Source organism: Passer montanus, unplaced genomic scaffold (genome assembly GCF_014805655.1).
Source record: "Passer montanus isolate IOZ18808 unplaced genomic scaffold, ASM1480565v1 scaffold105, whole genome shotgun sequence".
NCBI lineage: Eukaryota > Metazoa > Chordata > Aves > Passeriformes > Passeridae > Passer > Passer montanus.
The window spans coordinates 313,925-890,640 of record NW_024357059.1 but is presented as its reverse complement, the minus strand read 5'-3'; the positions used below and the strand labels follow the sequence as shown (position 1 = coordinate 890,640).

The following is a 576,716-nucleotide window of genomic DNA, read 5'->3' as shown; positions in this document are numbered from 1 at the left end:
TAAAATTCACTAACCCTCATTCTTCACCTATTTACCCTTCATCATGGACAATACAATTTTCTACATAAAAACAACAAAACAAACAAACAACAACAACAAAAGCAATTTAATGGGATGGATATGGATAAGGATAAGTCTATTGTAGCAGGTGAAACTCCAGAACAAGAAAGTAGCCCTATTTTCTCTAATTTGAACAATATTTTCCTTTCTCATATTGAAAAGGACAATACAATTAGAACAGAACAGCACAGCCTTGGAAAAATAGGTAAAAGATGTAATTTAGACATGCAGAAGTTGTGCAAAACTGAAGCAGGATACCAGCTCAGCTCTGCAAGGCTGACAAAATAGAAGTTATGCAAAACAATGATTGTGCTTACTCAAAAGTGGGGATTGAGGAATGGCCATCTAAAAAAGATACCATACATTGAAGACCACTGAAAAGGACCCCAAAGAACCACGTAAGGACTTAGGATAAGGGAACAACCATGTAAAATGAGGTGATACATATACATCAGGTAATCAGGAATAGCTGATGAATATGTAATCTGTGCATATGACAAAAACTGTCTTTACCTGATGCTGAGGGCACTTGGTTAGAGGAAGGATGCTCCAAGTGATCCATATTGCAATAAAGAATGACAGATTTCTAATACTCAGAACTGAGTTAGAAAGTTTCTATCTGGCCAATTTCTGTATCAGGATATTCTATATATGAGAATTACTGTCTCAGGGAATCTGAGGAAAAAGACACCAGAATATTAAAAATACATATACCATAGTGCCTGTAACAGAGACCCCTGATGCAGTTTTTGAGGTACTACACTAATGTGCACCCCAAGTGTCTTGGTTTAAGATAATTTAAGCGGGACATCCTAGAATGAGTTACCTTGTCTATAGTTTAGCCAATCCCTTTCTACCAATAAGGATAAACAAATACAAGTAGATATAACTAAAAAAAAATGTTTATTGAAATCAAAATAGTAACAAGCAAAAACTAACAGCAATAGCCACTAACTACCAAGTTGCTGAAATCTCACCAACCCTGGGGAACAAGGAGAAAATTAAAATGGCAGAGTAACATCTCCCCTGGATGGTGGCCCCCATTGTCAATTGCTGTAGGGAGACAAAGTAAAAACATCTTCTCCCCACTGCCCCTTTCCAACCCCCAATGTCTCCAGCAGCTCCTCCACCAGCAAATGCAGCTACACACTCTGGCAGCTGGTATTCGGTCAGGGGCTACAATTTGTGGTAGGTCTTCACCTTCCTCTTGGCAGGAGATGACAATGTTGGCAGCTGGGGCAGCCTGTAGTTGATGCCTTCTTGCCTCGGCCAGGTGCTGCCGGTGGGCTGGGGCACCTCGGGCTGGGGCAGGGCCACTCTGCTCCTCTCAGGGTGAAGCTGTGGCTGCAGACAGGCACTCCCACAACTTGCGGGAATTTGTTCAGGGCAGTGAAACCACCCTTTCAATAAAATTAAAAAACAGTTGGAGCAACACCTCTGGAAAAAAGAAACAATCTTGGTCATCTCTCCATAGATTTGCAAAAAAATTTGGCCTTTTATGAATATAATCACAATTTCACTCAAGATGTCTCCTGTGGGAGCAGAGGGAGGTTTCCTTCCATTTTCTACAAACACAGTAATTAACTAGCAATGTTAAGTTCATCTTTTTAAACCATTAAGCCAAACCACTTCATTATTGACTTTTCTTGAAATGAATCAACTGTAAAACCACTCCTATTCTTCTGTATAGATTATTTTTATCTACACTGCTGAAATATTGCCACATGATCTCCTATGAGGACTTCCAGCTAAATTTTGCAATACTGTGTTGTTTTGTTCTTCTTCCCCCCTTATACAGTTAAATTGAAACCAAAGCCATGAATCAAATTAATCAATTCTTCCAGTTGTTGGTTATTCCATGTAAATAGAGAGTGGTTAATATTCAGATGCACGCCATTTTTACATATGTTTACATTTATCTTACCTCCATAATATAAGTTATCTGTCTGCTGATAAGCTTATTTGCTTATCTTTATAACAAAATAATCTGTAATGATGCCAAAGTTTTGAATTATTATTTCATTCGAGGAACATCTACCTTTCATGAGCTGTTTGCACAAGCTTTTTTTTCTGCTATTAACTACAACTATCAGGCAGAGAAAAAAAAAAACCAACAACAAAACACCCCTCCCCAACCTATGACCACCTGAGTTCTGAATAACCTGGAAGAAAATTCAGCAGAGCTTACTCAATTCCTGGTGTGACATATTCTTTCGTACAAGAATGATAGTTGTACCTGAGCCTTCGGGACAAGCAAATTATTGTGAAATAGCCAGTAGCCACATAATGGCTGCAGGAGTCACTTTATCAGTGTTTATGGAAATGACATTGTGCCTGTAGAATTTTACGCTTTCCCAAAGTTACTTGGTCTATCAGCTTTACTGTGGCTAGCAACAGCTAATATGCTATTGTCATATGTTGATATAAACTAGTTAAAAAAATGCTAGGCTTTCCTCTTTCTTATTCAATGTTTTCATCAATGATACAGAAAAAGATCTTGAGTGCACCTCAGCAAGTTTGCAGATGATACCAAGCTGAGTGGTGCGGTCGACAAGCCTGAAGGATGAGATGCCATAAAGAGGGACCCAGACAAGCCCAAACATTGGGCTTATGAAATCTCATGAGGTTTAAAAAGACGAAGTGCTGCACTTTGGTTGAGGCAACCCCCATAATCAATATAAGCTTGTGGATGAACAGATTGATAGCAGCCCATTGGAGAAGGACTTGAGGGTGCTGATGGGTGAGAAGCTAGGCAAAAGTTGCATGCCCTTGCAGCCCAGAAAAACAACCATGTCTTGCATCCAAAGCAGCATGGCCGGAAGAATGAGGGAAGAGGTTCTGCCCCTCTGCTCCACTCTGAGGCCCTACCTGAATACTATGTCTAGCATTGGGTCCCCAGTGGACAAAGGACATTAATCTGTTGGAACAAGTCCAGAGGAAGGGGGATGGATTAGGAGAATGGAGCACATCTCCTCTGAGGAAAACCCATCAGAATTGAGACTGTGAAACCTGGAAAAAAGAAAGCTTCAGGGTGACCTGACTGCCGTATCTTCCAGTACCTTAAGGGAGCTTACAAGAAAGATGGAGACTCTTTACACAGGCATGCAGTGATAGGGGAAATGGTTTTAAACTCAGTGTGGGTCAAGATGAGGCATTAAGAAGAAATTCTTTATTGTGACGGTGGTGAGGCAATGGAGCAGGTGACTCAAAGAAGTTGTGGATACATCACTCTAGAAACATTTAAGGACAGGTTAGGTGGAATTATGAGTAATCTGGGAAGGTGCCCCTGCCAGGGGGTTTGGAACTAGGTGATCTGTAAAGTCCTTTCTAACCCAGACTGTTCTATGACTCTGTGGTTCTCTGCATGTTGACTCTTCCAAATATGCCCACAAAATCCTCTATCCCTTAGGTCATTCAGTGTCAGAGTTCAGTGAAATTTAAGTTCATGCTCTTTTGTTTTACCCTGTCATTAGCAGATAAGGAATATGTAAAGGCACATCTTGAGGTCAATACACTGTGGTCTCACAGTTCAGGGACACAGTTTTAGGACTCAGGGTCCTAAAAATTTTTTCTACAGAAGACTAATTATTTCTTTGTCATCAGTCCTCTTTCACAAATAAGCACCGATTGGATATGTTTTCCCAAGACAAATTTTTATACTGAACATTTGCTACTGCATAACATATGCTTGTCCTTAAGAAGCTCCAATTAATTATAATCAACAGCTAAAATGAGTAAGGTGGAAAAGCCATTTCCATATTTGTGTCTGGCAGGCAGTCATCCAAACTGAATAACAAGAGGTGTCTTTCAAAAAGCAGTGTCACTAGTACTAAAATGATTCTTCTTGTGGTGCAAGTATTCATCATAAAATAATTTCCCTAATAATAGATGAACAAGTAACTGTAAAAGTTGACTCCTCCTCAAAGCCTGATAGAGACATAGCTGATATGAGTGGAAGGCTTTTAGGGAAGCTGGGCCTGGCTCTGAGAGGATCCATTGTAACTGACTGTAGTAGTTGAAAATAAAATGATTACTTGGAAATATGCAGAAATGTGGAGGCAAAGTAAAAAGGAGGAAAAGACTGATGATGAAAATAATGTCAGAATTTATTTTCTTAGTCCACCAAGGAAATAAAGAATGCCTTAAAAGAGAAACATAAAGCATTTGGAATGCAAAATAACAATCTTAAGCACTTCCCCAAGAATATTCTGAGTTGGAAGGGACCCTCAAGGATTGTTGAGTCCAGGTCTTAAATGAAAGGCCTGTGCAGGGATCAAACCCACTACCTAGATGTGGTTAGCACCATGCTCTAAACAGCTTAGGTGTCTGCTGGTGGCTAATTTGGAATCTCTTCTGTATCCTGTACTTTTAATCACACACCACAATGAAGAAAAAGTACACAGTATTGACATTTTGAAACTAGATAGAAGCCCCTGATTTTGGTGAAAGAAGTGCTTACTACACAAAAATGTGGAGAAAAATCTTGAGAACTTTTCCCAGTAAAATATATTTTACTATATGCACATTTGATCTCTGTGGAACAATAACATTTATCTCTTTGTAGGAATTACGTTGGACCAATTTTTCATTTAATTTTTCAAGGCATTTTCCCGCTTCCTTTATTATACTTGCTACAGTATTCAAAAGCCAGGAATAGATTGTGTAATGACAAATTGTTTTTACTTATTAGCCCATGACACTTGCTGAAAGGACGGGAATGCTACATAGGTATCTCACAATATGTTCCAATATGCATTGTAACCATGTTTGATAAGGATGGAAGAAACTTAGTACATTTTACACATTATTTATTATTCAGGTTTCCATACAACTCCTGATTTTCAGAGTCCATACTTGATTAAAATATATGCTCTAATAAAAGTCTCTGGCTGATTCAAAGGAGAGTTTAAGATCAAGTAACTAAAACACATTATTGGCAGATATTATAGAAACCACAGAAAGGGAATGGCACATTAGCGCAGACTGCTGCCAGAAAAAAATTATTCCTTAAATAATATTTTCCAATACTTTGTGTAACAAAACTGCTAGCATTCTTAGAGATGGAGCTTTTTTCCACCATTTCTCAAGGGAGATTGTTTCATAATCAAATAGTACTTAATGTCTAGTTTGATTTTTTATTCAGTTCAATTTTCAAAACACATATTTGCACATCTTTATTGATTTATTTAGCAGAACATAGCAGCAGTAGCATTTCAGTATGCATTTTAAAGGAAAAGATCAGAAATATAATCTGTTCTCTACACTTAAAGGAAGCAAGTTTTTAAAGTTGCTCTGCCTTTACCTTTATCAACTTCAAAATTTCATACTTGTTTTCAATTATTTAAGTTGCTCCAGAATTTTTGTCTTAGCTTGTGGTAACCATATCTGATTTTTAAGACATAAAGAGAGTAAATATCATATCAGTTTCATTAATTGAAAAATATTTAATTAACATTCCTAGTCTTCTTTTTCAGATATTATTTTTATTGTTAGTTTCAAATGGCTAATATTGTGGTTACTACTGATGTTGGTGGCAATAAAAATACCAGGTAAGGAGGGAGTATTAAACCTGATTTCTCTGTTTTTTGGAGTAAATAGTTGTTACCACTCATATTTTCAATTAGAAGATCTGTATTTTTTAGAGGAACCTTAGAAAGAGTCACAACAGAGGAAGTAGGAGACTTTATTTTATTCCACAAGACCTCTCATTTTCCCCTTCAGAGAATATAAAATAGATACCAAAGCAAAACATCTTCAAATTATAGCCACACTTCTCTTCAGCAGGAGAACATAGAATTAGTAAGATCCATTGCAAAATAAAAATAATGTGCATGCATTTTAAATTAGTCTTTGCAGGACTTTTTTCTCAGTGTCATGTTTTTCTGTAAAATGAGGCTCTGGTAACAGCTGAAAGACCACAGATAAGCCTATGAACTTCTGACAATATGTGAGACATTTGAGGAATTTGCCATTCAAATCTTACTCTTAAAGTACGTCATGACTTCTGCATTCACTTACACTATTACTGAACTTACTTGCCACTCAGAACTACAAAGAACGTTCAGTGTAATCACTGAAACTCTTGTGTTTTCCTTGTGTCTCTTTCCTACTTCGACAAGAAAATAGCTACTGATTATTAAGAGAAAAATAAAATAAGCAAATTTGTATGTACAAATAAAATAAAATTTGTAAAAAAAAACAAATATGGGAAACCTTGCCTATTTGTGATGTTTTTTCTTCTGAGGTAGTCATACACATTATCTAATTTCTGTGGGTTTCTAATTTTTTCATGGAAAATAGTAACTATATTCTCACCAATAAACTTTGTTTAACACAAAAGTATGTTCAGTCTTCTGCTGCTCTTGGGAATAGTGACCAAGATGGATAACAACAAGGACCTTTTATATCTGTGAGTTCTAAAGTGAAAATTTCTCCACAACAAATCAGTGAGTTGATGCATAGAACACTGATGGGCTCCTATTGCAAAGAAGTAATCCAGGCAAAAAGAAAATTCTTAAAAATCTCTAAAAGTAATCCAGCAGTCAGAATGGTTTGAAGCCATAATCCTGGCTCTGCCAGCCAGTGTGCTGTGTTGAGTTTCTTAATTTCACAGTTTATAAAAGCCTTATTATCAAGTACACAAATTCAATAGACAAAAAAAGCACTTCACCAAGAACAGCTATATGAAACCAGGACACCTACTGTCTCTGCTGTAGATTAATTTTGCTTTTTCATGCCATGTATATGTCTTTTGTTCTGTATAGATGATCGTGTAGTCTCTCCTTCTGTTGCAGAATCCATAAGTGTTGCAGTTCCTGGAGCTGAAAATTACACCTTTGTTAACATATTCTAACTATAGAGCAGCAGTGTACTCCTAAACACTGCAGGCAAATACTGCAATAATTCCACACTGTTTGTGCTCCTGGATAGCATATCAAGATGAACATGTAGCTATATAAGTGAAAACATTGAAGTCTGGAGGATAAATGCAGATGGAGAGGATACCAAAGAATTTAGAAATCCACAGCTTTCAGTGACAGAGAATCAAAGGAGGTCTAGGTACAGCAAGGTAGAGTGATGTTTGGGTGGAAGATGATGATCAGATTGTGTCCAAGAGAAGTGATAACAAGCACACAAGAGAAAAGACTAAAAGACATGCAATAGTCTCTTTGGGTAAAAGGCAAGCAGCACAAATCAAAAACTGTTGGTGAAATTGCCTTCATCAAACAAAGCAAGTTATCTGATGGTAGCTACTATTTATTTTGAGTATTAGCTCAGTAGGTTTATCAAGATACTGCTTCCTCAAGAAACTTTTGTGGATAAATTACCTGGTTGTAAGTGGGCCCAAAACTTTAATGGTGAACCAGTTCAGAATGCAGACCTTGTTTCCTTGTGCTACAAACTCGTAAATGTAGGTTTACTACTTCTCCTGAGGTCACACTGGAGTTGTTTGTACAGAAGATGTTTCTGAGAATCCTACCCCACCTGTCAACATTCCCTTTTAGGATCAAAGAAAGATTAGGGCTCTAGCCAAGCAAATGTGATAAATTTCCACTATAATTTATGGTGTTACTTCTTTCCAATGTCAGTTGCTGCAGGAGTTCAGAACTAAGTTAAATGAAACTGTGGAATATCCCCATGGAATAGTCTATAGATACCTTTACAAGACACTTTTTCATTTCTTTTTTCTTTTCTTTTTTTTTTCTTTCTTTTTCATTCCTAACCCTAGAGCTGCCACATCTGCCATTTGCCTCCTTTTGACAGCTCGTCGCTCCTGAAAAATGTTTTGGATAATTTCCAGTTCATTCTTGCAGGAAATGAGGATTTGCTTCCTCACTTGGGATACCTGCTGCTAGGTTTATTCACTAATAAGCATGATAAATGTTTTAGCCTTTGATCAGTGTTAAATTAACAAGTAAGCTCCATAGAAAAAAAAAAGTCTTTGAGGCTCAGAGGTTCAAGACAGTGAATGTGTTGGAAATATGATTGATTGTCTTGCTGTGAGAAATTTCCATAAAAAAAGCTTTTATCATGCTGTTATGTTCTGAACAATTAAATCAAAAGTGAAAGACATCTAGCCTCCAAAGAGGACAAGAGGAAGAGACAGAATATATTTCACACAACTTTGTTTCAATCCATATAAACTGATTTTCCTGGAATGTTTTTAGGTTTTTCTGTTAATATTGTTTTTCATCTGTCTTACATAAAAATTCTTTTCCTTCACTGGCAAATTATTTTTTATTTATCTTTTCTTTTTTTCCATTTTACTGGCTCTAGCAGGGGTTAAGTTAATTTTCCTTATAATATTCCATGTGGTGCTCTTCTTTAGATTTGTGACCAAATCGGTGCTGATAATTCAAGAATGCATTAGCTATTTTTGAACCCTGCTTGCACAATACCAAGACACTGTATGTTTTTTATTCTGTTTCTTCCAGACTACAGGCTGGAGGTGAGCAAAAGAAATTTTGTAATTAACTTACTTAGAAATTTCATGCTATTGTGACTGCAGTGTAATATTCACTTATACAAGAAAGCTTTAGCATGTCTAGCTTTGGTACAGATAACTATATATTAATCACAGCAGGAGATTTAAATGGAAATGAAAAATATTTCCTAAAAAGCAAAAAATAAAGTTGAGCTTGGGCTAACATTTTTGGGAAGTATCACCCACTCCTTTTCAGGGTGTGGCAGCGTCTCCAGAGGATGTTCAATTACTCTTCATGGAAGATTAATCAAAGGTTAATCTGTCAAATACACATACAGAAATAAGTTTGTGAAATGTTGTAAAGCACAAAAAACTAAGGCTCAATGAGCCTCTTAAAAGGGCTTACAGTTTTTTATGTACTCTAAGTAAACACACAGGAGAAATACTAACAAGATATTCTCAAGAGGTCAAAACAACAACATATTTTACTGGCAGATTCAGAATATCAGAGAACTTTGGCAAACGTTTAGAGCAGCATTCAATCAACATAAAACCATCCACAAAGCATTCACTTAGCCCATTTAACTTAGCAAACTCCAAGGCCATCCAATTTTAAGTTAATCAAAACTTTGAGATGAGGGAATTAGATAGAGAAAAAGAAGGGAAGAAAAGATATAGAAAAGAACAAACCTAACTACCACTCCTGCTTCCAGCAGTGTCCATCTCATAAAGATTCAAAGAGGAGATAGGGTCAAGACATGCTGACCTTGTGTCTCAGGTTAAATACCCTTTGGCTTTCCTGGGCTCTTCCCCAGGTGGGAGTTTCAGTCATCTGGCCACTCTGGGGCTGAGCTGGGGCTCCAGGGGCAGGGTGTGGAGCATTGCCTGCAATGTGCCAGGGATTGGTCGCCACTCTGGGCTGGGATACAGGTTCTGGGGGGTGGAATATATGGAGCAATGTTCTGCCTCACCAGAACAAGGACCAGCCTGCTTCTTTCTCCACACGCACCCAAAATGCTACCAGCCAGGAATCTCTTACAGTCTCACAAATGGTAGACCCAGCTTCCTATAATTCACAGGTGCCTCTGAATCTTTTTTTTCTCCTGTATACATACAGTGCCCAGTAACCTTGCCATGCATCAGTGTAATCCTAATTTCTCTTTTTCTTTAAACAAAATGCCAGCAGCTAATATCCCTGTTTTTGTTGAGAGCTTTGTAACAAGCTAGCTCCGAGCTAAAGCTCACAGTGAGATTAATTTGACCAAGATAGAAAATAAGGGAGTTGCCATTCCAATTAAACTGTGTGTCCTTGGCCCACGGATGAAGTAATGCACCGAGCAGGTGGTGGAGAAAAATAACCTGGGAAAGCAGGATAGTTATACCAAAAACAGCACGTAGTTAGCTGATAGCTAGTTAGCCAATGGTGAGCTGGGATTTTGCACTATGCATGAGCTAATTAAAAGGTGTATAATAATCGGTGATTCGAGAATAAAGACGAGACTTGTCGATCATCATATGGTGAGCAAGTCTTCCTTCTCCATCATGTTTTCACTAGTGCCATTCAGAAAGTGTACAGTGCATGCCATAGATCACAGTCTGTTTTCATGTACTTATGAATGGGTCATTGGACTGCTAGTATAAAGTACCTGGCCTAAAACAATGCTATATTACAAAATTACCTTCCCTTGAGGTCAACTGTCTGTTACTGTGAGAGGCATCTGCCAGCAGGGAAATGTGCATACCTATTGGCTCACACTTTCTTATTTACATTTAAGGCTTTCTTCTTAAGAACAGAAATATTTATTACTTTTTTACAATCTTTGAAAACATTTGTCCTTTGTTTCAAGTCTTTGATGTTCCTTTGTTAACAAAAAAGGAGAAAAAAAAAATCTTTCCTTGACCTTGGCAGAAAGCTTAAGAGATTTTTAATGTCAGTCTCTAAAGTCACAATGGTACGACTCTGTTGATCATTTTTTGCTTTTTTTTATACTCTAAACAAAACAATGTTTGCCTTATTTTTTTTCATTCTGCAAAAATCTTGCCTAGGAGAAAGTAAATCTGGTTTTGCATATAATCTCATTTTGTTCCTTGTTGTTTATACTGCAGCCTTTGGAACTCACAACACAGAAAGTTTCATGGTCTGCCTTAATTCATGGTTGTATATCATCTATTTTACAGTGGAATATTATCCATGGATACATCTGAAAACCCTGGGACAGATCTCAGAAATTATTCCCATTTTCTTCAGTCTCATTGGAAAATAATTATTTTTCATGACTACATTTATTAAATTTGCAAAGACAGGAGGAGAAATATCCTGTAGCACTATTCTTCTCTGCCCATGAAATCTGTCTTACCAATGGAACTGTAGTTTTGCAATAGAAGAGAATACATATTTTTACATGAATGAACCAAGAAATACTCTGCTTTAAACTGAAGATTCCAGTTCAGCAGTACTATTGACTGAGTATTGAAATGTGCTGACAGAAAACAAGAGTGGACATGTAGCAAAAAAAAGCAAGAAGCAAAAAGCAGAGATTGGAAATACCACACACCAGGTCTGCTTCCTAAACCAAGACAATTTGTGGAGACATGCACCATAGTTCAGATATTCAGCAGGTTAGGCCAGTATAATCTCATGAATAATAATTTTTTTAATTGATTCCTTTTCCTCCACTGCTCCAAAAGCCTTTTATTTTTTAAATACTGAAGCTGTTTTCACATAAAGAACTTAAGTACCCTCCTTATACAGTATTACAGGTGTGTGCTCAGTCCCTTTGGACATTACACAGACTTTGAAGCAACAGAATTAATACTCTTTTAATTGAACCTTGGTATATGAAGTAGAGGGAGATATGACCACTGCATTTATTTTATGAGGAAGGGCTAGCTGTGATTCACAACTCAAATCAAGAGTGTCAGATAGTTCCTATCATGTCAGGGTAGGAATATCACAAGGTTGATACTGAAATCCAGGAGATGGGCTCATTTTAATGTAAATATTTCTTAATCTATTTTTAATGGCTAGTTTAGGCATATGCCACTTCAGTTTGGGATTATTGAGTTACTTGTTTCATGTGAATCCTGCTTTTGCCAATAATTCTACTTGGAGACTGTATATAGGAAAAATATTCTGTGTGGAAGTATACATTTTGCTGTGCTCAACCTGTTAATATTTCACCAGTGGATCTAGACTCTTTCATCAGAATCTCAAATCCAGAACCTTCAAAGTTTTTCAGTCATTTTATTGCCATTATAATTTTTATCATAGGCTACTCAAATTAGTTGTTCCAGTCTAAGTGTGCATGCAGAGATGTTTTACTCTGAGTGATTTATGATTATTAGGGCTACAAACAGGAAAAAGTAGGTTTTTGCCTGTGCAAAATGTCAGAATAGTTCCTCCATGGAAAGCAACACCAGCTGTACTAGAAAAATGACAATGCTTAGATGAATCTTCATCTCAAGCATATCTTTTATTTTCTGCAGATATATTAGTGTTGCCAGATGAAAAATTATCTATACCTAGTGAGCTAACACAGTGCTTATTCTTCAAAGCCCACTGGCTTATGGAACTGCAAGATGCCCATTGTGTAAGAAGGAGACCTGGAAGGTACCCAGCCCCAGTTTTTGCAGTTCACCAGTCAGTCAGCTCTTTTTGGGTCCCTGACCACTAGGGACAAACAAAGGGGCACCCAGGGCAGAAAAACACATGTATAAAGGAGAAGGAAAATCTGTTCATGATTTCAGGAAAATTATTATCATATGTATGTTTATCCTGGGACAATCAATGAATGTGTACGTAAAATGAAGTATATAAACAGAATTTTTCATGTATATAGTATGCAATATTTTGGAGGAAATATCCCCTCATGCATCTTGCTAAATAAAGAATGCCTGCTTCTTAATGCCACACTGGTGTTGAGGAGTTTTTTTACCTTTTACTGAATTTTTGGTAACAGCACCACTCTGATTTGAAGAGACCAGTGTTGTCCAAGAAGGGTCTATGACATCAACAAATGTAGTAAGCTAGGAAGAGCAAGTGATATGCCATATCCATTGCATTGGTTTCTTTCTTGATATCAGAAGATCTTGTCTTGGCTGACTCCCCATGTGTGAGAACATGAGGCTTGACTCCATTTTGCTCAGAAGGCTGATTTATTATGTTATATATTATATTAAAATACTACATTAAAACTATACTAAAAGAAGAGAGAGAGGAAGATCAGAAGGCTACAGAGACCAAGAATAGAATCGAATGCATAACAAAATCCTGTGACTGCTCACAGCCTTGGCACAGGTGGCTGTGATTGGTCACTAATTGAAAACAATCCACATAGACCAATGGAAGATGCACCTGTGGCATTCCACAGCAGCAGATAGTTATTGTTTACATTTCTCTCCTGAGGCCCTCAGCTCCTCAGGACAGGAAAAATCCTAGCAGAGGATTTTTCATAAAATATCATGGCTACAAGAAGACAAGGTAAGAGACATGTACCTAGCCACATTCAGATGGAAATTATGATGTTCAGATTGGAAAACTCCTTGTGGGTGCACTAGAAGATGAAAGGGAGAAAGTAGTTTAATTCATTGAATTGAATTCATCAATGTTGAATTAATTTGATAAAACAATAATAATAGATGTAATAAGGCCAGAAACTTCCCTGCAAAATAAGAAGTACTTGGAAGCATCAAAGTGACATTTGTATTGCCTATTATGGCTTTCATCTTGAGGCCCGTATGTTCCTGACAATAGCAGAAGAATCTGTCAATTGGAAAGAAAGTTTCAATGTACAATTTGAAAAGACAATGTTAACAACCTAGAAACGTTAATGCCAATTGATTCTCTTTCTTAAGGTAATGTGCACTGTAAAATACAGCTATCTTGCACCACAAAGTTAGAGACTTTATTTGGAACTCTATGAAGTGGATTATCTCTGCTGAATACTGAATATTGAAAAACATTGAAAAGAAAATGGAGCTTGTATGGCATCTCTCACCTTCAGACACTGGTGTTAAATTCTGGAAGTGAGGACCAGAAATTTTTCAGTGAATGAATCTTTTAACTTGTGTATCACCATTTCCTATCTTATTCTGAGTAATTTGTACTATATCCCTGTCTATATGATTGAGATATACCAATTTACCAGAGATGTATAAATATGCATCTGTGAAAGTAACAAACCATTGCAGATGTGTTAACAGGCAACTAGATTATCATTAATTCTACCTGATCCAGATTTATGAAATGGTGAATATAATCTATGTATTATCTTCTTTGAACAATTTTATGATAAGATAATTGGCCAGTAACTTAACACGGATAGCCCAAGGAGACTAACTTTCAATGTAACACTAAAAACCACAGGAAAAAACTTGCATTCTTTAATTTAAAAGTATTTTGATTATTGATGGTGTTTGTATAAATTTGTGTTTATTGTTTACATGGGAATGAAATACATTCTCTTTCAATTTTGCTCCCATCCAAGATGCCCAATAATGGAGTACTATGAGATTTAGTAAATATCAAGTTGCAGATTATCAGGTAAATTCTATGCTCTTCTGACTGCTATTTGGATGACTTCTTTATTCAGGAATTGTTGTCAGATTGGCTTCTTTGTAAAGAAACTACAGAATGACAGCACACAATAAATCATGTCTAGCGACATGCTGAAAAACTGGCAAGAGACAGCTTGAGCAGTGACAAATACAGCTGACAACAAACATATACACCTGTTTGGTATAATTTATGAGGAAATAATACGAACAAGGAAAAGGGACTTAGCTTTACAAGACATTTGAAAGTCTTTTATTTACTTCTTACTAACAGTGAAAATGCAACAAATAAAAAAATTGAGGCTAGTAAATAACTTTTAGTAATTTTAAACACAACAGGCTCATGAAGAGAAAATGTAGATTAATGTTTTGATCATCAGCCTTTTCTTACTCAAACACCAGAGGAATTAATAAGAAAGTGACTCTAATGCATACTGATTAAAGGATAGCATGGTGTGGCTATTTTCAACACACACATTTTGTAACCTGCCTCCAAAGCTAGGAGTAAAAGCATAAGAAGAGTTCACCCATTATTCTTCTATGCAAAATGAAGTATCAAGCCATTTTATCAGTAAAAAAAAGAAAATTTTATTATAAGAAATGAACTTGCAAGAAAAGTCATCAGATTCAAACTCTTTCATAATTAACTACTCAGTTATCTAAGTGAAATAATCAAGGTGCGGGTGTAAAAATAGCTGAATCCTACTGAAATTATTAAGACTTGGTATTTTGTATTGAAAACTACCGATGGTTTTGGTAAAGATTAGTTCTTCTGTTAGTTTGTTCTTTTTAGTCAAAATAAATGTGCGTTAGACAAAATTCAATGTCATGGCTATGGCATAAAAATTCTAACTGAAGTTAGTAAATGTTATGTGTTATCTCTCTAAACAGCTGAAGTGTATTGTAAAGGATACAAATGAAAAGGAACGAAAAAATACCAAAAAACTTCAAAAAGTTTCTGCACATAATTGAACACAGGTGTTTACTCTGTTTTGAGAGAAAGGAGTTAAAAAATAAATATACTTAAGTTAATATTTTATTTAACTTCATCTCATAGTTACAAGACTATATAGTTATAAGGAGAATATATTTTTCATATCTGATAGATATAAAAAATGCTTGAGGATTGCAATGATGTGTTAGAATTTTCACAGCACATTTAGAATAAGAGAACCATGCAGAAGAGATTAAAAGCATTAATTCTGTCAGTTTAAGATGAAGTCCTTATAGACTGCTGTATTTGAAGAGTTTTAGAATCATTATTGGAAAGAGCATCCTACTAATAAAATACCCCATATATATCTCTTTCCAGACATGAAATCTCCTCTGACTTTATAGTTCCTAGGCAAAAGGTCAGTCAGCTAAGAACAGTGAAAAAACCATGAAAAAACCCCAAACCCATCTCTTCAAGCATACCTCTTCTTTACATGGTTTAGGACTAGCATGGATTGGTTTACTGTGAAAGTTTCTGCCAAGCAGGGCCATGTGTGGGAAGACAGCAGTCCTGTGCTTCTGTTTGTCATGTTGCCAGAATATGATATGCTCAAAAACTGTTTATATATTTGCATTTTTTTAGAACTTCTGAAAGACAGAGTTTGGAGGTTTTTTTACCAAATTTTACCAAAGATACTGGTGGTGTACTGTACCTGAATAATAAATTAAGAATGCCTCACTTTTGGTTTAGAAACTTCAGCTGTGCAATCCACAAAACCAGCACCATATTAATGTTGAAAATACTAGATCCAAGTTCATTATAGCACAAAGTTTGCAAAAGGCGATTTAAAAGATAACAGGGTAAAATGTGGCACCTCATGTAGTCTGGAAGAGCCTCCACTTTGTGGAGATGGGGAAGGAAGGTTCTCAATTTTTCTCAGCTATAGATTTGTATTAAACCTTATGACCCTTTTCATGACACATTCACTATGACTTCCTCCAGGTATTTACAAAGTAGGCAAAATAGTCAAATATTAAATAAAGTTAATTATGTGTGTTTAATTAATCTGACTGCATCACTGAAATATGTAATCATATTAGAAAATACTTCTGCAGCTTTGTAAAGAAAAAGCAATGTAAAATCAACAGGCAAATATTTGTGTTCACAGACACTTCCTTTTTTTAATGACATAATAAAACAATGTTATATTCCTTTCATATGTGCATCTAATCTGAGACTGAAAACATGATGCACTTATTGAAAACTTCAAAAGAAAATGAAAAACTATATAAACAGTACTTGTTTCTTAAAAATTCCATGAAATTCACAGAAATTTCTTTTTTTCACAAATGCAAATGGCTGGATTGTGAAGGTCGTTTCACAAACTCTCCTACCTAAATAGAAAGAATTGTATTGCCATCCTTATAAAGTCAAATAAATACGTCTGCATTCTTGCAGATATTCAAAATACAACTGGACAAGACCCTGATCTAAGTTACTCCTGCTTTGAGCAAAGCACAGGAAGAAGTGACAACCATTAGACCTTCTGAAACTATTCTATGATTCTAATCCATTCTGTGATTCTTCCAAGCTATTCTGTGATTCTAGATTGCTTATAGGCTGCCACCTAACTATCCATATAATGTTCACATTACATCATTTTACAACACCATGGTTTGGTTTAGAGGTTTTTTGGCGGGTTTTATTTGGGCTATTTTTTTTTTGCTTTTTGGGTTTTTTTTCCCCTTGCATAGGGGAACACTTTATTTTTTTTTTTTTTTTTTTTTTTTTTTTTTGGTTAAACTGAAATAATGTATTTTGCTTTTTGGGGTTTTTTTTTCCCTTGCATAGGGGAACACTTTCTGTGGAATATTTTCAAATTCCTCACAATAGTTCTCAGATTTTTGGGGTTTTATTTAGAGAATGGATAGATATAAAAATATTGCAACATTTCTTTTGGGATCTCTTTTGTAATCATTAAAATAAAAACCAGGTAGTTCTTAAGTATATACTTGCACAAATGAAGGGAAATATTAATAAAATTTGCCTGCGGTCCAGAGGAGTAGATAAGGAAAAATCAAATATCATTTCAGTTACTGAGATATTTTCATGGATGAAGACTAATCCTTAATTTGTGAGACTGAAAAATTATTTGTTTAATGCACATTTTTATTTTAAAATTTAGGACAATGCGATCAGTCTAGACATACTCTCATTCCTTATTGCAACTACTTATTAATGTGATTTTGTTTCGCAGAAAAATAATCAAGGCTAATGCTGCCTCTTGCAATCCTGCCTGCAGGAGTCCTCAGTGAGAAACTAAACTAAACTAAATCAACTTCAGCATCAGTTTAAAGAAACAAGGGGCACTCTGTGGAATTATTCTATTTGTACCTGTTGCAATCTGATCCTACTGTCTTTTTCACCTGGCTAAGAGCAGAAAAGCAACTTCCAGCAATACCAAGTAATAAACAAAAGGATGCCTTGAGAAATTTCCCCTGCAGTGAGGATTAAGAATTTTGTGTAAATTCATCTGGTTTCAGCACACATGACAATGGGCAATAAATTTTCAGACTTCTGTTCAGAAACCATTGCTTAGTGATAGCAAAAGTAGCATACCAGCAATGTTAATTGCATTAATAATCCTCCCATGTAGGACGAGATATGTACACTCTAATGAAGCTAAACTCAGAGGGAAACTTAGAATGCATACATTTCTACATACAGAAAATGTAGCTGAAAGGATGCAACATAAATCCATCTGTCTTAGGAAATTCTTGTGCATTTAGACAATTAGCTAAAATGTGTCTTAATATCAAATTTTGGTAGGCGTGTGCTGTGCTTATTTGTGGATAATTCAATTACTGAATACGTTCAAAAAAGGAAGAGCTAACTTTGGTTCCCACCAGCCAATGAAAGTATGGTTTTCTGATAGCAAAACTAAAGCAGATTTTATAAACTACTGCCTAGCATAGCAATTCTTATAGGAATAACGTTTGAATTTAGATGTGATAATAAAATTTTTAATTACAAACATCACTGCTAGTTTGATTGCTCTCAGATGCTTTTCATCTATGAAAATCTACATTATTTGCAAATTTACACTACAAATGTGTTCTTGTTTGTTATATAGAGGGCTTCTGAGACCAGAAAATATGTAACCAATGCAAGTGTTAAGATCTGTCTCTGAGCGAATTTAGAAGCAGTCTCCCTGGATCAGAAGCCACAGTCCAGCAGACAGCTTTGAATACTATTTGGAATGCTTTCCCTTGGTCCTCTGTATTTCACCATGACTTTCCACTCTATCTGTGTTACACAGCCACCTGGCATGGCTTGGCACTTAAAGGCTGATGAGATAAGGGGACTAGAATTTCCAAACTGAGGGTTACATCTTGAACTTGGTTGGCAACAAAGCAGTAATTTCCATGTGAAAAACAACAGCAACCCCAGAGATTTTGAGGAAACAGACATAAAACCCTATGTTTTGTGGAACCTACAACAATCACTTCTCTTCAGCTTTAAATATTACACAGAAAAGTCAAGATTAATTTTGTCTTCTCCAACAGTACTTGGAGCATACCTGATCTGGCTTTCTCAATCTCCTGGAGAAGCAAAAGTAGCAGACACAGGACAATTTTTCACAGACCACTTCTAAAACTGAAATATGTCAAAATAACATGAAAATAAACAGCTGAAATTATTGAGAAGGATTATAGACAATATAAATACTATACTCCCCTCACTGTGCAGTTTTTGCCTAACTGTAATTTATTTCATTTGTCCTAAATTGATCTCTTCCATAATTTAAGTTTTGACTTTTCAGATCATAAGATTTTAGGGTAAATATGTAATTACTGCAGGAGTCCTTTCTGAAGATATTTAGATTTTTTTTTATCATCTGTTTTTGTGGGTATGCAGGTATATCATGCCTGCTGCTGCCCGCCAACTCACAGCCTGGGGGGCCCTCCGGGGACTCCTCAGAGTTCCCCCCTCCCTCCAAATTAACTACAACAGTCATGTCTTAGATATAAGAAATAATTGTGGCCTTTAGACTGATAAATGGATTTCTTAAATATATCTGTACTCCTAAAGCATTCTTCCTTTAATATTTGATAATATTTTTTTTGTATTAGACATGTCATAGTTAGAAACATATATTTCTAACTAATCAGTATGAGAATGCTGAATGATAAATCAGCTCTCTGACACTTCTAAAGGTCAAACAACATCATAAATATTTTCTTCAAATATTGTCATTCATGTCATTTGTGACTGAAAGATATTTGCAATAAATTCATTTTTTGCTGTATATTATATTACAGAATCAACAGTATGGGTGGATTTTGAAGGGGCCAATGAAGATCATCTAGTCCAGCCCCCTTTCTCAAACAGGATTACTAGAGAAAGTTGTACAGAATCACATCTGTTTGAATGTCTTCAGGGAATGAGACTCCACTGTCTCTTTGGGCAGGCTATTCAAGTGGTTTGCCACCCTCAAAGTAAAGAAGTTTTTCAGCATATTTGGATGGAATTGTGTTTCAGTTTGTGCCTATTGCCCCTTGTCCCGCTACTGGGCAGCACTGGAGAGATCCTGGCCCCATTCTCTTCATATTCACCTTTAACATATTTATCTGCATTGGTAAGATTCCCTTTCTGTCTTTCTTCTTGAGGCCAAACAGACTCAACTCCCTTTTCCTTATAAGTGAGATGCTTCAGTCCCTAAACTATCCTTGTAACTCTCCAGTGAACCCTCTCCAATAGTACTTTGTCTTTCATGAACTGGGGAGTCCAGAGCTGGACTCAGCACTCCAGATGTGGCCTCACCAGGGCAGAGTAGAGGAGAAGGATCACCTCCCTCAACCCACTGACCCCTTTCTTCCTAATGCACCCCAAGATACCACTGGCCTCCTTGGTAACAAGCACAAACTGCTGGTTGTTGAGATTTTGCTGTCCACCATGACCTCCAGGTCCTTCTCTGCAGAGCTACTTTCCAGCAGATCAGCCCTATCCTGTACTGGCACATGGAATCACCTGTTGTAAAGTGCAGGACACTGCATTTCCCTTGCTGAACTCCATCAAGCTCCTCTGAGCCCAGCTTTCTAGTGCATACTGACTGGCAGCACAGCATTCTGGTGCATCAGACACTCTGGTGCCTCTTCTGTATCATCAGAGAACTTGCAGGGGTACACTCTGTCCCCTCATCCAGCTCCCTGATGAATACGCTGAATGAGACTTGGCCCAACACTACCCCCTGGGAAACACCACGTGTTATGGACCCTGTGCTGCTGACCACAACTCTCTGAGCCCTGCCATTCAGACAGGTCTTGATCCACCTCAGTGTCCACTCATCCACTCCATACTTTCTGACATATAAGAGACAGTGAGAAACACCTTGCTGAAGGCAAGGTAGACAACACTCTCTGCTGTCTCCTCAGCCAGGCAGTAATGTCATGACAGGACACCATAAGTTTCACTAAACCTGGTTTCTCTTTGGTGAATTCATGCCGACTACTGATAATCTTCTTTTCTTCCATGTGCTTAGGGTTGTCAGCTGCTTTACTAATTCCAAATTAAAGGCTCCTTGCATATAGTGGAGGTACAACAGAAATCTGCTGCAAGTTTGGCGACTTAATTATGTCTGCTCATTTCATTGCTGTGGGAAAGTGGATTCAAGCAAGAAATTGGCTTCTTTCTTCAACTAGAAAAAAGTTTGGCATAGAATACATGATTTGGGTTTACTTTTCAGAGCCTCTCTTTAAGAAGGCTAATAACAAAACTTTGTTGTTTGCAATGGGTAGAGCCCAGGAAACAGCAGGTATTAGTTAATTAGTAAGAATATTTTTCATCTGATATACCTCCAAAAAGAGTTGAGTGTATATTCTTTCAAAGAAATTGTAGATTTTCTGCTAATATGTCATTTGGTGGGTGTTAATGGTTTTGGTTTTTAACTAAAAAGGAAAAAAAACTTACTCTGACTTTATCTAAACTTCATGCTTGGGTGTGTTCTGATATTCCCATCGCAGAGGAAAGAAAGTTACTGCAGTAACCTTTTACTGGTGCTGTAGCTCCAGTATTTTGTTTGTGGAGGTGGAACAATGAGGAAGACAGCCTCTTATCTCTTGAAACAGAGTTCAGGGGTTTATAGAGTCATAATTGCTATTAAAGCTTGGAAGATTTTCCATATGGTAATAGAAGAAATCATATGAAAGAAATCACAGTAGAAATGTGAAGTCTGTGTAAAAACCATAAAGGGTAACATTTGGGTTTCCACTCCAACAGACTTCTGAAAGTCTCTTTGTATCAGGGAGGGGAAAAAAACCTGAAAGCAAAATAAAAGCACCTGTGCAAGGCAATAAGTTCACTGGAGCTTTGCATCAGGTTGCTGTTGTCATGATTGTGGAATTGCAAAGTATTTATTGTATGCAATAACTGAACAAGTCAAGATGAAACCTCGAGTCGAAAAAGAAAGACTAAACAGAGCAAATCTTCCCAGTCTGAACTAGGGTAGGAATTTTGGATCTTCTACTGACTTTCTTCCTACTCTCTTTCACTTCTGTCTTTTTTATTTCAGTTAAAAGTGGGTAAAAGAGCTCAGCTGAAGAGATGGAGACTGAAGTCAGTGAACAATGGTAGACTATAGGTTCTGTACATGTTCAGTTTTGGGCCCCTCATTGCAAAGGAAAGCACTGATATGCTGGAACATGTCCAGGAAAGGACTACAGAGCTGGAGCACAAGACTGATGAGAAACAGCTGAAGGAGCTGGAGAAAAGGAGGCTTGAGAATTTAGGTTCTCTACAGTTGCCTAAAAGGAGGCTGCAGTTCACACCACCCTACTTTTAGAAGATAAAGATACAATGAAAAGGTACTCTGCACATCAGACAATTCATACTTAAAATATACTATAACATGATAGTATGCAGCAAACTTACTTCTTGAGGTGGTATATTTTGAAAGTGACACCACTGAAAGTGTACGTCATGGTACTGGAGTAGTTTGGTCTCAGGCAGTTAGGGTATGTTGAGGCATAAATTCTTAACTTGGAATTTATTTTTCTTTTTAAATATGGTTATTTTAAATAGGAACAGCTTTTTGTGCTGTACAGCTAGGAAAGGTCAGGTGTTGCTGCACATGTTTCTGCTGCAGCAGAACAAACCAAATAGGCATCAGGATTGCCTGTCTGTCAAGCTGCCACCCTGGTCTCTGTGGGAACTGTCATAGCAAGAAAGAGGAGAAAGTAAAGGGCAGTGAAGGGAAGGAGAGAAAAAGACAATTACAGAGAATCTTGCAAACAAAAGGAAAAAATGGTCTGTCAGGGAATGCAAAACAATGCATTCTGAATCTTTCATCCTGCATGCATATCTCTCAGTTTGTGTGGCAACAGTTCCCACATAAGATCAGAGGGAAGGTGTAAGGTCAAGGGAGCCATGTGCTTTGCAGGCAGCAGCAGTGATGCAGGGTGCCAAATGAGTGCATCACAGCTGCTGGGGAAATGTGCTGTCATCTCTAGATCTGTTTGTCATCTCTTTATAAGCCTAAATCTGTTTTCAGTTGCATGTCACTAAATAAATTGAAAACAAAAAATTCTGCCAGCTAAGTAGTGCATATCTCATTTAAACGTGAATTTGTTTAGACTGCTATCTGATCCTACAATGGCTCTTACCCTTCCACTCTGCTTCATTGTATATTGTGTGAGGGATGAAAGTTAGAAAGGCATAACATATCTTTACATATACATATGCATTTATAAACACAAGAGTCCGGGAACCAAAGTAGTGGCATCCCTTTCAGTAAATATTCCAGGCCATAATAGATGCCCTACTGCTGCATATGGATAGTGGACAAAAATGCCCCACCCTTCAAGGCAATCCAGCAATCCATGGATAGTAAATTTCATACAGAAATAAAGAGAAGATTCTAACAGATTTCAAGTAAATTTTTGTCAAACCAGTGCTCACTGACTTACTCCTATTTATGACATTTCTCTGTGAATTTGCATGAGCTAGCTGTTCTGTAGGTCCTTCAAATGTTAAAGTACTGTGAAGTGCTTGTAGCTAGAGTTTATTAGTAACATCAACTCTGTGATATTCTTTAGTCACTACATTTAGTCACTAGATTCAGGTGTCTGCTTATGAATACAGAACACACTACATTGTGTATTCTGTATTCATAAGCACACTCCTGAATATTGTTGCCTACATTAGACTGATATTTTAGCCTGACTTTGACACTTCAGTATATGAACATGCTTTGTGAAAGGCTAGGTAGGTAATACCTGCCTACTTCCCTAAAAAAATATTTATGACAGAAGAAAATTCAGAGGGAAATACCTTGATTCCTTCTCACAAAATAACTGTAGTGAATAAAATGAAATACAGTTTGTAGAATCACGAGCATGTTGTAATATCAATTTTGTCTGACCTGTTGATTTCAAAATGTTTTTATTGTAGGAATGGTATTGTTATAACCAGGAGAACTTCACAGCAATGTGGTGAAGTTAAAATATATTAATCAATCTATGCTTAACAGTGTGTAATATTAGTAATTGCTGAATTTGGGCCCTTGTTTGGCAGCTTGAAGAAAGGTAGGAGATAATGAAATGCATGACCCTATAATAAGCACTGCTTGTCTTTGGTTTGTTTGTTGGGTTTTGTGTGCTTGTTTTATTGAAAAATGATGTATTTTTTTTAGATCTGTTAATTTCCAAAAGGAGTAAGAAATAAGAATTTTGTAGAAAGGTTTCAGGATACACTAAGCAGAAGAACAGACTACTCACTAATCCCTCTGCAGAACAAAATTCCAGCCACAGGATCTGCTGAATTTGATCTTCTCTAGTTATTGCAGCTATTGCAGCTTTGAATGCTGCCAGCCCTGCCCTGACACCTAACCTCACTGACAGCCCTCATCAATAAGCTCTATGTTAAACTGCATGGTTTGAAGCAAGTTCAAAAGGTATGTTTTGCTATTGCCCAGTGCTTTTGCCTATCTTGAAATGGAAGAAAAAAGGGCACAGACAGGGAAAGAAAAGTTGCGCTTGTTTTATTTACTGCTTGTGACAGTTGTCTTCTGATTCCCCTGGCTCAGTAAGGTCATTTGTTTTGCACCTCCAATGAAAGTCTTGCAAGTATGAGTTAGTTACCTCTCTCAACACAAAGGCCAGAAAACCTGTGAAGTTTGTTGTGAGGTTTTTTGGCACTGTTTTTTTTCATGAAAGGGCAAATCTTATAAAAAGTTTGTTTTGCCAATAGCTAGTTTTCTGCATTCCTGAGGATGTGATCTGTTCCGGCATAATTTTAGCAATGTCACTTAGGATAATCCTCTACAGTGATACCTTTCATTGAATAGGAGCTGTAAGAGGTGAAAAAGTCCTTGGTCTAAGAATTAAGTTATTCTGTGTGGTTTAGCTCTACTACCTTAAAGCTGTTTGCCTCAGTGACTCTGCATCAAAATTACAGAAATGTACTGAGGAGCTCTTGCATTTTTTTCTCCACTTCAACAGTTCCCCTCCTTGTAATCTTCAAATTAGACATTTGCAAGATGTTCTGTGCCCAGACTCCATTTATTTGTATATTTCAATACATATTTATGTCCCATAGACTGCAGAGTGCAGGGTAAGATCATGTTTTATCATCTTTATTCTTCCTACAATAAGATAGAAATTCTGTGAGCTGTTTTGAAACAAAGCTGAAGTAATTTATATGTGCAAAGATAACATATACTAATAAAAACTATATAATTTACATTTATTCACTATATCTAAAGGTCTAATATAAAATTATCCTAGACAGCAAGAGATACTTATTTTTAAAGAAAGGGGGTAATGAGTGGCATATACACGATGCCTTTTTTTTGCTTACAGGTAACAGATTATTTGCTTACTTAACAAAGGTAGAGTAACCAAGATGGAATATGTTACATCCTGGGGGTTTTAATGTACTATCAAGAAGAAATTTTGAATAAATTGAAATGTATTCTCATTAAACACAATAGCACAGATTCCAATACCAGGCTGAATCATTCTGATCCAGTTGTATTAGGGTGACCTTGCCATGATTTGGGCATGCCAGCCAGAGAAAATATGTCCAAGATGAAGCCTCTACAGGTGGCATGCAGAAAATTGCTATTTGCTCTTGTCTGACTACTGCAATCTCTGCAGTTAAGAAGACACTCAAAGACTCAAGGCTGATCTCCTTCCTGACAGGAAGGGCTGGGAGTATGCTGATACATTCAGAAGCTAAGGCAAATGGGCAGGGTGACCCTCAGCACCCTTGCACTGCTCCCACCTCTGCACTGTGTCAGCTGTGAGCAAGGTGCACTGCTGTGTGCTTCCCTGCCCATTGCTTCCCAAGGCATCTCCAGGAACAAGGGGGATGGCAAATCCCAAAACAATGCTGAGAGTGAAAACTGGGGATACAAGTTTTGGCCTTATTGGTCACTAGCACGTTGACAGAGAACACTGGGACTGTACAAAGTACAAAGGATACCTACTTCTGCTTTCCCCAGAGCATACGATTTTATGGGGCCAGGGCCATATATACAGGATTGATTTGGTCAATCTCTGTTACACTTGATTCATATGTAAATACGAAGTAGTATACATGTATCTATAAACGTTTAGAGACCTAAATATTAATTGGGTATGGTGAGCACCATAGATCTTTTAAGTTGACCTGATAATTCTTTGTCACCAGAAGCGAGATGAAGCTCTGTTCCTCTTTCTCAGGATACTCATTGGTCATGATATCCTTTAGACCCACTGGGAACAGATTCATTTCATCAAACTGGCAGGAAAATAAGCCACTAGAAAAGAAACAATAGTTTTCTGATCATTCAGTGTATCATCTCTGTTCTGATCATCTAGTCACGCAGGGGTCTGAAAAATTAAAAAATGTGTTGGAAAAGAGGAAAAAAGGTATGACAAAAAATCTGAGAGTGAGGCGATGAGTCAGTAAAACCATGTAGTCTGCAGAACACTCACAAGGTAATTACTAACAATCCATCTATGGGACATTTAATTATTTGAATTTTGAGTTAAAAATAAAATTTCTGTTGTGAATATTAATCTCTATTTGTAAGGGTCACTTTTGTAAATTCACAGAAATAATCTGATAAGTAGCTCAAATGAAGATATCTACATCCATTTGAACATCAGTGTCCTAAAATAACAGGCTGGAAAAATTGCCTAACAATATTTTGGAAGTATATAGTGTTGGACAGCCAACTATAAAAATAACTTTCTATATCTCTTCCTTACACCTAATTTTAATCTAAACCACATTTAGAAGAAGGATGTGTAATTGTAAATACTCAGCTAGATGCCAAGGTAGCACTGTCATTTAATCTCTGAGCTACATTGCAACGGCACACTTCAAGGTGCTTCTGAAAGCAGATTTATTTTAAAAAAGTTAAATCCTTACATGGTTGTCTATCCACATAGCTCCAAGCCTAGCCTAAAGATCTGAGTACATTTCTCATTACTCCTATTTACAACCACGTATTTTTCCATTGCAGGCTGACTTTTTCCCCAAAAATTAAGTCTTCTATGGCAAGTGACAGAAGGTAATACTTGCGGAAACATTTGAGTGACTGACATCTGTAAGGATGCTGTATATATGCATTTATGAATTCTGAGGGCCAAAAAGCTGGAGCCGACTGGTCTTTGTTATGGCCCCATGCTTATAAATTCCATCCTGGGAAGGCAGCAGCAGAGAAATCCACAGACCTGTCCTGTGCTGTGTGGGCTCACTGTTCTGGTGCCTGTCAAGGGAGAGGGCTCAGCCTCACACTGTCTACTGTACTGTCTACTGTGCTTCTTGTAGTAACACTCCCAGTCACTCAGACATTGAAAATTATCCCTTTTCCCTTGATGCTCTACTTAAGAACATTTTTCATGGTATACATTTCACTTTTATTTTAAATTTATTTCCGTGTTAAAATTAGGATTCCATTCAGAAAAAAAGAATGGAGGACAAGACACATACTTGGGTTGAAATCTTTTGATCCAATGATTTCAATGAATAATTTTTAACTTTATGCTGTGTAACAAAGTGCCACTGTTTATGTTCCTTTGGTCACTCCAAGTAAGTTCTGCCAAAATAGGAAACACTTTCCAAGTGAAAACTGACATATCCTCCAGTTCCCTTTGACATAAAACTGCTCAGACAATTTCTGGCTATACTTTTGCTAAACTCTGTGCATATGCTGCAGGGGGTGGCTAGTGTGGGAATTTTGAGCTATATGTAGCTGATGAATGGTTCAAGAAAGGTCACTGGGCAGCTGCTCTTTGATGTGCCTAGTGACATCTCTGTTGTGCCGCTGTGATGGTTGAACCCCTCTCCTCTTGCAGAGGACAGGGGCTTGAGCGCCTGACATTTCTGGGCTAGTCTGAGAATCTCCTGTACATCCAGCCTAATTCTACAATTCAGATGAGCCTGTCTCTACCAATGAAAATTTAATATTTTCTCTTCCTGTGATTTTTTTTCTCAAAATGTATCTATTGCCTGAATGAGGATCAGAGGTTTCAAGTCAGTGTACACCCCATGCAGTTAAAATCAGTAAGTGTTCAGTAAGCATTAGATCATACATGCTAATTTGTTACCCCACTGCCTAGAATCATAGAATGGTTTGTGCTGGGAGAGACCTTAAAGGTCATTCACTAGGTCCAACCCACTGTTTTGGCAGGAACATCTTCTACTAGACAAAATTGCTCAGGGTCCCACCTAACCTGGCCTGTAACATTTTGAGGGATGGGGCATCCCAAGCTTTTCTGGGCAACATCTGCCAGTGCCCCACAGGAAAGAATTTCAACCTAGTCTAAACCCACTCTCCTCCAGTGTAAAGACATTGTTCTGTCACTATGTGTCCTTGTAAAAAGTCCCTCTCCAGCTCTCTTGTAGGCCTCATTTAGGTGCAAAAAGCCTGAACAACCCAACTTTCTCAATCTTTCTTCAGAGGAAGGTGGTCCATCCCCCTAACTGTCTTGGTGGCCCTTCTCTGGGCTTACTACAATAGCTCCATGTCCTTCCTGTGCTAGGGACCCAAGAGCTGGATGCAGCTCTCCGGGTGGGGTCTCGTGAGAGTGGAGGGGCAGAATCACCTCCCTTGACCTTCTGGCCACACTGCCTTTGATGCAGGCCAGGATAGGGCTGGCTTTTGGGGCTGCAATAGCCCATTGATGGCTCTGGTCCAGCTTTTCAACCACCAGCACCCTCAACTCTTTCTCAGCAGAACTGCTCATGATCCATTCATGCCCCAGCCTGTGTTCACATCAGATCACATCTAGCGGCATCATTATCACTCTTTCTGTACTAATAACAGCAGCTAGCAAGGTTTTCATACATATCCTGTTATAAACAACTCAGACCCTGAGTGCAAATGAGTAATAAAAGTTTTATTGAGAACCGAATAAAAATACATAAAGCAGAAGAAGCGGCACCAGGAGTGCGGCTTGATGCCACGGGCATGTTCACAAAATGGTGGCTCTGCCTTTTATACACCTGGGAAATTGCATCAGCTACATTATATATATGAGCAGTCATATTTTCCTTATGTATATACTTGGCCCCTCCCAAAGTCTGCCAGTTGACTCTCCTTTGTAGTCCATTGGTGGAGTCCTTCTCACAGCTGGATTGTTGGTGAGGTGTTACCATGCCTAGCTTCCCCAGGGGCAAGCCTCCCCCAATCCCAAATGTCCCATGCAAGGGGCATGTGTAACACCCTCCCCATATGTCTTGGACAACACTGAGGGACAGAGTTGTCTGGTGGCAACAACAGGGAGGGGATTGAAGGGAGAGCAAAAAGGGGTCCAAAACCAAGCCATAGCAACAGAGTCTCATACCAAAAGAACTTTAAACCTTAATAAACCTTTTTAACCCACAAAATCATTTGTGAGAGCCAATTACCTCACCATTCATCCCTAATATCCTGATGTTGCCACTTGCACCAAGGGATACTAAAACTGAGTCCTTTGAAACAGAGTCTTGCAGTCACTACATCAGATCAAGATTCCAAGGCAGAGATGGCAAATTTCAGTCAGATGGTAAGACTTGAGAGTCTCTTATCTGAGTTTCTGTTATATCAGCCATACATATTTGTAATAAATGAAATGGGTTTGGGAACAGCATCACAAGATGGTCAAGATCGAACAGGCTCTCTAGAGGTCATTTTTCCAAATCACATGTCCAAAGTCATCTGGAACCAATCACAGATGACAAGTGTCACAGCTCCCTACAATAGGTGATTGTTTAATATTAAGACACCTCAGCTGTGAAAACTGTGGATGAAACTTTGAAAAAAATAAGTCCAGGCAGTTTTTGAACATTTCCAAAGATGGAGGCTCCACAACAACCCTGAGCAACAAGTTCCAGCACTTGCTCACATTCACTGTGGAAAAGTGTGCTGAGGTTCAGAGGGAACCTCTTATGTTTCAGTTTGTGCCCATTTACCCTGCTCTCATCACTGGACACCACTAGAAAGAGCCTGGCTTCATCCTCTGTGTTCCCTCTGTGTTCAAGGAGTTTTAAGTCCCCCTTGAAGATCAGGTCCTGTGAATATAAGATTACTTGGAGGTAATTTTACAAGTCCTTACCCTCTGATTCTTCCTGGTCAAGTGGCTTACAGCAAATACTCACTAAGGTATAGGTTACCCATGCTGGTCTGCTTTTAATCTTCACCTATAAGGTTTTAGTTGGCTCATCATCAGTGGCTAGAGAGAGCTCCAGGAAGCTGTTCTTGAACATAAAGGGTGACTCTACATCCATATCTTCCTACCTGGTCCTTCCTAAAACTCTTGTGTCCCTGCACTGAAGCACCCTAGTAATGTGAACCTATCCACAACTCTTCCACAATCCCAGTAAAATCAAAGCTCACAACAGCCCACAGATTTCTAAATCTTCCTATGTGTTTTCCATGGCATCATTGATACCCAATGTGACACCCCATTCCTCTGCCCCTGTAGCCTCTACAACACCCTAGTTGTAGGCATACTCCTTAATGGTAATGTTCCTTGCAGTACTTTAAATTGAGAACAACATCCAGCAGCAGCAAGGAGTACTTGTGGGCAGAAGTCAAAGCACAGTACTGACTAGTCTGGGAGTTTAGTATAGATAATGCTATTTCTGGGTACTCTCTTAATTTATTAATATGACATAGCCTCAGATTAACCTTAATCTAAATGAGGCAAAAGGGAGATTCCTGATTATTATTTTAACTGTTACTTTAAAAGACAATTAAGAGCACAACTGGTCTTATTGCTCTGAAGAAGATCAACAGTAATACAACTTTGCATTTCAGACACTAATTATACACAACCTCAGACTATGTGCTGTCTAACCCTGAGGACAGTACAATCCCTTGCTTTGCATCAAGACAACAATATTGTGATGAGGAAATTATTTTCCTGAGATAGTATTCACTTTAAAGATGGGTGTTTCTTTTAAGGTAAAGAGGGAAGTTACAGCTGTGGGAAAGTAAAAGTTTGGCAGCACTGTAGATTTATACTTCAATAATTTTTCTTAGATTTTTTTTTTAATGTACGCAAACTTTTTCTTCCCTGTCTAATGAGATTTGAGAGGCATAGTCTTCTTTCTGTCCATTAGTTGAAAATAACACTAACTTATTTTCAAGTCCATTTAGAGGACCCTGTTGTGGTTACACTGCTAATCCAATTCCATCACTTAAGGCACAGAGTTAGCTGCTAGCTGTGTTGGACACAAAGCTACAAAACTGGCCACTCACTTTGGCCTGTGTCAGAGCCCTGGTAAGTCCCTGGTTGTAGATTGGGGTATAAGAGGTTTCTCTTCACTCAGGTCTCTGTCTTAAGGCTATACATCTCCTTTTTGTATCTCTTTTTTTCTCCTAACTGAAGCCTGAAACTTTCAAAGCATTTATGTTTTATTCTGTTGAGAGGTTTTGAATGGCTCTGACAGTGTTTATCCATTTATAAACAGGGAACTATACACTTAGTCTGCCACCTGTGGACATAGTTCAATATGGATTTTAAAAAAGTAACAGGAAAAAAATAAAATTCTGTGTCCTTGTACACCTGAGGATCCATATTAGTCAAATGATCTAAACAGTGTAAATTGAATTAAAAACTTAGGGCAGCCTTTGTTTACCTGACAGACTCAAAAACATGGCAGAAGCAGAGATCCTGACTATGTCTGTGATACTTAGGTTATGTTGAGCACTTTTTCATACCAATGGCCTGCGTCAGGGACAGTTGTCCATTGCAAGAGACATGGTTTCTGAATCAAATGTGGGGTGAAACATCCTCTGTTTCTTGGTATGGTAGAGGTTCCTGCAAATATGTCCAACTGCAAACTTGTGAACGTTCCATGGAACTTTGAGTGTAAAATGGTCACAGGTGCTCTTCTTGCTAACTATGGAGCCAGAGGAATCACTGGGATAGGCTAGGGCCTGGATTGCACAGTAGACCCTGAATTCTGCTTGTAGGCTACATTGGAAAACAAAGCAGTTTGTGTATCTCACTTCTATGCCCTATCACACATAAAGATTGAATAACACCTGTAGAAGAAATAGAGCTGCCTAATATATTACCATTTCTCCCATTTTTATGTTTCATACCATGAGAGGGAGTAATAACAAATGAACAAACTACTGAATTTCTTACTTTTTTTCTGGGACTGGTTAAGAAGCCTTACCTGCTGGCAGCACTAAGACACATGTGACCTGGAATTTTAGTGTCCCAATACTCACCATGGTGCCTGAGAACCTCTAGGACAGATACAGTCAGTTGAAATGCTCTACTAAGAGGTCCCTTGTTTCTTGCATTTTTTAAATGCAACAAGCAAGGAGTTGTCTCCAAGAAGACGCTTCAAGATGGAATGCACTTTTCTGCTGCTCTGATAGAGACTTCAATGTATTCAGAGTATTCAGAGTAACCTGCTCACACTCTAGCATTCATCTGGGACCTAACAGGGTAAAGAAAAGCAATATGGATAATTTGGTTGCATAGGAAAAGTGATCCTTCCCTTTTTAAAAATAACATTTGCTATCACAAACATTTCGGAATGACAAAAAAGCCTGTATCCATTATGAGCTATGGAAAGGACCATACAATAATCCAGACATCTAACATAGTAGTTTTCAGCTGAGATTTTTATGTGTGTTCCTTTTCTCTAAAGTAAAATGCTAACATAAGCTGACTAGGATTTCATTATCTGACTCCGCAGCATGTTGTTTCTATAATACAAACATCAACATTAAATAGTAAACACCTAAAACTATCAAAGAGGAAGAGAAATTCTTATAACAGGAAGATTTTGCATATTCAAAAGAATTTTTAAAAAATTTCTTTCTGTGAGTATGAAATTTTCATTTATTTTCCCTCCTACCTGCAACCTTTAGCTGTTTCTAAAACGGGAATCAGGAAGATGAGTGTCACAGCTCCCTGCAATATATGATTGTTTAACCTTAAGTCACCTCAGCTGTGGATGCAACTCTGAAAAATGTTTAGAATGTGACAGCACAATTATTTTACTATGTTTATACATTTTTAATAATTCTGCTTCCAGCAGAACTGATATTTCTTGCTGCCACAGAATCATGAAACCAACTGTTAAAAGGATGCAGTTTTGCTTGTGCTGTTTTCTCTGTCTAGTTAGCTAAGAGGCTATGGTGTGGCTTAATGCCACAGAATAATTACAGTGATGCTTTAGGAAGTCTCAAAAAGCAGAGGTATTTCTCCTTTTACATGGCTGCTTTTGGGGATGAGGGCATGTGTCCATGTGTGAGGGAGCACAGCAGCATGATGGCAGATGGAAATAGAGTAAGACAGCCAAGGGAGGACTTGGACAATGTGCCACAGAGCTCAATAAATCTATATGGTCTCTTTATGCTCTGCAAGGTCATAGATGACACTGACACTGGTTTCCTAGCAACCCACTCTACTAACCTACTTTTGTCCCAATCACTGGAGAATGACTTTAATGCTCTGAGCTGCGTTTCAACATGTGGAGGAAAGAATCAAATTGACGCTGGTTAACCGCTGATGTGCAAAATGCCAAAAAGCGTTTTACTGGTCCATCTCCCCTCTATATGTCTTGCACACAGAAGACTTTCTTAATAAAGAAAGCATTAAAGGACTCCTAAGTTTCACAGGAATATTAAATTCATTTAAAAATGTAGACATATAATGTGAAAAGACATATGTGTTAGTTAAGCAGGCATATAGTACTAGATCCCAGTGGAAAAGGATTTACCCCAAACAGGAGATGCTTATGATATTAAAAAATAAATACATAAAAAAGTAGAAACTAAAAAATAGGAAATTACAAAGTACTTAAATGATTAACATGGGTTTATTCAGCACAGATAATATAGTCAATTAGTTAAAAATGTTTCATGTGCCACAGTAACTATTAAAACAAAAATCTAAATTTCGTATACCTGCCATAAAAAACACATATATTACATAAAGAAAACAGAGTTTTTAAACAACAATAAATCACTTACATAACCATGGGGAATGAACTCTTCTTCTGTAGCTGATAAGTAATATGCATATGGTGAATAGGATACAGCTATATCTTGTCAAAATAATGATGTATTTGAGTTTTCCTCTTCAAAAATTTTACATAGCCCAATTCCAAAACAGATGTAAAATGACACAGCAGAGTAAATCATGCAAAGCAAAAAGTTCATTCAATGAATTTTGCCTTTTTCTCTGCTTGAGTAATGCTCCAAATTCTAACTAAACATAATTTAGATTTATGTGATAATTTCTTTTAAGTTATTATTCAAATTTCCAACTCTTGACTTCACAATATTCATTCTTCACTGGTTAACTGCAAATATTTATAAGAATCAGATGAATAGGCTCATCTGTGCTTTGGTAAAAAGTGTTCTCATCTAGCCATAGGATGTAAAACTCAAAAAAGAACCACTTTATTTAACATGTAGCAAATGAATACTTTCAGAACACACATACTGTGTAAATCTCAGCTCTGATTTACATTTGCTAGGACTTTCATTTCAGACAGACACAGCAACAGTGCTGTGGTTTAATCCCAGCTATCAACCAAGCCCCACACAGCCACTCACTCCCTCACTCTCACACCAGCAGGGCTGGGGAGAGAATCAGAATGACAAAAACCAGTAAAATCCAGACAAGTAATGGGCTGATATAAAGAAAATTTAATAGGAAAAGCAAAAGTCACACATGCAAGCACACCAAAACAAGGAATTCACTGCTCCCTGCAGGCAGGCAAGTACTCAGCCATCTCCAGGTGAACATAACGGTGACTTGGGAAGAAAAACACCATCAGTCCAAATGACCCCCCACTTTCCTCCCTTTTCTCCCCACTTTGTATTCTGAGAATGATGTCATATGGTACGGAATATCCCTTTGGTTGGTTTGGGTCACCCGTCGTGGCTGTCTCTCATCCCAGGCTCCCATGCACCCCTAGCTCACCGGCGTTACAAACAGCAGAAAAGGCCTTGACTGTGTGTAAGCACTACTCAGAAATAACAACCATCTCTGTATTATCAACCCTGTGTTCAGTACAAATCCAAAATGCAGCCCCATACTAGCTACTGTGAAGAAATTAACTGTACCCAGCTAAAAGCAGCACAAATAGGCATGGGAGGTATGTCCTTGCTTCCCTATACCCAACAAAACTTGAAGTTTTGCTGTGTAAAAAACTTTGTGCTAACGTCTTCCTAGCCCACTGCCAGAAAAACATAGTGGATATATCACTGGATCCAAAACTTTCTACTGGTGATCTACTTGAGGGACACTTACTGAGCTGAGATGGAGCTTTTCAGTCGTGCTGACACAGCACTGGTCTCCTCCAAGACAGGTATTGTCAATAACATGAGAGAATGAGTTCTGTGAGCCAAACACAGTAATTGACTAAACCTTGGCTATCACCCATCAGCACACATGGAAGACTGGCAGATACAAGGAGTGGGAACTGAAAGATTACGAGATCGTAAGCCACATATGTAATGTTCTGCCCCCTGATTGAATTGAATATGTCATGAAGATTCTCCTAAACAGTTTTGACTGTGAGTGGCATTGTGAGGCCATAAAAAAGGAAGGATCACCAACCAGTTGCAAAATCCGCTGATAGCTATTCCCCACACAGGATTTGGAGAGTGGAGAAACATGCAGATTGCCAGAACAGTAACTCCCTCACTGTAGGCCAAGGTCCCTCACGATTACTTTGCCTCTGTTACATAGGATGATCCTTAGGTGGGAAGAGTCTGAGCTCACATAAAAATAACTTCTGTCACTCTCATTTTTACCCCACAGTGCATTTGTGTTGCTGATGTTTTTTGAGGTGTTTTTATTCTGGTTTGCCCAGCTGTCATTTATAACCTCAGAATAATTGCATTATGTAAATTGAGGAGAAGAATTAGAAGTTTCTAGCCTAGTCTCCTCAGAGCAGGAAAGGTGAAGAGTGGATTTTTCAGGGTCTTGTCAAATTAGCATCTTAGTATCCCAAAGGACTAATCTTTCATAACCTCTCTGGAATCCTCTTCCAGTGTTTGATATTCTCATGATTATTTATTTTTTCTCCTTAAAAGTAATAGAATTTTCACCATATTACAAGTTTTTGGAAAAGTCTCAGCTCATGCAGAGGATTGAGTCCTATTCCTTCAAGAAATTTTCTAGGAATGACAGCTAAATTAATGTAGACTATATGTGTGGATGTGTTTGTTTAGTGAAGAAGGAAAAATGAGAAGCTAAATGAGAAGCTGAGCCTGAGCACAGCTAAATTGTGTTGACTAAAATATTTCCCAATTAACAAAGGGAGATTTGAAGGAATTGCTAAGTTTCTATACCTGATTTAAAAAAACAAACCCGAAAACAAAGCAAGAAACAAACAAAAACAGAAACAAAAATTTTAAAAATATTCCAGTAAATATTCTACAGAAGCCTACAGAAAACAAACAAAAACCTAAGCCAGAGAGGTATGCAGTGCCACTTGAGAAAAAACAAAGGAGAAGGATCCTGAACACAACTGGAGCTCAAATCAGGATTGATGAAATGTCCTCACACTAAATTCTAGAAAATAAATTCTCTTAGACATTGTTAAGCAAACAGACTATACAAAAAAATGTGTCTGTCCTATCCCCAGTCTCTTCTACATTATTCTGGTCCCATCTCTTTACACTTCAAAGGGCTGGACTGAATAGCCTTTCTTAAGACAGTTTGGTAACATTAAAACACTTTTAATGGCTACACTATTTTCTTGGTTTCTCTGTTATTTCAGCTTCTAAAAACCATATTTTCAGTCCTACAGGCATTTGACTTGGTTTCCTTGGATTTATTTTCAAATGATAATTGTTTGGACTAATACTATCTGTATGTTAGCCAACCACGCACTAGTAAACACAGGCAGTAAAACAGCTGTCTTTTGAAACCCAGAAGAGTGAAAGTAAGGAAGTTTCACTTACTTTCAGCTTAGTTACTCTGCAGATTTATATCATCAGTAAGGTCTAGATGCACTGGGTGGTAATACACATCTTGAATCTTTTCACACATACCAGCCCCTTTTTAAACTGCTGTGGCTGAGAATTTGGCACAACTCTAAATTTGTAACAAAGAGATAATAGAACATATTATGAAATTCTCTGGAAAAAAGTTTCGTTCTGTAGGATTGTCTCAATGTAGACTTAAATAGTATTTTAAAGAACCTATAAAATTTGTTGCCTAAACCCCAAAGTCATCGTACCAATTTTTCAACACTTCTTATATTCATTTGCATACACTGGTTAAATACAAATTGATTATGGCAGTCTGAGTATAATTTTGATTCCAGTAGAACTGAAGCACATGCACACTCATGTGCCTCATTAGCCCTCCCTAGTGTAATCGATATCAGAATCTATGTGTGTTAAAAAATATTAATGTTTTCAGTCTGTAGTTTTCAACAATTGTATAACTAATAAGTAATACCAATAAAAGTAGACATAACTAATAAAAGATGGAACAATATTACCAAGACCAAGGAGTGAAAGAAAACTTTTAGCAATGTTTTTTTATGTGTTTGCTTTGGGTATGTATATACAATTCTGTAAATACACTTATATATAACATAAAAAACCAAACATGTATGTGGATCTATATGGTCTATCTCACACTTCTCTGTAGATTAACTGGCAGAGAGGCAAACATTTTTTCTTGGAGAAACAGGATAAAATATCTCAATTTATCTAACTTTATATTTGCAATAACCAAAGAACATAGATTTAAACAGCTACAGGTCAGCTGGATTGTAATTTACCCTTTGGAACTTCAAATCTAAGACAGATACAGATGGATGGACATTCACAGAAAAAGACAGAAGACACCTGGCTTCTGGGTTATGGGAAGAATAGTTAAATTCCCAAAAAAATATTATGTAAAGCATGAACTGTATTTATGGCTGTTATGCCTTGCCTTTAGATTCACAAACTGTAGGTGCTAAAATGAGACAAAGCTGCTACCATCACTTATAAAACTTAGATAAATCTCCTGATCCTGAGGGAAGACACTGGATCGTACCTCTTCTCAAACTCAGAAGTGGAAGCCAGTTTCTAGTTTTCAAAGTAATTAAGTGGCTGGTGCCAGATATAACCAGTCCCAGAAAAGCCCTCCAAATTGTTCATTGTGCCTTTGGCATCTGTGAAAGGGATCCTCCTCAGAAGGATCGAGCTTGATTCCTCTATCTAGTCTTGGCAACAGCTTAAATATTTTTCTCCCACCTGATCTTACTTTTCTTTTCTCTTTTTATCACCTGACCTCTGCTACTATAGCTATCACTGCTCAGATATTTCATCTGTGATAGGAGGGGTAATGCAGATAAAATAAGAATCTGAACATATCTGCAGCTGGTTTTAAAATCCAAAATTTTCCTATAGAGCTGAATATATCCAAAAACGTTCTGCAAATATAACATACAATTAAATTCAACCTTCTACTCTATTTATATCCTCTTTCTTCATGTGGGTTTTTTGTATTTTCTTTGTTTGTTTAAAGTTAGAGAGAACAATTTTTCTGGGAAGAACATCTATGAAGAAAAACCAATTTTAAACAAATATTAGAGATATTTTTCTAAACTAATTTGTTAGGGTTTTTCAGTCACTGCTCCTACATCAAACAATGAGCTTAAAAATTATTAACCATGTTTGAACAATTGCAGTACATTATAAACAATGGAGAATTACATAAAACCATGAGGGTTTTTTAATATATAACTTAAATGTAAAATATAATATTTTTAACATATTTGTATTTGCAAAACAAGTAGGTAAATAGTAATTAATTTAACCTTTCTACACTGTCAATAGTTCCTATAATACAGTTCAACACTAAGTCAATCCAGGGCATGCTTTAGTGAAACTCCATGAGAACTTTCTGTAAAACCAATTATTCTTCTCCACTCATGAGGCAAAATCCACCCCTCCAATCAGCAGCACTGACCTTCTTTTGCAAGTTTCACAGAATAACCCATGAGACAGTAGGCATACATTATTAAACATTGTATTTCAAAATATACCAAAATTAGCACCTTTATCTATAACTCCATCTAGCAGCAGAGTATGGATCAAAATTTCTTTTGACCAATTATCCCTTATAAATCTAACCAAGGCCAACCCATATCTGTGAACATATTTACAGCTACCTACAAATATATGTGACTACATAAAAATACACATTATGCACAGCATATGGAAAGAATGCTTATATATAAAATTATGCATGCATGTCAGCAAGAATCTTTACCCAGAAAGAAGTTCACACATACAGAAAAATTGCTCTTGTACATTCTACACCAGCAGATATTTATTAGCATTTTCCCTGCTCCGTATAGTTAGTCTTATTTAAGAAATTATGTGGTACAATTACTTTTTACAGGAATATTGTAATAATATCTGACAGTAAATTGAGTATAATGGCATTCAGTTAATATGCATGTACTTAGAACAATATAAACACTTGAAATACAGTCAGTACCAAAATTTTGGTGAAGAGGGGCAGGAGAGTAGCTTGTCTATATGTAAGAAAGACACAATCAAATTGACAGCCTACAGAGGGTGCATGTACGTGCGCAGCAAGTTTAGCTTCATTGTTATATATAATAGCAAATCAACCTCGTGGGATGTTAATTATTTTTCAAATCTTCACAGAAGTGTCCAATAGAAATGCAGATCTACATAAGTTTGAACAAAACCTGGATTTCACTCGTCTGCTGAAACACCAGTTCAGGATTGACATTCCCCAGTTTAGTGTTCCCGGTGAAACACTCCAAAGAGTGTGCTGCTCCCTCACACTTCCACACCCTCCCCATGGTCCCTACACCCTTTCCGTGCTGGAAAGGAGAATGGAGGCACAAAAGTTAAAGATCATGTGTCAAGATAAGAAATATTTACTGGAAACATTTGATAAGATAACAGAGAGTTGCAGCAGCAATACTAATGACAGATGATACAAGAAAGAGGCGAAGGATTCACACGCAATGGAGCCTGGTATTGTGTGAACTGCTGTCAGGGCTGCCTAGCCAGAGCAGACACACTGCCCCCCACACCCAGCATTGATGTGAGGTGGTGCAGAACAGCTGCCCCTCTTGGGCTGTTGTTTTGCACTGCAAAATTAGCCCTGTCCTGGCTGAACAGGGAAAATTATCTACAGGTAAAAGGCATGGCGAGAAGACAGAAGATTTTGATCAGGGCCTCATTTCAGCTGCCCACTATGCCAAAAATTGGATATTACTGACTGTAACTACTGAGAGAATGGAGATCCTCTTGATGCTGTGAGAACTAACAAATGGTGTATAAATATGATTTCTCTGTCCCTTTTGTGTTGCAAATAAGCCTGTTTACTTAGATGTGTAAAAATATGTCTTGGGCTGAGTTTTTACTCAATTGAATTGTGTCCATATAAACTAGAGTTAAAGCTGAATTATGTATGCTTATTTTGCTACTTTGAGTAGGTATAACAGATGATTTAAACTCATATTCTTGGTCAAGACATCCATAAAACCTGAACTCATCACGTGTTGACTATGTTTTCCATGTATTTACTGATACTGCTTCTTGTTTTTAGTGTGTTGTTAAATCCTCTCAAATATCTCATTTTTGACTGAACAATAAATAAACAGTAAACCTAGAATAATAACAAGTAAAAGAAATGTAACTTTAGGATGGCTCACTGTCACTGACAACATTACATGCGCATATCCATCTTAAATCTTTACAGAATTTTCAAAAGCACCCCACATATAATCACCGAATTCTGACCTTTCTACAGCTAGTATTTTGGCTTCTTAGTAAAATCTAGGATTTCTACTGAGATATGCTGGACTTGCATTTCACTTCCAGCAACTCCTATGATAGTTAGAAGGAATTAACTTCCGGAGTTGTCTTCTTCATAGACAATCAGTAGTGGATGGTTACTCCATAGCTTTTCTCATTGTAATAATTACTTTTATAGTAGCCCCCAAAATATTTGATACTAAACCAAAAGAAGTTTTTCCAATGAAAACCATTGGAAATTTTTGTCTATAAAATTTTGGTTTTTCAGTTGAGATCTTGTCAATTTTCCTATCAACAATATGTCATTCGCCCCAAGCTTCCAAGAAGCAATGTGTAAGGAATTAAGGGTCAATTCAAGCAAGGCAAGTAGCACTGTGTGGTCCTCCATATGGTCTTCAGCCAGCTCAGTCCCACCATGGTAATGCATGAATTTGGTCCATGAACCTGTTAGCCACCATGTTTGGCTGGTTTGTGAACTCAAATATGCCTGTTTGAAGCTAGCTTTGATCTTTCTGGCAGATCACACATTACAGACATATATTATGAATAGCTAATTTTCAGTTTGAAAGACACAAATGCGGAACAATAATTAAATCTGTAGTAATATATCTGCTGAATTCAAGAGGACATAGCTGATGGTACCGTTCTAACCTAATATCTGGCAATTCATGTACTAATTATTTCTTGAAGCAAGAGCCTTTGCTGAATGCTATTCTAGGTAATACCTAAATCAAACCTTTTTTAGTATGCCAAGCATGCTATTGATAATACACAGGAATGAAAATATACCATTTAACAATACACACAGTACAAAATGTCACATCTTAATGTGATTTGGAACAGAAACTCAAAATGTCCTTGACAACTGAAAGTATAAAAACCCCAAGTGCCAAGTCAGACACAATTTTGGCTGTGGATTCTGATTTCAATGAACCGCTAATCTTGGTCTGGTCAGACACTTCAAAGCAATCATGAATTGAATGTCAAACTACATTACATATGAGATCAATGAATAGAAACTGCCTTTTAGATGCAGACAATCAAAATGGTTAAGTAGGTTTGCTAGTTTTTAAATATCATGTTTTCTAGATTGTTTGCAAATTCAAATCAGTGCTGCTATTAGATCTCACATCACAATGGAGAAAAAAGAAAAAATATTTAAGATATTTGGTATTCTAAATGTTTCCTTTTTGGACTCAGAAATTCAGCTTGATTTTACTTTCTGTCTAAAAACACCACAAAGTTACACAAAAGCTTTTGCATATCCCAATGTAAATCCATAGATTTACATGTGTGTTTCCTGAGATGAGAAAGAGGAGGGAATAAATTTCAGTTGGCATATTGCTTTTTTTCTGACATTTGTGGTTCAAACAGAAAATCAAACATCTGCATAATTACTTTAGACTGATATTTCCTTTTACTCTTATATATGTATCTTTATATTAATAAAAAGGTTTGATATATATGGTGATGTTTAAATATTTAAAGTATTTATTGCCTTTAATGATTTTTAAGGATATTGATTTAAGGATATTTAAGGATATTGAAGGATATGGATGATGATAAATGTAGAGCACACAAGAAAACTCAAGTGTTGAATTCAGTTTAACTTTATTCTTTAAAAACTCACCCTTCTGGATCTTAGAGAAATTGCTTTTTCGTTAAAGGAAAACTTTTGTTGGTACCACACGTTTCAAACTTGTCTCAAAGGGTGAGACAACAGATAACCTAACTGAGAATTGAAAATAAAAACAGAGTTTTAGAACAAATACCTACTTAGTATTATATTGGGGTAAAAATTAATTTTCTATTGGGCCTTCTCTTCAGGTAACTGATTTTACATTAATTAGTCCCCATAAAAACCGCTAAGGTGTACATTTAAGAATGCTTTTTCAAATTTAAAATGCTTAGGAGTTTTTCTTGATTAGGTAGAGGTTTGAATTTTATCAAATTTAGATATTCTTGAGGCAAAATAAAAATGCTCAGAAAAGAGTTTAATTAAGTTTGGTTAAAAACAGATTTAAAGCCACCTCAAAACAGGCAGAAAACAGATAAATTTAAAGCCACCACATACCAGACTTGCAAATTGAGTGGTTCCTGTCTTGAATAGGTTAATGGTTACCATTTGGGCATAAACATGTTGCCAAATATTCTGGGACATACCTCACACCCCAAGAGTTTCACAACATATTCTCCCTGTTTTCAGAAGCAATTTGCGGTTTTGTACAGGGGTTCTGCATTTTAAGTGTCAATATTATAATAAGCTTGCATAACAGAGCAATTCTTCTCTAGCTGCCAGAGTTGTATCTATGGTCTACTATAATCAATAGAAGCCTTCACCTACACTTCCAGGATACTGCAGATCAAACTTCAGCTGAAAGCAAAAAGAAAAATGTTCTCCTTCTGAATGAGAGATGAGATATAAGATAAGTTTGGCCGGGGCTTTTTTGTCCAAAATCTTCCAAAAAATCCAAACAATTCGGTTGAATAAAAATTAAAATAAATAAATAAATAAATAAATAAATTCTAAATAAAAATTTTCACAAACCTTTGGAAAGTCTTCAGATAAATAAAGATACATTTTTTGTACATTACTGGACACTGAAGTATACTGAGCAAGCAGCTTTTCTATGTAGCTCTGCTTCTCTCTGTCATGTCATAAATATTTTCACTGCATTTTCTTTCATCAGAGGAATTTTTTTGTTAGTTGTGTCTAAACATGTGTGCTGACAGACCATGTGAAATATTTGAACCAGTTGAGTACAGATGTAAACTTTGAGTCAAATGCAGGTTCACAGTGGCAGTAGGAGGGCAGTAGAACAGAATAGCATTTTACTCCGAAAAGGACAAGTAGAACAGAACAGCACAACCTTGAAGAAGTATATAAAGAATCTAACTTAGGCAAACATGAGTCATGAAAACAGCAAGTGGGATGCCAGCTCAGCTCTGCTAGTCTGCCAAAGCAGAAGTTGTACAAAATAATAATATTTCACTTACTCCGAATTAGGAATCCAGGAGCAACTACCTAAAAAGGACATGGGACATTGAAGACAGACACAAAGAACCCCATAAGGACTTCCAATAAGGACATAGCCACATAAAATAAAGTAATACATGTACACCAGGTAATCAGGGATAGCTGATGAGTCACTGTTTATGATAAATGAGCTGCTTACCCAATGCTTGGGCACTTGACTAGAGGAAGGATCTTCTGGGTGACCAGTGTGCTGCAATAAAGAATGTCTGATTTCTAATACTCAAAACAGTGTTAGAAAGTTTTTATCTGGCTGATTTCAGTATCAATGGCAGAGCTTTTGATTTAATCCAGATAGATGCTAGTTTGTAAGATTACACATTGGTTGTGTGTACAACTGAGGAGCACAAACTACAATACAATATAAAATATTTGAGATGTCATTTGCAAAGTGAGAATCAAGAGGACTACATATAAAAGTGTGAATTGCAGCTAGAATAATTAATTATTCTGAACAACTAATATAATCCATATGATATTTTTGTATATCTGGTTGGGTGACCATGGCACTATGTGGTTGTCTGGATATTTCAGGACAAATAATCCCCAGAAAGGGTACAAACGGATTAAACTACAAACGACAAATTCATGTTTACCTCTGGTTTGTACTCAGGAGCACCAAATTTTGCTGAAGAGACTGATAACTCAGTGTTCAGAGTGCTCAATTCAGTCACAAGTCCTATGTTAAAGTAGCAAAGGCTACTTCAAGACTTGTGGATAGTCAAAACACAGGTCCGCACACTTTATAGACAAATCCTCATGGAACATTTATTGGGAAGTTGTATTTCTTCCTTCAAAGAGCTAATTCAGCCTACAGCAAGTTGTGTTACGTGTTCTGACTTCTGAGGTCATCTGTTGTATCTATAGTAACGTATTGCATTGGGAATCTGATGGTATGCGTAGGTGTTGTTTAAGCCACCTTGAAGAAACCCAGCCATCAATTCTCAACCTAAGTTACTCCAGTATTAGACTTGGGATATGAAGCATCAGACTCATGTCACAAAAATCAAAAGACTAAGCCAGGGGACCTGGGGCTTCCTGATAAGTAGAAAACAAGTCCAAGTGAGAGAGTGAAACACCACAAAGCAGTGAGATAGAAGCAAAATGTTCTGATGATGTCATATCATGGGCACCAGTATGGCCAAAAAATATTCACCAATCTATTTGGTGCTACCACATAAGCTCACAGTTAACTTACAAAGATATTTTGCTACATACTTATGATGTTTTCTAGTACTTATTTACTAGTAAAGTTAAAGTTGTCATCAATCACTTGGGTAAGATTTATAACAATCGGTTGATTAAGCTATCCAAACATGATCTTGGATTTTTAGCTGACTTAGTTTCCTCTCAGAATCACAATTTTAGAAAGTGGGGGGAAAAGAGCTGCTATTATCCAGCATCTGAAGCCAGAGTAACACATGTAAATGGACATTTCTTTGTATAGACAGACATATTGCCAAACGTTTTCAGCCTAACCTTGCAGTGTTCTTTGTAAATACCTCTGTGCATTGGATTCCCTGAGCACCTAAGTAAATCTCTTTATAACAGCACAGTTTATTCAGAAAACAACAAATGCAGGAGCTGGAGAAGAAAAAGGTACATTTCATAGTCTAATTGCTTTTGTTTTGAAGCTACCTGTATAATCTGAGCTCTTGTAATTTATCCTGTCTCTTTTCTTCTTTCCCCTCTGAAATTTGTTCCACAATAAATTGTTGCTAAATCCAGATACCTCAATGACTGTTTGAAGTGTTGATAAGTAAAGAAATAAGACCAGATTATTTATTTGTCAGGCACAGTGTGTTTCTAAGAGAAAAAAAAAATATAGACTCTAGTACTAAATTGTCATTGATGAATACTGAAATAATTCAAAATAAAGCACATTCAGTTTGAGATTTATAATGAGGGAAAGTTCATTAGCTTATTTGCAGGTAAAATAAGCTTTCAAAGGGTTCATGCATCTATAATAAACAGAAGCAATGTTATCTGATTTACCTTGTTGAGCACAGGTTACATTGACTTAATTGGGATGTACTCTGTACATTGAGGTGCATAGTTTAGTAACAGTATGGAATAAACTGAGACTGATTTTAATTTCATTTAAACAAATAAAAATTGATGGAAAATAATAATATTCCAATTAGTTTTAAGAGTAATTTTGCCTTGTAAGTGTATGTTCACAATAAAACACATATTTGTTTTTTAAAGACAGCAATTAAAAAAAAGACATTTGATGTATTCAGAATTGTATAATTCTTTAAGACATAGCTACTCTGATATAAGTATTAGATGCAAAATATTTTATTATTTCTACAGTTATGAAAAGTATATTGCCAGAAAAATGTATTTGCACAATGTAGTCAATCAGTCTAGCCCAATCTTCCCATATATGATTATGGAGACTGTGGAGCTCTGGAAAACATTCAATAAAAAGCTGGTTTAAATGCACATGAGGACAATAGAACAATCACTTTTCATTCAGCTGTCTACTGTCTGCTCAGTCCAGATGTGGTCTTCCTTTAACAAAGGTACCTTAAATCTTCAGTCAGGGAAATATTTTCTATTTTACATTTTTTACTAAAGCATAAAAAATAAAGGCCCATGGGAACTAACAACCTGTCAGTCCCACCTCTGCTTGGGAAAATAATGGAAAAGATCCTCCCAGAAACTCTGCTAAGGCACATGGAGGATAGCAAGGTAATTCAGAAGAGACAGCTCAGCTTTACCAAGAGAAAGTCCTGTTTGACCAGCCCAGTGGCTTTCTAAGGCATGGTGATTGCATCACTGGACAAGGGGAGGGCTGCGGATGTCATTTATCTGGACTTCTGTGGCTCCTTTGACACGGTTCCCCAAAATATCCTTCTCTAAATTGGTGTCATATCGGTTTGATAGTGGATGTTCAGTTGATAAGCAGTTGGCTGCAGAGGTGCATGCAGAGGCCAGTGGTCAGTGGTGTCGTGACAGACACTGATGACAAGTGTTGTCCCTCAGGGATCTACACTGCTTCTGGTGCTATTTAAAAACTTCCTAATGGCACGGATGGTGGGATTGGGTACACCCACAGAAAGTCTGCTGCTGGCACCAAGCTGAATGGTGCTGTTGAAACACCTGAAGGTCGAGATGCCATCCAGAGGGATGGCACAATCTCAAGAAGGGGGCACATGGGAACCCTGTGTTGTTCAACCAAGTGGAAGGTGCCGCACCTGGATAAGGGCAACTCCATTATGAACACAGGCTGGGGGATGAACAGATTGAGAGCAGCCCGTAGGAGGGGGAGTTGGAGGTGCTGGTGGATAAAAGGTGGACAAGAGCCAGCAGTGTGTGTTTGCAACCCAGAAAAACAATTGCATCCTGAGTTGCATTCAAAGCAGTGTGGCCAGCAGGGCCAGGGAGTGAATTCTGCCCCTCTACCAGCTCTGGGGTCACCAGCACAGGAAGGAAATCAACCTGGTGGAAAAAAAAGAGTCCAGATGAGGCTCCCAGGATGATCAGAGGATTGGTGCACCTCTCCTACAGGCTAAGAGAACTGGGACTCTGAAGCCTGAAGAAGAGAAGGCTACCGTACTGCAGTCTTTTCAGTACCTGAAGGGAGTCTAAAAAAAGTCTGGAGAAAGAGTTTTAAAAGGGCATGTAGTAATAAGGGGCAATGGTTTTAAACTGAAAGACGGAAGGATTAGAATAGTTACTAGGAAGAAATTCTTTGCTGTGAGATAAGTGAGGTAGTGGAACAGGTTGCCCAGAGAAGCTGTGGATGCCACATCTCTTGTTCAAAGCCAGTTTGGGTGAAGCCCTGAGCAACCTGGTGTAGAGAAAGGTGTAGTGTGGGTACCTGCCCACAGCAGAGGGGTTAGAACTGGATAATCTCTGGAGTGTCTTCCAACCATAACCATTATATGATTCTCCACAAGCTTCAGTGGAATCTCTGCTTTGACAGAAACAGCTCTGGAATAATTTTCTCCCCTTCTCCTCCTCTCTTCTGGTGTCTGTAGGGCTGTTTCTTTCACTATTTCTCTCATGAGTTCCATGCAGCATATTTTAATTCTTTCTTTAATATAATATCAGAGAGACAACACCACCTTGCCTGAGGGGCTCAGGCATGTCCTATGGTGTGTCCACTGGAGCTGACTGGAACCACCTGTGTCAGGTACAGGGAAGAGCCTGGCCTCTCCTCACAGAGGCCACCTCTGCACCATAGCTCCTACCCCTCTAATACCTGGGCAACAACAGGCAATACAGATAGGTTTACATTATTCAATACCTAAGCATACCAGAAAGCAAATAAAATAAATTGAATTTTTGAGAGCTATAGCTAACGATTGAAATATTTTGCATATGGCACTACGTTATTTTTTTTGCTGATTTAAACTATGAAAGCGTATTTCACTGCTCATCTGAGAGCATTCAGCTTCACTGCATACTACCCCAAATATTTAACTTTTTTTTTTTAAGCTAACAGTAATGGTTTCTTTGTTCTGCTAGCCTGAAAATATGTATGCTGAATATTTGCAATTTCTGGGAGAGTTTATTGTAGGATCAGTTACACTAGTTATTAAATTGTGAATAAGTAGCAATTACAGTTGTGTCTCATATCAGCAAGGTACCCTTTTGTGCAAACAGCTACCAGCAGTGGAGTTTTGTGGCTAATAGTCCTTTCTCAACAGGACGAGTGACACACTGACCATGATCATCTTGAGCTACATAGTTTCTGTAGCACTTAAGTCTCGCCTTAACCAACGATGATTGCAAATGATTCTGAATGTCCAACAATAGAGGATCCTTTAGGCAATGAATTTTGATTGTTCTGCTCATAAGAGACTTCAAAATATATGAAAACAGGAACTTTAAATGTCCCCTGATCCTATTAGAGGGTCATTATTCCAGGTCATGAATGCATTGCACCGTTAATGTACTACAATAAATGCTGGCAACTATAAAGTAACAATTATGGAGAGAGGCAAACAACCACCTAGGTTATATACTAAATTATTCATTTATGAAATAGCGCAGGAAAAGTTGGATATCTTTTTGTTCATGTCTTGTCTACAAGTTTAGATCTTGACTAATTAAAAGGACCCACCTGCAGAGTTTTGGGTATTATTTTTTCTTGCACATCTTTTGGCAAAGGACCTGTCCCAACAGCAGCAGGTCAAAAACTGTTTTAAGGCAGTATCTGGGCTTTCCTTTCTAATGTTATTACTCCACAAAAAACCCCACATTTTTCTTATTATAATGCTACTTTCCCAGTCTGATTTATGTGTTAAAAAGACTGGCTGTACCAAACAGTACGATGGAAGCTATGTTCCTTTTCATCACAGCTACACACATGAAACATATAATTTTTAAAACAGCACAGCTATTCATTCTAGTGTCTTGGTCTCAAGGACAGACATTTTAACCTATTTTTCTTCTTGGAACGCTTTCTAATTTACTGACACTATCCTGAATCATGCTTTGAAAATGTTCCTTACTTATTAGCTGTTGAGAGCAAAACCAGGTGTATTAGAAACAGGGCTTTTTCTGGGCTTTCCCACTACAAAGACAAAACAGGAAAATGTTGATAATAGAATTAGGAGTTGAAGTGAAAGGGTGTATTCCAATTGTTGAACAACCATGTCTTTTCTTCTAGTTACAGTGACAACCAAAATCCATATAAATTAAATGTAACCCTCAAGTTTTCCATTATTTAACTGGATGAGGTCAGTACAACACCCATATCTTTCATAGGCCTTACAGTAGAGTGCAGGTATGACTCCACTGATGCCTGTGCTTTCAGCTAATATTTGTCTTTAGAAAATATTAAGAAACAATAGACATCTTATTTACAATGAATGAATATTTAATTTTTTTCTTGTTTTGATTTTTTTATCCCCCAGAGCAGTGCAATCTGAGGCTCCAAGCTGAATTTTGCAAAGAAATTAAATTTGTCTCTTGTTTTATCTTGCTACATCAGACTGGGGTGTAACTTCATTTCTATCATCTAGTTCATCATGAAAGGGCCTCCAATTAGAATTTCATCTATTGGCTATGTCTGTTTCAAGCCTTTTCTTAAGTCAGCTTGATAAACATGCTTCTGAAGTATTAATTTGGAGGGTAAAAAGTATCACCATAATTGTTATCTTGCACAAAAAAACATTCAGTAAATTTGCTCTCAAGGATCAAGTCTAATAAATGACACTGTAAACATATAGCAAGTATACTTTTAGAGCTCATAGGAAATGAAAACATTTGCAAGGTGTAATCAGAAAATAATGTATGCAAAAAGGAGCAATCACTATCCAAAGTGATAATCACCATCTTTGCAAATATTGTTAAATGAGATGTGGACAGAAATATCAATGAATTGTGATGCATATAGAGTTAGAAATATATACAAAATATGGGTATCTGTTGGAAGTATGTCCTTGAAGATGACAAGGGGTTCACAGCATATTCATGAAAATTTGCAGGTTGCTTCCCTAAACCAGATGTAGCTTTGAAGACAAACATTAGCCTAGTATCTGACAGCATTTCAGATGTTGATGAATATGTGAATTATCTGGACAGGTAGGAAAGAGTTATGCAGAGAAGCAGTCAGCTGCAGGGTTGTTACAGTTTGGCTGTGAGGAAAAACATGGGAATAAATAAGGAAAGCAGAGCAAACTACCAGAACCTGTATAACCTGTATTTTTTTCCCAGTGATTTTTTTCTGAGCTTATTTTTAAAGGAAGACATGAATTTTGGAAAGACTTTCTTTTGCTTTCTCTCTTGTGGCAATGCAAGAGAGAAGCAATGGAAAAATTAATTTCAATTTTCAACTTAAGCTCAGCTGTACCCAAGAGGAATCAGGTGAGATATAAAGGCAACATATGCTCTTTCTCCCAGATGCCTCATTCTCTGCTTCTTTCCCACAGATGTTTTATTTTCTTTTCAACTAGCCCCTGTGAGAAAATAAACATTAAAAAATTGCAATTATTCTCCCTCCTGTGATTCAAGCAGTGGAAAGATGTGCGTAGTGGAATTAAAAAAATGAAAGTCAGATATGGACCTGTATTGAAATTTATTTAATACTTTTGTCTGTATAAATACAATGATTAAAGGCTTTTTCACTTAGAATAAAAACAAAAAAAAAAAAAAACAAAAAAAAAAAAAACCACAAACATATAGAAGTGGAAAAATTAGTCAGCCAGTCATGTTACATTGATCAACCAGTCTGTCACTGAAAACTGGAAAATAAACTCTCCAAACAATTTATGAGGTTAGAAATCCAATATTACATTTTTAGCAGCACTGGATGAATGGGGAATTGTCCTAAAGCATGCATAAGGTGCAACCTAATAGACCACATTATAGCCATGAAACTAATACAATATTCATCACATTTCTTTTAGGTAGTCTTAAAATTTCCCAAATATATACATATATGTTAATTATTTCCATGAGCTTGTTTGGATATGAGTAAGGGTCTTTTGAGGGTCTTTGGTGGTCATTTGAGAACATCCCATTCATCAAAATTTCTTTTTACAGTCCCAGACCTCCTGGTGAATCATCTCTCCTTGGGAGTTTCTCAAATATGTTGTCAGGTAAGGATGCACTTCTCTTGTCGTTCCTTGGACTGGCATTCTACCCCTGTTCTCAACTCATCTAATAGCACATATTATTCTCTGATAAATGTAAATAAGCTGATACAAGACCCTGAGTCACACACGTAGGGAGTTAGCACAAGGCCACATTAACCTCTGATGTTTGTACTAAGCACTCTGTGGTGCAAAACTAAGCATTAATCCCAAATATAGGTATCATAACTATTGTGCTAAGGTTAAAAGAATTTTCTATCCTCTCACCTCAAGTATGCATAGATTTCTTCTTAAAGAAATATAACTTATTTTGTTACAAGTGGGGTTTTTTTGGATTTTTTTAGACTTCATTTCTTTGAGAAAATTTACTCTCTAGTTAAGCTAGGCTTTTGTCCAGCAATAATAATTTTGATGCTGAGCAAACTTGATCAAACATGCTGGAGATTATTAGCTGCAGAGTTCCACTAAAATCTATATATTTGAAGAAGGGAATGCTATCATTTAAGGACCCATTTTGCCAGTTTCTTTGAACTTGCCCTGTTCAACCCTCTCATTTTTACTCAGTAATTTCTGAACAGGAACATACAGTGCAATGCATCCAAAATACATAATTTCAATTATTTATGTAATAAACCATTGGGTTGTACTTGCACAGTTAAGACCAATAGTTCGAAAATGCATGACATTTATTTCAAACTTTCTGGCATCTGTGCTTTCTCAAAAAGGTTGTAAGGGACTGCTCTTTGATGTAGCAACTGGATCTGGTGTTTCCATCAGAAGAAAATAAAACAAGACGTGGTCAATTTCTTCAAGGGATCAACCAGAACTTTCAGATAAAAACATTTCTCTTGATCTGTGGAGCAGAAGTCCACAATGATAATAAATATTCATCATAAAAATAGTGCTCAAAAGAAAAGAGGTCCTTTTAAATTAAACTCCAGTCACACCTCCTGTGAATCTACCAGTTAAACTATCAGCTGAGTTCGTTGGCTAGAAGCATGAGAGTAAAGATTATTTCACTTAAATTCTTTATTTACTTTGAGTTTCTCTTTAGTAGCTTTGTGCTTCAAACAACACAGGACTGAATGTCACATCTCTTGCTGAGTGAGGTGTGCTGATAGTAACCCAGAGTATTCCTGGCCAGCAGCGAGATTGAAACTGCATGCTGCAATCTAACCTCATTTGGTTTGTGCTTAAAAGGGTTATTGGTGAGTAGAAGGTGTCAAGCAAATCTAATGGTAACGGTGAAACGTAGCAGAGATCCCTGTCACACAAACACCACATACAGTCGCATACACCACTCTCAGCTCATTTTTCCCTGTCTGGTGTCTTGTTCAGTTGCAATAAAAGGTAGCGTACAAACTCACATAACCTTCATTCTCTTTTTCAGTGCCGTTCTCTTATTGTCAGTTTCTGATTACTATTTCCATGGGGCATATTATTGTGGGAGACAGCCCAGAAAGCAGACATCAGAATAGCAGCTTATGTATGTTCCTCACATTGACTTCAGTTCCAGTATATATATGACTCAAGCACAGACATTCAACTCCCACAAATGCTCTCTTGCTACTGAACGTGAAGGTAATGTCTCCCTCTTGGCCTTCTTTCTCTAAGAAGAGAGAGGACACTGTAAACCCAAACGTGTCAGTGCAATTAATTCATCACTCATCCTTGCTGTCCTAGATTGATGATGCCTACTTTCTCTAGGCTACTGCTGCAGGCTATGTCTTTCAGCACTGAAGAAAAAAAACAAAAACAAAAACAAAAAAACCCTTTCTGAAACATAATAAAAGGGATAAGAACACAAAAGAATCTGCTAATGGCCAAACCTTTCTGTCAGTCCACTTCCTATAGACTGCTCAGCTGGGTTTGAATTGTAAGGACAGCTAACAGAGATGTGCAAGTCAGTGCTGGTGTCATGGTTATTGCTTGCTCAGTTCCTCAAGTACTATCCTACAAAATGACTGCCTAAAGGTAAGCGTAATGGTTACCGACCTGCAAATGCCAATCCCATGCTGGGACAAGCAATGCTGCTTCCTTTCTCTGATTTCTTTGGCAATATTAAAGCACACAGCACATGTAGAAACACAGAGTATTGACTATTCTGACTGTCCCCAGGCACTCTAACTCTTTTTGTGGTCTTATTAATTTATTTACTGGTGAGATGAATAAAGAATAAGGGCATAAAGCTTGGGCTATCCAGTATTGTGGACAGTGAAACTGCTGAGAAGGAGGAATACATTTATTTTCAGGGCATCAAAGCTATGGTCCCACAGTATCCAACAGTGTTTTATGTATGAATACTAAGTGATCTATCCTTTAAAACCTAACACCTTTGCACAGCCATTTAGGTGTACATGACACAGCTGATCCATCTGTAGTTCAGGGCATCACCACAGGGCATTTGTACTATGAAGAATTAATTTGTAGTGGGATCCATTAGAGTCTAAAGCAATACTTCAATAAGTTACATTATTATCTTCTATGCTTTTATCTTCTCTCCAACCAATCCTCATGCTTCAGGGCATATTCTGATTAGCAGCTGAGAAAGGGGAAAAAAGACATTCCCAGTTGTGTAGATTTATATTATTAGATGGATTGTGAAATTGTGCAGTTTCACTGAAATATCCAGCAGAACTAGGAAGAGGATGCTAGATTAGATGAGCTGCTGATGTGGTTTTGCAAATCCTCTGGATTATGTTCTAACACTGAAAATAGTTTGCTCTGGTTATTAAGAACAATTTGTCTGGATCTATTGAATAGAAACAATTGGAAGTTTCCCTCTGGGTTTTGTTGTTCGTTTGGGTTTTTTTGGGTGTTTTTTGGTTTTGTTTTGTTTTTGTTGGGTTTTTTTTGTTTGGTTGGTTGGTTTTTTTTAATTAGGCATTGCTTTGTTGGCTCTCTCCAAGTAATTCAGATGGGGTACTCACTTACTAACACAACTCTTTAGCCTGTGGTCTTTCCCAAACATAGAAAAGCTGGCAGGAGGCAGCAATGGTGGCTTGAATCTATTCATTGATTTTAAAGGACTTTGGATCTGGCCTGTAGGCATGGATCTGTCAGGATTCTAATTTAACTGACATGTACCATTATAAAAGGCTTCATCACTGGAGGGAAATGGATGAGACTGCAGTTAGGTGCACTGGAAAGTAGATAAGATGTGATTTGATATCCTCCCATGCAAACAGTGGTTATAAGGCCTTACACAAGCTTCAGAGATTCCTTGATCTTCAATGCAAACTGGGATGGAATTTTCTCCCTCCTATTGCTCCTTTCCCATTTTTTTGATATAGTGGCAACATCTGTGAGGAAAGCAAAAATATGGTGTGGGGTATTTTTGAGAGCATTAAAGAAATACATGTCTGTCAATTTCTCTCCTCTGCCACACCTCTTCATTTTCTACTAATGGCAAATCCCTGATTAATATGGGATACACTTGGAGAATGAAGATCTTCCCTCTATGCTGATTTTCATTCAGTGTTTTATGTGGCATTGCCAGTTAGATAACTCCCAAGGGAGACGTTAGCATTGGTAGAGTTCTCAAAAAGCATTCAAATTGAATATTTGTGGGCAAACCTGCCAACAGTAAATAAGTTTTGGTCCCTTCAAGTACAAACAAGATGTAGTATTTTAGCTTTGGAACATACTTTTATAGTCCATGTGGGCCTGAGTGACATGTCTGCTGAGTAATGTCTTTTTCTTTTCAGTGTAGTACATGCTGTTTCTAGAAATATATACCCTTTTTAGCAATGCACAATAGAAGCTGTTTAAGCAACTGATCTGCTATCAAAAGAGATGAAGGTCACTTGCTTGGAAGTACCAAAACCTTGTTAGAGTCAATATGTGCAAATAGCTAAGTGAAATACATTTCCTGTGACAGCCATAGCCCTAGCAGAAATGCCCATGGACAAAGTAATAGATCAACAAATATAGTTGCTTTATCTATCACTGGATGCAGCTGAAGTTGTGGTGTGGAGGAGGGATGTCTTTAATGCCTTATGGCATGACTTTCCATCCCGGAGCTGAAGCTGCGATGGCTGTGTCAGAGGAAACAGAGACATTAAAACCATTTGGTATTTCCGTAATGCCAAGTGCTGAGGGACAAATGCAGATTTTCATTTCAAAGACATAAAAGACTCCTGTGCTGCTGATTCCAAGATTTTATGTTAGATTTTATTTTTTTTCTTATGTCCTTAATGTTTACCAAGTTTGTAAGGTAAATAAGAAAAGTTGGCTGTAGACTTTATGCTTATGGACTCCTTGTATCTTCCTGTGACCACTTTCCTTGAAATAAGAAACGACTTCTGAAAGGCCAGACAATAAACTTTTCTTTCATCTCCAACTCATCCCACATTCTGTTTACAATTGATATATTTGTTTTGAAAAATAAGCTATTTCAGCAAGTTCTTTAAGTGTCATTGAGAACAAATAGAGCAATATTAACATTCCCGATAGGACCAAGTTTTTTCTCATTTGTTGGCATTTTATAGATTCATTTATATGACTAGCTGGCAAATGGCAAGAAATTTTGCAGGGACATTATGAAAATATACTTGACATTTCTGAATTTCTACATATCAGATCACTGGGCTACTGTATACTTAATATCACCTACTTGCACAATATGATACTTGCTATAAAAGTTTCCTTTTAGAATTATTTATTATGAAGTACAACCAAAATTATTCCAGAAATAAAAATTCAGAGAATGCAAGCAACTGAATTTATTCAAAGTCTGTACATGTTTCTTCCAAATTCATTTTCTAGTTATGGTCAAATTTATATTCTTTACAGATTATTTATAACATTTATAACACTTCATATTTCTTCATCTTGAGCCTTCATATTTCTTCATCTTGAACCTTTTCATAGGACAGGCAAAAAGCATAGTTTTATGCTATGTTTTATTGATGTTGCTCTGGCCTGTTTACAGCCCTCTGATGAATAATAAGAAATTATGTCATCTTCTATGAACACATATCCCATAACATGGGGCCACTGGCTTTTCTCTAGTACCAGAGAAATTAGTGTTTTCTTACAAGAGATTATCAATTTTCATGCCTTAATTCAGCATGTTTTCAATAGTGTTGAATGCTTAACAAAAATAGTTATAAAAATAAGATGCTTAGCTTTTTCTCACACACAAAAAATAAACCATTACAGTTGATCTAGTGTTATGAAAGCATACTAATGAGGGGGAAAAGTAGAAAAATGCTTTGATTAAAATCTCTATTTCTGCTTATTCAGTTTATATAAGAGGGCATCCTGCTTGTCAAATTGATTTTTTTCTAAAGCAGGATAACCCACCTAGTTAATCTTGCAATGCCAGCAGCTGTAATCATTTCGAACTACAGCAAAGCTTTTGATACAGTCTCTCAGTATCCTTCTGGACAACTGTTCAGCACACAGCTGAATAATTCAGTGGGCAAGCAGCTGGTCATGGGTCGGTCACAAAGGGTTGTACTGAGTGGGGTAACACTAGTCTGGGCTCTCCTCACGTGTAGGGTTCTGTAGGACTCCATCCTCGGCCCACTTTTCTTCAACACTTCATTAATGTCTTAAGACACAGGACTTGAAGGAATACTAATTAAATTCCCCAACAGCACTAAGCTGGGAGGAGTTGTTGATTTCCTCTAGAAAGAGAAGCCTGGCAAAAATTTACGGGCCAATCAGAGAGATGTGCAAGCCCCAATGATATGAGCTCTTAAAGGACAAGTGCTAGATTCTGGACTGGTGTTAAGATCCAGTTTTTGCAGTTATTAGAAGAAGGGCTCTTTTACACCATATGCCTGAGTCAATATTATGGGTTTTATTTAACAGTAAATGTATGTGAGAGAGAGAGAGAAATAGAAAGAAGTAGAAAAGGGGTGGGGAGAGAGCGACAGATAGACGATTAAATACAAAATAACCCCTCTCTGGGGTATCAGCATCCTTTTGATCCTCTTCTTCTAGTCTTCTCAGTGGTGGGAGTCCTGCAAAAACATAGGGTTCAACGGATTAAATGTACATTCAGGCCAGATAGAAATGCCCAGGGACCTTCACTGGAGGAAGCAGGTTTGGCACAGTCTCTTCCAACAGACTCTGGATCTATTGCATCACTTGCACCACATGCAGTTGTCAGGTGCAAGGCCTCAGGAATGAGTCAGGGGGCACTTTGGGGTTCTTTGATAGTTTTTGGTACCTCCTCAGCTGCCTCTCACTTGAATGTCCTGTGTGGATGTGGCCTCCCTGCCATGGGGGTTTTTCACAACTGACCCAGTTTATGTAAGGGAGGATGGGTGCTATTTCCCTCTGGCAAGAGGTTATGCTACACTCACAAAAACTCTACTTTCTCTCCCCACTGGGTTGTAAAGGAGTGTGTGCAAACCTGGCCTCAGCAAATGACCATGTGGGCTGTGGCCTTCCCCTCCTTAGATCCAGCCAGAGCAAATTTCAGGACAGCTGCTGGGTTTTACTTTCCTGTAGACATTCTTCTTCTTGAGCCGTGTTTACTTCTCGCCAGACCTGAGATAATTGAACAATAGTGTCACCTTTATCTTATCTCAAGTTTCCATCAGCTTAACTCACAGTCCGAAATTCCAGTCAGAAGGCATATTGAGGGAGGGGTGGGCTTTGGTGGTTGCATCTTCATTATATAGCTTTGCCATAATGGGCAAAAAATCCTCCATAACATTGTTTAAACCATTAATTATAATATTTCAGTCTCGCAACTTGGTACAGGAGCAGCTGAGGTCACTTGGTCTCTCCAGCCTGGAGTCAAGGAGGCTGAGGGGAGATCTCATTGTGGTCTTCGACATCATCAGGAGGGGAAGCAGAAGGGTGGGTGCAAATCTCTTCACTCTCAACGACAAGTAACAAGACTGAGGGAAACAGCATGAAGCTGTGTCAGGAGAGGTTTTAGTGAGATACCAGGAAAACATTTTTCATCTGAAGGGTGCATGGGCACTGGGACATTCTCCCAGGAGAGTGGTCCCAGCACCAAGCCTGTCTGAATGCAAGTGCTTGGACAATGCCATCAGGCACGTGGTGTGATTCTGGGGGAGTTCTGCACAGGGCTAGGGGTTGGACTCAATAATCCTGATGTGTTCCTTCCAGCTCAGCATATTCTACAGTTCTGTAATATTGTTTTAGTAATCATCTAGTGACCACTAGAATAGCCAGCCTGAGAGTTTTTTAAAAATTCATTTAGAATGTTAACAAAAACACCAAAAAGGATAAACAATTCATGTCAGAGAACTGTTTTCTTAGTTAATAAAAAGACTTTCTTTCTTATTAGATGGTGGTACATTGATATTACAATGGGGGAAAAAAGCAAACATGTTTGACTCAAAAGTCTGATTGTTTCTCACTCATTCTCCCTTAAAACTTGCATAGCAGCTACCCACAGAAGAGCAACCAACACAGCTCCAATACTGTAGAAACTAAAAATTGATACAAATAATATACAAGAATATATAAAGAATATCTCTTGTAAAATCTCCATTATCTTTCTCCTTGGTGCCATAATGCATAAAATCTTCAAGTACCATTTAACTAAATCTAGAAGTGCTCCAACATAAATGTAGACAGGCAGAAACCATCAGATATTTTCCAAGATCAGCTACAAAGGGAGCCAGCAAAATTGCTATAACTGAAGCCAAGCAAGGCCAGACTTGATATCTATCTATTAAGATCAATTAGGAATAATTAAATCATGTTGCATGGTGGAGTAGATTAACTCTTCCAACCAGGTGATAATAACATAACTTCCCCTTTAGCCCAAACAGCCAATATTTTGGATCTATTTTTGTTAGGAAAGAAAGGTGATTATGTGGACCTGCAGTATTCTTTGATGTACTCAAGTTTGTTTGCAAAGAGTATGCTCAGTCTTGTTGGTTTGAAAAAATAGAAATAAAAAATGGAAGGCAGTTTTCTTGCCCCAAATCTCCAAGTCTGCCTTTTGGGTGTGTTTGGGGTGTTTTTTTTTTAAAGTGAGGGTGCACACATTCCTCCCGCTTGCTGGCACAGACACACAGAGTTGTTTTTTGTTTTTCATGTGTCTTTAAACATACTCAGATGAACACTGTCTCTCCAGAGTTTGTCAGCTATTGCCCACCATGCAACTTTAGACAATACAATAACCTTATATCTGAACAGCAGACTGCCGAGCAGGAGCATTCAAGCTGAGTTATCACGATGCAGTGCTAAGTGACTGTACCAGGTTGTGCTGGCAGCACAGTCGTGTTCACCAGCAAACCTTGGCTGAGTGTCTGAAATCTGTGCTCCAGCTAGTGGGGCTGTCTCTTGCAAAACTTCTTGGGTTTGGTTACATTCCTTCCACTTACAGGGAACAGGGAGTTTTGACATGGGTTTTAACATATTCATTTTCTCTTCACAAGACCAAAAACTAGATAATGGCAGCTATTAATGCCTAACATAATAAGAGTGAATAGAGAACTGCATTGTTAAACAAAAATATTGATCCTTGTGCTTGCTGGGTGGGGAGTAGTCTGAGATTCAGTAATTACAGCTTCTGTTTCAGTCTCCAGAATAGACTCCAACAAAATGACAGCAAAATTACTTTAATCTCTCTGAGTTTTAGGGTCCATAGATCAAACAAACAGAACAATATCACACCTTTTGCAGAGATTGAACCTATGGCTGCTCTAAATTAGTATTTGGTATCAATCTGATTCAAGACTTAAAAAAATCAATCAAAATATTTCTATTGAGTTTTCCAACAAATTAATCATATTTTTATGCACCAAGTAATATGGTGGTCTTTGGTTTTTTTTCTGTGAGGGGGAGTAAATGGCTTCCTGCCAAATGACCTGAGGTGATAGAAGCTGTACAGATCCATTGAGAGGGGGCAGGGCAGGGTTTGCGAGGGTTTAGGAACAGGGAAAATGCTAGCTAGGATATTAATTGTAAAAATCACCTTTTTAAATTAGATATTTTCCAAATATTAAATTAATTAAAATTAAAAGAGTAACAGAACTGATTGGAAAAATATAATGGGTATGTTGACTGCTAAAAAGTGTTGAATGGTAGATAGTTAAGCTTTGGACAAAAAGCATCCTTTCTCCTTGCTCTCACCCCAGCCTACAGTAGGGCTCTGTTCAGTTCAATTTGAACAACATGTTAAGTTTTCTCCACATGCATAAAATGCACAAAGGGTTCCTCAATTGCTACATAGCTGGGTCTTCTGAATGCTACCCAAATTATGAAAATAATGCCCTATAAAATATACTGTCTACAGTATTATGTAGAGTTTATTATAAATGTAATCCTGCATTTTTCCTTCAATGTAGTATTTAAGCATGCTTATCCAAGTGTTTTTCCCCAGTATACCTAGTCTATCAAAACTCAGGTGAAACATGTGCAATCACCTCTGCATGTGAACATTTCTACTGAAGAGGATTTAATGTGCTGAAAATACTGTAATGCACAATTGTTTTTCGAATCAGAGAAGGAGAAATAAAATAATGCCTCATACACAAAACATAATCAATTTTGAACAGTTCCTGACCATCACCCTTCTTCAAAAGCCTGAGGGTGTTCTTTAGTGCCTTAAAATGCATACTAAATGTGCTCTGTTTGAGTTTGAAGTTAATAAGGTCTTATTGTTCTGTAAAACAGAAACAAATTAAGAGACTGAAGAAAAATCATACAGGGAAGTGAAATTTCTAACAAAAACTGCATTTAGAAAGTCTGTGAATATCAAACATACCAGTAATTTAGACTTTTTTGTAATTTTTTTTTTCTCTTTCTAATTAATAACTACTACCTATGTTCCACTGGTTAGGAAGATGAAGCAAAATCACATTAATTTCTCCACAACTGTAAAATCAGTTGGAGGTTGAGCAGCATGCTGCCTGCAAGTGCTACTAGATAAAGCCTGGTATTAAGAAATGGCAACACAGTAGAAAAAAAGATTGTTTCAATTTTGTTTTCTTTCAGCTTACAGGGAGTCATTAGAGGATTTGTAATGCTCTGCGTACATTCACCATTGATGTAAACTTGAGAAACTGTGTCTGTCTTAGACTGACATGGAATATCCATATTAGAATTGAAGGGTAGGAGGGCAAATGGTATTTGTTCCCTGATAATTAGCTTTTCATAAACACTGAACCCATTTCCAAATTGCATGTCTCTTTTATTTAAGAAAAAATATCTGGAAAATTTTTATAACAAAATACACATTGTGCCAGCACCTTGTTGAAATTGAAGTGCTTTACATTATGTTGGAGACACAAGATAAGTAAACTTCATTTTTATGATGGAGAAGTGAAAGATTCAAAGCAACTTTCAAAAAGGTATAACCTTTCTTTTCTGTCTCAGATATTAATTACAGTAAGAATATGGCTAAGAATAATTCTGTGGCTTTCCTGTTAGTAAAGTAGAAAGCAAAAGTAAATGGACCACAGTTACTTCTGCTTGTCATCTGCTGGAGGCAAGCAGAAAGAAATAGTCACATGCAACAAATGAATACTACATTCAGATACCCTGGTGGTAGGGTCTCTTATTCAAACAGGATTTTAAAACAAAAGCAAAAAAGTAGTAAATAAATTTTGCTTCTGAAAGTCTTAGGTTTTCTCTCTCAACCTTACTGGGTTAAGAACTACTCCAGTGCTCATGAATACCTCTTTTGATTTCTTTAAAGACTTCTGAGAAATAGACTGAAGGAGAAATCTGCAAACATGCACTGCTCTTTAACTGTGTACTCAGTGGCAGGAAAAGCCTAGTGATCATAGTCCAAGGATGGAAAGATTAGTCTGTGGATCATTTTGACTATATTGTCAGGATCAGTAATAATTTTGCCTGTCTGCAAAATATGCACAAATAAATAAGGTATAAACACTGTTAAATAAAAACCTGCAGCATTAAATAATATGACCTTGCTACCTTTTGTTGCAGTGTTAGAGTACAAACTTATTTTAATTAGCAGTCAGCAACCAGACTGTAACTTCACTGAAGGAGCATTGAAGAATCACTGCCTATTAACAACCCAGCGGTAAGTAAGCCAGTACAAATACTTATAACCAAATAGTGTACATTTCAGGAGTGGAGAGGATTAGCTATTGGGCACACAACACAGTGGAGGAAATTGCTTTATTCCCAGTACTGCTGGGTACCAGGAGGCAATCACTATGCCTCTAGCCCATTAACAACATTCGGAGTGTTGCTTCCCATAGAAGGGGTTATTGGCTAACCACTGGGTGACCAATTAAAAGCTATGAATAAGTCCCAAACCAAACAGCATGGGGCCTGTTTGTGGCACAGTGGTATCATTACTAAAGTGAAAAACTTGATGAGAAAGGAGCATATTTAATTATAGAACTATACAAATGGCTAATTAGGACTATAAAGTGAAATTAATGACTTTCCAGTGGATTTTTGAACGTTACTGATAACTGCTCGGCTTCTTTGGAGACCATGAAAGTGATCTACAGTGCTGGGCTACATGTTATAGTAATGAATAGATCTTCATTACAGGGGACATGTTTGACCTGGTTGCTCAGGTAGCATGGGCAGTCCTAGATTCTGCTCCCTGCAAGGGTTCTGGTGCAGTCCCTGGTCTGCTGTGAGCTTCACTTGCTTTCACCCCATTCTCACAGGTTTAGAGGCAAAAGCATTACCTGAAGTTGAAAGCCCCTCTCACTTTGAAGTCAAGTGTCTCACTAATTTTGCAGTAGCTTAGACCCATGCTTAGATTTGGCCTTTAAAATCACTAATGGGTTTGAAAAAAAATCTTTCCCCTTCATATCCCTCCCTAGGATCTTACAAACTCCAGCACCTGTACTAGTTATTTTAATCTTTACTGCACAAAGTAGAGATTCCTTTAAATTACTTAGTCTAGCTTCCAAAAGAGACCCCAGAGCCCAATGATTTCTTAATGAGTAGTGAACTTTTCATTTCTTCGCTACATGTATCCTCAAAATGAGGAGAGGAATGTTTCAACTTTGCAAAAATAAAGAGACCTGATTTTTTAACTGAGCTTTTTTCCAGCTGTGTAAGCACTCTGAGGCCTAGAGAGGATCCTTAACCAGGCAAACAACCCATGCAGTTATTTATTGACACGATTAGTGGCAAGAGGAAAAGGAGAGGCTGAATTTTGGTTAGTGTAGTGGGCATATTCAACAGCTGCATAAATAATATGTTTTACAATATATCCATACCACACAAAGCAGGAAAGACAGAGCAAAGCCTGGCCATTTGAATCCCTCCGTGCTGACAAAATCCCTTGCAAATACTAGGTTTCAGTGGTACAAGAGTTGTGCTGACATTTGTTTAGACAGTGTCCCTATATTCACTGATGATGGGGGTCTTGCACATTCACCGTACATGAAAAGCGTGGAATGCCTGGGAGAATGGGAGAAGTTTGTGGGCATGCATCCCTAACCAGAAACTGAGCTCATAACTTCTCAGTTTTACTTTTGGGGAGCTCTGTCTGCATTTCTCAGTCTGCAAAAGAAAATTGTCTCTCCTTCCTGATTACCAGGCTTTTTCACCCTAAATAGTCAATGCTAAAGGCTTGAAAGATTTAGCATCACTCTCAATGCCTTACAGCCTCAATTTCATTACATCCATTATCATATAAGTGCACAACAACTTTTCTGTCCTAACATGCAGAAATTAATGCAGTTCCTTGTAGACAAATGGAAAATCAATTAATGTTTACAATAAATAGCAATCTCAATTAGATCAGCTTGCTTAAGATGCCTTTCTGCCCTAATCAAGTCATGAGACTCTAGTGTGTGAATCCTGTTTTAACAATGCACCATGGACATGATAAAATACTTCACTGAGGCTTAATTTGAAGTTTGGCTAACCCATCGTTTCAATCTATTTCAAAGTGACTTAAACCACTTTTTTAGCTTTGATACCTCATGAAATATGAATGTAAGTCTAGGCTATAATTATATCAGTTGGGGATGGTATTTTCCTTTTTTGGGAAAGTTGTTTTTCTTTTTTGGTTGGGGGGGTTGATTGAGTCTTTTTTTGTTTTGTTTTTTTTCCACCAAGGTGAAGCTTGCCAACAGATGGTTGTGGATCTGTTGTTTTATAAGCCTATAAAATACAGCAATCTCAGCAACCGGAGACTTTCTGGCTTTAGCTGCAGTGTGCAAAGCCCTTTTCTCAAGAATTAAGAAACTTCTCAAAAGCAGCAGAAAATTATCATCAGAACCCATATGATGCACATATCATTACAAACAGCAATTTCTAGGATATTTAAAATTCTGAGTTCATCTCTGAAAAATCTGCCATTTTGTTGCCTGAAAAAAAAATATATAGAACATCATTATTTATTGGGAGATGATATAAAGAATATAATTTTTTCAACTCTTATATGGAGTAAATCCTAAAGCTGGCATAAGATTGATTAGTACACAATGATATTAGACAGAGAAGTACTAGGAAAAAATATTAGAAATCTTCCAATACTCTTCTGAATCTTAAGCTTATCCACAGATTCTTATATTACAGATGCTTATATTAATGAAAAAAAATATCTTCATATAATCAAATTATTTTCTCCATGTTTTACTTCTGAAGACAGACTAATACTGAAAGATAATGTTGCACACTAATCATAAGTGCTATTTTTCTCTAAATCACACTATGCAGCAGAAATCACTATTTTAATCTTTGACCTCACACTAGCAAAATATCCATCTTCTGGGCTGAAATATTGCTTGCAAATATTTCTTCTATTGATTTGATTTATTAATTGATATGCAGTGAAAAGCAGACAATAAAGCTATGAAGTAACTAAAATTCAGAGAAAGTTTGGAAATATTTTACCTTACCATCAACACAGGAAACAGTATTCTAATAGTGTGATCAAGGGAAGAGGTGTACAAAATGGTAAATAATCAGCTCCTTAAAAGTTACAATTCCAGCTATGGTGTGCAGAATACTTTATTTCTGCTTAAAGGAAAAAACAAAACTGTGAGTTGCTCTAAATGTTCTCATCAACTTTTCTTTGTTAGCATGTTCTGTAGTCTGTAGTTCCCCCAGTCATTGATAAAAAATGATTGTATGCTGACATGGACTGTACCATTTCACACTATCAGAAGTTATTCTTTTTTGTTATGAAACTAAAAAGGGCGCTTTTTTATGCTGAACAACTGTAGTAATGAACAGATTGTACACATTACAAATTCTTAAAAGCATCCATGGCAGCAAGCAGGGCAATATGGTTTATCATTCTACACTAATCTGAACACCTAGACATAAGTTACTGATGTGGTATCCTGCACAGGTTGATATGCTAGCAAAAAACTCCATTCAATGCCCTAGGAAATGCTTGTTGTCTGGGTAAGTTAAAGTTGGCTAAGTTAATTTTCAAAGAAAGGGTAGAAAGGTATAAAGTGACCACCCATGGATCCAGTGACTAGACAATTTCAGTGTTTGTTGATCAAGACAATGATTGTGGTCTTGATCCATTGGGGTTGGGAGAAACCCACTAAACACAAAGTTTAGTGAGTTAATCTATGCTCAGGCTGGGTGGGAACACCTGAGTACCTCCCCTGGGGTGGGGAGTTCTACACTGTATGATTTAATTCTGTGGGTCATGGGGCACTTCAAGAGTCTCTTTTCAGGCCTCTGATATCAGCACAGTTGACCCAAATATGTCCACTACAAGGGATGAATGCCTTCAGGCCAACTGCTGATGTGCCAGTACTTGCCAGGGGAAGTTTTCACACCTGAGCCAGTTACATAGTGGAGGAGAGTGGCATGATACCAGCTTGTAAACTCTGGTATTTGGTGTACAACCCCTCTACACCAAGGTACTTGCTTGCATATCTTCAGAAAAGCACCCACTGCTTTTGCATGTGGCTAAGTGTTTTGAGTCATTAACCATTAACATTCCAGTCTCCTATACTTGCTTATCTCTTGTGTATTCAAGCAGAACACCAAATTTGATAAAGATTTTCCTGAAGAAATCCTGATAGATCAAATTTGATCCTAATTTACTGGAAGGTACATTGCCACAAATTGTAATTTTTTTGCCTTTTTATACCCAACTCCTTATGAATATTCTTCTTGCTTCATATGATGAAAATACTTGCCACTATTGTCCTATGCAGTTGAATAGCCCAATCTATATACTAGTCTTTTAATTTACCATATGTTTGTCAATATGCTATTCTTTAATTAGAATGAAATAGATGGCAAATATGCAGTTTCTTTCTTAAGAATATTTATGTAAACTGAGCATCCAGTGCTGAAATTATGCAAAAAAAAAAAAAAAAAAAAGATGTGGCTAAGCTGACACACAGTAAAAACTTCTAATTCCGTCTTCCCCAAAATGCAATGTGGTCGGTTGGCCTTGGCTGTCCTCCAGGTGCACCACCAAGATATTTTATCAATCCCTTCCTGGACAGAGGGAAAAATATGACAGGCTCTGGAGCTGAGATAAGGACAAGGAGAAATCAGACACCAATTATTTTCATAGGCAAAACAGAATAATCTTGGGGAAAATAATATAATTTACTGCTAATCAAATCAAATTAGGAAAATAAGAAATAAGAATAAATATTATAGCACCTCTTCCCCACCCCTCCCTTCTTCCTGGACTCAACTTCACCCCCAGTTCTCTATTCTTCCCCCACCAGTGCTATAGAGGGACATGGAACAGCAGCTGCAGTCTCTTCATCACTTACTGTCTCAGCCACTCCCTTCTTATGCTTTTGTCCTAACCAAGTATCAGGTTCCTCCAACAGCAACTAGTCTTTAATGACCCTCTCTAATGTGAGTCCTTTCCACAGGCCACAGTTCTTCACAACTTCCTCAGCATGTGTCCCCTCCATGGGATCAGTCTGCAGCAATAGCCTGCTCTAGTGTGGCTCCCTCATGAGACAAGTCCTACCAGCAAACCTGCTCCTCTCTGGGCTCCTTTCTCCACAGGACCACAGATCTGACAGGAGCATGCTCCAGAATGGGCTTCCTGCAGGGTCACATTTTCTTTTAGGCATCTACCTGCTTTGGGGTCCTGTATGGGCTGCGGCTGGATCTCTGCATCCCTGGGGCCCTCCATGAGCTGCCTCACCAGGATCTTCACCACATGCTGCTGGGGAATCTCTGCCTTAGCACCAGGAACACATCCTGCCACTCATTCTCCACTGACCTTGGTGTCTGAAGAGTTCCTTCTCTCACATGTTCACCCTCCTTTTTCATAGTTGAAGTAGTACAGCTCTGTTTTTCCTTCTCAAGTACCTTATCCCAGAGGTGTTACCACTGTTGCTGACTGACTCAGTTTTGACCAATGTCTTGGACGCAGCTGGCACTGGTCCTCTCTGATATGAGGGTATGCTTCTGGCATCTTGTTACAGAAGTAATGTACTCTCTACTCTCCCCCATTACCTAAACCATGCACATAAACCAAATATGCAGAGTTCTTTTCAGCCAGCAGAGACCAATGGGGATAATAATATTGAGAGGACTGGAGAGGATTCTGGAAAGAGACATGAATAAAACCCCAGTAGCTGCCAAATTCTTGTAAATAGGTTTAATTTTGGGGAATTAGAAAAGAAATTACAATGCAAAAAACTAATGTCTGTAGGAATCTATGTTGGTCTAAATATTGGAATGTTGGGAAGAAAATAAATGGAATAGATGTCATCCTTAGTAGCTTAGTTTACCCAAGAGTTTCTGTATGGGCATTTGTTGCTGAATAGGTTGGATGTGAGATAACTGATAAAATAAATCAGTGAATCACTAGACCTCAATGTCTAAGCCCTGTTGAGAAGTGAGAAATGCCAGCTTGGACACATTTAGCAGAGTAAGGCAAATGGATGTCTTCTAGACAGAAACATGATTGAGCCTGTACACCTTGAAGTGAAGTTCACAACTCTCTCTTGGACAGTGACAGCAAAACACAGATTTTTAACATGTTTAAATGTTTAAAGTTTTGAAGTTATATCTTTGTCTGGTAAGATTAGCTCCCACAGAACAATGAAACAACTTGATTCTTAGCTAAATGGCTACCTACCTGTGACTTCTTCTCTGTTTTATTTTTTTTGGACCTAAAATTATCCAAGGTTGTTTGAAGGAAGACTGTTAGAAATCAGTCCGTAAATGAACATTTAATAGAAGATATTTATGAAATGTTTTATACTTTTGAACTAATTACAAATGCTTTTTACCTCTGCCTGAGGCCTACTTAAAAAAAATATATGCATCATATTTATTGCCTTCATTATTGAGTTCCCTTTTCTCTTAATATGCTGAAGAATGAATTTGTATTAAGTTTCCAAAAATATGCTTACAATATTAAATATGTAGGCCAAAAGCTGAAACTTGCAGAGGAACTACAATATACATCTGGCTTTCATGTCAAGCTACTATGGTTCTCATAAATGTACTACTATGTGATAGTCAAAAGATTTCTTGGAAGCAAATTCAAATGACGATAATAAATTTTCAGTTGGGTCTTCGAGGTTTCCAACATGTTTTTCTGCTGATTTTCTTTGGAGGCGATCGTTTTCTCGTATGGTTCATTTTCTAACACCAGGCAAAAATCATCTTTAGTAGTCTGAGAGGGAAGGAGTCTTCAAGGACAAGCACAACACCTTTCCATCCCTGTGTATACACAAGCTCCTTCAAACCATGATCAGTGATTGACATCTTCCTCTGCTTACTATGGTATCTTGTCAAAAGTGATGGAAAACTGCTGTTTTGGTTTTTTAATTCCCTTTGAAAATCTAAATTTGCCTTTAAATTGTAAGTAGCACAGTCAATTTGGAATATCCCATCTAATGTATTTACAGCTCAACCTGAGAGCAACGACTGTGACTTGTAAGGTAAACTGAATAGGAAGTGTGACAAAAGTGATAATTCCACCAGTTTACTATTGCCTCAATTTTCACAATGACTACACGAGAAGGACTTTTATTTTTGGCCTTTAAAAATATCAAAGATCCTTGTTTCTCATATAGAGAAATATGAAATATGTTTCAATATTTAATATATTTTTGAAAAATATTTTTATGTCATTTTGTGTCAAAGAAATTTTCATTTTGGTGGTGATACAGTGTTGTTTCATGAAAACATAATGTTGGCATATTGCCTTTTTTTTGGATGGTTGTTGGTGAAATGGTGGTGTTTCATTTCTTGATACACTTGATCGGTGCAATTAAAAAAGTGGGTTTGCTTTGGAAATTGGGGCACTGATACTTTAAAAGGTAATTATTGTTCTGTCCAATTATCTCAGCAGTTCCTTGCTTTGGCCAATATTTCTTTGTTATGGAAATACTGACATTTCTGTCAAAATATTTGGTATTTGGCAGCCAGAATAAAAAGGACAAGGTATAATTTCCCCGTTAAACTTTCACCGAAGTACAGTAATTTCAACATGCATCTTTATTTTAAGCAGAAGATTTGTACCTAATGTAGTGGTATTCCTACAGTATCTAGCCATGAAATAACGTTAGTGGCCTGACTAATATTGGGATAACCACGAAAAAAGAAGTAATAGAGCTTTTGTTCTTCTTAAGGCAACTTCTAGGACTGTGATAACCTACAACAAAGGAAAATTTACCCTTGAAAAAGAAAACAGACAATTTCAAGATATTGTGCCTGCTAAGGGAAGCTTAATGGTAGTCCATAACATTCATAATTTTCTGTATCCTCAAATTTTCTGTATCCTTCTGTATAAAGGCTAAAAGTTAGAGCTTCTGGCCTGGAAAATTGAGTTTTTTCCAACAGAGAATAAACACCTTATCCCTTGCAATACGTTGAGACATGGATTTGCCTTCAAATGGCAAGAGTTGCCTTCAATTCAGTGCAGAAACAGTATGGTCAGAAAAATTCCAGGTAGAGGAAATAAGACTGATCCCACAGGTCAGTCCCTAGGAGTTCTGAGACTTGCAGGCATTTTAAAATCTTTCTCATATGGAGTACAGTATATTAATTCAGGACATTTATTCAAATTTAAGAAATCTGCACTTTCTGGATCCTAAAGAAAAAGTGAGGATACCATGAGATTTCTATAGACTGCTTTAAATAAGGTTAAAGGACTGTGGGGCAATAATAGGCAACCAGAGAGCAAAAGCAAAGTGAGTACTCCTTGTTTTCACAAGACTTAGAATCTTTCTGCTACTTCTGAAAAAATATTGGTGTAAGTATTTATTTACATTAAACACTCTGTTGTAGACAAACTTTCCTGAAAAACATATCTCAGTAACCAGTCCCTCAGGCACCCGTAACAAGTATCAGCGAAGGTGCTGCTTTCATTTGAATCCACACATTTGGGGATTACACTGGCTAATAATGGCCCATGATGCACTGTGGACTATGTCAAAGGCATCCACTACACTTCTTCCAGCCTGAACTGAAGGTGAAAGAATCTAGCATTAGCTATCAGACAAGACTGTTTAACTCATATTCTGCTTGCAGACAGGGGAAGCAAGAGACAGGCAAAAGGTCAGTGGACAAGCCACAGCATTTTCACTAAAGTCATGTCTGGAAATCATTGTAAATGAAAATGCCTCACCTGTGGTTTCCCTCTGTGCTTGTGACAACAGGACCTTGTATACAAATAATAAAAGCCATAAAACTAAGTAAAATTAATGGAACTTCTTCAAGACATGGCAATCTTCAGGATTATAATACTGGATGGCTTCTTGGGAAATGACAAAAACAACACTTGCAGAATTTGTTTGTCAGGAAGCCAATGCACTTAGGATGCAGGAATTTAGTTACATGTGCAATTAGAGCAGTTAGTCACAGCAAATTTGTCATGAGTTAAGTTATGAAAGGTTTTATACCCTGAAAACATAAATTAAATGAAGGTCTGGAGTACTACAACTATATTAAGGTCTTCATGTATATTGTGCAAGTAATTTCTGGCTAATGAGGAAGGTATGTTGCTAGTTATTGAAAGATTACATCACCATTTGTTATTATTCTTGACTGTCCTCCTGTTCTGTTCACCTGAGTGCAAATTAAAAAGTAATATATAAACCATGTAAAGTTAAAATCATACAATTCCTACCAAAACGTGTAAATACAAACAAAATAATGTATTTGGAAAGGCTATATATTTTATAAAATGAAGAAATATATTACTGCTCAGATAATGTAGAAAACATATTAAATACTGTCATAAATGTGAATTAAGTTAGGAAATTTGCATGCATGATCATCTGTAAATTAGCATGTATAAAAGTAAAATGAACTCAATTTTTAAAGTTGTGATTTTCATATTAAGAGCTGGTATCCAAGAGCTACAGTGAAAACATTATTGCAACAGTAAACTCAAAACAGGAAAGGAGAGTTAAAGCTGGAGTCCAAAGAAATGTAGTTAGCATTTATCATTATGGATGTCCTGCTCTTTTTATGAACTGCTTTAGATCCTTGAGAAATACTTATTCTAGAACATAAGAATTTTTTATTTGAGTTATTATGATAATATCAAAGGAGGCGCCTAGGAAACAAATATATAAAGAAGTGGTATATGCTTGCTCTGACACTGTCCCAAGGCTAAGGGATTAATTTTGCCTTAGTCCTTAATTTCCATTTTGCCTGAGAAAAAATGATTACCAGATGGCACATGGCTATTTTTACATATTGTATGGCAAGATTCCAGCTGATAATTATGACATTACAGCAACAGTCTATGTTTTGTGTTATGAATATTTGGCACTTAACTTAGTAATCACTCCATAGAAGTTATTTCTTCTCTTGCTGTCTTTCCTCCTCTGCCTTTTTCTCCTCTTTTCCCCACTTTCCCTCTGTTATGCTCAGCTGAGACAGAAACAAAATTTAGGAAACTATCTGAGGAAGCAATAAATTTTTTATGGAGTTTATACTTAAGACAGGAAAACCAGACAACTTGCAACTAAAAATCTCTTCCATTAAACACTTCTCACTTCCAAAAATTGTGTTATATTTGGATTTGTACTTTTCATTTCTTTTTTGGTGTCTTAGACTCCATCAAGTGTAAGTAAGGAGAAATTGTTTCATTCATTGAATATCAGAAGAGCCGCGTACTTCAGTAGTGAATATGCTGCTTATGCTTTCAGGTCTGTCACAGGACAAGTATGTTACAGGATTCACTCACCTATTTTATTAGCCTCCCAGGGAGGCTGTGTGAGAGAGGGAGAATCTGAAAGCAAAGGTAATTGTAATTACAGCAATTTTGTACTGTTATGTAGAAGTAATAAATCTAAAATTGCAATGTAACATTGGAGTCAAGATGAGTCTTAAAGAATACTGGAATTAAGAGCTGTACCTTGCTAATGAACCAACTCACATGCATTGAAACAGGAAAAATATTACAATACTGTTTTATTTCAAGTATAGAAGCCTGTCTTTATTACTTAACTCTCCTAAAGATCATGTAGTTTACCTTGAATTTCTTAGAATCCTGCCTCTGTTATTCATTCAGCACTCTTCAAAACATATTTTAAGGAAATATATCCACAAATGCAAAAGATATGTTTGTATATACAGCAAAAGCAAGAAAGGTGAGAGGAAACATAATAAGAAAATGGAAAGTAAGTATTTTTTAGGAAAGATACTATAGAATGGCATTTTTGTCATTGTTACTCATGTTTTGTGTATTTTTGTCAGTTTGTTTCTCAGTTTCAATAATTTAAAAAATTGCTATGTGGCTTAAATGAGAATTAGTTCCTTGTGAATATAGAAAGACTTGGTCAAAAGCTGTGCATTTAAAAACTGTATTGCTCTCCCTAGACAATGTGAATGAGAATCATGCACAATTTGGCACCATTGCTTCTCTATTTGTTTGCCTTTAGCACATACTTTCAGCTAATTACTCATGTAGAGTATTCTTCGCTATTCCCCACCCCAAATAAGTTAACAGTTTACTTTCTGGAAATTAAACGCTGTAATTTTCTCTTAATTAATTGTACAAAGCAAAGTGAAATATAAATAAAGCAGCATTTGAAGATAGCTTATACTTTAAGTAAAAAAAATTCAAAGGAGCAAAGCTCCACAGTTCTCTTAACTTCCTGATATTTTGGGAGGCTGGGGGAGCAGAGCAAGAGCAGAACATCATCCAGTAGAAGACTGCATATGCCCAATCCAGTTTGTAAATGCATTGGCCAGACACAGAGAATAATTCTGAGGGGAATAGGGATCTCTCATTCTATTTCTTACAGAAAGCAGTAAAAAGCAAGTTTCAGAATGAGACAATCTTTTCAAACATTCAAAAGGAAAAAAATCAGAAGAATAATAGGAAGAGGCGATGCAGTCAGATTCCTCTTCTCATTAAAACCAGCCAAACAAAAAAAAAAAAGATTCTGGTGTCTGTATAAATTGAAGCTCCAATGCAAGCATCTGCAGAAAATTGAGAGCTTTATTAAGAACCTAATAAGAATAAGATGAAAATAATAGGCAATATATAATGACAGAACAATGATTCTAAATCCTTGCCCTAATGAAAATTTTAAAGTAAAAGCATTTACACATGCTAGACATCTCATGTCAATGGACTCTGTTTTGCCTTTAATGATTGATCTCATTACAATTGAATGTGGCTTTAATCCCCTTGTCCCCTGCACTGAATTTAAAGATTAGCATTCTGAGAGACTGAGTCATCAGGTTATTCTGAACAAGTTGCAATCATTGACTTTGAGACAAGTTCTGATCAGTGCAATACAAGGTTAAGGTAATACTTGCTCTTCTTGACATTTTGCCTCCCATTCTCAGTTAGGGAGACAATCAGCTGTCTGTGAAAGATTTCACAAGTGAAGGTGTTTTAAAGTATTTTCTAAAACCAAATTAATGGCACAAAATAATGGGGAACCAACCTATTATAAGGCCTAATTTAAACATATTTTGCCAAATTGAAGTGTAGCCTTTCACCTGCAGTGCTGAACATCCTATCCACATTTGTCTTTTCATTTAATTTCTGCAGAATAGTTCAGTCTTCCACTTTCAAAGCAGAAGTCATGTAAGCCTGATACCAGGCCATAAATCTTCTCGAGTAGCATGCTGCCTTGCTGGAGAGCTGTGGAGGAAGCTCATGTTGTTTTCATTTTCAAGGTGAGAGACTTAAATAGTGATGGTTAATGCAATATCTTTACTTAACAAGATTTGTTTCCCAATTCAAGTGCTGTTCCTCATGCTGGTGTTTAAAAATTGAATCTACTTTTATACCTTAATACTGAGAAATTGCTTTCAGGAAAAGCTTTCATCTTTTGGCTTTATTATATTCAACATGTTTCACAAGATGCTGATTTCTTCTGAGCATTGCTTCTTGTTGCATCCTGATCCTTTGCCAGAGAGATTTTGCTCCAATATTTTTAATTTCTATTTTTTTTTTTTTTGTTGATGCCCCTGTTGTCTGTGTAGTTGATTGGTTGATTTCTCTCCTGGAAAAGACCTTCCATTTTCTTGGTTCTTTTCTTAGGTACCAATAAAAGAATTATTGCTATTGTTTTTCAAAAAGTATCATAACTGCATACCTATATGCCGACTATACATATATGCAGAGAACTCTCTGCAAATTCATTCCTTATACCTTTTTAGCAGGCATTGTGATAGAAAAAGGGATGCATGTATACATGCTCTCATTTCTTACAGGTAAATAACCAGCTATTATTCAAAAAGAATCTTCTTGAAAATAAAAACTATGTTAACAACATGTTTCATATAGGAATATGCATCTACTGCTCTATAGAATTATACAAGAACATTACATATGATAATGTACAAATGTATGTTAAAGATTATGCTCCATATAAATATGTTTTCAAAACTAGTTTGAATCAAAACATAATTTTACTGCAAATTAACCTCTTCCAAGCTTTGGTTGTTCTGTGTTTTTTCACATTCTGGAGGTTTTTTTTAGTCTGGTATCCAGGACTGGAAATTGGAAGACCAAGTAAAGAGCTAGATAGTGGCAATAGTATCCTTATTTTACAGATTTTTCCTCTCCAGAATTGAAAAATTATTAACATTGTTTTAAAAGTTATTGAAGGGAAGAAAAATAGTAGTTAGATAAAAAGAAAGAAAGCATTCTGCAAGAAAAAAATAAATGGAAAACAGTAGTGCAATATACATACAACTCATTTTATGCACTCTATCTCTCAAGGATTTTTTATTGCAAAAAATTTTTGACAATGAAGGTAATTTCAAAGCTCTTAACAGGAAAACACTGTTTTAAAAATATTTTCTGCAGGTATTGAAAAATATTTAAATCTTCTAAAATATTTGCTTTTCATGGTTTTAAGGTTTCTTCAAATAGTTTCCTAGATTAGAACTAGATATTAATCACATTTTTAAATACCTTTAAAAACTAAGATTTTTAAAAATCAGACAAAATTCATTATGTTCTTTTCACTTATAAATTTCATATGTTCAGCTTTTCACCTAGACTGGAAAAGATTTTTAGGAAAATCTTACATAGCAGAAATACTGACTCCTTTATATCATACATCTTACTTTTTGCTGTGAGGATGTTCATAATGCTAAATTCACATACACTGCCTCTCTGTCGTGGTTGTCTATAACTGACTCAATTGTCAGTATCAACTCTGACAGTTGTAGCTGAGAGTGAGATACAGCAGGTATTTGAACAGAAGCTCTTGACTTCTCATAATTTTTTTCCCTCAGCATTTAGGATTGTCTTTTATGACAAAACACTTTTATGACACTTTTATGACAAAACTCCTTTTCTTTTTCTATTAAACAGACAGGGAGAGAACTTCTATAAGGAAAAGCTCTATATTATTTGGTTAGGCAGTGTGTCCCAATATTCATAAACCTCTTATGAATCTCTGTGTGTGTGTACCTTTATATTCCACTCAAAACTGCAGTGGGATTTCTATTGCTGTCAAGTGTTATCACATATACTGAAATGTATTTTATGGCAGAAACCTGGGCAGAGAACCACTCTCATTTTAATATATTTGCTGCTAATTGTAAATTTCTCAGTTCACTCTCTGAAATCTGCTGTCCCTAAGAAGGATGGTTTATGTCCTCATGTCCCTGGTGGTGCACATGTGGATGCTTCAGCTTAAAGAAATAGAAATAGCAGCATATAGAAAACCCACTTTTTTGTCAGCTAAGTCTATCAAATTTTCATTTTTTTTTTGCTTTTCTAGGACTAAGGATGGAACAACTTATGAAAAAAACATCAGCAGTTAATCATACAAAATGTACCCCTAAAAAGCTAAGTAATTCATGAGTGTAATGAGGAGTGAGTTGTTTTTTATAACCTGACCAGAGACTGGACACTGTCTACAAAGACATGCAAACACATGCAGACTGAAATTGTATAGGATTCTCATCATTGCCCCTTCTCTTTACACATCTACATGGACAAGGCATGTTTAAGGTCTCTGTGTGAGCATCTGTGTGTCTGTATGCAATTCTGTGTGTATAAAATATATGTATACCTTTTTTGTTTTCACTGATTATATTGACAATAATATTTTCTCTAATTTGCATAAGGCTGTATACATTCACAAGTCTAACTGGAAAAGAATTACTAATTCTTTGTTAGAGTTTAATTTAGATTTTTACTTTCATGTTTGATTTTCTTTTTTTTTTTTTAAAGCAGGCCAATCCTTAACACTTATTTTGTTGCCCTGAGTTCTCCAGGCAATCTGAGTGATCAACTATTCTTTTTTCTTACTCAAAATATGGAAATATGACATGGACAAAGATGTTACTATTAGGGCAGCTAGGTGGAATCCCCAGTGATCTGAATGAGGGAACCATCTTATTTCTTTTTGAAAGAGGTAAAAAGGAGGATGATAGAAACACTGACCAATCAGCTTCCCCTCTGGGGGCATTACGATGATGAAAGAAGTCTTGCTGGAAGATATGTCAATGCATATGGAAGTCTGGAGATAGCCAGCATGGCTTCACCACAGGCTAATTGTGCCTGGCTAATCGGGTAACCTTCTACATTGGAGGACAACTGAACTCCTACAGATGTCTTCTCCCTGGAGTTCTGCTAGGCCTTGGACATGGTCCCTACCTCTGAACTGCAGAGATATGTGATTGATGGATGGCCACATCCAAATATCTAATATCTTAACTAAATATCCATATCTTAAGGTAGGAAGCAGTAAGAACTGGTGTCACTCAGGGGTCCATACTGGAACTAATAAGTATTTCTACATAACCTTATCAATGACACAGAAAATTATATTGAATGCACGTTCAGCGGGTTTGTGGATGGCATCAAGCTGGGTGGTGTAGTTGATACATTGGAAAGAAAATATGCCCTCTACAGGGACCTTGAAATGTCTGAGAAGTGGGCCCACGTGACCCTCCTAAAGCTTAACAAAGCCAATTACAAGGTCCTGTGCCTAGGTGAGGTCAGTCCCCAGTCTCAGTAGAGGCTTTGTGATGACCAGATTGAGAATAGTCCTGCAGGAAAGGGCCTGGTAATATTGTTAGAGGAAAAATTACATGTAAGCCAGCAATGAATGCTTGTGGCCCAGAAAGCTGCAGTATCCCATATAGATTTGATCGTTTTTATGATAAATTAGAGACATTTTAATGTTGGAGTTAAAAATAAAATGGAACATTTTATTCTAATTCTTTTATATAATCCCTGTCTTTCCAGTGTGAGAACAGTCTTCACAGAGTTTGAGTCAGTGTGCTACCTTGTTCTAGAAGTATTCAACAGTCAGGAAAGAGATGGCTCTGCTACATCTTAAAACAGTAGATGAAAAATGTAGTCCACATAGATGTAGTCCTCATAAATCCAGCTAGGTCATTGGGACTGCAACAGGTATTCAACACAGAGAAAGGCTGTACTTATTGAAAACAATGAAGCAAAATTTTAGTGCTGTAACCAGCTTTGAATATTTTATACTGTCTGGAAACTGCTAACTATCCCTGAGTGCTGTCAGCAGCCAGTGTGTTTGCACCTGCAGCCACTGATTCTGGCCTGGTCTCATTCTTGCCACATGGATAGGTATAAGGTGGCTCAAAGACTCTCAAAGACGCAAAGGAAGACTGATCTAGAACAGCTTTGAATGTTGTTTCGCATCAGTGGTGCATTTGCATTTTTCCTCTCCTTCAGCTATTGATTGTTATATATTCAGTATTCATGGGTGAGTACATGCTGAAAGCAAAGTAACAGAACACATTTGATGCATTGAGAGGCTATGCAGTGTTAAAGGAATAAAGTAGGTATTTATTGCAAAGGCCTTCAGAGGATACACCTTGGACAGTACAAGACCCTGGCTGTGGCTCCACCCAAGATAGACCCCGAGTCACAAGTTTGCTCTCTTTTATAAGTTTTGGTCCATTTGCATATTGGGGTTAATTGTCCAATTGCACCTTCAGGTTATGAAGTCCCATCCTCCCAGACTGCTCACCTCAGTTTGATGTTTGTACTTTTTGGGCATGAAGCTGTAATGGTGCCCTTGGTTCTAAAGCTGGAAGTGGATTGTTTTGTCTAACTAAACTGTGAGGAGAACTCTATATGAAGTTCAGAGTCACATACTAATGCAGTACAGGATCTGGATAACATGAAAGCTAAAACTTAAGACATCACATTGCTATTCGATTTCTATGCTTTTGGTCTCTTTTTCTCCTCCCTGCGTATCTTTAATTATAGTGGGTTTTTTTATTTCACATGAATTACAGGCTTCCATTTTCACTTTTGTCCTCCTTGGTTTGTCTTTCCTTACACACTCTAATGTAAGGCCTGCCTTGCCATGTTTTCTTCAGCTGGAATAATTAATCACAGCCATTTTGACAATGTATTTCTAATCCCACTGGCTCTTTTTCATCCATCTTCACAACAAGTATTTTGATTATTTTGTCAGAGGATGTTAAGGATTTGCTAAGGACAGCTGTTTATGAATGCTTAGACTTTACATGGTAACATTTTGATAAAATATCTGTAGAAGAGATACACTATCATACTGGAATTGAATATGTGGTTTACTCCTTAGGATAATACTTACCTTTCTTCAGATTACTTAGGATAATGAAGACATATATGACCTTCTCTTGTCAGAGGAAAATTTTTGTTTTGCTTTACGATATTACAGAATTATATTAAGTTCTGCCTCTTATTAGTGTCAGTCCAAAATACAGTTTAATGATATTCTTGTTTCCCTGTATTCTTGTGGGTTTAGTTTATGTCATTGCTTCACAAGTTTTCTAATCCCATAACTATAAATTAATTTATTTTTGGCTGCCTTTGTCTAGAGCACAGGAGTTTAAGGTCTTCTGTAAAATCTGTGTGGAAATATACAGTCCTCATACTTATCTAGTTTATCCCTTTGCTTTATGCAATCACTTGAAATGGGGAAAAATACAATATTATTACATAGTACATTTTCAAACTTTTGAGAAAGATAAAACATATGCCTAAAGAAAAAATGCCCCCAAATCATTATATATGAGTCTGAAACAATAGTGAAAGTCATGGTATTAATTTTTGTTAATTTGAAAAATTTTATTTCAGAAAGAAGTGCTGTAGACAAAATCTGTAACCATATAGAAGCAGACATGCTTTGTTGGTCTCCTGCCTCTCAAGAAAGATGTCATGAACAGATGGTCTCGAAGAACAACAGAAAAAAAGCGCTGAAGTAGGACAGAATAAAAGCAGTGGACTGTACAGGTTTGTGAGTAAAATTAACTAGTACTGATTTACTAAGCAGAACACTTTGTATAGGATCAAAGAATTATAGAATAATTTTGGTTGGAATAGACCACTACTGCCACTGGGTCCAACCATTAATCTCACACTGCTGTGTGACTTAGAGGGGACACAGCAAGAATAGCTGGCCCAAACTGAACAATGTGATGTATATGTCTGCTCAGCAAAAAAACAAACCAAAACAAAACAAAACAGAATGAAAACCAGCCAAAAAACCTTAAGAGAAAGAAGAAGACACACAGATTTGTTATTTACAGTGTTTGTCTTCCAACGTCTTCTTCCCAGGAAGTGGGCCCCTACTGATGGAAAGTAGTGAATAAATATTTTGTTTTCATTTGCTTCTGCATGTGGCCTTTGCTTTTGCTTTAGTAAATTGTTTTTATTTTGACCCACAAAGCTTTTTTCCATCTTTTTTTCTCCCCTCTATACTGCTAAGAAAAGGAGTAACAATACAGCTTGGTGGGTACAAACCAAAATTGACCTACCACAGAATTCAGTTATGTGGTAATTTCTGAGTCAATGGAAAACACTGTGGAGTCACACAAGACCAATCCCTTTTTTTGTTATTACTTGAGCTTGTGAGATGTTTATTTTGTCCCTTTGTTGATGAACACATTGACCTCCAACTTCAGAGGGAAGTGAACAAGGTACATCCTCATGGTCTGACATAACTTTTGTTTACCTCAGTGACCACTCACTTCAGGGAACCAAATGGAGGTCAAGAAATTCTGCCCTCGATCACTGGGGAGGTGAGGCACTTTCCACTACAGAAAGCAGAGGCAAATCTATTTAAATACAAACAAAATGTAATTACATATCTGGTAATCAGTGTTGGTGCAGGTGTTGCTGGCATAAGATTCAAGCAGATTAATTATTTACACAGATTATGTCTATGATTTGCAGTGGACTTATGGGAGGCTTCCTGGCAAACATTGAAGGAGGTTTGTTTGTGATTAACTTAAAAGCAAGGATAAAGCAATGCTATTATTAAGTAAATACTGCAGTCTGAATCAACATTTACTAATTGCTTGATAAGTCTTGCATGCTGATTGTCTTCAGCAGGCATCCTGAAGACAAGGCAGAAGAAGTATGGGTGGCAGTAAGGAGCCAGAGAGGAATGCTGTGAGTATACTCAAATTCTGTGTTTGTGTTTTTATACACACTGCCTAAGAATGACTGTGTAGCAGCAAGAGAGAGGGAATGAATTAGAATTCTCTAAACACTGAGATTCTGTTGCCATAATGTGCTTATAGGTATTATAGTGGAAGTGAGTATCTGGAGGCTGATTGAGAGACTTGACCTAATGCCCTTATCTCTCAGTCCTCCAACTCTAATCTAGTGAACATATATCCATAATTATTTCTCAGATAGTTTTTATATAATTTTAAAGTGGATAATTTATAGCACTTGTAGAAAATTGCTGTTTTGTTAAAATGTTCAGCATTAGGAGAGCTTGGACCAGAATATATTTCCTTACTGTTCTACAAAGTCATACATATTTATAATATTGAAAACTCTTCAGTTGTTTTAATAATATTTTGTTCCACAGATGTGAATACTAATGTTAATATATCTGCTGCATGTATTAGAAGGCTGTGCACACAATAACATTTTATACTTTCAATTTTTTTATTTTTCATATTTTCATTTATTTACCTTTAATTAAAAATTGTTTCATGACAAAAAACATATTGTAAGCAAGAAATAAAGACATTGGAAAGAAATCCAATATTTCCTGATACCTCTGGGCCCCAGCCTGGCAGCATGGAACATTGAGTCTCGAATCATACACTCATTAAGATGCGAAAAGTCCTCTAAGATCACAGAATCCAAATGTAAACCAAGCAGTGTCAATTCCAGTATGAAACCATGTCACTAAGTGCTACATCTACACAACTCACAAATACCTCCAGGGATGGTGCCTCAGTGACTTCCCTGGGAAGACTTATCCAATACCCGACAAACTTTCGACCAAGAAATTTTGCCTATTATCCAATCTCAACTTCTCCTGGTTCAATTTGAGGCCATTTCCTCTTGTCCTTGTTATCTGGAAGATGAGGCCAACCCCCAAACTGCCACAACCTCCTTTCAGGCAGTTGTAGAGAACAGTGAGATTTCCCCATGAGACTCCTTTCCAGGCTAAACAGGCCTGGCTCCCTCAGCCACTCACTCCTTATGAGATTTGTGCTCCATAACCTTCAGCTTCATTGGTGCACTGCAGTTTGCTGCAAGTCTGACTGCCGACAGCTGAAGGTGCTCTGCACCATGCAGGACCCAGCCTTTGGGCTGCTCCACCACACTGGCAGTGTGTGAGCATTGGGAACACCAATGCTGTCACCTGGGATAGATGTCCCTTCCTGTAGCAGCAGTCTTGGAAGTGGATGACATTTAATGGTCCAACCCAAACCATTCTATGATCCTGTACTTCTATGAATCTACCCAGTGAAATAACCAAGCAGAGATAAATTTTTCAAAATGTTGATTTTCATATCCTTGTTCCATCTGGTGTACAGAAACAACAAAACCCAAGGTTTCTCCTGAGAAGAAAAACCTAAAAGAGCTGGAAAACAACAAAAGTAAAATAACAGAACTGTGTCAAGTTAAGCATCTAGAGAGCATCTCCTTGGTATTCTTAGCATATCAGCTACTTCAGCCCAAGAGTGGATAGGGTTTTACCTCCTGAGGGAGTGCCTGGGGAACTTCAGAAGATCCTGATTGAAATATAATTTCATCATTGTAACAGCATGGTTGTGTTCTGATAGAAATCTCCCTCAGTTCACTGTGTATCTACTGGGGTGTGTGAATGTGTTTGTGTCTGTGCCATGTATGCGGTTTTATCACATTTCTGGGCACATGGACAAATGAAAGGTGGGAAAAGGAATATGGAAAGTAGGATCTTTATTACCAAAAAGTTAAGTGGCTTGTTTTATTTGTTAAGTGGCTTATTTCAGTTTATTTTGTTCTTTAAGAATGTGAGTCTTTTGACATTGCTGTGGTATGACTACAAAAAAAATTGTGGACTGTATGAAGCCTGAAGGCAAGAAGACCTGGGTAGATTAATCCTTACAGAAAACAGAAAGTTAGAAGAGAAATTGTGCTGCTTAGTAGTAGGCACAGCAGGAAGTAAAAAGATCTGCAATATATTGCTTCGCAAAGGGATTAAAGGAAACAAATCAGTCTAGCACAAATAAAAAATATTAAAGTAGGATGATGAAAGTATAGACATCCCATGAGTATTTATATAAGTGTATGTCCACCCCTCATCCACCTATCTCCTTGTTTAGACATGGACAGGGCACAATAAGTTTTAAAAATGCAGGAAGTTTTGAAAATGTTAAAACTCATTTTTCAAATACATCAGCTGAGAAGATGAGTCAGCAGAGAACCATGTTCATGTCAAAAAAAAAAAAAAAGAAACTACACTTAGATTCACAGATAATATTACAAAAGGAATGCAAGGTCTACACTTCCTGTAAGTATGAAATTACTGAGCAGTTTTACACAGCATGCTTATCTTTTCTGGCAAAACGTGGAGGCTTGGTAGAAAACTGTTATTGACAATTCAATAGAACTAGGATTTTCTTAGAAGAGGAGAAACAACTAAGAATAATTTTTCAGCTGAAGAAATTTTATGTAACATTTTCTCCAAATAGCTTTTCTAAAATGAAAAATTAGGATTTTATAACTTAAAAATTCATTAATCTTAAACTGCTATGTTTTAAATATTCAACCTAAAACTAGGAAAAATCTAAATAAAAACCTCTCAGGTGTTCAAAAAGGAAAAGAAATAGAAAGCAATAAAATTGTTATCTTTCCGTGTGCTGAACATCCATAGTATGTTCTCCTTTTTTTCTGAAACATTGTCAATAATAACAACATGTCTTCTGAATTTAGGTTAGAGAGTTTTTAGGCTGAAAACTTTTTGGGCTTCTTTAGACTCATACTTCTACACAGAGAACAAATTATTGTTACTCACCACTAACCTCCACTTGCTGTTGTGAAAAGACCAACTGTTATTAGTGTTGGCAAGAGAACCATGAAGGAGGAAACTAAAATATAATAATGTACATCTATGGTGCAAGATATTAATAAAAATCCTGTTATAGAAAAGAAAGCAACATTTTTGTTGTTGTTGTGTTGAAAAATCAAAATTTTGGGGGAAGACATGAGACATGCTTTTTTTGGGCAAGAGAAAGAGCATTTTCTTTTGGTTTCTTTCTTTTTTTTATCAACACAAAAAATTGCAGCTCCCAAGCAGAAGTGCAGCATTATGGAAAAGTAAAAGGTTTACATATAGTGCAGTGAAATTGACAAATCATTAAGAATCCCTTTTGAACATGTAATGCCAAACTAAAATTTGATGTCTCTTTCTTTATAAATCATAGGAATTTTTCATGTTAACAAAAATAATTAAATACTTTTGTAATCTAAAGTTCCAACAAACTAAATGTTGAATAGCAGATATTGCACAAAATTGATGATTGCAATAAGGAATATGTCTGTGGCGTATCAATGTTTTGACATTCAGGATTAAAAGAAAGAGATATATTTTTGAGAGCTTTAACTCAGGTATTCTATAAATAGATAGCCGCATTATAACAGTCAACATCATGCCATTAATTACCAAATCTGAACAAGCCCAAGATGATGCAACACTTTCCATAAAGATTCTCCAAGTGGAATTTCTCAAGAAATGCATAACTGGAGATAGAAGAATCAAAAGTCAGTGTTTGATATATTTAAAGTGCAAACTTTAAGTGCTGTAATAAAAGGGAAGACAGCATCAGCAGAGATTCCTGACAATGTTCCTTACCTAGGAAAATCAGAAGTAGTAGAACTGTCCATTGATGTCTGATGTTTTTAAAGAATTGCAGAAACTTTGGCTTTATGTAGATCATTTAGGTCTGTACATTTATCTCAAAGCAGCTTATGAAGTAATGATGAATCAAAACCAATATAATACAGAATCTATTTGAGTAAACAAAGTCTTAGTGGGAACAGGACAAATATATAGAGAGATTTATGCAAGTAGGCAGCCCATCAAGCTAACCCACTAATCCATATTTGTTTTGAGTGCTTAACTTATTTCTTTCACCCCCCCACCCCCTCCATACTCATTGTTTTGACATCTGGATACAGCACAAAAATATATAATGATACAAAAAAAAAAAAAAATGGAGGACTGTTCAGAAAACAGTAGAGCACTAAATTACTACTTCCATTACTACAGAAAGACAAAACACCTGTCATAAAATCTTTTATAAAGTCCTGTTAATACTAACAGAGATGAAATCAAGTATCTGCATTTCTGCCAGTTCACTAGAGCTGTGTAGTGGAGAACAGATATTACAGATGAAGACTCCTGAAATTCTCCTTTTATCATAACTATATTAAGAACAACCAGGCCAGGAAACTCCTTGTGTGCTAAGATGTCAAACTTGAGGGCTTTTTCATATGCTGTGCGTTACTGAACTGATGTAAACAGGAATCCGCCTCTGATTCTGGTATTGTGATTTTGTTGTCAGCTTTTTTTCTGTAAGAGATGAAAAAGAAAAGGCACATTCATTCATTAGTGAAAGAAGTTAAAAATATCTGAATTCAGACATACAGAGAGCATAGATCTTAGCAGAATGAGGTCTTAATTAGGCCCATGTAAAATCCTGAAGGAAGAGAACCAAACTGTCATTAAGGTACTGTTTGAGATAATAATTTACACAAAACCAGAGATAATAGATAGATCTAAAAGAAAGGATTAATCAATAAGCTGTTCAGACAGAATTTCTTTATGCAGAGGATTACTGAATAATGGAACAAATTGTCAAAGGCAGTGATAGAAGCAAGTGTGAATTATTCTGACATATTTCTGGTCGAGAGAATTGGAAAGTGCAGTTGTGGGCTAGATTTCCAAGATGAATGATGATATAAGGATTGCTTGCATTTCAAGTTGGTGTGGCTATGGGAGCCAGCCTGTATTAGAAAGTCACAAGATCAGTTATGGGAGATCTTAATGAGCCATACTTTCCTCCTGATTTCCTTAAAAGTTCCTTTATGGTATTATATAAGGCAAAGTTTTACATAATTAATAATGAAATGGACTAGCTTAGAAGAGGGGAACAATCTACTTATTGATATGAAAGAGTAAAGGATCACAAAATATTTATTTACTTTTATTTGTATAAACTCTTGAATGAAAGGGATTTTTAGGTATGATATGACAACTTCAAGAACACAAACAGTGAAAATCTTGCATTTTAAAAAAACCTCTAGTCAGTAAATGTGTTAAATAAATCTTTCAAATGCAGCATGCATGGTCAAACGGTCACTTGTGCCAAAGTCCTTGACAAAATCACTAATAGACTTGCAGGTGTTCTTAACAGTATAAGACTGTGCACAAAAAGGTCTAGAACATTTCATTTCAAAAAAGAAAACATTAGTATTTTAAGCTAAAGCAGAAACACTATGGTTTAATCACTCTCATACACAGATTGATGAAAGAGGCCTGAAATGGGAAAATAATTTGACTCCTTTCCTCAGAAACCCACATAATGAAAACTTTAGATGGAAGAAAATAAAAGCTGGATACTTTGCTTAGAAATAAATAAAAAATTCACATGCATCTGGTGGGAAGTGACTGCCCTCCTTCTTTGTCCCCTACATGAAGTAATGCTTAATAATAAAGTTCTGCATGATAAAAAGCACCTATGATACATATATCATATCAAACCATGGAAGAAAAATGTGTCATAAACAACTGCTTCATTTATTGTTTTGTCTTCTTGAAATAGTTAAGCTGGTGTTGATTTTGTCCTTAGGGCCTTTTTAGCATATAAATCCCATTATGGGAAGAAGATATATTAGCACAGACATGTCACTGCTAAAATTTCTGTGAAAATAAATATGATTTTAGTCATATGACAGCTTTATGACCTTTGATTTTAGATAATCCCAAGGTATTACGCAAACTCTAATGAAGTATTAGTGAGAGAATGCATTCTTCTGTTGAATTCATATAAAATCCAGTATGGCCTAATTTTTCAAAACAAAATTAAAGTCTTTACTTAATTGAGGGATATGTGTGTGTGTGTGTATATATATATATATATTTACAATTGCTCGTTCTTTTATTGGGTTCACTAAAATGTCTTAAAATGCTTTGAAATAGACAAAACAAATATGCAACCAATCTATAATCATTAAGAAATAAAACAGTTTACTAGATTTAGCAAAGTTAGATTGGGGAATGCAGAAAACTATCCTCCAAATTACTATGGTAGACTACTTTCAAAATCAAAAGGAACGTGGAATAAAACTACCATCTAAACAAACTAATGCATTGCAGACTACACAAGAGGCAGCTTGCCCAAACCTCTGTTTGAACTGCCTCAAAAGCAAACTTCAGTGATGAGATGGAGGAAAATGGGCTTTGGGATTTCTATATGGTTTTGGAGAATTCTCAACAGATCTGAGACAGGTTTAATAAGGCAGGCTCACAAGTTAAGGCAGCTAACTAGGACAGTGATCATTAAGTAGAATTGTAAAGATTTAATTGTTTTCCCCTAAATTTATTCCATTACTGAAAATATATGCTTTCTAGTAGGATGTAATTTTTCATTCTAAAACAGTTTTCATTAGAGGATGTTATGAAAACTGGAGTACCTGACACAAGTGAGATGTTCTGGCTTCCTGAGGCTGGCACACCCACTACTGTCCCAGGCAAACACAAATTTCTAGAGGCTATCTAAAACAACAGGCTGTCAGATGTTCAAGAGTCTATTGGGCAAGGACTAATAAAGGTGAAAGCACTCAACAAGAGATGAATAGTATTAAATATTGTGTGGAAGCATCTTCATTAAATGTCAACAGTGTCTCTCAACAGTGTCTCTCAATTACACTTGTGTTCTATTCACAAGAATTGGATACATAGAATTCCTACTACTCTTTATTTTCTCCATCACCCTATGAAATAAATCTGATCATTAGTTTCTGCTCTAACCACATTAACTCCTTAGGAGACATCCAGGTAACCTGAGACAATTATTTGTTGTCCTGGCTTGGTAACCCCAACACCAAGGATATGGGAAACAAAAACAGATTGAGGTTTTCCTACTCTGAGCCCCTTCACACAGGTTTTTGCTCTCTTCATGGAATGTATTTCCATATCCCAGTGAAACCCATTATATGGTCATTATTACTCATATCAAACATTCCTTTTTTATTTCTACTTCAATAGATTCTCTTTCTTTACTTTTTCCACACCCTCCATCCCTCCTCTCTGTGTTTATAAAGTTATATAATCTTTAGGGAAAAGGGAAGTTGTTTACAGTTTGTAATCATTGTACTAAAAAAGAAAGGAAACCACAAATTCATTACAGAGCATTTTATCCAGAATATTGTTAGAAACATAATTAATAGCTGAAAGTATTTGAAACAGTCCTCAACTTAGTTGCCAGACACACAAAAAAATACAAGCGCCAAGCTTTTCAGAACTTAATGTTCAGATATTTCTTTTTAATTTTAGTATTTGAAAAATTAATTTGGCAGATCATTTTGTTAATGGAAAACAGAAAATATCCCCGCTTTATCATCTCAAAATACTGTTTGAGGGTTGTTGATAGTAAACATGCTGAACTTCACTGAAGGCTCTCATTTTGCAACACCCACCTTCTAATCTTCAGGGAGCCTTCAGACCTCATAAACACAAAGGGAACAAAACACAGGCTGGGATCACCATTTGAGCAGTGAGCTACATACCTAAGAAGGGTTCAAATTACATAGCAGAATCACCATTTTAGTATGTTTCTCTGGCTGGTGAAAGGAAGTGCAGGTCTGGATTTGTACAGAACAGTGTCAGCCTATGGGGGTTTGGACCCTGGGAGAATGCTTTCCTTCACAGTTTTCTTCCACATCTCTCCTTTGCTGTTTTTCACAGTTTTCACTGTACATGGGCAAAAAAATTAATTGTTATGGAACTTTAAGCTTCCTACTGTTTATCATTGCTCATCTATTCACACTCTGTTATTTTTATTAATATTTTTGGTTTTCATTTTGTTTTCTTCTTTTTGAATTCAGACGATATACAGATGTGTTCACCTCAACAAGCCTCAGTTGTTCAGTGGGATTATTTTATGCTCTTTTGCTTTCCTCCTTTCGTTCTGACTTTCTTTGGTTTACTCACATCACAGTAATGCCCCTTCATGGATGGAGGTTTCAATGCACACAAGAAGAGTATCCTAGTGCATGAATCAATATTCCCTAGATATGAGTAACTTAGGTTTGCACCTGTTATGTTTGGGAAGGCATAATGCTGCCAAAAGTATATTGAAAAGGCTGGGAAATGTCTGCATTTTTCCAGTTGCAATACCAGTTGCTTCCGGAGGACAGAAGCAGGAGAAAGATTGGGCACAGTGTTCAATCACAGCAGCCAGGCTAAAGCTTTAAACGTGGAGTAAGATCTAGAGCAGCTTTCACGGGGCCCTGATACAATGGCTTCACACTCAAAACAGAGAAAGACAGTGTTTTTTTCTTCCTGTGGCACCCATGTTTAATGATGCTTCTAAGGCAATGGCATTCATCTGGGCTATACAGTTGTACCAATGTTGAAAGAAGACCACAGGAAAATTATTACTTTTTGCCCATGCAGGAAGCACACCTTGTGAAACAGCTTTCCCAGTGGCTATTCTGTTCAGGTCCATTCTGCACACATAGCAGGTCTGTCTGCTGCTGGTTTTGCACATTCTTTCAGGATTGTCTCTGCAGCATATATATCAGCTCAACATTTATCAAGAATTTTGAAATATTTGAAGTCTGAACAAAAAAACAGAGGAGAAGAAAGGTAGAAAAAATTAAATGCTCTAAACAAATTAATTTTTAAATATATTCTGTCAGCTCTTTTAGCAGTATTCTTAATAGACGTGTCTTGTCACAAAAATTTTGAATGGGCTTTTGTCATTTTTTTACCTTACAGATTAAAGATTCTAGGGATACTGGTCCAACTGATACCACCTTTCTAGCTAATTCTATTTCAGTTTATCTCCAAATTGCCATTATACCAGAAGGATTTAAAAACTGATGTTGTTTAGGCTGCGCTTTTCTTAATTAAGTATATGAAATAATAGTAATTTGTGAATTTTATCTTCTATAAACCAGCTAACTTCATCTATCTCCTCTGCTGAGCATAACTAGTAAGTCTTAAAAAGCAGATCCTTCTTTTCTTTCTCAGAATGATTTATTTCAGTGCATAACAAATAAAAATGTTGTGAAAGTTCAAATTATAGTTAAAATTCAGTTGCCAGACAAGTTTTTGTCTGATAGAAGTATGTTAATGATGATCTTGTGTGTGGAAGTAGCAATGATTCAAGTGTTCCATCGGGATTTTATGAATGGTCTTCTACTCATGCAGCAAACTGATGAGAAGTGTTTGTATTTGCTATTAAATACAAGCAGATACTGTTATACAATAAAGACAGGAGTCCGGTTACTTTCTGCTGCTGCTTTTCACCACACAAGAAATCAGGAAAACAGCAAGTGTCTTCCAGCATGTTAAACAAAAAAGCTGGAGTCTAAACATCCTGATGTCTCAGTAAGACACTAAGAAGTATCTAAACCAATTAGCAGAATGTCCAGCTGGTACCTTCACTAATTCTAGTCCAGACTCTGGCTGTCTGTACTGGAAGCAAAAGAGAAAATCCCACAAGCCTGTTAAGTGCCTTCTGCAGAGGTCAGCCATACATCCCATACCATGCAGATATTTTGATGAGCTGTTGCAATAGGTAAATTACTATAGTTGACCACTATAGGGTTGAATATTCCTTGACCTCCACCCTTCATGGGACCCTAATATCAGTGGGGGAAGACTTTTTCCCATGGTTTTCATACAAGTGGCTTTAATCGCAACCTCAAAGAAACCATGAGTCCTAGACCTTCTACAGCTATGATCTACACCTGGTAAAAAGTTCCAGCTGGCTGGGGAAATTATTAATAAGGTGATGAACAAATTGTTTTCTTGCCCTTTTTAAAAGATATTCCTTAGTGGGTGAGTGTGTTTGGAGTACTATTTGGCTCAAAACATTCCTGAGATCAAAGAAATAAGGAAAAAGTTATTCCCCATTTTTTTACTTAATTGTAGCTACACTTTCAGCGCAGGTACTCATGTCCTTGTAACTAGGTGCTCTCTAGTGGCTGCTGTCTAGAGTACACCATGAAGGTGAGCAGGATGATTTGCTACAGCACCCAAGACTTGAAGTAATTCTGTCCCCTTCATCCTTTTTCATTTTGCTTGCTTTCAGTGATACTGCATGCACTATTCATGGTGACCTTTAAATCAGAAAGCATCTGCTATCAGACTTGTAAATATGGACCAATAATTTTGGTCCCATAACTTTTAATCTGAGAGGTTTGCACGATGCATGGATACGATCAATATAAAACTGTTTTGCCAGAGTAGTTTTCAGCATGAGAACTATTTGCCAATCTTGCAAACCACTTTCTACCTGTCACTTCCATTGCATCCAAATAATCCTGAGAACACTGCAAATTTTCCATATAAATAACACTCAAAGCTATGTTCTTCTAGATTATTCTATTCCTTTTCCCAGCACAAGTGTTTTCTCTGTTTTTGACCTGCACACTCTCATCTCTCTGAGTCAAATATTTCTTCATTGGCTACCTCAACTCCCTCATAATATACCAAATCTTCTGTAAACTGACTGAGGCTGGGGCAGGGGGAGGTCAGAGTGGCAAAGGGAGAAACAGGAAAAGGAACAATGTGAAAATGGCATGCAATTATTAGGAAATATGTTTGCTTCAATGAGTAGTTTCAATGAGAGAATTCTATTTGCTCAGAGTCTTTGTTTTAGCTTCTAATATATTAGGTATACCTCTTCCTTGGTTCTCTAATCAGAAAGAGATTTGTAGGTTGCTGTTTGCCCCATTAAGTTCTTGCAGGACTTTTTCTGTATGTGTTATGAAGACATCATTTGCCATTTATAAGGGAGCATTACCCTAACTCAAGCAAAGAAATTTTGATTGTCTCAATTCTCCAAAGAGAGATATAGTTTGGAGTATTTTCCAGGAAAAATGCTTTATTTTTTCCTTAGATTGTAATTATAAGAGCTACACTGATCTAAGTGTAAACTCCATGAAAACTAGATTCTTCATTTTTTATTTTCCTAACATGTTCACTGCCAAAAACATTTTAAGGAATTTGTGATGAGAGCAATCCTAGACCTTCAAAAGTACATGACCGTTTTGAATCTACTGCCTTTGAACAGGAATATCATCTTCAAAAACATTTCTCTAAGCTTTTCTGCAGGCACATCCACAAGAAAATGACTACCATCCTACCTGCAATTAAGTCTGTTTTTCTAGGTGCTTCATATTTTGCAAGACCCACTATGCATTTTAGAAGGGAAAGAATGGAACACGTGAAGTGCCTTACCCTGCAGAAAGATAAATAATTAATGAAAAGAAATGCAGAGTATAGCTCTTTTGTGTCTTCAAAATCACTAAGATCCTAAAGTGACCGATTTCATTGGATAAATGTAACTAAGTATCACATTTACAAAAAGAAATGACAGGACTGGACAGTACACAGGAAAAAAAGTTCCATGGTAATAACTAGGGAAGGAAGACTCTCAGATGTGGCTGGATTTGACAAGGTGTGTAGTATTTCCCTGTCCTAAAATACTTATAATGGAATATATTGACACAAAAAATAAAATTTTCTATCTCTCTTCTTCAAGCTTATATATTCATTGCTACCAAATTTGCAGTACTGCTGGTTAGAATTATATGAAGTTGTCCAGTGTGCATAGCTTGAAATATTACCTTGTCTGAACACCTTCACTGACCACAGGCCGATTACTCTTTATGAAGCACTTTCTGCTAATGCTTTCATGCTTCAGGTTATGATGTCATCAAAGTCATCTTTTGTAATATTAGAGAGGCATTCTCAAAATAAACCAAGAAGCAATTTAGTATGGCTTTTAATGTCAGCAGAAATACCTGTATTACAAAACTTACTCAAAATATGACAGTGTTGTTTGTATTCCCAAATATACATTTCATCTTAATAAGTACGGCATATCCATTAGGCTAGCAAAATCTTCCACTGTCTGAAAGTCAGAGGAAATGCAGTTGTACTTTAAAAATGTGATTCTGGGGCACAATTCACTGAACAGGAAAATTATTCATTTGATGATAGTGGTGTAGATAAAGTAGATACCTATACGAGAAGCTCAGATTTTCAAAATGCTCAGCACTGAACAGTTCTCTTGAGGATGTTCAAATCAGGTCATGCAGTCTAAACTTGGAGCCAAATGTGCATTGTCATGATACCCAGATCCTGATTTATAATTAATTCTGAGAAACAATAAAAGGCCTTATAGCACAGAATTAAAAATTATTCCATGTTGGTTTATTCTGATAAGCCTATGAAAAATTCTATTACCAGATGTTCATCTTTTTTTTCTATCAAGAAACTTCAGGTATCCAAGCTTTTTTTTTTTTTTAAATGGATATTATGTACCGTATCAATATTTTGTCTTCTATGTTATCAGTAGGCTAATGAAGTGTCACTCATAACATGATGCTCTCATACTTACAGAAGAAATAAATGTTGAACAACAGTACCTTTTACTGCCAAAGTTGTTTGCTATACTGGTTTCATGAAAAAGAAATCCTTAAAAACAGGCTGGATGATGATATCAACCTGATCTGAGGAAAGCAACATGCAAGCTGCAGACCTGTGGAAAGCATCAGCTGCAGCTGTGCAAGGCACTATACTCACTAAATATCAAGGGGTCAGCATAATAAATTATGTCCATAGTCTGCTTCTGCGGTAAGTGATGGGAATTATGGCCTCAGTCCAACAGATCACTGAAGAACATGAATAATTTTGAGATTGTGGGAAACCTACTGATTGCAATGACATTCTAAACAGAAAGTTTAGAAGTGGTGCATAACAAAGAAAATAAAAACCAGTAACATGGTAGCCACCACTAGATTCCCTATAAAAAAATCTGCCATACAATCAAAATTGTTTTAAAAACCTTTGTTTGAGAAACAAGAACTTGCATAAATTAGCTGTACTTTAGCCAATAGAAAGCACTATTTTAAATTAGTGGAGCTTCCTTAGGGTTGTTTATGGAAGGAATTACTCTAACAAACAGAAATAAGGGGTTTCCCCAGAAGAAAAAAGGACGTCTCTCTCTTTTCATTTCAGACATTGTGTTCTGGTTGGAGCTGAAAATTTAAGCAACATATTATACAGAGCAGATATTATTAGGTGCTAAAATACCTTTAGATTATAATGAAAATAGCCAGTGGGGTAAAATCAATTCTAAAACTATAACACTAATGACTATTTATAAGGAAAAAACCCAAACTGTGTGCTTCTCCAGAATGTGATTCCTGTGCTGAAAAAACATGCTTTATCAGCACAACTGGAATGTAGAATTATACTGCTTGAATTAATTGTCAGTTGTCAAATATTTAATGCAAACAAAAGATCATATGATACCAAAGACAGAAAAATATTTTTAATTTTATTTTGTTCCTATATGCATTACAGTCATTAAATTGTACTGTGGTCATGGAAGAAGGTCCAAAATCAAAAAACAGTATCTCACTTAAAAGGTATGGATTCAATATATCTTAATGTCAACTGTACAGCATCTAAATCTAACTTATATTAAGGAGCTTTCTATGTATTTGATAAGAGAAGTGTAAATAACCAGAAAGTACCACATCCTGTAACTTGCCTTTCTTCTTTATGTGGCATAGTTCAGTATTTAATGTTAACTTTTTATTAACAGTTTTATTAAGAGCTAAAGCTTGTTTGTACTCTCACTCTTAAAACAGTTATTATTCCAAATTTTTATAGTGTTTAGGTGTTTTTTAAAAAGCAAATAAGTTTTATCCTCATTTCAGTAAAGAGATGATTGCACTAAAATCCAGAAAAACCTCTCAGCTATTGATATTCCACATTATTTGCACTACTTGCTTTTTACAGACCACCTTCATCAAAGGAAATCTTTACATAAACTGAGTAGTCACCTTTAAAGTCATTAATAACATTAATAATAGAAAATACTACTCATCTGTTTTAAGCATCATTTGTGTCTTTGTATAACATGCACAAAGCCTCCACCGGACATCATAACATAAAATATAAAATTCACATGTACTGTATGTTGTTAATTCTTCACAATCTTCACCCTGAGACCTGTCCCATGTTCTTTTCTCTGAGCTTGACGAATAGCACTTTATCATAAAGACTCTTCAGCTAATTTCTGTCATGACAGGAATGTAGGAAGGCTTAGAGGAAAAAATTGTATTAATATTTCCAGACATGTAATATGTGAAATAGAATTTTCAGTATCAGATAACTTATAATGAAAAACTATCCTCTTCAGAAAAGATATATTGTCACAGAGGACTGCAATTTTACCTTACTGATTTTTCACAAAATTATAGGTGAAGAAACTGCAATAATGCCCAATCTGCAATCTGGGCATTGGTAAAAACAATATAGCATGAAAAGGTTAATGATTATCTAGGTTAGACAAAAGGGATTAAAATTTGAACCAGGAGTAGAAATTTTCTGCAGAATGAGTAACAGTTGCTCAAGATGTTCTCTTTCAGTTCAGATTGTAAAATCTGAAGAGAATGCATCAAAAACAAATTTTGGGCATTATCTTGCTAGATTTTTCAAACACAATTAAAAGGTGGATGTATCATGGTACATAGAAAGAACTGGATAATCTTGAGGAACTTTATATATATATATATGTGTATGTATATGTATATGCATGTATATGTATATGTATATGTATATGTATATGTATATGTATATGTATGTAGATGTATATGTATGTAGATGTAGATGTGTGTGTGTGTGTGTGTGTGTGTGTGTGTGTACTCAAGAGAACTAGTATTACAAATTTTTGCACATGAGGAACTTTATATATATATATATGTGTATGTATATGTATATGCATGTATATGTATATGTATATGTATATGTATATGTATATGTATATGTATGTAGATGTATATGTATGTAGATGTAGATGTGTGTGTGTGTGTGTGTGTGTGTGTGTGTGTGTACTCAAGAGAACTAGTATTACAAATTTTTGCACACCCTTTTGACAAAGAGAAAGAGAAAAGTATTACCAGCAGGAACAAAATTTTACAGTAATTCACCCTGGTAATGAAGCTGTGGAAGGTGAGCATGCTCAGAAAAGATGCATAGATCAGTATATTCCCTTCAGATTTAGTTTGTTGTAATGCTGCAGAGACTATGGTAGGCATCTCCAGAATACCTACTTTACAACTGAAGAAAGATCCAGACATCAACAAAGGCCAAAAGATGATTGAAAGTCCCAAAAAGACAACTTAAAAAATCAGGTTATGTTATGCTAGAAGTTGTAGACTAATTATGAAATGCACTGGCATATTAATAATAGACTTCTTGCACAAATAGCATGAAAGGAAAATAAATATCTTAGACAACATATACATGAATGTCATAACAAAAAAAAAAAGCTTTTCTTCCTCTTGAGGTCACAGAAGCGAGGGATCAGTAGGATTCCTCTCCTGCCAGAGGTTTTCTGAAAGAGTTTTCCAATACAAGTTTCAGGATTAAAAAAATTTAAAACTATATGTGTGTAGATATAGATATAGATAGATAGATAGATAGATAGATAGATAGATAGATAGATAGATAGATAGATACAGATATAGATATAGCTATCTGAAAGGCACAGAATCTTACGGACAAGATAATATGTCTAGAAAACAAACCAAAGACATATTGTGGGATTTTGGGGAAGAATTTATTCACTGGAACATTCTTGGGAAAAAAGTCCTTTTACAGAAAAAAAAAACCAGTTTAGAATGCTTTTCCATAAGCAAAATCAAATTACATATTTTGATGTGTTTCTCCTCACCTGTTTAAAAATCACAACTTTTTTGCAGTATCCTGAATAAAACTTATGCCAGTGCTTGGAGATGCAGAAGTAATCAAGTCATAGGCACAGAGTTCTTATGCATGTTTATGCTCACTCTTTCATTTAAACTGGGAGGGTTTCTGTACAGAGAGGCATTGCCTTCCCCACACTTTTTTATTTTCTGTGTTATGAGCTCTGCAGTCTGTGAAATCAGTATGTGATGCTCTTTGCTAAAGATTGTGATTTCTAATGTGTATTGCACATTAAATAATTTCTAATTCACTCTGTGGTGAAGCGCAGAGACATTACTTGGAATCTTCTCACTTTTGTGCACAGTTTAGAAGTAGATTTATTTGAATATGGAAAATAATTATTTTCATTAAATATTAAGCTATGGTACGAAGTCATTAGAGTATATCTTGTAAAATCATATCTTAAAACTACCACTGAGAGATTGCATTTTTCTGTTCTAGCTTAAAACTGAGTTAAAAATTGGCTGGCATCCAAAATGTGCAGTTGTTATGTGTTGGGTTTTCTTACTCATTCAATACCTTTTAGCTCTCCTCATTGTGGAGAAAAAAATTGCTCTGGCATCTCTCAAGATATTTTGCTATATACAAACAAAATTAGTTGAACTTAATCAAGGTGTAGTCTGATGGAGACCTCTGAAAACGCATTTTGGGAATTCCACATACGTTATGCAATTTTTTCAAGTGCCATTGGCAAACTGGAAGTTGCTTTGCCTTCAACCTTTGAATAAAATTCTCAAGTACATGTTCAAGGTTTTTTGACACCATTGTTAAAATGAATACATAGAAAATATGACATAGCTAATATTCAATAGCTAAGAAAAAACTATTTTTTATTGTGTAGTAATAGATGACAATAGGAACATTCTTCTGCTTTGATAGATAAAAATAATAAAAATGGCAACAACAAGATGAGGCTAGCAAAGAAATAGAATAAATCAAAATGTTTCTTCTGCTGTCATCTCCAACTTGTTTCCTCTCTGATTTTTCCCTGCAATCTATAGATAAATTACTCACTGAACTTATTACCAAAACAATCAATATATTTTCTGAAAGACAGGTTTTGAAAGAAGCCATGAATTTACTTCAAACGCGCCTTTGCTGTCCAAGCACTGCTGCAAGTAGTCTAGACAAAGAAGGAATCCTTTTTGCAATGCCAAGAGGTGGTGTTGCAGCCAGCATACTGATGTAGGGTAGAGGATATGGGAACCTACAGAAGCTGAAGTCAGACATGAAAATGAAGGCTAAGGAATCCATAGCTATCTAAGTGAACAATGACTTTCAGTGTAGCTTCACTATTTTGTGTCAGATGAGGCTGGAACAACACTTAGAGGAGATAACTTAATTCAAGGTGGGAGGGATAAAAAAAGGAAAGGCAAAATAGCATAGCTCAAGGCAATGTTGGAATCTGAAAAATTCTTCCCAATTGTCTTGTGTTACAAAGTTATTTGTTGAGGGAAAAGGAGGAACTTGAAGTGTGAAGCAAGAAAGAATGGTCAAACTGAATTCAGGAGTATGTGACACATTTTTGTTCCCATGAAATAATGAATAATTTCAGATCTACCCAGTTCCAACTTCTGCATGAATAAAGTGCTGTTTCTATTGTAAGATTTCAATGTACAAGTGGAAGGTTAAAGCTAAGCATCTGCCTTGAGCTATTTAGTGCCATAAAATATAATCTCAAATTTTATATTAAAGTCAGAGAATGAGAGCAAGACATGAGTGAGTCGTGCATGTACTGGGTCTTCAGTACCTCCTTAATCTAGCAGCCTGTGGCAGCTGTGGGTTAGCTACACAGCAAAAATGTTACCTTTCATAACAAATTATTTGATTGCATTTCCACTTCACTGGGCACAGAATACTTAGCATGTTAGTCAAAGTTAAGAGAAGAGATAGTAGAAGAATCTATTCAATTCATGGTCTATATAGAACTTGAGACCATTACACTAATTTCTGTCATTTAATTTCATTTTGCTCCTGTCGCTGCTCTGTAATTAACAATATCCAGATCAATTTAAAAATATTCAGCCTGCAGTTTACTGTGTAAAGGACAGCCCTCAGATGCAGACCTAAGCTGAGGGGGATGGTGGACCTGGAGAGAAGCCCCTGTCTGCAGGAGTGGCTGTACTTCAGCAGAGGTGAAGTGTGGCTCAGGCTAAGTTTTGACATGCAAGTCACTTGGCAACCTGTGAGTGAAAGCAGAGAGGCCTGTGCTCAGATGACAAGACTGCTGCCCAAAGCTCCTTGGGTCAGAGGGTATGATTACTGAATGTCATTATATGAACTCTGTGAATACACTCAGGGTGTCTCTTTTTTTAAAATTTTGTTTAAAAGGAGCATTCTTTGTGCAGTTAATGAGAAATTCTTTGCAGATTAATATTGTGACTGCTACAATCCCTTTTGTTGTGTATAGTCAATAATGATTGAACTCAGATCAAAATCATAGGATGTTATGCATCACTTCCCCAGGGAGCTTGTGCTCTAGTTCATACACAAAGTGTTTCAGGCACAGACGGTACATGGCCTGCCAGTACAAGGTGTTTTGAGGCAAAGTAGGAGCTGACCTGTTCTGCTTGTTCTAGCTATGATAGGTGTTCTCTGTGTACTCTAATTTCCTCATTAGTACTGAAAGAGCCTCAAAGCAATGACAGATTGGTAGGTTTTTTTCTTTTTCTTTTTTTTCTTTTTTTTTTTTAATTACAGAGCCATAAGAAATATCTCAGTTGCAGAGACAACATGAGGTGCTGCTGATCCTCACAATGGTGTAGCTAGCTGCAGAACACAGCAATGCATCCCTATGCAAATTTACCTCAGTAAATTCATGCAATTAAGTGCAGGCCAGATTTCTAGTTACAGCAAATGAATGGTTGATTTAAAGACAAGTTCAGTACATGGACGAAGTTCTCCATCTGGTTTTAGGAATTGTAACATCTCATTAAATTAGAAGAGATATGTAAGTTAAGACTAAGTGGGGCAAGTGTAGAGAGTATTTAAATAAAATTATGCACCTGACACTCTTCTAGTTTTTGTTTCTCACATCCCTAATCTATTTTACTAGTAAAACACTGGTGCTTGGGAAGAACATAAAAAAAAAAAAACAAAAACAAACAAACAAAAAAAAAACAAACCAAAAAAAAGAAAACCTGGGACTTGGACTTAATCATGGGAAAATATAACACACTTTACAAACTTGTTTTCATCTAGAGGTCTCCAAAATGCCTAGCAAAAAAAAAAAATAAAAGATAACACTATGAAAATGAAAAAGGCAACACTAACAAAAATCTTTATTTCCATCTAACCTAGTATTATGGCTGATACTAGGATAAAGGTTTTGGCTATATCTTGAAAATGCCCTTGTAATGACAAACTGTGAAAAATCCTGCCATTCATTTGTTTGAATATATCCATTTACTTGAATAGAAACTGTTACGGTGGCTTTATGAGTGTTAGCTCTGGTCCTTCTATCACAATAAGGGAAACAAAATATGTCTGAGATTATAATAGCAAACTTTTTCCTTTATAGTTTGTATTTTTCCTTTTATGAGGAGACGTTCACAAAATCTGTAAGCCCCTTTATAAGTGTACTTTCAATTGAGTCTTGAGAGACCTTGTATTTATTTGTGAATGACTCCCAATGAGGAAAAGAGCAGTTCAGTAGAGCTAGTTTATTTATAAAGCAGGGTAAAAAAAAAAAAAGAAACAAAACCAAGTAAAACAAGTTACAGTTATACAACATATATTTTTGGCTAAAATGGTGTGAGGTGTGAATGCTGCTTCAATTACAGGCAGTAAAAAATAACTTAGTAAAATCACACAGGAAGTCCTTATTCAACACTTTGCTTTGCTCTTTCCATTTCTTTGAGGAAATCTGACATTATAAGCACAACTGACTCTCTAAGGAGCCCTTAAATAATTTAAAGATGCTGAGCCTCATATTCTACAGGCAAAAGATGCTGACATTATCTTAAATTAGGTTTTTATACTTAAAATATATTGAAGTGCATTTTGGGGAAATGAAGTTTTGCTACCTGCACTTTTTCTGAGATCTGCTATGTGCAAAACAATACTGACACTGTGGGTAGAATAACGTTCACATGCACTTTTGTATATTCTGAAAAATATTATTAATCACAAGACTCATTTTTCACACACAAACTTAATATATCCATGCAATCTTCTGGAAATGTACTGGGTCACAAGGGGGTTTTTTGCAAGTGATTGTACCTGATAAATGTAGACAGTGTTTATATCAACTTTTGTGAATAACTAAAAATACACACCAGGTAAAATTGTACACTGGCCTATTTGGGGGATGCTTTGACTTTAGTGAAAGTTGAATTTTGGCCTTTTTTGCTAATACCTTGAACACAGTAGCCTCATTGTTATTTTTACTTCTAACTCTTGATGTTTTAAGTTATTTGCCACAAGCAGCTGGCTCTTACTCCCCCACGATGTTCTCAGATGTCCTTCAAGTCAAAAACCAAGTGAGAACATGCAGAGAAGGGACTCATGGATAAAAAAAAATCATCTTAAAAACATGGGGAACACTAAGACAAAGATTTGACACTTTTGTTACTTGTTTGTGAATTTTATTTTTATCTTCTTATGGTTGTTGGGTAATACAAGTTTAACAAACAGTAAAACCCCTCATAATTTTCCTAAACCAAATAAACCCCTTATAATTTTCCTAAACCAAAACCAAAAGAGACTCCAGATCGTTCTGACTGTGCTGTTTGCTAAAACATAATGCATGCTGGGATTAGGCTTTTGCCAGTTAGCCTATTGATCATGTCTGATAGTGCAGACATGATCAATAATGCCAAAAGTCATGTATCTCCATATCAGTTGCCATTGCATCATCTGTGAAGCCCTAGAGATGAAAGCATAGCACAAAAGCAGCATCCTATGTTCCCTCTCATGTTTGGCTTTCAGCATAAAACAAGAAGCTTTTAAAATCATAACAAAGTCACCATTACTGTGTTTGCCACCTGATTTTGGGGCCATTGGGGTCTACCTGCTCTGCATTTTCAAGCTCTGCTCTGAAGCTTCAGCAGCTAGAATTATAATTTCCTTCTTTATGAAGTGGTACAACTCTCCTGTATTCACTGCCTGAATAGGAAAGATATAGGAAATAGGTCTACCAGTCTGGCATCTACCTTACAGGCATCCCAAGAGAGAGGAAGAATCCACTGTTCACCTGAGCTCATCTGTTACATTATGAAACAATGTGATTAATTATTTTTTTTTGGCTACTTTGGTAAATGAAATTCAGAGAGGTGCAAACTTCTGCTGGGTAGTTTAATTTCTCTGCACCACCAGCTACTGCTCAGCATTCCTGAAGCTACCATCACTGATGGCTAGCCTTGGTACTGGCTGTGGCTAGCAGGAAAGGCAAACTACACGTGAGAGAGAAGGAGATAAATCTCAACACAATTTCAGAGGCTTTGATAATACCCTACCCATATTTCATCTGTTTAGTCTGTTTTCTCATACATCTCAGTGAAATCTGATTTCATTTTTTCAAGGATGGTGAAGGACTCACAACCAAAGAACTCTGTAGATCCCTGTTAATGAATTTGGCAGATAAGGTAATGGGATTCTTTTGTTCTTCAAACAAAAAGAACAAAAAAATTCCCCGTTTGTGGGCATCAAACAGGATGCCCATAAACAAAAAACGTTTTTTCCCTAATGGTAATGGCAGCAAGTTTACAGAAAATATGATACGAATTCTCACGCTGACCAATGACTTGGTGTTCAGTCAGTTCTAGATGATCTTAATAACAGCTGCCACTTATTGAAGAGTTTGAAAAAGGGAATAATTTCCATCACAGTCACAAATACATCAGGCCTTCATGGCACATTTTCATACTGGATAGACTTGGACTAAACAGAGTAAAGAAGACCTAGGTTTGAAGTTTGCTAGCTCAGTGAACTGTAGACTGCAGCTTTCTGAAGTTATCCAAGAGGGTCTTCCACTCTGGTCAGTGCAGTAGAACTGCAATTATAATGTCTTAAACAGAACTCACTTTTTTGTGGTAAGCAGGCAAATACCTCATATACATGCTCACACTTGGACGCGCACACACAAATAGCATTATAAGAGGTAGAGACTCATCCTGCATGCATCATCTGGTAAAATGGAATGGAAAGCAATCAGTACCTTTGCATAAGACCAAACTTAGGGTGGAGACTGTCAAACCAAGAGCCTATGACGAAAATTTGGCTGAAAGTCTTGGAAGTCCAGACAGGAAAGACAACAAATAAACTGCTGGACATTTTTGTCCTTTGTTAAAGTCAGTATCAGAGATGGGAGTGAGAAAAAAAAAAAGTTGTTGCCTTAGGCATGCTTTCACTGTACATTTATTTTGTTGTTGCTGCCTGGTTCATTGAACTGGTTTGTTTTTAATGGTTCACTGAGCTTTGACTACTGTCAAGATTATGGTAATTTATTTTACTGTAGTAGCATCCTGGAATGGGCCATATGTCGGTGCTTTCAAAGTACCAAATTAGGTAAATATCAATAACGTAAAAAGTTTTCTTAGCTGAGGTTAACTCCTGGACTCCAAAATTACAACATTTTTAAGAGGAAGATGCCAGTCCAGGATGAAAAGCGATGCAGTACATTGCTTTGTTTTGAATATTTAATGTTTCAGATACCTTAACTTGAGATTTAAGTCATATAAAATGCAGAGGTTTTTCTGAATTAGAATTAAAATGCAGAGAAAATGTTATTTGGAGCCACCAACGCTCAAGCCATTAAAGCCAAACTGTGTTCACAGACATTTCTCTTAGGAGTAGAGAGACCAAGTGTATTAAGCATCTCTCCTGTTTCAAAAAGGTTTCTATGATGAAATTATTCCCATTATTAGAGAGACACTTCTGTAGAAATTAAGATACAATTGATACCATATGTCTAAGTCATTAGTGTGGACGTTAATAGTAAATCTGAGATAGGGAGATAACAAGAAACAGGAAAAATAGAGATGCAGAGAGAAAGAGAGTGACAGAGACTGATTAAATAGAAAGGCATCACCACCCCTGTGGATCCAGTGGTGTCCCATTACTTCTCTTCTTCTGGTCTTCTGGTGGTAGAGGTCCCACAGAACAGAGTTCAGCAGGTTAATATACGGTCAGGTACAATGGGAACACTCAAGCATCTCCTCAGGATGGGGGAAAGTTTTACACTGTTTTTTAAACAGACTGTGGATCTGTTGCAACACTTGGGTCAGGCACAGCCTTTGATGCAAGGCCTTAGGTATGAGTCTGGGGGACACCTTGGACTTCTCCGGTGGCCTATGACACCACCTAAGACATGCCAGCTGCCTCTTATGAGAATGTTCTGTGTGAAGGTGTCCTTCCCAGGGCAGTTGTGAGTTTTAAAACTGAGCCAGATTTTTGTGAGGGAGGACATCTGGCATTTTAAAAAGCACCATTCTATCTCCACAGTGTCTGCATATAGCCTCCAGGAGTGGGTGTTCATCCCCTCTGTCTTATGCGCACCAGAGGCTTCACCCTCACCCCAAAAACTCTCCTCCTCCAGCTTATCTGGGGGAGCGCGTGTGCAAACCTGGCCTCTGCAGATGAGTCTGTGGGCTATGGCCTCCCCTACATGGACCCAGCCAGAGCTGATTTTCAACACACCTGCAGTGTTTGGCTCTTCTTGTGGATACGTTCTTCTTCCCCAAGGAGTTACCTTGATATGAGATAATTGAACAATGGTCCCACCTTTATCACATCTCAAATTCTCACATGATTTAACTCCCAGTCCAATTTCCTGAAATCCAGAAGGCATTTTTGGGTGTGTGGACATCAGTGATGCAGACGAACACTTGCTGCTTTACACATTTCTCTACAATGTGCTTTGAGGGCAACCAAACTTTGGTCAAGGTTGCCCATTTTTGCGGAGATGGTATCCTAGGAGATAGTAAAAATCACCTGAATATGGAACTGGACAACCACCTCTCACCACTCTTGAACAGGGTGACTGGACCAAGTGACTTAAAGAAATCCCTTCAAACCTCAACAATCTTATAAATCTTCTGTGTGTGCTCAGATGGGAAGGTTGGCCGAGAGATTCGGAACACAATGAAAATACATCACTGAGGTGGCCCTGTGTATTGCCACCATGGACTTTTTCAAATATAGCCTGACTTGAAAGGCAGCAACACACAAGACAATACATTGAGATACTACTGAGTTCTGTAGTCTGTGGTTTCAGTTCAGGTGAGTCTAGAGGAATTCTTTCACACTTCAAAATTGCAAAAATCTTACTGCCCCAAAAATTGTAGTTTGGTGGGGTTGTTTTCCATTGACGTCATTAAAGATCCCATACAGCAAGTAAGTTAAATAAGATTACCTTCTGGTGAGGCTGAAATCATGGAGTAAGTGACACACAGAATTCCAGTATTCTTGAAGGTCCATCACACACATTTCTCATTCTACTTTAGCCAATTAAAATATGTGCAGTCTTAGTTCCATCTGATTAATTAATTACTATTGGTTTTTTCTCATAATGATCATTACTATTTTTCTTTCTCACAATGAATAGAAGTAGGATAAGTTTTGTTTAATATAATATATTATGAGGATGTTTTGTTTGTACCTTACAGCTCTCCAGCATACAAGACCTACTGACTACTTGTAGGCTCCAATTATTCCAAGCTATACTTTTTTGTGCCCAAATTATCAAAAGGAATAAGTTTAATCACCTGAAAAGAGCTAATTTTTGTGTTATCTCTGCAAAGACATTAACACATTTTTAATTTGCCATAAGCACATTAACACATTGAAATATATGTTCTCTAAAATTAGTATGGTAGATAATATTGTTCATTCTGTCAAATGTGCTTCAAAATATTTATAAGTAACTTTTGACTAAACAAAAAGGTCACCTAGAAAAAGCAAGTTCTAATAAAATCAACATCAAAACAAAATTATAGCTTTTTCAAGACCTGCACCAAAAATATTGCTATGAATATGTGGCATGCCTATTAGTTACTATTACTGTACTGCTTCTGTCCCAAAACGCATTTCCTACTTTAATTGAGTATAATTGTAATACTAAAGGGAAAAATAATAGCAAGACAGTTTTCTAAATTCCAAGATACCCCCAAAACCCCATGGAAGAATAAAGTAATAAATTAAATAACGTTTATGCTACTTTTGATATCTCTTGCCTTTTCCCAGCCTGCTTCACTGCTACCCCTAGAGTTCTGCCATGATGGGTTTGGATAGCATAATTGCTGCCCTTGTGCAATTTAGGCCTTTAGTTCAGTAAAAGAGAAGCTACAATTGGGAGGTTACATCTCCCTGTTTTGAATGTAGAAGTACAGTTTTAAAACACTAGGGAGAAGAAATGAGTTTTGAAGTTTTGAAAATAAATGAGAAAAAGAAGAAATTAGTTTTGAACGGTGTTAATATTAGATCTTCAGAGATTATCTTGAAAGATCTCCAAAGTTAAATGCATTTAGGAGTTAAATCTGTCTTTCTTTCTCTGAAGCATTCTCTTTTATTTTAAAGTCCAGCTTTTGTTGCAAATATTTAGAGTTCATTAATGAAATCATTTGTGCACTCTTTCATTCTTTCTGCTCAGACAGGATTGAATTTTACTACACCACAATCATGCAGACTTACTGCTCTTCATATTCTTCAAGCCTATACTTCAAATTCCAACTTAACAGCCTCACTAACACACCTCAAGGATGTACAACTGAGAAAGGCAGAGTCAGCAAATATTTTGCAAGACTTTTTTTTTCCCCTTAAGAAACTCATGGAAAAGTTTTGAAGATTTTAGGAGTACAAATTATTTCTGGCAAAGGCAGAAACAAAGCTTGGAGTCCCTTTAAACACTGACACAATTCTTAGTGCTTCTTTTCTTCTGGTAGAGAAGCGAGATAACTGCTTGGCTAGTGCTTTGAATGGTTACCAGTGCTATACACAAAGCTGTGTGTTGCTGCTCTTTCTGTTCACTGTTCTTTCTTTACATCATTTCTGATTTACACTGAGTCTAATTTTGGTCCTAGTGAGTTTTCACAGTGATTTAAATGGAATCAAAAATTTTCCCACAGTCTTTTGACATATGATTTTGTGAAAACAAAACAACATCTAATTATCTGGTTGCTAGATGCCTCTGTACCCTATTCCAAGCCCTCTGGAGCCAATTTTCTCATTGACTTCTGCAGGAACTGAACAAGGCCATGGATTTGGCTGCATCAGACTCACAGACTATAAAAATATAGATTAGATACCTGAAGGCTAAAAGTACTTGCACACAAAATAGTGCAAAGCAAAAGGCTCTAAGTTTGGGAGGACAAAAGTAAAAAATCTATATCCAACAAAAAGTTTTTAGTTTTTTCTGAAAACAGCCTCTTATTCACAATATTAATTAATAAACTTTGTAGTTCCTAGACTGAGTTGTGGCATTTATCCACATACAAATCAAGTCCTCTGCAACTTCTAAAGAAGGCCACAACTAAACACAAAGCTCTAATAAAACTACAGGACTATGTGTCTAAATTTGTGTCTTCCAGTCATTACCAGTGGTGAAGTTTCACAGTCAACACATGACCTCAAATAAATAAATCGTCTCCCCTTACAAGGACATCCTCTTTCACAGGTTGCATTTTCCTGGACTAGATGGGAGAGTATTCCATGAGTGATTCTCCGTGGAAGATTCTGTTATGTTTATCATAAGCTTGGCAGTCCCCAGATGAAAAACAGGTGTTATATAGGTCCAACTGTACTTCTTTTTTTCATCAGTTTTGTCTCTTCCTAACTTGTGACACGTAAAACAGGACACACGGAAGGAGAGTCATTCCCTAGAACAGAAAAATAGTATAATTATACTCACTATTGGTTTTTTTCTGTGTAGTGTTCCAGTGGTGGCAGTTCCTGTACTCACCCTCAGTACAAATGCCAAATGTGCAAAGTAGATGTGCACATTTACTTTAGCAGAGTACAGCCTTTTTGCTGTACAAGATACAGTTACCTGTCTCAAAACAGTCAAAGACACAAAAGGGATTTCCCATAAGATCAACTGCCAGACAAAGAATTCCCACTGTGAGAGCTTGAGGCAACTATAGATGGCAAAACCAGGCAGATGCTAGTTTCTGGTCTGGTGAGACAGGTCTGGGTAACCTATCCTGACAAAAATTTGCACAGTGGTAAACTGTGGGGAAGGAAGCCACTTATACACATGGCAGCCCAAGTTGTGGGAACAGCATCTGTGCCCCATGGATATCTGGGACTTTTACTGTATAAATGCAGTGCCTTCAAAAGAACAGCTCTGGAAACCCCATCACCAAGAAGACCTGGGTGAGGAAGGATCAGCTGGACACCATGGGATTCATGTGGTGGTGACTATCTTTCTCTCTACTCTCTCTCACACTCTCTTTCCCAGCCCCCTGTACCTGCCTTCCTATTTCTTTCCATCTCCCTCTACCTCTTTTGCCTTTCATATCCCTCTGGATTACAAAAATTAATAGAGCTAATTAGTCATCTGAACTTGTATGGTGATCAGGAACATTACTAGCTAGAATTTGTCCATTTTATTCTACAAAACTATTTTTATACATTGGGAGCAATGCAGGAAAAGTTAAACAATAAACAATATTAAATCCATTAAACAATAGGTCTTGTCAATCTATTTCTTGGTACCTAAACAGTGAGACCTCTGTTTTCCTGGTCAGAACAGGGTTCATTTCTGCAGTAGCCAAAGGCAGAAAGGGGCATAGCTAGGACACAGAGGTTATTCTGCTCCATCTCACAGAATGCCCAGACGCAGGGGAAGGGATTCTCCTGCTTCTTCCAGTCAAGCAAGCATGGTGGACAGTGCAGTCAGGGTAGTAGGGCACCAGTCCCGAGCCAGAGGGAATTTTGGGTTGGCATGGCTATGGTTGGGTTGACATCAGTGAGCACTTTTGTGGAAATCACTCTCTTTTGTTATTAATATTGTTGTGGTCACTGCTTGTTTTCTTATCTTATTGCTGTTTCCAGTAAATTGTTCTTATCTTAACATGTGATATTTGCTGTTTGGAGGAAAAAAATGGGCAGAACAGTTCTTAAATCAAGACAATCTCCCAGTGTTAAAATAATAAAAATCTCTTCCCTCTACACACGTGCAAACACACAGAGGGGTACAGTTGCATATATTTTTAGCAAGAAGCTATTAGAGCTCTAGTTATCAAAAGATTCCATTTACTTTTCAGCAAGGCAGAACAATCTTTCAAAAGGAATCTAGATTTTACCTTTTTTCATCAGAAGTGCTAAGGAATAAATTTCTTGGAGATCAAATGCATTCTACTACATGAAAAAGTTTGTGATATAAATTTATTAAGGCATTCCATGAAAGGGGTAGAGAAGTATTACAACTCAAAAAGAGACGAGACACCATAGAAAATTATCTCCTTGCTTCCAGGTAGGGTGGAAGATGTAAATGCCAAGATGAATGTGACAAAATATGTACTTCCCCAACAAATTAATAGGGTGCAGAAAAATCTGGTGTCTTTTTGTCTCCTTTTGCATGGGATAAGCAAATACAAAGAAATTGTTAAGGAATACCAGTATTTTTACCATACAGCCATATGGCCTGCACAGATCATTCACTTTCTCATTATTTATTCTAATGCCAGATAACTTAAGCTCTGTACAAGCATATCCATGGCCTGGCAATGAATATCATATTTATTTAGACAGATACTAAGCTTATTCCCATCATGGTCCTGCCCTCCGTGACAGTCAGTGTCGTCTACCCCACTTCAGTGGCACACAGGAAAACGTGGCACTCTACCCGTGTTATGCAGCTTGCAGGTTAATCGCCTGATGCTTTTAACACAACCAGGATGTTGTTCCCATTTAAAATAATCTCCATAAATAATAACAATCTCCAAAATAAATAAATAATATTAGTAAATAATCTCCAAAATAATTGTCATAAATACCATCTGTATGGTATCGTTACAAGCACCACTTACCTAAAATAATTTACACCTCACCTTTATATGTGACCTTATTTTTAGCAATGTTTGCAACATGGACAGAAAGGTGAACTTGATACTAAACCTTCTACTTTAATTATTATTTGGTCTTAAATTTAATCTAACAAAAATGGTAAGTAATTTGGACTCAGTGATTACCAGGGTTCATAAAAAGCCAGATTAGATATACCTGGTATGTCTAAAATTAAATACTCATATAAAGTTATTTAACACTGTTTGATTAAGCTACCAAATATCAGCCAAAAAGTTTTTTGTCATCTTGCTTGTATTCCATACTCTTTGTGTTAATGGTTTCTGCAGTTGTTCTTTTTGTGTGATGTCATTGGTTACATAATTCTGTAGTTCACTCTTAAAATTTCTTTCAAAAGTAGGAGCATAAGAATCATTGCTAACTTATCTGTATCAGATCATGGATTTCCTGTGTATTATCAGGATATTGAATCAGCTCAGCAAATTTAGCAGCGTTGTACCTCTTTGATTCTGCAGTCAGGTTGCAACTACAGGCCCTTGCTAGGCAGATGATATTGCAATTAACAATGTGTCACATCCCTAAACCCACAGCTTCCCATACAGTACATGGGTATGCTCGTAAATGATAGCAAACGCTGCTACAGACAACTCCATCATCTGAAACTGCTTGCATCTAAACAAATTTTAGAAATATATTTCCCATTTTAAAATAGCTTTTTTTTAATGTGAACTCTTGTACTATTAACTTGCTTTCTGGTCACACAGATCTTTCGCTAGATGTTGCCAAACTGTGATAATATTAGGAATCAAAAATCAAGGTGAAAGAGAGAACATACCCTGAAAATTAAACCATGAGTTCTAAGGATACTTCTGTTTTGAATTTCATAACTAACAAAATGCAGTACTGCAGCTAGGCTAAAATTCTCATCATCTGTATTCACAAACTCTAATAACACACAGGGCAAATTAATTGAGATTTAAACTTAAAACCAGTTATCTGTACTATGGAATTGATCTCTTACAAATTTCACATGATTCCTGCAATCTAGCCCAAAATATCACAATGTATTTTACTAACACCCTGCATTCCATGTGTTGGTTTAAGTTAAGGCAGTGGGGGAGAGTCTGGTTTTTACAGAAGTCCTTATTAAAAGCTAGACAGTTTTACATACAATTGATGGTCCCACATAGCTTCAGTCCAGTCTTGTAGTAAATATGTGCTGTGTTCAGGGAACTGAAAAAGCTGCACAGAAGATATGGAGATATTTCTCTTTTCTTGAAGTTGGCTGCTTGTATCCTGAAAAAGACAGAGCTTATGGCATTTGAAATCAAAACCCTGTAACTAATAAGGAAAGTATTAATCTTCTTATAGAAATTTATAACTCCCTTTTAAATTAAGTAATGAATTAATTTTAAATAATTTCCTCTAGTTTCTTCTTTGATTCTTGAAATTTCAGGTTTGCATGCTAACAGTGACAAGGATTTCCAAATGAATGAGATACGATCAGACTCAGTTCTGCTAAAACAGATTTCTGGCTTTTCCAGCTGGATTAAAAGAGTAGAAAAATGTTAATTAGTGAAGTCAAGGTATTTGTTTGAGCTGTTATAGTCATGATACCAATGCCTCTAACTCCTTCTAATGAAGCAAAAGGAATTCCTCACAGTAAGTTTTCAAGGGTTACGGTGTTCCTTGGGTAGTTTTTACCCAGAAAAATCAAATAATTTAGTCATCCTCTGTACCACCAACAAATTTCTGGCTTGTTAGGGAAAGAAATAATGAGGCTAATTCTTCTTTTAGTTATGTCAGGCTGACAGAAGAATCTACCTATTGAATGCTAGAAATGAAAACACTGAAATAAGGAAGAAAGGAGATGTATATTTTTCTCTCTCCAAATTGTGAGTAGAAATGTACATACTTGTATATTAAAGTCTGATATTTATGAGTTCAGCTCTAGAAGTTTCACTTTTCTGTACTAATGATCATTTCAGTACAATTTATTAGATGTTTTCACTGACTTTTCTTTAGGGATCATTTTAAGGACTGCTTGTATGTGGTTTGAGAATATATAAACATTGGTAATATGGGAGATGAAATACACAAGTGACTAACTAGCACAAAAAGAGAGCTAGTTTTGTCCCTGACTGATATATTGAGTGCATTTGGCAGCACACAGGTAAGGATCAAGGAGATGTGATTAAAAACAATCTGCTACTAGCTAGATTCATATTTTTAACAATACTATAGAGCTTTTGTGAATGCCACAATTTCAATATTGCATTCCCAGGAATAAAGCTGAGGTGTTTAAAAAAACCCTTCAGTATTTTATCAAATTTCTTGTCAATGTATCGCAGTGAAAGCAAATCAAACTCTCACCTCATTCCTTTGATATTAGTTTCTGTGTCATACAGGAGAAAGAATGTCCTAGTGGCATTGACCACTATTTGCTACAAATTTTCTCATTTCCATATATTCCAAGAGTCTCCCTACATGTAAATATTTTTTTCAATTGAATACTTATAATAATAACAGTGAGACTGCTATACTATACCTGGAATAGATGTTGCCATGTTGCCAGTTACTTGCTTTATCCTTAGTAGTGAACAGTATTTCTTCTCCAAAATCATACAGTTTCACACTGATGATGAGGAACAGACTTTCTTTGAGGAAAGAAAATGAACTGGCCTAGAAACTTCGTAAATGTTGTAGTAATGTCACTGTATCATAAATCTTCTGAAGGGTAACATTGTACAAATTTGATTACAACACTACATTGCATACTGAGTCTAGATAGGTAATCTGACTAAATTTAAGGATGTTGTGCCATGTCTTGGTATTGACCAAGGAGCAGTATGAATGAGAAAGAGCCCCTTCATATTAAAATAAAGTATTACAGAAATAATTCTGACTACGCTTGAGACACTTGAATAAAGTGGTGAATACGGCACTGGCAAAAACATCTTTCTCGTGTTGTCTTCTTCAAAGCTGTAGAAGCAGCTTAATTAGAAATATATTCAGGTTTCAATTATGATGTTGAACTTCATTGCGCTCTGTGTCTGCAAAAGTCATTCACGTTGGATAGCATAGAAGTGTGCAAGTTACAAAATTAGTCAAATTCTCTTATTCCCTCCACTTTCAGATGTGTTTTCCAGTGTTTCTTTGAGACAAAGTGAGAGCAATCTTCAAGAATGTTATGTTCTGCAATAGTTCTCCAGCACTACTCTAGAAAATGTGCAGTATTTGCTATGGAGATAAATATTTTTCTGTGGAGATAAGTATTTTCTGCTGGAGATATCACAACTAAAAGCAACCTCTAGCTATGTATAGACAAGTTTTACCACTGATGTACCATAATTGCTTTGTATAAATAATAATGAGAGGTACCAACTGGAAAATCAGGCAAAGATGTCTTCTCACAACCACTGAGGGAAGGATGCAAGCCTTGGACTCATACAGATATTTATTAATTACAACACAACTGCATTACAGGACAATTAAGTAAAGTGAAGCAAGGAAAAGTGCTAGAGAAAAGTGGTATGTGCACTATTAATTCATTCATATGCAGTTTGCATGGCATGATGTTGGTTCTGGGGGTGCTAAAAAGGGTGGCTTCTTTGAATAGCTGTCAGAAGCTTTCCCCACATCCTGCAGAGACAGTGTCATACAGCTGCAAGGCAAACCACTGCTGGACTGGTTGTGCCCATCATCACCAGAAGCAGTAACTCAAGGATAATGTATTTATGGGGAAAAAATCAGCAGAGCAGAGTGAGAACCAGCCCTGCATACACTAAGGTCAGCAGAGCAGGACAGACAGGAGGTACTCCAGGGCAGACATTCCCCAGCAACCCTTGGTGAAGATCAGAGTGTGGTAGTCTGCATCCCTGCAGCCCATGAAAGCCCAAGGAGGAGCAGAGATCCACTTGCAACCCCTGGAGGACTGCACACCAGAGCAGGTGACTGCCTGAAGGAGGAGGCTGTGACACTGTGGAAAATCCATGCTGTAGTAGGTTCCCGGAAAAACCTGCGGATCCATGGAGATATAGGACCCTATGCTGGAGCACATTTGCTGCCCTGCAGGAAAGCCATGCCAGGACATTTTGTGGAAAAACTGCAGCCCTTGGGGAGAACTCACACTGGATAAGTCCATAGAGGACTATCTCCCAAACTGGAGCAGGGAAGGAGTGTAAAGAGCCTTCCACACAAGGAGGAAGCAGCAGCAGAGACAGAGAGACAGCATGGCCTTGCTTCTTGTTACTCTTCTCTGATTTGATAATAAATTGGCAATTAATTTCCTCAAGTCATGTCGGTTTGTCCCATGGAGTGAGTCGGTGAGTGTTCTTACCATGTCCTCATCTCAACCCATTAGCCTGTTGTTTTATCTTTTTTGTCCTGATGAGTTGAGAAGTGATAGACGCATTGGTGGGAACCTGAATGCATCTATCATTTCACACAGGGTCAACCCACCAGGTCATCCCTCACGTATGTACCTTAATTACACAGTCAGATACCATCTAGTTTCCTCTCAGACCCCAGCTTCATTTAGCACTTAGGGGTTAGCTGCAAACTCCCTACTGACTGTCTTCAAACTGAAGAGGTTTTTTTTTTTAAATATGTTGTGTTTTCACTGTATGTGAAAGTATGTTTTCCCCATGTCCTGTAATGTGAGACTCTGACACAAAGTGTCCCTACCTATCATCTTTATTGCCCAAGTATTAAAGATGGAATTCCTATATGGTTTGATTTTTTTCAATAGCTGATGATCTGTTCTTAACTTGAGTGAAGATATATACCTGTCATTTTATAAATCTTGTTGAAGCAAGCATGACTTGTTCTTGAATATAATTTTTAAAAAAATTAAACACTTCAGCCTGAATTGCTAACAAGTGGGAAATTCAGAAGCATTTACAAAACAATCATGAAACAGTGGAAATGAACTTAATTTCTGTCAGCAATTTCAGCTGTATGATAATCTACTGTAAAACATGCAGAATTGAGCACAAACTTTTTTAGGTTGGGCAGTAAACCTGTGAAACAGTATTGTAAATTCAAGAAGTATACATGTGTTTCACAGAGAGTGGACAAATACTTGGAAAATGCACCCTTTGAGATCTGTCAAACCGGTAAAATATCAAGAAAACCTCTAGATTAAAAATATCTTACTCCTTTCCAGGCCTCTACTTCAGACACATAGACTTTTGCCTTTTATGTTCTTCAGATTAGACTTGTTTACATTTTGCAGTGTGGCTCTGTGTTTCCTTGGGCAACAGCATTACCTGTATATTGGGCCAAACACTCCAGAGGGGCTGTGACTTTCACCCAGAGATGGTTCAGGCCATTATTAGGAATGGCACACTGCAGATGCAGTTGCACCTCTGGTGCCCATCCTGTCCCCTGACATGTTCCATCCAGCTGGAGATTATCCTCCTTTAGATACTCATGGTAACAGCCTACAGCTGGACACTGTACCAATCCATTTCCTAGTGGGATCAGGAACTCAGTCCCTACAGAGCAAGTGGTATTCTTGTGAATTAGTCATGAGAAGGGGAGTAGGCTAGGAAAGTGTAAAACTTAAACCTCACCTCATCCCCATGGCATTACAGCTTCACCTCTGTGTCTCAACCCCTTTTCAACATTAGCGATGGTGCTGTTCTCTACGGAGTATTTATCTGAACTAGGAGAGTTGTTATGCTGCTGGTAGCAAAGACTGGCTGAATAAACTCCTTTCCCGTGGAAATAGCCAGTATAGTACAGCCCAGCAGGAACTGTGCAAGGAAGAAAAGGCAAGACAAGTAATATTCATGTGTGGACAGAAAATCTAGGGTGTTACGGATTTTCCTTTCAGCTTTCTACCATCAGATGGAAAACAAAAGGTTTTCCCAAGATCTGAGAAAACCGTACAACCACCTGAGTGGTCTTCTGCTTTTCTGAGTGCTGCTAACCACTTTCATGTATTTTAATTCCAAGATATATTATTTAGTGGTGGGACAGAACACCTTGACTATTCCAAAATAGATTAGGCGCTTAGCCATGTTTTAACCTGGAAAAACACAGAGACAAAAATTTATACCTTTTGACCTACATGTGCAGGAGTATTCATAGAGAAAATAATCCTACATATCTTACAGTGGCTATAGATCTCTAGTTACAGGCACGTTGGGAGACTTACTTGCTATATGAAGGGAATTTTGCAAATAAAGAGCTTGAAGATCAGCAGGACAACAAGGAGAGAATCACAGAGGAGAATTGACAAGCTGCTTGTATATAGCTTGACTGAATAAGTGCTAAGGATAATTATGACCACTAGATATTCTAAGGATAGTTATGACCACTAGATATTCTAAGTACTGTGACAGAATGAAAGTTGTTACTCACAGGTGTTGAAACATAACTAATTTAAGAATATTAGAATAAAGCTGGGAGAAGGATTGGGATCAAGAACACTACTCTGACATCTGGTGGATTTCAAGTCTCTCAAGAGTAAGAGAGAGCTTTCAACATATAAATCATTTAATATTGAACTAGCAAATTTCTCAAGAACATTGTCATCTTTTAGTAGCACCAAAAAAGCTGGATAATCTTACAGAGATTTTTTTGCACTATGTTAATATAGGATAAGGATTATTTTTTCAGATAGACCTTGAAGCATATTTCATTAGTAAATGATGGCTATGTTACTTCCCTTTTGAACCAAACACTTAGCAAATAAGCCTCTGTTTAAGGTTCACTCTTGTACATTAAATTTCACCCCTCCTATGTACTACACACAATTTTTTTTCCTGCTGTAACAAAACCTCTGTTGACTGTAGTTTAACAAATTTATCAAATTTCAAGTATAAAATTTACACAGATTTCATATGTGTGCATTCTGAAAGGCACTAGAATTATATGATGAAAACAGGAAAACCACAAAGATAATACAATGAGGATGACACTTTTTTAGAATTCATCTCTGATAGCAAGAGAAAGCCAAGCTTTACTGCAGAAGAAATTACTCTTCTTGTCTGTCTCTTGTGTGATTAGCCACAATTTGAATTGACCACAAGGTCCAAATTCAGGGCTGACTTCTGACAGTTTGACAAGTCAACCATTGTCAGATTTCACTGCTAAGACATAGCAGAACTCTGGCCCTGCACTTGCCAGCTAGCACTACTTTTCTGGACTTTCTTCTCTGTGCCCTCAGTTGGGCACATATTGTCACTGAATCTGTAGGGTAGAGAATGTCCCAGTTTTCCAGAAAAGGTACTATTTAAGGGCTTTTGCAGTTTTGTAGCTGCTTTTTCTGTAAAAAGCTTATGTTTTCTTTAGCATCCTGGAAGGTAAATCCAGTGCAATAAGTAAATACTGCAAGCTTTGTGAGACAGAATTTTCATGTTAAACCAACCTTTTTTCAATAATAAGTTTCCTTTTAAGATGTTTTCTCAAGGGAGGGAGTTTTTAGGCTTTCTGTTTTAAGAATTTGTGAGAAAAAGTCTTCAACATATTGAAGCAGAAATTACATCATAATTTTTGAATTCTTTTCAAAATTGTATGCAGCATCCAGAAGGGATGGTCTTGCGTGAAATAGATGCACTTGCTAGGACACTCAAAGCATATAATCCCTGCCTGTGCTAAATAATATCAAGATCTCTAGACGCAACTAGTCTAGATTTCCATACATGGACTTTTGCCAGTTGTTTTGGGTTTTTTTTGTTTAATATTTGACATCGCTGTACATTTCATCTTGCACAACTGTCTAACCAACTTCAAAGAGAATCTGTCTTTCTGATGTGAATCATAGACAAGGAAAATAGACAGTACAATTTTAATTATTGGGGACAATAAGTGATATTTGACAGAAAAAGCCAAAATTCTGTGTCAGTGCATTATGTGCAAAAGCTTCAGGTTGCAACAGGAATTTAACTAAAATTATCAAAGTTACTGTCTAGTAATACTGTTTACTTTAGCACCAGACACGTTATGGTGCTTGGTAACAGTGCTTCTGAATGGTTTTACAGTGATGTGGTTGGAAATTTTCATTGATTGTGTTGTTTCTTCTTTTTCCCACACAGATGTGTATACTGTATGGCTGCTTTTCTTTCTTTGAAAGCATACTTTCAGGTTGAAGTTGTCTTCTAAAGAAGGGAATATATTCAAGAGTGTATCAAAGGTACAAAACCCAAATGGGTCAGTATCTAACGCTTCAGATGAAGCAACTCCAGTATGGGTTCAGTGAGATAAGCACATTGATTTTGAAGCTTGCAGTCCCTGAAAAAGTGGTCAACACCAGCTGGTGTGACAGTGTTAGGATTCTACATCTGAATTCTTGTTTGATTTTTTAATACACATTTCAAATCAATTAGCTAACATTTCTGCTGCTTATAATGAATGAGACAGTGAAGTGTTCCTTACAACCTGACACTTGTGAATAATGATATGTCTCAAGGTTACCTTTGTTCTGCCCTTCGTTCTGCACCTACTGTTTTGCTGGGGTACTGTCAGTCAGACAGAGAAAGGGAGTCACTTGTGAGAGAGTCCCTGAGTATGGCTATATTGCACTTGTAGAGCATGCAGAACTGTAAATGCTATGTAGTCATGCACAATTTGGTGTAAACAAAGCATTTTAGTTAAGAGTGCCTGCAGACATTTCTCCCTGCAATAGCAGAGTGTATTAGAGACTACTGAAAATATGTGTTTGTGATCAGTAAATCTCCATCAAAGCTATGCCAATTTAGCTGACACTGAGAAAAGAGTCCTAAAAGTTTGGAGAGTTTGCCCTACTAATTTCATGGTCAAAACACTCATTGATTCTACCCTGTAGCTAAAGAAATAGAAACTGCTTTTAAGCACACAACACATCTTGCATTAGCCACCATTGCCTTTGCATGAATACGGTTTGGAGAAGGTCAAAGCTATTCCAGAGTGTGTATGTTTCCTGGGAAAGGGCATTCCAGCAATGCATTAATACATAGTCTGATTCATGCTGAATCAATGAAGTAATTTCACTATTGTGAGCCCTCACAATAGTGAAATTAGTGGGCCAATGATACATAAATCAACAGATGGGGCCTCAAAACATTCATGCTCATACTCTGTCAACATGATCTCCACTGAATTTCCATTACTTATTGTCATCTTTTTCAGGACTGTTTGATGGTTTGTCTAGTGTAACTAACCAGAAAGCATTTTGCCTAAAGATAGTCCTCTCCAGACAACAACACAACACATCATCAGTTTCTGACTGAGAAAATATGGGCATTCATAAGTTACAGTTTGTTGATTTTAGCCACTCAGTGGTGGTTTGGCAATTGGTTGTCAGCACTGAAAGGTCTGAGGTACAGAGTGCCATGCAATTTTTTCAAGCTGTGTCTTGATGAGATGAATTCTAATGAATCCCTCCTCTACATGCTGAAGCTTAATCCCTATTCAGAAGGGATTAGTATTCAAATTTATCATAGAATCAAGACTGATTAGCGGTCTAACACAAAGAGTATGTCATGGAACATTCACTGGAAAGTTTGTCACATTTCTTGTTTATTTCTCAATTTTTATGATATTTGTACAGTTAGCAGGGTGGCCTGTCTCACTGTTGTCATTTGCCATTAGAAGTTATTGATTAAAATGCTGCAAGGAGCTGATGGGGGAAACTTCAAGACTGCACTTAGCGACAGTTTGCAGCTGTATGCAAATTACAAGAAAAGTTCTCTGTTTCCTGGGGGAAGATCAGTATGAAATCTGGTTGGGTGCACTGGCTCAGGAGATGTAGTTTTGATCCTGCCTGCCTAAAAAAGTTTCTACTGGGACATTTCATCACAATCATGAGCTACAGTGGCAGGCTTGTAACGGAGCATTTTACTGAAGAAGTCTTGCAGATGTAGGGCACAGATAATTAATCAAAGTACTATTTTAAAAGTTCCTTTCTTAATAAAATGAAGCTGGGTTACTTCCAAAACTTAGATAAGCCTCAACCATCTGAGGAATTAGATAGAACTAGTTAGAAGAAAACAGGAAAAGTAATACAACTAGGAATGTGCACCACCAATCAGTTCAAATTGGCAGTGGTTGCTGCTGTGAATCAAATAGCTCCTGAGTTCAGATTAACCATTTTTAAGCAAAATTTCATCACAGGGGCCTCTGCTCACTAATGACTTGGTAATGGGCTCCAAGATTTCAGACATGCATTTCAAAAGAATTTTTCTGTCTCTTCCTTTTCCTTCACAATCCCCATAAAAGAAAGACTAGGGAAAATGTTTTCAATTATGTCAGGGAGCTAGGGTTTATAGAACATAAATAAGAGCAACATTTCTTCCCATGCCCATTAAAATTTAAATGTATACTATTTTATGACATGCTTGTGATAATTTTTTTCTTTCAGTTCTATTCAAAGTCCACTGAAATCTGGAAATCTTCCTTTGAACTCAGTGTTGTGTGGATCTTCATGCTCAGGAATGCTGAATGAGAAGCAGAAGGGGAAGGTTTTCAGGTCAGAAAAAAATGACAGAGCACCTGATTAGTGTATATGTTGCTGGAATTTAAAAATAAATTACAGTTGTATTGTTAATATATGAAACAACAGCCCAATATTTGTTACTTGCATATTGATAATATCAAACAATTGCAACTCCATTCATTCTCCTGCTGTAACAACATGTATATAACCAGTCTGATCATGGATGCACCCAGTACTTAACAGATATATTAAATATTTGATATGAATAAAAAGTTGAGCAAGGAACAGCATGAAAGAGCACAGAAGCTTAAATGATTGTGCCCACTTAAGTTGAAAGTTTTGATCTGTCAGTAATGTGATGCTACTTTGCAATATTTTATATATAGCTTTTGGTGTTGTGATCTTTCCTAATCTCAGATGGCAGGTGAATATCAATTATTCGTCATTCATCACCACATTTTTAAGGGTTTCTGTCATATTTGCACTGTGTTTATAGGAGCACTAAGACATTAACTCAAAGCTTAAATTGTCCAATGTGTCACATAAGCACCTTAAAAATTTAGTTTGCAATATATACTTAATTTTTACTGACTCTTAAAGTAGATGTAGATCATGGTCAAGGTGAACTACAAGTTTATGTACAAAGAAGGAAATCATGTCCTTAGGAAGTTACTACTTTGTTGCAATGAGTTTAATCTCATTTTGTGTCTAACTGTTGGACATCAGTGCTCTGAGGGCAACATGGTACCAAGAATGAGACTAATGCTTTAAATTAATTTACATGAGCCAAGTGTCAGTATCATCAGCTGGCAATACCACCTCTGCAAATAGTTTCCTGAATGCTGCATTTGGGTTGTGAAAAGCCTCCTAAAAATCAGCTGAGAGAAAAGTATTTCAAACTAAAGTTTCATTTATGGTGATGCCTTTTTCTCTGGTCCTAGAATTATGAGCCAGACATGGTTAAGTGGATGAAAGGGGCTTTACCTCCTTTAGTAAGAATCCTTATGGTGTATAACTCAACAAGGCAGAAAATACTGAAAATACAGCACGTGACACATATACAATTTTTATAGACTGCAAATTAGCACACCTGATGAAGATTCCCCAATGAGAAGCTTAATAGAAAAGGTAATGTCCCCCTGTTCTGGCAACTTTGAGCATCTCCCTCCCTCAGACGAGGCTTGTGTCCTGGTTATAAAAATATGTCCTAGAGAGCTAGTTCCAGCATTGGCTCCTATGGAGAACAAAGATAGCAAAAAGCTTCAGGCCTTCAACAGGGAGACTTTTAGAAGACTTTTTCCTCCTGCCCAAGGAAATACCAGAACTAGGTTAGAGTATCAGGCTAAAAATATGTAAGCTAAGCAAAGAGACAATATATAAAAGGTATATTTTTAAAAAAGCAAAAAACTGCCACAGCATCAATGCAAGATTCCTGCTAAAAAAAGTATGAGAAAACAAGGAATGCAAAGGGTCTAGAAGAGAGAGGACAATGAGGAAGAATTACCAATGGCTTGGAAGACACTCTGAAGAGAGATCATATAAAAGCATTTTAGTTGGAAGCACTGACCTTCCAACTGTAAAGACAGTTTTAATAAAACTCAGGAAAGAAACAAAGGCCTGAATCACTTACAGTGACTGGTCTTACTATGGACAATGACATAGTTCAGCTACCCAGGGAAGATGAGCTTCATCTTCACTATAAGAAAATACAGTTTAAAAAGGTCAGTGTGGTCCACACTTTTTAATTGCACCTATCTCCACAAACTCTAGCAGGAGTAGATATGTTGACCTATCTCATCATATCCATCACTCAAAAGAATGTTCTCAAGGGAATGGAATCAGCCCTAACAAGTAGAAAGCATGAGAGCAGGCATGCAATGATAGCAAGACATAGGTAAAGGACTGGTAACTATGAGGTAGTGTATGGTGGAAAAAAATAAAGAGATCTCTGGCTCCTTCTTGAAAACTGCTTTTTGATTACAGTCATAGAGGTTGGTTAAAATCTTACTTAAGACTATGCCACTCCTGACTAGTTACATCACTTAGCAGCTTCATCCCTTTCACTGGAAGTTCATGCACATCAAAATATCTTTTAAATGTCTGCTGTACTGACGTTTAGTGAAAAAAACAGCAAAAACATTATGCTGTCCTGCATGCTCTCAGACCATTCTTTTGCATGCAGAGTGTGTCAGGAATCACAAAATGGCAGAATATCCTGAGTTGGAAGGGACCCATCAGGATCATCAATTGCAGCTCCTGGCCCTGTGGAGGACACTGCAAGAATCAGAGCATGTGACTGAGACTGTTGTCCAAAGTGTTCTGTCAGACTTAGTGCTGTGACCACTTCCCTGGGGAACCTGTTCAGGGTTCAACAGCCCTCTGAGGGATAAGCTTTTTCCTGATATCCAACCTAAAACTCCCCAGACTCAGCTTCATGCTATTCACTCAAAACTCATCACTGGTCATGAGAATGAAGTCTGCCGCTCCATTTCCCCTCATGAGGATGCTGCAGCCCACAATGAGATCTCCCCTAAGTATCCTCTTCTCCAGGCTGGACAAACCAAGTGATCTCATCCACTCTTCAAGATTTCCTCTCCAGATATTTCACCATCCTCTTGGCCCCACTTTGGGGGTCTCTGACAGGCTAATGTCTGTTTTAAAAACTGCACACAGAACTCAGGATGAGGCTGCCCCAGGGCAGAGCAGAGCAGCACAATCCCCTCCTTTGCCCAGTTGGCAAGGCTGTCCCTGACACCCCCCAGGACAGGATTGCCCCTCCCAGCTCCCAGGGCACTGCTGGCTCATGTTCAGCTTGCCATGACCAGGACCCCCAGGGCCTTTTCTGCAGCACTGCTCTCCAGCCTCTCTTTCCCCAGTCCGTCTGTGCATCCAGGGTTACCTCATTATAGGTAAGGAATCTAGTACTCGTCCTTGTTAAACTTCATACGGTGATTGCCCATCTCTCTGGTTGGTTCAGGTTACTCTGCAGGGCCTCTTTGCCTTTGAAGAAGTGAACAGTTTAGTGTCATGAGCAAACTTAGTATTACTTCCAGTTCTGCATCCAAGTTGTTTTTGAAGTTGCTGAAGAGAGCTGGCCCTAGGATGGAGTCCTGCAGAACCCCACTAGTGAAGCTCCTCTACTCTGCTGCAGTGGTTTTATTCTCATGTTTGGTGCTTCCCTGTACATAAGCCTAGAATCAAATAAGCATACAATGATTTAACTAAATCGTTTTTCTGGGTAACTGTCAATTAATCTTGGTAGTTTGAAGTCAATATAGCTAAAAAAGCAAGTAAAAAAGAAAAAGCTTGTGGGAAAATACTTCTATTTTTCTTTTATAATTTAAAATGAGAAAAAGGAAAATCTGTAATTGTGGATTGCATCAGTTCAGAGGATTAAAAGAATAGTTTCTCTGAGTTAGACCATGAAGTGGGGACTGGGAGATTTTAGGTATTAAACTGTGCTATATTGTTACAATACAATTAGAAAGTTTACTACAGTATTGTTTTCTCTTCTCTTATATTCACATGGTTTAAGTGATAATCTTGTTCATTGCATAAGTGATACTGCTTCCCTCACAGATGCCTCACAATATTTGGAGTGTGTTACCAAGGTCTTGGTTCCATTGCAGCCTCATGGTGTTGCAGCCAGTTTGCTATGGGTTATACTGTCTTGATCTCCTGAACAGGTATTTATAGAGCTTCCTCAGTAACCCACACTTGACTAATGAGATGAGAATATAAAATACTCCACCTGCCACAGCAGCCACAAAAACAGAATTAATGCGTAAGGAAAAAAGGGAAAACTAGTCTCAAGGCTTCAGTGTACAGAACAAGCAAGATCAGCGGCTTATTTACCTCAGCTCCTAATGATGCTGTTTGTGAATGAGTTACTTGCTTACTCATTTAGCCCACTAGCGGACAGTCATTCCAGGGAAAATTATGCATTACTATAATGAATATTGTATGACATTAAAAAAAATCTTATCTCTCTTTAAGACTATAATATTCTGGAAAATCCCTCCCAGACATTATTCTCCATGTAGTATTTAAGAACAGTAAACTGCCTGTTGAGATACAGAGTAGAATAAATGCATTAAGGAGAGTTTTTGTAAGCTGTAGAGAACGTGCATTGGATACAACTAACACATATTTTTGGTCTTTTTTGTAATATGAAAGAAAAATATTTATTTATTTTATTTTACATTAACCAATTTACTTTAACAATTGTAAACTTGTGCCCATACTGTGTACTTTTGCAAGACACTGAGAAAGTTTCTCAATCTTTGAAATATGTTAGTATTCTTTACTTGAAAGATATTATATGCCAACAATCACATCTTGAATTAAAACTAGATCCATTTATTTCCCTGTTATGTTTAAATTAAAGTAAATCTTAGCAATACATATCTAAACAGAATCCATTAACACTTTATGGAACCAATAAGAAGTCATGTGCTTCCTTCAAGTGGGGAAGGCTTTCAGCACAGTCAGCAAAGTGATCAACTCAAATAGTTGAGCCAAAGGGAAATCCAGAAGATTGTAACTAAAAATGTAGTCACGACTTTTTTTGCTTATAAAAGGAAAGAGTCTCAGCAGCCAGGTGGATAGAAATGTAAAGACTTTTACATTTTAAATGTTCCCATTTTAAAACTAGTTTATCAACTTTTTTTAAATATCCACAGAGTTTTGAAGATATCATTTGCAGCTGATTTTTTAAACCAACACTTGCAGTTTTCAGTGAAGAGTGAGGAACTGACATCTGCAAGCGAGAGTTCTCACACTCAGCTACTGACTGCCAGCAGTCTTTCCATTTTCATTTCCATGGAAACTGGGCAAGAAACAGTTGTATTTCTTATATTTTTAAAAAAAGCCTCTTATTTTTATTCACCCAACCACTTAACTTGCAAAAATAGGAATTAGTCCAGAGCATCTAGGGGAGTTTATATGTGCTTTTAGCAGACGTAGTCTAAAGCTGCCACAAGACCTAAAATTCATTGACTGGAGCTACTTGTTGTGACATGTTTTACCTTTTTTGGTTTTGCTTACTGGTAAGTCTCAAAAACTCTGATGTTTCAGTATTAGTTTTGCTCCTTAGGTGCATACCAAGTAGAAGGCTGATAGGTAGATGTAGATTTCTTCTGTAGAGCTTTATATGCAATTTCTAGACTCTAGCCACTGTATAGCTCTGAATCTATACTTGTTTCCCCTATTTATAGCTGAACACCACTGAAGATGGGTTCTGATTCTGAATTACGTTATTTCTTACTCAGCTTGTGCAGTCATATGTCTTCACTGAGTTTAATTAACTAATCCCATATTTACCTGAAAACAAGATTTAGATCAATTCAATTGAAGAAATGTGAATGTCAGCCAGTACTTCTGAAACCACTTCAACTGCGAGTTGTCTCAATGACAATACAGAAAAAAAATATTAGTGCAAGTTCTAGAAACCTATCTATTACAACCAAATTTACCTCTGTGAATATGTGTTTACAAAAGGAAATATTTCTGAAAGAGAAATGCTATGCACTTTCTCTAACAGCCTTCATAGCAGTGCTGGATCTCATTAGTTTACTGGTTTTGAGGCCTAAAATATTAAAAATTAGTGAAGTAGCTGGATTAAGTGTCATTGAATCAAATGAGTAATGAAGAAATAAACCAAGAATCTATGAAAGTATTCTGATGTCTGGTAATGAAAAGTTCAGGAATTATTTGGTGATATTGTGAATAATTTAAAAAAATGGAAATTTATTCCAGCAAAATGTCAAAAATTGTGTTATGAATAATTCATAATGAATAATTCATCCATCTCCACACTATATAGAAATGTTCTTGGCATTCTGCACATACATTTATACCATTACTTTAAAGCTTCCCTTCCAATGGCTTCAAGCAGTGCTCAGCAGCTGAATAAATTCAGGACCCCCACAACTTTACAGAAGACCAAATAAACAATGCTTGCTCATGACAGCCCAACTGACACTTTCACCATGGTAGTCCAGACTGATTATGGGTGCACAGAAGCTGTTGAATGTGCTCCCTTTTCAGTGCTGGTTGTTGGACTCTCCAGGGAGAGCTTCAGGCACAGCTAATCTCTAGATTTGTGAGGCTGCATCCCCTGCTCATACACAGTAACTTTTCTAAGACACCATTCTCCCCATCTTTGACCTGCAGGGTTGTTATTCCCTCCCTGGGAGACATCTCATTGTCTGTATCACATTAAATACGACAGGTTGTTATTATACACACCACTTTATCTTTCTCTTTGAGCTGCTTCTAAAAACTCACAGGCCAGAAGTCTATGTGCAATTAAGGAACATGCTGAATGCAGTGCTTTCAAATATGGGTCTCCCACTAGCTGCTGAAGCCTGGCATACCTTTCTTTGTTACAGCAGACTGTGGGCTGCCATATATCCATTAGCTATGTTTTCTGGAAAAGGAAAATATTTCAGAGTTGCTTTACAATTGATGCTACAGCTTCCTCAGCTCCCATTCTAGGGAAGATGTAGCTTGAATGTCTCTTTTGACAACAGCTGTGACCTCAAAATATGCTAAAAATTATTTTTACTTTGGCCCATCTTTTTTCATTACTAACCTACACATGAAGCTGCCACATACTGTAGTGTAAAACATCATGAATGTTTTCTTTACAAGGAAACATCTCAGTTAATGCATGTAGTGCATGAAGAGACTCTTTCCTAGATGCAGAACAACAGATCACAAAAGCCCACAAATACTTCCCTTCTGCACCAATTTGGACGTTCCAAAGATTGTCTGGTGTTTTGAATAATTATATTTTAGCAAGAAGGAAGTCTGGTCATTTTTATTTCCTTTTTCAAAAATGTAAACTGCAGTGGTGATGTTCTCTATCTGATTTCCCTTTTATGTAATTTTGTAAGTTTATTATGATAGCATTCAAAAGGCTGTGCCTGAAAAGTTCTATAACATATGGCATATATTTAACATTGCTTGTGAATTAAAAATAACAACCAGCCATCTGCCTTTCTGAGCAGATTTTAACAAAGTCTAAATGAAAAGCTCAACAATGTGAATGTTGTCAATTAAAATATAAAACACTTAGGTTCATGACAGGGTAAAAGTGTTTAGACTTACCTTACTTGAACCTGAGTCACTAACAGCTTAGCCTCCATATTTGAGTAGTCACTTTATAGAGGAATAAAACATCATAGTGAGCATCAAGAGCAGGCTTTGTTTTAAGAAAATATACACTTCAGAAGTCAGCCTATTGTCTGCTGATTCATCTCGTATGAACTGTTTGAAAAAGCGTGATTTTGGTAATTTTAACTATTTAAATTTGCATTTCTATAAAATCTCATTAAATCTTTTCAGCAGCAATTAACTGATGAGTTTGTAGATTTTACTGTGCTACAGCAATACAGTATCAGCAATACCTATCCCGTTTTCTCCTTATTGAAGTCAGAATTATTAATTACTGATCACTGGCTCATGTTTAGATTCAGGGTTATTTGTTGGGGTTTTTTTCCCAAGCATGTAGGTGCTATTCTCTTTTTTTCTTTTTTAATGAGGTTAATGAAAGTCCATTTTAAAATAAAAATAAAAATATTTCATTTTTTAAATGTCAACAAGAGACAGAGACTTTCAAATAAATCTTATACTCCTTCAATATCACTAAATTTTTTAGCTAAAATTATATACCAACTTGTCACAAGATATAATACTAGCCTGGCTGACACTGTCTGCCCATACTATTCTGTATTTTTGTGACCTTCTAAATTTATTATTGCAGCTTTTTACCCAAACTACTTTCAACTGGTGTACCACCACCTGAAAAGAATGAGTTTTCTCCTCATAAACCTAGAATACAACTCAAAATACAAACTATAACAGAGTGTCAGAAATAGGACCAAAATTTTTTAGTCTCTGCCAGCTCAGCTCTGAGTATATTTTCTGTTGTGTGTAAATACTTCTCCATTTTCACACTCAGTTTTTGAATTCTTTACTCATTTTTTTAATTGATTAGACTTTTTAATAAATTGAGAAGAGATGAAGAAAGGAGCAGCTTTTGTTTCTACTTTTAATGCAGAACAAGACCTCAGATGTCATAGTGAAGCTGTACAGTATCTAAAAGAGTTTGTAACACCCATAAGAGGTGTCACTGGAAAGAGAGAATCTGGTCAATATTTCAGCCAGTTGCTCTATCCTTTGGTCATGTATGATACCATGTCACACAGAAAGCTCCTAATTCAATTGGAATAAACTAAATTGCATATGTGGGTGGTGTGGAATCAATTTTTGTCACCTTTAGTTGCCCTGAACTGTTGTATGGTCTCTAAAAGAGGGATTCAAGAATAGTGTCAGGAATCTGACTTGCACAAGAGTATCTGCTGTTGGGGAATACAGTACTTCCCTTGAGAGATCATTTTAAATGGCTGATCTCATTGTGAAATAAATTTTTATTTTGTGTCCAATCAGAATCTTCCCAAGAGTCATTTGTACCCATCATCTCTCATCTTTTCTATGTGACTCCAATTTAAAAGGGACTCTAGATAAGTTATTGAATAAGTAATTTTAATTCAGTGCTCATTTTGCTTTCAGCATTTTTGGTAAAACTTCGGTGACTTCCAAGAATGAAATAAAACTGTTACTACTAATAGTTAATGTAAAATTAACTATTTTAAAATAAATGTTAATATAAAACAAGTGTAAGCAAGTTCCAGTTTTTACACAGAAAAGCCCAGGTACCTTTGGAGCAGCAACATGAAGTAAGGGAGTACTGAGTTGCAGGCAACATACGTCCTAGTCAACCTAGATACCTTAAACAAGTCAAAATAAATTTGACTTAGATTTCACTGGAAAAGTGTTGGAGCAATTTTTACTATTTATTTAGCTTAGAGAAAAGACAGGTCTTATAATCTCTGCAATATGTAGAGTGGAGAGCACAACTCCAAAAATGCATCGTTAGGGAAAAATACAACTTCTTCATGAAAATGAGCTTTCTCTTTGTGAAGGTGGATTGGCATTAGAAAGTGTCTGGCGATGAACATCTTTGAATTCACAAGACATGGAAAAAAGCTTCTTCAAAAATGGAGTAACCCAATGAAGAGATGAATAAATAAAATCTTACATTGGGCACTCCAGAAAACTCATAAAGCTTCAGGAATTGTGATTCCTCACTTACATATTGTTTTGGAGGACGTTTTGATAGATACACTAGATCAAATGCATTAAAATTTCACAGCCCGCCAAGTTCAGTGTATAAGTGTTCTCTCAGAAACAATTAATTTGTCTAGCTGCAAACATTTGACAGCTTCTCTGCTGAACAGCCTGAACTTTTGGAGTGTTACCATTTCTCTGTCTTAGTCTTGTTCGATCATTTATCATCATCTTGTTCTATTTTACCAGCTAAGTAAATAAACAAAAAAAGAAGGAAAGCAAAATTACGTAATTTTTTGTCATGGACCTAGTGAAGCTTTTGTGTAACTTTCTGTGCAAGTGAGGGAGCAACAATTTGAGATAAAGAGGAGGTTTGTAGTTAAAGCACAAGAGTAGTAGTCAGGAAATGGTCTTCCTTTCCCAGTTGCCACAGGTGTTCCATGTGATCACAAGCCTGATTTCTGCACATTGATACTTAGACTTAGCATCAATTTGGATAGAAATGGAAGCAGACGCATAATCCTCTTCATCATTTGAAAAATGAGCATCCTAATTGATCCCATAGAAAAGTCTGTGATCTTCATAACTAAGCTTGAAGGGCTCCTGGAAAGAACAAAACCATTTGTGATAACAAGGAAGTAGTTCATACTAATAAGATTATACAAATGTTGCACCTATGCATACGCAATCTCTAATTCATTCTGTACAGACCTAAGTAGATAACAGATCTTTGGAGAAAAAATGTATTACATTGACCTCCTAATTATCCTTCCTAATTATCTCTTCCACATTTGCCTCCAAATAACGATTGGTTGGTTTCTCTATATTTTTTTTTTTTTAATTTGGCTATAGTGAAAACATATGTTAGACTGTAAGACGCAATTTTGATTATATTTCCAAGCCGCTCTTGCCAGAAAAAAAAAAAAAAAAAACCAAACAAAACCAAAACCAGTTTTAAACCAGGTAGCATTTTATGTGGAGGTTCCCTCCTTCCTTTTTATATTTTTATGATTTGCTGGGGAACTGGAAAAATAACATTTCTTGGGTTTTGCTGCATATGTCCTTCACCTGCACAATTCATAGAATCACAGAACCACAGAACTGTTGGGTTGTAAGGGACCTCTAGAGCTCATCTACTCCAAACACCCCTGCCAAGACGGAGTCATGTACAGCAGGTTACAGAGGAACCCATCCAGGTGGGTTTGGAATGTCTCTAGAGAGGGAAACCCCACCATCTCTCTCAGCAGCCTGTACCAGTGCTCTGACACCTTCAACATAAAGCAGTTCTTCCTCATGCTGAGGTGAAACATCTTGTGTTTTATTTTATGGCCTTTACTCTTTGTCCTCTTACTGAGCCCCACTGAAAAGAGTCTGGACACCCATCTTGGAGATATTTACATACATTAATGCCAACCCTCTCAGTTTTCTCTTCTCCAGACTAAACAGGCCCAGCTCCCACAGTCTCTTCTCAGAAGAATGATGCTCCAGAAACTACCATCTTCATGGCCTTTACTGGACTCTCTTCAGTAGCTGCTTTTCTTCCTTGCACTAGGGGCCCAGAACAGGACCAAGTAGAAGGGGAGGATCTTCCCCCTTGACCTGTTGGCCACACTCTTACTGGTGCACTCTAGAATACCATTGGCCATCCTGGCCATAACGGCACACTGCTGGTTTGTATCATCTTGTCATCCATGAACACTGCCTGGTCTTCTCTGCAGAGCTGCTCTCCAGCAGGTCACCCTCTGACCCATGCTGCTACTTGGGGTTATTCCTCACCAGGTGCAGCACCCTACACTTGCCCTCTTTTAAACTCACTGGGATTTCCTCCACCCAAATCTGCAGCCTACGAAGGTCCTGCTGAAGGTCAGCCCTCAGGTGGATCAGCCACTCTCCCCAGTTTGGTATCATCAGCAAACTTGCTGAGGGTGCATTCAATCCCTTCATCCAGGGATGAAAATGACAACACTTGAGACTTAATAAAATCTGTTGGTCTCTTCATTTGAAGATATGCTTTTGATATGTCAATTTAAAAGGCCATATCAGCTGCAACAATCTTTCCCACACTAGGCTCCATGGAGAAAGTTTCAATGGTAAAGGTTCTGGAGTAACACCATGAACCTGTATGAATCATGGCACCTCTTGTGTGCTGTAATAGGACCTTACCACTGGGAGCTAAAAGCAGTCCATTTTCTTGTCATTTACAAAAGTAAATATTAATATTCCATCACTAAGGTATTGTTTATAAAAGGGGGGGGTGGGGACGGTGTCAGTTTTTGTGGTTTATGTTTTTTTGACTTGGTTCTTTATTCAGATGGTGCTACATTTCAGAAAGTCTTCTACCATAGAATTGAAAACAAATCATCCACAACCATGTCTTTTAGATCACACTGAAATTTAAATATACTTAATAACTGTTTCTGGTTACTTTTAGTTAGGATTTAGAGAAAGAAGAAAATAAAAATTGCAGAGGGAATCCTAAATGACAATGCAGCTATAGGCAAAAGAATAAAAATAGCTATTTTTAAAAAGAAAAATACAGAAGCACAAGAAAACAAACAAACAAGTAAAAGCCTCCAACTAAATAACCCACCTTGGAAATCATAAACAAAAGGTTTAATTTTCACCCCAGTAGTTTCTGCAAATATATCTATCTGAAAAATAAAAAGAGTTACCCAATTCAGGTGGTGTTGGATCATCAGTAAGAACTTGTTTCAGGTTCCAACAGTTTTCAAACTCTGCTCTTTCTCTTCTTCATGCCAAGTATGTCAGCTTTAGAATGCCATGGAGAAGGGGGTCTCAGGAGGTCCCTCTGAAAATTCCAGCCTGATGACAACAATAAGTGGTTAAACCAGAAAATAATTTCCAGGTCTATCCTGAATTAAACTGTGCTTACTATTAACAGAAACAAGTTGAGGTAGCTAAATTCCTCATAATTCTAGAAGTGAAAAGTATGGAGAGAAGAAAGAGCTCATCAATAGCCAGTGCTTGTTCTTATTTGGTCCAGAGGCTACTAACTAATAAAAATTATATATGAATACTGAAGTCTAAATGCTGAATCTTTAAAAACCCCCAGAACCTAAAACCAAGAGATCAGACAGATTCCATATGAGTTCATATATAATGAAATATCTACAGTTCTTCTCACCTTTCTTTCTTATAATATCTGTTCTTCTTTAGAGAAATGCTTAGAATTTGTCAGGGAAAGGATTTATGCATTTCTTTGAAATGAAGACATTAACATCCACTGACCATGACTCTTTCTTTCACTAGCCACTGAAAAAGAGAAATGACGACATCTCATTTAATCAATGCAAGGGCAAAAAATCTGCTTCCTGAGGCTGCAGGTAGTGGATGTGGAGAGTACAGTGAGTACAGCCTCCTGCTTGCTTTGGCTCTCCCAAGTAAAAGAAGTCAGTTTTACTGCTTCTGCTGTGACTGGGAGAGCAGCTGGAGGTGCCAGGTACCACAAGTCAACCCCACTCCCATCCATTCTTTTTCCCTGGTGATGCCTTTATTTTCCCTATAGCAAGAGTAGCTCCAACCACATGCCAATCCCTTTGTTTGAGTTGGCAGAATTCATCTCTCCAGAGCTGAAAAACTCTGAGCTTACCATGAATCTCAGCCATCAAACACATTGCATTTCAAGTATTTAAATGTAGTAGGAAATGCCAGCTAATTAATATGTTGTGAAATCAAAGTGATTATTTTTGAAATGTCATAATTTTTACCTTTTTTTTTCTCTCAGTCTTTTTTGTAGCAACAAGTATGTTCTCAGAAAAATGCTTCATTTTTATTATTTAACTAAATTACATTTTAGAGGAGAAAAATACTGACCAAAAAAACTCACCAAAACCACACAACAAAAGACTTTGTGTCCAGTACGAACTAGGAAAGCCCAACTTACTGTGTAAGTAAAAGCAGCAAGCTTCAAAAGCAGAAGATTTCTATTTAAGGCAAGACATTGTTTATTGCTACTATAATTTTGTCAAGACAAGCCTGTGTTGCCAGTGCTAATGACTGCCAGCTGTAACAACAGGGTTTCTTTACTGCACTCATTTTACGTATTTGGGAAAATGACAGCAGTCCCTTTCATTCCGATTTTCTTTGCCTTTATTGGCAATAGTATTAATAAGAATACTGATGTCTTTAGGTGGAGCATGAGTTCTTGCTATTCTACAATTCCTGCTTCCCAATTTAACTAACATCTGATGATTCTGGTAACCTGTACAGGAGGCAGAGGTCTCCTGGACATGTTTCAATTACTGTGCCTTATTAGAGGCACAGCCTAGTGTACATCAGTAACTCAGTAGTTTTACAGTGTCCATGGCCCTGCAGTGTCAGGTGTGCCGTGCTTGAGTACCTCTGTAACCACACGGAAAATACAGAGGTAGTGGGACATGACAGCTGGGTGACTCCACAATGAGAAAGGGAAAGGATTTATTTGGGGATAACTGGGTAGTCAGCACTCTAGTCTCCACTGAAGGAACGAAGAAGCAAAGCAGTGTGACCTGGGATGCAATCAGGACTTGGCAATTAGGACAACTGCTAAGCTCTTTCCTTTCATCTTTAAAGATGCCTGCGTTGTCCTAGCACATTACTGAAGCCAGAAAGGGCTGCCAAGCATTATTGACAAACACCTTCCAAAACTGAAGATCCCCATGCAGCAGCACCCATCCCACAAGCCTACAGCCACCCCTGACCCCTGCCAAGCAAATGATAATCCAGCCTCCAAACAGGGAACCAAGAAGCCAGAAATGCACAGCTTTACAACTGTGGGCAGAAAGCAAGTGCCAGCAATCTGAGATGAAAATAATAAAACATTTGGAGCTCAAGCCTTGAGTCAAACTGAAAAAAAAAAAAAAAAAAAAAAAAAGGAAGGAAAGAAAAAATAATCCCAATGACACAGTAAATCCTACTGGAAGACAAAGATATGAAAAGATGTCAGAATTCCTACAGAGAAAGAGTAGCAGAAAACACTATGTCACCACCCACTCTTGGTGTCATATGCTATTGGTTGTACAGCACAACCTAGTGATACTGTGCCTGCTCTCTGTAATTTACCTGGACAAAAAAAAAAGTATTCTTTTTATTTTCATAAAGTTGCATTGTGAAGGGACTTCTGAGAATATTTGTCTTGGTTTAAACCCTGTAGCCATTCTGAAGCAAATAGTTTGTGATTAAGAGATCACTCGCAATAGTAACAGATGTTGGGGTTTGACTGGGTAGTGTTCTCTCTTTTTGAAGCAAAATTTACACTAAAGCCCCCAAGCCTCACAGTAGTAATAGGTAATTCAGTTTTCAGTAGAAGTTTTGCCTGTATTCATTTTCCTATAAGATGTGCCTGTGGCCACAGCTCTCTCCATAGAGAGCAGCAAGCACAACTTTCCCAGGCATTGTCCCAGGGAAGGCTGTGAGGAGATTAGAGAAAAGAGTGATAAACAATGCTTATCTTCACTTCCTGCGCCTGTTGTTGTGAACATGTAGAATATGTTATGGAGATTTGGTTACCAAAGGGTGGTTTCTTAATTAGCCAATGGTGAGGGTATTTTGGAATCAAAGACCTATCTAAATCGGACTGTCTTTAGCAGCAATGAATTTCTTAATAATGTAGTGTAGTGTAGTGTAGTGTAGTATAGTATAGCACAGTATAGTACAGTATAGTATAGTACAGTATAGTATAGTATAGTATAATATAGTATAATAAAGCAATTGATCAGCCTCCTGGAATCATGGAGTCAATGCTAATTATTATCCAGCAGAGACCCATGCTACGATATGTGCCCAATAAATTCTTTTTCCTTTTCACTGGCTGAATGTTGATCAAGAGCACATCTTTTTGAAGGGAAAAAACCTTTTCTCTGAGTAATTTTAAATATAATTCGGTTTTCTCTACTGCTTAATCATGATGAGCTTACCACAAGTTGCATTGATGAAAATGCAAACCAAGGGTTTTGAAAAAGTTTAGGAAGAATTAATGATCTTTCTTTTGAGCATCTATTGCAAAACCTAAAGGACTGGTATAAGGGATATATTGGGATTTGCCCTGGGAACTGAAAATTACTGGGCTTGTTATCCATCTAAACAAGTCTGGCATATAAAGTGACAAAAATAACTCTTGCCAGCTACATGTAAGATACATGCAAATTCCTTTTTAAAAAAGCAATTTTTAAGGCTTTGTAGTGTAATGTTGCATAGAGGCAAATGCAACCCATATTGGTGGTGCAGGGAGAAAGGAAATTAGATTGTACGTCTCCTAAACTGTTCCTTAACTGTTAAATTCAATTTGAGTTTACAACATTTCTCCTCCTAGAAGTAAAAAAGAAGTTGCTTTTTTATTATTGTTTAGTTCCTACACAAAACTCTCTGTAAATATGAATTGAAAGAATCAACAGCCAGTAGAGTTTTAAATCAATCGGTAAATGTTTTTCTAGAAATAGTTTACCTTTTTGGTGATGCTGGTGATCAGAAATAGATGGAATCTAGCTCACAAAAATGATGTTGAGGTATCCTACACTATGAAATTGTACTCCAATTCTATGGTGAGAGCACTAATTCCAGATTCTGTTACTAGTTTGTTGTACAGGTGATGTACACTGCATTTCTCTTTCCTTCCTGACATACTTTTCATAATCCTATAGCTCTCAGTTATTTTATGTGACCCAGCAAGGCTTAACAGATGAACTTACAGTGTTATCAGTCCCATCAAAAATATAAGGAAAAAAATCACATGCAAAATATGTCTTCTTTAAAAGAATACAGATTGAAACACAAACATAATACATTTGAAGAATAAAGTTTATTATATTTTCTTGGGAAATTAACAACATGAAACTGTTACACAACCACTGTGTTGGTATCCATTTAAAATTCAGCAATATTTCCCTGCTGCTGAACACAGACCAACAGAAATTTTAATAGAAATATCCACCATAGGCTTTACTAGTGTGATTTAAGAGTGGAAGTACAGTAACCCTACGATCTGTGACTGGTATCTGACTTCAAGTTATGTATAAAATATATATCATGGACATGACAGAAAACTACAGTGCATTTCAGTCAAGCCACAATATAGCATTGATTTATTACAGAACACAGAAGCAATGCCACTGGTTAAGAATCAGATAAGATTCATACTGCACACTTGAGGCTTTTGAATCTATTTTCGTATGTTAAATAGCTTCTCTGAGGAGAATGATGTCTGTCTGACCCAAAGAGGAAAATGAAAGTGATCTGTTTTGACATTTATCTAAGTACGTCTCTTTTGTAAGACTGTGATATTTTGGTATTTAAAAAAAAAAAAAAAAGTCAAAGAATCACTGAATCTTAGTATCATAGTGAAAAAAAAAAAGTAGCTTTTTTCTATATGCATTTTCCAACTATATAAATCTTTTTAATACAGAAAAAACTGTTTAAAAACAAGTCTTTACTCATGATTTGCAAATGCTTTTAGCCATGTGCAGAAAAATTCATTGCCTCCCTGAACGTAATGTGCTGGTGTTGGACAGCTATGTGGCAGACTGTCGGAACCCAGGACATCCCTCTGGGTGCCCAATATCCATGGCTCAAAATCCTGGCAGGGGCTTGGAGACCCTAGTAGGAAGCCAAAGAAACTTGGGAAATCGATCTCAACACATGGAGCAAATTACCAATTTTTTATGAAGAATTACAAGTCACAAAAGTTTAAGTAGCATAACAGTAGTTGTCACTGGATAAAAAGTGGAATTTTGAAGATTTTTACTACAGGGGTCTAGGAGGCAAGGTGGAGGGATTTGGGCATTTTCCTGTTCTTCTTCCTTCTTCTTCCTAGCCTCCATCTACTTGGTGATGGTGGCACTTTGGGATTGGTGTAAATTAGAAAGTCACTGTCTAACATAGGTGATAGGTATTGGAATATAACTGTAAATATCAAATACGTAGTTTTTAGTATAAAAGACAACACCAGCCCCGTGGGCGGGCAGTGTGCCTCAGACTGACCTGCAGAACAGACCACGGCAGGCCAGACAGAAAATGTTTTAGATAAGAAATAATAAACAACCTTGAGAACTACAGCTGAAGACTTCTGACTCCTTCTTCGACAGCTGGGCTGGGGAAAAGAGACTTTTGAAACATCTCGGGGTCATCTTGACCAGAGGAGATCCCAAGAGCAGACATGAGGAAAGGACCAACGATATCCAACGGGAAGGACAGACTGGCCAGAAAATCAAAAGCATCTAACAAGGTTAGAAGGACATCATTGATAGTCACTTTCATTTGGACATTCTCCCAGATGGAGGATGTAATCAGGTTATCTTGTTTAGTGTAAAAATGTATAATCCAAGATCATGAAAAATATCTCTTGTCTTTAAGAGCTCATGACTTTGTACAGAAATAAGAGAAGCATTCTATCTCTTATACAAATATTTCCCACCACACATCTCCTAATCTTGCAAAGGTGGCTTGCAGACTTCTTGGAATCCTGATGGCTAAACAGGATGGCCAAACATCAGGCCAGGAGTCAAGCTGCTGATGTGCAAAGTAACCACCCAGGTGCAGAGGGCAGAGCACACCCACCACTTCAGGCTACAAGCTCAGTGTTGAGCAAGATGAGGGAAGAACTCTGTAAGCGGGGTACTGGGTCTTTGTCCTTATGAGCAAACTCAAGTGTGAAAACTCCCCTGCCAGAAAAGTACCCGGATGTTCATGCATAGCCTGAAGGTCTTCAACTCTGCTGACAGGCCATGATGGGCCATGACAGACTCGACTGCACTGCTGTAGGCAGCTGGCCTTAGAAGGTGTCACTGAACAGTCCTGTGATACACAACACTACCTTCATTCAGCTCCTCACCCCTCAGGGGAGGTACTTGGACATTCCCACCTGAACCTGAACCCTCTGTTCTGTGGATTTCCTCCACCACTTTGTCAGGGCTTCCCCCACCCCTGACAGAGCAGGACAGCAACCACCAGATATTGCAATTGCAACACCAAGCCTTGTTGCAGGATCCAATGAATGGCAACTATATACCTTGCTACTTTCATTCCTTCTCTTGCTTTTCCCTATTTCTTTCTATCTCCCTCTACCTCACATTTGCTGTTACATAAAAATGCATGCTACTGACTTCAACATATGGTCTTGTTTGCACCTCATTTTGGGCAGACATATCTCTATAATAGGTGTTATATTTGGATCATAATATTATTAAAGTTATTTTAGTAGAGATAACCATAGACTTTTTACTATCATTTCACAAAATTCCTTTGATGAGAAGAGTAAACCAGCAAGAAACTTCATCGTTTTCTTATAGCTAATTTGCAACTCAACAATTAAGGAGTAAGAGAATACAACTGCCCAAGCTGACCAGTGTATCCTACTCTGCACACTGAAAAAAACCTCCAAAGTCTTTTGTAAAGCTCCAGAGCGCATTTATCAGCAATGGAGAGCTTACCAATGAAAGCAAAGGACACTGATTCAAGATCACTGCTTTACATTCAGTCCCTGTTGTGGTCCCTCCCTGGCTCTTTGGCTGCACTCCAAAGTTTTGGTACAGTAAATATTGATCCCACTGCAAGTTTCAGAATGGCAATTTGTAGTCATATGCCTATAATTCTAATTTCCCTTTTTATTTTTTAAGTTTTTAGCTGACTTTTTTTCTACAACTTAAAAAAAAAAAAAAAGCTTCTTTTAGGGCTTCTTGTGATTTCTCTGGCAAATGCAAAAACCAAATTTTCAGTCAAAATTAGTTGTACTAGCCATGGACTTGTTTCATGCCATTTTCATGAGCATTTTTCTCTGATCCCCTCTTTGCCTAACATAAACCTTGACAATGTCAGTAGTGACAGCGTAGATGACCATAAGCAATTTCTAAATTTTGTGACAATAATTTCTTCCTGTTCTGACAATATAATCTCTGCAGAGAAAGTAGAGAATAGAGAAGTATAGTAAACTTATAATGGTATCAAGTAATTTGTAGGGGTATATATTTGATCTCTAGTAAACTGTGACAAGCCTTTGACTGAAAAGACAGGTCTTTTCCCGTCATGTGTTAATATGTGGCTCTAGATATCTAGATATGTAGATATATCACTAAATCAGAAGTTTACTGTTGTGGGTTTTTCCTTTTATCAGGATTTTTACCATTGTGGAGGACTCTTTTATCAATGACTTCAGCTTCTGTATTGTAGCATACCTCTCCAAGTACTTGCATCTTATTAACAAAACACAACACTAGGTCAAAAGCTGGTGTGGCAAAGTGTTGAATATAGAGCTCAGTTCTTTAAAGAAGAATTTACTCTTCTTAACTGGACATGAATTCTTATTCTTGTGGTGCCCTCATGGTTTCATACCTCTTGACATAAGTGTTATGCCTTTTTACTAACACAGTAGTAGGTTCTACTGTGCTCACCCTCTTGTGCCCGAGCCCCTGAGTGCCTCACTGACTTCATCTGGGAAGGTTCTCATGAGAGGCTGTGTGCAAAGGTTCATAATGAGACCTCCAACAAATACCAGTAAAACTGTAACTGACAGCAGTGTGACTGAAATGGGCACTGTGTGTGTGTGTTCAAAATAGTAGCAGAATGCTGACATTTTTTGAAGGAAAATAGAAGGAAATCAAATCTGCTTCTTCTGCTTCTAGCACACTTGTAGGTGGGGGGGGGGGTGCGGGGAGGGCATGCTGGGGAGTCCCTGGAAAGCCCCCTAAACTGAGGGTTCGCTGGTAGCAGCAGGCCGGCAAGGAGACTCCACACAGCTTTGAGGGGGCTGATTAGATGAAGGTTTATTGGGGGTCCCATCCCCAGGAGCAGCATGGTTTGTGAGGGAGAAGGGGAAAGGGGGAGTGAGGGGGAGAGGGAAGGGCCTAGGGGAGGGAAGGGCCAAGAGAGGAGGAAAAGGGCTAAGAGAGAAGAAAGGCTAAGAGAGTGACTGGTCTCGCTTGCACGGTTTAAGAGGGAGATTGAAAGTGGGCGCAGAGCCAGATTTGTGCCAATGGGCTTACAGATACAGGATGGTGCAGGGCAGGACCACAGGCTTAGAATATACCATACATTTCAGAGGGGTGAGACAGAGCATACCATTTAAATAGACACTAGATTATATTTGCCATTTAATTCAGCTAAGCAAGTTCACACAACTGGGCTGATAGTCATACTTCAATTATGCTTGTTTTTCTGCTAGCTCTGATGACTTATGTCACCAGTACAGCAAAAAGAGGTCTTCATTGAAATCCAAAGCCACAGCACATAATGTTTTCAGGAATTGGTGATAGCAGTGCAACCACATTTATGTTCTTGATAAAGTCAACCTTTTTAGAAACAGACAGGAAGTCTGTAAGCAAGAGTAAGAGGAGATGTGCTTCAGCTTTGTATATTGCAGTACTTGCCATGTCCTTCAAAATGCAATGGCAGGGCAAAATGACTTAGAGTAAATGAGACACAATGAATGAACCTTTTAACTTCTTAATCTCCTGTGGTGATCAGAGCCCTTTGTCCTGTACATATATGTGTTTTGGCCAAGGATGTGAGGGAGAGAGAGCCTTTAGAGCCTTTAGCCATATAGACGTGTCTGGGTCCTACATTACCCACTTCATCACTGGGGGGCAGAAGTAAGGGATACTTTTGAGAAAAAAGGAGTATGACTTTGGGTGAGAAAAAAAGGGGGTCAAGAGGAATCTGTGGGCATTTTATCCTTTTCTGGGGGACAGAATGGCAAACGGAGCAGTTTGTCCCATCTTGTTTTTCATTGTCCGAGATTGGGAGGGAGCAAACATGCATGTGGACGGGGTGGGGGCCATTTTGTTCTTTGTCTCAGAGGGACACATGGCACCAGACCAGGTCAGATAGTTTGGTGAGCATTTTTTGTATGTAAATCATCCTCTTTTTTACTTTTGTTATTAATATCAATGCTGTTACTTTGGGTTTTTATCTTATTGCTATTTGCAGTAAATGGGTCTTACCTCTGGATTTCTGCCTTTTGTCTCTTCCACTGGACTGGGTGGGGTAGCTAAGCAGTTCCATGGGGCTTAGTTCCAGCTGGGCTTAAACCATGACAGCACTTTACATTTGTCTATTAGACTTGATTGGAGGTAGTTGTAGATGATTGTCTGCCTAGTTCTTGACTGCGTAAGAAATGTTGCATAGAAATGAGCATTGGTATATCTGGCTTTCAGACAAAAAAATAACGTATTGTTTAAATGAGGCTATATGTTTGATTACTTTGCATGTCAGCCACTTATTTTATTGCTGACAATGTATCAGTTAATACCAATCTTTTAGACAAACAACAATCAATGTTCTGTAGCTGGATGTCACTTGTAAAGTACAAAGTAAAAAACTTTGCCTAAAGTGCTCTCTGTATTTGTTTTAAAGCAGAAAAACTTATTTAACAAGTATGATAACGGAAAGAAAACTGAATTTATTGCTTTACAAGTTGAATATATCTGAGCACCATGAAATATTAAATAATTTTAAAATCATATCCAGAATTAAACAGTTACACTACTTTGTGAGAATTCAAACCTCAATAACTACAATTCTACAGTAAATAACTCTCTTACAGGGTACTTCTTCTTTCAGGGACACTTCAAAGCAGGAGACTAACCTGGGCACTCCAGGTAGTTTCCCTGAAGAAAGTCTTTTGTTCCTTCAACACAGTGGAAGAGAAAGAGGAGGAAAATTGACACTTGTAGGTTCATGTTGGTCTTAACTATCCTTAAAGCTTCAAAAGATTTGCCTCTAAGACAAGTCTAAGTAAGGTAATTTTACATGAAAGAAATAGTGAGTAAATAAACTGGGAAAATATTTTCTGTTATAAATGTGGTCAGACAACCAGAAAGACTGGTGAGATGAAAGCAGAAATTAAAACTGTTACTTATCTACAGGAAGGATCCCTTCAGAGAGAAGAGCTTCAGAATACAAGAAGCATTCAATTTCATAGATGCTTTCAAGCAGTATTGTTACCTAGCTGCTGAGCAATTGATTTTACCTAAAATTGTTCCTGGCACCTAGAAGACACTTAAGAAAGACATGTCAACAGCTTCTTCTCCACCTGAGATGTTTCCTGTTGGGGTGCAGTTTCCCATCTGAGAGTTCAGGAATTTTTGATTTATGGTTTCAAGCCCTTTTTAAAATACTTTCCCAAATGGTCCAGTTTCAATTTTCTAATTGAGTTTTTAATTTATAGACTGGGCCTTCTTCATTTTAATGTACTTGACCTATAAAGACAACAAACCAGGCAAATACTAGGATGAATATTTTGAAATGGCTTGGGGGACTTCTTTTTCCTCATTTAACTTTTCTTATGCAAAGTTTTATGTCAATATTTACCCATAAATCAAATGCTCGGTGGAACAATCAGCACAATATATCACTGAGTCCATTAGGAACTGATGAGATTTATTGAAAGTGTGACAGAATGAGTTCAGACTTACTTGCTGAGTTTTGGTGCCTAAACATGCTTATTTTCTGACCTCAGATCTCCAGCAAAAAGAAATATCTCTCCTAAGCTAAACTGGCAAAAAACCAGCAGGCTGCTAACACTTTGAAAACTGTTGCTTTAGCAGAAACACCAAAAATGTCCTCTATGGATTAAAACAATATTGAATATTGGTATTTGATTTGATGACATACAATTAGTACAGTAAATGTATGTATATATACATGTACTTTTGTCACTAGGGAGTAGAGTGCATTAGACTTGCCTTTTGTAAGGCACTTGCCATTCTAATGTAATGCTGTCAAATAGTCAAAAATACTGGCAACATTATGTTTCATAAAACTCAGTTTTTAAAAGACTGGGTAAATAGCATGATCAGGTAAGATGGTTATGTGCATTCTTCCTGCTCTTTCTTTATACAGACATTTATCACATGTCAGTTAAAATAGATAAAATAGATAAAATAGGCTTGAAAGTCACTTGAAGAGTAATGTTCTTTTTTTCCTTTCTCTAAAGCTGTTGACTCCCTGACTTCATCTGTGTGACCAAAAAGATTTGAGGGAGCCATGCACATGAGAGAAATGTTTACCTCCTTTACTATACATCAGAAGAGAAGATGTGATGATGATTCCTTAAGAACTGAAGCATGTAAACATCAAACAGGATAGACAGTCAAGTTAGTTAGACAGTCAACTTAGGTTAAAAAGCCAATTGCTGTTTCATTGACATTGGAATTGTATCAGACCAAAAGCAGTTATAAAATGGTTCCTAATCTATGCTAAAAGTGGGCAATAAAATAGGTCATATAGTCTTCATTCATTTTCTTTGCCTGGGTAAGACATGAGATGTTCAGTGCTTATCAGGTTTCCGCACATCCATCAGTTCTTTTACCCCCATGCTTTTTTGCACTATTGCATAATTTCAGTCAAACTTGACCAGTCTCAATCACAATTAAGTTTCTCTGAATACAGAAAAAAATCACTGATTGGTTAAACAGTAACACCCCTAGCTGAGGATAAGTTGGGTGAAAATCAGATATTGCATTCTCAATTTTCACCTTACTTTCTGGCTAGCCAGCCAAAACAAATATAGCACCGGAAATTCACCCAGCATGGCTAGTCACCTTGATCATTGCTACTGTCAGAAAAGATAGGAGGCTGCTAAGAATTGAAATACTGTGATAGAAAAAGGGATATAAGGGTAAAAGGACATAAAATATGTGAAAGTTTAATTAACTAATGGTCTTTACTATGTGTCATGGGTACAGAGACAAGGGCATTGAGGGTTTCTGTGCTGTCTATTCAAGTACCATTTATGTTACAGCCGTTGGTTTGGTTCTGGCAGGGAAAAAGCCATGGCTACAAATGGAAAGGGGTCCATTTATTCTGGCTCACTGAAATGAAGGGCAGACCCTGGCACCACACAACCAGCAGGTCTTTTCCCATTTCCAAGCCTTTCCAGGACACATCTGCAGGACAAGTCAGTGAGGAGATGCAGCAGGGCCATTCCCAAGCCAAACGGTGCTGAAGTGACAGCTCCGGAACTGCAGCTGGGACTAGCAGGGCAAGGGGCACCGTTCTTTGGTGACCAGTGAGTGCATTTCCTTCAGCCCCCTCAGCATCCTAGCAGTGGCCCAAGACTGCACTGACACCAGCTGAGTCCAGTGGGTGCAGGAGGAGGCAGCAAGCAGCAGTGCTGACCACACACACACATAGACAATCACACACACACCACCAAGGCTGCTGAAAGGAAGCAGGACTGAAACAAATAAGGGCAGTAGAACTAGAACAGAACAGCAGAAATATTCTATTTTGGAGAAACAGATGAAATATGTAACTCAGGCAAATATGAGTGAGGCAAAATGCAAGCAGGATGGCAGTTTAGCTCCTGACAAGCCTGACAAAGCAGAAGTTATGGAAAACAATTATATTGCACTTACTCACAAGCGGGGGTCAAGGAACAGCCACTTAAAAAGGACACCCAACATTGAAGATCCCAAAGAACTACATAAGGACTTTGATAAGGGGTGTGACTATGTACAAAAAGTAATACATATACATCAAGTAAGTGGGGATAACCGATGAGTACATAGTCACTGTTTATGATAAAAGCTCTGTTTACCTCAAGCTTGGGGAACTCATTTAAAGGAAGGATGATGAGTGTGCTCATCAGTGATGAGGATGAGTGTACCTCTGAGTGATGAGTGTGCTTCAATAAAGAATGCTTGATTTCTAATACTCAAAACTGTGTTAGAAAGTGTTTGTCTGGCAGATTTTTGTACCAACATGGCAGGGCCAAACCTTCCCAGGCAATGACAGCAATTCCCATCTGCTCCCTGAACTACTTTGTAAGCCTCTGCCCTCCAGGACTTTTGTTCCAGGGAAATGTTGAGCCAGGAGATGCTTCTCCACCATATTGTCTGTCTTCTGGTCTAAGTGGTCTGACAAGGTGGCCACAATCTTGGGGGAAGGGTCATCTGCTCTATCTTGTTTTCTTAGTTCCCAGGGGACCAAGTGACTGAGCACCTTTGTATCTAGTGGCTAAAACTAAAGGGGACTTATGAGATGTCTTTGCCTCTCATAGCTGTCTTAATCTAGACTAAGAGACGTGTAACACATTATTAAACTCCTGTGGTAAGGAACAAGAGTTTAACTGATAACGAATACAGGATATCTTCATTCTACTTTCCTTGGACTGAAAACAAGGAGGAGAGAAAAGAGAGAAAAAAGATAAAACTAAGAGGCTGAGACACTTATTCCCATGGACCAATATTTTTAGCTGCTTGGGATGGCTTCTTTTAATAGTTTCAGGGAGACTTCTAGAGTTGTTATACCTCTGACTAGTAGGGCTATAATTCAAAGTTTATACCTTTAGTAAGTGCCTGTGGGTTAAAAGAGCATAAATGTCAGAGACCATACATGAATGAAATCTAAGGTAACCTTGCTGGGGTGAAGGTAATAGGATTGACCATTTTTTCTGCTAAGAATGTCTTCATTTCCTGTCTCTTCAAAGAAATAAACAAAAACATATTTACAATATCATCAGGAAACAATATTGTAATTGTAATTCAAAATACTCTTAAAAGCAAGAGTATTTTGAATCTGTGTGAATCTGTAAATTATGGTTACGAAACAATTACACCTATGTGAAAAGACATATTGTGGACATAAGAAACAAAGGGTTGCTCATACCAAGCTCAAAGAATTGTGTATCCAAGCCAAACAGCTTAATACTCCAACCCAAGTTTTCTTGATTGTAAGTTCAGTTTTGGTTATAGTGAAGGGAAATCTCTCTTATTACTTACTGAAATTGTATTACGAATATTATAATTATTAACATTATCAAAAGGGAGTACTGCTCATTGTTAACGCAGCTATCATTGCTTTTCATGAGAGTAATGGTGCATCCTTAATATAATAGGAGAAGTACTGAGCACTATTCATATTTAAATTATGTCTCTGTCACTGAACTTAAGATAGATCAATATATGCCATTGCAGTGATTTCCTCAATCTTCATAATCTCCTTGTAGAAGCAATTAGTTTTAAGTTCCTAATTCATTAGACTGCTGTTGAAAGACCAGAATATACATGAAATTTGTGTTTATGATGATACATGTGCAGGCAGAAGATATAATTAACTTGGTTTCAGATTTGGTTTAAGGAACTCAAAAAGGAAAGTTCTATTATGAAGACTGTTGCGCCCTACTGTGGAGTTGCCCTCCACATGAGACAACACTTGGAATATATTTAGCTCTGTCTCTGAAGGGTGAGTAGAGACCTTATAGGTTAGGACAGAAGGGGAGACTAGTGACACTGTTGTGAGTGTGTGCTACAGGCTCTCTGATTAAGAGAAGGAAGTGGATGAAGCCTTCTACAGGCAGCTCAAAGCAGCCTCCAAGTCAGAGACACTGGTTCTTAACTACCCTTTTATCAGCTGGACTTAAGGGTGCACTTGCAAAACACAAGGAATACAGGAGGCTTCTGGAAAGCATTAATGGCAACTTCCATTTTCAGGCAAGAGAGAATCCCACAAGGAATTATGTGCTGCTTGACCTCATGCTAACAAGAAGGAAGGCCTTGTTGGAGAATCAAAGATTATCCTGAGTTGGAAGGAACCCACAAGGATCACCACATTCTACTTTTAAGTAAATGGTACAGGGATTGAACCCACAGCTTTGGTGTAATTAGCACTGTGCTCTAACCAACTGAACTCATCTCAGTGTTTAGTGAAGGCTGTGTGGGGACAGACATGGCTGAAGGGACTATGAGAATGTGGAGTTCAGTATCAGATGAGAAGGAAGCAGGGCAGCAAGTAAGATTGTAACCATGGACTTCAGGAGAGCTAACCTCTTCAGGAATCTTCTTGGAAGAATCCTATGGGACAGAGCAACCTGCAGCTGACAGGGGTCCAAAAGAGTTGGTTGATATTCAAGTATCACTTCCTGCAGGCTCAAGAAAGATGCATCCCGATCGAACAAAGGAGCAAGAGACCTGTGTGGATGAACACAGAACTCATGTCATTACTCAAGCACAAACAGAAAACACAGAAAAGATGGAAGCAGGGTCAGACCACTTGGCATTAATATAGAGATGTTGTCAGAGTAAGTAGAAACTTGACAAGGAAGGTCAAGGCCCATCTGAAATTAAATCTAGCCAAGGATATCCAGGACAATAAGAAGTACTTTTGTACTGATGTACTTTTCCTAGTACATCAGTAATAAAAGGAAAACAAAGGATTATATGGGCACATTACTAGTGGAACAAGCCTGTGAGAAAGGATGCAGAGAAGGCAGACTTACTGAATGCTTTCTTTGCATCAATCTTCACTGACAAGATCATCCCTCAGAAAACTCGAACCCAGCAGACCAGGGTAAAGGAAACTTCTTGGAAGAGAGACAGATTCTTAACCCAATTCTTCTTAACTCCTGGTGAAGGAGACTCAGGTTAGAATCATCTAGGCAAACTTGACATCCATGAGTCCACAAGCCCTGACAGGATGCATTCTTGAGTGTTGAGAGAGCTGGTGGAAATCACAGCAAGGCTGTTCACCATCATCTTTGAAATATCATGGAGTTCAGGAGACGTGCCTGAGGACTGGAAGAAAGGAATTGTCACTGGTCTTCAAAAAGGGCAAGAAGGACTGCACAGAGAAGAGTCAGCCATCTCAGTTCCTGGAAAGGTGATGGAAAACCTCATTCTGGAGGCCATCTCTATCCATGTGGACAGGAGGCGATGGGGACCAGAATGGAGTCACAAAAGATAAATTATGCTTGACCAACCTGATAGCTTTCTATGAGGAAACAACTACCTGTATGATGAGGAAACATCAATTGTCCACCTTTAGAAAGGATATTGTCCACAGGATATTGTTTACATTTAGAAAGGCTTTCAGCACTGTCTCTCACAAAATCCTCAAAGACAAATTCAGGGCATGTGAATTGGATGAGTGGGCAGTGGATGGAGAACTGGCTGGATGTCAAATTCTATAGTGTCCAAATCACTGTCACAAATCACTTGGGAGCTTGTCACTAGAGGTGTCCCTCAAGGTTCAATACTGGGCCCAGTATTGTTTAGCTTATTTGTTTTTCACTTCAATGAAGGGGAAGATGCCTTCTCATCAAGTTCACTGATGAGTGTTGTGCAGCCCTTCAGAAGGACCTTGACAGATTGGAGAAATGGCAGAGAAGAACTCCCTGATGTTCTACAAAGGCAAATGTGGGGTTCTACAGCTGGGGAAGGATAACCACAGGCACTAGTATCAACTGGAGGCTGACCTCCTGGAGAGCAGCTCTGCAGAGAATGATCTGGTGGTCCTGGTGGACAACAAACTGTCCATGACAACTGTTCATGCCCAGCAATAGGCCACTGTGGCCAAGAAGGCCAGTGATATCCTGGGGTGCACTAGGAAGAGTATTGCCAACAGGTTGAGGGAGGTAATCCAGCCCCTCTAGTCAACCTAGTACAAGGGTTTCTCCAGAGGCCACATCTGGAGTGCTGTGTCCAGTACTGGGCTCTTCAGTGCAAGAGAGACAGGGAGCTCCTAGAGGACTAAAGGAGGGCTACAAAGATGATTAAGGGACTGGATCATCTCTCTTATGAAGAAAGGTTGAGAAAGTTTGGCTTGTTCAGCTTCAAGAAGAGACAACTGAGAGGGGATCTCATCAAAGTAAGTATCTGAGGGGAGGATGCCAAGAGGATGGAGCCAGGCTCTGCCCAGTGGTGCCAAGCAATAGGACAAGAGGCAATGGGCAGAAAATGGTGCTCAGGAAGTCCCATCTGAATATGAGGACAAACTTTCACCGTGCAGGTGGCTGTACATTGGAACAGATTGTCCAAAGAGAGTGTGGAGTCTTCCTCAGTGGTGATATTCAAGAGCCTGCTGTAGACAATTTGATGCAATGTCCTCTAGGGTGACCTTGCTTGAACAGGAAGGTTAGAGAAAATGACTCCCTATGGCCCCTACCAACTTTACCCTTTCTGTGATACTATGATTCTGTGAAATGCTTTGCATGATAAATATCTTGTAGACGGCTGGAATTAGCAAGGATAACTCTACAAAAATTTTAGTAAAGGAATACAAATCCTCCCTTGTGATACTCCTTTTTTTTAGAATTATCTCCTCCAATTAACCATGGGATTCTTCTTCAAGATTAACTCTTCAAATATTTTAAATTAAACATTTTACTTTGTTTAAATCACCTATACAGTAATGATAAAGGCAGTGAAGTTTGGTAGAATACTGTGTGTTGAATGGGAAGGTCTAGAACTGTAGAAAGAATACAGTTAACTAGAAATCTAAAGTAAAAAGATGACTAGTAGGCCTGTAACTCAACAAAGAAAAATAAAAGTACCAAAAAAATAAGAACCAATACTGCTAATGAAGATTAGGAAGCGGGTAAGAGCAAAACCAGAATATTTATATAAAATATTCATACAGCAACATTCATATGAAACAGTAGCAAACACTTATTTGAAGGGGCACTTATATTTAGGAAAACTTTTTGGTATAAAGCAGATAGCATGTACAGGTCCCTGAGGAGTCCATACTGTTCAGCTTAGACATAAGCCTTTTTAAAGTCAGACAAAACAAACATAAGCAGTTAAATTAAAATTTTGGTAGAAAAGCAGACAGAACACAAGGCACGAATTTTTAAAAGCACTTTAGTAAAGGCTGAGTTTCAAGTCTGCTTATAATACCCTGATTTGAACTTCCTTGAAAATAATATTTTTTCTCCATTTCAAAATCATAAACCTTCAATCACAAATTATCCTTTTTGTAAGGTTTGTTCAGATACTTTAGATGCAAGCATAAAAATTGCCTGTGAATATTCAGAATGCTTTTACAGTCTTAGCATACAAAAAACTCGTGCAAAAATGTTTTCCCAAAAGGTAAGCACTTTGAATATTACAGGTATAATTGCTGATTAAGTTATTCAGAGAATAAATGTTGTAGAAAATTGTTATTTTATGGCTGGAATAAGCAATGAAATAAAATACACCAAAATGTTTCCAAAAATCATATGATGGTGTTCTGGTTATATCTAAATCCTATTTAGAACATTAAACCCACTCAAGCTGGTCCCTTCTTGCCCCTGCACCTTGTGAAAATGGAGGAACACTGGGAGAGATTGGAGTGTCAGTTTACTGAAAATCACAATTATAATATTAATAATAAAAAGTGTACAAAAGAGACAAAGTGTTTAACTCACGCACAAAAAAAATCCCCACCAAACAAACAAAAATGTTTCCCAAAGAGAGCACCTGACATGGTTTCCTAGATGAAGGCAAGATGGGGGCTGGCCCTGCATAGCGGCCAGTGGTATTGGGAAAACAAAAGCAATGCGAATGTGAATGAGAGCTTCCACAGTTTAATGTCTCCTCACCCACCCCAGTGCAAAACCAGCAATGTCAAGCTAAGGCCAACAAAGCCTCTTGGAAGCTAGTTCATCTGTGCTGCCCTCTCCGACTGCTCCATTTCACCGGTTTAACTCCACGTGGACCCCCGCAGCATTAGCGCCACTCCACTCAGCTCTCCTGGGGCCTGGGCATGCACAGCTCTGCCCTCACTGCTGCTGCCACTCTTGCTCCCTTTTCTTTTCCTCACAGTGGGATCTTAGGCTCACCTAAGATACTGTCTTTCAGCTCACCTTTCAGCAATGTCTTAGGCTGACCTAAGATCACAGTCTTTCAGCCCCAAACCACAAAAACTGCAACTCAGAGGAATGGGAAAAGGAGTAGGTGGTGGTGGCAGTGGGATTAGCTCCATCAGGCTGATCTGGGACCTCCTTCCTGAAGAGAGACAGGTGAAAATGGCAAACTTTCTGTTTTAGTCGCAGCTTATTTCCTCCTGAAACCACACACCCTGGCTGTGATGTGAGTGGTGTTGAAAAAACAGCACTAAAAGCTTCACCACGTTGTCTCTGTAGCCAGAAAACATGGGTACAAAATCAGGTAGCATATACATAAAATTATAAAAGACAGCGATTAATTTTTTTTTTAAAAGGCTCCAGAATATTGTACATGTCTTTGTGAACAACAGTGGCTATGGCTTTTAGTGGCAAATTTCAGAGTTTGAATTCCTTTAGGTTTCAGTTTGGTCAGAAATACTTCTCACTTAGACCTGAAGCACATCTTTTTCTCTCTAAATATTAAGCAGTGAGGTTTGCAGTGTAGCTTAAGAGATGCAACAAGCAGGACTGATATTCCTGAAAACCCCATTTATGAGCCAAATTGCTTCCAGATCCCTCCCTGATGCATGATCACTTAAGAGACAATTAATGTGGTGGTTGTTCTTGTGCTCTGAGTGTGTAGAGGTGGATGCTGCAATTCTGATGAGGTCATATGCAACTTGGCTGCGTGTGCTCTGTATCTCCATTAACGTACTTGAGTTGGTTTCCTTTAATCAAACCTGAAACTGGATGATTTTGTCCTGAAGTGAGTTAGGACAGAGAAATGGAAACTGCTTGTTGTCTTACTTCAGCTGAACTCTAAATATTCTTGCTGCAATTGCTGTATGTATTTTCATTGTCTTCTGGCAGGAAAGTAATGAATCTCATATGTGTCCTCCAGAGTGCGACAAGGTTTCTTAACTTTGTTCTCTCCTATCATCTGTATTTCTGTATTCCAAGCACTGGCAAGTCCACACTGAAAAGGATCAAATCAAATTAAAATCAGTAATATGTAAAGATTGCCTCTAAATAACTGCTTGTCTTCATTTTGTTTTAGGAAGGCAGGACAAATTTATCCCTTAGAAGAATTTTCACACTCCTATTGCAGTGTAAAATAAAGTATGCAGAGAACTAAGATCAAAGTAGACAAAATAAATTTAGATGACATGAAATTAAATATCCTTTTAGCAATTAATATTTACCATCTTTAGTTTTGACATGTAATACATACCAGTGTCAGAGGAATTAAGCTGGCATCAGTGAGAGCTAGGGAACTCTATTTCACTTCAAACTTACAGTTATGCTGTTTGAAGCTGGGTTAGGGAAGAAAGATAGTAAACAACAGGCCATGTTGATGGCTGGTAAAAACCAGATTTTTGAAGCCTGTTGAATATGCTGATTTCAAATTTTTGGTGATTCTGCCACAGTATTCCTAAACCACAGTTTATATGTTGCTTCAGATGAGAATGTATTTGTTCAATGTGGCAAAAAATTCAAAACTTCTTAATAATTTTCTTAGCATGTTGTTCATCCTCTCTTATTTGTGCTTTTCTGTTTCTTTTTCTTTAATGTATCTTCTTTTTCATTAGGTGATGCAAATGAAAATTACTTGCATTTTGTGATTGTTCATATGCCAACTACACCTGTTCTTTCCCTTGCATAGTCTATGGATTTTGTCCTGGTTCCAGTCAGGACAGTGTTACTTCTTGCAGTATCCAGAAGGGGTCATGGTTAGAATCCAGAGGTTATTCTATACCATCTCATATCATTGCTGGGGGTACGGGGAAGGGACTCTCTTTTGGGGAGAGAGGATTCCAGTCTGGTCAAGTAAACATGGCAGAGGAGGTTGTCTGGTATGTCAACAGATTCCAAGTGAATCTTTTCTTTCTTGTACCCTCTGTCAGTAGTATTGGTGCTGTTACTGTTTGTTTTCATATCTCATTGCTCTTTCCAGTAAGGGGGAAGGGGGACAGGAAAACAGGAGAGGGAGAGAGAGGGAGAGAGAGAGGAACATGGTTTGGGGGCACTGAACATGGGAGAACCATGACACATTTCCTCTGTGATATGAAGATATACCTTAGTTAAGAAGTTTAGTGAAAGAGTTGAATATGGTCCCTAGCTCTGCAAGAAAGGTGATTTAGCTGCAAAATTTTACACTGCTATCTAAGCACAGTGAACTCTGTTGAACTTCTAATTGGTGGAATTTTACATGCAGAGGTGTCAGTAACTTGGGGGCTTTGACAAGTCTCTGATTCTCTACACTCCATGTATAGAGTGTTAATTATGTCATTTTTATTCCAAGGGAAAGCAAAGTCCTATGGATCTCAGAGAGGTGTCTTCCCAGAATGGCTACCTCCTAATATTCGCAGTCAGACTCCCGAAATTCTCTGAAAGAGTGTAAGATCCTAGAAGTAATATCACAGGTTCTCAGTCTTACTGAACTGCTGAGTCTTAGATCACAAGACTGCCAAGAGGATATATTATGTCAGGAAAGTTTAAGGAATGACATTTTTATGGTAAGGATTCTATTTATTTTGACCATGTAAAGAAGTGGCAAATTAATTTCAATCTTCTCAACCAGTGAATGCATTTTCTGTGTTGTCTTCTTTTACAAAGTCAGTTGTGAAAGAAGAAAACACTAGAAGTCTGAGAACAGGAATAAGAAACAATTTATTCATAATATATATGCAAATAATAATAGTGTGTTTATACCCAGGTGTACACACACAGAGAAACATACAGAAACACATGTGAAAAAAATAGTATATTCTTGTTGTATATTCAAATATTCAAATATTTGGTCTACATGGGACCAATTGGTTATTTTTCCAAAGCTAGTCACTCCAGCACTCAAAAGAGAAATCTCAACAAGCAGTGAAAAAATGTTATAACAAGAGAAATAGAAATGTGATACATATAATATGAAACAGAACTAGAAATGTGATATATATGATACATAGACAAATCAGAATGCAGTTAGCATCTTCAGTAGGTTCAATCATACAAAATCCCAAAGATGATAAAATAATGAATAAAATGTCACCAGAGTTATTCATTGCACTGTGTCCTGACTTAAATGCAAAGGATGTTTTCTGTTGAAATGATATCAGAGATTGGAAGAAGATAATTTTAATTTTAAAGGCCTCCCTGCCTGCATGCAGTTGGAACCTCCATTAGAGCTTAATCTCTACTATAAAAGTATTAATTTCTTAATAAAGGGTGCACAATAGAATAGAATGCACATGTTTTTAATAATTTTGCAAAAGTTCTTAAAAATAATATGTTACTATAACTAGGAGATAAATCAATTTTGTGTCTTGCATTTAGGACTACTATTCATTCACATTTGACTTTTCATCTTTAATTATATATTTCTTAATTCTTTAGCTAATAGCTAATTATGTTGAAACATAAGGGTCAAAGAACAAGATTCCAGGAGGGAATCTTGCCTGTTTTATAATCAGTCAATCTAATAAACTAAAAATCTTGGAGCTAGGACTTCAAGATGAGGTAGGTAAAAATCCCATATCTTTTTAGGATAATATGCTGTGTGGCTGCAAATTTTAGGTCTTTTTGAATCTTGGATTTTCAAAAGAAGCTCACTTCACAGTTCCTATTATTAATAATAGTTAATGATAAGAATTTGAAGTTACAGGAGGAAAAGGAGACATGCATTTATAGCATATGAGACAGTTTGAACCCATGCTCTCCCACAGAGCCATAACAATTTATGTTTAGATTCTCTATCGGTGTGAAACTTACCTTTAGAGATGCTTTGAAGATTTACCTTGTTGTCAGCTGATAATAATAAGACCAGGCTTGCAATCCAGATGCAAGTCACAGTAAGGAGTTTTCATAGCTCTTCTTATGTTTGATTGGTATTATTTCTTCAAGTGTTTTTAACTTGTCCAGTAAGCATATACTGGGAATTCACAACCGAAAAATGAAGTATCTGTCAATGCATGTTTGTATGCCTCTGTCTACAACTCTGATCTTCCCATGATTACTAGTGATTTCTCTTTGAGTCTATTTCTCTAGCATCCAAACTGGGTTAAATGGTGTATGAAATAGGAGAAGGGCACTCTTCCAACCCTGCCTACTTCTAAAAAGAAATAAAATTATCAAGTGATTTATGATGGAATCATCACTAAATATCAACAGATCAAGCAGGAGTTTGGTCATACAAAAAGAAATTTTAAAATTCTCTTTGGATATTTTGAATATTTTTCTAGGAAATTTCCTTCTGTAATGTATAAATGCTGATAAAGTTAATGTTTGTGAAGTTATCAAAGGAAATTGAAGAGACCATTTCAATGGTTCTTTTAACTATCTAATCTGCTCAGTTTTTGTAGAGAAAAACCTATGTTCCCTGAGGCAATGTGGAATGAATAGTGAAGAAAAAAAAATATACATTTTTTTCACTAAAGAAAAAAATCATTCATGAGCAATTATGGATCTCTGAATTCAGAATAGCTGCTTTTTATTATAGCCAGGGGAAAAAAAGACACAAAAACATGAAAGCCATCCTTTATTTTAAAAAGTAATTTTTTTCTTTTACCAGTACGTAATCATTTTTCTTCCCATTTTATAAAGATTCTGCTTTTATACTTGTTTCATTTAATACCGCATATCAGTGATTAGTGCTAGATCTTGCACTTGCAATCAAATTGAAGTGAAATGCCCGATCTTAAGTTACAGAATAAGCATAACATACAAACATTTTTCCTTTCACATTCTTTTCTGAGTAATATCTACCAAAAGCCTAATGCTTAATCTTTTGTTTGATTTTGCTACTCTAAAATCTGCATTTTCATCTGGCAGATGCATTGGCAGATGCAAAGCGGAACCAAATTTTAAATTATATGAAATATTCTACTGTCTTAATTTGATTTTATTTGATTTAGGCATCTTTGAAAAGGAACCAACAGGTGCTTCAAATAAAAACAAGAACAAAAACCAGCCAATCACAGTCCTTCACAGCTTTCACTTGAAAAGGTTGCCCAAAGCCTGTCCAACCTGGCCTTGAACTCTTCCAGGCATGGGGCACCCAGAACACCTTGAAGCAGCCTGTTTTGGTGCCTCACCATTTTCACAGTTAATGTCTGCAATAAAGGAAAATAATGTAAGGAAAACCAAGAGTAGCAAACCTAGTGTTGCCTTTGTCTTTTTAAAGAACTATAATTTGAACATTTTCCCTAAATTGATAGTCCCCATGGAAAAGGTTTCATCATTTATCTTTTGGTGGGTTTGCTTCAGATGAATAGCTAGGTATGAGAAATACACATCAGCTCATCTTAGTCTATTATTGCACTGGGTTTGGCTGGGATGAAGTTAATTTTCTTCATAATTAAGCACTTTGTATAGTGCTATGTTAAAGACTGGGGATCAAAACACTGGTGGATAGGACATCAATGTATCCATGATGCATCAGGACACCAAGGAGGGAATGCAAATGTGTTTGTAGGACAAATATGACCAATTGAGATTGTTGTGCAGGTTATCCTGGAATGCAAAACATGCCATAATCAAAAGACCCAAACAGGCAAAGCTTGGCTTTCTGGCACAGAGAATGGTGGCTGAGATACTAATATGAGGTGGCCTCCATTACCAGGAACATGCCACGATTATTGCCACTTGCTTACAACAGTGGAAACTATTACCAGATGGTAATAACATGATGGTAAGAAACATGTTTATGATGGTAATAAACATGAGATGTGACCAACTCCACTGCCAAAAACACCATCTTGAACCTTGGAAAATAAGCCTCAAGCCAAGAAAGTACTCCAGTACAAATCAAATCAGGCTATTGTACTCATAGACACCTTGACATATCACACACCAAATTTTAATTGGTGAAAACTATACTCAGAGTGATGGGTGCTGGGACCTTCAATCATTTGGGATACAAATCCAGCAGAGGTCACTAGGATGATTAAAACTAGAGGGTTTGCTAAACACCCTGGTTCTGCCCAAAAAAAATCCCAACATATTGCAGAAGGACATACAGTTACTATAGTGCACATTAGTGACTCTTAGAAAGTATGGATTAGGAAAAGGCAAACCCACTCACAAGACACCTTTTGCTCAAGGACCTTGGTGGATAACAAAAAACAATGAAGAAATCCAGTGTGTACCCTGAGGAGATTTTACTTTAGGTGAAAATCATCTGTGGTCTGTTGCATGTTGTCATTGCTGTGTGATGTCATAGTTCTAGGTCAGAAATACCAAAGCAAGAGTCATGCAAAAAATTGAGATAGAATCTAATAAGGAATTGGGCAAATGCAGCAAGGACCTAACACAGCATCTCTCCTGTCCTGAATGACCATCAAAATTTGAGGAACCCAAGTCAAGGACTAAATTACTGAATGGACATTTGAATGGATATTTGAATGGGGGTGGTCCATGAAATTAATGAAGGGAATTATATCTGTAAATATGTCAAAAAGTAGGGCAGAGTATGGTGGTGTCTTAGGAAAATAGATTAAATAATGTAGTACCTGAGCACAATACAAATGGTATGGAATAAGGTCAAAAATGTAATTGCTTGGAGTTTATTTTCTTCATGTATCCCATGTGGTGCTGTGGCTTATGCGACAGAAACTGTTGATACTCACAGATGTTTTAGTTATTGATGTTTTAGCTATTGCTAAACAGCATCATGACCATCTCTAGTTGCCTCTTTTTTCTCTCAGTGAGAACTGGGAGAAAGGCTGGCTAGAACATGACACAGCCAAGGCAGCTGAACTGCCTTAATCAGAGATCTATCCCATTCCCTAGAATGTAATTTTCAGCAATAAAGAATGGAGAGGTGTGGAAATTCTTCCAAAGTCTCTTTTGCATAGGTACTGGCTGGGCATTGATATTCTGGTAGTGAGAGGTTGGATTTTTGCAAAATTTGGAGGGGAATTTTCCTCTTTTTTTCCTTCTTTACGTGGCTTTACCCCAGCCCACAAGCATTCTCATTTTTGCCCTATGGACTCTCTCCCACGTGACACCAGCGGTAGAGTTAGTGAGTGTGCAGCTGTGTGGTCCTTTAGCAGTTTGTGACTGAAGGCACACATGTGAAGGAAGACTTGGACTCTCACTCCTTATTGGCTTATTTTATGAAAGGATTTATGTTGAAAACTTACATCCTGTAGAGAAAGCTTGCATGCTCTGTGTAGCCATCTATGCATTGCTCAACACCTAATCAGATCTCCTTCACTGGAGAAGGTACAGAGTAGTGGGTTCTGTCACCTCAGGAGAGGAATTTTCAGCAGTGAGATTTTTTAATTGTTCTCCTTTCTTGTAGTCCAACAAAAACCTAAACTTTTCATAAAAAGTAGAAGTTATTTATTATTAGAAATACAACAAATCAGGCTCAAATCTTTGCCTTGGCAGAAGGGCTAAAATTTGTGTTCCGAACATATTTTTTGTTAGGGCTGCAGAATTAATGTGTTGGGAGTTAGACACAATAATAACAGTGGAAACATCTTCTCTTTACTTATTAAATGCCTTTTCCTTTACACTCATGGGAATAATTCAGTTTTCGCTTTAAAAATATTTTAATTGTCAAAATAACCACTAAAACGACAACAATAGAAGGTGTTGGTTAGGCATTAAACCTAAAAGTCCACTATTTATGAAGTTTTCTTTTCAAGAGAAAAGGACTCAAAAAAAGAACTCTGTAATGAAGAAAGTGTCTTTACCAGATAAAATAATGCCAAAATTATGGGAAGATAATAATTTATAGTGTGAGAACTTAAAATTACATAGGAAATTGTTAAATAAAGACATTATTAAAATAAAATCATATCACTCTCTAAAGGTCAATTAACACACAAAGACATATACTTATATGTTCATTTATACAAATTCAATTACAACTGAAAATTCTCACAAAGATATGCTGAGCTTGCAGTGGTAGGGGTCATTTAAATCAACTTTTCTACCAAACACAGGTATAGATCAGACTGCTGGTATAAATAAATTAGCTAAATTAAAATCAATAGCTAGATGACTAGCTGTCTCATTCTCTACATACACTGAAACTAATAGCTCCTGAGCACCCAATATAGTGTTTAGGCTAACTGACAGCTATCTCAAATAAACAGATTACCTCAATTTTTTGTATGCTGTGTAGTAGCTGGAAAGGAAAATTAAAAACCCACCCTCTTCTCTAAAAAAGAGGAGCTGCTTATTCTTTTTCAGACTCCCATTTAAAACAGTTCCCACTTGAATTCTCAGCATAAATAAGTGTAGAAACAGCAAATTTCCTTACCTTCAAATTTGAAACTGGAAAATAAGAGAGATTATCTCTGAGACGCTTTACTTGTGGGTTTTAAATATAACAAGTGCAAAATTTATTTTTTAAAGATTAACTAGTGCAGCAATTATATTTGATTATGCTAATTATGAGAAACCTGTGAGGTAAAAATATTCAATTTTATCATTAAGAAGATGCACAGTTTTATCTCACTGATATACTGCAATTATGATCTTCATAATTTAATATTTGTATTATGTTTTAAATATAGCACTGTCACTTATTGTAGTACACAAAGCAAGAGGGCTGGGTCTCTGTGAAGTGGACAAAAGAATCCTAGTAGCAGTCTAGAAACAAAGACCAGACAGCTACTATGTAAAAAGAGAATTAATGTATTGTTTCATTCTGTAGCTTTAGAAATACTTTAATGGAAAATAAGATACTGAAGCAAGCAAGAGCCAGAGGCCTGACTGTTTGAAAATCTCCAGAGCTATGGAGGGAGGACCATTCCTATACCCAGGAGACACTAGAGAAAAGAATGCCACCTTGAAAACAATGCCATTTAAAATGTCTTCCGAATTTCAAATACAATGGAGTATAGTATTTTTCACAGAAACTGACTTCATAACACAGAGATTTTGGTAGAAAAACTGGAATGAAATTTTTTTCTGGTAAAGTCAGTCTTGAATTTGAGTTGACATGAACTTGTCAGAGAAGCTAGTGGTGGCCAACTATTTGAACTTTGTCTCATCCTTTCCACAAGCAGCTGTTGAGATCAGTGGACAGGCAAAAGACACTTAAATTTATTATTTTTTCCCATCTCCAGGGAGCACAGCTGTAGGCAATTAGTGTGTTCCCAGTAGCAGAAGAAGGTGCAGCAAGGAATGGCCTTTGCTCTCCATAATGGGCTTTTTTAGTGGTTTTGGATTTTTTTAGGAGCATGTAGCCAGAACAATGGGGGGAAGGTATTTCCAGTTTATAAGACCTCCATCATCTATGAGTATCATAATTTTGGAAGGCAATATGGATGCAGGAGAATTTCTGAGATACTGAAGGTGAGTTACTTCAGTGCAACAGCAGAATGTAAGAAAAGGTGTAGTGGTCTGACCCATCATCTGCCCTCCAGTGATAATATGACTAACAAGAGCCACTTCCCTTGCCCAAACAATCTAACGTTTACACATAAGTGTTCAGTATTTTAATACTTTTCCTTCCTTTACCCTAAAACCCAAACACTTTCACTCGCATATGGAAGTTAGATTAAGAAGAGGCCTGTGTGATTTTAGACCAAGAAAATATAGATATAAGACAACCTATCCTCACATTAGCCAAAATAATCAATACCACATCTATCTGTGAGTTTAAATCATATTCCATTATGAATTCACATGGTCAGTGGCATGTGGCAGTCTAGTCCTTTGAAACTGAAAAATAAAAAGCTCTGATTAACTAGCTTTTCCAAAACCAAAACAAACCAGAAAATACGCTGTAGCCAGTAATATATGTGTATCTCTCTGATTATTCATTTGTAATGAATAATGAGAGGGAGGTTGTCTGGGTTTTCCTTCTGTTCTACCTTTAGCAGAACATATTTTTTTTTTACCTGGGAGCCTTTGAAGGATCTTAAGCTTTATAACATCATTTTTCTCTGATGAAAAGACTTGATGCCTTCCTCACTGACCCCTGTACTCCCCACACAATACTTGCTTAGAAGCTTTGATTCAGGTTTAACACAGTAAAGGGACATCTTACTCTTAACTGACCTAGGTGTGATATTTCCAGCCCATTTATCTATTAAAAGTGAAGAAAAAGGCACTGCTTAGAATGAAAGATACATATTATCACCTCTTACTTAAGTATGGATCACTGATTTAGCAGTCCTCTCCTCTCCTCTCCTCTCCTCTCCTCTCCTCTCCTCTCCTCTTTTTTCATTTTACATTTTCTTCTCATTCTATTTTTTTGACATGTTATGAGCATGGTGCCTTTTCAACGGGTATGTTGTTTATTTATTGTGCTGAAAACATACAGGCAGAATTCTTGTGTAATACAATACGAGTGCTCCAAAGCAGACTACTTGCATATCAGCATATACAAGCATATCAGATAGTATCTGGTGTTATAGGAGTACTGTGTAATAAGAAAAATGTGCCAATAGAAGCTGTTTTCTTTTGGATGTGTATTTAAGGAATCATTATCAAAGTGACTGGAGTTATTTGACAACGTACTCAAGTCTGTGTAAGAACTGAATGTGCCAGTACTTTAATTAAGCTTTTGCTTCTTAAGTCAAAATGGACTACATTTCCTTCTTGCTGTATTTCATTCTGGCAATAAATCTGTCATTATATGTGTGGAATATGGAAAGCTACAATGAGAACTAGACAAAACCAGATATAACTCCTGTGCAAAATTGGAGCCTGGTTTTGGAGTGTAGCCTATGCAAGAAAGGAGAATCACATGGATTTCAGAATAACAGAAGTTCATTTTGTTTCATTCTTCACCTATTATTTTTGTTTATGGTTGTGTGTCTTACTCTGAATTTTGCAGAGTTATACTAATCCAAGCCACTAGGGATTTTGTACCAGCGACTTTAAGAGCCTCCTTACTCATGTAACCAAGACAATTACCTTCACAAGTCTATCCAGAGGTTTACCATAACCAATTAAATTAATATCTTAAGGAAGTTTTTCCTTTAAAGAGAATAACTGGACGAATATGCATTCAAGTTTTGGGGAATAATATTCTCAAAAATGGTCATATGGCTCAAATTATATTAAATTCCTTCTGATAACTGTGAATTCAAAATACTTTTTTCTGTGCTGCAGTTCAGTGTTCAAAGGTACTGATCTTTACATATGATACTTACAGAAGTCAAGTTTTAAAAGCATAGTGAATTCCCAGATCTGGCTGTCTAACAGCAGAGAGGCTCTAGGACCTTGGAGATAATGGTGTATCTTCCACTTTCACTCACATCAGAAAGCTGGTCCCTTTACCACCTTTGTGTACACCCTGCCATTTGAATCATCACAGTTCACAAAACAATATCAAAAGTTTGAAATTGTTTATCATCTGCCTGGAGCATGTATTTACCACAAGCTGAAATATCACAGGGATCTAAGAATATGTTCAGTTGTCAGTTACGCTGACCTAAACCCAGAATCATCCCTGAAATTAACCCAAAAGTAAGTATGTGACAGCAAAACATTTCCTATCACATCTAGTCTGTTAAACAATATCCCTCCTGTTGTGGTTTGGCCCGGAAGTTAGTTTCTGGAAAAGTCGTGGTTAAACCATTCAGTGGCCAGATTTGAAATTGGTACCTGGTTTGGCCACTGGGGATTTGGATACGCTTTGGAGAACACACAGGGGTTAAAAGCAGAGCATTCCTGGAGAAACTTCTTCTTTGGAATCCGGCGCTGGTGAGTCGAGTCTGACCTCCTCCCCTGCCCAGCTGCGTCTGGGTGGGGGAGGGGGAGGCCATGCAGCCTGGCGGGACGGGGGGCTGGAGCCCTGCAAGGTACAGGGGTGGAGGAGACCTGGGATGTCTGGGCAGCCCTCCCGGGAGAGAGTGACAGAGACTGTGCAGGCAGCACAGCCGGCCAGAAGCGGGGGATGCGGTGAGAGAAGGTGCCCGGCAGCTGTGGGAGTCCTGGGCAGACAGAGGCGAAGATTGTAATCTCTTGGTAGAACAATGAAAACCTTACAAATACTGATCTTCTTGAATCAGAATGAAGAGAGAGAGAGATGAAGCAGTGGACAAGTGTGAGGAAAGAAAGTACGAATGAGAGATGTCAGAAGCGGTGACAAGAATCCTAGGTGGGAAGAGATGATGGAGTGGCCTTGGGCTGGACTCTTTCTTGTATGGCCATGGACAGACCCATGTTTTATCTTGTGATCCAGAGACTGTATTTAGGGGGAGGCAATGCCTTGGAGTCAAGAGTGAAGCAGTGGCATGAACAGAGACAACTGAGGAGGGTGTGAGATGCCCTCTGTCTCCACGGAAAGGAAGATCTCTGTTCATGAGGCCCCTCGGCCCCAGGGAGTAAATTTGGTGGGGACTGGTGTCCCAACGTTGAGAGACTGCTGCTTCTGGAAATGGGTGGAGCATCCTTAAACAGGGAACCCTAAAAGCAGTTCTGGTCCATGTGCAGTGGTGAGAGCACTGGACATGGAGGGAAGAAGTCACGAGGGCCGATGTTCTCCGGGCAGTGCCACGAGTGACATGGAAACACAGGAGGTTTCAACTGTGTTTCTGGGGAAAGCCTATGGTGCAAGGGGAGACTCCTCTCTCCCTGATGGACTAGAGAGTTGATTATTTGAGGGGTGATAATGGACTCAGAAATTGATCATCTGAGAGATGGTGACAGTGTGGAAATCTATGGTGTTATTTCATTCTGTGAAGAAAATGGAGCGGGGACGAGGGATGTATTTGGAGGGTTTTCATTCTTAGCTTTTTGTGTGTTCTTTTTTTAGATATTGTAATTAATAAAGTGTTGTGTTTTTCCCTCCACCCCAAGTGACAGCCTGCTTTGTTCTGTTTCCGGGTCACATCTCACAATAACCATTTTGGAAATATATCTTTCATGGGGGCCCAGGCATTGTGCCAGGGTCAAACCATGACACCTCCCAGCTTGGAATTTTTCAGGGTAAACTTTAATGGAACATGAAGATATTCAGTGTTAAGGTTGCACAATTTAATCACCTGCTGACAAGAAAAACTTATTCCAAAATTTTGTAAGGTTTGGAAATCTCAGGCTGGCACACTGGTCTGTTTTGGGAATTTATTGTCTTCATTATCTAGAGAATCTCTGACTTACACCTGTTCTGAATCAATCCCTTTATCTTCTTTAAGATCACAGTTTTTCAAAACCCATGCAGCTACCATGGCTGGGTGAACAAAACAAGGATATTGTTGGAGAGTTTAAAGGTGCACAATTAAATTCAGCTCTGGTGTGCAAGGGCTTATGTAGTCCTAGCCACATTTCCTCACCTTTTTCCCTTCTAGATGTGCTGTTGATAGTGTGAGCAATTATTTTGGTTATGTGATAAGTGGTATGATATAGTACTTCAGAAGTAATAATAATTTTTATATTTATTTCCTCTTTTCCTTGGGGATAATAGTGATTTTTAGAGGTCTTTCAAAACCCACCTTTGGACAGCAAATTAGGACTGGATAAGAACAAAGGTTCTGCTGATCAAGCTAATTTTGCTTTTTAGCACCTCTTGCTGATTAGTGTTATGAGGGGTGTTATGGTGAGTGATAAAAGTGGCATATTTATCACATGCTTATTCTTACCGGATGAAAGAAGATGAAGGCTCTAAATGCCTTCATAAGTAAATGACATTGTGTTTATCCAGGTTCCTTTTTAGAAATCCCAGCCTATACGGAAATAGTACAGAAGTCCAGCAGAAGATGCTAACTTTGAAAGTTAGGGAATGAAATGTGAACAACAAGCCTAAAATTTTTTTCTCTGTCACAGAGATTTTCAAATTATAACAAATTTGTTTCCATTGAATAAGAAAAGCTTAAAGGGGGATCAGATTTACATTCAAGTCAAAAAACTGCTGTAGTTAAAACATTTTTGAAGATCAAAATAAGACTACATCTACCATGACTGGTAGGTATCTGTTGACTGGATTACTAGTGTTCTTTTGAATACCATGTTATATATTCCCCTGAACTGACACATCAGAATATTTTGGTTTTAAATGGTTACCTGAAAAAGTAAAAATAAGGCTACTAGAACAGTGAGAAGCTATTGTTCAATTATAGGATGGAGTCAAATAACTCATATAGTAATGTTGAAATTCAGCAGGCACAGGCTATCAATTGTGTCTTTTTGATATAAAATATGCAGCATAATGGTAAGCATACAGTGCAGGCCTGTGTGTTTGTCTGGAAAGACATCTAATGCTGCATGCTGTAATTGCAAAATGCAGTATGTTCTTCAGTGAAATTGCCAAATAAAGGTGAAAATCAAATAGAATTTTCTTCCAGTTTTCTGTCTGGATCTTCTGGTCTCAAAATCATTGTAATATTTTAAGCATTCATGGAAATGTGTTTAAAAAACACTCAGAGCTGGAAATCAGTGTACTAGAAATTTAATACTTATTTATTTCACTACAAATACTAATATTATCTTTGCCTAACAAAAGAATTCACTATCTGAGTGAAATTTGGGTTTTGTGTATAAAAGTCTCATTATCTTTCTTTGTGAAATAGGAATACTGTTGCCATCCAAGTTCAGTTTCTTGCGCTAGAATATGGTGAGAATTTAGCTGCTGCTGGGAAAAGAGCTTTTAAACAGCATACAAGGTATAAGGGAAGAATATCTTAATCATGAATATTACACTTTCCACAACATTTTTATTCAGAAACACAGAGCAGAGAGGAACAATAAACCTGAAATAAGAAAAAAATCTCTTTCATCTGACTATATAAAATCTAAAGGGTGATTATCTGTCCATATGCTTCTGTGATATACATGCAGAAAAGCATGCAGACCTATTCTTTATAGAGTATCTTCTGTGCATAATCTGTAAATCTCTACTTGTATATTTGGTGTGTTTCAACATAAGAAGCCTTACAAAGAAAATCCATTAAAGAGGACTGTATAAAAGCAATTTTAAAAAATGTTCTTCAGAGAGGAGGGAAAAATGAGAAAAAGCATAGGTCAGGACATGTAAGATTATATTGTACTACTGTTGAAATAAATGCCAATATTGAACCCCACCTCACAAGAGGTTTAAAAAAGTCGTGTTGCCAGTTAGCAGACTGTTTAACTAGAAAATGTTTACAAAATATGCTTCCTCAATTTTGTATTGCTCATAGCAATATACAATGATAGTCATAAAATTAATGAGACTTAACAATCAAATGTGTAACTCTCATGCAGAGCATTTAATGCAAAATCTGTTAACACCATGTCTTAAACTCTATGTATACTCTTATTAGATTGTTATATCCGAGCAATCAAAAAAAATTAGACATATTTACTGCATTTACCGTGACCAATACTGACTGCCATAAATTTTATATGAGTACTCATCAATGATTAAATTGTCAGAGTGTCTTTACACCCTTTTCTTACTAAGTCTGGATTCTAGTTCATATTGAAATATTTGCCTATTTCCTAGTGAAAGTAGCAGAACTTTCTCTGTCCTCATTAGTAATGGCTTTGGGGATGTTAACATCCCAAAATACTATATTCTTTAGTAATTATGTTCACTGAGTTGCAGCTTTTTAAGGGGGAAAAATTCAGAACCTAGCCTGTGCTGGAATACTGTGTTGCAAGGCAGTAATGAGAAACCTGTATATGGTGACAGGGAGGCGACACAAAGCCAACTACCTCCACATTGCTGTGGACAGCTGGAGTTCATGGGACAAGCTCATGCTGATTGGTTTTCTGTGCCTAAGAGGGAACAGACACATGATGGTGCAGCTGAGGGAGGACGAAAGCTTGCTGCAGGGTTGCAGATCTCAGACAGAGTTATTGGAAAGTGGTTGTGGCTGCATCAGAGAATGATGATGTTGCCTGCAAAGGTTTGTGATGCTGTGAATGTAGTGGGAAGCTGTGGGGCATTCAGATGTACCCCATGCAGCGCCATTTTCTATAGTTAATCTTTGTGTGTCTTTCTCTTCTCCCATGCAAAAGCACAAAAAAAAATTCAGATGCCATGCTGACTAACATCTTTTCAGTCTTTTGGGAAAAAAAGATGTGCTTTTGAAGCCTGTGATTTTCTTCTTTCCCTCCTTTTAACCCTTAGTCTTAGTTTGGACCCTTGATTTATGATCCTGTGGGTTTATAAGCAGAGCACAGCACATCACTTCACTTCTTGGAACAAAATCCAAGGGGAAAAAATAAAAAGAAAGAAAATTCACCCAGACTGCTAGCATGCCAGCATTGAAGTATGCTTGTTCTATGCGTAATCTTTTTTTCCTTTTTTTGTTAAATGCAATAAAAAATGCATTTGCTGTTGTATGCAGCTACCTATCACCATTATTATTCTTGCTCTCTTAAAACTCTCACTCTTTTGTTTTTCTTTTAACTGTACTCTACCATTACTTGTTATGAGCATTTTGCAATAGTTATATTATTTAGGGAATGGTGACATTGTGTAAATTTGTTACAATAATTGCTGAAAATAGCCCATCCACCACTGTTCACAAATAATTGAAGTATCTTTTTTCATCCTTTCCTGTGTTCATTCCCCTGGGAACTCCTATAGCTATAGCTCTCCTGAAGGCAAGAATCTGCTGCCTGTAGTGAAGAGGTGGCAGTTATTTTCTGAGCTGTTGTTCCCATAAGAGGCCAACTCACCAATACTATGGTTTGTTAGTCACTCAAATATCTAGCTCTTCCAGATCAGACTCAGATAAATACAATATAGGCACTCCCTGCAAGCTGAGTTCAGCTTTTGAAGAGTAAACAAACATTTCATTAAAATGGTCTCACTAAAGACGGGCAGAGAAATCCGAACTGAGCTGTCACCTTGTATTAGTCACACTCATAAATTCTGCCATGTTACAGTGCTCACTTGCAGTATCCCAGAGAGCTTGGAAGAGGCAATTCCCTCGCTTTGTTTTGGAGTTTTGTCTGGGGGGAGGTTATCACCTTTCTTGCAAGGTCCAGTATGTTTGCATCAGAAATGGCACACCCGCTTTGTGAACATGTGCTCAAATACTGATCCTGACAGCAATAATTTCCATCAGGCTACTGCAAATATGTATTTCTCTTAGGAAGACTGATTTTTTTTTTTTTCAGCTCCTCTCAGGTCTGAGACACAGGACTTCTGATGTTGATGGCTTTCCAGTTGTTTGGATTCTTTTTCCTTCAGTAACAGTGACAGTGAATTCAGTCCTCACAGTCCTGACATTCTGACAACTGATATCACTATGGCACAGCTAGGAGTGGTTTATTACTTTTAGTAGGGTTTATTTAATTCAGCTTCACAGGCTAAGGGAGTAGGGAAAAAGATTTAACTCTATATTCTTGCTTTAGTCCTTTTAGTATTAAAAAAAAATTGTTAAGACGAATATGGAGAGAGGACAGAAAAGCAATGGCTGGAAATATATGTAATGGGAACATAGCTATTAAATACAATGAGTTTTAGAATTGGGCTTCGTAAAAAATTATGAAGCAAAAAATTAGAGGAAAAAGGCCTTGTAGCAACAGGCCTTGCAATATATATGATAAGAAAGGAATAGCAACAGGCCTTGTAATATATATGATAAGAAAGGAATAAAACCTCTATGTCCAATATTTTATTGGAATACTGGCTGGATGTTTTCTTTCAAAGTACAGCACTCCACTGTATTGAGAGAATCTAGATGAATAATTCTGGAAAGTTGTCTTTCCAATAAAAAATCTACTAGAAACAGCCTTTTTATTCAATAAAAATTACAGTGCTTTCCATGCAAATGCTGTCTTATTTTTTAAATTAATAAGGGGGAAAACTCCCTTGCTTAAAAAAAAAAAAGACATAAAAGTAGGGAAGGATTCAATTGAGTTTTGAGTAGCTTATGTCTATGAGCACTTTTTAAAGAAGATTGTGTAAACAGTGAAATTATGAGAGCTGGCTATTTCATTCCAGTATTCCAGATTCAGGTACCACTGCAAACCCAGTACCCCTGACTGATCAGGAATTTTCCTCTCCATCCTGAACCATCAGAAATCAATCCATTTCTCTCACACAAAATCAAGCCCCAAACAAGGAAATTCTTTGATTCTGCCTTTCACTGCTCATGGTAAAATTAATTTATTCATGAAAACAGAACACGGGAAAAACAAATGAAATGGAAATAGTTTAACATAACTATGAAATATGCTAATCTCCACCTTTTACATAATTAGCTTCAGAGGACTCATGATCTTTGTTTCTTACAAAGACTTTGTTGAACTGGTGAACCTTTCATGTCATGATCCCACAGACTATCAACCTTCTTTGATATTTCATTTTGTTTTGGGCACATGGACCATCCAATCTGCTGAGAAAGTACTGCTTAGTAAAAACCCAGAGCAGCTTCCTAGCCCACTAGGAAGTAGAATCTTCTTTCCCTGCAGGGCTGAAGACTGCTTCACATCCACAGATAAGACTTGCATGTTTATGAAGCTGGTGATTTTTTTCTACTAATAAGCAACTTTAAGAACAAAGCAAATAGTTACCTAAATGGGATATGCAGCATCTCCTGTAGGTCAAATGTGATGGCAAGCAATAACATAAAATAATAATGGTTGTAAGAAAAAATTACTCCCATGACTGCCAGTCAAGGATGCTGAGAAAACGAATATGAGATTGCCAAAATATAGTCATTTTGATATTCTGCTCTTTCCAGTTAATATCTGCAGTGAACTTACCATCAATCAGTGAGGAGGCAGCGGTGGCAGCAGTAACGACTGAGGGAAACCTGGGGGTAACTGTGGGATCACACTGTACAGGGCAGTTCCTGGGCTCAGGGACACACCATCAGCAGCTCAGAGCCCCATTCCACAGATGTGGAAGCCCTCACGAGACAATCAGATGAGCCAGTCAGGGGGAGCTGTCAGGAGCATCTGTGGGAGATTTAAACAGCTCCAGGGAGCATATGAACAGGGTGTAGCACCTCAGACAGGGTGTGACAGGGCAGTTTGCAAAGCAGTTAATAAGGGTGGGACACAGTCTCCCCAGCTGTACCTGAGGAGAATTTAATTTAGGGAGTGAGTCATCACCCTACCAACTAGAAGAGAATTAACTGTTGCTTCCACTCAATTGAAAGCTATTGCAGGAATGTGGTGGTCCAGAAGGACCTCACACTTCAACAAGTCCGGGTTGTCAGCTGCAAGGAGTGCCGGAGCTCGTTCCTGATGCTGGAGGGCAGCAGAAATAACCTCTCTGTGGTGTGAACAGGTGGATGATCTACCTACTGGCAGTATTGAAAGAGGAAGAGGAGAGGTCAGGAAGTATCAGGGAATGTGAGATGGATAGTTCACTGAACTCTAACAGGTATGGCCTGATGGAGGACCTCCAGCAACAGGTGGTCAAGCAGCAGGAGACAGTCAAAAGACTGAGGGATATCAGGGAAGCTCATAGGGAGTTGGACAGCCAATTCAAGCCCTGATGGTGGGAGAAAACACAGCCCACTAAGAAGAGGCCAAAAATTCATCCACTGGCACTCATGGAAGAGAGGGAAGGCATTAACATAAGAAGTTGGGAAGTAGTGAAGAAAAAAATTTCAAACAAAAACAAAATTAAGAGGAAAGGAACTAATAAAAGGAAGGGGCTTTCTTCAAAACCAGATATTCCCACCCAGCTGACATCACCACCCAGAACCACTTTATAATTCTGCAGACTAATGAGGAAACACCCAGCATATGGGGAGAACAGCCAGAAGTATCTGGAGCAGCCCACTCTTCTCCACAAATCAAGAAATTAACAGCTAGTTCACCCAAGAAAAGGTGGCAGGTGATAGTAGCAGGTGAGTCTACTTTAAGGGGCACAGAGGCACATCTGGCCCATCTTCGAGCCTGAATCGGGGATGTTACTGAGAAGCTGCCAAGCCTAGCTAAACCAAAAGATTATTATTCATTATTAGTATTACTTGTGGGCACAGATGACATAGCCAGCATCTGGCTGGGAATCATTAAGAGCCCTGGGATAGGTGGTAAAGGGCTCTGGAGGTCAACTATTTTTTTCATCAATTCTCCAGGTCAGAGGAGAGGTGCTTGAAATGGCCAGATGAATTTGGCAGGTCAATAAATGGTTAGAACAATGGTACCATAGATGGGTCACTCAGACCATGGGACTTGCTTTGGCAAGCCTGGCCTGCAGGGGGCTGATAGGGTTCATCTGACAACGAAAAGCATCTTTGGTCAGGGATTTGCCAAACTGGTAAAGGGGGCTTTAAACCAGACTTGTTAAGGGATGTGGGGCACCTATCCATCCCAATCCTGCCATTTGGCTGCAAATACCTGTAATGGATATCTGGAAGCATTCAAAGGCATTCCAGACACTCCAGCCTGTGAGCTGGCTTTATCTGGGGCCTTCATCTGGTTCAGATGCCTATACACAAAAACACATAATTTGGGGAACAAGCAAGATGAACTAGAGACATGCACACCTGCATCAGTTTGATATTGGTGAGAGACGTGATGGGATGGCTCACATGACTGGAGCATTGGAATGGAAGGTTTTATAGTTTTTAGGGAAGATAGGCTCAGGACACAAAGGTGGGGCACAGTCCCTATGCAAATGACCAGCTGGAGTGTATGAAACTCTACCTGGGGAAGGATGCAGAGCCAACCAAGAGCTTGTGGGTCAATTAAAGGGAGGGCAGGGATGGGAGACACTGTAGTGGGGAGTCTGGTACAGGCCACCCAGCCATGAGCATGGTGCTGATGAAGCCCTCTACAGGCACACAGGAGCACTGGTCCTCAACTACCACGTTATCTGTTGGAGGGACAACACAATAAGGCACAAGTAATCCCAGAGGGTTCCTTGAATGTATCAATGACAGCTTCCCTACACAATGATAGAGGAGACAACAAGATAGGCTGCCATGCTAGACTTTGTGCTCACCTGCACGGAGGAGCTGTGGGGGGGTGTAGTGACAGCCTTGGCTGCAGTGGCCACAAGACAGTGATGAGGTCCCCATAGCAGTAGGAGGGCATACAGCTAGCTCACTGCCCTGCACTCAGGAGAGCACATTTTGGCCTCTTCATGGACCCACCTCGGATAGAACCCTGGAGGGCAGAGAGGCACAAGAATGCTGCCTGGTATTTGAGGATCAACTCCTCCAAGCTCAGGAGCAATGTGTCCAAACAAGAGGAAATTGGACAAAAATGTCAGGAGGTCTCCATGGATAAATAAGAAGCTGACGAGCAAACTCAGAGCAAAAACAAAGACACTTTCAGAAGGCAGAAATGAGGACAGGTGGACTGGGAGGAATACAGTGACATTGCACAGGATGCTAGGGATAGATGAGCAAAGCCAAAGCCCAGTTAGAATTCAGTCCACCCAGGGTAACAAGGATAAGAGAAAGAGCTTCTATAGGTGTGCTGCAAACAAAAGAAAGTCTAGGGATAATGCAGGCCCTCTGCTGCAGGAAAAAGGAGACCTGACTGCCCTGAACAAAGAGAAGGGTGAGGTTCCCAATGAGTTCTGTATCTCAGTCTTCAACAGGAAGTGCTCTAGCCACACTACCCAAACTGAGAACAAACTCAAAATCAGGAACTGGGAGAATGATGACCCCAAGCCCACTATGGGAAGGGATCAGGTTTGAGACCACCTAAGGAACCTGAATATGTACAACTCTATGGGAGGACCTGATGAGATTCAGGATCCTGAGGGAGCTGTTTGTTGAAGCAGATAAAGGAAAAGGCTGGTAAGAAACAGATCTTGTGGAGAGAGATAATGCTCTTTATCATGCCAATTTCCTCCCTTACACAATTGTCTTAGGTGACAACCTCTCTCTTGAGGGAGGTATTGGAACAGTCACATAGGCCTGAAGGTATTCATCCTCTCTGCCATGCATAAGTGGTTTAACCATGCTGATGAGAGAAAGAGAAGTCATGTCTTAAAAGGGACCACAAACCATCTAAGACCATTCCTGACTGACTTCTAGGACCTTCCACCACAGGACTCTGCACAACTTAGTGTTGGAATAGACAATGTAAAACTCTCCCATTTTGAGGGCAGTGAGACACCACCCTCAAAATGGAATAGATTGCTCAGACAGGATGAGAATGCCCCAACCTTGGCAGTGTTCAAGGCCAAGTTGGATAAGGCCTTGGGAAAGCCTAGTCTAGTGGGAGGTGTCTCTGCTCATGGGGGCGGTTGGGACTAGATGACCTTTAAGGTCCCTTCCAACCCTTAATACTCTATGATTGTATGAATCAGAATAAAGTAATAGATAAAATAATGTATGGATGATAAATTGATGGCATATTTTGAGATATATGCTTCATTCAGCTCTCTTCTCCATTTCTTTGCTCACTTTTCGCCTTCAGTAACTATATGGTTGGCTACAAGGGAATGAAGCTTTGGGACAGCCTGTTTTTATGTACAAATGCTGCTTGCAAAGTAGAGGGTCAACAGAACAAATGCTTTAATCTTCTGCTCCTGTCATCTGTAACTTTCTCGCCATGTGTTAAGAGAACATTCATCTTTGAATAAGTGATCATCTGAAAAGGCAAACTAATCAGATGTTTTAAAGCTAGTGTTATATATTGCTTCAGTGCACTGTGAACTAATAATGTGACCAATAATAGTGAAAAAACCAACTGCAGAAGAAGAAAGACAGCGTTTTGAATGTTATAAGTTTACAGAAGGAGCTTAAAGCAAATTTTTAAACGGCTGCTGGAGTAGCAATGACAATGTGAATACCAATGATCTGGCCATACATCCTGATTTTTCTGTGTTGAGCTAGATCTGCCAAGGACTGAAGTGCTTGAAGAGCCCTCATGGTTGCCTTCTTTGTGAGTAAAACTTTATCCTTTTGCCTCTCCCTTGAAAAGAAAAAGAACTGATTATGATCAATAAATACATCAGGGAAGGGAAGGGAAGGGAAGGGAAGGGAAGGGATATATTTAAATAAATAAAGAAATAAGATAGTGTTTAGGGCTTATACTCCTTTTCAAAAAAGAAATTGGTCCTTTTAGGGGGTAGAATTCAGTCTGCAAAATATGATTTTGATGTTGTTTGACTCTTTGGTGTTATCAAAGTCATAGCATGTGCTGATGTAACTTCAGTGTAGCAGAGGAAGAGTTAAAAAAAGTAATTATTGGATTGTGTGAATTACTTGAGACCAAATTACTTCATTTGCTACAATAACAAATGAGAACTTCAAAGACTACCATTTTTCAATGTATACAGTTTTCATTTAATTGCACTCATTTTAGAATAAGTGGCCTTCTTTAGCTTAGCTGGCACTTGGAATGTGTGTCTTCCCAACCACAATAATTTTAAAATCTACTGCTAGTATCAATCTCAGTTGACAGAAAGTACTTGAAAGTGATGATGATTAAAGTTGGTAGATGAAAAAGCAAAGCAGGGTATGAGGCCTAACTGAGGAAGAGGTCTACAGGGCAAGTAGGTCATAAAGTAGAAAAGACTTCTGACAAATAAATTACATTTTTGAAAGTCAGACTTTACAAACCAGATTGACTCGTCACAAGAAACAAGTTGGTAAAATTCAGTCTCCAGGCCTCAGAGAAGTGCTTGCAACTTTTTGTTTTTTATGCAAAATTAATGGGAGACAGTGACATGCACCAAAAAGAGAAAAGAACCTTTAGGCTTACTAAAATTGTGTTCTCTGTTATATAACAGGTATCTTCAGAGAGGAGGAGAAAAGCATAGCACCGCCTGAAAACATTTTCTACTTTCATTTCACAAACAATTGACAGCTTTTTACCAAATCTGGCACAATAATTAAAGTGTTTAGTCTCTGAAAGTGCATGCTGATAACATGATTCCTTAATTAAGGCATTATGAAATCAGCTCTCTGATATTACACAATATAACTACTGGAGCATTAACTCAGATGCCTTATTCAAGTCTGTAGAACAGTTTCAATGGATCCATATTTTACAACATGGACTAAAAGCTGTGAAAAATCCACCACATGGGCAAAGATATTTTGTGCTGAGTCACTAGGTAGAGACCTTAATTGCTATATTTTATGTCGGAGAAAAGTCACATACATTGCAATTAGATACTGTGGTGTTGCAAATGGTCCACAGAATATAATAAAAAGACAGGACTTCTAAAATTCCAAAATAATAGAACTATTACACTGCCTAATTACATCAGCTTTTCCTCATCTAAGGAGGCTATATGATATCAGGAGAATCATCACATAAACCCATATCTAGTGCTCTTTCTTACCCACTCTTCTTTACAGCTGAGGTACACATGAACAAACAAATTATATAAGTGCTTCTATACTCCAGTTGTGACTTAATATAAGATAAATAACAAATAAAATTTGACACACAAATTGGAAAAATTAGTTGTTTCTAAATGCTTGGGAAGCTTGTCCAATTAGACTTTCAATGTGATCAAGACATTAAATTATTGCATTGGAATTCAAAAACAATAAGATAGAAGTTAGTGTCAGGTTGAAAGACAGGTGTCTGCTAGGGAACACAGGAGCCTCCTTTGGAATGGAGAATGTAAACCCCCTCCTTACAAATTATTATAATTTTGAACCATAAGGGCCCTCAGGGAATATGAATAACAGTTCTTTACTAGTACGTGTAATGAAGCAAACAACCACCCACAAGTGTGGCACGAACACCACAGGGCCCAAACCCAGTGACTGGGCCCGCCTCGGCCGTGGCGCTTTCCCCTTGGTGCAGTTCCGGTCATGGCCGGCAGGGGCGCTGCTGGCTCCCGCTGGGCAGGGCAGGTGCAGTGACTCCCCCGGGGCTGCAGGGGGCGCTGTGGTGCGAGCTCGGGGAGCACGCTGCTATGGCGGCTTGGCCCAGACGGGAAGGGATGGAGAAGAGACTTCGCCTTCACAAAGCCCTGGAGCAAACGATCCTGGTGCGCCCCCAAGACTCTCAGAAGCAGCAAGCTAGAATGGCAGGGATGAGCAGAAATCCCAGGGTGTATGAGACATATCAAAAACTTTGCGGCAATGGCTGGAACTGTAGGGTGTCCAGGCCGGGCAGGGGTGCAGGACCCAGCAGCAGAAGGAAGGAGGGCAGCTCCCAGCGGCCTTATAGCAATGGTAATGAAATTCTTTTCCCCAAGTGGCAGCTCGACCATCCTCCTCTGAAAACCAAGAGCAAATGAGAGTCCCCAGCTCCCCAGCCCTTGTATTTTTTATCCTGCTTCTATTGTCCTGGTATCTCTGTTCTCTCACCCCCCTCAAAAACCAGAGGAGTTCCCCCCTCCCGCTGTCTCAAGCACCCAGCCATCAGTGCTTCTTAGCAACTCAATGGGAAAAAAATTCCACAATAACAAGGAAAGAAAAGGAAAGAAAAAAACCCTAACAAAGTTTTTCTCTGGCTCACAGGCCTCCTTGGCTAATCATGCATGCGCCACTCAGGTCAGTATTTTTAAGCACATAAAGACTCCTGCATTTTCTGTAAGGCAGAAGTGTACTTCATTCAAGCTCCTGGGTTATATTTCTGGACTATAAGTCTTTTTTTGTTTTGTTTTTGCTTGTACCTCATCTAGTGTTTGTAAGTTTCTTAGTTGTTTGACATCTATCCCGTTCTCTTTTGTTCTCTTTTCTTAACTATTCCTTTTACCTCTCAAAAAAGAAAGTCAAAGGATATTTTGACTAGTGGAAATCTTGAGTTTAGTGGTTTTCATTAATTTTACAGCATTGGATAGTGTAAACAGTTGTCACTTTCATTTGTTGTGTCTTTGAAATAGCTTTCTTCTCCTCAGCAGAGCTCCCCAGACTGGCATGCTCACAATCCGATGGTGCCACATTGCTTCAGGGAGGGAGCAGGATGTGCCCAGAAGCTCACCATGCAACACATCTGCTACAGAAGGCAAAAAGGTCATTATTGTATTGATTTTTAGAGAGTGAAATGCATGAGTCCCCCAAATTATTTATTTGTAACAGTAAGTGTTATAATTTGAAAATTAATTTAATTTGAAGATTTTTGTCTCGATCAGGAATTGTACTTATGAATAAGAAAGTCAGCTGCCTGCTCTTTGACAGGGAAGGCCTCCATACAGTTTTTAGTATTACTCTAGGTCCTAAAATCAGTATGGATTAGTATAGGTCTCCTTAATTAAAAACAGGGATCAATGGAATACTTTTCCTGGAGGTGGCAGATGTGAAGTGTAGCAAAGAGTGATCAAGCCACATCCTAACGAGGCGGGTTTTGGAGATTTTATTTACTAAACTCTTGCAAATATTTACTTCGCCAGGTGATAACTTTCACTTCAGAAAGATTCATAACTTCACTAACTAAGAGGAATTTTTATGAAGATGGCAAGTGTTAACCCTTGCATCAGAAAGATTCATAACTTCACTAACTAAGAGGAATTTTTATGAAGTGTTAACCCTTGGGAGTAAAGGGCTCAATCCGTAGAATTCTGACTTTTCCTAACTCTGAGGTTTCTCTGTATCTGAAAGAAAGAAAAAAAAGATTGACCTCTTTAAAGGTCAATTGACAACTGAAGAATACAAAATCCCCAAACATTTGGCTAATAAGAGACAAGATAATAAATTTGGGGCTGTATTTACTAATTTTTGTCAGAATTAAAGTGCCTTGTTACTCACACTCTCAGTGCAGGCCAAAACTGGAGAAAAAGTAATTTGATGGTTTTCAGCTATAAATTTCTCTCCCAAGCAAGATTTATCTTTTCTCCTGATAAATTTGTGAATTAGTTAAAAATTGTCATTTGTCATTTGTCAACAGTCTTACAGCTGTGAGTACTGGAGCCGTTTAAGAGAGATGACAAGCTAACCTGAAAGGCAAAGAAAGTAATTCAAAGCTTTATGATTTTCAGATCCTTCCTAATTCACTAAATTATGATATTATGAGGCCTTCCAGATTTCTTAATCTGTTTTGGCATTAGGAATGATAATCAAAATTTTTCACATCTGATCTAAATTAATCCAGTGCCATACAGCTTTAAAGATGCACTCACAATGAAAAATGAACTTTTAAGGATTATTTAAGGTACTTACTAATTTTTGGTTTTTTCTTTTTTTTCACTTTTTTTTTTCTCCTTCTCACTGACATCCCAGCCTAAAGCAAGTATTCTTTAGCTAAATCTGGGACAAAATGTGGGCAATAATTTTGTCTCCTTGAGAGGATAACAATAGCCAAAATATACCAAAAATAATTCCCCCTAAAGAGTACAAACACCAAGGTTCAAATCAACTCTGGTACCCCATGCCAACAAAGCTATCTTTTTTTTTTTTCGAAGGAAAGGAATTTTTGACACCTCTAATTTTATCAACAAGACCAAAATTTTAAATTTCTCTTTTATGTTGCGCTTCAAAATATTTTCCCAACATCTTTTATACAGATTAGCATATGGGATGCTATAAGGATCTTTCTACACTACCCTTATGAATTCACATATAAATATTCTGACCCATCTCTAATGTGTACTTGGCAACATCACCCTGCCTAACTTCATCTCTATCTATTTTTCCATAATGCAGTGTTGTATGCACTATCTGAAAAAAAATGAGAAACATGATTTTAGGGTGTTCTCTTAGAATAGACTCTATTTTCTCTTTCTTCTTTGGTTTAACAGCTAAATGGAATAAATCTGTTTAGATTTATTGCTTCCTAGTGATTTTCACCTCTCACCCCCCCCCTGCCCCCCGCCAAATATAACTGAAAAACCCTTAAAATGAAACAAAAACCAAGGAAGTTTTTAATTCAAATATTTAGTTTCTGGTATGTGGGAGGGGCATCAGGCTGATGCAGAACAACATTTAGTAGTTATGCCATTCTGAGCAGTAAACTTCAGTTGCTGTTCCACCAGCTTGCTTGCATGCCACCACAGTGAATCAGGAAACCAATATGGCTGGAAAATAACCATTTAAATCATCACTCCACATCATTCTGTTTTCCTGAGAACCGAGGGGATTCAGAGTTTTTCATCTTTCAGAAGGGTATTTTAGCCCTTGAATTTTTACTGTCTGTGATTTTAATCCAAGCAGGGCAATTAAATTCCAAACAAACCACTCTCTCCCCCAGTTCCTTTCAGTAAGTAAGGGACAATAAATGAAAACTTACGAGTTGCAATAAAACTTTACTAAAACCACAATAGCAGCAACAGTTTTAATAACAAGAGTACAAAAAAGAGAAGGTGGGTATTCCCAATGGTGAATAAAGGGGGGAAAAAGTTTCCCAAAAGTCGTGCTCATACACCAGGTATTTGGGAAATGAAGGTGATGTGGTGAGGAGATCTCCTGCAGCTTAACATTCCCGCTCCAGCCCCCAGCCCAAAAACAATGGAAAGCCAGGACAAACAAACCCTGGATGTTAGTTCATGCAAGCAGGGATCATGCAGCCACTGGCTGAGCTCCGCTCTCTGCAGTTGCTTGAGCTGCCACATCCAAATCTCTGCAACATGGTGTGATGTGCGTGTGTCTGTGTGTCCGTGTGTCTGTGTGTGTGTGAAACGCCTGTGCCAGGGTGCTGACCCCGCTGGCTCGTGCCTCAGAGCTGTCCCTTTCAGCACCGCCCTGCTCCAGAGAGGCGGGACAGTGGGGAGATGGTGGACTGCAGGAGCAACCAAGTTCACCAGGGTTTTAAGGCAAGTCCACTCTGCTCCAGCAAGCCTGGTAAGAAGAACTTTTGGTTTCTGGTGCCCAGCTTGTCCTGCTTAACTCAGTGAAGACATTGGTGGTATGGAATGAACACCGTGGTCACACCCACACAGCGCTAAAAACCTCCACTCCCACCTCTGCAACCAGGCCACCACCACATTCAATTTCCTCCGGTAGAAAAAATACTGGATTTGTGCACCATAAAGTGGATCTGGAACAACTAAGAGAGTATAAAAATATATGTGAGCACCCATTATATGTTAAATCTGCATTGGCCAAATTTTCTGAGGCACCTGGCAAAGGGAGAGAACAACTTTTAAGTTTCCTTACTGGAAAAAAAAAACAACAAAACAAAACAAAAAAAAACAACTCCACAAAAACAAACAAACAAACAAAAAAAAAAAAAAAAAAAAAACAAAAAAAAAAAAAAAAAAAAAAACAAAAAAAAAAAAAAAAAAAAAAACCAAAAAAAAAGAAAAAAAAGAGAGAAATTTTGTATTATTAATTATTCTTGTTAAGAGCAGTTCATGATTTTTTTATATACCCAACCCAGAACCTTGATTACAATGGATAAATTTTCTGTGAATAAATAATCTTCACTGCTTTTACATCACCTTGATTTAGATGTGATAAAGCTTTTGAGCTTTTATCCTTTGCAGTATAAGGACTCTTTGAACTTCCATTGCATTTACCAGCATAGCAAAGACTGAAACTGAAATTTTACTGAAAAAATCACATAAATATGATAAATGCTAATAGTCTGTATGGTGTTTTAACAAAAACATACCCCAGATAATTTTTCTAGATCTTTAAATTCAGGCAGTTCAGATGCTAAAAATATCCTTTCAAGAAGGTATATAAAACCTTCCAATTTTAAAAAAACCCTCTGAATTTGTTTGAAATGCAACCTTGAGATCCACTGACAGTCTGTTTTGGCTGTTTTTTTCTTTTTTTTTTAAGAATGACAAGTCAGGTAATAAAGTAACAAGGCTTAATGACTTTATTTCAAATAAAAATGGATGAATGAATGTATATTATACACACCGTAAGTCACAAAAACTATTGTGTTCCAGTCAGATTTTGCCATCATGTCCACATGAATGTCAAGCCATTTAATCACTTTGACTTTTAGTGCTTTTACAAAAAACAATTTTTTGTTCCATAATAAGACTCATTTCTCATTTCTGTTTCGAGGGATGAACTGTGGGAGAGCACTTAATTGGGGAGTACAAAACCAAAAAAGATCCGGGTGTAGCTTGCAGCTACAGCTTGCAGCTCCTGGCTCTCAGACCCAATGTGTGTTGGTTAATGCGCAAGGAGCACAGAAGCCTCTCCTTGCAGCACAACTTTAGGAGGAGCATGACAGAACAGGGAGACAGTAGAGATGCTTATTGTATAAAAATTTGAGACTGGCCACTGATAAATAGCAGTGAACCATATTTGCTCTAAGGTCATGAAGTAGGTGAAACTGGAGGTGGAACAAAACTAACTATACCTCCAACACAAGGAGAAACATGAAACAAATATTTAAGCCAAGATGCTTACTATTATTACATTATTGGTTGCCACATTTTATAATATAAATTTAATGGTGTCAATTAAAAAATTAGGTAAACTATTTTAGCAAATTAGCAAAATATTTTATCTCACTGAATCAAACATGAAAGCTTTTATGTTGTTTGGTTTTGTAGTATTTTTTTATTTTTTTTCTCTCAGAAGCACGTCATATACATTCCATTTTAAAACAGAGCTTACATACAAGAAAATATCTCATATGTTTTTGGGAACTTCAATATTTTCATTAAAGTGTTGGTTTGAAAAATATCTTTAGTGTTGTACTGCTAAACCTAGGAAAATGAAGATGATCTTCACTGAACAGTGTTTTCCACTGGGGACTCCACCGGCATTCAGTTGTCTCATTTAATTATCACTTTCCTGATTCAACCATTATTCATGAGCTTCCTTGTGTTCTTTAAAAGCTCTGAGCTGTGCTTGCCAATGTTATGGCACATTATGAAGCACAGTTATGCAGCAAGAGGGAGGGGGTGATAATGCATTGGTCTATACTGCTGGCATATTTTCTGTTTGATCTCCTCAGCTGACAGTGGAATGCAGAGCTCTTTATTCAAAATATACTGCTGCTTCTTAAGCATTGTGCTGGTAGTACAATCCTTCACATTGCTTCAGTAAAATAGAGCAATACTGAAACTGTATAAATTGTTTGCATGGAGTTTATACTAGTTTCCATTTGACTGCATTTCTCTTTTGTAATGGTAGTAAAAGAAAAGCATGGAGAGAAAAGTTCCTAACAGATGCAGGGAAAATACTCCTGGGTAGATTGGAGATGAATTTTAATTACCATCAGTTCTACCCATATTGAAGCTGGAATATGTAATTTCACATCTTCATGCCTTCTATGCCTAATTTTAATGTTTAGATTTTTAACTGAATTTACTACTTTAGGATTTACTAATGCTGCCAATTTACTAGTTTAGGATTTTTGCTGAAAATCCATAGTCCAAGGTCTGAAAGTCTAAATTACAAACAGCTGTTCTTCCAAATATGCCTAAAATCATGCTACAGCTTATTTAAAGGGCAGACCAACGGAAATTATGCAATTTCTGTTCTAAACCACTGAATTTACTTTCTAATAGCAATCTTGAAGAAATCAGTCATTAATGAAGTTAACAGCCAGTTTGCTAGAGTGTTATCTGTCCTTGGCTTCACCCTAGAATATTATGTCAAATCCCATAACATTATAAAAAAGATGAATTTTTAATTTTTTTTTTTTTTGTTATGCCTAAATAATGAATTGGCACATATGTAAATTTCAGAATACAGTTAAGGTGGAATACTTATTTACTGAGAGTACAGGAACATTGCTATCACTTCTTATTTTCAGATATGGAAAGCAAAAACTGGAAAAAATATCTCAGCATGTTTCTTAGCAGTCTTGCATCAAGTATATATAAGAATAAAAACTAATTCTCCTGAACTCATGCTAGAGTGAAGGGAAATACCTACTAACAATTTTTACACAGCCTGGCTGAAACATTTATTATTCCAAATTCCTCTCTGGAGAATGCAGAGCTTTAAATAAAGCTATGAGGCAGTTTGAAATAAGATGCAGTTCCAATAAATTCAGCACAGTTGCTGCTACTTCAGCCTCAAACAAGTTTCAATTTAGTAGCAAATTATACTCTAACTAATACTTACAGACTTCTGAAGTCTTCTCTTAGTCATATCTTCCCATAATTTCAGTAGGGACAGTAATATTACATGTGTGGGAAGTTGCTTGAGTGAACATTAATTTAATATCCAAAGACATTGACACCAGTATGAGCCATGAATGAATAAAACAGGCCAACATCTATTCAGAGCTGTATCCTTGTAACCAAGAACAGAACTTGGCTTTGCAGGCTTGGCTGGGGCTACACTTGCTATGAGTAGTCTGTGAATCAGAAGAACTGCTGCAACCAGGATGTGCCAACGGAGCCAGTGCTGGAGCTGCTGCACCACCTTTGTTCCAAAGATTCTGGACTCACGGACAAAGCCACTGGCGCATAACCTGTATTTCACTGCGTGAGGGCTTCAGGACTAACTTCCCTGCTACAGACCATTTCCAGATATATAACCTGTTTTATAGAGCAAGATACTCAGCAAGCCACACTAAGAAGGAAAGACAGCAATGAAAAGGGTAAGTTTTAAAGATAAAGCCCCAGTAAGTTCACATGGCATGAGTTGAGTTTGGAGATATTATCTTAGATTGCTAATAATATAAGAAAAAACCTGTTGCTACTGCTGATTTAGAAGGACAAAGTAAATTATTCACTGCTGACAAATTTCAAATTAGTCTTGCTTTGTCTAAAAATTATGCCTTAATTTAAACAAGTCCCTGTGGAAACCATATGGATTTCATTATAAGTGTAATGATCCTTTCTTTCAGTCTACTTAATAAATATATTTTTCTGCAGATTTTTTCATCATATCTACTGAATGCTGCTTCCATTCTTTTGTCCCTAATTTTTGAAGAGAAAAATGTTGATGTCTTTGGCTTTATTTTTGTTGTCAACTAGCCAAATGTGGCTAAAGTACAGCAAATCCAAAATTCCTTGGTATAACAGTTTTTGTTTCAGGGGTTTTTTTTGTTGTTTTTGTTTGTTTGTTTGTTGGTTGGTTGGTTTTTTGGTTTTTTGGTTTGTTTTTTTTTTTAATGCAGGATATGCAGTTCAATATAACCAGTATGTGGAATTGCTTAAATTCAGGTTTGATATGTAAAAGAAACCTTAGCAAGTACACCAAACCCCTACATCTTCTGTTCTCTAATTTTCATTTGATCACACTTACCAGGCAATACAAAGTATGAATGGTGCAGAAGAATTACAGAAAAATTACACAACCAACAGTTTCATAGGCTGCAAGTACCAAGGAAGAGATAGGTCTTATTTCCAAATTGCACACAATATTCTTTCCTCTAGGCATTGTGCTTTCCTTCACTTATGAGTTTATGTCTTTTACAGCTTTTCTTCCTAAGACATTACATTTGAATTATTAATTCTCAGTTTCACCAATATTTGTTTCTCTTGGAACTTTATTCAAAATGCCATCAGAAGAAAATCTGGGATGACAACTGTGTAAATCCTTAAATCTCACAAAGGCAACAAAAATTACACTTTTGTCCAATATTGGTAATTCACAGTTTTTCTCTGCAAAGTATCAATACAGGTTTACTATGCATGTCACTTAGTGTTTAGCTTTGCAGTGTTTATATAGCTTGACCATATCACATGTAGTTTCATTTCATCCTGTTGCTTCCTTTTGTCCTTCCTTTCCCTTTCCCTTTCCCTTTCCCTTTCCCTTTCCCTTTCCCTTTCCCTTTCCCTTTCCCTTTCCCTTTCCTTTGCCCTTGCCCTTGCCTTTGCCCCTGCCCTTGCCCTTGCCCTTCCCAGAACTTCCCTACCCTTGCCTTTGCCCCTGCCCTTGCCCTTGCCCTTCCCAGAACTTCCTTTCCCTATCATTCTGTCACTTCCTTTCATTCTGTCAAAGAACCACTGCTATATGCAGATATTTCTCAGTGACATCACAATCAGACTCTGCAAACAGTGTATACTAACTCAAAATTTTATTTCTATAGCATGTATAAAGAAAATTATGTTTCCTACAATTTCACAGTATTTACTATGTATTTAGAAAACAGTGGTTTTCAGATCCTGTAGAATGAGATAGCTGGTGGACGAAACAATATACTTTACAGTGTAAAGAAATGGGGAAGTGAAAGGGGGAGGAGAGGTGGTGTTAATATAATACAGTTACAGGCATAGAAAAATTGAAAATTCAGAAAATGCAGTTTCCCCAAGAAACGAATTTTTTATGGTCCTCATTTATAAAGAAATTAATTTAAAGTTCAAGACTACTCCATAGTCTTCATCTTCCACTTATGTAGGCTTATCATATAAAGTCCTTCTATTTAAAAGAACACATTCGTCATTCCACAAATTTAAGCAGTCTCCTCAGTATCTGGGATCACCTAAAAATATAAGGAAAGAGTCATTAAATCAAATTAAAAATTCTACATGAAACCAGTGGAAAGTCCCTCTGTTTGTGGTACCTGTGCCACTTATATGTGCCACAGCTGGCTAAGTGGGAGTTCCCTACTCATCACTGGTTTTACATCCAGCTCTGTTTTAGGTTGTCGTTCGGTCACAGGAAGTCATTCTTCCAGCAGAGCTGGAAGGAATTTCCTAGATATAAAGACATTATTGACTACTATTTTAACTGATACTTTTTGGCTCAAGTTTAGCATCAGCAAGAACCCATCAACAGCCATACACTGCACACAAACCAATGTTCACTTTCAGAACACTGTCGCAGGACAGTGAGAAATCATTTTCTCTACTATTTCCAGATAGTTTTGGACTTTGACTGGTTTTGACCAGCTCATTACTTCCTGGCCAGGCTGGAGGTCATAGTAAGATATAGGACAGCTAGAGCTGAATATCACGTTGTCTGCTGCCAGCACTTAGGTACTCCTCTGGTGGTTTATACAAATTATTTACGGAGCTGAAGGGAAATAAAACTGCTCCTTGTGCAGGGTAAGCTTATAAGTCAGGCATCAACTAACAGATGCAGTTTAACCAGGAAGACAAAGGCATGAATGAATAGCTCTAAAATACTGCAGAAAAACCTAACAGATTGAAAGGAGATTTAGTGGAGCAAGAGGGTATGTCCATGGACAAGACAGTATTTATCAATGTTGACTTCTGATCTTACTCTGAAACAAAATAGCTGAAGACTGAAACTGAAATCTGGCCCTTGGCTTTCTCTGCACCAGTATATTTTGGAATGAAAGGTTTGATTTGGCATAGAAACTGTTCCAAATATGATATATAATCTGGTAGGCCAGGGGGATGTGCACAGAGGAGTGATATGATTTGTTTCTTTGTATGGTGTTTGATTCTCTGTATTTGGAAAAGTGGCTGCTTCTTTAAGGATGTCTATTGTAATAGCGTAGTTCATTAAAACCAAGGAAGCAATGAAAATGGGTTTTTAATTTTGATGTGTATTTTTCTTTGATTGTTTTTGGTTTTATTATGGATTTTTTTTCATTTGTTTGTTTGCTTGTTTGTTTCGAATGAAAAAAAAAAAAACCCATAAACCTACTGTAACTGTGAGAGCTTGCAAGGAACAACCTGACATGACTGCAATTTGTATAATGTTTTTACAGATGTAATTTGAATATCGTTTCATCATTCTTTTGACACTTTATGTAATTTTGAAGAGGTTTAGAAGTGCTTGACATTAATTTCTTTTATTTCTTGTTAGTAGACTCTCTTGTTTTAGTATCTTCGCAATCTAAAAATCTAAAAGAAACTTGAATATGACAGTCTAAAAATGTCTGCAATGTATAACAATTACATAACTGATGCTGACAATACACTACTAAACTTTCTAATGTAACACTTTTCCCCTAAAGATAAAGCTTTTTAAAATTATTTTAGTATATACAAAGTTATACATGCATAGTACTTGTACATGACATTGAGCCTTTAAAAGTATAGGAATTATCATACTTTATCATACAATGATCTAAGACAATACTTATTCTCCAAAAATTGCAAACATTGTACTTTTTATTTGCAAATAAATAAAAATTTCAACAGCTTATAGACTTCTTCAAGAGCTGAAAGAAAAATATTTAAGATCTTTTCCCAAATTTAGCATTAATCAGCCTTCAAAAATCACTACTTCTATGGATTCCAAGCATTTTCAGTCTGGTCATTGCACAGAATAGAAAGAAGTTGTGTAACATATGCAAGTTCTTCTAAAACCCAAAAGATTTACAAGAATAATCATGTAGCCTCCTACCCCCTCAGTATTCCTTCTCTCATAATGTGTGCAGTGTCCTGGGCAGAGTTACAAAAAACATGTTATACAAAACATGATGTAATGAAGTACCATGTAAGGCACAAGGTATCATACAATGGTTTTAAGGATATTTCTTAATTTCATTTGTTTTTAATTTCTGCTCCTGTGCCTGTTAGTACTTATCTTCCTCATTATTCTCTACTGTTGTTCTTGAAATAAGTGATTTTAATACTTATAATAGATAGCAGTATGAGTCTCTATCCCACATAAGTTAAATCACTTACTTTGTGTAGCTAAAATGGCTGCATTTGGAAAGATAACAGGAAAATAAACATTACATTAATTTCAATTTGTTGTGGCTAACAAGGCAATTATTTTTGTACTTTTCTGTTTCCTTATGTAATTCTAATCTTTGGTTAAAATCATTAATTTGTGAATATAGGAGGTTAAACCTCTCCTTTATTTCTTAATTTTCTGTATTGAAAATTGTGTCCATGCTGTTGTTACATGAACATTTTCCATATGTTTCTATATCCTTTCTATTAATTGAACTTACTATCATGCTTTCATACTGCTTAATCACCAAATACCTCTTTCTACAGTCATTCCTTGCCTGCCTGCCAAGAAAGTTAACGCATTCTGACACATCAGATATCTCCCTGCAATGCAGTAGCAACCTACCATGGTCCTGGGGGGCCCAGGATCCTGTTGTCACTGGCATTAACAGCAAAGAGAGAGACATTTCCTGATTTTTCATTGTGTCCTATTAGCAGCAGCAGTCTCAAAGTTGTTTATTTCATCTGAGAATATTGCAATAATTATAGGTGTTTGGAGATTTACTCTTCATTTGCACACATGCCCCACTACAAGTAGTGTTCCTTTAGAAATGCCTCATTTCTTTCATGTGAATGTGTTTTCTTTCTAGAGAGCGTACATCTCAAGACCAGCCACAATTTACACAAAAAAGTTCTGAGAAAGGGGGAAGTGGTATAATAATAGGCAGAAATTATTAGAATAAACTATGCATTTATAGTTTTATAGTGTATAATATACCTGTAGTTACATGTTTAATGTGTATTACCTGTATTCTTGTACAGTGTAGTTCTAGCCCAGTTAAGAGTTTTTTGTCAGGTGCCTCTGCTGTATGGGATACATTTTGCATGGCAGGTATTATGCAAAATATCACATAGCAGCCACCTCACAATTGCGTGAAGTGCAGAACAGGCTGCTAAACATGCCCATGCAGCAGAATATACTTCTTGCACAGAGTAAGCTTTCTGCTATCACAGCTTGACTGTTGCCAGTACCAAAATACTTAATTTAAAACTGGCTTACGTCTTTATGCTACACTGTGTCCTAGTGGGCTTTTATATTTTCCTGGTCCAGGGATTTAAACTGAAGATACCAGTGGAGAACATTTGCAGTTTTTCAGGTGCAAGTGGCCATCCTGGAGAACTGAGATTTAAAGGAATATTAGCTCCTTGGTCTTGCTTATTTTTGTCCACCCTGTGCATTTATCAGCCCATGAGACAGCTGGAGGTCCCAACATCTTTAATAGTTGGAACATCTTTAATAGTTGAATTATTTAAGTATTTTCTACTCATGCTGTAGTGACACACAGTAACAATAGAATGGGGTAGTGTATGTGCCAAGAACTCAGTTTATACCTGCATTTATTAATTTTAAATATATCTTAGAACTCTGTGCATCTGTTCACAAGTATGAGTGGTTCAGAGTTTTTATATCACTATATCTTGAAGTTTTCTTTTGGTCTTAGTCACAGTCATATCTTATCACAATAGGCATCACAAAAATAATTTTGGAAATAAGATATAAAATATTTATTAGCTAATCTATGTCTCTCATACAAATATTTATATATTCAATGTCTCATACCATAAATGTATAAAACAAGCATTCAAAACAATGCCACATTCTGTATCAGGTCAGCCAACACAAGAAGATTTTCTTAATATCAGAATTGTAGCTAAATAAGCATTCTGACACAGATTCGAATTCAAAAAAAGCACATAACCACATGTTTAATCCTAAGCATTTTCATTACTACTTTCTCAGATCAGACTGGTAAAATCTGCCTGCCTTATATAGGGGATAGAGCTGGGGCCATTTTTTTCCCTCTTGGGATTGGCCTATGAACTGGATGGAAAAATTAACTGCATAAATTAAAGTGGTGCTAATAGCTTTATAAGAGAAACAGCTCTTTTAAATGAATGGGGAGCATCAACTGTAATTTCTGCTTTTGGAGATTATTTTTGTTTTGCACTGGCCTGTAAATGTATCATGCCAAAAATAGGGGTGAGCAATCTGTAAGCTTTTTTATTCTCTTCAAAAATATACTTTAAGATTTAAAAAATATCTGCTTTTTAATATGTGTATTTCCAAAACCTGATTCTGTTCTCATCTGTTTCATAAACTAGGATAACAATAGGCACTTTGAATATTCCTGACCTGATTGTATTTAAGCATATTTTTTCCAACTATCTGAAAATAAATGTACTTTGGGATATCAATTTTAAAGCTAGTTATACTGAAAGCAATTTTATTTTTCTGCAATAAAAATAGGAGGTAACTGATGCATACAATTTTGAAAGTATTTGATGTATCTACAATACAGATATGTACCAGTTGTTCCCCATGATGTTTATATTAATTTGGTGTAGTTATTCTTTACAAACATTGCAGGGGAGCAGGGAAAAAAAAAAGGAAAAACTGTGTATAAATCAGGAATACTGTCATGGAGTAGGTGCACATTCTGAAGGTGAAGATTATTTTTCAAGAGGGAGGAAGGAAGGAAGGAAGGAAGGAAGGAAGGAAGGAAGGAAGGGTTAGAAAAAACTGAAAAGACACTTTTGAAGAGAAGCCCTTAAGCATCCTCAACTTCAGCCATTATTATGAGCTACAGCTAAAGCTATGGTCTGTAGCAGTGGACTCGATGTGCACATGAGGTAAGTCTAAAACAATACACCAGATATGAATGCCCCCAACCTGAAAGACAGGCAACATATTGAAACCTAAATATTTCTCCATTTAGTGAAAATTAGAAATAAATACATATGTTTCAATATATGGGATACTGCCATTTTAAAATTGCTTAGTCCAAAGTAGCCTTTTACCACCAGCCTTGTTCTGCAGGTACTACTAACTTATTGTGACATAATAATAAACAACTGAATGATCAAGAGAAGGTTATGGGTTACTCAGTCAACGTGCTTCATAGCTCCTGTAAGTCCAAAATATTAGGCCCTCTAAATTTTTCTGTTTCATTTTCTTGTTATCCATTATATCCAAGATTCCAGTTTCTGTGACACTCTGTTTTGAAATGAATAGACAATATTTCTGTTTCCCTTTATTTTACCTCTTTTAGAAGGGAATTACTAACATGCATGTGCTTTTATATGCTACTCATAGCAAAGCATCAGTTTTTAAAAACTGTGTAAACAGCTCTGATATACTAAATACTATGATTTTTCTAAACAGATATTAGCTCAGAAACAGTAGTGATTGATACATTGCATACAATGAAAAAGAATTTAGAATAAAGGTTTTGAAATTCTTTGATTTTATAATGTAAAACTCTGGGGCATAAGTAAGAATAGGAATATTGAGATTCCACCAGCAAATTAATTAATTTCCTGATGAATAAAATAACTGTATTCTGGGTTTGCAATTTTCCAGTAAAATAGTATTAAAATTTTGAAAAATCAGACTGTTTCCATTAGCCCAAAAGAATAGTTACCTGGAGGGTCAGTATCCATTTAAAGGGAAAATTTTTTGCTTGTAATACATGCTTACATTAAAACTTCAAACTACTTCATGAGAGCAACATACATTTGTAGATACTCAGAGTCTTATTCCCAGGCTATAGTGTCTAGTGCCTCAGAGGCTGCCAGGAGGATTTGAAGCACTGATCTGAAGGCAGGTCTTCTGCCTCATGCTTCTTTTCTACAGCACTTTCTTTTGTCACATATTCCTTCCAACTCTTATCTTTCTATCTCCTTCATTGAATCCCATTCTTGGTCTTGGATTGCCTCAAAATGACTTAGGAACCTTTGGACATTGGAGAACGTGGATGCACATCCTGGAAGGTCACTGCCTCTTGGCAGGCTTTTTGCTGCAGGAAGACTCTCTTTCACTGCTGCCTCCTCTCTCATCAATGTTCAAATATGCTGCAGTTTCTCCAGAGCAAACTTCAGGTTAATTGGGCATAGGTACTACTGTCAAATTTAGCACTTTCCTTGGCTAGGTTTTAGAATACAAAATATAATTTCAAAGTTTTGGTGTTCTTGGTTTAATGCATCGATTATATCCTGAACAGACAGTTTTTTCAGGTGCTGAACATTTTGTCAGGGGCTGAGGTGGATCTAGCATCTCAGTTAGTGTCCATTTCTGTCCCAAGATATGTTCAACTGGGACGTTTTATAACATGATCAGTGATTGACACTTCATGTAAAGCAAGGGAAGTCACAATACAATTTCTGCCATTAAGGCAGGGAAGAAGATACAGAATGACTAGATGTCATGAAGTATTTACAGGAGTTGAGCTTCCTTATTTGTGGCTAGGTATTGCTTTTCATTTCACAAGACAAAGGAAAAAGTGAAGCACTGTTTTTCACTTAATTTTTGCAAGTTTCTGGTCATCCTGTCATACATAATACTTAGCTTCTAAAACTAAATTGGCATAAGTAAAGATTTTTCAGTTGCTAAATGTTGTTCCTTATTGTATCAGGATTTTCTAGGGATGCTTTTAAAATAATTTTACTGGTTTGGAAGAAAATGCAGAGTTTTGAAAATGGTTTGAAATTGCATAAATTGTTACAAGTCTTTATAGGAGACAAAGATAATATAGTGCATGTTTTCAGATTGCAGGTAGAATAATGAGATAGAAAGAATTTCAGAAAGTTAATCTAAAGTGAAGAATGCATGAAAGAAGCTCATATTCCTGAGTCTGTCAGTAACTTTTTGCAAAAGTCATAAAATGAAAAACTGAAAAATCTTTATTACTTATATGAAGTTAAGAATGTCTGGCAATGAAGTTGTAGACAAATGAAATGAAGAAAATTGTGACCAATGCTACTCCTATTGAATCTAAGAAATAAATTTTGACTATGGGGTGCATCTGGCTTCGTTTCATGCCAACAGAAATTAGCCATTGATACCCAGGGGAATTAAATGGGACCTGCCAGATACAGTTTGTTTTGACTATTCATTCAGTACTTTTTAATGAAGCAACTAAATTAGGCATAACTTGCTACAGCTTCAATGAACACATTGCAAATTATTAAAATGATAAAAGTATGTAGCCTTAAATACTGTCTTAGAAGATTGTGATCCAAAGAGCCTTGGAAAGTGCTAATGCAAGTGAATATTCTGAAGAGCAATTCTTCACTGTTATTTTGCAGTGAAAACATAATAAACATAAAATATTAGTTTATATTTTGGAGCAAAACAAATTGCTTGTTGTATTTAAGCTATATTTGTCTGATGTTTTCTAAACTTCTCTGAATCACCTGAAATGAGAAAAACCTGAAAAGACTGTCTTTGAAACCTAGGATAATTAATGTCTTTGAAGAATAGTGGGCTAAATTGTACTACTCAGTTTATTTAACTTTTATTTAACTATTGAAAATATGTGTTCAGTTTTTAAATATTGTCTAAATTTCTGTATGACTTCAGATCATGTGGCTTTCTTGTGTTTACCTGCTTCAACATATAACAGTTTCAAGCAGCCTTGTATTTTTAAATACAGTATTTGTAATTTGTCTGGCTCTCAGTGAAGTTCACACATGTTTATAACATTTCACCATGTTTCTTTCACCACCATTACTAGTACCTAGTATACAATATTTAATAATAAATATTTTAAAAATTGAAATTTAACAACTTGCTCTAGCTAGTGAAGAAGTTATCTCGACATCATTGTACATATACTATATTGGAACAAGAACAATGAATGAAGTAAAAGTCTACCAAGGCTTCTGAAAATGAATAAATAAAAATTGCCACTCAATATGGTAGTGAGAAATATAAAGGAATTCCAGGGGCCAAATTATGTGGATTTTGTAGGGGAGGAAAAAAAAAAAAAGCTTTTTATCAAAATCAAGCTAAGAATGAATAATGAGATTTTTTTCTCCATTGTCAAAAGCACCACACAAATCCCATATAAAGATGACCCAGAATCCACTATAATATTGTAAGGTATTTTGAATGTGAGCATAGCAAGTAGATAGCTTGTTATTTTTTGATTGGTGTTAAGATGCAGCTTGAAAACAATTAAATCTAAAACTCATATTGGCATAACCGAGAACAAGGTGTCTTGACAATATGAAAAGAGAGTGCATGCCTCCTCTTGAAATTCACCTGTTTTTTGTTCCTGCTGCTAGGTGAATCTCCAGTAGATATTCACCTAGCAGCAGGAACAAAAAACAGGTGAATTTCAAGAGGAGGCATGCACTTACATGCATGAGTAGATGGAATCTCTGCTATCTCTCCTAGCTGCTTTTGTAAGAGTCATAAGCACTATTCACTAGATGCCATATTAGATACCAGATAATTTATACCTATTATGAGATAAGACTTCCTAACATGCTTTGCAAAGTGATGTGTAAGAGTTGTTTTATTGCAATTGTCTCAGAAACTTTTGAACATGAGGAACAGATTGAAGAGATGGTTTGTGGGAAAATCCATAGAAGAGAATCATGGAGGCAAGCCTAACTGCCACCAACCATATCTGCTAAAATCCCTATCAAAAAGAAAACATGCCACTGTAAATTCCATGTCTTGTGAAGTGACAAGATGGAGAGCACGTAACTGTTACTGAAAGGTGTGCTGATATTAGTAGACTAAAAGCCAAGTAATTGCTAAAAGTTTCTTGATGAGATCCTACATGAACATTAACAACTTTGTATGCAGTATATAAATTGTATAAGTACAATGGTCAGGAATACAAACACCATCTTAGGAATTAAGAATTTTATTTTTTTTAACAGACCCTGTCTTCACTACAGTGAATGCAATTAAAATTCACCATGGTCAAGTAAATCTAGACATTTGCAATATTGGCAGAGTTTATTCTTTCATGTCTGTCAGTTGCAATTCAAACACGTGTTTGAAAGAGGCTAACCACAAGAACTTGCTTCCTCTAAACCCTGTAACCTTGTTCCCCAAGAATAAAGCTTTGCCAGTTTGCACTAACAGTGGGCACTTCACTTTGTATCTTTCCTATAGTGTATCATAAGACAGCAAAAGATAGCATACCTATGATCTCTTGCAAAACAGACCTAATAGAACTTAGTCTAATAATTCATGTAGTAACAAATACATCTATTTTAGTATTTCCGCACTTAATTAAACACTATGAACTATGTATCCTATTTTGATTTATGAGGTCGATATAGTAACTTTGTATGGATACATTTTAGTTAAAAATTATAGGCTTTTTTATAATTTTAGGCTTGGTGCTAGGAACTGTAACCCTTGATAATAGGGACGTGTTTTTAAGGCGTCTTACTGAGCTCCGATTGTGTTCCATGATCTATCATACAGGAAAAAAAAAGAAAACAAAACAGAAATTGAAAAGCTCCCCTAGTATTTTTGTTTGTTTGGGTGGTTTTTGTTGCTTTTTTGTTTCTTTTGTTTGTTTGGGGGGGTTGCTTGTTTGGGTTTTTGTTTTTCTGGGGACAAACATCAGTTTGTCTATCAGTTAATCAGGGGGAGAGTTGTGAGTCGTGAAAATCCTTCTGGCCGCAGAACACACCGGTTTCTGCAGAACCTTCTCCTAGTCTTACACCGGAAAACAATTGCTTTCGACGTCCAGATTCACTCTTTAATGAGAAAATGACTCACCACCAAACTTTCCCATTCCCGTCGGAAAATGAAGTTTTCCGATGATAGTCACACCGTGGTGACCGAGCGCCTTCGCCTTTCTCCGCGGAGACACCGCCTCCTCACTAACAGCGCCACACGGGGTGATTCTCTGCGCCCGCTGCCTTTCTCCGCACGCTCCAGAGCTCTGCAAACCGGTCCCATCCTTGCACCACCACGCCCAGTCTCGCCCGCCGGGCAGGACCCGCGGCGATCGCCGGGCGAGCACAAGTTGCGGCGCGGAGCGCACGGAGCCCCGCGGCCGGGCCGGGCCGGGCCGGGCCGGGGCCCTTGACGTGTCCCGGCGCCGATTGGCCGCCGGCCGATAGGATCTCCGCGGCCCCGCGTTAAGGCGGGGGGGCGCGCGGCGCCGGGAGCAGAGCGCTCCCGGTGCGGCACCCGGGGCCACCTGCGGCGGCGGAGCCGGGCGAGCCGCGGCGATTGGCGGCGGCGCTGACAGCGGGCGGGGCGGCGGCGGCGGCACCGCCCACCCCCCGCTATAAGCCTCTTTGCCGCTTTCTCACTGGGTCTCATTTTCGCTTCGTGCGTTGCTGTGGCTGCGCAGTGGAAATCCGCACCGGGGAGCTGCTGAGGGGCGCCGTTGTCATGTGAAAGCGCACATGCTCTGCCATCCACACGGCACCCCCCTCTCTTCTGCCTCCGCGTGTTTTTGCTGTTTTTTTCTAACGTAACTCCTTTCCTCCTCCTCCCGTGCCCAGCCCCTCGCCGCCGCTCGGCCGCCCAGGCCCCCCCCGCAGAGGCTCCGCCGCGGGCAGTCGCGGGGCGGCCGCCCCGGAGCAGCGCGCCGGCGGCGGGGAGCCCGCGGAGCCGCGCCCCGCGGAGCCGCCCCGGAGGTATGGTTTTCCCGGCGGAGCAGAACTGCGGCCGCTGCCACCTTCGCGGGTGTTGAGACGGGATTTGTGCGGTGCGGTTCCTGGGCTCCTAGCTTCATGACTGCGCGGAGCGGGGAACCAACACCATGCGAGGTAAGCGGGCCGGGGGGCGGCTCTCTTTTGGGAAACCTTGTGGGGAACGGGCTGGAGAAGAGCCTTCTAGAGGAGAGGGTCCGGGGGAGAAAGTTGATGAGTCTTGCCCGCCCGCCGGCGTGGCTACTGACGGTGTCATTCCTGCACCCGAGGGGTTCTCGAGCCAGAGCGAGGAGCCTTCCGCGGCAGATGGTGGCGGACACCCCTCGCGTACTGCCCGGGGAGCCCAGCGCCGCCTGGCCCGTGGCGGGCAGGTAGAAGGGAGGCTCAGGTGGTTGGCAGTGTCTGTGCCATGAGGTCCCCACCTGCAGCTGCCCGCGGGCGCGGCAGGGTGTCCCGTACGGCGGAACCCGCTGCCGCTTGGTCCCGGTTCGCTGCCAGCACGAAGAGGGTTTCCCCTTCTCTCCCCAAAAGTTATCTGGACTTTGTTCCCCAACCGGCACCCTCTCCTGGGGGCCCCCGTTCCCCATGGGTTGCTAATTGGGCGGCAAGGGTTGCGCTGCCCGGGAATCCTTTCCCCGTGCCCGCAGGTCTCTTTGGGTCCCCGAGCCTGTGCTGCCTGCGCAGTCCGATCGTGGAGTGCGGGGGAGATTCCTCCAGGGCTTGCAGCCGCACTCGGTGAGGGTCCCGCTGGAGAACAGAGTACCGTCGCCGACGGGACACTCTCAGGCGTGGAGAGCTGTTTGTCCAGTTCGGCTGGAGAGAGGCAGCGTGCTGGCACGCCGGGCAGCCGAGTGGGGGTGTGTGTAGGGTTGCGGAGCACATGGGAATGCGTTGTTTCCGTGTATCCCAGGACCAGATTCCCCTGGGCCCCATCCCCGAGCCAGGCGAACACCGGCGCCGGGGCAAGAACAATCCCTGTTCAGCCTCGGGCGTCCGTGGGGTTTACACAGCTCCTCCGCCCCCCATCTCCCACCTTGCCCTTTATCACCCAGTTTGGAAGAGCGGTTGCTTGCCTCACCCATGGCTTGGTAAAAACCACAAAAAGTATTCTCTACGGGGGTATTGGAACGGAGGAGAAGAGCTTATGGAGGGTGGGACGCGCTCGGGGTTGACAGCGGCACTGCATGCAGATTTCTTGATCTTCCGTTTAAGGTAGGACACACACACACATCTACTATAAAGAAATTCTAGCTAGAATTTCAGCTTGTTTGATGTCATCTCCTGTAACAGCACGTGTTAATATAGCGCTAACAAATCACACGTGTGTAATTGGCTTTAAAAGAATTGTAGCTATGACATTTGCCCAGATCGACTTTAAAAAGACCTTCTTTTCCCCCAGCGTTCTTTGTTAGAGTGTTGGTTGTGGGGCATCTGGCAAGAACTTGCTAAACGGTGTTTTTTTTTCTTAAGAGCAACAGGAATTAAGGGAAAACACTCCATTCTGTAAAGTAGCCCCATTGCAGCTTTGACGCTTGGGTTGGAGGTTTTCTATTTGTTTGAGTATGGGTTTTTGTGGGTTTTGGTATTTTGTGGTTTTTGTTTGGGTTTTGTCATCCCTTGTTTTTCTGTGCACCAGAGTGCCTCCAATTTGAGTAAAGCTGGTCATTATCTCAAGGGGTTGTTTTTCAAAACGTGACCCCTGGTCAGGAGCCGTAACTCCCCTTTCTGGGGGGCAGTTCATCCTCGCAACCCGTGGCTCCCACCTCTCCTCCCCTGCTCTGGGGTGCCCTGTGCAAGGGTGAGGAGTAATGCCCACCCTCTCCTCAGATGCTTTCCTTCTAAACAAGGCCCAGAGTGGCCTAGCTGTGCTGGGCAGGGAGAGGAAGGTAGATCTTGCTACACATCTGGTTACATCTCCTGCAGGATCTGCCCCAGCTCCGTAGTCATCTCTGCCACCCCTTTAACTGTGCTGTCAGCCACTGTGAAGGGGTGCAGCTCTGCCCCTACAATGCAAATTAGTATTTGCATTGTATTTATGCTTACTCAATAGGGAATTTACAGGTGTGGGGAAAAGGACTGGGATGGATGGAAGAGAAAAACAAATAGGCAACTTTCATTCTTGTTTGAAACTTACATGCAAGAGGTCAGTAAAATGAAGTTTTACAACAGGTGTGTGTCAAGGCAAGAGCAGTGGTTCATACCACCTCAATTAAAAAGGAGCATTACACATTAATTGAGCATCTGTCTTTGCGGCTTTCCAAATAATGGAAATTAACCAGTGTCACAGTTCAGATTGTGAGCTCCCACGAACTGGTGCTTTTAAAGAGCTGTGAGCCGCCTTGTAAGGGTGTAGTTGTTTTCAGCTGTATTTGCAGTTGGTTTGAAGGAGGAAGCACTCAGGCTTGAACATGCGAGCTGTTTTGCCAAACTTTCCAGGCTGAGCTGTGATCCTTCCAAGCTGCAGTTGGGGCAGTTGGCACAACATGCATGGGATGTTCAGGGGCTGCTCCACATTGGAGATGGAGGCCAAAAAGTGCCTGAAAATACCCAGCCTGTTACTGCCTGCTGAATCCCCAAGCACTGGACAGTCACATAGACTGTCAGTCGTACCATCGATTGAAAGCCAAGCCAGCATTTTCAGTTGTTGTTACAATCATTGGTGGTGTTCTATGCAAAATGATAAGTTTCTGCACTTCAAACCTTGATTTCAATCCCATGAAGCATATGTAGCCATACTGAATTACAGCAGAACAACATACAGGACACTGGGCATTTGTTGATATGGAAGGTCCAGATATTTCCCTCTGAATGTAAAATGGATTTTTTCTGGAGTTTTATACCAGTATTTTATAGAGACAAACATAGGTGTAAAAGAAATTTACAGTGAACATTCATTGCAGTCTTCCTTCCATCTGTCCCACTCCTGGCAACATCCTGTGAGGGAGGTAAGAACATAGAATGTGTGCTTCCGTATATTTTTTAGAAAAAGAGAACAGAAAAAGCACTAAAATGATTGATTGTGCTATTTAACTGACAAAGAAGACTTACGTTTTTCCTTGTAGTTTATTTCTTAGTAAAGTGATTTGTAAAGTTTAAAGCTATTAAAAGTTAGTAAATTCTGTGTATAATGCAGCTGTTATGCAAACGTGGAAGGTTGACTGTGGCAAAAAAATGGGTCAAAATATCTACTTTTACTCTGGGAATATGCTACTCATACACATACAGAAGTCAATTTTGTGATTGTATCTATTTGAGTTGTGAAAGTGACATTAGTACACAAGTACTCCACTTATTACAAAAGTAATATTTAAACTTTTAGTTGAAAATCTTACTAAAAGCTTTTTTGTTACGTTTTAAAGAAAAAAGAACCCCAACCCCCCTGAGACCAAGTTCTTTAAGTGAGTTTTCTGTGTAGTTTTTTCTTGTTGGTGTCAGGATGAGCAATAACGCATGTTGCATGATGTTATGTAGTTGCTCCATTTTCTTAGCATGACTGAAATATTTGTAAGAAATTAGAGAAGTGATCAGACAAATTCTATATGCAGTATTTCTAAGCGAGCTTATTATGTAACACATACAAAGAGACCGGCTCACTTAGAAGTCCTCCTTAATTGAGTAGATGAGTGTGGGTAACCTTTATAGACTCCTTAGCTTCAAAGGAAAATTATTTTGCAGTTTACTCCAGCAAAAGTAAATATGTTTCTATTTGTAATAGGTAACATTAATTTTCTGAAATACATTGATTGCATTGAGTATGTAAAGAAAGGACTGTTCCTTTCTTTAAAACCAATGTGTCCTCAAAGTGTAGTGCATCTAGCACCTCCTTAATTGAATCAGGTTATTGACTTCTTTGGGACTCCTTGATATGTGATAAAGCACAAGTTTCTGGTGTTAGGTGTTCACGGACAAAATGTAATGAATGTCAGTAAATGCTTTGATAATCACGAATCAGTAGTAAACTGTGTCGCATAGTAAAAAATACAGATGTATATAGTCAATAAACAGTGACACCCCTCTAGAATGAACAAAAATAAAAGGGAAAGCATGAGTGCCCATTTGTACTTCAGCAATCCTTTTACTTTGCATTAGATCGTACTTATATTACATATGGTATCTTCCATTTATCTCTAATTGTAATATGCTATATTATTGGTGTTCAAAGGAGAGTACATCATGAAAGTTCATCAATAGATAACTATATTATTTAATAGTATGTAGATATTATACAAGATTTTTTTCGTAATATAATTTTTTTAAGTTACTTTTTTTTCATAGATGGAAGTCTGGTGACAGTTAATTTAAAAACTACAAAAAATATCATGTGCACTGGCTGAGAATAAATGCTCTTTTGTGTCATGGAAAATATCTGACTTCCACTGTTGGTCTTTTACAAATCCAGTGGCAAGCAGTAAGTTGGTATGTTTTTTCTAATTTGACTGTGCAATAGTAAAGGTCATTTAAATTGTGTATTATTGTTAAAAACTATTTATGGCATTTGAGGAGTGAATCTATCAGGAAAAAAAAAAACATTTTTTTTTTAAGTAGGCAAGAATTCTGGAAGTCAAAATTCCTGTTCAAAATGAACTGGTGATATTTTGTGGAAAGTCTTCAGGGTGCTATGGAAGGGATGGCTGTAAATCATAGTGATGTTTGCCTCCTCAAAAAAGTGTGGGTAAGGTATACCTTCAACAGTACTAAGTTTTATTAAACAATTTCAGGACTCGGGGTCTGCTGTAGTGTGCACACTGGTTACCTGACACAGGAAAGCAGTTCAAGGGGGTGAAAGATTCCCAAGTTATCCAAGAAATTCCTACCTCACAAGCAGTGCAGCGAGTTCCCAGAAGTTAAGGTCTGCGCTGCGAAATAGAAGAATGTCTGCTTTGTAGCTGAAGATGCACACAGGAGTAAATATTGATTGAACTAATAATCTGGTGAATAGAAATGAACTTTATCAGTACAGCAGTATAATGGCTTACGTTAACTAGCTGTTTTGTAGTCCATACCCCGCCCTTTCAACCCATGACCCTGTCAATTTTGCTTTTAATGAGCAAAATCACAGGTGTTACATTTGTGGTAAATTGTGCTAAATATATTAGTTGTTCCAGTTTCAAAACTGAAATAATTGAAAAAGATAAGAATATGTAGCAATGCTCAGACTATCATGAGATAACAGTAGTGTGTTAGTGGTCGTACATTTTTTTACAGTTCTAAGTTGCTATCTTAGATCACTTGCTGTTGAGCTTAGTAATAAACCTGTTATATCAACTTAAATCAAAGTGAAAATTTTTAAAAACTGATATATTTGAATTTAAAATCAGTTTCTTTAAACAGTAATTTTAACAGCTTTGTACATTTAGCACAGTTGGGGCTTTCCATAATGACTTTCATAGACTAGCTGTAGATGTCAAAATGTTGTTCTTTGTACTCAGTGTTTAAAAAAGTTCAATGTTGTTTTTTCTTCTGATTCTGTATTCAGTCTGGCAAAGTCTGCAGTGCAGCTTGGAGAATAAAACATCAGACAGTGTCACTGGGGGTGGCAGACAGAAGGTGCCTTTTGGATTGTGCCATTTCCCTGTTTGTTTGTAATATTGGTTTCATGAGCATATTAAAAACTCTAATTTATGCACAGTATTGCGAATACAGTACAGCTGTAATGGCCTGGTACTTGTTTGACTGAACAATGCTTACTCACTTGAGTGGTCCTATTAATGAGACATTTGGCCCTCTGCATTTTTTCAGTCTTGGAACTGTTTTTTATGAAGCAGAAATGTTCGTGCTTTACTTTGCCAGACACATTCTGCTGGAAGTTTATGCAAACAGAATAACAGCTGTTTCTGCCTCTGCTACAAGTATATACGCTAATTTAGCTTGACGTAAATGTTGTTACTTTGCTGTTAATTGTGAATTATTTTGATGAATTGCCAATTAAAATGCATGTATACAATTTTTATGGAGGATCTACACTTTTACTGCCGCTCAAAAATGCAATAATTTTTTAAGATGTAAATTTATGTTTATCTGGATCATGGGCATTTAAAACTACATACTTATTAAAGAGTAAGCATCAAGTAATTATGTTTGCTTGACAGACAAACTCATTTATGAAGAGTTGTCATGGGTCTTCTATATGTGAGTAGTTCAGTTAGGTTTTATGGGACTATTCACAGTGATAAGGCAAGCTGAATTTAAGACTGCTTGTTCTGTGTCCCTTGGAAACCCAATGATTTGAGATTGTAAGCAGCATGAATTATAATAAAGGCCACAGGGAATCAATATCATAAGAAGCATGCCAAATTAGAAAAAGTCTTCTTGCTCTGAAATTTCAGTAAAATCACCTTCCAGTTGTCACTGTCTGCTGTTCTTCAGTGTTTGAATATAAGTGTTTGCTATATAAGCTGGAAAGAAGTGTTTGCAAATATGCTACATGTTTTCTGTGCTGAGGCTGACATATAAAAAGTATTCAAAAACCTTGTTCTTCTGCCAATTACCAATTAACTACTTTGTTTAATTGTTATGCTTATGCTTATTGCTGTGTTTTGCTATTAAATACTGGCCAAGCAAAGACTGGAAAGATCTTTAAGTAAAGATTAGGAAAATACATACATTTGTATTGTGTTTATGCATGAATATGCTGCACAGGGTAACAAATATTTTAGTATGGTTAAAAAGCAATATAATTTTAAGGGCAATTTCGATGATGATTACAAAGTCAGTCTATAAAGCAGTCTGTCTACTTATAGATGTTCCTCAGGTGATTCCACATTTAACTGATTTTTTTTTTTTGTTACCCATGGTCACTTAGGTTTCCTGAACAAGCAAACTTCTTCCATAACAAAATTACTCTTCTTAGGAGTCTTATTTCCGGTTCATGAATCCATGGTATGCACAAGTGATGTTATCCTTTAGAGTGACACTTCTAAACAAGACATGCATTTCCATTACATTTAAATTTCGCCCCCCCCCCACCTCTGAAGGGAGGAAAAACATCTTTACAAGCAATCCATTTGTTACAATTTTCAGTTGTTGGTGGTTTTTTTTTTATTTTTATTTCTTCTCTTTGTTTTGTGGTGGATTGGGGTTTTTTTTGTTTTGTTTTGGTTTGGTTTTTTGGTTTGTTTTTTTTTTGTTTTGTTTTGGTTTTTTTTTAAATGAAGACATTCATGGGGGAAAAACAGATCAAAAGAAGGCAAAAAAATTAAATTGCAGTTTGGTCTACTGTTGAAATAATGAGCTGTCAAGTGGGTAGCATATTACATTTTGTTGGTCTCAGGTGAAATTATGGTTCTCCTAAAATAAACTTCAAATGTAAAAAGTAAAGACAAAGCTGCTTATAAATAAGCAAGTCTTAAATTATTATTCCCACTACAACAGGACGTAAAGAGTGATAGGCTTTATGCACCTGCATAGTTTTCAGAGGTTAGATTATTTACTGTGCATTACACATTGAAAATGTACCACTTGTTTCAGAGATATTTGGAAGCTATAGTCTCAGTCTAAAGTTGATGGCATGTATCTCTTAGCTAGAAGACTGAGAATTGTTCAACAAGTATTTTTCCAGAAGATTTATTGGAAATAAGGATCTTTTGGAGAAGGACAGTTTAGGGATTTTACTATGTGTGAACTGTATAAAACTCAGTTTAACAAAATTCAGCACCATATTTTCATTAAAAGTACTGTTTAGAGACATTGATGTGTGTTGTCTTCTCTTTCCTTCTTGGAAAATGCATCTAGTTTTATTAGGTGAGGGTAAATTTCTGCCAGTCAGCTTTTTGATTTGAGAGCCTGCCACAGAAGTGTATTTTGGAAATCCTGAGACTTCCCTGCTAGCACATTTTTCCTCGATCATTTGTGCATGTCAGCAGTTCAGCACTGATTTTGCTTTTCTAAACAAGATGGAAAATGAAAATAAATATTACATTTCAGGTCCTGGCTGAGTAGTGAAACAGGTGCTCTGTTGTTTCTTTTCATATTTATCAGTCTGGAAGAAGAATGAAGCATCAGCTGGCTATGAAAAGCGTTGCTTACTTCAGTGCACATTGTTTGGGGGATTTTGTACAATATTTATACAACGAACTGTATTTGGTAGTTAAATTGGAATGAACTGGAGGAACTTGAATAAACTGAAAGGAGAGACCATGCACAAGAATTGAGACCAGATACTCAAATGCAGTGGCAGCACAAATACAAACAAATGCAGCACAGTCTAGCGGCACACAGAAGTAATGGCATTAGAGAAGACATGCATTAATAAGGCACAATGCCATACATTGCTATAATTTTTGTGAAGAAAAGACACTTAACTTTTGGAAAGTATTCCACTGGTGGCCAAGGAGAAATGAATTTAGTTTGCTCAGGAAGTCATATTAAGCCTGTTATTGTTTTCTTTCAGTGTTATATAAGCTGTACATGTATTGTCATTGGAAGTGCCTGTCGGCAGGCTAGACTTCTCCTTTCAATTGCACAAACTACTCTAAGAATACACATGGAAATGGAAAAATGATACAAGAAATACCAGCTTAACTGTTTTGTTTAATGTATGGAAACCTCTAACAAAATTATACTATAGGTAGTATGTGGCAGTATTGCACTAGCAGTCTTTTTTTTAATATATACCCACTAGAATACTGGGATAATAGCACTTAAAATTAATATTACATTGAAAAAAGTAAAGAATTAGCAACACTTTCATGTAACTTTCTCACTCAGAAATCTATGTATTTTATTTAGAATACTAGTTTCCTTGTAGCCATAGCCAATTTTTGAAAACTCAGTTTATATTAATCTCTCACATGAGTACTTGGAATAAGGAGAAAGATTAAAACAACGCTGTCATTGGAGGCAAAATATGGTTGATTAACATCCACTGAGAGTAATTTAAACTGCAGATTATTCCATGGCTTGAAGAATGTCAACATCATGTTTCACTACAATTTGTAAAGCAATTCTACGTGCTTATGAAAATAAACTCTTGATTCAAAACTGGTTGATAAAAAAGGCATTACCAGTGCTGTAGCAGCTGTTACAGTATTAAAAATAAAACTTCAAAAATATCTAGTAAGCTCCGTAATTTAGGCATAGTTTAATAATTAATATATTATTAAAATAACAGAAAGATATTGCATGCAATATTTGCTCTAACATTTAGAGAAGCAATGATAACCACACAATGATTTTTCTTGAGAAACTGTTTATATGTGATAATATTTCAAGCAAATGTAAACTACAGTAAATTAAATCAACTGAATGAAATCTATCTGCAGAGCTGTATGTCTTTGAAATAGAATTCCCTATAGACTTTGCTGGGATGTCTTATGTAAAAATCACAGTACAGTTTGTTCTCATTGGTTGTTTACAGCCCACTGGTTTTTAGAAAATGGGAGAGCTAATCAGTTCAGTGGTTAAGAGGGGAGAGAACTTATGTCATCCTAATTCAGGTGCCTATGCAAAGGTCACTTTTTTCATCTGTCATTGATTTGCATTTGCCAAAACGTCAATATTTATTTTTTAAAATATTATTGGCCAAGTTGTATTCTAAATCACCATTCCTAAGAACTCTAATGGAAGTGCCATGAAAACAGAACACTAAATAAGACCTTTTGCAGCAAGATATTTTCAGGCTTTAACAGAACTGGGGAGAAAAAGATTGTACCAGCTGCATCATAAAACTGACAGAGAGAAATGTATGTTTTCAAGAGGGAATTTAATCAGGAGCAAGAGAAAATGGGGAGAAATAAAGGATGGTGAATTCATATAAACAACAAACTGAATAGGAAGGGTGCTGTTTTGAAATAGAGTTACATTCAAGAAGTGGAAATGTAAAGGAAAAGAACAATATAAAACAGAGGACTGATAAGATGGAAGGGGTTTTGATGTCCTGTACAACAAAGTGCTGGACTTTTCAATTTCCACTCATTGCAGGTGGAGTTAACTACAGTGGGCTTGCTGTTGAAATGAGAAAGAAAGAGAGAAGTGTAAGTAACAGAAAAAGAAAAAAAAAAAGAACAGAACAAATATACAGTATTAATGTATTAATTGTACTACTTTCTATTACTTGGTGTTGCTTGTAAATTTGTTGTAATGGGACTTCAAACTATTTGGTATTCAGCGAAATGCTGACATAAGACATCCCCTTCCATTCATTTCATTGTGTATATCCAGAGCTCCGCTATGCAGGAATGCTGCAAGTTGAAGCATCACATATACAGTTATGTAAGCTCTGTCCAAGCTTGGCATTCATTGCACTTCAACCAAGTTACTTATTTGTGAAATTGAAATGTCATTTACAAAATACATCCGAAACAGATCTCTTTAAACCCGATCACATCAAATTAGGTTTGGTTAGATTTTTGTCCCCTATCTTTCTATTATATTTTTTGTTCCTCTTTCTTTTTCTGAATTTTTTCGGTCAATTTTGCTGAAGAGCTGTACACTTAGGAAGGTATTTGCGACTGAAATTCATTCAGTTGTTAGAAAATTTATAATTGGTTCCCTAAACTATGCATCATAGATCCCTGTGTGTTACAGAGAGTTATTTTGTTCCTTCTAACCTTTTTTTTCATTTGGTTAGCTTTGCTTAGGATATGCTGCTACAAAGAAATAAGCAGTTTGGTAAATCTTGGCCGGGTTTCATCTCCATGAGGTACCTCTATGACATTTTTATGCTTGTAGCCTTGGAAATAGATGAGGTGCTTGAGAGTTGACTCTGCTTCCTTATTGCTTCTTGCTTGCCAGGAACTGCTCTTTCTCCTGTCTGGTAAAAGAATATGCTGGTATCTTTCAATTTGGTTGTTGGGTTTCTTTGTTTTGTTCGTGTAGGCTTTTTGGGGGTGGGGTGTTGGGGTTTTTTTGGTTGTTTTTTGTTGTTGTTATTTGTTTGAGGGGGGTTGTTTGGTTGGTGATTTTGACTGTTTTGTGGGGTTTTGGGTGATTGGTTTGGTTGGCTATTTGTTGTTATTTAGAAAAAAACAACACAGATTTATTACATAGATTTTAGCTTTTCGAGATGATGGAAATACATGGCAATAAAGGAATAGTGTCCTATCAGATTGCAGCATAATATGTTTTTGTAAGACAGAAAAAAACATCTTCAGATTTTCTCTCCATGCTCAGAAGAAAAAGAGAAATGGAGAATGCTCTTAAAATGCTCTCAGAGACCAGGGTGACTTTTAAATATATGCCCTTGACTAACTTTTCTTTCTATAGCAGCCCCACAAAACTTATTACAGAACCCAACAATTGCAGAACTCTCCATGACCAAAGAGATCTCAATTTGCAGAAAACTACACTGAAAGTGTAGGAGGTACATTTAAATGAAATCTCTTGATTTCCCACATCCCTCCTGGAATTTTCTTTAAGTCCTAAGCATAAAACAGGCAGAGTGCCAAGCTGTCATCCATTAACATCTATTTCATCCTCTCACAGGATCAGTTGAGCTAGAGGATATGTCTCAGAGTCTTTATGCTATTACTGAAATGTTTAGGAATGCATCCAGTTTTGAGCCAGTCTTAACCTGCATTGTCTTTTGGGCACAAATGAGCAGCAGTATAAAATAATTCCAGGAAAAACAATGCTATTAAATGCATATTGTGATTTTTCATAATGTCCAAAATAGCGGGTTTTTAATGTGTTTCACTGTGGAACCAAAACAAAGGATGAATTCTTAGTTAACTGTCAAGAATAATATGAGTTGTTCAGGAGTTACCTTTCACTTAAGGATTAAGGCTATTGTTGTGTGTATGCCTAGAGCCTGACTGTTTATATTTTAAAGAGCACTAAACAATTAATATTTTACATGCTGCTTAGGAAGTTAATTGAAAAGGCTTTGGATTTTAGATTTGTGTATAGAAATGTTTCATATTTTGTGAAGGTATAGGTGTTATTTTTAAACATTTATCAGTATAATTGATCAGTCTCTTAAAAATTACGTGATGTTATTTTCCCATGATGTGAATTCAGCAAAACATTTACAGTAGGGGATCGATGCACATCCAAGTGTACAAATTATCCTTTAATAGCCACATATTTTTTTAGTTTCTAATAAAGATGAAAAGTGAAAATAAAATGCCCTGTTCCATCAGATTTTTTCTCTTAGAGCTAACCAGTTGTTGCAATGTATGTTTATTGGTTTGGGGTTTTATTGCAGTAAACCTTTTTAGATTTTTTGTGTTGCATTCATTTAAATTCCCATTTCCACTGCTCTCTGATTACTGGCTGCTTCTCAGTGCATTTCATATTCTTCTGGTCTTTGTGATTAACTTTGTGACCTGCTTCTGTAACAGGCATACTAGCAGACCCAATAGAATAAGGGGTGTTGAACTACTGAGGTGTTACAGGTGAGCTTGGAACATGATCCTTCCACATAATTTGTTAGAGTCATTAGAAAGGCAGATTGAAGATGGGTCTCCATACTCATTAATGCTTTCTGCATTGGCATTTAGTAACTATTCAAATACAAGAAAACCAAGAAAAAAATTAAAGTTAAACAACAAGAAAATTAAACAACATATTGTTAAATTTGCTTTCTTCTGCATGATGGTTTCTACTGATGTGACAGATGATGGTTCCCCTTCTGCTGCAGATATGGTCAGCGTCTTGTTCATTAAGGAAAACAAACAGAAGCCATTTCTACAATGAAATTTTGTCAGTCAGTTCAATTGGAACTTTCCTAGGCATTTTGCTCTTAAGTGCCTTCACACATGCTTTTCTTTAACTGAAAAAGGTGACAGATCTGTACCCTGCAGAGGTTTAGGATCTATTCCTGAAGGGGTTTGTGCCATGCATATATTTGCATGGGTGGGGTGGCTGGTGTGCAAAGTCCCTATCAGGCTGATGTTGTTTGGTGTGGACCTAGTGGAGGTCAGGGAGCTGAACTGCCCGTGGCACTGGAGCTCACTCTCTCCCATGCTGCTTCCCTATTGTGCCTCCACAGTGACCTTGAAGGACCCTTTTCCTGAGGCTGTTGTAACCTTGGCCTAGCCGCTGACAGTGACAACAGGGGTGCCAATTAGTACTATGTGGCTGTGAGGTTTGTTTTTCCTTTCTAATGAACAAAGTCCATTGAGGACTGGACTGACACCACCAGCTTACTTCATGCAGGCCACCAAGTGCCTTGGCATTTTTATTTTGCTCAGTCACTACTGACCTGGTGTTGAGCCCTCATGTGTAATCTGTATACAGTCTCTGTGTCTACCATTAATTTTAAATGTCTGTACTTGGTAGAAGATGTTTGCTTCTGAAGTAAGATTTGTGAATAAAGCATAGTATTAAGTAACAAATACATAAAATATCTCCATTCACTTCTTGTGGTTAGATGCTGAAATTGACTCTGCTCTTACAAAATGCACAGATTTTAGGAAAAACTGAAGAAGTAACTACATATACTAAAAGGAAACAGCAGGAGTGACAGGAGAATTAGAATTTTTGCAAAAAGTAAAGAGAATCCTGTGTGTTACAATAAGCTTTGGAAACTAGTACAGAAACATAAGAGCCTCTATTATATTATGTACATCTCATAAGTGATCTTAGAACATCATTAGTTTACCAGGACTTTTCTATCAAAATTATTTAAACATAGACATACCACAAACTTCTAAGGTTTCATAGGTAGCAAACTGAGCTGAAAAACGAAGTTTTTCTTTAGTATTATGTGGAGCCCAGGATTAAATCGGTAATTCTGAAACAGTTTTTATTTTTCTGTTGGATGAAAAGTTACTTTACTTTTCATTTTTATTTTTATTATTCTTTTATGTGCATGAAGAAGCTTTTCTTAGTGTCCAATAAAAGTGGTATCCACTTTTATATTAAAATCATTAATGCCAAATTTCATGTGACATATTTGAGGGTGTGTAGACTTGTCAGCTCAATGCAACAGCCTTGGCTTTTTACTTCTGCAGTATTTTGATATTTAAAAATTTTAAATTATTTGTTTGTTTTCATAGCTGAGGAGGAAATAGATTATACAGTTCAGGTTTTGGTTGGGTTTTGTTTTGCTTTTCTTTTCTCACCCAGTGCAAACTGGGATCCTTTACAGCATGGTATATTACAAGCATGTCTGCAATTTAAGATCGTACGGTAATGAAGCTGAAGTTGAGGAAGTATAAGGATTTTGTTATTACTAACAGTAGCAGTCAGGACAGCACTGGGAGAGCAGAACTGGGTTGTTATTAAATCATAACAGGCCTGAGATTTGTGGATGTATCCTCTTCAAATAGCTGTCTCAGTTCTGAAAAGAGTAAGTATTAGAAAAGAGTTATTTTCAATACATATATAAAAAGAATCATGTAAATGTTGAAAGAGCTAAGCAAAGTCTGCAAAAAAAAAATTACTCCAGTTCAGTACATTCATGTGCCTACATATCTGAGGAAGAGATAAAGACTAGAAGCAGGAGGGGCAAGTGTGTGACTCGGTGGGAGTGATGTTGTGAAGTGGGATAAAGAGTTCCATGCAAAAATGAGAGAATTTGGGGAAGACTCTTTAGCCTCTCAGTACATCTCCCTCCTGAGAACATTTACTTCCATCACAATGGGCTACAAGAGATCTTTGTTTAGTAGTGCAGTGCCCCTGAGACCTAATTTAGCTTTTATAGCAAATTCAAAAAGAGAGTGGGCAAGAAAGAGCAGAACAAAGATGCAAGTTTGCACTACAAATATTGGCATTGTAGTTGCTTCTGTAAATCCTTTAAAAGAAATGCTCCTGATTTGGACTTTCTGCTAAAGGAGGGCTGAGCTTTAGAGATGTTATTGTTTTATTTTTAGGTACTGTTTCATTATCCAGTTGTGATAATGAGGAGATGGTATAAATGTGTATTGTAGGGGACCAGTGCCTTTATTGTGCTTAAATGACAAGTAGAAAACTATTAAAGACAAGTGAATCAAATAATTTTGCTTCTGAAAATATTATTTTTTTACTAAGTCGTACTGTTAGAAGCATATCTAATTCTTTGAACACTACAGAATTTCATTTTCAGGAGTCTCAAACAGAGTATGACATTTCTTACTACTTTATTTGAGCAACTTCTCAGTGTATGAGAGTTCAGAATGGTTTTACCTTAACTTAGCACATGATTTTGCAAAGTTCATCTTTGGTCCTCTAGATTTATGGCTATGTTTTTGCATAAATTTTTTCCTGTAGTTTGCAAGTATGTTTTAGTCATGAATAAAGTTGTATTGTGTGTTCATGTACCCCCATGAATCTTACCCAGCATTACCCTCTTCCCCCTGAGTATTGTCATCAGCTCTCAATTTTACCACTCTACAAATGTGCCTTGTGGCTATTTCAGAAGTAGAATATGAAAAATTCAGATGTGGGGGAAGTTTGCTTTGGAGTAATGTAGCATTCAGCTATCAACACAGAAATACTGCTTTGATGTTCAGAGACAGGTTCAATGATACAATTTTGGTTAAAATTAGATTAATTAAATCTCTCATTAGTTGATTTAACTTGAGGTTTTATTGGTACTTTTATGGCTGATCCAGCTGTCCTGCAGGTTCATATCTTACATTAACATTTCTGTCAACATGCATTTGATAAATAAAACACAGGTTTGTCAACCACATATGGAAAGCTGATTTGAGTCAGCTCAAAACCAGGCATTTAAAAATGCATATTACTAATATAGTCATATTTATACTTTATTTATAATCTGATTTTGACTTCTTATTTCTTGTTCCTTGTCTGAAGAGGTCTCACTAGTAAACCACTTCTTCAACAAACTTGTGCCCACAAAGGCGGTCATGGCTTGTGTCATCCCGCCTTGCTGAAACTTGTTTCTGCAGTTGCTAGGCAGCCCCATTTGAACCAGCTGAAAGCACAGAGCAATTCCCCTCAGCAGCAGATTTCAATTAAAGATCTGGACATACAGCTGGTTTCTCTGGCTGGTCAGCTCTAGTAGTAGAAGGAAAGGCTTCAAGAGCTGTGCTGTGCAGCAGCTTGATTCCATAGGGTCTTCTGTAGTAAATTCACTCTGGTATCTTAAAAATATATTTAAACAAATAATTGAGCTGTTTCTGTTTTCTCTTGTGTACATCAGCTTTCAGGGGAAGCTAGTGTTTGCATTGTTTATTTCCTTCATTTTCAAAATAGATTTTATCCCCTCTGTGGTGGGTTGAGGAGAAAAACAACTGAATGTGAACCAACAGAACATCCCATCTTAATCTACGGTATGATTAGGAATCCCTTGAAGACACTGTGCCTCAAAGACAATGCTCTCTTCTGCCAAAGAGGGAAGCATATTTGACATTTTAAAAAACATTTTGGGACCTGGTTGGAAGTATTACATCTTAAGCAAAAACTGAGAATAATCAAGAAGCCTTGGGATTAACCTACTGCTTTGCCATTCTAAAATAATTTTTTAAGTCTATTTTTTTGTTTTTAGGAGTTAGCAGGAAACTCAAAATCTATGAAAAGAAAATTGAATTAGAACTACATGTGCTATGTTATGGCTGGAAAAAACGAAATGACAAAAGCAGGTTTTGGTTTGGTGTCATTTGATAAAAGTCTGGTTAATTGTGCTGTCTTAACCAAGTTAAATTAGTTACACAATCTGAAGCAGAGATTGAAGGAGCGCTTTTGTCAACATGCAGCTATCTTGCACTATCAAAATGTAAGTACTTCACTATTACACATAATCTTTGTGGGCAGGTAAGCCAGAATTTAGCCATTTACTTCATGTTTAGAAATGTGTCTCTAGTTCCATTCCTCAGCACTCTCTTAGCATACATTTTTTCAAAGGCGATGCAGAATTCTGCTTGTCGGAATTGCTCTGCAGTAGTGTTTTCATCCAAATTCTGATAATGGATAGACCTAACCTATTATTTAGTCTTTCTGCAGAGAAACATTACTGAAGAAAGAAGCAGTAAGATCATGCGGAGTGAGCAGGTTTTGCAAGGTTTTGCATAGCAGTGTAGTAAAATTTATTACAATTTGTATACTGATTTCTGTTGCCAGAATTCAATTCTGTAGTTTCCCTTAATTTGCCAATGTTACTGTAGAGATTTTCTGTAGAGTATTATGTTTTATTATTTATTTTTTTTATTATTCTGTTGTGACCAAGGGCTTGCTTTTTCACCAACTTCTCTCCAAATGCAAAGAATGTTCTTTCACTCAGCAGAGAAAGACATGGATGCTGTGTGTCCATTTTTAAGTAACCATGTCTAAATAGTTTTAGTTCTCCTAAAGAATTCCCAAGGTTTGTTGTCTTTCACTCCTTCTAGTTGCCAGAGATGGTCTCTGGGGCACCATCAGGCTGGACACTTAATTCATGATCTTTCCAAGCATCTGCACTGAGATCATCACAATGCTACGCAAAGCTGGTGCTCTGTACAAACCCCCATGATCCACTCCATACCGCGTCTTGGCTGTCTCATTTAATACCATTGTCCATTCATTAGGAGGTTTCTCCATTGTCTTCTTGGGCCTCCCATGTGGACTTTGTGTAACCCTTTGGATGTCAGCAAAACTCAGTAGCACCAAAGGGGTTTGTCATAGAGCAGTATGAGGAATTTTAAGCCAAATTACCAGGACATTAAATCAGGAGAGAGGATAATGTATTTGCTTAACACTCAGCAAGGACCTATAAAGCTTAATATTGACAAGGATCAAGTACTTTGTTTCTCCCTGTCAGGCTGTAGGTAAAGACTCACTACAACTCCTCTTAAAATCAAAAAAGGAAAAGCTAAACAAAAAACTGCTTTTCCTTAAATGTCTATTTTGGTTTTGCTGTTTTGTGTCGGTTTGTTTTTTTTCTGAAAGCTGCTCAAATTATTGGAGAAGGGATATGTTCGTGGCAGATTGCGTAGTGCTGTGATATTCAACACCTGAAAAATGCGGCCGAAGCCACCAAGACCATAAGGTGAGAAATGGACAATAGCAGAAAATGGACAATAGCAAAATAAGCATCTTCCACTATGGTCTTCTGCAGGAAGACTGTTAAATTAATTATACCTCTGTGTCCACAACAGTTAATACTAAAAGACCCTGTTAGTAAATACTAGTAAATACTAAAAAAAAAACCCATTAGTAAATACTAAGAAACCCCATTATCATCAAAGAAAGATGTATCTCGCTTCAGTTTAAGAATAATGGTTTCTTTGCCAGACACTAAGTCTGGATGAAAAAAACCAACCACTGGACAGGTGAAAAAACCACCAGGACAATTCCCTGCCAAAAAAGCATTACATGCTAACTCTTCTAATCACTTAAGCATTATTGCAGTGTTCTCAGCCTACATGTTTATTGTGTATCTCATTACCAGGCTAGTTGTACTAGGGAAGTATTTTTAAAGGTTGTTGGTCATGTCTTAGGATGATCCTTGTCTGGAATGCCGCATACCATCTTTCATCTATTTACACACAGACAGGAGGAAAGAATAGACATCTTTTTTCTTCTGTGATGGCAGGCCAAATTATTATGAACTTAACAAACACTAGACTAGGACAGGCTTGATGTAATGGTCAAACCTATAAAGTCTTGTGAATTGGCTATTTGCTTATTCAGAAAAGATAGCAGAAGAGGAGAGATAGCAGGGTGGAGAAGGTCAGGAGCGGGGTCAGATCATTTGCTGTAGCTACAAATGACACACAGATTTTTTCTATGTATCTGTTCAGCCTGTTGTTAATATTTTGTGATGTGCTCTGAGAGACCCTAAGGGTAAGAAGGCTTTAAAATATGTTGTGAAGTGACTTCCTCTTCTTGTCTTACAAGTGAAATAGTCTCTCTGTCATCTCTGTCACTGAACGGTCAATAACTTTTTCGTGGCTATCCAGCGTCTTTCCATCTATGAGGTTAAGAACTCCACTAAAAAATTGTTGCTATCTTCTTTTGTAGAAATGGTATGATATCTTCTGGTCTGTGTTTCGTAGCAGTTGTGATGTGGAGATGAGCAAATGGATACTGCTGACCTGATGTTTTGGCCTACAGTAATCATCTTGGAGGGAGGAAATCGTATGAAGTCAGTGTTACTCTTGCCCTTGCCTAGCTTTCAGCTTTCTCCTTGTGACACATTTCAGTCTCTAGCAAGTCTGCCTGAATGATCCTCCTCTGGAAACTGTGTTCAGTTTTGCAAGAAGCCAGCTGTAGCCAGGCCAGGAAAGACTGATTGTGGTAGAAACAGAGATGTTCTTGGGCATCGCTCTGGGGTGTATCTATGGAGCAGCTGTCTGGGGCAAGCACTTTGGACACTGCTCCTTGGCAGGCTTAGGGATGCTGAGGAATTGGTGTTTTCAGGAATCACCCAAAGGCAAAGATAGTATACACAACAAATTTTGCCCAGAGCAAGTTTCACAGCTGTGTTCTCTCAGAACAATATAGATGCAGATTAGAAATGTTATTGGTGATTTAGCTTTTTCGTCACAGTGCTTTGTAATACCGTAGATTCTCTTAAATTTGTAAACTGAGTAGGACTTGGTAGGAGAGCTGTGAGACACTTGTAGAATAAGCTGTGATTGACAGAGATGCTCTGACCATCTAAGGACAAATAGGCAGTGTGAAAGCAGTGTATGTCAGAACCCTACTAACATTAGTAGGTATTATTTTAATGCTGACCTTCACATAGCTGCATGGTTTAAATTCTGCTCCATTTTTCATGTGTGTAGATCAGTCAAGCACTTACCAAATTGAAAAAGCAAAATTTTGGCATTCATACAGAAGGCACCTGCACTGACAAACATATTCACCTGCTCAATAAAATACAAAGAACAAACTGAGAGACTGGGAGGTAATTCTATGAGTCTGCTGTCTGTAAGAAATATTCATTTATTGTTTTTCAGAAGTTCAGATTCAAGACAGAGTCATTCTGGCAACAATGAGTAAGTGTCATTAGGAGGCTTCTCACCATCTCATGATGATTTTGTGATACCTACTCTAAGCAGAAAAAGTTAAGAGGAACAGGTATGTTAAAAGTTTCTAGAATGTACATTTTTAAGGCATAGCCTGAAGTCAGGTAGGACGTCCTTGTTTCCCGCTGAGAATATTACTGTTTGTGCTGAAGCTAAGTCATTAACTTGTGTGTCTGAGGACTCCTTCCCAACCATCACTTTGTAGGAACAAGTCGAAAAGGATAAATTAGAGCCAAAATGTTTTCTTGCCAACCTCTGATTAAGCATTCCAGCCATCTGATCCAGATTACTTCTACTTTGACTTGTATTTCTCTTTTACTAGTCTCGTTCTTTCATCTGATGTTTCTGCATTCTTCTCCACTTTCAGTTACGCTTTCCTCTTCAATCTCCAGATGTCAGCTTTTCTCCCTGTACATGGATTATTCCTCCTCAATACCTCTAGCCCTTAAAAATATGGCTTTTCACTAGGCTCAACTTTTATGGTCATGTTCTCTAAACACACAGAATCACACACACACACACACACACAGAATCACTCTGTTGGAAGAGACCTTCAAGATCATCGAGTTCAACCTATGCCGTAACACCTCAACTAAACCATGGCACTGAGTGCCATCTCCAGTCTTTTTTTAAACACATCCAGGGATGGTGACTCCACCGGGCAGGCCACTCCAATACTTTATCACCCTCTCTGTAACAAACTTTTCCTAATATCCAACCTGTATTTCCCTTGGTGTGGCTTAGACCCCTGAATCTCCAAAGGTCAGGCATGCAGTTCAGGCTTTCTAATCAGATAAAGTTAGTTTCTGTAATGTTTTCATCATCGAGGGTGTGTCTGCAAAATTAGTCAGTGGTTATCCTGGACATATATAGCTCTTTGGTGGGTTTACGCTCATATTGTCTCATATTGAGCTCATATGAGCTCTTACTGTCTCCACAAAGGTGAAATATGTTAGAAGATATTACTGATTTCACTGTAATGCTACTGATTTTGAAGGTAAGTTTGTGCTGGTGCAAATTCACCAATATTTTTCTGATGCCTTAAAAACTTAGATTATTCTCCACCAAATCATTATAAATCCAGTTTTGCACCTGTGATAGGTGGTGAACTACAAAATTATGATTCCAAAAGCCTCTTTGTGGCTGCAGAATCCTTAAGCTCTGTGAGGACATTTGCTTTCCAAATTTAGCTTCTGCAGAAAATAAAAATTCCTATTTTCTGCTGCCTTTGTTTGTAGCTCTCAGCATAATGCACACAGTGCAGAGAGTGCTCTTCTGCATTGTGCTCTTTGGAGGGTCAAATCCATAAATACACAAAGATATACCTTACAGAGCAAGCTATATACTTGCACTGATACTTCTCATTTGTAATACTTTTAAAGATTCACTGAGTCAGAAGTAGGGCAAGCATGATCCTTTAACCCTAGAGAGCAAGACTGAACATCCAGATTACATACTCAAATCTTGGGTCTATTTTCCAGATTGGAAGCTAACTGGATAAAGTAGCTACTGAGTCTGGAACTGAACCAAGATCTTCCTCCTAAGGAGACTTGGTCACAATGCAAAAGAACCATGCTCTCTCTCATCGTCCCTTGACCTTCACCTTACCTCCCCCTTTTACTAAATAACAGGTAGTCCAAAATTGAACAGTGACATGAGTAAAAACTAAGACTACTAATGACCCCTCAGAACATCTTTGAAGCCTCTGTGAGCTCATAAAGGTGAATATTATGGTGTCTTCATTCCTGAACATATGTAGGCTTTAGCTGCCATACTATGCAGCAGTAAAAATAATTGTCTGGATTTTCAACTTGTATGAAATAACACTATTCTGTTGAAAATGCTGAAGTTGTGATAATTTTCTCCAGCTGAAAATTTGCAAGAATATGTGAGTTTTGTTAATGTTTTTTAAAAACAATAATTAAGAGTTCTGTCCCAAAATAAAAAGTCATCTTTCATTTTTAATGGGATAATGAGAGTGCCTTCTAAATATACTGCTTCAAATGCCAAACATTAAACTGGGATGTTAAAGGATTATCAAGATCCCCAAAAATGAAGCTGGATAAGGATGGCTTGTTTTGTTTGGAGTGTTTTGTTACCACTTTTTTTTTTTTTTTCTGTGCACTGTAACAAGGCAAAGCATCTTAGTTCCCAGTTTTGTATGGTGTATTCATCCACAGTGATCACAGAGTTCACAAACTCTTGGTACAGGCTTGGTACAGGTGTTCTGCTGAGGGTGTGGATCAGCAGCAGCTTCAGTGCTGTCCCCAGCAGGTAGTTCTGGCACTGGCAGCAGGCCTAGCTGTGGGCAGTGGGTCAGCAGAAGAGCAGCAGGATTGGGTTCTCAGTAATTTCTTTTCCTTCCACATCACCAAGGTGCTGTTGAGCATAATCAAGTTAATTCACCAGTGTAGCATGTTGTTGTTCATATAGTCCCTGTCTAATTTACTGGAGACAATAGAGCAAGTATTACTGAATGGAGTGAGGTTTATTTTCATCTCAAAGTATCTGTTATTTCTGTCCCTCAGTTTGTTGCCTGTGTACAAAAAAGGTATTTCACAGAATTTCAATGGGATTTATTGTGATTTCTCCTAAATATTAGGTAGCCAATGGAATAATTTATTCTTTTATGTTAGTTAAACTTGATCTTCCTGGCTTACTTCTGGCTAAATTCACTCAATCTTTTTCAATTTGCTAATTGTAAGACAAAGACAGAGGGTATCCAAAGATACACTGGTCATTTGATCTGTATAGCTGACTTCAACACAGATAACTGAAGATTGGTTTTTTTGTTTAAAATTCTGCTTCTGAAAGAAATAAGGCCTGGCTCTTTGCAATTAATTTGTATTCTTTTTGTTGTTGTTGTTTTCCCCTCTTTTTCTTTAATACTCAGAGCAATGTCTGCATGCAGGAGTGAGCAATGCGGTATAAGATTCTGCTTGTGTACTCCTTACATTTTCTCCTTTTTTTTCTCTGAATATGTCTCTAAACACTTTTCCTTGCATTACCAATTTATTTCAGTGAGTCACTATTTTAGGTCCTTTCCCTTCAGCAATCTTTTTGTCTTTTCTGCTGTTATTTGGGTGTTCCTGGCTGTTTCTGCCATTGGACTTTGTTGAGGTTTGAAATAAACTTGAATCCAAGCCTTTTTCCTCTGCCAGTGATGCCTCTTTCTTGGGAGTGATTTACAGTGTATGGAGCACAACCTGTGTTTAGTCATCACTTCTCTGCTGTTACTTAGGTAATGTTTGAGGAAAACTATTTTCCATTGCTTAAGACTGTTGTCCAGATTGTGTATAGCCGTGGTAACACTGAGGTAATCTGTGCAAACCTGACCCTGTGTTTTGTGTTGCCCCCAGCCCTTCAGTACAGCACTGCTAGTGAGAGCCTGTAACTGTTCTCTTAACTTCCCTTTCCTCAGTGCACTTCACCTACCATTTCAGACAATAGGACTGAACTTAACCATGTAGTAAATACTTTGCTGTGTGTAAACCTTGTATGCAATGTCCTGCTAGGCCTCTAGTCTGTTTCTTTTGATCTTTTCTCTAGGTTAGCAGCAGTTACCTCTGTTTCTTCTCTTATCCCAGATGCACTTTTGTGATGGACCTATTGGAAACTGTGTCCTAATTGTCTCTCTCCAGCTATGATGATACATGGTTTAACAGATAACATCTCTTTTTGTGTGTTGGCAACATTTACTAAATAAATCACAAGAAATTTATTGAACTGCATGCCCAGCTAGCTCTGCTCTTTGTTACTTTTTGAAAGATGTTCTGTAGTGTTGGTTTCCTCTTGGGGAAATTAAGGTAAACAATCAAAACACAATCAGACATATAAGGGTAAGAATACAGACTTTCTGACTAAAAGAGATTTATTAAATGTCCCCAGTTCTGGAGTCACTACATGAAATAGTAATATCATGATGTCTCTACTAGCCTGAAGTATTTGAATGATAAAATTTTCTGTTCAGTACCCTTTGTAAGAACCTCCAGTGTGGAAAACATGAATTTTCTGTAGGTTTTTGTAATAATAGTGTATTAATGCTTCTATTATCTCTTTGCCATTGCTTGTAATTCTAAATTTTCTTTTGTTGTTTTGTTTTAATGAATATTTTGCCACTGAAGTTTGCTGTATTCACTTATATGCCTGAACTGCACTTGGTAAGAAGGCTATCTTTGCTGCTAATTCTCCACAAGGAAAAGTTACTTTCCCAATGCCTTTTGATGTACATCAGTCCCTATGATATTTTTTATAATGTCTTATTTAGGATTGCTGGATCATATCATGATCCATCACTTCGCCAATTCCTGTCATATGTCACTGAGTGACTGGTAACTGAGCTGCTGGTGACTGAGTTAAGCTGATAAAATCTTTTTATCTTTTTGAGTCTTTTCCTGTGTTCTTGCTCATACTTGTATTTAATTTATGAACTCTTGTCCAAATTTTCTCATGAAATTGGAAGTGCTAGGCAGGATGTTCAGAAGATGCACAGGAATCAACTTTCTAATGTTCTTTACCCTGCTACATTTCAGCTTCATTCCTTTGTAAAGTTGGAGTAACCATTTCTGTACTCCTGGAACATTTGGTTGTTAACTTGCTGAGATAACATATGCATGTTGTTATATCAAGGTCAAGGTATTTTTTAAATTTCTTTCAGTAGGCAGGAGATTTTCCCTTGAGGCATTCTAACATCAATGGCTAAAATGGAATGCAGTCACCACTTTACCTCCATAGCACCATATTACCCACTGGTGCTAATGAAGAGTGATTACAAAAAGAAGAGGAAAAATTATGGGAAGGAGAGAAGGTTCCTACTGAAGTGGGGAGGGTGGCAATAAGAATTTGCCAAATTAAAAAGTTGTAATATTTCTGAAACAAACCACACAATGAAGTCATCTGATATCTGATTGCCTTTACTAGATGTTAGTGTACTGCCCTAAATAAACTGTTGGGACTTTTCCCAGAATCATGTCTCAAACATTTGGCTCATTAGACATAAAAAGGCTCTGGAGTCTTTCCCTTCATTTTTGGCTCATTTACTCTTTTTGCCTTCACTGCAGCACAGAGTAAGACCTTTTTTGCAGGTCATTAATATTTTGAAAGAGAACCATGTAGAAAAGCTATCAAAATGTTTGTGTTTTCACCACAGTAGATTGGTGGTTTTTTTAAATTTACTTTTATTTTAATCAAAAATGTATATAATTGTAATTATCAGAGTTTTAATACTAAAAACCCTGAAGTTCAGTTGCACAGACATTCTCATAGCTTTCCTTAATTGGTCACCAGGTCTTTGGGAATTCTCAGAATTTTCATTAAAATCTGTGGGGTTTGGCTAATAGCTTTGGAGTATTTACTCTGGTAGAGGAAAATCTGTGTTTTGATAATTGTTGCCATCATCAAGAGAGCTATGCAGATACCTTTTATGTTTCTTGCATGTTTCATTTGACTTCAAAAACTATTTTATGGAGGAATAGGTTCAGGCTGGTAATTCATACATGTTTATATATTTTCTACCACTGTATCCTCTCCTTGTACACAAGAGTTCCCACTGCAGTGATTTTGTTGTGCCAAAATAAAGCTTTAGGACACTGTGGTGTAAAGAGATCAAGTTGTTCAACTCAGGGTGTGGGAATATGGAAAGATTATCCTCTTAGTTGCCTCTCATTCTGACCTAATACTGTTTTTCTCTATGTCAAATTGTTTGCATTAGCTTTTCAACAGAGACACTATTTTTCATACAATGAGGAGACTGGAATTTTCCCTTTTCCATTTCAACTGCAATACGAGAAATAACTCATAAAATTTACTTGTCTCAAGGTAGAAACTTGGTTGAAATTTGAAAAAAATAGATTTCCAAGTTCCATGAATGTAGAATATGTAAGTTAAGATAGGGGTTTAGAGTATGTCAAAGCTTACTTAATGTTCTCTCTTAAATTAGAGACAACATAAGTGAGCCTTGACAGACTCTAAACTAGACAGATTCTAAAGCTAAGGTAGGCAATGCAGTTTTCAATACCCAGTAGCTATGAATATTAAACAAGCAATGGCTTTTTCTTCTGTAATTTTGTAATGAAAAAAAATTGTGTGTAACTTAACTGACAATAATCAGTTCAGTGCATTGTAATTACAGAAACATCATCATGTAGTTCACATAGTTGGAAAAAATAATGAAAAAGCCCCAAATTTCTGCATTGCATGTATTGTTAAAAACTCAGTGAAATGGAAGACAAAACATTATAAAAATTGTGTGGCTTACTGATTTTTTATTATTGAAAAAAGGTTTGCTTACAGCTGAAAATCTGGGAGCAAATAGTAATGGCTGTGAAATCCTTTTGTGGAAAACAACAGAAGCAGGAACACTCATCTGCCTTCATTCTCTGGTTTGTGTGGTGTGTACAGATAGTGGTGCAGGACACTTTCACTTCTGATGTTCAGGACATGGGTGGGAAATGTTTGGTTTGTTTTGTGTATGTTTGTAATTAAGTCTACAGAATCTAGTCAAACTAACGTTTTTAAAGAAATTTCTTCTGTATTTTCTAGGATGCAAATGGAACTGTAGTTTCCTTCAATTATTCACCTTTAGTTGCCAGATTTCCTCCATAAATAATCTAAAATCTCTAGAGTGTGCATTATAGTTTTTTATACCAATATTTGATATTTAAAATTCCAGGTGGCCTCATTCTCTTTCTAAAATCTGACATGTTCTTTAACTAATGGAGGTTACTCTAACAAGTGACACCTTAGTGTATGTATTCGTAAATTCAAAATTCCTTAACATTCTTTAATATTTCTTTAAAAATCAGGTTTTTTATGGAAGTTAGTTGGGTGTTTTTTCCTAAAATAGTTTTGGAAAGTGCATGTGAAAGGTACATGAAGAAACTTAAATATGTCCCTTTTTTCCCTGAAATTATTTCTGAAAGTATTTCTAGGTATTTGTCTATATTGTATCTATGTAAAAATCACTCACAAAGCTGCACATAGACAGATAATATACAAAGAAAAGAAAAAACTTTCAAGTCCCAGTCTTGTACCATAGTGATACATAGTGGTCATGGGAAGCTGTTAATGTAACCTGCTACTGTGGTACATGAGCTTGCTCAGTGCCTCTAAGTGGATTGTCAGCACCTTTCATTATTAGACCCCCTAAATTTAATTCTGGACTAGTAACCTTTTTCTTAATTGAACAGCTGTTTATTTAATTTTTCAGTTATGATCAAAGGGGCTGTATCAGACTATTTCTGGTACCACCAGTGATTGCTGGATTGCTGGTTTTATAACAGAAATAAAATTAATAAATGCATAGACAAAACAAAACTGTTCTTTTCTTATCTTGATGCACAGACTTCATGCCATGCTCATTGTAAGCACATACAAAATTGCTGTTCTGGAGAACTTGAGGGTATTAGTAGGAAAGGAATCTGCTTCAAATCTTGTTTGTTTCACTGGAAGGGATTACTTACTGCCCAAATACCTATTCCAGTCATTTACAATTTAGTGTGAATTTTGCAAAACCATCTGTGTTGCTGTATAGTCTTACTCTAAGTGATCAGAGTGTGGGTTTCTAATTTCCATAGAGGTATAGAGGTGTACCCACAGAATTCTCAAAGGACATAAGTACCCACTGTGCTGTTTTATGCATATTTTTATTTAGAAAACTTTCTGATCTATATAGATGCCTAATTTTTAAGGAGAAAAAAAAAAAAAGACCATTCCCAAGCTTCCATGGAATTTCCATTAATTTAACTGTGCAGCTTTCAGCCTCTCAGGTTACAAAGCCACTGCTGTGGATGGTAGTCAAACCTCATGAAACATCATTTGAAAATAGGTCTTGTACGTCATAGGGTTCTGATTGCCAGTGCTGTTTCCAGAACATTGTGACTATGTGTTGTTTTTTCTGGTTTGTAAGTAATTTCTGACACTTGCATATTCCCAAGAGCATTTTTTCTGGTGGCTTTATTATCTAAATGAGATTATTATTAAAAACTGAACAAACAATGTTTGGCTTCCCTTTGAATAAAAGAACAGCTCTCTTGAGACAGTTATTAAACTTTACTCCAGGCATTGCATTTCAAATAACAGGGAATCTGTCAGTTATGAGAAACAAACAAACAAAGAAAACAACAACAACAACCCAAATGAAAGCCACAAATGCTTTTTGATTTACAATATGCAGGGGCAAATGAAGACACAAAAGCCTTCTGCCAATAGGTTAGATGCAGACTGCCTGGGTGTCCAGACCTCCCTCCTAGAGCAAGGCTGGGCAAATCCGTTCTTGAGCTTGCTGTCCCAGATCCTCAACTTCCATACCATGAGAGGCAGGCATTACATTTTATGCAGAAAGGATTTTCTTGAGTAGCTTATTTATGTACAAAAGACTTTTGACCTGCATGACACCCAGTTCTGCCAACTGTGTCTCAGACCATGTGGGGTGTGGTGTGCCATGTAGCACCTTTGCTTTACTGGTCCCCTTAGGTGAGATGTAGGGCCTGACTTTCTCCTCTTTGAGTCCAAGCCTGTGGGAAGAGGGGAAAATTAGGTGTCAATCAGATAGCCATCTGTCTTTTTCTCCTGCATCTGAAGACTGCTCTTGAGTTGTGTTGAGCTACTGAGGCATTGATTGTCAGATGAATTTTGCTAAGAAGCTAAGGGGGAAAAAAATCAAAGGCAAAACCCTAAATTCAAGTGACCTTGCTGACATCTACATGTTTAGTAAGGTTTCCTGTTTAGATGCTCCCCGCTAAATTTTAATTCTACACTGGGAGAATCAAAGGGAGATTTTACACTGGGATTATGCTTGGTATTCTCAACCATTACTGCTTTCAGACAACTGCTATTATTTAGGTTACTAAGGTTCATTTTATCCTGTAGAATCTAATTCTATTACTCTATAACTGAGTTGGCCAATAAAGGACAGTTTGGTTTTCTCTATCTCATGTTAAGCATTGTATTTTACCTTTCAAAAGTATTGTCAGTGACGTGAAAAATGAAGTGTAGAATACAATCTCTATCATATACAAAGACCATGAACAATCACTATTAAAAAAATCACAATGAAGATTATATTCTGCCGTGAGTCTGTGGGGTCTACATATTGTAATGCTAGGATGAAAAGTTATTATATCCACATTAAAAAGTTACTTTAAAATGCAAAACATGGCCATTTTCCAAAGTGAGTGTTGCAATATTAAATATTTGTAATACTGAATAAACTATTGTAATGCTGTAATGTGTGACAATATTTTAATACTGTCCATGCTCAAAGACCTGCCAATTTGCAATTAGATAACTTACCTGTGTTGTTTCAGTATTATCATCTCTTCCTTACTCTTGCTACAGGGAAAACATGGAATAATTAAAATAATGCTCTATAATTACCTCTGACATTATTATTCAGTAAGACTTTACTGGTTTTTTTTTCATTATAATGCACGTTTTGTGACTGAATAACTAAATGACTAAAAATATGGCTCTTAGTGCTTAATTCTGTGGTCCAGAGTCATGTAGTTTGATGTTCCCATACAAGTAGACTTTAAGTGCAAAGGATCCAGAAAGATGTGGCAGTAGGGAGGACAGACATCTAAAGGAAGTATTTTGACAGCTTATTGGTATTTTGAAAGCAAGACTACTCCAGGCAGGATAGAACTAAAAAAAAAAATGGGAGGAGAATTAATAAGAAACTGTTCATGTTAAAATTAGTTCAAAAGATGGAAGTTGCTGAAAGAAGGAGAAAAAACCCAGAACAACAACAAAGTGCTAGAGGGAGAGGAGAAAGATTAATTCAGAAAACTTGCTTCCCAAAATTAGTCATCATAATAATGCTGTATAAGAGGTTTAAATAAGCCCTATAATTATTTCTTGAATGCAAACAAAATTCTTGCCTTTGCCAGACTGATAGTATTTCATTGATACAAGAAAATATTTTTGTAAGGAATTAAGGATTACTGATTCATGGAGCTAAATCAAACTGGGGAGATCTAGGTAGAATAGGTCTATTTTGATTTGGTAACCTAGGAGTCATCTGTGAGGTCTTTGCTTGCATTTACAGACATTTATCCAAAGTTCCTGCAACTTTTCAGGCTACATTTAAAGTGAGTTCTTTACACAGTATCTGCACAGTGCTTTTGTATTACAGTAGTTCTTCTAGCACTAATGAATAGCCTGGCTACAGAGAAGCCCTGAATAACTTGGTAAAAAAAGCAAGATGGCTGATTCACCCCAGTGATCATCAACAGCAGCTAGATAGGGTGGCCCTGAGAAGCAAGAAAAGGAAGGAAAGAGATTTGCCTATTTGTAAAAATGGCAAAAGTTTTTTACCATATTAAAAGGGAAATCGTAAAGCTTCTTACTGATTGTGTTGAAGGTAAACCAAACATTGGCCGTTTCTTTTTTAGGTTGTGTGGGCACTCATTCCTGAATACAAGTATCCTCTTGTTTCCAGACTGCTTATAGTGAAATATTTCCCGGCTGTTCTGCAGACTCTAGGTTTCAAATTCACACCTGCTACATGGATCTGTCACTTTTAAGTGGAGGAGGACGAGTCATTGAATTTCAGTGTCTGGGTGTGTAAATCCAGATCCTAGGTCTCCATTTTGTTCATGCAAAAACACTGATGCATGGTGTGTATCATGCATGCTAAACCACAGAAACCAATGTCTGCTTCTAAATAGACTTCTGCATGGCAGAACAGTATCACAGAAGTACAACAGAAATTTATAGTAGTAATTATTTTCAACCCTGTTCTAAAATAAGTGTGGTGTTGCATTCTTTTTTGCTAGGACTGAGGCAATCCACTAACCAGAGGCTGAAACACTCCTTGGGAAAAATCTGTGAGAAAATGTTTGGGCACATTTCTTCTCCATATTTCTTACATCCTTATATAAAGTAGGGGAATTTTCCAGTTCTTAATTGATATGGGGATGTATTAGAAAAGAAGTTTTAGTTGATACACACATTATTGTTGTAAATAATTGTATCATTTCACATAGCACATCAGCTTTGATAAATGTGATATGGCTGTTACCAGCTAGCACTGAAACTTGTTATTTTGTGGGGTTGGTTTGTGTGGTTGTTTGTTTTGTTTTAAATGGCCAATTGGGCTGGCATGGAATAAGTAAAAAAATAAATTTTCCCAGTTGGGTCCTTTGGCATCATTATTTCATTTTTCTTCATTGTCCTTCTTTAGAGAGTTTTTAACCTTTCTTTTCAGAAAATAAGATGGAAGTGATTGCAGGAATATATTGTGACTTTTTTATAGAAAGCTTTGTAATAACCAAGACTTAGATATTAAATAATATGTTTTTTAAAGGAACACAAAATTAAGTTTTCCATTAACAAATACATCTGTATTACAAATACATTACAACATTGCAGCAAATAATTTCTTTTGCATGGCATTAGGAACTTTGTGGTGGTGATGTCAGTAATCTCAATCCCTCTCATAGTAGTCCCTAAAAGCTCTAAGACCTCACCATTTAAATAGATAAACCTTACATAAATTAGATCAGCCATGAAGATGAACCCTCTGCAGGTTCTTGGTGCACACAGTGGCTGTATTGTAAGAAGTCTGACTCATAAAGGGTGTTTTATGTAAAGCATGCTATATAAAGTAACTCTGTACCTGATGGCATGCATTCAGGACTTCAGAAGTTTCTGGAGATCTCCTGAACTTGGATGTGTCACCATGTTTGAGTGTGCCTGTGCATGTAAACATGTGATTTTATAAGCATGTATGCACTGATCAGACCTCCTAGTGCAGTTGAAGAAGCAGTCAGTGAGGAAAGAGGAGCCAGCCTGTTGCAAAATTTGGCAAATACTGGCTTTTGCCAAAAATATCAGGGCAGCTTTAGTGTCTGTACAGAGCAAGTAAGAATTTAGCCTGAGCATGAAAGATTTTTTATAGTGAATTCTCTGCAATGGAACAGGAGGCTCCCTCTGTATGCTGGTACAAAACAGTTAATCATTTTGTATATGATGATTAATAGTTATTAATTTTTTAATTTTATTTTTTTAAATTGCCAATGTGCTGAAATGTGCCATAGGAATTGCATTTCAGCTTGCAAGCACATCTTGCTCAGCTCAGCTTTGCTTTATAGCTCACAGGCTCTCAGCCCATTAATCACAAGGTGACACTCCTAAGTGGTAAACCTGATGATACATATTAATATTTATGGGTTTGCTATAGTGTACTCTTGCATTTGCTGTACTGGGAAAGAGCAGTTCTCTCTATCAGTATGAGCTAACACTTCTTTAAAGCTGTAAACTGACAAGCAGCATGCTGGCATTTTTTCTAATTATTTTACTGAGCTGATGACAACTAATCAAATGAAACCGCCTAGTGGTTGCACTAGTTGCTTTCAGTACCTGCTTTGGAGTTTTAGGAGTTATCTTTCCCACCATACATAGTATATAGAATAAAAATATAGATGTGGAATATAGCATACTTCTTAAATGCAGATTGGCTTACTAATCTTCAAAGAATAACAACTGTAAGGTCAGCCCCAAATGTTCCTGGCTTCAGATTTTCTTTTATTTAATCTAAAACATTTTCAGTGGAAGGTACAGGGTCATTTGGAAATTAGGGCAAGCTTCCAGGTATATAAATAAATACATATATATAGAAAGAGTGTATACATACATATATATATATAACACTTCCAGTGTAATAGTACTTTTCAATATAATATTTCAGCATAGTAGTACTTTCCTTATAGTTAGGTGTCAGTCCTGCAAGCGTTCTGAAGAGAAATCTCTCCAAGTATGCATGGTTGAATTATTTTGAAAGATAGAGATTTTTTTCTGTATGGAGGTTTTTGGTTTGGGTATTTTTAAAAGAAATTTTACATTTTAGGAAATAGACTGATTATCTATGGCTCTCTGCTATTTCTGCAGAAAATGTAACTGTTAGAAATTACAAACTTTCCACATCAAGAATTATTACGCCATTTGACCTTGAGAAGCAGCGGTCTTTTTAGGTGTCTGAGGATCTCCCACTCCACTCATACACACAGTCCTTGAGACTCAATCTGTAAGTCACATGGATAGAGTGAGCCACTTGTATGTTGAAACAGTCTACCTTGAGAGTACTGGCTCAACTCATGTTGGAGCTCATGGGTTTAGAGATTTTTGGTAACTCTTCAATTTTTCTAAAGCTAGCACTACATAAAGAAATCCCTGTGATCTTTCTTAGCCAAGATAAGATGTTGTTTCTTTAGCTGAAAATAAACTGATTCAGTGTGCTGAAACCAAATCCTGGGCTGTGCTTTCTGTCAAGGTTACTTTTCTTTAGGCAGCTCTCCCAGTCCTTTGTCAAGTCTTAAAAAAAAATACAGTGCAGTAGATTATAACACATCTACTGATGTTAATTTGCACAAATGCTAAAAGGTGAAGTGGGAATGTACTCTATTGCTAACATCTAGTCACTGGTAAATTATAGGTTCAGAGAAAATCTGCCACCATACTAGAAAGCCCTACTTGAAATTATCGGTGTGTGTGTGTATCTATCTACCTATATGTATACAGTTATAAATAAGATATATAATACATATTCAGATATGTACACAGAGAGGTACACATATTTATATAGCCACATCTGATGTCGTGTTTTAGTCATGTTCCCTCACCTTTCACCCTGGTTGAATAATAAATTAGTGATCAAAAGCAAAATGATGGAAGTTTTTCATTAATCAAAAAATACTCTAGATTTGACAGACTGTGGTGTTTTTTTTAAAGTTGTGCGATCATACTTACGCAGCATTTGTGGAAATCTGCATCACGTTCCCTTTGGGTTCGTACATATATTTGTACACAAATCTTTTTGCTGAACCTATTCTTGTGTGTTGACTCAATAAGCTCTGGTTAAATGTGACACTGTATGTCAGTTGTAATATTCAGAAAGAATAAGTTTCTGTGACAACTATTTTACATGGCAAGCACAGTGTTCAGTTCTATATGAAAGAAAGCAGGGTAACTCCGTCTCCTTGGTGTACTCTCTTCCTGCCACCTTGGTTTTTATCATACTGCAGTACACAGAAGGATTATGCCTGCACTGTGTGTGAAGTTTGCCCTTGATGAATCCAGTCATTTGAGCTCTCTAAAACCAGAGTGGATTTGTAAAGTATTTACTAAGCTTTAAAACCCAGCATAACAGGCATGATTAAATAGACACCAGTGACAAACAAACATTTCTGTAAGGAACAACGTAACACATAACAATAACTGTTCAGAAGTTTACTGTTTGTTGGTGCTCCTGCTGCTTTCAGGGGAACCAAAAACGTGCAGTATTTTTTATTTCAGGATTTTTTGGAGGACTAGAAGAGCCCTGTTCATTGTTCATTTTGGGGGTTGTGCTAATATTATTACAAACCAGTGCTCCCTTTACTTCCAGTGGAACGCCACGTAAAAAATGTCTTGTGAGCAATACAGTGTTTGTAACGCTTTTATGCTTCAGATGTGGAGGAAGTGGTTATTTCACTCTGTATCAGCAGAGAGTTATGTTGCTTTTCAGTGAGCCACTGGCCAATTTTGTGGTTCCCCAGTGATGTACAAACCATCTAACAAACCAATTACCAAGTTTGTGCAGTGTGTTTACATCAAGATCACTCCACTGAAGACTAGCAGGGGCATTCAGGCAGTGGGAAGCATCCCAGCTTCCCAGCTGAATTTGCTCCTCAAGCCCTAGCAGAGTTGTCCACATGGATGATGTGGTAAATGCCAAGCCACAAGTCAGAGTCAAGTCTGGAAATATCATTGAGGAACAACTGTTCTTTGTCCCATCACTACAAATTGCTACATACAAATTACATTAATTCCTAGAAATGAAAATTAATACAGCTACTATTACATAGTGGGGAAAAAAGGTAAAATACATTCTACTGCTATTCCTTTGGTAAGTGGTAAGGAGCATGATGTTCTGAATGGAGTGTTCCTTCCGTAAGCAAAAAGCAGCCTTCAAGCACCGTGATTAAATACACTTGATAAAGTGGATACTAGTTTCTAAAGATACTCCTTTATTTTTAGCTTAAAAAATAATAACTGAGACTATAAAGCACCACCACAAATAGGAGACCAGCAGCCAAATTTTACAGAAAGGCATAGACTACATTGTCTAAAAGTGCTGAAGAGGGTCAGACATTGACCTACATTAGGCCTGTTGGTCTCAGGTGTGTCTTCTGAAATATGCACAGAGAAGGCCTGGGAATTACTTCTGTAAATCTTGTGTACCTTTCACCTCACTTTATCAATTTTATTGCCAGAACAGCTCTATTGAAATATATTTCTAGCTGCAAGATAATTGTGGTTTTGATGTGTTTTTTTATTTAAGTATTTAAGTTTACTTTTCAGTGTTTAGGTCTAATTGGCCTACGGTCAAGAGTTCTGACAAAGTACAACATGTTGGAAAGATTGTAGTGGAGAGTCACAGGACCACTTGTGAAAGAGAGAACAGATAGGAGGATACAGTCCAGGAATAGAGCATTATGTATGCAGCCACCCAGCATATCCCTCTTCATACTGTTATCCCTTCTTTCGCTCCTGTGTGTTTCTATTTTTGACTTTGATTGGATGATGTATGTGGTTTTCTGTAAACTGTAACCCTCATCCTTAGGAGAGACATCACAGCATCTCCTCAGGGTAGGGCAGATTTGAAGAGACAAGAAGGGTTGTTCTTCTTCTTGCTGGTTACATGAGGTCCTGCCTGGGGAGTCAAATTTGAGCAGAGACTCTGATTTTCTTTCATTCCCATTGCTACCTGAACTCTTTACTGGAGTAGGCATAAACTATCTCAGTCCACTGAGTAATGTTGGTATATGGCAATGCTTGCACTTAAAAAGTCAAGTCATCCAGACACAGCATTGCAGATTGAATGCCCCACTAACAGTGCTTCTAAACAGGGGTGGTTTTGTCTGAGTAGCCTACTTAGGGCATACTTTTTTTGCAGCAATGGCTCTGCAGTTTTAAGTCAAGCCTTAGAAAAATCAAGTAGACTATTGTTCTCTAGTTCAAACACAGCATGAAGGCTCTCCATCATCTGTTCTCTTTACAGTGCTATCTACTGTTTTGTGTGCTTTGGTGGTGACAGATTTAGCAGTAGAAAATATCTTCATTACTGACAGCCCCAGGAGAGGTAGATACCGTCCACATTGTGCTGTGCTGGACTGTGTAGTGAGTGAACTGCAGGGGCAGGAGAAGATTATTGAATAACTCTAGGATCACTATGGCTGCCCTGGATGGTAGAGCACAACTCTGCAGAGGTTCTAAGAGGTTTTTTTCTACAGAAAGTGTTTGTGTCAGGACATCCCTATCTCCTTTCCTGTTTTTTCAACCATGGAACTAGACTCAGAATTTGATTTGGCAACCTCTGAGCCCCCATAATGTAGTAGTATACGAACCTAGGCAAAGAACAGATCTATCACTATATCTGACTGATCTCTCGCTTGTGCACAGTGACAAATTCTCACCTCTCCATATAGAACAGCAAGCTCTCTCTAACCAGTCACTCACGCATAAGTTGTGACAGCACATCACAAGCTTGGCAATTAGGAAGCCCAGAGTACAAGGTAAAACATTCCATTTTTTTAGATGAAAACAGCAGTCTTTTCCATTCCAATACTTTATACCTAATCCCTTTAATACCCCCAAAACATTCTTTCTCAAGAAAACATCATATACTTCTATATCTCCCAGTAGATAGAAGCCAAACAAAGAAGTAATGAAAACAAACCTTTCAAAATAAATTTCCTGTAATTTTTTCTGTGACATATTTTTGTTTTCTCAGCTCAGGACTATTTAAAAAAGAAATTCTTTCTTACTTCATTAACTTTAAAATATAAATCTGAAAAACACAGTCTTGAGATAAAGATTTAGGCTTGTGGATTGATAGATAGTCATGAGAAGAATAGTATAGATGTGGTAAGTACCATCACCTGTCATTGACATGGAAATACATGGTTTAGTTGGAAACTAGTGATATGGATAAGAGATATTTTTAAAGTAGCTTTAGAGGTTACATTGGTTGTCTGTAAATTTTGAATTATTAAAATGTTTGGCCATGCGAGAAAACCCATCCCAGTTAGAGGCAGTGGCTCTCATTTAGAGGCAGTTGACCAGACACTCTAGAAACAAGATATGTCAAAGAGCTGTTGAAGAACATATGAATTTTGTATGTTTTGGTGTTGAATTAAGCCGTTAGTAACCACAGAAATAGGGATATGGAGTTGAAATGTATAAAACTTCAGTTAAAATAAATAAGTATAAGAATTGAGTGGATTTTAAAGCATTTTATTGTTGACAAAAGCTATGGGGCACAAACAAAATGTGTTTATTCTCTCTAACATGAGACTGTGGAAAATACTGAAGATTGGTTGTGTCAGTCTTATGGCTTCTTCTGAAAATGTTAGTTAAAATAAATCAGTTGTCAGTTCAGAAATCTGAGAGATGTATAGAAAGACAAATTAATCAGTCAGGTTATGCAACTTGTTTAATTTTAACTTCCATGTTAGACTTGTTCTGTTTTCAGTTTTTCCTGTGGCATTGCAGTATGGGATTGTCAGGTATGTTAATGACATTGCTTTTCATATGATGGTTCTCAGACTTTCTCTGATCACTGTACGCAAATGGTATTCAGATTTTTGTATGGATCACTATTCAGCCCTAGCCTTAAACTTTTAATTTAAAAGTTTATTTAAATGAAAATAAAGTAATGGTGTCTTTGGAACAGCTGAAGGCTATTGAGCATGAACTTAGAGACCAGCCAATCTGGAGAAGTCAGTCTCGAAACTGCACTTGAGGAGCTTATCTGAAGATTTTTTTTTTATTTTTACAGTTTGTATATAATTATCTGAGCTTAGCTGATTTCCTACAGTGTCATTCACTGTTTAAAAATGTTGTTTCATTGTTAGTGGAGATCACAGACTCCAGGCTGGACATAAAACAACTCTATGTGCTCAACACGCAGTTACTGCTTTCTGGAGTGCCAGCATGCAGGATTTCAGAAAATGACACTGTGCTGTAGCAGCCTGTGCAGTGAGTGACTCATAAAAGAACAGATCACAGTCTTGGTCACTGAGACTGGCGTGGAAGACAGGAAGACCTTTGGTATTAGAAAATTCAGGTTCGAATAGTAACTTTGAAACCATCCAATGCTCTAATTATGCAGGGTGTATTGTTCTGAATCCCTGGTTTGTTAGGCCTGATATGGCCTTGTTTGTAACGATGGTCTAGGCTCTCAGTGAAGCAGAGAGAGCATACACTTGCAATGGCTTGCTTTCTTCAAGAGGAGGTAAAGCCTCAAAGATTTCATATTTTTAGTGAACATAACAGATGGAAATACCTATTTCATCAACATACTTTGGTATATACCTAATTCTGGAGTCTTGACAAAAATGGAAAAATCTTCTAAATTTATATGAAATAGGGCAGAAACTCAGGAATTGTTGTTGATCTTTCTGTTGTGAGAAAAAATAGATTTTTGCAGCACTGTAAATTCTGAAGTGATATGGTCTTTTTCAAAATGTGGGGACATTGCTCCATGCCAGGGGTTCCAGGAGGCAGATCATAAGAGATAAGTCTGAAGGCAGTCAAATTTAAACTGTAGTTTCCAGCCACTAGTGAGGGTAGCAGTTAAAAGTAAATTCTGCAGGTTCCAGCTTCCAGAGGTGTTACAGGGTATATGAATATTTCTAGAATTACCCATCCTGTTCACCTCAGTTCATGAGGATGACCTGCTTTGAGAAGATGGAGGAATAAAATGACTCCAAAGTGAAGAAAAAGGTACAGGACTTTAAATACTTCTTCATAAGGCAAAGAAACCATCTTTTGAGGAGCGACCTAGGGATGGATGTTCGTTGCATGCCAGTGCTTTCAGAAAACATGGGGCAGCATATGCATGCTATAATGAAAGACTTGAAAAAGCAGTTGTGTATTAATACTGTGTAGATTCAGTTGGTAGGTACCCACATGCCCTGCTATTTTCACATTTTGGGGGGCAAAGTAGACCCAAGTCATCAAAAGCAACATTCAGAATCATAAAGGTGTCATACAGTCAAAAGTATATCTTGTTCCTTCATATCACAATAGTGAGGTAAACAAAATTGTATTTTCTTTAGTCTACAAGTGTTTCCTGCCAAAAGATGGAGTAAATCCAGGAGATAATTTTCTTCAAGTTACTCCTTACCCAAAAAGTAAGCATGTATTCAAAATATTCTTATCTTCATGTGTTCAGGTGGTTAAAACCCCCTTCTTTAACTGCTTCATCTTTAACTGCTGAAGGATATTCTATGGTATTGTAAGTTCCTACATTTCACGCTATGGGTTTTTTGATTCACTGGGATTTTTGCAGGTTCTTGTACATACCTTTGCAACTTCCACATCTATTCTTTACTTGAGGGAAGGGGGAAATGCTGTCACAGTGCTGTCTGTTGCACTGAAAGCAGTACAAAGACTGAGAAACACAGAGCACTTCCAAGATCTGTGCCAGATGGATTATTTACTGTGTACAATGTTTGTGACTCACAGCCACCCAAGCAGTGTTCAGGGAAGAAGAGCACCAGTCCTGCCTGGCATCCAGGGTCAGCTGTGCAAGGTATGATAACCAGTCCACAGTAGGGTTCTGGTCAGGATTTAAAACTTCAGTAGTTGCTCCAGAACTATCCAAAAAACAATCTTCTCAGCAAGATGCCTGGGCAAGATCTGAATCTTGAAGAGTGTGAAATCTGGGGGGAAGAGGCAGTGTTCCTGTGGCCAGTGATGTTGTAAGTTATAGTGCAAATCTGTAGAGAACATTCTACAAAGATTTAGTTAAAGCTAGTGGCTACCCTCTGTAGTAGCAGGTACACAATCAGAGACAGTCATTGGATATGTGCTAGGCAGAATGTAAACTGTTTATAAAAGATTTCTTTTTCTATTCAGTGTGAAACACCTCTTGTCCTTGATTCCTTGCTAAAGTATCCATTTCTTGTTAAGCTTTTTCAGGGAATAGAAAGCTTTACTTAGGAGAATATCTTCTGTTCCCTTTCATTTGAATAATTCAATGAATACTTGGTAATATAAATCCCTAAGAGAAAAAAAAAAAAGAAAAAAGAAATCAAGTTACTAGTGTGCTTAGAAATGCTTTATGTTTTGTATTTGGGAAGGGGAGGGGAAGTCAAGGTGCTATGTTCTTCTTTTTAATTTCATACTAATTCCACTGAAAACACAGATGGAAGTGAATTTTTAAATGGATGCAACTGAAAATCTGATTTATATATATGCTCCTAAAAACATGAATTAGGAAATCATTCCAGATTTCTTCTTGTGTATTAAGGAAATCAGTTTAGACTGGTGTCAGGTACAAGGGAATCAGGTCTTCTGTCTGTAGTCTTCTGTAGTCATGCACTTGTTAAATTGAGTTTTGATGACCTTTAATGAGATAGGACCTCTCTTTAGCTCCTTTCTGTCTTGCAGATAAGTAACAATAATTTGGAGAAAAAGTAACAGGACCACAACTGTAGGGAATTATGTGGAGCTGAAATGCTTTCCAAGATGAAGTAATAAAATTCAGTCATATCCAACCAATGAACTGATCTGTAGAAAGCCTTTAAGAACATTATATTGTGCCAGCAGCTGGGGTATGCTGGTGGAGATAAACTGTCCATCATTCATAGAGAGGTCCAAACTGTCCATCATTCATAAAAAGAGAGGTCAGCCTAAACCGTATTAAGATAGTGCTGCCTGATAGTGGGCCATTTTGTGTCCAGAAATATTGATATCTTGTATGTATGCATTACAGGAGGCCACGAAAAAAGTTCTGTGTTCTTTTATCAACTCAGTGGTGCTGTGAGTCAGGAAGGCATTGCTCAACTTGCTGCTAAAGCAGGAGGTCAGACAAGATGACTCCAGAGCTCCCTGTCAGCTTGAATGATTCTGTGGTTCTGCCAGCTCTATAACTAAGGCTGAGATTATGAAATTCTGGATGCTTTTACGTTGCTCTAAAGAATTAGGGCTGTACTGTATGGAGGGAGGATATCAAACATGTTGAGCTCTTGTCTCTGATCCTGCACAGCATATCCTACTTTCCTAAGTGTAATGTGGTTTAGTTGCTGTCTGCACAACTCACTTTTAGACAATTTGCTATAATTCAACCAATGAAATGTGGCTTCAAAAAATGGAGTCCTTTTTATTGTCATGTGTAATGCAGGCACAGGGAAGAAAGCTTGGATGTGATCAGAGGAAATGATGTACTATGAAAAGATGTGAGTACAGTGTCATTTGCAGGTGTATGTCTAGCTCTTTAAAAATTTTCCTTTTGCACCAGTGAATGCCTGTAATGAAGACATTCCTTGCAACCAGATGTGCATCAAAAGGTTGTTCTAGTGAGATGAGAGAAAGAGAGAGAGAGAGGGAGGGAATAAGGATTTTGCATAATGTTTTAGTCACAAAATCTGCATTCAGCTTCCCAAATAATTTGCTGAAGTCTAGGTATTTTTAAACTGGGATTTAGACTGTGGTTCAACTTCATTTGTAAATGCATTTAAACAATTCTATCATTTTATTTGGGGGCTGGAAATAAACCACTTCTGTTAACAGCCTGAGCTAATTTCTATGCTAGATACGTAACATATGGTCATGCCTGGAGTAAGCATTAACAACTCAAACTAGTAAAAAGTTGCCATTAGCTTTTTAAATGTCACCATTTTAGGAGGTAAATTAAGACCTTCAAGTGCCATTTTGGCCATGTGATACTTTGACAGCACAGTGATATATCAGTGACCAGCTTCAATCTAGAATCATTTATATGAAAGAAGTTCTTGCAAAATTGTAAAACTTAACAACATTCCTTTTGAAAATAATACGTATTCTTAAGAACAGTCCATACACTCCCTCCCTCAAGTTCGCTGAATATGCTTGTAGCATAAAAGACTATATGGGTCAGACTATATTCTGTATGATGGTTTTTTGTTTTGTCATGTATGCAAGTAGGCATTTGAATCTGTATGCATCTAAACATTTTAATGTTTTTCTGCTGTTTGTCTTCTTTTTCTTGGATATTAGGGTAGTAGTCACAGTTTCACCTAGGTGGCATAATTTTGAATACTTCCTCTCCAGAAATCCTTAGTAAATGTGGGGGCAAAACATGCTGCTACCTGACATTCCATTTACTTGAAAATTGCATTTGAATATCTTGAAGAAATAAATGTCAGGCCATTATTCCTTTCACAGAAACCTTATCTGATTGAAACCTGTAGATAAGTTCCCTTTTTGTTAAAGACTGAATTAAAACAGTTAGTTCCAGAAGAAACAGAAAGTAGTTGAAAAACTAACCTGCCTGTTCTGATGATCCAAAGTACTTAAGCAACAAGAGATTGTGTGACGATTTCCCCAGAGAGTTTGGATTAAATAGTGTTAAATAGAATCTTGTTTGTAGTTTCTCATTATGTTACCATGTTAAAAGCAAAAAAATTGCCACCTAATGCTCTGAGGAATATGTAAATTAAGAAATGCTGAAGCTGGGAATATTATGTAGGACAAAAACAAAATCAGGTTGAACCTTTCTTTCTCAGTTCACCTTTTCCTCATTTCTTTGACTGTTTGATTTCCTGATGTGCTAAAGCCAGAACATGGTTTGCCTCCTGTGCAAGTCTGAAATCAGAACTGGCTTGTGGTTTCTTTCAGCCTGTCAAAGAGGCAGTATGCTATAGTCTATTCAGCAGTGCTGCTCAATACAGCATATTACTGGCTGTCTTCTTTTTAACATACACTGCAATAGAGACCTTTGTCCCTTGTGGTTCACCAGGCTTTATTCAGCTGTAAAAGGACTCATGTTCAGGAGCTATTTCGGGAGGAATTCAACTATGCCAGGGAGAGTACAGAGAGAAGGTAAAACTCTGTCACTAAACAAAACCACCAAACAACAGCAACAACAAACCACAACTCCCCATATGAGCAAACAAAAAAATGCAAAGAAATAGAAAGACATGAAAATTTGTATTTATTTCATGATTACTTCAAAAATACTGAGCGGATGTTACATAAAAAATTACAGGTCTGAAGATAATAACTGGAGACATAACTATGACAGCCATTGTCGTCAAGAAGGCAGTATTTTGTTCAGTAACTATGCTTTTTAATTCCTGAAAGTTTTTTACTGTTTCTAATTCTACAAAACTGAACCAGGACTTAGACTAATTTTTTAAGTAACTTTAAACAAGAGTCAATAATGTCTTGTTTAGCTGCTTTGAATGTGGATTTGACATTGCAGCTTCTCCATGTCAGAAATAAAGAAGAAATAAGTATCTGTAAGCCTACCAAAAGTTTCTGTAGAAGACATAAATCAAACCAGCAGTGCTGAATACACATTTATATATATTTAAGCCTGAAAGTCCTGTCAGTTGCTGTATTTGGATTGCCAAGATTAGCTAGACTCCACTGAAATAATGTATTGTGTTGTTACAAAGTGTCATGTATCTTCTGCCTAAATGTAATTTTAACCTAGATTTCTGAAGAAAGTGTTTTGGAAGACTTAAACCATGGAGTTAACCAATTCTACACTAAATTTCTGAGCCATTAAGAAGCTTCATATAGATTAGTTAGAAAACATTGTGCCAGGGTCTTCATCATTCTTAATGCCAAAATCTCCCTGGAAGCACAGGATAGATTTCCTGATCTCTGCAGACTGATAAGGCTTAGCTTGCCAGTGGAACATTTTTTCCTCCTTACAGTATAGTATGTAAGTTGCAAACGTATACGGTTAAGAAACTGCTGATGTTGCTATTGATCCATAGCATGCACGGGTCAATCAGTTATTCTGCAGACAACTAGGATAAACACGCAGTCCAGTAAATCTCCCATTTACACTCAGATAGTCTGAATATGGGTTTAGTTAGGAATATATAATAAAAGTTTTGTTCATTTGCACAGTGAAAAGAAAATAAAGCCTTAGGATGTGTAAAGCCACATTCAGAGAAGTCATAGGGACTAAGATAAACCCATTAGTTCTCTAAACACAATGCCCCAATAACTAGAAAATGCAAATGAATGTGATGAAACAACAATGGATGAAGAGTTTTCTCTTGGTTGTTTATTAGTTATTCATGTGAAAATGCAGGAGTGTATTTTGCATAAACTTACATGTTTATATGCAAGGCAGAGTTTTGGAGTTTTTTCCCTATTACAAATAAATATAAAAGAAAAATGGTGGGAAAGCTGTAGGTAGTGGGTGAGAGGCTGTGAAAACAAAAATTATTGGGTTATTAAAATCAGTATTGTTTGCTCAATACTTGGGTTAAAACACGTGCTGTTTTATAAATCATGAATAATATTTGCACAAGCTTAAATGAAATTATACATTAGAATGCAACATTTGGGAGATGTTGAAATTCTTACCATATTTTAGGGTTCTTTTCTTTATATAATCATCTGAAGTGAAGTAAATTTCAGATTATCGTTCTACAGTTCTTGAATTTATAAAAACATTCAGCTCTCCTCTGCCTACTCATTATATATGTGGGCTTCATGCAAAGACAGGAATTACACTCATACTGGGATGATTGTATAAATTTTTCACAGGAAAATTTATTACAATGCATACTGTATTTTGTACTGGATATTTTTGTTAGTAATGTTAACTCACATTGACACTAAGCATTTGGGGTATTGTAAGTTTAGGTGCATGTCCAAGACTTCAGGTGTTTAATTACAATTTACAAGCTCTAGGGTGAGTTGTTTTCCCTCAAGGAACTTAATGTTTATCCATTTGTGACTACATGATGTCTCCATCAAGAAGTAGAATTTAATTGATAGAAAGCACCACAAAGGAATGAGATGTTTGCATTGCAATATTGAATATAATGTTGCCCAAGAAGGTGGGAGCAAGAAAAAAAAAAGGTTGCATGATGTTATTAGGTATGTCATGTTAAATAAAGCCTGCTAGACAATGTCAGGATAATTAATAACTTGGCCTAAATTTGCATGTTTGAGTTTTTCCTATAAAACCTGAAATTTCTTCAGTATAAATCACTGGTTAAAGTCTGAACACCAGCCCACATTCTTGTGTACGTATATGTGTGTGTGCGTGCATGTATATTAATAGAGAAAAAGCCAAAGTATCTACTGTATTCAGCTATTTCCTAATAGCACAATAATAATGGTCAATGTTAGCTGGCCTGTACATTACATTAGAATCTCTGCAAAATTACCCACTGTAATAAGCAGAAAAATATGAATTTGTTTTGAAGAAAGAAAAAACATGGAACAAATTCAATAATAAAAAAAACTTTAGAAAACTTATAAATACTTTGGGTTTTTTTAATGAAATGCTTTTTTTCCTCCTTCCTTTTTTTTTTTCTTTAAAATAGTACTTGGCCTTGAATTTACTTTCTGCACACTATCTTGTTTTAATAGTCTAAAATGTTTTACGGAATCTATGATAATTTTAAATTGCTAAAGATTCCTGCAGGTCTATTATTTCAGTTACTTTTGTGGTAATTATATAATCAAATAGTTGTCATATAATTGAAGTCAAAATGTACAATCCCAGAAACGTTAGGGCCATATAAAATTTGCTCAACTTATTAAAACAGATGGTTAGGAATGATATTTTAAAGGAGTGATTGAGAAATTTTGTTAAATTCTCTTTGATGGAGAATTTAAGATACACTTGTACATTTTTGTATTTTGCTGTACTTTAAGCAATTTTAGATTTTATGATTATCAAGAAAAAAAATTAAGCCGACACAAAAAGAAGGACATGCAAAAATACAACATAATTTCAAAGCTGCATCTTGATTATTCTATGGATTTTATAGAACTACAAAGTGCAAAATCCTTATTTCTTTTTCCTCCCACAAAATTTTGTCTGGGAGCAAGCCTTAGGAAATACCTGGTATTTCAGGTCCTTAGTGCTAAATAAACTGAGCCATTTGAAGACCTTAAACTTGAAAGTTAATGCTAAAATCATACACAGTGGAGCATGCACACAGTTTTATATAATGCCCAAGTCACTCTTGCTTACAGAAATGCAGAAATTGATATTACTTCCTGGTGTGACAGTAGAAGATATCCAGAGGAAGTGTTGTATATGGTAACAGGCTTTGAACTCTTCGCAGATCTGTCTACAGGGTTTTTTTAATACTGCAGGAACAATTTTTGCAGTTCACAGAATGCAAAAATTAAAAAGGTATCTTGTACAACTGCCCTCAAATCCCTAATGGCATGCATGTTGCTTCTATAAAAGTCTTTTGTCATGGTTAAAGTTGCCAGATTAGTATCAGCCAACAATTCTCCCTCCCACTTCAATCTGATGTGTTGGATTATCTGGATTTCTCTTTGGGTTGTTTTTTTTTCCCACTCCCCCATTTTGACCAGGTCATCTAACATTTCAGCTACCTGTTAAAATATCCTGAAGGCTAGGGAATTGCAGGTCATTGGTATTTCTTGTACAATAGGACCGTGTTTTATGCACGGGGACTGAAAGCAGTCTTTTGGCTGATCTGCTGTAGAGGATACCTGATTAGGTGTCTGCTAATAAAAGGCTGTCAGAAGTTTTTGAAATAGTGATTCTTATTTTGGCTGTTAAAACTTCTGTAGCTGCACCCTATGTGGTGAATTGGAGAACAGTTTATGATGTTTCAGTAGCAAAAACCTCTAATCCTTTTGATAAATGTCAGTTGGCTCCATTGTCTTCCCATCTCTGCCTGTAGAAACACATATCAAAAGTCAGTCTACAGTTATGATGTTGAATATGTATAACATGGCAGAATGCAAAATTAAGTACAGTTCAGCACATAGAACATTTTTTGAAAAATTAATTAATCAGATAAAAACTGCTTCATTTCTATTTGTGACTGCAACATTAATTTACATTATTTTACAGAAATTAAAGTAAATGTGATTATGATGATGATGATGATGATTATAATATTTCTTATTTTCTCTAGTGATACAGGAAAGTGACAGAATGAATGTATCTATAAACACAACTATCTCTTGTTCTCCCCAGAAGATCCAATTAGAACATAACAGATTTCTATTCATAATAAGTAACCTCTAGCTTTCAATCTTCTGTTCATAATTTAAAACAAAACCAAAAAAGGCAAATTAGAAATGTTCTGCTGTTCAACATTCTGGGATTTTTTAAATACAAAATACTACTTTGAGTCATCAAGTAAAGTAAATATATTATAAGCATTTCTAATCCTCCGATGTTCTGGAATTCATGCTGTGGATCCAAACAGTGAAATTCATTAATCTCAGCATTAGAGAGATTACACGCATCTCTCTGTGTATTCGCAACTGAAAAATGAAAAAAAAAAAGCAAATGTTGCTCTTTACATGCAAGCTGTCATGGTCGTATTCTGAACCCTGTGAAGGTGCTTTATGGTGAATGTTTTCAGGGAAGGTGAGGTGGTCGTCAGAGATGTTTTAAAAAATTATCCTTGTACAGCTGGTGTGCTGTACAAGTGGGACTGTATTCATAAATAATCTAGCCTATATATAAAGTGGAACTCACAAGTAACTATTCTAACCAATTACACAAGATTTTGTTAATACCTTCTACACCAGTGTAAAAAAATTACAAATAACATTTAATCTTGTAATTCTGAAATCTAAAATCATAGAAGCAAACTTGGCCAGGCTCTCAGCTGAGTTAGTTGCTCCATTAAGATCACTCTAATATTAATCTGAAGTACAAGTTCAAGTACAAATCTGAAATATAGAGTTTTACTTGGCACAGATTTTGCAGGTCAGGCACCTGTGAGATGCACACAGCTGCGTGGTGACAAGCCTCACTGTCACAAGCCAGTATTGGAAGGTACTCCACATGTAGGGAATGCTTACAAGCAGTGCAGTGTACACTTGACAAGGCCAAGACCACCCCTCACTCCTCTCATCCACAGCAGTGATTTATATCTCTTGCAATTGAGCAGGGAAGAAAGCACATGTAAGAGTATACACAGGTACATACACACTTCTTACCTAATGTAAACACATAGATTTGCATTGTCTAATTAATATGGTAAGTCTTCTTTTCTTAAATTGCCAAAGTCTTTCAATATTACAATGCAAGCACAACAAGTCTTAAAAAGGGACCTTTAGGAAAATGTTCCTGTTGTTTCCTGCTAACTCTGTGCTTGTCATTTGAGAAGTATTCATTAATCTCAAACTGTCACTAGAGTGTAGTGGGGAACCCAGTTCTGCAAAGAATAATTATTATGGATCTAAGCTCGATCTCCAGAGATCTTAAGTAATTTTTTTCTTTCTCATATGCTATTGTGGGTTATTTAGCCCATGTTTGGATACATTTAGCATTTGTTAATGATTTATTCAGTTATGACAAGATATATAAATTGGTGTATGGTTGGTAATGTTTTATAAATGTATAAATTACAAGCAAGTCAAGAAACTTCCACTAGATGGAACCAGGTTGGCTCTGGCATGCTTCTGTATCAATATAAAGCATTTAAGCTACTGTAGTAAACCATGTCAAGTGAACCTTGTTGGACATTTATGAAGCTATTCATTAATAATAGATGAGCTATCCTTCCCTGGTTTTAGTCTTCTGCAAAAGTAATTGTGGAAAATAAATTTTAAGTTTGTTTAATTAGTTTCAAGCTGCAGCCAGACAGATTAATAAATTAATAATATGTGGTAGGATCAGCAAATCAATAAGCACACTGAGCTGTAATCTTAGAGCAGCCAAGGTTTTTTGGCTAGTACACAGGTACTAGTGTTATTACTTGGATGGAGACAGTCTTCCCATTGGGTAGGTTCGGTGGATGGTATATGCTTTGTGTTATAACAGCTGCAAGCATCTTGGTGATGTCTGGGTGCTAAAGTATAAGAGAAAGAGCAACCCACAACTTCAGGTCAGGAAGACTGCAAAGCAAATGAAAAAAGAATACCCAAAACAAAATCATCTCCCACCATGAGAATCAACAAAAATCAATAAATACAATGCCTTTGTATATGGGAAGACATAGCCTTTGGACCAAGCTCAAACTTGTTATAATTAGACTTGACCTATTTCCAGTGAATTAGACTGTAAATAAAGGAATTATATCCAGATTATCTTTTACATGCTATTTTGTAAATTTCACATTTAGGATTGTGTAAATACCAATGACACCATACAGCTGATAGTAATTCAGTGATTCATCATACAGCTGATAGCCTCATCCAGCTGGTGTAATAAATTTATGAGTTCATTAAAATGGGGACATTCTTGATACCCAATCTGTGAAAAAATAATTCTGACTGAGCCATACCATTGTAAGCTTCTAATTAGAGCCTGATTTTCCCGACTTTTAATTTTTTAAGGGTTTGCCCTGGAGTTTTTCTTGCTTGTAACATCAGGAGAAAGACATGGAGTGGATTTTTGTGTTGTCATAGCATTAAGATAGAATGTGTGAAAGATCTACACTTTTCTTAAGGCTTGTGGTGCATGATAGTTTATCAGACAATTAACAGAAACACGATAGCCTAAAGAAATCAGAGACATTTTCTGAAATAACTGTGATGTATTATTAATTAAGTAACTGGATATGCCTGGGCTTGTCTCCAAACTCTGAGAGTGCCCAAGGAAAGAGGGATAGTGTCAGTGCTGGAATTAAGCTGGGACCCACCACAAAAGCATTCTGGTCACTCAGAGAGCTTAGTTTTAAAGCAGGAAATTAGAGCAAATAGAAAACTGCAAACTGCATTTTCTACAGTATGAGTCAGCCAGTAACTTGTGGGGGTCAGACGGAACTACCACACACTGTTGAGAAACTGTTTTGATAAACACTGAATTGGGAGCCAAAACTGGTTGAGTGGGCAAGTCTAGCTGTAGTACTATTAAGTGTCATTATTGAAGTGATATTAAACCAAATAGAAAAAATATTTTAAAGTCTGAGAAAGTAAAGGAACCTGTGCCTTATGTTCGTCTAAATTAGTTTAATGCACCTATTGGTCCTCAATTTTGCCCTAGATTTGGTTATAAAATATAACCAAATATATATCTGGAGCATGACACTATGAAATAAGGTAGTATTTCAGTGGGATGGACTGTATTGAAATCACTTCTCCTGCAATAGTGTCAATATTGGTGAAGTAAATTTGTCAGCTGTAATTTTGAAAAGCAGTTGATTTTGGTTAGATTGAGATTCCTAAATTTTTGAGCTGATAACACATATCCTGTGATTTCTGAGGTTTTTTCAGTCTGAAAATGTTTTATATTCAAAATCAAAACTGTCTGTGGCAGCAGGCATGCCACATTTACAAGGAGAAAATACTTGGATTAGAGCAAAAGCCATGAAAACAGAAAGTGAAAACAAGCAAAACCTTCTCCTGTGGCAAACTAAAGTGTTTGCTGAAGGGTAAACTAGCCAAATGGACTTCTGGTGTAAAGTAGTTAGAGTCTTTACTGCAAGAAGTATTTCAATATTAGTTCAAGGTAGCAAAACCCTAAGTGGGACAGAATCGCCAATGGATGAGTAGTGAGGAGATCATCTTGATTACAAGAGTGCAAGTCTTATTGGAAGAAGCAGGACAGAGAATTAAATTTTGTTATATTCATATAAGTGATTTACCCAGGTCCTGATCTGTTCTAAAGCTGATATGTCTGACATATTTTTTCATAAACTACATCTAAAGAGAGCTTGAATTTAAGCCACAGAGGTTAGCTCCTTTGTTTAGAGCGCAGTGCTAATTAACACCAAGGTTGCAGATTTGATCCCTGCTTGGGTCGTTCACTGGAGAGCTGGACTTGATTTTCCCTGTAGGTCCCTTTCAGCTCAGATGATTCTGTGAGGTAATTTCCTAGTACAGAATGAGAAGGCCTGTGAAATGCCCAAAATTTCCATAGGGTAGAAAAATACCTTCCCACCACATCTAGAACAACTTCAGCAATCCTTTGCAGTCAGTGGATCACAGTAGCTGAAGCCAGGTATCTGGCCAGGCATGACTGAGATCAACTTCTTCTGTGGCTTGAGTTCTCAGCTGAATTGGCAGTTTCAAGATTCTGTACATGGGTTTGGGTGTCTGTTCCCTGCTTTTGAACAGATATATTTATATGATGCTTGCTAGATCTAGAAAGATCAAGCCATATGTTTTTATTTGCATTTTTGGAGTTTTTTTGAATCTAAGCAGGTATTCCTGTAAATCAATCTGTCATTCCAGGATCTTTCCCCTTTTTTCAAACTTCACAAGCTGTATACCACAATTTCCAGCTGTGCTGAAAAGTTTGTCATGCTGAGCCAAAGTGGTAGCTACCTGAGAACTATGTTGTGAACAGTTCACCATACAAAGTTTCAGGAATATGTTTAATATGAAGTTCCCTATGGCAGTGCCAAAACTGTTGACGTGCAAAGTTTGAAAATTGACCACATCCCTTAGAAGTATGTAGCTTGAGAGGCAACCATGTAGAACTTCATACTGCAGTTCTCTTGGAATTTCTGCACCATTTGGTGACTCTAGACTTAAGTGTTTTCCATGGTGCTATCTGATCCTTAGACCTGAATGCAAAAATATATCTTCATTGTTTTGTATGTTACTTAGACCATACAGTACAATTCATTAACTTGTTTCTTGAACATTAATACCATGACCAAAAGATTTCAGGTCTGAAATTACTTACTGTTTGTTAAGAATTGCTGTTTTATTTACTGACGAGACATATGGCTTTATAGGAATTGTCTTAGAAACGTCAGTTTCAGTTTTAAGGGCATAATACCATTGTGACTCACTGCACTTGTGACTTTGTCTTGACTTTGTCATGTTGAACTACCAAGGTCTTATTTACACAGTAACTAAAATGTATGTGTAAATACCTCATCTTCTTTATTTATGAAAAAGTTTTGGTGCAGTAAACACTTAATGCAAAATCTTTTCAGATCAGGAAAGGTATATTGAATAGTCCCAGTATGGTGTTTTAATAATTTTCCTTTTGAAAATAGGGATGATTTAGCTCAGTCAGTTAGAGCATGGTGCTTGTAACATCAGGGTTGTGGGTTCAATCCCCATATAAGCCATTCACTTAAGAGTTGGACTTTGTCCTTTTGGCTCAGAATCTTCTGTGATCGTTCCTGGCCCTTTAGAAAATAATCAGGGCATGCATGTTTAGTAAGAACAGAGGAAAGGGATGTTTATTTCCCCTCACAATTTATTTCCATTTCAGTTCTTTGAAAGCTATTTCTAGTGAAAAAATCTGGGCTGTGTACTATCTGTGAATGTAATGGAAAGTATTTTCTACTTATAAACTGTAGTGCCATACTAGCAGTGGTAATCCCCCAGCATAAACATAATTCAGTCATTAGGTGTAAAAATCTTAGAAATATCAGAAAACATCAAACCAAAACAAGGACGAACAGCAGCCTTTTTTTCTGATGATTTTGTTGATCTTAACCAAAGTCTCTGTATCCCTGCATTGCCAGTCAGGCAATTGGCAATTAGGTCCTCTGGCCAGATGATGGGGAGAATGGTGCAGAGCTTAAAACAGCAAAATTTTACTGTGGAAGTTTAGTTTCCTCTTGGTAATTAGTCATGTCTTATGTAAGTGGTTGGATTTTGGCAGCTTAAAAATGGACATCTTTTTATACTTCATGTAGTTATTGCGAACTGGAATGACACAAAGTTGCACAATTTAAAAAAAGATACTAGACAACTGAGACGTCTGGTCTGTTTCTTTTACATAAGGACTAGATTTTTTCACAGAATAGTCTAGACGGTGGCAGGAATGAAGTGAGGCAGCAGCCCACACGCAATTTGGGGAGCAAATGCTTAAAACAGGTTTCTGAGTTCTTCTCCCACCCAGAGATTTGGATGTGGAAAAGAGAAAAAATAATCAGAAGCATCTTGAGTCTCTCTACGCACAGGGTAGGACTGGGACAAAAGATAGCAAGTGATTGGTCACGTTATTCTGACCTTGGATAGTAAGGGCACACTTCTGTGGACTCAAGGTGGATTATAGGGAAAAGGGAGCACAAAGAGGGCTGGTTGGTAAGTTTCTACAAGCCAGTTCTGGAGAGGTGACAGGAATTTGTCGTGAAAACCCTGATAGGGAAGGATGTTCTCAAGACATAGAATAAGAGTCCATAGAATTCATGAAAAGAGAAGGGAAATGGCCAGCCTGAGTGAAAGCAATCTGTAAGCAGCACAGTACTGCTTCTTATCAAAGCCAAATCATTTCCAGCCCAGGAGGGAAGAAAGAAATTCGGAATCTGATAGACGAGACAAAGAACTGTCCAACAGACAAGTTATTGTACTCATTGCCTATCTGGAAAAGACAGACTGCAGGATTTGAATTATGTGGTTTAGACTGAAGAAGACTAACAAGTTCCTAGGATATGGGGGCGGCAGGGACAGGCAGAGGGGAGTGTTTCTGCATTAAAAAAATCAAAAACAATAGCATTTTAGCATCAACAAACTGAAAAAACAAATTGAGCGAACCCCAAAGATTTTGATTTGTGAGACAGAAGAGCATGCAGATTGCTCAGATGTTGTTTTACTTTATTTTTCTGCATGATGAAGTATGTATATATATATATACATATATATGTACTATGTTAGACCAGCAGTAAGTATTTTAGACACACTTATATAATGCAGCTTTTGAGTGGACTGTCCTCTGAGTATCAAAATGTTCTTTAATATTTTACTGCACTACTCTTAAGACCAAAGCTTTTGAAAAAGTGAGGCTGTAACTTACCAGAGGAAATTCTACACAATTGAAAATTATTCAGTGTGTGACACCAATGAACAGTGATGTTAGAAAGGAAACTTGCAAAAATCAGTCAGTTACCTTTCCATAGTGGAGACACTTAGGCTATGTCCAGGCTGCACAGAACAGTGCTGGGTTAGAGCTCCACAAGAGCTCAGCTTAAGGCCAAGTTTCATGTGTGGCATAGTACATCTTTAGGGAGACCTTGTTTGCCTCCACCTCTTCACAGAAAGCTCTTGATAACTCCTGAGAGTCTATTCTTGTGAGATAAACATTTTCCTGAAATAATTTGGGATTTTTTAAGTTAGTTTTCAGTGTGTAATAAGTCACATTCAAAACGCAGGTTGACAATAAATAGGCAGTTATCAGTGGAAGAGCTGGATTAATCTAGAATGTGAGATTGTGTTTATTTCATCTCAGGGTTTTGGGAAACCAGGTAAGACAAAGTGGCATCTTGCTGACAGGGACATACAGTAATGGACTGAATAGAATAATTTTTCTAGGGAGGACCTTGGGCATTGGTTTCTATGCTGACCTTATTGAATATTTTCATTAATGACTATGGCATGATTATTAGGGATGTACTGAGACAGCATTTGGGGTCTACTATAGGGAAAAGAGACATGGCCATAATAGGAATAAAAATGGGGTGAAATTATGTAATACAAATTTTATAGTCTGTAATTGAGGGTATACTGACTGAATTACTGTAACAGAGGAACTAAGCTGTGGAATATGACGAAGAGCAGGATTAACATAAGGTGGTAAATCGTCAGATCACAAAATTTCCACTGTGGCTTTGGGGAGTCTTTTGAACGTTTTTTTTTTATTATTATTTGTTTGGTTTGGATTTTTTGATTGTTTATTTTGTTTGTTTGGGGGTTTTTAAGTTTTCAGGTTTTTAAGTCTCCAGAGGAGATTTAAATAGATTCACAGTATTGCCTGGTGCCGAGTACAACTTAATAGTTTTCTAGTATATCAGTATTTATGTCACTTTCTTGTGATCTTTGAAATAGAGATTTAATGACACTGCTGCTGAAGTAGGGAAGCCCCAAGCACACACATTGGTGAGAGATAGATTTGTGCCTGCATGTAAAATACTAAAATAAAAAGATGTGATGGAGTATCATGAAACTCCAGTGGTTCATTAACTTCTCCCTTGGGAGGGAGAAGAAACTCTGCCTTATATACGTAATTAAATACTCACTAGTCTTAAAAAGGAAGAGTGGCCATCCTTACGCCAGTGATGGGCCAAAGTGGAAAGTCAGCTTGGATGGTCAGTCCCATGGATGATTGTTTACAATTCTGAATAGACCCTTCAGACATTGAATATCTTCCTTTAAGTTTCATTAAGGGTCAGAATCTAGACAATATTTGTTCTTAGGATTTAGTTTTCTTTTGTTTCATTTTTTACTAGGTATGGTATTATTGTTTACCAAAAACACCGAATTAGAGTATTTGAAACATTTGTTTGCTGCTTATCTGTTTGATTTGGACAGAGCCAAAACCAAAATATCTAGCCTAAATCTTCCAGCAAGCCCAGTATAGTAAAAACTGTAGTTATCAATTATGTACTTTAAATCTACCTTTTCCTTCCATATTTTTGTTTTGTTTATTGAAAGGAAATTTATATGTGAAAAAAAATCCAGTCATTTTCCTAGCACACTCATTCTTTCAAATCTCTGTTGGTCTACACAGTTTTGTGTTTTGAAGAGGATAACTGAGATCAGAAATTGAAGAAGCAGCAACCAGCAGCATTTATTAATGCAATTTTAACTAATTAATTTCTCTATTAATCTTACATGTTAGGTGGTAGCTTTGCCACTTTTTACGTGTTTCAAATAGCAACTGAAATGCAGAGCCCCTGCGAGTCTGATCTGACAACCTTCACCACAAAGGCAGAGCTTCTGTTTGACAATGGGACTTAATGATCACAGCAAGCAGGATTGAAATTTTAGTGGTGTGCTTCTGTGTGATTGTGACAGTGTTGACACTAAATCAAATTCAATTAGCAGGGCTTGTTAATGAGTTAGAATGCTTTGCAAAGTAGAAAGGACAAAGCATTTTGCAATCTCCAGCCTGCAGACTAGTTGTTCCCAATGTTAATGGAGCAATAGCTTAAGGAACCACTGCTGGATTTTTTCTCTAGATTTATGTTAAAGAGTGCTTTGCTACTGAATCCCTGAACAAATGTGTTGTGTATTACTGGAAGGGGGGTGAGAAAATAGAAGCTTCTTTGTCCTCAAGTGCTCTTGAAGTGGTTTGTAAAACCACTGTGCAGCATAGCAAGCAGTGGAAAGTGCAGCAACAGATGACAACATGCTGAACAAAGCACTGTGTTGAGCAGTATGTTCTGTGAGCCCCCAGCCCCCAGTAGTGGCACTGCCCCTGGTGCTGAGCTTGTGGGTTGGTTTGCCTGGTCTGGCAGTGGATGTGTAGCTGGCCACACAGCAGAGTGCTGGGGTAGCCTAACAGCTGAGGGCACAGGCCATGGAGCCTTGGGGGCCAGGAGCCTTAGCCAGGCTGCAGCACTCATCCTCTGCTAGGGCTGGGCTCTGTCAAGTGAGCAGGTAAATAAACACAGCAGCTCTCTCATGAAGAACCCACCAGGACAAGGTGGAAAGTGTGTGATGTCTGCCTCAGCTGCCTCTGGAACCTGTGCTCCATTTACTGGTCACTTTGTCTGTATAGGTGAGGTCTTTTGGGGGAAGAGCATGTTAAAATTTACTTCATAATGCATTAATGAAGTGGTCCTCACTTAAATTGTAGAGTAACAATGACAGTAATAATTTCTCTTTAATGTAGGCTGACAGGTCCCACAGTAATTCTCCAGCAAATTATATATGTGTCATTCAAACTGAATTGTTTCCTTGTAATCCTCTACCAATGTATCAATATTAACTTACAGTGATAATTTAATGTTTTAAAATACTTGTATTCTTAGTGGATGTAACACCTCTCATTTCTTTGCACAAACACGCCTGACATCAATGTGTACGTATAAAATCAATGTTTTATCCTGATTATCCTGGTTTATCATAGGACTCCAATTACAACTGATGATAGCTTTTTAAAATTTGAATAATTTGGACCAGTTTTTTTCCCCAAAACTCAATATTTCCTTATCAATAAATGCTCCTGAAAAATTTTAGTAATGAATTTTACTCACAGAATGCAGATTTGAGGGTAGTAAATCATTTTGTCCAACCTGAAGTCATGGCCAAAACTAAACTCTGTTTCTACTAATCCCAGCAACTAAGCTCTTCAGATCTGCTGTGCTTTGCCCCTGAGCATGGAAATGCCTGTTGTGTTAGCAAGTGCATGTAACACATTGTTTATGGCAGCTTAGAAGGGATTCCGAAGTAAATCTGGAAACAAATATAGTAATTTACAGTTCAGTTTTCCCAGCTGGCATTTTCTTCTAAATCAGAACTGATCAAGGCATTCATGCGCCCATGCTGCAATTCACCACATCCTGACTTGCTTTGTAAGAACTGTGCTGTACACCAAGTTGTCCAAATCATCAGACATACTGACATACTAGGGGCAAGAGGGGGAAATGCACTTTAACCCTTAGCATCACCTTTTGGAGCAAACTACACTGCTCTGATGCAGCCTTACCCTCAGTACTGTGTAAGGTTGCCTCGTTCTTAGAAGGATGTCAGACTCCTTGAGCATGGCCAGACAAGAGTGACTGAGACAGTGAAGGGCTTCGAGGGCCAGACACATGAGGAGTGGCTTGTTTTGTTCCCCTTGGAGAAGGGGGCTGAGGGGTGACCCCATCACCATCCGCATATTGTTAGGGCAGGCACTGGTCTTCTCTCTCTGGGGACCAGCGATGGGACACAAGGCAAAGGAATTAAACTGAATCAGGGGAAGTTCAGATGGGATGTGGATGAAAGGTTTTTCCCTGAGACCATGGCCAGTCACTGGAACAGGGCATCAAGATTGCCAAAGTTCATGGAGTTTCTGAGCTACTCTTAGCTGTGTGGTTTAGTTTTTTATAGTCCTTCCAGAAGCAGGCTTTTGGATCTGATGATCATTACAGATCCCTTCCAACTTGAGATACTCTGTAAAACACTGATGTTTGAGTTGATGGTAAGAGTTCCCTGATTCACAGACATACATATCCTTCCATTATCATGGAGGTTCACCCCAAGGGCACTATATTTTGCACGTATGCTTTGGAGACAATTGCTTCATGGCTAGTAGGATGCCTAGTTGCTTGGAATTTTTGATCAGCAGTTGGTGTTGCCTGACTGAGGTCGGTGAGAGACTTGGAACATTTACTTCTTTTGTTGTAGCTGAGTGTCATCTTCCCTGGTAGTGAGCTTTTCTGTAGTTTTTGATGGTCAGGAAATGGCAAACATCTTAAAATTAGCACATCCTTTAGGTTTCATCAAAATTGTTTTGATGAAACAACTGAAAAATCAGCATCCTATAAGGTAAATCATCTGATTAAGGAAATTTCTGAAGAGATTTACTTCTTTTACTTCAGTCTCCCTGTTCCTCAGCTGCTGCTTTCTAAAATTGACACTAAAATTGACATGCTTATCTAATTAATATACTGTAAAAACAGGTATATTCATAATTTTAAGTATTAGAATATCAGCAATTTATTTTTTTTTTAATCTAATGTGAAAATTAAAAGTTCTCTTTTTAGAGCAGTATCGTGTAGTATGTATAGTAAATAAGGCTCCAGGCCAAACATTGAACAACTAGCAGAAAACAAGCAATTGATTCATTGTTTTTCAATGAACACCACTCACCCTGTGTATTATGTGAGGTAGAGTTCTGTGGAGTAAAATAATTGAATGTTGTAATTCACAGCTGTATCATAATGCATGCACACCAGAGGGGAAAATTGTTTCTAGTATTTTCTATCTTCAGACAGCTTGAAACTTCTTCTTGTGTGCTAGGCACATTTTGTAGCATGAATGATGACCATGAGATGGTTCAGTGTCATCCAAATGTTAAGTCAGGAGCATTTAAAAAATACTTTTGCTTCATCAGTGAATCAGATAGTATTCTGCATTTCTCTTTAGTGACAACAAATGTAAGAGGAGACTGGTCCTGCAAAGAGTTGATTACTTCTCTGGTGCTTTGTATTCATGATTCCCTTTGGGACAGCCACTTTTCAGCCTCTGATCTTGGTTATGTTGGTAAGCCTGAAGTAATTCAATCCAAAACAAAGGAGTTGAACTCAATTTATATGACTACAGCAGAACAAAAATCTGTCTCTGAAAATGCAGTATAAGAACTAGAGGGGTATAAATATTATTTATTTTTTTATTGAAAATATCAATTTTTTTACTGTTCTCACACTATTTCTCTAATTATTTTTAACATGTATTTCTTTCCTATACTTTCTACAAGACAGAGAAACAAATAGTTTTGGAGAAGAAGGGAGTATTTTGCTTCATCTTGCAACAGTTTTTCAAAGTTAAAATGGTCTTTCAAATATCATCTGTTCCACTGAGAGAATGGTTTGTGGTATGTGAAACTGCTGTATTGAAAACAATTAAATCATAGCATCCTGCTATCCTTGAACATACTGCATTGGAGCCCAAGTTCTGCACTTTGTTTTCATGTAGTGATTACTTTAGACTTTGTGGAAAAAGGTGCATTGTAAACTGGGATTATGCTCTTCTGTACAGTGAAGCCTTCCATCTGTGAAAAGGCTGCAACAAGTCTTCCTGAAGGAGTAAAATACATTTAGGTGATAATTCACACTTAAAATTATGCAACCATTCAAGTGGCAGAGCATTCCATGTTTTGGCTTTCTGCATCCAGATCTAGCTACATCACTGCCCCAATGGACATAAATGGTCCAGAGAATAAATTCATTAAATGATGAATCATGATCCTTTTTAGCCACTCTGTTTAGAACAGCAACAGGTATGTACAAAGTAGATGGCCCTGCAGAAAGGTTTAATTGCAGTAGAAAGACTTTGAGTGAATCTAAAGCTCTAACAATGTGAGAAAAGGCAGAAAGAAGGTGGAGCAATTAATGTGATTGTAAGCATACCCATGGTTAAGAGATAGAAGCTCCTCCTTTGGTAAGCATGTTGGAACCATTGATAGAGGTAAGAGAATTCGAGAGAATTTTTCTCACTGTTAAATCCTCTTCCCTTGAAGGTTTTAGTAGTAGTAGTTAACCTGATCATAGGTAGGCAGCAGTATGAATACCAGGAACAAAGCAATTTTTCTTTCCTTATCTGAAACTGAAGTGGAAGTGAAACTGGAGTTTCATACAAGCCATGTAATTCTTTTTCCTTATCTGCTTTGCTTCTCTTTACCTAAAAATGCTAGTTGCAAGTAGATACTTATTGTGAAACAAAATCAAGATAACAGGTTTGTTCGTAGTGAGGTAGAATTGACGAACTGAGAAGGTGTCGTTTCTTGGTTAAATGGAAACACTTTTGAAGTTTTTCTTTATGACCAGTCCCTGAGGAAAATCACTAATTCAGACTTTGCTCATATTCCAAAATGGAATTTTAACTTGTTGACTTCACTGTTAAGTATTTTCAGATGTTAATCTGTTTCTATTAGCTACCTGACTTAGTTTTCTATGGAAGAAAGGTTGCATCTCTAAATGAACGCCTTGGTATGTGAACACTGTGAGTGGGGATCTGTGGAAGTATTTAAAATTCATTGGTCAATAGATTTGTTTTATTAGTACTGCTGACAGGCACAGTCTTGTGTGGATTCAACCTGCTGACGACAGCCGCAGGTTGAATCCACACAAGACTGCAAATGGGAAGGGGATACTTCCCACTTCCTGCTGAGACTGCATGCCTGAATACCAGTGTAGCATGGAGTCTGGAGAGAAGATAGGGCAGGAGGCTCTCTCCAGGCTGTTGAAGCTGAAGCAATCTACTGAGGTGTAGTAGAAACAAGTAGGTAAATTACGACTGGATCACAGTTGTCAAAGGAAAGATGCAGCAGCAGATCTCCTAGGCTGTGGCTTGTGCAGCGGCCATGCCAGGCCTGTGGCATGGACCAGATGAGACCTTTCCACTCAGTTACCAAGCTCTGCCATGTGCTTTAGACACTTCAAATGTTACTCGGTATTCAAAATCAGTACTGGAATGACAAGAGAGCTTTTAGGTGCTGCCTGTTCTGCAGTTTTTACATCCACTTGTTTAGTTGACATTGGAAAGACTGCTATGACTCCAGTGCCACCTACAGATCTAGAAAACCTGATACACCAGATTCCTGGACACTTACCAAAAAATTGCCTAAAGAGATTGGGAGTGCTCCTAGAGTTAGGGATGAATCTAAAGTGTCCTCTCCTTCCTGTAAAGGAGATCCGTGTTAGGAAAGAGATGTTTAGGTGAACATGACTATCAAATTAATTTACTGGCCTTTTCAAATTCAGAGTGTACCTCCTTAGCTAGGAAAAAAGCAAGTTAAGCAGCATCTTGAGGTGCATTAAAACTGAATCTGAATTGAGGTGTTGAAATGAATCTGAAGTCAAATGTGTTGAAATGTGAAATGGCAGCTTGACCCCATTTGTCTGCTACTGTAGGCATGACTGAGCCCACCCTCTGGTGCCAGCATGTCTCTGGGAGTTATTAAAATTTATCACCTCTAAAATATTAATTGTACAAATACTATAAATCCTCAAAGTTCACTCAGTCTTAGAGTGTGGGTTTGGTGTGTTTTTTCTGCAGAATGACAAGAATCCCTGGATGCTGTGAACTCAAAATTAAATGTATTGCTCACTGAGTTGTTCCTAAATCTTTTTTTTTAAGATAGTGAAAATGTGGTAAGAACTGTTCAAAAGTGAGCTCTGTGGAACTCTGTTCTTTATAATGATTTTTTACTGAATGATACGAGAGAGAAGTACTGTTAAGCAATATTGGATGGGTTGAAATATCACCAAGAATCTGCAATATATTATATCATTATCATCCTTTTCTCCTACTCCTTTCTTAAACCTTTTTCTTCCTTGGATAGCTTTTATAGCTTTTATTTATGTAGCTATTTGTATGTGATAAACCCTCAAAGCAATTAATTTATTAAATTGTTATGCTTGGTCATTATGTCAGTTCAAAAGAAGTAGGCACAATGTTTGGATTTTTATTTTCTTTGTATTACCTGATAGTACCTCAATGAATTTCAAAACAAACAGATTTATTTATCTGTTTTACATGTGAAACTGTTGTTCAGAAAGTGGAATGTGTACCTGAGGGTTCATAGATCAGGCAGATAAAGATCCCTTTTGCATCCCACTATTCTTTCATATGATTTAATTGAAACAGGCCTCCTTTTCATGGTATTTTAATAAAAACTTCTCAGAACTTGGCCAATAGACATGTAATGAATCTAATATGTAAATTTTTAGAATCAAGCCTGCCACCTAATTTCATTTTGCATATTCATTCTGCATACATGGTAGCGTAACTAGCAGCCATGCAAAGAAATAATCATTGGATTATTGACCAGTAATCATTGGTTGCTAGAACTGAATTTGTGGTCACAGGAATATACAGACAAATCACTGTGTATTCACACTTTTATATGTACAAATGTACCCTATGAAAGGGAGGGAGCATGGATACAAGTGGAAATCCAACACTTGTATCATTGGGGATGGCTTCTGCATCACTGGGGCTCAATATACAACTCATGACGTCTGATAGCAACTCACCAACAAGTCTATGATTAGTTGTCATGTCTTGAAGATTTTGCAGTAATAATAATGTAAAAATAATGAAAACATGATAATTTTTTACAGTACATCTAACTGGTTACAAGAAATAAAAATGCATGCATCCTTGTACAGCTGGTGCTACAATTTAGTGGAATGATTCTGCTTTTAACATTTAATTAGCTGTTTTTCTGTGATGGGTATAATGATCTCTGATTGAAAAGCTGAGTCTACAAACATCTTGTGTTTTTAAAATTCTCCATAGGACATAACACTGCATGAAGGAAAAGAATCCAAATTTTATCTTTTAGTGCTTTAAGTACTCATTGTAATGTATTTTTTACAAAAACCAGATTATGCCCATCATGCTATGCACTGTGAGCTTTAATGAGGTCTCTGCTCCTTGTAGACCTAGGGACAAACTGGTAAAAAAGCAACTATCTAGTGAGGACTGAGGAAATGTAGAAAAGGCTATTCTAGTTGCCACTGCTGTTGCTGAATTTCAGAATTCCAGCATTTATTTTTGTCACTGCTCAAATGCAAGGCATTTTGTTAGCAAATGCTACAACTACAATTTTTAAAGAAAAAAAAAATTCTTCCCAGTGATAAAAGCAGAATTGCTTATATAGTTCTAGCCACATTTCACCTGCCTGAGAGAAAAGTGTGTCATGTTTTGTGACTGATGCTTAAGATTCTTTTTTTAAAAACTGCACTGATGGTCAAGCCTGCAGTTGCTATCAAGAAAAATGTGAGAGCTAGATACTGAGTGGCTGGTTAATTCCATTGACTGGAGGACAGTTTCTTATCTCTGTGTGTCACCCACTGACATAAGTGGAATTGAGAATTCCATGCCAAGGGCTGGACACAATGAGATGAGGGAGGGCATGGGACACATGATATGACTGTAATAGACCATGTCACCAGGGCTTTAAAAGCTCCCGTTTTAAAGGAACTATCCGGGTGACAGTATACAATACAAAAGGACTCATTGGGACACTGTGGGTGTTTGTGTGCACAAAGCTAAAAGTGACAAACAAACTCACTTTTACTTTAAACTGAGTACATCTAGAATGGTGATTACTGTGAAAAAAAAGTGCATGTGGAGCTTTACAGTGCTATCTTTAGTGAGCTTTTAAAGGGAAAAGCTGATCTTCAAGAACTTTTATATATGAACACTGGCAAGTGTAGCCAATGCTACTAAGGTTTGTTGGGAACAGGAGCTTAAGTGTGGCAGCAGCTACCCAGTGGCAAAGGTAGGCATGCTAAATAGTAGAATATCTACAGATTGCTTCTTTTATAGCACAGGTTTGTGCGTGGAGGCAGCTCACCATTAATGTTTCACAGAACCAAATTATTCCATCCACCCGTCATGAAACAGCGAAACAATAGAAAATAAAATGGTTGCATTTTGCTCTCCAAGTGATTCTTGTATCCACTGTTGTGCAGTCTAAGGCAGTCAGTTAAAATTATTTAATAAGCTGTTTTAGCTATTCCAGTGAAGTTCAGGTCTCTTAAATTGGGCCTTGCTTTAAAACAGTGACCTACAATATGGGCCTCTTATAAACATTTATATTTTAACAATCAGAATTGTTCCTTTGCTACCCAGTGTGAAGGCAATATTCAGTTACTGCACTAGGGAAACAAGATCTCCGTCACTGCTAAGCGGAGTTTCATTGACACAATTATTAAAACCAGCTTTAGTTTCACGCTGTAGTGATAAAGAAAATATTTACATTCTGTGAAGAAGCAATGATTATTTTCATTGGAAGAAAATATAGAGAAAGTGTTACTCAAAATATATGGGGATGACATTTATCCATGAATGAATATCATAGCTGAGAGCCAAGTTTATAACAGAAAAATATTGTAGGCAAATATGCCATGCAGAGCAGAGAAAAAAGAAAATTGCATTCTAAAAGGCCTTAATGTGACTGAGATTTGTGTTTTTTCTTGACTAGTGCTTAAGGTTGCCTAAAACATTGTAGGGAATCAATATACTGTCTGAAAGGATCTCATAAAGATCACCTTGAATGCGACTACAACAATGAGAGAATAGACATTATCAAAGACTGAACATAAATGATGGTGCTATTTTGTAATTTAACAGAGAACTATTGATCAGTACAGTTCTGTAAGGTTATATAAAACTGTCCCAAGTTTAAAGCTAGTGAAGAATATATTCTGTTATCATTATCATTTTATTCTCATTTGCTGTATTTTTCTTCCTGGAGTACTGACACTTGGAAGAAAATTTTAAAATGCATAAGATTGTTCAGCCAAGCTCACTTGTGACCTGTGTTTGACTTCAGTCGCCCCTTTGGGTTTGCACTGGGGTAAATAAATCGCGTGGGCAATTAACGTGTTTCCATGTGGTGTTGTCAGTGGACTAGATTTTCCTTTGCAATATACTCTTAAAGATAGCTGTGTATTTTTAATACATTTGAACAATAAAATCACAGCTGTGACTCTGAATGATAAAGCTGAAAGGAAATTAAATTGGTTGAGCAGGACTTTGCCTTATGAACTCATGCTGACTATGACCAATGACTGCATTGTGTCTCAAGTGAATTTATAGAATCACAGAGTGCTTTGGCTTGGAAGGGACCCTAAAGATCATCTCATTCCAACCCCAGACCTCCACAGGCAGGGACACCTTTCACCAGAGCAGGAGTCTCCACACCCCGTCCAGCCTGGCCTTGAACCCTTCCAGGGATGGGAGATCCACAACTGCTCTGGACAACTTTTTTTAGCAGGCACTGGTAGTACATAATTCTTAGGTCATACATACTGTAAAATATCTATATTGAAATGCATATTTTTGTCTGTTTGCTATAGAAATATGTCTGCTTTAGAGAAATATGTCTCTTTGAGAGTAAGTGGGAGTGAATTTTATTGTTAAGATAGCTGTGAATATAAATAACTGCATTTGTTCCTAAATAGCATTTTAATACTAACTTGCAATTTTTGCAAAGGTCCCATTTTTCTCAGAAGTCTTTCAAATAATCAGCATAAATATATTTGTAGATTATATCAAACTAGGGTAAATTGTTTACCAGAGTAAATTGTTTGAGCCTTCTCTCAAATCTTTCCTTGATCTGTTTCTGTTTCATTCAAAGAAAGTTTCTCGTAGTTAGAACTTATTTATTTAGAACTGAAATCTCACAGACCATGGATATTGTGTTTTTTAAATGGTAGGGTCTTTTAGTTCATTTTTTTGTGGCTTATGCGTCATATTATTTTAAGATTGTTCTTCATCATATTTAACCTCTGCAGTGGATTTTGGAACATTTTTTCCTCATCTACTAGATTAGTCTTCAAAACTCTTAAGCTTCTTTTCACAAGAATATTTCTTTATGAAATGTCTGTTTTACTCAAAATAAGAATTGATAAAAAATCACAGAAAACTAAGTTATTATTTGATTATTTAGATAGTATTTCAAAGCAACTTAGAATTGACTGCTTATGCTAGGAGAAGCATCCACTGTCAATGAAGCCTTGTAAGAGGTTCTTTGAAAAAAATAATTCAAAAAGACATTTAATGTGTTTTCTCCACTGTTCAGCTGTGGTGAACTTTCTGATTTTTTCAAAGTTTCTAAGTAGGGTGGCTAAACACTACCAGGAAGGCTTTTCTTGCCATTTGTTCAGCTATAGCGTCAATGAAAATTTATATATACAATTAATATAATTTATAATATATTTCACTTGAACCTTTTCTTAAGGCAGAATCAGTAAACTGTGCTCCATTTTCAGGTCATCATTAGCATGAACTTTTCAATCTCTCCCCTGAAAAGCTGATTTTATGAAGTGGTGATTTTAATTACCATTTTTTCCCTTCTACTCTTTCAGATCAATCTGCTTCCCTTTGGGCCAGGTTCTGCTTGTGAATGTTTTGGAATCTGTGCAGTTACTGTTGCTACTCTGTATAATTCTAATTTGGGCTTTTTTGGCTTAGTTTGCTTTGGTTTTTATAATGATTGTTGATTTTGTTGCTTTTGCAACAAAATGGCAAAGCAAAGCTAAGCAGATTATTTTTGAATACCTGAGGGGTAAAGATAAAATATACCCACTCATGTGGGTTCTACTGAGGTATCTTATTCAAGCTGGATAACTTATTACTTTATCCATATTCCCTGCAAATCAAGTTTTGTCACTAATCACCTGTTCTTTGGGAAGATAGTTTATTTGTGAAGTTTGTGTTTAAGGGTGGAGATTGAAAAAAGCCATGCAGGACCAGTTAAGTAGATGACTCTGCATGATATTGCAGAAAACACTCATGCTAGGTAGCTATTCATGCATATTTCTAAAACCTTGACTTGCCAGCTTTGTGTAGCACCAATCCCAGTCACACAGTGCCGTCTCAGATAAAGAAGAGCATCTCTGTGGACTTGTTGTTCCCTCAGGGTTAATTTTCCATATTGGTCTAATGCCAGCTTACCATGGTAAACAGTGGGCACATATTCCTTGTGAAAATGTTGTTCATTTACGCTCCATATAAGTGTTGAGCAGACCACCCCAGCACAATTGTTTTTGGAAATTGCTATTAGTAATTCCCTTTGCTCTGTTATTTTGCCTAAGAAAAACAGCTGAAACATTTACATAGTGCTGTTCCTCCTGTTTTTATCCTGGCCACTGCTCCCCAAGAAACTTATGTCCTTGCTTAAAGAAAAAAAGTGAATTAGCTGGGTCATAATTATTTCTTGGCATAGGATGCATACATTTATCATACAGTATACTGTGTTGGGTGATGAATTCACCTCATCCCTTAACAATATCTATGAAAAGTTCTCCTGGTTCTGCCCAGGACAGAATTAATTTTTGCAGTAGCCAGGAGAGGACATGGCTTGGACATGGAGGTTATTCTGAACCACTTCACAACATTTCCAGGCGCTGAGGAAAGGGTCTGTCTCCCAAGCAGAAGGGGCTTCTTCCAAACAAATAAACATGGCAAAGAACCACCCACTGTTGTCTGTTGTTGGGTAGGGGGATTCTTGTGAAGAATATATAATATTCTTCAATATCCAACAATACCCATTGGTACCGTTGCAGCTTCTGTTAGTTTTCTTATGTCACTGCTATTTCCAGTAAATTGTTCTTACCTCAGCCCATAGTCATTACCTTTTGTACCCCAATTCCTTGCTTTGGTGCTTCAGGGTGGAGGGGAGGGGAGAAGGGAGCAGCATGTGATTTTAGTGGGTTTACTAAATTGGAGAACACCATTTCAAAAGTGCAACACAAGTTATTGTCCAAATGCACTAGGTGTTTATTTCAAAGTGCTTGGAAGAAAAACATAACTGTTCAGGTACATAGAGATGAAAGATCATCCTCTGAATATAATTATTATTTGTCAACCTGTGCAAACAGTCCTTAAGCTGTATATTATTTCAGTTCATCTTATCATACAGGGCTGATAAATTTTAGCAAAGTGAATACATAATTCAAGTGGAAGTACATTATTTCAATGTGACACCACAACCTTCAAATTATCTAATACTTGTTTCACCTTCATTGCTTGTGTGCATGAGTTGTGTACTCAAAAATTGCAGTGTGCAAGCTTGATGTTCTGTCTAATTGAGAATTTTACACTTAGGATGTCCAGGTGGACCTGTTGATGCAGAATAAGGGTACATCAGAAGCTGCAATTTTCCATGTGTAATGTTTCTAGTTTATGTAAGTTACCTACATTGAACACTAGTGGAATTACCTCTTTAAAGTTGCCCATCTGTATGTCAAGGGTGATAAAATGCATACAGATGTGAACATATGGCATTCATCCGTTTATGGCTTCAAAGAGCTTCAGATACTCACAACATTATATCTTGGAGTGGTATATTTGTATTTGGGTCTCCTCAATGAATGAAAAATGCATATAGTCTGATGCATCAGCCACACTACTGGGAGTGCTGATACACCTGAAGGCTGTGCTGCCATTCAGCAGGACCTCGATAGGCTGGAAAATTGCCTGGAGAAAAACCTAATGAGCTCAAACAAGAGCAAGTGAGGATAAACAAGGGCAATATTTGGGAGCAATATCCCAAATACCAGTACAGATCAGGGGCTGGCCTATTAGAGAGCAGCTCTGCAGAGAAAGACCTGGGAGTTTTGGTGGATGACAAGTTGACTTGGATGACAAGGTGACTATGAGCCAGCAGTGTGCCTTGTGGCCAGGAGGGCCAATGATATCTTGGGGTGCATTGGGAGAGGTGTGGCCAGCAGGAGGTGATCCTCCCCCTCAGCCCTAGTGAAGCTGCATCTGGACTGCTGCACATCTGGAGTCCAGTTCTAGGCTCGTCACTAGGGAGACAAGGAGCCATTGGACAGGGTCCAGCGGAGGGCTACAAAGATGATGAGAGGTCTCGACTATCTCCTGTGAAGAGGGACTGCAGCAGCTGGGCCTGTTTTGGCTAGAGAATCATAGGATCATAGAATGTTAGGGGGTTGGAAAGGACCTTAAAGATCTAGTCCCAGTGCCCTCTGCTATAAGCAGCAGCACCTCCCGCTAGAACTAGAACTTTAGAAACCAGAGAAGAGGAAACAGTAGTGAAAAACTTACCTGTCACAAGGAGTGTCCAGCCTTGTGACACTGGTCACATCACTGGTATCTGATTGGCTAATGCCAGCTTTCAGCTGTACTGCCTGAGTGACACTCTATAAACTGTTGCCAGGGTTCTGTCACTCAAATGAAGCTTGGGTTTGATGTGTGACTCAGGAACTTAAACAGATCTTAGATCCTTCTCGGGGTAAAGGCACAGCACAAATAAACTGCAAAAAAGCCCAGTGGTGGAGTGATGTCAGCCATTAGTGATCAGAATAATCATCAGTGCTTGTGAGCACTGTTAATCAGAGTTGTGAGAGGGATGTATTTTAAGAAAACAAAGACATTAACCTGGGATTTGCTATTTCTAAACAGTATGTTTTAGAAAGCTCAACTTGCTCCTGAAACAGAAAACACATTTTTTAAATTGTGGTAGTATAAATCATTTCATAGTTGTATCAAGATTGATGCAGATGATTGGTTTAGTCAGCAGGCTAAATCTAGAGAAAATTTACCTTTGGTTCATTGTAGATGAAAAGAGAAAAACATAGACCTAGGTAATATATGAAGCTAGGTAAACTTTTTACAGTCTTGAGAGTTGCTGTTGTTGTTGAAAAGAAATTTTCATTTCTTTTTCTTGTAATAAATTCTTCATTGTAATTTTTTTGTTTGTTCATAATGCCATTATATTGAGGCCTCTGTAATGACAACTTTGGACTGAAATTCATGTATTCAAATTTTTTAGTAACTTTAGTCCAAAATTAATGTTTAGTTTAAAATGTTTTAAGCTTTTACACTTTTTCTGGACTTGTAACTTTCAAACCAAGTGAGAGGGGATTAACTGTGTTCTGCTCGTTTTTGTATTTCAGCAGGTTGATTGTTAATTTCAAATAGTTAGGGCCACTTAGGTAAGGAGTCTAAGTCAACAAGACAGTGGAACCAGAATTAAAGGTTATGTTTCTAGATAAACTCTTTACTGTTTATGAAATAAAGAAGAATCTGCTGGATTCTCAGGTGCTGCGATTTCAGGACCTACAGTTAGAAGAAATGGAAACAAAAATCATCTTGCAATGAAAAAGGAAAGAGGGAATTTGTAATGCAGGGTTTGAGGGCTTTTCTACAGTTTCGTAAAGCCCTTTTTAACTGGTATACAAAGTACTAAATCTAAATATTCCCAACATCCTACAACTAGTCCCTCTTCCTACCTTGGAACATTACGCTATTTCTGATGGTTTCCTGTTCATTTATAGTTCACAAATCTGTTGTCTTTCTGAAGTCATCCTCAGGGGTAAAATAAATAGAAATACCAGCAACAGATTTAAGGAGTTATCTTTCTCGCTGGGACCTGTACACATATGTACCATAGATTTGAAGCCACAAATAATTTTTTTCCATTAATCCCACAGGATTTCTCATGGTTCTGCTACTTGCTGTGCTAAGCTTCCCAGTGATCCACGGCCACCAAAGGAGAGACAGAGCTCACATAGAGCTATAGCACCTGATAAGCTTACCTGTAAATCAGGAAGTTCACAGAAGCCTCTGCTAACGGAGTCCATGTTAAAGAAAAAGCTATGAACCTATGGCTTCATGTGGAGATTAATGGCAGTGTAATCCAGGATTAAATAGAAAAGTATGCTTGAATAAGATATTTTCTCAGGAGCGATGTTTATTCTTGTGTACTAGCATTATCCCTAAAATAAAAACTGGTACTTCCTCTACCAACTACCACTCACCAGGGGCCTTTTCCCTCTTAACTTCATTCTGAATACTCATGTCAGAAAGAGCTCAGACCTCATTAGCTTTCTCTAACTCCCTGTTTAATGACAACAGTAACAATTTGGACTGATTTTCTAAGATCTCTAAATGAGCTGGTTCTTTGTTAACTCAGAATGGCTAAACTTAGCAATGTCATTTTCAAAAAAAAAGGTTCTTTCCCTAAATGTTCAAAACTGAAGCATTGTCTGAACTCCGATTGCAGCAACTTCTCTTTTTGCATATGGAGTGCAGGTAGGAGTGACTCAGGCACATGATTCCTCCGTACCACACTGACTGACTTATTAAAGGCACTCTGCACTCAAGGGCAGTTATACTAGAGTCCATACTTGCATCTTCTGTACTGAAATTTCCTTACAGAAAATACAAGTAAGTGATGGTTCCTGCGCTTGGTATTTTTGGTCATGTGAAACGTCTCATATACTGTAAAATCCGCAGGTCCTGGAATAGAAGAAGGCTTTTTCAGCTCCAGAATTTACACATTTCAGTTCTGAGAGAGATAGAAATCCCATTTTAGACTTTGCTGAGGCATTTTAAGTAGTTTATGAAAGAGATGTGCCTGCAAATCCCTTGGGCAACAAGAAATACTTGCCACAGTCATTAACTGATCTGTTGGGTAAAAGGAATTGTCAGCATTTCCATTTCCTTGCCGATTCTGCATTCAGATCCATAAACAGTTTGTCCTAAGAGGGAATAATTGTTTGTGGTTCTAAAATGGGTTTCCTACAGAAAACACCTAGTAAACAAGAACCCTGGAGTAGAAGAGATCATATTTTGTTCATTTAATGAAAGGCTAGTATTGCTAATAATATGCGTTTGATTATGTACCAGGGAAAGTAGTCTAAATTGCAAGCTCCTTAGACCTCAATACTCTCCTGTCTGTAATAGGTTTGCTTTTCTACAATCCAGATGTCTTTATCAGAAGAAACATGCATGTCTTACATTACGTCAACACACTTCAGAAACACTGGACACACAAACAGTTGAAGTAATTGGAGTGATTACATGACAGTTTCAGGCACTCGTGAGTCAGGATATTTTTCTTGAATATTTCAGTAACTACTACTTAAATAGAATATAAAAATAATTCTGCTCTTAAAGAGTTATTCATTTGATTGATTTGCATTGTTTTCAAGTTTCTATAAAGAAAATCTATAAATAATGTCTTAGCTTTTAGGTACTTACGGTCAACAAAAACAAATTATAAAATGTAACATGATTGCTGCTTCAAAATCCCTAGTTCACTCTTCATTTGAGTCTGTGTAACAAGGTACTCTGTTCTAGGTGATTGGTGAAAATTGTCTTTCCCAGCACATTACATCAATGCCTTTTTTGCACTTTATGTGATTTTTATCAGCAGTTTTGATTCAAAATAAATTGTGTTTGAAGTCTGAAGCAATTCTCTTATAGAGAATTATTATGAGCATCTTTAATACATTTTGACTACTAAAGCACCATGCTAATAATTTTGCAGTTCTGACTTCTTCCAGTAGCCTGTTGTTTTTCTTTTAACTGGCTGTGGCTGGGTAATTTTCATTTGAAAATATTTATCAAGGACTCTTTCTGTTCCAGTTCCACATGGCAAGATCTAGGCCCTGATACTGCACGTATTTGCTGTGCACAAATAAATATTGCAGCTTACAGAATTTCTTGAAACACTTTTAGAAAGTACAGAAGAAATCCCAGTGTGCGACATAGCATACATGCAGTGAGTGATGAGTGCGTAGGGCAGGTGAACAAGTCATTGGCACAGTGGTGGGTGGGCAGTCAGGTGATCCTGGCCCTGAAAGCCTACCATCCACTTTCTAAACTGCACGTTGCACGTGGAGCCAGAGGTGGCAGTGGCAAGGCAAATGGCCTTGTTTATTCTGGCTCTAGGAAAGAAAGAGGAAATTGAAAGAAAGAATACATGCATGCAACTTCTACTGGAAAGCAGAGGGGAACTATGTTATTTAAAAAAACATATATTAAAATCCATGAGTACTTTCAGGAAAGAAGTTAGCAAGTAGGATATGAGCACAAGATGGGTAGTTAAAGTGATGAGCTACTAGCAGGAAGGTAGCTTAACCCAGTTTTTGGGAAAGGAGACTGAACACCAAGCAACATTGCTGATTTCACTTCTTCTGAAGAGGAGAAAGAAAAAGCAAAAGAAGAAAATACTGTTTTCCAGATGCTTGTAGGCACCCTGTCAGAAGAAAATACAAAAATTCACGTCAGCCTAAATTGGAGAAACATGTAATCCATCCCTTTTTGGAAAAGTTAAGTGGTCAAAGGTTATCATCTTTTGTAATACTCATACATTGTAACTTAAATGCATGCATCCTGCAAATAGTAAGAGTGGAGGCCTGGAATAAAAGATAATAATGCTCATAATAGTTGTTCTCATGTAATTGTTTTATGAGCTCAGTGTCTGTGATCCTACCAAGAATGTACTTAGCTGCATTACTTATACAAAGGACTCAAATGCCATGTCTTCACAGATAATCTGAGTTACTCAAGTAGATCTACCACTGTGGACCAGGATCATCTGTCTTTCCAACACCGGAGATTTGCTGTTGGGTAATTTTTACTCCTGGGATGATATAAGACAAAAGTTCATAAGTGCAAATTAGTCAAAGTTAAATTAATAGGTAATATTTCCTAGAATTCTTACAGTATCACATGACCATCTTGCTTAGAAAAATTAGCAGTTATCTGACAGTGAGCTACAGAATCACTTAGATTTTGAAATACCTGTGCGGTCATTGAGATCACCACCTTGTCAACTAGACCTAAGTTGGCACTAAGTGCCACGTACAGTCATTTCTTGAACATTTCCAGGGATGGTAACTCCACCCACTCCCCCGAGCATCTTTTCTAATGTTTAACAACCCTTTGCATGAAGAAATTCCTCCAGATGTCCAGCACGAGTGCACCTTGTCCTCTCATCCTTTCAGTGTCTGCCTGGGAAGAGGCTGGCTTGCGCCTGACCACAATGTCCTGTCAGGCAGGTGTAGAGAGAAAGTTCTGGCCTCCCGTCTTCCTCCCTCTATAGAAGCCTTTCCTGATGTTGAGTCTGTTAGGTGACATCCAGCTGAAGCAGTGTGCATGTTATAAGGACAAGTGATGCCACAACAGCAGCAGATGTGGGAAATTAGGAAATTATAGCAGTCAGGAACTGTGACACAAGTCATCTAAAACTCCTTTTTTTGATTTTGTGGGGTTTTTTTAAGTGATCTAGTTGTATTTCAGCAGAATATTTAATGTATCAATGAAAATACGCAGCTGCATAGTACATCTTGTTGAGATTTCAATCAGATTTTTATGTCTCTTTGTGGGGGTGTTTTCTCAGTGATAATAGAAATTCTTTCTGCAGAAAAGATAATTTTGAAATTTGCCCAGTGAAGACTTGTTTTCTCATAGGTAGTTACTGATATTTGGATTTGACGAGATGAAGAGGAAACTGTGCATAGTTGCATATTAACTGTTGGCATCATCCACATGTGAGAAACCCTTAAGCAGAGAGCCTGCTGTTACTTGTAATAGCCCTGAATACCTTTTGGGAAAAGAGCATGAGTCACTTGAACAAAGGAGATTCATATTTTCTCCTAGATGTGTTGTTTAAAGACTGAATTGTGTAAAACAGGATTGGCATTGTATAATTACTTGCATCTTACACTGTGATAACTCAATTTGCTTTTCATTCCTAGGTATTTAAAATACTGTGTATTTTCCCATCAGACTTTCACGTCTGCCAATTACAGTTTTGGACCTGTGATGTGGAGAGAGAAATTTCTTACAGAATGTTTCATGTAGGCATATTGAAAACATCTTGTCTGAATTGGTTTTCTTACCATTTTTTAATGTTTATGAATTTTACCAGATAAAACAATCTTAATGAGATTTTTAATAATGTTTTTTCAGCATTTTTCTGCAGAGCAAAACATTTTAATTGGAATGCCAGATTTGCTTAGTAATGCTTGCTAAGACAGTATGAGTAAAACCTCCAAATACTGCAGAATGTTTTTTCTTTTGCCCTCTTGGCTCTTCACAACTAAAGCTACAGTGAGAAAGATGATAGCATAGGCTGCACTTATGGCTTATATCCCTGGCTTATTGTTTCCCCCATTACCTAGGTAGGTAGTTCTCAGTGGGACCAGTACTACAGTTTTGCCCAGATTTCCTGAGTTGCATGACCAGAAGTAATTAGTGTCCAAGGGAACATGAGGAAGGGTTGGTTAATAATTGAGTGTAGAACCACCTGAATTGAAAATACTAATGCTATCCATAGTTATTCAATGTCATCTTAAATAATAAGTAATTAGTAAGGACTGTCTCTTGTACAGTAATTTCAGATAGGGTAACTTTCTTTCTCTGTCTATTTGTGGGAAACCGTTGCACTTTTGAGGTGCAGAAAATCATAGGAATTACATTATGCATGACACCTGTGTGAAGGGGTAGATGATACACACTTTTCTTTCCCAATAAATAGTATTTGTGGGGAGAAGAAAAAAAGTAGGAAGGTGATTATAGGCAGACCTGAGCATATGGTACCATTAAGGTATTTTTAATAGAAATTCTATTTTTGGCATCTGGAACACAACTGTACTTCTATTTTTAAAAATGCAGCAAACAATATTGTAATATGTAACACTGATAAATGTGATTGTTCTGTTGTACCATTCATTTAACTTTTTAAAGCAAATTAAGTTCTCCATCTCAGCACAGAGTGGGAAATCTTTCACTTTCAAGTATATATGTCTTGTCTGGAGACATATCAGAATAAAAAATGCCAATAAAATATTTTTATTATACTTTTTTTTACTGGATTCTTAGATTTCATGAGTTAGTCTACCTCATTAGGAAGTTATATATTGTGTTGTTTCCAAGAACAATCAATATAAACCAGTGAAAAAGTGTTATATTTCATAGCTTAGGAAACCATGAATCAGATTCCTTTTGCTGAACATGTTTTATGAAGGTAACTAACACTGCTAGTCAACTAAATTTTGTCCTTGGCTTTGGTTTTGAGGGTTTTGGGTTTTTTTTAATCTAAGAGGTAAATTATAAAAGTTTATATTTCACTTCTCTAAATTCATTGGCAGCCCCTGGAAGGGGAAGCCAGAAATGGGTGCCAAACATAATGAGGGAGTAGTGTGACAGCGACAAAAAGTTACAGTAACACCACTGTTCTCCTAGTGGTCTCTTCTCTTCTTACAGCTTGTTCTCATTTCTTTTAAAATGACTGGATGAAAGGCTTCTGACAAGAATGTATTATTTCACTAGCATGGCAGGAAGCTTTATTTGTGATTCATTTGATATTGCTGCTTCCCTTTGTTCCATAGCTAGTGATAGGCTTTATCAGATGATGAAAGGGAGGTTCTCGCTGAGGCCTCTCACCATGTTTTGTGAAAGTGTTCTGATACATTGCTCCTAGTACACCAATACACATTTGCCTAATTACCTAAATGTCCCTGAAATTCTGTGTGGCTCCAACATTTTGCTCTACTTGTTCTGCATCAATGTTAGGAGCCTACAAGCCATAGTGCTTTGCCTCAGATGTGGCAGCATCCCAGAAGCTGCTAGGTATGGGCTTACAAACAGGTTATTCTTTGCCCTGTAGCAATAACAAAACAAATAAACAAAAACCCATCCACACAGCTAGGATGACAAAGCTGTGTCCAATATAGCCTTAATGAAGTTACAGCTATGTTCATTAAAGTTTTGTGAGAAAAAAAAACAGGTACTTTGGGCAGAGGGGCAGAAATATCACTATAAGCAAATGCTTACATTCGGTTTATCTAATGTTTGTATAAAAATAGGTTGTTCACTCCTTCCCCTGTATTCTAATGTCACTATTACAGTTTTATTAATTAGCTGCTCTTGAGAAGGAAATAAGGCAAATTTTCAAAATTAAATATATCCCTATATACATTGACCAAAGCACCTAAGATACTCTTTTCTTCTCCAGCATTTATGTGTTAGCAATTCACAAACCCAGACCCAGTGGCACATCACTGGACTGCCTATACCCTGCAGAAACATTTAAGCACATATAGAGGTCTACTAATCCCACTTTAAGTGGCTCAAGAGACAGATATCTGAGTACCAAATTCTTAGGTGTCTCCATTCTTTGGTGGTTTTTTTGGTTTTTTTTTTGTTCTGACCCTAATGTATCTCCGTGTGGATGACTATCTTTTTCATGTCATCAGTCTGAATAAGCTGTCATACTGATTGGAGTTTCTCTCCATTTCATGCCTCCATGGAGGACTTTGAAGGACAATGCCACAAGCTTTGTCATACACTTGAAGATTCTGTGGAACACAATAAATAAAATAGCAGCACAGTACATTGAGTGGCTCATGCTCACTCTATCACCTTTCTTCTGCCTTCATTGATGATCTTTAGTTAATAAATTTTTTTCACTATTTTTAAATTTGTTATATTCTGCATCTATTATTCACATGCTGTGCTTGGAAACAGGCCTGTGGTGGTATCTAGAAGAGTGATTTTAAAAGCACTCACTCTTTGTGTCAAAAGCACAATATGTGTCTTCAGGAGTGCAGAGGAGAAGTGCTGGCAGAGGTATTGCAGCAAAGCTCTGGGCTTGTTGTTTTAGAAGGGTTTGATGTTTTTTTGTGTATTATTAATGAGCATGAGATTCATTATTAGAAACCCAGCAGTGATGTTTTCTTTGTGACTGACCTTATAATATGGCAGGCAGTATTCTTATTTGTGAAAACTACCTGAGTTTTACCTAAGACACAAGGTCCCTATTGTCCTTCCAGCTGTATGGAGCACAAATTCATTAGGTTCAGGATGCCCACTGAAACATTTCTGACATTTGTCATTTCACTGCTTGGTTTCCAGTGTTTGGGCTTGGCAGACTGAAGGGACATGATAGAAGTTCAGAAACAGCATTGCTGCCAGTCAAATACCATTTACTAATGCATATAATGGAGAGGTCCCAGAGAGAATTTACTGTTTCCTTACAGTAAAATGGAAATACAGAGGTCTCACACTGAATTATGGATAGTGGCTGTCATCATTGACAGATAAATTGTCCCACTTCATTAAGTTTCCAACAAGACATTATGGTTACAAGGAGTCTAGAATTTAAATTGAAACACATTATAGGAAGCAGAGTGTGGTTGCAGCAGTTTATAGGAATAAAACCAAGAGGTTTCATTTCATACTTGGATTAAAGTATAAATTAGTAAGGCTTACATTTAGATACTGGAAAACTCAAAAAAGTTTTCATTTAATATAGTTTATTTAATTACTTAACTTATATAAATTCTTCTAGTTTGGTTTTTATTTTCAGTGTGTAGTCACTACCCTTCTTGACAGATCACTTCAGTAGCTATAGAAAAGTATTCAGGTTGCTGATTTTTCTGGTTTATAAAAAACTATGCAATGCCAGTTACACTTGCTTAAAGAATTTTTTTTTTCATTTCTCTCTCTCCCCTGACAACTATCCAGACAGCTGGATACTTTGATAAAGTTTGATAAAACTCCCAAGAGCAGCAGCAGAAAAAGAGTTCTATCTATGGGTGTGGCATTATTTAGGAATGGTACTCCCCAGTTTAGTGCTCCCACGGAGATTCTGCATGTGCCACTCACTCTCTCCCCTCTCCCATTAGGGGAGGGTGGAGAGGGGAATTGAAGGCACAAAAAGTAAAGATAATAGGTTGAGATAAGAACAATTTACTGGAAACAGCAACATGGTAAATTGTTAAAAATTAGCAGTAACAGCAGCAATAATAACAACAAAATGTAAACGGCAAAAAAGTCACACATGGTTGCTCAGAATGCATGTTACCCAACCACTCTCAGCCTCAGAACCAGAGCTACAGGACCACTCTGTTTACCCCATTTACGTGACTGGAAGGAACACATTCTTCCCAGAAGAGACCCTTACTCCTGCCCCGGCAATGATTTGAGGTGGTATAGAATATTTTCTGGATCCTAGCCATGTCCCCTCCTGGCTACTGCAAATCATGAACCCTGTCCTGACCATAACTAAGACATTTTCCAGCCTGTATCCTACACCATCAATATCATACCTTGATCCTACACCTTCCAACTATATACATATATATAGAGATATATATACACAAGCACAATTTCCACAGTCAATATCTGTCCCTCCAAGGTATCTGTTGAGCTCATTGAGCCCATGGCTGTGGTTTCTGTCTGTCCTAGATGTCTTCCAGAGCAGGAGGGCTGGTGTGCTGCCAGGTGGTTGCAAGCTGCATCACGAGCTCATGAGCTGTGTGTCTGGAGCGGTCCATACTCACTGTCCATGGTAGTTATGGCATTCAGCTACTAACATTATACAATGAAACATTACAGACTGCTCTCACCTAAAAATGAAATTCCCTTCAGTTACACATCACGTTTCCCCATCCAACTGCAATAGATACCAAGTGCACCAAGGTCACTGACAAAAAAACAGTCTCACGACAGGTCTGTCTTAGCTTAAACCTGGACTAATCCAAACTGTCTCCCCTAGCACATTCATCAGATGCACCACATGGACATTATCCCATCTGTGATCTGTGAAGGTTTTGATTGGGCAGGGCCAGCTAGCTCAATTGGTGGAGCCTCTAGTGGTAGCTAACGAGGTGTCCTTGGCTAAATGAAAGTCCCAGTGTGTGAAGGCCCCCTGCCATCCATTGCTTTCAATGTGTTTTTTAGCTGTCTGTTGTGTTTTTCAGCTTTCCTAGAGGCTGGTGTATGATAAGGAATATGATATACCCATTCAATACTGTGCTTTTTTCCTTATATCTAACCTAAACTTCCTCTGATTTAGCTTCTTGCTGTTTCCTGAGTGCTCTCCCTGGCCACAAGAGTGAAGAGATCATAAGTGCCTGCCCCTCCACTTCCTCCCAGCCTCAACAAACCAAGGCACCTCAGCCACTTTTCATCCAGCTTCCCCTCAAAGCCCTTCACCATCCTGGTCCCCTTCTTTGGGTGCTCTCTAACAGCTTAATGCCCAAAACTGCACACAGTACTTAGAGTGAGGCTGCCTTAGTGCAGAGCAGAGCGGGATGAGAGCAATTTACTGGAAAGAGCAACGTAAGTGGATGGGCAAAGGATTCACACGTGAGTGCTTGGAAACAGCATTTCCCAATTGCACGCTCCATCTTAGAGCCAGCTTTACCTAACTGCTCCTTCTGCCACACTCACTCAACCAGAAGGAGCCCCTTCTTCCCAGACAAGACTCCCTTTCCTCCTTCCCCAGCAACAACATGAGGTGGTAGAGAATAACCTCCATGTCCTACCTGTGGCCTCTTGTCTATTGAAAAAAATAACAATCTGACCAGAACCAAGACAGGGTGCATCTTGTGTCTGCTCTTCACAAGAGTAAGGTTGCTAGGTGGAAGTGAATTCCACTGCACCTTCATCCTGCTCTCTACATTTATTATCTCTAAGGTGATGGCCTATTAATAAAAGATTTTCTTTGCTTTAGCTAAATAATTTTTACCTCAGCTATCAACCAAACCAGACTTTATCTACCATAAGCTGAAGGACTCCCTGAGCTATAGAATTGCACAGGATGGCTTCAGCAGACCATGTTGTTGAGTATTAGTAGTTTTTACCAAGAAAAAAGTAATACCCAGTCAGTTTTTAAATTTTAATATATTTGCCTTTCAGGAGAATGCTATTAGTTTTGTGGGAGTCTTTTACTGTACTTTGATGATCAGTTTCTGTGCAAAAGTTTCAATCGTTTATTTTTTTTCTAAATTACTGGGATAAATTGTTTACATTCCTCATTTCCATAGTTCATTCTGTGATTGTGGATGTTATAAGACACTATTAACTGCTCCACAAATTAGACTGATGAGAGAATTTACTCATTTAGGAATAAGGGTATATTGCAAAGTATTCAGTGGTGTCAAATTCCTTCTTTTCTTAATGTGCTAGTTTAAAACACAGCAGGAAAATTAAACCCACTCAAGCTACTCCATTTCCCCCAACCTCTTCTGACAGTGGAGGAAAGATTATAAACTGGAGTCACACTCCAGTGAAAAATCACAATAACCACAAAATATTAATGAAAGAGCATAGAAAAGAGAGAGTGTTTTGCACAAAAAAGAGTGTTCATCACTGAACAAACAAAAAACTTCCCAAAAACAGTGCCCAATGTGGTTTTCCCAGACAAAGGCAAAAATGGTGACTGGTCTTGTGCTGGGCCACATGCTTTTTGGGAAAACAAAGGCAGTATAATGTCGAGGAGAGTCACAGCTCAACTTCCCCCCCCCTCCACGGAAACACTTCAAGAACAGAGACAAGACAGAAGTTGGTGGGATCTGAGAGGCCACTGAAGCAGGTCAGGGGACCCTTCTTCTGGGTCCAACTGTGAGCAGGAGTGGAGACTCAGCAGTTCTGGCTGCAGCTGTGGTTGCTGTGGCTGCAGCTCAGCCCCGCGCAGCTGGCCTGGGCTCTGCTCCACACCGCTGCTGCTCTCTTTCTTCTGTGTCTTGTAGCACCAAACCAGAAAAGATGCAGCTCAGAGGAATGGAGAAAAGACTGCCAGTGGCAGAGAGGGGCTGGCCATGCCAGGCTGATCCCAAAACATGCATACCTCCTCCCTTTAGCCCATAAAAAGATGGCAACCCTGCTGCTGCTGGCCCTGGCTCCCTCCTGAAACCATATCCCCACTACAATATGGGTGGTAGAGAATTAAAAAGCCCTAGAAACTCCACCCCATTTCTCTATAACCTCTTACCTCAAAAATATTTATCATACAAAAAAAGAAATCTCTTTCGTTTTGAACACTATTGGGTAATATTTTGTCATGAATGTGCAAATATGACTTTTCTATGCTCGTTGCAGGAAGGCTGGAACTAGATGACCTTTGAAGATCCCTTCCAACCCAAACTATTCTATGATTCTATGATCTCTTTGTGCTCAGATAAAAAGAACGCCAGGTGCATGGTGATGCCTTTTATTGAGATTGTTGGTTCAGGCTATTAGGCTAGCTCATGGAACAGCTTCATGGTCAAAAGGGAGCTTATAATGTATGGATTACAGAGCTGGCTTTAGCCTGTGCTGTAGATGAGTAGAGTATTCATTTTGTGTTTTTTGGCTCTTGAAATAATTTTCAACATAGGGCTTTTTCCATCTGAGAGTCGGTGGAGTACATTTCTAGAAATACAAACTGAAAATCACATTGTATCATTATATTTCTGTAAGAGTTAAAATACTTCCATTTTCTTCTTGTACTCAGGTCTCATTTCAAAAAGTAAATATTGCATAGATTTCCACATCCAAGTTCTGCCTGCTCTGTGTTAGGATCCAGTTGTTAAGAGATGCCTCTGACTAAATTAAGGTGCAAGTAAAACCAAAATCAATACTACAGATTATATTTAATTGTTAGAGTGAGGTGGAGACAGAAATATGAATAGGAGGAAGAGGGGGAAGTGAGGGATTCAGCAAGAGATCCCACCGCATGGATTCATCTGGCATCTTGCTTGTTCTTCTGCACACTGCTTCGGTCAGTGCTGGGGATCCCAAAGTGTTCTTCTGGAGGTACCTTTCATTTGCAGGTCCAGGTCCCCACTATCCATGAGACATAGATGCTGTTCCCACAACTTGGAATGGAATGTGTGTAAGCAGCTGTTTCCTTTCTCACAGTTTGCCATGGTAGGACTTTCTGTCTGGATAGGTTACCCAGATCTGCCTCACCAGGCCTGGCATCTTCCTGTTGTTGCTATCTGCACTCTTCCCACTGTCTGCACAGTGGGATTTGTCCAATGTGGTAATTCCAAACCTTTCACCTCCATGCCTCCCTATTTGCCATCTGTGCTTTTCTTAAGTTCCTGTTGTGGTGGTTTATTTTACAAGAACTTCCTGTTTTCACAGTGTTAAGAGGCAGTTCATTGTGCTCTTCAAGTCCTTACACCCTGATCCCTGTAGAGGCAGAGCATACCCAGCAGGACATACAGTGGGATTTATTAAGCTACCCATCAACGGCAGTCCTGGATTTGAAAGCTGGAGTCATCTGGAGTACCAGTTTGATACTAAATCATGCATCAGAAGGATACACACTATTTGGCAGCAATCTAGGATTTCTTTCTGACTCATGCAGAACTAATTTTCAGTTACACAAATTACAGAGTCAAAAGACGGGAAAAAAACCCACTTAAATATTGTTCCTTTCTTTTGGCCATTTCTTTGATCCATGTTTTTTATCTGAGAGGAAAGTGGTGTGTCTAATGGGAAACTCTAATATTTTATGAAACAGTGAGACTTAAAGATCTTCTTAGGCAATCAGTACTTCAGCAGAATGAAACACTGTTGCAACAGAAGGGAAATTATACACCAATTATTTACCCAGTCAGGAAAAGTTATGCTCCATAACATCAAAGGGCTTCAATTAATGAATAATAGAGAGGGAACTGGTTTTTACCAAGCCAGAAAATGTTTATTCATCAAAATGCCACAGGCCAAGAGTTGGAGACTGCATTTAAGGTTATAAACTCAGAGCAACACATGTATGTGACTGATTCTAGGAACAGACATGAAAAAAATAGCAGTGTAATGCTTATGCAAATTTAAATGAGTTGTTACAAGTAATTAACTCATCCTTACTATCCTTCAAATAATGTTTTCTGTATTATTGGGAAAATATTTTTTCAGCATGACTGTTATCAGCTGATGTATTTGTTTTCTGTACTTTTCCCAATCTCCAATAATTCTGCTTATTTTCATAAACTTCAGAATTCTCCCCTAATATTTCCTTTTGCATGGGTTTCCTTATTTGAAAATCCTTCAACTGTTTTATCTAAACTAAGCAAGCATTCAAAGCAAAGATGGCTGAGGTGGAAATTTTTAACATTTTTTTCCCCCCAGTAGTATGTATGATTAACAGTCTTCTGTATGTATCAGGCTAACTGAATCTTGAAAATTAAGTTCTCTCAGTTTTATCTTTGGCATGAATTCCAAGGAAATTGATAGCAATACAGAACTGTTAGAATCTAAATCATCCCTTATTCTAACAACTTCTTTATGCAAAAGATTAGGGCGCAAGAAAATGGATTAAAAAGGAAATGTTACCTGGAAGTGGGGTAACAGTGCCACAGAAAAGCCTGGGAATATGTAACAAGGAGGCAAGAGGAATTCTTTCAAAGCAGGAAGTCCACAAAGCCTCAAAAGGGAAAAGTGAATTAGTAGGAGGCAGTGCATGTAATGTATTAGTTGTCTTGTAGAAGTGCTCTCTTCTTACGTACTGTTTTGCTTTGTCTTATTCTTGACAAAAAGCCTGTGTAAATCTGCTTTGTGTTCAGCTGCACGACACTGGGTGCATATCAGCCACTGCATGCCTTTGCACATGTAACCTATGAAACAAAATGCGGTTCTAACCATTATAGATGGCTAGGGGGAAAAAAATATATTAGTTCCAGGCTCTGAGCAGCTCTGTTAGAGATTCATACTGAGAGCTGACTCCTAAGTTCCCCTTTTCTGTACAACCTAAGGGCCACTGGGATTCAAGAGAGGCAGTTCAGACAGGTCTGTCACATGACATCTAAAAACACTGGAAGAAAACTTACTTTTTAACTCTGGCTGAAAGTAGGCAAGATGTAGGTTCATGACGTTTCATAATGTGGGGATTTTATCTGTAATAATTTGGCATCTTATATCTGCCCCTCTAATCCTCCATGTCTTTATATATATCTGGAACAAAAACTGATGACAAAGAAAAGCTGAGGTTTATTCAGAATTTCAAGGGAAAAAATTTAAAATCATTGGAATGAAAAAGGAAATGCATACAGGAATAGAGTATCAAAAGGAAATATTTTTTCGTTACTTAGTGCCTCCAGCAGCCTTCTTCCCTGTTTTAATGACATGGAACAATCTGTGCCTTATTACTTCTTCCATTTAATCTTGTTAATGCAGTCTGTTAAGACTCCACTTTTGCAACAGCACAGGTGTAACTCTGAGTAAGTGGACTAGTAGGAATACTACTGTTCTGCTCCTGGAAGTCTTATTTACTTGCAACAAAATGTGTGATATTCAAACCAATATAAAAACTAATGCAACTGGTGAGTTGACATATTTATTCTTCATTTCCTTAACATTACGGGACATTACAGTGAAAAATAAAGAGCGAGCTATTAAACATGTTGTACAAGTCTACCCTTGAGACAACTGTACTTGGAGTTTTACTAAGATTAATTCTTCCTACTGTCTTTAAAAGATGGCAGATTAAATTGGTAAGTAGACAGCTGGTAAGTACAACATTTTTTCAAACAGCAACAGATGCAAATCCAAGAATATCTCCAGCTGATTTAAATGCTTTTCAAAAGATGGAGCAAAGATTTAAATAGGAATGTGCAAAAGTAAAAATCCATAGTGATAATCAAAAATATGAGGAAATATGAAGAAGTTCAGGAAGTTTTAAGAAGGCAACATAAGAATGATTTCAGAGTAATTTCAGGTTGAAATCACTATTATTTATTTTTTATTGCTTGTGTCTCTCATAATTTTGCCTTGTAGCAGTTATATTGTGTCTAAAGTAAGGTATGGCAAGAAAAGTGGTGCAGGAAAGTGGATCGGAAACTGTTCCTTTGACTGTGATGGCAGCCACACAAAGTGCCAGATAATGCAAGTTAGACCCTCATTTTGCTACAGTGTTCTAATCTAACAGTGCAACAGTCCTCATTTCCCTTGAAGATTTTGCATGTCCATAGACTTCTAGGTTTGAGTGTTACTGAAAGTGTAGGAATTTGTGGACATTCAAATTAATCTGGGCAGGTAAAGAGGGAGGAGAGGAGGGATGCAAAGATTGTTGGTGTGCTGAAGCTGCAGTCTGGTAGCAAAAAGCTGGAGAAGAGGGTGCTGCTACAGACAGAGCTAAAAATAACCACTACACCTTCCTTCCACCATGAGATGAATTAAGTTTTAAGTTCATTTCCATCCCACTCCAGGAAGCAGTAACACTTGGCTGGGTGTGAGGAAAGATAAGGTTGTGTGTGATCCCACAGCCTGGAAAACAGGTCTTTACAATATGTTCCTGCAGCATCTTTCTCTGTGCTGCTCAGCTTTGTAACTGTTCAGCAGAGATCTGTGCATATCTGACACAAAAAAATAACTTTAAGGTCCTGACTACTGTATGACCATTTCAGCCAGCTTCGACACGCAAAGTAGACTGTAAGTATTTATCATGGAATCTGAACTCTTGCTTTGCAGAGTTCATTAGTCCATTTATACAGAAAGGAAAAGAATGCAGATGTGGATTGTTGTATTCAGGAAACAATAGGTCAGAAATCCTGGCACACTCTAAGTAACTTTCTGAGTAAAGAAAAGTAGAGAGGGAACATAATATGTCCTGCTAAATGCCTGATATATTATAAAATATTTTAAGTGAAATTATGACAAACATTTTGGCAGAGTAAATACTAAGTATAATTCTTATAGGAAAGAACTTTGCTATGTTTTTTCTGTGTAGGCAGTATTTTCTGGCCAAGTACACTTCCACTGTTTTAGAGTGTTGCGTAGAAAACATGGTCACCACTACTCAGTCATCCTGACCAGTTTATATAAACATTAGCTAAAGCTGCTAGAGATTATTTGCAGAACACTCGATATGATGAAGTCAAATATAGGATAGCTTGGGTAGTATAATATTTGGGATTAGCATAATAATCTCTTTAGGGAAAGTGTGCAGGATCAGCAGAACCATTGCTTGAGTCTTTGAGGGAAACAGAAACTGTACCATAATAATTCAGCATATATTATGTACTTAAATCTTTCCGTATGAATAGGGTAAGTTTCTGAGCTCTTTAGGGGGCCCAGGAAAAGGCCTTGATAATCTAGTTAAATAACTTTGATTTAACTCACATGTGGAGCCCAAATAATCGATTTGGCAACATGTTTGTGTTGTGTAATGACTTGTGTTACTGTAGTACCATCCTTTGAAGTTACACACGTAATTTCCATTAATTTGAGTTACTGGGGAAAAGAGTTCATGGATTAATATAGAGACGTTCACATTCAGAGGCAATGAAAATGCTTGTATACAGATTTACAGAGTGTTAGGTGTGCCATCAGATTTTACTGGTCCTTTGGCACTTTCTGACCTCTATGAGCACAGGCTTTCAGGGATCACGTTTTGAGCCATAGCTTCTGACAAGGCACCTGAGTTCTGTCTTTTGGGATCTGGACAACGGGCTGTACTTTGTGTTAGTCATCACTGCCCAGCAGAGGATACAGGCAGTTCTGCTTCTTCTCTGCTGTAATCCTTGCCTGTGAACCATTCAAAAAAATCTGGGAAAGCTCTGAACACTTGTCCTTGTTATGCACTTCAGCCGCTCTGCTTTGTCCAAATTAAAGAAAAAACAAGCTTCTAGGTAGCAATTTGCGGACCTCTGTCAGATTCCTAATCTCTTAGTGTTTCACTGAGTGCTGGGATGACATTCATGGCAACAAAGTGTACAGTATTTTTCTGGAGTCCAGGAAATTGCATCAGGAATCTTGTAATAACCCAGGGAAAAGCCACAGGTTTTGTTAATTTACAAATTTACAAATTTTTTACAATAATTTTGTAATTTTTCAATTGTTTTAATTAATTGAAATAATCAGGTCTGCAGAAAATAAAATATCTTGTGATCCAAAATATATCATTATCTCCAACATTACATCACTGCTCTTAAAATTGTTACCTTTTTTTTGCTCACAGCTGCCTTTGCTTCACAGAGAAACATTCAGCCTTGCAGAGGCTTAAGTCCTTTGCTCCTATCTAAGCTATGATAAAAAGCTAAGGGTCCAAAAAAATTTCTTTTAAAAAGAATTTATCTCTTGCTCTAATGAAAGATATTAAATCCATCTGAAAATCTCATCTCATCTGTAACCCTGGATCATCACAAATGTAACAACTTTCTGGTATTCATAAATTGTTAAATTATAGTGCTAGATCCACTGTACTTATTACACTTAGGAAAGGAAAAGAAACAGTATTGGAACAAAACATTTTTTCTTACTTCAGTGCTTATTAGTGCTTAAGGTTACTATACTGGGCTCATTTTTTCTCTTTATAATTTCACCTTCTCTGGTGAATATAAAGGCAAGTATATCATTCTTTCCAGACTTGTTCTAAAATTAGTATGTAGCAATAAGATACTAAAAGATGAGATAATATGAACAGTTTTAAATTACCTTTAGCTGTGGAGCAGCCGTAATAATTTGAACTCATATTCAGCTATTTCAAACCATTTGATAATGTTCAGTAAACATTACTATTGCCATGGAACTCAGGAAGATATCTTCCATAGTATGTATTTACAATGCAGATATAAGCATATTTCTTCATATACAAAAAGGCTAATATATAGCACATAATTTTAAAACTTTTCATCACTCTGCAGACATTATCACATATTTCTAAGGTTTGATCTTTTGTTTTAATAGATTTTAAAGGAGGATGCACAGAGTAACTACATAAAAACTTGCCATTAAAAAACTTTAGGTTTTAAAATACTCTTTTTCAGTAATCTTTGGAGTAGGCATGCAAAAGGCAGAGTTGATCTGTAAGGAGAGTTGGTATACAATTCAGCAGGTTTGGTTTGGTTTGGGTTGGGTTGGGTTTTGTTTTGTTTTGTTTTGAGGGTGTTTTTGTTCTTTTTTCCCCCACTGGAAATTCGTGAAGGGGAAAAGAAAACATATTACCAAATAACCTTCCAAGCGATATTGGTTGTAAAATAAAAGTACTTCAGCTAGGATGTGAGACAATGAAAGAAATCAGACATGACAATTGCATGCACTTATTGGAAAAACTTTGGTTTTTTGCACTAATGCACCTGATTTCTATTTTGAGCAATGATCAATCAGATTTCTCAATATCCAGATTCTAGGGCTATTGCTTACCTTGATACTCAAGACACGTTTTTATATATTATGTACAGATGACATCTAATATCTGTGCCTGGTGAGACACAGGGATATACAAGAACTGCTGCTTCTTGAGATTTGTATATCTGTGCTCATGAGACGTAGGACTGGCTTATCTGAGAACCATCAGCTTTGCAGAGAGTCTCTGTTACTATAACAAATCCAGGGGCCAGACCCACAGTCAGAGTTTAATGTATCTCTGTGCAAAAGTGCTAAGATTTTATGAAAACATTACTTTTCTGGGTTAATGCACTATATCAGTTTCCTCTAATGGCTCATTTGGGTTATGATTGACAGTTAATATATCTACAGACATAAATTAATGTTATCTGGAATTAATTAACTTACTGAGATATTACTAGCTATATAGGTCTCACTGCATGAGGTATGACAGAGGCTCTAAACATAAGTAGCATCCTCAGCTGTATATTTTCAGATTATTAAATGCAAAGCACCTGACATCTTGCTGAGAAGCTAGAGAACATCTATTCCAGTAGCAAAGGGGATGCCAAGATCTCATTGCCAACCTAACTTACCATGGAAACTTCTACTGATAGTTACATGCAAGGAAAAAAAAGCATTTCCTGCTCACAGAGGTCAGGATAAAAAAGGCAGAGTTGGCAAGTAGATAAAAATGGGGAATGTACTTAATTTGAAATCAGTTAGGAATAGAAACATGAAAGTGAACTAGGCCAATCTACCAGCTAATTTTCAAGAACTCCAACAAAAGTGAATTCTTGAAAGGTGAAGCAACTGATTTTTTCACTATCAGTTCTCTCATTAGCCTTGATTCTTCCGGGTACAACCTTTTTTGGATCAACAAATTAGAGAAAGGTCTTCCTTTTCAAAGTTTTTGCCTGGCATGCTTTATTATCATCTTTTCATCAAGAACTAAATACTGAAAGCTCAAGTCTTTATTTCCCCTTAAACCAAAGTTACAGGTCTCTGAGATTATTGTCCTGTCTTTCTCAAGTGAAGTTCTTCAGATATTAAACTGAAATTATATTAAATGAGAGCTTTGTTTTTCTCTGTTAGGCATCATATGCATGTGAGTGACAATCCCCACAAATACATATCTGACACATTAGCTGCTTTGTTCAAGAGGAATTCAGAAAACTGTCTCCCTTTACAGATTCATTCCTAATTTCACCCATATAACAACTTTTGAAACCTGATTATTTTCCTGCCTTTAGGATCTTTGTGCCCATGTGTAATATTCTGTTGGTGAAAAAAAGAAAACCCAGCAGCTCAGTGTACTTTTGATTTTTCTTGTGGCACATTTCAGCTAATGTTTTGTTTGAAGATATTTCTAATTGCTGATTTGTTTATATGTAAGTGTTCATTTCAAATATGTGAGACAATTTTAGATTTGCTTCCTTGATAGAATTCCAGCCTACTTTCTGTTTTCATGAGAGACTGAATTAGATTCCAGGGTGTTATCCCGTCATCTGTGGATTAGAATTACTAATCATGTAGAATTAATTTATTTCCATTGTGACATTACAATTTTTAAACTGTCCCATAAAACTGGAGGCAGTTTCCTGTCCTAAAGAAATTTCAACTTAAGTATAGAATAAGAGATGAATACTGCAGAGACATGATCCTGTGGTACTGAGGAAGGATGCTACACCTGGTGGTAGGGGGCAGTCACTTGCAGCATATATCCAAACATTATAAATGTTTTCTTGGACATTAGAGTGATAGTGGTTTTGCAGGCTTTTATTGAGTGGTACATCTCAACGTGTTCACTGAAAAATTGGACAAGTGGGCTCAGATTGAGATTTGCTTGAAAAGCAATGGGAGCCATTTTTCTTGCTCATAGTATCAGAGTAAAAATGGGTGAGAAGACAAGTGGAAAGACTTTCAAAGTGGAGCTAAGTAGTTTTGCTCTAATTCCTTCTTCAAGACTACCGCATTGGGATTTCTCCCAATGTAAGTTCTACTCCTGTGCTGGTGAAAGTTACCATTGTGGCAACTCCATTATTGTTTGTTCAGTCAATTTTTGCCCTCAATATTTAGGAAGTGGCACTTGGTTAATGCACTTTATATATTTAAGGAGTTCAGAAGAAAGCTGCTTATTTTATAATGGCTGTAAAGAGAGTCAGATATACAGTTCCCTGAACTGTTTGTTGGTTTAATAGGTGAAGGGAGTAAGAAAAATAACATAAGATCATAGGTAGACAAATAAAATCAGAATGTGCAAAACGTGTAGTACCCTGTGTCAACTCCTAATACCAAGGTGGTGTGTTCAATCCCCACACAGACCACTCACTTAAGAGTTGAACTTGAGGATTCTTGTGTGTCCTTGTCAACTCTTTCTGCAGTCTGTGACCTGTGATTATATCTGCAAAATAAATATGGTATGCTCTATGTTCATTACAGTATCTCCAGACCCTTCTGGGAATAGAGTGGTTTCTTTTTTATTTGGCCTGTACAATCAAGATTTCTGTTAGGAATCCTGGAATTGTTCGGCTGATTTATGAAAGTAATGTTTGGGACAGTAGCAAAATACACTTTTCCAAATTTATTTAAATGCCTTCTGTGTCCTAAGGATGTTTTTTCTGTGTGAGTTTTCTTAAAGAGAAATGATAGCAATTTCCTAGACAAACCTGAATTTACTAATTTATAGTATGGTTATTTTCGAATAAAGGTTTTAATTAAGTGAAGAGTCACAAGTCTAAAATATTTTTTACATATTAATTGAAACCAAAAGCCTTAACATTTAGGGGCTTGAATCACAAATACCATGAATGTAGAGCTTATAATTGAGACTCATGCATGGAATTATTGTTTGCTTACAGTAAAAATTGCTGTGATATATGCAAGTCAAATTAAAATTACCGTGATATTTTTGTGGTGGGGTTTATTTCCTCTGTCTTGTCTACAGATTTCCTGCAGATTGCTTTCTATTCTCATTGTAGTTCCTGCCTCTGACATTGACATATGTCAGTGAAACATAAAGCAGCACACAGTCCCAGAGCTGAGACCTTCTCCATCCACATGACTCTCAAGCAGAGACCTGTGAGCAGTTACTCAAAGTAGCCTCACAAATAGCAGTGCCTGGAGGCGTGTATTTAAGTGGCTTTTTTATCCCAGTGGGCGTAAGGCATAGGAATTTTTGAGAAGGACCAACCTGGAAAAATTTCCAAAGAACTGCAAGTGTTTCCTCGTTAAGAAGTTCCCTCTGTACAACATGGATTAGGTGCAGTTTTAAAACTGGTTTACTTGCCTGAGCCTAAAATTATGCTAGATCAGAAAGAGTATGTGAGGAAAATAAGCTCACAATGGGGAGCAAAAGTCTCTTCAGCCATCCATATATGTTCCTCTTGCCTGGATCCCTTGGAATATGCTATCCTGAGGGAATAGTTAATTGACTTTCCAAAGTAGAGGGCCTGCTAGTGTTCCCCCTGTGCAGTTTACCCCTTAAGCCTCTACACTAAATAGGAGGATAAAGGAGTAGGGTATGCACCTTTCAGTGGGAAGTGTGGTGGTGGCTTGCTGGGACACAGTACTGAGTTCTGGTTGTTTAATTACAAGGTGGTGGGAGGAAGGAAGTGGTAGGAAGGAAACTTCCAGCTTCTGCCAAAAGAAACAAATGATAATCATAAGTAGGAACAGGACATAATCCAGGATATATTATTCTATTTTCACAGTATCCACTGTGCAAGCATACTTAGTGCTTAGCTTACAATATGCAGTAATTTTTAAGCATGGGTTTTTCCAGTTTTTTTAATCTTTTCAACAGTCCACAAGTTTGAAATGGGATGCTCTTTTTAGGATTAGCATCTGGACAATAATCTTGTTTCCCTATCTCAATCCATTTTAGAGTTAAATGTGTCTTGTTAAACATACCAACAGTTACCTATCCTTGTGCTTTGGCTAGCTCTACTAAAAAAGCTTTTCTACTCAAGGATTTGAGTTGCAGAGAACTGCTGCTGTTCCTGCCCTGGGCATGGAGAAACAGCAGGAGTACTTTGCAAGTGTGACGCTGCTACCACATAGGAGGAGAATACAGGGAGGCATGCATCCTACACAGAAGAAAATGAAAGGGAGTCAAAATAAGTTTAACATTTCTTCTGACTTAAATAAAGGCACAGTTTTTCCTTACGTGTCTATGTGCTCTTAGAGCATCATCAAAGGAAAGACACAGGATTCAAAGTAATTGAGAGAATCAAAGTTGTGTTAGCAAAAAAAAATTGAAAGATAATGAAATATGTTTTTCTTCTCAGAATCAGATGACCATATGTTTATAAAAAGATCTGAAGCACATCCATATTTAAACATTTTTCAGACTGTACCTGACTGTCCCAGCACATAGCCACTGGCTACCTAAACTCCATCTGTGTGCTTTGCCTGCCAATAACCCAGTGTTAAAGCAAGTAGTTTGAAGAGAGGAAGATTAAGCAAGCTTTTACCCGCCTGTCTCTGACAGTGGTATTAGTATCTTCATGTCTTGAACATAATTTAAAGACAATGAAAACTTCATCATCTCTACTCTTGCTTTCAAAAGGGCATCAAAATAAACCCTGTATTTCTACCTCAGAAAAATGGAATGTCACAAATGTTTGAAGTATGCAGGAAAGGACAATCCAGATTATTGTTTAGGACCCCTAATGAGTGTAACTAGTAATAATAATTATAAAATTAACCAGTACAAACAAAAAAAAATTAAAAAGGAATATGAGAAAAAACTTACTAGTAGTGAGACATTTTAAAATGTTGAAGGGTTTTGTGGGATGTGGAAGAAACTAGATGATGTGAAGCATTTAAAATTTGCCAAATGAAAGCATTCAGAAAGAGACATACAATACATAGCATTTTTGTATTGTTGGAGTTCAACTGGTTATCTACTCTTTATTTCTAAAAATCTCGTTTTGAGAAAAAAGAAATTAAGTACGATTATATAACCAAAATATCTGTCTTGTTTTCTCTTTCAGCACAAATTGAAGTGATACCATGCAAAATTTGTGGTGATAAATCTTCTGGAATACACTATGGAGTCATCACATGTGAAGGCTGCAAGGTACAAGATTTTAATACAGCATAGTCATCATCATTTGCATTAGCCTCAAGCACTTCTGTACAATGGTACACTCTTACAAGCTTTTAAACAAGTGGTGCCAAAGGCTGTAAAGCCTACTGATGATAAAGATGTATTTCATGGCTAATTTTCCTAGTTGCTTTCCATTTTATCAAATAGTCTTTAGAACTACCTCCTTGTTTGAAACATGAGTTAATTACATCTGGTGCAGTGTTAAGTGCTGACACCAGCAGAGGCAGGCAACTGTAAGTCACACCTGTTCTACCTTAAATCAGCTTTGAAAGAGGTGGATTTCTTATTTTGTTTCCTATAGAACCCATGTAGCATTACAGTTGGCATGTTACTTCTGGTCAGCCTTTTTTAAGAGCTTACAGGTGTGACCTGGGTCCTTTTTTATCTCCTTTTGCACAATCTGCAGACCAAATTGTAATCTCAAAATGAAAGAATGCCTTACATTATGAGCCGTATAAAAGGATTCTTTGTCTTCTTCTTTAAAGGCATTAGTGCAGTGCAGAATGGAATTGCAGTTGCTGGGAATTGGAGGTTAAAAAAAGGGTGGAGGGGATGAAATGCATAGACCTGCTGCTTAGATATATCAACATATTATTTCAGACATTAGTTCAAACAACACAAATCAGACTTAAGGAGAGAAAAGGCTGCAATTTTCAATTTTAAAAATTGTCTGTGATTTTATTATCTAAGGAATTACATTATTACTCATGACAAACGAGTTTTATACTACATGTTGGTATTTCAGTTTTAATTTTAAATAGGAAATTGCAAAGATTTCAGCGTCTCTGATTTTTTGTACTTGGAAACACGCAAACTAGGATGTTTGCAAATGAGTGCCTATTTGCAGTGTGAAATCACAAGTCTGTACCTAATGCTTTACAAAGTATTAGAACAGCTGAAAAATCTGAAAATTTGCATGCACCCATTTGCAAAAGAAATACTTTAATGCCAGTACATTGAGAACTAATATACTGGTGTGTTTAGTAAAGATCAAGGGTTTATTTCAGGAACATTAACAATTGTAAGCATAACAATTTGCAGTGTGTCTTACTGTGGCACTGGACTAAAATAAGCATCTTCTTGTGACAATCACATGAAACAGGATTAAACTAATTGATCTGATAATTCAAAATCGGCACAAAAGCTATGGAAGGAAATTACTTTAAGCAGAAAAAGAGCATCTTCTCTCAATACTCAGAGCCCACAGACTGTCTAGGGGTATAGTCTTCTGTAAAAGTAATTAGGGTTAATGTGGGCCCTTGCATGTACCTCAAGAGGAGATGATACCACTGTGCTGAGTACTCACTGCGTGAGTAGACTGCTTATTGAGATAAAGAGATTCTCTTCCACTTATAAGTTTTAACCCCATTGTATTTGTGCCAGTTTTGCTGTATCAGATCAATTTGTCTAATCTTGTTTTGTGAGCCTGTGTGAAAAAAAGGTGTGGGTTTTTCATGTCAGTTCCACTGGGAGGCATCCCAGTCTGTCAGAGCTCCCTGTTAAGGTAAGCACTGTTTCTGGCAGTGCAGCTCTGCTATCTGTTTAAGTGCCCAGCATTTAAACAGCTATTCACTCTGCCTGCATACTCATTATTTCTGGCTCTTTTTGTCTCAGTTTGTTAGAAATCTGAAATGATTAAGAATAGAGGCCATGAGTGGAAGAAAGAGGATGGAATCACCCCACAAGCATGCACACATGTTGAACCAGGCACCAGGCAGCCACAGCATTTCAGGATACTGCATCCAAGAATTACAGTGCCAGTGGCAGTGCTGCAAACTTCAGGGAACAGAAAATCCTTTAACTCAGTGTTGCTACATTAGCTATGCTGTGGCAGTTCCATATTCTAAGTGCTTAAGGGTCATCTGAAATACTGCTGTTGGTTTGTATGCATGCCTGCCTTATGCTGAATGTGCATATGCAGTGAACCTGCTGCACCCACTGAGTTTGCAGCTCTGACACTATTCTTAAAGAAGGGGTGAAACCTGAAGATAAGTTTGCATCACATCTATCTCTGCAGCTACTTCTTCACTAAGAAGCCTTATATCATTTCTTGTGCCTTCCCCCAAAGCAAAGTACTTTCCACCACTGTTTTGTCATGAATTAAAAAGTAGCTCATTCAGCAATTTCCTTTTTCAGACTGGCTGTGGGTAGTGGGTGAAGTGATCTGTTCAAAAACTTGTTGTCCATGTTGGAAGTACTGGGAAATCTGTCCTTAACTCTTTATCTCCTCAGTTATGAAATACATCTTCCTTCATAGAAAATTGAATTATTCTGATGTAAACAATGTAGCCAAATCTGTATAAAGATACAACAAAAATAAAATGAAAGGATTATCTCTATATTATAAGACAACATATAGATCTTATGCAGGAGTATGAGAACATAAAATTCTCCTCAGAAAAATTAATTGCCCGCTCTAAATTAATTCTCTTATGTAACCCTTGATACATAATATGATCCTTTTTTCCTAAGGAGGGCAAAGATGAAACAAATTCCTCTGAGATTAAATCAGCCTTAAAGGGAACAAAAAGTTATGCAGGAGAAAGTACTGTCAATGCTAAATGGTTGAGTGCGTTTTTTTAATATTACTGAATTAATTTTTTCTCTGAAATCTATAGATGCTGCTAAAATCTAAAACTGAAAACAGACAAGCCTTCATAAATCAAAAGCAAGACTGACTATAAAGTTCAGCAAAGACATCTGCAATTAGCATCCATTTAGTCTTAAATTAAAGGCAGTTCTACGATATCAGGAAAGTTTTGGTCATCTAAGATCAGTTAAGTTTCCACCGAATTTTTCTGAGAGTTCTCCCAAAGAACATCTATTTTCTGAAAAGTATGAGTCATAAAATGTATTTCATATTTTAGATACAGTGTAATCACTGATAGAGCAAACTCAACCCAGTACAAGTGGTTCTCTATGCTCAACTTCAAGAACTAGCACTGGCAGTGTCTTTGGTGGAACACCATGCCTGTCACTGTTACTGACACACACACCACCCTCATTCAGCTTGTCAGGACCTGAGAGAGAATTCATGGGTAAGCTGTAGCAAGTGAGCTGAGGCCTGTAGCACTGTCATCTTGTGGCTTTGTCCATTGCTCAGTATTAACATCCATCAACCTATGCAGAAATACGCTATTTTTTTTCCTGATAAATGAAGTCAGCTGTTGCTTTGTGGCTTTATTCCAAGGTGTTTGCAAGCCACCCCAGAAAGACATGAGCACTTTGGTGTCACTTCTGGTGACTGGTGTAATTGCAGTAATGGTATTTCTGCTGTTTTACTACTCATAGCCAGGCTATCCTTCAGCTTTCCCACCACAACATGGACTGCTTGCATTTAAAGTTCCCAGACAGGTTAGGGGAGTTCTCTACATTTTTATCCCCTCTGGACTTGTAGATACTCCTGACCTATTTATTTATTTATTTATTTATTTATTTATTTATTTATTTAATATAGATAATTTATTTTCATTTCTCTTCACCCTCTGATTTCATTCCTCATGTCAGCTCAGCTACTTCATGTCACTTCTACCATAACAGTAGAAGCACTTTCACTGCTGCTCTTGGTGTCACCTCATAGTAGCTGGAAGTTCCTAAGGTCTTAGGTGTGTATACTTCCCCTCTAGCCCGCAGATCTCTAGACAAACAGCCCATGGAAAATGCCATTATATTCTTATGGTAGTACCTAAAGGTGTTGCTTTCTCCTTTGTGTGTTGGCTTTACTTGATACAGTCATTATATCCTAGTGCTTTTGTGAAGGCTGAATTTTAATTACTTCACTCCTGAATCATATACCTCTCCAGATCAAATCAACATTTGCCAAGGTAAAGTGAACAGTAGGCTTCAGCTTCTCATGCTATGTGTACCCAGTAACAATTACCTCTACATTTACAGTTAGTCTCTTCATTAAAGGGAGAAATGTCAAAACAAGTACTTTGAAGTCATCTTAAAAATCCTGACAAGTTTTTCCTCTATTAGGAGCAAGTATTAAATGATACACGGTGTTTATTGCACTGTAAAAATGCATTCTGTAACATAATTTAGGTTTTAACAAAGCAGAATTATATTCTTTACAGAATAATACACAGCTCTCCTTATTATAATTAAATGTTCTTTACAATACCACCATACCTGCAAAGTCACAACATAAGTAGCAATGCACTAAACAGGGGTTTGCTGTAGTTGTTTGCATGCTTCTCTGTGTATGAGTGTGAGTCTGCGTGCATGCTCATGCACATAAATACACTTGTGGTAATACTTGGTCTTTCCTGTTCTCTTGCCCCAAGGGATTCTTTCGGAGGAGTCAGCAGAACAATGCATCCTATTCCTGTCCAAGACAGAGAAACTGTTTAATTGACAGAACCAACAGAAATCGTTGCCAACACTGCCGACTGCAGAAATGTCTTGCCCTGGGAATGTCTCGAGATGGTAAGGAGTCAAATCCATGTTTCACATCTAAGCCCTTTGAAACTTTTTTTCACTGCTGACTTATTTAAACTCCCTGTAGATTTCTGCAAAAAGACAGAGGAGAAGCTCCGTGCTTTGTAATGTGTGTGCTGTGAGACGATCTTTGCCATCTGGTTAACAAAGAAAGCTATTTTCACGGACAGGGGTGGGGAAAATCACAAAGTGGAGAGCTGTATCAGTTTATAGCAAAAAGAGCCAGAAGTGAAATATGTTATTCTAATCAAAAGCAAGAGCACAAAAAGGTCACGTCTGGAAAGGTGGGTTTATATTAAATATTACATTAAACTTCAGCATTTATCTTAACATCTAATAATGATGTGTGAAAGCATCCATTTCCCTGAGATCTCTAAATGACTGATAGTAAGGAGGCACAACCCTACACAAATTTACACCTGGATATCATTAGGGGTTTCTGTTTGTTCTTTTCAGTGCTCTTGACCAAATATTTTGCATTGGAAGAAACCCCATTTCTTTTGCTTGCACATTGCCTCCTGTCCCTATGTGGGTCTGTAGAAGAATGTTTCCTAATCTAGCACTGAAAGTGTATCCTGTGCCAGAGAACAGCTCCACAGTCTGTGTCATCTCAGGATCCTGTGCTCCTTGTAGAGCTCTGGCCCACCTTCCAGACTGTGGTGTGATCAGCTAATATCAGCAGGCGGAGAACATGCATCACACCAAAGCTGCAGGCAATAGGAGGCTTAGCCAAGATTGCCCACAGCTCACATGCCCTGGGCACCACTCCTCGTGCAGGGGGTTTCCAGCTCAAAAACATGCTTTATACAGAAAGTATTAGAGGAAAATGTTCTAATTTTTTAAGCTAATGTTCTAAGTTTATATTAATTTCATTTTCCTGGAAGCAATTTTCTCTCTTAAAAGGTTGACACAAAATGTGTATTTTTAAATTGAATTATTGATGGAGAAGTTATGTAAAGAGCTATTTATTTAGACGGTCCAAAGACTATAAACTTGTTCAAAATTTGGACCATAATAGGTCTTCTTCTACTTCAGTGTGTCTTATGTCTCACTGAAGTTACTAATTTACCAGTCTCACCTGGGAAGAGCCTTTAATCCATTAATTACTTGATACCTTAGCTCCGTGGTGATTAAAGAAGTAACATTTCAACAATTTAACAGCACAGGCTTTCCTCTTGACAGTAGTATCTTCCAATGATTTAAGGTAAATCACAGGGTCATTTTAATGTGACTGACAGTGCCATCTTACCAATCAGTAATTCAGAGACTACTGAAGAGAGAAAAAATGAGTGATTCTTCCACAGCATCACTTTGTTCTCTCATAGTTGATGTAAGGGTCTTTATGATTGTTTAGGATTAAGTATGTTAAGAGCTCTTGCAAATTTAAAATTGGCTGTGTGAATATTTTGACAGAAAACATTGATTTTTACCTCTCAGCCATGTAATAAATGCATTTTTATCATGAAGAGGCAGGATGCTAATTGACAGCAGCTGGAGAATCCAATTAATGAATATAAAATGAGGATAAACATTGATTTTATTGCTGAGGGCCTAAATTTGAAGAAAATACACAGTTGCATTATTCAAAATTATTTAAAATACAGTCATTTTATATTGTCCATAAGGGTATGCAGCATACCATGCACTGATTCCAGGGGCAGGCTGAGTTCCTGTGAGGTAGCTTGTAGCCTGGGTGTAGGGCTGCAACTAAACAGAGGTTGGCAATAAGAAAAAAACCCTCTTGAGTTAAAAAAAAAAAAGTGAAAATAAATCAAAGCAGCTGTCACCTTGTTGTTCTGGCTCTGTATTTTCATCTTGTGCTCTACTTTTTCTGTTCTTTTTTCCTGGTTGAAGAATTTCGCATTTATCCACACATAGGTTCAAACTCTTCTCAAGGGCTAAATGAGAGTCATGTGCTAATAAATATGATTCTGAATTGATCCAAATTTCAGATGGACTGGAAATACACAATATAGAAAATACACCTCATAATACGTAGAAGTCTGTATTTCTGGAGCTATGTCCCCTTACCTGTTCTGATTAATTCTGCTGAATGTATCTCTCATTTGTTTTGGAGCACAGTCAACAACTGTCTCTGCTCTAAGATCCCAAGAGTTACCCCAGTAAAAGACCAGAATTTATAGAGAGGTGGGGGTGGAGAGTGATAATCAGCTGTGATCTACTGTATATACAGGCTGTGAATTTACTCCTCCTAGTTCCACAGCAATCAGCCTGTCACCTTTGAAAATTTCAATCTTGCTGTGATGAACCCTGTTTGAATGAACCTTGGGAAAATGGTTTGTCCTCTTATACTTTTCAGTTTCTCATCAGAAGGAGTGCATGGATTTGTGCATGAAGATTATTGAAATGGAGATTGCATAAATCCCTAAGATTTTGCTCAGTGGAAAAGATGACATTCATTTGTGCTGTTTACCTTCAAATCTGTTATTTTCCTCTAGGTTCTAACCTGTAAGATTTTAATTTTTTAAGCAGGAAGATAACACCCCATTGAAAGGATGTGATAATAAGTCTTTAGGGCTTGTTTTCACCCTGAATACTAATCTTGTTAGTGTACTGTGTAATGGTTTGTGGAAAATTAGTAAATGGATATGAATTCACAGACTGTACATTTCATACAGCTCTGGGTGGTTGTTAAGTGAACACAGAGATATAAAAGGACACATGGTCTTTTTAACATTCATAGTGGGAAGTTAATTTTTTGACTGAGGCCCTCCTGTCAAATAGGAGTTGTTGTCATCTGGTAAATTCAAGTACGCAGTATTTTTTCCTTTATGAGATGTATGTGATGTAAAGCTTTTCATCCTTTCTCATTTCCACAGGAAAAGGTGTTTCCACAGCAGAATTAACCCTGAAAGTTAATACCAGAAGAGTGGTGGGGTTGAAGGGACTCAAGAGAAATTTAAAGACAGCAATGGTTCACACTATGCTTTGCTTTTCAGCTGTGAAATTTGGAAGAATGTCCAAAAAGCAGAGGGATAGTTTGTATGCTGAAGTGCAGAAGCACCAGCAGCGACTGCAGGAGCAGCGGCAGCAGCAGAGTGGTGAGGCAGAAGCTCTCGCCAGGGTTTACAGCAGCAGCATCAGCAATGGCTTGAACAATCTGAATAACGAAACTGGCAGCACCTACTCCAACGGGCACGTCATCGACTTGCCAAAGTCTGAGGGCTATTACAACGTGGATTCTGCCCAGCCCTCCCCAGACCAGTCTGGGTTAGACATGACTGGAATCAAACAGATAAAGCAGGAACCTATCTATGACCTCACCTCTGTACCAAACTTGTTTACCTATAGCTCTTTCAACAGTGGGCAATTAGCTCCAGGGATATCCATGAGCGAAATCGGTAAGGAAAACTCTTACTCCTGTAGCGCAATGTGTATGTATAAGCTTAGCTTTATGCTTTGAGGGATTTTTGTAACAGAAGTGGAATATTGATGAGGGCTGTGCCTAATGGGGAGCTACCTGATTTTGTACAACTTTTCTTCATCATAAAGCTCTGAGAGTTACATGAGAAATTTGTGACTGTATCTGAAAATGCTTTTTGCTACACTTAACCCTCTCTTCCATAGGAGGCATTCCCTGTCCTGCTTCTAATAGGTATCAGGTAATGTGCAGTTGTATCTAGGCCTACTTAACTTATTTTGAGAAATATAATAATACCAAGTACGTGTGACAGAGCCCTATATAAATTTAATCTGTCAGCATGTCTTTCTCCTACACCTATTTGCTAGACAGTAGACAGATACCAGTAAGCATGCAATACAAAATAAGCTATATTTTCCTTGCCATTCCATTCTAATACTACGTGTCAAAACAGTTGCTATGTAAAAAATTTTGCATTTCAAAACTGTTAAATTGAACAATTTTCATTTCCACTACAAAGTCTTCTGTAGATTAATGTATGTTCGTGAAAAAGAGCACTCACATTCAAATTAAAGCATGGAACTGTTGAAGATCAAAGTAGCTCTAACCATTCAGATTACTTTTTGGTGGAACTAGAAAATTAACATGTGAAGAAGAGCATGTAAATGATGTATAAATTATGTCATAGAGTATCTTAGAAAATATTATTTTTTATAACTGAATCAAACTGACAGGGAAAGGAAGACTTGTGACTTGGATTTTACAGAGAACTTTGTGTTGGATAGCAAGGCAAATATAAACACTAAAGTAATATATGCAATTGCAGCAAGTATTTTAGTCAGGTGCAGGGACTGTTATTAGGATTTGTTTTGCAAGCAGTTAACATTTTCATAATAATCTGAAAGAGGAGTTTCATAGCATGCTAATTAAGTTAAGAGACAATTCTGAACTGAAGGAAGTCACAAAGCATCAGTGAAGACTGAGACATAATATGACAGGATTGAAAGAATTAGAAAAATAAGAAAGAGAAAATGAGATTCAAACTTGGAAATGTACAGTCAACTATATCCTAATTTAAAAGTGCCCTACACAGGATAGAAGGGAGTTTGAAACAAACAAAGCATTAACACCAAAGGAGTCAGTGAATTAGATTTTGGTTGACATATAATGCAGAAACTGCATAGACTATTTTTGTTCTGAGTGCTTGTGAAGAAGTCTGCTCCTTGGAGAGCTTACAGAAATTTCCAGGAACTCAAGGATGAAAGAAGTTCCCACACATTCATTCATGAGGAAAAAGAAAATACAATGGTTGCAGTCAAGATCAGGCAAGTGGCAGTTGAGATTGTGCTTATATACATACATTTATTTGAAGAGTGTAAGCATCAGAAAAAAACTAAGACTGGAAATTTCTACCTGGTAGAAAATCATCAGTGCAGAAAAGAACTATCATTATCTGGGATACTTAGTGTTTTTCTAGATCACTAGACATGGTGGTACAAAGAAATTTCTATCAGCCACAAGGATCAATGCAGCATAGCTTTTCTATCTCTTACATATTCTTCATGATTTCATCTCACAGTTAAAAGCAGTAAAATCTATTTAGCATAAGTTGAGTTTATTCCTGAATGTCACTGTAGTGAGATGCAATCCTGCAGTGAAACTTAAGCACACTATAATATGTAATCAGCACATCCCAGAACTGCAAGACTGCAGCTCTACAGATGGTCCAACAATCCGCTGCAGCATTAAGAGACATTTTCTACTTCTTTTTAAACACTGAAAATATCATTTGCCTGTGCACATCCAAATATTTTATGGTGCATCTCTTCCAGTTGTCAGCTGATTTGTTATACTACATTATCTCTCACTGTCTCCCTTACTGCTCTGCCGTAGGTGCCACAAATGACAGACAGCAGTACTTGTGTAAAATCACAGCAATTTAGGAACTGTAGTTTCAATTTCAAAAGGAAAAGAGGTAAATCCAAGAGCTTCTGCATTTTGCTGTCAGCTCAGAGACAGGCCATTTGCTATGTAGTGCTCCCTCTGGTCTGGTTTTTCCCTGCTTTGTGTGCTTCAGAAGAGGATGAAAAACTTGGAAATGTGGGGTGGATTTAGGGCGGATGTTTTAGAGCTAGGAGAGGAAAAAATGGGTGAAAAACTAAGAATGTTGCATTATTTCTAAGTGAACCTGCAAGAGATAAAAGCTATCTTGATTTAAGTTAAAAAGATAAAACTTTGATTGTCTGAAGTCAAAAGGTCCCATTGACTTCAGGGGGATTCTCTGGCCACTAAGGATATAGTGACCTATGGCAATATTTTGTCTTTGCACTCATTCTGTAACTGAGCACAAATCCAAACTCATGGACTATCAGAACTCCTGCAGTTCTGGACCTCCGCTGCGTCTCTCTGGAAACACTTCCCTTTGGTACTGGGTCTGCAGGGAAACAGCTCTTAAGGACTGTTCAAATTGCCTCTCAGCTGGTTTGCAGCAGTGTAATCCACTGTTGCAGGACTGAGGTACGCACAAGCCACATGTGAGTAATATTCATATGGCCATGAGAGCTGAGGGAACAAATGTTCATCTCCCATTCTACACTGTGGGTGTACAGTTTTACTGGACAGTGGCCTAGGCCAAATGTGATAATAAAACAGGTCTTAATAAACAGAGTACCAGATAAGTTTTAACTTTCTCCTGGACAATTTGCAGCTAAAGCACACAACGTGTTATAAAGCTCCCTACAAATAATCATGCAAGGCCAGAAAACATGCTATCAATTTTAGTTGCAACTTCATTTTTCTACCAGACAGTAACTACTATATAACCCACTACTGTAATCTATACTGAGAGGAGGCCACATCTCCAGTCCTCAGTAGGTCTGAGCACAAGCACACATTTACAGATCTCAGTGTACATCCATGTACACAAGACAGCAAAGTTAGGCCAGAACTGTAGGGTTTTTTCCATTATTTGAAATGAATGAATTTGTTAAGAGTGCTCTTGAAGATGACTTTTTACCACCCTTTTTTTTAAAATGAAATTCCATTATCAAAGTGTTACCCTTTGATTAAGTTCTCAGCCACAAATGATTCAGCATATTTCACTTCTTCAGGTACTTAATTAGGATGCCAATCTTTGTTCATGTTATTTCTTTGTAATAGAAGTAGTACTTCCAGTGGCTTTGGTAAAATACAACTAGAAGCACTAGATGAACAGAAATCCTCCTTAGACAAAAATCACCATTAGTCATTAAGTTTGTAACAGCCTCATCTCACAGAGAGGTCTCTGTCAGATGTCAAAGACGAAAGCAGGGGACAGGCTCTCCAAGGCCTTCAGGCAGAGAAGCAGGAATATACATTCACAGTTTGTGCACCTTATGAATTTAGTGAGCTTGCTCACATCTGTGCAGCTGAAGTAGGAACTGGTACTTTTCACAGTAAGTACCCTAGAATTATCTGCTGTGGGAATTCTGGGTGTTGACAAGAATACGGATGGTTGGCTGAAGAGATCATTTAACCCTGCCAGTAATGAGCTCATTTGAAACAAGCCCCTTCCTAATTATCACTTGGTTATGATTGATGCATCACCTGCTTTGATGCTCCTATTTAATAAACAGAAATGAACTACTGGGTTTAAGAACTGCATAATTTTTAGTAAAAACAGAGCTGCCTTAATGTTATGCCAATTAGTTCCAGACTTATTTTCTTTCCCATACTCTCCGTGTGTGTGTGCACACACATGTGTGAACACGTAACTTGTGTATGGAATGCCTGTGTGACATTCTAATGAAGACGGTACTGAAGCTTAGCTTATATATGCTTATATATAAGCTTATATGCTTACCTTATATGCTTATCACTCCAAACCTCGTAAATGAGGAGTTGAGGAGCAGAACCTCAACTTGTCATCAAGTGCATTTCCAGTTCAGAGCCCTTTTCTTTAAAGGGGTGTGTTTTTCTCCTTAACTCAAAGCATCTTGTTGGACACTTGATACAGATTTGGGTGGGCAGAACACAAAATAGGTGAGGTGACCATCTGGCAGCGACCAGGTGAGTTAAGCAGGCCCTGTCACTGCCTGCCCTTCTGTTCATGGGTGGCATGATCGAGGTGTGTTCCATCAGCCACTGATGCTGCCAGTGTGGGAGACACCCACATCCCAAGGACTCATGCTGCCAGGGACTTGGCAGCATCATCCTCTTTCTCCATGACCAGTGTGCCATCTACACATCTGGGGAGGCAGAAATGATGCAGTGGGAGCTCAAACCATAGGGTGAAATCTGCTTGCCATGTCAAAAGCGAGAATTTGGTCATTTGTAGAATGGCTTTCTCCTCACACAGCAAATCACAGAGGTCAGCTGGTGGGTGGAAAATTCTGAAGTGAGAAGGGAGCTCCAGTTCCTGATGGCAGTGCTTGCTCCCAAGTGTGGTTTTAAATTAGGAAGCATTAAAGGCTTATTTTCAGACTTGGTGAAATTAAAAGACTATCTTGTTTAAATATATGTGCATAATATTATCTGCCACTGAGCTGAATATTGCATTTTCCTCCCTAAATATGTGCCTCCAATCTTGGTCTGTAAAAGTTAATGGAAAAGTTTCCCTGTATTAACTGCAGTTCAGATTGCCAGCCTATGATTTCTTAAGGACAAGATGAAATTATTAGCCAACTAATGGAGAAAACCGATTGGTTAAGCATTCACTGCAAGCCAAACTTAAGGGTGCCGTGTAGCTGTGTATATGTAAGTAGTCAGTAAGACACCTCTAGAGTGTACAGGAGATCACATAGTAGACCAGCCTCTATAATTATAGATGAAAGTGTTGTTTACATATATTTACATGACATTTCTTCAACATCAGGCTTTTTTGTACCCAATGGCTTGGAGAGCTTACATGTCTACCAAAATTAAAGTAAGGCTGGTGAGCTTTGGTTTAACCTTCCCTTTCCCCAATCCTTCTAAGTCTGCCCTGCCATGTGTATCTTAGGGTGGGCAATAACTCCCTAGGACACATGCGTAATGTGGTTTAGAGAAGGCATCATCTGCCTTATAATGTAAGGCACAGTTCTTTTGACCTGGATACATAGACTGAAAAGTGAGGAAAACCTTATTTTTTTTTTTAACTTGCTTAGGATAAGTATGTTAAAAAAAAGTCCTCTTGGTAATCACAAATGACATTCTGTGCATTTGTAATTTAGTTGTAATTTAGCTGGAGTAATACATTCATCTCAAGACCACAGTGAACAGTTTACACTCTGTGAAGTTACTTAATTTCCATTGCTGCAATATTATACACACAGAAAGTATTACACTCTCTCTCCTTGAAGGGAGAGCTTTACCTGTAAACATTCTGAAGTCCTCTGCTGAAGATCTATTTGAAATCTCAGCAGAAATCTCCTCATTAACTTAAGAATTTAGTTTATTCCTCTATGTCTATACTTTTCATGAATGTCCACAAGACTTAATGTTGGATATGCAATATATAAATACATATCTGCATCAGACTAACATCTTTAAAAGTCCGCTGTGCTTTGGTTTGTCCATGTGATAAGCATTTCTCATTCTTTAACACTCTTCTCTTTATCTCCAGGATTTGTTCCCGTGCCAGATGAAGTGTTAACAGATATCTTACTGAACATGTATTAGTCAATTAGATGCTATGTCAAGGGACACTCCAAATAACATTCAAAATGCAGTGATCTCACTAATTAAAGCCCACACCTAAGGTGACAATAGCATCTATGTTTATGTTACCTTTACAAAGCCACCACCCACCCCACAGTGAAACAAAAATGATGTTTTTTAGTACTGTGTAATGTTCTTCTGCTTCTTTTTCCAGGCCATGGTTTAAAATTGCTTCTACCAAGGTGACAGTCAAAATTTTACAGGGCTGCTGTCTACATCCTGGCAGCTGTATTTTAGAGAAGCAATGTTGCCATCTAGTGAGCATTTAAAAATGCAACGTGTGCATTTTATGCACATGCCGTCAGGGCACTGTATCTTACCATCATTACCTAATTAAAGATGACAATCAGAATATGTTCATATTTAAATTCTGTACCCCTTTTAGTTCATGTGACAACACTTAGAACTTCAGCTTGTTTTACAAATGAGCTAAAAATATGTATAGAACGGTATTAAAAACAACCTTATCTATATCCTACATTTTTTAAGCATCTTAATATAGTTCTTTAAAGAGATCAAATTTTTAATGCTTTAAGGTATATAAAATTACTCCTTTTCTCCAAAGACAAGAATGTTTTCTTCCATGATCAATCTTGGCAAAATATGTTCATTCTACTGAGAATGCAAAAAAAGCTGTTAGAAATCAACCATTTGTAACAGTCAAAATATGTAAAATACCATATAATATATCCTATATATTACCATATACCATGGCAATCTTTTCAGGAATAACATTGTGATGTGAATGTTGTCAGATTACAAATCACACAGGAGGATCAGTGTAAATCCAATTGTGTGGTACATTCTGAGGCATGCTGTTGCTGCCAGTTGTAAGACCAGGCTTCTGGCTGGTTCCCTATCATATGCTTTGGACCAGCAATGTCAGTAGCAGAGGAGATAGCTTTCTGTAAGTAATGCTCAAAAATAAGTCTGGAGCAGGTGCCAGAACACTGAGGGGCTGGGATGTGTGAAAGAAGTATGTTGTCTTCTGGGGCTGTGACTCACACACAGCCCACAAAGAGGCGAACTGCAGATGAGAATCGAGAGGTCAAGGCAGTGGCACTTTAGGAGTCACTGTAGTATATGGAAGTGGCATCCTATCTGCCAGAATTGCTGTGGTTCGAATTAGTGGTTGCCTGTTGTTTTCATCCTCCTCTGTGTTAACACCTTTGTGGATTTAGTGCCAACTTTACCATCAGTGTTTTTTTCTGGTGTTTCTGGGCAGTCAGCCTGAATAATTACAAGGTGATTGTACGTTCTGAGAGCTTAACCTGGGGTCCCTATTATATTTCTTTCTCATGCTGGATAGCACTGGTTGATCATTCCTTAATCCTAAGGCACAAGGAAGGCATCAGAAGTTTGGGTTTACAAATTTTTTTCTTTCCCAGTACACATGCAACATCCTAAGTTTGCCTTTCCAGGGCTATAGTCCAGTTGTTCACACTCTGTGCTTTCTGTCTGCTAGCTTTCATCATTCACTTCATGTACGTCACTAGTTCCTACTTTATTCCTTAGAATAAGGTAATTCTGCTTGTTTTGCATTTTGTGATGCTGTTTCCAGCTTCATAGGTAATGATGTCTTTCATCAGTCCATTCAGCTTTTGATACTTTATTTCACAGAACAGCAACAATTCCTTTATACAAGACTAAAAAGATATGAGAAATAATTTGAGTGAAATGCATGAGAGAGGAACACAGATGTCCCAGTGGAAAAATTCAGTATGACCAGACACAGGGCTCAGAGACAAATGCTAAAACTGATTCTCAGAATGCAGGTTTTTATAGTGCAGTAATCTTCGAGGAATGAAAGTCACACATAAATGGGAATAGTTAATACAAGATATTATCGTGTGGAGCCCTGTCTTTTTGACTGCATGGATGGCTTTTCTTTTGATCAGTGAAGATTCTGTCATTGTTTATGCTAACCAAGCTGTTCCACTTTCTGACACTGTACACTAACATCACTTTCATCCAAGTCATTTGCCACACTACAGGAAAATAGAACCATTGTAAAATGTTTTGCCATTACTTTTTAACATGTTTCTGTAGAAAGACTGCTCAAAATCTTTATAGAGAGCTAATTTGAGGACTGTGACAGTGAAACAAGTGCTAAAAGATATATTAACTTCTCCCAGCTTTTTGCAGGCTATGACAGGGCAAACCCTCACAACCATGCCTTAAAACCAGCAATATTCTAGTTATTCCATATTGTCATGGTTTAAGGCACGAGGCTCCGGCCTCCCTCACCCGGCCGCATGGCTTCCCTCTCCCAGCCAGCCCCAGCTGGGCAGGGGAGCTCTGAGCTCCTTCACAGACCGGGACGGAGAGAGAGTTCTCCTGGGAGTTCTTGCTTTTAACCCCCTGTGTTCTCAGAGGCGGTCCATACCTTCAGTGGCCACCCCCAGTATTAAAATCCAAGCACCGATTGAGCACAACCTCCCAAAAAACTCACTTCCTTCTTAACCTACGACACATATATGTTTCTCAGTTTAATAGAGAACAATGTCCACTTCAGGTCATGTATGCTTTATTGTAAAAAATAAAACCACTTTCTTGTTTCAGAACAGTCTCATTTTAATATAAAGCTCTATTTGTGCAACCTATGCTGGAAGAAGCTAAGAAACAGCTCATCACAATAAATTTGCGGTAATTATACGTGTCTTTAAAGTTCATTTGAACTCCAGCTATTTCCTTGGCTAGTGTTTTTGCTGCCAGTCAAATGTCTTCCATTTTTTGCTAAATTGGCTGAGTCCCAGGAGAAGTATTACTAAGTAGAGACCATTAAGCATTTATAAAAGTTCTCTAGGATCTAGCAGAATTCTGGGTCCATCCTCTAGGTTCCTTAAGATCAGGACTTCATTCCATTGTATTGTCATTTCTATTAATTTATCAGTATTTTTTTAGAAAGGCAAACAAATTTATTTTGAAGGAGAGACAAAATAGAGAATTTACACACATAACTTTTATTCTTGTGGACTCTGTTTGTGATGCATTCAATAACCTAACCATAAAGGAAGGTTATTCCTGAACTAAATTCTAGCACTTCCAGTCTCATATGAGTGTTTGTGTGTTTCGTACTATCTTTCTAGGCTGCATATTGTGTAGTGTTGCAAATATATTAAGCAAATAGGGGTTATGAAACTAGCTTGTTTTTTTAAGGGAAATACTTTCTTGCATTATGGCATTAAGAATGCCATAGACAGCTGAAAACTGGAATGAGCTTTTTGCAACCACTTTCAGGAAAAAATGTTCCTGTTCTTCTGAAAAAAAAAATCAATTTTTTCATCTAGTGCATGTAAAAAAAAGAGACCTATTATTCACGTTTTACAGCAATCACAGAAGTATTTTTACTTTACTAGCTGCGTCACTGTCTCTACAACTTCGAAAGAATTTAAGAATAATCTGAATTCAGTGATTAATTTTTCAAAAATTTTCATTTTGTAGTCATAATACCCTTGAATTAGTGTACAAAAAAGTGTTGATCCAATACTATCTTGGCAAGTTTTTAGGTCCTAGAACAGAGATTTTACTTAGAATGCCTGGCTGGAGTTTTGTTATGTATGCTTACAGCAGCCAGCCAAAGCTGTGATGTTACTGCAGCATTAATTCAAAGTGGATCCCTGCAAGAACTCAACTTAGGATATAAGCTGAGATAAGCTCTTAGCTACCCAACTGGATCCTATGGGTAAGTGGCAAATTAAAGATTCGTTATTCATTTTAATTAAAGAAGATTGTCAGTGTTTTAGAAGGCACACTTCAAAGTTTTTCAGTTCCCTGTGCAAAAGATGGGATTGCTGAGAAAAACTAGAGTGTCTCCTGAGAAAAGAGAGGCAAATGAAAGAACTAAAGAGCCTGTAGGAAACAAATGCTGCTGTAGATAAATTCAACTTAGCAGACCAAATTCACAGCTGGTGAATGTTGTGTGCACTCCATGGATTACATCCATCCCCACCAGCATTGTGCTTGACCTCATGTTGGAATTTTTCTTCACTATTGTAGTTGGAGATCTCTGAATATTGCAAGAACGTGCCTGAAAAAGGCAGTACTGATTTATCAGCTGACGGTAGGACCCCTGTGGGTCTGTGATATGCTGATTTTGATTGCTATGTAGGTTACAGTGTTCAGTTTTCTGTATGCACTTGTATTTAAGCAATTCCTACTCTACCGGGTAGAGTAGGCATTTTATTGCAATAAATGTTTGAGCAGTTTTAGTCTTTAAAAAGTGCCTTTTGTGAGGTAACTCCTGAAATCTAAAATAAGAAAGTACAGTAGAAGAAAAAGGAAAAGGAGGGGATTGCGGGGGGAAGCCTGCCAGAGCAAACAAATCTGGAAACAGAAACTACCAAGTTTATGTGCTGTTGTTCTTCTCTTGCAGCATATGCTTTTGTCCTGTTTTGTTGATGAAATAGGGCTTTTACAGTCTTTCTGTCTCCCCAGTCCTTCTGTCAGGGCTGTCAATGATTCTTTAGCTACTCTCCAGCTCCACTGAAGTGAAGTAGCAGTCTCAGACTCTTGAGTTCCTACAAGTTTTGGGGAAGTGACTACTCAGTAGACAAAGGAGACAACAACTTTAGGGAAAGGAGGAAGTCACAACCCAGTCCCATGTTCCCTCCTGAAGGCAGTGGCTGATGAGCAGTGAAACTGAGCAGACTGGTCCCTCGTGCACATACATGATGCCTGTTACCCACTCAGACACTAGGGATGGAAGGTCACAGGGGAAGGGGCAGATGATGCATCTGTAGGCATCCAGGTTTGTTGCAGTAACTTCACTGCATAGCTTACCTCAGTAGGCAATCCTCACAGAATCAAATCTCTTGATTCTGTCTTTGGTTTTAGGTAGGCCAGGACAAATGTAAAAAACATTTCTTTTCCTGAAACAGCGTGGATCTCTTGTGGTCCTCTTCAGCTTCATGATGTACAATTTTCAGCTTCTTCTGGACATCTTCTACTATACATAGAACTTTTCTATGTTTTTAACTGCTGTATTATAAATTCCAATTAAATTATCTACCCATTGGTCTGGCACCTCTCAAGGCCTCACCAGTCCCTGCTACGGGAAGGGCATCACACCCTGTGCTGCATGGAGTGGGGACCAGCCTGACCTCTCAGGTTTCTGCTTTCTAGCCATGCCAACAAACACCATCTGGATTTCCTTTTCCGCTAAGAGCAGATGAGGCTCTACAGAAAGAATAGTGGGCCATTTTGGAAAACCAGTCAGAGACATGCAGGACAGTAATGAAATCTAGGTGGACATCCCATGATGTATTTTGTTTGGGCACTTCTGGTTTTTGAAACTGTTGGTTACAATTATTGACAGTTTCCTTGATTTAGTAGGGTTTATCTCTCTGGAAGCAAGTACTTTTTTCTAGTTTTTTGTTTTTTGTTTTTTTTTTTTTTTTAAATGAAGCAGAGCATTTTTAGAAAAAGTGACTGCTTTTCAAGAAAATAATTCAAGTTACCAGTGCTAAGAAAACCTCAAATATAGAATCAAGATGCCTAACGCAAATACTTCCACATCCCAGTGTATACCAGAGTTTGGATACTGGGAACATTATTTTCTGTGGACCGTGTTTCCCAGACAGAGTAAATCTGCCAGGATATGCTGTGATTTTCATGTATTAAGTGATCAAGATAGATTTAGCCCTGAGTAATAAACCCAGTATGTAGGCAAAAGGGGAGGAGTAAAGCACCTAGTCTACATTTGTGTTTACGTACTGTGGCAGATAGATAAGCTTCACAAATCCTGCCATTTACAGGCTGGTGGTGTACTGTCATCCAGGTTCGGAGATCATCTCCATTAGAGTTACTAATTTTCACTCAATATTTGGAGCAGTTGGTCCTTAGAAAATAAAATGTTGCAGACTGATTCTCACACCCATGTCGCCAGAATAATCTCTTTCGTTTTCCTTTTCATACAGCAAATCTGCTGTAACTTACGTAAAATGGGAGCTGAAATATTTCAGTAGAAATGCAGATCACTTTGAAGTGAACAGAGAACAGAGTTGTCTTTTGCAGTCCTTGGACTTCATCCAAACAGGATTTCTAGTTGTGTACATGCAGTTACCCAGTGATAGGGGACACTTGAAATCTATGGCCCAAGATTTTTGAAAACAAAATCTACTGAAAGCCAAGAGTTGATATGTGAAGTAATTGTAATGGACTCTTCTAGCCTGGAGAGCATGGCTATTTATTAGATTATCACCCCTGCAAGGTACCTCCATGGGCTTTGGGCCTCTGCATCAGGGCAGTATTTTTTTTCCTGTTGCATGTAGATGTTCCCTTGCTTTCCCCATTGTCCATTTCTTTCTAGTTCTATTAAAGAGCTAACTTGTTGAACTTGGTGGTCAGCTTATTTCAGAGCTGCCAGGTCTCCCAGAAATTCATATATTTTGGATACAGGACTGTACCTGTGATAGGACAGGTTTACATCAGCTGTCATTTATATTGTTACCAGTGGTTTAGGAATGTCATTCTCCCTAGAATTTGCCAAGATGAGCACTAATTCCAACTTCATTGGCAAAAAGATGCTAAAATCTGAAAATGTCAGGGTTAAAAACAAACGCCATGGTCTGTGGAACCCCTTAAGAGTGACATTCTTTGCTCTGCCTGTGCTCGATCTTCTGTTCCTGGACCATCTGAGAAGCCAAGACAGGTGTATACTTCTTTTGCTTTTTACATCATGTCAGCTTTGCCACCCAGCTGTAGGCTATATTTGCATAAAGCTCCTTTCCAGGGACTCCAGCACAAAATGTAAGCAAGCAGCCTCCTCTGCTGAATGAGCAGTTCCCTTCTCCTCAGAGACCCAGTGTACCCTTTCCGTCACACACTCAGTCTTGCCTAGCCTGTGGCACAAGAGTTTCAAGTCTGTCTTGCACCTGATTCGTCTTTGGATGTCAGCATTCAGAGCTGCTGCTTGCTGCAATTGCCCCAGGCCTTTGCACATCTAAATGGGTTTTAATGCCAGCTCAACATAAGCATAAGTGCGTAAGGAAAAGATGCACGGGGTAAAACACAGGATGCCATCCCTAGAAAGCCCTGCAGAGCTTCTCAGCTCTTCATTTCTCAGGTAAATACATAATTGATAAGAAACAAGAGGGGAGCTGAGTAGCTTTGCAGTGGTGTAGAACTGCTAATGGAATATATTTTGAACTCAGTGAAATCAAAAGGTCTTGTTTTCAGATTATTGACATCAGGTCATTTTATCTGATTAGATATAGAAATCTGTCATGCAGTAATATGAAATTATGTGAGACATTTATTGTAACAGAGATGCCCATTTATCTTCAAGATTTTTATTATAAAATGCAACATCTTACCATCAAAGGTTAAGACTTCCATCTAACCTTCCATAAAAGAACAGTGAGTAGATGACTCTGTTAATATGCATTCTTAGTTATCTATGGGCTGGAGTCAATTCTTCCATTAGGAAGCCTAAAGATAGTGTTGACCTATAAAAGGGTACCTGCACAAATTCAATTAAGCATGTTTTATTTTTCCTATGTAAACCTGCAACATTTTTATCTTCAGCACCTTTCTGCTGAGTTTCAGTTTATTAACTGTGAGTAGCACAGGCATCAAATAGCTCTCCTCTAGCAGTGTTTGCAGGGAGCATGCGCTTCTGCATTCTTTTTTCAGCTTCCCTTCTTGCTGGTGTTTCTAAGTTCAGTCAGTATTTGGACAAAGAAGCAGATTTATTTTGGAACTCCAGGCTCCAGATCCCTACACTTTATGCAATCTGTTGAGGAGCTGAACAAATGAACAATGGTATACCTAGTTCTTTCTATTTCCCGTGCTCAGGTTTGGCTAATGCATTTTCAATGTCCTTTTCCCTTTTTTGACAAATGTTTTCTGTGCAATGCTGGTTCTGCTGCAAGTGCTTCAGTTCACTTCTATGGCTTCAACATTGTTCCTTTGTTTAGCTTAAATAAAGTTTCCAGGCTGAAGCTATGAGTTTCATTATATGTGTAGGTCCCAAATTTGCAAAATAAGAAATCATCAGTTTTCAGTAACATGTTTTATCACAACATTTCAACTCCTAATGCTAATGAAGTAATGCTGGAAGTTTTTGGGAATTTTTTTTTTAATCCACTCAAGTGGCTTTAAGGGCAAAGGTCTGTCTTAAAATACTTGTCTAAGAAGTTTACTCATAGTTTGAGTGGGTTTTTCCAGGGCAACATTGAATGCTTTCTTTTCTGCTTGTATCCTACATTCCATGTTGTGAAGTAGTTTCTAAGGCTGCATTTTCAGAACAACTTTAAGGTAACTTAGTGCTGTGTGTGAGATTTGTGAGATGTCCTCCATCTCTCCTTCTAAACCCCAGAATACTAGATTTAGCTTTTACCCCTTGCTAAAACCAGTCTCCATGTTCTTGCTCATCAAATTCAATCAGAGAATGATGCAGCTTAAAATTAACTTGAGAAAAAAGAGACCTGTTTACTCTTCTTTTATGAGTCATGCCAAGGTAATGCAAATGTTGATGGCAAATTCAAGCAGTCAGTCAGTTTGAGAGACCTGGCAGCTCTGAAACATGCTTACCAGTGAGTTCAGCAGATTAGTTATTTTAGTAGAACTAGAAAGAAATGGACAATGAGGAAAGAAAGCAAACACCTACACACAGCAGGAGGGGAGATACTGCCTTCATGCGGAGGTTGTGGCCTAAGCCTGAAGAGGTACCCTGCTGGGTTGGTAATCAACAGCAGTCTTCCTTCTCTTCTCCAGGCTAGAAGAGTCCACCAGTTGCTGCATAGGTTTGGGGCAGACAAAAGTGATTGGGTAAACAGGGTCTCCTAATGACATTTATTTAAACATATTAAATCACTTTCAGAATGAAAATTCTGTATAGTTTCACATAAATCATTGTTATTTTCATCTGCAGATCCACTGTTTATCAAGATGATTTGGCTTTGGTTTGAATATTGAAACATTTTGCAATAATCAGCTTCCAAATTAAAAACAAATGAGAAAGGTATCATTGAAAAGAAAATATTAATTTTCTTAAATGTGCATTTTCCAACAACTTCGTTGTTTTCAACATTTTGCTGTTGCAGATAGCTGTGTCGTGCAACTTATTTTTCATTCTCTTGTTTTACAGATCGAATTGCACAGAATATCATTAAGTCTCATTTGGAGACATGTCAATATACAATGGAGGAATTACATCAGCTAGCATGGCAGACCCACACATATGAAGAAATAAAAGTTTACCAGAGCAAGGTACAATCCTGTAATATGCTTTATCTTCTGCTCAAAATTGTTAACAGAGTAATTTATTTGGCAAAAATACACTGTTGAAATTTGTACAGGTCAAAATAAACTTTTCACTGTCTTTGAGGAATTGAAAGCAAAGCAGTGACACTTCATAAAAAGAAGCAGCAGCTTTCCAGCATATTGGGGTCTTTGTAATGTTAAAGCTTAGCTATGGTCATGAAATCCAGTTTTCTGTGCTTGTTGTTACAGATCTAAACCTCATGCACAAATTCTGTTAACTTCAATGTGATTATTATTGGATCCTCTGTTGTAAGGATTTTAAGAAAATTAGACAACATAACCTTGTTTCCTTATAATTTTGAAAACAAATCTGCTTTTTATGTGAATAACAAACACCTGCTACTTACAACAGTAGATAATAACAAACTGAAAGTACTTCTTAAACTGAAGCTTTCTAATGTTGGGTGGAAAAACGATCTCATTGTACTACATTTTTGTTCTGCTCCTGCAATTCTCAGATCAAATTCAGTCTGTTTTCCCCAGGCACATCCTCAGATGTAGTTCAGTCAGCAGAAATCTCTGTGCCTCTTGCACTGACTTCATTAGTGATCAGTCTTCAGTCAGACTTCAGTTGGCACATTAGCTGGTCCTGTAAGACACAAGAGAGACTTCAGCTTGTTCTTTGAAATCTGAGGGGCTATGCAGTATTAGCAGGAATAAAAACACACCATAGTTTGCAGAGCTGTGGCATGAAACCAGGAATATCCGTTTATATTTACACACATGTGTGTGCAAGGAAGATGATTATCAGGAAGTCCAAATTTTTATGTAATCTGTATTCAGATACTTCAATCATATATTTTAAGTTTCAAACTAGGAAGAATATTCTGTTGAATAAATTAATAGCATTGTGCCACTTCTTGCCTAAGACTGCTGTGGAATGTGCATATTTTTTGTGCCACTATTAGTCTGTCCTTCACAAAAGCCAACATCATAACCACATCGTAACACTGGGCAGTGCATTCTGCTCCTTTGAAGAGGCAATGCCAGAGTTTGATGAGTGGGGCCATGGCTTGTGGAAACAGCATTCTAATGAGAAGTGTTGTGTACCTAGAGAAAAAGAGATGCTGCTAGCTCTACCTGGGCATGGGGTGGAGTGTGGGGAGTGCTGCTGTCTTCAAGGCCACCTGAAGAACTTAATGCACTGATGTACCTGCTTGCTCACCGCTTTGCTTTTCCATGTGTGTTTTCCTGGAAGACAAGAGAAGCTCTGTGGCAGCAGTGTGCCATTCAGATCACCCATGCTATCCAGTATGTGGTGGAGTTTGCAAAGCGCATAACAGGCTTCATGGAGCTCTGCCAGAATGACCAAATTCTCCTTCTTAAGTCAGGTGGGTAAACACCAGAGGCTTGAGACTAGTTTAGTACCCAGCACCCTAGAAATGTGCTCTACTGTCTTTCCCTGCAAATAATTTTAATTTTGAAGGAGCCCTAATTTCTGTCTGTTGCATTAAGTACACTAACCTTGCTGTATTTTTCCACCATGATGTTACTGCCTTCTGATCCCCTTTCTTTTACAGTTAGTTATGGTTATTAAGTACACACACACACACACACACACACACACACACACACACACAAAACCATTGCAAAAACTGCAGTCTCCAGCATGACATGTGGTGGAAGGAGGCTGAAAATTGAGGTGGTTGAATCAGTCATCTGCCACCCTGTAAAATCTCCACTTGTCATTAATGAAATGAAGGCAAGCTCACTGGGGCCTGCCTCTGTGGTCATCTTTAATCTTTTTAATGAGACTACAGATATACTCTACAGCCAATGCACAGGAGGGAAAATTCCTGCTGGTGCCAGTTGGTTTCAGAATAAATGAGAGCAGATTACGGCAGAATGCTCCAGCCATGCTCTCTCTGCATGCCATGTTTGCATGTGTGTGCATAAGGGCAAGGGGGAAAAGGCTTTCCTTTCATATCAAGGGACTCAGTAATTTCTTTCCTCCGAAAAAATCCTGACAAGATTTATCGTGACTGTGCAGTAGCACTGCCAAGCCCAGAAGGACAAAATGGCATGACTAAGTGAACCACAAGAGCCATGACTGATAATTAACTACATTTACCCTGTCATATCAGTTTCTTGCTCTGTCCATGTGTAAAAGCTAGGATGCTCTGTGAGGCAGCTTGTTAAAACTTAAGTGCTTCTGTTTGAAGAGAGATCTCTTCACTAAGGCTGAAAACCTGTGTGATTCAGCGCTCCATACACAGAAATCACAGACTATTCTGAGTTGGAAGAGACCCACAGGGAACATCGATGCCAGAATTTGGAAAAAAAAATGGAGACCAAGCCCACAACCCTGGCATTATTAACACCATACTCCAATCAACTGAGCTAACCTCAGTGGCAAAACCAGCATCACAGACTATTCTAAGGTGGAAGGGACACAGCAAGGATCATTGAATCCAGCTCTTAAGTGGCCCATAGGGGAATCAAACCCACAAGCTTGGCGTTAACGTGACTGTCTTGGTAAGGGACTGGGCTCTGTCATGGGCACAGCTGCAAAGGGAAATGATACAGAGGCACAGGGAACACACAGGCAACCTCCTAGAAAAAGGGAGTTATAGCACAAAAACTTTTTTTTTTTTAATCTCCTACTGATTTTGAAAATTCTGCAGATACCAGTGGGCCCCCAGGAAATTTCATTTGACTGGCAAAGCTAACAACACAACTGCACCTTCAGGAAAATATTTATTTCACTCTAGTGTTGGAAAACATTGTTAAGCTATAGCATATAAAAATATGTCAGGTTTTATTTTCTCTTCTGCTGTTAATGCTGACTAGGAGTTAGAAAATGAGGATGTTTCTCTCAAAAGCATGCCTGCAGAAGAATCCTGAGATTCAGGGTTCATCTTACAGGAGATCTGGATTTAGTTAAGGGATCTTAAAAATCTTTCTTCCACTTTCCCAACTGCATATTTTTACAGTTAGGAAATAAGGAGTGCAAAAAAAGAAGTGTTTCTCTCTCTATTCAACAACCGGTAAAAAAGAAAAAGATAAACAAACAAGAAGTAAAACCTATTTTAGGGGTGCTCTTGGCAGCGCTTCAACTTGTACATTCTTTCTAAAAATGCTTTGTGGTGTTCTCCTTCTCCAGCCAAAACAAGCTGGGATTTTTATATGTCTCAAACGAAGCTGCTTTTTGCTATTTAAAAAAATATTAAAACTATTAAAAAGGAGTTTCAATAAATGTCTGTTTTTAGATGGATGGACACTTTGGATAAAGTATTCCAAGCTGAAATTATTTATCCAAGATCTACCTTCAGATTGAGTTCATGCTGTTAATTTTCTGCAAAAGGTGAACAAGTCAACCTATAGAAAAGGTGGTTAGACTGGACCAGAAATGACCCCTTCCTATACTCAAGGCAGACAGAAATATTTTTTCTCACATTCATAGATGTATAATCTAGATGTCTTCAAAGGGTGTCTGTTCCTTCTGGTGTTTTTAATAACTGGTGGCTTCATAAATATCTTCTTGAGATTTTTGTGCTCTGATGTTAGGCAATAATACCCAGTACCTTTGCTCTTTTTTCTGTCTGCTAGGCTGCTTGGAAGTGGTTTTGGTGAGAATGTGCCGTGCCTTCAACCCACTTAACAATACCGTTCTGTTTGAAGGAAAGTATGGAGGGATGCAAATGTTTAAAGCTTTGGGTATGTTGCTCTTCTTTTTTTCAACCAGTTGCAATGAGTCACATAGCAAGAAATTTGTCTTTATGAGAGTTATGATCCACAGTGGAAATCTCCAGTAAACATTGAATCCCTAAGTCTCCAAATGCCCAGGTTGGAACAGAAAAAGAAAAAAAAAAGGTGACTCCATTAGCTGCTAGCAATGATAGGTGTTTTTCTCTAATAAAAGAGAACAGCAAGAGGGTTTTTCCAAATAGATTTCTTGCCTTCTGAAGTTTTAATGAGTCATGCGTTTATGGCAGGAGCCAAGCTGTTTATCTTTACTGTTCAATTACGCTTGATGTATCAAATCCCTCCCACTAGCAGTGTCCTGCAGAAGGCAATTTTAGCCCCAGCAATGAGGAGACTAAAATAATGAGCTGGTACAACTTGCTGAAAATACTGTTCTGCCTAAAACTTTTAAGTAAACTCATTTAGATTCATGTATTGAAAAAATTACTCAGTTTCTCAACATGATATTTAGTGCTACCTGAAATGTTAATAGTGAAATGTTTGTGTTTTGTGCATCCATCAGACTGATATTATCAGAAATTGATACAGGACCAAACTCAAAGAGAGATACTGCCTTCAAATGTATATATTTATCATATTTTTTTTTCTTAGTGTGTATCATAAGCATACTACTTCCTTACAAGTTTAAAGCATCTATGAATGTATATTGATTGATTTATTTTTATCTTTGTGATGCTTTTGCAAATTTTCATAAACATTTTTACTGTTAGTTAGTGAAATTATATATGAATGTTATTTAGGGCTGGTCTTTCCTCCTCCTTAGGTTTAATACCTGTTTAGAAATACCAATTCTTGCCTCAGAGCAAGGGAAAAGAGTATTCTCTTCTAAGATATCTGTGCAATTTTTGTACTTCATCCTAATTCTTGGGTTTGTTGTTTTGGTTTTTTTTCTTCAGTGTACATTTTAGTGCCATTTTCAGGTTTGGTGGAATGTCAGTACTTAATAAAAAGCACTTACTTTAACAGTAAAGAAATTCAGGAACAACTTTTTCTGACACCAAAACAATCCCTGCAGTTTGAAAAGCTGATTTCTAGCATTGGTTTTGTTCTCTTTGGTGTGCAGGTTCTGATGATCTGGTAAATGAAGCATTTGACTTTGCAAAGAATTTATGTTCCTTACAGCTGACTGAGGAGGAGATTGCCTTGTTTTCGTCTGCTGTTCTGATATCACCAGGTAAGTTTTCATTCCAAACACTGATTTTTTTCCCTCTTTATCCAACTCTATTTCTACATACTTAAATAGCTGCTTAAGCTGCATCAAATAATGTTAAGCAATATATTAGGAAGTGGAAGAATGCCTAATTACCCAAATGTAGTATCAGGAATTGCATATAGTGGAGGTAGATCCTAAGTGTAACAAACATGGAGCAGGATTGTACAGACAAGAAATACAGGCTGGCCTTCCTCCAGGCCGTGTGAAAAGAAGCATGTTACTCAAGAGGTGCACAGTTCTCTTAGCTTTTTCAGGGAGCAAAAAATCACCACCCTGAGTAGGTTATATAGTCCATAACTGTGATGGGCTCTTTTCTTGGGAGAAAAGAGCCCATCACAGTTATGTAGACAGTATCACAGAATGCAAACAGTAAAAATTGGTGAGCAGTCCTGTCTGAATTTAGTTCCAGGTGAGAGATAGTGATTAGAAGTGCAACATGCTCTTTTTCATGTATTCATATATCATAACTCTACATAGGCAAGTATGCATTTAAGGGAGTGATGGCTGGCTGACCCCAGAGGAGGTCTGTTTTGTGATTTAAGTTGACTCAGAAGGTGGATCTAGTATACAAGCTCACAGTTTAGTATGTGATTTTTAAATATGCCTCAGAGAATGTAGACACATATTTTCATCTAAGGCCAACCTCTTAAATAGCCTCACAAAAAAAAACACACCATGATTTTTCAAACTTTTTCTGCTGAAGACTTCTTCTAGGTCACCTTGCGCTTTTGCACATCTGTGTTTGAGGTTATTTTAGTCAGAATTAGACTATCACAGATGGTGTCAACATACTCATTCTCATCGTTAACAACACCTACTGAAAGGAATTTACTCCTTTTTTTTTCAGTTTGAGCAGTTCTTGCCACCATCTGCTCAGAAGTGAAATAGTTGAGCCAGTGACTCTTTATAGGGTTACACCAAAATATTGCACCTACAACCCTCCAAACATTGACAATTTCCACCTCAAAGGTGTCCCAACTGTGTGCAGGCATGAGAGCTGCCTCTGCACTACCTCCCCAGATGTCCTGACTTTCTCTGGGAGAGCAATGTCCCGATGGGTCTCTACCCATCATTCCTCTCCCAGTCTGAAAAGATCAAAGCTGGGTGAGTGGCAAAGGGTGATAGCTGTTGGAAAAATTAAGTGGAATCAAAAGTCTGAATAATTTCTGCAGTTCTGCATATGTCCCTTTAGTTTGCAAGCCAGAGGATACATGCAACATCTCTTATTGCTTTAGCTAAAAAAAAAATCAATTAAATGGAACAAAAGTGTTTGGTGTGTGTAACTAGTCCTAAGACACAGCAAGAAGGAAGTTATGGGCTGCAGGAGCATGTGCATGAGTGAAAGCAATCTTTCATCCATAAACAATAAAGAAATATTTCCTTCCACACTTGATGTTCTGGTTCCTTCACAATAAAGAGTTTCATCATGGGAAAAAATTTTAAAATTTAAAAATAAAGCATTGCTTCACAGAAGTCCCTGCACAGTCCTTTCATTGGCTAATACAAGTGTACAAAGATTCTGTATAGGAAGTTCTCATATTCAGGTTTCTTTTTTAAAGTCACCACCTGAAAGGTGATTCTTGCAGCCTTCATCTCTGTGTTTAGGCCCCTTACAGAAACCAGAGCAGTCCACTGGGAATAAGGGCACCTGAGAAGAGCATCCATGAGTAACATCCATCAGTAGTTTTGCAAGTCTTGCAAAGGACATTGTCTCATCCATTTTCCTTCTAATTCAGAGCACAAATCCAGATTTTCCATTTCATGATGGACATAACTACACTGCTTGAAGGTGATTCTCTAGCTTGATTTGTGATTTCAAAAGCTAAATGTTATACAAATTCAGTAAAGGCTGCAGAGGCATCTCCGCCTTCAAACATACAAAAGAGGCATGTGGTAAGACAGGAACATGGCTGGTCCCTTTTGCCTCCTTCTCCTGAGACTTTGACTTGGCATTTTCCTTCCTCCCATCTTCCTTTTGCAAAAGCAGATCTTGTCTGTTTTGGAGCTGTCTCTCATCTTCTTTCCTACACTGTTCTCTAGCCTAGTGGACAGCATACTCTTTGAAGATGGACAAGTTCAAAACCCAAGAGAAAAAGTACACTATTAAATCGTTGCTTCTTATGTCCTTTAAGGTGGTCAGTGATCTACTGACTTTTTCCTGCACTTCTGTGAATATAGCTAGAGTTACCTCTGAAATTCCAGCCAAATTTCCAGATGGTGTTCAGGTGGCAGGAGCCACATTCTGGGAGATAAACTTAGAATCCATTAAAAAGGTTTACCTAGCTCTTGTCATGAATTCAATAACTCTTGTGTAATATACAGCGTGCTTCATGACAGGTGAGTGATGAACCTGTCTTTCCACCACCTCTGTCTATTTTTAACCTTATTCTTGTGAAGAAAGGTAAACCTTTAGGGATTGGTCTCTATGGTAAATGTTTCTATCTCCAGTCTGCCACAACAGGCATTAATTTAAACTATTTAAAGACCAGGTTTTGCAATAGCATAAAGTTTGGCACCTAACCTGTGAAGTCTAATCATAACTGTGTGCTTATTGCGTAGAAAGAGCATGTGTTCTCAGCTAATTCTGTTTATGAGGCCACTGATGACTCAGGATCCATTGGCTTACCTTCAGGGAACATAGTTCTCTAATGTTTACAAAATGCTGTTTTCTTTTCCAGATCATCTGTTAAGTAGCTGAGGTTTGGTTTCTTTCCTTTTCACAGTAGTTGACAACCAACTCTTTTCCTACATCCCTAGCATCCTGTTTTAAACAAATAGATGCAGAGCCAACACTGTGTTCCTCTATGGTTTTTGTGTGTTAATTAAGTGCTCAGGTGATCCTTTAATGGGTTAAGACACTTTGCCTCTGAAACCCTGTCTTCAATTACGATGCAGTCCTCCCTCATGAGATTTACGATTCCTGTGGATATTTGCCAGCGCAGTGTACACTGTGTGCACCATGAGCATGCCCCACATACGTGCATTCTTTAACATTCATTTTCCCTTTTCTCAGATCGAGCTTGGTTAATAGAGCCAAGGAAGGTCCAGAAGCTTCAGGAAAAGATTTACTTTGCACTTCAACATGTTATTCAGAAGAACCACCTCGATGAGGAGACATTGACAAAGGTAAGTTCTTTAAACAAAATACCAAGCAGTCCTCAAGCATGACTCTTCTCTTTCTGCAGCCTTTTCTGTATGTATTGCCACATTAATGTAAGCTAAAAGAAATGCAGTTTTTCTTACATGTGTAGAGGCTTGTCTGACTCTTGTCCCTGTTGCCTCTTACTCCATTTTTTGTTCAATACACCAGTAATTTTAATTCATACCTTGTAAAGAATGTGACTCTCTTAAAAATGCGCTTGTTGAGACTGTTCCTTGTTAGATGCATTTTCAGCCCTTGGCTAAAACTTTGGGGGCAGCTGTTTCTAGGCTCTTACAGTAAGAACAATGTCTAGTCCTGTGGGTTGGTTTTGATGGATCTTAGCTTTCAGTTACTCAGCAAGAAGGTAACATAGTTTGTTTTGGAAAGTGTAATTTATACAAAATATGCTTCCACATTCTTCCCTTTTTTTTTTTTTGTTTCAATGTCTTACAGTTAATAGCCAAGATACCAACGATTACTGCACTTTGCAACTTGCACGGAGAGAAACTGCAGGTATTTAAGCAATCTCATCCAGACATAGTGAACACACTGTTTCCTCCATTATACAAGGAGCTTTTCAATCCAGACTCAACCACTGGCTGCAAGTGAAGGGGATAATAGAATTTTCACGTAGTCATGGAATGCATCACTAGTAAGACAAAGAGAAATGTTTTCATGAAGAAATTATTAAAAATGTCACTACTGCAACACTAGGAATGTCCTGCACTTAATAGAATTATTTTTCACCGCTACAGTTTGAAGAATGTAAATATGCAACTCTGAGTGGGGATGTCTTTTTTCTCTTTTGTTTACTTTTCTTTTTTTTTTTAATTTTTGAACTGACAATGAATATACAAATATAGGACACTGGATGTTACCTTTTTTTTTAATTTACTTTTATTGAGGGATGTTTTGGGAGACAACTGTTCCTAGAATTTTATTGTAGATATACATGATAATAGAGCAGTACTTTGCAGTATTACTCTTGCTGTTTATTGTTAAAATATAATTTAAGAAAATTCCACTTATTAGACTGCCTAGTTCTATGTTTTTAGATAGTTTAATGCATGTGGTAATTTGTAGCTGTCTTGGAAATTATGGTGCATATATGGAAGACACACACACTCACATATATATACATATATACGTGTATGTATGTATGTATGTATATACATATGTATGCATTTTCTGCATACATGCTGTAACTTAAAATCACATGCCTACATTTAAAGGATGCTCAACCCAGCTGTCATGTATTTCATACTCTCCAAGTAACATATTAGATTTACTTTGGGCAATCAAGATTCTCTTTGCCAGAGTTAAATTGTCAGCTGCCAATGTGTAATGACAGGATCACTTCTGAGATGTGTGTAATGTAGTGCATGTGTGCTGTGTGTAAATCAAACAGCAGGAATGTATCAATGGTGCAAAAGCCTTGTCTGGATGGTTTTAGTGAAAAGAGGAATAGGATTGGTTTTTTTTTAATTTTCTCACTGTTACAGGGATGGAACATATATAAAAGTGAACATAGTAGGACCTGATCTCAGTAAAGTATCTGAAACATGGAGTAAAAATGTAGACAATCCCGTATGTACATTTTTGTGATTTCACACATGATTTTGTTTTATATATACTGCTTTGAAAAGTGGCTTCAAGTCTTGGTTTGTTTTTTGCTGAACTCATTAGAAAGATAGGTAGTAATCTCAGTGAAAACCATGGCAAGCCTAAAATGTATCTCTGAAGAGGAAGGAAAGGAGGGAAGGAGGAAGTAAGTCAAAAGTGAGTGAAATCCATGGTTACGACAAACAACAGTGTAATTGTCACTGTTTCTGATAGTCATCATGGGACTGATGGTTTCCATTACACTCATACATCTGTGTATGTTTTAAACACATGCATATATGTATGTATAAATCTGTATGTATATAAGTGTATATATATATGTGCATATATAGGATTTATTTTAGATGCATTTCAGGAGTGGAGCAAAGGATTGGAACTTTCTTTTTCTGTCTTTCTCTGAATTGACTGTACATGCATTTGCTTGCAAAACCAAAGGCAAACACAGAGAGGAGTGGAAGGCTGCCATGGAATTAATCTTGTGCATTAATTAATTAAGTTTAATCAGCAGTCATTATTAATGTATCTGCATTCTACCAGTAGTACAAAACACAGATGTTTTAGCTTTGAAAGAGGGATTCAGCTTCTGCAGCATCTCTCTTTACCACCCTTTTACCCATTGTGAACTTTTTCAGAGCAGTCTCCTCTTGGGATGCCAGCGAAGGGCATAGAGCAGAAATAAGAAGAAGCAGGCAGTAGAGAAGAAAAGAAGTGAAGGCAGGATCACAAGCAGATATATTTCTTTATTTCAAACCACGCAGAAGCTAGTGTAATCTGAGGCAAGGCAAGGGGAAGCATAAAGGACCTGCCCGTTTGCCAGGCTCATGGAGGGGCAGTGTCACAGGGAGCCCACAAGGGACACAGGTGGGCCCAGGGGTGGGTGAAGGAAATCAGTCTGTTGTAGTGATAACTTAATGCCTTGTGTGACTCTGGTGTCAGGCTTCTGGTTTTTTGCATGAGCAGATAATTCACAGGCTATTTCAAGTACTTTGAGGAGCTCTCCCTTGCCTTCTATCAGTCAGTTTGCAAGTTTGTATATGTATTTTTGGCAGAATCAAGTCTAGAGAATATCACTATTTGTTTGTTCTGCTTTGGCAATGCCAGAACAGGTACAAGAGTAGTTACAAACTCTCAGCTAATAAATGTTTCTGTGCAGGTCCATTATAACTTAGAAAAAAAAAATCCGTCGAGCACATTTACTTGTATTTTGTGGCAAATGTGACGTACTCTTCAAAATTGCTTAATGGTATAGAACAGCAGTTACTAAAGTTGCCTTTTTACTCCAAATTCAGAGCACATTTCTCTAGTAACTGACTTAAAATATCTTCAATTAACATAATAAAACATTTCTGTGGTGCTTCTTTATACCATTCTAACTGGAAGACTGACATTCCTTTATATGGTGACTTACCTGTTTGCAGCCCATTTTGTATGGGAAATCCAAGAAAGGGATCCCACATTTCAAGTAGGTGTCTATCAAAATTTAATGTCTATGTAACGTTTCTGTAGATTTATCAGGGGAAAAATTGAGTCATATTGAACTCTAGAAGTGCTCAGTTTTAATTGCAGGGGATTCATGTTTTTCTTGATTTCCCAACACAAGAACACACACATATTGTTTGAAGTATTTTATAAATTCATTTACAGTATATCAAAAGTATATCTTTAGCAAACCCATAGAAATATAGAATAAGTGATAAATACTACTGTTTGGAGTGCTGCTTAATAAAGAGGTTTGTCATGTTTATAAATAGTCCTTCACAATTTGTGTTACATCTTGAAAATGTTGTTTTCTTCTCCAATAAGCTAATCACTCCTTGGGATTTTTTAATTATTTCTCAGGCAAGATAACTAAATGGAAGTCACCAGTGAAAATAACACTAATCATTATCTACAGGGCCTTTAATCTTTAAAGCACTATTCTTATATCACTGCAATGTCATGATCTTTTCAATCAGTAGTGATTATGATCACATTTTAAAGATATGGAAATGAAAGAAAAAAGGTTAAGTAACTTGTGAGAGACCACAAACGTAGAAATATCCAGTTTAGAAATAAAAGTGGATTCTTGGCTTTTGTCCTAAAATTTCTAATACTCTGCCATACAAGATCTTCATTGTTGTTGATAGGCAATAACCTCTACCGAGATTTTTATGTATTGCCAAATAAATTTTTGTTACTATTAGTACAGGATTTGAGCAAATAGTGTTGTGGTTTACTTGGAAAATGAAAACTCATTTTCAAACACTATTCATTTATGGAACTGTGCAATTGGATTTTATTTAATTTTCTGTCACTTGGGCTTGGCCACATAGGTATAGTACCTGTTTTGTCCTTCATTGACTGAATGTAGAAAAACACATGATGATCACATGCCACAGGCTGGAGTTTTGTGATTGGTTTTGCTGACACAGTCACTTACTCTCAAAATTTCAATTTCTTGATATTGGACTTCACATATTCAAGTTGTCCGTGGAGTTTTATGGATAAAATAACATGAATTTTAGTAAATAACTCAATAATTCACAATATTAGTTCTTCATTTTAGTTTTTTTGGCCTTCAGTAGTCCACGGTAAAACCTGAAACTTTTCAAATAAGTGTCTAAAATTTGTCACATTTTTTTCTGTAGTAACTGGATATATTTGTTGATTTTTTTAGTGACAAACTTTTCAAACGAGACATATTTTTTAATGATTGATTAACCTGGGACCTGTAAGAAAAGCATATATAAAGCATGTATTTAAAGTATGTATTGAATCTACTATTTCTAGCATTGCTTTCGATTAATTCAATCATATTATGCTAAATTACCCTTGGCATTGAGGAAGCAGATGTACAGTGTCCATTATACCACCACAAAGACTTAATTTTGCTGTAAATATCTCTCTTGCCTGCTCTTTTTATAAAAAATTAATTCTAAGATTCATATTTCCTTCTAATGGAAATTTTTAGAAAAGAAACATGGTAGTAGAAGGCACCTCAGTTGAGAAAACCTGTTTCTGAAAGCAACATACGGTTTTTGATGGGCTTGTGAATGAACAACTTTAATGAACTGATTCTGCAAGTTGTCAGACACTTAGCTCTAAATAAAGTCAATAAAAATTGAGGCATTTCAGCAAAGAAGGTGCTCAACTGATAGCAAGACTGGGAGCCCTTGGCATTAAGAGGTCCCTCTTGAGCTCCGTTGAGCAGAAGGCAGATATTGCTCTCCTAAATGCGTCGACTTCATGCTCTGTGTTGTTCATTTCAGCCCAGTTTCACAGGGGTCACTTTATTCTCCTGTTGCACCTTGGGCACCTGTGCTGTTTCAGTACCTGTTCCAGGTTATGGTGCTGAGGTGGAGCAGCTACCAGAGCTGCTCATGAAGATGAGCTTTGTTATGTCATTTTCTTTGTTCGGTTTCACTGTGCCAGATTGCGTAGAGGTATGTTTCTCTTTGGGACAGTTTGCAGGATTTCTGATGTAACAACTTCTACACAAAAAGGATGCAAAGCTGCTCCTGTGTGCTAGCCTCTTGGCCTCCCTCTACCAGGCTGTACAAGCTTCTCTAAGATTGCAGCAGTCTCACAAACTGGTCTGGCAGCTTAGCTAGAGATGTGCAGCTGATGGCTCCTTTCCCTGTTGACTTTTTGACCCCTCTGAAGCTGTGTTTCAAACATCATTTGGAAGATGTTCAGGCTCCCCCAGTCCTCCTCTTTGCTCCTGACTCTGCATTGGTTGTGCTGTTTCTAGAAGAGCTAAGGTCCAGCCTGGAAGGTGGTTCCTATTTTCATCATTGTCTTTTGGACATCCCAGGAATATAGCACATAAGATCAAGCTGAAACACAAAAGATTTTTTTTTTGTCCAATTCATTATATCTAAGGATGCGTGAAATGGAACTCTGAGACAGACAGCTTGCTTTTCCCTGGCCATAAAATAGTAGTCTATTTACGCCTACCAGCCCGTCCCAGCAACTTCTGCCTACACTCTAGAAACTAAATCCTATCTCTGACATCCATTAGAAACAGTGTGCTGGATGCCCCGTCCTCATCTTTACTCTTTAAGTTTCACGCTTCATAAATGACAATCACTGCTTGATGCGAATGTTGCACTCTATGCCACTCAGGGATGTTTCATTACTGAAAATAACTGTAAATAACAGTGATAATACAGAAGAGAATGTTAGAGGCTTTGAAGGGCATGGGTTGAGCTGCCCAAGTGAACATGACCCAGACAAGGCTTTCAAGCCAATGATTAGAGGTAACATTGTTATAAACTGAATTCACTGTCAGCATTTCCTCAGCTTGATCTGTCAGACTTTGCCTGTTGTTTCACAGTCAGCAGAGTCCTACTGACCCATCAGCTCATGTTGTTAAGGTCCTTTTAAGAACAAAGTATAAGCAAGCTTTGTATGAATTACTGACAAATGACAAATTTCAAAGTACTCAGATTATGTATCATTAATGTGAGCTCATATTCAGACTTGCTGCAGGCATGTAAGAAGAAAGTTTAAGACATGGAATAAGTATGTCAGCAATGACAAGAGTACCGAGCTAGGACATGGAGAAGTGACTGTGAAGAACACGCAGACATGAGCGAGTGGCTAACAGCTACCATTTTCTCTCAGGGATGCACAAAATCATAGCTAGCCCACGACTCTGTAGCAATGCTTCTCCATGGTATGATTAGTTCCTTTCTCACATCAAGAAAACATTACCCCATTTTATACTGTGCTAGTGAAAAGTACTCCCACTTCCTAGAGTTTTGAAATGTGCTTATCCCTAGCTTTACACCACAGGTTTTCTGTCATTACAAGAACACACACAGAAGGATAAATTGAGGTGGATTACTTTGCCAGTCATTAATTCCATGTCTTCAACCAAGAGGTTTTCCTCAGCTCTGAATATGATCATTGCTCCTGTTATCACAGTGAGTATGTGTGGTTTTTGACTCCTTCAATCCTCTGAACTCCCTCCACCTAGAAGACTGATGGACAGCTTCAGAAGGTGAAGAGGCCAGTGTCACTGCATCAGGATATTCACTATCATATTCTTTGCCAAGCATCCCATTGCAATTTTTATTTTGATCCTTCAGGTTGCTAGGAGCCATGTCCAAGTGACTGAAGTTCTTGTTAGCATGATAGCTTCCCATTAAAAGGTTCAGTCTTATGCTCAGAGGACCTATCCTCTCTTTCCTCTTCCTTTTACTCCTAGCTCCTAGTGAATGAGGCTTGGAGTAGTAAGTCACTCGTCTTCATTCTGTCTCAAAGTTGATCAGTACTTGCAACCTGCAAGGGAAACTCCACCCAGATGGTAGAAAGGAAGCTCCTTCCTCCTCTTCCTTCATGCTCCCACTTATCTGTGTTGTGCCTGTATGCATCGTCCTTGCATGAATTGTCCCTGCATGACTGTGTGACAATGAGCCCAACACTCCAGTAAGTTATCCCAGTTGTTTGCAGCTCCAAAAGCCACTTATATATGCAGTCTGCAGACAAGAGTCATTGTGAAAAGAAGAGGCCTAAAACTTCTGCAGTGGTAGCTCACAGGTAACTCTCCTAAAAAGGCAGGCTGAACATGCAGGGGCAGCTGTGTCTGTGTCCTCCAAATGACCCTTGCATTGCATTTCTGTTGAGAGGATAAGGCAATGAACAAAATGCTCTGGGAAAGGAGAAGTATTTCCTGGGTGTTACTGCAGGCAGTGAGTATAATACTGCTCACAGTGAGTTCAGTAACATGATGTACTACATTCGCATAATTTCATCATCCTCACAATTCAAGCACATCACATAGGGAAAGTGAAAGAAAACAGCATTGGATATAGCAGCAATAAGTAAATTGTAATTGTTTCTCTGTAGCTGTACTTGCAGAAATTGTTTGCTTTGCACGTGGTCTTCTGTACAATAACATAAAGAGAAAAATCAACTAATGTAGATATCATGGTGATTTTGCATATTTTTTGATTTGTTGGATATAGCTGCTAATTTATGAATGAAGATACTGCTGTTGAGAAAATTTTTTGTGCTTCAAGAAAATGCTGAGGTCCTTGTTTATGACTATACATGGACAGCAGTAAAGTATGTTCAATATAAGACTCTGGAGAGAATTTAAAAAATGGCTCCTTCTTAAGAACACACTGGGCCCTTATTTGGGCAACAGGAATGCAACTGAATTGAAACACAAGCAGGAGCAGATGGTTAACCACCAAGAACAGGAAAGAACAGGCTTTACCTTGACAACTGTTTTAGATAAAACCAGCTTATTTGGAAAAAAAAAAAAAAAAAAAAAAAAAAAAAAAAAGGCACTTATATTTGTCTTGATTAGACACGCAGCTTAATTAAGTCAAAGTAACTACATTAGGCTGTTGACTTTGGGGATTCAGATTCAGATGCACTACATTTGTGGTTTTTTTAATGTGTCACTTCAATGTCAGAATCAGGCAAAAAAGGTGTTTTGTTGTTAGTAAAAAAAAAAGCTAATAATCATTTAACCCTACGGAGTGTGGACCACATTCTCCTGCAGTATATGGGGATTTATGCGTGCACTTATTTTTAAAAAGCCACTGAGTAGCATAGACAGTGAACTAGCCATGATAGTCTTTGCCTCTTGTGTGACTGCCATGTGACCTCTAGTACACTTTCGGGAGCAGCTCTGTGATTGTACTTGTGGCAACAAATAAAGCACAACTGAACTCTAAGCTGTTATCAACGCTCAGCTAAATCAAATACATTGGGTATTTTGAGATTTATGCTAATCGCTATAATTCCCATGTCAAACTAATTACTTCAGTTGTAATGAATGGATGACATAAAGAATATAGGAATATTAACAGCAACAAAATCCCTTATTTTACAGCTGCACTCTCTGCCTCATTTGATTAACACTAAAGAACTTACTTAAAAACTAAACAAACAAGAAGAAAGAAACATGAGTATGTATTGTAGAAATGTAGAAGACAAATAAAATATTTTTTCATATGTAATTACTTTTAATATATGCTTGTGGAACGTCCAATACTATGTATGCTGTCTCTGTAATTTTTGCTGTAAATAACTTGGGACAGTGAATACACTGATTTTTTCTATGTCTTTGTTTAAACATAAGACTTTGTAATGTTGGCTTTTTTTTAAAGAGGAAAAACATCAAAGATCAAATTATGTACTTGCTTCCTGTAAGTGTAATTACTCTTCAGTTTTTATGGAAACTGATTGTAATAGATAAAGCCTTTTGATCAGCCGTTGATATTTAGTGTACACTTCTGTTCATAATTTGGAAACAAATGTGGGATTGTCAGTGAAACAGGATCCCAGCAAGTCTGTACAGTGAGTATTGTAATAATTTCTGCAGACTGTGTTTGACTGATTTGAAGAAAAGTTGTTCAAGCAAATAATGCTTCCTTATAGCATATGGCTTTTATGAATCCTTCTCACATTATTTATATTAATAGAAACATTTCTGTCTTTCCAATGAGCAAAATATTTTTGTATGCCTTTAATTTCTTATTCAGATTTGAGGTCAGGTCACTCATTAGCTATAACCTGAAGCCATAACTAATCTTCACCAAATGTACATTTTAAAGATCATAATGGAGAAAAGAAACTATGTCCAGTTTATCAACAGCTGTAATGTAATACAGGCAGGAGCATAAATAATTAGCAAAGTACTTAGATGCTATTCTGGCATCCAAATGTGACTTTAATGGCTAGTATTTTGTGATTACCAATTTATAAAAAATAAAAAACATAATTAAGATAGATATTTAGATTTAAATGAAGCTTTCTAATATTTTTGGAATATCCCTGAAAATGTTTTTAGGATTATGAGAAGAAATGATTTTTCATATACTTCCCACTTTCAAATATCTAATGTTTTTATCCTATTTCCACTTCATTTTGTTAGACTGAAATGAGATGTTAAGAATCCAAGATCCAAGCCCTGAGCTATTTGGTGCTTGGCTGTAGTTATATTGTTGTAAATCAATTTCATTTTAATTTTAGGAGTGTGTTGTTTTTTATTTGGTAAGCATGTTTACCACTGTTGGTAACACACAAGAGTTGCATTGCCTGTCAAGAAGTATGATAATAAACAATCTAATAAAATAATGAGTAACACTCAAAATTAATCACTCTCAAAAGATAAATAAAAGTTCCTTTCTAAAATAAAATGCCTCATAGAGTCAACAGTGATTTTTTTTTATTTTTTAATAAGCTTAATTGTGTAATAACTGTTACGTATCTTAACTGGCTTGTAGATGCAAATAGCAGAACTGTAAATGAATCATGATGTACTGGGTAAAAATCTAGCTCCCTTGAAACCAGTGGCAAACCCTTCAGTGATTTCAATGGTGCCCAGGAGTTCATCCAGCATTTTTACATCTGCAAATCTTTTCTGACCTTTCTCCCTTGTTTAATATAATTGACCTAATTTATGTGTCTGTGAGTAAAAAGACAGCCTGATTCATTTAGAAAGTGACCACTGAGGGTTTTTTTATCATGAACATTGTAGGACCAGTATCCATGTCAAATGAAAAGGTTCTATATTACTTTAGAATGTAATAGATCTTTGTCTTATTTTATGAACTGTAAATTATTAGTTAAACACTGTTAGCATTTCATAATAATGCACACATGATTTTTGAATGTTTTCTGTAAATGACAATCAATGTTGATGAAGTTCCTTTCTTTAATGCAAAATTAAAAAAAAAAAAAAAGAAAATAAATTCTGTTGTGGGTTTTGGTTTGGGCTTTTTTTTTCCTGTCCCTTTAAATTATCTGTATCAGGAAAAGGTACAGTGTGTGCATTTTCAAAAGAGAAAATATTCCTTAACATCATGTGTCCCTACCCTCAGCAGAGGAGTTTTAACTATACCAGCTTTGAGATCTCCTTCCAGCCATAGCCATTCTAAGATCATATGATCAGGTGCCTGTACTTTCAAGGGTTTTCCTAACCAATGGAATTAGTTATGTAGCATGTTGTGACATCAACTGATAGTAAAATAGCTTTGTTTTACATTTTAAGTTACAGCTGTGACTTTTGAATATGGAAATTGCTGTACTTACTAATTTATTTCTCTGTTTATTTGGGGGAAAGCTTCAGCTAGTAGAAAAGTGAAACAACATAGAAACAATTATATGACAGCAAACTGTGCAGTAGTGTAACAGAAGGTTACTTTATTTAAAAGAATATATTGTATTTTAAATGGTCACTATGTCGAATATTTTTTAAGTCTTTGTATGTCTACCTGACAAGGCTGTAAGCAATAACTTTCAATGATACTAACTTTAAATTTTTAGGACCCTAAATTTAAATCAGAAGTAAATTTAAAAACAGCAATATCAAAAGACCTCATTTTGCAAACTGTTAGGCACATGTTTATTAGTGTATTGACCTCAGTAGGCTTAATGCACTGTTTACACTTAAGCCAGCTATGTTTAAATGTTTTTAACATCTGTGGGAAAGTGACTGAGACTACAAAGATAACAGTACAGAAATTACAGGGGAAAATATGCTTGCTACTCCTGGGTGGAAGGCAGTCAGCATACCTGACCTCCCAGCCACAATGCAATCTGTGAGGTGTAAATGGTGGGAGGAGTGGAGACACCCCAACCAGGCTCTGTCAAAACTCTTGAGAAGAGGGAGCTCTGTGTCCTCTCCAGCTGAAAACCCTCCAGCAGCTTAAGAGCAGAAGGGAGAAAGGGAGATGTCCTGCTCTGGAGTCAGCGGCTGTGGGGAAGGTCCCTGACACAGCTCCCCATCCCGGGCTTATCTCAGGTGCTGCCAGGGATATCTGCCCTCAGGGTACACCCCCTGCTCACGGAGCAAGGTGTTGGACAGCCAGCAGTGGGTGCAGATGTGGAGGCACAGGAGGGGGAGTGACCCTGACCCACCCCTGACCCACTGAATTGCTCAGTGAAGGGTCCCTGAGCTGGCAGGCATCAGTCACAGGGGCCGAGGCTTTCCTGGGGCACTGACAGACCATCACATACAGAGTGAGGGTTTGAGCAAATCTCCCCTTTACACTTGACAGCGCCACAATACAGATAAGCGAGTTTGGGTTATGAGATGATGCAAGTGCAGCTTAGCTTTATTCGATTTTCAAGTCCCAAATATTTAAGTCTCATTTCAAGGTTTCATATCAGTTTAAAAAAAAAATTCAGACAAGTGTAATGGGAAGTTCATATATAAGCATTTTTATTTCAGATATGATGAAGCTGAAGACTTTACTAGCCATATGGAATAAATTAAGTGCTGCATTTACACACATTATTTTGAGACACAGTTATATAAAAGTCTTTACAGGGCATAGCTTACTACACTATTGTGCTGGTTAAACGTCATTTAATATTTCAGTGTGTGCAGGCTCACAACAGATCTCCTTCTACAAGAATGAACTATTTTATACATTTTCCTGCTGTTCCTCATGGCTTTCTCCAATACATGGACATTTGGAATAACCTATGGCAACTCCAGTGTAGCTGTGCGCTGGTGTTCAGATGTCCATAGAAAGTTTTGGTGCACAACATTCACATTTAATATGAATGCCTGGAATTTTGGGTGTACAAAAGTAATCAGATTGGACACTATAAGTGATTTAGAAATAATTGCTGTGATTTGCTTTCAAAATCAACAGTAACTGCATTACAGAGCTTAAGAGAGCACTTCCATGATCAGTAGATTCAGCTCAGTCCTAATAAAGTGTCATGTAATGTGTTTCCAGTTCCACTAACTAATCAATAGCAGATTTGAGCAAATGCTGAATTAGTCTGGAGTTTCCTCAGACTAATAAAAGAAGCCTTATCAGAGGGCTTTAAAAATTGCATCATCTATCCCGGTGGGTTTTTTGTATTTCGGCATTCAAAAATGCATTCAGTTATAAAGACAGCATCACTAAAACCAGTTGTAGTTGATCAGCTTTGTGTGGCTCCTCTGGATGACTCAGTGATTGACACAGACAATATTTATTATATCCTTTGCTTCTTTGTGACAGCATGTCTTGGGGCGAGCCACCCATGTGTGGGGACACGAGGCTTGACTCCATTTTGCTCAGAAGGCTGATTTATTATGTTATATATTATATTAAAATACTGCATTAAAACTATACTAAAAGAACAGAAAGAGAGGAAGATCAGAAGGCTACACAGAACAAGAATAGAATCGAATGCATAACAAAAATCCTGTGACTGCTCACAGCCTTGGCACAGGTGGCTGTGGTTGGTCACTAATTGAAAACAATCCACATGGACCAATGGAAGATGCACCTGTGGCATTCCACAGCAGCAGATAGTTATTGTTTACATTTCTCTCCTGAGGTATTCAGCTCTCAGGAGGGGAAAAATCCTAGGAAAGGATTTTTCATAAAATATCATGGCTACAAGCATGTCACGCATGTAACACTATAAGTTTTAGCAAATACATGCTTGGTATTCGTCTACCAATAAAAATTTACTGTCAGCTTAGAAGTTAGGTCAGTCATTTATTCTAGGCTTGTAATTTCCAACCCTCTCCCAATTTTTCTTGCAGCAATGCATTCAGGAGCATTGTTACATCAAATGGAAGGTCATCAAATGACGTCCTGGAAAGTTAGTGGTATTTGCATGTGTGTGCTTTTTAAACTCATGCCATATAAAAAGAAATCACTACCTCCTCTGTGACAACAAAGATGTGTGCTTAAGTCTGAGTGTAGCTACACATGGACCTTCATCATGTACAGAGCATTTTAGCAGCCAAACATAGTGTGGAAAAATGCTGTCTTAAGGAATTTATATTTATGTTCAAAAACTAAATCAAAATACCTTTCTATAGATAATTGAGATGCGTACTAGGAAATGACAACACCACCAAGTTTAAATACTGTATTTTAGTGTTGCTGACTCTGATCATGGATTACTCATTTCTAGGCAAACAGATAATTTGACATCTGTATATATATTTAGCTATTTCTTGCCAGCTTTGCAGAATAAGCACTGATTTCATCTTTATTTCAAGATTTTCAGATAACATCACATAAACACCTATTGTCTTGGCAATTACTACCTCATTCTCTTGCTTCCATCTGGATTATTAATGAAATCCACTCTTCTCCCTGAAAGCAGTGATTGTTCCAGCATCTCAGTGACTTGTTCTGTGCAGGTTAGTCAGAGCTGTAACAACCTTTACATTATTAAGGGAAAATTCAGCAGTCCTGTGATTTCACTGTAACAATATGCTGAGAAGCTGTGGCTGTTCACAAATCAGGATTTAGAGTCCTCGCTCCTAACCTTCAATGCTGCATGCTAAATCATACCCACCTGTTCTAAAACATTCACCACTGACACCCTCTCCAAACGCTAGCAAAGCAGAGGTATCACGCCTTTTGCACACTAGTGAACTGAATCAATAGATTTAAAATCTTTGTCTGAAATAGGGTATCTAAATTTGTTAATTTTCTTTTAATGTGACAACATTCTGTGAGTACAATAGAAATGTGCTTTGCACTTTTAAAGGTGTTGAATCTTAAGACCCCCAAGCAAGAGCTCCTGAGAGCATTTGTGACTGATTAAAAAAATGCAATTAGTATTAAATCTAGTAATCAAAATTCTGTGGCCACAGTTTTCATATGAGCAATAGTGCCTTGGAAACTAAAAGAAAATTGTATCAGTATGATGCATTATTTCATTAAATTTAAAAGAAAACGGTATGTCTTTTATGGAAGGAATCAGCACACATCACAGAATACAAATAAAAGAAGGGTTTTTTTAAACTTCTTCAGTCATTTGATGACTGTATACAACTCATTATTTACCACTCAGAGTGAACCAAAATGTGCCCATCAAGTGCCTGCTCCAAAGCACAGACAGCAACTCTGATTCTGTTTTCAATTTACATAAAGTTGAACCACTTGAAGTAATGACTAGTGTCTGTTAGCTGAGTTTGGGACATTCAAAGCTTTTGCCAGTATATTTTAAGGCTTTTTTCCAAGAGATTCTGTTTCCAGTACTGTGTTGAACTGGGATCTCTGAGCTGCTGTTCCTTTCAATATGGAACAGCATTGCAACACAGAAGGCTACTGACACATTACTCTCAACTCATAGTAAAAATGTTTCATCCTGTGTCCAGGAAAGCAATGAAGGTAGAAGTGCTTCACACTGAACAGATCCATTCTATTCCATGACAAATTGTGGTTTTCCAGTATTCACGTGTAGCCTGAAGATATTCATCCCTGCTGATGAGCCATAATTGACTCAACTTTGCTGATGCAAGAGGCAGCTGTAACATCTTTGAAGATGTCATAAACCAGCCAAGGTTCCAGAAGTGTCCCATGACCCAAAGTATTAACATCATCTAGTGTAAAACTAACTCTCTGCCCCAGTCTGGGAGGTACCTGACTGTGAACAAACATAAACCTGGTGGACTCTGTGTTTCTTGGGCTTCTCCCACCTCAGATGGATCGGGACTGATACCATCAGGATCCACATGGTGGTGACTTACTTGGTGACTCTGCCTCTCTCCCTCTGCCCTCTCTTTTTAAGTCTCCCGTCTTACCTCACATTTATTGCTAAGTATAAATCCTGTCGACTTTGGCATATTTGGTATCATTTGCACTTTTATTCAGGCAGAGATGTCTCTCTAATAATTTTAATACCTGGATGTTTTGCAGGCTGGCGAAGCCCTCATCGTGTCTCACACTGGGATTTTCTAGGAAAGACCAGAGGTTTTAGGTTGCACTGTGTCAAGGGAGGCCCCTCCCAGAGTGTATAATGTCCTTGCAGGTGCCCCAATGAGCCAATGAGCAGTAGTTCTGCTGGAAAGCAGACCACAATAACTGGTTCCTGTGGGTCCAAGCAATGGCCTCTTCAGACCACATCTGTGGAGGAAGTTGATGCTCTGTTAAAAGTCTTCAATCTGAGAATGGCCAAGTCATAATAAAGACTCTCAAACTGCTATTCTGCTTCATGTTCATTGCATTTCCTAGATTCTTTCCAAGTCAGAGTCAGAAGCCGGTAACATGAGAGGGCACTGGAAAACATCTAGGAAATAAGGTAGGCAACACAGTATCTGGAAAGCTGAGGACTCTAATTTGTCCTCCCAGTTGTGGTATGGACAGTTTCACTGACCAACTCTAATTTCTTTGCCTTTCACTGCTAGGAAAAGACAACTCTCCTCCCACTGCACCTTCATTAGAGGCGAACAATTGCCCCCAGGTTTAATGCAGTCCATATTCAAGTCTGCCTGAGGAAAGGAGGGAGTAGGGGCTTTAGGCTGATGTTATCAGGGGAGAGGGTGTGTGAAATCCCGGCCTTTTTTAGGCATAACCTTACAATTAATAAAGAAATAAATATCTCTGGAGGACTACCACCTTTAAAAGCCTTGCAAGAAAATAGGTTGCATTCACAGTGATATTAATCATGCTCAATCTATTTCCCCTCTGACTGCAAATCAGTGCAGTTTTCAGCTAACAAGAATGGGTGCCCTACTTGAGCAGACAAACCCAGGTAGGAGAGGCACTTAGCATGGCATTACCATCATTACATCCCAAGGTTAAAAGCAATGAAACTCCAGGAGCAGCAAAGTCAAATCAGTTCAATTGTATGATTGTTCATACTCATGAAGTGGTGAGGCTGGCAGGGGATCCGCATAAAACTTAGGACTTTCCAGAGGAGCTCCTTTAAGGTAATTCATTGCCCTCTACAGTAGCTTAAATCAGAAGGACTAGAATGGTCACAGTAAATGTGGCTCCTGACATTTCTAAAGAGCAATATTAGTGATAGCCAGCTGCTAGGCCAGATGTCAAAGATGCATTAAGAGCACTTGATTTTAATCTAACTCATTCCCAAGAAACAGAATGGATTTGGCTTTGAGCAATGTGATAAAAGATAGATTGTGATTAATGAAGCAGTACAACTTAACCACATAAGTTAACTCCCACTTCCTTCTCTCCAGCATTTTCACTGTCCAAAAGCAATTCTTTTGCTTACTAGCCTTACAAGGGACATATAAATTGTTAATTATCAATCTGTGAGCCATTAATGAAGTTGCTTTTGCTTTCTCAGCTTGAAAACCAAGGGGGAAGGATAATAGGTTTGGTAAACAGAGCTGTTCAGATAATGAAGAAATTCAAGGAAAAGCTATCATAGACTCAGCATGGAAGCTCAGTGCCATAATACTTTTACTAACCTGACTTCAATATATAGGTGGGTACTGGAATTCAGGACTGAGATAAACAAAAAACAGAGGGGGTGTTTCATGGGATGCTCCAATTCAACATGGCCTAGAACAGCAAGAGATGGAAGGATATTTCTCCTTTTGCCTAATCATTTGAACAGAGGGAACAGTGCTGGAAATAATTAGTTACTGTCTGCATTTGTGGACTTCACACTAGGTAATGAAGTAGAGTGCATGGAACTGCAAATTCAAGATAGAAAAATAAGTAGAATCCAGTACCTAATAAATGGTGCATCTTTAAATCAAGAAGTCATCATCTAGAGTTCTTTCCTCATTACATGGATTCAAAGAGCATGGGCATAGGAGCCATTTTTGCATAAGCTTGAGCTTGGAAAATTGAAGAGACTAACAATATTTAGAACAGGCTTCTTGCAATTCCATAAGCCATTTTGCAATCTGTAGGGAAGCTCTGATCTTCCAAGGAGAGGGAAGGAATGTAATAATTCCAAACATCAAGAATTACTGAGAGGCAGTTGCTAAACTGTACAGTCAAAGGCTCTGGAGGGTACTACCAAAGTCAAGAAGGCTGTCAAAATCTCAGTTCTTCTGGGACCTCAGACTGGATTCAAAGTGCAGGCATGTACTCACCGGGCAGCTAAACTTCCCTTAACTATTGTGTCTGAATCCTCAGCTTCAGACATGCCCTAGTAACAAATGTAGTTCTGAAAAACAGAAAAGAAAATTGACTTTCACACCTACCAGCTGCTCTTCAAAGGGGATTTATTTTGTGTATTATGCATCACATTTCACAGCTCGCTAGCCAAGCAATAAACTTCAGCTGCACCAAAAAAAACCCACACCTCTCTAGCCCTATTTGAAGGCTGCTGCAGTAAGCTTAATGAAAATACGAATACTTGATTCCTTAAGCCATTACCGAAATTTTGTCACCACATCATAAGACTTACTTTAGCATGTCCCTGTATGAAACAGCAGATTTACAGGATAAGAAGGGTTTGGATTCAGGCAAAGTTAGCTGTGCTTCCTAATATTGCAGGGTTGGAAATAAAAGATCTTCACCTTTCTCCTCCCCAATTAAGAAATTTTGTTTTCTTAATATTTCTTCCTTTTTTTGGTCTTTTCCACAATTGGATAGTAAACATCTAAACATCTATAAGGACTTTTGGGGTTGTCCTGGTTTCGAGGCTTGGGTACTTGTGGGGGGGTTTTGTTTGGTTTTTTGTTTGTTTTTTTTTTAATTAACATATACTCTTGTTAAAAGTAGCTGATTTTGCAATCTTAGTTGGAAAGCTGTCACAAGCTCAGTCTATAATTTCTTCTTCTTCTTCATGGACTCTGCAGGATGCAGTTGGATGTCTCTTCTGTAGCCTTGATCTACATTTCCTGAGGAGAAGAGAATCAGGATAGTCTGTGTAAACTCATATTTCCCTTTCCACAGTTTCTCTTTACGCAACCCCTTGGGCCACAGGCTTTCTTGCTCTGCATGGAAAGGTAGGTGGATTAATCAGTGAAGAATGGCTTTGTAATCAAATGTAGCAAAACAGAGGTGCCAAATTTGCAGTTGATAATCTAATTTTCTAATCTAGTCTAACAGGCATATGAGTCTCCAAAAACAATTGTGACGGGATTTTTTTCTGGTTTTTTGTTTCTTTTTCTGTGCCATTGAGTCTGCTTATTCGTAAGAAAATCAAAAAATAACGTAAACTCGTGTTATTGGAGTAGCTGATTGTGTAAATAGTGCTGGGTGGATGTGGTGGCAAGAAGCTACAGGATATGAGATTTGAAAAAAAAGTAATCCAGTTTTTCATAGCTCATGTCCAGCCTCACATATTTGGAAACCAAGTGCAACTGCTGTGGAAGCTATATGCCTGATCCTGAAAAAAACAGTACAAAAAGGCTTAGCAGTCAAATAGAAGTCAAATGAAGAGGTTAAGTTTTGCCAGATGCTAGTAATATCAATATCAGTGTAATTTTCTGATTGTAAATGTGTTTTTACATCTGTATTATTTCAATATAGAGGTGTCTGTTTAGCTTGTCTACCTTCCCAAACACAGATACCAGCAGAAGACAGAAATCTAATCACTTCGTCCTACCATAAATGTCTGAGTGTAGCAGTTGCCTCCCTCAGCATTGAAATGCAACCCGTGATGAAGAGAACATCAGATTTTTAGTATTTTTCAGCAGCAAACAGAAGGCACTATTCATTATTCCTGGTTTACGTGCGGAAAGAACCCAGTTTGATCCTTACATCTTATTTACAACAATTTTAGAATAGGAAAGATGACAAAAAAAGAAAGAAGGAATGAGATGTGGCAAACAAGCATGTGGGAGGTTCATGATATTATTGAAGTATGGGCACTCCACTGTTTATTGCTGGGGTGTTAGTTTAGTTAATTAAAGCAGGTTCCCTGGAGAGTGAAGGTTACCCTCACGCTCTGGAAGGAACTGTGTGTGCTGCTCCTTTAAGATTTAAGGGGTCTGTAGTGGTTTAAAACCCATCTGAAAGATTAAACCCCACTCAAGCTGTTCCGTTTCTCCTTTCCCTTCTCATGAAGGAGGAACACTATATAGAGGGATTATAAATTGGAACAACAATTTGCTGAAAATCGCAATACCCACAGGAGCACTAGGAGCAAAAAAGAACCCAACAACAATATATAAAGAGAGAGGGTGTTTTATCTTCACAAGCATGTTCAGCACTGAACTTTGCCCCACCCCAACACCAGTCCCCATTAAAAAAAAATTAAAAAAGAAAAAAAAAGAAAAAGAAAACAACAACAAAAAAAAACATCCAAACCAACAAAAAACTAGGACAAAACTACCCCCTTGGGAGCTTAGATTATCTGTGCCATGCTGCCCACTGTTTTCTCCTGCCCACTGTTCTCAGCTGTGTTCAGCAGTGTCCACTCACCTGCTTCTGCTCCAGCTGGGTTTTTGGGCTCCTCTGTGGCTCTCGTGGTGTGGTGGCTCTGTCCCACTGCTGAGGACAGTCCGAGTTCTCCATGCAGGTCTCTGCAGTTTGGAGCAGCAGTGCCTGGGACTCTGCAGGACTGGCACAGGACACTCCCAGGGCTCTCTCCTGGTGCCCAGCAGCTGGGTGGCTCTGATCCTATTCCCACACTCGCCAGAGTGAGCCGGGAAAAATAGCAAACTTTCAGTTTCTGGCCCTGTCTTTGTCTTGCCAAAATTACACCACCAGCAATGATGCGGGTGGTATATCTTCTAGCACAGACTGTGCTAGAAGATTCTGCTCCTTTTTTCTGTAGCAGGATAGGGAAGAAGGACAAAGACAAAACAGCAGGGCAAAAAGAAGGTCACGTAAGGAGACCTGCCAGGGTGAGGATTCTGTTTGAGATACACCATTCCATAAAGGACAAAGAGAATGTTTGATATTTGCCAAAGTAAACATTAATTCATGTATTGTTTAGTATCTTGGTGACACTTGGAACATGGAATAGAGGTGTTTTCTTTTCTATAGTAGATGATTCTCTGTTTTGCAGGAGTCAATGGATCTTTCTGCCCCTGAGAGAGAGTTTAGGTTTAGTTTGGTCAAGAAAACAGTAACAATCTTTTTGTAATGGGAGTTATAGCACTTTTAGCAGCTATTGATGGGAAGATAGCAATCCCAGTGAAACAGTTGAAAGAACTGTTTCACTGGGAGAATTCAGGAGAGACAAAGGAAATCATGCCTGCTCCTGCTGAGACCTAGACACTAAGAATACCAAATTTCTAAACTACAAAAACATGTTACAGAAACCAGAGATGAAGAAGCCAACAATTACTGAAACTGTCCCTGTCCAAGAAAAAGATAATAAGACTGAAGAAGTGGACTGATGACCATTAGTCTCATGAGAAGTGAGAAATCAATAAGCAATAGATGATAGAATACTAATTAATGAAGGGAACCACATAACCTGTAAGCCAATGAACACCAATTCCTTTGTTTGCTAAAAAGTATAAAGTTAAATGTTTTGATGACTGATGTATGTGTTTTGTGGAGTGATTCCCACATACGCCAGCTTTGAATAAAGTCTACTTTCTAACTTAACAAAATGGCCAGGGAGTTTATTTTGCCAGTTTTGGTGACAAGATTCATGATGTCATGGTCTAAACCACCAACTGAGCCCCACCGAATCATTCACTCATTTCCCCACCAATGGAATGAGGGAGACCATCAGAAGAGTAAGTTAGAAAACTCATGGCTTGAAATAGAGCCAGCTTAATAGAGAAAGCATAAGCCACACATTTAAGCAAAGCAAAACAAGGAATTCATTTGCTGCTTCCCATGGGCAGGCAAGTCACACTCAGGAAAGGAGGGCTCTATCACAGGTAACAGTGATTAGGGAAGACAAATGTCATAGCTCCGAACATTCCTGCCTTCTTTTTTTCCCCCTCCACTTTACATACTAAGACTAATGTCATACAGGATGGAACATTCCTATGGTCAATAGAGGTCACTTGTCCCAGCTGTGTCTTATCCCAAATTCTCATGCACCTCACTAGCCAGTACAACAGTACAAGAAAAGTCTCTGCATAAGCCCTGCTTAGCAATGACAAAAACATCTCTATGTTATTAACACTGTGTTCAGCACATATCCAAAACAAAACCCCATACAAGCCACTGTGAAGAAAATAGAACTAAATAGGGTCAAAATCAGCACATACGCCCAGCAGGAGTGCTCTCTTTCTACCTTATTCTTAAATACAATATAGGAAAGAATAGTACAGCAATTTACTGCTCAGACCTTCTCTTATTTTAAGTGCTGTCCATGTTTAGTTGGTCCAAAGTAAACTGTCCTCAATTTGATGCACCATAGACCTTTGCAGAAAACCACTTTCCTTTTTTGTCACTCAGGGGTTGTTTGAATTCAGCTGAAGCCCCAGGCCCAGCCATATGGCCTCAGCTGACATCCCTGGGGAAGCACATAAGTTGGGATCTAGAGCTTTTAGGAAATGTGTCAAAAATAAAGTGAAATTAGAGATAGACAACTATAATGACTGGGCAAGAGTGTGCTCTTACCCAGTTAATGAAGGATAGCAAATCAGAATAAGCAGATGATGCCTCAGCTATTTGACAGACACAGGATGGAAAAGGATGAGCAGCAGCAATGCTAAGTGAGACAAAAGCAAAGTCCTGTGCATGGGACAGATGGACAACTTTGCAAGAAATGACCTGATATTTTAAGTGAAAAAAAAGGATCTGTGATTCTACTTTTTAGTCAAAAAGCCAAGCATAGTCCTGGATGTCATTTGCTCTACAAGGACCATCTGAGGTCATTGAGAAATGTAATTAGTAGTAGCACAAAGGTTGTTGAAGGTCAGCTCATTCCCAGTGCCTCACCAGGGGTCATCTCACCTTAATCTCAGAAGCAAGAAGTCATGTAAGGTCCCTATTTTTTTGCTGAGCATCTAAAGTCTAGTCAACCCAGGTAATTTCACTGGGGTAGTCTGAGATCCATCAGATTATCAGTTCAATGTGAAAACATCCCACATATTTTTCTCCAGGGTCATCTGCCATTAATTTGATACACAAACAGTAGACAAGGGGATCATTTGAAATTAACAAGGTCCTTGTGTGGTGCACAGGAGTCAACTGAAGTGAACCTGAGATCCACTCAGATCACCAGAGGTAATTTCAGGCTTTTGCAACCTGAGGCAACTGATATCAACATGAGAACCACTTACCTATTTGGAGGTGTTACAGTGCAATTAGTGAGAGATGACTTTGCTCAAATTAAGGTGTAAACTAGACCAAATGCTGTTTTAACACCGACCTTATTTTGTAATATTAAGTGATAGGGGAAAGATCAAAAGGGAGAGAGAGGGAAGGAGAAAGACTGTGCAAGCAGAATATAGTCACCACCTTTGGATCCAGCAGTGCCCCACTGGTCCATCTTCACCCTCAGCTTCTCAGTGGTAGACCAGGGCACACAGTTAGTCCTTCTGTTGGTACATTCTGTGCAGGAAGGGATACTGTGTATACAAGGTCTGCCAAGGATTGTCAAATCTTATCACTCTATACATTTTAGCAAACAAAGGAATTAATCCTTATTGACTGCAAGCTACACAGTTCTCATAATAAATAGTATTCTATCTTCTAGTAATTAAATTATTCCTTTGCTTCTTATGCTAATTAGTCCACAAGCTCAGTCTTTCTGTTCTTTCTCTATTTTTGAGTCAGTGGGTTTCGTGGTTTGGTGTTCTGTGAGCCAGTGGTTGCAGATCACCCTACAGGAATTACCTTCCACCCACTTGGAGCTGATTTCAGCACAGTAGCTGAAGTTGGCTTTATTAGTTTCTTCTTTATCTTGGGAGTTCTGGCAAATGCCTTGTGACCTGTTAATTCTGTAATTTTTTTTTGTATCCACTGTCAGTGATACATCCTTGTTCTGAAGCTGTTTTGACCTCCCCCTAGGACTAGCACCCAGACAGTAGTGCAACCTTTATAGTGCCCAGGTTCCAGGATCCACAGAGGCATATTTGGGGAGCTTTGTGGATGGTTGCAGAGGGCATCTGTCCCATAACCTGTCCCAAACATGATCTTTGTTTGATCAGTGACATGATCAGGTATGAAAAGTTGCTTTTTTTCACACAGCCTATCACTTCAAGGAAAATTTTTCTGGATGTGTTAACCAGGATGTGCTACTGCCAGCACATCCTGGAACTAGCGCCTTTCTTTCTGCAGCCTTGACAGCATTTGAGAGAGGTAACTGTGCTCTTTAACTTCCAAAAGGAGGTCACTTGGACCACTTATCAGCCCTATTTCCACCTAAGAGGTCATTGGAAATCAACTTGTAGTACAGTCAGAAACTCTAAATATCATTTGAGATGAGCATGGGATCCAAGTAACTGCTTGGAGTCAGTAGAGGTTAAATGAGAATCAATTACCTGGTCTATGATCACGATCAACTTGTGGGCTAAATAACTTCTGCAGGGTCATCTGAGGTGAACCTGAGGAGTCAGTTTATCTGTCAAATAGGGCTTATCTCTCACCATCATGAAATCCAGGTGTATGCAAGGTGCTGTTTGAGGTAAGCTAGGCTCTTGTTTGCAGCCTAGGATCACCTGAGGTCAACCTGATATACAGAGACCTCAAGTCTGACAGACCTGACATACTTCTGACTTTCGGAGAGATCCTTTAAAGCCACCACTCTTCTCCTTTGGAGGTGGGGCAAATATTTAAAGTCTGTTTGGTATCCAATTAAGAAATCAAGATTCATTTGAGGTCACCAGAGGGCCTGTTAGGGTTCATGTGAGGTCAGTTCAGCCTTTGCTCAGTGCCCAGAAGTCATTCAGGTGAACCTCAGATCCAATTAACTGTTTAGTTTGTCATTGACAAACCTCTTTTGGTGCCAATAGGTCAGTCACAGTCCTTGACTCCTGTCTGAGGTCATCTGAGTTCAACTGAAGATGCAACTCTTACTGCAGGGTCATTTAAAGGCAAGTCTCATAAGTCAATTCAAGAAAACATGAGTTTAAGTAACGTAGAGAGTCACAATAAGGTAAAATTAGCTTCATTTTTGAGCCCCAAGGCTCAAATGTTGACCTCATTTGAGGTCAAGATCTAACAAATTAGATAAAAGAGGTCAACTTGGGACAATATGATAGCTGGTGATCTGCTTGGGGTCATCTAAAGTCAATGCCTGGGTTCAGCTTTACACTCAGTAAATTTCCTGGGATCACACTGGTCCTTGTCTTCATTCAACAAATTGTTTGGAGTCCTATTCAGAACAAATTAACCTGCAGATTTGTGATATCAACTTTAATTCAAATTAGCTACACCAAGTAATCATTGAGGGTCAGCCTGGGCTCCTTTAATGTACAGGGGACACCTGAAGTTAATCCAGACCACATTTCCTTATGGTTGCTTCAGGGCAGCCTTGTATCCATTTGGTAGAACAGGAGGAGCATGTGGCCATTCCTAACTGACCACCCTGCATCTCGTTGCTCTCCTTAGCAGTTGCTGACCTGAGTGTTTCCTGCCCAGACGTTTTCAGAGGGCACATTAACACTTCAAATGTGATAGCAGGGGTCATCTGAGGAGAAGCATCTCTTTCTTCATCATCAGCTGAGACACCTGTTGAAACCAGGCTACCTTGACTACACTGTGTAAATGTGTTTTAGTTCATATTGCTGCCTCATGCTACAGACCACAGAAACAAGATAACATTGGCAGTATCTCTGTGGGACCAGAATTGAGTGAGAAAATACAGCAGGAGAAGGGCTCAGAAGTCAGACTGCTCACTGTGCCTCAGCCTTCCCTCCTCTTCCTCGTCTCTCTCTCTCTCCTCCTCTTTCATCTCCTTCTGCCTTCTGCCAGCCTTGCATAGGTTGGGCTACCTGCAAAGTGCCAAACCTAAATTGTATTATTTTCAATGGCAATCTGAGAAATTGAAGGTTTTAGACATTTACTTAAATCATTGACTCAAAGAACACAGACAGACTTCCTCTAGGTAATAAAGTTACTCCTTCCCTGCAGAACTTTTCTCTGATTTTATTTCTTGAACCTTAAGTACATTATCAGAACTGAATATTAACATCTAAATGTACCTGGGGTATTTTAAAGCACTGGTTTGTTTTCTGTTCTGCAAACAGAGCCAGTTCTGTGGAGGCAAACGGGCAGAGCACTATAACTGTTGACACGCTCTTCAGTATCAAACAGGAAAACAGTTTTTCCTCGTTTTAGTTTGAATTTTTTTTTCCCCAGGAGTAGTTACTATGCATTGGGAGATCAAATTGTCTTCCAGGATAAGTCAAGATATGACAAAGACAGTAAAAAACAGCTGAAAAGGATAACATGTCTTGCAAATGATCTAGCCATAAGGGAAGCACTGACTACTCTGGTGTGACCACAGTTGATGAGAAGGCCCAAGTCATATCCAGACAGGCTTTCTTTATCCCTGGGAACAAATTTTTCAGCAAAAGGTAACTGACATCAGCATCCTAAGAACAAAAAACAGATATAAAACATAGCAGATTTCATAATTGAGTGCTAGTCATTTATGTCAGCTCCTTGTTTACACTTGTGGCTATACAGGCTTTTTACATCAGAGAACTAAAATTACAGTAAAAAATAAGACCATCATATTAAAACAGTGATATCTATATTTCTAAAACCTGCAGCACTGATTGGATTTACCAAGTTTTCTAAGATCTGTGTACACATCTCAACTAAAAAAAACATAAATCCAGACTTTACTGAACAACTAATAAGTAAATTAAAATATCTACTTTCTTCTTCTGTAAATTAAATTTTAGCTTATGAGACAGGTGTAGAAGTATACTTGTTGTAAGAATATTGGCTACAAGAATAGAAACTAATACTATTGCTGAACTAAAACAAAAGAGGAGCTGGAAACCACGTGATAAATATAGAATACATGTTTATTACTTTGAGATTAAAGATAAAAATAACTGCATTATTCTCTGTATGTTACTTTCACCAGTTCCCCTTAGTGATCAAAAATGTTGTTTCATTTTACACCTATCAAGAACAGAAACATTGTGAAAGTGTTCTTTCATTCTTTAGAAATAATATGAAATAGAGTGACAAAACTAGAACAAATACATTTCTAGAGAATACATGTGTAATATCCCTTTTAAATTTTATTGCACTAACAAATTAATAACCCCAAATACACCACAACTATGAATAAAAGTAAAAAAAAAAACCTTCCTGAGTATGAGATTTTCAATTTCTGGATATTTTTCATATGTTCAAGCTACATCTCCAATGCAGCAGATGCCAAAAAATCATTTTGCTGTGGATAATCCCAACTGTATTGCTAAGTAAGCTTCTTTTAAGCTCATATTAAAAAGTGAGTTTATAAATACTCTGGTGGATTTTTTGTTTTGTTCTTTCAAAACTTTACTGCTTGACTTATTTGAACAAAGTAAACAGGGCTTTTTTTCTCCTGAACCCACCAGAATTATAAAAGAAATCCCTGTACGTTCTTTTCAGCATAAACAAATATTGATGCTAATAATCAAAAACTCCTGTGGTTTGGTTTGACACACATGATTTCCTCTTCCACTCTAGCTGTCAAGCAGCTGGAGAAAGAACCTGACTTCCACATCTTTCATTTCACATGAACCCAAATTTTAGTGTGAATGGGGCTTACCGCCATCCCCTTAAAAAGCTGTTGGGGTTTTTTTTTAATGTCTTCAGTAGGCATGTGTTTCAATCCAATGTCAGTATTTAGAAATCAAAAGACAATTTAAAGAATGTACAGAATTTGTAATAAGAAAGATCTCAAAATAAATAATTTTTTTTAAATTGTAAAGATAATTTATTACTAAACTATAAAAGGGAGGGGAGGAAGTTCTTCAATCATATACTTAAATTTACAGTTTAGTGAAATATGAACCAGCACTCCCAAAAGATGCAAAAAGAAAGGTGAGGCATCATTTATCAGCCAGCAGAATTACTGGACTTCAACTTAGTGTCTCCACGTTTGGAAAAATTAGTGCAAGGATAAAAATATACAGTGGAACAATTTGAAATGCCTCTTTTTCTTGTTTCACCCACTTAATATTTCACACTGAACAAAATTAAATAGCTATAAAATTAAATAAACTACATTTTAACACAGATTAGTATCTTGCAAGGATCCCCAATATCATACTGCAATGTAGTATTTACCTTGACAGATACTGACAAGAAGGAATAAGATTAATCTACACTGAGCTAGCTCTATATCATAAGAATTCTCACAAATGTTGCTATGAATGCAGGAGCCACCCACTCTTGCAGGCAATAGGAGCATTACCAAGAAAAGGTCATCTGAAGAATGATTTGTGCATACCTTCAAAACTTGTAAGAAATATAAAGTGCTTAGGCCCAGCCTGGCCTAGAATTTATTTTAGGTGCATAATATATATGTGTTCTAAATTTATGGCAACATTTTGAGAAAACAACACTATCAGGCAGGAGTTACATTGTCTTTGACTTTCAAGACATATGTATGTGTCATTTAACTTAATTGAATTCAAAGGCGGACAAATAGTTAGAAATTCTTGAGAGAAAGATCTTTCTTTAAAGTATATGTGTATTCATGTAAGCACATATATCCCTAAAGTCAGATTTTAAAATGACAACAACAGGGAACAGAATTACTACTTTACAGGCATATGGACAAAAATTCACCCTTAGTCTGCAGAGATGCAACCAAACTACCTCTTCCACAGTTTTCTGATATATCGGCTTGCTTCCAAAAAGAAGAGCCAAAGGAAACTATATATTTTGCAAAATGAGAAGTATAATCTGATGGAGAAAAATATGGGGGGGTTTTATAAAATTATGTTAAAAAAGAAAAAAACAATAGGAACCTCTTCTAAGTTTTCCCAGAAACTGAAAGCATCTGAGCTAAACATTGTGTAGATGATTACCGCAATGACTGTTTACAATACTGATAACTTCAATATCAATATAGTAATCAATACAAAAACTGGGGACACATAACGTCCAAATCCTATGTATATATCAACACTTGTGAAATATAGCAAATAAATCACAGATCACAATAAAAAGCCCCCTTACACCTTAAAATTTACTGTCAGCTGTAGTGGAAGTATGATTATTTTTTCTTTTTTATTCAAGTATAAAGTTTTCTAATGACTGACGTTTGAACATTAGTTTTTTCTACTCAACACCAAAGTACAAAGTTGGAGCACCAGTTATTAGAAATACTTCTGCTGAAAATTTCTTTTCAGTCTTTACAAAAATCATATTGCACAGATTGATTTTTCTGTTTTCTGAACTTCAACTGTAATCAGAGGACATCAACAGAAACAAATGTGGATGCTGCCTAGTATAATTTTACCACTGTTAGACAGCAGTCTTACATTCAGTCTGACATTGACAACAAGTTAAATACCAAATGGAACATACTATCCTTTGTGACTTCTACAATCTTTCATCCAATTTCCACTTTAAAACATTCAGAAGCTAAAATATCATAAAGACAAGCAAGTCCTAAAAGTCAAATAATATTCAAGATGTTTGTATTAAATACCACAGAATAGTCAACTTCTTCAACTCAAAATAAGAAAAATCAGTGCTTGTGGGTCCAATAATCTGCCACTTTATTGTGCAACGTCTTCTTGTTGTCGTAGGTTAAGAAGGAAGTGAGTTTTTTGGGAGGTTGTGCTCAATCGGTGCTTGGATTTTAATATTGGCACCTGGTTTGGCCACTGAAGGTATGGACTGCCTCTGAGAACACAGGGGGTTAAAAGCAAGAACTCCCAGGAGAACTCTCTCTCCGTCCCGGTCTGTGAAGGAGCTCAGAGCTCCCCTGCCCAGCTGGGGCTGGGAGAGGGAAGCCGTGTGGCCGGGTGAGGGAGGCCGGAGCCTCGGGCAGAGGAGGGGGATGAAGGCCTTGCAGGATGGAAGGGTGGAGGAGCCCTGAGAAGCATCAGGACCCAACTCCCCGGGAGATAGAGAGAGAGCCAGTGCCTGTGCTGCCTTGAAATTCTGTATCATGGACTGGCAGCACGGCCGGCCAGAAGGAGAAGTGGGGGATGCGGCACCGCCATATGCCCGGCCGCTGTGGGAGTTCTGGGCAGACAGAGGTGAAGATTTTAACCCCTTTCTAGAGTAATGGAAACCTTGCAAATACTGATCCTCCTGAATCAGAATGAGGAGAGAGAGATGAAGCAGGAGGAAATGAGCAAGTGCGATGGAAATTGGTGCACGTTGGAAATGTCAGAAGAGGTGAGAAGGTGGGAGGAGATGATGGAGTGGCCTTGGGCTGGACTCTTTCTTGTATGGCCATGGACAGACCCGTGTTTTTCCTGTGCCACAGAGATTGCATTTAAGAGGAGGCAATGCCTTGAAGCCAGAGAGAGCATGGTGAAGCAGTGGCAAGAACAGAGACGGCTGAGGAGGGTGTGGGATGCCCTCTGTCTTCAGGAAGAGGAAGATCTCTGATCACGAGGCCCCAGGGAGTAAATTTGGTGGGGACTGGTGTCCCAAAGCTGAGAGACTGCTGCTTTTGGAACTGGGTGGGGCATCCTTAAAAGGGGAACCCTAAAAGCAGTTCTGGTCCATGTGCAGTGGTGAGAGCACTGGACATGGAGGGGGAGAAGTCACGAGGGCCGATGTTCTCTGGGCAGTGCCACGAGTGACATGGAAACACAGGAGGTTTCAACTGTGTTTCTCGGGGAAGCCTGTGGTGCGAGGAGGGACTCCTCTGTCCCTAAAAAACTTAAGAGTTAATTATTTGAAAGGTAGTGGTAAACTGAAAGTTGATTATCTAAGAGATGGTGACTGGGTGAAAATCTATGGTGTTATTTCATGCTGTAGGTGAAATGAGGAGAGAACAAAGAATGTACTTGGAGAGTTTTCGTTCTTAGTTCTGTGTCTGTTCCCTTTTAGATATCGTAGTTAATAAAGTTGTTTTCCTTCACTCCTAAATCGGAGCCTGCTTTGCTTTGTTCCTGATCACATGTCACAGCAGCCACTGAAAAAAGTATATTTTCATAAGGACACTGGCATTGTGCCAGCCTCAAACCATAACATTTGGTATGTGAAAAGAATTGAAGTTCCTACAAAATTTTTCAGTCTGTCATGTTTAAACCAACACTTCTACTGCTTAAACCAAAACTTCATTACTTGGTTTATTTATTCCTGGTTTATCTCTGCATCAAAATCAATAATAAAGAGAAAGTAGTATTTCTGCAATTTCCTGAAGAGCCTTTTACGCTCAAGAAAAGTGAGCATGGGTCTGAGTGGGCTGTGACTGAAAATTATTTATTTCCACATGTATACATTCATTTATTTACTAAAGAGCAGAAAGAGAAACAGAAATTACTACCACTTGGAAATGAACTTGTCACAATCATCTTCCTAAGAAAGTATAACTTGTAACCATGACCTACATTATCAAAAATGGCATTGATGGGAGAGTTCATCCAGGTAAGGGATGACCTGCTCCTGGTGATTCGTTAATCTGTACAAGAAAGGCCAGCACAAGAGCATGCAAGTAAATAAAGGAGTAAATAAAGCTAATTTTTTTCATTCCTTGTCTATAGGGTCTAGCTAGGGCAGACAGATGCTGCACTCAGTCACCTGTATTTTGTGATTTTGGACAAACCCTTGGCAGTGATAAATGACAAGTTTTGGAATATGCAAACACATGGGCTCTCTGCTTCACAGCTGTGCATCACACTCAGAAGTCTCATCTGTATCATCAGCTTCTTCAGTGCTTGTTTCCACTTCTGTTCCGAAGGCTGGACCAGCAGTTTCCAATGTGTAGTTACTTCTCAAATCTATGGCAGGAAAACAAATTCAATAATGCATCCAAGTAAATGTTTGAAAAGCACTAACACCTCAAGTAGTGTTCAGCCCAATAACTCATGGCAGTTTATTTGATGTTTCCAGGAGGAAGACAATCTGGAGCAAGGCAAGTAAGAACCAGGGGTTTGAGAGCCCTAGGGAACTCAGTGGTGTGAGCCCGTATGAATGAACCTTCCCTGATTCATTCACCTGATTTTCCCCTCTATTATCTCTAGCTGCCACAGACAAAGATAACCAAACCAATAACTATGGAGTTTCTGTTTCAGAATCAAACAGCTATTGTTATTCCATGTAGGCAATGAAGGGAAGGAGCTTCCTCTACAGAGAAAAAATCAGTGGCTGAAAAGTCATACAGAAAGCAATCTATTTTGCTTTCGGTCTTTAAAACCTGCCACACATCACACAGAAGCACATTCTACCGAATGTAACGTGAACAACAGGCAATCCAACTAAGCCTAAGTAGGGGCTGCAGCAGGACCAGAAAACCTCCAGGTTTTCCCCAGCTAATGCATTGCATTTTCTATTACAATTTTCTATTGTTACACTTTCTTTTCTAATTCTAGAAATTATTGCAGATATTAAATGTAGTGATGACCCTGGAAAAATGGGCTCCCATTTAGCAAAGAAAGGGAAAAAATTCAATGGGAAGAAGCTTTTATGCTGAATGCCAACATCAGGTCAATGAGCTCCCACTCTTACATGGAAGTTAGGCAAAAGAGCAATATTCTTCTATCTCTCTTTGCACAGGAAGACTCTGCCTACCAGAGTCTTTCAGTTCAAGAGAATTTCAGTTCTTATCTTTATAGCACATCGAGACCTTTACTTTGTTGCACTTATAAAGTTATACATACATTAAAAATTAATCTTTACTTTGCATACCGGGAAGTTTCAACTTTCTGCAGCAGGAATTACAACGATGCTTTGCAATGAAGTTTCTTATTGCATCTTCTCCTAGGTTTGCTGGTCCAAATACCATCTTCCCAGACCTAAAAGAAATATTCTTTAAAAATCAGTGAATCTAAAATGAAGCAATTATTGCAGAGGGAGGTGATGCCATTTTTAAATTTTTTTAATCAGTTAGCCCTTTTTATCAAGACAATCAAAGGTTAACACATTACAAATTTCATTGATATAAGACAAGAAAACTGACAGTTCCAGTAAAATATTAGCCTACATATATCCCACACTACTTTTCTTTTTCTCTGAAGGCAGACAGGACAGACCCATCAGTCCCTACTAAAGGAAATCTGGGCACAGTGACATTTTGATGATATGTGCCATAATCAGTGTGATTCTGCTGCAGCCACCACTCATTTCCAAGCAAGTAGACTGGTTCCAGTTTTGATGGTGGGTGTGTGAGAACAAAACAGAGCTAACAAGGACTTATTTTCTCTTCAATTAAAACCAGAAATGCAAAGTCAAGCAGAACCCTAGCCACAAAAACATGCAGCATAGAAAAATGAAAAAAATATTTAAACCTCAAAACCCACAGCATGCTACTGACAAGCAAATTTTAAAATTTATTGTCTTCATCCTGTGCTTATTTCCATGTGTCAGTTCTTTGACCAATTCATCAATACTACTAGGGGATTCATTTGTGGAAGTATGTTGCATATTCTGAAAGAAACTGCCACAATTACAAAAAGAAACCACCTGTATCCACACACATATTAGAAGTACCGCACAGTTACCACAGTTTCTTAAGGTAGTCTGAAAGCTATACTGCATTTTAGTATAACTACACTTTTACTCTCAAGAATTTGACAGTCTAGACACTATGGAACACAGCACACAAGAAACACTTCCAAAGAAACTTTACAAATGCTAGTATTTTATTTTAATGATATGCAGAGTGGAAACAGCACATTTCCAAATCTGAAATCAATTATGGCTCTGAGAAGCTATAGAAAAATATTTTAGTTCTATCAAATCAACCAGTAAGTCACACCAACAAAACTATATTCTCTCTAAGGAAAGCAGTGTTCAAACATGAAACTTTCTTTTCATGTAAGAGAACAGTAATGGTTAGCTGAAACTACTATACAAAATTTAGTATCTTTCTTGCAGACCCTGTGAATATGTGTCTCCTGGATCCTGTGAGGCATCTAATCATCTTATAATGCAAATTAATACATCAAACAAGGGAAGAAGTGAATTCTCCCTCAAGGAGAGAGAATCAAGGGCCATATTTAAATAACATGATGCAGTATGGCTATTTCTATCCTTTTCTGGAATTTAATGAAATGCCACAGAAATAGAATGTACCTAAGTATTTGCTTGAGCAGGTATAGGAAATTAGGAAGACTTTGCTAATTTCAAGGCCGCACAACCACTCTGTTACTTCCTCTAACACTCTGATACTTCCTCTAATATAACCATTACTCCAAGCAAGATGAAGCAAGTAAGACAGAATGATATCTTCTCACGCTGTTTTGAGATAAAAAGGTATACTCTCTGTAATCTATATGAAGTAACTCTTCTTGTCTATTCAGTATGGATAAGGATTCATGAGACATTTAAATCTGGAAAACTATTTCAGGGAATCTGGGGATAAATTGGAAATTATCATCAGCCTAGAAACCATGGCATGTAAAGATTAGAAGGCAGTTTAACATGAAAAAAAAAAGATTGAAGGAAAAGACTGCTGATTTTTTTCTTTGTTGTCAGTAGGTAGCACCAGAAAGAAACATATAAATTTCTAAAAAAAAAAATTATCTTTCAGGCAGTGATAATATCAAACAATTGGAAACAGATGCTCTGTGAATGTATCAGTTCTTTTCAGTCTGAAACTCAGGGCTCTCTTTTCCTCATCTCTGAATGTGATGTAATATCCCTGAAAACTTTACTTTTACTCATTAACTTTGTTTTGGCCTTTGTTTTGTAACATGTACTACTTGCAAAGTAGTACGTGTTACAAAAAGCACCCAGAGTACTGCTTTTGAGGCAGCTCTTCTCAGTGTTTGGGCAGAGCAGAAGTCTGAAGGGACTGTGTTAAACTGTTGCTGTGCCTCAATTACATCTGTTTTGAGGGAAATCTTCTTGTGAACGTCATACCTGTACCATTTTATCACTTCATACATTCTCTGCAGTGCATGTGGCCAGCTCTTACACTGATTTGCACCAGATCAGGATCTGTCTGAGATGTCACAACAGTAGGCATACTTTCCAAAGAGATCTATTATATTTGTCTTGATCTGGATATAAAACCAAGACATAAAGCACTATCACAGACCTGGAGGTCACACTCTGCCATTGCAAAGACCTTTCCAAAACACAATATTGGATCCATGAAATAAAACACTTACATGACAGGATAATGACATGAGCCAATGAACTGATGGAGTGTTCAGAGCAAAAGAGCAAAACATAAATAATTTAACTATAAGTAAAGCTAAAATTTCAATCAGCCCCATAAGTCAGGTGCCATCTATTTTATCCTAGGTTTTCAAGAGAACATGAACTCAAAGTATCTTTTGCAGCAGGTTTTGATATTATCTGAGTATCTTATTTACAAAAGAAAACTTAAAACACATCTTGACTCTGTCAGAAATGTTTCTCCTGTGAACAAATGAAGGTTAGAGCAAAGACAGTGCTTTTACATTGTAATTGTTATTACTCTTTTAGAAAGCATTTCTTAGAATTGGGTATCTGCTTACAGAAAACACTACAGTTTCACTGTCTTATTCTTTTACAGCCCTAAATCAAACAATATAGTTTCACTAATTGCTGTTCTGAAAATTTCCCTGAATACAAGAAAATCAGGTTAGGCTTGATTAATTAATCAACACTTGCTCTCTAACTAGGACTTACTATTTTGCAGATGATAAACAACAAAAAGTCCTAAAAATAAGATCAAATTATATATAAGTATAATAATCAAATATATTATATTATGTATATATATTATAATGTATTGTGTTTATATATATTAATATATATAAATAATAATCAAATTTTATTAATCAATTAAAGAAAAGTATTTAATAGCAAAAACAATAGAGAAGAATACTAATAAAAATAAACTTTATTTTAATAATGTAGATAAGTGTTATCCTTATTTTAAAGAGGATAACCTGACTTGTCTTGTGAACTACTTTGGTCAGTGCCTCTCCACTGTTTACAGCAATAACTGTTACTGTTTATGTGTCCACTGATATAAAAAATCTACTTGAACAGTAGCAAATCAGAATTTCACACATCTGCACCTTAAAAGTATTTGCTAAAATATTGAGAACAACTACATGTTTGATCTCTCTGCATCTCTAACTTCATCTATCTTTGTGCTTCTGTCATGATCCTATGGTCTACTTAGGGCAAAGACTTTGTCATTGAGAAGTGCTCAGTATATCACTGCTCTAATGTATTTGTTGTTTCGAAAATAAATTTTATATGTACAATACACCTACAGTCATAATTAAACATTAAGATAGTAATTTATTACTTATCTTTTTGAAATGCTGATTATGGTCCCAGAACTAAGAACTTGCTTACGAAATTAACTTGGATTTCCAAGTTGTAGGCAAGTTATCTGATATTTCTATAGTTAGTTGCCCTTTTTATTAAATTAGACTATTTACATTTGTATCTTCCTACCTTCTAAACATGAGGCTTCCCTTTAATCAAATGGTATGAGTTGAGCAAGATGAACACCAGAAAGGGGAGAGGCAGGGATGTCAGGGTAGATCTGGAGAGGTGTGGGGTTTAGGAAGAGTAGGAAAGCTGTAGGAGAGCAGCCATCAACACCACTGCTTCTGCTCTTACTACAGCAAATACCATTGAAGCACAAGGTCACAGAACACAAGAACAGCCATGGCTCTGATTCTGAAATTTGATTCATGAAGGGAGACAGTTATTTCTGTATGTCTAGTCTATCCAGTTTTTGTAAGTTTCCACTAATGATTTACCATCTTCATATCACATCTGTGAAATCATGCTGCATGCTTAAATGCAGCAGTAAAACCTGTTGGACAGGTTAAAGAACCAGGGGCCTCTCTTCATCCTCTTAAGCCCTTGTGGCCCTGTATACTCCTAGAAAAGGTCAGGGGAAACTGGACTGCCACATTCATATCCTTTATACAACTCTGTAAAGAGATTGCTCCCAGCGCAGCAGTGCAGACTCTCCCACCTTTCATATACCTCTACCACATGGTGAGAGCTGGGACACTCAAAGTCCTCCAAAGCACAGGAGAAAACACAGTCTCTCCATTGGCATCATACTATCATTTAACCCAAACACCATGTGTAAAAAAAAATTAAAACCTCCCCCACAAAATATAGAAAACCATCCTAAATATACAGACTGCTGGCAGAATGTCAGAAATGAATGATAATTTCAACAGAAAGAAACCTACTTTTTATCTTCAGGTTTAATCACAGATGGATCTGTAAGGTTTTCCCCAACACCTACAACAAATAAACATTGTGTGTTACAAGGAAGGTAGTCATGATTTCATAATCTGGCACTTAACAAACTATGTAAATGACCTTTTTTTTTTTCGTACATCATGAAGTGTCATAGTTAAAGTGATCATGAGCTAGAAACAAAATGCTATGAGTATAAAAATTTGTAAAGTACTGGCAATACATTTACAGTTACGGTTGTTACTACATTCTGTCTTCAGCTGCTTTGAGGGTAATTTACATGTAGATGGAAAGTGTATCAAAGTACAATAAATAGTATATTAAAGTTCAACTAACTAAAATGTGACTGACCAAAACACTGTTATTTTACTTGGAGTAAAGGTACTAATCAGACATGGATCTTACCAATATCAATAGAGCTACTTTCAGACATACATTCTCTTCAAGGTAACAAACACAAGCCACAGCTTCATGATGTGCAAATATTTGCATCTGTTATTCCTATCTCCATTTGGGTGGCCAAGTAAGCATATTAAAGAAATGATGACATTATGATACCTGAATACTGATACCTATGTTGCAGTTTTCACCAAACAGATTAAAGTATAATTTACGAAAAATCATCCTTTCTTGAATCTGACGAAAATCACTGTGTTTTTACACTAATAAAAAATCTATGGTCATACGGCCATGTGATATGCAATTATTTTTATTTTTATTTCAACATGGTAAATTTATGTTTTGTAACAAAAATAAAGATTCTGGAAGCAGCACAATGTGGCTGAAATACCCCCAGATTGCAATATAGGCCATTTCAGTTGATGTAAATTAGGCAAAACATGTATATATATATATGTGCGTGTATGTGGAAATGGCCATGGTATTAAATAGTAAAGTGTTGTCTAGATTCAGCCTCCAAGGAGAACTCCAAGGAGAGCAGCCCTTGCACTTTTCTTCAGTTCCAGATTTAGAGAATTAAACATGAGCAAAAACTAGAGCTGATCTCAGTTTGTTTAAGATGAAAACTGAGATTTACATAGACGTTTATATTCTCCATTTTTGAGCCAACATGGTTGCTATGGAACTGTGACAGTTATGTAATAAACCTGAGCAAATTTCATACAAATTCTCATAGGCAATGGCAGAGACACACTTATTCTTTCTGTATAATTTCTTTTTTTCATATATAGCTAAAGCAAATCAAGGCAAAGATGGAATTATAAGCTTATTTTGCATAATAGCGATGTCTTTTTTGTAATTTACATCTTCTGGATGCTGTAAAATATAAATATGTTAAGTCTCTGGCTACCCATAGACTCTTCCCTTGACAAAATGAAAAGCGATAGTGTTTATACTGTTTGATGAGTGATGTTCATCTGAACATTGTCAACTGTTTCATCTCCTCAAAATATGCTATCTTCCCACTTACATATGTATAGTAAAATGATCACATGCTCTTTGAAGGAGTCACTAGACTTTGTGAATAGCATTCAGGTTTAGAGCTTATTTAAACTGCATACAGATTTATTAATATCAACAATAAAAAAATGCAGATAGTGCACATATTTTTGACAGATTTACATACACGTTGTGTGCATATACATGATCTCTGTATTATTTATACATCTTATGAAAAATAAAAATATCTTAACTGTGGAGTGGCTTTTTTGGAGCTTGATGAAATGTTCCTGCAGTTTATCTAACTGCTCTTTTGGTTTTTCAGCCTGGAGGCATTTGAAGCAATATTATTTTCCCATTACACCTACATTAACCTAGACTGTTTCTGTGGATTCTCATTTATTGGCATCACACAACAGATACCCAGAGGTTTTTTGAGCTTTGCATTTCCTCATTTAAGTGAGAATTTGGCCCTCAGTACTAAATTCTCTTTTGAGATAATTACTTTTCATCTGGTTTCAAATAGAAATCCTGTGCTAGCAGTCACCTTGCATATCCAGGACCAGGAGCTCCCCACGGGTGTAGACGTAGGTCCAGTGAGAGAAGGCCAGCATCAGCTCTTCCAGCAAGCTGATGGGAGTAATCTCATCTCCATTGTTGTTGTTGTATTTCCGAAATTCACCAGTCATGTACTTCTCAATGGTCAGCCACTGCTTTGCTGAATGGCAGTAGATGAGGAAAACTTCCAGGAACCTGTAGATGTAAATACTGTCTGTCAGCAGGTGGCAAGGTCATGAGCATCATCATAGCCAGCAGCCATCAAGATGCAGAGCAAGCACACCAAAAAGGAGGACATGTCTTCTTTGTCTGGAGCATTTTCAACAACAGTAGGTAGGTACAAATAATAGAGAGAACAAAGACTTTCTTGGTCTGACAACGCTCAAAAAAAAGCACCTGATCAGAAGGTATAGTTTATGAACAAACAATATAATGTGATTTACCCTAGTGCTCTGTAAATGAGCTGCATCAAATAATTTTTTTTAATTATGTAAATGGCTTAAAGTCTATGGAACAGAATGTTTATTTTCCCACCACATGTAACTATAAAGACAAATTTCAAAGCTGCCTATCTTTCTTCTTAAAAATGCATTAGGTATCCTTAGACATTATCATTACCACTTCATTATCATTGCAACCCACAACGGTAAAGGAGGCTAAAAAGAGAAACCTCTTTCACCTAGTACCTAAAGGCACTGAATTTACCTTGGAGTATAGGGAATAGTATGAGGCTTCACTTGGTTGAAGGTATAGATTAACTTCTGGGCAACCCTTTGCTGTTGAATCTCCTGAAAAAAGATAATGTTATAAACACCACTTAATTTTCATAAAGAAAGATGTCATGAATTTTTCAAAAAAACTAATCACACACACATACCCTGCTTATTTATTTTTTACAAAAGGGAGATACAACTTCCTCAAAATCTTTTTTCTTTCCAAAAGATAACATCAAAACACATGACAACTAATTGAAGACATTAAAAAGTAAGCAGTCTAACATCAGGCTAGGCCTGATGTGTTGTTCCTTCAGGTCTGAACTCACCCTCAGACAGAGATGTAATACTGTGCCATGGTGAAAGATCTTTTGCCAAGCTTGAACCACCTCTGGCAGGAAAGACTTCACAATAAATACTTGTCCCAACTTTAATACATCACTCTCAGACCAAGTACAAATGACCTTCATGGCCCTCCGCAGACCCCCATCCATCTCCTCCCGTGACAGGACTTGGATCATTGCAGTTGTGCCATACTGGGACCAGGAAGACATGCTTTTATCAAGATTCATAGGCGAACTCTCTTCCAGCTGATAGACTGTCACTTCCTCTCCAGCTTAAATAAAAATAAGTTTTGTTAGCAAAAGTCATTGGCAGAAACAGGAGAAACAGCATTTTCATTTTGTGTTTTTAAATAACACACCTCTTTACACACCTTTCTAAGCCACACTTCTTTAAAAAGGGAGCCTTTTATCACAACTATTCATCTGTCTGAAAACTTCCCCAGCCTAAATTTACATTACCTGTTCTTCTACACATTAATTCTTCTGCTATGATAATAGGTGGTCCAAACAGCTTGTATTAAGCCTCTAAACAAAGACAAATTCAAGACCTCCTGGATTCTTCCATACAAAGAACTCACTGATACTCTAGTCTATAGCAGTCATTTAAAATAACATATTTTTAAGGGTCACAATTTTTATCTCCAGTGTATGAACTCTAAATATCCCGTGTGCAATTCCCTCTCTTTATGCACTTATGTGGAAGGGGAATTTTCAATAAGACTTTTAAGTTAATCATCATCTGTGGAACACTTCATGAATTTTTCTTTTAACATTGTGTTTCACAAAGTAAACCCCAAAAAAAGCAATAAACAGCCAAACAAACCTGCAGGAGCAGAACACCTGAATTCAAATCTTAGTTTAAGAACAGTTTAAAAAATAGTTTAAAATAATACTTTTAAATAAATATAGGGGGGAAATCATAACAACAAGGCAAACAGCTTGTAATAGTTATTGAGTATTAAATATTAAAGGAATTTAATTTTGTAGTTGATACAATATTGATGGTAGTTGAGAGTGCCACCTTTTGCTGCAGAGAGCTAAGTTTGTTTTGAAAATTATGACTTGGCCATGATGTGATGAGCCAGGGAAATTAGATTGAAAAGGACATTTCTAGGAGAACAAGCTAAAACAAATTATTATGAAGCTTACGGTTTTGTTATTTTAAACTAATATTTTGACTTTTTTTCTAGAAATTCCAAAGTTATATGCGATGATGAAATGTTTGAGGTGCTCTACTCCTGCTAGTATCATTTTTTCTGCAAGCAGAACCTAGTGAGCTTTAACTCAGTTGCACTCTCTTTCCCCCTGGAAAGTTGTAGAGGCATTCCCCTCTTGCAGCAGAATCAACAACACTTTTCTATTGCCATTTGTAAACTAACAGCAAAGTGGACTGATTTTTTTTTAAATCTGGCTTTCCTTCCTACAACTCACATTATTTGTAACATTCATTAATAAGAAACAAGTTTTCGCTGGCAAATGTGATGAGGTAAATAAAGTGCCAAAATGGCAAAGACCATCATAAGCAATTACAAATTGGATCCAGACTAGTAGATTTCCTCCCCACTCTTGAGCTTGCCTTTCACCAATTAGCACAAATGCAGATGCTGTTGAATCCAGCAATTTAGGCACATTTTTATTTAAAATAAAGCAACTGGAAAAGTCAGCACCTTACATAAAAGACAGACACTTGAATCAAGATAGTATAACTAGACACATTTTTTAATCTTACATTAAATATTTATTTTATTATCTTTTGACAGTTTAATACCCAGAAAGCTCTCCTAGGAGCTTGTAAGATTAGAATGCTCAATATTACCATGGCTATATTAATTATCTACAGCAATCTGGTCCCAAGAAATCCTATGGTACTGCAAGTATCAGCAGTTAGTTGCCGTGAGACAAAATATTCTACCTATTGAGAAGGCAGCACCTAGATATTGAGGGTCTAGAGGCAGACCTTCTGCTGCCATAAGCAAATACTGCACACTACTTTCAGAACTCTTCCCAAAAATTTATGGATTATGCTTTACCATTCTTCAGTTACAGCAAAGATTTTTCCTTGACACTGAAGACATCAAATGTTTTCTGTGCCAGATAAAAGGATAATGCTCTTTAAATCACTGCCTGGTTTCCTTCTTGATGGCATATCCTATACATAGATTTACATCTGTACCTGTGTTTGTGTCAGTGTGTGTGAGAGGGAAATAGAAAGAATGAAGTTATCAAGGTTAAGGGGAAATGTCTGGCTGTCTTCAGCTATCCTAAGGATTGAAACATAAAAGATGGAGTTAGACTCATCTCTGAGGTTGACAGCAGTCATGTGAATACTAACAGATACAAGCTACAGCAAGGGAAACCCCAATAAATACAGACAGAAACCCTGGATTCATGATTAGGTCAATCAAACAATGGAAGAGATTGCCCAGTGAAAATGAGGAGTCGCCATTTATAGACATAATAAAAATGCAATTTGACAGTACCTCAGCAATCTGATCTGAATTGACCATGGAAGGAGTTGGACAAGGTGACCTCCATAAGTCCCTAAACTACTGCACAACTACAATTCTATCTTGTCTCTTTCAGAAAATAAGAACTGTTGAAATAAATCCAAGACAATTTCTCAAGCACAGTTTTTAAAAGATAATGCACCAACTATTTATAAAGCAAAGCATAAGCAAGAAGTTGGTACTCACCAAAGAGCTGGACTGGTGTAAATGGTATGGTCTGAGCAAGTCTCATTAAGTTGTTTCTTTCAACAGCTGCAAAGAATAAAGATTTCATTGCTAGACTGAATAAAGAAACTGGCTAAGTTTCAAAACCCCTTGGCTGCTCTTTACTGTAGTGTATAAAGCCAAGGAAGACGCAGCAGTGTGATACTGTGTAAACATCTGATCACTCCGTATTTTACCCAGAGAGCAACTCCCCCTTGCACAATGCTGTGTTTCAGGAAATGATATACCACAGTTTGGTGTTCCCACTGAAACATGTCAAACCAGGCATTGTTCCCCCACTCCTCCTCCCCCTGTCCTTCCCTCTGCTGGGGCTGGAAAGGAGCCCACAAAAGGTAAAGATCATGGGTTGAGATAAGAACAGTTTGCTGGAAACAGCAGCAAGATAAGGAAATGAACAGCAACAACAAACTGATGACAAGGGGCACAAAAAATTAACAAGTCACAGGGAATACCCCTGACAATAGACAAGACAGCATTCCCTTGATCCAGAAGGGACCCCTCCTCCCCAGAAGAGATTCCCTTCCCCGCAAGCCTTGGCAATGACCTGACATGGTAGAGAACAACCTCTGGGTCCTAGCCAGGCCTCTGGTTGGCTTCTGCAAGTAATTGACCCTGTCCTAGTCAGAAACAGGACAGAAAGATACCAGAAACTCAGCTAGCATTAAAGATTTGCATCTGGAATAATAACCCAGATTCCAAATTCAGTCATTACTCTCACACAGGCTTCAACAGGCTTCAGTCTCCTCTACAGGATTAACTTCAGTGTAATTTATAGTGACAGCTGACAGTCCAGGTCTCCTTTAGGCGTTTCAGAAGTTAATATACCCTAGGAAATGGAGATAAATTCTTCACTTTTCCTCTTTTAAGAAATCAAACATCCTTCAAACAACCCAAATGCAACTGCCTCAGGCTTCAGCTGTACTATTTGTTCCTTCAGGGACAGGTTAGATGCAAACGTCTGCAAGACTCTGGAGATGTGCATTCTAAAAGTGGAGATGAGTGAGAGCTAACTGGTGACAAAGAAACAGATTTTTCAACCCAATCAACTAACAAACCAACCAAAACCAAACCCAAAACAACCGGAAGGAAACACAGGAGGCAAGCTGCTTTAGTAAGGTCCTTCTTGATACCCAGAAATGAATTTAGGTTGAAATTGAAATTAGGTTGGCACTCCATTTTTCAACCTAGCTAAATTACTCGTTTGATTCAACGCTCTGACAAAGCAAACTGGAAAAGGAAGTCTTCCACACTCTTGGGGAACAAATAATGAAACTATTTTAGCCACTGGAGAATTAACGAGTTGTGGCAGACTGGCACTGTAGAAAAGACTTCAGTTCTATTCTCGTATGCATGATGATGGTTAGCTAAAAGTCAGAAAGCACTCAAGATAACCAAAAGTGCCCAATTTTTTGTCAAGATAATTCGACACAGATTAGATAATCACCTACACCTTTTCCCTAGTTGAGACAAATATTAGGATTCCACAGAACTCCATGCACTTGCCAAAAAGAAGTCAGATACACACTTCTTCTGTACCATGTCCTTCATGACCAAGTCATACACTTTCGACTATATGCATACATATAGATAGAGATGTATATGTACATAAGCACTGCTATCATGTCCGTAATCAATGGCCATCACTCCAAGATATCTGTAGAGTTCATTGAGTCCATGTGGGTTCTCTGTCCTAGATGTCTTCCAGAGCAGGAGGGCTGGTGTGCTGCCAGGTGGTTGCAAGCTGCATCACAAGCTTATGAGCTGTGTGTCTGGAGCGGTCCATACTCACTGTTGTGGTAGTTATGGCACATAGTGCCAGTGTCATTTAGAAACCAAAAACACACACACAGCTCAACACCACAGTCTGTTCTCACTCGAAAATCAAATCCCCTTCAGGTACACATTGTGTTTCCCCATCCATCTGCATTTCTCCACAAGAGTAATCAGGTCATTGAGCAAAATCAATCCCATGGGTGTGTTTGCCTTTGCTTGAGACAGGACTAATCCAAACTGACTTCCTGAACATATTACTTATATGCACCAGAGGGGCTTTATCCCCTTGTACAGTACATGAAGCTTTTGATTGAGCTTGATTGGTGGAGCCTCTAGTGTTAAGCAATGAGGTGTTTTTTGCTAAATGTAGATCCCAATATTTGAAGATGCCAACAATGTGTTTTTTAGCAATCCATTTTATTGTTCAACATTCCTGGAGGCTGGTGCATCACAGGAAACATGATACCCACTTTGATGCTGCGCTCTCTGACCAAGGGTTTAATGAAGCTGTTTTTGAAACGGGTCCTATTGTCTGACTGACCTCTTTCTGGGGTGCCAAGACAGTGTTCTGAGCAGTGGGGTGAGGGGATGCATCTCTGCCATCCAGTGTTTTTTTCATTGTATGTACATAGAGCTTGCCTTGGCACATTTGCAATACAATCAATCTGCCAGGTCTCTCCATATTTATATTTTAACTATCATCCCTCATACCACAGGAGCTTTACCCTCTTTTTATTTCAGCACATTTCACAGTTATAAATAATGTCCATGGTTAATAGTGTCCATGGTTAAGTCCACCCCTCACTCACAAGCCCAACTCTATTGCTGCATCTCTTCCCTGGGGCGTCCCCATCTCCAACCTGGGGTGTCACAGGCCCAGTGAGTCAGAAATAACTCACCCTTATGCTGCCAGTCCAGGTCCACCCAAGACACTTTAATCTTGGCAGCCCAATCCACCTGTCCATTGCTGTGATGCTCTTCAGCAGCCCAACTCCTGGGGATGTGTGCATCTACACAACAACGTGCTCTTATAGCAGCTTCTCTGCACAGGCAGCGGTGTCTTTCCAGAGCTCAGCAGTCCACATGGGTTTACCTCTGGACGGCCTATTTATCTTTTTCCATTGGTCCAGCCACCCCTGCAGTGCATTTACGGTCATCCAGAAGTCAGTGCAGAGGTACAGCAGTGGGCATTTCTCTCATTCAGCAATATCTAAAGCCAGCTGGATGGCTTTCTGCTCTGCAACCTGACATGATGCACCTTGTCCTTTCCATAGATACTGTGACTCACCGTGTAGAACTCCATACTTCAGCTTCCCGTTTTTGATGAGAGCACCATTCAATACAGCAGGAAACATCACTGAAGAGACCATATCACTTTTTCTGATAACAGACTAAATGCTGGGATCTCCTCAGCACAAGTCACCTTTCCCTCCTCTGCTTCCAATGATATTCCAAGATTTTCATCTTTGAGCCAGTTTGTGATGACTTCCAAGATTCCTGGGTGCTTGGGGATTCCTATTGAAGCTTTTGTGTGATCTGAGTGATGCACTTACTCCATGTGTTGTCAGTGCCACGATATGTGGCAGGGACTTTCCCTTTGAACACCCAGCCCAGCACTGGCAGTCAGGGTGTCAGGAGAAGCTGTGCTTTGGTGCCAGACGCATCTGAAGCAGCTCAAACCTCTTTATAAGCTGCCAGGGAGTTTCAGTTGGAGTGTAGCAGGCCTTAAGTCCTTTGTATTCTTGACTCCAGAACCACAGGAATCATCCTCAAGCCTCCATGGGCACGTTTTGTCAGAGACTCCAGGAAGGACCATTCTCCCTATCTGCAGTGTAGAGCACATTTTCACATCTTGTCCAGTCCTAACTGGCCCAGGGGCTACTGCTGCAAATTAATCTCCTGTTTAATTTGTTTGAAAGCTTGTTGTTGTTCAGGATCCCATTTAAAATCATTCTTCTTCTGAATCACAAGATAGAGAGAACTCACAATCTGACTCTAATCTGGACAATGCATTCACCAAAAACTCGCAGTATTTGACAAAGACAGCCTCTGTGTCCTTGCTGCTGGTTGGTGAGGATATAGCTGTTATTTTGCTGACTATATCCATTGAAATCTGATAATATCCATCCTGCCATTTTACTTCTAAAAACTGAGTTTATGGCACAGGTCTCTAAACCTTACTTTGACTTATGGCAGGACTGGCCTTCAGGATGATTTGAATTCTCTTCTCCTCTTTCTCAAAAGCTTTCTCTGCTGTGTTGTCTCACAAGTTGATGCCATTAATGCATTGCAAATGTTCTTGAGTCTCTCCCTTTTCCAGAGCAGTCTGGATCAATTCAATGCAAATACTCTGGCTGTATTTCCAGCTCTTGGGCAGGTGGTTCCAGGTGTACTGAACATCCCTCCAAGTGAAAGCAAACTGTGACCTGCACTTTGCTGCTAAAGGAATAGAGAAAAACACATTTGCAATATTGATGGTAGCACCACTCTGCTGCCTTGGACTCCATATTGAAGTTCCAGCATGTCTGGCACAACAGCACTCAGTGGTGGTGTGACTTCCTTCAGGCCACAATAGTACACTGTCAGTCTCCACCGTCCACTGGACTTACACACTGACACACAGGGTCATAAAAGAGTGAGACAGACTTGCTGGCCACTCCCTGACTCTCCAGTTCAAGAATAACGTCATGGATGGGGGTGCACAGAGTCCTAGTTGGTGTGATATTATTGACACTGCACTGTTGTGCTAGCTATCAGTACCTGTTCTTCAACCCTCAGCTACCTCATAGCAGAGGGGTCCTCTGAGAGATCAGGCAAGGTGTTCAGTTGCCTAACTTCCTCTGTCTCTACAGCCTCCCAAAAGCCAAATTTTTGCATCTTTGAAATACCCTCTCTCCCGAGGCAATCTCTGCCAAGGAAGCACAGGGCCTCTGGGCCAGTCACAATGAGGTGTGTTTGCCATTTGTTCCCAGTCAGGGTCACTTCAGCTTCCAGTACAGTCACGTGTTGGGATCCGCCTGTCACCCCAGGAATAGAGATAGATTCTGCCCCTGCATATCTTGATGACATCAGGGTACATTGTGCTCTGGGGTCAACTAAACCCCAATACTCTTGTGAGTCTGATGAGCCAGGCCATGATATCCACACAGTCCAATAGAATTGATTGTCCCTTTCCCTTGGATGAGGAAAGACCTGGCTGGAGGAAGGACCCTTCTAATTCTGGTCAGAGAACTGTTCACTTCTTGTAAATATAAGATGAAGGTCCTTTCAAGAGAATTGAAACTAACACTAGCCCTCCTATTCTGTCTGAGGACTTGCTCATTGGAAACCAGAGTGACATTTGGTGGTTGTTCTTCCTTTCAAATCTGCTGCTAGGGCAGAGGTGGGTTTTCCATCCCACTTCCTCATGCCCTCTTCACGGTCACACACACAAAAAAACCAGGTTGCTTCATGGTGTGTACCCTCTCTTGAGTATGGGGATACTTGCTGCCAATAGCAGAGACTCTGGTCCATACTGGTAAGGCATGGAAAAATTCCTCTTTACCTTGCTTGATGGGCTACCAGGCAAATTCACAGATGATAAAAAAATGGAAGGAGCTGTTAACTCCTCAGTGGCAGGGAGCCCCTGCAAAGAGACCTTTCCACAGCCAAGGTGTAGGCCAGTAGGGAGGAAAAAAAGATGTTCTTCATGTTGCCAGAGCCAGGTAGTCACCACTCCCTCACACTTGAGAGGAGTTGCCTCTGAGAGTTTCTGTTCTAGTCTCAATCCCTTTGTCAATGCCCACATCCTGGGACAGGGATCCCAGCTGATTGGTTGCATGACCATATAATTTCATATATATATATATATGGCTGTGTTATCCCAACATCAGAGCAGCAGGTCAGCAGGGACTCTCCTGACTGGTGGCTGAAAAATTTTCACATACCTTACAGCTCACCTAGGGGGTGATTTTCTCTGATCTTGCTTCTGAGGGCCCTGTTTCCTCTTCAGTATGCAAATTTTTTGGGCTTGAATTTCTTCTGCATAGGAACAATTGATACTAGCATGGGTTGTTCCTGTCGTTCAGCTGCAGTTTGAGTGGCCACAGTGTCTGTTGTTCTGCTTTCCCTTCTTCCCCCTGAGGGTGCAGTCTAGTATTGAGAGGATTGTCTGATAAAGAGTTACCAGGGCCCTGCACACTGCAGAACTTTACATTTCTCTGGAGCTGCCACAGCATTTTTCTTTCAAATGTTCTGCCACTTTAACAGGGTCCCTTAGTTGTTCAGGGGTGAACTTCGAAGCTATTGGAGCAGAATAATCCTTCAAAAGCTGGCCCATTTTCTCTCACATTACAGGCCAATCATGACTATCCACCCTCAGGGTAGATCTCTGAAAGACCCTCCTAAGAATCCCTTCTTCTAATCAGGGTGTAAGACTGCACTGAAGAGACCTGGCTGACTTAGCAACAAAAGCATGATTTCCTTAATATCCAAAGGGAATTTAAAATCCTCCAAGAATGTTGTAACAGGCCTCAAGAAGGGAAATGGAGTGAAAAACTAAGGAAAATAATCCTTCCCTGTTCTGCTCACAGGCTGGGTACAATTATTACAGAAACACAGAATCACAGAATATGCTGAGGGACCTATCAGGAAGCAGATGCATAAGGATCATCAAGTCCAAATCCTGGCCCTATGCCTGAGAGTGACACTGTGTGCCTAAGAGTGGTGCCCAAATGCTTTGTGAGCTCTGTCAGGCTTGGTGCTATGACTGCTTCCCCGGGGAACCTGTTCCAGTGCCCAAACACTCCCCAGGTAAAAAGCCTTTTCCTGAGATCCAGCCCAAACCTGACTAACTAATTTCTGACTCAGCTTCATGCCTGTTCATTGAGTCCTGTCACTGGTCACAAGAGTGAAGAGATCAGTACCTGCCCCTCTGCTTCCCTTCATGAGGATGGTGAAGACAGCAGTGAGGTCTCCCTCAGCCTCCTCTTCTCCAGGCTGAACAGCCAGCTGCTGACCTCAGCAGCTCCTGATAAAGCTTCTGCTCCAGACCTCATGGCCCTCTTTTGTATGCTCTGTAATAGCTTAATGTCTGTTTTATGTTGTGGTGCCCAAACTCACACAGTACCTAAGGTGAGACCACAGCAGTGCCAAGCAGAGCAGTACAATCATGTCCCTTGACCAGCTGGAAATGCTGTGCCTGATACAACCCAGGACAATGTTAAGGGCTTCCTAAAGGCAGTGTCTGAAGTAAGGGCAGAAGACCAGAATTAAATACACATCACAAATGACCCTCACTGCTCTTGAGGTTATCATTTTGTAAGCTGATATCAAAACAGTTCAGCAACAAAACAATCCTGATCCCTCTCCCTGCTCTGAAAAGGAGCTCCTCAATGGGCCTGTTTCAGTATAGTGCCTGTACTGAAGCATACAGGTTTAGGTTACAGCACTGTGACATACCTAATACAAGAAGTACTTGTTTCCCACCCACTCTTTCCCGATTTGTTATCTCACCTCTTCACGTTTCACATGAGACACTAAATAAGGTCATTGAGGTTTAGGAATGGTGGTCCCCACATCAGTGTTCCCACTGAAACATTCCAGACCAAATACTGCTTATTCATTTCCCGCCCTCTCCTCCCATTTGTGGAATGGAGAGGATTGGAGACACAGCAGTTAAAGACCATGGGTTTACTGGAATTGACCAATGGAAATGGCAATGAAATAGGAAAATTAAAGTAACAGCAGCAGTATTAATAACAGAGGGTACAAGAGAGGCAAACAATTCACACGTGAATACTCACTACATGTATATCAGCAACAAGTGATCCTCCACTACCCCAACATGAAGGGAGCCCCTCTCCATCACCAGAAAATTGCATGAATTGATATAGAATAACCTCAAGGGCCTAGCCATGTCCCCATCTGGCTGGGTACCGACCCATTATATCTCACTGTTTGTGAATTCCCTCCTTCCAAAGAAGCAGGCTCTCTGGGAAAGCTCCTTGCACCCTGCCTAGAAGGACTTCTGCTATCTCCTCATCCTCCTCCTTTCACAAAGGGCTGCTTCTCCATCCTGCTCCTGTCAACTCCAGCACAGCAACACACACTCACACTGTGCTGATGAGATGCCTTGACCCCATTGTCTGTCTGGTCAGGGTTAGAAGCACCTGGAGATTTAGCAAGGTATGACAGGAAAACTGAGACCTCCCTGCACAGAGTACTGTTCTTCATTCAGGCTTTTTGCCAAAAAACATCAGTAACATTATTGTATCTCCCTAACCTGCAGCATATTTCTCAGGCAAACACCTTCAAAACTTCAGAGAGCCAACCAAATATTTATGGATTTGTCTTCACAATGACTGATTTATCAGGAAGTGGAAGAGAGATGTAAAACAAGGCACTCCTAGAACTAGGAGGCAACTTGGACACTACTGTTCTGTCTAATTTCCCTATTCAATGGATGAAGGCAAAAGCATCATCCCAAGCAGAGAGTGAACAAAGCAGAGAGTCAACCACAGCAGAGCTGTGTTTCTTTGCAGAGTAACAAAAAAGCCATGGTAACCAACTCTGAAGCTAATGGAACTTGTGGGGTTTGGACAGCAGCTATCCTTCTTTTAAGATTACCTCTTTAAGCAAAATGTAACCAGAGGTTATTGAGTCCAGAAGGGCAGAGCAAAGGGCACCCATGACACATCCACCCCATGAACTGGAGTCCTCATTTGAGAAGACCTGCCCTTCATACTCCAGGTCAAGGTTGTTTACACATACCACATTCAATCAGAGTTGGTTACTGTGTCTCAATAGTGTTGGAGCATGGACTGAAAAACAAGATCTTCCTTTGGTGCAGCACCATCATGGTCATGAAAGCAGTGCATAGCAGGAAGAAGGATGTGAACAGAGGAGCTGCTAAAATCTATGCCATCTGTCAGATCCTGCCAGCAGTCTCTCTAGAACTTTGGGAAGCCATGTGACATGGACTTGCAGCAGCTGCCAAACTTGGGACAAAGATCTAGTTATTTTGGGTATGCAGAGAGGTGGGATTATATTTGCTTTCTCAAACTGATAGCAAGAATAACACAAAAGCAGTATATGGTACAGAATTCTAGTGCAGGATTTTTGGGCCTGGTTGGCCAAATTCTGTCCTAACCTTCCTGACGAAAGAAAACCTACACTGAAAACCTCTGAAGACATTTGTCAATTCATAAGGGAAACCACTTCCATCTGTGCTAAAAAGTCCAACATCATCTCAAATAGCATGCCTGAAAAACAATAAATCAATACCTGCAACAATGCCACCATGCCAGAGAAACTACATCGGTACAGTTGATTCCAAGCCAGGTGATTATTGCCAGTGAAAACTCGGAAGGAACATTTTGAATTTAAGAAGGCTGCTAACAGTTTTGGTTTAGTCCAGCCCTGCCTGTACCGGAGGCCAAGTCCTGTGGGCAATGGTGACATCTACCGGCAATTTCTGCTCTCGTCTCCTCCTGGGAAAACTGACATCCAGGCCTTAGGGGAAAACCTGTGCCGACTCAGCTCGGGGAAAGGCAGGACTGCAGGAAATTAACATTCAAAATATTTATTCCCTGCCAGATTTTCGGGAGTTCATAGATACACAAAGACAGATTAAGCAGTACAGGACCAATTATCTGAAGAAAAGAACTCCAGAAAGTGCAAAGGAGGGTTTGGGAGGTGGGAGGGGATTGACAGCTATAAACAAATCAGTGCCTCTTCTGCGTGCTCAGGAGTTGACCTGTATTCATGATTTTCACTGATATTTTGAAAGGGATTATCTACATTCTGCTCTGGATTTGCCATAAATACCCAGAATGAAGCAATTATCAGCAGAAAAAAAAAAATCAATAATCCTTTCATTCGAGTGTTAGACATGAATTAACACAGAACCTTCTTAGCAGCGGGCAATTGTGCAAGTCCTCAAAATGAAAATCACAGTGGATGACAAAGGGACAACTAATGTTCGTTTTAATTTCTTAAATTCCTCAACTGTCATTCTTGTGCCTCCTGCTTACCTGAGTAGTGAAGATGCAAATCTTGAGATGTTTTCAAGCAGGAGAAGATCTCTGAAATAATATTTAAAGGATTGTTGTATTAATTATTATATCAGACACAAATGCATGATTTTTTAATTCCTTCCATCCCAGAGTTTGTCACAAAACAGATTAATCAGAATTGCTGGCTCAACATTCTAAAGAGGAATTAACCCACAGCATCCAAAGTGCTGTTAAAATATAAGCAGGCAAACATTTTTGGTGGTTACATATGCTCAGACAGATCAAATTTGGCCCAAAAAATGTTTGCTTTATTTAAAAAAGCCTTTTTAAAACAACCAAGAAAAATGAACACATTTTCATTAATTAGATGAAATAATTTTGTTCTCCTGGAAAACCATCCTTCAAAATTCCAGATTTCAGTATCTATATATACTGTACTACTGTTAATTTTCAAAAAAATTACATAATCAAAACAATGTTGACCACAATTTTTTGAACTTAACACTTTTCTTTTTGGTGTATTCCATTTGCTTTTAGTCCCTTATATAGTGAAAGAGACCTTACATGAAAACATCTATAGATATTGGGTGAAGGGTCAGCATTTTTCACTCTCCGTAGTGATTCAAAGTCCCTTGTCATTTTTTCTTGCTGGACTCATCTACTTTTGCAGCATTTTGCATGTTGCAAAAAAACAAAGCATGAAAAGGGACCTTTTGAGAATGGCAAAACAATGGTGTGCTCTGGAGAGCAACCTTACAACTCAGTGTGCTTGCAGCAGAATGCTTCAGTGCTTTATGCACAGATGAACCAGCAAACAGCATCACTTGAAGTGGAGATGAGACTAGCAGCAGTTCATTCCTGCACCATAGCTAATTCAAAAAGATATAGATGCCCAGCTACTCAGCCTCTTTCAGCTAAATGTCATGCCAGGAAAACTGGGAGATGGACTAAAACACAACAAATACCATACTAACACTCTGCTTTTGAGGAACAAACTGATTCCACACTAGAAGCTTGAACTTCTTAATTGGACATTTCATAATAAATTTAGTCCTTCACAGATTTCAGAATTCCAGGTAAACAACCCAAACAGGGTTGTTTATATTACACATAATTGCAATTTGAAAAATCAAGCATACATTAGAAATCTTAGAACTTCAGACATACACCCTGGTTTAACCCAGGAGGTCACTTGTACTGTCAGGAATCAAAGCAGAAGCATCTTAAAGCGTTTCTTCCTGCTGAAAAGACAACATTACTGGGCAGACTAGAGTGAAAATAAAACCTTTTCTTTTAAGATTATGCAGTTGTTATGAGAAAAACATGTTTCTCATTAAAAAAAATCTTTTACTTTAAAGTAAAAAATAGTTATTAACACAGGAAACTATATCTGTGCTATAATCCTCAACTACAGTAAATTAGCTTATTTTTGGATTTTGTATTTCAGAATTGTCAGCATGGAAATTGCAGATGGGAGTTAAAATGAGTGACAAGCAATGAAAAACTTACTGTCAGTTTCCTCTGGAGCTCTCAATCTGTTTAAAAGCAAATATTTGATATTTTAATCCAACATTTCTGTCATTAAGCTAAAACTGGTACACATAGATCACATGTAAAGATATGTGACTCAGCGATCTTAAGGTAAAATAAGTGAAATTTTGTTCAACAAAGCCATGAGCAAACAATCTTCAGGCACTGAAGAACTGACACATTTTTCTACATGTTTCTTTCTCTCCTTTATGTTGAACTGCTATTTGCATCTTTTACACTGCAATAACAGTATCAGTTACAGAGCTTTCAATCACATACACAACTGTTCATTTTTTAGTCAATGCTGAGATGTATTAACAGTTACTTTTGTCATTACCATCCCTTGTAAAACAACATACTTTTAAAATTGGTAGTTCTTTGGATTAACAAGTCTGATTGCAAAAAGACTGCTGCATTTAAGCAGTCTTTGTTATAGAACACAGAAGATACGATTCACCTCATAAACCAGAGGTATCCCACTGAAGACTACAGACTAAGCAACAGATTCAGGCCACTCAACAGCCCCTAAATCCTACTAATATTATGATAATAATTAATCAATCTGGGGAAAATATTTAAAACCTCACAAGAAAATGGAAACCACTTGTGAAACCAGTATACTTTCACTGAATGTAATTAAAGCTTAATAACCTCTGAAAATGCATGAAGAAAACTGAACTAAATATTTAGCAAATGTGCGAAATAGATGAATTGGTCAATGAGAGAAGTTTTCAGGAGATGCTAGCATTGCAATTATTAAAAAATAAAACATGTAATAGCACAGCAAAAGCAAATACAACTTTCCATGCTGACTAGATTGGAAAAAGGGCTAATTAAAGATGCTATGCTCATACAACCATGGAATCACCAGAGAATCATAGAATCATTAAGGCTGGAAAATACCTTGTAAATCATCAGGTCTAGCTGTCATCTTAGTGACTGAATTAGAAAATTCAATTATTGTTTGAATTAGAAAGGGTGTCTATTCCATCTAAAATAATACATTTTGTTTAAATGTCTCTCTTTGATCTCCATTAATAAGATTTCCTTTAAATAAACTTAAATACACTGAATGGCCTTAACTCTCCATGTCTCAAGAATTGGTCATTCTAAGTATATTGCAGAACTGAAATGGAAACCTGCAGACACTATAGACATCTCTTTCTGAAAACCTGTGATGAGTGTCTTAACATACTAATGATACATACGAGGAGTTCCTGTTCAGATTACTTTTCTTGGTGTTTCCAAATACACTATTACTGAATTCCTAAAAAAAGAAAGATATTTTTACCAGTAAAATATGCACATCTTTATCATATACACAGTGCACAGCTCAAGAAGGTACAATATTGAGAACAGTTGTTGATATGATTTTTGTTAACATGAATAATGACCCTAACAGGCAGGTGAATCATAGCACCGCCATACATACACTAAAATGGAAATAATTTGCTCACATTGCCATTTTACATGTTGTCTCCAGACATTTGAATTACTCAGGTCACCATCTATATCTCCATACACTCACAAAGCTAGTTAAAGGTCTTCTAATAAGCACAGTATTAGAGAACTTTCTTTATGTTGGAAAATTCCAATGTACATATAACCTTTACTGTTGTTGAAAATAAGCCCTGGAACAGAAGACCGTAACGCACTGAGCAGCTTTCCAGGGTTATTTAGATCACATATTTTCCAGATCTTATATTTAAAGAAATACTCAAATAATCTTTAAAACTTCAAGCCATATTAGGAAAAAAATGGGCCAGCCAGGTCCTCCTAATGTGACAGTAAGAAATGGATTTTTAATTCTCAGTAGTTTTCCGACCAATTTCAATCCTCAAAACACACACATACACAAATGTTTTATGACAGCTAAGTTTAAAGAAGAATCAACTAAAATTCAACTTTTAATTTAAACTGAAACTTAAATAAATTTTAATATTTTGTTTTAATTTCTCTCATATATTGCACATGTACCTTGCTTTGACGATGAGAAAGTCTTTAACAAAAGCTTCCTACACAGCTCCCTGCTTCCTATCAAGAAGGATTTCTGAGCCCCTGGTATGCCATGAGTGGGAAGCTTCACTTTTGGTAAGATACATATCTTTAAAATACATCCCTCTCCAAGTGAAACAGTTGGATGCAGCAACTTTGTTACATCTCTGTGATAAATATAAGCTTTCATAGTCCAGAGAGAGGCACAACAATTCAGTGGATACTGAAAGCTGAACCTTGGAAGAATAAATAATTTGAAGTTGGTCATTCAGAAACAACTGGTTTCAGCATAACTCCAATACTGCTATTAATCAGCAAAATGGGGTTTTTTACAATTTAAAAAATATCACACTTGAGTTTTATCTGAATATATCTTAATATAAGCTATGAAACACCAGATTACTTGGTTACCTCACACAGTTTTCCTGACTTTATTTTGTCTGGTGGATCCTGTGATTCACAATTCAAAGATGTATTGATTTTGAGTCCAAGTTTCAGTTTTACAGAACACAAAATCTGTAAATTTATTTCTATTTCTCTCTCTCATCACTTTTTCATACAAAACCCCACCATTTTTTAAAATTGAAACATTAAAGCTCTCATCCCTGGTATATAGGATTCAAGTTCTACAACACTCAGAGCAGCATAACTGAAATTATATGTTTCATTTTTATTCCCAAAAAAAGGGAAAAATTATAATTTTCAGTGAAAAATAAGCTAGTCTTTGAAAGATCTCCATTTTAATAACCAAAATCCTATAAGTGAAATCAACAAGGATGGGTGCTTTGGTGGTCTTGAAAAGAAGGAGGAAAGGATTTGCTTACATTTCCTTTTCTTAATTTATTCTTTGCTAAGTTCCTTTCACTTCTCTGAAATATAAAATTTAATGAATGGTACATTTTCTTCTATTAGCTATTCCATTTCTTCTATTAGCTACATAATTTTAAAACAGATAGTAGTTTCCACAATCCAGATTCCTGCTCAAGTCTTCAGGAAATATAAATTGGTCTACTAGCTCCATCAAATTCAAGGAGCCTATATTAATTTTCATACAGGAAGAGAAACTTTAGATTACAGAGCTGCATATTAATTCCGGTAAATAATAAAATACAATGTTTATAAGACAATGGTTAAAAAATCCATGCTTTGCAATTATTATTGATATTTATCTATCCTTTTGCAAGAAATGACTATGTGAAAAAGTGAGTGCTATGTAGCTAACACTTCAAAATTGTCTTCTAATCCATTCTGCCCACAAGTTCAAGATCAAGTTGTGTGCTCACTCATTGCCTGATAAAAAATCACCGTGTTATTTGTGACTAAGCTCATACTCAGAACCACTCAAAGATTCAGTAATTTAATGTCCTATTTCAATAATCTTAGTAGAGTGTTAGCAGCTGTTAAATCATTTATTTACTGCCACACGTACACTGTTCCAGCAGACAACAAAGTTTCTCATCTCTCAAAGAGGAATGTTGTGACAAAGAAATTCTATTGGCAAATCCAGGGATGACTCTGGATCATCAGCTAGTAGAGCTACTCTGGGCTCATTCCAGCCAAAATTATGGACTACGATGTAATGCTTGGTCTTACCTCTCTAGAATGCCTCAGGTAATCACAGAATGGTATGGTATGCCTACCAAAGTCTGGATTTTTAATTTTCTGGTGCTTGTAATGGAGACGTTCCAAACCTAGTCAAAAGAGAATCTGTCAGCTATTTCTAGAGGGTAAGTGAACAACTCTATTGCTATAAACTAAATAACTACACAGGGTTATAAAATAAACACCTATACACCATATTGTCCCAGTAAATGTAACCCACTAATGGGTTAAAAAAACAATGACAGAATTTCATAGGTCTAAACAGACTATTTCCACATTTTTCAGCAGACTTTGGAGTACAGCCCTCCTCTGAGGGCTGAGTACTGAGTGGTACTGAGCCACAGCACTGTCCAGGACTTCTTCCAGCAGCTCACAGGATGAAACCAGTGAGCTACATCACCGCAAAGTTGAAAGATGAGATTAATGATGAATAGAATTTCTGAGAATTAAAGAGATAGAGAATTACTAAATGAAGAGTCAGAATACCATTCCTTTTCTCTTCAAAAGAGACAATACAGAATTAGTTTCTTCCCTTTGGAGGATGTGTTTCTGAGCAATGAGAAATGAATGATGCAGGCAGAGGATCTGCCAACAAACACAGTATCACAGCACTGCCTGTAAGGGTAAATGTCCTGAAAAATAATGAGTTTATTATTTTGCAATTAGCCAGGGTGCTACTTTAGAAAATGTCACTTTAGAAGGCACTTCAGGAGGAGACAAAGACATCATTCTTCCTACTTATTCCTGAGGATTAGCACTCAACTATCTCCCATGGAAGACATGCAGTGGTCCCAAAAAGTGGTCCCCTGATTTTCCATCCATCCTGTGACTCTTCTGCCTCTTAAATGTTGCATCAAATAACCAAGACAAACTAAGTTTAATTCTATAAAAATTATGCCATAAGGTGAAAATGGTGGATGACACTTGGATTTACTGAATTATATTTACTAGTTCTTTTTAAAAGCTATTCTGAAATTCACTTTTTGTAACATGTAGCATACTTAGCTGACTGAAATTAGACACGGTGAGCCAATTCTTGCTGTGTTTCTCTTGCTCATCCCAGACATTGATTTCTGCAGGCTCTGAGTTCACTTGAGTGTTCTGAGGACAACCATCCACTCTAATCACCTGCCAAGACACAGACAAAGCAATACTGGATTTACAGGATGACTAGCATCTCCACAGTTCCTCTGATCGCATTATGATGTGGCCTCTCAGAGCATCTCTGAAATGCCAATGAATTAATGAATGCACTCCCAACTGAGAAACAGGTTTTCCCAGTTTTGTTACAAACTGCAGAAGACGTTGCTTTTGTCTAGCAAGTACTGCGGTCTCACACTATCTGAAAGTATTTGAACTTTGAGACCTAATACCTTGGGAGATACTAGATTTCAAAGTTCAAGTACGAGACTCTTTGCTGACCTGTGTATCTTATGTAAATAAACCAGCCTTCAATATTCATCTCATTAAACCGTGATAATTCTTTCTAGATAATAAACACTCTAGAATTTTTTATAGGTGCTAGAAATAGATTTTAATTTATGAACACACAGACAGTTGCAAAAGTTGCCCCATACCTATACCAAATCAATATACTTTCTGCAATGTGCTAAATGTTTGATGGGTTCAGAGAAAAGTCTATGGGACTCTTTCAGGCAGGAGACAACATTATGAGGTCTATCTTGCCCGAGTACAGTTGTAAATCCCCTGGATATGATCGCTGTTTCAGTCTAGGCTAGATCACATGAAGCCTCCACAAGTTCCCCTGAAAGCTGAAATACAACAACTGATTTATGGTTCTGAATCATCACAAAACCAGTAGCAGCATGGTATACCAAAGTCCTTGAATGCCAGCAAATTCAAAACAGAAACCGTACGGATCCAGAAAAAAAGTAAAAATGGAACCAAAACTAGACACACAGCGGAGATGCTGCAGTTTGTGTGCAACATTTTAAATGTTTGCATTTTCAATGAAACCACACTGCAGAACTGATCTTAAGGAATGAAAAAGACAGTTTTGAGATACACAATTCTCTTGCATCTGCCCATACCGGCACCTGAAGAGGTTTTGGATTCCTCTTTCCGCTCCCAGACTTTCTGTCTCTGTTTTGCTGTTTTGCCTTTGTTGCCTCACTCTGGTGTAGCTCACAGGATCCTAAAGATTCTGCAGGAAAGAGTCAAAAAACACCTTTAAGCTACAGAGTTTCTGTTTACTAAGGGAAAATCTGATAGGACTGAGAACTGGCAGATGTCTAAAGCAATCTGAGAAAAAATTGTGGTATCCAAACTCAGCACTCAAGCAGTTCCATGCAAAGATGTGCAGCATCACAAGACATAAAAAAACTAATGCCATCCATCACCTTATACTATTCATAACTGAAACTGGAATCTGATGTATTTTAACACTTGGTAAGTAAACTTGATGGTGGACAAAGAGGTGTTTAAACTGACTACAGAAAATATGCCTTTTCATTCTCCATGCACCCATCTCTGATAGTCCTAATGTATCTCTATGTACATGTAATGTATTTTGGTTCCTGCAACTCTGTCTTTGCATCCCCAGGGCAAGAGACCTCCCCAGAGTGAGCACAATCCTTCTGCCACCTGGCTGTGTAGCACAGACATGGAGATTCCATGAGATGGGGCAGATCAGGGTAGCTGACACACAGGTGTGTTGCAGCTTGGATAGCAGGCATACTTCAGATATTCCCAACAGACACACACAAACAAAGTGAGAGAGCAACTCTGGACTCCCAGCTATTATCCACCACTGCATCTAATATCTTCTGCATGCAAATGAAACATTTTTTGATGTCTTAGACTCTCCAGTAGCAGATACTGTACATGTTTAATGTTTTATAATTACCGCCTACAGCGTTGCAGACTTTCCCTGATCTCTCTTTCTTAGGGGATGGTAAGCTGTTGCTTCTGCAGAAACTCCAGTCCCTCCAGAGAGGGCTGATCCAGAAGGAGATGCTTCGTTTCAGCCTGTTCTGAGAGAGGCTGCTGCTGTGACATGACTTGACAGAGTTGTAGGAGAAGGACTTCGAATCCCTTAAGTGGACATGCCTGGTGGGATTATTCTGGCAATTGTTAGCCCTGTCATATGAGGAATGGAGGTACAGGGCTTTCTTCTTTGAATCTGAGATGAAAACTCCTTTTTCATCACCTTCAGAGAATCCCCAGTTCACATAACCACCTTCAGTTTCTTCCTTGTCATCACAAGGGGATTCTGCACTTTCTTTAATATCCAGCGGTAGCTGGAGATCAAGGGTATGAGCAGCTTCTGCAGCGTTAATCTTTTCTGATGGCAAATGAATAACATAGTCTCTCTGGCTCCATTGGTAACCATCTGTCTCTTTACCAAGGAAGCTGATACCCGGCAAGTTTTGAGGAACTACAATGCTACTTTGCAGGTCATCTCTGAATGCTTCATCCTTGTACTTGGCAGCAGTGTTCAAAAAGGAGAAATTTAAGGTGACATCATCGCAAAAAGACCCTCCCTGATGGTCAGGAGGCACCAGCAAAAACTGCCCATACCTAGGAGTCGACTTAGTCTCAGAGGATACTCCTGAAGTGATTGTGTCTGTTTCTATTTCTACCTTTTGAGAGCTGTCTTCTACCACCTTGTTATTCTCAGACTTCAAGAGTTTGCACTCTGATGGAGACTGAGTCCTTACCAAGCTCCGTAAGAGGGAGGGTGGCATGCTGTAATAGTGGTATTTCTTGTCATACAAGCCCTCCAGGCTGCTCAAAGTCTTGGAATAGAATGCATTGCTCCAGCTATGGGGCAGCTTCCTGCAGCTTTGATGTTTTGTGTCAGCCAGTAAGGCTTCTTCCACCTTCAAGGTGTCTACAGCTGAAAGCACTTTCAGGATGTCCACTGTCAGGGCAGACAGGTCTTGCAAATGTCCTAGCTGGCTGTCTAGGGAGAGTAAAGACTCCTTGATATAAAATACCTTCTCATGAACTTCTTTAAGTTGTTGAAACATCTCTTCCACTCTAGGTAGAAAAAGAAAACACAACTAAAATGCCAAAACATAGATCTTTACATCTGTTTGAGAGATGATGAAAGAAACCATTAATACATTTCAAAAAGTCAGAGTTTTAAACAGGCTTTTTTTTTAAATGGTGAGTTTCGTTGCCATTAATATCTGTATTTGACAAAACCCAGCCAAACTGCCAGTGGGTTTTTTAAGGAAACATTTTGCTCAAGGAATACCTATTTTAAAAATAGCTGTTTTCCTGCTAATACCCATTCATTGACACAGAAGTACTAAAACATTGATGGCAGGTTACACTGGGTATGGCTGCTATGAAGTATACTTCCTGTCAACTGGACATCTTGCATTTTACATTTCTTGTGCAAGCATGAAAAGGATAAGGCTCACACAAACTCTTTAATCCTGCATTTTTCAAATACTAAAGACTGCTGAGAAACAGGTCTTCTCAAGAACATATTTGGCCTCTGGAAGCAGATTCTATGCATCTTATGGCATTGGTTATCTTCAGGTAAAATTTAACTGCCTAAAAAACCAAAGCTTTATTTATTATCCTCAAATCCCTGTGAAAAGTACACTGGAATTAAATCATTTTAACCAAATCAGTACCTTCATATTTCTTCTCTGTTACTTTATCACTAAGACAATGATAAGTTAACCGCAGGCAATATGCAGTAGTAATTTCTTTCCTTTGTCACAGAGTAACTAAAATTCCTTTCCAGATATATATTTATCCAGTAAATGAGACCTTCTTGAAGTAATCAATTCTGCAGTTTCTGAACAAAACTACTTATTTAATTTCTTTTAGAGAGGATATTTCTTTTGCTTCTGTGTTTAATTTTAACATGTAGGAAACAATGTTATGCTTTCTCTAGAAAAAACAAATTTGTTAGATTAAATCAGTGTTGGCATTCAGTAAGACTTTTTATAGTGTTCATTTTTTTAACTGTTCCCATTCAACTTAATGGTAAATTTACCATTGATTTCAATAAAAACCTTAATTAGGCCAATACTGACTGTTTTGAAACCCAGCTGGTGGCTGTGTATTGACATTGTATAAACCAAGACACTACATTACAAATAATGCTACAATGGTTTTCAGGCTGTTTCTGTAAGCAGCAATTTTACCCAATTACAAGCAATACTCAGAGTCCCTACACTACTAAGCTTTTAAATAAAATTACATAATGTATGCTGTTGTCTGGCTTGCTTTTGTAGTGCTACCTGATCTGCACAAGTGAAACTGAGCAGCACCTCGCTGTATGCCCTTAACCATGCGCACACTGCACGGGTCTGGGGATACAATTCTGTCAGCAAGGCTTCCCAGACACATCTGACATATGCCTCAAAGAGATGAATATACAGAAACAGACACAATTCCATCAAATTAACAAGGCCTATGCATGTTCAGAGTGGCCATAACCAGCTTCAAAAGCATGAACTTATCCAAGTATTTTTATATGACAAATTTATACAAAGAACATAAATATGCATCAAAACACACCTTTCTGTGGTCAAACGGATCCTTTCACTGCTACTGGAACTCAGGTTTTCATTCTTTTCAAGAAAATACTCTTCTACACACTGTTCCTCAAAGTCATGGAGTTTCTTTAACTCCTCATCACTCAGGTAGAGCTCTGAAAAATGGAGGTGGGAATCAGTATGAAGCATGTTAATAATTGTAATAATTTATAAGTATGCATGAGGGGAAAAAAAAAAATCCAGTCAAAAAATTTGTTTACGGTCCCTCCCTTGATAAGAATGAATCAGACCTAAAGATTCAAATACATGAAAATGTGAGATTTTGTTTTTCTTTACATAGGGAACAAAACTACACAGACAAAAATTCCAGTACACTCCTCTTTAAAGCCTCAAAAATGCATATCTGCATTTGGCTGCTCACTAAGATTAATTTTCTCACAATTTTTTTCCTGTACTTTGTTATACATGTGTCATTCACAAGACTTAGATATGAACATGTAAACCTTACAAAAATTTCATTTCATTTTAGCCCAGGCATTCATTTAGAGCTAGTTGCCTAAAACAATTACAGTCCATTTAGGTGCTCAAAGCTGCAAAGCCTTTTTTTTTTTTTCACCTGACTGGTTAATGTGCTCATATCTATAAAACATTCAGATATGCTTAATAAAAGTTCATATGTACAAAACATTAAGACCCTCCACCCCAAGATTATTGAGGGGAAAAAAAGCATTCAGAAGTTTAAAACTCCATAACTTGGGCACCTCATGGTGCTATTCTAGCACACCAAGACTTCTGAGATAACAGCTCCATTACAAGGAAGTACAAAAAAATGCATATGGTGGAAAGCTGCTTCTGTGGCTCAAACGCCACATTTTCCAAGCTCCTCTTTTCTGTCCTTTTTTATGTACCAAAGTCCTCACTGTACTTGCCAGAGAGGTGCCTGTTCCAAGCAACAAGGCAGTGTTTGCTGCAAGGATGTAGTACTCAGTTTCAACACACAGCTAAGCAGTGAAGAGCCCTCTCACTCCAAATGAGACTTCATCACCTTCCAGACACTTTTCTCCCCTGTTTGACCTGTGTTTTTCCCTCCAAAATTTTACTCTGTGTCTTGGTATTTATTTTCCACAGGGTGGCCCTGAGCTCTCGCTGTGAAAACCAGTTAATCATAACAACACCAAAACTAAAGAGAAAGCTATCAAGCAAAAGTGTATAGAAAACATACCCAGAGATGCCTAAACAGAAAAAAATTCTCCTTCTGAGAGAAAGGTAAGGAAACCATGAGCCCTCTTCTGTGCAAGGATTTTTAGATGTGCTAAGCAATTTTCCTTCAGACTAATGCTTCTTACAAGACACCCTCTATGCTATGCCACTGACTTAAGCTGTGTTTAGAACAAGCACTTCAAAGGCAGGCTGGTGCATCCAGTCATGATGGGGGAGCTGAACCAGGGAGGAGCAGTACAGTAGCTCAGCATTGATTAGCTACACCTGTTTTTGAGCTCTGTAACCACCTGTGAGCATGCCAGGTATCTTCAGGGATTCATGTTCCGCAGAGAAAATTCAAAGTGGGGCATAACCCAAACAGGTCTGCCCACTTCTATTATAAGGCATCAAGAATGTACAATGCATCAAAAAGGATGAGGCTGTATAATACTAGATATCAATGCTTCCCAATTTTTTTTAGCTATACTACAGTCACCTCTTCCCCTGCCTCACACCCACCACCAAGCCCCATTACTGAGTATTCATTTCCATCTTGAGGTCCCTTTCCCACAACAGCTCAGGCTACTCCTGGCAGAGCTGGTGACAGTAGGACAGGGAACTGGCATCACCTTAAGGAGGCATTAGGAAAGACCTGGCATGAAGAATTCCAGGCTGGGAAAAGTGAAGGTAAGGTGCAGTGATAAGCCAGTGCACAAAGGGACAAAAGCAGCAAGGAGGTGGGAAGCCTCTCTGCATCTGCAATCACTGGATCTCCTTTATCCTTGGGCTCTGCAGCTACTTTCCCCAGGTAATGATAAAGGAATTATTGGTCTTTTCATGGCAAACATACAGAAATTTACATTTTTGGTACTGCTTAATTTCTTTTAAAATAAGAAATTATTTCGTTCCTACAGAATAAATTGCTGTCCCTTTATTTCAGCTCAGAGTTGTGAGGTATCATGACTGAACTGATGCACAGTATGCAGCACAGCAACAGCCAAACACAAAGCAAAGCATTACCCCCTTTTTGTCTTTTTTTCTTTTTTGTGGACACAGTAATGGGAGTGATGATGAGCTATTTCTTTTCCCAGCTTACTTAGTCCAACATCGCCTTCCTCTTGGTCCAACTCATTTGGGGGCTGGTGGTGGAAGATGCACTTTATCAGAAGGCCAATGTGACTCAGGAGGATGAATGGTGGAGGCAGCCACGGTTTCTCATGGTAGGTCATGATGTAGCGATAACGGTTGTACTTCCAGAGCTTGTTCGAGATGGATTTCAAATCAAAATAAACATTACTGAGGAGAGAGCCACAGAGGGAGAGAGGAAGGAGGGAAAACACTCATGTGAGGAATACTCCCAATATAGCACAAGACACTTCTCCACAGATCTAATATAATACTGGTCTCATTCCTCCAGTGAGGTAAATCAGCTTAGCAACTCATGTGCCTGCAGCTAGTGCACTTAGAATGAGATCTTCAAAGCTGCCTAACAGATTTGGAGATCCAATTCCCATTCACATTAATGAAAGCTGGGCAAAAGATGCCACTGACATGGCTTTGAAATCCCAGTCATACTATTTAAATTTTAATACATACCCTAACTGAGAATTCAGCATTGTTTGCCTTTTTGGACTGGATTAAAAGTAGGTGTCAGGCTAAGGAAAAACTGCAACAAAATAGTTTTCAGCTACATGAGCCATTCTTCTGCAGAATACTCATTGGAACTGCAAAATTAATAAATGTGACTACACTGAATAATTTTCTGTGTCTACTATGATAGACCCAAGCATAGGAAAGAAAGGTTGTAGTTTCTAACATTCCATTTCTGGTCATTTCAGATGCACTGTCATTCTACACAGCCAGTATATAATCACAAAAACATCAACTTTCCTTCTGAGAACATAATTAGATGTATTTCTCACACCCACCCATTTCTGGTCCCACTTCTGGAACAATCAAATCACTTCATAGAAGATTTACCATGTCATCATTACTAAAGCTTTAGTTCCAGAAATCATTCAGATAACAATTTCACACATGTAAAATTATACATCATGTAGAAAATAATAGCTTGATTCCTTGAGAGGAAAAGGATTCCTTATTGGATGTGGAAATAGAATGAGTTTTGATAGTTCAGGTTTTTTTGCATATGAATGAGTTATTTTATTAATTTGATTTTTTTTAACCTGCAGCTGACTTTTTCTTCCCCAGAAATGCTAGAACTTTAAGAAAAATTAAATAACTGCTTGGCTTAGGCTGCTCTTTAGTAATATTTTACAGAATTTGCTCCACTACAATGGGTTCATGCTAAAACATGAAGGGTTAGAATTACTATAAAGACACTGATAAAGTACTATGAATTACTATAGAATTACTATAAAGACCCTTTCTACTATGGCAATACATATTAAAAGGCAAATTGTTGGAAACTCTACTGTTAGATTTCAGTCTGGAACATATGAAATTGCTTAAAGTAAGTAAGAATTTTCAAATTATTTCCTAAAGGAAAAGCATACTCCTACTTTATCCTCTTTATTTGAACACCTTCTCCTTATCTGCCAGTTTAAAACTTGGCCGACCCTATGATGAATGTTATATAGGCTCTTAGTATAGCAAATACAACTTTTAGGAAGGGGAAATTACTTCAGGGATGAATTAATGCTGTGGTTTTTGCCACCTGCAATTGTCCGCTCTCACAGAGTCACATTCTTTTTAAGTGGCAAAAGAGTTTAGCTGTCTTCTCACTATCTCTTTCCTTGCACCATATGGCTACCACTGTTCTTTCCTTTATTTGACTTACCCCCATGGCTGATGGGGTACACCCACCAACATCAACCTCCCCTTGCTAGGGCATTTTTGGTGAAAACGTTTTGAGAAGGGCAGGCACAACATATGTTAAAGTAAGTATATTGCTTTTGCAGCAATATACCAAGGTACCTACTTAAAGAATGCAATGAGCAAGTTGACCATGATGATATACTGCACAAAGAGGTAGACAGCTTGCAGAAATGGTGTGAGAAAGGAGCCAGGAGGACAGTCTTCATTGGCTTCACAAACTGGAAATGAAAGACATACAGAATGTGGATAGCACAGAAACCAGAGGAGAGCACAGGAATGGCCTGTGCTTCTCATTTGTCCCAGCAAGAAACAGAATAGTCCTCACTAATTTCACAGAGATACATCACTAAATTTCCAAATTAAAGATCAGTCTCTAGCAAAAGGAGAACTGAGACCTCTTCGTGCTATCACCACCTTAGTTACAACTGTTCAGAAGATGCAGACACCACTTCATACAAATCAGTTCTTATGCCAGTCATTCCACTTTTTATTAAGGGGAAATACACAACTGAAATGTGTTTGGGGGATGGTTTTTACCCAAGTAAGCTGAAATCCAAGTCTTTGATCCTTAAGACAGGAGCGCCACAAACATAAAGCAACAAATAGTGGAAATTAGGGGATCCCCTCTGATGTTTTTAAATCATCAAAATAAATACTTTCCAATCCTTTTAATTTCTAATCAAATTTAACTCTTTTAAGGAAACTTTGAAACATACTTATAAAGAAGAATCCCTAAATTCAGGACATATTCTGCAGGATAAAGAGTCACTAGAGAAATCATAGATTGATTTGGGAAGTGTCAAATTTCTAAAGGTTTAGAATTATTAAGTGATTAAATGGATTAAACTGGGAAACTTAGTGTGCTTTCATTAAAAGAATTTTGATTTATATAACCAAAATACATGTGACTGTTTCAGCAGTAATAATGGATGCAATGTGGTAGATTATTTTAATGAATTGGGTCTATGCTGAATTATGTACCTTAAATATATATTTCTCTTTGCATAACTACTTTTCTATTTTTTCTTATACCTTCAGTCAGCAGCAGGGAGTGTCTTACATCTGTAATGCTTAAATATCTCTGGAATGCTTGGTTCCTCTCATCAAAACCATAATCAAGATACACAATTCTTCCTATTTACATTGATTGGTTTTATTTCTCCTATGTGCATATGGTTTATCTGTTTAAGAATGTTGCCAGGTAACTTATTTCTCCCTTTTTTTTCCTCCTTTTATTCTTTCTTCCTTAAAGGGAGCTTTTCTCTTTTCTCCAAGAGATCAGCAGCTTTGGATTCACTTAATTGGAAATTTGTTTCACTGGCAGATCCCCTTACCAGGAAGTAGCTTAGTATTAGTTCCTGTGTGCTATGACCTGACATTTGCAGTATATTTAATTTGAAACACTAAATTTGAAGGGTTTAGCATTTAAACCTATCTATTTTTCAAAAATAATCTCATATTTTCAAATTCACTCATGCAGTATTACTCATTATGGACATAGATATACTGGAGTCAGAACTGTTTAAGAAGACTCAGTAGGTAGTCAAACTCAGGAGACCAAAATGGACATGCTTCTGTACATATTTAATTTAAGCTGTTGAGCTACAGTCTCTAAATTACCTACCATCTATTTCTCCAGCATAGACCTCACCAAACATCATCCAGTAGGGCTGAAATACAATATCTCGCGCCAGTGTCCAAGAAGGGGGCTCCTCTGGTGAAAGAATCGCCTTTCGTGACACCCCAAAACTCAGCAGGACTATGGCCATCATGATTACAATATAGAACATGTTTCCTGTCTGGAAGACATGTTTGTGTAAAAGAATTAGTTGTGTTAATTATATGTAAAAGAGGCATTCATCTTAGGGAAGAGTATCAATCACTGTTTTTACAAATCAGAATATAAAACCATGAGTAATAATCTAATATGCTCGAGGAAATAAAAATATTTTGTTTCTATGACCTGGACTACATGAGCATTTTGTAGATGTTAAAATCATCCTAGACCCAAAAAAGCCACAAGTCCTACTTGCTTCACATGTTCCTCTTATATCTTAAGCAAGATCTAAAAAATGCAGAGATCTTACAATGGTGATTTTGCTCAACGGTGCTTCTTTCAAACTGAGAGAAAGGAACAGCAGTGAAAATTATTTTGCCTCCTAAGCAATTGCCATGAAAGACAGAATATAAAAGTTAAGAGAGTTTTCAGTAACGGAGGCAAATTACAGTAGGAATCCTCACGTCCCTCAGGACTAGACAGTTGTTCAGAAACAATTCTTACAACAAAAGAGAAACAAGATTAACTTTGGTTTCACAAAAATTTTGACAGATAAACAGGGATATAGTTGTTTGAATCAACAAGTAGCACAATAATGAAACGGTTTCCAAGAGTTAGGGGAACAACCTGTCACAGTGAGCCCATCTCCAAGAGGCAGTGACTTTTCTTTCTCCTGTTACCAAGCTAGATTGGCAAACTAACTCAAATGCAACCCTTCTCCAAGGAACTAAGTAAAAATGGCTTTTGTGAATAAATTAAAGAAAAGTGTAATCTGATTGTAGTTAACCCACAAACAAAAAAAAATGGTATTTTCAAGTTAAAACATTCACTGTGAATCATTAGACCACTTCTCCTTTTCTGTCCCTTCTAGCTTTACATATTCCTGAAGGCAGATGCCTTAGCTACAGAAATACTGCTCCAAAGCACAGTACTTACCATTTTCCCAATCATTGTCAGGTATGGGCCAGCATGCTGATTCACAGCAAAAAGGTCAAGAAGCCGAGTATACCAAAATATGATATCCAAGCAGTAAAGCAACCTCCCTGCAGTTTGAACAGGGGGGTTGGACCACCGCAAACCAAAACCAATCATAAACAGGATGATAGCTACAGAATCAGTAAAATTCCAGTATTCATAAATCCACACCTTCACCTTTTGGCAGAATTTTCCAGGTTCTGAGATAAATACCTAGATAGAATTGGGAGAAAAACACCATAAAATGCCAATAAAATCACATATACATTATTTAACCTTTTCTGTCTGCATTATTTAATGATATTTGGGAATGTATTATTTCCCCCCCTTTCTTTTTTTTTTCTTTTGTCTTGTACCCATTTACTATATATTGCCATTCACCATCAATTGAGGTTTTTACTTAATCTACCATGTCATATTGCTCAAGTATGCCACATCAAATGGGATAGCTCTTCCTGAAAAAAAATGGATCCTGAACCTGAATCCATTCACTAAAGGGCACACAGCTCAGTGGAAGAGTGCAGCCAGTAAAGAATTGTTACGCATACATATTATTAGAAATTAACAAGCATTTTCTAGAGGGATGGTCACGACCTGCAACGACCTTTTCATTAACTCCGAAAGTCATGGAAAGTACCAGCCTAACCTTGCCACTGGGAATAACAAATGACCTTTGTTTCAGATTAAAAATATAAAGAAAGATCCTTGTATTCTGCCAAGGACAGGTTAAAAAAAAAAGGGCTGGCAACTAGCAAGGTAAAGAATGAAATATTTACTCCTTGAACTGTAAGGTGCCCCAAAGGGATTTTAAGCTTCACTGAGCAAGCACATGAAGTGTAATCCTTGGGAGAAGACAAATAAAATGTTTGCACATTGCCACAAGTGAGGCCAATTACGCAGTGCTATGTGAGATCACACTGATAAGTACCAAGCAAAGGAGAGATTTTGAAGTGTTATGCCCTGATCCTGCAAGAATTTATGCATACGAACACATTAATGTAGACAAGTGATCTAGACTAACTCACATGAGTAACTAGTTGCAGGGCCTAAGGCTTCAACAATTATTTGATACAATCTAGAGAAACAGAGGTTTGCAGCTATATATAACAAGGCCCTCAGCAGCTAAGCAGCTGCATGGCTAAAACAGAGTGTCCTACAAAGTCTTTGCCAACAGACCAGAACTAGAACATGGATAAAGAAAATCAAGTAAAGACATCAATTTCAAAGTGTCCAACCAATGATACTAGAAAGAAGAAATGTTCTTTCTGCAGTTCCAGCATCAAGAAGGTGCAAGAGAGCAACAATGATTTCAAAAGTGCTTGCTATTTTACGTTTAATATTTTTCTCAGTTAGGAAATTCTGTGTAGATTTTTTCAGTCCTGTCTCATGTTCACACAGAACTTGAAGTCCATCCAAGCTCTGATATATTCCCAGAATTTTTACTGTCCCTTGGAATCCTTCACCTCTCTGATGGTGATTTCACAGTCTTCTGAGTGATCTGTATTTACAGTATCCTTTTCTCAGAACTGTGGCTGGCTTTTTGTGGCTAGCTTAATATACGGCATTTCAAAAGTCATACAAAAGACTATTCATATTATTGTTATTTACTATGTGCTGATTCTGCAGTGAAGGCATGTCAGAGCAGATACAATAATTGAGGAAACAGATAGCTGCATTTGTCCCTAGACTCTGGTTTGGAGCTCAAGTTGCATTCAGAAGCTTAGGTCTAATCAACTGCAAATAATTGCGATAATTTTGGTTGGAATATATTTTTTTTCTTTTTTGTCTTCAATAAATCCAGCATTAAAAGTTGATTGTGGTTTTTTCCAAATGCATTTATGGAAAGCTGGCTAGATTTGAGGGAGAGGCATTGATTATTCTATGCAAAACATCTATTAATTCATAACAAGTTCTCACTCAGATTAAATATCTAAAGACAAATTTTATTACTAGAAGTCTAATGGTCAGCTCAAGAAAATTAAGGACCAGGTGCCTACATTAAGATTCTAGATCTCAATTCTGCAGTCACCTACACATTACCAATCAGCTCTACACAGAAAAGTAGAGAATCAAGGCCAAAATTTAAGATGCATTTTGATGTCCCAAGAATTGGTCTTCTAGTAAAAGACTTCCAATAAATAAATGCTATACATAGTTATCCATAAAAAATAAAGCAGGATTTAGCATTCTTCAGAGAGGTATTCCCTGATTTATAAGAAAGATGAGAAGCATGAATGGAAAACTTACCTCCCTGACTTTTTCAATAGCAGTAGTGAAAATATAAATGATAACAAGCCATTCTTGCACACTTGGTCTTGGTTCCATCTTCACCAACACAGTGTAAGTAAAGAGCATGAGGAATGCCAAGTACGACATCTGCAAAACACACAGTGTATAATCCATACACACAAAAACATCTAATAAATTTCTGCAAATAAAACAGCGGATTGGCTTCACTACAGGTACTCAAACTCCTGGGACACTGCCACATTTTTGAGCCCAGAATCAAAAATTTTGTTTTGTTTTGCTTTGGTTTTATGGGCATGTCCCTAAACAACACTGGAAATTGTTATTTTAATGCTGTAAAAATAGGTAGGAATAGAAGATAAACAATTGCAGCATATGCTCATCCCCATAAAAGAGACAGATGTTTTTATCTTGGATGTTGGACTAGATGGCTTCCAGAGGTCCCTTCCAACAATAACTATTCTGTGATTTTATTCTGTGATCTGCACACCATTCTGTGAATGCGAAGGCAGTCTTATGCCTTTATCCTGGCCTTCTCTAGGCACGAGCAACAATTCTCCAAGTTAAATAAGTCACTGCTGGTTAATCTGTGCCTTCCAAAACACAGAAACAATATTAGGTGGAAAACACATATGATCACAGCCTGATCTTAAACATCCTGTGCTCTGCTGACACAGGGTTACTGAAACTAATTTAATAAATGCACATTTCCTATAGCAAATGATCCCTTATAGATAAATATTTGCTTTTCCAGAAACAGTTCTTAAAGAAAGGAACATGAATATCAGTGAACTATTAAAGGTACAGAAGGCCACCTTCAAATCTATGTCAGCTTTGCAACTAACCACTGTAAAAGGCTGTGCTTGAGTTTTTCTTTAGTTCCTTATACTTATTTTTCTGGGCTTTTGTGTTTGTGGGGTTTTTTTTAGTTCAGTTGCATGATTGTAGCAGACAATCTTTACAGTTAACTGTTAGAGAATTGGCTTTCAACCATTCAAATAGCTTCCCATCTACACCCACCACTAAGTGACTGCAAATCCATGCTAGAAAAAGTAAAAGCAGGATTAAGTGGCATTTGAAGGACCAAAGGAGGGGTTTATCAGTCCAAGCTCTAGAATGATGACTAACCGTGTGAAACCAGAACTTGACAATTGGTGCATTGTAGAACTCATAGATTTTTCTAGTTCCAGGCAGGTTTCCTTGTCCACCATCTCCTTGGCTTTCATCAGACTTCTGAACAGCCTTTTCTACATCATAACCCTTCTTTAAAAGAAAACAACATTTTAAAAGTAAAAAACAATGGTATATAATTGCAAAGGTAGTGTTGTTTCAGAGGGAAGACAGACAAAAATGTCTAAGTACACCAACCATTACTGAGCGGGGTTTTGTCTGGTTACAAATATCTCATTTGCAATAATCAACACACACTCTGTGAAAGATGGTCTATATGGCACAGCTACACTGTCTGTATATTTTTTAGTATTTTGTATAAGAGTATTTGAGGAAAATCAGTAGCCTGAACTTTTGCTAGAGACTAATAGATAAAATCAGAATTAAGCAGAACGTGTGTGAGCACTTTTCCTAGCTGCCTCAGGTGGGGCTGCTCCCTTCCTGCACTAGCAATACATATGAGGTTGGGAAGGATTTTCTCATTATGGTCAGCACAGAGGTGACATCAAGGAGAGATGAAGTAACTTGTACCACGTTCACTTAAGTCCTTATCCAAACTAGGGATCTAACCCATACTTCTGGAGAGAACTGGCCTCCAGCCATTTCATTCCACCTGATCAGCATCTTCCCACTCCTCAGAACTGCACTGTGGTAAACAGACAGACTCTGGCACACAAATGACTGATCCGCACAGACTAACCAAAGTATCTTTAGAGCTGACTGGGCTCTGTTCTCCATGATACCATAACTGGTGGAAGTCTTGAGACTGAGGCACATGAGACATTTCTGCTTTGCTTTTGAACTCCAGCATCAGGATGGTGGGAGGCAGGAGAATACTCATAATGACCTAAAAGAGAGGCACTAAATTTATTAAGCAGTGATAGCATAAACCTAAGGCCACGGTTAACCATGTCTGGTGCCAGCACAAACCCAGTGCAATTCCACTGGCTGGGGAAGGAGTCCTTGGTGCTGGGAATCTGTGTCACACAGTCTGACAGCCTCTGAAGATTTGTGCTGCTCTTGCTGATCTCTGGCTTTGAAGAGTGTCATTGTATCTGGGGATGCTTTCAATACAGCTCCTTTTGTCTGGAAAGCATCCTGCCCACCAGCAGCTCTGCCAGGGAACAGGCAATGCGGGGAAGCAAGAGCAGGTGAGGAAGGATTAAAAAGTGCTGAGAGAATGGGAAGAGCAACAAAAAATCGTTCATCCTAATGTCATTCCACCCATGCTTTTGCAAAGAAATAAAACAGGAGCAAGTACTGTTTTCCCGCCCTCCCTTGCTTTTGTTTCCCAGATGCTCATGTACACATTCCAACACATGCTTAACATAGCTGTCTGAAGCTGCATTAGTTGTGTCCATAACCAAAAATCATATATTAAGCATCTAAAAAGCACCTAAATGGTCATAAAAAAGCAGACCAATGCTACCTTAAACCAGGAGTTCTTCCGCATCTTCAGGCGTCCCATCCACATGTCGGTCAGCAGCATCTGTGTGCACGTGTGGGACACAAAAGGCCGCAGCCCCACAGACACAGCCAGCTTCAAGCAAGTTGAGTTGCTCCAGTTTTTCAGTTCATAGGTCAGCAACTTCATGGCCATCTGCTCATTTTGTTTGAATGCTTTGTCCAGCACATCTAAGGCAAGCTGCCCAAATTCCCTAAAGCAGAAAGGAATTAACAGTCAATATAACAGGGATCAGTCCAAACTCAGAGTTACTGCTGAAAAGAGGTTGTTGTGAATCCTCTGGTAACTAAAGTTTAGCTATCAATCTCAGTAAGTATGTTTCCTCCCATTTTTCTCATTACTTTATCAATATACCTAGTAAAAAACAATTTGGGATGTAAACCTAACTGTTTAGTCCTAATCACAATGTTTAGGGTCATCCTGTTTTGTCATTTTTTGTTTTGTTCTTAATCTCACCCAGTGATCAAAGTGGACCCTACAAAGTTCTTTATATTTGCTTCAACCATCAGATTCATCACCACTGTGGGCAAACATTGCAGCCAGTTGCAAAAGTCTCTTTTTGGACTGACTTTGAAATACTTCTGCAGAGAAGGCTGTTAAAGGAAGGCACATACCCTCCCTGAAATTAAGATTTGGAGCTGCATACAAAAGAACAAAGTACATTTTATTGCACCTTAAACATTTATTGAATCTTAAGCATGAAATATACAAAGCAGAAAATACATTGCCAACAAGAAAAACTACCAGAAAACACTAAATGAAAATTACAAACTCAAAGAAAATTCTTGGTCTACTTCCTTTTTAATTCAATCGGGTATTTCACTTTCCATTTAGTCTTACACAGAGCAGGATTTAAGAACTGATTTTGGTTTGTTCATTACTACTTGCTATAAATTTGAACAGTCCAGACCTATGTGCCGTTTGGCTTTTCAACAAATTGAACTGGAAGAGAAGCCACAAGGGAAATTTCAGCCTTTCACCTGACCATTTAGCAGATAATGAGATATATATTACTCACCCATGTTTTCAAAAATGCATTTAGGTAATATGCCAATAGTTTTCCTTTAACTCTCCATATTACACACCAGTACATAGATCCATTGTATAGTATCAATACTGAATATCTGAAAGCACTTTTTTTTACTCCATAATCCATGGCATCACTAACTTTACTAACTTTTAGCAGATTAGAGTAGTCTCTAACCATTTTCAGCACCAGAGAACTTTAACTGAAATAAAGGGAGAACTCATACTTTGAATACTTCTTGAGTTCTTCTGAAGTGTCATCCACCATGTTGCTCTGTTTAGCTTCATGTGCCATTGCTCTGTACAGTTTACAAGCAACAACAGCTTTGACCATGGCTTCCTCTCCATGCTGCCAGAAGAACATAGCCATCTTCTGTCTTTTCATCAATACTGCCCAAACCAGGAGGTCATTATAGGGATAGATGAAGCCAGTTGACTCATAATTCTCTGCACAGTTTATATCCTCTTTTGATTTCTTCTTATACTTTGGGAAAGGGCTGGATCTTTCCTATAAAAAGATTTTTTGTTTAAAAAAAAAATAAAAAGTAGGGAAAAAAAAAAAGAAAACCCCGGTAAATGGCTGAGATTCATGAAAATAAAACTGCATGCAAATCTGAATTGCAAGTAGCAAACTATTTGATAGCTATATACATTTAAGTCATAAACCACAGCTAGGACCATGTTCAGATTACCAATGCTAAGAAGCTGGTAACATTGATAAAGGAAAAATACACCCTGCTCTGCATCCATGTTTTTCATAACTTCCCTTTCCATAGTGTTGGGCACTCTGCAAACGCCATAATACCCCATGCTTTCACTCTCTTTTTTATATGTGTCAGGATAGAAGACAAAGTACACAGTAGACTGAATTAAACACCTTAGATACTTAAGGATTATTTTCCCTGTCTGTCACACTTGTAATGTAATCTTGCTATACATTCATATCTGGGTATTTCTTGGAGAATGGTACAGGAAAAAGGATCTTACTGATGTGAGGAAGTCTCAGTGCTTTAAATTCATTTTACTTTATGTTTTGTCAGATAGATAGATAATAGATAGATATTAAAGCCAATCTTTGCTCTTCTACCATTTTTTCTCTGAATGTACCTCTTAACAGTCTTACTATAGCACTTCAATAAGCCATTCATGAGAAAGCATTAGGAAAGTCAGAGAACTCCTATGTTTCTTCCAAATTCAGAAGAGTTTTCACAGATGCTTTATACTCAGAAATTTGGTGATACCACATGTCAGTGAATTAAAGCCCTTAGCAATTAAAGGACAGAAGATAAAAAAACTATCATAGAGTCTGAGCTTGGTTTCACCAATAAAATTACAAGATTTGTACTTTGTGAGCAGTAAAGCATTGTTTCCACTGCAATTTAAGTAGAATCATAAAAACTAAGAGCCTGACAAACATGTATAAAATTTGTCAATAAAATTATTATCAGCCTGATATGTCCTAAGCAAAGTCTAGAATAAGCAATTATATTACCTTGTATTTGTAAGGCTGTGCAGCTCTGAAGAATTGAGAATGCAAAGTACTTTCAGTGGATCCCATTCCACTATCCGTCTGATTACTCTGATGAAAGGGATGAGACAGGCTTCGAGGCAAGCTGGAGACCACCCTCTAGATCCAAAAGCAAACCATAAAACATGAGGAGAAATCACAAGTTAGAAATAAAGTTTGCTGGTACTTGTTGACTACAATAGTGCATGTAGAAATTGCTGTTATTCAAAAACTAGTGAGTCAAAAATTACCATAACTACCACTGAAGCTTATGCGATCAAGAAAAAAAATTCCCTGTTTCACATCTCAGTTAACAAATAAATATTTTTCTGAGTCTCTGAATTCAAAATAATTATTTTCCACTCATAGCATCCACAAATTGCAACAAGCAGGGTTTCAACAAATGGAATCACACAGTCTGAAAGCTCTTCCAAGTGCCAATCTTTATATAATGTGTCATAAGCTGTTTGAAAGACAGAACTCTGAACTTTTTGCTGATAATTTCATCTGAAGGATGGCATATTCAGGATCTCTGTAAGTTTTGTTTAGTGTTGGCTAAGAGGGAAGGATGTTAGCAGCTGAATCACTAATGCTCTTCCCAACAACTCTAATTATATGTCTATATGTTTTCACTTAACACTGTTAAGGTCATAATTCATTAGGAAAGAGCAAAAAGTATTAGAACTGCTCACATCTTTTTAAAGCATTATGCTAAAAACTAGTGGCACAAAGAAAGCTTTGTCTCTCTGTTTCTAATCACTCCAAGTTACAAGTTTCATTATTTCTTCTCCTTTTCCCTGATAATTATGAGGTTCTTCTCTTAGTCATGGAAACATTCAATGGGGATGGGAGGGTTTTTTTGTTTGTTTTTTAACATATGGAAGTACTTAAATGTCCAGTTCTACTCCAGAAACTGGGGGTCATTTTTACGCAGTAAATCTATACCTTTTGCAATGTTGGGAATGACTTTCAATTAATTTATTGAGAATCTAGGCTGTTTTTAAGCTACTGACTTTGGGAAACCAATAGGGAGCATGCTGACATGCCCTAAGTCTTCTTCAAGGCATGTGGAATTTAGTATTTCCATGAGGTGGTTCCAGCTGCAAGAAGTAAATATGTAACTGTTTCAAAAAAAGGAAAATGGTGGTTGGCACAGTCTTGTCATACTTTATTGATGAATGATAGACAAAACACAACCCAGATACTGGACACAAAAGTAAATTTACTGAACTAATAAATAATTTAACAACCACCAGTACTCTTGAGGATTTGTCTCTCTTATTTGCAATCTCCCTACAGTTCTCAAACAGCAAGCGTGGTACACATTTAAATTATACTCCTCGGACAAACCAGGATGACAACATGAGCTATTTTCAGATGTCACATTTTGGCTTTTCTTGGTGACCAGTGTTTTAGAAGAAGCTACCTTGTGTTTTCTGTAGAGATCATTGTAGAGAATTCGGAAATGCTTCCTTGTGTAGCTGCTCCGATAAGCTTCACCAAGGAGGTACTCTATCACTAGTCCAATGTCAATCAGTGATATCTTGTAATCCAAAGAAAGGCTATTCTGAAACACCAAATGTCACAAATATTTCATGTTGCTGTTATATGAAACATTCAACCATGTCATAGTCCTCCTATTGTAAGGGAAAATCTGGAAAAACGTGCATCTGTCAAGAAAATGTACACATTCATTATGCATGTGGAACTCTTCTAGAAAAGAGGGAAAAATGTGATTCCTTAAGTTCACTGTACCCACATGGCATATTTTGCAATGTTCATAAGATCAGCTGCATCTAGCAGTGAGGGTAACAAGTTGGTGCTTGTCCTGGTGCTCAGGACAAGCACCAACAGCAGAGGTACAGATAAAAACCTTCTCACAAGAGAAAGGCAGCGTGGTATGATTAAGTACTTTGATTAACTCAAATTGAAGAAGTAGCTGAAGCATGCATTTAAGCTGGAGCAGAGTAATTCCTAGAGACTGGAAATATCCTGTTGAGGAACAAGACTGTCTTGACAACTAGGACAACAGCAGTACATGCACTAGATCTACCTTCTGAGTTACTCACCTGTTCTGCTTAAAGCACCAGTGCCCATCTTACCTCCCCTGTCCTTCCAAGACCCAAGGTTTGTGACAAATTCTCTGAAGAATACATTCTCTTCCATGCAGATTTTAAAAAAAAATTTGGTAAAACCTTAAACTGCAACTCTTTGAAGTGAAAAATGGGTCTGTATATAAATGGGATCAGAGATGTTATGTATTCCTGGCAGTGTAGGCCTTTCAGACTGTGAAAAGTCTTTTCCTTTAATGGACTGAGGGTGTTTTCTCAATACGCTTCAATGGCAAACTTCAGTACAGTCAGCTAAGGCCACTTAGTCCCAGGTCACTGACAGTTAGGCAAGTATTTTTGAATACTAAGCTTGTAGATACTTCTCTCTGCACTAATCACCATCTTTTACATCATCAGAGCAGACTGCTATGTATCTTCATTCAATCATAGCAGCAGCAAAGTATAGTAACAGAAAATATTCTGAAATCCATGGTCACATCACTCTGTTGACTGTCCCAACTACAGTATCACCATGTTTAATTAGACTGCAATTGCACAACCCATTCACAGAGCACTTATGTGAACTTACAGAAGCTCAGGTGAATAAGGCTTTTCAGCATTTAGACCTGTTTGCAGATCCCAAGCTTAGCTTAGACAAAGGCAGTGAAAGTTTTGAAATTATGCAGACATTTTTAACATTAATTCCATTACTGTATGTCAGATGGGCAAAAGCTTCTCTTTAGATCACACACTGGGCTTTCCCAAAGTGTTCTGAGATATATAAAGACAAATATATATATGGATTTTAGAGACGTGATCATATCAATCACTTCAGTGAAGAAGAGAGTTTTCTCAGCCTGGAGAAGCTTAATGTTTTTTCAAGATTTAGACCTTTCAACATATAGGTTCCAGATTTATAACATAAATTAGATCTTGAATATGTTCATCAGTATGGAAAAACATGGGAAACAGTTTGTTTGGGAGACCAGGATACCCTACATCTACCTAAAGAATCATAAATGGGATTGACATGAAAGTCACCCACCATAACAAAATGATACCACAAATCCAACAGAACTCTGCAAACAGTCAGACTTGCCATTTCATTTTATCTTAGCAATCACACCCTGGAAAGAATTAGCCAATTAGTCTAGACTTGGATCTAGGAATCTCCTGTGTTGAAGTCTAGATGCACAAAGAACAGCTCATCCCTCCTGGCTAAGCAGTGCTGTGAGAAACAGGTAACAGAACTGTGAAATAAATTAATGATGTATCTAAATAACAAGGCTGCTACTAAATCACTAATGGAACCAGTGCTCCATGCAGTAGTCATCCACTGCCACCTTCTGTTCTCCTAGGCAATGCAGCACATCCAAATATTATTTCTTGTCACAGTCTCTTTTCATTACTGGTCTAACAAGGAAAGACTTTAACTTTGGGGAAAAAATAGGAAACCTTAAAGCAATGAGTATAACCACTGCACTAATTCACTAAGTCTTTTGTACAGTCACTTCAAAATGTCAGTTTAGTAATGTGAGAAAGAGAGTCTGATCTGGATGAACTACTCAGTTTTGAAATTAAGGTACAGGAGCCTTGGGAGCCTCAGCAGCAGTATGATTAAGATGAAACCATTTAGCAGATATAGGACTGCAGTAATGAAGCTGTCACTTCTATTACCAAAATTCCCCTGTATTATCTAATAGCAGCTTGCCAGTGGACACTGAAATATTAATCTAGTATTTTTGTCCTCAGCCTTTCCTATGTCTGTTACCTGTTTCACATCTCGAACTAGATGATGTAAAAGCAGATTTGATGGTCCTTGTTTCTGTAGTGTGAATAGAAAAGACAGTAAAAAAACATGTCACTCTACACTAGAAAATCAATACATATAATATATATAAGAAAGCAGCTTAAAAAATCTACAAAACAAACTACTGTGATAAAAATTCTCTCCACTCTACCCACAAGTCTTTTCAAAAAGACTTCAACACCAATCAGCAACACCTCTACTATCTTAAATCTTGACTTATTCTAGAAAGAAGCTAATATAGCTTTGGTCTAAACAATATATCATTTTCATCAAGGTAAGCATGAATTACATATCAGATTAAAATCTGAACATATTTCTTATCAGCTTCCAATGAGTACTCAATCTAGTGACAGTGAATCAAATATAACAACCTGCTATATCATTACCAAACCCCCACATTACAATCAAAAATAACCAAACCCATTAATTTTCCCTTTTTTAAATTCAAAAATCCTTCATAAAAATATGGCCTAATCATCATATCCCTTAAGCAAAACATCATTGTTTCCAGACTTTCCTGTCTAAAGTGGTACACTGGGATTTCAAATACTCACTGTATTGTAGAGTTCTTCCAAACGAGATATGGTAAGAAAACGGTGCATGTTCACTCCATGTTCTATTAACAGTTTGACAAAATCCACACGATCCATGACTAAAGCATCCAGCATTGCCTGTTCCAAGGCACCAACCTTCAAATGGACAGAGTTGAAGGAAAATATAAGAAAATTAATTTTGGAAATAAATAAAACATTCCTGGAGCTAGTAACCTCTCCACCACACTGACTTGTCTCTGTGTGTATTTAAAGTGCAAGTACAGAAGAAAAAAATGCTGGAGGAAACATTTGTGTAAAAAGTCAATAGAGGGGAAGGAAAACAGTTTCCATAAACCCAATATACGTAGAGACTTCTACAAATGTAACTTCACAATCAGACTCTGATAATACATTCTCTGCTCTGTAATTCAGTTCAGAAGATAAAGTATGATAATGCAGGACAAAGAAGGAAGCCCTTTTTTTTTTTTGACACATGACAAAAGCTTTTTCAAGTGCTACAGAGAAGTCTCTATAGAACTGCAAGTTCTTTAAAGGAAATTTTTTTTTCAAATATGAGAGAGAACTTGAAAATAGTACATTCCATGTCTATATTGAGGTTTGACAGAAATTATTTTAAAAGATGACCAATTAATGCTACAGAGTTCTTGTACATAAAAAGAAAACTTTTGCACTGATCCTGAATTACTGGGTTTTCTTCCAGAAATATTTAAGAATGACTGACCATTCATGTCTGAAGAGGTCAGCAGCCTTTTGTTAACTATTAGAATGGCATTCTTTGGTATTTGAGGTAGAGCTGACATTTAAACAGAAACACAACCACAACTGGTTATAACCTTTACCTTCTAAATTTCTAGGACTAGACTTCTCAAAAGAAATTATCATGACACACGCACAATTGTAAATGTTCCCTTGAAACACTTAGACAGAAACATTATAGGAGTCCACAATCACCAAAAAACTGCACCTTAAATATGTAACTCAAAATTTCAACACACAACAGCAATAACTCTGCAGAAGCTGTAGACCCCCACAATTGCAGGTCTGGCAGTACCTGACAGTCAGAGATACAATTGCTCCACTTTAATTGAGAAAGCAACTAAGTTAAAGGCGAGCTTTAAAACCATCCTTATAGGTTTGGGGGTTTTTTGGTTTCTTTTCGTTTTCAGTGTAGGAAAAATTTTGGGGTTTTATTCCCTGATTAGAAAAGAAAAACATTCAGGAGTATATGTCATCCTAATTTTTGCTTGGAGAAGCAAGAGATGTGAGGCTTGTTTATTTTGAAATCTTTAAGTCTTATGTGAATGGGAGAACACAATTATTATTTGACAATGGCTTTTCATTCAAAATAGTGCTGAACATTGCATTTAAATAGATATGAACAGATACAAAGATTTTTTTCAAACATATCAGAAGAAGAGGAGTAAGAGTAGGGGGGTTGCCAGTGGACCCGTAAGGACAGAGGATGACCAGGTATAAAAGAAACACTTAAGGCTATTGTAGACATAGCAAACTAATTTGTTGTCCTACAGCTAACTACCGAACAGTCTGGGGAAGTCCCCTATCAAAGTTATTCTTTATGGGAGAAAAATCTGAGGAACTGTTCCAAATTGAAGTATCAGTAGAAATGATTATAGAAACCATCCATTATGTCATACTGGCAAATTGTCAGGAATTTGGTATTCACCTAAGAGTTTCCAGAGAACTGAAGTACAGCTGAAATAAGCCCCTTTAATACCAGAAGCATAGACAGTAGATATAAAATATGCAAATTGTTAAAAAAACAAGTTGTCAAAATATGGCATATCAATACAGTTAGGACTTTGTAAGGACAAATATAACAGATGTACAATAATAACAGCATGAAAAAATATAGCAGAATAAGTGGAAGCAAGGTAGTTACATTGTAGACTGAAATCAGAATTTTGGCAGTGACAGGCAGAAGAAAGTTCTAGTGGACTTATCTTCTGCAATCATGAATATAAACCAGATATAAATTAAAAACATTTTTAAAAAGCATTTTTAAAGCCCATACAGCCTATTAGGATTTATCCTTAAGTTAATATAGAACAATATGTAAAATAATAGTTTTTCCCCAAATAGCTAAATGAGAATATTGAGTGCTGATCTACCTATCCCAAAAGATGACTTTTACATCTGAAAATTCAAGTACACAGAAGAGCAGGAAATATGGTCAAAAATATGGAAAAACAAACCAATATTCACCTTAGAAAAACCAGGAGTAAAGAGGCTGAACACTCAATAAGTCCCTGAACCCTTCTGTGTTGAAGCGGTGGGGATAAGAAAAATGTTATTATTTCCCCCACACACAGAATTCATAGCATAACTTCATCAGGAAAAGTTCTTTAGATCATCAAGTCAATCAGCAAAGCTAACACTGACAAATCCACCACTAAATCCTGTCCTCCCTAAGTACCACATCTACACCTTTTAAGCAGTTCTGTCGTTGATTACTCAACACATCCCTGAGGAGCCTATTCCAACAGTTGATAACGCTTCTCATTCATAATTTTTTTCCAATATCCTATCTTTAATTCATGGTTGCTCAATTGTAGATATCCCAGGCATCGTCCTCCATATAGTCAGCCTTATGCATCACAGAAAATATGGTCTGGTGATTAAAAAATCAGGTCTCTTGTTGTGGCAAACAACCCCCTATGGCCACTCAGATATATATACACAACTGCCCATTTTTCAAAATTTACATTTTAAAGAAGAGAACACACTTGTGACTGAAAAAAATCAACCTTGTAATTCTGTACAGGGAATTAAAGAGTACTTCTGGGAAGTATTTCTTTGACCATTTTATTTCTTGAAGATAATATTAATTCATATAACAAATGGGAAAAAAATGTGTTGAGGCACATACAGTTTTATATTTGTCATCTACAAAAATCTTATGTACACAAAAAACTAATTTATGGAGGGTTATATTTAAATACTGGATTACATATGAAAATTTGAAAACCATTATTTAAATTTAATTAATTAATTAATTTAATTGCTGCTCTGTGTTCTTTCACACAAGTGTAACTGTTGCAGGTGTAAATCATGGTTTGCCTTCTGTAAGGACCTAAAGAATGCACTTAGCTGTCCTGAAACACTGTCCTGATAAAATAAGCCCCCACAACAGAACCTGAAATAAGCACAGATGGCACAGCAGGAAAGAATTCATTCCAGGCCTAAGAGAGGTAAAGGTTTGATTAGCATCTGGACAAAAATTCATACTGTGGCAAACTGTAAGAAAGGAAACCAGTGCTTATCTGTGTGCCACACAAGTTATGGGATTTCCCATATGGGAACAGCACATCTTGTGAGTACCTGGGACTTAGACTGCGTAAAAGTAGTACCTCCAAAAGGACAACTCAGGCACCTCACCTCTGAAGACAAGGGTGAAGAGTAACCAACAGGACACTGCAGGAATCCATGTGGTGGTATCTTTTGTTTAACCTCTCTCTCTCACTCTCTTTCTCTGTCCCCTTCTCATACCTCACATTTACTGTTAAAAAAATCTCTACTATTGAGTATGATCTCTTCTACATCTTAAGTTGAGCAGAGACATCTCTTATAATCGGATCATAACTCTCTCTCATTGCAGCTATTCCTAAGAAACTATATCTAAAATAATGGCGTTACCTTTTTTTAATCTGATGATTTACACTGGGATTTCTGTATTTCTGTCTAGAGCTACAAAAACAGACACAAGCCCTTTGGGGTTTATATCTTTGGAGAAAAGAGTATTCTTAGCTACAATGAAATATCCCTAACCACCACTGATTGCCAACACAGGCTGGCAAAATACATATCCAGAAGTATCACTGAAACTACTTGGAAAATCTCACGGCAAAACCAATGTTAGGATATCATTTCTTCCCTGGAAAAATAAATGTAATCTGATGCACTGTGTAGTTGAATACTTCAGTATTTTACGGATAATTCTCCTCCAATATCAAAGCAGACTACAGAAGACTGAGTCCAATCTTGAGACTATTAATTAAATCTTGACAAATGCAAATAATGAAAAATTAGTCATCAAAAAAAAGAGTAAAGACATGGTGAGAAAGAACAGGTAATAGTACCTTCCAGTGTTGTCCATAAACAAGTATGTGTTTCTTGGCAATATCTAGCTGGTTCCAGGCCAATGCCAAATCTAGCTGATCTGAAGCCGATATATTCGTACCTAGGAGGCAGCAAGGATCTATCAGTTTTCACACATTTATGTTACTGCCTTATTTTGTAAAGATAAGCCAGTGAGACTGCATGCCAGATAAAAACAGGTCGTATTTTTCAATACCTTTCAAGAGTGCCGTCAGAATTGCCAAATCAATGTCCTGCTCGTCTTCTGACTCAGCATCAAATATGGTAATCTGTTAGAATTGCAGAAGTACACTGTTTGAGGTGAGGCACAGAAGTCTGTAGTTATTTCTTCTTTGTATGGGCTGTGGTAGATTAAATCATACACATTTCAACACAAACAATGGCAAGGGTCCAGACCAAATTTTTCTTTGCTTCAGACAAGTGCACCATTTTTGTTCTCAATGCAATGGCACCCCAGAAAAACTGGAATAAACCTACTGCAGGAGTCTACATGAGTTTGTTTCCTTTTGATTAACCTCTAAACATGAAAAATGTAAAAATGCAACATTGCTGATATTCACTCAGTTCTGAGCTAGAAAAGAGACGCTCGAATAAACTAATACAAAAAATACTAAAAATGTACTGGGTGGTGTCCATTTTAATGATTGTTAGTACAACCATCATTATTTGCCTAAATACTGGAAACTCCAGAACTCTCATATTTGAAATGTTGTGACAGACAGCAAAGTAACTGGAAAAGGGGAAACAAAATTACCATTTTTTAAAAGGCTGAAAAGAAAGACCTGGGAAACTACAGGCCAATCAGTTTCAGTACAAGCATGGAGCAGATCCTCCTGGAAACTGGGGTAAGGCACATGGAAAATAAGATAGTGATTGATGGCAGCCAATATGGTTTACTCAAGTGCATGGCCAGCAGCTGGAGGGAGGGGATTTCCAGTTACTAGTGGTGTTTCAGACAAGTTCTAGCACAATTCTGTTGTGAGAAAAAGAATGGAAGGAAACCTTTCAAAATTATAAATAAGACTCTAATAGAGTAAAAATATAGGAATTAATTGATCGTGTCTTTGAAAACAAAGATATTTGGTATTTTACTAAAATCAGAAAGGCTCTCATTTTATTAACAATAGCTGAAACTGAAACTTGATAAGTTGACTAAACAGGCTCTGTAGAGCTACTCAATATAGAAATTGGCACAGACACATTTGTGTTATCTTTATATTAGATATAACACCTGTGCTGATGCCAACCCACCAGAGAAAATGCAAAAAGGGTAATAGGAAATGAAGGCTTCCTAAACACAGCACATGAACCCTACTCACAGACTCTCTGTGTTTCATGCATTCCATCACAACATGAAATAGACGACTGGACTGTTTCTGTTCCAACCTAAATATGTTCTGAATCATCATTAAGATCTCCTCCTTCACCTGAGGGCACAGATCCCTAGAAAACAGACATATAAACAATGATGATTCTGTTTTAGATATTTCGTACCCACCCAAATGACTCTTGAGAAAAGATGAAACATAGGAGAAATTTCTTTTTTTTCTCTACTTCTCTGCTAACTTAATCTGCCTTTCAACACAAAACAAAGTTATCCCATAACATAAATTATTAATCGTATACACATTTGTTCTGACATACATATTTATTGTTGAAAATACAACACATGAGTAAATTAACAATTTTCAGAAGTTTTTCTGTGAACATAGAGCTAAAAATTACTAAAAGTGATTTTTCTTTCTTTCAATAAAGAAAGAAAAATAGGCATAAAATGAAATTCCCTTACCATTTGTTCATTAGACTTCATATCTCTCCCATTTTTTTCTGATTTGTGTCTTTCTGTTAACCTTTCCATTAATGTTTTCCTTTTTTTTTAATTGCAGGAATTTTTTTTAAATGTCATAAATATAGGGAAAAAAGCAAGTGAAGAAAAAAGTTCACAAATAACACACTAGGGGCAAATACCACATATCCAAAAGTATATTCATAAAAGACAATAAGTAAACAATTAGGATATAAAGTTTATTAAATACTTCATTTCCTTAAATGGGAGTGAAGACAGGGCACATCTTTAAAATGCATTTTTTTATTTTTAAAAGCTCTTTGGAAAACTTTTACATATAACATTAATTTGCTATGCAAACATATATTTTTATGTCCAATTTGGATGCAAAATTTTCACCAGGGTAGGTTCAATGGAGCCTGCAGCTGAGGCTGGACTGGTGGTGACACAGACACCTTGACAAGGATGACAAAACTGGGCTATCACTGAGTAACCCAAGACCAAAGATGAGGAAACTTATTCTTCCTTCTACTCCAGCCTGAGGCTTCTGCAGCAGTGGCCCCCCCCAGCTCTAGTCCCAAAAGTTTTGTACAATCAAAATCCAAGCCCACATACAGAATATTGATAGCTGGAGACATGGCTGAGATGAAACAATTGCAAATACTCTGGGGGTAGTCCATGAGTCCATGAGCATCTCACCAAAGGTGAGAAATTTTATAACTCAGAGTAGCTACATGCAGTTTTCTCTCTTCAAAAAAGCCATAGTAAATTTGGCAGAACAATTATCTCAGCTCTAGTTTGAGGCAGGGAAGAAAGAAACTCCATTCTCCTACCACAGAAGTTAAAGCTGGCAGAAGACCAGAGAGCCATCATTACTAGAAGCATTAGAAGTTATCTCAGCAGTTTTGAGAGAGGGGTTTGCAGGTGCATGCCAGCATGGCAGACCAAGGCAGAGCATCATGCCTCTACTCACTCCGTGTCACCCGTGTGCTTGTGGGCAAATGCCAGGATATCTGCAGCTCTGCCAGTGCCCTCGTAGACCACCACTGGCACTGCTGGGCTGGCCCTCACGTACTCCCACACCATCAGGATCACACTGGGGCCTCCTTCCAGCACCAGCCCAACTGTGGGAACACCTTGGCCCATTCCTGTTTCAAAACACACCAAAGCAGTTACAAACAAATCTCAGTCACACACACACAAAAGTCAAAACATCAGGGAAAAAATACTTGTACATGGTTCAACATGGAGAGGAAATCATTCCTTCACCATCTGTAATGTCACTTACAGCTTTTAAGACTTTCAAAAAACTTCTTCGACCAGATCACAAAAGATAATGAAAACTGCTGAAAAAACTGAAACCATCAGGAAGAACACCCTTCTAAATATTCCTCTTCCCTTTGTAATAGTTGTCACATTCAAGGACATTTGAAACATGTTCAACAGCCACATATTTACCTATTTACCATATTTACCTAGCAACCAGGTATTTCTTCAGAGACTCTTTCAAGTGTTACATCAGCAGGGCAGGTTTTTTTAAAAAGCAGAAAAGAATTTAAAGCACAATGCAATATAAATGAAAGTGAAAGCATGACTTGCAAAAGCTCATACTTGGAAAATATAAGAGTCTGAGTAAAAAGTTCTATACATGAGCATGTTAAAAATTGGGTTGGTTTCTAAGTTTGTCAATTCTATTATGTGAGCAGATAAAGGAAGCAACATCAACATCATAATACTAATGCCTTTTAACATACCTCAAGATTTGAATGACAAAGTAATAGTGAACTTCCACAAAAAATTTGTACAATCTAGTGCATAAAAGGAAATAATTGTCTATGTAATAAATATTTACTTAATTATTTCTTTATTGTAACTTATTTACTCTTAAAAATGGTGGAAGCAATGCAATCTGTCAAACATTGGCTAAAGGTTTTACTTCTGCAACCGCTCTTCATTGCTGTACTTGAGGAGGTCATAGCCTTGCAATAGAGAGGAGTGATGAGGGCAAAAGTGGTTAACGTGGTAAAAAGGATTTGAATTCCATTGAATGTAACAATCTTTCCATCTCACAAAATGCTAGAGAACTATCTAGTGGTGAAATAGTGACCACATAAAACTGTGAAGTGAGCAAATGCTCAATATTTACTAAATAATCTGAGTAATTTAGATGTCTCGTCTCTACAACTGAGAAACACATTTGTAAGTTCATCATATGCATAACTTTATAAAAATGCTGTCCTTTTCATTTTCCTGAGTTTTAGAGTTCAAGATACATACAATTAATGACATTTGACCTCAGTGAAAGCTACGGCAAATGAAGATGTACAATATGTAACATGAAATGTCAAGTACCTCCCCATCTTTTAGGGTAGGTTTTTCTGTCATAAAGCAGATATGCCACAGCAATACTCACTTGTGTGTATTTTTTGAAGTGATATGTACTTCTCCAAATTCCTCCTGAGCATCATTTCATTCCCATACTTCCCTACTGTCCCATCATCTACCATTAGAAAATGAGAATGCATGCTGTTGAGCGTACTCAGCTTGCTGAGTGGGTTACCAAGGGTCTGGTACAGGCAAACTACCTGAGAAAACCAAAAAAAAAAAGTCCTCAAAGAAACCAACAAAATACCACAATTTATGTTCCCTCACTTGTATGTATTTCTTCATCATTGTGCAGTTGTTCAAAATTCTCCATCATGCTTTTTGAGCTACTCAGACCTTTGATTCTTAATAGCAACAAACCCATAATTAATACCTCCGGAAACACTTCTGATTAGGTTTGCAATCCTTAGAGTCATTACCTGGCATTCTTTGCAACAGCTGGAACACCATGGCATAGTTTCCTTGGGTTGTATTCCCATTAAAAAAACATGACCTAACATTTAACAGGAATGATTTCACCTTACTACTTAAGTACTTTTAGACACTTGAGTAGATTATGCCCCCACATAAAGTCATAGTTTGTGAATATATAATAGACTGGGAATAAAATAATACACATATTAATAGCTTATTTGTGTACACTGCTAACCTGACTGTTCATTCTGAATCTCAATTTAGAAAAACAATTTACAACTACAAGAGAGTTGCCCACATAATTGTAAAACTTTAAAAAGGAATGGCAATTTCCTATAAGAGAAGAATTTTAAAGCTAGTCATTTATACACTAAAAGCAAAATGCAGTGCCTCAACATGCCACAAAATTCTGTGGCTGAGTAAAATCTAAGCCCCTATTATAGTGATAAAAGGATCAAACTAGTGAAATTAACCTAGAAGAAAATAAAGCATTCAAGAAAACTCTAACATCCCACGAACATGAAGGCTTTTGTTATTTAGATGCATCCAACTCACATCTTTTCCAATGAGATCCCTCTGATTCTCAATGATACCCCATGGAGGAATCCCAATAGCACAGATCTTTCTCAGGTGTGGTGAGGCGCGGCCTTTGAGTGCATCCCCCACATGCCTGGACACTCCTAGACAGATAATCAAATTATAATTTTTGTTCTATATTCAGAGACCTGCTACAGGACACCAAGGAAGTTTTCACACCACATAATTTGTATTGTAGTTATGTTTCAAAGCCAAAACATTGTACCCAACTTGTGTATTTGATGTACATTTCACAGCTTAGGAGTAATGTATCACTGCTTCAAACTCAGTACATATTTCTAATAAATAATATTTTTACATGTTGCTAATGGTGCTCTTCACATCTATAAAAGTTCATTAGTTACATAAATGCCCAGGACAGTTCTCCTGTAAGATCACCAGGCTGAATAACAGCTAAAGAAGTAAAACTTCCAGCTTCACAGTTTACTCACCCCTCAGAGTTTTTGAGAGTAGTCCAAGGGGATTTTCAGCTACTAATAGGCTAATTAATGGATTATCCTGATTCAAAACTTTATAAATTATAAAACACAAGTTAAATTGAGCTTTGAAAATTGTTTAAAAAATACTAATCATAGTCCACAGAACCCAAATATTTAAATGAAGCAGATAAATTTATTGCAAATAAGTTATAGCTATTGTTATTGCATGTACAGTACTTTGCTCTTTAATTAAAATATGCAGAATGCATGTCAGCAGAAAACCAACATGATCCCACTCTTTGAATTATGCACAGCTCCTTGTATAAAAACTGCTTCATTTTGTATTGACATATCACCAATTTTCAGATTATTTCACTTTATTTTGACCTAAATGTACATGCCGTCATGCAGGGGGAAAACACCAAAAGGAAAAGTGAGACAAAGAAAAATAATTACACTACCGCTGTTGATGCCTTCTGTAATTATCCATGCTCCTGTAGACTCAGCTGCCTTCACCAGCCCTTTGCTGAAAACCTGTTTGACCTTTGAGGGAAGCTTGAAATTTTGAATGCCTCCATGAACAGAGATCACTAGTTTTGGCAATTCCATCTGCCATTCTTTAACCATCAGGTGCAGCAGCTGATCCAAACTGCTGTCATAAGAAAGTCTAATATACTGGAAAGGAAAATAGTGGGTAAAATAAACATCTTTTAAATACTGCAGGAGAAGAAACTGGAACACATTACAGAGTTCTAAGCATTAATGTCCTGCAGATTTGTGAAGGATTAGAGCTGTCATACTACCCTAACATGATAGCACAAAAATGCATGTAAACAATACCGACAGTGTATCCCTAACCACAGTGAAGTTTAACATAAAAATATACACACATTTTAAAATGGTTTACTCATAGATTCCCCTGCCCTCTTAAGACAATCAATCCAATATGCACCCAGTCAAATTTTTGCCTTTCTTTTCTAATGCTGAAATTGCAAAAACAAGTCAGACATATAAACACAGCACCTATTACCTTGGCATGGTACGTGTGGTCTCCATCTTGAAAATTGATTGTACCAAATGCATCTGTTGGACTCATCTTTGTGTGTTTTTGCACTGACCATTCTCCACCATCGCTCTGTAAGCCAGCCTGACAAACAGGCCAGCTGCATTCTATTCCTGGGTGCTCTCCAATCAGCCGTCCACAGCAGCACCTCACATTAAAAATACAGAAATTATTTTATATCGAACTGACTTGCATACAACTTTAGGATCTATGCATAAATAACTTCCTGCAAAGAAAAATACTGCAGTTGTCTCACATGGAATGCAGTAAAAATAAGCTGTGTTGGAAAAAATTGCAATAGCAAAGTGACATTGAATTATATCATTAAGTTTAGTTGGGTACAGAATTTGTTCTCTACCTGAGGAACACTTTGGGGGGGTTGGGGGGTTGAACTAGACAGTCTTCAAAAGTCCCTTCCAGTCCAAACCATGCTATGATTCTGTGTGGCTCTGTAACTGTTTGAGAGCCCCATACAGAAATTCTGACCTGAGCAATGCAGGTTCTGACCTGTTGCAATTCAGAGGAACGTTGTAAGATACTGAGGCTTGCTATGAGTATTAATACGGGTTATTCTAAGTACTAAAGAAAGATCTAGGAGTTATCCTCAACAATCAGGAGGAGAATTTCAGGGTGATCTTTATGTTAACCCTTGGAAGCCAGCAAAGTGTGTATATAAAATACATCGATTGAAGAGAGATTGAGAGAGATTGTCACGGTTTGGGTATGGTACTCTTCAGTTTAATGCTCCCACTGAGACTCTCCAAACCACACACCGTTCACTCACTCACCCCTTTCCTTTCCCTTCTCCCTGCAGTGCACTGGAGAGAAGAAATGGAGACACAGAAGATAAAGACTGCAGAATGAGATAAGAACAACTTACTGCAAACATCAACGAGACAAGAGATCAAACAGTAACAGCAACAATACTAATAACAAACAGCACAAGAAATTAGTATTTCACACAAAAACCCCTCAACAATAGACAACACCTAACCACTCCCTCTGTCACTCCATGCCAGCCTTTCAGCACATGGTATGACTATTGGGAATAGCTCTATCAGGGCTTAGTGATAACTGTGGGTCCTTTCCATCTCAGCATATTCTGTGATACTCCCTGGAAGAAAGAATCCCTCACTCCCAGCAGTGACATGAGGTGGTGGAGAATAACCCCTAAACCCTAGCCATATCCCCCCCTGCCTCCTACAGAAAATAACTCTGTCCTGGCAGGAATGAGGACATTTTTCACCACTTCTTCTACACCATCTATCTCATGACCAAATCATACTTTCAATTATATACATATATATATATATATATATATACACACACACACACATACATGTGTGTCTATACATATGTATACATATACACATATAGACACACAAGCTTAGGTATCATAGTCAATGGCCTTCCCTCCAAGACATCTGTAGAGTTCATTGAGTCCATGTGGGTTCTCTGTCCTAGATGTCTTCCAGAGCAGGAGGGCTGGTGTGCTGCCAGGTGGTTGCAAGCTGCATCATGAGCTCATGAGCCGTGTATCTGGAGCAGTCCATACTCACTGTTGTGGTAGTTATGGCACATAGTGCCAGTGTCATTTAGAAACCAACAATACACACACAGTTCAATATTTCAGACTGTTCTCACGAAAAATCAAATCCCCTTCAGGCACACATCCTGTTTCACAGTCCCTCTGTATTATACACAAAGCAGACCCAGGTCATTGAATAAAAACATTCCCGTGGGCGGGTTTGCCTTTGCTTGAGACAGGCTAAAGCAAACTGACTTCCCAAACATATTCCTCATAAGCACCATAGAGACTTTATCCTTTTCTCCCCTTCGACAGTACATGAAGGTTTGATTCGGCAAGGCGAATTCAATTGGCAGAGTCTCTGGTATTAGCCAAACAAATAACTTTCCTAAATGCAGATGCCAATGTTTGAAGGTCCTACAACCCATTGTTTTGATGTGGTTTTAACAGTCCATTGTTCCATTCAACTTTCCCAGAGCCTGGTGCATGCCAGGGAACTTGATACCAGTCAATACCATGCTCTCTGGACCAGGGGTCTGTGGAATCCATCTGCCAGGCCACTCCATATTTATATTTTAACCATCATTCCTCATACCACAGGGGCTCTACCCACCTGGCTTGATCACATTGCATGTTTCACAGTTCAGATCACTTGGGAAATAGTGCCCATCGTTAAATCCACCCCTCACTCACAAGCCCAACTGTATTGCTGCATCTCTTCCCAGATGACCTGGAGTGTCACGGGCCCAGTGAGTCAGAAATAACTCACCCTTATGCTGCCAGTCCAGGTCCACCCAAGACACTTTAATCTTGGCAGCCCAATCCACCTGTCCATTGCTGTGATGCTCTTCAGCAGCCCAACTCCTGGGGATGTGTGCATCTACACAACAACGTGCTCTTACAGCAGCTTCTCTGCACAGGCAGCGGTGTCTTTCCAGAGCTCAGCAGCCCACATGGGTTTACCTCTGGACGGCCTATTTATCTTTTTCCATTGGTCCAGCCACCCCTGCAGTGCATTTACTACCATTCATGAATCAATATAGAAGTGCAGCGCTGGCCATTTCTCTCATTCAGCAATATCTAAAATCAGCTGGATGACTTTCTGCTCTGCAACCTGACTTGATCCATCTTGTCCCTCAATAGCTTCTGCAACTTGCCACACAGGACTCCAGTACAGCAGCTTTCCATTTTTGATGTTTCCCTCCAATATAGCAGGAAGCATCAATGAAGAGAGTGTATCACTTTTCATTTTCTTGTAGCTGACTATGTGGTGGAACCTCCTCAGGATGTGTCACATCCTCTTTGTCCTCTTCTGAGAAAAATACGAAATTTTTGTCTTTGGAACAGTTCCCTGATTCCTGAGTAACTGGAGTTTCCTGTTCAAGCTCGCTGTGTCGTCAGCACACTCCACTTACTCTATAAAGCATCAGTGCCATGATATGTGGCAGGGACTTTCCCTTTGGACAACCAGGCAACAATGGCAGTCAGGGTGCCAGGAGAAGCTGTGCTTTGGTGCCAAATGCTTCTGAAGCAGCTCAAACCCCTTCATAAGCTGCCAGGGTCTCTTTCAGTTGGAGTGTGGCAGGCCTCAGTTCCTTTGTATCCCTGTCCTGATTTTTTCCAGGACAGGGTTAGTTCCTTGCACTAGCTGCGATGGGGCTTGGCTAGGGCCCAGATGTTACTCTTTAGCACCTCACATCACTGCTGGAGGCAGAGTTCGGGATGTCTCTCTCTCTTGTGGGGAGAAGGGATTATTTCTGGTTGAATATGTGTAGTGGAGGGAGCTGGTTTCAAGCCAGAGACAGGTTCAGGTGGTGCCAGTCCCAAGAGGGACAGAGCAGTGAGGCTGGCCCTGCTGGGGTCATGTGAATTTTTGCATGATCATTCTTTTCTATTTTTATTTACACTTTATTTATTATTTTTATTATTTTACATATTTTTATTGTTGCTGTTACTGTTTGCTTTTTTCTTATCAAATTGCTGTTTCCAGTAAATTGCTCTTATGTCAAACCTTGATCTTTTGCCTTTTGTGTCTCCAATTCTCAGCATCACCCCACTGCAGTGGAAAGGGGGAGGGGAAGATGGAGTGGGAGAGAGAGGTGTGTGGTTTTGGAGAGTGCCCTTGGTGAGGGCACTGAACTGGGGAGTACTGTTCCTCAACCAAGAACATCCCTGACTCCAGCACCCCAGGGGTCATCCTTGAGGCTCCCCAGGTACATTTTGCCAGAGACTCCAGAAAGGACCATTCTCCCCACCTGCAATGCAGAGCAAATTTTCACATCTTGTCCTGTCATGACAGCCCAAGGGCTGTTGCATGATCAGCCTCCAGTGTGATTTGTTCAAAAGCTTGTTGTTCAAGACCTCGCTTAAAATCATTCTCCTTCCGGGTCACTTGAACAAGAGGACTTTCAATCTGACTGTAATCCTAAACACAGATCATTCAAAAGTCCAGCCACCTATGAAAGCCTATGCTTTCATAGGGATCGCAGCTACTAATATGTTGACCACGCCCATTGGAATTTGTCGACATTCATCCTGTCATTTTAGTCCTAAATTGAATTTTATTCCTAACTGAATTTCCTGGGCAGGTCTGTTGACCTTACTTTGGTTGGCAAAAGTATTCTTCAGGAGAATTTTCCATCCCACTTCCACATGTCATCTCCATGGTCATGCTACAAAAACCACAGGTTACTTCATCATGGGTAACCTCTCTCTTGAAGGGATCCACTTGCTCCCAATAGCAGAGACACAAGTCCATAGTGGTGGGGCATGGGACATTTCCTCTCTACCTTACCCAAGCCTTTTGAATCTTTCTGCAGTCTTGGGCATTCTTTCCACAGCCAAGGTTGGTCGGGAAATAAGAAAATCATCTTCATATTGCTGGAATCCTGTAGTTATCTGAAGCACTGTTTGTTCTCCTCCTATCACAGACATCAATGCCAATGAGTGGGTGTACGATGATCATGTGCTCCATACAAACTTCTGCCACATGGATTGTGCACACCCGACCTCATCTGGATCTACAAAGGACTGCACATTATTTGAATCCCTAGAAATTACCTCCAGAACACTCCTTCTCCCAGGAACTGGATACCTTTCTCCATGGTGTCCCACCTGCCTGGGTGCACTACTAGTTCACCCTTGAAAAAGTACTTTTCTCTCACACTTGACAGGAATCATCTCCAAAGGCTGGATTGGACTCAATGATCTTGAAGGTCTCTTCCAACCTTGTGATTCCCCAGTTTGGTGTTCCCACTGAAACGTGTCAAACCAGGCATTGTTCCCCCACTCCTCCTCCTCCTTCCCCTGTCCTTCCCTCTGCTGGGGCTGGAAAGGAGCCCACAAAAGGTAAAGATCATGGGTTGAGATAAGAACAGTTTGCTGGAAACAGCAGCAAGATAAGGAAATGAACAGCAACAACAAACTGATGACAAGGGGCACAAAAAATTAACAAGTCACAGGGAATACCCCTGACAATAGACAAGACAGCATTCCCTTGATCCAGAAGGGACCCCTCCTCCCCAGAAGAGATTCCCTTCCCCGCAAGCCTTGGCAATGACCTGACATGGTAGAGAACAACCTCTGGGTCCTAGCCAGGCCTCTGGTTGGCTTCTGCAAGTAATTGACCCTGTCCTAGTCAGAAACAGGACAGAAAGATACCAGAAACTCAGCTAGCATTAAAGATTTGCATCTGGAATAATAACCCAGATTCCAAATTCAGTCATTACTCTCACACAGGCTTCAACAGGCTTCAGTCTCCTCTACAGGATTAACTTCAGTGTAATTTATAGTGACAGCTGACAGTCCAGGTCTCCTTTAGGCGTTTCAGAAGTTAATATACCCTAGGAAATGGAGATAAATTCTTCACTTTTCCTCTTTTAAGAAATCAAACATCCTTCAAACAACCCAAATGCAACTGCCTCAGGCTTCAGCTGTACTATTTGTTCCTTCAGGGACAGGTTAGATGCAAACGTCTGCAAGACTCTGGAGATGTGCATTCTAAAAGTGGAGATGAGTGAGAGCTAACTGGTGACAAAGAAACAGATTTTTCAACCCAATCAACTAACAAACCAACCAAAACCAAACCCAAAACAACCGGAAGGAAACACAGGAGGCAAGCTGCTTTAGTAAGGTCCTTCTTGATACCCAGAAATGAATTTAGGTTGAAATTGAAATTAGGTTGGCACTCCATTTTTCAACCTAGGTAAATTACTCTTGTTTAATTCAATGTTCTGACAAAGCAAACTGGAGAAAGAAGTCTCCTACACTCTGGAACACAGTGATCAAGGTGGAGTAGCACTAGCAGGCTGAGATGATGTTTAGCACAGGAGATGATGTTTCACACACATGTCAGGCTGAACCTCAAGGTGCTGAGGGAGCTGGCTGATGCCCTTATACTGCCAGATTCCAAGGCTGTGAAGATCAGGGTGTCCCCAATAACTGGAGACAGGTAAACGTCATGCATGCCTTCAAAAACAGGCAAAAGCCACCCTGTGGAACAAGGCCAGCCATCTGGCCATAAGTCTGAATTAAAATCAAGGAGTGAGACCTCCTGGAACCCACTTCTGGACACATGAAGGAGGAGTCAGTGACAGGAAGCAGAAAGCAAGGATTTACCAAGGGTCAGTAATGCCTCACCCACCTCATCACCTTCCACAACATAATTATGGGTATGAGAGGACAGCACCTGCTTTTGGTCTAGCCAGGCTTTTGTAGCTGGGCTGTGACATTGCAGTGTGGGAGGGATGCCAGGCTGGCAGGTCAGGACATGGCTGGGTGGTGGGGCAGGGTTCCTGGGGGTACAGGGCCTCTCTTGTTCAGCCTGTCCACCTGGAAAAGGGGATGGAGGGAGTGTGCAGCCCTAGGGGTGGGGCAGCTCTGGGACACAGTCCTGGGTGTCAGTGGGCTGAGCCAGGGTCATCCATGTGCCTGGGCAGCAATGAGGGCCACAGGTACTTGGGATGGTGTGAGCAGGACATGGGCCCAGAGAATGGGAGCAGCAGGTTCTGTCCCCTCTGCTTGCCACCAAGCCCCAGCCTCAGTACCACTTCCTCTGTATTCAGTCCACAACGCAGAAGAGACACCAGCAAACTGGAGAGGCTTTGGGGCAGAGTGACTATTCTGGTGACAGATGGTGGGTCTCAGCCCTTAGTCTCTGAGAAGAGGCTTTTGGACAGGGGATGGTTCTGCTGGGATGAGACATGGCTTCAGGGGTTCCAACAACACACCCAAGCACTACTGATGGGACGGAATGCAGAAGATGTAGATATGCTCTTCGGTGACACGGCAGAAGGGTGAGAGGCAGCAGCACAGCTGAAACACAGAGTCTGAGGCTGAAAATAAGAAGCAGCCTTTTTTTCAGGAAGACAACCCAGCAGTGAATTCAGGACCTGGGGAGGGTGAGCCATCTCCATCCTTGGAGGTTTCACACAACTGGGTGAAGCATCCTTGTCAGATTCCCTGGCAGAACATACTGGAGACCATGTCCCTGACAGTCTGAGTTACTCTGTGATCCTATGGATATGTGGATATGCATTGATACAAAGCATCTTTGCAATGACTTTGCCTTTTTTGCCTCAAAAGCTCACCAAGCTACCAGAGAAGGTGGGAACATCATCAGTAACATAAAAGCAGGCTGCTAGAAAAATCACACTTTAAACAAGGGAAAACCCAAAAGGTTGACAATGAAGTAAAAGTAACTGCAGGAGTCAGACAACAATACCCAGGCAGCAATTTAGAAGCTGTGTCTAAAATTTATGCCTTAAAGGTGAGATATATAGACAAGTTGCAAGAACATCTCAGATGCATAAGGATGCAGGAAATGGATGCCTCACTTCTGAATACTCATATAGTGAGTCCATTCTAACTCCTGTCTGGGATATTTTTGTAAGTACTGCACAGAAGAGTAAATAGAGACCCATTTCAGCTCACCATGGAAGCATGGGCAAAGGTGCTGGTAAGTTACTCAAATTTGATTAGCAACTTCTAAATGGAGTAATTCTACTTAGAATTAAAAAATTAGTTGCATAACCCATTCACAAACTGTTTCCATTCACAAACTGCTTGCAAACCTTGGAAGTTCTCTACAAAAGAAATCATTAGGAGATTTTATTTGCCTAAAATATTAGGTCAAATTATTGTAGGCATCAAGTATATCCACATGATTTTTTGACTGTTGTGGAAAACTACAGAACTCAAGAGGCCCAAAACCTGTTTCATTGATGATCTAATAAATACAATATAACCAGTCATAACAATTATAAGGACATTATTTCTCCTCGTTAAGAACAGAAAAATTCTCCTAGAACAAAGCTCTCTGGATACTTTAAGAAGACAAGAACTGTTAATATTTGGAAAATGTACTTGCTAGGTAAGGGCTGACTGAAATGTACATTAGACACCCACACACATTCTGCAAACATAGACCAACAAACTGGAATCCTATTAAACTAAGCAGCATGAAAATGCTCAGCAAAAACTGAGAGAAACAACTACAAGATAAAAGACACACAAAGATATAGGAAGTCTTGACAAAGAAGGTGAAAGAAAAAAATAAATCCATGAAATGGAGTGCACACTTCCTGTTTCTCTTCCTCCCTTTCCTAGTGTTGTATTCACATTTATGCAGCTAAACTGTGTTTGACTAGGAGGCTGCTTTGGTGAAAGCTCATCTTTTGGTTTTCCACTTCTATATGTTAATTTTTGTCCTACTGATCCTCCCAGACTCATTAACAATATGGTCACTTTCAGGTGGGGAGAGGGGGAGAACCACAGAACTGCAGTAAAGTCTTGACAGACATGAAATTAAACTACTGTATTTTGAAGGCAAATTTAACTTTAGTTGTGATACACAGATGAGTATCTGCAGGTTAGCAGGAAGCATTAAAACAACCCCTGCATTTCTTCTCTCAGAAAGACCTGCAAAAATCTTTGAATATCTATTCTTCTGCTCTAAAGCAAGATATACATGAGACCATTCTCTTAGAAGGAGCTCACACTTTCTGAACAGAAACACAAATCTGCTGCCTTACAATGCCAGCACCATTCTGCATATCAGCCCTTTACAGTGATCTGATGTCAGGAGTAATTTATTTACTCTTTGTGAAACATGACTCTTGTAAATCTCAGAAGCAAAATGAAATGTAAAGCATAATGAAAAGGCAGATAATTATTATTAAGATATATAAAGATTATAGGACTACTTGACACCAGCTTGCCAGTCACCAGTTTTTGCCTCAGCTATCAGATGCCTTTAACACAAAACAAATAACTGATAATGTATATCATAAATATACAGCACCAAAATGTGTTTGGCAATACCATCTGAATGACAAATATTGGATTAAAAGCAACTATTTAATACAGGTCACAAAATACAATTTCCCTAGAAAATAACACCATTTTAAAAGCACCAAAGTAATTAATTTTTTGCTGTTTGCCCTTCCCAAAAGCAGGGACTCAGAATCCTCACTGCAGAGAAGATGAAAAATCTTCAAAAAACCTATAATAGGGATATTTCTTTTACCCTTTTTCTTCTCCCTTCATTTTTTTTTTCTTTCTATAATTGCCACTGTTCTCTGTTTCTATAGACTTCATATAATCTTGGGTATAGCTGGAATTGACCCTCATTTAAAGACACATTTCTGCCTTTCAATCAATCTGAGGAGATTAAAATAAAATCATGCAGACAAGGTATTTGGGTAGAATTTTCTCATCCAAATAAATCAAATATTATCACACCATTTATTCTACTTATACTTATGCCAAGCATTCTTCAGCACATCCCTAGAAATGCTGCTCTGATCATAAAACAAGAAAGATATTTCTCTTGCCATTGCTTCCTTGACTAGGAATAGGCATTACTAGGTCACTATAAAAATAGTCCATATATTTTTATGCAGTCTTACCTGATTAAATTCTGGCACACCTGGCATCCTGCAGGACATCTGTGATGAAAGGTGAGTAATTAATATATGCTTTTGTAAAATAAGACAGTTTTTACTTTCTTCTTAGAGTATCAATTCAACAGTGAAAAAATTCTTATCAACAACGAAACAGGCTGTCATCTCTACCACTAACCCCTGGAAAATATACTGGATAACTTCAGTGATTTGTTTGGCATTTTGCAAATCAGAGCTGTATGTCAGAGATGCGTTTCATAGTAGAGCTATCTATCTTACATATGCTACACTATCCATGTGTTCAAAATCATATGACCAAAATTACAAGTTTACATTCTCAGAGTGTGATCCCCAAATTTATCATCTGTTTTATGTATCTAGTGAATGGCCACACCATTCACTAGATACATAATACAGAATGCCAAGTTATGTTTGCTTCCTCAGGTCCCAAAGCACAGGTTGAGGATTTGATCTCTTCCTTATTCTTCTCATACTCTACACCAGTATGATCAGAAATTTCTGTATCAGAAGATTGTGATCAGCAGCAGTTTTCCCTTCTGAGGAAGGGAAAAATGGTGCAGCAGTAACTCCATGTAACTTCGTCTCTTAATTGGACACCATACTTGTTTTTGTCACCACACTGACACACAACAAATCTAAGAAGCATAACAAGGTTAATTGCTGTCAATTTATAATTCAAATAAACAGTTTCATATAAAACAGACTGGGAATGGGATCCATGAAAACCCATAGACCAGCAATCATTGGCTGAGACACTAAAAAACACTGTCCAAGCCAAACCAATGCCCATAAAATTATTCTGATTCTTTTTAAATGTAACAGAAAAGAAGAGAATTTCCTCACTTTACCTGTGCGGTTCTTTTGAGCTGGGAATAATGTGGGCACATTCTCTTTTACTGAAGGCTTCTTCAATCCAAGATTTTGGGGGCTAAAAAGAGATTTCAAATATAAATGTATTCCTGAACTTCAGAACATTATGTCAAAAATTGCACGGTAATGACAATATGGCTGTTTACAGATAACTCAGAACTATTCCCATCATTTAATGTCTAAGACTACATGCTGAAGCTACATCTCTGAACAGTCCTAGCCCTTCAACTCCAAGCTTTACAGAATTCCCCAAGATCAATATTTCAATTTACTGCCACCATGAGAATTATTTAGATGTTCTGTCAAGCACATGTACAACAGAGGCAAGGATTAATCAAAATTGCTTTAAGTATTGCATTCTTCTTCTGCCAGAAGACTAGCAAACTGTAATCTTACTAAAGCTGTGTCAAAAAAGGCAAGATTTTCATTTTACCTGAAAGGAATGATTGAGTCCTTCTTTTATTAATCTTCACACAGTCAAGAACAGATGTATTCTGGTTATATTTTGCTGAACTAGGTCTAGAGTGAAATGCAAAAGGAGGGACCCAGCACTCAGGGTGGCTGACAGGTGGGTTTTCTCCCCTGCCTCCTGGAGTGCTCTGTCAGTGATGCCTGTTACAGCTCAGCAAACTGAACAGCCACTATGGCACACAGATTTTTTTTTCAAAGAATCTCCCTGGAAATTTTTGAACCTTTCTCTTCAAGTTTATCAGGATCAAATTCCCTGAAAGGAGCACTAACTGCTGGATGCTGAACTTTGAAATGTCTGGGACTTAATTAAGTAATTATTCTTAATTTTTATAGGTAAAATCTTCACTTAGTATGTACAATTTACAGCAGAACCTTAACATTAATTTCTTAATCTAAGGCTTTTCTTAGGCTTTTAGACTGATTATAGCATTAGGAAAAGGTGTTTGAAACTTCCTGCTTTTTTACAGCCATCCATGACTTCAGGGCTGGGCAAATAAAAACAGAAAGAGAAGACTTCTGAACTGCAGACTTTTCTAGTCCAGCTCTTGATTCCTACTTTTGTAAAAGACTTCTGTAACATGTACATCTCCTTTCACAAAACTCTGACTAATATTCTGAAGTGGTCATAATTTAATTAAATTTCAACAACAAATAAAAATGTTCCTTGTCACTACTATGAGGTACATACATCTCAGGTACATCCATGTCAATGACATGTATCCTTTTCACCACCAAATCCTAGACAAAAACTCAACTACACACTCCTTCTGACTGGCAAATTTCTGCTCTGGTATACCAAAGACCTGAAGCAACATTTATATTGCAGCTTTCCTCCTGCTTTTTCCTTTAAGGAAGTCCTGAGACCTGTTTTTGGGACTTTTGGCTTGTCTTTTCTCACCAGTCTGAGGATTAGGTTTGCTGCTTATAATTCCCTGCCACAGAAGAGGCTTTGGAGATTTCCAGACTGATTTAGTCAATGGAGTGGCAAGAGTTTGGCTCTGAAATTTAAGGCACATGAGTAGTTTTTAGAATATTGCTTTTAATCACTTTTCCAATATCTTTAATGTCTGAGATCCTTGCATAATATGGTATTAAAGGGACATTGTCAGGTCAAAATGTTCAAAAACTAAATTTTCCAAAAGTAAAGAAAGAGATCAGAGTGTAATATATAAGAAAACATATGCACCACTCATTTCTTTAAAATTCTTTCTGTTGAGCAGTGAGAGTAGACAAAACCTAAAAACCCAGCCTAGCACAGAGGTTCTTCAAAATGCAGGGGTGCTATCAGCAAGGAGAGTGACTGTGCCACCATCCCACTGGGGTGGCTGGGCAGGTGCACAGAGCTTGGCTCACCAGCCTCCAGGGACAGGGCAATGCAGCCCTGTGATGCCCTGCTGTGCTGCTCCCCTCACTGATTTCACCACCACCCATCCAACAAAAATGCATGAATGCTTCAATTTTTGCTTCTGCTTTCTACTGCCTCAGCCCACACACCCCTCCACCACCATCCCTGCAAAGGCTTGCTGAAGCCAAAGCCTGTAGATGCATTGTGACAAATAAACACTGCCAAGCAGGGGGTTAATGTACACTCTCCCTGCTCTGAAATTTGCTTTACTAAACCAAGAGTGGCAGGAAACATTCAGCTCCTTGAAGACCAGACAATAAACACTGTTCCCTGGTCAAGTACCAAACTCAGGAAAACTAGGTTACACTGTCAATATGAAACAACAATCTTTTAGTATCCTTAGCTGTACTTATGCCCTCTTTAGGGTGAAAGACACAGATACACATATTTCCTAATGAAACGCCATGCTGCTGTGGACGCTGTTCAATTCCCTGCTAAAGAAAATTTGATGGGACACATCTCTGTGCAGAATAACGCCATCCATTATTGAAACATGTTATTTTTGGACAAAACACCAGCAACTGCTTTTAATGACACACCGTAGTTCCAGACAGGTGCAGATAATTAGAAATCACACAATGACTAGCCAGTTTACATAACAGGTTAGTTCATTTAGGCAAAGTACAGTTGTGCTGGAAGCTAGGCAGAACAATCAAGTTGTAAGCAGCTTACTGAAACTGCAACAAATTTGTACTGATAATAGAGAAACATAGTGCCTTAGCCAAAACAGTACCTCAAGAGAGCTGAAAATTTCTGTCAAGCACCATACCTCAGCTCTGCATACACTCTCTGATTAGTGAAACCAGTACATAATGTCACTTCCAAAGAGCTGGGATTTTCTAAAAGCTGTTAACTACTAGTCCCAGTATTTCTATTTCTGCACTGTTGAACAAGTTTGTCAAAATATTAGAGAAAAAGAATTTTTAAAATTGCATCATATACACCATTTTCTTGTCCTCAAAATTATTAGATGAAAGCAAACACTCTTTAAAAAAGCAACAGTTGATCATGTGGCAAATAGAATTGCCTCAATACTCAAGCATACCTGCAAAGAACCTTGCTAACGCTGTTAATAGTCAGAAATACCTGAAAGATCCAAACTGACTTTCAGCACCTGTGAAGGAGGAAGGTACTCTTTTCAGGTGTCTGTGAGAAGTCAGTATGGTGCAGTCTATAGCAAATCTTTATTGAAAAACATCAGAGGAGGGAAAGAACTTCCCCTTATTACAAGTAGTGCAAGAATCCACTGCAAGCAGTGTCCTAAAATATCTTAAACCCTTTCCATATTAACTTCGCATGTAGCATGTCACTTGCAGTAACTAGATACCTGAAATATAGCCAGAGTTCCTGTAAGCTAGTATTCAAGACTATTTCACAAGAGCTTGGGGCTTAAGCGTGCTGGTATATCTTGAACCCTTCCTTACTCCTGAAAACTCTACATGGCTTCATTACCAACTGGTTCTATTACTGCCAGTATTAAAGAGATTTCCAACTTAACAGGCTGTCTCACACAAGCTTTTCAGAGCAAGAACTTTGTGGTTCAGCACCCACTCCATGCATGCTTATGGTGTGAAGTAATGTAACATTTGATTGCTAAACAAAGAACACCACTCTAGGTCCACTGGGGTAGAAAAACATTGCAAAACTCCAGGGTCACGTGTAGTAAAATATGAACTCATGAGAGGTTTTCAATGGCCTCTCAGGTCTCCTAGAGTTTCCTTGTGTTCAGGCTACCCTGTCATAGGACAACCACCTGGCTCTGTAACACAGACATGCTATGGTTCCTCTCCATCACTACAACACATTGGTGCATCCATTATTAACTGGCAGCTTTTGCTTTTCCAGTCTTTCTTACCTACTTCTTTGCCCCAGTATTCAAGATTCCGGACATGTGTGGAAATACACAACTATAAGCAATAGAATTCATCAGAAAATTTTCATCACTAAAATTCACTAAGATTTGAAATATATTGTGCAAATAATTTCATTTGAATGTTTCCACTGTTCACCTGTCCACCACAGCCAATCATAAAACAAGCATCAGCTAATCTCAAACTGCCCTTGAAGGCAGACTGCAGATTCAGTTGCACTGAGAAGCATTTCTATTTTCCCCTTTTAAAGACAATATGTAATTTCAGGTCACAGCAGAATTTCTGTGATTATTTCCTAGTAACCAATTCAAACTCATCCACTGGAAACATATTCTTAGGTGTTCACAAATACAGTACAAACACTAACAGAAGTCACTCGTGCTTGCAGGATAAATGCAGATCCAAGTCAGAGAAGGATAACAGAATTTCTTATAATGCATCAGTCCTTCTGAAGAGAGATTTTAGGGTTGTTGTTTTGGTTTTTTTTTATCAGAACCAAAGTAGTGTGTTAGCTTTTCAAAAATACATTAATTCAAACTTCATTCCAAAGTGCTGTAGCATTTTCTTTCACAGTTAATCAAATGTACTTAAAAGCTAAGTAGGTACGTTTAAGTGATTTTCTGGATTAGGGTCTTGCATCAAAGGCTCATAAAACTGTTTCCACTATTTTGAATCCAAGCTTAGCCAAAAAAACAAAAGCCCTTTGACTTTATTGGGCTTTCCAGTGTGGTGCTTCTGATCCAGAGTAGACCACACAATACAACAAATACCAACACACATACCAAATGACAACAAAATGTAGGCAATACTAAAACCAAAACCCTCGTTGTGAAAAAAACTCATCTTGACTCCTGGGACACAGGGAATAAAAAACTGATGGAAATCTTATCTTAGTCTGGAATATTAGACCTTTAATTAGTTTATTACTTTCTACTTTTTAAGTTTATTAACTGATCAAGTAAGCCTTTCTGCTATCCCTTAACATGCAATGTCTTAGAAAAACACATCAAAGAGCACTGCTCCAAGAGCACACCCAGCTCAGAATGCAGGTGCTGGTGGAAGAACTCCTGGTTTGCAGAGGGAAGGGCTGAGCAGACCTGTCTCTCTGTATAGCCCGTGGCACTGGGCTCAGTGGGGAAGGACTCACAAAACCTTACCTCAACACTGCTGCCAACATCCCAGGATTTTGCAAAGGAAGTAAACGCAAGAAATCTCAAACCACAATTTATATTCTTCAGCTTTATCATTGAAACAAGTCTCAAAAACATTGATAGAAATCTTTTACTGGCAGGAGATATTTGTGAATTGCTTAAAAATAGGTTTCCCCAACTGGAAATGCAAAAAGCCTCTGTGACATGACACATAATTCAGCCTTCCACCAAAAGCAGGTCACTCCAAAACCCACTGTTTCAGAAGCATGATGATTGCTGGCAGTTTGGATCTGACTGCTTTGTGACTGTGGCCCAAACACATAATTTAAAAATCTGCCTATAGCTGATGGCAGCCACCTCGTTAAAAGCTAACATTTGGTTTATTTTGGCACTGTATACAATATAATACTGTATATCATCTCATATAAAACCAGTTCAATGGGCAGCATAAAGATATGAATTATTGAACAAGTTCGTCATATGTAAAGATACAGAAATACATATTCTAAATATTTTAATTGACAAAACCAGTCCAAATTGCAGAATAAAATACAGAAGATGCCTAAAACTTGCAGCAAATAAAAGCAGACACCAGTAACAGAGAAAGAAATGGCAAATTGATCCAAACTATATTTGAAAATTATTATAGATCTTTAAAAATAACAATGCCTTATTTTACTGTGTCTCTTTTGGAGACAAAATTTTCACCATTTTTTAATGTCTTGCCAACAATATTTTGGAAGTCAGTCCCAAAGAAAGTCAGGCATTTGGTGTTTTTTATTAATCAATGCAATATAATCAGAAAATGATAAATATTAAAAGCAAGTTATGTGCCCCAAATTAAATGATCTTGTTGTAAGTAATTTTAAAGTAAAAATCCAAGAAGCCATAAGAAAATGATGTTTCAAATGTATTATTCGGAGAGTCAATACAATGTTTCAAGTCTCATTCAGATTTCCACTTTGAAAGGCAGTTCTTGTTACTTGTTAAGACTTGATCTTATCAAAAGCTAATCAACTTGCTCCTTTTAAAATTGGGTCTCATCTACCTAGCACTGAGCAATCACAGAGGTCAAGCACCCGTTGCTGTGACAAATGTGTTCCTCCATCAAAGGATTCAAAATCAGGGAGCACAAAGGTCTACCTAATTTAAACCAGGAGGAGGAAGAGAAAAAACTTATCTGATAGTAAATATCAGAGCTTTCTTTTGCCTGTTTTAAGTTTTCCCAACACAGGGTTTAATGTTGACTACAGAGGTGACTCTCTAAAGGTCAGACATATCTGTAATATCTGATGTGAAAAGCAAATGCAGCTGCAAAATTCAGCTGGAAGAAACACAAAGGGCTCCAGGAAGTCACACTTTATTAACAACCTGCTCTAGAAGAAGGTGCCAGGTAGGGTGGAACTAGGTGATCTTTAGGGTCGCTGCCAACCCAAACTATTCTGTGCTTCTATGATTCCATGATGCAAACAATCCACACAGCTCGCCTCTGGAGCCATATGACTGTTCACTGTCATTTCTATCAGAATTCTTTTTGCTGCATTGCTTGTCTCACATAGTAACAAAATCTTCTTGGGCTTGACAGCTGCATACAGCGGCTCTTGCACACGCTACAAGGCCACAGAACTGAAATTGTATTTTCCAAAGAAAGAGGAAACATATCTTGGGTGATTTCTAAAGAGGCTGAAGGTATGGCCAGCCTCACTTCTGCATTTCTCACCTGGATGTGTCTTATCTCTCTCCTCAACTCTGCCCTCCACACCACCTTCCAAAAAAAAAACAAAAAAAAACTTTCCTTTTTCATGCTGTTTCACAGTTAATATTAAATTGTTATTAATGACAGATAAGTCACGTCATCAACCCATCAAACGTTACAGACCCACAAGCTTGCTGGAGGAAGAGTCACCCATGGCCTGAGAGCAGCCACTGAGGATTGCAGGGCCACTTTGTACCCCTTTGCCCCAGAGACCACCTGGGCACACCCCTAAGCTCTCCACCAGGTCTTTCTGCACCTTCAGCCTCAAGTCCAAGCCACACCAGGTTTATTCACTGGGGGTTACAAAAGTGGCAAAAGTGACTCCCTAAGGCTTAGGTTTCCCCTGGGTCAGGCAGGAAGGAGCAACTGTGATTGCAGTTTAAGCCAGGCTGCACTGAATGACTTGGCAGCCATCAGCACTGCCCTCCTGGCACAAAGCTGGGCTGTGGCTCCAGGCTCCCAGCAGGCAGGCTATGTTCCAAGGCATGTTCTCCTGTCTGCTCCACCATGATGACAAACCCTCTTCCTCAAGTGGCAGCTCCAAATGCCCCCCAGCCTTCTGGCAGCACTCTCTGCTCACAGGGATGCCTGCATGTGTGTTGGGATGGTCTCATGAACTGTGGTGGCACAAGTGATGAGAGAAGGGCCAGAGTAGGGGCAAGAAGGGTGCTGTAAGGAGAATGGACAGGACAAGCTCACTGTGAGGGCTGAGGTTGCACAGCACTGCCACACAGCCTTTCTGAAACAGTGGCTGAGCAGCAGGCAGAGAGGTGGATGTATTTCATAAGCACTTGGCATGTACTTGTAGAAGCTCTGCTATGCCTCTTTGAGGGCTGAATTGCACCAATACAAGGTATATCAAATGCACTGGTTTATAGGATCGATAGGACTAGGACTGATCAAACCTGGGATCATCCCAGCCCAGCCAGGCTGGTAAAAAATTTATTTCCACCACCTGACCTCAACAATGCAGCCTAAAGTAGCACTAGAGTCACAACAGCTGCCAACCCTTCAGATACAACTGAGTGCCAGTCACCCATGTGCAATTTCTAGCACTATGAGCTCACTAGGAAAACATTGCCATAGTGGAAACACTAATTTTCTTACATCACAGAGCTGACACCAAAGTGCAGCCATGGTGCTTACCAAGTTCCAGATCACTATACCTGAAACCACTGAAAGCTGGGAGGCATGCATTTGCCACAATTCCTCTGCAGACATTTCCATTACTGATAACACTGAAGAGGGTTGGCCTTCACTTTCATCTCTAAGACTTAATAATTACAAAAAACCAGAAGCAACAACAATTTTATTATCAACCAAAGGACTTGTGATTTGGAAACTGAGACGACAATATGTCATATCACCAATGGGTTTTAAAAACCCCTTTCTCTGACTAGCATTTATCAAAGTACATCATGACAGCACCCAGCTTGATTCCTGGTACAAAGAACACCAAGAAAGAAACTGCTTTTACATGCCTCATTCTGTTCCTATATATAGATAGGATAGAGGGTACTGTACACCTTAGAACAGGATGTACCAGCAACTGCACAATGACAGAGATTCAAAGGAAGGGCAATCCTACAGAAAGGATGAAGACAAGTGCTTTAATGCTACTGGCCTTTTTTGAGACTTAAACAGCTTTGGACCCTGACCAGGGTCTCTATTCTTTCAGCTGGGATGCAAAAGTATGACCACCTCAGAAACTGAGGAAAAGTGTTAGAGAGAAGAACGAAAAGCAAAAGAACTGGTAATTCAAGTCATACAGAGATGATCACAAGGTTTTACCTAGAATGTATGTTACACAGTAATAATCACGGAATGTTTACACAGCATTTGATAGATCCTGTCTGAAAAGAACACAGAGGGAAGATCAAAACTTGCTTAAACTGTGACCACCTCAGATTCTTATTTTGCTGTGTCTCATCCAAGAAGTCTCAGACTCATTGCTGCAATTCTCAAAAAATTGGATTACCCTGTTTGAACCTAACGCCTCCAGGGAGAGCACAGAAAATCCTAAAGATCAGCCTGCTGGAGGGATGCACACATGCAAGGATTTTCCCTTAACCTAGTGCTACTAAATAAAAAATAAACTTTAGATAATCTGAACCACAAAAAGGAGGGATGAAGGAGCTATTTATGTAGGAAAATAGGTATGAAGAGTAATACAATAGTTCACATAAATTTTTCCTCCTGGAATAGTTTAATTTAGCTTCCACAGACTAGATGACAGCCTCACTGTCAGCCACACTAGATTACAGCCACAATTGTAGATGGGATACGGCAGTCCAGCATGGTCTGTACCATCTTATTTGTAACAGACAAATAACATGTTCATCCTAGTGCTGACAGCAACATGAAGGGACTGACCTTCCTCTCATACTGCTGCAGCTTTCCTGTGACATGCTGTCCTGCACTGCAACACCACTTTAAAGACAGCAAAATTCTGGCTTCATGGCCATTAAAACCTGTTTTCTATTATTCAGGACACCTCCCACTATGGTTATGCAGAGGCAAACAAGAACTTCTGGGGAGAATGGAAGAATGACACTCCACTGTTTCCAGTCCCATGAGGTTCTCCACCTCCAAAGCAAATCAACATGTACATAAGGTTTCACTGGCCCCAGAGGGATCTGTGCTCTTAGGTGCCAACATCAATTTTGAAAACTGAAATGGAGGCAGATGAATCATTTACCACAGCCCAGACTGGAGTACTGTCTGCACTGCATAATCATATGTATGCCCGGACAGACATGTTTATTGAAACTATATTTTCCTTTACGACCAGTAGACATTTCAAACTCACCTACCTTCTATTACTTTCAAGCTACTACATGGCATTTTGCCTTTCACTAGGGGGTCACAAAGGGGCAGAGAGGGAAAGCAGCAACAAGTAACAATTGTCTGCTCCCTATTCTCAAAAAAAAAAAAAAAAAAAATTTAAAAAAAGGTCACCATACAACTCAAAGAGAAATGCCTTCTTCTGGTAGAGTTCTGGTTGATTGTTATGCTTTCTTCCTGGTTCTAGTTACTACTAGAAGCAGAATACTTCTACACATTCATGACTAGGCGGTCCCTGTTCCCTGACCTTGTAACAGTCATGAAATCTACATTTTTTCCTTATCAAGCCACAAAACAATTAAGGAAACTGGTTCAAACACAATAACCTATTTGTTGCTTAATGTGGTTTTAATACTACTATATAAGCCTTATACTACTTTAAATAAGGTTGTTATGGTATAAGATAAACTTACTTAAAAGCTGCAAATTCATGTCACAACTTTAGAGCATGCTTCAAAGAGAAAGAAAACTATGATATTTCCTTAAACTCATTTTAGGCTCATATCAGTACCCACTGATTCTTATAAGTAACACTACAATTCCCCTGGCAAGTCCAAAAGACATAAAGCTCTAAAAATTGGCTACTCCAGTGTCTACTCCAGTGTTTTGGTAGCAGAATTTTGTGGTTTAACTTCAGATGTTCACAACTTGAAACACTAGCTCATGTTTTTCCTTAATTTACAAGCAGATATTGTGTACTTTGAAAAGGATGTTCATAAAGAGACATATAAAGAATATTCCATTGTATACACGTTTCTTTTATCGGCAAGTATATCTGAAAAAGATTAAGAAGATACTTTGCTAAAGCAATGTTACTACAGCACAATCTCTGTGAAATATCATCCAGGTTCATAATGTTATGTATAGTAGCAGAGTTCTCTTTTAAAACTCCAAATATCAAACATTCCATCTTTAAATTTAAAGAAAGGAGAAAAAAAAAAATAAAACCTCCAAAACGACAAACAAACAAACACAAACATTCAGTCAGCATCATAGTAGAAAGAAGTGACAATTTACTAAAGCTGGAGGCACTTTTCTGACATGTTGCACCCAACCTCACGGCTATTCGGAATAGCACTACGGCAAAACTACATACCCGCAGCGTGGGCAGTCTCTTTTTGCGCTAAAAGCCTCTCACGACCACTAGAATACGAACAGATCTATGCGTTTGTATGAAACCAACCCAATCCCCGTCTGCAGAAATACACGGAACTAAACAGCACCGGCCCCAGAACACCGAATCCCTGCTAAAACAGCCCCCAGAAGTCCAGGGGTTTCTCTTTGCCGTCAGCTAACACTGATCTGCTCCCCCCAAGCTGCCCGGCCTTTCAGACGGAGCCTGGCGCCGCTGGCCGCGCACGGCCGCTCGGCGCGGCTGCGGCCCCGCTGGAGCCGGCTGAGGCCGGGCGGGACCGCTGCCAGACCCCGCTGCTCCGCGGGACACGGCAGGACTCGGGGGCACGGAGGGACACCGCCCGTGCTGGGGGACAGCGGGGTCGCCGCCGGCCGCGCCGCCCTCACCTGCGGGTCCGCGCGCTCGCGGTGCGGGGGCTGCCAGCCGCGTCCCCAGCAGCGCCACGCGGAGCCCAGCGGCGACAGCAGCAGCTCCCGCCACGCCGCCATGCCCCGGCCCCCCGATCCTTGTCCCGCGGCGGCAGCGCGGGGCGGGCGGGGCGCTGTCCTTTACCCCTGGCTCCTGGGCGAGCCAGATGCTATCTGCCCCCAGTCCTGGCAGGTGCTATCTATCTATCCATCTTCCCCCAGTCCTGGTGGGTGCTATCTATCTATCTGCCCCCAGTCCTGGCGGGTGCTATCTATCTGCCCCCAGTCCTGGTGGGTGCATGCTGCCGCCGCGGCCACGCTTTCCTGTGCGGGGCGGGCATCCGCTCTGCCCTGGCTGCCGTCTGCCCAGGGAGCCTCGACGGCCGGGCCGAGGAGATTGCCCCTGACATGCTTCCCCACCTGGGCCCAGCTGCATTCTTCTTCTACTGCCAAATTCTGTTCTTCTTTCACTCTGCCAAATCGGGAGGCCGGATCACAGGCACCCCGAACCCAGCATATGATTTGTGACTCTGGTTTGCCTCCATCTCAGCCCCCCTCCTAATGCCTCAGACATTTTTCAAGGGGCTGTAAAAGTAAATTCATGGTATAAGTTATGATAAAAGTAGCAAGAAGGTCCAAGAGGAAAGCAGCATTGTCTTGAATTATGAAAGACGAAGACTTGAACCACAGGTAATCCAAGCCATTATTGAAGGCAATAATGTAAAAAAGGAACAGTAGCAGTATTACAGCTCATGACAGTGAACACAAGCAATGAACAAGAAAACAGTCTGTGACCAGTGTATTAATTAAAATCTTCATAATGTGATGAAATTTGGATACATTTTTGAACACTTAGGTTCTTGATCTTCCTAGTCATCTTCACATACCTTCTGTATCACTTTTTCCACACTGACAAAACTTAAAGAAGGAACTTCAACAGCCCCTCAGCAGTTACCACTCTCCCCTGCAGGACTGGAGCCTTTGAATGTCCCAAGGACCACAGCCATCAAATCAAAGTCCCTGCAATAATTATAGCTGGTTGTACCTACTGTAAACTAATAAAACAGGCATATAGCATTCTTCTTTATCCTGAACTAGTTTCCAGTCTTTGTTTTTTTCTACTTGTTTCTCAAACCTTACTTTTCAGTCAATCTCCATTTCCTCTTATCTCAAACTTACCCTCTTCCTATAATAAATCCCAGTCTCCAGTTCTTTGGTTTCTCAACTCTGCTCTCTCATCTGCTTCTTGACTACCGTTTCTTTCATTTTGTTGCTTTCTGGCCACTGCATTGACTTTGAGCTCAAATGTCTATCTGATTCTGGATGTTATCTGTATTTCCTATCCACTTGCACTTCCTAGACCTTTCTTCTGTTTTCTGGTCTCAGTTTCTAATTTTCCTGCTCAGCCAATTCTTATCTTTCTCTGTTGTGCTCAGCTCTCATTCCCCCTCCTCCCTACAGGAGAAGCTTGCCTTCAATCCATGGTGTTCCATTTTAGGAGCCTGAGCAGAGCCTCTGTGAGCACTAGGGAGAAGATAGGTCATACACACAGGCTCAGCAGCACCCCAAAACACTGCTTGGTCTGCTTGGTCATTGGGCATGCCTCAGCAGCTTTTGAAATATTGACTTGGCAGTCGTTTCATATAAACTATTATTTCAAAGACAGAAACAATAACAAAACTGTTTCCAGCCCCCTGCCAACATGGTTTTCTGCTTCTTGTATTTCTTCTATTTTGCCTTTAGACTTTTGTATTGCATTTCCCACACAGTAGACCTTAAGAAAATATCACAGCTTCTAATAACAGGACGGACTTCTAGAAATTTTAGCAGGTGTTGAACATCATGTTAATTCTTTACCTAGCTACACCTTTATTTTAAGGTACCACGCTACTATCAATTACATTTTCTCAATCAAGTCATCATGAGTTCAGCATAGAAACATTTGGCTCAATTTGCTAGTATCATCAATGTTTATGAATTAAAAAAATAAATCTTTTAATAGGAGGTATCAGTAACTGTTGCTGTGCCCACTCTTCATATGAATCTGAACTTCATAAGGAACTTGAAATGCAAGTATCCCTGCACATGCAGGTGCATTGGATTAATGCATCACAGCTACATGTACATATTCCACTGACTACAGGCGTTTTCTTAATTCCAAGTTTCTGTCATTTTTTCTAACTTGTGAAGACTCTTTCAGACATAAGAAATTCTCAGTCTTCCCCGAAATCAGGTCTTGCCATTTCTTACCTGTACAAAGACCTAAAAATCTGAGAAAAGCCATATAAGTCAATTTATGCTGCAAACTCCCACACCCAATTCCTCAGAACTTCACTGATATGAGAACACATGTGGTATGCTTTATAACAGCCACTTGAGTAGTCCGAAGTCCACATCACTCTCAGGTACTCTCCTGCTTTCTCTAGAAACCAGAACTGCTGAGATGTTTCCTCCTTATCAATCTTATTTCTACAGACTTACCTTAAGACCAGTGCTATCTTGCTTGTTCATCTTTTAAGCTTCTTTTTTGTTAGTCCTTTATTTGCAGTGTCTAAACTGTCACCTCAACAGCAGTGCAAACAGTTCAGTTCTTGGATGCTCATTAGGAACAGTGCATCACATTTCTTGCTTTTCATGTCCTAAGTAAGGTAAATATACACTTGTCAAAATATGACTTCATTAATTCATTAATCGCCTTGCATAGTTGACAAAGTCCAAGGGTACCAAAAAGCAGTCTCAAAGGAGGATAATATGCTTAATACAAACACTTACCAAAGAGGAATGGGTTTGTTTCTGTTGTTTCCATGGGTGGCCTGCAAAGGCATAAACATCCAGACGCCCTCTCTGTTCTCTAAGATCTGTTATATCATACCTCATATCCAGCAAAGTACACTGAAATGTTTTTGGTGTTTTTTCCATCCATTATGTTTAATCAGGCAGAATCAACAAGATATTCATACAGGGTTCAGAGTGAAAAAGCCCAAACTAATTTATATCTCATGCACTAATTTGTTTTAGAGGGAACTCCCAGTTTCATTGTTTCATCATGTCCAAGCACACTGAAGATACCGAGTTTCATAAGACTATATACACACCTTTACCTTTGCCCTAGTGCCCTAGCAGACCTTCGAGAACTGATGATACAGCAAAGAGAGGAGCAAGAAATAAAACTGGTAGACTCCTTCTAGATTTCTCCCCATTCATATCATCATCAACAAATCAGCCTCCCTTCGGGTTTATCTTTGTCTAACAAAACTAAAGTAGCGTAAGTCAATCCAAGAACAAAGGCTGGCAGGAGGTATATTGAACATACTCATCAGATGATGACTGTTTCAGCCTCTGCTTTAGCATGCTGTGGAAAGGCATTGTGGCAGAATGTTGTTCCTTATAACACAAAATATAATTTTTTTTTTACCATGCAGATTCTGAACTACAACAGAACAGAATTTTCTTCTTTGGTCTTCACCTTCAACATACAGTGTGTGAAGGCAACCTCCTGGGAGTGAGCTTAAGTCATGCTTTATTGCTTATTTCACAGTATCCATACATACAATGATTGTTCCAGGTCTGATCATAGTAAATCTTCCTTCCTGCTGCCCAGTGCACACTGATATTAGAAACTGATCTGCCAACAAAGGAGAACATTACTTCCCTCATCACGAATAGATTTTTTTTCATTATTAAAAGAAGATAGAACCCAGACAGGCATATAAATGTCAGACATTTACTTGTTCACATGATAAATATGCTTCAACAGGAGACAAGAAAGAAGAGAATTTTGAATATTGAATTACACACAGATAGGATGTTTTCTCTTTTAGGCATGCACCCATGCAACAAGTAGTTATTGATATCTGAGTATGGCTCTAAATCCCTGAACATAGGACATTGTATTCCTAACATTGTATTAATGAAGAATTATTTGAAGTCAGTTGGACAGTCTGCAGAACTTATTCTGTGAGAGAAACTGTTTTTATAACTTTAGAATTTCTAGTTGCCAGTAATGTAAAGGAGTAAGTTTTGTCAACATGATGGTCACAGTCACGAAAACCAATCATCATTCTCCTGGAATGCATTCTGAAATACCCTTGGTATAGACCCAAAGAAGAAAATGCAATAGAATGGTTTAATCCTGTTACAATCACAAATAGTTTCTGTGCTTGCAGTGATGGTCCCATGGATACCAGTATACTGCTTCCTACAGCAGGACATCACAGTCCAGAATGGAGAAACGATATTTCATATGGTGTGTCTTGTCTCTGTTACTAAATTTTCTTAACAGAAAATTAGTAGGAAAATTTGTGGAGGCATTCTAAGAGGACTTAGTGTAGAAGTGTGTTTGGCAGCTTTAAGGTGTAGTAACCTCCATCTCATGTGGATAAATGCTTTACAGTTATAGAGAAGCACATTGTACTTTCGCAGGACAACAATTATAGATCCATAGAGTCATTTAGATTAAAAAAGACCTCTAAGATCAACCAACCATTACCCTAGCACTGCAAAGTCCACCACTAAACAATAACATTGTGCCATCTTTTAAAAACCTCCAGGGATGGTGACTCTATAACTTCTCTGAGCTGCCTGTCCTAATGCTTGGCAGCCCCTCAAGGGAAGAATGTTACCCTAATATGCAATCTAAGCCTCCCTGGCACAACTTGAGGCTATTTCCTCTGGTCTTCTCTTGTTACTTGTGACAGAATCCCAACTGCCTCATACAACCTCCTTTCAGGTAGTGAAGACAAACACAAGGAAGATCCAGAACAAAAGTATAGCATTGTGGTCTTTACCTCAACATTCAATGACTCCTCAGATGGAATGTGTAGCTAAACAGAATCACCTTTAAAATTTTCCAAGTCTCTGGGGAGCCTTTATTGATCAATAACACAATTCCTACTTCTAAGAATAAGCAGTTTTGTACAATAGTCCTCAGGAAATATTGCCTTTCTTCTGTTAGCTCTCTCACTTCTTGTATCCCTCAGAGTGGTCAACAGATTTTTCAAAAGTATCACCTTTCAGCGTACTCCTAGAAGGTATGATTTCTGTCTGACTTAGCTTTCTGGACTGTGTAAAATGACAGGCATATGGATTCTTCAATTACATTTTCTCCAGAGAGCTCCCCCAGAGCTCTCAAATTCTCATTTTAAAACAATTTTCAAAATCTGTATTTTGCTTTCCCACCAGTTTTTTCATACTAGGCACAAGCCGGGGTTGGTAGTGTGCTGATACTCTTCAACACCTTATTGGTGACATTGACACGGCGAGCAAGAGCACCTCAGCACATTTGCCAATGACATCAAGTTGAGTTGTGCAGTCAAATGTTGGAGGGAAGGGATGACATCCAGAGGGACGCTGACAGGCTTGAGAGGTGAGCCAATGCAAACCTCATAAATTCAACAAACCTAAGTGCAAGGTCCTACACCTGGCTCAGGGCAATCCCAGACACACCCACAGGTTGGGCAGAGATGTAATTGAGAGCAGCCCCATGGACAAAGATTTGGGGGTGATAGTTGATGAAAAACTCAACATGGGCCAGCAGTGTGCACTTGCAGGCCAGAAAACCAAATGCATTCCAGGATACATCCAAAGGAGTCTAGCCAGCAGATTAAAGGAGGTGATTCTGCCCCTCCGCTCTGCTCTTGTGTGACCCACCTGAAGTCACCCACCCTGTGTACAGTTCTGGTGTCCCCAACATAAGAAGGACATGGAACTGTTGAAGCAAGACCAGAGGGCCATGAGGTTGGTAAAAGAACTGGAACATGTCCACTACAAAGACAGGCTGAGAAAGTTGGGACTGTGCAGACTGCACAAGAGACCTCATAGCAACCTTCCAGTATCTGAAAGGGACCTGCAGGGAAGCTGGAGTGTCCCAACCCTGGTAGTGTTCTATGCCAGGTTGGATAAGGCCTCGAGCAACCTGGTGTAGTGAGACGTGTCCCTTTCCATGGCAGCAGGGATTGGAGCTAGATTTTAAATTTATATTTAAAAATTTATATCAAATTTAAAAATTAAATAATATTTATTTTTTAAATCAAATATTAATTCATATTCAAGGATATTCCACAGGAAATGCTTTGAGCTTTAGAGGAGACAAACAAAAATCTTTGTGCTTAAGACTGAAAAAAGAGCCTTATCCACATGACCAATCTCTTTAATTTGAACTAACTGAAAATTATTTACCTAAAAATCAGCTATTCACAAAAAAAAGAAAAAAATTTAAAAATACCTACAAATCAAATACCTGAAAATCAAGGGTTAAACAGTGATGAATGTATATGGAGCAGCATGCTTCACTAAGGAAGAAGGAAGTCTGTCCTTTAGTGGCCTATTGCTGGAGGCAAGAGGGAAACCTGAATTTACTAGGGTATCCGTGAAGTACACTGAGCACACCCATTCTCAGAGTGGAACACAAGACTTAAAGCAATGCCAGATTATACAGTGCAGGAAGATGGGCAGTTTCATGGTGAATACTGTCTGTTGTCTGTGCCAGCCTTCCAAGGGCCAAAGACACATCCATGTTCATGTGACATGTGTGTTTAATAACCGCTTGCTGCTCTGCAGGCAAGGAACAAACACTTGACTGTTGGCTTTCACAGGCTACCCTAGTAATTGTGGGGCCTGGGCAAAGGTTCCCCATCATGTACAGCCTGATGGCCAAGCCATGGCAGAAAAGGAAGGGAACCATTTGGATTCACCTGTCCTGCAGGGCATGGCTTTGAGTACCCCGTGTTGAAAGCAGCAGGCAGTTATCAGCAGATGCTGGTGTCAGCTAGGCAGAGCACTGTTATGACAGCTATTCTTTAAATAGTGTTTTGAGTAGCTATCCCATACTAAATAATAGAAATATACCATAATATGAACAGTCAAACTCATTAACTTGGCTGTTTGTTGTTGCTGCTCTAATTTCACCTTTAGATACCCAGATTTCTAAAAGGAAAGCAGAGTAAATTTAAGCTTACTTCTATTCAAGAAATTAAGTTTACTCTTTCCTTGCAGCAATCACCCATTTCTAAAACAACATTCTTCTCTTATAACCCAGTGTCTTAGTCCTTACATAATTTTTATACCAATCTGTTCGCTAATTGCTATACTGTCTTTTTAAATTGTAGTTTTTATTACCAGAGGAATCAGCATAGGTGATATTTTAAGTCGTATTCTCTTAAATTCCTTCCTCATATGAAAACATCTTAAGTATTTTTCTTTTCTGAGGAAAAACTGACTAGCCTAGGAGATGAAATCAGTTTAGTTCCATCCTTGCGAAAATCACATCAAATTAGTGACTGATTTTTACCTACTGTATTTCACAATCTTACTTCAGAATTATTTTTATGAGTTAAATTTCTACAATTAAAAGCTGTCTTCGGTGTCTTTGCATTTGCACCTTACACATTTAGAAATACAGAGGTTTGTCTGAAGTAGATTTTCCTCTTTTCAATCACAGTTTTGTTTCTCCAATTTCATAAAGGTAAAAGAAGAAAAACTATTAGAGCATACACAGATGCAACCTTTTGTGATTATTTGATTTTTTTAAAATTTTGGTTTCCAACTGATGATCATGAAACCGAAGGATTTTGGTAGCTTACTTTATGCCAAAGCAGTTTTTACATAATAATTATGTAATCAGAAACAAAATAAGGTGGCTGTTTTTGTGGGGTTTTTTTCATTCCAGGAATTAAAAGAAACTAAAAGCAATGTCCATACTCTACAAGTAGAAGCACCAAAAGAAAATAACCCACATGTAGTATCAGGCTTCAGAGAGAGGTATTTGACACTTTGAGTAGATCCAATACAATTTATTATTGTGTTTCAATTTAGGTAGAAGAGCATCTGTATACTACTCAAACGAAGGATGTTACAAAATTCACCTGTGCAAGACAACAATGAATGGCTCATTTCCATTTATAGCTCTGCATGAACGGATTTTCTCTAGCTTAAACTTCACCGCAGATAGCACAATGCTATTTTTGTTTAATTTTCTCAATCTCATACTTGATAAATCACTTAATTAATCATATTCCAATCCAAATATGAACTGCAAGCATTCACATAAAGAAACTGGAAAAAAATGTAATGCTTAGCTAGTCCATATCCCTTTTAAAAGTTCATTAAATGAGTAAAATAAGACAAAAAAAAGCAGGAAAACAATAATCCACCATAATATTTTTGAAAACAAAGTAATCATAGAAACAAAAATTTAGTTTGCCTCTATCCTGTTTTCACATTTCTTTCCCTAGGAATGGTAACATATCACTAATAAAAAAACTACTTTTTTCCTTCAGTAGGGGAAAAAGTTATTATCTCTATGGCTTTAAGAGAAGAAAGAAGAATATTTTTTAAGTCCTTAGAAGTGACTAAGAAGTCATGAATACAAGAATACTTCACCAAGAACATTAAAAACTTAAACTACTACTGACTACAACTATTATTTTCAAATGCAACAGTAATTAAAATTTACTGTTAAAATATACTATACATCACCATCAAATTCTCTAATACAAAAAGCATGAAGAAGGAATTTTAATCAGGAAATAGGAAAATAAGTATCTCTTCTCTAATTTTCTTCATACTCTGCAAATAATTACCTATATACAAACATTTAAATACTTTGTGAGTTAATTTCTTTTGAATTAGCACTTACCTTTCTCTTCCTCATATTAGACACTTCAAGTAGCCTTCAGACACCAACTGAGGTTTTCATCCAACATACAATCTGATAAAGCTTGATCCCCAGTAAAAGGAAACAGCGATACAAGGCAGTGACACCAAAATCCCATGTATTAAATTGATAATTGGGTTTGGTTGGCTGCTTTTTGGTTTTTTGGCAGATGAGGAAATTTGGAGAGAATTAAGAGATGAATCAAAACTGCTTGACACAACATTTTTACTCTAGTTATGCTGAAAATTTCGTGTCACCTTATGATCAGGGACTTGTGAGTTGATCTGCCCTTATTTATGTATCAAGTAAGGAAATGATTAGCATTCATGATGTCACTGCTTGAATTTTCAGTAGCAGTCTGGAATAGAAGCATACCAAAACATTTTCCAGATTCATGGTAACTTGCTGTGAAGGTGTATTGCCACCTAGAGGGTCAAAGTTATATCTGTAGGCATGGAAATATTTAAGCCAGCCCAGGCATATTAGTTATTATGAAATGCTCCTTTGAGCACAAGTTTTGCTGTAGAAAACAGTGAGTCTGTGCAGTTTAACCCCTCTTCCCACAGTCAAGGTCAGAGACTTTCACAAAAGAATACATTAATTTCCCTGAATGAATCCACTGTTCTGGTTAGAACATGCTGGCAGATGCTGGATACTAATTATCTTTAGTTTCACCTGGTAACATATACATTTGCACACTTTTATCTTTATGAAGGATCCTTTATATTTTCCAAGTTCCTATATACAAGCATGCTTTTTTAACATCCACTAAGTTCCTGGCCAACAGGAAAATAATCAACCAGCAACTGTCAAAACAGTGAGAAACCTATTACATTTAGTTGATACCATATTCAAATTACTGCAAGGTTGCTGTGCTGAAGATACAGCTAATGCTGAAAACATTCTTGTCATTGGTCTGCTGGCCAACTATACCTGCACTCACAGGCTGAGTTACTCCATGATCACCCACCTTCCACCCCCCGCTTTTCCCTTTCTACCACAGTCTACTTACCCAAAACACATTCACTTATGCAGCCTGTTTTCCACAGTAGTTCTTCACTTTCCTGATCTGGACTTGAGCTTTAATCTCCTTCCAGAGGCTTTTCTATCTTAGGAACCATAAACATAATGCAGGCCTTCAATAAACACAAATAAGACAATATAAAATAGGCCTTTAGTTTAGAATAATGCAAAATATTTATTAAACGTTGGTCATGCTACTTTGCTGTTTAAATCTGCTTTGAAACCTATTTAACTCCCATATCTGACTTACCTTTCCCTGTACCTTTACTATGCAACTTGCTGATACAGCCCCTGATCAAGCCGGGGTGTCTAAATGTGGTTACCCCTAATAAGTTCTTAAGCTTGTGACACTGGCTTTTCCTTTTAGAAATATTTTAGAGAATACAAACTCCCAGTTAACTATAGAAAATACAATTCATTTTTTAATTCTAAAATTTAAAACCATATCAAATTAAAACTGTCAGTCAGTATGCAGCTACTGACATTGTCTTGACATGTGATAGCATTTATCTTAAAAGACCATTTTCTTTTCACTGGGTGTTACTGTATATGCGAATTAAAACTTCTTATGCTTACATATCGTTTATAAGCAGTTTTTAAATGAAAGATCTCTAGAAAAATGGAGTCAGAAGTCAAGACCAGCAACTTGGTAGTTCAGTGTCACATGGCATCTGGAGACACCAGACACTGAGAAATGCAATTTCTTATCATACCTGTTGTCTAATATGAAATTTATGTAACCTGTCATCACTCCCCGTTACTGCTCCAGCCTTTTGTATAACCCCGACTCTCAAGAGTAATTTTAAATAGTTTTCCAAGGCTTTTAAACTTACCCCTATTTGCAAAGAGATGAATGGAAAAAATGAATCAGCTCAGGAAACACTCTAAAAGTAGCCATAACATTCCAGCCCATAACAAAGTCCACAACTGGAACGAACCATGAGGAAAGTGCTTGCCTGCAGCACAATTGCAAATGAAGTAAACATATGGCTTACAGCACGCTGCAAGCTTAATTTGTTGTAAAGGACTTATTTATCTGGTTATGGGATAGCTCAAACATGTATTTGAAACACCATAATAAAACATCATCTGTTCTGTGAAAGGAGTGGAATAACAGATTTTAATAATAAAATGCAGGCTATTGCTAGGATGCATCTACTGCGAGTGAAGCATCCAGCAGACTGTAAATGAGCAGAGTGTGTTGCAAAGATACTAGCTAATAATGCAAAAAGCTGCATCCTGAGAACACTGGATGGTCTGAAATATAAAACTCACAAATACAGGAATGCATGTATTACATAGGGTCAAAACCCCCCTAGATCATATAACCAATTCAAACACCTCAATAATTAATAGATCTATTTTTTTCACTAATTTATTTTGGTTATAGTAAACATGAAATAGCAGGTTTATAGCCTTCTTGCCAGAAAAGGAGTTTCTTTTTTAAAAAATTCAAAGTACCTCCTAAGACAAGTTGGTGTATTTGGACTTAAAACAAAAATGTTAAAACTGTCTGAGAAAAATACATATTGTCCAAATATGTATCCAGCTAATCTGACAGAAGGTAGAGGATACTGTGAACTGCCTAAAACCCTAAGCCACCTCCTTTCTTCAGAGGGCATTCAAAGATCTTAACCAGCTAAATGAATAAGCAACAAATACACATACCTATGCAGCACAAATTCCAGAAAAACTTTCCAAGTGTTTACAAAGGAAGCTGACAAGCTCATTACTTTAAGCAAAAAGGTCTAGTAAAACAACAAATATACAGAAGCAGCAATCTTATGAAATAAAGAACTTCACATAGTAATAGTGCCATACATACACACAGGCAAAACTTTATTGTTCTTTAACAAACACATTATTAGAAAAAAATAAAATTCAAAAGTTGCCTTTTTCCATAGTGATTACAGAAAAAATATGTTTTCTATCCTTAAAGACAAATTATATTCCAAAGTGTAAGTCCTTCCATACAACTTCAGTCTATTATTAAAGACATCTTTCTAATTGTACTTCAATTTCTAAATAAATTGCAAATCACAAACATTAAGTTCATATTTCACAGCAAAAAACCATTATTTGAATGAACTTCTGCAAAAACTTTCTGCAAGATTCACAGTCTCTGCAAAAACTACACCTCATTCAGTATAGTTTGAAAGAGTGTGTGTGGTCATTTTATATTGCACTAACTGGACATATCTCCCCAAACCTGTCATTCAGATCCCTATCAACTGGTTCAGAGCAACGTCACAAAGACTAAGAATAGCAGTAACTTTAGAATGAACCAAAAACATAAAAAAACTGGGTGCCCACTGCTGTCTGTAATGTGAAAAAGAGAAGATGAAAAACTTTTTCACAATGAAAATGTGAAACCTTTCACAACAGCAGCAGCTTTCAGCAGAAGGTAGCCCCTTTTCCTTCCCCTTCTCTGCCACACTTGATTTTTGGTTTGCATAGAAAAGGGAATGTTTTGTCCGATTTTGATGGACTCTTTTATTTTTTGGTTTAGCTATTATACAGAAAAAAAACGCCAACACATTAGAAATCACTAGTTTGTGTGCTTTATGAATAATTCACATTAAATATTTCAGGTACCACACATTTTTTGTTCAGGACAGACAAAATAATTTTGCACTTCCTTTCGACATGTAATAGATCCCCATTTCCTTTAACTGCATCCCGAAGTTCTAATTTTCTAAATTCTTCTTTCAGTCTGCCTCCATGTCTTCAAGTATTCTTGTTAGACACTGTTGGCTCCTCCTTACTGCACACCTTCAAACAGCTTCCTGTTAAGTACCCAATATCGTTCATCCCATCCACTAAGGCAACTCAGATTTGCTTTTAAAGACTGCCACAACAGTTTTTCCAAGACCGCATAAGCATGCTTATTATTCATCCAAGGAACAAAACCCGAATCTCAATGGAAACAAGTTCCCTGGGAACAGATGCACAGCTATGAAACAACTGATCAGGTTTCCATTTCGGTCTCTGCGGTATCAGTCCTTGCAGCAGTTTTAGCACCCGATGGAGTCTCTTCATCTAGGTTCTGAATATCAGACAAATCAATAGCCGGCAGTGGTGCTCTCCAGTACAGGAATGAGTTATATTGACAGAATTCTTCTTCTTGCTTTGAAAAGAGACAAAAATTTAATTAATAAAACATTAATGTGTATACCAGCAGCAGAAAATAATAAACTTTTTACTTAATAAACTGAAACTAAGAAGAGTTACGCAGCTATTACATATTGACAAGTATTTTATAATGATCTTAACTAGATCATTATTTACTTCTGTCTTTTTTAGTATTCTTGCAAATAATTGTGCAACAGCTTCCATAATTCCATAAATTTCCTCAGCTTAGGACTTTTGCACAGAAAAAAAGATGTAAAACTTGTGCAATTACTGGACTTTGCATACAAAAACAGCTCACGGCTTTTTCTTCTCATAATAGTATACAATTTTCAAGCACATTTAGAAACTGGGATTCAAAAGAATGTATTTAGCTACTTAACAGCAACTCAGAGGAATGATACATGCAAGACAAATGAAGCATTTTATACTATTTAAACAACATTCTATTTCTTCTTTTTTGTATCCAAATTTTGTATTCAAGAGAGGAAAGCTTAAGAACCACAGAATATTCTAAGCTGGAAGGGACCCTCAAGGATTAGCCAGTGCAGCTTTTAAATGAATGGCCCATATGGGGAGCAAACCCATAACCTTAGCATTATGAGCACAATGCTCCAACCTATCCAACTAAACAGTATCTCAAAAAACCTTGGGAGAAACAAACACATCCTCATCTACTAATTTAATATGGCAGCACAATTTTAGTTTTTATTTAAAATGTCTATGAGAAAGTGCACTGCCTGTTTATGAACATGTTACAATTATCAACAATGGCCAAGCTGTGCAGGTTTCTAGGGACATGCTACATCTAGGAAGAGGAATTAATTAAGTCATTCCTTAGGTCGTGAGCATGTATTTTCTTCTAGTACATAAAAACAGTGTATGTTGACACAAACCTAAAATAATGCATTTCCATATTATACTGGATTTGCATTTTTCCTAACATACAATTAGAATTTTTAAATATTTTACTTCACTGTCTCAGCTGTAACAGATGCTGAACAGAAGTATTTTTAACAAATAAACTGGTGTAATTGTTTTGGTATTCCTGAGATACCAAAGTGCAGCCTGTGAGGGGTCAAAGCACCACCACAACCCACCCTGTGACTAAGTCACCTTCAATGGGTCTCTACAGTGTGGCTCTTGAAAATATTAATTACTTGTTCATTAGTTTTGCAACAGAATAAAAAAAGAGCAGTAGTGAGTATCATCCCTACACCTTCTCATATACTGAAAAATTATGCTTTCCCCACTCCTCACAAAAGAGAGCACATAAAATCACCATACTTCTGATTTAAAGAATGCATTTTTCTATTTGTTACAGACCTCTCCTGAACTACAATCTACAAACTACTAAGCAACATCTTCCTGCTACAAAACCCCAGCATGATTTATAACCTATAATAATTAAGAGAGGATGAAAGGTGTAGACATTTCATAGCAGTAAGATGGCTCCTTGCCTGTAGAATACTACTAATGTAAGTTTCCTCACTGGGGAAGTAAAATATTGAAGAACAGAAGTTCCCATTAATTGAGACCAAAACCAATTAAATGACACCATGACACAGGAACAAAAGGATTGATTATACTGAAACTGGAAGAAAGCCAAACTGAAAGTAGTTGCCCATTCTTGTAAACTGGAAGTTTTGTACTGCACAGCATTAACAACAATGGACAAGTGTGGAAAGGATGACTTTCCCATCTGTATTGCAACATAGGCAGCATCACTCACACAGAACTGTGCAGGGCAGGTGGCTAACAAATTCTTTGAAAAAATCTCAGGTGGTGAGTTTCAGAAACTGTCAGCTACTTTTACAAATTCTCCCCTGCATTATTTGAACTCCCCTGGTATTTTAGTAAGATTTTTTTTAAAAAAACTGAGAGCTAAATACTTAAAATCAGAACCCCGATGCTTTGTATGCATAAAGTGAATGACAGCACCCTTGTTTCAAAATTATTAGCATAAGAGCTCATAAACACATACTCAATTTTGGACTAAAACTGCATGCATAATTACTCTCAAAAGCTTTCAGGTTTACAGATCAGCAATACTGCAGTGTGAAAATGAAAAAAAAAAAAGAAAAGACAGGCACAAACAACTGTAACTAGAAGGCAAAATAAAACACCAAATATTCACTGTCAACTAAGTAAGTTTCCACATAGGTTTTGAGTAGAAATTCTATCAAGGCAGGCAACAAGGTAGGCAAGCTCAGAGAAACAAAAGCTTAGTTTCTATAGACTAAGTTGCATAATATTTAAGTAGTTTTCCAACTCTAGCTGCAAAAGGGTACTTGGACTAAAACAAACTTTCTTCTCTGGCCAACTGCAATATGATGCTTTAAACTTTAACAAAAACACTGTGAAATTAACACTATCCTGATCATACTTATTAATGTAATGAAATACACAAGCCAAAAACAGCTTGTGTAAAGTTGTAAAGAATACGGCTAAAGAATGTAAAGAATACCAAGCTAGAGACTGTATTTTCAGAAAGGTATAAAAATCATCATCAGAAATATAATTATAAATTATTTTAAATATACAGATGGGACACACAAAACCAGAAGAAATATCTCTAGCCTGCAGCGTTAATCAAGCTTTATTTTAAAACGAAAACATTTCTTATACAACCTGTGCTGAGAGAAACAACCTGTTAAAAATACACACCTAGAAAAATATTTTATATAGAGATCTAATCTTTACTGTGTGGAAATTCAAGCGGTTTGTGGCCTTCCAATCACTGCTAAAGCTTACAAAATTATGCCAAGTAAACCAAGAGCAAGTATAACTTGTGATAGGAGTCAAACTGTTCTGTAGAGGTTTGTTCAATTTGTTTAATTACTACACTTAGGAACATATGTGTTCCATCTTCAAAAATAAAAGAAATGCTTGTATTTAAAATGGCTGTATAATATGCATACAACATAGAACTTTTTCTGAATTTCTTCCTGCCTTAATTTTACCATCCATCATCAATAAAACCCACTAACAATCAATCAACCAAGAAAGCAGAAAAAGGCACAGCATGAAAAATAAAAGCCAGTTTTCTTTACAGATCATATGTGGGTGTTATACTGTGAGAGGCCTCAAATTATTGAAATTAAGAGTCTACAACAGTCTGTCAAAGCCCATCTAACCTGATCAGACTTTCTGCCACTTCCATATCACTGAGTCTAACTGTTTGGTCTTTCAAGATCCAGGTGGGAGGAAAAGTTAGTTTAACATGTACTAAACTTCTATGTTTGGAATGTGTGAAATTTGATCACAGTCTGCTTTGATTGTGGGCGGTTTTTGGGGCTTTTTTTTAATTACAACTTTCTTCGTATGTACCAAATTTTGTTTTCTGAACTATTGTGTAAAATGCAGTCAAGGCCAAGGAGAAAAACAAGTATATTATCCAAAGTTAACCAGAAAAGTCGTTTCAATATACTCTGATCATTATGACACTGACGCCCTTCCTTAGACCACTGCCTCCACTGAATGTCTTGGTTAAAAGACAGCTCTGGCATTGCTATTAAATGTCAAACCACGAAGTTTAGGAAGCTGACGCTGTAGTGAGCCTAACCCTCACCCTCACACAACAGAGAGACACCAGAATAACCTCTGCAAGCTTCCACCGCACTGCTGGACGGGCATGAAGCTGAGCATAACCTCAGGTAAGCTGGACAGGCTGATTCATGGCACGGAGCGGGGAAGGAACCGGTAAAGCTGGATGATACTTCTCCTGCCCCCTCAAGGAAGACAAAAGTAAAAGGAGCTTTAAGATGCCCGCGGGCAGGAGGCGCAGACGGGGCTGGGCGGCTCTGGGCGCTGCGCCGTGCCCAAGAAAGCCCGCCAGCACCCCCGGCGGACACCCACGTCCGGCACACACGCTTCATCCGCCACCGGCACCGCCCCCCACTTCCCTCCCCGCGGACGAGCGACGCGGGCCCGTCCCGCACAGCTACCTCGGCGGCGGCGGCCCGCTCTTTTCCCCGGCGGCCCGCGCGTCCCTCCGCCGCCGGCGCGTCCCCGCGCGCCGCCGGCTCCGCGCGGCTCGTGTACCCCCGCCAGCGCATGCGCGGCGGGCGCGGGCTGCAGCGCGCATGGGCGCCACGCTCGGCGGCGGCGCCGGGGCTACCCGCTGCACTGCCTGACGGGAGGAACGGGCGGGAAGCGCCCCAGAGTCAAACCCTCAGCCCGCTGTGAGGAGAGGGGAGCGCCCAGAGCCAAACCCTCAGCCCGCTGTGAGGAGAGGGGAGCGCCCAGAGCCAAACCCTCAGCCCGCTGTGGAGGAGGGAAGCGCCCCCAGAGCCAAACCCTCACCCCGCTGTGAGGAGAGCGGAGCTCCCCCAGAGCCAAACCCTCACCTGGCCATGAAGGATGGAACGAAACACGTGAGACATCAAGCCTTACAGCAAGCTTTAATATCCAAAACCCCCAGTCCACTACACACACTGAAAATTGTGGGAAGTGCACACAGGGACATGAAACTTCCCGTTCTTAACCATCTGGGCAACCAGTTTCAGAATATAACACATTAAAAAATGCAGGACGTTTTACATTTATCAAACTCCATATAAAGAAGTTTTACACTGAAGATTATGCAGCATTTTATTTTACATTTGTTACCACGTATAGTTTAATAGTGACCTAAAATACACTCACGAACACCTTGAGCATTTCCCCCTGCATATAAAACTAAATAAAACAGTGATCAAATTCTATAATACACAATTATCCCTGTGCATTACAGTACAAATGGCAAATTCTAAGAACTCATAAATGGGACTGAAGATAAAACACATCTCATTCACAAGATTATTTTGCTTCCAACTCTTTTATGTGACTGTTGCAATTTAAAAGCAGAATGCTCCAAGGAAAAAAAAACCAAACCAACAGAATTTTCTAGGCCAGAAATAAAAGCACATCATTGTATTATATCATATGTAAAAATAGTTTCAGAGAACATACAAAAATGGCACCTGTGACAACATGGAGTGGTAAGGAAAAAAAACACCAGAACATAGGATACTGACACTCAACCATAAATAAAGAGTTCCACTGCTTTAAAAAAAAAAAAAAACAAAAAAAACCCACCAAAACAGCACATTTCATCTGTGTAAGGGGCACTAACCTGGAAGTATTACAGACAGATATACTACTCAGCATCAGCTTAACTGACATTCAGCTAACTCTGTCTTATTTCCAGAAGCTTGAAAATCAAGTAAATTACTAATCATATTCTACCTAAGAAAAGCATAATGAAAGCAAAGAATCAAAAAAGACAAATTTTGTCAAAAATTAAATGATACAATGTGGAAATGAAAGCATGTGGGTTTTTACTTTTAGCCACACAAAGACTTTTATTTTCAAATTATTTGTTGAATAGCAGTGTTTAATCTTTAAACATATCTGCCTTGGAACAGGGTAGAACTTTGACAGTTCATGCACTTTTAGAAGTAAGCGAGTTCAAAGAAGAGGAGCTTAAGCCAAACTTAAAAACCTCTGTTCTGTAGAGCAGAAGCCTCTGTTTTCTATCAGGATTCTGAGCAGAAAGGAACATAATACTGAAACATATACAAGCATGCGCCCTCTTACACAGTGTTGAAAATATTTTTTTTTAAAGTTTGTTTCCCCTCCTTGCAGATTTTCAATTTAGGAATAAAGGAACAAATTTCTGGCCTTGACTAGAAAAATTGAAAAGGAACAGATCTGTTGAAGAGATGTGATTAGGACATCACCATGAAAGACAGGACAAAAAATAATCAGAAACAAACATACTGAGCAGTGTCCTTTTAGCCAAAGAAGAAAAAAAAATCAGCCCTCATCATAATGGTTTTATATTTTAAAAATTTTTTAAAAATGCATCCAATTAGCACTTAAGGTAATCAATATATTACGCAAACAGTATGCCTAACATGACACCTCATCTCAGAGTAATGACTGTTAATTAAGGTTTTTATCACTTCTTACATAACTTCAAAGTGACATGATATTGTATGTGACATGACAGTCTCTTGTATAGTGGCATGACTTGTAGATTAAATATTCACCTAAGCCACATCTGTTAGGGAAAAAAAACCACATTAATAGGGGGAACCAAGAAGCCACAAGGGTAAAGTGAAGTTACAAGGAAATTGTCTACTATTTGGCCTACGTATCCTGGCTTAGATGGAAGTAATTAGGTTATGGAATATATTTACATGTAACTTCACTGCTCCAACAGGTATTTTTATGTTGTACTACCTACATGTGGCATGGATAACTCAGCTATGTTTATCAACTTTAAAAGTTCTGGCTTAAACACTAAGAAGATGACTCAAAATTAGTGTTATTTCAAGAAGGCAAAGCATTTAACACATTTCAGTTCCAACACTAAGATCAACCAGGACCAGTGCTTTCCTGAACTGAGGGTAACATACTGCTGCTCTGTGACAGTCTGCTTCTCTGTGATAGTCTGCTTTTTCTTCACTCAGTATTCTGCTTCCATGTAGCATTTCTAATTTCCTATCAGTTCTGTTTTTTCATTAAACCTTTAACAGTGGTACAGCCCAAGAACAGAATTTGTATAATATTCTATTTTATTTCAGTTGCACAGGAAATGTTCTAACAGTTCTGATGACTAATTTATCTGTTCAAGAATAATTTTACCACTTCCCAACTATTTCAGACTTCATAATTTAAGTATACATTCACAAATACTTCTCTAAAAGTGATATAGCTAGTACAGTAAGCACCTCCATGCATTCCCCTAAACATCATCAAGTAGGAAAAAAAAGCACTACAAATCTATGAAAAATGAGGCATCATTAGCAGAGAATTAGCCTAGTTATGGCAAACATTAAATTTTGTCCCCAAGAAAACACTTTTGCTTTTCTATTTAATGCATTCCAAAGCACAAAGACAGTGCATGTGAACATTTAATCTTTCACAAGTGTATTACAAATATCCATGGCATAGTATATGTCTGAATAGCAATAGAGATATTAAGAAAATAGACACTATCTATATCCTCTTAGGAACAAGAAGGCACCACTGATTTGAGGTTGTGTCCACACATCACCAGATGATTTTATTCTCATTTCGTTCAAGTGAATATCATTTTCTCATTAACATATTCAAACCACTACTATTCTGGTTTTCTCACCACAAACAACACACATTCATAGTAGTATTTCATCATGGAGAGTTCATTCACAGTGTAAGTTGACAGTACAGATTCTTTCTCCACCTGAAAACAAAGCAGCAGTTTTCAAGACAGCTTCTGCACAGGAACTACACAAGAAAATGCTGTATTGTTACTAGAATATGAGGCTCATCTATGCACTTCTTATAAAATGAGAATATCAGGTAAGATACATAATACACCTAAAAGTCATGAATATATGCCATTATACTGAATGAAATTCATGGTGGTTTAATCAAAGCAGTTTGTCTGATTCATAACAATACTGCTTATTGCAAACTACACCATCTTCTTACCTCTATATGGAATCCATACTGCAGGATAACATTTTTTATATCCTCATAGCTTAATTCTATGGAAAGTTCATTTCCCAAATTTTCAAAATGGTAAAGGAGAGGACCTGAAGTACAAAAATACAACAGAAATGGCTACCAAAAAGACAAAATATGTGTTAAAAGTCAAAAGTACATACTAGTAGTGCAACAAACACTTATATCCAGATTCACACATCCAAAAATATGGAAGGTTCCCTGCCCAGGGAGGGATGGAACTAGATCATATTTAAGATCCCTTCCAAGCCAAACCATTCTATGATTCTATAAATACTTACAAAAGAACATATTGCTGTTACTTGAATGATTCTTATAATGACTATCAATGAAAAATAAAAACTACTTTATTTCTTATTCAATTATTTGCAACATTTCCTACCAGATTTTGGTTTTTGTATCTTAAAATTTCTTCACTCAAGCATCACTGTTGTTTCTATAGCTCAGAATATTTAAGTCTGCCTAGGAGCTCTGCTAACCCTCTGGCTGAGAGCGACCAATTGACCAGTGACTGACCAGTTTTTACTATGCATATTGTTTAATGCCTGTGTCTTGTCAAACATTCTTTCACCGCAGAAGACTCCAATCAAATTGCATTCCCAAAACTTCTGCTTCAATGCAGAGTAGCAATTAGACATTGCAAAAAAACCCCAAAAAAGCAATGACGTATTTTAAAGTTCTGTTTTCTTAGAAAAATAGCAAAGAGCACCACAGAATACAGTATTTGTCAAAAACAAGATGTGTGAATGCAACACCTGCCACTGGCAAGATTTACTTGCCTACTTAAAAATCACAGTGCTGACTTGATTGCAAATAGCAAACATCTGATAACTTCTGAGATAATTTCCAAGCCCTGTATTTTTCTAGCCGTAAGTTTGCTGCATAGACAAAATTATTTGCACGCACTTCTCAAGTATACTATCAAAAGTCAAAAAAGCAGCTGGTCACACTTGCCTACATTTATCCATATTCCTCCAGGCTTAAGTATTTTCCATATAGTATCAATATAATCAATAACATTATGTGCTGTATCTATGAAAAAGCAAGTTGCTACGCAGTCCCACGTATCTGCATGAAAAGAGCAAAGTATACAGAGATTAGTTTCAATGCTTTTAACCCTGTAAAAGTTCATCATTTAACCCTGGTATTTGTTCATACCCTCAGAATCACCTTCAACTAACAGCAGCTGAAGGCTCTTTATTTTGTGTGCAAGTAAATATTTTGGTTTACATTAAAAACTGTTAACTTTGGACTCATTTGGCCTGTATTCATGTGTGTATATGTACACACACTACAATATTACATATACTTACTACTTCTTCACTTAACAAAACTGTTCATACATTATATAAAACTATATATATTATATACTGTAAAATGTAAATTTTGTAACACATTATATACAAATGAAGCCCCAAGTGTGCTATTACACAGCCATCCTATAAATTTCATTATGATAACTGTTAAAAATACAACTGCAAAAATCCCCAATCATTTTAGGCCTCCCCAGCTAGTATCTAGATCAATACAAGTCTGCACACTAAACTGTACTTTCAGAAGTCACTTAGCTTTAAAACATTTTACTTGGTATTTGAATATCTCCCCAGCTGTTTTTAACTAGTCAATTCAACAAGCAGGAATCTTTGAAGTCTACCTTTTAAAGCATGAGTCTCCCTGTTTTTCTCTGAACAGGTATTCTTAAATAGCAAAAGTTTTAAGTTCTGTAAATAAAAAATATTAGAAGCCTTAATTTATGCCAGTCTTGGATGTTCTACTGTTAAACACAGAATCTTCAGAAAATTAAGCAGCTGTGGGGAAGGCTCCTGCATGATCTGTAGACAAGGACGTGTCCACATTTTCCATAACTAGGAAGAAAAGCTGATTTGGAGTAAGAAATAGACCTATTGATACAGCTGGAGAAATAGTCTGAGTATGTGAATCTTGCTACAGCTAGTTCTTTATATTTAAAACTGGTAGATACACTTCCATTCCCTTTATAATCTGTCCCAAATACTCTGGAAGTCTGTGAAGTTACACGGATAGCCTAGAAGTTTGCATTTACTCACTGCACTCAGAATAAATTTCCTGAAAATCCCCTGCTGTCATAGAGAAGTTTGAACCAGAAGGAAGACTGTGAGGATCAACATCTGGGAAATAAATTGGTCGTATCTGATCAGCAGATCTTCTGTTATTGCTAAATTGATGAATCCAGGGATAAAGCTTACATGAATTAATTTGAGAGCATCTGCAAAATATGAAAACCAGCAAAATTTGTTTCAACTAACTGCTTATCTAGAGTCTAGAAATATAAGAGTCAAAGTTCTTGTAACAGCTCCATATTTGCCAGAAAATTTAATCTAGTTCACAACACTTTGGACCGCCCATGATAACAAAGTGATCAAAAAACTAATTTTAATCTGACAAAATCACTACTATAAAGGAATTTCCTTTTCCAGTTTTAGAAATTTCCTTTATGATTTCTTGTCATTTTCTCCAACTTATTTCTCTGCCAGGAAGAAAATACATACACTTATTTTGTAAGATTAATGAAATTTGTAATTTGCTAAATTCCATAAAGCTGAGACTTGCTGGATCATCTCTCTTCCTATTTAAAAAAAAACCAAAATACCAAAACCAACAAACAAGCAAACAAAAAGTAACAATAGTTTCATGATTTTTTGGAAACGTCTGTTATCAGTCTAGACTTTTCTGATTCATAATCATAGGAAGTTTTGAAGCACAGCTAAACAAAAGCATTTTTCAGATGCTAACTGAAAAGATGCTTAAAAATTAAAGCGTTAAGTACCATTTTGCATAGCACAATAATAGTAATTTTAAGTTTGTAGTCATTTTAAGTTTGTAGCACCTGGATCTTTGCAATCATGCTAAGTAAAGATGTCTTTGTAAAACAGAGTTTCTGGACTGACATGACTAACTGAATCAACTCATATTTTAAAAAGTTATAAAACACAGCATTTAAGTATAACAGGAAGCTTTTTCCACCATCTTGTAAAATCAGTTTGTAACTAAAAAATGAAAAAAAACATTTTCTTTCAAGGACAACAGAGGACATCTCTGTCCCAGAAAATATATATCATCAAGCATTTCCTAAACTGCAAGCAATCTACTAGGTCATAGAAAGTGCACTCTTTTGGCTGGTGATTAGAATATATTTGTGATAAAGTGTTTGAAATAATATTTTTTACCTTCTCTATGCCATATCTCTAATTCATTTTATCAGTTAAAAACTAAAACCTGAGCAGCAGTATACAGCATTCAATGACTTTCTTCATGTATAAATACCAGACATATGCAGTTGGTTAAAAAAAGCAAACCCAGAATGAAACAAAAAAATAAAAACAAAAAACCCCTAACCACTAGGACAGCAATTAAAAAAATTTAGAAAGGAATTCATTGTTGACATAGACGTTGAAACAGTTCCAATTTAATAGGAAATAGCAAATCTCTTTCATATACAAGTTTGAAAACTTCCATTTCCAGTTTCAACAATTTTTACTTCAAAACTAAATACTCTAGAGTCCTTGGCAATTCCATTCTTACAATAAAAGATGTGTAATTCACATTCTATTACAAACATCTAACATATTTAAGTGTGACACACTTTATTATTTTCCGTAGGGGTGGGGTATTCACTGTTCAACATTTAGCTCAAAAAACAGTTTTTGAAAAAATGGGTCAGTCAAATCTCACTTCTGGTATACACATAAAAATGTAACTTAACTGTTTTCATACTAAGGCACTAATGGACATGCAACAAACACAACTAGTAGCCTCCTCCAAATGTCAAGATTTATCCAAAATTATATCTTTCCAAAAAGTAAAGAAGAAAAACACAGGTAAGAACATCAGACACACAAGGGAAAGGAAAATGTTCCGTACAGTGACTGAAGCAGCTTTGGAGCCACTGCAGGTTAACTAGTCTAGGGTCACTTTATTCTCAAATTAGAATTTCCTCAACAGAATAACAAACTCTAAATTATTTCAGATATTTACAGTGACCAGTTACACTGTGACACACACTCTACATACTATACCATGCAACTTTATCCACTGTAACAGAAGCTCAAGATTTCAGAGATATGAATGGTTTTTTTAAAATGGACAATCAGCAAATATCACTTTGCACACAGAAACATTAAGCCAGTGTACCACATCTAGGAGCCTACTGTAGCAATGCCTGACATTTAAAAGAGTACTTTGTCTTCCTAAATATAAACCACCATCAGAGAAAGAAGGTAAAGCTGTAAAACTGTAAGCACAGATGAGCAAAATCCTCATGCTTTCATCAACTAAAAATAAGTATACGTTGAATTGAGATCACAGTTAAAAATTAACTGCATATTCTTTTTTTCCGACCACTCTTCTTTAGGTATTATCTTCAGTTTATATTGATCACTGCTGTTTCTACCAGTTTCAGAAAGTAAATGTGCATTTCAGAAGGCTAACCATAATCAGATACTTCAGACTAAACTGAAAGAATCTTCCAGTCCCTAAAACCTTTATAACAGGAGGTTAAATCAAGCCCACAAGTTACATCTGGTAGAAAGGGATGCTTGGACTTCAACTAAATTGACTGCTGCTCAGTCATGCTAGCAGTAATCTCTTCCATGCTAACAATATAACTGATAACGTGTCCAGCAAAGAAAGATTACAGTAGTTGCACAACACTCAATTTTCCTGCCCAAAATAGCATATTGTTAGCAAGTTTAATGCATATACACCTCTTTGCTAAATATTCTACATGAACACTACATCCCTACATAGGAAACACTACATGAGCATTAGATGCTAAAATTACTACCATTAGTAAAGCATGACTCTTTACGATAATTTCATATATAGGTAAAGACTCTTTATTCAGGGAAGCATGTCATCAGAGGGTAGGGGTGAAGTTAACTATCCTCTGTGACAGCCGACCAGTGCTCCAAAAGATGGGAAATTAATGCTTTTATGCAGCTTTGAAGTTCCAAAGCATAAGAGAAATATGGTTTCCTTTTAGTAGCTAAAAGGCATTAGTCAGATCAATTTTAATATACAATTTCACCACCAAATTAGTCACTTGAGAATAATGTAAGAAAAAAAGAACAAATGAACCTTTATTATCATCACATGGAGCACCACTGCTATATGCAGATACTCAGCAGGCACCACGCAGTGTTTTCCCCTTGTTTTTGAACAGTAAGCTGTGTGCAAGAGCATCACAGTGGGCCATGGATAACCAGTCTGTAAAACAGTCTCCAAAACAATATGGTAACAGAGCAAAAAAGCCAATAGTTTCAGTATTTTCAGCAAAGGTGTATAATTTCAGACTGATGAATGAACTGTCAAATTCTGCCTTGGTCAACTTGGACTAACTGCGCCCCCCAATAAAACACCCTCCAGACTTCTTTCAATACTTGCCCACCTGTAGCTTTCCCACTCTGTTTCTTAAAAGAACAGTTGCATGTGCTGCCTTTTTTCTTCCCTAACAAAGTCATTCGGAAAACAGTAATTCCAATGCAAGTGGCAGAATACCAAATACAGAAATGTAATTTTAGGTAAAACCTGTAACATGAAATTTACTACATTTAAATTTATTATCTAAGCATAATTGTGGAACTATTAACTCTTAGTCTCTTGCTCAGCATGCTTCAATTATTCTTTGTTTTTCTAGTCAAAACAGTGCCTAAAATTTCAGTATGGAAGCTGATACTTGTTTTCTTAAACACATATCCTCTGTTAATAATCACCCTATAAATAACATACATATATTTACTAGCCCATACTCAGTAATAGTAAGACAGGTCCATTTTACAGAAACAGATGTGAAATAAATCATAAAACCTAATCAAAATTTTGCAGAAAATCTGTTGTACAATTTAGATTTTAAATCTCACAACTTGAAAGCCATGCTTACTGTAATTTTAATGACTCAGATACAATACTTCCTTCCCATTTATCCCTAAGACTTTTTTTCCTTAAAGCATTCTAAAGAGTATGTGTGCCTTGTAGTACAACTTATAAATCTATTCTTTGAAACGCTTATATTCAGATTTCTCTCATTTATAATTTTGCCTCTCTAGATTTTATTCAGCAAGTAAAACATAAGCTATATACCTGTTGAGTACAAAGTTAGAAGAAAAGAGCATAAAGAGGCTCCATTCATTTCCTTGGCAAGCATAACCGAGCATAGCTATTTCCCACGCCAATCTACCTAGCCCAGCACCAGGTACCAGGATATTAACTTTGGAGAAATCCCTGCAACAGAACAAAAATAATAGTTAAGTATTTATCTGATACCTGATACCCCTTAACACAACTTAAGAGGTCCAGCCAAACATTTTTCCCACCATATACTTAGATACTGTATTATGCCTCCTGTATGACTTCACTTTTAAATTAAACTGAGCCTGCTCTTATCATATTTTGTACAGTCAAAATAATTCACAGAAATTACTCAAAAGAACATATACAACCCTTATTCAGAATACAGAGCATAAATGCTATACATAATTTGTTTTCCTTAAAAGTTCTACAGTTACCCAGCCAAAAATTTCTCAAGTGAATTGAAGAATATTATCATATAGCACAATGTATTTTTCTTTAAGCCCCACTGATAATCAGAAAGCATTCTAGACATATTTTTGTTACCTTGAAAGAAAAAATAAAAACACCAAAATCCCAAATATTTTGACATAAGAAATGAAAACATAAAATCTCCACAGCCTAACGAATAATTCAGAAAGTAAAAACTTTAAAGTTACAGCAATGGTGGGTTCTTCATATGCTGCTCACTGGTTTCCCCAAAGTAGTGGCATATTTAAGTGGCATATTTCCTAAATCAAAGTACATTGCAGCTTTTATTTATCCATTTATCCATATAACCATTTATCCATATAACCATTTATCCATAACTAGGCATCAAGTTGAAGACAACCAGAAAACATCCAGCAGTGTGTTTACTGAAATACTTAAAATCTCTCCCAAGTGCAGCAAATAATAAACGAAACTAAGAATCCCAAAAAGGAGAATCGCTCCTCTTTGAGGCAGAGAAGGAAATGCATACATATTCTGTCACACTTCCACCACAACACAATCAAACCTTCACTCATAAAACAGAAACCACTCACATGCAAAGCTGAAGATACTTAATCTAAAAGGAAATAGTTTTTCAGTTTCCAGTCATAAACATGACTTCAAGAGTTCACAATTTCATACACCGAGGTACAAATATTCATACACCTCCAGACACTATTTTGCATATCACCTTCAGATACAAAAAATACACGTACCAATTTATATGCAAGTGCATGAAGGAGGCCAGAGCCAGCAGTTCCAAAGGATAAAAGGCACCAAAACACAAAGACTTTGACTACTTAAAAATTCAGAACGCCAAAAAGGATTCAAAAGAGTAAGGATGCTGCACAAGCAAGATGATGATTAAAGGAGTTACACAAATTCTAAAAGCAGTACACTACACATTCCTGAACACTATTACCCAAATACCAATAGGAAGTATTATTCTTTTCTAAAGGCCACACAAACCAACAAAGCAGTATTAACAGTGCCTTTTGATTTCATCATCTAGTTAGCAAAGTGTCCAAAATGGAAAATCACCCCATTATTTCCATTCCATTATACATCCAGGCTCTTTTTCTGACTTAACAAGAAGCTGGAAATCAAGACTTATTATTATTATTACTTAAGAGCACTCTTGTGAAGCAACAGTTCTCATTACCTCTCTTCTACAGGGAAAACCAGAAGCTAGCACAAAGTCCTACTGAAAAAAAATACTTCAGGAGAAAACTACATGCTCAATATGAAATTTTTGAAAATAGGGAGCCACAAGAAGGAAGAAGAAAATGTGCTTTCTGATGGAAGCCAGAAAAGCTTTTATCTTACAGCTTTTCTTATTCATAATGGTACACTATTACTCCAAATGGATTTTCTAACCTAATCTCCATTTCCTTAAAATTTCACTTTATTTATTAAATATTTAGACTAGCTCTACACAGATTTTAGCAGCCCCATGTGGACACTTCCGCGATAAATGGGATGATAAACTATAAACCACTTTCAAGATTTCAACACATTGATTAGAAGTCTTTTCTTAAAGAACCTGGTAGATATGAAGGTATATTCATATTTTGAAATTTGCACCTTTATGCACCCTGAAACAAGAAAAAACTTCTACCAGTCAAGTGAGCTGATTTTAAATTGCCTGTAGTTGTCTTTATCTATTCATTCACAATATAAAGTTTTTGTCCTTTTAAACAAATTTTCCCAATTCTCTCTTAGAAAATAGTTTTCTATTCTCTTTCTCTAATGCAGACTTAATTGCACTTTCATTTGCACCTTTATTAAGGGATTAAAGTCTGGAAATCTGTTAGCAATTTAATTTCTAACATGACTCTTCATATCAGTTGCTGGAGAATGCTCCTGGCCACCAACTTCATTTCAGCAACAGAGCACATCTAATAAAATACAATATAATCAAATCTCAGTCCACTAACATTGACACTAACTTTCCAAGAGCATATTTTTGAATTTATAGACTGAGAAATTATGTATGTGGGAAACTTACTGTTGATAGTGTTCCCTGATTAGAAAAAAAAATCTAACACTTTTTTTAAGACTTGAACTGTTTGTGACAAACTGTTAGTGCATTATGTTGAATTTTGAATCCTTATAATAGCTAAAAATCTTTAATTGCACAGAAACTGCTTTTTTAATGCCTATAGTCCTTTAAGAGGCTAGAAAAAACAGCTTTTCTCTGATGGTTACATGATTACAGCAATTACAAAGTTAACTAAAAAAAAAACAACCAAAAACAAACAAACAAAAAACAAAAAACAAAAAAACAAAAAAACCAACAACTGTGGTAACATAATAAGCCAGTGATCCAGAAGGAAAACTACCCTCCAACCAGCCAGCAAGGACAGGATTTCAGTGACACACATCTAGCAGCCGTTAGGAACATAGTATCCAACAAGTTCCCACTGAATACCTGTGGGCCAAGAGGGAAGCAACACCTCCTATTAATCTGATGGGTGTGGGGAAAGGCGCTGGCCAAGCAGCAGCGGAGAGGGCTGCACAATGCTATTCAGCTCAACTACTGAAACTGCAGAAGCCTCCTTAAAAAGACAATGGAGAAATATCAGAAACAAATCTTTCAGGCCCTTTTCGCACTGCATGTTTCAGTGTGATATATCTTCAGCTTTTTGAAAACTATTGATATTAACGACGATTTTAACTTTTTTTAAGGTGTCCCTTTTAAAAGGGGGAAATTAAACATGATAGAAATGGAGGCTTATTTCATGTCTATTGTGTTGTAAAAAAAAAAAGGGTGCTGAAAATGTAAATCTACATCACAAAATAAAAATGAGAGTGTCTAATCAAACACAATCCTCATTTTCATAAACAGAGCAGTTCAATTTATCAAATGAAGTAATAAATACGTATCACACACTGAGATGGGCTTATGATCAGTGGAAATACCAGCATAGGAACATACTGTGGGACTCCTTTCCTAGTGTTTACGAGGTCTGTACATTTAGATAATAAACAGATCCAATTCTCAGTATTTCTATTTCCTTATTTTACTTCAATCATATTGTCGGTGATTTTTTTAAAGACAAATGCGAAACAGCACAATCATTTGAAGAGCAATTCTCTGAATTTAAAGACCTGCAAAGCACTGAGTGATGCAGTAACACTGAAAATCTATTTCCTCTTAAATCCAACGTGTAAAGCAAAGTTTAGGCTAAGTACAAAGACCTCCAAGGACAAATATATTTCATATAAAGTCAAATAAAATTCAAATAAAGCAGAAATTTGAACTCCACTATAAATGTGACTGAGCACACTCAAGAAGTATAGTCAAGCTCAGGTTCAGGACTAATAAGCTGTTTTTCATATTAAAAAGAAACTAAGATCTGGCAATTTCTTTTGGGCTGCTCTGTCAGCATCCTGGAAAACACATTAGATAGCCAGACAGCATGACACAGATGAATTTTAAGTTACAGTTCATTCTAAAGGCCTAGTTTATGAGAAAACTAGAAAAAATACCCAAGTACATTGGTTTTGGCTGTGGAACGATAATTAACAAAAAAGTTAATTATTTCAAAGATTTCTTTTGGACAAGAAGCTGATGATCTTTACATTGTCTCACCTAAGCAGGAAGAGCAACACTACAAGTGAAAAGAAACCAAGATGATTGAAAAAAAGGAGAAGCAAAAAAAAATTTAGGAGTATGCTTATTTAGATTTTCAACTTAATACTTCCCTATAAAGATGCTTCAATATAAACACAGATAAACAAATAAAAATGTATCTATGTTTTACTATTTTCTCCTACAGCAAGTAGGTTCATTCTAATCCAAGAAATCCAAGACACCTAAACAGTACAAAGCTCCTGCGAGCTGCAACACAAATTCCAACATGAAGAATGCAAGAAATCTATCAGTTGTTCAGGAAGACCTGATCTCATGGGATTTACTTAAAACTGCTTTGTTGACTCTACTGACAAGATTCTGTGTTAAGGTGCTAAGCAGAAAGAGGCAGGAACAGCTTTTGCCATTTAACTTACCTTTGGATGACAGCCTAATCAGAAGACTAGACTGAAACACATGATAATACATGATAAGTAGCACCTGCTAAATAACTATTGTGATTTACAACTGCTTTCAACCATTGCTTGCACTACTTCTACTTCCCAAAGAGCAAGCACTTCACTGCTTTTCCTGCTATTTACATACAACTGAAGCCCTACGTGTCAATCTTGCAAACTGCAATGCTATAAGATGTGCAAGCACAGAGTGAAATATACTTCAGTAGTTGCAAAATTTAAACTCTATTTTCACATTATTCCAATGCATGCAATAAATAACATCAACAAACTATGTTAACTAGAAACTGAATGTACCATTCCATTGAGTATTACAAATTTAATGAGTACTGCAATTCCTTTTACAAAGTAAAAGGTGGCTGGCACTGACAGTTTCAAATTAAAAATATTTATAATTTTCACCACAAAATACATTTTTAAAAAGCTTTTTTTTCACCCAGTGCAGTTTTTCTCTTGCACTTTCATTTCATTCTTTCAGGAGACTTTAGTGGTCTGTGCTACAAAAGAAAACTCTAAAGCAATACAAAGCTGCATTCTGAGGTTCACTTACAGGCTGCTTTCTTTTACACGTTAAGAGTCCACAGTCAGTCCTCTCCCACTATAAATAGACAGAATAACTCATTGTGGTCAGTTCAGGCCCTGTCAATCCCTTCAAACTGAAAAAACCTGTCCACTCCAAGATCACTGAATCACAGAATATGCCGAGCTAGAACAGATCTGTCAGGGTAAGAGTCAAGCTACTGGCCCTATGCAGGACACTCCAAGAGTCACACCATGTGCCTAAAAACATTGTCCAAACACTTCTGGAACTCAGACAGGCTTGGTGCTGTGACCACCTCCCTTAAGAGCCTGTTCAACCACCCTCTGGGTGAAGAATTTTTTCCTGGTATCTATACTAAAACTCCCCTGACTCAACTGCATGCCATTCCCTTAGGTGGTGTCACTGGAGAGTTTGTATAAAAACCCCAGATTTAGCAGCTAGCAAACCCTGCCAGGGAAGTATTTTCTTCCACAAGGGTGAAATGGGACTGCCAGTTAACCTTATAGTACATGACTCTGCATCTTACCTCAAAAAGGAAAGTACACCTAACCAGGAGAGCCTTCTGTCACCAAGAAAAATGAGTGAGTTGACATAGTAGCTAACAATATGTGAACAGAGAAAAAGTTTTACCTAAGTGCTACAACTGCTCCACAATGATAACTTAAGTAATACACATTTCAGAAATTAAAAAAATGCTGTCTGATGAACTCAAACTTGTAGTAGAGATATTTGATCCGTACAGTGATGTAGTGAGATTTCAGCAGAGACAAAATAAAACTGAAATGGTACTTCAGAGCTACCACAATAGGGAGCAATGCTCTGTCACATTAGTTTTGTCCGACAACAACCATGAGAATTCCCTGTAAAGAAGCACAAAGCTGTCAACTTCAGATTCACCCCATCTGTTAGCACATGCTTCCTAATATCAACTGAAGGTTTTGAAATAGAGTTTATTGATGACAAATGTAAAAGTCAAGATTTTCCTGCCTCAGTCATGAATCTCTTAAAATGTGACATAAGCTACCTCTGCCATAACCAAAATCCATTAACAGATAGCAGACAAGAGAAAAAGTTGAATTGCTACTTTGGAGATTAGAATGAGGTTTTGCAAAACTAACCATGAGTTTTTCAACAGATCTACACATCAGAAGTATACCTGCAGTATTTAATTCATATTTTATTTTTTTTAGGCACTATTAGCACTAGAAATATTGCAGAAAGTTCACTTGCAGATTAAACATTTTAAAAGGTCTATGTACCTTTAGGCAAGTCAGTTCAAGGCAAAATAGAAACCATCTACACTCCATGTTCTCCCACCACAAACAGTCTTTACTAATAAAACTAAATGATGGCTAGCAGAAGAGACTTTTCAAATTCACATAAGAGCATTATTAATAATTAATGAGAGAGAAAAAACACTACAATAATAACCTGCTATATCAAACTAAGTAGTGGCTGCTACATTTACGAATAAAAATTCTCAAATTTTCCCACTGTAAAAGACTACTAAATTTAAACTAAAATGCATTTTAAGATGACTGGGCTGATTAATTGACAGAACAAATAAACATGGAATTCTTACAGCACTATAACCTTCTGAGGCTTTACTAGTATGTTTCCACCTAAATTACCTAAAATCCTTGCATCAATGACGATTTTGGCACTGTTCACAAGCCAATACTTACAAAATTACCCTCTCATGGTGCAACTAAGCTTTAAGAATTGTCTTAAACAGCTGTCTGAAACCAAGGTTAGAATTTACTATTTTCAGAATTTACTATTTTTTACTAAATTCTTGCAACTAAGTGCAACAGCACTAGAGATTAAGTATTCCTCCTTCTTTCCATAATGAAGAGCAAAAGCCTTACTTCCTGCTGTCAGAGTTCTTCCTTTCACGTGCAGCAGACTCACTCTGAGAATCTGCTAACCTGCTATCTTTACTTCGCTAAGCACAACTGAGTTAACTTTCTGATGTCTCTTACTTGAGTAAGATTTACATATATTGTTATTCCCAGCTGCAAAACAACAACAAAAATTTATTACTGGTTTACCTGGTATTACTTTGTGAAGCTTACGATTATACTCTTTTCCAACATCTTGTATTAGAAATAAAAACTTTCTTGATTGAAAAATAAACTCCAATGAGTTCATAAAAAATTCTCTACTTTTGAAACAAAGCTTTTCGTTACTCCATAAATTCTGTTTTAGATTTGTGCAACAGTGTAAGTCCACATAAATATAAGCTTTAAGACACTATTACCATCTTTCTTTAGGAAAGTTCTTTATAATTTCACTAATAATTGGCTGGTAGCAGGAATCCCTCTCAGACTTTCCCTCTTCACTCCAGTCTCTCACAAATTGTTTCAATGTGGACTTTAATTTATCCATGTCAAATGTTGAAGCTGGTGTAATCTTCCCACTTCCCTGAATAAAGTGGAGAGAAAAAAAAAAGTTAGTGGAAAATATACCAAGTATCTGGACTCTTGCAGGGGGGAAAGGATATTATGAAGAGAAAAAGCGCCATGCTTCAAGAACTGCTGTAAGCATCAGCTGACAAAGCACTTCCCTGTCACTCCTGGGACCTGGGCTTAAATCCACCTTAATATCCTAAACAAACTGAGTTTTATGGCCTCTCTTTGGCATTAAAAAGTCAAGTTTCCATATCAAACAAACAATACATAGCAAAGCACAACTGGTAGTCCCTATTCAGGAAAGGATCAGGGCTTAGCCATTCCAGAGGCTGAACTGCATACCCTGAAAAAAGGATCCCTTTAGATACTGGTAAGGCAAAACTGATAAGCTTAAATTAGAGCTGCCCATTACTGTATCTTGGCTGTATCACAGGAGGACTTGAGTTTCCATCTCTGTCAGTCCTTTAAGTCTTGGTGTATATTTTTTTTGATAGAAAGTAGGTCAAGTAGTAAAAAAGCATTTACAAATAACATTTAAAACTTACAATCTAGAATTGCAACTGATTTATAATGATGTAAAATATAAGAACCTATATGAAGACACACAATATCACTTATATTCTATACAGTTAACACAAAAAAAGAACTTTAAAATACAAGTACGTAAAGCTAGAATTCTGGAGTGAAAACAATGATTTGCCAGATTCACAGTTAGTTTTCATAAGTGTAACTAACAGAACTAACAAACAGCTTCATTAAGCATAAGCTCTGCAAAATGTGAAAGACAAAGAGTGAGAAAAGTGTGAGCAAACAAGAAATGATAAAACATGGAAGGCAAAAGAAAAGAAAGTTGTAGGTTTGAGGTATTCAAAACAAATGTAGAAAATCCCCAAGCACACAGTAATTTTGGAGCAAGAAAAAAGTCCATTTTAACATACATCTTCTCCATATTCCTTATTTTCAAACATATGAACACAGTCATTCACAATGGTTTGTAGTATTTCTTGATTATGATCAATGCACTTCCGAATCTTGTCAAGGTGAGGGAGAAATTGAGGAAGAAGACTCTGTTGGTTAGCTGGGAGAGACTTAAACTGCCTCTCTGTTCTGTTCACTCGTTCATGCATATTCGTTCTAAAAAGCAAAAGTTTTAAATATTTAGAAGCAATATACAGACATGTAAATAGCTCATTCTAAGCTACTCCAATTACAATTATTAATTTTTTTATACACGGAAAGTGAAAGTTTTCTGGATTTTTTTCAGGCAAAAATTCTTTTAAGCTCTAGTTCTACCTTGCCACTCTATCTGGCACATTCCAGTTTCCGAGGACTATCCTTTCCTCCTTACTCTTCCATCCTCAGCCACTCATTTCCAGAGCAGGTGCTCACTACCTTAATACACAGATCTATAAAATTTAACAATCAACCATCTTCCAAGTTTGTTTCACAAATTCAATTTAAATTGAATTCATTTGACTGCAGTGGTAAGCTTCTGTCACAGAAATAACAAGTTGTGGAGTGGGAATTGGGATCCTCAAAATCCACTGCTATCAGGAGAACTGTCAAAGTCTCAGCTGGACCATACCACAGTTCTGGCAGCCTCACTAAGATACTAAGCTACCTTCTTTTAACAGCATACTCCTCATAAGTACTGTGATCATGATGACGTGACTGATGGAAGGTAAAAATAATTTTCCACTTTCCCTGGATAAAAATTTTATAAAAATGGTGACTCTTCTGAGATTTTGCTAGATTTGATTTCTGTCTAAACTGACAGTGGTAGCAAAGCACAGTCATGATGACTCTAGAGAGATAATTCAGTAAGAGATACTGACCCTTTTGACCACCAAGTGATTTTAGCCGTTCAAGTTATACTGAAGTTTCCCAAATCTTGTGTCAGCATACAGCAGCACAAAGCTGAAAAAACTAGCCATTATGAGAGACAGCTGCAATTTCTGGTCTTTTAGTTACAACCTCATTCTGGAAATGTGACCAGGTAACATCTCATTCACATGTTACTGAGAAGGGCTTGTTCACTGCAAGAGCTACACTGGTTTAAAATTACATTCAAGGACAAGAAACAGAAAAAAAAAAAAAAAAAAGAGAGAAAATAAACTGATGCTCTACATAAAGCACACCAGCTTAGCTCCAAAACATCTTCCTGAAATTTTATCAGCAAAAAAACCTTTGAACCTTATTCTCCAACCTTTTATGATAAATTACAACCACCTAGCAGAATGAGTAACTGAAATCCAAAAAACTACAAGTAATGAAATTATATTTTATGTCTAGAAGACAAGAATAAGATCTGGACTTATCTGAGAGTATGTTAGTGTCTTATTCAAACAGATTTTCCCAAGTTAACTGGAAATATCCTTAAGAGGAAACAAAAATTCCATTTATTAAATACCAAGATATGTAATTTTGCCTAAATTTAGAACTATTTATTTGAGATAGAGGTAATTTCATTGAAATTCTATCTTGGAAATCTGAATCACACCCTTTTCTTTTGTTTTTACTGAAACAAGTATTCAAAAGCAACCCAAAGCCACAGTTCAGCAGAAGGCTGACAAAGATATTCCCAGCTTCTAAGGCCTGAGGGTGCAATTATACCACTAATATAAGCAAACTACAGGTCGGAACTGCATTAGTAGCAATCGATATTAATACTTTTGACTAACTAAGTCTTTGATACATCCAAACTGAATTACAGAGTTCACTTTGGAAGAGACATCAAAGGGCCATTCAGACCAACCTCCTGCTCAAACACTTGTCCTGGAAGACAAATGAAACTTACATGGACAGACCTCAAACAGAAGAATTTATATAAGTATCACCTTCTCCTACCAAGGACGTACCTATTATGCCTGTGCTACATTGATAAAAAGAGGGTCCAGCATACAGTAATGAGCCGCATGATAGGTCTTCCTTAGCTGAAGTACAAACCTGCTTCCCAAATCTATAAACGGGAAACGGCTTATCAAAACACTTTTCTTGGCTGGACTTTTCCAGCCAGGCTCCACCACCTTGCAACGCTAGTTAACTTGCTTCATCGTCTACTAAACAGATTCAGTTCTAAAACTAGGTGTCCCCACCACCGCTGGCTCGTTTCTATAGAGCCAGCAAATTCTGACTGAAAAGATATTATTAAAAACGGCATCCATAATCCCTAGCAATGGGTGTTATCTCTTCTGCAAAGTAAAATGTCTGTCAAAAATTTCCACCCATAATCGAAACACCATTTGGCATTTCTTTGCCAGCAGGACATACGATTGTTTTGCAGGCTGAACAGCGTCTCAGAGCATTTTATCTCCTAAGAGACCTCAACAAACGCTTTTCAGGTTTGATGCTTTCTAATAGACGGGTACGAAGGCGACTGCGCATATCCCGAAAGGAAAGTGGCGCAGAATGCCTCTGGCGGCTCGGGGCTGGGCCCCGCGCGGGCAGCAGAGCCGGGGCGCGGAGCGGGAGGGGCCGCACGACGAGCGCCGGGAGCCGCGACCCTGCGGCGGCCGCTCGGCCAGCGGAGGGACCCAGAGGGCAGGCCTCAATTACCCGTAATATCGGAAAGCGTTGATGATCCTCCGAAAATGTTCCCGCTCCAGACGTTCCTCCTCCTCCACCGCCCTGGCCGACGCCGTCGTCGGCGCCCTCGGCTCTAAAGGCAGCCGCCTCCGCCGCTCGTCGCTCAGCGGTGCCGCCCGCTCCGCCTCGGCCTCCGCGCCCATGCCGCTCGCACTCTCTCCCGGCCACGGCAGCTGCTCCCGCTCCTCCTCGCTGCCTCGCCGCAGCCCCCTGCGCATCACCTTGGCGGGCGGCTCCCTCTCGCCCTGCGGACGCGGCCTTGGCAGCGGCGCTTTCCGGGACACGGCGCACGTGGCCGACATCCCCCGCGCCCTCCTGCGCCCGCGGGCACGGCCGGCGCGCGCGCACCCTGCCCTTCCGGCGCGCGCCGCCAACCCCGCGCTGGAGGGTATCGCGAGAGGGGGGCGGGCGTGCGCATGCGCGCTCAGCAGGCGGGGACGCGTGATGCCGAGCCGCTCCCGCGGCGGCTGCCGTGCCTGGGGACGCGGTGCCCGGCCCCGCTGTGCCCGGCCCCGCTGTGCCCGGCCCCGCTGTGCCCGGCGCCGGGCGTGCCGGGGAGCAGGCACAGCTGCCGGGCTCCTCGGGGGTACGCAGGCACAGGAGGCAGGGCTCAGCACTCAAACCCCGCCTCGCCGCTGCTCCGGGCTGCCGTCAGCTATACGTGCGGCCCCGCGGGCAGGCAGCCGGGGCAGAGAGGTCACTGTGCTGACAAGAGGCACTAATTCCCGCCCTGCACCAGACTGAAGACGGATGATATTTCCTGATAACGGAGGATGGGCTAGGACCAGCTGTGGGGAGGGAAAAGCAGTGTCTAACCATACTTGAGTCACTAAATACTACATTTCCTCCCTGGATGATGGGAGGAAATCCTCCCATCTGACAGAACTTGTCTGACCAGGTGCAGACACCATGTCGTGCAGCAAGTCCCACCATACACCTTGGCACTGTGGCTGATACAAGACTGCCTCATTTGTAAGGGCCCATCCTCTCAGCCTTAAAACCTAAAGAGCCCTACCATACCTTCTGTCTGTCTGAAGATGGGGCAGTCATTTAATAATCCAACTAAAATAGCAGGAATAGGAAAGGGTTTTGGCACACTAACTTCCTCTCTGAGGAAAAATAAACACTTTCACTTCACTCTGACACTGCTCCTGCTCTCCTGTAACTACAGTAACTGACCAGGCTGTGAATGGACACTGGACAGTCTGTTCAGTGGCAAGGCCAGAGAGGAAACCAAAGACATACCCATTCTGATGGACAGAAGAGTCATTGATCCCAAGTGGGTATGTACATTAGGAAGCACCTTGTGTGTGACAAAACCAGCGTCTGAATCAATGATACATAGTCCAAAACAGAAATTCCGCTTTTAGACTTTGAAGGTTAGAGTAGGAATCATAAGCTCTGAGAGACAAATAGTTTGTTCCTACATCAGCGTTTATGACTTGTCATATTCTGTTATTTTAACATCAGAAAATCACCTTCTAAATATCAAACTAATTATATAATTGTATTTCTGTCCTTATATAAGATGCATTAGCCTTTTATTGAACACCACCATGTCTATCACCCCACATTTCTGAATACACACCAGACACTGAGCAAAGCTTTCTCTTACTTCTGACAGCCTGAAATTGCTGCCACCAGATGACACACCACTTCCAGAACATTATCTGTTCTTCACCAGAGAACCACAGGCTTCTGTCATGCATTTCTCCCCAACCACTTCACAGCTACCACAGACCTGGCAATGCAAAGGCATTCACCAAGAGAAAACTAGGAAAAAAAAAAATCTGTCAAGGGCTGTACCACCTTCAAACCAAAAGCATTCTGCCAACATGCCAAGTAACAGGCCAGCTCTGTAAGCTTTCTTAATAGCACCTGAAATACTTTATCTAGCAACCAGACTCAGAAGAGCTCATTATCTTTTGTGGCTGCAGCAACTGGCAAGAATGCACAATTTAGGCACACCAGGTGAGCCTGGTTAGTTTCTGCATCCATGCTGTAGCATTGCTTGCTTCTTTTACTACTTCTTATGGGTGAAGTGTCAATGAATTTTCTGGATCTTTTTGGAACTTGCTGGCACTGTCCGCCACCTTTGGCATTACATCTCAGAAGGTCAGTGTCTGCTGCATAAAGTATCACCTGTACCTGCGTGAAATATTACCTTAATATAAATTGGTCAATCTGTTTCAAATGAGAAAGTGCCCTCCAGACTAGTATTCATAAAATTTGGTGAATACTAGTTCTGTAGCTGTAAACTATGGCCCATTTTCCCTTGGTCTTCTCCACAGTGAGTGGTCCCATCATTTGCAGTCTCTCCTTGCAAAGCAGCTTCTCCATTCCCTTAAAATTTAGTTGCCCTTCTTTTAAGTCCACTATGGACTCCCTCCAAATGTAGAAACCAGAACTGCCTAGCTCTTAAAACATGGGTCCACTGGTCTTACACAGGAGCCAAGTAAGACCACCTGTTTTGTTTGCAAAAATAAAATAAAAAATTAAGAAAAAAACAATTTGATGAAGCTCCAAACTGTGGCATGATTATAGAAGAACTATCGATGTATGCTCTGAGCTCTTATTACAAGTCCAGTACATGTATATTCCAATGATTTACACCACAAATGTATATAGCTCTGTATTGGAGCTCATCTATCATTTTTCCCTACAGGAGGATCTGACAAAACTGATCGTATTGCCCCAGCACCAATGTTGGACTACGTGAGAATAAAGTCAGGTGATACCATTGTTCAGTCCATTCCCTCTTCTGAATCACCACACAGAGCAGTTGGAAGTGGAAGACTGTCCCTGTGGGAGGGATCCCACTCTCAAGCAGCAGAAGTCTGTGAAGAGGAAGGAGCAACATAATCTCCCATCTGCCTGTGCTGCTGGGAGACAGCGGGTGGAGAGTTTCTGCAGGAAGCCAAGCCCAGGAAGAAGGGAGAGGTGGAGGGAAGGTGATTTGTTCTTAATTCTCATTATTTCTGATTTTATTGTCAGTAAATTCAAATAATTTCCCAAAACCACGTCTGTTTGGACTGCATGTAAGTAACTCCTGAATGATCTTCCTCTCCTTATCTCCATGCATAAGTCAAGATACAAATCCATTGCATTTTTTTCCCCTTCTGTTGAAGACGGGCAAATAAAAGAGCAGTTTTGGTGGCTAGACAAGATCAGCCCACCACAACCATTCCATACATTAGCTAATCTCTTGCAATTGTACCCTTTCCAAAGGGAAATAAAAACAAAAATTCAGTTTAAAATCAGACAGTCCATCACAGCACATGAGCAAATGTAAGATGAAGAATTTTTAGTGCAAAATAATAATACAAAATTATATTTTGAAGCACTTTGTTTTAAACACAGCTAAACACAGCTGTAATCTGATAACATCTTTTTCTTATACATAGATTTAGGACTTTTACTATAAAGTACTACATTTCAATCACTGACCAGTTCAGCTGTCACATATCAAGAAATAATATCCATCCTTTCCTTTCCATGTCTATAGTTTTATTTTTATTCTGGTTCATAAAAATGTAACCTATTGTCTAGAAAATATAAGAGTTAAGATATTACTTATTCAGCAACAAAATATGATGCAATTTCCTAGTTTGCATAAATATACATACACAAATTCTATAACAAAGCTCTCACATTTGTCTGGCATTCCTGCTTTCTGAACATTCCATTCACAACATTTCAGTTTCATTTCACTTTTAATGTGAGTTACAAATATTAGTAACAATTATTTCTTCCTTCTTCCTCCCTGAATCATGGATTTATTATCTAGTGGTCTGTGCCATCCTATTCAATCTCTGCACAACATATGTACCATATCTTGTTAATGATGCATCTCCATTCTCTACATCTTATTTCCCCACCTTTTTCCAACAATCTGTGTCCTCTTCAGGTTTGTTTTCATTTTTTTAACACCTATTCCCAACTAATCTAAAGACTACACAACACAAAAATTACAGTGCAAACACTAGAGGTGTTGCTTAGCTGTGATGTATTCAGTTACTGAATAAGCAGCATAACAACTTACATAAACTTACGTAAATTACACAGCTAGTTTCTCTTGAGCATGTTTATCAGTGATAATAAGCTCCTAAGAATATTAGAGACAATGACTGTCATTCCTATATGATCATTTCAAATTGCAATCATCCATGTTCAAATATGCTTATTAAACCAACAGAAGTTCATCTTTATGGTTTAGTTTTATGCACAAAATCTTCATGTTCTTTAAAATATACACATTCAATCAAATTTAAAGCTCAGCCAAGGCAGGATTGATTAAAGGAAATTTAAAGAACGCACTGGTTATACTCCTAAATGGAGTCTCTGTCTCCATACCCAAGAGAGAGTTAATAATTACTTACAAAATCTCTGGTGTTATATGAAGTAGCATTATGGTCACAGACACAGCATTTGCTCAGTTGGTTGGCTTGCCATGTGTGACAGTCTTGGTGTTTTCAACTCATATCAAATGGAACCCAGGCTTTCTACATTGTCATGATGTGATCTGCTGATCTGCAATAAATACGAAGTATGTATCTAATCTGCAGTGTTTGCAAGTGACATCACTGTATGTTAGTGATAATATAATTCCACTAACACATTAGTTTTCATTGATATTTTATCCCATATTCTTTCTTTTCCAGGTTTTTTATTATTATTTTATCATTAAGTAATAATGGATTCAACTATGATCTTAGAACATTCCATTTCAAGGAACTCACAGTTTTAACTGAAACTGACTCAGTAATGATCAAACATGGTATTGTAGCACATAAAGAAATATAGATCTCTAGAATTCTTGTAGTACTTTCAAATAAAAGTATTAGCTTTTTGATAACATGGAATAGAACACATAGATTCAATTTCCAGTAACATTACTTACTTTCTTCCCTCAGCTTGTTTAATTCCTGTATTATATCACTATACACATAGGATAAAAGCTCCTCTTGGGATTTTGTTCCATCCAAATAATCTGAGGAAGAAAAAAAGAAGTGTTCATGAGTTCTATGCCAGCTAGCTCTAATGGCAATTGGCAAAGTTTTCAATATCCCTATAAATGCCATGAGAAGAAAAAAATAAAAACCAAGAACAGGACCTCCCATTTTCCTCTTCCCCAGACTTGTTTTACATGTAAAAAAAAAAAAAAAAAAAAAAAAAATAAAAAAAAAAACCAACATAATGGAAAATAATTCTAGTTAATAATTCATTTACAATTTTTTTGTGGTACAAGTCTCCGTAAGTGTAATGGTAATTATCTGAGGACAGTGAAGCAATGGAATAATTTGGCAAAAAGGTCTCTGTGCAGTAGATAATTTCAGGTTCCTCATTTTCAGCCTCTGAACAAGTTCCGGAAGAGCACTGCAGTTCTTATTCTTACTGCACAGCAAGAAGCAGTGTGCTAGCTTCCCTCCCCTTCCCTCTGGCCCCACTCCAGAAGCAGCTAGTCCAAGAGCTGTGTAAGTGTGAACATCACACAAATTGTGGCACTGCCCCAACAGCTGGCCCAGCTTTGACACTTCTCATGCAAAACTGGAGACTGTAGTGTGGACAGTCAGCACCTAGAAATTATCTTCAGCTTATTACAAGACTTCACCAGGCTTTCAGTTTTGTTCTGAAGAACTCTGCCAGTGTATCAGCTATCATCTCAGAAGTTTCCTAATTAAACATAAGTGTGTTATCTTAACAAGTTGTCTTGTTAAGTGGACTTAATTAGTGATCAGAACATTTCTATTGTTTAACTTCCTGATTTTCATTATTAAATAACAAAAATAAAATCCCTGTAGGCTTGAAATATAAACTAACAGAAACATCAAAACCTACTAAATGCCAAAAAACATTTGAAGAAAATTTTGTCCCATTTAAAAAAAACCCCACCATTCAACGAAAACTGTACAAGTGCCACAATTAAGCATTTTATAAGCTTAAAATTAATGATACCATACCAACTTGCATACTTGCATTCTGTTCCAATTCATTTTTATATTTCAAATACATAGGCCACACGTGTCCATCGAAGTACCCTGGTGTATCTGCTGGCTGATAGACTCTGGTGCTACACAAAAATACATATGCATTCCCATGTAAGTTTTAAATTTTCCCCTAGTGTTAGTTCATTAAATAACAGCTTTCATCCAAAATAAAAAAGAAAGGCTGGCCGCATTTTTGTTGGAACCAAGGAGGCTTCTTTGTTTTAATTCAATCTATGACATGAACTTCTGCTGTCATTTGCTATCTTACCTCTTTCTGCCAATCAAACTACATTTAAGATAAGGTGAAAGTTTGGTGGTTTTAATTTTGTCAAAGGTATTGCAGGTAAATTAAACTGTATTGACACTACTACCAAAATAAGCTACTTTTTGTCTATTTACTAAGTATACAGATTTCTCAAGCTTTAAATGACTACTTGTTTAGTCTAGACTCTTCCATTCTGGACACTAAAGTCTTAGATGAGTGTAGTGAGAAACCAAGAAAGTGGTATCACCCACAGCCAGCTGAATAGAAGATTTCTTCACTCAGCCAGCAGATGCTGACTTTGTGCACATACATTATTCCAAGAACACAGTATTGCCTCAAATTTAGAGGCAAGTCAGACACTGGCTCAATAATCTAGTTTAGATCCACAGTAAAATTAATGGATAGTCTAAACAAAACCATACACTTAACCCACACATGAACATCGATACTCTAAGAATAATCATCAATTAAACGTATCTAACCAAGAATAAGAGTGCTTAGTATTTTTTTAAACCATTTCTCACTTTAAACATAATTTTTTTCAACTATTGGGAATTAAATCATTTATCAGGACAACAAATTCCCTTTTTAGTGTTTGTAAAGTACTTAATACTTTAATAACCATGTGCTCTAAAATAAAAACCAAAACAAACAAACCTCAAACTAACAAACAGAGGATAGATTATCTTAATAGCTTACATTTTGCAAGCACTGAAGAAAAGCTAGTATAAAAGGACTGCTTCAGTTCAGGGGGTGCAGTAACTCTTTTTAAACAAGAAGTCAATACTCTTACCTCCTTCTCCTTTTGCACTCTTCATAAGGAAGGGTCAAAAAATATCTTCTATTCCATAGTTCATTAAGTGGCCTAAGATAATAACATATTTAGTTCCCTCTTCCATTTTAGGGTAGCTTTTTATTTACCAGGTTACATATTACTGCTTACTCATAATTGTAAAGGAGAAAGCCTTCAACAATCAAAATATAAACATTTTTCAGATTGTCACATGTATTCTCTGGCTCTTCTGTCACAAAACCTGAGCTTGCTGGGCTTTTCATCCAATTGCGAATACTTGTCACCATTTCATCCATATAGAGGGCATCAAGTACTAGATGAAAACAAAGTTAAACATCCCTTAAAAACAAACAATAAAAAAAAGAAAAAAAGAACCTTAAGTATCCCTACATTAATCAGTAAGAATCAAATAATCTACATACAAATTTAAACAAAGGGGAATGGGATTACCCCAAATTCTGTGTTTGCTATTAATGATTTCCTGAAACCAAAGCTTGCATCAGAATTGGGGTATTTCTATTGGGTGTAGAGTCTCTCTGAACTTTATGGCATCTAATATTGTCTGAACTGAATTCACAGCTTTTCACTTCATGACAGAAACTTCAGGGACTGACTGCTCTCTGCTTTCACAAAACTTGTAAAAATTTATTAATCCTGACACCTCCACCATTTTGTCAATTTTGTCAGAGGGGGGAGTAGATGCTCAACATTCTTTTCCTTTGGGTTTTTATAAGGTTCATCAGGTGGGCATACAGAGAGTTAAAGGACCATGGTGTACAAAGCAAAACAGCACAATGTAACACCTGTTTTTTGTCTGTAGACACAGAAGAATATATTGAGGAAGTACTGAAAGGTAGAAATAAGTGAGCTTTTGGATACTGTAACAGCAAACACATTTTTTAAAGAGCTTTTAGGAGTAGCATTAATCGTGGATATTTGAATAAGAATGTCCATTTTATCCCTCCAGTTTTACGTTCCATTTACATGACGTTTAGAAGTTGAGCCAAAGATTACACAGCTGGTAATGATGAGTTTTCAGGTACAACTGAAGGGTCTGACCAATATTCTCAGCAATACATTTTGTGATCAAGGTACCAAGGTACCAAGAGAGATTAGCTATTAACCAAGCAACTGTTTACAAGTAGATATGACCTGACACAAAACACTGCCCTAAAGTGGATCTGGATCTAGACGTCTCTAAGAGTAAATTGAGCCAGCATTTATCATGAATTTAAAAATATATGTTCTTTATGTGAGATCTGACATAAATAAAGGTGTCAGGATAAACCCAAGTTCTGACTGACTTGGAAAACCCAATATGATATCCCATGAGCTCACCAGCAAAAGCAGAAAAAAAAAGGGCCATTACCAAGTAATGAGATTAAGCTTATGCCAGTACTGCAAGCCAAGACTTCTAACTGAATAGTACCATTTGCTACTAAACCAGACACAAATGAAGAAACAGAGGAAAAGACTCAAACAAGAAAAGGAAAGATCAATCCTAGCTTGAGCTATTTACTTGTTAAGCAAGTTTTCTTAAGTATCTCAGTGAGCTGAAGAAAATTAAGAGGATTGCTCTGAAATAACCACCTGTTTACTGCCTTGGAAGGGAAGAGAGTGAGGGCATGGGGTGGAAGAAGTGTTGGAGCTCAGCACAACGATTTCAGTACAATGTTCAAAAGCAGTGCATCAGAGTTACTGACCATCATATAGCTTAAATCCACGTTCATCTGTTTCTACTTCAGACTCTGGCTGAAGGGGAAAAAAATTTTATTTTTTCAAGGTTGGTTTTATGACCATGCTGAGAGATACATATTCTGTTTATAAACATAAGGGTTATACACTTTTGTATGCAATTAGTTAAATTTATCTTCAACATTGAACTGATGTAAACAACTGTTCAAATACACTACAAAAACTTTATTTAATCTAGAACAACAAACACTCCAAATCATATTACTTAAATTCATTAGAGCTTTACTTGAGAAAAGTGTGTGTCAAAACACAAGCTGTTTTTCTATTTTGACTTGGGAGACAAAGAACTACTTATTGTTGTATAGGTGTAGGCTTAAGACAGTATGATTAAACTCATTAGCACAAAGGATCTTGAAAAATGCATCCATCATACACCCATGCCTGATCTTAAAAGAATGGCAAAAAAGACAGGAAATTATTTCAGCCAAGTATATTCAGGAGTTTGGCCACTTAAATTTCAGTTACCCCAGTGCTCATTTTATGATTCTTATGAAATTAACATTACTTTAAGCAGCACCAATTTTAAAAGTTCACCAATAAAAGAACTGAAAAAAGAATTGAAATCTACTCAAGCCTACTTTTACCTATCAGGTTTTTCCATTAAAACTGTTACCTTAAAGAAGTCGTCTTGAGAGATTATATCACAGTTGGGAAGCATATTCTTAAGTTTTCCTGCTAGTGTTGTTTTTCCTCCGTTTGTTACACTGTTAAAAAACATTGCAAAAAGTTCACCAAGGCAAAAACCAGTCTTTTAAACATAAGTACAAGCTCACACATACATTTCTGTATAGTTATATGCAAGTAAACAATACAACTTCCCCAAAATTTTAGTCACATTAAATACTCTCTACCTCTAGACATTTTCTGGAATGTTCCATCAGTTTTCAATAATCAGTACAGTAAATCAGTACAGTGCCAAGAAAGATGCTATAGACACCTGCACCTGAGGTCTCCAGCTGACAGAGAACAACTTCTTAAGAGTTATATCCTATAAAACTATACAATTATAAGTTGCATTTGTCATTCAATTAAAAAAATATGTATTCAGAAATAGAAATTACATCATACAATTCTGAGAAGAAGGCTAGTCTTAAGCTGTAGAGGAAATTTAATTTTGTATAACTTACCCCCCAAGGCCAACAACCAATACTTTCATAGTTTGTTTTCTCCTCAGCTCTTCCTTTTTACTGTCAAAAACAACAGCCAGTGAAAAATCTTAATTCAGGAACAAGAAGGCAACTATGGTATTAAGAAATACCAACTAAACAGTTAATGTATCGTCTCTCTGCTGTCTATCATTTTTCTTTTTGCTAAGGTACAGTCAGAATCTCAGCTGCTTGTTCTAATGCTAGCAAAAAATCTGCAGTATGTATGCCCCATCTTAAATTCCAATGTACTTTACTTTTGACAGTATTTTAATAATTTGAAAGGAACTCTGGGAGACTCGATTCTAACAATGTTAACATCATACAAGTTCCTAAAGAAAAGCACAATCACTAGCTCAAGTACTAACAATATAAAAAAGACTAGGTAAACAGAAGCTGTGGTGGCAAAACAAAATCATTAAGAAAGAAACAAGTGGCATGCTGAGAAGAAAGAAGTTTTAAAATTTCATGAAGACTTGTAACAAAGAGTATGTTCAAAAACTCTGTTATGAGCCTGGTCTCAGCAATGTAATATTCACTGTTATTCACCACTCCCTTTCTGAGGGTATTAACATCACAGATCACACAAATCCTCCTCCTCTGGCCCACCACAGATGAATCTGGAAGGATTAAAACTACTGCAAGGGCAGTTTAAGCTATCCTAGCTGATTTAGCATTGAGAAAGACTACATAGCACTTGATTTTCTCCTGAAAAGATCGAAGACTGAACTCTAAAGGTTTGTCCTTTAGAGTTTGTTTGGGTTTTTTTTTTTTTGTTTTGTTTTGGTTTTTTTTGTTGTTTTTTTTTTTGTCTTCTGACTGCCTGAACACCTTCAGTAGTCAGCGCTGCCAGGAGACACAACTACTGCCTTGTCCCAGCTCTCTCCCCTGAACTTTCTTCTGGAATGGGTGTTTGCAGAGCCCATAGTAAAGTATCCTGGAAAAATACTGCAGCTGAAAAACAGTTCTGCAAAAAACAGGGGAAACGTTTGTTTTCAGTTTCACACATCAATTTATAACTATTTACCCACATGCAAACACCCCTTTTTTCACCTGCTCTAACTTCCTAGGTCATGCTTAAGAAGGTATGAACTATGACATCTAAGACCTGAAACAACTGAGCAGGTAAAACTCTCCCTGCCTCCAAAAAACAAGTATCTGTGCTGTACTAGGAAAAATACTGTTAAAGGGCATCAGTATGAAAACAAAACCGCACTGTTTCTGTGAAAGTAAGCTTTAGACACGTGGAGCCTGAAATAACATCCTCTTGCATTTGGTGCAATGACTGGAAGTTCCATTGTTTCACATTTCTGTAATATGATCTTCGCATTTTTTTTAACGTATGGTTATATTATTAAAAAAAAACCAAACAATAAAAGACATATCAACTAGTCCAAGCCATCACCTGTATGACAGCCATTGCTTTGCAATGGTGCTGCTTATCTGCAGCTGCAGATAAGCAATGCAGCAATGGTGCTGCAGTAGTTGGCATCTGTGAGTTTTTTAAGTTAGTACACATTGGTTTTCTAGGAATATTAAAATTTTCAAATTCAGTGATGCATTGAATGCTCATAACTCATATCAATGCAAAGGGGGAAGACGGATAATTTTTTTTCCTTAAGAAGTGATGATACTCTATTTTAAAAATAAGATTAAAAAGCTCATTTCTAAAAGCCATCAGTAAGGTTTGTGTTGCAGAGGACTACCCTTTGTCCCACAAAGAGTGTTACGCAACAAACCGGACAAATACGTTCGCCTTTGGACTTTAATTTTTGTCATTGTCTATATGCAAATTAATCCCAGTCTGCGGCAAAAAATACCATCATAAAAAACACACCAACTCTTCTGCCGCCCTGAGTAATGTGTAAAACAAATTTCAAAAGCAAATTTGTCACAAATGCTGCAAAACAGAAATCGTACACTCCTCTAGGTTGGGTCAATTTTTCTCTTTAAATAGAGCACAAACCCCATGGCAGCGCTAGCACATCACTGCAGTCACCCCATTTTTAAGGGCATACCGCGGCAACGCTGCCCGCACGGGGCCACCGAAGGCGCACCGGACCCGGACCGGGAACGTCTCTCACAGCTATGGGCCCACACAGCGGCGCTGCCGGAGGGTCTCGGCCGCGCCTCCGCCAGCTCCACCAGTTCCACCGCTCCAGCGCCTCCGGAGTTCGCACTTAACTTCAACCACGCCGCGAGGGTGCTGGCAGCACGTCCTTCCGCCAGCGAGGCTCCGCGCAGGCGGAGCGCCCGCCTCCTACGTCCCGTCACGGAGCTGCGCGGGGCGCGCCCGCCCCCGAGCCGGGGCGGTCCCGCGCACACGACGCCCCAGCCGACGTCCAGGGAGCAGCCCCCTCGCAGCCGCTCGGGCCGGCCCCGCCCGGAGCGAGACGGAGAGGGAAGCGGCGGGGCCTCGTCCCGCGGCGCGCGCTGATTGGCCGCGTGCGGCCCGGCGCCGGGGCAGCTCCGGCGGCCGGCGGGGGCGGGAGGGACCGGCCGGGACTCGCCTTTCGTCCCGGCTCCTGCTGCCGCTGCCGCGCCGCGCCCGGGGCTGCCGGGGTTCGCACCGCCGCCTCTCACCGCGGCCCCGCGCCCGGGCAGCCGATCGCCGTCGCACCGCTGCCCCGTCCGTGCTTAGGCCAGCCATGTCTAAGCCGCCACCTAAACCGGCCAAGCCAGGTGAGGGAAGGACAGAGCGGCCTGGCCCGTCCTTGCCGCGCGGGGCGCGACGCAGCCTGCTGCTGCTGATACGTGAATGGCTTGGGTTTCGGGTCTGCGCTCTCAGGCAGCCCGGGCGAGAGTGGGAGCGGGCACAGCCGTCCTTCCGTTCGGGACCGCACCCTGCCGCCATGAACCTGGTGTCGGCGGGGAGGGCTGCCCCTCCCGTGGCTGGAAAGCAGCGGGAGCTGCCCTCGGTCACCGAGTCTGGGCCGGACCCCCGCCCGCTCTAGCTCGGGAAAAGGCTGGGGAGTGCCCCAGGTCGGAGCCATCTCCCGGCGACAGGCTCCCCGTGTCGCGGGCTTGGCAGAGCCCTCCCTGAGCTCGTGTGCAGCGCGGAGCCGCGGTGCCCAGCGATGGCACTTGGCGTCGTGGCGTGCCCGCCCGGCGGTGGCTGTCCGGAAGCTGCTTGCGTAGCCTGAAATGCACAGGAAGCCCTTTACCCTTTTAAGAAACAGCGCTGAAGTGCTTTGGGGTTTGTCTCGTGATTGCACGGGTTGGCATTATATTAACGCATAAAATCAGTTTTATAGTGTAGTCGCAAGCAACATTTTTAAGCTTTAAAGATTGAATCCACTGTTTTTCCTTGTAGGATTCCTGACAGCCAAACTCTAAATATATTCTTTGAAATTCAGGTATCGATGTGCACATGACCCTTTCTAGTGCATTTAGTCCTCAATGTGTAAGGTGTTGCCCCTGTGTTTTTTTCAGAAAAAATTACTGCAAAGCCGATTTTCTAAAAAAATTCATATGACCATAGCTTTTTCCAAAAATAAATTGAAAATCCATTGGAAGTTGCATAGTTTTAAATCTTAAAATAGAAGTGAAATTTTTCAGGTAAATATACATTATTCTGTCACAAATTTAACCATTAACTTTAGGGTTTTGGGTTTTTTTAAGTAAGGAATTGTTCTGGAAAATTTAATGGCTATTTATAATGTTTTTGTATCATCTGTCAGTGTAAAAGCTTAAATTCTTACTTAGAAATTAAAAATCCGCTGTGATGTCTCCCAATCTCTGAATTCTCTGATCCCTAAGTATATCCAAACTTCAATTCCAAACTTCAAATTTTTTTGCACTTAGAATACTGTTTGAAATGCCGATGTAAAAAAAAAAAATAATAATCATGCTTAGCCTAATTGAGTATTTTAACTAGACAACTTATAAAACAGATTTTTAATTTGAAGTCAAGAAACAAGTTTAGACTATTTAAACCATCAGTTGCATCCTGCCTGCAGGAGCAAAATCTGCTGAAGCTCTCTGGCTGTAATTCCATCCTCAGAAGAATTGCCTCTGCTCTGTAGTTTGCTAAGCTTCTTTGAAAACAGCTTACTTGAAATTAAAAAGACAGTAATAAAAGCATTGCTGTTGTGGACTCTTACCAAAACTAATCAGTACAGAGAAAATCTGCAGGCTTCTGAAGGGATGTGGTGTTTCACAGCTGAATATGTATGAAAAATGTGATTTTCTGATGAAATTGATACCTCAGTTTTCTGTTTTCCAAGAAGATGAGTCAAATTTAATGTAAGATTCTTAAGGTGTTAGAGGCTGTAGCCCTGCCTGACTTACAGGAGCTCTCAGACTGACTCAGAGTGTTCTGTCTAATACTAGGTGTCTCTCCCTGGTTTGGTGGGGTGCAGTTTGTGATGTGCTTGATCTGATAAAATGCGGACTGTCATCAAAAGGACAGGTTCCTTGCCCTCACCATTCCTTTCTGTTCCATTTTGTTACATGACAAGCTGCTGGTGCTCTCAACTTTATGTATGGTTATTTGTATCTGCGTAAGGTTATTTTTATGTCTGATGAACTTGCTGAGCTGGTTTACCAACATGAGTGCTTGACACAGCAAAAGGAAATTTGTAGGAGAAGGAAGACAAAGAAAGTAAGATTGTCTTGCTAATGACTTTCAGACCTGATTAAGGGGTAATAAGATTAATTTTTCCAAATCCCTGACTTCTGAGGAGAGAAAATTTTGTGAAATCTGTTGTGTCAAATTTTTTCAAAGTAGTTTTTCTGAAAAGGATTGCCTTCTAGCATACTTCAAAATATCTCTGCAGTTGCATGTCTGACTTTATGTTAATACAGAATACAGATAATACACCTTTGATACTGTGATCGAATTTCTTAGGGTTATAGATAGATGTTATTTAAAGACATAAATATAGGAACTTTATGTGGTGATATAGTTTCTACAGCAGTGGAAGGCTGTCTCAGTGGCATTTTGACTGCATTTGCTAGAATGTCTTGGTGCCTTTGGCCAAGTTGTGTTGATTTTTCTTCACTGATTATTAGGTATCAAGTCTTTAAGTTCTGTCAGGACACGGCAAGCCTCCTTGCATTGCTGATTAATTGCTACCGTTCAGGACAGACAGGAGAGAAAACCAGACAATGGTTGCTATGTGTTTGGGAATTAAGAGGTGCAGATTGGACAGAGAAGGAGGGAAATATTTCGGTGGTGGGGAAGTGAAAATATATAGTGAAATAAATTTCCTTTTTAAAACACTTGAGTCTTCACTGCTTAACTCAATGATTTTGGACCTGAGTTTAGTGCTTTAAAAACGTGGGGAAAAGAGGTGATATGAAGGGGGTAAACCAACTAGCTGTGACACTGCCATTTTCTTCTGTACATGAGAACATTTTTTCTGACAGACTGCTTTTGTGTAAATCCTGTTGTGTGCACAGCACATAAGGATTTCAGTTACAGAGAGATGGTTTTGACATCCATGTATGACAACTGTGTTTGTGAACACTTGGGCTAGTCTTTTGGGTCGGTAGTCAGCCCTTGGGTACGGGACAAGATTGTTTGTAAAGACTCTAAATTCTTTAGTTTATAGTGTTTTGATGCTTTTTTTTAAAGAAGTGCTTTGCTTTTCTTGTGTAACTGTATTGTAACTGTTTTCTAGCTGTAGTTTTTACTTAGACTCGCTATCAAAAACAAAACAGAATGGAGCGGATGTTAAAAATAGCAGAAACATACTTTCTGTCAGCATTATGCAAGAGTAGGGTTTCCCCTCCATCTTTTAAGAAATCTGCTGATGTCTCAAACTACATTATTCTTTGCAGTGTTCATATCATGTTGGATATTAATCCTGTTTACAAAAGTTGCTTATTAAGTCCTTTGGATTTGACAAGCTTTAAGGGCTTCTGCTTAGTTGTCTGTTACTTAAACAGTGTTTTCTTGAAGGGTGCTAACTGTCTGGTGATGTCTTTTTGATTAGAGCCTTGTATAGTGTGCAGCAAAAGCTTTTGGGGAGATGAAAGGGGTGTACTGATATTTTTAAAAAACCTTACTTTGATGTTCACAGTAAGGTTTGTTGATCCTGGCCTAGAGTTGAGACAACATTTATATTTTATGGAGAAAGACCAGCCTTTCTGCCAAGGAAATTAGAGTTTTGAATTACTCCAGTTCAGAGGGAGGCAGGAGGAAATATAAGGATTTAACATAAAGGGTTGCTACCTCAATGCAGTCTTGTTGACTTTTCTCCCGCTAGTCGCCGTCAGAGGTAAAAGTAGGGTTCTTGACATAAATACTTAGTTTGAGTCATAAACAAGTTCATCTCAATTCTAAGGTGAAGTAGGAGCTGTGACAGCATTCACAGGAGCAGAACACTTACATTGAGTCACATGCCTAAGGCCTTGGCAGTCGGCTTAAATTTTAAATAAGTGATGGTGGTTTGGGTTTCTTCTGTACTCAAAGAAAGGTTTCTGTTAGCTAGGAAGATGTGAGCATGTGGATGTGGGGACATACACTGTAATCATCAGGTCTGAGGGGAAAAAAGTGTCAGAGAAACAATTAAACAGTTTCTAGTCTGCTTTCAGTATGAATTACAAGCTTTCATTTCTGACCTCAAACCCTCTTATTACTGCAAGTTGCTGGGACCTCCAGCAAGCTTCCTGCAAGTGAAGGCATGCTGGTATTCATAAAAATAAAATTTATAAGAAACAGAAGATTTCAGCATCAGGCTATGACAGTGATGTTGTGTTCTCTTATATCTTCTTTGAGAATATTTTTGCTTCTGATTTTCTGTAATGAAATGACATTTGTTCCTTCCATTCCAGACACTGATTAGTGCAGTCCATGGTTGTTCCTGGATACCTCAGTTTGTCATCTAGGCTGGTACCAGTCTATCCTTTGCATTTTTTAGTATGCCCTTTCCCCCTCCCCCAACATGTATTCTCTGTGTTCACTTCCCCTTTCTGGTAAGCGTTACTTCGAAGTTGAGGATGGTTCTCTAAACACTGGGGACTCCACCTTTTTCTGTCTCGTTGTGGCAATGCTTAAATGCTACGTTGAACTCTGCTGTGTCTGCGAGCAAAATGCCAAAGTACAAATGGCACTCCTGTAAAAAGTATTTCCAGTACTTCGGTACCTGTTTGGAGACCTGTGTGCAAAGCACCTTGTTTTCCAGTTTTGAGTGCTACAGTCTTGGGGCAGAGAGGCTAGAAAGCTTCTCAGTGGAAAAGGACCTGAAGGTGTTGGTCAACAGCTGGCTGAGCGTGAGCCAGCCCAGGTAGCCAAGAAGGCCACTGGCATCCTGACTTGCATGAAAAATGGTGTGGGCAGCAGACAGTACCTGTCCCCCTGTATTGGGTGGTGAGGCTGCACCTGAAGTCTTGTGTCTGTTTCTGGGCCCTCACTACAAAAAAGACATTGAGGTGCAGGAGAGAATCCAGAGAAGGGCAGTGGAGCTGGTGAAGGGTCTGGAGAGTAGGCTTGGGAGACCTTATTGCTTTCTATGACTATCTGAAGAGAGGTTGTACAAAGGTGTGTGCTTTTCTCTTGTCCCAAGTGACAAATGATAGGATGAGAGAAAATGGCCTCAAGTTGTGCCATGGAAGTTTAGGTTGGATATTATGGAAAATTTTGCCACTGAAAGTGTTTGTCAGGTATTGGAACAGACTTTGCATATTTTCACCTTTTGTGTCATTTGCTACAGGTAAGGGTTCAGGTTAGTTGTTTTCAATCAAGTTGGTGCTTGAGTAACTTATTCTGAACTGTTGCTGTCCAGCATTGTAGCAGCAAGGAGAAAGGTGGCTGATGATTAGGTTGAACCATTTAAGAGGTTGACAGACTTGTGTTTTTTTAACTAACTGTAGATTACCATAGTCAATTCTGATTTTCTACAGCACAGAGATTATCCCTCTGTGTCCTGTAGGCACTGACAGTGCTTTGTAACACACAGTGAGTCAGTTCATCTTGAGTTAGTTATTCTGATTTTTATGGTAGTCTTGAGCTACTCAGTCTTAATGTAGCTAATGAAAATATGCTGCTGATTAGTAGCACCTTACTCGAGTCAGTGAGATTTGATTTTAGCTCTTTATGGCAGATGCTAACAAATTACTTATACCAGTCCAGTGGGACCATGCCTTGGTAGCTCCTGTGAACATTGACTTAGCACCATCATTACTTTGTTTAAAATGTGCGTGTTTTGAACCAAGAACTGTGTCAGGGTGGTTTTATGTTTGAGGACGTGATAGTAATTGATAGCTAAATTAAATTCCATTATCTCCCCTTTGGTGCTGAAATACCAGCCTAACACAAATACCTAAGTAAGTTATGCCATGCAGGTATAGGTCAGTTTTTTTCTTTTTTAGCTTTTCATTAGATGGGTTGAAAGCAAATAAGAGAGTGGAGAATGTTTTGGTGGTAGAGGGGATTTTAATGCTAATGTGTGTGGTGGTTTAGAGAAGCTAGAGTGAAAGAACAGAAAGGAAGTGGAGAAAAAAAGTCACTGTGAGAGAAACAGTAACTCCTTTTTACTGTGCTCCTTACTTAACACTTCTTTGGAAGCAGTCTTTTGTTAATGATACTGCAATTGATTAAAAATAAACCTCAGAGTTGTAAGAAGAAAACAAAAATCTTTCAGTCTTTTTAGAAAATGATATTTTGGTTTCGTGAGGTCTTTTTATTACTTAGCATTATGAAGCAGTGTAGGTATCTCTCTTCAGTATCTGTCAGAAGCTGCGTTTTTAAGCTGTCTTTACTGTTCTCTATTTCATTGCTTTTATGCGCTTAGCAGGGGAAAGGATCCTCTTAGAATTATAAGTTGCATGTTTCCCTTCCTCAGAAACGCTGGAGAAGTTTACAGGTAAGTTATTCAAAATAAATTAAAATATGTGGGGTCGACCCAACCAGACATGAGTTTTATGTTGCTAGTTAGAGAGAGTAGTTAGTTTGACTCCTTTACTATGGTGCATTGCTGAAGGGAGGGTTTGGCAAGTTGTGACTTGGGTTTGTATGCGAAGAGTATTTGTATCTGTTTAGTATGTATAAGTTATGCTTTTTGCTTGTCAGGTATTTGTTTTGCGAATGTTTAATTCAAATTCCATAAGAAGGGAGAAGACAGTCTTACAACTAAAGTTTGGGTTTTGTGAGACTGAAATACTACTGAAATACAGAAATTTGCAAAAGCAGGGTGTGCTTTGCTGATGATGTGGAAGATCAGGTAGAGAGAGTGAGCTCCAGAGGATGACCACAAATCAGCCCATGTTTATCAAGAAACTGGGGTTTGAGCCAGATAAGGGACGAGGCCTATAAGTGTTTTGTCATGTCTTCCCTTACTCAGCTGGCTCAGGTGTGAAAACTCCCTTCTGTGAGGAAGGTGTCAGACATTCAGACTTAGCCTGAAGGTGTTCATCCTTGCTGGTGGGGTATAACTAGCTCAACTACGCTGACTTGAAAGGCAGCTGTCATATCTTAGAAGGTGACATAAACCACCCAGGCCCCAGACCAATTTCTAAGGCCTTCCACCGGAGAGAACTGCAAGTGATCCACAGTGTTCAGAGAGTGTTAATTTCTGCTCCCCTCTTGGAGATACCTGGGCATTCCCACCTGAACCTGAGCATATGATAATACATTTAACTTTGTCCTTCATGAGATTTTCCTTATGGATCAAGGTTGTGGCTATCACTTTAATGTGGACATCAAAATTGCTAGTCTTTTCATAGGTCCATGGGTGGTGATATTTTTCTATTCTTATCCTTTCTTTCTGTATTTCTTTGTCTAACTTCTGGAAATATATTGTAAACCAGACAAAAAAATTCCAGTCAAGGCCTTAGTTAATGTCCTGTATCTGGTTAAGTTAAAGGTGGCTAAACTAAAGTTTCTGAAGTGCCTTAGTTTGTCTGGATTTTGCTTTAAAATTTGCCAAGTACTAAATTCTACCTTAATGTTCTGGAAATTTGCATGTAAAAATTTGTTATTGAAGATTTTTGGTGTTGCTCCTGAACACTGCTCTAAATGACTCAACCAACCTTTCCCTAAATCCATTGAGCAGACCAGGGCATAACAGGACTGAAAAGAACTGAAAAGAAGACCCCTTTGAATCTGTCCCCGTGCTTAGAAAAAGATTTGTTGTGGGACATATCACTGCCATGTTCTTCCATGTACTTTGCTTTGCAAAGGGATACTCCTCTCATTAATCATGCTGAGAATAAAGTAATTCATGTGTGTCTGGTGCCTTGAAATTTTAAAAAAGTACATGTGCTCTATGTCATACTTTGTCCTTTAAAAGTATGTGCTGGGGAGGTGCAGTCAGTCAACTTTGATAAGTTCAAATCGGTGCTAATCACTGGTTCACTGTCCTACCGGAATCTTGAAACATGGTGTGTACTAGAGAGATGGTAGTAAGTGGAAACAGACGAACACCTCAGGTGCTTTCTAACTTTTTGTGTCCTCCAAAGTAAAAATGTCTGCCAATGCAAGCTATGTCTGCATGCCTAGAGATAGGTAGGTAAAAGTCACTCCCAGTGATTAGGCACCCACGTGCCTAATAAAATACAATTTCTCTTGTTTGCAAAACTAGGATTCAAGTCTGATGTGTCCTTTGCATGCTAACATTTTATTATTTTAATCTTCTAGACTGTATTTTTGCATTAGAATTTGGTACCAAAAAATCAAAATTTACAAATTCTAAAGTCCCTTTGTTGAAGCTCTTAAATAAAGCAAAGTAAACAAGCTAAATATCTTTTTATCAATCCATTTTCAAAAGATCAGTGCCAGTAATGAGTAGTGTTTAACTTCAGTATAAAGTACTGTAAAATTAATATTAACGAGACCTGTAGTTCTATAAATGCAGATTTGTACTTTGTATTTCATCACAGAAGAGTGTTTTAGCATGTGTTGGTCTGTCTATGACACCACAGTTGGACATTGGGGAAGTAACTCCCTGTTTCAGGTTTATAGAATTTTAAAAAAACCCACAAACAAATGAAAAATTAATTGCCTTTTGTTACACAATGTGTTAGCCGTACTGTAATCAGCATCAGTATTTCCAGCCGTTGCCCCTATGGGTGTGATGGCTTTAGCAAATCTGTTGGCACATATGCAGGACATTAGTATGAAAGACATACGAAACACACAAATGCATATTTCTCCTTTTCCCTGTCTTCTGCCATCTTCTTATTTCCCCTTTTAATATTTCTTACTGTTCCCTTTTGTTGTCCATTTCCTCCTCTTACTTACATTAAACACTAAGATTGGTGCATGATGGTCACAGTCTCCATAGTTGTTAGTGTGCAGTTCTGTCTTTTGTTTTTGTCTCTTCTGTGTGAGAAAGCCAAGGAAAAGGGTCAGTATGCCTGTCTTCTATCCTGTCTTGTCATCTCTTGTTCTTTGTCTTCGTCTTTTTCTTCTTTCTTGTTTTTTTGGTCATTGTTGCTTACTTTCTCCACAGCTGCAGTTCACATTTCATGCTAAAGCTCTTTAGTCCAGGGTGCATTACTGTGTGCTGTCCTTGTTCATCATCTCTGTATAGGTAAACATCACTCAGGTTTCATTCTTTTTAGCAGTTGCCACAGTTGGAAGTATTTTGTTTCTAGGAGAAAGGTTTGAGAAGTGTTGGACCTTTTATGTCTAGGAAATGGCTGCTGTGTGAAAGAGAGAACCAACCAATAAAGCCAAATTGAATTCCTGTTATTAAAAATTAGAAACTGGGAAGAGCAATTACATATTGGGGGGAAAAAAGTATCTACACTATCTACATGCACTTGGCAGTGTGTTTACACAGATTCATCTTATTTTTATAGTTTTACATACACTTCGTCATAAAAAAGCCTGAGAACAGAGAACTACAGAAATGTCTCTCATAGTTGTTATGCCTTGGCAAGTGTACCTTGGCATTACTGTTGCTAGGGAATATCAGAGGCATTTGAAAATACAGTTGAAGAGGGATGCTGCAAAATTGCAGTTGGGTACCATCCTCTTTTCTCAAGGTGGTCAGCATATAGACCTCCAGAATCTCATTTCTAAAGTTAACATTCTAAAATGATCACTTTTGTGGTTAAGATTTTAGATACCAGGATAATAAAGACTACATCTAGTAGGAGGAAAAAAAAAAAAAGGACAAAATTCTAGAGATGATGGTTCTTAATTAGAAATGTAAAGGCTTATTCTTTGTACCTACTCTGTCTTTACTCACTTATCTCCATTTAGTAAACAATATGAAACATTGCATGTGTGCACTTTATTTTACTGTGGCCTTTGGTAGTAAGTTCATTAGTTTCTCTGAGTACACAAAATAGCCTGGACCTAATGTGACCTAAGTCACACATTCTCCTGATGGATCAAACTCTGCAACTTTATACAAGCTAATCTGTATAAACACATATAATGTAAGAACCTGTGTGTAACCTAAAAGCTTACAACATTTAAAAGTAAATAAACCTACATGCTTAAGACTTCAGATACCTAAAAGTAAACGATACAGAACAGTCTGCCTAATATATTCCTCTAGTAAGTCAAATGGACTCCAGCAGTTTAACTAATTAAATTATGTGATACACGTGTTTCTTCTATATTTTTACTTTTGGTTCATGCTCTTGAAATGTACCTGTTGAACTTTTTAAAAAGTTTGTAGGAAGCTTCTTTTGCAGTTTATGCAATTTAATTTTAACCTCTCTGCATTAAGGTTATTTTCTTCTTGGCTTCAATGCTGCTGTCAGTCTCTTCCAAAGTGCCCTATTAAAACATCTGTTAGCCACTTACTGGAATTGCAAACCCTATGCCTTATGTTCAGCATCTGAATAGAACAGGACTTCAGATGTAGATTATATAGGACTTTGTGACCATTTGTCATTTTTCTTTATGAGTTCTGTGTTACTGCATTATTTTCCTAATAATGACTGCAAGTAAGTGTAAGAACCTGTTGGTGACATTGGCCACTAGTTTGTTTCTTCTTTCCTTAATTCTTTGTCATTTGACAGATTTGGTGTTACTAATAAAAGTACGAACAGCATGTATGAGTGTGTGAAGGTATATGTGAGTGAAATTGCTCTTTTCCTCAGAAATCAATGACAACGCTTCTGTTGCCCAGTGAGCTATAAAGACCGTGTTAAGTGTGCAGAAGAGGCTACTTAGATGTAACTGAGCCGGTGGCCAGTTTCCTTCATAACTCATGTTGCTGGGTTTTTTAACGCAGGTTGCTGGGTCTTTTCATCATGATTTCCTTTGATAGCACAAATTCATTCAGCAACCAGTGTTAAGCTCAAAGGAATGCATTTGGATTTAAGGGCTGCATTTAAAAGCATGGTACTGATACTGATTTTTTAATTTGGCTTTTTTTGGTTTTGTTTCTTTTTTTTTAGGGCAGGTTAAAGTATTCAGGGCCCTGTATACGTTTGAGCCCAGAACGGTAAGTACATCTAGACTTCAGCCGTTTGTCCATAATGTTTCTTCAATTCTGCTATTATTGGCATATTAGACTTACTGTTCTGAATTTTTAATGAACTGTTGATGGATAGTTAGTCTTAATGTGAATAAAACTGTCTGATTAATCATCAGTCTCTTTTAAGAACAGCTCTGTTTAAAAGCAGCATGCTTTCTACTGTAGCATCAGTTACCTACAACCAAAAATCAGAAATCTTGAATAATTTGTTTTTTCTTCCAAAGATGGCAATGATAGTTGAGACCTAAGAGATTTGGAGAACTGGGACCAACCAGAAAGAGTTCCCAAATGACGTGAACAAACCTAAGAGATATTTCTCTGCTTCCTTTGTGAAGTGCTTTGTTGGAAAGGCCACAGTCTTCCTGTGTTGTTAGGAAAGTTACTGATCCAGAAAGTTAGCTGTAAGCAAGTCAAACTATGAGTGTCAGGCTATTATCTTGGAGATAGAGAATTTGAGTTGTTTTTCTTTTGAATGAAGTGGTAAATGTATTGTGACTTTTCCAGGCATTTGTTTTTCCTATGTACACACATTCAGATTTATTTGTGTACTTTTTTATTTTTTTCTTAAGCCAGATGAACTGTACTTTGAAGAAGGAGATATCATTTACATCTCAGACATGGTGAGTCTAAGATATCCCACACAGACTGAATATTTCTGAGATGCAATATATCCCATCTAAAATATTTTCCCTTTTCTCTGCAGAGTGATACAAATTGGTGGAAAGGAACTTGCAAAGGGAGAACTGGACTAATTCCAAGCAACTATGGTAAAGTCTAAAATATTTTTGTTTGGTAAGATCATTCACAATGATCCTTTCACAAAAAGGAAATCACTAAATAAAAAGACATCTTCTCAAAAACGGACCACAGTATTGGTACTTAACAGTACTTCACCATGTATTTCAGAGTACATCCATCTGCAGTACCAGTAACCACTGGTAACCGCATCAGTTGCCAGTGGTAACCACTGTAGGTATGACTACATCAGCAGTGGACAAGCTTGTGTTTTTATAACGTGGGGACAGCTTGAGTTTACTGAGTGTTCGTGTTTCTGGTTATGCTCTTAAGAGATGCTGAGATACTCTCAGTTTTGAGGAGAGGAGCACTAAAGGATAGAGGTTTGCTTGCCTTTTGTTGTTTTTTTAGTGAATATATTCTGCCACAGAAAACATCAGTTTCTTGGGGTTTGCACCACGTTAAATATCCCATATTTGTTTGGACTGAATAGAGACTGCTTTTTCAGATTCAACAAAAATCACTTTTAAAAGCCATGAGTACAGACAACACAACACAATTCCTGCAAGTCCTGCCAGGAACTGTAGGCACAATAGCAGGGTCTCATGACAGATTTCATTACAGCTACCAATATGACTTAGGTTGGTTCATGTTGTCCCTTCTCCAGCAGGAGACATTATGGTAGCAATGCTCTGTTCCCCTGCCCTGTAGTTAGTAGAAATATATTCATAGAAATCTGTGGTGTAGTCATTGAGTCTACATCAAAATTTACTTTAGGTTGTGACTTCCAAACTGACTCTACTGTTGCCGTCTGCCAGAGATCAGAGGTTAATCTTGCAATGTAAATGTGCAAGAAGACTAATTTATGCATGCTGCATATCTACATTCAAATTTCTTTTGAACATTGAAATGAATATTTAAAATAAACCAAACAATCTATTAATTCATGGTCCCATTGACAGTATTTGTAAAGCTTCAATTTTAGACCAGGGTTGGGGTGGTGTCTCTGTCTGCACATTTGCAAAAATTCCATGTATGTGCAGAACAGAAGCTTTTGCAGACCTTAAGAACAAAGAGTACTAGGAACACGTCTTCTGATTAGACCAATTGTGCAATATGATGCTGTTTGAAGTTTTCACAAGGTTGTCTCTGAATTGGTTTCCCATACACTGGAAATTAAAGTGCATCTCACTAGTCTGTCACTCACAAATTTCATTTTAGAATCCAATATGTTCTGTTTCCACACAGGTTTCAAGTACATGTTTCAGAAGTAGTTAGAATTTACTCTTTCATTTCAGTGGCAGAGCAAGCAGAATCTATTGATAATCCACTGCATGAAGCGGCCAAACGAGGTATGTTTGGTGTTTTAGTTGTGTGTTGCTAAAGGATGATTTGCTTGTTTTTTACTGTAATAATAATAATGATGATAATAATAAATTTAGAATGAAGATGTTCTTCCTGTTTCAGTTGTCTTGTTTCTTGAGCAAGTTACTTGTTTTACAAAGTTTTACAGCTTGGAAACTGTGAGATACTGCCTGGTGGAATTGCCTCTCTTGTCTGTACACAGAGGAGTAGAGGTACCATCCATTGACCTACATAGGGTTATAAAAGTCTTCTGGGAATGGAAGAAAAGATATTTGGTATGGGTTCATATGACTTTGTCATTATTTGTTATGACTAGGTATGAGTGGTTGTTCAATGAATTAAAAATATTGCTGCTAATCACTTCCTCTTTTCATAAATTCGTGGGAGGACTGATGCCATCTAAAAAGTACTATTTACCTGTAATGGTTCTTTTAACTTTCCAAAGAAAAAAAAAAGATAATCAAAACTGGTTTTGTCTTTCAGGCAACCTGAGCTGGTTGAGAGAGTGTTTGGATAATCGAGTCGGTGTCAATGGGTTAGACAAAGCTGGAAACACAGCTCTGTATTGGGCATGCCATGGAGGCCATAAAGGTATCAGCATTAATTTGAAATTATTGTTGTATGGTTTTCCTGTTATGCTTGTTAGGCTGATTGATTAAATTGCAGTGCTATATAATAAAGCCAGGATTTTTTCAATGTAATTCTATTTTCTTTAATAAAAATCAGGCTAGCAGGTAGGTTCAGCTTCATCAAGTGCTGTGTGTTTTGTTGTTGCTGTTGAAGCAGGCATGCTCATTAGTGTAACTTAGAGGCAGAGTGGAAGAAGGACAGATCAAAAAGAAATACAGTATTATTTGGGGTATTTAATGCAGAAGCTCTTTTTGTGACTAATTGTTGTTTGCCCAATGCAGTCTGATTTACAGATTTTCATTAGCTGATTTGATTGGTCTTTCATTGAATCTTAACTACAATGGATGCAAAAATAGCATAATTCCTTTCCACTTAATTCTTCTCTTACCATCTCTCCCTGTTTTCTGCAGATGTAGTAGATGTCCTCCTTACCCAGGCAAACCTAGAGTTAAACCAACAGGTAGGTTGAACCCATAGATCCTTAGAGTAGAGATGTGATGTTACTCACCCTTGGTAGAAGCTGAACGTTTTTTTGCTGCATTTTAATCCTGTTGCTTTTCCCTCTAACTCCACAGAACAAATTGGGAGACACAGCTTTGCATGCTGCTGCATGGAAGGGTTATGCAGATATTGTAGAGATGCTGCTGGAAAAGGGTAAAATCTTCACCAAGGTTTCGACAGTCTGTGCACAGACTAGATTCCTGAATGTTGTTTAATTTGTATTTCTTAAGTGTTTCTGTATAACTTAGTTACAGTCTTTAGCCAGTTCACCTGCGTGACTTTCAGGAAAAGTCTTTCAGAAAATTCTGGCAGCTGTTTGGAAGGTAGACATCTCACCTGGTCAAGATAATTACATCCTGCTTTACAGACAAAGTGAGGCACTTAAACCCCAAGAACAGCAATGACATCTGCTTATTTAAAAGGAAGAGCAACCAGCAAGTTTCCTAAACAATTGTAGCTTATGCAAGAGCATCCATAGCTTTTGGTCTGCTTCAGAAAGTCAGTAGGTTAGATTCCCTTGTCCATTATTGTTCTATCCACATTAGTGAAAGTAATATCATAATAGCATTGGTTGAGAAATAACTGTGATTGTGATTCATGATGAAAATTTTCTTCATGAAGGGGCAAGAACAGATCTGAAAAACAACGAGAAGAAACTGGCTTTAGATATGGCAACAAATGCAGCTTGTGCTTCCTTGCTTAAGAAGAAACAGAGCGCAGGTATTTCTGATTTTGTTTTTATAATAATTTTACTTTTGGAGAATTAATACTTTAGCCAAATACCAATATACTGGTAGCCATAAAAACCATTTGGGAGGTACATGGGCTAAGAATTGTGTTTGGTAGGGCTTACTTGAGAGAGTTAGTTTAGAGTTACGGTAGGAAGATGGTTTATCATATGCCATGATTCTGACTCCACACAAAATGCCACCTTGTATCAGCAAGAGGCAAAAGAGTTCAGAAGGTGTGAAAATACTAAGGGAAGAAATGAAAATAGAAGACAGGCCCTTCAGACAAAATGAAAGTAAGGATGGAAGCCATTTTAAAAGTAGCATACCAAAAGGGACAGGGTGCAAGAATAAAACAATGTCCTGTCTTTCTCCATATGCTTGTCTGTTCCTCCAACTTAAGCCAAATAAGCACCAACATATGATCCTTCTTTTCTTACTGCTAATTTTTCTTTTTACTTTCTTATTTCTATGTGTCTCTGAGTGACTAACAGAGAAATAAAGAAAGAATGCTTTCAGGTGTTAATTAAAATAGTCTCACTGCCTCCCACTGTGTTTGTCTCTCCTAATAGCATAGTGTCCATGTCCAAAAGAGTTAAAGGAGGCTAGTTTAAAAAGCTAAAGACTGAATTGTTCAGTACTGTGTAACTACTATTGCCTGTAGCTTTCCGTTGGCTGAAGTAAGGGTGGAAACTCTTAAGTGAAACAAGAAATTACTTGAAAACACAGGCAGGGATACAGTCAGGTTTGATGGGATATGCAGTACAGCAGTTGCATCATCATAGGACTAGTGAGAACAGAGGGAATGCTAAGCTGTAGGAGCCTGGAGGTTGCAGTAATTAAATGGAGGAATAACTAACTGCAACTTGAGAAGGCCAGAAGGAGCAGTTACAGCAAAAATAGTGTTCTGCTCTTTGGTAGAGATAAAATCAGGATTTCCGAGACAAACTGGCAAATTATTTCTCCCAATCTTGGTTCTGAAGAAAGCAGTTGTAAAAAAGGGCTGACATCCTTCTCTGTGTGTGTGTATGTACATACACACACACACAGACACATATATATATACACATTCATTCATACATATATAATACTTTAAATATGTATCTATAATACATACTATTTTATATATATATTATATTTTCATAAAGTTACTTGATCCCTATTAGGAACACTTTGTTCATCTTTGCATGTTGATTATAGGCACCTGGTACAGGTGTTTTCCCTTTTGTGATGTCCTAATAATTACACTAATGTTTTATTTCCTGATGCTAAGTAACTAATCTACATAACTGTGCTACTTCTTATCTACTTCTTCACTCCCTTTAAATTATTATGTTTGACTGATTTTTTTGTCCTTAGTCACCTCATCTATCACCAGTCTCTGGTAATTTCACTCCCGGTCTTTTTTTGCTTGTCTTGATATAACAACTGATACTCTCAGTCTAACTGCAGTTTCGGTATTAACATCCTTGTTTGTTTTTCTGTCTCAACTTGGCCTTTTATAATATCTCTGACACCACTGATCTGTTACCTTTCTTGTATTTTGTATTTTCTTTGTTATTTTCAGTAATTTAACTTTTCTGTCTCTTGAGTCTGCATTTAAGTATTAGTGTGCATTTAAGTCTGGATGTGGAACATTCTTCAGAGATTCAGTTCTGTATCAGCAGTCTTCTCTCCCTTGTTCCTGTTTACATATGGCTTCTATCATAGTCATCTCTAAAACTGTTTTATTGCAGGAAACTTATTTTGTCTCCACTTCAATGTTCAGATTTGTTTTACATGTACAGACAGATATTCAAATGTCAATTGCTGAAGTACATTCTAAAAAATTAAAATTATTAAAATCATGTCGTAGAAATGCAAAAAGATTATGTTAATTGTGCTGCTAATCAGGGGAGCAGAAGAAATATACAGAAGAAAAGTAATTTGTACTTTCTTGAAATATGGTCCCTTGAGCACAGGGCTCTGCAATTTCTTTTCTTCTTGTTCTCCCTTTGCTTCTTCTCCTCCTGAAAAATGAGAAACATTTTTTTTCACTTAGATTTCTTTTCTCAGAATGGTTGAGCAGGTTCCTTTTTAACTTACTCATTTTTCTTGTTCCAGAAATCTAGGATAACATGGTTATCACTTCTGTGAATTATGTCAGTCTTGTTACCTCTGTGCCTGGTATTTTCAGTACTCTTTTTAAATTTTGTTTCTTTCCAGGTACAGTCCGAACATTGAGTAATGCAGAGGAATATCTTGATGATGAAGACTCCGATTAGCTTTTTTAATTCCATATGGAAAACTATAACTTGCATTGTCTATATTGTTTTCAAAGCATATCTTCACAACTAAAAAAATATCTCACTTAGACTATCACAATACAGCATATTAATGAGAGGGTAAAAGCATGCTTTGCAAAGGAATAATATTAATGTAGCCAGAAGATGTCACATTTTAAGTCAGAGTTCTTTTTTGGAATTATCACAGTGTGGCACACCTTTATCACTGAATATGGCAGAGGACCATCTTCTAAACTCACAGGTTTCATCTCAGGCCTTCCTAGCAAGTGCCTTGTAACTCTGGAATACTCAAAGGTCCCATGTAGGACAGCAGGACACCACTGCTAACATTTTCCAAATCCCCCTGGGTATATGTTCCTTCATGCAGCCGATACAGACAGTCAGTACTGGCTGGCAGGCGTAAATGGGGATGCTACCATGGATAGGGGCAATTGTTTGCCCTCATGGGAGACAGCATTGCAAGGTTTGATTTTAAATTTTGGTAAATTTTTTTCCCTTCCTTCCTCCATCTCTCTTAAGTGAGATGCAAAATGACCTGAGACAATCTGCCTCAGGAATACTTTCTCTACTCTGTTGCTGTGGGCCCACTCCCTGAAGTGTAACACAGGTGAAAGGCTTGCTTAAGTCAGGTTTGCTTTAGAAATTCACTTGGACTTTGTGGCTTGGATATTTTGCTTTTTGAACTGTATTATGCTGAAACTATTTGTAGTAAAAGGAAGACAGAATATTTTTCTATTTATCCTGTCTAAAATTTTTTAATACTGATCTTTGCTTTTATTTTTTGCAAGTGCTCTTATGTCTTGTCCTAAATTACCTCAAAGTTTAAGTGTGTTTGAAATAATGAGGGAAGATGTGCATCAAATATACCACAGGTGTCTTTAGAAGAGACATCTGAAGCTGAATAAACATTTTTAAAATGTATTGCTGCTTCCTGTGAATTAAAGAAAAATGGAAAATAAATTCAGCCACTGTCAAGCTTCCCTGCAGAGTTAAAAAATAGTATTTCCTTCAGATTGCTCAAGTAGCTGTAGTTGAATGTTGCACATTACTGAGAGATACTTTCTTATTGTGATGGTAAGTAAATGTTACAAGTATTTGAGATACAATCTCATTTTCAATTTTTTGTTGCTAACTTCTCTAATAGAGACTTCTGACAAATTCATTCTAACACAGCAGTCTGTGATACTAAAATAAAACCAAAAAACAGAGAAAAACAGACAAAAAAAAGCTCTTGTGAAAGACTGGGGATAAATGAAAAGCTCTTGTGGAAGTTTGGGGATAAATGAAAATCACACTAAGTATTTAAAAGATTTTAAAAAGTTTAAAGCTTCCTAATTTCCCATTTTTAAAATACATTGAGCCAGATTTTTATTTTTATCATCCTGCAATGAACTAGATGCCAGTGAAGCTTGTTAAGCTCTTATCAAAAAAAGCAGTGTTTGATTGACCAGAACTGTTTAAGATGGGGACATTGCACAAGCAGTCATCTGCAGATGTAATTCTAGACTGTTTAAATGTTAAAACCTAGAACAAATCTTTCAGCCCTTTGCAATACTGTGGTTAAATGAACAGTGATGTTTTATTTTGTGTGAATTGAAGATCCTAGAGAGAAAGAAATAAAAACCAAATTCACCATTTTATTCTCTCTAACTTTCATTACAATGGTTGTTGAACATAACTCATTATATTTAAGACTGTTCTGCTTCACATTTTATCAGCCAGCTCTTTTACTAGTTCAGCCTTTTATCATAGTTAAGCCATGTGTTATGCTGCATACTGTTGATTAAAATTATGCAATTGCAAAGTGCAAGCTTTAAAGTCCTGTAACGAGAGGCAAGAAGGTTCAGGTACCTGTTACGTGAGTCTTTTTCCTGCAAAAACAAAGCTCACAAAATTTTTCAGTGTCACAGGACATGGAGGGAATGGCTCAAGTCACTGTTTTTTCTGTGCAGCTTTGGAGGCAGAGTCTGTATTCATAAATAATTCTTAATGTAATGTCTTCTGCTGCCACGGGTTCAGCAGCATACAAGGAAGAGGTTATGCCCACATCTGTGCAGTTAACAGCTGCTAGAAGACCCTGTGTTCTTCTGCGACAGATCTAAGTGCTGCATAGGAATGGTGGCAGAAGCACAAGTTGAGCCCCAAGGATTGTATCCAAAGTTGTTGCCGGTGTGTCCTGAAGGAAGCGCATTTACATCACAGGCACCTAGGGAGTGCTGTCATTTGTCTCCAGGACAAAAATTACTGCTTTTGGTTTTTTCCCACAACTTTGTTTTTCTTTATGAAACTGTCTATTCATATTGTGAAATACAAATCACTGTGAAAGCTTTCAGGCAATAAATTACTTTTTGTCTAACTCCAGGAGTAGAGTTTTGATTTAAAAACAAACAAAATAACAGAATAATTTTTTAAAAAGCCAAAACAAATGTATTGCAGCTGGAGTAAGCTAATACAACATCTTACTGGTTATGCAAACTTACTTGCTCCTCCTACTTTTCTTCAATGTTTGTACCACTACAGACTTATTTAAATTTAAGACTTTTTCCACAGGCAGGTACACTCAGGTGTGTAACAATAAGAAAAAGAGGAGATTTAGAAACAACAAAAGAAAAGTTTTCAAGCTCATGGTATCTCAGAACTGAACATTGAAGGATTATTCTTCAGGTTGAATTAATGTGTGTGCCTTTCTATTGAAAATCAGCTGTGTTCCCATCAGGGAATAGAAATTGTTTTGATTGATATGAGGTTCTTTGAAACTAAATTAGTAAATTGTATGTTGGCTTTATCAGAGGAATCAAATGTTTGACCCCTCTTTTATAGAAGGAAAAAATGGGACATTTCTTGCATTGTCTTTTGTATAGTTATTGTATTCTTCATAATTTTCAAGTTAGTATACTGTTTTTTTAAGACAAAGCCCATCTTACTGATTTCCACTCTTGCACATCCCACCACCTGAAATGTAATTTGCCTAAAACAGAACAAGGAGAAATGATTTTGAAGAACTTGGAACAGAAATCTTCATAAGAAATTAATTTGATACAAAATCAACATCCTAATTTGCTAAATAAAAAGGTAAGAGCTGGGTAAACTTTGGTCGGTTGGACTTTTTTTGAAGCTACACATTAAACCAACAGAAGCTAAAAATAAGACAATACTAGAAAGCAATTCAGAAAAAAAGTGATTTTACATCACTAGATTTGGAACAGAATGTGGACTGGTGGTGGAGTCTGCCTGTGGCAGAAAACTACCAAGTGCCCGTTTACTTGATGCCTGTTGTTTCCTAGCTGAAAGTTGATGCTGAAGATGTGTCCCATCTGCAGCCTTTTCTAGAAAGCCACATCATTATTTAATCCTGCCCAGGTTAGTGGTCTTCCTTTGAGTTCTGTGGAGCAGTCCATAGAACACCAGAGAATTCTCCTGGAATATATTCCTCTGTGACATTGTGGCATTGCTAACCTGTGAGCAATGCCACTGGGAGAAGTAGTGTGGTGCAGCTAATGTTCACCCTCACAGTTACAAAAACAGGGTTGTTTCCTGTGGTTGTGAGCAACTCCTGAAATCAAAGGCTGAAGGAATCTCTTACAGAGATAATAGTAATTTATTATTACCATTAGGTGGGATTTTTTAAGTAAATGTGCAGCAGCACGGAACCTGGCAGGATGCCAGCAGTCAGATGCTAGTGTGTCAAGTTTATGTAGCCAGGAAAGAGTCTGTAACTTGCACTGTTCCCTTGCGAGTTACTCCTTTCCCTGAAATTGTGAAGCACACATTAGAGTGGATGTCTGTTCTGTTGTTTCTTCCCCTCTATCCAGAGATGGACTTCTGACTTTAAGGAAATTTATTGAGATTTAATACAAAGCAGGCATGTAGACTAAAAGTGCCACAAGAAAATAGGACATTTAGAATTTTGATACATTCGTGTTTCTGATTTGCAATCTCAAGCAAGTCTCAGGAATCCAGTGAAGATACATGGGCAATGGAGGACCTCAGTTGTTAAGCTCAGCACATACCTATCTTAGTTTTCTTGATTTATGTTGCTTAATAGAGTATATTTTTGCTCACAGCTTTACTGCAGTCACACCACCAATTAACTTTATGTCTACAGGGACATAGTGAAATTAGTGACCATCTTCAGTCTGTCTTGACCATCTTGATATGCTCAAATAAAATTTAAGTCAAATGCTCATAATTTATACTCAATTTTAATGTGTCCTTCCTGTTCAGCAGACTTGTACAGCACAACTAGTTTCATAGTGTTAGTAAATTACTCAGACTTTCTTAATTGAAAGCTCTAATTTTATATTTTCATATAATTTGCCTTTTATGGTAAAAGATGGCACATCACATATAATCTGAAATTCATTAAAAACAAGTATACTTCTCTGTCAGTTTTTCACTTTTATGCTTTTCCTGAAGGTTTCTGTTTAAGCCATTTTGCTAGAAAATTCCAGCTACATAGCTGTGAGTTTGAAACAGAAGAAGACTGAAGAAATGAAAATTATGTCAGATCTACATGCACTTACAATGAAAGCAAGTGCAATAAACCTTTTGTTGACCAGAACATTGTGTTATAGGTAGATTGAATAGTGGGCATTGTAATTAAGAGAAATTTAGATTGATTAGAGCCTGAGCTAGCATTTACTTTAGCTTTAACATCTCCCATCTAATCAGAGAATGTGATTTCAGTTACAATTCTGTGAGTACTTTTCTAAAAGATAGTTTCCACATGGAGTTTCAACAGTGGAGAGTCATGGCGTAATACAATTTTGACCAAATTTCATTCTGCTGAAAGGTTACAGATTGCTCTCTAGTCAGACAAGAAGAACTCAAACGTTCAAATCACTTCAGAGGCTTAACCACAGCACATATTTTCTCATCTGTTGGACAATGTCAGAAGAAGAGTTTTCATAGGCTTCTTCTAACCAGTGCTGAAAGTGTTTGAATTACTTCCAGTAGGTGTGACAAGATCATTCAAACTAAATGAGTTAGAAATGAAGAACCATTATTACAGAAGAGAAAATAGGTTGAAAAGGTGCTCATATTTAATCAGGAGTCATTTCCATTCAGTTTTAACTGAAGCCAGCTTACACCAGATACAGCTTCAGCAGTTTTCTAACCACTTAAAGATTCTGGTTTTATTCACACTGTTTTAAGAAAACTCCAGTCCAGTTGTATGTTTCCATTTTATGGGCTGTTAGCTGAGCTCTGGCTTTGTACTTTTCCTGGTTACACCAGTTGCTGCAGCCTACAAGCTATTACTCTTTCCATTTCAGTCTAGTACTCAGAAAGTTTAAATGAAATTTGAAGTTCTTGTGCTAGGCTTAGCTTTCCATTTGTTCAAACTGGATGGTTGTCTGAAGTGCACTGTAGTCATATCCTCACTGCATTTTAAAAGTATCTTGAAATTTAAAAAAAAAAGGAAAAGGTTAAGAAACCAAAGTTTTTAAAAATAAAAACCTAAGCCTGGAGCATAGAAACTCATGTTAGGTGCAAAAAGGTGAGAGTGCAATATGGAATCTCTCTGGAAATGCAATAGAAAGGCCTACTATTTAAATACCTACACACCAATATAACAACATTAGTTTTGTGTAAATCCATACAGACAGCCTGAAATTTTTATAACCTGATTTTGTAATTAAAGTATGCACATATCTATTTTGACTTTCTTAAATCTAGTTTAATTTAGTTTCTTAAAATACCGTTTATGATTTCCAGGATGCATTTGCTTTGGTCTTAAATTAGAAGGAAAAATTCAGCCTCATATGAGAAAAATAAAAAATACTTTTCATATATCTGGTGTTTATACCTACCTATAACTTAATGCTTGGAGATATGAGTTGAAAAAAAATCTGCTTTGTACTTCATGTACTAAGACACAAGTTGGAAAATTCTGCTTCTTACTAAGAGCTGTTGAGCATTACTAAAGTAATACTTCCTGCTTCCCTATGTGAGAAGACAGTTTGATCCAAACTCTAGCATGATAATATATTACTAATTTTTGTTCCTAAATGTCTGAGCTTTATTATTTAATCAATCATTTTAATTTTAAGTAAAGTTATGTAAATTAATTATTTCTTGCATGCTGTGCTATGAAAAATGGTCACACATCTGACTTGATCTATCCAAGTGCACACTTCCATTACCTTTTGAAGTGGACTTTGCTAATGAGCTAAGTGGTTTGGGTTCAAAGAGTAGAGCTGATTCTTTTGCTTTCCATATCAAGTCTGCAGACCTCACTACATTCTCTACGCAATTCTGTTTTCTGCGTTGACCAGCCCCTGATCACTGTGCTGTACAAACAAACTCACTGTCTGTGCATGGTGTCTACAGACAGGCTTTGCAAAGTGCAGCTGCAGTCAAGGACACTGAAGCTAAGTCTCTCGATTTCTGCTTAGGGGTGACAGAAACTTCTCAATATAAAAATAATTACATACTAAACAGCAAAGCCTGATTTGTAGAGCAACGTCCTGATTGGTTCTGCTTATAAAAATATGTATATCATTTTCCTGTATTGAGCAGTTCTAATAAATATAAGCACCTAAATTCACATGAATGTTTCCCTTTGATTACAATGGAACTTGTTAATTTTGGTTGAAAAAAAAGATCCAGGCACTTTGCAAAAATCTGTTAAAGAATCCTTCAGTAGTTTACTTTCATTTCTCTAGATAAATGTGTCTTTGCCTACTTGACTGGTATTCTCATGATCTGAACTTGCAATGAATGCAGAGCATAATGTGTAACTAAGTGTAACCAATAACAGCATTTCCAGACTTAGAACAGAAGTTCCAACATGATCTGAAGTCAATCATATTGTTTCTACTACTCTTACAAAACATTTTTTTAGCAGTATATAATTCTATATGTAAATACCTTTCTGTTTAGCCTAGGGAATGAAGAAGGAAATAGAAAAGAGAGGTAAGAGCCATGCCTTGCTTAGGTTTGCGGTTAATCAATTTCCTGCTCCCTCATGCTTTGAGATACCTCTCTCCTTAAAACAAGATAAAAACTTTTTTTCTACTAATGTAATTTGCAAGCTGTCTATCAATTACTAATGTAATTTTACAGCGGGGTGCATTTTTCTATAATTGTGTATTACTGCTCTTGCAGGTCCATTTTTCTGCTAATTTTTAACTGGGTGTGGTTTTGCCCTCCTACGCACTCTGATGCATACTTCTGCTGCTGCAATTTTTTTAAGCTGAAGCCAGTTCCAATCTAAGAACCTTCTTTAAAAAATAAAAGTCCATTGGAGCTGTAGGATTTTCTTTGTCTTTTTTATTTTTTCTTGATCACATCTTTTCCCTGTAAAAGATTGAAAGCTTCTGCATTCATGAAAAAATTCAGATCAACTTCTATTTCCTCTTTAGATATCCCTGGGTCATCATCCTTAAGCCAGCTAGTTCACAGCTGGACATTAATAGTTAGAATTGGGTTTTAAGTCTCATCATATAGAAACTTCTAAATTCTAACTTCTCAATAAACTTTCTGTAATCCTCTGGAGCAATACTTTCATGCAAGCTTGCTGCCTGTTTTTTATGTGAGCAGCTGCCTGTTTTTTTGAGAGCAGATGCTTCCAACAGCTCTTTTGTGAAACCCAGCAATACAAATTGTTATTTTGTACCGTTTAATATGTTTGCAACACACATCCTTGGGCCTTTAGACAGCATACTCTGAAATCACCTAATTTTTCTGGAATCCTGGACCAAATCTCCCTGTTCCATTTTGGGATGACACCTATGGATGACACACAGAATACTAAAGAATATTATATGGCTCTGTCATCCACTATCAACTTCTTTTTTATCTGTGCTCTACTTTGGGTTCAACTGTTCTGCTAAGCAGCATCAGTAACACGATGGGTGACATCTGTCCTTCCTGACTTAGCTTCCGGTCTTTTCCTTTAACAGAACTTTTAACAACTTTGCATGAAAGATCTTTCTCCATTTGTCTGAGAGATCAATGTCATCACTCACTGACCTGACTTGCCTGCCAATATAAATGTCATTTACCATTTTGTGAGATGACAGAAACCACACTAACTCACCCAGTGTGTTGCTAGCCTCATTTGTCGTCTGAATCACCTAGTTTACCTCACATCTAGATTATCTCTAGTGAGGTGAGGTGACTTAGGAAATATCTGCACGCTTTCCTGTCCTCTTAATCCATGATATTGGAAGAACCTGAAGTTTGGTCCTCCTGGGTTTTCTCAGTGGTCTGGTGGAAGGTGTCCCTGACCATGGCAGAGAGGTTGAAACCACATTATCATTAAGGTCCCTTCCTAACCAAACTGTCCTGTGTTTCTATGATTCAAACCCTGAGGTTAAAATTCCCAAGGGAGTTTTCACTCTTGCTGCTAGGAGACATTTGGCCACCAGATGACTTTCCTATTCTAAGGTGACTGGTGTATATAGGAGTGACATGAAGACTTTGGAAAACAAAATAGTTTAATTTCAAAATTTGGCCAGGACAATTGAAAGTCCTTTCACACTCCTGGCTCACAGTTTTTCCTTCTTCCTAGTTCTCCCTCCTACATCTGCTCCATCTTCTGGAAAACAAATACTGATCCATGGGGAAGATGTTTATTCTCTCATTTGGGACACTCTCTTGCCTTAATATACTTTTTTTTTTTCCCTGTATCACACTGTTCCTCTACCTCCAAAAGGTTCTATCAGCATTTAGATTTATTAAGGAGAAACTAAAAAAAAAATTAAAAATGCAGTCTGGCTAAGTACATTTCCAGTCTAGATCAGCTCAAGTCTGGCCAACAGCAATGCAGAAAGAATAGGGCTCTGTGAACTTCAGTGTCTACTCTCTTTGCTCCCAAGCCCACACGTGAAATGGTATTATCACTTTGATTGTAGAGATAAGTTGTCATCTCAGGAGAAAACACAGTCTGGAAATGATTGTTTTATCTGAGCAAGAAATCATGGCAACTGTTGTTACTGAGTTTGCTGTATATTCCTTGAAGTTCTTTGGGAACTTGTCACGAAGAGCTTGCCAAAGAGACACAGGTCTATTGTGATCCTTTAGATCATATTTCCTGAAACTGCTTTGTAAAGAGATTTGAAAGGAAAAGCACAGGAAAGCACAAGGTGGCTGCTTTGAATTGATACAGCAGAGTGCCACTGAATCTTCTAGAAGCCTGAACTCAGTTGGAATATTGAAAGTTGATAGCAAACAGGGTACAGAAAATTTGCTGAGGTGTGCAAATTCTTCGCAAGTCTTATGTTAGGAGACTGTTCATGTTTTAAGAAACTGAAAATTAACCACAATTTAAAGATAAAGTGTGTGGAAACTATTACATCATTCTTATGTCACTGCAGAAGAGGAAATCATATTTCCCTCCTGTAAAGGAGACGTGAACAGAGCATGGAGACCGGCACGTACTGATTGTGCTGAGGCTGAGCTTCAAAATACAACGAGTCTCTGTCATATATGGACTCACATAGGGAATCTGAAGAAAGCAAGGAAAGATTTAAGCATTGCAAATAGCTTTTATCAAGGATGGATTATCTCCAGGAGGGTCTGTTCAAAACAATACAACTTTTAAAATTCTTTTAAGTAACTTTAGTCATGGGTTGGCTCACCTTCACCCAGGGGGAGGGAATTGAAGTTTTTCTTCAAAAGAATCTGTCCACTGAGAATTTGATATTTGCTGGGTGAGGCCTGATGGTCTTTGATGAACAAAAAGAAGACTCCTAGACTCTGAGAGTTTAACATGTACAGGTCGAGACTAGCCAAAAGACACAGAGGAGACAAACGGACATTAACAAATGTTACCTCACCCTCCATCCCCTCCCCTGGGGTTCGGCTGGAGGCATCTGGTCTGGGAGAAGATTGGTAAGAGAACCAAAGAATGAAGACCAAATTAGCATCAAGAGTGAAGGGACCAAAAAACTATAGGAGATTGAATGCTAAGAATTGCGTAATGTAGAATCAATAAATGATAATTTCTTTGGGGGTTTTGTATATAAATATGCAAAAAGTCTAGTAAAGAACCATGTGTGATGGAATGATTTCTACTGCACATCCTGGCATGTGTGGATAGAATGGTTTCCATTGCATATCGTGGCCAGAATAACATCCAGGCCAGAATAATGTAATTCCTAATTATCTAAAACTTTTAAGATGTTGTTGGGGAGATTCTTTTAGTCCTGAAAATCTGACAAATCTATGCTGCTGTAATTCTACCAATATTTTTTCCCCTAAGTTGACAAACTCTAGTAATGCAATAATCCATTATTTACACCAAGTATTCATTAAAAGCTGTTGACTTTTCTTGCAATTACAGCCTGTGGATGATAGACTCTCCAGAGAACTTCTATTAACCAAGTACTGAAATCTGTGCTCCCTTTCTTACAGTTGCATACCTTTTAGAAGCTATACAGTTTTCTATCAGTAGATGGCTGTGTCGTTTTACAGCTATTATTCTATTCTGGTTCTTTAGATTAAATGCTAAAAAGACAAAACATTATAGCTGGCCCAATGTGATCTCTTTAGGCTGAAAAGTTTTAGAGGTAAAAGAGTTCTAAATCTGCAGGGTGCACAAAAAAAAAAAAAAAAAAAAAAAAAAAAAAAAAAAAAAAAAGCTCTTGCAGATGTGTTTCATAACAAAACAAGTGAGAATGCACTTTAATACTTTAATTTTACTAAGATTATCATGCTGTTAGAAGTGTAAACCAAGGGACAGTATTATCCTTAAACTAAAAATGGAAGGACTAACCCATAGTCTTTCTATCACAAGGCCTTCCTTCTTTTAAAGATTAGTCAGGTTAAGTTTTTCTGTGTGCATTCAATAAATGTTAAATATGAATCTGTAACATTTCTTAAGGATAAGGTTATAGCTAAATATTCATTTAAAAAAACATGGTCAGTCACTAGTACAAGAGGACCACTAGCTACTTTCAGATTCTTGAGGTTTTTTAGAAATACATCTAAAAACAAAGAAAAAACAGTTATCTTCAGCATTTACTTTGCTCTGAATTGTGCTGGCAAAAGGACAGAAAGCTGTTCTTCAGACAAGTAAAACATCTGGTTGGTAAGGCAGTCAGCCACAATACAGAGCTCTGATCTGAGGTCTTTGGCTCCTGCTGACAGCAGATTTTATCCCAGGTCCAGAAAACCTCCTTAGGACAACAGCAAATCTCAAAAACCTTTTAATTAACATATCTGGATATATTGACTTTCTTACCAAAATATTTTGTTAAAAGTTCCTGCTTAGTGTTATGACCCATTGGTACATGGTGGGATGTTCGCTGTAAATTCTTGTCAGGCTGAACAAAAACATCAGACATGTTTTTATTGTATTGTTGCTGTAACTCTGGCAGTCAGCTTGCTCTTTAGACCAAAAGGTGATAGTTAAGAAGCCCTGAAATTCTTAGAATGCATTTTTTCAGAAGAAGTGGATAGCAAGCCCTTAGTTTTGTACAGTATGCTTCAACTGGTTCTCAACTCCCACAACAATCTTCTCAAAAGTGCTGGCTACCAAGACACAACTTGCAACCAAAGGTACACGAGCCACAATGCAGCTCTTCTTAAAGGTGCTGGTTAACAAGCCACAATACACTTCCACAAGCTCCCACTTTCAAAGCAAACTTTTCGCAACCCAAGGATGGGGAAATATATGACAGCCATACTTTTCCCAGACAAAGCAAGGAAGGAGAGGAATAAAGGTGTGAAAGAGAACAAAGAATGAGTCCACAGTTACCACATGGGTTCTGCCATGTGGATGAACCAGAGCTGGGGTAGACAATAAGAGTGAAAGAGAGGAAAAAGAGAGCAAGGGGACCTGATCCCCTTCCTCTATATCTGACCTGGCACATGCCCCTTATGCAAACTAGACTTTTTCTGCTCTTTTGTTCATGCCTGCACAGACAGCCCCTTGAGCCCTCCCTCAGGGAGAGAGTCAAGAAAGAAGATTAAGCACAAGTGTCCAGGTGGAGCAGGAAGTTGGCTCAGAACAAGTGCTGCCCCACTTCTGCAGGATCGTGGCCTCAAATCACATCTTTCCCATTGTAACAGTCTGAATCTTTGAGACAAAACATGCTTATTCCTGATCCTCCATAGTCCATCACCACTTGTTCATAGTAGGTAAGCATCCCAAATTGTGTCCAAGAACACATTTTTCTGGATAACAGAAATTAGGTCTCAATTTAGAATAATGTTATCTAATTACAACATAACATTATGTACTTTTTCTACAAGATGTACACAGGAATGTTATTCTACAGTAAGCAGAGAAACATGTTGAGAAATTAGTTTCTCTAAAAGAAGGAAAGATTGGATTATCACTTAGTGCCATGGTGTAGTTTACATGATGATGTTAGATCATAGGTTGGACTCAATGCTCTCAGAGGTCTTTTCCAGCTTAATTGATTCTGTGATTCTGTGATTCTGTGATTCTCCATTGTTGGAACAGCTCCATGTCCTTGCTGTGCTGGAGGACCCCAGAGCTGGATGCAGCTCTCCGGGTGGGGAGAGCTACACCACAGCAGAGCAGAGGGGCAAAATCACCTCCCTTGACCTGCTGGCCACAGTGCTTTTGATGCCACCCAAACCACTATTGTATTTCCGGGCTGGAAGAACAGCCAGTTTTGTCCAGCCTCTCATCCATCAGCAACCCCAAATCTTTCTTGGCATGGCTGCCCTCAATCTGTTCATCCCCCACCTTGTATCAATACAAAATACCTTGAGGTGATTCTTCCCTCTGCCTTCAATAGAGGCATGTAAACTGCATAAGCCACGGTGCACTGCACACTTTGTTTATGGGCTAACATCTTCTGAATGTGGAATGGAAATCACATCCTCGCACATGGATCTGCCTTCATGTTAACATGCCTGGGCTTCCAGCTGCCAAATGGCAACAGCTGAACACTCACAAAAGATGTTTTTTAAGAACACAGCAAAACAAATAAAGGTGCATCCTGTTCTCAGCCTGGGATAGAGTTAATTTCTTCTCAGTAGCTAGTACAGTTCCGTGGTTTGGGTTCAGAATGGGAACAATATTGATACCATAGTGATGTTTTGGGGATTGCTAAGTTGTGTTTGGCCATAAAGGATAGGGGTTTTTTTTTGGAGGGGTTATTTTGTGTCTCATGCTGTGCCAGCGAGGAGGTACACAAAAATAAAACTGTAAAGCAGCATAAGTGGGACAGGTGATCAATCTGACCAAAGGGATATGCTGCACCATAGACTGTTGTGCTCAGTATATAAATTGGGGGATTTACTTGGAAACGGGGGTGATCTAGATTTGAGAAGAGGCTCTGGTATCAATGGTGGAGCCACGAGCAACTGTATTGTGCTTCACTTGATTGTTTATTTCTTTCACTTTTAATTATTATTGTTATTTGCTCTTATTATAATGTTTTACTTTGTTTTCAAACATTAAACTCTTCTTATGTCAACATAGAAATTTTGCTTTTGGGTCTCCTCCCCACTCACTGAGGTTTGGAATCTGAGAGGAATGATTGAACGAGTTGGCTGCATGGTGCTCAGTTGCCAGTTCAGCTTAAACAACAAGGAGATAACTCCTAGTAGATTTTTCTAAGATTTGATGAATTACTACAAATAGACACTAACAGATGTAACTTCTATTTACAGATCTCTTTGGCAAACAAACCCTATTTTCCACTCAGCTGTGACAGCTCCCTTCTTTCCCTGTAGTTTTTAAGGAACTCCACCCAAGCAGAGACCCCATTTTGCATTGACATTTCACCCCTTACAGTATTTGCTGGAAATTACCTCAAAGTTCCTTTGTAGGTGGGGGATTGGTGGGGGCGGGGGTCTATCTCATTGAATAGATGACAGTGTCATACATTAAAAGATCCTTTACAGACAAATCTTAACATTAACAAGATCCTATTGAAGCAGATGTTAGCACAAAGACAAATGAGTCGCACAAAGCAATGTACATGCGCCCCTTCAAATGCTGAGCGAAAATAGAATGCCCTGCCCTGAAGTAATCCCAGCTTTTTATAAAATATAATTTTGAAGAAATCCAAGCCCCTCATTTATCCTTTTACATCCACTTGCTGTCTGCATAGCATCACATCAGCTGCAAGAAGCTGATGGAGTACCATACCCACTGTGCAACAAGCATTTTTTCAGAGAAAAAGTCCTGCAACCTGTTGTTCCTCTTTGGATTCACTATAGTCATAAATTAAGTTCCTGTGTGCTAAATTTGCATGTGAGGATGATTACTTGCCTGATGTTAGGCAAAATTATGTTGCTCTTCTCCTTTAAAGTCTTCTCATATTATCTTTCTGTGGGAAATGTGACATCTATTAGTGGTGACAGGTGAAGCAGGTGTGGCAGAGGCAGCAGTGAGGGCACTTGTCCCCTGCTTGAGGGAACAGTCTGGGTGACATGACTGCTGTCACTGCATGCAGTGGAGCTCTGCATTCTCTCTTGTACACTTTTGCTATCAATATTGTTGCTGCTTCCTTTTCCTATCTCGTGGCTGTTTCCAGTAAATTGTTCTTATCTCAGCCCATGATCTTTGCCTTTTGTGCCTCCAAGTGTGAGCAGTATGTGGTTTTGGAGCCTCATGGGGGAGGGCACTAAACTGGGGAGTACAATTTCTTAACCACAACAATGGAGAAGATGTTGCAGCCCACAGCATTCCTAGGAACACTTGGAAAAGCAGAGGAATCACTTTCCAACTTAATGTCAGAATTACCACCCAATATAAATAAAAATGCAAAAATACATCTGCTTCTGTGATCCTGAAATGCACTGCAAATCTAGATTAAACAGCAATAACAACAACTGTTTTCTCACCCAGTGCCCCATAGGACACAGCTCATAATTTCTCTATAGCAAGATATACAATTGAAGAGCAAAATACCATGAAAATTGGAGTACCAAGGACTTTGGATATACTGCCTGGAATATAAGTCTGTGAGGGAGAGTTACATGCCATGCTAACAAAATCCAACACATTGTTGAGGAGTCAACAGCATGACTAAAAAGGTGCAGGAAACACAATTACCTAAAAGAGCCAGAAACCAAAGCCCAGATGCAAGACTGGCACAGAATCATGGAAGCTCTGATACCAAAATTGGTAGGACAGAAAGTTTCTACCACGGTTTTGAGTATTAGAAAGCAGGTATTCTTTGTTGCAGTGCTCTGTTCACTTGGAGGATCCTTCCTCCCATCAAGTGTGCCAAGTGTTGGGTAAACAGTTTTTACCTTACACACTGATTACATATTTATTAGCTGTCCCCGCTTAAATATATTATATACGTTACTTTATTTTACATAGTCACGCCCCTTGTCAGAAGTTCTCGTCTGGTCTTTTGGTGTCTTCTTCAGTGGTCTTTTATGTCCAGTGTCCCAAAAGTTTTAGATGGGTGTTCCTTTACCACAGATTTGAGAAAATGTGAATTTTTTCCTCATTTGCCAGCTCAGCTGTAATCATAGATTCTTCCAGGGAAGAATCCTCTGGTCTCCCTCATTTTTCTTTGGTGATGGCCACGAGAGGGAGCTTTTTATGTTTCACCTGTGGACAATCCTTTTTCCAATGCCTGTCTTTATTACAGCATGCACATTTGATTTATACCAAGTCTCCTGGGGAAATTTGAGGTAGGTTGCCAATGCTCTCATCTCCTTCATTTCCCCCAGGGCACCATTCCTTCGGAAATTCCTTCCATAACTACAACTACTTTTTGTTCCGTTATTTCTCATTATTTTTCTCTGTTCTGATAAACTCCACAAGTAACATCTAACAGCTCCTCTAAATCACACCTCTATTGTTCCCAAGCCTTCTGCAGTTTCCTTCTAGTATCATTTGAGGATTGCCCCACATATGTGGTAGTTAATTGAGTCTTTCCTTCCTCTTCTTGAGGATTCATATTAGTATATTTTTAAGCCATTTCTTTCAAATGACTTAAAAATTTGGTAGTTGATTCCTTGCAATCCTGCTAAATTTCAAATTATTTAGACATATCGATAGCCTTTGGCATGGCATGTCTAATTCCATATAGTACCCATTGTTGATAGCTATTTCATCTCTGTCTAAACATGGGCATATTAGGGTCCCACTCGGGATCTGCAGTGCAAAAATTAAAGTCCATTGCACCCAGCAAGTTACCCAGATATAATTTGCTCTTCCGCAAACCTCCAACAGTTTTTAACAACCATCTCTCTCTGTGTACCATCAAACAACATTTCCAACACAGTGCCTAAATCCTTCCAGTCAAGATCCTGAGTTTTAATCATAACTTCAAAAGCTTATGCCATTTTGTCTGGGTCAGCTCAGTAGGTGCCAGCCATTTTCTCCCAATTATTGAGTTCTGTTATTGTAAATGTCACTTTTATTGTGACTGAACTGTCTGTACCTACTGCCTGATGGAGGCAGATACTATCACACCTCTGTGCCTAGTTTCAGTTCTCCCAGTCCAGTCCTGGCCTAAAACGCTCTGCTGCTTGATTCTTTCCATCTCCAGCTTCTCCTCTGCCCTGCAAGAAAAGCCTCCCCAAGCACTGGAAAAAAAACCAAAAAACAACTTACAATCTCAGTAATTGTGATCTTGAATTGTGGACTATGTATGTATTTACAGATGAACAGTATGAAGAGAGAAAAAAATAATAGTTACCTATTAATAATTGCTTTACTGTAGAAGGGAAAGAAAAAGTATTTTTATTCTCATTAAAATTCAGCATGCACCAAAGTTCAAAAATAGAACACGTTTCTTCAACGCTGGAGGTCAAGAGAAATTGATTTAGAATACTGCTGTATGAAGCAAGGAGCCAGGCTAGGTAACAGATTTTTTTTAACTTGTAGAAACACACCTGAAGACAACTAACAGGACTGTTATAAGATCATTTTGAAACACTAATAAGCAAGACAGGAAACATTTAAATACCCTGTCACTGCAAAGGGGACATTTTCACAATTCTGCAGCAATGTAAGCTTCTTTTCTCTTTAACTGATGGGACTTTTGTCTTAATTTCTACTTTGAAAATTGTTGTTGTTGTTATATGAATTAATTACCAAATGCCTGGGGGAAAAGGAATATTTGGAAAAGAAAGACCAAGTCATCTTGGAGCATAAAAAATTTAAAAATCTCAAAAATCTAAATTTTTCACATCATGTTCCCATGATTGTAGATGGAAACAACTATTATGCAAGCTTTGTCATTATGGTACTTATTAAATATCCAAAGACAGATTTAAGTAAGATGAGTACCTACATTTATCTGCATTTGCCATCAAAACATTTTTACCTGACAGGCCATTTTCTTCAATTATACCACATGAAGATCTGGATATTATTGCTTACATATTGCTTACATGCAAATATTTATTTTGTTATGACTACCTCATGCTAAATCTGTGTTATGGGGGGGAGGAGTTTCTCACCAGTGCTAGCCTGAGGTCCTAGAGCACACTTTAGTAGTGCAAACAACGCTGAAATAGATTATGTTTTTAGGAAAACACAGAATAAATCCATAGAAGTCAATATTTAATTCCACACTTCCAGCAGAGCAAACCAAAGCAGGTTTACTCCAGAGCCCAGCTCCGCTTTTTCTTTTAACAGTGGGATTATATCCACAAGGATCTGATGCAGATGAGAAGAGGATCAAGACAATCAAAACAACGGACCACACAATGCATAAATACATCATTGCATTTTAGATTGATGAAAGTACATATCAGTTTGGACGTACAGACATTATTCCCAGCTAATAACTTCTTTCCTCAGACTTCAGTGCTGTTTGTTGCTGTCCATGAACTTTGATTCTAATTTAACCTTTGGCCTAATGTTTCATCTCAGTTTATCAGAGACATCAGTTTTCGTAACTGTGTTTTGTGAAGAAGCTGTTTCTTTCTCCAAAGTCAGGGTTTTCCAGGCTGCATCTCCCCAGCAGTATTGAATATTTTCCCCTTACAAGCAGATGAGAAAAATTAGTATTTTTTTCCTCTTAGGGACCTCAGTTACGGATAAGGTGCTTTTGATTAGAGAAAAACAGAAAAACAGAAAAACAGAAAAAGAGAACTGCACTGATATACATACAGATAATTAAAAATGAAGAATTTTCCTTTCCTCTTTAATGCACAGAATATTTGGTTTGAACTTACTCCTCCTTGTTCATTTTCTCCACAATTTGGGCAGGCATACCCACAGGCTTCACTACCATGAAATATTTAGTGTAAGAAATTTTAAGTGCACTTTCTGTGCACCTCCTTGCCCTCATTTTCCCTTTAATATTCACTGAAATAAGATATATTTCTTGGACATGACAAACAGTTCTCCCTGCAAAAAAAAGTTATTGCTTTGCTTTAAACATAATTTCTACCATTAAAATCTTTATCTTTCTTCAGCTGAGAGACAGAGTGTTATTTTCTGTGCAAATGTGTTTGTTTGCATCAATAAATCAGGACTGACTTTGAGCTGACCGCATATTGTATCCCTCAATGGAGATCTGTGAAGGGATATTCATAATACCTGTGGACACCTTGCATTACACCACTGGGATTTTTCATCATCAGTAGATTAATACAAAAAACATGGACAGAATAAAACACAGCAGATTTATGCAAAAGACAGATTGAACCTGACTTATTTAGCAGTCTATTATTTACTATATCCATCCTTAATCTTCCCCTTGGGTATGTTGAATGGAATTATTTCCTGTATCTGTAAAATTAAAGGAAGGAAAAAGGAGGAAACAAAAAAAGGAGAAAAAGGAAGTCACGAAATAAAATAATGAAGAGCAGGAGGAGAGACAACACTCTTCCTTCTGTCAGTTTGATAAAAAAGAGATTTTTTTTTTTCCCCCTCACCAAAATCAGATGAGATTGTGAAGAAATAGTAGAGATGACATCTGGCTAGAAAATCAGAGGTGAACAAAGGAGGAAAAAAGGTACAACCAATAGTTTAATTAATCTGCCATTTAATTTAAAATATCACACTTTTGCATTTAGGCACAAAACATTTGAAGTTTGGGTCTCCCCAGAATAATTATTAGGGCACAATTTTAGCAGTGGCAGTCCTAACAACAAATGGGATTATACTTCTCAGAGTCTTCTCAGAGTCCAGACCAGAGATCGCCATGCACACCCAAGAGAGAACAATAATCTCTTGTAAGATTCACTCCTGGTCTGTAATAGAGGGGAAATGCCTGTGCCCTCCCAGACTACTTCTTCCCTGTCAGTCCTCAAGTACCTGACATTTTACTTCCAGAACTGTAGGAATATATGGAACAGGGCTTCCAAAACCACCTTTTTCCTGAAAGATAGGTACTGAATATGCAGTGCTACACAATGCTATCATTACTATGTTGTGTGACACTCTTGTTCCTGGATACCTTTTCTGTAACCTATATAATCTACTTTTCCCTTTGTCAGCTGTTGAAGTGCTGCAGGGTTTATTGCACAAATGACTTTTAGAAAGTTAACCACCTGAGCTGATGTTTAGCCTAATTCATCTTAATTTAAACTGATAGAAAAATCCTGTCCAGCCGTCAATCATTTTCTCAATAGCTGAAACACCCAAATATTATGACTAAGTTTAGTATGTTTTCTTGACCTAGACAAGGATAAAAGACTCTGCTATATTAAGTTTCTCACAGTATCATTGATCAACCAGAAAGATGGAAATTAATTGAAGTAAGAAAGAACTCAATGGGATATTTCATTTTCTCGATAAAGAAGATTACATTAGTGGTCCTTCATTTATTTTGAAAATAATCATCTGGAGTTCAGTTATAACTATCCTAGCATGTTTTAAAATACAAGTTATCTGATATTAATAGAATCATGAGAGGTTAAATGAATAAACCCAACCCTTTAAACTCTTAGTTTAAAATTGGAGAGAAACACTGTGCAGATACAAGACAAATTCAATGACATTTCCCAAAATGAGAAGGAGTATGAAATTACAGCCACTCTTAGGAGTGCAGAGTCACCATTAGTATTGGATTAAGATGAAAACCAACCCCATGGTGCACTGAGACAATATAGCAGCCCAAATATGCATTTTTCCAAGTTATATTATGAAGGGCTCACACTTGTTCACTGTTTAACAGATATACAGTTTGGGCAGAGGTTTTCTCGGTTTCTTTGTCTTTTCTTGCTTAGTTATTTATTTTGGAAAAAAAAAAATCTTCCCTGCAGATACATTTAGAAGGCAACATAACTCCCAAAATCACATTGTTTCTTTGCTTTCAGAGAAAAAAGTCACCAAGTGAGTCCTGCTAGACCCATCTTTTGGGAATCAGGGGACAACTCATGTCCCATGAGAAGGACAGGTCTGATCTCTGTGGCTTTGGGAGGACAGCAAAGTCTCTACCTAATATACTTAGGGAGCACATGATCTTAGGTTGACCTAATGTATTAGTATGAATCACTGGCTGCCAGGCATAGGCAAGGAATCAGAAACTGAAGCCAAAAATCTCGTGAGACATTGGTAAGATGCAAAGAGTGAAAAAAAGCAATAGTATTTTGTTCTCTCGCTGCAAACCATAAAACTTGCAAGTAAAACACACTTGAAGAAGTATAACTTTAAAGGAAAACTACATGCAGAAGATATAGACACATTTTTCTGTAGATTATACAGTATGTAAAGTCCTGGAAATAAGGCAATCTTGTATTTAACTATATATACTGTTTTCCTGTATATTATCACTTGTATGTTATTTGACTAACTGGCTCTTTGGAGCTACATTTAGCCAATTATTTCCTCACTGCTTACTGGTGCTTAATTCGCAGCACTTCCAGTATATTTTCAATAAAACTTTTGTCATGCTAATAAACTTCATCTTTTCCTTTTGTTTAAGAAAAACTGTCCCCTAAGGAGCAGACTGAGGAGTGTGAAGTTTTTACCAGTTAATCAAAAAGCCTTCTGGAAAATATGTTCCAAAACTAATGTCAGAGGAATTACAAATAGAATCTTTCATTCACAAACTTCTGCTTTGGTGAGGCAAGAGAAATTCTGAATATCTGTAGATCCAGGAAAATTTTCTTTACACAGGGAGATCTCTAAACTCACCAATGTAGTGTTTCTCTATTTTTCATCGAAAATAAGAGAAAAATCAAATTATTCATGAGCGATACAGACCAGAGCAATAGTAAGTGTACAATATGGACATGTTTATCACAGACCTTATATTTGCAGAAGATGGTGCCTCCTCTGGTTTCTAAAAATATACCCAAAAGGGAATGAAAGGTTTTTCAGTTCCAGTAGGGAAAAAAAAATGAAATAAATCCTTAGATTAGGCAAATCAAGAAAAAGGAATGTATTGCAAACACCATGGAAACATTTACATTTACTTCTGCACTGTTCCTCCTAGACCATTTCTTTTGCCTCTGGTTCAACCCAGAGGCTGTTCTTGCTCTGTTTGAAACTGAAGAGTCACCAGCGTCCCAATCTATGCTGAGTAGATCCTGAACAAACCATTCTTGGGCAAAGACCAGATAAGTTATTTTGTCTTGCATTAGTTTGCTACTGAACTTCCTATTGTAAACAGACAAGCATTTTGTACTCAAAAAGGTTTGTGTCCGCAGCTTCTTGCATTAGTTTGCTACTGAACTTCCTATTGTAAACAGACAAGCATTTGTACTCAAAAAGGTTCGTGTCCACAGCACACAATGTGAAATCAGGAGCTTTGTGAAAAGCTTTCTCAAAATAAACAAATAAAGAAGAGGTTCCCTTCTGAACACGTTAGGTGATTTTCTGTTTGAACACAGGAACTACTACACTGTAGCCATTGTTATAGATAGCAACCAGATAAGGCTGAATCAATAATTTGAGAAAGCCTAATTAAAATTAAAAGATGACATTTTATTTCACAAATCGAAATACAATCTCTGCCAGCCACAATCAAAGGGACAGTGCTGAGCCTGGAACTCGACACTGGATGAACACAGATCTGACCCCCTCTCGCATCAGATCTATGGAGTTCACGAAGTCTGTTCAGTGAGCCTTGGCTATATACTGATTTTCTTGCCCGGAGCGAAGTTTCTTTTGTTCTAGTCTTTTTCCTGACTATTCATGTAGTTTTCTATCTCCTGTCCGGTGTTGGAAGAATCCTGTCTCTGAGTAGACAGAACAGTGTCTGGGAAAAGATTCATGCAGTTCTCTGTCCTCTGTGGGGTCTTGGAAGAATCCTGTCTCTTGGTCGGACAAAGCTGTCTTTGGAAAAACAGTATAGAGTCCAGGAACAGATACATGTAAATTCCAAGTTACTGGGAACTACTCATTCAAATGTGAGTCCAGGGCTGTCCTCCATTATCTAGGGTCGTTATTGGCCAATCATGGTTTGGGTGGTCTGAGACATGCCCAGAGTTTCTACAGGAGCTAGATCCACACTTGCTAACTGGGACCTCTATCCAGTGACCACCTGTGTTTTTACAATCCAGTGAGGTAATCTCTTTCCCAACCCCTGTGTAAGGTTTCTAAACCTTTGTGCTTTCTATAACAGATATTCTACAAGTATGATTTATTTTATATATATCTCAATGAGCACAAATTTATACTAATATTTATCACAGCCAAGAAAAGGCCCAGTTTAGGAAATGGGGGTGAGAGGAAAGAATAAAAGAAAGAAATCAGTAAAACAGAATTCAGAATTCTGTGTAGATTAATGTTGTATGAAAACTTGTTTTAGGATAGATTCAATGTGTCCTACACAAATAGTAGTCACAAAAAAAATAATTTAAAATATAGTCTGCCATGTTGCAGATCAAACCTGATTTTTACCGGCTTATGTCTCCAAGTCTGAGGTTATTACTTAAATTACAGGTGGTATAGTAAGGACTGTTCAGCCTTTAACTAGTGAAGTGATTGTAAATAGTATTCTAACTTATGCATTGGTACAGATGCTGATTAAGTAATAGCAGAGATTATCTTCAAGTTTATGGAGTATAATCAGTTCTCTTCTGTTCAATAAATGCCATAGCTAAAATGTGTGCTATTCATTTCACTCTACAGTGTGAAATGGTGATTGTTGCCAAACATAATCATAATTCACAGCCAATTTTGATTATTACAGTCAGGTTCAGTGCACAGAGAAATTATTTAGTCCATAATAACTTTAAGAAGTCATAACCAGGCATTCAAAAGTTATGGCTTTTCCATATCAACTACATATTTCATGTTCTAGACCTGCAAGTGACCCAGAGGTAATACTAGATACTTAAACTTGTTATTCCAAAAACAACTGAATGTTACTTGGTTTTCTTGTATTTGTCAGGTATAGGAAATCACATTAAGGTACATTGATGCTGTTAACAAGCACAGGGGAAGTTCCCACTCATGGCAGAGGCTCAGACTGAGTCAGTGCTGTCTGGATTTTCCCACAGCAGAACACTTCTAAAGGAGAACTAGACTGTTGCTCTCCTCCTTTTCTCTGTTTGTTGCCAAAGCCAGGCAGACAGTCCTCATGGCAGGGCTTAATGCTGAGGCTGTAATGGCCATTGTAAATGGCCTAGTAGATGTTTTTCATTTTTAGAATGAATATATGTAGGCATTCAAATTAACTTCTGTAATCCTATTAAAAATGCCCACAGTCCACTGCCTTTTAATAAAGTAATTTTCTTTGATTTAGAAGGAACTCAGAACTGTAAGCCATGGATGTTGTCTTGGTCAGTAATATAAACAGTTTCACTTATTAACAGTTTTTTGTCATAACAACCACCCTAGGTACTAAATAATTTAGTCCCAGGTCAAATCCTGTTTCCTGCAACACTATTTATACCTTACTGCAGACGCTCACTCCAGACAGGGCAGACCTCTTTCTTAAGCACTTTCAGATTCCTTTGCAAGCATCTGCTCTTTCCTATGAAGACCCACAAGTGGGATTTTAATGTCCATGAATCCACAAGAGCTCATTGATCATCATCTTCTCATCCACGTTACAGAAAACTAACCTATCACAATATTTTTTCTGAATGTTTGACCTTAAAACAAAGCAAAATATCCCAAGAGCAGTCACGTTTGGTATGTAAATGGTAGAGAAGTTTCGTTTATTACAGTTTCCATGTATTAGCAAGAAACCCTATCAAGACCTTGGTCAAGAAAAGAAGTTTCATAACAAAAATACTGGTTCTAATGAGCTAAAGACCAGGGAGTATAGCTGTGTGTTCACATAAATGCATGACATTAATCCATCCTCGGTCTCTGAGCCATTGGACTAGCCAGCAGCTGGGACTTGCATCACAGCTATTTCACATGCCTGTAGCAGTTCTGCTGTTTCATCACATAGCTTTAATTCAGGGTGTCAACACTTCCACTGCTCAAGTTTGTAAAATATATTGGTTTTTCCCCAGTATAATTCTAACCAGAGAACAGGGGGTTCTACTCCTGCTGGGTTTTCCCAAGTAAAATCAGCCCATAGCAGGGCTCCTTGCTGGTGATGGACAGCAATGATCCAGGAACAGCATAACTTTATGATACAATTCCCTGTCATGTGGAGAAATATCCTTCCCACACACAGAATTAATCAATATATTTAACAAAACATAGATACACATGGAAGATAAACTATAATTCATTAAGTGGGTGTGAAAAAAGTTGTCATTCACAACAATAATAGAAGAGTGAAATACTTTTGCAATAAAATTTTATTGCTTCAAATGCTATTAGTGATTTTCCACAGTTTCTCAAAAATATCTTACTTAGCATTACTGAGAACAAATTTTAATTTAGAAGACACAGTAGAATAGAGCTTCCTAAAGATACTTGTTTGTTCAATGTATACTTTTTTAGGAGAGAAACAATTGAAAGACACTGAGTAAATTCAGTGTTATACTCTCTCCTGTGTAGTGTTTACAGGAATAAAGGCAGCAGTCCTGCTGAGGGGCATGGCTAATGAAGTAATCCTATGGCTTTCTTATTGGTTTTGCCCTTTTAAACCTTTGAGTTTGCATATCAACTAATTATTCTACATGAATGGAAATAGGTCCCTCAAGTACCATCCGGGAGACCTCTAAGTTTTGCTTTCAGTAGAAGTCTGTCTCAAAATCTAGTGAATGGTAGGAAAAGGTTTCTAGATACTGGTCAGAGAGATTGTATTTGAAGTAGCTGATGCTTGATAAAAGCCATAGGAAAGACTTTAAAGTAAGTAGGAAGGAAACACTGGAAATATAATGGAGCAAAATTATTAGTTAAAGAACAACCAGACTTTTTGTTTGTTTGTTTGTTTCTGAAAGAAGCTGTCATGGTTTGGTTTGGTTTGGTTTGGTTTGGTTTAGCTTGGTTGTTCAGGTTTTTGGTCATTATTTTAGCTTTAAATTTATTTGAATCTCCTGATGTAAATGGAATAACAGCATAAGATTTTTCCAGAAAGCCTTACAAAGTGAATTGACCTTGTTCACTTGCAGTCTGTGTGGTATCAAATCCAGTAATTACACGTACTGTCATGGAAGTTCCACATATTATATGTGCACCATTAAACTACTTTACCACTTGGATTTATTTTTTATTTTTTGATACAAGAATGAACTAAGTATACAAAACTTGTATGGGAAGAGTGGTTGCAGCTAAAAAAATATTAATGGGAACCTTGTAAAATAATGCTATCCACAGAACTAGAAAATTGTTCTTTTTAAAATTTTTGCATACAATAGACATATGCTGGAACAATGATGAATTTTTCTGAACAGAGAGACACCAAAGGTTTTCTGCTCTATCATGGTTGGCATGATAGATTAGGCAGTTTCTGTCTTCTTTTTTTATTAGACCTGGTGACTTTATTTGAATTGCTTCTTCCCATACTAGCCAAAACATGAGTATCTGATGTCTTCTGAAAGGAGAAGTGTGTTGCTTAGGGAAATATATGTAAAATTATGAATGAGAAACACTGTAATAGCACTCAGGAGAAGACACTGGAAGTGGATGAAAATCCTGACAATAGCCATTCCCCTGATAACACCCTGCTAGTGCAAGAAAAGCAGACAAAGCAAGGGCTAATACTTCATGTTTCAATATCATGTCTTCTTTCAGTAAAGACAGCTCACATTTCTCAAGTGTTGAATGGGCCCACATTATTGCCAGCAAACTAGTGATCTTCCCAATGATCTCCCTTCATTGGGAGACTGTATTGGGGAACTGCAGGAGGAGGTCAGTGCTGAAGACTTTACAGATCAAATTTCAGCAAAAAACCCACACGTGCTCTGAAGAATCAGAATTCAGAATTGTAGGATACCTTGCCTGGAGCTCTTATTAATCAGATCACATGCATTAGCCATAGTGGCCTTGTTTTGAAGAGAAAGAAATCTCTTGGTGGGAAAGGAAGTGAGGGCAAATAATAAAAACTACCTCTAAAAATAACATAGGGCTTTTACAATAGGGCTTTTGCTTTTCTATAGTTTATACAGATTACTCTACAAACTTCTTTGACAGCAGAGAAGTAGCCTTAGTTTGCTAATTTTGAGCCACTTATTAATAACAAGAACTATATCACAAATACAATTTCTATTCTTCTGCAAACAAATGAAAAAAAATCTGGTATCTGAATATAACACATAATTCATTTCTGAAGCTGGCAGCACTGACTTGGGGAGAAGTTATGCATTAACTTTTTTTAGAGCAGACTTAATTTTCTCCACTCAAAAGAATGAAATATTAAATATTGTATAAAAAATTAAGTGTTTTGAAGGGAAGAGAAAGAAGATTATACAACCTAACACAAGATAATCACAGAATTTTCCGGTGCTGTGGAGAAGTCCTAGAGGGTGAGGGTAGTGCTTATCCACAGGCTAGCCCTCCTAATCTGACCCAGCACTAAAGAAATCACTGTTTCTAGGGAAATGCCTTCTATGCCCTATGAGCAGTTCAGGTAACAAACTACCAGCACAGCAGTTCCTGGCTGTCATGTCATGTCATGTCATGTCATGTCATGTCATGTCATGTCATGTCATGTCATGTCATGTCGTTACACATGCACAACAACCATTCCCTCAGCCATGCTACACATTCAGAATAAATGCACCTCGCATTTCCCCAGAAGTCAGCAGCACCCAGTTTCAGCTGGCGTTGCTTGCTATAGTGTAAAAGTCCTGCCTTCACCTGGGGGTTCCTGCTTGTTTGTCTCTGCTTGGCACAGTATTGCTTTCTACAGACATGACAGGAATTTTCCTACAAGATTAGGTTCTTAACAAGGCCTCCTCTTTTTTTTTTTTTTGGTTTTGGTTTTAAGGCTTAAATTTGACTCTTGAAATGAGAGAATTGTAATAATTATGGATCAGAGAAATACTAAAAAAGAAAGTTACAGCTGTTTGAACAACTAATACATTTAATTCATTACCTCCAAGTGTATTAACACAGCACCTTCATCAATACCTCAGACACAGAGTACAGGAAACTCCAATTTCCTCTTCCTCCCCCAGCAAGTCAGGGTAACAAAAACACTGTTCAAATTCAACATAAAGAAAAAGCAAACTCATAAAACCTCAGTGAAAGGTCTTACTCCTTATCAGCAAGGAACAAAGGCTTGATTCTATCAACTTGCTTCAAGTTTTTCTCTGCCAGAGGCAAGAAAACAAAGTTTAAGATCGAGTAAAACATTTTGACTACCTTAACTGCAAACTATTGACTAATTTGAAAAAGACAAGGAGTCATTCTCAGATGTCTGTTTAAACGGACCAAGGTCTTATGCAGCAATTGTTCTGGATAGAACACGGTGTTGTAGAGACAGATATGAGGAGACAGTGAGACTGCAGGTGCTGATATCTCCCCTCCCAGCTGCAGGACTGAAGCCAGGGACCTGTCTGTGTCATGTCTGCTTGTGGAGCTCAGTCTTGAGGCTCCATCATGCTGGCTGCACAGGGGACTTGGACAATGCCAATCTGAATAAATGCTCAGATTTACGACACTCACAACATCCATAGACGGAAGATGAGACAGCAATGCACAGATATTAATAGAAAAAAAAATCAACACCCATGGAGCTCAAGCTCTGGTTTAAGTTGATGAAGAGTTGTACCACTGGTTTGTAAGTACAATCAGAGACAGAGAGAAAATATTTGATTTATTAAAGCCTGGAGAATAGTGAGATGTTCTTCTGCTGCAAAAAGTAAATTCATGAAAGCCTTGAGGCAACAGAAATTGCCTGAGCTTTGAAAGAATCATTAGAAAACTGTGGGGCATATTTCTAACAGAATTTTCCCCCCTACCTTTCCCATTGCAAAATTATCTCTACTTCTAGAGATTTGTGATCTCTCTTCAGGTTCCATTGTAAGTGGCATTCAATGCCTACAGCCTACAAATAAAATCTATACATTAAGGCAAAATTTCAAGGTTTATTACTAAATTAATGTTTTTCACATGTCCACACTTGGCTTCATAAAAATAATTTTTTTCAAGGTTTGAAATAAGTGCATTCTGATATGAATGTTAAATAATTGATTACAAAGTGTTCATTTGGTATTAAATATTTCTCCAGTTTTTTATATAAACCATCATTTATATTTCTTATTCAACTGGATGAGCAGACCGTATCCAGTCATTGCATGTATAATAACTATACTTTCAAAAATTTACAGAGTATTTTGAGTTGGAAGGGACCCACAAGGATCATTGAGTGCAACTCATAAGTGAATGGCCCATCCATGTCTTGATTTCAGAACCCTGATTTTATTAACACCATGCTCTAACCAACTGAGTTCATCTCAGGGTGGGGGGAATCTGAGCCAAAATCTTATTTATTATTATTGATAGACTAGCAACTGAATGATCAATTTTTTGGATTTTCAATTTTTCCAAGAGTACTTTGGCAACTAAAAAATTAATTGCCTGGGTGTCTGTAGAAGACTATTTTTATTTGAGGTTGTATCCTATATACTGTTAAAGACAGAACAAATCCCTTGAGTTTTTAGTTTTTAAATTGGTTGCAGAGAACATGTTTATGTGATGAAGTGAGATCATACTGCAGTGAGACTCCTTGCCTTCCCAAATTCATGGAAGAATGACTTTATAACAACTGCACTGGGTCTGATGAGGAGACTCAGCCAGGGAAGTGAAAGCTGATGGCAGTCCCAATACAGGGCTGTTCAGAGCATGGTTTAACATTAGTTAAGAAGTTACAGAGGGGATGAAGGTCTGTAAAACTGGAGACTACCTGTCTGGCAAAAAGATGATAAAAAGACTAAAGAGTGTGGACCAAATTAGCATGAAGAGTGAGAAATCAACAACAAATAGAGGATAGAATACTAATTAATGAAAAGAATTATGCAAATTAGAACCAGTAAGCATAAATTTCTTTGTTTGTTAAAAATGTATAAATAAGTAAAGAAGTTTTGTATTGGCATCTGTGTGAAGGCCAGAACTTTGTCAGCCACATATACCTCTTCTCCAAGAATAAAGTAATGCCTTACTCCCTAACACTTACAAAGCAGTGTTAGAGAGTCTTCTTTATCCTGATGATTATGGAGGATTTCAGTGACAATCCCGCCTGGAATGAAGTAGTGTTTCTTATAATTCTGTAGGAGAAACCATAATACTGTTGTGACCATATAGATTCACAAATAAACAACTATATGTGTGGTAATTTTGGAGAGATCATCCCATTTGTTAATTCATCTCATTTACACATAAGGGAAGAACAGCAATCAGGAAGCTGATTCCTTGTCCCTGTAGTGATTCTTCATGAAGGGACAGAGCAGATAAGGAAAGATGCCTACATGCAGCAGTAGCTTTCCTTTTGACTTTCTCAAGAGACTCTCTGGTGTTTGCATGCCAAGCAGTTGCATTAAAGATGTGGCACTGAGTCACCATTAAGAGAAGTCTATTAAGCACAATTCATAAGTGGACAGGAAGACTTATTCCTATCTTTCAATTTTGGGACTTTTTTCAAATACTAAAGCAAAAGAGGCACCTCCAAACAAATGCTGGATGTATGTGATTTCACATTTGCTTTTTAATACTTTTTTCCGCCTGTGAAGGAAGTTGGATATCCTGCCAAGGGGCAGACATGAAGTTGAGCCCTATATTTCAAGATACCTGTGTGCAGACAGTTTTTGTGGAGTGGAGAGATGTACAGTCAAAAGAAATGGCAAACAATGGAACTAGATGAACTTTGTGTCCCTTCCAACCCAGACCCATTGTATGATTCTACGTTAATCAACTTCTTCATCAAATATTAGTGCCTTATGAGAGCAACTGGAGAAACACAGATTACTTTTCAAATTATGCAAAAACTTAAACTTATCTGGAACTGGTCAGATCTGTCCTGCTAAAGACACAGCCCTCAGAACTTGTGTCTGGCTGCCTGCCAACTGGATGTGGCACTGCTGACCCCCGCGCGCTGGGCCCAGCCACCCAGCCAGTTCTTAACCCACAGAAGAGAGCCCCCGTCCAAGCCGTGGGCTGCCGGCTTCTGCAGGAGAATACTGTGGGAGACAGTGTCAAAGGCTTTGCTGAAGTCCAGATAGACACATCCCCAACTTCCCCCCATCCATCAGGCAGGTCATCTTGTCACAAGAGGAGGTCAGGTTGGTCAGGCAGGTCGGATTGCCTTTCCCAAAGCCCTGCTGGCTGGGCCTGGTCCTTTGATTGTTCTGTACATGCAGTGTGACTGCACTCAAGGGGATCTGTTCCATTATCTTGCCAGACACCGAGGTCAGAGCACATGCACAGGGCACATTCATAAGTAGAGCTGTGTATGTCTCACAACTGAGAGAATCAAATTAAAACTGTTAAAACCTTCATTATTATGCATTGAGATGCACATCACAGGTTTCTGATGATTCTGTTTGTGAAAAAGTTGTGTTATATCTTCCTCTCATGATAACAGCCCTCAGCTTGCCACCTTGAGTGTCGGACTCAGAAATATCTGCCAGTTTTCACTGTGACAAAAATCTACAAAAACACCTCTGACCCACCACAAGTAATCTAAATGCAATTTTCCTTTTCTTCTAGCAGTGCAAACAAACTGTTTTCATCTCAGTCATAGCTCTTTTGTTTTCTTCTTTTCCCCAATTCCAAGATAGTCAAAGGTAATGTAAACAATCACCATCAGCTGGTAAAGGCTAGGCTGGTTTAGCTAGAAGTTGGGTTAGTGAAATATTTTGATTGAATAGGATTTACATCCAGATTTTGAAGCAGACAGAATTAATATGGTGGACTCAGAGTAGGATAGCCAAAATTTTTACTATCTTATCCTGAAATAATGTGGCAATGAAAAGCATTGAATCAACATGCATCATTTTTAGTGTCAGGCATTGCAGCAAAAAGATAGAGCACTATCTTTCAGTAACAAGGTTTTTTTCAAGTCCTCATCAGTAGACATGACCAGGCCCCAGAAAAGTATTTAAAAAAAAAAAAAAGCTGTCCAGTTAATTTAACTTTTTTTTCTTGCTTGCTTCCAACAAAGCTATTCAAACATATTTCCCACAAACAGCCTGGCAAAGGTAATCTAATAGCTCCCATGTAAATCAACTGGCTTCAGCTGGTCAGAAGACCACAACCCTTTGCTGGCCCATCCCCAAATGACCTAACCTCCAAATATCAGCTGCTGTTCTGCATTAACAAAGAAAACAAGAGTGCATCAGAGACTGACACTTCTCACTTTGCATGTGAGTATGTGACAAACTTCTTTTCACTGCAGAAATTAATGATCCTGCTTATCAAAGGAGGGGGTTTATAACAGTAAAATGCTACTGCTTTTACTATGTAAGAAGTGTTTCAAGCGCAGAAAAGAAGCCAGGTCCTTGAAGGCTTTCATCTTAGCAGAACAACATCTTCCTCCTTACAATCACATAAATGAATCTACTTTCTTGACACCTCATGTGTAAACAGAGGATGAAGTTGTTGAGGCCTCCTCTTGAGGTGCCACATGACCCATATACACCTGCATTGTGATCTGGTTACTGAAGTTCTTAGAAATGCCTCTGCCCAAATCAAGATGCAAAAGAGCCTATATGCCAGTGACAATGGTATGGGTTTTATTTGATAGTAAATATGGGGGGAAGAGAGAGAGAGAGAGAAAGAAAATAAAAAAGGAATAGGTGGGAGGACAGAAAGGTGTTGACAGAGACAGAATAAGGAAAATATCAGCACCCTGTGGATGCCAACAATGTTCCATTGATACTGTCCTTGGTGGTGAAGGCCCCCCCTGAAAAGCACAGGACTGGATGGTAATGTAATGTACCAGGCACCTCCCTGGGGATTGGGATAGAGTTTGCCATTGTCTCTTACAACAGATTCCATGTTTGTTGCATCACATGCAGTCCTACGGTACAAGGCCTCAGGAATGACTCTGGGGCCACTTCGGGGGGCCTTGGATGGATTAAGGCATCCTCTCAGCCGTACCTCACGTGACTGTCCTATGGATGTGGTATTCCCAAGGTTGGGAGTTCCATAACTAGTTTGTTTAAGGGAGGATGGGCTCACTGCCCCTGAGCAGAGGTTGCAACACACCAAAACTTCCTTTTCCCACCTCACTTGGGGCTAAATCTGTGCAAACCTGCTCCCAGCAAATGGGTCTGGGGGTTAAGGCCTCCCCCACCCCAAAGCAAGCCAGAGATGATTCTTAGCAGGTGGCTGGGTTTGGCTCACATTCTTCTCTTTGTTTACTTGTTTGTTTCAGGTGATTGAAGAATGCGTTTTCCCTTTATCTAATCTCAGCAATTTGACTTTCAGTCCAAAGTCCCAGCCAGGTATCTTCAGGGGGAGTTCTTTGGTTGTAGCTTCTTTTTACAGTTTTTGTTAAAATGAACAAAACATTTTGTCAATGTTTGAGGCAGAACTATTTTGGTCTCTGACAACCTGTAGTGAAGAAAATTTGTTCAACTGTTGAGTACTTGAGTGTCTCCAAAATCTGCACAACTTGCAAAAGATTTCCTTTATTTCTTAAGGCTTGGGATAATCTCCCTCAAGAGCAGGGACAGAACTTTTTTCTTTTAGTACATTCAACGCTCAATCTTTGTTAACAAGGAGGGCAAACCATTGAGTATAAGATCACCTATGCACAAATAAAAAAATAAACCTTTTTGATCAATGGAAAAGTGATGCTGTTTCAGTCTGTACAGGTGAGGGTTTACACAGGTTTTCCTTCGATATTACATGGCGTGAAATGGATTAGATATCTAAGGTTACTGCCCTTATGATAATAATAACCTAAAACCCTGGAAACTATCACAGCCAAAAAAATTATCACTGAGTACATGCTCAAAGGTGACAATGACAAAAAGGCACCCTGCTGAACTCTTCACTGGAAACTGTGGGCCTAAAATAGAGAATAAAAACGACACTGACTTCCAAATAATTCCCATCTCCATAGCTACAGCCAGCTCCCCTGTCCTTCGCTTAAAAGACTTAGGACACAATTCAGAGAACCAAAAGGTTCCAGAAACATTTGTTGTGAACACATACTTTACTTTTTTCTTTTGTTTATCTCTTATGGCACCGTATTGTGCACTAGAATTGTGTTGGGCAAGAAATACAGCAAATGTGTTTGCCTGCAATTCAAAATGCTGGGGTCATGTTCCATCCCTTTGAAGCCAGTCAGATAGCTAAAAACCTCTGGGAGAGTTACTGCTATAAAAGCCAACAGAAGGTTCCTCATTTATTTAAATTAATTGTTTTACTCTTCATAGTTCATTCGGATCCTCATTAATGTAATTGCTGGCAGCTGACTAGCAGGAGTAAAATAATTAATAATATAGCCTATTTAACATGTTCAACTTTTTGACCTGACACTTAGGGTCCAAGTCTGCTCTCAGGCTCTCTGAGAAAATCCCATGGATTTTGGTAGGATTCTATTGATTTTATATTCTTGTTAATAATAAAAAATTTTAGTTTGCAGTTTGCTCACCTGAAATATTTACTTATTTTTCTGATGATTTTAAGACCATTTTGTGCAAATTCCTTAGATAAGCTTGCTAGAAACAGTGAGATTCAGTCTGAATTTAAATAATTTATCATGCTTACAGAGTTTTCTGATTTTTAGACCATTTTGTGCAAATTCCTTAGATAAGCTTGCTAGAAACACTCAGTGAGATTCAGTCTGAATTTAAACAATTTATCATGCTTACAGAGTTTTAATGTAATAGTTACTTCTTTTTAGGTCATTTATGTGAGTAATCCTAGTAAAATAAATTCATCCCCTGCAATCCTGCAAGTCAATGCATCTTCCTCCATTCTGACTACATTTTTTACATTCTTTGGTTTTCTAAAAAAGAGACTGAGTTTTACTACACGCTGGGATAAAGAAACACCCTCCTACACACCCTACAGTGCATAAAGGAAACAGGTGCTATTCATGTAAAGTTAGCAAAACTTGTCCCCCAAGCCTTACAATTGAGCTCTATCTGATGTTCCTTGCATCTGCCTGTTCCATGCTGCCTCGATGCCTTTTTTTTTCCCCATGAAAAAAAAGAAAATCTTCTATGTCTTCTTACTTGCCCTAGGAAGAAGCATTTTCCCAAGGCTATTCATCCAAAATTGAAAGTTGAGTGATAGCTGTGCGTTAGGCAGCTTCATGGACTCTGGCCTTTCTCCTCTGACAGAAAAAGTGTATAGCCTATGTTTTAGTGGAGGGGAGGCAGCTCCTGGTCCATACAATTAATTCCTAATGGTTTGTGGCTTGGAAAGCCTGGTGCTATGTTTGTGTTAATGTGTGTGGTGCATAGATGCGCACACAACCATGAGGGAGAAACTGATCCTTCACGCTGGAATATCATTCCACATTCCCTAAAAGCACTGCAGCACCTATCAGGGAGTTATGTCAAATATCAGGGTTTGCCTAATAATAAAAAATAAAATAGTTGATTGTATTATGGAGAGGTAGAAAAAGAATGTTTTACCCCAAGGTTAAAGAAATTTCAGCATCCATGATTGGTAAGCTTAGTTCAGTGCTGAAGAAGTTGATAGAGAGAAATACAATTAGTCAATGTCTTAATGTAGTAAAAATCTTGACTCTCCATTACATTTAGAAAGTAGTTTTTGCTTCACATTTAAAATCTAGGCCATGAGCTAAGGCAAATCTAAGCTCTCAATAGCTCAGTAAGAATAATGAATCCATGAAGACCTTCTCCACACATCTACTGCAAAGTTTGTTCTTCTTTGTATATAGTTATTGTAACTGTATCTTTTCTGACAACTAAGAGGGACAAAACCTGATCCACACCAGCAAAACTGTATTCTTTGGTGCCATCAACCAAACTCCCATATTTCATTAGCATTCAGGAATGATTTGCAAGTTAATTGTGTTTGGAAATCACCTTATACAGAAAAATGTTCTTGAGTTTATCTCTCAAATTAATCCCTATATACGCACCTGAGCGAGTCAGTAATCTTTGGAAATGGCCAAGAGTTTGAACCTAGCCTCAAATTTCAATTGCTTGTATCTATGTTGTTCTTAGCTTCTGGTGTAAAATTTGAAAATAATCCAATTACATTTCTTCAGGAAACAGCATGGCATTATTTGGCTTCCTGCATGTGTGTGCATGTGTCTGTGTGCGTCTGTGTGTGTTTACCCTGTAGATAGCCAAAGCAAACATTTCAGAGGAACAGAAGATAGTGTAAAGAAAAGAAGCATATTTCTTGTCAGAAGTATACAGATTAGACACATTAAAATAAAATAATATTTATTATAGCCTGACCCATTGCAAAAACAAAGGTTCTATCATTGCTGCTTGATGGTGAAATATGTCCATGGTGTTGAAGGACTGCTGCTCAAGGTGAGAAAGGTGAAATAGCTGTTTTAAGTTAATATCTACTGCCTTTCGCTAACAAAAGTAAATTTGTTTCCACAGGATAGTCAGTCATTATTAATCTTTTAATCCTTTCAAAGATCCATGCAAATTAGCTTTACATATTGTTTACAGGAACTTCAGTCTTAAAATAATTCACAAATATGAAAGAAAGAAGATAAAAAGAAAGAATAATCACATCAGGTTCCTATCAAACATTTGACAACAACCTTGCCCTGCAAACTTTCTCAATACCTTTTCCCCCTAAGAGACACCACAAAACAAGACACAGATGAAGCAGGATTATCTCTAGTGTCAGAGACATCTTGCTTAATAGCTTATGATCAAACATGTGCATAAAAATAGCAAAGGGAGAAAAATTACTAATAAACACCCACCTCCCCACCCCAACATTTTGCCCAAGCAGTAGCAGATATCACATGTACAAAATAACTTTTTTCTTTTAGATGTTATCGATATACTTTCAGTTGATTACAGATGTGATCACTCAGTTGTAACAAATAACATACTCCTAATTACACTGACAAAACATATAACATTTTAATGGATAGAAACAGTCATGGTAGAGTTCATCTTGTCCCTCTGGGGGAAAAGGAAACAGGGTCAGGCTCTTTTCTAAGATTACTAATATTATGAGGGGGGGAGCGATTATTTCCTAAAAAGACACTTGTCAGGTATATCCTCAGAGGCTTCACACCACTCTTTTGAAAGCAATGGTTGGTGGGACCTTCACGCATCAGGCAAAGGCCATCTGCTTAGTTAACACCTGAGGCTTGCCAGCTGAGCTGGCCCTGCCCAGCCAAAACTCCACACATGGCAGCAGGGGACGTGCTCTGGTGGTCATTGGTGGTCACAGGTGCCACGTGCCTCTTAAATTGGGGTAATATCTGTTTGACTGGAGACAGGCATATGTGCAGTTACTTCCTTTCACACAGTTTGCCACAGTGGGAATTATTGTCTAGATGTACTAACCAGGATGTGGGAACTGATCTCCTCTCTGCCAGGGCTGGAATTAGTGCCATCCTGAGACAAATTTCTCCCTTCTGTGTTTATCTCAATTTCCCACTTTGGTGGCTTATTTTACAGCAAGTTCCTACTGCGCCCTTGACAGTGTTTGAGACAAGCTACTGCATGCTTTACAAGTGATTACACTTCAGGCTAACAGGTTTACTTGTTCAGCACTTAATCTACTGTAAAAAAATGCAAAGTATCCATTTCTGATGTGGAAGATATGTTTGATAAATTCTTTTGTGTCCCCGTACTTCTTTTGCCTTGGTCTCCTGATCAAATCTTAAGCATCTTTAGAATTAAGTGTCCAGTATTTGTTGTTGATACCACCAGTGTAATACAGAGAAACTGTGTTTCCCCTGGAGCCTTATCACCAGCAGCGGCATGATCCCTGCCTTCTGACCATGACCCTTGCACTATGAGAAGCTTCCTGTGACAAAAACTTCCTGCCAGGAAACATTTCATACAATGAACATCCATTTGTCCACAGGGCATGGCACCAGGAAAAATATAAACCAGGAAAATATTCCTAGTGAGAAACGCAGAACCCTTCTAAGCTTCAGCTGAACTGAAATTCTGCTAGCCAAAAGGGGATGGGTAGGTAGGTAAGTAGATAGATAGATAGATAGATAGATAGATAGATAGATAGATAGATAGATAGACCCTGCAGTATTCCTTAAACTTTGTATCTGAAATCTTCACTAGCACAGCAGAAAGTAAACCCCAAGACATAGCTTGCATAGTTCTCACAAGACATAGATCTTTTATTTTCATATAGTATTTTCTACAATTTTAGTCATCAAAGAATAGAGTCATGTAGAGAAGACAAGAAATGTGAAAGACATTTAAATTTCATAAGGGAAAGAGAAAAAAATGCCTTCAAAAGTATGTGAAAGGAAACAAAGAAAATAGTTTATGATGGTACAAATGATTATAAACTGGTCTTGAAATTCCAAGATGTTAACCAAGTCTGTGATTAGACATCATGTTTTGATCATGATGCCCCATGCCTTGAACAAAATCCTCATATCAAGACTGCTCAGAGCAAGGCCAGAAGCAAACTGACTTCCATTAACAGTTATCCTGTCTAGTCTCAACTTGTATTAAATAAAGAACACAAAATGCACTGCCCAGAAAACCCAAGGCAGAAGTTCCTAAAACTGCAATACTGGTGTTACATTTGCTATGACAGACAAGTTCAATAATGATAAGAAGCATGCAGGGGGAGAAAAAGTCTCATCCTTCAGGAAAAAGCTATCGTACTTCAATACAGAAACCAGTTCTATAATGTAAAAGTTCTTTCACAAGTGGCATTACTGGCTCAAACTAACTCCTTGTACAAGTGTTGGATATTGCAGGCGGAGACTATGATCAGCTAAGCCTGAATTTTTATTGGTTTTAATTTGGACACTAGCATCTGATCTAGGAGTAGAAAAACTATTTTGATATTTTGCATACACACAAAAAAATGTCACAAAAAAAAGTGTTGTGGAGGAGAGAGATCAGAGCTTCCATCACCAATTTCTTCCCTTTAAAAGCATTGATAAACAGCTTGGACAGAAACAAAACAAAAAAACAAAAACAAAAAACAGTGCAGGTTGTAAAATACTGTCAGGTTAGCACTGGCTTTCTGGACTTCAGGTTTCATAACCAGTTTCACCATCAGTGGCATTCAAAATTACAGGAATCACGACTCCCTTGTTCCTCTTCTAGTCAAATAATTTATATGGGCTTGACAGGGCTGACCCTGAGTGATGAATCTTATTAAAATGTAATAACAGCTCACTAATATAAAAAAAACAAACCAGTATAGCCCAGGTCCAGTGCCTTGTCTCTTACAGCAGCAATAAGCAGCACCAATGTAATTTACCCCTGGTTATTATCCTCTTATTTCCAGGGAAATCTGTTTCAGGAAACAGATCTGAAGTGAATTGCCTTTTCTGCAAGCCCCTGCAGATCTGCCTCCTGAAGAGCCATCCATTTTCTTCTGGAATTAAGGTGAATTTCTTGTGCTTGTATTGGCCTTAAGCAGCAGCTCCAGTCTTCCACATGAGGCATTGAAATGGAGATGCCAATTTAATTTGATTGCTACTCTGCTGGAAGAGTTCTACCTGCTTTCCTCACATCACTTAATAGCCTGAAGAGCACCCATGTGTCACTGTAAGTGATCCAAACTTGGATCTAGACAGTAACATTTTGAGGTATCCAGAATACTGCAATTTTTAATGTTTTTTACACCAATGAAAATAAATCCACTACCCTGTTTTTAAAAATTTTACACCTTGATGCTTCCTAAGCCAACAAAAAAGAAGACTTAGTATTGAGCTACCTCTGCTGGAAGGGCACTCTGTTTTGTCCAGATCACAAGGGTAAAGACTTTTTCCTGCTGCATAGTAATTGAAGCATAACAATTTAATAGCCTTGATTTGAGTCCACCATGGATAGGCTTCAGTTGAAGCAGTAAAGAGAAACAAGCTATCTTTGTGTGCTGTCTTTAAATTAATTTCTTGTCTTTCTGCATCCTCTTGATAAAACCACTTCATCTCTCTGTGCCTCAGTTTCCTCTCCATAAAAGGATGAATGCCTGCCAGTTTTTACTGTCTCCAACTGAAGTAATATCTCAACAATATTACCAATAAATAATAAAGGAAATTATTGCTGAATTAGACCTAATCTTTCAGTTGGTTATTTTTTGTGGGTTCATGTGTGTGGGGGAGTGTGTGTATTTGTTGTTTTGTTTGGGTTTAGGTTTTTTTTAACTACTCTCTCCTTCAAAAATCATTTGAAGAAGAAGGAGTTTGAAACTACCAAAATAGGTTTTGAGGCGAATACAGAAAGCTTACCCCAAACTCGTTCACCCTGTGTAACTTTTGTCTGCCTATGTGTTAAATGGACAAGGCACAACCCTCACTTGGACATTTGCTTAGCCTATTGTGGATTCTTGTTGATCAAATAACACCCCTATTTCTCTAATCAGGACACCTGAAAGCTACCAGCATAAAATCAGACTACATGAATTGCTCTACAAAACAAAACAGCTCAAAGCAGCCTAAAGGCTCAGAAGACAACCCCAGAGCCTCAGCCCATGGCACCTGCCCTGCCCCAGCCAAACAGTGTTGCAATGCTGCAACAGCCTTGTGCAATGAAAGAGTTTCCTTTCAGCAGAAAGGAAGTCACAACTGTAGCAGAGATGGAGTCTGAAATATTAGTTACTCTATCAAACCAATGTTTAAGGAGTACATCCACATCTCTTCTGCAGCTGGCACTTCCAGGCCTTACTGAACATCCACTCTAAGTAGAGAACCTACGCTGACAAAGAGGTAGAAATTCAGAGCTGGCCAAGAGTTCTGAATATAAGAGATAGTTTCTTACTGAGAAACACTACTTATCATGTTCTCACAAAGACATAAAATTCAATGGTTTCTGTTAACCTTATAATGACTTTTAAAATTCACTTCCTCACACCACTTCCTGGCTTTTTCCACACAGATATTTGTGTTACTGCTGTTTACTCACGGCACTTATACCTTATCTTACAAAGGTGCCACAAGTCACGCCACAAACAATGCTGCAAATAAATCTTTCCATTTTCAGCAACAGGGTGTCACCAGTGAATAGGTGGGAATTTTATTTCTTCCCAAAACTTCATGTTAAAACCTCCACTACCCCAAGAAATGAAATGTTTAAAAGGTGTTAAAAGAATCCATGCATCACAGAACAACAAAATTCTAGAATCTTACTGGGCAATCAGCCCAGTGATGTCTTTCATCTGTGACTTCAGAAGACACTAAGAATTTAATCTCTAGGCATTCACTTAACTACTGATCATACCTTTGAAACCTCTGGAGTTAAGGGTATATTTCAGGAAAGAAGACAGACAAGGTGAGCCACAAAACTATTTTCTGTGATCCGCAAATCCCCAAATAACTTCAATAATTTCCTCAATCTGTGATTATTGAACAAAATTGTGTTTACTTGGGGCTGATTTACCATGGCCACAGAGTGATGATCTAAAACTGGTTTGTCAAATGACTTTCACTCCATTGCAAGTACCTTCTCCAGGAAAATGCATGTTCCCATTAAAAACCTTATTCCAGAAGAAGAAACAAACATCCTCAGCAATTGATACCTTTTGCATCACCGTAACTCAATTCAGCTGTCTCAATGCTCTAACTCCTTATGCTACCTTACAATAGTGTAATGTATGAGTGGAGGTTTGGAGTGGGCAGTTTCTAACAGAGACAAAGAAGAGTCATAGGTCTTATAGAGGAATATTCTTATGTATTCATGTATTGCCAGGAAAGAAGAGAAAGAGAAAAGAAAAAAGAAAAAAGAAAAGAAAAGAAAAGAAAAGAAAAGAAAAGAAAAGAAAAGAAAAGAAAAGAAAAGAAAAGAAAAGAAAAGAAAAGAAAAGAAAAGAAAAGAAATAAAGATATTCTTTCAACCGTGCACTTTACAAGTTTAACAGCAAACGAACGCTAGAGGGAGGCAGTATTTAAACCAGAGCCTAGTTGCAGAGCGGAGTAGGCCATAGGGGAACGGACAAGCTCCAGTTCTTCCTCTTACCAGTCTCAGTAAACACACAGTGTTACAAACAGTAGCTTATGCCTGTTATTCTGCCTGATGTACAGCCTCCAAGCTGTAAACTCAGTTATACAGATGTTGTCCGAGTCTGCTTATCTAGTCCCTGAGTTACAGATCCTTGCTAAATTCTATGTTTTGTAAGGAAGTTTAAAAAGAAATCCAGCTTTTATCCCCATAATTTATCATTTTTGAGTTTTAAAAAAGGCTTAATATTGTAACTAAAATATGTTTCAGAGAAGAAAGTTGGTTTTCCTTAGTTTAACTCCAATATAAATTTGTTTTCTTTATACTCAGGTGCATCTTCAACATAAATGAGTTTTGACATAATCTCAAATAGTCATCAAATTACACATACAAAATCTTTTAGATAGTGAGTATAATTCACATTGCTCTTTCCAAACAATATTTTCGTAAAGTACTTGTGCGATTCGAGCAGAAATGCACAGGACTTCTCCTGGTCCAATCTAGTCCAGGTGCCAAATTTTCATTGACATGAAAGGGATTTAGATGTCTAACTTGTTTGATAGACTTTGTTCTTCTTCATTGAAAAACTGTTTACATGAGATCAAAATATTTTTGCTGCCCACCTGTAAGTGTAAACTTCTGCAGACTCACTGAAAAATCTTGACATCTGAAATATACACAGGAGGAGTATAGTCTAGGATGATTACCAATACACTGAAACTTTGGATTTGGGAAACACTCCTGACCACAGTACATTTGTCAGTCTGTGTCTCTTAGAGCTTCAGCTCCTTCTGTTCTGTGTCAGGTAAGCACTCCTAGGAGTTCAGTCTGGGACTGATAGTATATGAGGCATGGATCTTTTCTGAGTTTTACCAGCAAAATGACATACCTAGACAAAACAGGTTCCTGCCTTTTTTTTCACACCTACTCTACTAAGTGCTATTAGTCTTTAGCTTTAAAGAATAATTCAGCAAAAAGCATATAAAAAACAAAATGAGGGAGATTGCAAAATATCATGGCTCTAGCCCAGATCAGCGGGAAAGGGGCATGGGCAAGACATTCTGTTATTTGATACCACCTTATGTCACCAGCAGGGGCAGGGAAGAGGGACTGTCTCTCACTTCTAAAGAAAGGCATTCCTTTCCGGTTGGGAAAAATGTGGCTGTGGTCAAGTCTGGCCTGGCCCTGCAGTAAGCGTTCTTGCATGTGAGTCATTCTCTCTTTTTGTATACTTCTGTTATTAATATTGTTGCTGTTATTGTTTGTTTTCTTATCTCAACTTACGATCTTTGTCTTGTGTGTTCCCAATTCTTCTCTCCAGCCACTCTCCAAGGACAAGGAGAGCAAGAGTGCTTGGTTTGGAAAATCTCAGTGGGAGAAGTAAATCAGGGAGTACTATTCCTAAATCACAACACAAAGTCAAGAAATTAAGATCATAAGATGGATGAGGGGAATGAGGGGAAGAATTTACACTTTCTGAGTAGAGCAGAAGTCTCAGGCTGACATTCTGCAAAGACTTCCCAATAAATTATTTAGTGCTGAGGATAATGCTGCCACATAATAGTGAAGATGTTTGCTTGAAGAAATTATGAAAGACTGGCATCAATCAAAGTTAACTGCAGCATCTCTGCTCATACTTTGTACCCTGGAGGACTGCCAGCTTGTGCCTCAGGTGTACCAGATAACAAGGCCATCAAGGACTGTGATAATGACTGATTGACACAATTGTGTCTATGTTTCGCTTATGAAGTTACCTTTGGTTTCGTCTCGCATCTATTTTTTCTTTCCTTTCTAAATACAGTCTGTCCTTTTATTTCTTAATTGGAGCTTAATAAATATGCATACATCATTAAATTTCAAAAGCCAAATCTTATTGCTGAGGATAATACTGATGGCATTCCCTTTTTCTCTGAGCTATCTTATCAGGACCCTTTATTCCCTTTTAATAGTCCCATACCTCCGTTGGAGAGGCTAAGGAGCCAAATTAACTTTGAATCCTTCTTTAAAATGGAATAACCCTATATTCAGCTGATGTGGAGCGAGAAGGAAATCCCATTCCCTGACCATTACCAGTTTATTTCAGTTGTTGTAACACTAAGGTTAAATATATAAAAAAATGCCCAAACAGCAAAACCTCATAAACTGCACATAATGCCCACAAAGTACCCACAGTTATTGCATCTTATTAGCTTGCTCTCATACCCCTAGTTCATGCCAAAGGTTAAAGGAAATCCCTAGCATTGGAGAGGATTTGTAGCCAAATGATGTAGGAAGGAAGACTGTAAGAATTGCTGTAAAATGTAAGCTTCATTTAGGTAGCTTTGGAGATATGCAGAGGTCCCCAGTTCATGCACCTCACTTGCAATCTCAGCCTGCAGCAAGACCTCTGCTGCTGGGATGCTGTAAAGATTCATGGAAGTAAAAAGTAAAGAATTCAGTTTCTTCTTCCGTGCTGAACAAGACCATGGTAATATAAACCTTGCAGTTCACTGTCTTCAATAAAATAGTACACTAATATCACATAAATGTCACCCTAGTGGTTGAGTTCTCAAGTTGTTCTCAAACTGGATCCCATAAGAAAAAAACCCCACATTTCTTCACCCTTAGGATGCTTCTCAAACACCTTTCAAACACTGCTATAAACAGTGGAATCAACATAACTTCAAAAAAGTCCCAGGGGTCTTTTGTCATAGGAAGTTTTAGGAATCACTATCAGCTTCTTTGATATAATTGCACACTTGTTAAAGCAGTTAGAGAATAAACTGTTGCTATTATCCCAGGAATTTACATTGTTTCCTCTCTTTAACATAAAAGGTACAATAAATACTTCTGAAAAGATTCTTGCAAGGCATTTGGGAACTTGGAATTACTGTCTCTAACTGCTTTACATTTTGTTTGCCTTCTCTGTTAGACTGGGACATAACTTTACATGTGTAGGCTTATGCCTTCACTTTTTTTACTTCAGTGGCAGGGGGTGAGTTGGCAAGCAACTGCATGTATGGAACTAAATATGTCTTTGGTATGACACCACAGTATCAACAGGTTGATTAGGAGATATCTTATGTCTTTTGCTCCAAGTTCAGACCACCTGCTTTGAAAAGCTGTTTTTTTGTCTTGACTGTTTTTATGTCTTCAATTTGTGCTTACATGTGGTGGTGAATTTTACACTTGGGTAAGTGACAGACATTTGCTTTTCCTTCAAACAGATGCAGGACCAATATATTCCCCCATGATGACTAACACACTCTAGCCCTAAATAGAGGAATTCAGCAGGTACAGAGAGAGGTTGTCTCTGCTTGTTTTCTCTCCACCTCAGTAAGTAGAAGTAATGCTACAATACTTCAGAGGAGTCCTTAGAAGATAAACCCGGAGAACCAGAGGTCGTGCGACACAGATCTGCTCTTCAAGAATGCAGAGCTGTGAAATAAAGTGTGCAAGTGGTAAGATAGAACCTATGAGTATCTTGTTTAACCAGTGACTAAGTGTTTCTCTAAGCTTATGCGTCAGCTTTCCCTAGTACAGCTGCCTTCTGCAGCTTAGATGGCACAGACTGTCATGAGTGTGCAGCTGCACCTGAATGAGCTGACTTCTCAAATAAAATCAGTATCATTCACAATCCCTACAGTTACAGATCCCAGCCTTATTGTGGTACAGGCTGAAGAAGCATATAATTGAAAAGACTTACACAAGAATCCTTAACTCACGGAGCTGTTTCTTGTAATTTCTTTCTTCCACACTATTGCCTACACCTTGCTGTGCTGCACTGGCACTTCTCTGGTTCCACAAGTTGATTTACAAATGCTGCAGAACACCTCTTCATTACAAAAATTACAACTGGAACAGTGAACATAAAGCTGAGGAGCATTTCACAAAAAAAACGCTGATATGAGATGTAGCGACATAACTGCACAAAAAGGTGGAGACAGGTGAAACTCAAAGACTGAACCCAATCTCAATTTAAATAGATGCAGAGATACTGGAAAATATGTCACAACCCAGAGATCTTTGACTCTTCCTTTTCTTTCAAGTGAGTGCTTAACTCCAATTACATTGGTAACTATATAAAATCTGCTTGAAATGACATGGCTCCATACTAGTTTCAATGAAACAAATTTTAACAAAGAAATGGTTATCACTTGGAGTAAATGAGTTTTCCAACTCTGAAATGGGGGTGGTAAAAAACCACAAAACCAAACAACAATAAGGTTCTGGGACAGTCTGGATAGGATAAAAACACATTAAATGGATAGAACCACTCGATAAATGGGTATGTGTGTTAAAAACGTGAATGGTCTGTCTATAAAACCCAGTTTCAGTGTTAAAGAGAAGGTATCTTTTTTCCTTCTACAGAAATACACTGGGAACAAAATAGAAGAGACTAGGAGCAACAGAAGAAGTTAAAAATATCCTAGAATAAAAGGCATGCTTTGCTTTGGTTTACTGAAAAAGCTACATGTAGCCAGATATAGCTGGTTCATTCTGATCTGTGCTTAAGGAATTATTCATAGTTATGGATTAATTGAGGAATGAATGGATAAGCAATGGATATGCCTGTTTCTGGTTGTTTTGCCAGCTGTTCCTTCTATGAGTGAACAAGGAAGGCTTCTTTAGATATGAGAAAGCATGAACCACTGAAAAATCACACAATCCATGTAGGACTTTAGAATGCAATGAAAGTAAATGTCAATTTTTTTTTTTCAGCAGCATGTTGTTTTCTAGAATGCATGACAGAATGACAGAAACTTTACAGCAAAAGGTACTGCAGCAGCTCATGGCCTAGGCAGCACTCAGAAACAATGCATGAGGAAAACTATACCGTATGGTAGCCTGGACAGCTTATTGAAGGGATCATTCAGAATTACCAGTTTATATCTTGTTTAATATAATTTTTACAGATGAAAGCAGCATGGAACAACATGACTATGGATTGCATTAAAAGAAGAAACAAAGAAACAAAGAGATAAAGAAAAGGGAGGAAAAAGAGGTGACAGAAGAGAAGAACCAGGAAAAAATCAAAGGACATAGAGAAATCTGAGGGATTGAAAAGGAAGAGTTTGTGAAAAACAGTGACAGACTGAAAGAAATGTGTAGGATGCAGTAAACATAGAAGAAAAAGTGTACATGACTAAAAAAAACTGCCACCTGATGGCATCAGCATCCCCTTCAAACTTCCAAAAGTTTAGCTTGAGGTGGTCCTGCATGCTCACCTTCTCTGTTGCACTCTGAGCCAAGGGGAACTGTCATGCCCCATCTCATGTTCCAGCCAGCAGTGGGCTCTCAGAGGTTCTCTATTTCATTATAAAATCTAGAAGGCATGACCTGAGTTTAGGTTATGAGCCACCTAAGTGGATACAAATTGTTCTTTTCTTTGGTTTTCTGCATACAGTTTTTGCTATAGTTTAAAACTGTGCATCACTACAGTTTACTCTGCATCAAAGTGCTATTATCTATAGCACTAAAGTAGTGTAAAATGGCACCATATCCATGCTGCTACTTTTGCTGGATCAAACTGCTTCATCCACTCTTTTCATTGAGGATGATGCCTTAAGTTTTAGCTTTCATATTTTCCATATTCTGTACTGCATTATTCTAGAAATCTGAACTTCATATAGGGTGTGAGCAATTTCTCCTCATAATTTAGTTAGACAAAACAGTCATTTTCCATCCCGAGAACCAAAGACACTGTTGAAGCTTCATGCCCAAAAAGTACAAACAACAGCAAACTGAGGCGAGCAGTCTGGGAGGATGGGACTTCATAACCTGAAGGTGCAATTGGACAATTAACCCTAATATGCAAATGCACCGAAACTTATAAAAGTGTGCAAACTTGTGACTCGGTGTCCATCTTGGGTGGAGCCACAGCCAGGGTCTTGTATTGTCCAAGGTGTATCCTCTGAAGGCCTTTGCAATAAATACCTACTTTATTCCTTTAACACTGCATAGCCTCTGTTCCAGGTAGCATTTCTAGGCATGAAGGACTAATTTGAAATATAAATTTACTTTTAGCTCTTATATTGGGCTATACTTCCTATCTTTTATCAATCCACTGTTCTTTGTGTCCTCAAAGCAGATATTGGGCAGAAGATATAAGAGGAATAGCTAAAATATCATGAACATACTGACTGCCTAAGGATTCTCTGTAATTTTTTAAATTAGTAATTCCCTTGAAACATTCAGCAGTACCACTGTCTTTGATGAGCACTGGCCAATGAATCAAATTTTTTTTTCAAGGAGATGCACACCATAGCACAGGTATTATTTTGTTAGAGAATCGCATTAAAAATCCTCATTAAGATGCTTCCCCTGACTGTAACAGTATTTCTGAATATATTAAACAAGATAATGGACTGATACAAAATACTTCAAAACCAGTGCCATAACCATTGATTGTTTCTGACTGTAATGATAGAGTTTTCATTCATCCATGCATGAGACCTGCATTCTGTTTTGTTTACATCCATGTTGTTTAATTCCTAACACCACTGACTCACAAGATAAAGGACAGAGAACAGATTTCTAATACTTCAAAGGTACATATGTAGTCAAATTTCTGGGTCAGCTCTTTATACAGATGGCCATTGGAGGAATTTGCATTTCCCCACCTCTAGAACATTGAAGTAACCACAGTTTTACATAACACAAGTCCGTGTCTGCATCTGCCTTCTAACATAGGCAGTAAACTGTCCCCATGCAGTATACTTTCAAAAGATCCATTCTGAGTAGAAATAATACCACATACATACTTTTTCTTTCAGTTAAAAAATGGCATTTTCCTGTGATTGGTAAGTTTTATTTTGGAGACAAAATATTACAGTTAACAGCTTTTATTGCTACAAGCAGAAGAGAAAAGCAAGATATGGACAAAGTTATGCATTAGAACAATAAATTGGGACTGAAAAGTCAAACAAGAAGATGGAACTGCTTCTTGCCTTCTGTTTCATAACTAGGCTGCCATATTAAATATCTTTGTGGAATAAACAGGGCAAAATAACCTCTCCCTATTGTACGCTCTATTCAAATCTGTTCAAAGCAGATAAGATAAAGAAGAGAGAATTGTGAGGATTTTGCCAACACTTTCATCAGGGAAGCAGCCATTCAACTATAACTTCACCAGAGACATTATGCTTATGAGTTTACACTGCAGTGAGCTTATATTGTTATATTAATCAACACCATTTTAAATGTGCTCCAACTACAGTTTTAACACAGAACAACATAAATGCAAGGTATTTTTATTATTCTTCCATCTGGTAGTCTTCAAGTGCTTTGCAGATGTGAGGAAGCCAAGCCCCATAATTCATGATGACATGATGTTTCAGAAAATCAAAATAAATTGCAATCCATGCTGCTTTTCTGGGTCAGATACTTGTTCAGGAGTTCACTGCATCACCAGGGCTGTTTAGTGAAATACATAGACCAGGACTGAGAGAGGTTCTTCAACAGAAATGAGCTTTTTCTCTTCATCAAAAAATCTCCAATCTGTCTTAGAAATTATTTATATTGTCCTCAAATCTACACTACCCAAGAAACAGAGAGTTTCCAAGAGTTTCCAAGTTCAAAGAGGGAAATATACATAGAAATGTTTAGCAACTAGAATAATTTAAAAACTAAAGATACACTGCTGCTTCTAGAGGTAAAAAAGGAGATCTCCTCTGGCTTTTGGCACTGGGATTTAATGTTTTCCTTTACTCAGATTTTTAATATGTTCTGTCCAGTTCTAGTGCCTAAGGAGTGTTCACAATTCCTGGATTGTACTTAAAAAGAATTTGACCCACTGATTCTTTACGAAAACAAGACACTTTACTTGCCCATACAAACCACAAATATAGCAAGCCTCTGTTAGGGATCCTTTGTACAACTGGTTTGTAAACAGAAAAAAATAGAAATTTAGACATTCTCCATAAATTTTAAACTTTTAAAACAAGAATAGTGCAAGAAAGAGGGCTTCTCTTACCCCAGAAAATACGAACTCAGATGAAGTAAGAATGTAGTAATGAGCAGACAGACTGTATAATATGAATGTTGCAAATGAGTCATTAGAAGATTCTCATGATCCCTCTTGACTTCCCTTTCAATTGCTACCAAGATAAAATGGCATTTTTGGAAGAGTGAAGCTTGATAAAGATGTGGAACAGTTGCAGCTGGATTTTAAACTTTTTGAAAGGTAAAGGATGTAACTATCTGTTAAGACCCAAGCCTACTCAGTGACTTTTAAAAAGGAATTTAGATTTATATTTACTTTGGTGATGCACAGGGGAAACGACAAATTTCACAGGAGGTTGAATAAGAAATTTTTACTTGCAAACTTTAGAACATTAAGGTAGAAAAAGATACTTGGCAAATTTAAAACAACAAAGTAAGGCATTTCGCAAAACAGTGACTTCGTGAATATTAATCCATCCAACTTTAAGTTTTCCACATTTTGAAAAGAGGAAGTTAGAGGAAGAAAGAGAAAGAAGGGATAATGATATACGTATAGCCATCACTTTAGATCCAGTGTAGTCTCAGGTCCCTGTAAATCCAAGGCAGTGGGGCACATCAGTGTTTCACCTGTGCCACTGCTTTTTATCTGTTCTGGTATAGGGCCCTCTGCCCAGGGCCCTCTCCTAGGCACCTGCCTGTGCTTTACTGTTCCCCAGGGGCCTGTGAGGTCTTGTTTCTCCACACAAACCACAGGAGCTGTTTTGTTGCTCCACAAAGCTGTGGCTACTAACCTTCCTGCTTACCATTAAACAATGTGACAAGATCTATAGACAAACCAACACTCTTTCAAACTTACTTTCAAACACACCAATTGCAACAACCACTTCACAACTTTGGCACAAATATTTCTTCTAAAAAATGCAATTTGAAATTTAAAAATAAAAAAAAGCTCAGATGGTAGTTTACAAATATTTTCAGATCTATTTCTGCTCATAAACCTAGAAAAAATTTAATTAAATGCATATCTTCGAAAGCATGTGCATGTATTTGCACACAACATTCAAAATGCTGGTATTCCTACATTTGGATAAAATGTGTTACTACATCAAAAGTAAAAAAGCAAATTAAGGTTCACCTTTGCAAATCTCAAGAATATGATCCTTCTGGATAGTATTCCCATTTATTCTTTGATATAACTGAAAAAGCCAGGATACACTGCCAATCATCTGTGTATTCAATGTTTCTAGAGGAATTCCAAAGAGGCATGGAAGTAGAAGCTTACTACAGGAGAAAACAGCAAGCAGTTAACAACTGAAAGAAGAGGAAAAGAGAAATGGAGTAGTGACTTATGCTCTGGCCTTGATGAAGCCACACTAGTACTCTCAAATTCTCTTCAGGAGGATTCACATTCTCACTTTCAAAAATGAGTTGCTAGGTTCACTTACTGTTGATTCATTTATGTTCAACACTTTGTACACGTATTTCCTCTAATTTTCCATTTATATATCTCTATTTCTATGTAGCCTTTTTTCCTAACTAATCTACCTCTCACTATTATATCCATTAAAATTCTTAGGATGATTTGCACTGTGACCTTTACCACCTCAGTGAATGTTTTCTTGTGCCAGAAACCTGCATTCCGTTCTCACTATACAAATTCCACTGCCTGAGCAAGGCTTGTTCACATTAAATTCAAATCACAGGACTGAATCCTATAAACCCTTCACATGCATAGGTCTCCCTTATATGTAAGGTTTACACAATCAGGTTTCCAGTTTATATGGAATGCTTTTCCAGTGGAAGCATTTGGACTTCCATTTTTATCCTGGCTTTGCCTCACTGACATTTCTAATTCCATTTCTTTGTATGCAAAAGATAGACTTATCAAAAAAGGTGCTTTTTTCACAATGAAAAGACATCATATGTGTCAGTGTTAGACATATAAATGTTCTGACTTTTCTGAGTTGAAATGTCATTAATATTTTTATTTGCATGAATCTAGGGCATAACTCAAATGGTCCTACCAAGGTATTCTTAAATTATATTTTCTTTTTGCAGCTACTATGGAAGAAAGTTTGAATCAGTGTTATCCACCTAACTAACAAGTGGAATTTAAATGCTCATTTCCACAGAAAAGGGTTAAATGTATTCTTTTCAAACACCTGCAAGAGCAAAGACAGTATGTGCATTTTGAAATAGTGGCAGAATTTTGTGTTTACATCAGAAGGACATTATACATATACAAGGCAATATAGTCAAATCAAGGGAAAAATAATGATTATCAATTGACACTATCAGCTGTAAGATAACATTTAATTAAAATAAAATAAAGGCATGATAGTGAGAGATCTATAAGCAGTAGAGGTTAAAAAATCCAAAGAAGGGGAAATAAAAGTGAGGTTCTTATCAGGATGAAGAAATTACTATCAAAAATGAAATCCAGAGAACAAGAAGGAACACATGTAAAAGAAAGAACTGAGAAGGAATGCTTTAAGGTGAGAGAAAGGACAAAGGCAAAATAAGAAATAGAGAGGAGATTGCCAGGTCAAGCAAAGGTAAAGGTTCTTGAGTGAAAGCAATGACTTTTTTTCCATCCTTTAAAAAGCCTGACAATTTCTTTGGCAGAAAATGCTTGGCAGAGGAGATAGGAATAGAGCAGGATGTTTTAGAGGAAATTCAGAAATAGCAAAGAATTGACGGGACAAAGGTCATGCTACTTTAAGAAAAAGAAAAGTCTCAGAATATTCTGAGATGGAAGGGACCCACAAGGATCATTTGGTCCAATTCTTAAGTGAATGCCCATACGGGGATTGAACACACAAACTTGATGTAAAATAAAGATATTGGTCAAGGGATAAAGAAATGCATTAAAAATACTGAAAACTTTCTTGTGAAATTGGAAACTGCATGATGTTTACATTATCTTTCTCCAGCAAGGCATAGTGACATTAAAGTAGGTTGAAATCAGAGAAAAAAGGAATGCTAAAATTATGCAAAGAATGGTGCCTTTTAAAAGAACCCCAAGGAAGCAAAAGGTAAGAGGGACAATAAAGGAGAGAAGATCAGGCAGGAGTGCTAACAAAATAGATGTAGAATAGATAAGAGGATCAGAAGCAAGTAATTCATTGAAAAAACTGCAGTAAGTAGAAATCAAAATGGCTGGCTTACAGCATGGATCTGTCCAGGCAATGAGACCAAGAGACTGCAAGTGAGGGTAGGTGGAATACCATGGACTAACAAGGAACTTCACTGTGGAAGCCACAGTTCCCTCAGCATGACTAGAGAACTGAGAAGAGAGGGAGAGCCAGGATTACAGAAGGAATAGGAAAGAGAATCAAAAGAATGGCAGATGAGCGCAACAGAGGCAGATAAGCACAGAAGAACGAAGAATTAGATATGTCAGATCCTGTTTGCATTGATATATCATGTTACTGCTTGAACAACTTGAAATGTTTGAAAAAAGGAAGATAAAAAATTCCTAAAACATTTTAAAAATCTTCTGGTAATCAAAGTCTATCGTGACTATAAACTAAGTTCACATTTCAGGCTTTGAGTGAAATCCCAAGGTTATTCTGAAATAAGTTTTTGATGGTGGTTTAAAATATTTATGGATTAAATGAAGAAGCTTTCTAAAAAATAGTGCACATACATATATACATTGTAAGGATAATGTGGTCTCTCTGAGATACTACCATAGGGATGATGTGAAAACATCTGATGAAATCTGTAGGGTTCTCAAGCACATCTTAAAAGGGAATTGCATGGTAACTAAAAATGCAAGAGATTTGACACTACACATCACATCTTAGTGCAGAAGAAATTGTGAATGTTCATTTTAATGAGATAATTGAAATATACTATTCAGCTTTATAAGACTACACAATAAGTTATCACAGATGCATTAAATCTCATTCTTTTTGTGGCTCAGAAAGGAACCAGGACGTAGTCAGTACACAACCTTTTCATTAAGCAGAGAATTCTTGGGTTGTTTTAAGAATTCGGCTGTGGCTTGCCACATGATCTGCATAAAGTGATATAGCAAGGGTTCTGTGAAAAGTACTGTTTCTTTTCTCTTTTATTCTATGGCAGAAATAAAGGACAAAAGCGGCAATCTGATGCTCTGTCACAAGCAGCCTGTGGTAAGCCTTTTTGTATCACAACTCCAGTACCACATGTCTTCCATCTGCACTGAGATACATCCAAAGACATTGTTATTCCTACATGAAGGCTCTGAATTTACTAACCATTAGCTGCTTGTTCCTTTCAAAATCCCTGAAAGAAAATGAGAAGGAAAACTGCTTAGTTCTTGAGCACTGCTGTTTTTCAGTGTTTATCAATACAGTAAGTATTTTGCTTTTTTTTTTCCTCTGGGAAACCATTTGGTACCTGTAGCATGGTTTTGCTGGACAGTCCCCCTCTGCAAGAAACTAATAAAATCAGTGGAAGGCTCTGACATAACGTTGACTCACCCTACTTCTGCTTGGTGCTGCAAATTAGCTTGCAAACTCCAGGGAGGCACTGCAGTCCATGATGGAGGCTTACACCCCACTACTGATCTCAACCCTCATTCTACAAAAGACTGCTGACTAATTAGTGATTGGGCATGAACATCAAGTAGCCCAATCTTTTTGGTGTTAATTTATAAACAATAGCTATTAAAGACAAACACAAACTCAGTTTCTAGAGGCTTTTGAAATTATACCAAAATTGGCCAGACAGAAAGTTTCTAACATTTCTGATTATTAGAAAGAAAGCATATTTTATTGCAACATACTGGTCACTGAGAGGATCTTTCCTCTAGTCAAGTGTTCCAAGCATTGTGTAAGCAGTTCTTTTATCATAAACAGTGATTACATATTCATCAGCTATCCCTGATTACCTGATGTACATGTATTATTGTATTTTACATGGTTGTACTTAATGGAAGTCCTTATGGGGTTTTTTGGCATGTCCAGTGTCCTTTTTAGGTGGTTGTTCCTCAACCCCTGCTTGTGAGTAAGTGCAATATGATCGTTTTGCTTAACTTCTGTTTTGTCAGCTTTGCAGAGCTGAGCTGGCATACTGCTTGTGTTTGCATGAATTTGTACAACTCCTCTTTGTCTAAGTTACATCCTTTATCTGCTTCTCCAATATTGTGCTGTTCTGTTTGACTGTCCTTATGAGAGTAATATGCTGTTCTGTTCCACTGTTCTTATCAAGTCCTGCCTTTTCTTGAGACCTTATGGGAACTAGTCTATTAATACCTGTATTTCATTTTTAAGCATAAGGCACTACAACAGCTATAACACTGAATCATGATGCAAGATAAAACATAAGCAATTATTAATGGAGATTATTATAAACAAATGTTTTAACCAAGTCCAGCTGGGTAACCATGAAGTCAGTTTGGTTCTCCTGAGCCATCTTCAAGAGCTCACACATTGGCTTTATTTGCAACCCATAACTGCTGATTCACAGGTGACACCATCAGACCATCCCAAGAAATGCACACAGCTCTTACCACTTGTGGCTGTGGACGTTGGCCAATTGCTTCTTTTGTTCCTGTCCCAGCCTCCTTTGTTCTTGGAGGATTTTGAATCCCAAGTAGGTTAATGTGGTCTGGACTATTTGTGCTTTGTCTTTGAATACTCTGGACCCACTTAGTCACAGAAAATTCAACAATGCCACACTCTCATCCCAACACTGCTCTTTAGTTTCAGTGGTTATCAGAATGTCATCTACATACCGTAACAAAACTCCAGGAGGGTTCTGATTTTCCCATTCCTAGAGTTCTTTTGCTAATTTATTTCTGAACCTAGTGGGGCTATTTTTAAATACCACTCCTGTGATAGTACTGTCCAAGCTGGATTCTTCTCCCATTTGTTTGAATTTTCCCATTCAAAAGCAAAAAGTTCTTGACTTACAATACTCAAAGGGAAACAAAGAAAGGCTTGTTTCAAATCTAATACTGTAAACTATTTTTATTTTCCACTCAAGCTTGTTAGCAAGTTATAAAGATTTGCTACTGCCAGGTGTGTATCTTCTACTCTCTGATTTACAGCCCTAGAGTCCTGTACCAGCTAGTAATCCTCTCTGTCTTCTTAACTGGCAAAATAAGGGTATTAATTTTGGATTCACACTTCTTCAATAGGCCATATTTCATAAATTTTTCCACACAGGAAAATAATCCCTTATGAGCAACCCTTTTGGAAATATACCCTTCATGGGGGCCCTGGCATTGTGCCAGGGTCAAACCATGACAATGACTTTCCATTTTCAAAGGAGATTGCTTTTGCCTTACCAGTCCCGCTCCAGGTTTCAACTTCATTCTTCCAGACTCTGCTCTTCTGAATTGGCCAGTCACCTCTCCAGCCCAGTCTATGGGAATCACTGCATCCTCAAGTGATACTGGCAGATAGATTATATCCAGTTTTGGAGACTAGTACAAAAATAGAGGCTTCCACATAATGAGGTTGAGAAATAATAACCTGTATTTTGCTATTTTAAAATTTGATTTCATCATTTACTTTTTCCAATAAATCTCTCCCAAGATACTAAAAGGGAAAGTTTGTTTTCCTAATTCAAAATCAATGGGCTTGAAAAACAGCCAAGATTTGCAATTCCCTGTTGCACAAATGATTGCTATAGAATCATTATTCAAGTTTCCTTTTATTGTATTTAGCACAGAATAACTAGCTCCTGTATCTACTAAAAATTCTACCTCCTCATTTACCTCCTCATTTCCCAGTTTAGCTGTAAACAGAGGTTCTACTAGGGAAGAATCCTCTGGTCTCCCACAGTCATCATGGGTGACGGTCATGAGACGGGGGCTTTTTCATGTTTCAGCTGCAGACAATCCTTTTTCCAATGCCTATCTTTATTACAGTATGCACATTTTATCAATACCTAGTCTCCCAAGTGGGAGATTCCAGGTGCCCCCTTTCTTTCCCCAGGGGCACCATTCCTTTGGAAATCCTCCTATAATTGCAACATTCTGGGGATTTTTTGGAGGGTTTTTTGAGTATTAGAAGGTAGATGCCAGCCACTGACTTCAAATCATGAAAGTCTGTTATTGAAAATGACACTTTTACTGTGATTGGACCATTGGCACCTACCATCCAAGGGAGGCAGCTACTGTCATTTCTCTGTATTTAACTCTAGTTCTATTTGCAACAAGACTAAAAACCTCTGCTCTTGGATGCATCCTCCCTATCTCCTCTATCTTCTCATTTATATGTGCTAAATCTGCCTCTGCCTGCCAGCTCCCTTGTGATATCAATCTCGGCAGCCTGGATTATCTTTTCTCCTCTCTAAACTGTGATTAGGACTGACCAGTTTGATGTTTAGAACAAATTTGTTATGTGCTGCACATAGAATAACATTTTAACAGTTTTCCTTGACTCTCCTTTTCAAGACCCAGCACAAAAGAGTTTGAGGGATTTGGATTCAAGCCACAGTTTTTCTGCCATTCCACGTGATTCCACAAAGTGAAGAATATATCTGCATACATAACCTCATCCCATTTCTGTTTCCATCTTAAAAACAATATTAACTGTAACATTGTTCAAGGTTCCATTTTGTGGCCACTTTTTTCCCAGAGTGTAGTTTGTACAATGGCCAGCATTGATTACAATAATAAACTGAATTCTCCCTTGTGGATGTTTCCCCAGGGATCAGCCATTTCTCCAATGTCATAAAATGCAACCAAGTGTGTCAGAATGCCCCCTTTAGATCGTTCACTACCCATTTTCGAATAGTAGACCCAAAGTGTTACAGTACAGATACAAATACAAAGGTAAAACAATTATCAGTTGAAAAAAAACAAGTCAGATACCAAATTTCAGAATACCAAACCACCTTCACACTGTGCTGGAAGATCGAAACATCTTATATGGGCAGGATTCCCAAAATAATGACTTATTATTGAATGGGAACTTACCCATGTCCCAGACTGATCAGAGGTTCTTCTCCTAGTGTCAACATGAAGATCCAGAGACCCCTTGGATTCATAGAAGATCAGGGGAAGTGTCTCATCAGAAGTCACCAAAAAATACCAAAGTCAGTTAGTCTCTCATTTTTTTAAATGGAAAATGAAGGATGAAAAATTAAATCCATCTGACAGTCTTGAGCCTTATACAGAGTTTCTAGAGAACTGGAGAATGAAGAATGAAACCCAAGAACTTACCCTATTTCTTAAACACTCAATATTTAACAAAACATGATTTAGGAATAGAGACAGTAGGGCCATGTAGAGTCAAAAAATCTTACTAAAGACACCACTGATCTGCTGTTTCTCTTATATGGTCTGAGGGATTTTGGATGACCATATGTATCAGTAATCAGTACCCCAATAAAACCCCAAGAAGTGTGAGTATCCAGAGGACAGCACAGGCGCAGTACAAACAGCAGCAGCCCTAAGTGACAATGAAACCTGTAAGCATGCTGATAGGGAGGTGTCACATAGCCCTCTTCTCTCTCCCAGCTCTGTACAACAACCACACTCTGCCACAACAACTCTGCCACATTTCTGACCCTCTAGGAGCTACATTAGCTCACCAAGCCACAGCTCAGTTATTCATTCTCTAAAAATCTCACAATTCCCAGGCACAAGAGAACAAAATATCTGCCATATCAAATTGGACAAAAGGTTTTTCCAGCATATCCATTCTGTCTTCACTGATGGTCATACACGAGTGCCTAGGGAGAAATACCTGAAATTCAGATTAAGAGTGGCATTCAGTCCGCTGATTCATTTTAAGAAAGGAGACATGATTTATCCTCCATTATTTCAGCTAAGCTAATAGATTTGTTTTTAATTCTCCCATTTCTTCTCCCCACAGAAATAAACTTTCTTATTAAACAAAACGAAAAAAATCAAAAGTAAACCAGCAGGAGAAGTGAATCCCACACAAACACCTTGAGAGAGATTTCAGGTTGGAGCTACTATTTAGTCAAAAGATTACAATAAATGCAATGATACAGAAAAACTGGCTTAAACCCACAAAGTCAGAGCACAACCTGGCACCCTGTTAGTCAGTCTGCTTAAGCAGTGGTTGCAGTCTTGTCGAAATGAAGGTTGCAGTCTTGTTGAAATGAAGGTTGCATCTTGTTGAAAGTGGTGGTTCTATGGAAAGCCTGGTCCTCCTGTGGAAGTTCGGATCGTCCTATGGGTCCACTGAGTGGTGGTGGTGTCCCAAACCCCCAAACCTCAAGAGTATAAGCAGTGGAGCTCAGGTGGTACCTCCCCCAGGATGGGGGATTCACAATGGAATGATGTAGTCCTATGAGTTATGGGGTATTTTTGGAATGCCTGATGATATTCTGCTGGTGTCTACTGTGTTCATTATGACCCATTAGCAGAGGTGACCCCCTCAGGATGGCTTCTGCTGCTGCTTCCCCCGTGGGAGTTATCATGCTAGGAGTCACAGTGACAACTACCCCTCCTTGCAGTATTTTCCTGCAAGGAAATATCTAAAATCCAGCTTGTAGCTAAAGGATCGGGTGTGCACCGGACAGCTGTTGTGAACAACCCATCATTAACAGTTCATCGGAAATTATGTAGATCAGAGTAGAATACACAGTCTGGTTACACCCATATTGGCACCTTTTTTCTTGTAACCACTACAGGAGGCCATACATAGATATTCAGGACCACTGAAAAATCTGTGGAGCAATGAGCAAGATTGCACATACGCAGGATCGTTCTTCTCAAAGAAAATAAAAGGAAACAGTAAACAAAAGTGGCCTGCCAAGCAAAGCCATGGACCAAGTAGCTATGCGCGATCTGTATCACCACAGCTCCTTATCACTGTCATCACTACAAAGCCAGCTCCAGACAAGAAGAGCATGCTGAAAAACAGAAGTTCTTGTAGGAAATTCAGCCTACTTAGCAAAGATTAGCGCTCAGGCAGTTTAGAAAATGTTCCTGAGTTTTCTATATTGTCTTGTATCACAGCTCACAGCTAAGCTAATAGATTTGTTTTTAATTCTCCCATTTCTTCTCCCCGCAGCTCGGCCCTATTCTGATAAAATGACGTGCGTATTCGCTGTCCCCATCCAGTGCTTCCTGACTCCTCTTAAGACTACAAGTTCTTTAGGAAAATGTGGGTGACATTTGTAGCAATCATTCAAGGGCTTAAGGTTCTTGCAAAAGATCTGGTTTTATTTCTAGTAGGTATTAATTAGCTGTGCACAACAACAAAGAGAGCTTTGCAGCCCCCAGTCCACAACCTCTGTCTGGCAACTTCAGCTTTTAATGGTACAGTCCACACTGCCACAGTTCTCTCAAAGCTAATAAAGTAACGTTTTAAAATGTACACAATAAAAAGACAGACTTACATCAACCTCATTAGCGGTTCTCTCTGTAACAGTTTCATGTTCTGGTCAGTCGTGTTTACAGTATGGTACACACTTACTTAGCTCTATCTGTGAACTAGTTTATCTGAGAACAACATATCTGTGACAAACTAAGACCATTTTAAAACGAGCATGTTAATTACTGGTGACTGAAAAGTGACAACCAAGTCAGAGTTTCTTTGCCTCTTGTCATGGTTTAGGAACGGTACACCCAATTTAGTACTCCAAATAAAACCCTCCTGCTGCTCACTCCCCTCTCTCTTTTCCCCCTCCCCACTGGGGGTGGCTGAAGAGAAGAACTGGACAAACAAAAGTTAGAGATCATGTGTTGAGATAGGAAAAATTTACTGGAAACACTAACGAGACAACAAAACAAGCGGTAACAGCAACAATACTAATAAAGAAAGTGTACAAAAGAGAGATGTGATTTTTGATTCACATGAAAAAAAAAACAATGCTGACCACGGAGCCCGCAACAACAAACAATGCCCGGCAGTTCTCCCTCCTGCCTTACTACTCTGTTTTCTAGAGGGGACAGAACACCCTTCTCTCAGAACTGAGAGTCCCCTTCCCTCTGCCACTCACAGTGATGTGAGGTGATACAGAATAACCTTCATGTCCTAGCCACATCCCTCAGCAATATTCCTCCTCTGACTACTGAACCAGAATGCCTTTGTCTCTATATCTAGATAAAATAGGTGCTTTAAGTAGTTAAACTACACAGCTAAGTTACACAGTTTATATCAGAATAAGTCAATTGTAATGCCCCAAAAATGGGTCCTGACAACACAAGCTCTTGTGTGGCCCTGCAGTGAAATGGATTGGGAAACTGATCCAAGTTTAAATTAACTCAGTGAAGTAAAAGAAAGAGAGAAAGAAAGTACAGCTTTAACACCTTTAGGAGGAGCAAGAGAAAAACCAAGGAAGAAAGCACAGGCTGGTTTGGGGTGTTCTTGTAAGAGTGCCAATTCATGCTGTTTTACTCTATTTGCGTAATCTTGGAATTAAGATATGAAATATGACACGTTTAATGTCATATTAAATCCACTTTAATTGTGGGATGCCCCCAAGTAGGGCAGCACAATACTGTTCACTTACGTTTTTCCCTTTCTCTTGCTGGATCTTGCTGATGTGTGGCTAAAACATACAGCATCTTTAGGAAGGCCAAAGGCTACCTGGAATTGAGTCTGGCAAAGGACAACAAGAAGGGCTTCTAGAAGTGTATCAGCAGCAAAAGGAAAATGTAGGGCCGCTGATAAATCAGATGGGTATCCTGGTAACAGAAAAGAGAACACAGAGAAGACAAAATTATGAGGGATTTTCTTTGCCCCAGTCTTTACTGCTGAGGATGGTTCTCAAGAGTCCTAGACTTTGGACGTAGGAGAAGAAGGCTGCAAAAAGAAGATTTCCCCTTGGTCATAGAGGTCAGGCTAGAGACTGGCTAGACAGAATAAACACAGTAAATTCACAGGCCCTGTTGGGATGCACCCATGGGTGCTAAGTGAGCTGGAAGATGATGTTGGTCTGAAAGTCTCCATCATCATTGAAAAAGAATGGGAGAAGTGCCTGATAAGGACGGGTTGACAAAGGGAGAGGAGTGGATGTTAGCTGCCTTGACTTCAGCAAGGCTTTTGGCACTGCCTCCCATAACATTCTTCCAGATAAGCTTAGGAATTGTGGGCTGGATGTATGGACAGTAAGGTGGATCAAGTGCTGTTGAATGGCTGACCTAAGAGGATCATGATCAGCAAAGTTGAATCCAGTGTGAGGCCTGTAGTCCGTGATGTTCCCCAGGGATCAGTACCAGGTCCAGTCTTGCTCATCTTGTTTTCCTGGATGAAGGGATCAAATGTACCCTCAGCAAGTTTGCTGATGATACAAACTGGTGGAACTGGGTGATACACTTGAAGCTGCACTGACATTCAGCAGGACTTTGACAGGCTGGAGGAATGGGCAGAGAGAAATCTAATGAGGTTCAACAAGGGCATGTGCAGGATCCTACATGTGGGGAGGAAGAACCCCAAGTACCACAGCAGGTCTTATCTACTAGTAGGACAAGTTGATATAAGCCAGTGGAGTGTCCTTATGGCCAGGAGAGCAAATGATATCTTGGGGTGCATCAAGAAGAATGTGACCAATAGGACAAGTGAGGTGATCCTCCTGCTCTACTCAGCTCCAGGTGAGGAATTGTGTCTAGCTCTGGGCTGTCACTACAAGAAAGAAAAGGAGCTAATGGAAATGGTCCAGTGGAGGCCACAAATAAAATGAGGAGTCTGAAGTATCTCTCTTATCAGGAGAGACTGTGGGAACTGGCCCTCCTTAGTCTTGAGAGGAATAGCAGATTTGTCTTTACAAAAAAGCTGTGGGTCTGCTGGTAGATAAAACTAGCACTGGGAGATAAAAGAAACAATGGGAAGGATTCCACTGATTGATGAATGAAAAAAAGACATTTGCTTTTACAAATAAACTTAGGTTTGCTGATAAATGAAATTAGAAAATGAAAGATGAAAGAAACAGTGGGGTAGAAGAAAAACCCCTAAATTCCATAACAATTAAAAATTAAAAGGGAGAGTTATACACTAGAGGGAAATCTTCGGTATCAGGCATATCAGGAAGTACCTCTCAAGTACTCCAGCCAATGGGGAAAGAAAGAATGGAAATGAGGCTGAGAAATTAGGACAAAAAGGAAGCTGCATCCTCCAAAAATTTGAGAGATCCCAGGGGCATTCCCCATGGCCTCTCCCTTTATTCGAATAAAGTCAAAATTCTTCTGTCTCCTTTTTGGACAGAAACCTCTGGTGTTTGTGGATTAATTTTCCTAAAGGTCTTGAGAAGACTAAGACAGGAATATCATAAACAGATATGAATATCTCATAGGTTGATGCCAAAAGGATGGTGCCAAACTCTTTTCAGTGGTGCCCAGTGACAGGACAAAGAGCAACACTCATAAACTAAAATAAAAGAAGTTCCACCTCAATATGGGGAAGAACTTCTTTACATTGAGGGTGGCAGAGCACCAGAACAGACTGCCCAGGGGGGTGTGGAGTCTGCTTCTCCAGATACGTGTCCGTCCCACATAGACAGATTCCTGTGTGCTTTAGATGATCCTGCCTTGGCAGGGGAGCTAGACTAGATGATCTCCTAAAGCCCCATTTCAACCCTAATAATTCTGTGACAGTGTGATTTGTCTGACAAGCTTCAGGGTAAGCTTTTGCCACAAGTACGCTTGCTGTCAGCTTCAGGACTCCCATCATGCCCTGCTTCTCCAGGAAAGGTTCACCACTTCTGGTTAAATTGCTAAAAAACAAAAGCACAATTACAATTCTGGTGGTGTTTTGTTTTCTGCATGTTATACTGCTAGTTATACTCCAGAAAACAAACAACCCCAAAAAATAGATATATTCCAGGATATATATATATATAACTCTATGTTATACTACTAGTTGTACTCCAGAAAACAAAAAACAAGATAAGAAAGACTGGTCCTGGTATTGATCCCTGGGGAACATTTATTCATTTTACCAACTGAACTTAAACACCTACCCTTATATTGACTTCATCTTCCTGATATTTAGGAACCTCAGAGTTTCCCTAAACTGCTAGCAATACTTCCAAGAGCATCTATGTGATTGAGCAAAGCACTGGGGTTCTTAGCACGTGAAATATGTTCCCTGACTGGGCAAACTCTCAAATGGTGTGTGTCCTCTTCTGAAAGGGAAGAAAGAGGGCCCCACCTTCCTAGTGGTAACGTATTACATTCTATTTCCTACATATTTATTTCTTGGTAAATGGAATCTATACACAAGTGAAGGACATCCACTTTTTTCCTCCCACATGTCCTCTTTAGCCTTCTGATTCGTCAGCCATGCTTTCATGAAAATGGATGGATTAGGGCACATATGCTGGATCCAAAATATTGTGGATTCATAAGAAAAAATAGTTTGGCTAGTTCAGACTCACTCTGTGGATCCAAATTTGTTCAAAACAAAAGTATTTAAAGGATAACATCATCCTGGCAGATTTTCTGGCAGATCACATATCACCTGTCCTCCTGCAGTGACCATGAAGCCAGAATAAATACTGTGCTGTGTATTCTAGCTGATTTGACAGAAATGCAGTCATACACTCAGGCCTGAGCCAGTCCAAATCTGTACTAGGAGGTGATCTGGTTGTGTACAGCTTTGGTATTCCTGAATGCTGAACCAGAGCAAATAAAACTAACTAAATCCTCTTTTAATCCTGCACTTAAAGTTGCAGGGGATTTATAGGAGTACGAATCACACAACACAGCTTGTTTGTCTTTTTCAGTTATGGGCAGAGTGTTTTGTATGACGTCCTCAAATCTGTCCTCAGTTTTTCTGGGGTCTTTTGACAGGCTCCAGAGTACAGCAGAGAGTACTACAGCAAATTCTTGCGTATCCAAACATTTTATTTCCCTGTGCCTGCAGTGAGGAGAAGTTTAGCAGTGGAAACCTACAGTTTAATTGTTTGCTTGCAGAGGTTTGGCTTCTCTTCAGTGTAAACAAAACACTTTTTATGTCATTTGTTGCCAGAAACAATGTCCAAAGTGATTTAATAGATATTCTAATCACTGTGAAATGAATAGTCCAATAATTTCCCATATTGCTTAGCAGTACCAGAGAAAATGCCCCAAATTAATGGTGTTGTTGTTATTCTCAGGGTCTGGTATGCTCCATATGCATACTTTTAAGCACTAAAGCAAATGCTTAAGTCCCAGCTCACACAGCCCATACTGCTCTGCTGGGCTCAATCTGCAGTATATACAATTCTATGTGTTTCTTTACATTTCATTTTGTGTAACAGTTTTCATTTTCTCCACTTTACTGGAATACTGACTACCAACCACAAATTTTCATCAGGGTATAGGGAAATATATTTAGTGATTTACAGGTATTTCCTCTGTCTTCTCTGGAGTATCCAGTATTCTGGAATGGTTGAAATTTGGCCTCCTCAGGGGATTCAGAATCTATAATTTCTAAATCAATTCGAGTCTGCCTCACAAGAAGAAACGGTGAAATTTCCTGTTTTTTTACTTCCTATCAGAATACTCTATACCATCCATACATTTTTTTCAACTTCTAGTGGGGTATACAATTTTTCAGATAGAATTAATATTCCCAATATTCTATTCTGCCATAATTATAATTCAGAATTATTACACTCATCCATTCCTGAGATAATGGGAACTTTTGTCTCCTTTGCTGCTTCCTTAATTTTCAATCTAAAGAAAATTATATCTTCTTTGGTTTCCCCTTTGCTCACAGAATTATTTATTACACCTTAATTAAGGTGCTAACACTTTCTAAAGTTTGTTCCTTCCACTCAGTTGTTTTCACAGATTTGTTTTCTTTGTGGTACATCCAGGTCTCAGTTTTCCCAGGGGCAGCAGTTTTTGCATAACATCTGTTTTATTTGGTGCTCAGATTCAACTTAAAAGTTCCAAATGAAGATGGAGGAACACTCCATCAGAAGGGGCCAGACAAGCAGCTGCACTAAGCAAAACAAAGGATGGTAAATGTCATCAGCAGAAACAGAAAGGTAAAAGACAATCGAGCTTTATTCTGACTCAACCTCTCAAGCCTGCAATTTATGGAGGCTGTGAGGGCACAAAAAAACCTGCAACCTCATTCCTGAAGCTGGTTTCTCTGCCTGTCTTCCACAGCTGCTCATTTATCCAGGACAATTTAGGAAGGATGTCATAAGTAAACCAAACACCAGTACAAAGCTTTCAGTTTCACAGGTCAGGCTACCATAAAGGTGCATGTTAGTGCAACAGTGGGGAAGCAAGGTTAATATCACATGCTATAAAATATTAACTGAGGGAAACAATACCTTATAATAGCTAGCATATTCTACATTCAGACTGATAGTAACATGACTCTACATCAGTATTCACTACCAAAGTTCACTACCACCCTGTTCCATAACTCTGATATCCATGATCACTTGACCATGAAAAAAAAGATATCCTTTTCAAAGTACACTGTTTCTGTGAAAAAGGACTACACAGGCACCAATATGTACTCCATAGGCTAATGGGAAGCAGGGGCTATAGGATGTAAAAAGTGATGTGATGACAGGCATGGAACAAGGCAAATTCAATTGACATTTTGAACATTATTGGATTTTAATGTATAGTCAGGAAGACTGGACAGCAAATGCCATTAGTATAGGCTTTCTTATGCTATTCACACTAATTCCCATCTCCTGACAGTCCAGATATTTCACCACAGCAGTCTCTTTATCTTTCTGTTATAGAAAGCCCAAGGAAGCACAAAAATGCACAAAAATTAAAGAAATAAAAACCAGTTAGTTGAAAGTTTTCAATCTTTTAAAGAGAGTGGCACCCACTGCATACTGGCTATCACTTTATTTTAGTGTGCCTTCTCTTATTGTACCCATCTTCAATACAAGAGATGGTCCTAAAACACTAATCTCAAATGTAAATCTTAAATTTCCTAAATTTTGGGGTGTCTGAATCTAATGATTTGATTCAGACTAGGTATAAATATTCTCTGGTATGAATCTTTTATGTTGGAGTATGAGGTACCTGGAACTAAGCTTAGAGGCATCTCAGTCCAATATACACATACAGAATGAGAAGACTAGAATTTTAGAAGGAAACCAAATACCATTAAAAACCCATCTGAATAATACATCAGTGTACTGGATCTGGCTGGGATGGAGTTAAATTTCTTCACAGCAGTCAGCATGATTTTTGTGACCAAAACACTGCTGCCGACTCACCCATAATTTAGCTACTACAGAGCAGTGCTCGCACAGCATCGAGGTTTTCTTTGTTTCTCACTCTGTTATGGGCAGGGGCCAGAGATTGGCAAGAGGCTGTGAGAGGACACAGTTGGGACAGATGACTCAAACAGACCAAAGGGATATCTGTGCCATCTAACATCAAACTTAGCAATAAAGTCTTGGGGATGAGTCTTTCCAAAGTACTCATTACTCAGATATTGGCTGGGCATCAGCCTTTTTGTGGGATGTGGGTTTTACTTTTTTTTGTCCCTACTTCCCCCCCCACCCCCGCTTCCCCCCGTTCATTTATTAAACTGTCTTTATGTTGACCTATGAGGTTTTCCTCACATTTGCTTTTCCAATTCACTCCCCCATTTTGATGAAGGGAGAGTGAATGAGCAGCTGGTGGATGCTTAATTGCTGATCAGGGTCAACCAACCACAAAGATTAAAGCATCTAATTTTTCAATGAGAAGAAAGGAAAATGGAATTATTTTTGTGCTATATCTACCAAACAGAAGTAGAAATGAACGATAAAAAATTTTATTCATTTTTCAAACCAAAGTATTTTCAGGGACTATACTCCATGACCGCATAGGTGACAAACATTTCTCTCAGGTGCCTTTTCTTTATTACTAGACATTATATTTTGATAACCTTATTAGGCTTTCTCTCTGTAAAAATGGGCTTCCTATATATGAATAGAAGTTTTATCATTGCTCATATCTCAAGAACAGATGTGGAAAGAGGCTTATAAATCTTTTGCTCCTCTACACCAAATGCATTCTCCAGACACTAAGTTTCATAACACAAAATTATGCAGGTAATTGTGGTTTATTATCCCAATTTAAAGAAATTAGGAAAAAAACACGGAGTTTCCTGTCCAAGGCCATAGTAAGTGCTAGAGTCAGGGCTGGCTAGCTTTCCTTTCTCTAAACCTTGTCTTCAGGTCTGTGGATGACAATCTTGCTTCTGACAATAGCCAAGATAGGTTTCCTTCTCTGTTTCTTTGGGAATCCTGAGATAGCAGAACTTTTGGAGTAGTCTATGCTTGATAGATGTTTTCTATCTACAATATTTTCTACAATTGTGTTGAAAATCCCTTTTGACCACTACCTCTCCCATGCATGACTGTATACCAATTCGTGTAACTCAAAAAGAACAGAGAGGTGCATAGTTTAATTTTGTTTATTTATTCCTGCCAATTTAACCCTTTCTTTAATAATTAAACAATGGGACTGTTTACCCTCCCTCTTAATTAGTCACTGGCTCTTTAAACTAAATGGTAATGATCATAAGAGTTTCTTTACGTCTTTCATGTTATAGTAAAGGACACAAAGATATTTTTTTCTCCTAAGTAGTTGTTGAATTTGAGATCAGGACTATTCATTGCAGAACTAGCTGCAATTAGAGCAATTATGCAGATCACATGTCTTTCCAGTTTAATAGCTGGCTTTTGTTTTGCTTCCTTCTCTCTCTCTCTCTCTCTCTCTCTCTCTCTCTCCCCCTCCTTTTTTTTTTTTTTTTTTTCTCCTCTTACTGCAGCTTCTCTAAACTAAAGAGGAGGACAAGGAAAGGCAGACAGGCACTGAAGTGGACCATCTACTGACTAGGTCCGACCATGGAACTCGATAATTTGTTAAATACCTTTGTGCTGGAGGAAATTCCTACGGGGTGCTTTGCATCTCAGCTTGCCAAAGGTCATCATCACAACATCACCCCATGCTCTCTTTCTGCTTCCCAGGCAGGAAGGGGATGGCACACTCTGCAAACACTGATAAATGTCTGCTCTCTGCAAAGTGACTTACAGTGGGTAACTAAACCAAACCATGAACCAGTTGGGAAAAAACACACACACAAAAAAAGCAAATACAAAGCAGCCTGCATTGTAAACGCCGTAGAAGGAAAAGATCTTAATCTCAGGTACCTGTTTATCTAGGCCCTGCCTCACAAAGAAAAACCCAGATCACTAATTAAACCATGCAGCACAATATAAGCTAACAGAGCATCTGTCAAAAATGTATCAACAGGCACTAGATACCTCTATGCATGTGAGATCCTGATCTTCAAAGAACAGTGTAAACAAATTTTAAAAACTGCAATCCTTCATGACAAAGTCACAAGCACAATTTTGCTCCTCTGTCTCCAAAAACCTCCAAAAACCAAAAAAACCAAACCAAACCAAAACCATAAAAAAACATTACAAGCCTGAGTGTTGTCCTCAAATACTTAACTAAGAAGAAAATTAAGAGACTGTAGCATTATTTATTTCCATTTTTTTCAGAACTGCTTTAAGAAAAGATCTCATACTGCCTGTGAAACAAGCACTAGGATCACGTCTGGGCTCCAAAATTATACAAATAACTTTACAAACAAATAAGTAACTCTGACACATTTCTAACCACATTGAAAAAATGGAGTCAGAAAATTGGCCACTCCTAAAAAGACCAGGCTGTAAAATGACAAAGAATTGCTGGCATATCAATTGCATTTTATAATTGCATCCAAACTTTCGAATACACCTAAACAGAAATCTGATGGCACATATATTTTATAATCTATTTGAACAACTCGGCTGCATGTCAGAGCTCAATTAGCAACAAACTGTATTCATCAGTTGCAAAACATTTTAGACAATAATTCCATATAATAAGAGTAGAACTTTGAAAAATTTGCCTTTTACATTTGTGTAATTTTGTCTGTGACATCAAGTGAAAGTATTTAAGAGATGAAACAGGGTTGGTTTTATTTTTTGTTAGTTCCTGAAGTGCAAAAATATACCTAACATATGTGTGCATGTTATGCAGCCTTTTATCTCCTCTGTCCTGCTCCCTGGATAGCTCACACACAGGGGATACAACCACATCCAATGTGAAATGAATATTACAAATATGAAGTTCTAATAATGAGCTGCTGCACTTACATTCTCGGAACCTCCAGCAAAGTCAGCCCTTTTGTATTGTCTTGCTGGAAGAAACAGATTCATGAAGGTTCAAATTTCACTGCTCAATCTCCTGCTGAGAATGTAGTAAGAAATACATAATATTGACAGTTTTACATCTTAACAACTTGAGAACCTGCGTCTGTCTTTTGAGAGAATTTGGAACTAGTATAAGATAATGCAGGGGAAAAAATTAAGGCGGTTTTCAGTAAAATCAATGGGATTTAAAGGTGAGCAGTAAACTATCCTCTGTATGTATCCATATCTTCCTATTTTGTAGGCTCTGCAGAATAACTGCATGAATAGGACTGAATTTACTGACAAATGCATTACACACACAGATATATATATATATATAAGCTTTCGTAACTTGGCCTGCATTTGTATATGACACTGATTTTAACAGCCTTTAATATAATGACTCTCACTAATGTCAAATGGCTTTTAGTCAGATCCCTGATCAAACAGTTTGACATCAATGAGACTCATTACATTAAGGGCTTCCTAAGAGTCTGAGTTAAAATCTTGAGGTTTTTATTTTTTATTTTTTACTTTATTGATCAAATGATCAATTGCAAAACCCCGTGTGAAATACATAGAATAATGATACTGCCTCTAGTTAGGCTTCAAATAATTTAAGCATTTTTGCTACTTTGACAGCCAATGAAGGATATCAGTTTACCATAAACATTTTAAAAGGGCAGGGGAAGTTTTTTATTTATATTGTCTAAAGCACAAGATGCTCTTCACCTATTTGTACCTTCTATCTATTCAGGCAAACAAAATTAATAATGTTACCTGGAGCTTCTAGTGTTACCACAATTAAGAAGGTCTGCAGCATAAGGAAAAGTTTAGTTACGTTTGCAATATAGAGCTTCACATAGGCAAGTATGATGGGCATGAGATGAGCATGGGCTCACAGGTTACAAGATGACCTTAAGTCACCGCTTGTCATTTCCATGGTCTCCTAATGCACACAGGAGGAAAAGGACAAGGAGAAATGGAGTAGCACACATCAAATATGTCTTAGATTTAGCTGCATTGTTGTATTGAGGTATTATATGCTGCAGTTAGTTTAGACACAGTATAGTAATCTCTGTAAGTCACCATTTCCTGGTTGCTCCAGGGACAGCACAGCAGTCTAGTTTTCCTAAAAATGAGTTCATGGTAAAGCCAGAATTCCTCTCAGATAATGTCAGCAGTTTTTCACAGAACATTCAGTCCTGTTTCTGACTATAACTGTTTTCTGATTTTGTCTGAGTTTGTTTTAAGTACTTATGTACAGGTTGTTTTCCAAAATTTTAGGCAACTTGTTATCTCAAAAAACCCCAAAAAGCAAAAAACTTATTTGAGCATCTGGAGATTAAAATCTGAATTAACAGTCACATTTTCATCATGTTTAGAGTCTGTCAGCCTCTGGGTTTCACTTTCTTTCCTTTCCAAGAATAAATCTAGTAATCTCTTCTGAGTTTTATTAGGTCACTCGTGAATGGATTTCATTAACTAAAACCAAGTTTCCTTGAGACATTTAGTTGCTACAGCTGGCATCCATGTGTTAACTTCTCATCCCCACAACATCTCCATATGACATTAAGAGATGAAAACTTGCTGGTTCTGTTATACTGTTTCCTCTGTTTATGTTTTCTGTTATGTCCTCACCTGTGGTAGTCATGATGCTAAACAAAGCATGTTCTGTCAGAGAAGGAATTATTATTTTCCTAATGCTTACAGCAGTATTCAAACATCACTTCCTGTACTTGAAGCAACTGTAAAAATATTATTCAGAAATACTTGCACCACCTTTGTCATCTTGAGACCATCTTGCAGCAGTGTTAACAAAATGTGTCCGTGCATCTAAAGACTCTGAATCAGAAATTAATACATTTGGACCCCCCACCAAAGACAGCCAGCATTGTAGTTATGTGACCTGAATCAGTGACCTCCCACAGGTGTGCTGGGAACACATCATCCTGATTCAGTGACCCAGATACTCCTCACTATTATATTCATGGAAAGGTGGATTATTTTTTTCTGATGACAGCAGCTGTGGAGTTGATCAGAAAACTGTCCAGAACTGAAATTGACCAAGAAACTCAGATCATAAAATTGACTAAGTGAGTACATGATACAGTCCATTGGCTGTTGCTGTATTCGTCTGCCACCGTTCAAGTAATAAGACTAAGTTCCTTCTACTTTTTACTAAATGTCTACAAGAAATTGTAATTTCTAACTCATTATTTTAGTGCTAGGAATGATTACATACTTTTTTGGTTTGGTTTACTTCATAGACGGATGAATAGACAGATAAAGTAGAAAGTGGCACAGGATATAACAAAATCTTTATGTGCACAAAATCTAAATGGCAGAGGGTATAACAAAATCTATCTGTGTTGGCAAGTTCTAACTGTTCCTATAAATCAGAGGGTATTGCTTCTCTCTCTAATGGTACAAACACAACTCCTTCTGGTTAGAAGGTTCAGTCTTTTTTATCCCTCAGGGAGAGCTAGCACAGATTTTAAGGTGCTGTCTCTCAGGGTGACACAGACCGTGCCCACTGCACATTCCCAGAAAACAAACAGATGATTACCTCATTTCCTAGGTAGAGCTTCAAAACTAGATTTTAAATGTCACTTTCATAGTCTGTGTATCTCTGAGCATGACTTGGTTGCATTCAGGAAGCACTCATGAAAGGCTAAGGGAATTAAATGAACTGGTATATTGGCAGCGGTAATGAACTATATGCTATCCATACACTTCTTACATTGTGAATATTCAAATTGAGAGCTGTGACTGCAGAACAGACAAAAATCCATTCACTTTCCAACAGGCAAACATCACATTCAGGGTGGGTCTCCACAGATGCTCTTTCCTTTTTAATGAAGATTTTTGCAGTGTCTTTTGGAACTGCTAACTATCAAAACTACACATTTTGTACGATAAAACAGGTCTCTGCACCATATTTGTTTCATGGAATAATCTGCATTTTGCAGCATGAAGAAAAACAATATAAATTCAAAGAGTCACAGAGAAGCATAAGACTTTTAACAAGTACATTGGCAAATGTTCTCTTTTGCACTGTTTGCTTTTGAGTTGCTCAGTTGCTGAACCAAAATTTAAAGATACAAATATGTGGCTCTGAATTATCCTACTGAGGAATCAACACAGAAGAGATAAAAAAGAACTAAGGCTGATACAGAAGGGAAGAAAGAGTGAAGTGTTCATGTGTGCAGAAGAACTTGATGTAATTTAGAATCAGTGTTTTATATTTCTTCCAGAATGTGCAAAAATTTTCTGGGAGCAATCTAATCTCCTCATGAACCATGCCAATTTTGTTTCCTAAGAGCAGAGAAAGACAGCAAAAACTCTTTTCCATCACTCACAACAAAATCCAAACCAAAAAGACTTTATTTTAAAAAACAGTTACATAGAAAATGTACTTTATTGTGAATATCACATAATTTACAAACGTGTGAGTATTTAACAGCAAAAAAATAATACACAGAGAGATCGTAAATAATATATTACCCCCAGAGTAAAGCAGTACAGTATTTTTATTAATTATGAAAAAAATATCCATTTCAGTCTTAAGTTTGACCAGGGGCTAAACTTTTCTAGATTTTAATTTATTTAATTACTTAAAAAAATTAATTCCTTACATTTTCTCTCTCTTGTGCTGTTCTTTCTTACTCTTGTAATAGAACACAATATAACAGAATCAAAAGACCATCTAAAAATTATCTGTAGATAAGCAACTTACCTAAAGCAATTTACCTAAACCTAAGATGATGCTTTGTGGCTATAGATGTTCTATTTTCACTTGCTGGTTACCATCATTCTCCAGCCACTACATTTCACACAATAAATGCACAGGTGAGCAGAACTGGACACACAGGAAGCTTATGCGCAATATAACATTACCAGAACTTTCTGGGAGACATAATTTCTGAGAAATTAATTAATGAGCAGCAAAACACATCCAGATCCTTCTCCTCCCTCACCAGTTACTTCCTCCAGTGCTGGTTTACACAGACAAATTGCTGTGCTGAAGACTCACCAGTGTTGCAACTTCTGATCCAGAGTTACCATTAACCATTATGGTTGGACTCTGAACTTTGAACATGGACTACCAGTTATGGAGCATTAGGCTGTTCTCTATCAGGTAGATATGATACCTTAGTAAGAATTTCTCAGCAATGCTATATTACACACCACTATGGTCAATACTATCCATGAAAACTTGCAGCTACAATGGCCCTTGTTTTTCATGGTAAACAAAGGTAAGCACAGAGAATAACACCCCATGAGCAGTATCTACAGAATAGAAGTCTTGGGGGACAATGAAGGGGAAAAATGATGAGCTGGGCAGAGACAAGAGAAAAATCTTCCCAGCAGCAGAAAGAGAAGCACATAAGGAAAAGCAAATTGATTGCAGATATATGGGGAAAAAAAAGAAATTTGAAGAAAAGGGTATATGAAAAAGAAAATTTGGGAAAGGAAAGCGTTCTCATCAAGAGATTACGCTGTCCTTTCCATTAAGTCAAAGAACACAGAGAGGCCTTTACAGAAACTGGCAGTACACCTCTGCTCTATAGCAGGCAGAGTGGAGGCATCTGCAGAGATGTGCATTTCCTCTATTAATTTTAACAGAAGCACCAGTATTGTAAATTCCCTAGTAAATTAACACAGTAAAATGACTTTCTCAGGTATGCAATCAGCATCACCCCCTTGGAAATAAACACCTGCCACTCACAGTACCCATCTTTGTAGCTGGGCCATTCTTTCTGATGTCTATGTTTCTGCCCTCCATTTCTTTTCAGACAAAATCTGACAGGATGTATCAAACATAGCTAAATATTTTCTCATTTTGGTTAAAACTAATAAAAATGAATAAGAACTTCGATTTTTGCAGTCTTTGCATTGGTTTAATTACTACCACAACAGGGTAGAGCACATAGAGGTTTCCCTGCTCTTTTGATTGGTAAGCCTTTAAATTTTTCACTATTCAGCAGCAAGTAAGCTGGTGAATAGTATCTTATGACAAAAGGCTACGCCACAGGTCTTGGCTTTGACCTCCCTGAAGAATTATGTCTGAATTATAACATAATTAATTATTATTCAACCATATAGAAAAACAGAGGCTGTATGGCCTAACATATCCTTTCCCAACTTGTTCCTTGTCTGGGAGACAGAGTATAAAAATTTGCCATACTTCCTAAATGATAGGCTGATGTACTTCCAGCCTCCTTTCCCACTAACAAACTCACCACTTCCAGGTCACATCTTCTAGTAGACACTGGCTGTAGTAAGCAAGCTCTTTTTCAATTCAAGGATCAACAAATTACACTGAGAAAGTTTCATGCAAAGCAATGCAGCCATATAATCCAAAGGAGTTGTACTGGGTGGACTGGAGAGTCCCAGGTTAAAAGGGATGCTCTTAAACTATTATTTCTACATATTTTTCTGTGGAAAAGGTGCTCAGGTTTTCTTACAGATTAAAGACATAACCTCTGCTTCCTCTTACAGAAAAGAGGATAAAGAATACTAAATATAATCTCACTATCATCATGAAGTTAGTTACTTCATGAACATACCATGACAACAGGAGCTTTATGGAGCACCTGAACAGAGATAAGGGAACAAGGACTCAGAAGATAATTGCATGTCTAAAGAAGCAGAATACTAGCTATCCTAGTGAAGGGTCTACAATAGTCTCTGAGAAGGATTGGGGCATAATTGGAACCAGTCCAACCAGAGCTCACGAAATGAGAGCAGGCCATGACAGAACATGTGAGACGAATTTTTTTCCTTCAAGTAAGGACATTTAGCTACTATTCTGTAACTATGTTTTTGAAACTGGGTTGGATTCTCACTTGCCACCAGTCACTCCTTTTAGCAAGAATATTATCTCAGCTGTATGCTACCAACAACATATCAGTATAAGAAAAGAAAGAAATTTGATGGCTTCTATGATGTTATGACAGGAAAGGAAAATCCTGAAGATACTTGCAGTACAGCTGAGTCAATTTTACAGAATATGGTAGCTACAATAATTCTGACTCGGGGGACAATTTAGGAACAAGTTACTGGAATGTTAACTCCAGAGAACTTGGGTGAAAAAATGCCTCATCTTCAACATGAATCAATTCATTCAGATAAGTACTTTCAGAAAAAAAACTCAAAACTTTTTACCATCATATCAAAGAGGCCTGTGGTATTTTCCAAAGTTAAAATTCATAGCTAAACACTGGAAATGTAATCTTTAGACTTACTTTTTTTTCCACGTATTTGAGATTCTATGATTGAAACTCTACATGCCAATGAGAAGCTGGAGGGGAAAAAAGTGCAGTTCTTCTGAAAAGAACTCAGGATTCACTGTTACAGGATGCTGTGTCAGGCACTGAAGACAGCTGAAAGAGATTCCTGCTTCCACCATCCTTTTCTCTCCATGCCTCAGCCACTCACTCTACCTATGTACTGTGTTACCTGTAAAGTTAGTATGGCTATTGGCACTGTCAACTAGATCTCTGAAATAAATAAAATAAAATAAAATAAAATAAAATAAAATAAAATAAAATAAAATAAAATAAAATAAAATAAAATAAAATAAAATAAAATAAAATAAAATAAAATATACAGGGAAAAAAAAGACAGTTTAGATTAAAGCCCAAAGAGATGTATTTGCATAAGTATGCTGGCACAGGCATCAGTACAAGAAGTCTCGTCAGATGATGTAACTTACACTAGCATCCTTTCAAATTATGCCTGCTAGTATGGCCATAACTATAGTGAGGGGAGAGACATTTCAAAAAATTACAATAAACACAATCAAAGATGCAAATGTAAGAGTGGCATTCTGGTCACAGGGTGAAAAATAGACAGTGCAGCCTTATTCATAAAACTAAAAGGAAATCCTCATAGTACCTGAATAAGGCAGTATCAGTCCAATTATCAGTGACCAGGAAAAGCCCACATACACAACTATTCCTAGATCCAAACATAAATGCTACTGCTTTACTACCAACAGACAAGAAATAAAGGATCATTTCCTTTGATTCCTTACATGAATCAAGGAACTTCTGACACTGAGCTCAGGGAAAAATTGAGGCTTGGCCTGGCGCACACCCTGACAGAGGCCAAATACCCGTCCTGATTTCCTTCTGTTCATTGCTTTGTGCCACCCCAGCCTTCTTTACCCCATTTGAGTACTTTTACCTATCCTGTCTCTATCTCCTCTACATTCAGGACAAAAGGCTTTCCTCCTTGGCATTCCCAGAGAGTTCATTAAAGTTTGCTGTCAATTATCATGTTCACTCCCATAGGGGCCAACAAGAAGTGGGAAGAGAAATAAGAGGTCATGCTTTGCTGTGGACTGCACACAGCGTTAGGTATACAGACCTATAGTCTACACACTGGGAACAGTGAGAGGTATTCCAGTGAGAGGATGAGCAATCTCAATGAACTGGCTGCTGAATGTAAAAAAAATGTGTCTCATGTACAGGTGAAAACTCTCACTCAAAATTTGGACCTACAAAGGTGGCTTTTCATGAGAACAGTGAAGTACTCAAAATACATACCCTGCTTCAAAGGATAAAGAGATAAGTATTTGTGAGAAAAAAAAACTGCTAATATACTTGATTATATGTAAAACCAGTGTTTTATTAAAACCAAATAAAAAATCCCAAAACTTAGTTCTATTCAAAGCATTTGATGTTAATACATAAAATCAGAGGCAAGCCTGAAGCATGGAAAACAGGAGATCAAAGAACTGTGTACCAGCAAATTGGATAGTATGGCGGCTGGCATCAAGTGACCTAGCTGTACTGTTTATAAAAACTAATAAAGACAATTGTGCTTGAAACTTAGGAAATCTAAATTCTCCTTTGGATTCCAAAACTATCCATCTTTCTAGGGCA

General features: G+C 37.9%; 5 protein-coding genes across 15 annotated transcripts; 2 read left to right on the top strand and 3 right to left on the bottom strand.

Annotated features, from left to right (window-relative positions):
- The first annotated feature begins 194,763 nt into the window (after positions 1 to 194,763).
- Positions 194,764 to 328,131, top strand: RORB (RAR related orphan receptor B). Its single transcript, XM_039719398.1, has 10 exons — positions 194,764 to 195,200; positions 288,352 to 288,437; positions 292,754 to 292,895; positions 295,868 to 296,269; positions 311,057 to 311,178; positions 312,431 to 312,563; positions 314,782 to 314,889; positions 316,001 to 316,111; positions 319,164 to 319,276; positions 319,746 to 328,131. Exons 1-10 carry the CDS (start codon positions 195,194 to 195,196, stop codon positions 319,899 to 319,901), a joined length of 1,380 nt encoding a protein of 459 aa, XP_039575332.1. The 5' UTR covers positions 194,764 to 195,193; the 3' UTR covers positions 319,902 to 328,131.
- Positions 328,132 to 348,604: 20,473 nt separating this feature from the next.
- Positions 348,605 to 441,484, bottom strand: TRPM6 (transient receptor potential cation channel subfamily M member 6). 6 transcript variants are annotated; one of them, XM_039719276.1, is made up of 40 exons: positions 441,223 to 441,484; positions 435,069 to 435,226; positions 421,526 to 421,605; positions 420,663 to 420,701; positions 411,195 to 411,375; positions 410,626 to 410,839; positions 409,704 to 409,828; positions 408,763 to 408,934; positions 407,323 to 407,497; positions 405,883 to 406,006; positions 404,760 to 404,832; positions 404,545 to 404,645; positions 400,448 to 400,582; positions 399,855 to 399,908; positions 397,459 to 397,599; positions 396,018 to 396,152; positions 394,753 to 395,033; positions 393,464 to 393,692; positions 392,735 to 392,881; positions 391,993 to 392,127; positions 390,865 to 390,993; positions 388,579 to 388,830; positions 387,490 to 387,664; positions 385,969 to 386,083; positions 384,124 to 384,323; positions 381,850 to 381,982; positions 379,211 to 380,346; positions 378,396 to 378,508; positions 377,346 to 377,472; positions 376,336 to 376,433; positions 373,956 to 374,014; positions 372,727 to 372,752; positions 371,236 to 371,286; positions 361,412 to 361,477; positions 358,704 to 358,990; positions 358,367 to 358,449; positions 357,651 to 357,856; positions 355,696 to 355,747; positions 351,224 to 351,330; positions 348,605 to 350,316 (listed from the first exon to the last, which is right to left on the bottom strand). In XM_039719276.1, the coding sequence occupies exons 2-40, from the start codon at positions 435,096 to 435,098 to the stop codon at positions 350,198 to 350,200; spliced, it is 6,105 nt and encodes a 2,034-aa protein (XP_039575210.1). In that variant the 5' UTR covers positions 435,099 to 435,226; positions 441,223 to 441,484; the 3' UTR covers positions 348,605 to 350,197. The 6 variants fall into 6 exon arrangements, 4 of the variants coding, with proteins under 4 accessions (XP_039575210.1, XP_039575194.1, XP_039575174.1 ...); XM_039719260.1 differs by lacking the exons at positions 348,605 to 350,316; positions 351,224 to 351,330; positions 355,696 to 355,747; ... (2 more) ...; positions 358,704 to 358,990; positions 361,412 to 361,477 and adding an exon at positions 362,202 to 362,276; XM_039719240.1 differs by lacking the exons at positions 348,605 to 350,316; positions 351,224 to 351,330; positions 355,696 to 355,747; ... (2 more) ...; positions 358,704 to 358,990; positions 361,412 to 361,477 and adding an exon at positions 365,462 to 365,662.
- An 8,292-nt stretch (positions 441,485 to 449,776) lies between these two features.
- On the bottom strand, positions 449,777 to 470,557 carry CARNMT1 (carnosine N-methyltransferase 1). 2 transcript variants are annotated; one of them, XR_005628638.1, is made up of 8 exons: positions 470,023 to 470,426; positions 467,406 to 467,601; positions 466,317 to 466,480; positions 459,007 to 459,147; positions 454,956 to 455,134; positions 453,848 to 453,957; positions 452,857 to 452,960; positions 449,777 to 452,605 (listed from the first exon to the last, which is right to left on the bottom strand). XR_005628638.1 is itself a non-coding variant. In XM_039719059.1 (8 exons), the coding sequence occupies exons 1-8, from the start codon at positions 470,352 to 470,354 to the stop codon at positions 452,504 to 452,506; spliced, it is 1,332 nt and encodes a 443-aa protein (XP_039574993.1). In that variant the 5' UTR covers positions 470,355 to 470,557; the 3' UTR covers positions 449,777 to 452,503. The 2 variants fall into 2 exon arrangements, 1 of the variants encoding a protein (XP_039574993.1); XM_039719059.1 differs by having other exon boundaries at positions 453,844 to 453,957; positions 470,023 to 470,557.
- Positions 470,558 to 471,468: 911 nt separating this feature from the next.
- NMRK1 (nicotinamide riboside kinase 1) lies at positions 471,469 to 482,157 on the bottom strand. 5 transcript variants are annotated; one of them, XR_005628646.1, is made up of 10 exons: positions 482,016 to 482,157; positions 479,980 to 480,039; positions 479,466 to 479,556; positions 478,801 to 478,849; positions 477,248 to 477,410; positions 477,098 to 477,169; positions 476,013 to 476,122; positions 474,953 to 475,042; positions 474,432 to 474,582; positions 471,469 to 472,889 (listed from the first exon to the last, which is right to left on the bottom strand). XR_005628646.1 is itself a non-coding variant. In XM_039719072.1 (9 exons), the coding sequence occupies exons 2-9, from the start codon at positions 480,006 to 480,008 to the stop codon at positions 474,563 to 474,565; spliced, it is 624 nt and encodes a 207-aa protein (XP_039575006.1). In that variant the 5' UTR covers positions 480,009 to 480,039; positions 482,016 to 482,157; the 3' UTR covers positions 473,008 to 474,562. The 5 variants fall into 5 exon arrangements, 2 of the variants coding, with proteins under 2 accessions (XP_039575006.1, XP_039575021.1); XR_005628642.1 differs by lacking the exon at positions 471,469 to 472,889 and adding an exon at positions 473,008 to 473,270; XR_005628643.1 differs by lacking the exon at positions 471,469 to 472,889 and adding an exon at positions 473,008 to 473,171.
- OSTF1 (osteoclast stimulating factor 1) lies at positions 480,309 to 501,982 on the top strand. The gene is made up of 11 exons (XM_039719214.1): positions 480,309 to 480,382; positions 482,009 to 482,679; positions 493,303 to 493,349; positions 493,952 to 494,002; positions 494,086 to 494,149; positions 495,416 to 495,469; positions 495,966 to 496,073; positions 496,523 to 496,572; positions 496,688 to 496,766; positions 497,235 to 497,333; positions 499,547 to 501,982. Exons 1-11 carry the CDS (start codon positions 480,309 to 480,311, stop codon positions 499,603 to 499,605), a joined length of 1,356 nt encoding a protein of 451 aa, XP_039575148.1. The 3' UTR covers positions 499,606 to 501,982.
- The last annotated feature ends 74,734 nt before the right edge of the window (positions 501,983 to 576,716 follow it).

Bases quoted from the DNA above. Each gene is read 5' to 3' on its own strand.
- NMRK1 (XM_039719072.1), bottom strand. From the start codon at position 480,008: ATGAAAGTATTGGTTGTTGGCCTTGGGGG. The intron at 478,850-479,465 runs GTAACAGTTTTA...TTTCCCCTTCAG, and splicing joins CTCAAGACGACTTCTTTAAG to CCAGAGTCTGAAGTAGAAAC. The intron at 477,170-477,247 runs GTAAGCAGTAAT...TTATTATCTTAG, and splicing joins TTTCTCCTTTACAATTATGA to GCCACTTAATGAACTATGGA.
- RORB (XM_039719398.1), top strand. The intron at 288,438-292,753 runs GTACAAGATTTT...TCTTGCCCCAAG, and splicing joins TCACATGTGAAGGCTGCAAG to GGATTCTTTCGGAGGAGTCA. The intron at 296,270-311,056 runs GTAAGGAAAACT...CTTGTTTTACAG, and splicing joins GATATCCATGAGCGAAATCG to ATCGAATTGCACAGAATATC.
- CARNMT1 (XM_039719059.1), bottom strand. From the start codon at position 470,354: ATGTCGGCCACGTGCGCCGTGTCCCGGAAAGCGCCGCTGCCAAGGCCG. The intron at 467,602-470,022 runs GTAATTGAGGCC...TTTGCTTTTTAG, and splicing joins AACGCTTTCCGATATTACGG to AACGAATATGCATGAACGAG. The intron at 452,961-453,843 runs GCAAGTGTGACC...TTTGTACTTCAG, and splicing joins AGGAATATGGATAAATGTAG to GTCCTCTCCTTTACCATTTT.
- TRPM6 (XM_039719276.1), bottom strand. From the start codon at position 435,098: ATGAACAAGCAAGATAGCACTGGTCTTAAG. The intron at 393,693-394,752 runs GTATGAGTTCTC...TTTCTGCTTTAG, and splicing joins GAACTCAAGAAGTATTCAAA to GGAATTTGGGCAGCTTGCCT. The intron at 390,994-391,992 runs GTTAGTCATCAT...TGTGTTTTGCAG, and splicing joins TCAAGTTCTGGTTTCACACG to ATGTCGTACTTGGCATTCCT.
- OSTF1 (XM_039719214.1), top strand. From the start codon at position 480,309: ATGTTAACATCATACAAGTTCCTAAAGAAAAGCACAATCACTAGCTCA. The intron at 482,680-493,302 runs GTGAGGGAAGGA...CTTTTTTTTTAG, and splicing joins ACCTAAACCGGCCAAGCCAG to GGCAGGTTAAAGTATTCAGG. The intron at 496,074-496,522 runs GTATCAGCATTA...TGTTTTCTGCAG, and splicing joins ATGCCATGGAGGCCATAAAG to ATGTAGTAGATGTCCTCCTT.